Source organism: Ursus arctos, unplaced genomic scaffold (assembly GCF_023065955.2).
Source record: "Ursus arctos isolate Adak ecotype North America unplaced genomic scaffold, UrsArc2.0 scaffold_22, whole genome shotgun sequence".
NCBI lineage: Eukaryota > Metazoa > Chordata > Mammalia > Carnivora > Ursidae > Ursus > Ursus arctos.
This window is the reverse complement of record NW_026622897.1, coordinates 34,450,569-35,027,284: the sequence shown is the minus strand read 5'-3', so window position 1 is coordinate 35,027,284 and position 576,716 is coordinate 34,450,569. Positions and strand designations below refer to the sequence as shown.

General features: G+C 39.8%; 3 protein-coding genes, 1 non-coding gene and 2 pseudogenes across 9 annotated transcripts; 4 read left to right on the top strand and 2 right to left on the bottom strand.

Moving 5' to 3' along the window:
- The first annotated feature begins 63,212 nt into the window (after positions 1-63,212).
- Positions 63,213-63,660, top strand: LOC113259729 (60S ribosomal protein L10-like; annotated as a pseudogene).
- Positions 63,661-167,529: 103,869 nt separating this feature from the next.
- LOC113260161 (N-lysine methyltransferase SMYD2-like) lies at positions 167,530-168,744 on the bottom strand (annotated as a pseudogene).
- A 10,078-nt stretch (positions 168,745-178,822) lies between these two features.
- JRKL (JRK like) lies at positions 178,823-182,058 on the bottom strand. Its single transcript, XM_026505294.3, has one exon. It carries the CDS (start codon positions 181,390-181,392, stop codon positions 179,818-179,820), a length of 1,575 nt encoding a protein of 524 aa, XP_026361079.1. The 5' UTR covers positions 181,393-182,058; the 3' UTR covers positions 178,823-179,817.
- Positions 182,059-182,102: 44 nt separating this feature from the next.
- On the top strand, positions 182,103-215,090 carry CCDC82 (coiled-coil domain containing 82). Of its 5 annotated transcripts, XM_057316696.1 has the most exons (10): positions 182,115-182,198; positions 182,495-182,675; positions 185,777-185,898; positions 187,001-187,749; positions 188,225-188,429; positions 199,073-199,165; positions 201,528-201,652; positions 204,796-204,966; positions 209,006-209,191; positions 214,141-215,090. In XM_057316696.1, the coding sequence occupies exons 4-10, from the start codon at positions 187,015-187,017 to the stop codon at positions 214,204-214,206; spliced, it is 1,581 nt and encodes a 526-aa protein (XP_057172679.1). In that variant the 5' UTR covers positions 182,115-182,198; positions 182,495-182,675; positions 185,777-185,898; positions 187,001-187,014; the 3' UTR covers positions 214,207-215,090. The 5 variants fall into 5 exon arrangements, with proteins under 5 accessions (XP_026361085.2, XP_057172679.1, XP_026361083.2 ...); XM_026505298.4 differs by lacking the exon at positions 185,777-185,898; XM_044386498.3 differs by lacking the exons at positions 185,777-185,898; positions 214,141-215,090 and adding an exon at positions 209,567-211,503.
- Positions 215,091-218,772: 3,682 nt separating this feature from the next.
- Positions 218,773-550,291, top strand: MAML2 (mastermind like transcriptional coactivator 2). Of its 2 annotated transcripts, XM_026505295.4 has the most exons (5): positions 218,773-220,633; positions 444,570-446,051; positions 538,018-538,221; positions 543,374-543,488; positions 546,933-550,291. In XM_026505295.4, the coding sequence occupies exons 1-5, from the start codon at positions 220,121-220,123 to the stop codon at positions 547,946-547,948; spliced, it is 3,330 nt and encodes a 1,109-aa protein (XP_026361080.2). In that variant the 5' UTR covers positions 218,773-220,120; the 3' UTR covers positions 547,949-550,291. The 2 variants fall into 2 exon arrangements, with proteins under 2 accessions (XP_026361080.2, XP_057172678.1); XM_057316695.1 differs by lacking the exon at positions 538,018-538,221 and having other exon boundaries at positions 218,801-220,633.
- LOC113260248 (small nucleolar RNA SNORA11) lies at positions 533,705-533,834 on the top strand. The gene has a single exon (XR_003317884.1). It is a non-coding gene; the product is annotated as a small nucleolar RNA SNORA11 (small nucleolar RNA).
- Positions 550,292-576,716: the final 26,425 nt, after the last annotated feature.

Below are 576,716 nucleotides of genomic sequence, written 5' to 3'. Positions count from 1 at the left end.
TACTGCAGCTAACTAGACTAAAGACAAATATGGCTTAGACATAACTGTAGTGTGAACACAGTCCACATAGGGGACACAAAGCACCTGGTTCTGGTGAGCAGAGGACATTGTGCTACAGGGCATGACAAGACCTCTCTGTCATATGGCCACTACTTTCAAGACCAGGAGATGTTGCTAACTTTCCTAATATATAGAAACAAACACACAGAGTTAGCCAAAATGATATGATAGAGGAGTATGTCTCAAATGAAAGAACAGGACAAAACCACATCAAAAGAGCTAAATGAAACAGAGACAGGCAATATGCCAGATAAAGAATTCAAATTGTCAATAAAGATATTTACTAGACTTGAGAAAAGAGTGGAGAATCTCAGTGAGACCTTCAACAAAGAGGTAGAAAATATTAAAAAAAAAAAAAAGGAAATCCAAGGTGAAGAACTCAACAACTAAAATTAAAAGGCACTGGAGAAAATCAATAGCAGATTAGAGGAGGCATAAGAACAGATCAGTGAGCTGGAAGACTGAGCATTGGAAAGCAACCTAGTTGAAGAGCAAGTATATATATATATATTTATTTATTTATTTATTTATACATATATATTCTTTATATATAAAGAATATATATAAAGAATATATATATATAAATATATATATATATTTATATATAGAGAGAGAGAATAGGTTAAGGGAACTCAGTGATATCATCAAAAATAACGTTCACATTATAGGGTCCCAGAAGGAGAAGGGAGAAAAAAGGGGGCAGAAAGTTTATTTGAAGAAATAATAGCTGAAACTTTTCCTAATATGAGGAAAGAATTAAACATCCAGATCTATGACGCACAGAGACACCCCCCCCCCGCCCCCGAAATCAACCCAAGGAGCTCCAACAAAGACATCTAATTAAAATGGCAAAAACTAGTGATAAAGAGAATTTTTAAAGCTGCAAGAGAAAAGAAAACAGCTACATACAAGGGAAACCCCATAAATCTATCAGCTGATTTTTCACCAGAAACTTTGCAAGCCAAAAGAAAGTGTCCTAAGATATTCAAAGTCCTTAAAGGAAAAATGTACAACCAAGAAAACTCTATCTAGCAAGGCTATCATTTGGGACTAGAAGTAGAGATATAGAGTTTCGCAGAAAAACAAAAGCAAAAAGAGTTTATTACCACTAAACCATCCTTATAAAAAATTTTAGGGGAATTCATTGAGTGGAAAGAAAAGGCCATAATTAGGAGTAAGCAAATTATGACAGGAAAAAATATCACAGGTAAATTGGAACATAATTAAAGTAGTAGATTAGTCACTTATAAAACCAGTATGGAGGTTAAAGCACAAAAGCAGTAAAATCAATTATATCTATAAAAATCAGTAAATGGATTCACAAAATAAAAAGATGTAAAGTATGACACCATATGCTTAAAACATGAAGGAGGCATAAAATTTTAATTATTTTAGAATGGGTTCAACTTAAGCAGCCATCAACTTAATATAGGCTCATATATGCATGAGATGTTACTTACAAACTGAATTATAACCACAAATCAAAAATCTGTAATAGATGCACAAAAAAATGAAAAGAACAGAATCATATCATCAAAAAGCCATTAAACTACGAGTGAAGACAGCAAGAGAAGACCTACAAAAACAACTGTAAAAAAGTAACAAAATTGCAATAAGTACATACTTATCAATAATTTGAATGTAATAACTAAATACCCCAATCAAAATATAGAAGGTGACTGAATGGAGAAAAGAATAAGACCTATCTATATGCTGTGTACAAGTGACTCACTTCAGATCTAAAGACACATGCAGATTGAAAGAAAAGAGATGGAAAAATGTTTTTCATGCAAATGGAAATAAAAAAAAACTTGGGTAGCAAAACATAAAATGGACAAAATAGACTTTAAGACAATGATTATAACCAGAGACAAAGAAGGATGTTACACAATGATAAAGGGAAGTATCTATCTAATCCAGTAATTCCACTACTTTTTGTTTACCCAAAGAGAAGAAAAACACTAAATAGAAAAGACAAATGCATCTCTATGTTTATGGCAGCATTATGTACAATAGCCCAGATACAGAAGCAACAGGAGTATCCATCCATAGATGAGTGGAAAAAGAAGAAATGTATATATATATGCAATGGAATTTTACTCAGCCATAAAAAGACAATGAACTCGTCAATTCCAACAACATGGGTGGACCTAGAGGATATAATGTTAAGTGAAATAAGGCAGTCAGAAAAAGATGAATACCATAGGATTTCAGTCATATGTGGAATTCAAGAATCAAGATGAAAGAACAAACAAAAAATAGACTAATAAAAAAAACAAACTCTTAAATACAGAAAACTGATCGTTGACAGAGGGGAGGTTCGTTGGGAGATGTGTGAAGTAGATAACGGGGATTAAGGGTTACACTTACCTTCATGAGCACGGAGAAATGGATAGAATTGTTCAATCATACTATTGAACACCTAAAACTAATGCAACACTGTTAATTATACTTGAATGAAAACAAAAAACAAAACAAAAAAATATCATTCTCAAAGTTGACCTAAGAAACGAATGTTAACCAGCACATAGGAAAAGGTAGTCCTCAACAGAAGTGGAAGAAATTTCCCCAGTGTGTATAACTCAAAAGAACAAATAAGACAGAAATAGCTAATTATCCATTAAACAGTAATACATTCCTAAACCTATGAAAATGATGGCACTGTGAAGACTACCAAAAAAAAAAAAAGAAAGAAAGAAAGAAAGAAAGAAAGAAAGAAAGAAAGATAAGAAAAGAAAATTCTAAGTCTGAAAACAAAAGAGCAAAGAGAATTTGTTTGTAGCTGAGTGTCCATCTTGAATGTTAGCAAAATAGGAGATTCTATATGTAATAACAGTAGTAACAAACTAATTTTAATATGTAATTTAAGGGTGGTCTGGTATAAACACAAGAAAACACGCAATTGTGTGTAACAAGTGGCTCACAGCAAGTTCATGTGTCTATTATATAATAAAGATAATTCTACTCTCAATTGCTAAAACTTTAGAACTAAGGTGATACATGCAGTTCATTATTATAACAGAAATTCCAGAGCATGAACCTAAAATAAGTTTTATACAACTCAGACACTGTTTCGTTATATGTCAAGGGTTGATGTGGTAGGTCCATGTATTTATGTGCATATGAATCAGTTTAATAATAAGAAAAAATTTACTAAAACTTTTTATTCTTTCAATTATTCTTCAGATTAGTTCATAACCTCAAATACCCGTCCCAATTCTTTAGATTGGATAGGTCAATCGGTTATTGCTACAATTATGCTGCAAAACAAATTACCTTAACACAGTGACATAAAACAACTAAGAAATTTTCCCTCACAAGTCTGCAGGTCAGCTGGGCTTTGGCTTTTCTAAACTGGGCTTAGAAGTCTTGGCTCCAGGCTGTGGTTTGGGTACTGGCCTTCTCCATGTCATCTTCCTTTGATCAGTGGCCAAATCATATTCTCTTTTGGTAAAAGTCAGAACCTCAAGAGGAAGGGCAAGGCCAACCATACAAATCCTTTCAAGCCTCCATGAAAGTTGCATTTCTAACATACTTTAACCAAAGCAAGTCATATGGCAAGCCCAATGGCAATAAAGCAGAGAAGTATACTCTTTCCATAAAGTGAACATTTCCTAATCAATATTTAATATACCACAGTGAGGAAAGAATTTACCCCTGGAAGTAAATGTGTTATAAGCTCAATAAGTGAGGAGAGTTGGAACGGCAGGAAAAGGATCTTTAAAATGTCAGAGAGCAATTTTCCTTAAAAGAAGCATATCTCCCTTTAGAAAAGTTCAAGAGCATTTAGAGTAAAGATTATAGTAAACAGTAAGTGAAATAAAAGCTGCATTAATTCATTTAATGAGCACCCTAGCATGTGCCAAGCACTTCACCAGGCACTGAAGAAAGAAAGAAAGGAAAAGTACAGGAACTTCTAATGAAGTTGATAGAACACACAGGAGCAATGAATCGTGATTTAAAATATGGAGCCTGAAATGGCAAATAACACATCACAAAGAGTGAGTGAGAGCAAGTGGAAGCATCAACATTAGTTATACAAGGGTTCTCACGGCAGAATCAGAAGTCAAGGACACACATCTTTGCAATATGAGAGGCATGAGGGCCATGGAAGATGGCATTTATTACTGCAAGGACTTCCACACAGAAGTCTTGGAGCCACGGAGGAAACTGAGAAGGCTGAAGTTCCAGGAGACTGTTGTTGTCTGAGACCCTATTTCAATTCCAGCTTGGGAACAATAAAAACAGCTGTGTTTATTTTAATTTATATGCAGAAAATACATTATTTCAAATTACTGACTTGAAGGAAAATTGTTGAGGCATATTTCAGAGCAGGCTTTTTGGATAAAATGACAACAGAATAATTTTGTTTTATCCATAAATAAACAGACAAGAGGAAACATGGCATCAAGCTATTTTTTTCCTCGACATAGTACGAGTTTGCTGTGAATGAAGCCAGAGGCTCTTTTCCTGGATTCTATGTAATAATAGCTTTGTCATTGTCATAGTCATCACCGTCATGACTACTGACATTTTTCAGAGTAGCAGATACTGTATTAAGTGTCTGACCTGTATTAGCTCATTAAACTCCAACCATATGAAATATGTATTATTAATTCCCCTTAATGAAGGGAATTCTGTGTCAGAATAACTTGTCTAAGATCAGGCAGCTAGTAAATGGGAAAGTCAAACTTTAAAGTCAGGTGTAGTCTGATGTCAAAGCATCAGCATTAAAATGATTTATTATGCATTTTCCAGTTATATAATACAAGTTTTGCTTGAATTTGGGTTATAATTATGAGGTACCATGACTGAGGCATCAAAGTTTTGATTAAATCTGTAGAACACTTGAGTGAGGAGAGGTGAGAGTTAATGTGCTCTCTAAATTTAACATCTGATATTAATAGAGATTTTTTTCAGACTATTGAATGGAAAATGAAGTTCATTGACAGTTGTCTTTCATTGATCAAATAATGTGTTGTGATGATTTACACAAGTGCCACCATAAGCTTTAGTGCACAATAAAAGCCCAGTTGATATACTGAACAGCTCACTCTGATGGGCTCAATCAGAAGAATTTCGCAGCACCTTCATTGATAAGAGATGTGAGAATAAATTGAAAGGGGACAAAACTTTAATATAATACAAAGAAAATAAAGAAATCCTGCCCAAATATATGTAATAAGGATTCTACAAAGCAGGATTTTGTTATATGAATAGTAAGGCAATAGAAAAAAAGTTTTTAGAAAATGATCTTTGATCCTCGCTCAAAAGAAGGAAATGAAAGAAATCTGCCTGTGTCTTTTTGGCAGATCCTTCAAGTCTTGTTAAATATATGACAAATTTAATATTTTATGTCTAACATAAGAAGGTGCCAGTTTCAGTAGTAAAACCTTAACCAATTTTACTCCAGCAGCAGACACTTAACATATTTACTCTAAATATATTATGAGTGAATTACAAAAAAATTATAGTAAGCACACATCTTAAATCAAATGTTTAAAGTTATAAGATGTCAGGAATAAAATATAATTCTGTTTACCATTTGCCCTCTTTCTAAAAAATATTCCTTTATAAAATTCCTTTATTAGTTTTGTTAGTATAGGCATGTCTGTTATTTGAACTTCTGACATGGTTTTTCCCCTTTTGCACTCAAATCAACATATTTTCTGATTTTAGTCCTCACCATGCTCTTCCTGGTGCTTCTCTCTGATAGTTCCTTATAGGATAACTCACCAATAACTTTATCTTCCTTTGCACCCTTTTTCATCCACAGATTTTCTCTGTGCCATTTTTTCTGGGCAATCTGGATCAATTGCACTACCATCTATATCAGCTAGCAAAAAAAAATTTTTCTATATTCTTTTTTTCTATTGTCTGTGGATTTTCTTGACCTAAATTACTTAAAATCACTTTAAGGTGAAAATTTTTTTCTCATCACTATACTTCTTCCCATAAACAAGTTATTATAAACAACAAACAATAGTAAAATGGCTCTGGTCATTTATACAACTGTAGCATTTTAGGTTCATCATTTATAACCTTCAGTAGTAATCAAAACTCACTAACCAGCAAATGAAGGGAGCTTAACTCAAACTATCTTAATAAAAAAAATGTATTTTATTGTTTAACTGAGACATCCAGAGGCAGAACTAGCTTCAGGCAAATTTAGAACTAGAGATTAAAGGATGTCATAAGGCATATTTCTCTTGCTCTCATTATCTTTCTCTCCTCTCTATTTTAAGCTTATTTCCATCTTTGTGTTAGAAATATTTGCTTTGACTACAAACAGACTTCATTTATGAAGGATGGTCACTGGCAGGTCCTCCTTTTCAATATCCAGCTTCCAACTTTAACAAAAGAGACATAAGTTTTTCTTTTGTAGCTATTATTGATCTAACATCTGTATACCAATACAAATACTAATACCAAGGAAGGTCTCTGATAAGTCAGCTGGGTCAGTGACACATATTGGCTATTCACTATTCACTATTGCCAAAAGCATAGGATATTATGATTGGCCAATCCTAGGTGAAAGAAGGGATCAGAGAGCCTAAATATAGGGCAGTGGGATACATTGAGAGAAGCAAAAAGAAAAAAAAAAGAATGAAAGACTGAAGATAGCTTAAGGAATTTATAAGACAATATCAAGTAGGTCTATAGAAGACCCAGAAACAAAAGAGAGAGAGAAAAGGGCAGAAAGCTTATTCAGAGAAATAATGGCTGAAAACTTTCCTAACCCGGGGAAAGAAACAGAGATCCAGATCCAGGAAGTCCAAAAATGTCCAGAATTGAAAAAGAAACATTAAAATTAAATTGTCAAAAATTAAAGAAATATAATAGTTAAATTGTCCAAAGTTAAAGACAAGGAGAGAATCTTAAAAGAAGCAAAAGAACAATTTATTATATAGAAGGAAATCCCCATTGACCATCAGCAGATATTTTTCATAGAAGCTTTTCAGGCTAGAAGGAATGGCATGAGAAATTCAAAGCGCTTTAAAAAACAAAAAGAAAAAAAAACCTTGCCAAACAAGAATACGTTACCTAGCAAAGTTGTCCTTCAGAATTGAGAGTTTTCCAGACAAACAAAAGCTGAAAGAGATCATTATCACTAGACCAGCCTAAAAAGAAATGTTAAAAAGAGCTCTTCAAGATGTAACAAAGGATGATAGTTAATAACAAGAAAATATGAAAGTATAAAATTCACTGGTAAAGATAAGTATACAGTTAAATTTAGAATATTCTAATAGGTAATGGTGGTGGATAAGTCACATATAACTATACTATGAAGGTTAAAAGACAAAAGTATTAAAAAATAACAATACTTAAAATAATGTGTTGATGGATACTCAGTGTAAAAAAGATGTAAATTGTGACATCAAAAGCAAAATAGGAGAAGGGGAGTGTAAAAATAAAAAGCTTTTGTTTGCATTCAAAGTTAATCTGTTATTAACTTAAAATAAACTCTTATAAATACATTTAATGTAAGCCTCTTGATAACCACAGGGCAAAAGCCTATAATAGATATACAATAAATAAAGAAAAAGGGAACAAAGCATACCACCACAGACTCATTAAGTCACAAAAGAAAAGAAAAGGAGAGGAAGAAAGGAACAGGAGAATTACAAAGCAATTAGAAAAAAAAATTAAGGCAATAGTAAATCCATACCTATCAATAAAAATGTAAATGGACTAAATTATATTTTAATAAAACATAGAGTGGCTGATGGATTAAAAAAAGACAAAGCTGTATGCTGCCTATAAGAGACTCGCTTAAACTTTAAGTACACACGGAGATAAAAGTAAAGACATGGGAAAACACATGTCATGTAAATGGAAACAAAAAGAGAGCAGAAGTACCCATACTTAGGCAAAACAGAGTTTAAGCTAAAGACTATAACTAGAGAAAAAGAAAGTCATTATATAATGATAAACGACTTAATTCATCGAAGTTAAAATATTTTTAAGTATTTATGCACCCACATAGGAGCACCTAAATATATAAAGCAAATATTGCTAGACCTGAAAGGAGAAACAGACAGCAATACAATAATAATGGGCAACTTCAAAAACCCACTTTCAACAGTGGATAGATCAACCAGACAGAAAATCAATAAGGAAACAATGACTTAAGCAACACAGAAAAACAGATGGATTTAGCAGATATATACAGAACATTCTATCCATCAGCAGCAGAATGCACATTTTTTCTAAGGGCACATGAAATATTCTGCAACCTAGATCACTTGTTAGGCCATGAAACAAGTCTTAATAGATTTAAGAAGATTGAAAATCTGACCACAATGGTAAAACTAGAAATCAGTTAGAGGAAGAAAACTAGAAAACTCACAACTGCATGTAGATAAAATAACATCTTCCTGAAAAACCAATGGATAAAAAGGAAATCAAAGGAGAAATCAAAAAAATAACTTGAGGAAATTAAAATGGAAACACAACATACAAAACCTATGGAATGCAGCAAAAGCAGTGCTAAGACAGAGAGTCATAGGGATAAACATCAACATTAAGAAAAATAATCAAGCCCAAAGAAACAAGTTGTCTTTACACCTCAAGGAACTAGGAAAAGAAGAACAAACTAAGCCCAAATTTAGCAGAAAAGAAGAAATAGCCAAGATCAAAATGGAAATAAAAGGAATAGGCTAAAAAGATAATAGAAAAGATCAATGACACTAAAAGTTGTTTTTTTTTAAAGATAAAATAGACAACTCTTCAGCTAGATTGAGAGACTCACTGAGAAAAAAAGGAGAGAGAACATAAATATATAAAATTATAAATGAATTATGACCTTGAAAAAGAAAGGCAAAGCTGAAGGCATCACAATTCCAGAATTCAAGTCATATTACAAAGCTATAGTGATCAAGTCATATTACAAAACTATAGTGATCAAGACAAAGCTATGGTACTGGCAGAAAAATTGACACATAGATCAATTGAATAGAATAGAAAATCCAGAAATGAACCCACAACTATATGGTCAATTAATTTTCAACAAAGCAGGAAAGAATATCCAATGGGAAAAACGCAGTCTGTTCAATAAAGTGTTTGAGAAAACTGGACAGCAACCTGCAAAAGAATGAAACTTTCTTACACCTTACACAAATTAAATTCAAAATGGATTAAAGACTTAAATGGGAGACTTGAAACCACAAAAATCCTACAGGAGAACACAGGTAATAATCTCTGACATCAGCCATAGCAACTTCTTACCAGAAATGTCTCCTGGGTGAAGAAAACAAAAGCAAAAATAAATTATTGGGACTTCGTCAAACTAAAAACTTCTGCAAAGCAAAGGAAACAATCGCCAAAACTAAATGGCAACTTACGAGATGGGAGAAGATATTTGCAAGTGACATATCTGATAAAGGATTGGTGACCAAAATATAAAGAACTTATAAAATTTAACACCCCAAAAATGAATGATCCAATTTAAAATAATGGGCAGAAGATACGAATACACATTTCTGCAAAGAAGACATACAAATGGCCAACAGACACATAAAAGATACCCAACCTCACTCATCATCAGGCAAATACAAATCAAAACTGCAATGAAATGTCACCTCCCACCAGTCAGAATGGCTAAAATCAACAATACAAGGAAAAACAGGTGTTGATGAGGATTCAGAGAAAGGGAAACCCTCTTGCATCGTTGGTGGGAATAGCAAACTGGTTCAGCTGCTCTGGAAAACAGTATGGAAGTTCACCAAAAAGGTAAAAATAGAACTACCCTACAATGATGTTTATATTAGCATTATTTACAATAGCCAAATTATGGAAACAGCCCAAGTGTCAATCTACTGATGAATGGATAAAGAAGAGGTGGTATATCTATATACAATGGAATATTACTCAGCCATAAAAAAGAATGAAATCTTGCCATTTGTGATGACAACATGGATGGAGGTAGAGAGTATTATGCTAAGCAAAATAAGACAGTTGGAAAAAGACAAATACCATATAATTTCACTCATATGTGGAATTTAAGAAAGAAAACAAAGGGGGAAAAAAGAGAGATGGAGGCAAACCAAGAAACAGATTCTTAACTGTAGAGAATAACTTGACAGTCACCAGGGGGAGGGGAGAGGGGATGAGTGAAATGGTGATGGAGATTAAGGAGTGCACTTGTCATGATGAGCACACGGTGATGTATGGAATTGTTAAACACTATATTGTACACCTGAAACTAATATTATACTGTTTGTTAACAAACTGGAATTTAAATAAAAACTTTAAAAAAAGAAAAATAAATGAATTGAGGCATTATAACTGATACCACAGAAATGCAAAGGATTATAGAAACTGCTATGAACAATTATACTCTCAAAATTGGACAACCTAAAATAATATCTTAGAAATATTAGAAAGATACCAAGACTGAGGGGTGCCTGGGTGGCTCAGTTAGTTAAGCGTCTGCCTTCAGATCAGGTCATGATCCCAGGGTCCTGGGATCAAATTCTGAGCTGAGCTCCCTGCTCAATCGAGAGCCTGCTTCTCCCCCTTCCTCTGCTGCTCCTCTTGCTTGTGCTCTCTCTTTCCCTCTCTTTCTTTCTCTCTCTCTCAAATAAATAAAAAAAATATTTTTTAAAAGATACTAAGACTGACTCATGAAAAAAAAGGATATCTGAACAGATCAATTACTAGTAAAGAGATCAAATCAATAATCAAAAACTTCCCAACAAAGAAAAGTCATCAGAAAACTTTATCGGTGAATTCTGCCAAACATTTAAAGAACTAATACCAACCCTTTTCAAACTCTTCCCAAAAATAGAACAGGAGGGGACACTTCAAACTTATTTTACAAAGCCAGCATCACCCTATTACCAAAGCCAGAGAAGGACACTGAAAGCAGTTATGGGGCATTATTCTGATGAACTAGATGTAAAATCTCATCAACAAATATTAGAAAATTAAATTCAACAATATATTAAAAAGATCATATATGATTATCCAGTGGAATTTATTCCAGGGAAGCATGGATGATCCAGCATCCACAAAACAGTGAGATATACCACATTAACAAAAGCAACAATAAAAAATTATATGATTGTCTCAATAATTGCAGGAAAAGAATTTGAAAAAATTTGATATCCATTCTTTATAAAAACTCCTAACAAACTAGGTATAGAAGGAACGTACTTCAACATAGTAAAGACATATATGACAAGCCTACAGCTGACATTATACTCAATGGTGAAAAGTTGAAAGGTTTTCCTCTAAGATCAGGAATAAGACAAGGATGCCCACTCTTACCACTTTTATATAACATAGTATAGAAGTATGTATATAGTATAACTATAACTATATAACTATAATTATATAGTATATAACATCCCAGCCAGAGAAAGTAGACGAGAAAAAGAAAAAAAAAGGCATCTAAATTAGAAAGGAAGAAGTAAAATTGTCTCTATTTGCAGATGACATAATCTTATATATAGAAAACCCTAAAGACCCCACCAAAATATTGTCAACGAAATTGCAAGATATAAAATCAATATACAAAAATCAGTTACATTTCTATACACAAGAAATAAACTATCAGAAAAAGAAATTAAGAAAGCTATCTCATTTACAAATGTCAAAAGCAATAAAATACTTAGAAATAAATTTAACCAAGGAGGTGAAAGATAGGTTAGAAAATGAAGAACAAATAAATGGGAAGATATTCCATGTTCATGGATCAGAAGAATTAATACTGTTAAAATGTTCATACTACCCAAAGCAATTTACAGGTTCAATGAAATTCCTATCAAAATTCCAAAGGCATTTTCACAGAAATAGAACAAACAATTCTAAAATTTGTATGAAACCATGTAAGTCCCCAAATAAACAAAGCAATCTTGAGAAAAAACAGAACAAAGCTAGACACATTACATTTCCTGATTTCAAACCATATTACAAAACTACCATAATAAAAAGAGTATAGTGCTGGCATAAGAACAAACAGATCAATGAAATAGAATCGAGAGCCCAGAAATCTATGCATATATAGTCAATTAATTTGTGTCAAATTTATTTAATTAAAGCTAAGAATATACAATGAGGAAAGGGTAGTTTCTTCAATAAACAGTTTGGGAAATACTGGACAGTCACATGGAAAAGAATGAAACAAAGTCCCCATCTTATACTGTACAAAAAATCAACTCAAAATGGATTAAAGACTTGAATGTAAGACCTGAAACCATAAAACTCTTAGAGGAAAACATAGGGGGTAAACCTCTTGACACTGGTCTTGGGAATGAATTTGTGGATTTGACACTAAAAGCAAATGCAACAAAAACAAAAATCAGTGAGACTACATCAAATGAAAAAGCTTCTGCACAACAAAGAAAACCATCAACAAAATGAAAAGGCATCCCACTGAATGGGAAAGAATATTTGCAAACCATATATCTAATAAGGGGTTCATATCCAAAATATACAAGTAACTCACACAGCTCAATAACAATGAAGAACGAGTAACCCATTTTAAAAACAGGCAAAGGATCTGAATAAGATTTTTTCCAAAGAAGACATACAAATGGCCAACAGCTAAAAGAAAGGATGTTTAACATCATTAATCTTCAGGGAAATGCAAATCAAAACTACAATGAGATATCACTTCACAACTTTTAGGTTATACATTATCAAAAAAAAAAAGAGAGGTAAAAGTGCTGGTGAAGATGTGGAGAAAAGGGAACCCTTGTACACTGTTGGTGGTAATGTAAACTGGTACAGCCACTATGGAAAACAGTACAGAGGTTTCTCAAAAAATTAAAAATATAACTACCATATGATCCAGCCATCCCATTTCTGGGTATATATCCAAAGGAAACAAAATAAGTATCTCAAGGAACTATTTATACCACCATATCCACGGCAGTATTATTCACAATAGCCAAGATATAGAAACAAACTGTCCATTAATGGATGAATAAATAAAGAAAAGGTAGTGTGTATATAATTGAAATATTATTCAGCCTTTAAAAAGAAGGAAATCCTGTCATTTGCAAGAATATGGATAAACCTAGAGGGCACTATGCTTAATGGAATAACCAGACAGAGAAAAGCAAACATTGCATGGTATGACTTATATGTGCAATCTAAAAAAAAATTTTTTTTAAATCAAACTTAAAGAAAAAGATAATAGAATAGTAGGTTGCCACAGGCTGGGGAGTGAGGGAAATAGGGAAAGACTGGTAAAAGGGGACAAATTTTCGATTAAGTCCTGAGGCTCTAATGTATAACATGGTGACTATAGTTGATAATGAAGTATTATATAATTGAAATCTGATAAGTGAATAGAACTTAAATGTCCTCACCAATCAGTCCATCCATCAATCAATAAAGTAACCAAATGAGGTGATGAATATATTAACTCAATGAAGGGAAATTCTTTACAATGCATATGTATATCAAATCATCACATTGTACACTTGGAGTATCTTACCACTTTATTTATCAATTATACATCAATAAAGCTGAAAAATGAGTACTAAACAGAAAGGAAAATAAAGCAACAAAAGGGTGATAACCCAACTCTCACCCAATACTGCATCCAATGTAAGTTCCAGAATCACTTACACATGTACTTCCTATTTCTCCCAAGTATGGTATCAGTTGAGAGACACAGGAGTCAGGCAGATATCAAAAATAAATATTATTACTGATTAAAAACAAATTAGATAATGTAGTTTTAGTTCTGAATCAAAGACTTGTTGTTACTTCCCCTGAATTAAGCAGAATTCCCGCCCCCCCCCCCCCCCGCCGGAGTCCTAGGGAGAGCCAGGCAATAGAAGGCCTTCCCTTGCTGATATAAGGCCCATATTTCTCAGCTTACCACACAGCTGAAAAACCAAAACAGATATCCTCCAAAATCAAGAAGATCCCATTAAGCAGAGAAGAGGAGATGAGCCATGCATGCCCAGTGTCTTCAGCCAATCTTATTTTAATTAGTTGGCCCTTCTGCCTCTGGAAAAGGAGTGATTAGGAGGACAAAGAGAATCCAGGAGTACTTTCATCTTAATGACAGTTTCTCCATATAGAAATACGGAAGTAAGAAATAATTTCACCACTTCCAACAATGAAAAATAGATGTTGCTTCTCCAAGAGCATCAATGTATAATTTAAATGACATCTGGAAAGCAATTGTAAATTGTAAAAGAGAATGTATCAGTCAGATAGGGTAAGTTATTCTAGGGTAACAAATTACCTTAAAAAATCTCAATAGCTTAAAACAGCAAATCCCTCTGCATTTCCATCAGTGGTCACCTTGGAGGTTGGCTCTGATCCCTGTCATTCCCATGACTAGGAGGTGCTAGGAATTACTTTAGAGGTTGGATATCCATACCTCTTGTTTTCCCAATTTAGAATTTATTACTCTAATAAAAGCCAGCAAAGATGTTCAAATCCCCAGGATCTATAAATATGTTCCCTTAAATGACAAAAAGAACTCTTCAGATGAGGTTAAGGCTAGAGATCTTTATATATGGAGATTATCCTGGATCATTTCAGTGGGCCCAATACTTACAACATAAACAACTGTAGGATAATAATTTTGTGTTGTTTTAAGCTACTAAATTTATATACTTTCTTACAGCAGCAGTAGAGAATGAATACACCTTCTTAGTCATGAGTCCACCCCTTGGACAATTACTATTTTCTGTAGAGTTTGGTCGAGCCCAGATTATCTGCATATCCGTACAGCCAGAGAGATGTAGAATATTATTGACAATTCAATTAAAAGTACAAGGGATGGGGGAAGTGGAGATGAAATGAAGCCCAGACAAAATGAGAGAATATCCTCCACTTTACTATGTTATGTTGTCATTTAATCTATTACCATATTTGCTATTACCATCACAGTATTTTTTTGAAACATGACCTCTCCTCATCTCTACCAAGAGATGGCTGCTCTGAGTTGATTAGCAGTATTTTTAGTATGAGCAGAGAAAGAATGATCAAAAGAGAGAAGATTGTTACACATTACCTAATTTTTATCCTAGTTTAATATCCAAAACAATCTTCAATTTATAAATATTTCATCTATTTTCGGAGATTATAGAACTAATAACGGAAGCAAAGCCTCAAAGTTAGACTCTTTTAGAATCTTAGGTCTCAAATTAGTGAGGAAAACAGTGTTCCAATACTAAAGCTCTTGTCATAAATCAACTTTAACAGTAGTCAAAATTCACTCCTTCATACAGCAGTGTGAACCACCCGCTTGCTATGCCTTTTCCCTGGTGCACAGTTTCCACAAGGCCTAATACAGTGGTACCAATATAGCAGGAGCTCAGCAGATGCAGCAGATAAAGATAATGATGGTAATAATGATAAAAATCAAAATAGTCATGTCTGCCATATTGTTCCTTAGCTACAGCTGCATTTCAAATTCTAAATAACGTTAAGTCTTGCCTCATTGGAAAAATATACAGCCATGTATTTCCAACTACAGAACTTTAAAAGAATTATCACTAGCACAGAACTTTTTTTATGTTGTCATAAAGCTAAGAGAAGTCAATTAGGTCTAGTACTTCATTAATGGTTTCCACAAATCACATTTATAGCCAGTCTCATATCCAGTGTGATACGAAGAAATGCCATTTAGAAAGACAAGTTTTGACACCCTTATATTATGGCATTGCAGAAACTGTGGGGGTAATTAATTTTTACTTGTACTGTGATGAATCCAAGCAAAACTCTAAAAGCCATTTGGCCAATTACTGACTCTTTAGGGCAATGAAGCCTTTGCAGAAAGCTTGAGCTTATATTACTAGTATGATCAAAGCTTTAATGAAATTGCTGCATGGCAGAAACTACTGAACTATTAAGAGAAAGCTACAAAAGTAAATGAGTGCCTAGCTCTGAATCTACAAAAAATGGGAGCCTTCTGGTTTTCTTTGATTGTCTATTAATTTCTCATGATAGAGCCCCATGTGGCATTGCTCTGACAAATTTCACTGAAGCATGTTTTCTCTTCTGCAAATTAGTAAAGCAAAGTCCTGCATGTGATCTTCCTAATGGGACTTTGTATCCCACTGTTCTTTATTATTATTTTAAGAGGAGTAGGTGTTTTCTCATTCTCAAGAGAAATGACTGGACTAGTTGGAGCTCTTTTATGGATATTGCAGTATATAACCCAATAGGTGTCAGGAAGAATTCATGCTGTGTTGCAGCTCCGTAAGTACCCATCCACCACTAATACTTGTATTGTGGTGCTGTAAAACTCAAAGTGAAATCTAAATGGTACAGTAAATGAAGAATTTACTGAGACTTAACTTTCTATTCTTCCTGAATAAAACCATTATCAGCTCGGGTGTCCTATAACTCTTTAAAATAGGCATTCTTAACAACTCATTCACAGGCCCAGCTCAATCAGTCATTTTCTTTCCTATACTTTCTTTGAGAAATACAGTGGAAGTACTGATTAAGAATGCAAAGCACAGGGAAAAGAGAATATGAACCCATAAACATGATTTTAATCATTAAAGTCTAGGTTTCTGTTGGCTCTACTTCCAAAGTAGATACAGGATTTCACCACTTTTCACCACCGGCTTAGATACATCCCAGGTGCAAACCACCACCACCAATTACTTGAGATTATTTCAAATACTTCCCAATTGATCATGTGCTTCTGCCCTGCTTCTAACCTTCAGGCATCTATTCTTAACAGAGCAACCACAGTGATGCTATTGAACCTTAAATCTTGTCTCTCCTTTGCTCAAAACCATATGATGGATCACCATTTCACTGGGATAAAAGGCCTGACTCCTTACAGTGATCTGCAAGAACCTACATAATCCCACCCTCCTTACCCCTCTACCAGGTCTCTTATCACTGTCACCTCAGTCAACCCACACCTAATAGTCCACTAAGCTATTTCTTGAACAGGCAGACAAGCTTTTGCTTGATGGCACAGTATTTCTTTTTCTCTGCATCTAGGGCTTTTACACATGCTTAATTCTCCCACTTATTCCAGGTCTTTGTTCAAATATCATCCTTTGAATAATGACAGTATTCCTGTGCACTGCATTGTATGTTTCAACTGCCTCCTCTACATTTTCTGTCTTCTCTGTCTTAGTTTTCTCCATAGCACTTATCACCACCAGTCACACTGTATACTTATTTATTTATTTATCCATTCATTTATTTATCTTTATTTCCACCCCTCATTGCCCCACCAGAATGTAAGTTCCACAAAAGAAGGGATCTCTGTCTGTTTTATTGCTGATGTATTCACAGTAAAGGAATATAATCAGCAAAGGGAAATCTACAGCTATATCTCCTACATTTCTTAACAATGGAATTGCCTACATAGAACATAAAAGAGGCCAAAATGAAAATTCAGCATTCAGTGGATTTACTAATGCCTGTAAATGTACCTGGCAATTTGAGGGTGCAATGATGAGAAGAGTGGCTGCGTTACCAGCCTTCATGAAAATGCATTCAATGGGTTTATATTGTGGTTTGAAAACTTACTGAATTATTAATGTTCACTTCTTGTCATTGAAAAAGGTAAAAGAGAGTAAGATATATTTTCCCCTTTTTATAATCCTAAAAAGTTAAGGTTTTCTCCTTTAGAGAATGACTTTTGCATTATATAGTTAGAATTTGCCAGTCACCCAGAAAAAAAGTCTCCTCTATTGTTTGAGAACTAGAGTCCTATTCAGAAGAAGGGGAAAGAACCTGATTCTGAGAGTTGAAAGGAAAAGGAGAAATAGCCTCTGAGAAAACCGTGATTAGGAGACATCTGCACATTTCCACAAATAGTAGAGACATATGTTCTTATATTTAGTCACCAACATTAGGCTTCAGATGTTAGATGTGGCTGGTAATTAAGCGCCAAAGTCCTAAGTTCTATACAATCCAATTATCAGGGAATGGAGAAGTCTGCTTTAAGGAAGTATCTTTAAACACACTCAAGCGATCAGTGTCCAGATGATGATAAAGGACCAGCCTCAACAATGGCATCACACAACAGATGGAGCAAAGTAACAACAAATACAGCCAAGGAATGAGAAATTTCTAATTTGCTTTATAAACACTCTGCTAGCTGTCTCCCAATCCCAGATTGTTAAGAAATCTAGGTAGTGAGAAATCATCTCCAAACATAAATCTGAGATTAAATTTTTTTTCACCATGTTAGCAAATAGGGTCTCAGGGTCAAATTTAAATTAACTTAGAAGAGAAAAACTATTTTTTCTCTCTCTCTTGCCCTCAAATATCATAGCCAATTTTATACTTGCTATTCACTGAGACCTCACTCCAGATTACTAAAAATATTCCTGTAGATTATGGCCACACTATGGACTAACAATAACAACTCTAATTTGAGCTTATTGGTTTTTAAACCATAGCCAAGACCAAGTTCAAAAAATAATTCAAACAGGTGAGAAATGATAATGAATAACTTTTAACTTCGAGAATAACAATAGTAAGAAACAACTATAAAAGGACCACGCTAAGATTCAGTTTAATGAGAAATTTTATGAATGTTTACTAAGACTTCTAGGTAGATATATTTTGAGGACACGGTGTTCAAAAGGAAAAGAGAGTACACATTTCACTGAAGATGATTTTTAAGGTCCTTTGTTCAGGCTCTGAATTTCTAAGAGAGAACATTTTCTTGAAGAGGGCAGTAGCAGATGTCATGGATATGGGAACACCATGACATCCCAAGCCTGAATATAAACTCAGCTAAAGTCTAATGTTCTAAGATAGTGTGTTACAAAAAGTGCCTTCTGCCTATGACAGAAACAATGAATTCCTGGAAAATGGTGGTGTTTTTCTGGGGATAGAAAGCCAGTTCTAGAAGAAGAGATATTTGAATCTTGAAGAGAGCCCATTACTCAGGTGCTGTAGCAGTAACTCATCCAACTTCAGGCAGCTGCTAACCTTTAGAAGCAGATTGCTTTAGGGACCCAATCCCTAAGGGTATTACAGCTCTCATTGTGCCTGGTTGAATTATCTGAGTACTTTAGGTCCAGCTTTGGCCATATTGAAAACCAGAAAGCAGTACAGATCAGCTTCCTGAATACTTCTTTAAATGAAAATAAAAATGTATTTGCATTTAACTGAAGTTAAAAACTGATGCAAAGACCTCTGGCCACAAAACATTCAGAAGCACTTAGCCAGAGGAAGACAGGATGTTGTGTTCAAGAACAATGGTCCAGATTTTGCCAGCTACAGCAGAGGGCAATCGAGCAAGGCAGTGAAAAGCCATGGCTGCTCTGAACATCCTTCTGTAGGTCCCCTAACAGCTCACTACAGAAGAGAGGCAAACCTGGTACCCAACAAGTAATACTGTCTCTTAATCTGCTATTGATAGTGTGTCTGGGAAACACAAACACACACACACACACACACACACCTGTGAATCAGAAGAGGAGACATAAACACAGAGTGAAGGTAAAAAGAGCATTGCTCAGGTGCAAAGGTAAAACATATAAGAGGTAATTACAACCACTACATGTTTATAAAAGCTAAAATACCTCTATGGTTTTGTGTATTCATAAAGAGAACATTGAATAAGTACTGTAAAGCTGAGATATGTTTGGTGAATATTGATAAACCAGAGAGGGATAAAGGAACAAATTCGACCTGGTCCTGCAAGAAATTAAGCTTTTTGGCACAGCTTTGCTTCTAAGTTTGACCCAGGAAATAGAAAAGGAAGGGGCCTAAAGACCCACTCAGTTTTTTAAAAATGTCAATTTGAGATAAAGGCTCTCCCCCTCCATCAGTTAAAGGATCCATGGCAAAACAGTCCATGTCATGTCAGATCCCAAGAAAATAAGAAATGAGATTCCCAAATACAAGCAGGGGTTGAAGAGCTTGGACAAGGAGGATTAAAAGATCATAGCTATACACAGCATCTAAATTAATTGTCTTGTTGTTTTTAAGTCTAGGATTATGAAAAAGATCTCTCTAAATGCAGTCATGAAAAGATGTTCAACATCATTCATCACCAGGGAATTCAAATCAAAACCACAATGAGATATCACCTCAAACCTGTCAGAATGGCTAAAATCAAAAACACAAGAAACGAGTGTTGATGAGGGTGTAGAGAAAAAGGAACCCTCTTGCACTGTTGGTGGGAAGGCAAATGGGTCCATCTACTGTGAAAAACAGTATGGAGTTTCCCAAAAAATATAAAAATAGAACTACCCTTTGATACAGTAATCACACTACTGGGTACTTACCCCCCAAATACAAAAACACTAATCAAAGGGATACATGCAGTGTTTATAGCAGCATTATTTATAATACCCAAATTATGGAAGCAGTCCAATTTTCAACTGATAGATGAATGGATAAAGAAGATATGGTATATATATATATATATATATATATATATATATATATATATATATACACAGTGGAATAGTATTCAACCATAAGAAAGAATGAAATCTTGCCATTTGCAACAACATGGATAAATCTAGGGGGTATAATGCTAAGAAAAATAAATCAGAGAAAGACAAATACCATAAGATTTCACTCAAATGTGGAATTTAAGAAACAAAACAAATGAGTAAAGGGAAAAAAAGAGACAAACCAAGAAACAGACTCTTAACTATAGAGAACAAACTGATGGTTAACAGAGGGGAGGTTGGTAAGGGGATGAGTGAAATAGGTGATGCAGATTAAAGACTGCACTTGTTGTGATGAGCACTGGGTGATGTATGGAATTGTTGAATCACTATATTTTATACCTGAAACTAATATAACATTGTATGTTAACTATTCTGGAATTAAAATTTAAAAAAAAAACAAATGTAATCAATTTATTTCATTTTATTTTTGTAGGTAATCTCATAGATCCAAATTTTAGAATATTCAGAAAGAATATAAAACATATCTGAGACACTGCTTTACTTATAAGAATAACTGCTTAGGGAAAGCAGATGAACAAGTACCTAAGCCACACTTATAAAGAGACAATTCATTTGGAAGACTATTTTTGAAGTGCAAAATTTATTTGGGAAGAATTCAGAAGATGATTTATTTAGACAATAATTTATATTTTATTCTCCCTGCTCTAAAGAGTCAAACACTGAATGGTATTAGACCCTCACCATTCTAAATAAGTAGCCACACCATGTGTCCAGAATCTAGGCTCCCTATCCCAAGGACCTAATGACTATTATGTTATAGAACCAAATTCATGTAAAACAAATATTCCCCCAGTTCCCACAATCAGATCTTATTTGAGAGTTGGTGGCCTATCAAAAGATGTTAGTACAGAAAGTAGTCCAAAAATACGGGGGAAAAAATGACTCAAATTTGTAGGAAAAGGTTGAGCTTCTCCAGGACAATGAGGAAAGAAGGTACTAGATTTCCAGGGAGTAATGAAGAACCATATCTTATCTGTAGAGATGAGAGATTAACATGGGATACTGGTGAGGTTTTTCCCATAAACACAAGACCTTGAGAGTATCTGTGGTGTTCTCTCATTTAAAAAATTATAGTCATGGAGAAGAGCCTTTGGAAGGAAACCTTCAGGTCAACTCTGAGGAAGGTGAAGGACCAGGCTAGAGAGTGGTATTATCTAACATAAAGAAATTCTGTTACCTATATAACAATTGCAGACTAAGGATCAGGGACTTCCCTCATTTTCCAGACAACCACATTGGTAGAGCATCAGAGAAAAGGGAGGGAGATCCTTAAAATATGAGTAAGATAGAATTTCCCACTACCCTGGAGTAAGAATTCAAAAACAGATTTCAGGATTTGTTTCAGATAAAAGAAAGTAAGATGACATTTCTTTCCTTAAGTTTTAAGAAACAAATACCATCCATAACAATATTGATTGGTATCACTCTTTAAGTAACAGTCCAATTTGCTTTATATTTTCATTTCACAATTATACAAAGGAGAAATTATTTTAGTCACAACTACAGTTATCTAAAGGGTGAGTAATATTAGTTGATCTTTTTTTGCCCTCAATGAATGTTTTTGAGCAGCTCCTAAATGCCAGACACTCTGGCTCTGTACCGCACTGTGCTCTGTACGAGGGATAAAAGTGTGAGCAAAACATACCTGACATCTGCCCTCATGGTGCTTTCAGTCCTAGAATTTCCCATCTACTTCCCAGCGCCACTGGGATCTCCAGCAAATTCCCAGCAAATTTCTCAGACTTTTTCATTCATATATTTTCTTCACTTCCGTTCCCTAAATTAGGTTGGTTGTATATTTCCATAGAGCATCCTAAACTCTAAAAATGATTGTAAAACAAAGGCAACAGCAACTCTTTTGGTTCTATCAACATTCAAAAAACATTTACAAAGAATATACTATATGCCAAGCACTTTTTGGGAATTGGAGGTAGATCAGTGGGCAATGCAAAAACTCCTTTTCTTTTTGGAGCTGTTATAGTGGGATACTACAGATATTTTTTAAGTAAATAAGTGAAATAAAAGAACATTAAATTATAGTAACTACTAGAGAGAAAAACAAAGCAAAAGATTCCAATTTTAAAGGGCAGTGAGTATGAAGAGGGCTCAGAGAAAGCCTCTTTGGAGGGGACATTTGAGCAAATAGCTAGAAAAAAAGGCTTAAAATGTACTATTCATGATTGTAAGTTTTGCATATACTTTATCTCAATATTTTCTTGTTACCTCACATCATTATTTTTATTTTTATTTTTTTCACATCATTATTTTTAAAGAGAAAACAATTTATTTATTTAACAAATATTTATTGAGATCATAACATGTGCCATACATTACTCTACACACAAGGATATATCAATAAGAAAAAAAAAATTCCCTGCTTGGAGCTGACCTTCTAGAAAGTTGAAAAAGTTTATGTACCTTGATCAAAGTTGCACAATAGCAGAGACATTTTCAAACCCAGATATTTCTCACTCAGTAACTACTCTTTCTGCTATGCTTCTCTTATTCTTGATGATATACAGAGATAATACGAAAATTTGATATGTGGCAAATTCTTGCAAACATAATAATAATATTTCTTGCTAGGTGAGCAATTAGATTCTTGTTAAATAGTATACCAAAGCTGGTATTATGAAAAAGTAAAGCATAAAAAGAGTCATTAATAGTGATGTTATGATTAAGTAGATTCTCCTCTTGAGCAAAAACGGCATCCATTTTCCTATATCTGTAAGTTACTACAAGGAGAACTACAGAATTAGAAATGGAGGTGTGCTTTTATCTCCTAAAGAATGATAAACCATAAAGGAATTTACATGGATAGATGAGTTTTGCTAAAGCATTCACAGATGGTTTTGTTCCTTTATTTCACTTTATACGTGATTGTTTTTTTTTTTTCTCCAGGTTTGATTTTAGTCATAGCTCTAACAGGTGCTATAATCACCTCAATAATTGTAGTTTGCTAAGTAAGGCAAGGAAAAGAAAGCAATGACTCTAACTTGCAAATAAGTATGGAAAACCAAATATAGAAATTGAATAAAATCTTTCAATCCTGACAATAAATTAAAACTTTGTACAAATCAATCATTTCTTCATTCATTTACCAAATATTAATTGAGTGTCTACCACATGGCAGGCAATTTACTAAGTGCTGGAGATTGAGTCATTAACTAAAAAGACAAAAGTTCCTGCCCTATGGAAGCTTTTATTCTAGTGGGAAGAGACACACAGTGAATAAAATAAATAATTAAATTCTATTGTATACTGAAAGTTGTTAATGGTTATGGAGAAAAATAAAACAGAGAAGAGAGATGGGAAGTTCTGGGGGAGAGGCTGCAATTTTAAAATAATCAAGTAAGGCCTTTCTGAGAAAATGTTTTAGCAAAGACTAGAAGAGGAGGACTAGCCAGATATAGAGGGAAAAGCAAATAGGAAGGCCCACAGGCAATACCGTGCAGACAGGTTCAAAGGAAATCAGCAGGAGTAGAAAGAACAAAGGGAGAAGAGAAGATAAGGAAGAGATAGCAGGAAGCAAGTCATACAGGCTGTAATAAAGACTATGGCATTTGAGCTGAGAGAGGTTGCAAACAGCCTCCCAGCAGAGGAGGGACTTAATATATATTTAAATAGGACTATTTTGCTAAATAAAAATAGAATATTTGGAAGCAAGGGTAGGGGCAGTCAGAGGTAATGCAATAATACAGGTGAGAGGTGATGGAAACTTCAATTAGAGTTGTAGCACTTGGGATATGAGAAATGATTAAGTTCTAAATATATTTTGATGGTCGAACTGAGAGGTATAACTGACAAATCAAGTGAGAAGTGTAAGAGAAAAAAAATCTCTCAAACTTTCTTCTATGCACGTAAAGTCTATAAGGATAACTGTGATCCATTCTTCCTAGTATGTCTGATAATTTTTAGTTACTTTGTAAAGCAATTCTGCAAAACAGTTTAATAGGCTTCTAACAAGGAAGACTAATAAGGGAGGCCTTAGTTATGACAAGGGAAAGCATAAACTTTCTTCCTTTTGCCTGAATCTGCTGACAAGGCTGGACACGGACTCTCCAACTTCCTATTGGTTGTCTCATAATTGATTAATTAAGAATAGAACTGTGTATCCCCCTGGAACTAGCTAACCCCATAGAAAAACATTTCCTGTTCAGATAACTGATTGAGACTTTACCTTCTTGCAAAACAACCCTATTTGTAAATCATCCCACTTGTAAGTGGTTTATCTCTCCCAAAAAAAGTTTTAAGATACTGCTTAGCCACTCTGATGTGGGGTGTTCTCTGTTATTCTAACGGCCTGAGTAAAGCCAATCTCCTTTCTTATCCAGTTTTTGTCTCTGATGGTTTGGTGCCATCTGAGATCTGACTGGACTGGACTTCATCTTCACCCAGCTGCTGAGGTTTCTTGAGCCTGTTATGTTCCTCCCCTGACTGGCAATTCAGGGGTCTGGTACTGAGTACAGATCCTGATCCCTGTGCTTCAGGTATTTGTCCATGGCAGAACAGTCAAGGTTTGATTTTAATTTTTTCTTTAAGCATTCTTTTGATTTGTTCTATTGCCAGCTTTTGTTCAACCTTTGCACTATGGGAAATTCTCAATCTTCTTATCCCTTTGCAAAACCTCTGCTAATTAGATATTCATCAGTAGAGTAACAATTCAATTCTTCACTACCAAAAATGGCTGGATTTTACTAAGGAGAGTTTAGAACTCCAGTGGCCTTCTTGGGATACCTGGGAGCTTTCTAAACTTGTTCATCTGTGAGATGCCCTTGAATCCTGAGCTCTATCATGTCTTCTTACCAGTGGTCAGCTTATTTTATCTGGTACAACAAGGCTAAAAAATGAGACAATATATCAAACTGTACAATCCCTTAAGGATGCTTATCTCATCACCAATCGATTCCTCCTGCAAAACCTCCCAACCTCCTTCGTCACCCAGACCCTTCCATGTGCACCACCCCAGGCCTTCTCCCACCCACTACTTCTCCTTAATCTGTGAATTACCTTTTCCTTTTCCCTCAGTCCCTACTCCTCTTCATTATCTCCCCAGCCTCCATGACAAAACCTTGCTCCTTAATTCCCCACCTTAACCTGCAGCCCTTTCCCACCTTGCCTGAAAATCAATGACCTGCATGCCCACATAAGCAAGTACTCTTTAAACTTTAACCACACTCAGATTTATATGCTATTGTTACTTTCTGGACCTTCATAAGAATAGAGAAGAATTTATTAATCAATTTAAGGACTCAGTCCCCACATTTAGTCCCTGAAATATTCCCACCCTCCAAATAAAGAAGGCTATCAGCAGCTAGTTCAAGACTAAAAGCATGTCTTTTTTGGGGTTCTAAGAAAAAACCAATAGTACACTTTATGCCTCGGGTGGTACTGGCACAAAAACAGACACATAGACCAATGGAACAGAATAGAGAACCCAGAAATGGACCCTCAGCTCTTTGGGCAACTAATCTTTGATAAAGCAGGAAAAAACATCCAGTGGAAAAAAGACAGTCTCTTCAATAAATGGTGCTGTGAAAATTGAACAGCTACATGCAAAAGAATGAAACTTGACCACTCTCTCACACCATACACAAAGATAAACTCCAAATGGATGAAAGACCTCGATGTGAGACAGGAATCCATCAAAATCCTAGAGGAGAATATAGGTAGCAACCTCTTTGACATCAGCCACAGCAACTTTTTTCATGACACATCTTCAAAGGCAAGAGAAACAAAAGATAAAATGAACATGTGGGACTTCATCAAGATAAAAAGCTTCTGCACAGCCAAGGAAACAGTCAAAAAAACTAAGAGGCAGCCCACGGAATGGGAGAATATATTTGCAAATGATGCTACAGATAAAAGACTGGTTTCCAGAGCTACAAAGAACTTCTCAAACTCAATACGTGAGAAACAAATAAACAAATCATAAAATGGGCAGAAGATATGAACAGACACTTTTCCAATGAAGACATACAAATGGCTAATAGATGCATGAAAAAATGTTCAAAATCATTAGCCATCAGGGAAATTCAAATCAAAACCACACTAAGATACCACCTTACTCCAGTTAGAATGGCAAAAATTGACAAGGCAAGAAACAACAATTGGTGGAGAGGATGTGGAGAAAGGGGATCCCTCCTACATTGTTGGTGGGATGCAAGTTGGTACAGCCACTCTGGAAAACAGTGTGGAGGTCCCTTACGAAGTTAAAAATTGAGCTACCCTATGACCCAGCCATTGCACTACCGGGTATTCACCCCAAAGATACAGACGTAGTGAAGAAAAGGGCCATATGCACCCCAATGTTCATAGCAGCATTGTCCACAATACCTAAGTCGTGGAATGAACCGAGATGCCCTTCAATAGATGACTGGACTAAGAAGTTGTGGTCCATATATACAATGGAATATTATTCAGCTATCAGAAAGAATGAGTTATCAACATTTGCTGCAACATGGATGGCACTGGAGGAGATAATGCTAAGTGAAATAAGTCAAGCAGAGAAAGACAATTATCATATGATTTCTCTCATCTATGGAACATAAGAACTAGGAAGATCGGTAGGGGAAGAATTGGATAAAGAAAGGGGGGGTAATCAGAAGGGGGAATGAAGCATGAGAGACAAGGGACTATGAGAAACAAACTGAGGGCTTCAGGCGGGAGAGGGGTGGGGGAATGGGATAGACTGGTGATGTGTAGTTAGGAGGGCACGTACTGCATGGTGCACTGGGTGTTATACGCAACTAATGAATCATCGAACTTTACATCAGAAACCAGAGATGTAATGTATGGTGACTAACATAACATAATAAAAAAAAACATTAAAAAAAAGAATAATATATTGTCCTTCTGTATTTTTCACTACAGTCTTTAGTTTAAAATCTAATCTGTCTGATATGAGAATTGCTACCCCAGCTTTCTTTTGAGGTCCATTGGCATGAAAAATTATTTTCTATCCCTTCACTTTCAGTCTGGTTGTATCTTTAGGTTCAAAATGAGTCTCTTGTAGAGAGCAAATGGATGGGTCATGTCTTTTTATCCAATCTGCAACCATGTGGCATTTATGGGAGCATTTAAGCCATTCACATTGATAGTGATTATTGAGAGATATGATTTTAATGGTATCATGCTGCCTGTGAAGACTTTGTTTCTATAGATTGTGACTTTATGTCTGTATCACTCTTGGGGCCTTTTTACTTTTATAGAACCCCCCTTAATATCTCATGTAGGGCTGGTTTGGTGGTTATGAATTCCTTCAGTTTCTGCCGATCCTGGAAGGTCCTTATCTCTCCATCAATTCTGAATGACAGCCTTGCTGGGTAAAGGATCCTTGGCTGCATTTTCTTCTCAGATAGAGCTTTGAAAATACTCCTCTAACTGTTCCTGGCCTGCCAGGTCTCTGTAGACAGGTCTGACATTATTCTAATATTTTTCTCTCTGTACGTAAGGATTTTCTTCCCCCTGGCCGCTTTCAATACTGTATCCTTGGATCTAATATTTGGGAATTGCACTATGATATGACGTGGTGTAGGCCTGTCTCATTGATCTTGGGCAGAGTCCTCTCTGCCTCTTTGACACGAATGCTTGTTTCCTTTGCCAGATTAGGGAAATTCTCAGCTACAATGTGTTCAAATACCTCTTCTAGACCTCTCTCTTTCTCCACCTCCTCGGGGATGCCGATGATTCTGACATTGGAACGTTTCATTGAGCCAGTAATCTCCCGTAACCTACATTCTTGAGATAGGATTTTTTTGAGCTAAGTTTCCATTTTAACTTTCTCTTCTATCATCCCATCTTCCAATTCACTAATTTGTTCTTCTGCCTCATTTACCCTGGTCGTCAGAGCGTCTAGTTTAGACTGCATTTGTTTCATAGCATTTTTAATTTCTGCCAGATTCGTTCTCATTTCCTCCCCTAGAGATTCTATATTCTTGTTAACATTTTCATTAATATTTTTTTCAAGCCTACACATCATCTTGACCATTGTTACTCTGAACTCCATTTCTGACAATTTGGTTATATCCATATCCATCAGTTCTGTGGCAGAGGCCACAGACTCATTATCTTTTCTTTGCTGGGGGGATTTCTCCTCCTCATCATTCTGATGAGGAGAGGTTGCGCCGATGCCCAGAGCCCAAATTATTGACTAGGACCCAGGCAGTGTGCACTTGTTTTATAGGGACCTTAAGGATGTGGGCTTCTTGATTTTTCAGCCTGCCTTCTGGGGCAAGGGCCTGCCATGCTGATACTCAGGCAACCCTGTTTGGGTAGTCACCCTGTCCCCTGCAAGGGGGGTGGGGATGGGCACAATGTGAACCGGTATTTCCAGGCTTTTGTTCTGTGGCAGCTTTCCCTAGAGGTTTTCTCTGCCTCTTCTGAGAGAACGGCAGTGGCCGTATCCCAACCTCTGTTTCAGAACAGAGAGATTGCAAGTGGCTCTCCACTGAGCTTCCTGGCCACTCTAACTCTGTTTCCATTGGTGCTGCTAAAATACCCCACAGCATCCCGGGATGTGTGCCCCACAGCCACTCTCCTAGCCCTTGTTTCCAGGGCTGGCATGTCTCTGTCCTTTGTGATTCTAACACTGCCAGCTGCCCCCAGTTCCCGCATATGCTCCCAAGCTCCCTGTTTCAGTGTTGTTCGGGCATTCTCCGGAGTGCAGGTTTTCCGTCGCATGCGCTTCCGAACTCCCGGTTTCAGTCTAGTTCAAGTGTGCACTCCAGAGCTCTGGTTTTCAGTCTGGTCGCAGGCAATTTCCCGGGCTCATGGTCTCAGTCTGCTTTCTCAAGGGTGCGGGTCTGTGAGTCCAGCCGCTCCCCAGTGCAGGTGGCTCCTGTTTCACAGCGCCTAAGGGCGGTTTCTCTCTCCCCCTTCTGTTTATCTTCCCATATCTGTGCATGGATTCGTGGCTCCCTGCTTCATACCTCAATACTCAGCACTGGAAATGTTCATTGGTAGAGATCCAGATGTATCTTCCTATGTCTCAGGCTGATTTCATAGGTGTTCAGGATGGTCTGGTAGATATCCAGCTCAATTCAGGGGACCAGCTGAAGTAGGGGTCCCGTACTCCTCTGCCATCTTTTTCCTTCTTTGGATTTTCCTATTCTGAACATTTCATATAAATGGAATTATACAATACGTGGTCTTTTGTTTCTGGCATCTTTCAATTGGCATCACATTTCAAGGCCCATTCATGTTGTAGCATGAATTGGTACTTCATTCCTTTTTGTGAATGGATAATATTCCATTGCATCGATATACCATATTTTGTTTATCCCTTTGTCAATTATGGGCATTTGTGTTGCTTCCACTTTGGGGCTATGATATTATGAATTATGTTCTTATGAAAATTCAGTTATAAGTTTTTGTGTGAACATGTTTCAAATATCTTGGATATACCTAGGAGTGCCATTGCTGAGTTATATGGTAATTCTATGTTGAACTTTTTGAAGATGTGCCAAATGGTTTTCCAAAGCAGATGTACAACTTTACATACCCACCAGCAATGTGTAAGAGTTCCAATTTCTCCACATTCTTCCTAATAGTTCTTTTTGCCCATCTTTTTTATTATAGTCATCCTACAGGGTATAAAATGGTACTCATTGTGGTTTTAATTTGCATTTCCTTAATGACTAATAATGTTGAGCATCTTGTCATGTGCTTCTTGGCCATTTTAATATCTTCTTAGGAGACTCTTTATTTTTCTATCACACGTTTATATCAATACTTCCTTAAGCCATGTCTTTCTTTTTCCTTTTGGCACGACCTCCCACTTCCTTTTTCTCCATTCCTCATTTACCTGTAAATATTCAATACCTCCAAAATCTTTGGATGATATTTGCTGAACTGATTACTCAGTCTTATAATCTTACAATTGTTGGTTTTGTTGCCCCTTCCCTCTTGGCTCAACCATATTTCACCAAATTCCTCTTCCTGCCCTTAAAACCTCCACAGCTATTAATTTAGCTATTTTGCCACAAGCAATGTTGGGAAATTCTTTTCATATGTTATATATGTTGGATGGAAATCCAATTCCAATCTGGACTGCTTTTAGACAAAGTCATACCGACTTCTCTCACATTTTCACAGATGGCCATTTTCTCAGTTCCAGTTACTGTTGATAGAGTTTTTATGCTTCCAACTCTGATATGACTGTACTTGTAAAAGTCATTACTTTCTCACAGAAAATCCAACCTTACATTAAACAGCTCTACCATGTGGTACTGCTATCTAGGGACTCTAAAACTTTACATATGGAAGAGTCCCAATCAGCCTATTCCCTTTACAGCCAAAGATGAGCTACAGCAAACCTACTTCCATTCCACTTGGAGAGCTCCCAAAGCATCTATTTCATTTGCAGAAATTGAGTCTATTGGTATTTCTCAGCAAACTTGTCAGGCTCATGTACCTAACTTCTCAGATCCCTAACTTGACCCTTTTATTAAGTTATTTATATTCCCCTTTGTTTTCTTCAATGCCTCATCATCAATATCAATGGTCCACTAGTAACTATCCACCCAAACGCACTGAGACAGATATGAACACATGACCTCTGAATTTGAAGACACCCTTAAAAAAGAAGCTAAGTGCAGGGATGCCTGGGTGGTTCGGTCAGTTAAGTGTCTGCCTTCAGTTTGGGTCATGATTCCAGGGTCCTGGGATCGAGTCCTGTGTTGGGCTCCTTGCTCAGCAGGGAGCCTGCTTCTCCCTCTGCCTGCCACTCCCCCAGCTTGTGCTCTCTCACTCTCTTGCTCTCTCTGACAAATAAATAAATAGAATCTTTAAAAAAAAAAAGGAAGCTAAGTGTTTGGGAGGACTTGACTGCTGTATCCAAAGACATTTAGACCACCACTGTACCTGCAGCAGCTGCAGTATTACAGTATGAGCCACCCAAGATATGAGATTAAACTTTTGAATCTTCTACATCCTATTATAAGAAATATCCATTATCATGAACAATATGATAAAGAATATTGACCTCCTCTCTCAAGAACTTCAAGGGACTCAATGTGCAGGACTCCATAACCAGTACTTTATGTGATCTTGGCCTCCAGAGGGAGGATATAGTCTACAGTCAGAAGAAATTGCTGCACATTTCCTCTACATCATACACAAGAACATTTGGTATACTAACCAAGAAATTTGTTGCATTGCCACCACAGGCCTTATCCTAGCATTGAAGGACCCTTCCACAATAATTTTCTAATAACTGCTAAAATGGTTGCCAGCTTGCTACAAGTCTTGATTTTATTCCTCAACATAGCCTCTAATGGTCATTTTTCTGTTTCTTCTAATAGGTATCCTACGATTAAATACCTTATCTCAAGAATCCTTTTTTAATTGCAGGCAACTTAGAGCACAACAGATGGTTCAGCTACTTCTCCAGGAACAGAGAAAACAAGAAACTGCTAATTATATGAACTATATCCCCAAACATTGATCCAAAACCCAGCAGAAATTGCACAAATCCCTGAGATTATTCTAAAACAGATGATGTTTGTCTCAAACAAGAAGAGGGACAGACAAAGATTAACAGTCTTTTCCACTTTTGTTTGAACCTGCTGACAAGGCCTAACTCAGACCATCCAACTTCCCCTACTTTGTCTTATGATTGGTTAGCTAAGATTAGAGCTAGCTAACCACAGAGAAAAATATTTCCTGTTCAGATAACTGACTAAGGCTTCCCTTTCTTGCAGAGCAATACCAAATATAAATCATCTCATCTGCAACTCATTTGCAGGTAAACTCCCTCCTCTCCCAGTAAAAATCTAAAGCAAAACCACCTGCTGAGACACACTCTGATCTTTGGATCTGAGGAATTTTCCTTATTGTAGTAAACTGAATAAATCAATCTCCTTATCCAGTTTTTCATTTGGTAGTTATTATTTAGAAAATTTTACCAGGGGCGCTTGGATGGCTCAGTCAGTTAAGTACCCAACTCTTGGTTTTAGCTCAGGTCATGAAATCTAGTCCCACATCGGACTCCACACTGACTAGGGAGTCTGCTTCAGATTCTCTCTCTCCCTCCCCTCTGGCCCTCCCTGCCCACTTGCATACACACACTCTCTCTCTCAAACAAATAAATAAATTTTACCAATATAATCAATGTGAATAATTGGACCTATTAATAACCACTTTCTTACCTCAATCCAGGTATAAATAAATAAGAAGTTTGCTTAGAGAAAGAGCAGACACTTGTATTATCTAATAAAATTCATGATAATGGATTAAGGCATGCTATTAAGATGGTACTATGTAAAGGATCCAGAAATATTGAAACTCTGCCTTGACCCTCTCATCCTTCTTTTCTCCAAAATCTCTAATGGAGATATACAGTAAGCAAAGTAAAACAGAAAAACATGTTATTGTCAAAAGAATGTATAACTCATACTCTATTTTAAAACTTCAGTGTTTTGCTGACTATATGGAAAGCTTGTTTTCCCTAAGTATAAGTAGCATCAAACCAAAGCAGACCCTAAGGTTTGTCTGTCTATTTTGTCCTCCAAAGCCTAAACTCTATTCTTTGAAATCACCCATTCCAATTTGACACTCAAGCATAAATCAGTGGAAGAAAGAGGATTATTATATTATGACAGTTTATTTATAACTCTAAAATTTAATCTTTTTAAAAATTTTGGCATAACAAGTACCCTGAAGTGAATTAAATCCAAATCAACACTCCTTTTTATAAGTTATGAAGAAAAGGGAAGGAATACAAATAGTATTCTCACATTCCTCATGCTAAAACCAGCAGTGGACAGGGAATGACTCATAAGAATGGAATAGAAATGAGAGACTGGGCTCTCATTGTCTCCATTTGCTAAATGGTTAAAGTTAGCAGGAGACTCAAAAGACCTAAGAAATTAAAGATTCTTATAAAGTAGAAAAGGATTCCAAAGTCTAATTATAAGGTATATTATTTGTGCTTAGATATAATTGTAATTTATCCTATCTTAATTGACTTAGATTAAATGTGTATGTTCATTATAATATGACTATTAATATAAAAAAACCAGTTACATTTATGGAATTTGGTGTTTTTAGGCTCTAAAACTAAGAAGTTACCTTCTTAGTTCTGGAAATCCCAGAGAAATAAATGTGAATATTCATTCAATCTTAGAACAGAATTTGGAAGAGAAAGAGAAAGATGCTCTAACTTTTTCTCCCTGGCACCCTAAGAGTAATGTAGAAGTCTAAGCTCACAGAAAATTGCAGCAGTGGGCTCTTAAGGGCTTTTTCTAATCCAAACAGCAGTAAAAACAGTGTAAAGTCCAATGCAAGACTTTAAGTGTGATGTGGTGATAGAGAATAAAAAAGGATTTTAGTAGAAAAAGAAAAAGGTAACTGAGATCCTGAGGCAGTAAGAAATTTTTTTTTGCAGATGAAAGAGGATGCCTTACAAATAAATCTATCACATTTCAAGTGGTAGCCATAAAGCGAAAGCAAAAATACCCAAAAGGAGAAACAGGAAAATGACCTCTGTACAGATGGAAAAATCTTTTCTAAAGTCTTCATCCCCATTCAGTACAAAGTAAAGACAGTATCCCATAACCATCTATAGTAAGCTATTCAAGCTCATCCCTTCATCCAAATGAACCAGATACTAAGAAAATGCAGCCTATAACCTTAAAGTAGAAATGTACTATTACACCTCAAAAGTATACTGTCACAGAATATTTTAGGTGCTATTATTCTACTATGATATCTTTACAGATATATAGGTTATAGGTTCTGCCTATATGTATATCTTCAACCTCTTCCATGAGGAAATAAGACATCATTTATACAGGCAAGTGACTCCTTTACCTTTCTTCATTTTTCAAGAACACTTTAAGACTGCTTTTTGTCACCTGGCTGCCAAAACATATAGACAACTCATTTAAAGATTTGATAGAATATCTAGATCCCAGGTTCTTGCTAGAAAATGTAACCCTGAGTTATATGCTATTTAACCCTGGTCAAAATCTGATTGCCAGACATAATATTTACAGATGATGTTCTGAAACATAGTCCATCTACTTCTTCGTCTCTTCTAAATTAGTATTGAACATTAATACTAACATCCAAAACTTGAGAATGTGTATCACATCCTGATGCAGCATCCCCTTAAGAAACTACTTTAGCAAGTAGAGCTTTTTCTTCATGTCTTTGGACTCTTTAAATAAACATCTCACTCAGAGATAAATCTGTGTGTGCCAGGAACAAGAAAAGTGATGTTTCTCTAATAAAACGATTGGCTTTAATTTATGTATATCTTAAATTTTGTAAATTATCTTATTTCCACCTTTGTTTTGCCTAGTAAATCTTAGGGCCAAATTTGCATCTCACTTTCAGCAACTGCACAGAAACATGTATTGATCTGTGCTAATCTAACCCACGTATTCATCATTTTCCTCCCAATTTCCTTTCCTAGGACTCTACGCCTCTAATTTACCTTTAGATGTAAGATACAACAAACTTTTTAAAACTAGAATTATTATTATTAGTCTATCCCCAGTTGAATGACACATGGAATAGTAATTAAAGAAGTTTCCCAAAATATTGTTAAACTTCATAGAAATATTCGGAAACAAACTGATAAATTATTGTTACTCATGTCTATTTTCTGTTCTGCCTTTTAATTGGCAGAGCCCTCAGGTCATGCCGATAATATTGCATTGGTTTAATGCCAATGTTCTTGTGCACTTTATATTTCAACACATTGAGAATAAAGATTTTATCTTGAACATTGCTAAAAATATTGTTTTCCTGGTGACATAACTAATGAGCCACCAAAAAAAAAGCGTGTCTATAACCAGGAAGAATATTAAATAACAACTGACAGAGTTATATGATAAATTGCTATATTTTGACATCTAAAGGATTATTTTCAATTATTTTTCTTGGACAATTAAGCTTATTCAAATTCCATAATGGGTTGTGTCAGTCATCATCATACATAAAACACTTTAATGGTATACAGTAAGCTTTTGCTCCTCATACAAATATCTTAGGACCTGTAATTACACCTCATTAAACCTTATCACCATAGTTTGGAAATCTCGTTCATAATATTTAGTCTAAAATTGTACTAAATAAATAAAGTATATTATCTCTAAAGCATTCATGAGCTTGTTGTCTACAGAAGAATGTTTAAAATTGTATAAATTAGGCAGGATTTCGAGCATTAGTACAAGAAGTTGATTAAGTGAAATGATGAGAACTTTTTCTTTTTCCTACACTAGGGTAAGTGTACTTGATAAATTTCTTAATATGCCATTTTCACACATTATTCACACTTATAAAAGTAAATCTAAAAGATATATTTGTTACCTTACCTATAATTATTTATCAAGGCTAGTTAACCAATGTTTTTCTCAGTGCCCAATAAAATCTTTGAATACATAAAATTCACGAAAGTACAAAATGCTACAAAACTTGGAAGTGTCTGAGATTTTACTTTACTTGCAACCTAACAAGAAAACATGCCACAAGTTCATTGATGCTGGCCTCCTTGGTCAGAGACAAAGGACTTTATTGCTGAAAGTATGAGCAATAGCCAGAGTATCAGCATTTTCTAAAATTCCCAACCCCAATTTCTATAGGTTAACATAAGGAGAGATAGGTCAGCCTGTCCACACATTAGGTAACATTACAGAAGAGGAACTCACACTTAGGGAACTTCAGTCTTTTATAATGGATGGTAAACCTGCTTGATCTTTGTTCCTGAGAAAAGCGTCTCTATTATATAGGACAGTAAATAAACCTAACTTTTGCTGCAGTGAGAGACACTCTATCTTTAAAGGCTGTTCACCATACAAACATCCTTGAAAAGGGAGTCCAGAACAAGAACAGTCAATGCTTCTGCTTGCAAGACATGCAGAAATATGAGAGACCCATGCTGAGTTGTCTCCCAACATACGGCATATGAAACAGTATAACATCTCAGTGGTTGACACACGGTTGGAGCTAATAAATATCTGTTGAATGAATGAATGAATGAACTCAACCAAGGGTAGAACAAAGTGAAAAATTATATTTGAATAAAAATGCTGCCTACAGCATTGTTCAGACTAAAAAAGAAATAGAGATGACCTATAAATCTACCATTAATCATATGGAAAATTAATGAGATATTAGATACAAGAAGTTCTTCTATTCTTTTAACAAAAAAATGATCAATAATAATGTATTAAGTCAGAAGTAGGTTAAAACATCATGTAGTGTTTCATGTAAAATTTGTGTATATGCTTATATGTATACACAAACAGAGAGATGTGCCTAGAAGGAGAGTAAACAAAATATTAATAATGGTATTTTCTGAATTATGCAGTTAAAGGACATTTTTACTTTCTTCTTTGGCTGTTATATAATTTCAATTGTTTTGTCATGGGCATATATCATTTGTAAGGTAAAGTTAATTTTAAAAATTAAAACCAAACTATATTAAAATCATACTTACGAGCACCATCTAAAACATGTTTCTTTGCCATTGAGTTTTAACATTGACAAAGATTTACTGGGTATAGAAATTCTAACAGCCCTAATAAAAGCCATGCTTAGCATTAGCATCCATCTATTTTATTTTAGAGCTTAATTTACCATCTGTTACATTCAAACTCTTCATCTCTTTACAATTCAATGTATGTTGTGGTAACTAGAAATCCAAATATGTATCCAAAATACACTACAAATGAAATGTCCGAACATAAAACGTTTACTCAAACTGAATGCAAACATCCATGGACATCTTCTCAGATTAGAGAGTCTTTTTTTTATTTTATCTCAATCTGGAAATATAAAAATTAAGTAGTCTCTGCTTTAAAATGGGCAAGAAGCCATTCTGATTTGCCTTATGATGAAAAAGGGAGTTGCTGAGGAAACGCTCTGCATCCAGCCCATGTACAATTCTAAATTTTGCTTCCAACTTTGCTTACAATTCTTCTAAAATGGACTGACCAAAAAAGTAGATTTTCATTGTAGACAGAGAAGGTATCAAGTGTAGTTATCAATGATTTATCCAACAAATATAGGATACCCAATATATCCTCAACCTTGTAGGACAAAGAAAAAATCATTAGACAAAATCTTTGTTCTTGAGAAGCTCTCAAATAAATTAAAAGAGATAAAACTCTTGAATAGGTAAAGAATGGAAACAATTCCAGACAACCTGTGATCAGGTAGTAGACAGAGTGTACATGTGTCTGAGAAAAGTAGATTAATGTCCCCTGGGATTTTAGGTCTAGAGATGCAGAAGCAAAATTAAGAGGACATGAACAAGGACTAATAGAATTGACACAGATCAAAGCAAGTACAACTTAATTGATGAAACCACATACCCCATTCTGTTAAGTCTGTACAATTCTTCACCCTGTACTCACAACGTGATTATTCAAGTTTCCAATATTAAAATACTGCAAAACTACATTCTTTTTAGAATCTGCATTAGCTAGGGTTCTCTAGAGAAACATTAATAGAACATAAATATAAATATATATATTATATTGATAAGAAAATCCTAAATGTGTGTGTGTGTGTGTGTGTGTGTGTGTGTGTGTGTGTGTGAAGAGATTTATTATAAGGAATTGGCTCATGTTATTATGGAGGGTGAAATCCCATAATTTACCATCTGCAACCTGGAGACCCAGGAAAGCTGGTAGTACAATTCAGTCCAAGTCTGAAGGCCTGAGAACCAGGGGCACTGATAATGTAGGTTCTAGTTTAATGACAATTACTGTCCTCGTTTCTATAACTGGTCATATGGCTGTAGCTAGTATTTATATCTACCTTTTTCCACTACCCATGCTGTATTCTCTTTGTGTTCAGCAAGCATGTCAGTTGGTCATAGTTTTTTACCTGATAAGGTGACCCAGACCTTCACTCCTGAAAGATCTGAGCCATTAATTATCCTGCCTAAGTAGGGTTGTTTTCGTTTTCCATTGACCTTAATCACAAGGCATGGAAATACAGAAATTACCCAAGAGATCTCATTCCAGATATTCTCTTCCTTAGTTCCAGTGTGGAGTAGCAATCCAACTTCCCTTGGTAGTCAGCATTACTCACCCCAGCCAGCACAATAACTCCCTTCTTTTGTTGATGCAGAGGCATGAGGAGACCAGGGAGCAGTCTTAACTTTCAGCTCAATGAAACCATTGTGTCTCCTGATAGAAATGTACCTTTCCTTTAGAACTAAGACCTCTAGACAAGCAGAGCATGAAATCATGGGAACAGAAAGCAAAAGTTTTGCAAGTGGGGTCACTGGAGTAAGTAAAAAAGAATCATCCGTACCAGTTTCAGTGGGAGCAAAAAGGAGGGGCAGCTACTTACTCCAGACTAGGGGAAACTGAGAACAGGATCAAATGGAAACAAATGTTTGAATGAGTTGAATCTTAAAGGATGAATTATAGCTGGCTATATAAGGAAATTGAGGTCCAGAAAGCATAAGTGTCTGTGTTAGTTATTTGCCTATTGTCTTTTAGCTCTGTATCCACTCTACTAGATCATATTATACTCTTAGGTACTTTTTTTTTGTAATTTTCATTTTCTTATATTAGTCACTATACAGTACATCCTCAGTTTTTGACGCAATGTTCTCTGTGTGGAGAAACACAGAATTAAGAAATTATTATCATGTAATATTATTAAGAGTGAAGCCATGGTACATCAACGGTGTGTGCAAAATGACAAAAGGAAGGATATGAAAAAGAAACAAATCATCCCTACCAGCCTAGAAATGATAGCCTTAATCACAGAAATGAAATAGAGTGGGAGAGCTCTCAGAGAGGGAAAATGAAAGAGTCTTACAAATACTTAAATATAATGGGGGTGAACTGTTGTGATATTTATTTCAATACATGACAGAAGTTCAGAGTCACCTTGCTCAGGGAAATATGCACTTTTCCTCTGTTAGCTGGATGGCACTTACCTACTTCTAGTATCATGCACTAGCTCTGCATTTTAATATCAGGAGACAGTTAGTCAAAACTCAGATTCTTAAAAAGCTTGAAATCTTAGTATTGCCTTGTTGTAGTTTAAGCTACAGTTGTAGGCATAACCATAGCCAAAGACAAGGACACAGACATTGATATAACGTATTTAATACTCAAAGAAGGATTGACAGTCCCCATCTGACACATGAGGAGCCCATTGGATGGACTACAAATTTATCCAAAATTTATTATTCAGTTCTTTTGGACAACTAATAAATAATTATATACAGACTTTCATTTCTTACATAGGAGAAGGTTGTTTACTTATAGTCCACTATATAAGATATTAAAATTCTGTCTTTTAAATTAAAGCAGTGTGTAGTCAGATTTACTAAAAAACTGGAATTAGAATTCTACTAAGAAGTCTGGCTGCAGACTTCCTGCCAGAACAGCTGCAAAGATAACTGAGAAAACTTGTGATCTGGGAAAATACTTTATTAACAGTATATTATCAGTGTTGTCTTAAGCTGCTTATGGTTTTCTGTATTCTCGCTTTTTGTTATTGTTTTACTTTAGCTTCATTGGTGCCAATTTAGTTTTTAGAGTGAGCAAACAAAGCCAGCAAGCTGATAAAGTAGCCAGCAACTACTGAAGTTAACTATGGATCCTACAAATGGATGATTTTATGTAATATTATATAGAGACCCAACAGGTTCACAATTTGGATTAAAGGACAGTGAAAAGCAAACATAGTGACTCTGGAAGTTCCTTTTCAACAAAGGCAAAGAGGTAGTTATTTTTTCTTAGACCAATTCAAGGTAGTTTCATGGATTGAGGAGGCTAAGGAGCTGTAACTATGACAGAACAATAACCCCACAGAAATCCATCAGAGTCCCAGTTTCAGGTTGCTCTCTCTCTTTGGTTACTTGAGCTTCCGTTTCTTTTACCATTTAGAGCTAACCTACATATGTCTCTTTATACACTGTCTGTTTGGTAGGTCAATCATCAACAAGCAATTATTGGGAGGGGCTAGTGTGTTCTAAAGTGGATTTGAATAAGTTGTGAGAAGGGTATTAGGTGATAGAAAACCAAATCCCTGATCTAGAGGCCATGGCCATACTGTCATTGTATCTCACATAGCACAGGACAACATCTCAAAGAAGTAGAATAAATTAGCCAAAGTATATTTGATCATTTGAAAAGTATCAAATGAATGCATTAATAAGTAAAAAATTTCAAGAAATATTCTCTCTTTAATTCATGAATCATATTAACTATTAATATCTAAAGGATAGAAGAAGGGTACAGATTCCAGCTAAAATGCATTCTGTCAGAATTCGTGGTGGTGCAGATTCATCCTGGAACCTATTCCCATTGTAGGGCTCCCCTGCCCCCTACCACTGCAAACCTGTCAGCCCCAAGCTGTCTCTCTCTTTTTCTCTCTCTGGCCAGATATTGCTGAAGGAGAAGAGGATTTTATTGCCCTGGCAATGCTATCCTCTCCTGCTTCCATGGCAGCAACAGGAAGACCAAAAGAAATTATCCAAAGACAAAGAATCAAAGCTGGAGACTCACAACCTAGTTTTTGGGGGCTATTATAGTGCCAGGATCCTGGGGGGACTTGAGAAAGTGAGGGGTTACTAAGGAAGAAAAAAAGCATAGCATATATACCTTGTCAAGTACATGGAAAAGATCATATGTCCCTTGAATTACAAAGGGGAGATTTCTGCAAAGAGCTGGAAATTTAGTCCTGCACTCAGCTGATTTGTTTAATTACAGGAAATCTAAGGTATCCCATTAGTTCAGGCTTTACTGTATTATTAAGGGAAGGCTTTAGGAATAGAAATGTCTCCGATATATGAGAAACCTCTCTTGCTGCTGTAAGAGAACTTATCTCCCAGTCCTCATCTTCCCAACTCAGCTCTAACGTCTGGAGTACTGTTACCCCAGACACAACAGTCATTTAATCTCATTTCATTTTTCAATGTCAGGGCACATTAATATTTTATAAATAGAAACAAAGTCCATAAGCTAAATTTTTCTCTCATAAAAAGACTGTACAGATGCATTTTTTAAAGTGACATGACTAATATTATCATTATAATTTTATGTTCTGTGAAAACATCAAACAGTGGAAATCTGAGGGTCTTCTGTCCATTGTGTCAGATTCTCCAATAACATTTGACATGTGGCAGCCAACTATCTTCTCAATTCATTAGACAACAGAAAATACCAAATACAGTGTTGCAAGGATATTTACGTAGAAAAAAACTAAGAGTGTATTTCTAGAAATAGAAATTTTCAAGGGCTGTAACTTAAAATTATTCAAAGTAAATGCATATGATCACACTGTTTTACTTACTCCTTTATAATTTACCTCAAATGGTGATATTCAAATGGATTTTTGGTAGTTAAACCTTAATAAAGTAACTTTTTGAAAACTATTTTATTTATTTATTTGAGAGACAGAGAGAGAGCACAGGAGCAGGGAGGAGAGGCAGAGGGAGAGGGAGAAGCAGACTCCCCACTGAGCTGGGAGACTGAGGTGGGGCTCCATCACAGGACCCCAGATCACGACCTGAGCTGAAGGCAGACACTTAACCGACTGAGCCACCCAGGCCCCCCAGTAAAGTAACTTTTAAAGGGAACATCAAATAATAATTGCAAAGGACTTAAGTTGTATGACCCCATTTCAATTTTTTTTTTACCCCATGCAGTAGACAACTTAGTGGGTTTCAACTAAAACAGAACAAAACAAAATAACTTTCATGGGGACAAATAAATCTCTCTTGTTACATAATAGGGCCCATGTTTGAGGGGGTAGAGACAGCTTGGATTAGTGACATACACAGTTCAGATTAGACACGGTATAGTTTTATTTCACTAGACTGTCATAATTCAGAGGTTTTTCTCCCACCTGCCATTGAAAATTTTCTGTCAACCAGATTCCTTCATCAAGGAATTTTTCCCCAAAGCAGAGTCACTATCAGCACCACTACCCACCAACAAATAGCACCCCTTTCCCTACATGCTTTTAAACATCTAGTACTGCATCTTCTCATAAGTTGGTAAGAAAAATCATCTTAGCAATGATCTAAGACAAGTGTCTCCAAGTTATTTCTCTAAGCCCTTGATTTCCATGGCAGACCCTTAGTGTCCACTGAAATGGGTAAGGACAGTAACCCCTCAGACTGGAATGCTGGGGCTCGAGACCTACTTTCTCTCTTATCCCCTCAATGAGATTCACTATTCATTCTCACCCTTTACTTTGGAGTTCATCCTAACACCGTTTAAGAGGAGAAGTAAAAGATTCTACTATTTTTACAACCTTGAAAATCTTTTATTCAGAAGCTGATCATATCTCATTAGGGAGATTTTTCTTTTCTTTCTCTGGTATCTTAATTGAAGAAAATGTGTATGTTGCATCTGGCAAATAGGGGAACAAAGACAGATGAACATAAGTATGTGTGAACCATTTATTGCCTCTTAGTTATTAATGTTTTTTTTCCCAAATAAATTAAAAGAGGAATAGACTCTCTCCTAATACTGTTATTCTTTGGAGCACAAGTACAGTGAAGAAGGAGGACAGGGACTCTTGGTTAAAACTCGTTGGCTATTTCCTCCTTCTTTTATTCTACATCAATACTGAAATCACCCTAAATTCAGAGGAATGTTTATTTTCGGATAAGTATGCTCAAATACTTGCAACCATGAGTGATATCTACTTACTAGGCAAATTAAAGTACCCTTTAACAGGAGTCTGACAGTCAACTGTGTTTTATGCACAGAGAGTGAAAATTAATGCTCTGTCTACGCCTATCACAGTATGTCACATTTCTGATTGAAACTTTTCAACCTGCTTATCAGACATATGGTACAGGGATAAATGTATATTTATAAACTTTATATGTGTCACCAAAAATAGCCTCAGGATCACTATAACCTAATGAACTAAGAATGTCCCATAAATGATTAGGTTGTGTTTGACAATGAAAGTTGAATACCCTGTTCTTTAAAATCTAAAGCACAGTATTTCAGAGGGGAGAGTCTAGTCCTCCAGAGGTTACTCCTAAAATAACACCCATGATATTTAACAGCAGCCAGACAACTTTTAGTCCTAATTTTACTGACATTGTTCTGTAAAGCATCCACAAAAATCCTTTTAATCATAGTCAAGATGTGTTTTTCCCCAGTAACTAACCCTACATAATTTTGTTATTCTTGCCATTTTAAAAGTATCCTAATTTTCTGATTTTCTGATTTTAAAGCTATAATCTGCTACAAATCTGGTACAGAGTGACTTATCTATATGTTTGAGTCTATAAGTACCTCAAGATCAATAGTTTTCAGAAGAAAACAGCTTTATGGCTCTAGTCTGAGTTTATGGAGATAAGTGGTATGCTCTACTGTTTAATGACTCAGGTAAGACTTTAATAAGGAAGCTTTTTTTAATTCAGCATAACTAATTATGTAAGTGGGGACAGTCAAAGAAAATCATTTTATCAAACCATCTAAGTCACAAAATCATTTTGACAATTCAGGAACTGTAGTATATTAATTGAAGTAATTTTTCTAAGTCTATGATGATACTGATGTGCATTGTGACATTATGTTAACCCTGAAAGCTTATCTACCACTTTATTTTCAAACATAATGTGATAGTAGAGAGAAGTAATACCTGAACTTAAGTATATAATATGCTCCCCTGGACATGCAAAGGTGAAGTTATTGGCTCTCCATTGCTGGGGTGCGTATGTGACAGTTGTTCTATGAATGGAAATTGACTTGAGATGATCCAAACATGCTTTCTCATCTGGTTCTCTTTATTTTTTTAAAGTAAACTCTATGCCCAGTCTGGGTTTTGAACTCGCTACCACGAGATTAAGTGTCACCTGCTCTACTGACTGAGCCAGCCAGACACCCCCTCATCTAGTTCTCTTTAACCATATATCTGCAAATTAAGTGGCCAATGTACACGGGACAACCTCAGGTTACAGATATAAATGAAAGCAAACTGGTCCATACAAAGATGACACTTACTACTTTAGCTTTATCAATGCGGTGTTTTAACCAACCTAGCAAACCAGTTTGACTCAAGGATGCAAAAGCATACATAATATGAATAGAACACAAAATCATTTTTATTGCCAATTCTAAGGATCTCTGATAATCTAGAAAAAAAATTCTATCATTAGCAATATATAGGAATTTGAATTGTGCCTTTCATTTCTTGCTTCGCCCTCAACCATTTCCTCATTCATTAACAAATATTTGTAGTAAGTGGATGCTAAGCCAGCACCAGCTGATAGTGGATACACACCTAAGCAAGTAATAATTTCTGCCCTTGAGACGATTTCAGTTTAGTGGAAGAAAAAAGCAGGCAATAACTAACAATAGCAGTGCAAGATAATAAAGTGCTTTCTGTTCAAATTGCTAAGGAGATGTTAATAAAAATATTCTTAATAAAAATGGGAAAAAGACTGGACTCTCAAAGAAGAAATTGAGCCTTGATAGATGCCTAAGAATTAGCTAGGTAGGGAAGATGTCGAAAATGCCAGGCACTCAGCTGTTTAGACCTTTAACCTCCCCAATCCTTCAAGCTCAAATTGTGCCTCCGCCAAGTGTGCTTCCTGGACACTTTTCAATTCTCATGATAACACTACAACTGTAATTTCCTATTTATTTACTTCCACCTATCATTCTATGCAGTAGCTTCTCTTTATTTGCTCTCAAGTCCCTGTAGTCTATAACCCACATAAAGGGAAAGATTGCATTTGTCATTTTAATAGGTATGGCAATCCCCAGTATCCTGAATTGCCGTGGCATAAAACAAGAGCTAAGTAAATCACTGATGAATTAAAGTTGAGGGAAGAAATAGTTTGTGCAAACGCACTAATGTGTGAAACAACATGACAGGAAGCTGCTATGTCTAGAGGAATAGACAATGGGAAACAGAATAGAGATGGGTCTAATTCTAATCCTTGACAAGGCTGTGACCATTTTGCAGCATAGATGAATGGCTTCAATTATAGCTCTGAGGCTCAACTGCTTAGATTGTTTCCTAACTCCACCATTTACCAACTATTTTACATCAGGAAAGATATTTAATCTCTTTATGCCTCATTTTCTTTATCTGTAAAGTACCTACATCAGGATTTGGTGATGTTCAAGTGAATCATCTGTATAAGCTTGGAATAGTACCCATCACATGGCAAGCGCTCAATAAATGTTAACTAACATTTCTAGGCAAAGAAATTTGCCATTTTTCATGAAAAATAGGAAAAGACTAAAGAATGTTAAGCAGCAGTGAGATATGATCACCTTGGATTCTCTGTCGGTCAGGATTTGCTGCAAGAAATAGGAACCCCTCACTTACCACCCTAGTTGATAGTTAGCTGTCTGAATTTTTCCGCCAGTTGTGTTTTTTAAAGTCCATCGTATTTATCTTTGCGTCTACAGCTTCCATATATTCGGGCACATAGTATTTCCTCAATAATATTTAATTAACGAATTACTGCCTTTGGAAAGAAGAAGAACGTTTTATCCGAACTATTTTATTCTACTGAATTCTTTCTAAAACCATTCCTCTGAGAATGAATCAGGATCATTGCTTCTTCCTCTCATGCCAAATAGTAAATGCCATGCAAAAAACAATCTACAGTGGTAGAAAATATAATTCAGACACAAATCCATGCAGAGTCGGAAGCGATTAGTAGCATAATTTAGAGCAGTGCCATGGTTTGTGAGCCACAACCCTTTTGCCAAGGAATTCAGGAAAAGGAAGTGGGGACCATTCATAGACTCATCCAAAACCACTGTCGTGATCAGCCTCCACTCCAGCAAGTCATCATCCACATTGCTCCTCTTTGGGTTCCAGGTGTGTAATTATCGACTTGTTCATTTATTCAAGACACACACCTGCCAACAGCTTTCTCCATAATAATCCAAATAGCTTCTTTTAACCACCCTGGTTGTCCAAAATCAATGATATGTTGCTGCATATGCTACGTCCCTCAGGACAACAAACAAACCATGGAGCGGCAATGGATAAATATCTTATCCCCAACCAAGCATGGTATTCCGAACATGGCAAGCCTGAATCTCTCACCCTGGGGTCAAAACCACGGCAGTGAGAACCACCCTGTTGGTTCTAGGGATTCTTGCTGTGGTATATACTTATAGGTAAGATCATTTCAGAAGGACATCCCTTGAGTCTTTCAACTACTGAACTTTATTATATTGCTTACAGAGAGACATTAGTAGCACTTTAGAGCAATTCAAAGAAAGATGGTTATCTGTATAAAATCTGCCTCAAGAGTCTGTCTCTAGTACCTGTGCATAAAGTCCAGAAGAATATGCCATGAGTTAAAAGCTATTAGAACAGTTTTGGGGTGGAAGAGAGTTTTAAAAATCCTGGTAAAGATCAAGTTTCTCAAATCCCACAGGCAGAGAATTTCATTTCCTTGTTCAAAATAAAGACCTGAAGAGAAAATTTTGTATTGAGCCAAGTGCCATGTGCCTCTGTTGTCCATGGAGCCACTCTGCTCACAACTCTTTCAAGATCCTGTGGTAAGGAGCAAAGTTGACCAACAGGCTCCAGCTGCTTCACCATTAGAGCCATTGCAGCAGGAATACTGGGCTGCTCCCAGCTGATGACTGACCATAGTGAGAGCTAGAACAGGATATTAGTGTCCAACGCAGGATATTCTGGCTCAAGAGCTTCTCCTAGGGGGCCTGGGTGACTCTGTTGGTTAAGTGTCTGTCTACAGCTCAGGTCATGATCCCAGGGTCCTGGGATCAAGCCCCACATTGGGCTCCCTGCTCAGCAGGGAGCCTGCTTCTCCCTCTCCCTCTGCCTGCTGTTCTGCCTACTTGTGCTCATGAGCTCTCTCTCTCTCTCTCTGTCAAATAAATAAATAAAACCTAAAAAAATTAAAAAATAAAAAATAAGAGCTTCTCCCAGCCTTGACTGGAAATTTTTCAGAATTAGGCTTCAGTTGGAGTCTCTTCCTACCCAACCTTTCCTTGATTTCTTTTCAGGCATCAGATCTATATTTTAATCTATTATATTAAAACCAGAGAAATAGACCTAGTTCCTGCTCAGATGGTTTGCAGTGGAATGCATGCATTAACTTGTTCATAGTTTAGGGGCGCCTGGGTGGTGCAGTCAGTTAAGCATCCAACTCTTGGTTTCTTCTCAGATCCTGATCTCAGGATCATGAGATTGAGCCCATGTCAGGCTCCACACCGAGCTGTGGATTCTGCCTGAGATTCTCTCTCCCTCTGTCCCTCCTGCTCATGCTTGCTTTCTCTCTCGCTCTCTTTCTCTCAAATAAATAATGAAATCTCTAAAAACAAATAAACAAAAAACCCTCCTGGTTTAACTTGTTCATGTTTTAGCTTTGCTGCTAATGTCTTGAGTCTCTCTTCCATTATATTCTTTGAATATTCAAATTATCAAAGAATCTGGCATGGAGGAGGCTAGTTCCCCTCCCCTTCATTCCTCTCAATAGGAAGAATATGTTCAGCATTTTTTTTCAAGGCCCTCCCTCATACAATTTTCATTATTCCCAAGAGATTTTATGACCCAGAACATGATCTGTCCAATAAGTATTTGGGTATATTCAGGGATGTCAAATCTACAAAGGGAATCAGAGATGTACAGGCATTGCTGAAGACCACAGTGTAGAGAACCACCCCACAGGCCATTGCTTAGGGCCATTGTTGGGGACACACTACACACCAATGGTCAGAATGGTTCATAGATTTGACAACTTTCTTGGTATTGCTACCTTGAAAATATTTTATAGACATTTAGCACTAAACACTGTGGGTCTAACAATAATATCAAAAATCATATTTCAGTAGGAAATATTCTTTTCTTGGTGTGGATATTCAGACTATTGATTTGCATCCCAATAACTTACAATGTGTGCACTTTTTTCTTTTTTCTTTTGTTTCTGATTATTACCTTTTGTTCTCTCAAGATATGGTTGATTTCTGTACATGTATTCCTACCTTGACATTAACAGATAAGAGAAAAATGTTCCACCACCTGAAAGGATGCTGACAGTGCATACGTTTGTAGAAACTCCGAACTCTTTTCCGTTTGTGTTTAAATTTTATCATAGCTTTTTAGTTCCTGCTGTTTCTCCTATTTCTTTTACTTTTATTCATTCACATCTTATCACTATTGGCTATTCATAAATGCCTAATTCTGTGTCTGTCATCTAAAAAAATTTTTAAATGGTATGGATATATAGGATCAAATAATATTTAGGATATGTTTTCTGAGACATAAATATATGAAGCTTACCTGGCATTCCCAGGCCACCCCAATTTTTACCCCTCCTGGGCTCCAGTCATCTTATCACATATTTGGATCTAAGTATATGATTTCTTTGATCTTTAGCTACAAAAGATTGTTTACATCGTATCTCCCTACTAAATTATAAATCTTTTTGAGAAGATATTATTTATACACTACTGTACATCCTCATCATATCTTGTACATACTAAGCACTCAATAAAGTGAAAAATGATTTGTGACTTGCAGCACACCTAGGCAGGAACAAGCCTTGTTAAGTCTCCATCTGAATTCTCATTCCTCCCAACAGAGACTGAACATAGTGGCCTGACTTGGGAGCTGGCCAGAGTTCCTGCCAGAGTTGGATTCCTTGTGGCCAAATTGAGGGTAGAAGAAGACTGAAAAGAATGTCCCCACTGCAAAAAAGAAACTGACTCCAAAAACCACTCTAACATACACCACCTAACACATAGTTAACAATTAAACACTTGAAAGTTGCTAAGACAGTAACTCTTAAATGTCCTCTCTACAAAAAAGAAATGGTAATTATGTGAGATGGTGATGGGTGTGGCAACTGGCATTATTTATCTCAATAAAACTGAAACAAAGAGCTTGAGGTCATTTTCAAATACATAATTTTACTTTTTAACCTTTTGCTCTTGTAGTGTAGACCATACTGGTTTGTCACTGCATGGTTTTGCATGTGCTATTTAGAGATGTAGTTATTTTTCCAAGTTTCTCTGCTTAGAATTATTTTCCTTAAGAACCCCAATTATCATTGTTTTGGTGATTCCTTTTATATATCAGATTTATTCTTGAATCAAAATTTCCAAAGATTCTAACTTGTGCTCATCAAGTTGAGAAAATGTATCCAGCTGGGCACATTTATGTCCAAGACTGATCAAATAACCACCCATAGCAGTTCATTCTCAAACTAGAGTCAATGTATTCTAAGGCATCAGAAAGTTCTTTGTGAGATTATAGCATTTTGTTTTCCATTTTGATAATAGCTAAAAAAATTGACATAAATATATTTTAGGTATTCACTGACAATACGATAGCCACTAGTCATAATTACTTAAATTTAAATGTAAATTCATTTCGGTCAAATAAATTAAAATTCAGTTCAGGGCATCTGAGTGGCACAGTCAGTTGAGCACCTGACTCTTCCTTTCAGCTCAGGTCATGATCTCAGGGTCATGAGATTGAGCCCCACGTTGGGCTCAGTGCTGAGCACAGAGTCTGCTTCAGATTCTCTCTCCTTCTCCCCTTGCCCCTCCCACTTGTGCTCTCTCTCTCTTAAAATAAGTAAATAAATAAATAAATAAATAAATAAATCTTTTAAAAAATTAAAATTCAATTCTTTAGTCACACTGGTCATATTTCAAATGCTCATTAGCCATGTGTGCTGGTGGCTACCATATTAGAAGTGCAGATATAGGACATTTCCACTGTTGCAGAAAGTTCTATTGGACAGTGCTATTCTGTATTATTTAAATAATACTTTAAAAGCCAAGTACAGCCACACAATTTTGGTATCTGTGCATGCATCTATTTGGCATTATGTAGTGTTACTGTAACTATTATAACATATTAGAAAAAATAATTGAAACAAATTAATGTATAAAAATATAAATTCATGGCAAATGAAGAGCAAATGAGATTGAGAGCTCGATAGGGATGTGGCTTCAGTAAAGCACTCAGAGAAAAGAATATATACATGTGGAATTCAGAAGAACCTTCCCCAGAACATTTTAGTTTACCATTTACATTCAGAAAATCAACTTTATCCACCAAATTAAGGTAATATTTTTTAATTTTACTATTTAATAGTTGTATTTTATTTAATTTGCTATAGCTTTGGGTTTCAAAGTCAGATAGGAGCCATAGGTATAAGAAGTTCACAGCTAGTTTATGCTTATGCATAATTAAGTAAGAGCAAAATAAATACCATTTAAGTCAACACTGAGGCTACTCAAAAATGTACCTTTTGTTTAAGGGAGATCTGTCCATTACATAAGTGTGAGAAACACTGAGCTAACATTCAAAGGATATTAAAAGCTGAGAGCAACCTTTGAAATGTGCATGATAAGTATTCCATAAATATTGGTCCCCAGCAATTGTGTGTCACTTCAAATTTTTCTTCAAGACTCTATATATTCACATTCTAAGTTTATTCAGTTTGAGTTTATTGAGTCTGTTTCTTCAATTTTTTATTCAAGCTTATGTACTCAGGTTCACCTTTAGAAATGATGATATTCATTGTTTATTTAGAAAAAGGGGTCATTTCACACACCATAGAAAGTTTTAAAACATATTCTGAACAGCAGAGAGCCTGCAAGCTCTTTCTCTTGGGGAGGGTGGGGCAGAGCATGGGATGGAGAAGATACCAGGGTCCTTAATGGACATGTCTAGTTTCTAACCTCTTTGCCTTGGACTGAGGCTGTTACATGTTCAGCCTCAGAGTATTCAACCACTTTGCTTTATTTTGTGCATTCTCTGGGCTAATATTTGTTACTTTTCGTTAACTTCACTATCAAGCATGTACAGGTGAGGATAGAATGAGTCATCAAAGAAGGCTTCATAATTTTCCACAGAAATTCAAAGGTTACTCTTAAGGTTTTTGGATATCTTCACTCGTAAAACAAGTCATATTTCATGGGTTTGATTACTGGGAATATCTCTGTGCAATTTTCTAAGGCAAGCAAGGAAGCTTAAAGTTTTTATATTATATTCCCACTTTTGGACTCTAAGGATAAAATCAAACCCACAGGAGAGCAGAATATGAGAGCAGAACATAAGCAATTTCAAAGAATTAGGATGGAATCTTCACCGGAAAAAAAATTCTATTTTTTGTAAAAATAAATCTGGCTCTGAAAATAACATAATGTATCACACACACACACACACATCTATAGTGATACGTGCATATTTTGTATGAGAAAACAAAATAATATAGACATATATATACTACATATATGTATGTGTGTGTGTTTAAATCTTCCTGGGTTTTCTGAGCAATCATTAAACTGTTATATTAATTGGAAATTGTATAATGAACTTTGCCATTCATTAGGTTTTTCTTTTTTTCATCTTGGGTTCAAAAAAATAAAATCCTGGGGCGCCTGGGTGGCACAGTGGTTAAGCGTCTGCCTTCGGCTCAGGGCGTGATCCCGGTGTTATGGGATCGAGTCCCACATCAGGCTCCTCCACTATGAGCCTGCTTCTTCCTTTCCCACTCCCCCTGCTTATGTTCCCTCTCTCGCTGGCTGTCTCTATCTCTGTCGAATAAATAAATAAAATCTTTTAAAAAAATAAATAAAATAAAATAAAATAAAATAAAATAAAATAAAATAAAATCCTAAATATTTGGGGTAACCTCACATGGGTTTTAATTACGATTTAATGTAAAGATCCCAAATACCTCTGCCTTTCTGCTTTCATGGTAATTAAATCTTGATAAAGGTTTTATTGCAGAATGAAATTCTTTGAATATGCAATCACTGACCTACAGAGTATTAATAGGGTATTTGCTTAAAGATATTTCACAAACCGAACTGTGGAAATAGCTTGTGCCATTGCTGTGTCATCTTCTAGATAGACTATCTGAACTGAAAATTCAAGATTAAATTATTCTAATTACTGTGAAATAGTTCCAAGTCACAAAAGGCTGTGTTTTTTGCATAGTTTTGAAGATTCATTGCAGACCCCTCCTCCTTAAAACCACTAGCCCTCAATCTCACCACTCTGTGGGTTTGTATATTTTGAGATATTACTCGCTTACAGGGAGAAAATCCATGAAAAAACTCTCATGGCCTCAAGGTTGGTAGCTGGTATGTGTAGATGTTCTCATATAAAATGCTTCTAGAGCCAATATTTTTAAAGATATCTGCTAATATAACCTGATCTGAAGTAGTGCTTGTCAATTTAGAGGTAAGATGTTTTCCAGTCCTCTGCCTGGAAAAAAAAAATTCGCAAATTTAATGTGACCCTCACAGTTTCCTTCATCCCCCCCTAGTCAAACCTACACACTAAAGTCTTCAAGTAATGTTCACCTCTTGTTTTCTGAGCTAAGAGAATTTAGCTTCCCCCTTCATACATTTTAAAAATAGATCTACTGAACCCCGCCTAACCTCGAAGTCTGGTGGTTTTATAGAATCAAGGCACACCTAAAGAAAGACAGGAAAAAAATGTACGTATTTTATAAAATCTTCTTCCTGATCTCTGTACGTATTTTATAAAATCTTCATCCTGATCTCTGAGGGCTAGTGGTTTTAAGGAGGAGGGGTCTGCAATGAATCTTCAAAACTATGCAAAAAACACAGCCTTTTGTGACTTGGAACTATTTCGCAGTAATTAGAATAATTTAATCTTGAATTTTCAGTTCAGATATCTATCTAGAAGATGACACAGCAATGGCACAAGCTATTTCCACAGTTCGGTTTGTGAATTTTAGTCTACTTTCTCCTGAATTTTAGTCTACTTTCGTATGGATTAAAAACAAATACGTGAAGCAATATGTGTTTGCCTGTATTCCTAGGGAGTCTGAATTGGCAACAAAACACAAGGCAAGAATCCAGAAGTGCCAGACTCTAATATCAACTCTGGGAGAAACTAATCTAAAATTCTCACATTTTTCACATTTATAATTGGGATGGGGTTACTGGAAGGCAGTCAACAAAAACTATAATAAGTAATTCTTTAAGTATAATATGCAAATAATAAGGCAAAAAGCCCAAAACTGATTTTTATTTCATTTCCTCCAAATTTTAAGATTTCCTTGTTACAGTTTTCTCTTGAATCCTCAAATTGTTTTTCCAGAGGATATGTAAGGTTAATTGTTAAATATTACATGAAGACTGACATGAGGAATAGGTGCCCAAGGTGCAAACCACACATGGCACAAATCACCTCGTTGGGTTTGCAAGGTAGTTACACAGCATAACCTCAGACCCACATTACATATTAAAGGAAAAAAGACATCCTAGGCTAGAGGAAGGTTTCTGAAATCAAACCATACGTATGTACAGAAGGGGTGGCAGCAGCAGTCTCCTTTAGAATAAGGGAGGGACTGGAAGAAATGAACAAGCACCGACATTTGCTAAGTGCTTCCCATGTGGATGTTCCACAGTCCGTGCCACACCAGCCTGTATGCGGAAGAGTCTGAGCACTTATCACAGGAGTCTATCTTCTACACTGAATTGTAAGTTCATGGAGCATTAAGATCAAATATGATCTGCTTGTGACAAAGCATTACCTACCAGAGACCAGCACAAAGCAAGCAATCAATATGTATCTGTTGACTGAATGAACAAAGCCATGTGTTAACAATTAACATTCCCATTTGATGAATAAGGAGATGAAGGCTCAGAGTGATTTAGTGACATGTGTGAGTCACGGATATCACACAGGTTAGTAAGTATCTGAAGAGGGACACAAACCCAAGCTTGTTTGACTTCAGCAAACCACACTTTCTACTCCAGCAAGCAGCTCCATGGAAGCCAAAGCGGAATCAAACCTCAGAGAAAGGTCTCAGATTTTTTTGTGGAAGGATGGCAGTGGGAGAGGAAACTTTAGCACATCCCTCCTACAACTGAAAGATCCCAGAGTAGCAGAAATGAATAATTTTATTTCTGGATAAAATCAGAGCATTGGGGTAGGGAAAGTCTTGCATTTGTTTCCTGGCAGCTTCTTCAGGAATGGCTTTTCTTCCCCAATAGCTTGTGTTTGTTTGCTTTTCTCTTCACTTCTTACTACAGCTTCTTTCCTGATGTGGTTCAAAATTCTGGGAAGACAACTTTATAAAAGGGTCAGGAGAAGCAGCCAAGAGGTCATGGCTGATGGCACAGGCTCTGAAGTCCAGCTGCTAGAGTTCCATCCCAGCTCGGCCCCATCTTAACCAGGTGATATTGGCCAAATTATTCAACTTCTCACTGTCCCAGTTGCGTCATCTGAGAAATGAGGCTGTTAACAATAAAACTGACCAATTGTTATAAGAACTAAGTGAGTTAATACATGTCAACTGCTTAGCACAGTATCTAGCATATGGTGGAAACTTAACGAAGAGTAGCCATTATTATGCCATTGACCCTAAAATTCAGGACCAGAGCCAACTGCATGTATACTTCAGCCCATTAATCCCCAAATGCATCTGTCATACTCCAGATTAGGCTTGCTACAATACAAAACTCCTCTCCCAAAAGCAGAGGTGTTGCTGAAAGTAAATGAAAAAAAATGAAATATTTTTTTCTAATATCTCTTGACTTAAATAGCCAATGGCTTAGGACCCAGTCAGCTGTCACTGGGGTCCTTCCTCTGTACTAGCCAATATATGTAAAAGTCTCCCCTGGTTCTGGATAGGGAAACAAAAAAAGAGCCCTTTTATTATTTTTCTTAAGCATGTGTCTTTCTAATAGCATCACAAGTTCATTTGAATTTAAGAATGAAACCCTTCATCCCTCAATCTGAAGGGCAGTGGACTAGAAGGAAAGGGAGCACACCTATACACAGGAAACCAGCTCAATTTATTTGGAGCTATTTACTTAACTGTGGGTCATCATCATCAAAAACAGTGATTAGGGTGAGAATGGAGTAGGAGCTGGATTAATCAAATAGAGGCTTGTTCTTTTCATGTAATGACATATCCAGAGGTATGCGGTGCAGGGTTGGTGCAATTGTTTAAGGGAGTAATCAAGTACTTTTTCTATCCTTCCACCCTGCTCTGTTTAAGATGCATTTTCAATCTTTTCGTTATAATATGGTCACTGTAATGCCAGACATTGGGTCAAAGACCACAAAAGAAAAGTGAAGGAGAAGGCAAAGGACAGAAGGTTGAAAAACCAGGCCAGCAAACTAGAGTTCTTTTAAGATAGTCCACAAACTTTCACCCACTGACTTGTATTTACAAATCTTCTTGGCCAAAAATATTAGGCTCGATTATGTAAAATTGCCGATAATAAACCATGCTTACATACAAAAACAAACATAGCATATGACTTAATCTAACATGGCATACAGCAGCCATGAGAGGCTAAGACATATGGTGTTTTATCTGTACCTAGTGCCACTGAACAGAGTCGAAGTTTGGTTAGTAAAAATAAATGGCTGAATAAATACTGAGTTAGTAGCTACCAGTGTTTCCTATGTTCACCAAAGAGGAAATCTTTATTAACATCAGAAAAAATAAATTATATACAAAAAAACATTCTTAAAGACAAAAAGGACATGGCATAATGATAATAAGAGCAATTAACAAGATAATGCATTTAATAACATATGCTCAAAATTTATAAACTATTATTGGGGCGCCTGGGTGGCTCAGTCAGTTAAGTGTTGACCCTTGATTTTGGCTCAGGTCATGATCTCAGGGTTGTGAGATCAAGCCCCACATCAGTCCCCACACTCAGCGTGGAGTCTGCTTGTCCCTCTCCCTCTGCTCCTCCCTTGTTCATGCGCTCTCTTTCTCTCTCTCAAGAAAATAAATAAAATATTCTAAAAAAAATTATAAGCCACTATTAACAGAAGAACATAAAAATATTGACAAATTCATTTTCAAAATGGGAGATTTTTACATATTTTTCTCAGTAACTGATATAATAAGCTGACCAAAAAATGAATACGATTAATAAACCAGATTCACAAACATATATAGAATGCTGTTCCCAACAGAGAGATTATTTTCTTTTAAGCACACAGGAATATTTCAGAAATGACCACATGTTAAGTGATCAAATTCATCTCAACATATATTAAATAATTAGTATCAACAGTCCATGTTTTCTGATAAAGATGCAATTAAGTTAGAAATTAATTTTGAAAAGAAGTAACTTTTAAGAATCCATATAGAGAAATTAACTTAATGCACTCCTTAAAAAAATCATGGATTAAAGATTAAATCATCATATAAATCTTAAAATACTTGTAATTAAATGGTACCAAATATGATACATATTAAACATAGTGGTATACAGCCAAAGTTATACTTAAAGTAATATTTATAACCTTGTATCTGTTAGAAAATGAAAATGAAAGATGGAAAATTAGAGAACCAAACAATAACTTTAAATTATAAAAAGAACAATAGAGAACCAAATAATAACTTTAAATAATAAAAAGAACAACAGAAAAACTCAAGGAAGGAAATAAGAGAGATAAATATAAAATTTCATTTTTGAAAGAAATATTTTTTGAAATATTAGAGAGCAATGTTACTATTGAATTTTTGAAAACACATAAAATACTTAATTCAGAAAAACTGATCATGAAAAATAAGAAAGAAGGCAAAATTAAATAATATTAGAAATAAGGGACACATTACTGATTGATTGTAGGTATTTTAAGAAATAAGAATACTATGCATGGTCAAATTGAACATACAACTAAATTCATTGCTTCCTAGAAAGATGCCAGTTATAAAGCTGAATTCAAAAAGAAATTAAAAATTTGAAAGGATCTATAATCATTTTTAAATTTGAATTGAATCAAAGTCTACATACATGCACACACACACATACACTTCTCACTCAACCCACATAGTTCTATTGTTTTTAAGATTTATTTATGCATTTATTTGAGAGAGAGAGCACGCATGCATGTGAGAGGAGAGGGAGGGGCAGAGAGAGAAGGAGAAGGAGAGAAGCAGACTCCCAGCTGAGCACGGAGCCCCAAATGGGGCTCAATCCCACCCTGAGATCATGACAAGAGCCAGTCACTCAACCAACTGAGCCACCCAGGCGCCCCCCAAATCAACTTCTTGAGCATTAACTGGGCACCTTCTCTGTCCCAGGCACTGGGCCAGGCACTGTTGAGGATTCAAAACAAAAGCATTCCCTTCATGAATGAGAAACAGCATTAGACCATGGCCATGTTTCTAGAGTAACTGATATATGACAGAGATTTACACATGACTTAGAAGTATAATGGAGACCTTTCAGTTTTTGAAGTCCCTTCCCCTTTCCTTTTCCAGTTATCTGCAAGATCCCACATAGGTTTACAGATAAGTTCTACCAAACATTAAAGAACAAATGATTCCCATCATAGAGAAACTCTTAAAGAAAACGAAAGAACATTACTTTTTGAAGTTAACATTTTATGATGTTAATGTGATAACACTAAAATCTAACCAGAAAAAAAAAAACAGGAAATAAAATTAATGTCCAATATGATTATCATAATAAATATTTGCTTTCAATATGTTCATCATAGAAGCACTAAAGGCCTACTTGAAATTAGTGGTCATGAATTTAAAGTGAAATCACTTATGATTTTATGTTTTTCCAGCTACATTCAGTTTTTACGATTGCAGGTGCAAAGTATGTAGGCTTAGATTTAACTAGGGTAATGGTTTTGCCAAACAAATTGGAAGAAGCAAGAGGAGCAAAGTTACTGAGAACATTTAAAAGGGAGTCATTATAATGACAGGTCAGACTCTATAGGGAATAAGGAAGAAAGGATAGCGGGGAAGGAGAGATGGTAAAAAAAAAAAAGTCCTATCTATGATCAATGAACTGTAGTCCTGGTGGGGATGAAAACTGGTTTTATCAGTAATCTTGAGAAGTAAGAGAGGCAGTATGTTATCACACTTATGCACAATGCCACTGAGACTCAGGTATGTTAATGTTCTTTTCTAAAGTGAATATAACGCAGTAAGTAAATAGTAGAGCTTTCACTCCACCTGAATATTCTGGCTAAATTCTTTCGCCAGACCTGCTAAATTATTCTGCAGCCCTGTCCTGCACTGATTTGCAGTAACCTTCCTAGTTACTGCAATATCTCAGGGGTTAATTCTCATCTAGGGTCAATTCAGGATTACTACATCATCAGTCAGACTTTGTTAAAGCTCCGATTTTATAGTTATTTAGGCAATGATTTAAATTCTAATTCTCTGAAATAAATACCTTCAGGAGAGAGGAAACGGCTCTTTAAAAATATAAAATGCGTCCCATGGCCATAAAACATCCATACTGAATAAGGATGGAGATTGCAGCCCAACAATCCCCAATCCCTTTATATTCTACTGCAATTTAATTTTCCTCCAATCTTACTCCTCCTTTTGTAACCCATTCACAATGTTCCTTCTCTCCTTCTTGGAATGTTAAATTTTGAACACATTATTTACTACCTGCAGTTTTGCTGTTTCTTGGTTCTATATAACCATTTGTCTAAAAAGTGCCAAGAATCCTCTTCCCTAAGTGCCTATAAATCTCCTCATAATGTTTATTTGTTGGGCAACCCTCCTCTGCCTTGCTAATCTTACCAAGAATTCCTTCAAGGTCATCAAACTTGAAATATGTATTTATAATCATTATGTAATAGGATCTTCAGGGGAAACTTCAGGGGGATACAAGGGAGACCTGTTTGGATATTTTTTGGTACAAACTGACATTTATTCTTCTGCCAGTATCAATAAATAAGAACAGATGCAATTTATATGTGTGTCATCATTCAGAAAATTGACAAAATTGACTACAGAGTTGTCTCTTAAGTAAACCAGTTATTTAGTATCAGGGTCAGATCATGTAGAGTGGTTAGGTTGATTTATCTCCTAGGTTATGTGTCACCTTCTCTGATCTTCAGTTTCCTGAGTATAACCTATCAACTTTGAAAGACACCCTTTCAGGCCATACGGCACAAGCACATTAACGTCTTTGAGGGGATTTGCCACAAAACGTAAAACTACAAATCAAGAGCAAATTCTTCCTAAAATGATGTTTCTAAGATATTATTGTAAGGAACAAAAAGTGCCCTGGAGAAATTAAGATAAAATACTTTTTTATAATTGGAATGCAGAATTTTGACTCTTCTCAGTGTCCAAATTGCTGTCCTAAGGAGAATCTGTGTTTAGAAAATACAGTTGTTATCTTGATATTTTCTCCTTTTTTATCACTCCTAAAAGGCCTTATTTGCTCTTGTTTTTATTTCTCTTTCCCTATTCCACCATATAATTTTCTCTTACACTTATTTATTTTTTATTTCTCAGTAGTCTACCCTACTTGATTTTCTATACAACATTGAATTCCTGCCAGTTCTGTAAAACTCATTTCATAACACTTTAAAGTGTGATTTTCCTCAAATCTCAGATGCAATAAATGTGAAACGCTGTGCCATGTGGAAATTCCAGTCACTGCATTTGTTTGGTTAAGACAACTTAATTGCTTGCAGAGCCAGCTCCAGTTTCATCTAAAACAAATTCAATGACTGTTGTAAGGTGAGAGCAAAAAAGAAATAATATATCACCTCTCTGCCAGGCTCTTCATGGCACCTGTCATCGCCAAGAAGTCAATGTTGGAGGGAGGGGTGTCAAAGAGAGTGAGAAAGGAGAATTGACAACTAATGTTCCTATGAAATTATTGCTGAACCAGAGGTAGAAAAATAATATCAATATCAGGCAAACTTTTCAAATAAGAGACAGCTGCACACAAGAGGCAATTCTGGGAGTCTTTATCACAATAAAAAGTATAAAAGAGAGAGAAAGACAGCCTTTCTTCAAATTCTGAGTCTCTAGAGATACCAAATCAAAGAAATCTGAGAAGCTGTGGCTGCAGTAGGAGAAGCAAGTTGACATTGCCCAAGATTTACAATTTTTTAATGTATACATTGTTTTGAAATCCCATCATGATTCCTCTCTAACTCAGAAATTAGGAGAAGACCAAGGTTAGGGAATGAGAAGTAACTTAGTCTGATCCCAACCAAACCACACAGATCTTCCACAGGGAAGGAGGCATGGAGTGGATATTGATGAGAGAACCCCAATGTCCACTGAAACTCTATCTTAAGACTATCTGCCATGTACAGGAGTTTCAGGGAGTAAAGGAAACTGTAAGAGAAATCTTAGGGAGCCAGTAAGTATGTCCACTTTTTTTTTACCTTTATCAGTCATCACTCTGGGACCGTTTCATATGCTCCATGCTTATGGCCTACGTTGGTACTGTGCCTATCATAGACCAGTCACCAAAACACTGGTCAACTAAGCCCCAGTGTTGGAAGGAAGGCATTTTTGCCCTTATGGTTCTATCAAAATGTAGCTTTATCTAAGCTGTATTCTGTGACAGTGGTCAGCTTTTTTCAGTCCTCTTTCACCAGTAGGACCCCTATTATTTTTTGACAGGAAGTAGGATTTTTTTGGTGGGCATGAATAAGGAGGGGACAGTGTTGAGATTCTTATGAGTGAAGAGCATGCCATCTGTCCAGGGGGGCACGATTAGGGATGTATTTTGTATTTGACCCCACAGCCATTTGGATGAGCTGCTTTTCAGCCACCATGTCTCAAAATTCATATGCATTAAACTTATAAAGCCCTACTTCTTAGAAATGTGGATCTTCTGGCTGCCGGGGAGCTTGAGCTTGGCCCTGTGTAAGGCCTCAATCACATGCTTCTTGTTCTGCAGCTTGGTATGGATGGACATGATAACTTGGCCAAAGTTGACCCTGGCCATTGTGCCCTGGGGCTTTCCAAAGGCACCCAGCATATCTGTTTGGAGCCCCTCAGCCCTAGCACTGGACAACATCTTGTTGATACGGAGGACGTGGAAGGGTTGGAGATGCATTCAGATGTGAAACCATTTTTGCCACAGCTTTTCTCCATGTACTTGTTGGCACAAATACACATGGGCAAATAATGTGTTTTGAAGGGCTCTGCAGATTTACTCCGACTGAAATTCGCACTCAAAAGAAACCATAATATTCACATGGATGATACTGGAAAGAAGTCTGCCACCAGGCTAAATGGCAGCAGCATATGCCTTTGAGAATAATTCTGGGCTACTTCCAGCCAGCAGTCCCTAAGGATATTGTTTTATCTCTATCATCTGGTGGGACTTGTGAAAGCCCGGAGCATTAGAGTTCCTTTTTAAGTGTAAAGTACTTAAAAATTTAATCAAGGAGAATCCATAAATTCTCTCTCTAAATTGAGCTGATATTAGATAGCAATTTGTATAGCTATTCACTGTATAAATATCTTTGAAAAAATAATTCAGAAAAAGGGGCATCTAGTAATTCACTGTGCAAGAGATGCAGAATCACAAAATACCATGAGGAATTGTCCCCTCTCACTACCTCCACTGAATGGTTGTCCAGGAGATTAATATTTCTTCAAAAATGTCTATAGGCCAAACCAAGGAGCCCCCAGTCCACACTTTCTATACTTTCATAGACTGTCTCAAAAACATATATTCCAAAAGCAGTTCTCAGGGCCTGATGCAATTTTTATCTCCTCATGTTCTTCCCTATCATTTTCCAATAACTGAGTGACTCTATTTTGTAGTAAAATGTTCCATAATATTTACTGCATCTCTTTATCTGGCTAGGCATCTTACAAAGCATTCTATGTGGCTTATATCATTTAAGGCTTGCAATAAGTTTATAAATGAGATATTATTATCCCTATCCTATAAAGAAACAAAATTTCCATTCAAGATTGTATGGTAAATCTTCTCTGTGATCTACACACACACACACACACACACACACACTCGGCCAACCCTCATTGATAGTCCAAAAAGAGTTGATAAAATTTAAAAAGAAAAATTATAAAGATGTAGCCATTCTCAATAAAATTAACAAGTCAGGAAACAACAGATATTGACAAGGATGCGGAGAAAGGGGAACATTCCTACACTGTTGGTGGGAATGCAATCTGGTGCAGCCAGTCTGGAAAACAGCGTGGAGGTTCCTCAAAAAGTTGAAAATAGAGCTACCCTACAACCCAGCAAATGCACTACCGGTAATTTACCCCAAAGATACAAATGTAGTGATCCAAAGGGGCACCTGTACCCCAATATTTATAGCAGCAATGTCCACAATAGCCAAACTATGGAAAGAGCCCAGATGTCCATCAACAGATAATTGGATAAAGAAGATGTGGTATATATATACAATGGAATATTACTCAGCCATCAAAAAATGAAATTTTGCCATTTGCAATGAGGTGGTTGGAACTAGGAAGTATTATGCTAAGCGAAATAAGTCTTTCAGAGAAAGACAATTATCATATGATCTTACTGATATGTGGTATTTAAGAAACAAAACAGAGGATCATGGGGGAAGAGAGGAAAAAATAAAACAAGACAAAACTAGAGAGGGAGACAAACCATAAGAGACTTTTAATCATAGGAAACAAACTGGGGGTTGCTGGAGGGGAGGGCTGTGGAGGAATGGGGTAACTGGACATTAAGGAGGGCATGTGATGAAATGAGCTCTGGGTATTATAAGAGTGATGAATCATAGACCTGTACCTCTGTAACCAATAATACATTATATATTCATTAAGAATAAATAAATAAATAAATAAATAGCTATTCTCAAAAACAAAATTAATACCTCTATGTACTTAAAAAAAATTGCAAAATTATAAAGCAGTAAGTTGGACTAAAGACACAGCCTCCTGGCCTCCATTATACGAAAGTAGGCAATGGAATTTAACTCCTGAAGGGTATTGGGACTAAAAGTACTCCCACACGGTAGGATTCCAGAATCAAAACCATTGCTTAAAATAAGGGTCCTACTCTTTTCCTTCAGTGTGCCACTAGAGATCCTGGTGTCACCATGGGCCACTGCCCTGCCTGCTATTACCAGTATTGTAAGAACAAGCCATATCCAAATTCTTGCTTCTGCAGAGATATCCTTGATGCGAAGATCTGCATCTTTGACCTGGGGCAGAAGAAGGCAAAAGTGGATGAGTTCCCACTATGTGGCCTCATGGGATCAGATGACTTTAAGCAGCTCTCCTCTAAAGCCCTGGAGCCCACCTGTATTTGTGCCAACAAGTACATGGAGAAAAGCTGTGGCAAAAATGGTTTCACATCTGAATGCATCTCCAACCCTTCCACGTCATCCGTATCAACAAGATGTTGTCCAGTGCTAGGGCTGAGGGGCTCCAAACAGATATGCTGGGTGCCTTTGGAAAGCCCCGGGGCACAATGGCCAGGGTCAACTTTGGCCAAGTTATCATGTCCATCCATACCAAGCTGCAGAACAAGAAGCATGTGATTGAGGCCTTACACAGGGCCAAGCTCAAGCTCCCCGGCAGCCAGAAGATCCACATTTCCAAGAAGTAGGGCTTTATAAGTTTAATGCATATGAATTTTGAGACATGGTGGCTGAAAAGCAGCTCATCCAAATGGCTGTGGGGTCAAATACAAAATACATCCCTAATCGTGCCCCCCTGGACAGATGGCATGCTCTTCACTCATAAGAATCTCAACACTGTCCCCTCCTTATTCATGCCCACCAAAAAAATCCTACTTCCTGTCAAAAAATAATAGGGGTCCTACTGGTGAAAGAGGACTGAAAAAAGCTGACCACTGTCACAGAATACAGCTTAGATAAAGCTACATTTTGATAGAACCATAAGGGCAAAAATGCCTTCCTTCCAACACTGGGGCTTAGTTGACCAGTGTTTTGGTGACTGGTCTATGATAGGCACAGTACCAACGTAGGCCATAAGCATGGAGCATATGAAACGGTCCCAGAGTGATGACTGATAAAGGTAAATAAAAATAAAGAAGAGGAAAAAAAGGAGAGTGATAAATAGAAAGTAAAACAGGAGATAGACTTAAACCCAGCTCTATCAATAGGTATATTACATATTAATAAGATAAATATTCCAGTTAGAAGGCAAAGATTTTCAGAATGGATTTTTTTTAATCCAAGTATGTATTATCTACAGGAAACATACTTTAAATATGAAGATACAAATGGGTTAAAAGAAAACTGATGGGAAAAATATATACCATAAAAACATTAATCAAAAGAAAAGCAGTATGACTTGATTAGTATCAAAAGAGACTTAGATACAAAGAAAATTTCCCAAGATAAGTGGAGTCATTTCATAATGGTAAAATGGCTTAATTTATCAAGAAAACAACAATGCTTAATTTATAAGAAACTAAAACAGAGCACCAAAGTAAGTGAAGCAAAAATTAACAAAATTAAAGGGAGAAAAAGATCCACACTCATGGTTGGAGACTTTAATATTCCTCTATCAATCAGTGATATAACAACTAGACCAAACAATCAATACAAAAAAGAGTACAATTGCATTGCATTCTATTGCAATCTATTTTCCATTTTCCTGCCTTACAACTTCATTTCAATATACATTTGGGAAACAAAAAGGGTATAACATTCTTCCTAAAATTAGCTAATATACTCTTTTATTGTTTTCATAACAATCAAGTCACTTCCCTAATTATCAGTTATTTAAATATCATTTAATATCATTTAAAATATTATTTTAATGTTCAATGCACAAAAAGTTAGCAGCTTTCATAATCATCAATTTTTAAATTTCTCTCTTATAGTAATAAATTTACACCTATGCTCCCAAGTGACTCATAAGAATTTCAACATATAAAGCATTTTAGGAGATTTTTTTTCATATCATGCTTAGTTATATTTGAAAGTGAAATTTTCAGATAATAATATAAATCCAAATTAAATTCTTTGTTCACTTAGTCATATGGTTATGCTGATGAGATAAGATAGTAACTTCCATTAAGCATATAAACATGCCAGAAATTACTTTAAAATGAACATTTAACTCTCTGGCCTTCCTAAGAGCAAATGTGTGAACAACGTGAGACCTGTGTGGAGAGTTGGCTAGGCTAATCTGTGGAAGACCTGAAATGTCATCATAGAAACTTGACCTAAAGTATTGTGTGAGTGGTTAAATAGGATGACCTTTAAATACCTCCCACTTTGAGTGTTTATAGCTCTATGATTTTAAGAGTATTTCTCTCTGGGATCATTATTCAGAAGAGAAAGATGGTATATGAGTTCCAGCAAAATTTCACTAAGCACTTAAGGAAACCATCCATCAAGTATTGCCTCTGTTAGAATATTCTCCAAAGTATTTGAAAGTGAAAAGTTGCAGCTCAGTACCCAAGAAATATGAGCAGAAGGATAAATAAGAGAGTCAATAAGTTTACAATAATTTTTGTGGGTGATTTTGTCCTATGTGTTTGAACCACGCACATCTTTTTTTTTTTTTAAGATTTTATTTATTTATTTGACAGAGAAAGAGACAGCCAGCAAGAGAGGGAACACAAGCAGGGGGAGTGGGAGAGGAAGAAGCAGGCTCCTAGCAGAGGAGCCCGATGCAAGGCTCGATCCCAGGACTCTGGGATCACGCCCTGAGCTAAAGGCAGATGCTTAACGACTGAGCCACCCAGGCACCCCCAAGAGCCATGCACGTCTTAAAGGAATTAGTCAATGTACTACAGAGTCGATTCTTCCCACACTATTCAATGATCAGCCATCCTGGGCCTGGCTCCGGCTCTCGGGGTCCTGCAGCTCCCATAAACTCGACACATACTTGAATACAAAGAATCAGTGTTGAGGGGCGCCCAGATGACTCAGTCAGCTAAGCCTCCAAGTCCATTTCAGCTCAGGTCATGATCTCAGGGTCATGAGATCAAGCCCCACATCAGGCTCTGCACTCAGCATAGAGTCTGCTTGAGTTTTTCTCTCTCTGCCCCTCCCCCAGCTTGCACATGCATGCTCTCTCTCTCTCTCTCTCTCAAATAAAGAAATATTAAAAAACAAAACAAAACATCAGTGTTGGTCAGAGAAGCCCTGAGACCCAGTTGTACTTCACGAACATCACAAAGCAGCTCTGGACTAGGAGCCAGCTGAAGTATATTTCACTCCTGATGAATATTTATTACAGTAGAAAAGAATATTCTCTGAACACCTTTTGTTCACACCTCTTCTTACACAGCTTCACTTCCCATAGGTCTTTGAGTTCCTTGAGGATGTTGATGCAAAATGAACAAACATTTTAGAATTTCTAACAAAAAAAAAATGGAAGAGTTTTATTCAAGCCCAAGTTAGGATAGTTACCTGATACATGAGCTTCACAAAGAAGAGAATGCTCCAGTAAGGGGACATTTAGTGTAGCAATTATACATTTTTTTACATAAAAAGTTACAAATTATTAGACAAAGAACATTTGAAAAGTTGCGGACCTTATCTCAAGTTTCTAGTATATGCAGGGCTGAATGACTTTAATCTTATGGAAACCAGGGAAGTTCTTGCTTTTTCTTACCTTTGTGTTCAGAATGCTCCTTCTTGGTTATTTTAAGAAAGCAGATACACACGCTGTACTTGGGGCAGAAATAGAGCCCATGCTTTGAGGTTTTGCTGAGTCCTTCTGACCTTGGTGAAGTTCAAGTATAGCTTCCCTGGCAGCCCAGGGGCAGGGCCCACAAACAATGAAATTTTCCTTTATCAAGGACAAGAACCATGTTTATTTCATCACTTTCTCTCGTTCCCTAGCAAACTGTGTGCCTGGTGCTTTGCCTGGAAATGAAACAGTGAATATATTTACCTCCCAACAAGTAAGTTAACAATAATAACACATGCTAAATATTCTTAAGGTAGTAAGGCAATGTATCACCAAAGCACAAAGATTCACCAGGCTCAGTGAAAGTTATCCTTAAAAATTAGCCGAGCTTCTGAAATCAAGTAAAGGGACACTTCTTCAAATTTCCTACATTTTTCTGTACATATCCATATCAAAGCATTCATGAAATTTTATTGAATTTATCTCTTTATGTTTCCTCTTTCATCTGACTATGGATTCTTAGATTTATTTATTTATTGCGGGGAGGGGCAGAGGAAGAGGGAGAGACAGTCCTAAGCAGTCTCCACACTGAGCTGGGAGCCAGACATGAGTCTCGATCTCACGATCCTGAGATCATGGCCCTGAGCTCAAGACCTGAGCCAAAACCAAGAGCTGGTCACTTAAAGACTGTGCCACCCAGGGGCCCCATCATATGACTATGTATTCTTGAGAAATAGGGGCTTTTTTTAGTTTTTGTATCACCCAGCATACATCACAAGAGCCTGACACCTTGTAGTGCTCTAAAATGCTTGCTTCATACATGTTTATTATTTGTTGTTTCCCAAAAAGAGAATCATCTTCTTATATATGAAGTACTTGCAGAGTATCTAAGTAATGATACTAAGTAAACATTTGGAAACTGCATAAAAGAACATAATGGACTCAGAAGTCAAGTAAAAAATTAAAGTCATAAAATTTGAAAAAGAATTATCCTTGTAATCCCTCTATTGTTAATTTCAGATTCTATGTTATTATTGGCAATTCCTGCCTAGGTGACTTTAACTTGGTTTGTCGGTTGGTTGTTTAATTGTTAGTTCAATCTCCAGCCTTCTTTGTGTGTCCTACTGGGTTATATGCTTCTACATTTATTTTACAAAAATTGGATCATATGGAAACTTTTTTGTATGTAATGAAATCCCCCCCTGCTCAGCTGGCCTGCTCAGTTGCTATAGATCTAACTCGTTCTTACTGAAGGTTACAGACTAGTGCATGGCATGTTGTTCATTAGAGTAAATGGCTAAACTGCTAAAATAAAACAACCTAAAAAACATCAAAGACAAAAACAAAGAAAAAAAAACCCTCAAATTTTCTCTTTCATCTAATAATTCCAGCCAGTTGTTCCCTGTTCCTTGGCAGCTTATTCCGTACAGATGTTCAGGAGCCCAGACCCATGGCAGTTGTATTATCCTCAATACATAGTCCAAGTTGCTGACATTGCTGTAGCCATTCCACCCTGGATTGGAAACAAGTAGGAAGGAGCACGAGTAGGTGGGCCCAGGAATTGGCACTCAGGACTTCCATTCACATTTCCTTGACAAGACCTGATTTCCAAGACCATTCCACCCTGGATTGGAAACAAGTAGGAAGGAGCACGAGTAGGTGGGCCCAGGAATTGGCACTCAGGACTTCCATTCACATTTCCTTGACAAGACCTGATTTCCAAGACCATTCCACCCTGGATTGGAAACAAGTAGGAAGGAGCACGAGTAGGTGGGCCCAGGAATTGGCACTCAGGACTTCCATTCACATTTCCTTGATAAGACCTGATTTCCAAGACCACCCCTAGCTGCAAGAGCACCCTGGAAGTCCCCGACCAGGCAGCCACATCTCAGCTATGATTTGATCGCTACAGAAGAAGGAGAAAATAAATTTTGGTGGATAATTAGCCCTTCTCACCTCAATCTGAATTCACCAAAATGTGTTCAACTTTTCACCTAATGATGGGTCTTTGATTTATTTCTTATTAATCCTTACTTACTTGAACTTTCATTTACAAGGATTCCAAGAAATGGAAATATGATTTAATAAATGTACTCACACTGCTTTCTGGGGTTGTGCTGTAATATTTGCATTTCTACTAGTGATATGTATGGGAGGCCTCTGCCTCCCCCACTATATCTGCTCCAGCAGGAAGCATAATCATCTGTTATTTCTTTGCCATTTTACTGGGTGGCAATAAATAAATAACAGCTCTTTATTAAGGTTAATTTAGATTACACTGACCACTAGAAAACTTTAACCACTATTATATATTTATTTACTGGTCTCTTGGATTACTCTTCTCTGAATTAGCTATTTATATCTTTTGTGTATGTCCTCATTAGGTTATATGTCTTTCTGTTATCAGTTTTATCTTGCTGACTTTATATTTCAAAAAATGCGAAGAGATTTGACAGCCCTGGAAATATGTAATTTTAGATGTATCTATTCCCCCAAACGTCTCCCTATTTCAAAAAAAAAAATTCATAGCCCTTAATATTTCTAAAAGGTAACATTTCAAATGCATCAGAATGTTCCCAAGTTCCCTTATAAATCTGAACATACAATCCTGGGACTAACCTGTTCTTCAAGAATAATGAAGAATCGATATTCCATGGTGATATTTCATTTAACAGTTTTAAAATCTATCCACAAAAGTTAGGCATCAAGTCTTCTGTTGTCAAGAAGTACACAATTCCCAGCCTGCTAAACTCCCACTCCACTAATCGACACATTGTGGAAGAACTAATTCATTTGGAGAGGAAAGTGATCATCTCGTAAATAAAACACCAGGCCCCTGTTTCAAGTACAGTGTGATTTGAGATTGATATTCAAGGCATTTGATGGGCTTAATTTGTTCCCCAGTGATATGCAATCAGCATTACAAAACCTCTCACACATCACTCAGATGAATTTGTCTTATTTTCCATTCCGCATTCAGAAAAACCCCTAAGCAGTGTCTATCTGTAAGATCGAATAATTATGTCTACCCTTATTCAGAAAGCTCAGGGAAGTTTGCAAGCAATAATTAAGCCCTGGAACATTTATAAGGCGTGGGGAAAATATTGTTTTCTTTTTATACACAAAGAGCAAGACGAGAACAGTTAAATGATTAAACGAAACAGCTAGTTGAAAACAGAATCCCTGAAGTGCTGATGTCGGGATAATACTCTAGCCACTAGACCCCTGTTCTCCCCTTGTTATTTAAGAGGTAAGTCTCCTCAGGTCCTGGTTTAGCAAATGCAAGCAACGTAAAGAACGTTGCACTGGGGACAGTCAGCAGATAAAAAGGACAATTTCACTTTGCTGAACTACCAGAATTTACTCTTCATAAACCCAGGCTGTTTCACACAAAGGAAGATGGAAAGATAAATAAATCTTTTTTGTAGGACTTCAGATATCTTCTTTTGAACATACAATAAAATTCGTCAAATTTTAAATATTATTAATTGGATTTAGAATAATTTGACTAAAGTATGAAATCACTACTTTATGAATGCATTTAGGAAATGCTATCTATAGATAGGCGGGCAGAAGTCAAATTGATTCATTTAAAAATATATATGACTGGAGAACAATTTTCTCCTCAAGTAGTTTTAGTTTTACCACATTTAATAATTGTAATAAAATTGTATCATATATAATTAATATATTATTAGTAAGCATGGTAAAAATAAACAATAGTATAGATGCCTATGTTTTATTTTCAAATTTTACATAATATATGTAATATTTGACCTCTGGACAAATGTTTATTTAGCTGTTGGCATTTTAGAATTTAAGTCTTTTTCTTTAATGTGTACTTTAGAGACTGATGAAAGATATCATTTATTAAATCTGTTGAAGGTTATTGAAGTGGTACTCACTCCACTGAGTAGGAGAAAACAGCTTCTTTTTAATTGTACAGTGTGTTCTTTGTACAATAATAATATATAACACATTGATAACCATTTCGCAACTAAAACTTAGATGGGATCATATGACTTCCAAATCAGTTTCCTTATATTCCATTCAACTTAAGGATCACAACGATCTCATGAGTTCCATTTCAATATTATTCCCATCTTACTGAAAAAGGAGTGAAGATTCAGACAAATTAAGCAATCGTTTTCAAAGCCGCACAGTTTAGTGATGCGGCAAGGACTGGCAAACAGGTCTGCTGGTTCCAAATCCTATACATCACAGCAGCATGCGTTGTCATGGATTTATTTTCAAATAGAGTTTTTTAAAGGGCGAAGGGATCTTTAACTTCATCACATGACTATGCTTACTGGTTTCACTTTACATTTATGACCACAAACACAGATGCTCAACACTGCGTGGCAATCCTACTTTTTATTTGTAAGTTTGCTTGTCCACTCTCTGAGACGATTTATATTTTTTCCCTTACTCTTCTCATACCTTCGCCCTTAAACTCTCCTTCCACCCTTCAAACTTGCCTCATATGTCCCTGAAAAAAATCCTACGGGAACTCCACCACCTTCCACCCCCGCAAATCTATCAGGTTACCTTATCTGAGCCCTCCACACCCCGCAACCCCGTTCCTATCAAAGGAAAATCCCTCCAGTGGTCCTCACATGCCGTGTCTTCTCACTTTCTTAGAGGTACTGCCTTCGATTAATCCAATTTCCCAACCTAAAACAGAAAAACAAGAAAGCCTCCTGTAGCTCCGAGAAGTCCCATTTCCCAACACCCCTCCTCTTCAGAGTAAGCTTAGGAAAGTGTTACCTATACCCACCACCTCCACTTCTTTACTCTTCATGCCTCTCTTAGGCTCTGAGTCCTCCTACTTCATGTAAAAGTCTTCTCTAAAGTAACATACACTCCCCTTATTACCACGTAAATGGTCACAATTCTGCCCTCATCTCCCCCAAACTCAGCTTCCTTCATGAAGCATCTCCTCTTGGTGCCACACTCTTTCACCACCCCGCACCCTTTCCAGCCATTCCTTCTCTGGTCTACTTGCTGGGTCCTCCTCCGCTGTCCATCTCTAATCTTTGGAATATTCCACTTCTCAGTTTTCTTTTCCTAGGTGATTTCATCCCCCCTCCCCATTGGCTTTTATTATCATCTAGATGCTGAAAACTCCAAATATTTGCAACTCTAACCTCACCTCTGTTACCAAGCTCAAATATAAAGACGTTCACTTGACATCTATCAAACTTCTGTGACTTAAAAGTCCAAATTTTTTTTACTTCTCTGCAAACCCATCTCACTCCATCATATTCTCCACGTCAGTAAAATAGCACCACCTATAATAACCCAGGTTCTCAGATCAAAAACCTAATAGTCATTCTGGAAACCTCTTTCCGTCAAACCTTTAATCTAGTCAATCAGAAAGTCCTGTAAATTCTGCCACAAAATATACCCAAATTAGCCTTTCTCCATCTCCACCACTGCTCTTACCTGAACAACTGACTGCAGGATCGTTGGTTTTCCCTGTCTTCACTCTTGCCCTCTTATAGTAAATTTTCCCCAATTAGCCAAAGTGATACTTTAACAACATAAATCTGACCATGTCATCATTAACTGAAAACATTGGTTTTTTGCCCATTGCACAAAAAATGAAATTTAAATTTCTTGTCTAGAATTATAAAACCCTATATATAATAACCACTGCATAATTATAGAACTTCTTTCCTACCACTCTTTCTCTTGCTCACTATTCTCCAGCCTTACCAATCTTCTTTCAGCTCCTCAAACATACCAAGCTTACCTTGCTTTTTCCTCTCCCTGGAATTCTGTTTCCCTGCACAGTAACCCTCTAGTGATTTCAGATCTCAGTTAGTATGCAATCTTCTCAAAGGGGACTTCCAGCATCCCTTACCAAATATTGTCACTTCTAAGCCTGTTTTATCATTCCACTCTGTTTTCTTTTCATAGCACTGGAATTATTTTTATTGATTTTCACATTTTTAGTTTTTGGCTTTCCTGCCTACATCCATATTTCTCAGAATATTATAATATCAATAACAACTGAAATATTATCTATTGCTGGTGCCTAAATACTCGGGAATATACAAGCTGTACGATAAATATTTGGTGATGAATTCACTTCAGGTTCATGAGTGTTTGATCACATCTATAAGACGAAACACTAGGAACAATCCAGTCTAAAGCACATGTTCAACAATTTCCAGTCTTCCTTTAAAACTCCTCACTTTTAGATGTAATAAGTCTTTAAGAAATAGAGGGATCATTCATCCTGCCAACCACCACCTTAGCCTGAACCCCAGACTACATCAATAGTCTCCTTATGTTCTTCTTACTTCCATTCTCTTCTATTTACAATAAATTTCACAAATATTTTCAAATTAATTTTTAAAACATATGTCAGTATGTCATTCAAACCTTCAGTGTTACTCTCATGTACAAATAATGTTCTATTTCTCAATAATCTAGCTCTTTAACTTCCAAGATTACACCTCACTATCCTCATTCCATGTTAATTTCTAAAATTTATACTTTGTTCATGCTATTTATAAGCCCATACTATGCTCCTATCCAAATCTTAGTAACCCTTAAAGCCTATCATACTTCACCTCTTCACAAGACCTCCCATTCCACCCACCACCGATCTCCCACTGCCTTGAACACCAGTTGTAGTAATAGCTGCATAAATCTTTTGCTACTAACTTATTTACTGCTTTGCATTATTACTCATTTCTTTTATGTAACACTTTTTTTCATGTATAAATGTATTGAGCATTACCTATTGCCAGATCTATGCTGGATGCTAGAGCTATATAAATATCAATAAATATCCAAAAATCAGTATCTTAAAGAAATCACTCACAAACCTATACTAAAAGAGAACGTTGCATGTGCTCTGTTTTTTTAATCTTTTCTCTTTACAATTCTTAGTTTTTGTCTCATGTACTTGATACTCTGTTCACAGACACATACACATTAAGGATTGTTTTGCCTCTTGGAGAATTAACCCCTTTATCATTGTTCAATGCCCTTTATCCTTGATAATTTCCTTTACTTTGAAGTCTGCTCTGCTGAAATTAATATAGCAATTGCTTTCTTTTGATTAGTGTTAGCATGGTATATGTTTCTCCATCTATTTAATTTTAACCTATGTGTGTCTTTATATTTGAAGTGGGTTTCTTCATATAGTTGAGTCTTGTTTATTTAATCCATTCTGACAATTCCCATCTTTTAACTGGTGCATTTAGAACACTGACATTTAAAGTAATTATTGAGGAGTGATGTCAACATCATGGCAGTGTGAGTCATTCCTTTTTTCTCTCCACTTCGATTTACAACTAACCGGACATCCTTACCAAGGGAAAGTGCCTCTGCACTCTACACCAGGGTACCTGGGAGTTTTCTATCCACCTGTGTATCCAAAAGTGGGTGGATAGAACTTCAGAGGGGTCTGTGGACCTACGGGAGTTGGTGAACATGCTGCATGCCCAATTACTGCCATTAGGAAAAAGGGAACCTAGAAAGTACAAAACTGGACAGATACCCATGGGAGATAGAGAATTTGTAGTGGTCCAGACTGCCTAATGGGAGAAATCAGCATGCATTGAAGCGGGATAGAAATGAGTTTGGAAGCAGAGGAGAGGGGGCATCTCACAGCCACAGCACTGACAGTGGCTACCTCTCCAGCAGAAGAGGTAGAAAGTGTTACATGACAAACTGCTCAGCCACAAGAGTTGCAGCAGGAAAGAAATGGTTCTCTCCAGGTGCATGCAAATTTTTGAAGAAGGATCTCATGACTGGGTGGAAGGAAAGGAAAGAATATCAAGGGGTATTAAAGAAGGTGTTTCCTGCTCTCTACTTTGGGGTTTCAGCAGAAGGTCCACCCATGGACCTCTGGGAATCCCCCACTTAAAGATCCCCCTACTAGGCCCAAGGGCACTCCCAAAGTCCCAAATGCTAAGCCCACACCTTCCCTCACTCTGCTACCAAACGTTTTGTGTGCACTCCTGAGCGCAGCTGGGAGAGCCAATTCCAATAAGAGAAACCAAAAACTTGAGCTATAGTGCCACATTCTGGAATACAAAAAAAAAAAAAAAAAAAGATTTCTAATGGCCAGCCTGTTGAACTGTAAGAACCGAAGTAAAAAAAAAAAAAAACTTAACTAATGAAGGTGTCTACTACTTCAAATGTGAAAACAGAAGTTCATGACATCAACTACTACTTAAAAATCAAGGATATATGGTATCACAAAAGGAAAATGATGACTTTCCAGTGACCAAACTCAAAGGAACAGAATATTGCTATCTGATAAAAAATTCAAAATAGCTTTTATGAAGAAATTCAGCAAGTTACAAGAAAACTCAGAAAGGCAATTTAGTGAACTCAGGAATAAAATAATAAACAGAAGAAGTTCTTACCAAAGAGAATGAAATTATAAAAAAGAACCAAACAAATTCTGGAGCCGAAGAATTCAATAAATAAGATGAGGAATGTATTAGGGCCTCTGGTCTGAGATGGTGATGTCGGAAAACCCTGAACTCAGCTCCTCCACCGAACACACCAAATTGCATCTACTCATAGAGCAAATCCTCCTGAAGAACTGAGGGCCTACTGAACAGCTTTTGCACAAAAAAAGAGAGAACAAGAGAGACAGAAATACAGTAATGTGAGGAACTCCTACTCCCAATGCTGCAAATGGCAGTGGGGAGGGATAGTACTGAGGGACCAGGAACAGAACTGCCCTTAGGAACAGAAAAAAAAAAAACAAACACAGTTTAAAAGAGTAACTGCCACATAAAAGAGCCCTAGAACTCCACCACATGGTGAGGGGGTGGGGTGGGGTGGGGGTGGCTGCTGCTGGACTGCTCTCTGGGTGGGAGAGGCTGATGAACAAGGTCTGCACTCACCCTTGAAAATGCAGAACAATGCACAGTCCAGGCTCCCTAAGCAGCTTACTGCTTCAGTGAGCCCCAGGCCCCTAGCCCACCAGCCTCAGCTGTCCCACCAAGGCAGCCAAAGGGCACCACACACCGTGACACCCCTATTTAGCACTCACTACAGCTCCAGCCTTTCTGCCAAGGTGACACAAGCCCAAAGCACCCTGGAACACTCTAGGCCCACAACATTTTGGCTTCAGACAGCTTGCTACGGCACCCTCAGTGCAGAGCACTCCAAAACCTCCTGGCTCTTATCTGCTTCAGATCCAGTTACTCTACCAGAGTGCCCCCTACGTGCAGCACCCTGGAAAATCCCAGCGCATGCCTGCATTGGTAGCCCTTGCATGAAGCACCCCAGAACACTCCTATTTGCACTAGGATAGGCTGCAGTCATCTGGCCAAGGCAGCCTCTGTGCTGAGCATCCCAGGATACCCCAGCTTACACCCAATTCAGTTTCAGCTGTTCTACCAGGTTGCTCTGAATGTGGAAAGCTCACAGCCCACATGGTGTCTCAGCTTCAGCCACACCATCAGGGCACCCTGTGTGCAGAGTGCCCCTGGACACCCCAGCGTGCAACCATTTCAGCTTTAGCTCTCCTACCAGATGCCCTGAGTGCACAGAACCCTGGGACACCCTGCCCTGCACCCACTTCATCTGCAGTTGTCGTCCCAAGATGCCCTTTGTGTGGAGAGCCCTGGGACCTCAAAACGTGAAGGGAAAACCTCTACGACCAAGAATATTCTACCTGGCAAGATTATCATTCAGATTTGAAGGAGAGAAAAAGAGTTTCCCAGAAAAAAACAAAAGTTAAAGAAGTTTGGTGCCACTAAACTAGCCTTACAAGAAAATTAAAGTAACTTATTTAGGTGGAAAACAAGATGGGGCGCCTGGGTGGCACAGCGGTTACGCGTCTGCCTTCGGCTCAGGGCGTGATCCCGGCATTATGGGATTGAGCCCCACATCAGGCTCCTCCACTATGAGCCTGCTTCTTCCTCTCCCACTCCCCCTGCTTGTGTTCCCTCTCTCGCTGGCTGTCTCTATCTCTGTCAAATAAATAAATAAATAAAATCTTTAAAAAAAAAAAAAAACAAGAGACCATAATTAAATGAAAGAAAATTAAGACTAAAAACATAAAATATGACAGCATACACATTACTAGAAACATACAATCTCTCAAAACTGAACCAGAAACAAATAGAAAATATGAAAATATTAATAGAAAATAGAAAAAAAATGGTAGTAGATAGAAATACTAGTAGAAAAATAGAAAATACTTGTAATAGAACAATTGCTAGTAATGACATTGAATCAGTCATCAAAAAACTTAAAAAAATAAAAGCCCAGCACAAGATGGATAGAGTCACAGGTAAATTCCACAAACATTTAAAGAAGAGTTAATACTTATTCTCCTCTATTCCTAAAAATAGAAGAGGAAGGAAATCTTCCAAATACACTCTATGAGGCCAGCATTACCATGAAACCAGAACCAGACAAAGGCACTAAAAAGAGAGAGAGAGAACTACAGGCCAATATCTCTGATGAACACAAATGCAAAAATATTCAACAAAATATTGGCAAATCACATTCAACTACACAATAAAGGGTCATTCACCATAATCAAGTGGGATTTATCCTGGGAAAGTAAGTGTGGTTTAATGTTTGCAAATCAATCATTGTGACACACATCAACAAAATAAAGAATAAAAACCATAAGATCATCTCAATAGTTGCAATTGCACCAAAACCTATAAGATACCTAGGAATAAACCTAACCAAAGAGGTAAAAGAACTGTACTCTGAAAACTATAAAACACTAATAAAAGAAATTCAAGACAATGCGAAGAAATGGAAAGATATTTCATGCATTTGGGTTGGAAGAACAAATATTGTTAAAATGTCTATACTGTCCAAAGCAATCTATACATTTAATGCAATTGCTATCAAAATATGAATAGCATTTTTCACAGAGCTAGAACAAACAATCCTAAAATTTGTATGGAACCACAAAAGACCCTGAATAGCCAAAGCACTCTTGAGAAAGAAAAGTGAAGCTGGAGGCGTAACAATTCCAGACTTCATGTTATATTACAAAGCTGTAGTGATCAAAACAGTATGGTACTGGCACAAAAACAGACATGTAGATCAATGGAAAAGAATAGAAAACCCGGAAATGAATCCACAACTATATGGTCAGTTAATCTTCAACAAAGCGGGAAAGAATATCCAATGGGAAAAAGACAGTCTCTTCAAAGCTGGACAGCCCCATACAAAAGAATGAAAGTGGACCTCTTTCTTACACCATACACACACACAAAAAAATTCAAAGTGGATTAAAGACTTAAATGTGAGACTAGAAACCATTAAAATCCTAGAGGAGAATACAAGCAGTAACCTCTTTGACATCCAGCCATAGCAAATTCTTCCTAGATAGGCTTCCTGAGGCAAGGGATAAACTATTGGAAATTCATCAAAATAAAAAGCTTCTGCACAGCAAAGGAAACAATCAACAAAACTAAAAGGCAGTCTATGAAATGGAAGAAGATATTTTCAAATGACATATCCAATAAGGAGATATTTGCAAATGACATATCTGATAGTATCCAAAATATATAAAGAACTTATACAACTCAACACCCAAAAAACAAACAATCCAGTTAAAAAATGGGCAAAAGACATGAATAGACATTTTTCCAAAGGAGACATCCAGATGGCCAACAGACACATGATGCTCAACATCACTCATCACCAAGGAAGTACAAATCAAAACTACAATGAGATATCACCTCCCACCAGTCAGAACAGCTATAATTAACAATACAGGAAACAATAGGTGTTGGTGAAGATGCGGAGAAAGGGGAACCCTCTTACACTGTTGATGGGAATGCAAACTGCTGCAGTCACTCTGGAAAACAGGATGGAAGTTCCTCAAAAAGTTAAAAATAGAACTACCCTTTAATCCAGCAATTGCATTACTAGGTATTTACCCAAAGGATACAAAACTACTAATTTGAATGGATACATGCACCCTAATGTTTATAACAGCATTATCCACAATAGCCAAATTATGGAAACAGCCCAATTGTCCCTTGACTGATGAATGGATAAAGAAGAAGTGGTGTATACACACACACACACACACACACACACACACACACACACTGGAATATTACTTGGCCATAAAAAAGAAGAGAATTAAGATTTTTTTTAAAAGTGAAAGAATTCTATGCGAGCTATCAGATTTGATCAGACAAGCAAATAAAAAAAATAATTGATGTGTCAGAGAAGAGGACAGCATTTATTTAAAGAAATAATAGGTGAGTATTTCCCAAACCTGGGTAAGAAATTGAATAGAATTAATTAATAAGATATCCTATTACTTCAATGCAAAAAGACATTTTCCTAGGCACATTATAATGAAACTGTCAAAAATCAATAATAAATAAAGAATCTTAAAGGCAGCCAGGGAGAAACAAAAAAAGAAAATAACCTACAAAGGAACTTCCATTGGCTATCAGCAGATTTCCCAGCAGAAACTCTACATCCCAGTACACAGTGGAATGACATATTCAAAGGGTTGAAAGATGAAAAATGTTAGCCTAGAATACTTCATATGGCAAATTTATCATTCAGATATGAAGGACAAATACAGTGTTTCCCAAATAAACAAAAGCTAAGGGAATTTACTACCACAAGACCTGCCTTACCAAAAAAATGCTAAAAGTAGTTATTCAAGTTAAATAAAAAGATGCAAGGCACGTGGATGGCTCAGTCATTAAGCATCTGCCTTCGGCTTGGGTCATGATCCCAGGGTCCTGGGATCGAGCCCTGCATTGGGCTCCCTGCTTAGCAGGGAGTCTGCTTCTCCTCTTCCCTCTGCCCCTCTACCCCACTTGTGCTCTTTCTCTCAATCTCTCTGTCTCTCAAATAAGTTAATAAATAAAATCTTTCCTAAAAATAATTAAAATAATAAATACATAAATAAAAATATGCTAATTAGTGACATAAAAATATATGAAAATACTTAACACTCTGATAAAGATGAAAAATATTCAGAGTAAAAAACTGTAAGTCTATGTTTGAACAGTGAGTTAACACCTTAATGATAAAGGCTAAAGAGCATTACAAACCACAGCTACAAAAAATAAATAAAATTAAAATAACCACAGTTATAGATCCTCCTCTACTTGCAACGAGGTTACATCCTGATAAACTCACCATAGGATGATAATATTGTAAGTCGAAAATGCACTTAATATACCTACTTACTGCATATCACAGCTTAGCCTAGCCTACCTCAGAACACTTACGTTAGTCTGCCATTGGGCAATATTATCTAACACAAAGACTATTTTATAATGAAGTGCTGAATATCTCATGTAATTTATTGAATTCTGTACTGACAATGAAAAAGAAAGAATGGTGATATGGGCTCAGGATTGTTATAAGCATATTGGTTGTTTACCTTCATGATAACATGGTTGACCGGGAATGTAGCTCTCTGCCACTGCACAGCATCACGAGAGGCTCACCCAACGTGTCCCTAGCCTGGGAAAAGGTCAAAATTCAAAATCTGAAGTGCAAGGGTAGCTTGCTGTCTCAGTCGGTGGAGCATGTGTCTCTTGATCTCTACACCCAAGTCCCACATTGGGTGTAGAGATTACTTAAAAATGAAATCTTACAATTGAAGTGCAGTTTCTATTAAATGCTTATAATTTTCAACCATCTTAAGTCAAAAAATCATAAGTCAAACCATCATAAGTCAGGGACTACTTGTATAATAATTTGTTAACACATTTACAACATCAAAATTATGTAAAGATATGAATTTTATCACCTATTTTATGGGTGATAAATTGCTATCACCATAAAATAAACTATTTTATCTATGAGATGTTTTATGTAGGCTTCGTAGTAACCAAAAAGCAAAAATCTAGAGTAGAGTCACAAAACATAACAAAAGGGAGACTGAGCAAATCACCGTGGAAAACCACAAGCTTACAAAGGTAGGTAGAAGTGAAGGAAAAAGAAATAATGAAGAGATCAAATAACCAGAAGTTAAAAGATAAAATGGCAGTAGCAAGTCCTTACATATCAGTAACAGCTTTAAGTGTAAATGGATTGATCTCATCAATCAAAAGACAAAGTGGTTGGATGGATTTAAAAAAAAAAATCCAACTATATTCTACCTACCAGAATCTCATTTCAGCTTTAAAGACACCCATAGGCTCAAAGTAAAGGGATGGAAGATATTCCATGCAAGTGAAAATCAAAAGAAAGCAGGAATAACCATACTTATATCAGACAAAATAAACTTCAAGCCAAAAGTGGTAATAAGAGAAAAAGAAGGTCATTATATAATGACAAAAGGGTCAACACATCAAGAAGATATAACAACTGTAAATATATATGCATCCAACATCAGAGCACTGAGATATTAAGCAAATACCAAGAGGTCTAAAAGGGGAGAAATAGACAAAAAGACAATAATAGTAAAAAGAAATTAATTACCCCACTGTTAGCAATGGATAGAGTATCCAAACAGAAAATCCAAAAGTAAATATTGGAAAAGAGCTATACTTTAGACCAAATAGAATATATATATATATATATATATATATATATATATATATATATATATATATAATTATAACTCTGTCCAAAAATAGCAGAATACACATTCCTCTCAGTGCATATGCAACATACTCCAGGATAGATCGTATGACAAAACACAAAACAAAAACAAATTTTAGCAAATTTAAGAAGATTGAAATCATACCAATTATTTTTTTCTGACTACAGTGGTATTAAACTAGACATCAACAAGAGAAAAGCTAGAAAATCTGTAGATATGTGGAATCTGCATGACAAACTTCTGAACAACAAATGGGTCAAAGACGATATCAAAAGGGAAACAAAAAATTATCTCAAAACAAATGAAAAGGTTAATGTAACATGTCAAAACTTAAGGGATGTAGTAGCATTTCTGAGAAAAAAATTTATAGCAATAATATATTAAGAAATCACAAAGATCCCAAATAAACAACCTAACTTTACATCTCAAAGAACTAGAAGAAGAACAAATTAAGCTCCAAGATAACAGAAAGAAGGAAATTAATAAAGATCAAAGCAGAAATAAGTAAGCAACCAGAAAAAACAATAGGAAGGATCAATGAAATTAAGAGCTCTTCTTTGAAAAGATAAACAAATTGACAAACCTTTAGCTAGACTAAGAAAAAGAAAGACTCGAATAAAATTAGAGGTAAAAAGTAGTTATTATAACTAATACTAAATACTGCAGAAATACACAGGATCATAAAAGACTACTATGAACTATATGCCAATAAATTAGATAATCTAGAGTAAATGGATAAATTCCTCAAAATACACTATCTACCAAGACTGAAACAGGAGGAAATGGAAAATCTGAACAGATGAATAATGAATAAAGATATTGAATCAGTAATTAAAAACTTCCCAATACAGAAAACCCCAGGGCCAGATGGCTTCACTGTGAATTCTACCAAACATTAAAAGAAGAATTAACACCAATCCTTCTGAAACTCTTCCAAAAAGATTGAGGAGGAAGAAATACTTCCAAACTCATTCTACAAGACCAGCATTATGATGACCAAAGCCAAATAAGGACACAACAATGAAACTATACCAATGTCTTTGATGAATATAAATGCAAAAATTCTCAACAACATATTAGCAAACTGAGTTCGAGAATGCATTAATAGGATTGTACACCATAATCAAATGAGATATATCCCTAGGATGCAAGGATGGTGCAATATGAGCAAATTAATAAATGTATTAAGTCACATTAATAAAATTCCATTTATGACAGCATGGATGGACCTTGAGCTGAGAAACTAGATTTTAATTACCCAACTACTAAACCAAAAGGATAATTATGTAATGTTATAGAGGTGCTAATTATCACTACAATGGCAATCATATTACAATATATAAATGTATCAAATTAACATGTGGAACATCTTAATGTGTTGTCAAATATATTTTAATAAAATGTTTTTTTAAAAAACGAAAGTGATTATTGTAATAGCTATTTGTATCTACCACATTCGTTACTGCTTTCTATTTCTTGCTTTTGTTCTTTGTTCCTGTTTTTGTCTTCCACTATTTTTCTGCCTTTTGTAGTTCTAATTGAACATTACATATGGTTCCATATTCTTTCCTTTCTTAGCATACCTCAGCTTCTTTTTTTCACTTTTTTAGTGGTTGCCCTAGAGTTTATAGTATATATTTACAGCTAATCCAAGTCCGCTTTCAAATAACACTATACCACTTCACAGGTAATGTGAATACTTTATGATATCAAATTAATCCTAATTCCTCCCTCTTGTCCCTGTATTTTTGTTGTCATTCATTTCACGGATCTACGAGAGTACATAAACTTATGTATACATAACCATACATAATCAATACATTATTGCTATTATTACTGAATAAACTTCTGTTACATCAATTATGAGTAAGAAACACAAAAGTTTTTATTTTATCTTTATTTATTCCTTCTTCAATAGCCTTCTTTTTACTTACATAGATCTAGGTTTCTGACCTACATTATTTTCCTTCTCTCTAAAGTATTTCTTTTAACATTTCTTGCAAGACATATCCACTGGCAATAAAGTTCCTCAATTTCTATTTGTCTGAGAAAGTCTTATTTCTCCTTCACTTTTCAAGGATGATTTCACAGAGTAGAGAATTCTAGGTTGGTGGTTATTTTCTCTCAACACTTTATTTCACTCCTCTCTTCTTGCTTGGCATGGTTTCTAAGGGACTTTGGATGTAATTTTTATCTTTGTTCCTCTGCAGGTAAGGTTTTGGTGGTTTCTATCATGATATCCTCAAGCACAGAGATTCTTTCCTTAGCTGTGTTTAGTCTACTAATTAGCCTATCAAAGGCATTCATTTCTGTTACAGTGTTTTTGATCTGTAGCATTTTAGTGTGTTTTTTTTTCCCTTGGGGTTTCCATCTCTCCACTTACATTGCCCATCTATTCTTGCACACTGTCTACTTTATCCGTTAGAGCACTTAGCATATTAATAGTAGTTATTTTAAAATCTCAGTCTAACTTCCTTGCCACTTCTGGTTTTGATGCTTGCTGTATTCTGTCTCCTCAAATTGTGTTTTTTGTCTTTTGGTATGACTTGTAAATTTTTCTTCATAGTCAGACATGATGTATTGGGCAAAAGAAATTGTTGTAAATAGGCTTTTTATAAAGTGGTGTTAAGCCGTGGGAGGTAGAGTGTTCAATAATCCTGTGATTAGGTCTCAGTGATTAGTGAGCCTATGCCGTTGCACGGTGAACTTCACAGGTGTTTTTAGTTTTATTTCCTCCATCTACCTTCTATAGAAGAGGATGGCTAGAGTGGGCTTAAATTGGCTATTTCCTTTCCCCCTAGTCAATTAGGCTCTGATAATTCTACAGCGGGTCAGGGTCTAGTTAACTAGTATCCCCTGAGGTCAGGCCTTGTTAAGAACAAAGTGCTCTGGAGTATTTCAAAATAATTGCTTTTTCCGTTCCCCTGCTGGAAGCACAAGGGGATTTTTCTCTGATACTTACTATGTGAACCTGGTTAAACACCTGGATATAAATCTCACAAAATCGCAGGGCCCCTCCTATTACTGGGTCCCCTGATGTTTTAACTCGCAGTCTTCTTCTCACCGAGCCCCATCAATTGTCAGTTGTAGTTCAGGTTTTTCTATCCCAGTGCTGGCTGGGTGGAGGTTTCTGCTCAAGTAAGCTGTGACTCCCTGTTTGCCTGCCCATCTCTCTAATGGTAGGGGTCATGGTTTGCTCTCTGTCCTCCCTGCTTCCATAGCTTCAATAACAGTTGTTGATTTTTAAGTCAGTTCGGCTTTTTTACTTGTTGTTAAGACATAATAGTGACTTTTAAGCTCCTTACATGCAGAACCAGAAACTGGAAGTCTGCTCTTTTAATCTTCACAAAGACTCTGGGAGGTAGTTTATTGTTATTTCTATTTTACAAATGAGGACATGTGGTAAATGAAACTTGCCTAATGTCACTCAACTAATAAAAGACAGATTCAAATAAAAAGAAGTGCTTCTGAATGATCATAAAGCCCATTTTTTACACTGCCTCTCAGCAAATATTAACATAATTTTTACATTATCTCAAAGAGGGCCATTGAAAGGTTTTATATGCCAGCACAGTAAAACTTTGGAAACAGAGACAATATTCTTCTGTAGAATAATCTGTGTGTGTCTGTCTATCTTAAACACACACCCACACACACACACACAAACACACCACAGAACGATAGCAACAATGTATTCCAAATGGAAATCAGGGATCACTGACAATAGCACTATGAAGGAATTTGATATTTTATCCGAATTATCTATCTGCTGGGAAGCACGTCCACAAATCATAAGGCCTTTCCTCCCTCCAATTCTTAGAAACAGCACTGGATTCCAGCATTTTAGAATTTAAGCTGTCAGCTTGAATTGGAAATAGACTCTCTGAACCTTCAAACTTTCCTAAGTGTGTGGGGCCATAAGTGCGGTAGAGCCCCATGCTCTCTGAGTGTTTCTCATAGTAAGGCTTGGTATGGGATTTTCTCTGCCCTGGTCTGGAAAAGAACCTGGGAACTACCTAATAGGGCTCAGAGCACTAATGCTGAAGCAGTGGTTATCCCCTTGATGGAGTGAAGAAGAATCTGCATAGGTGAATAGAGTTTCCTAAAACCCTAGGGCTATGAAATTCCAAGGAAAGTGCTTTGCAGAGTGGTTTCCCCTAGTGCCCTTTAGCAATAAGAAGTTGAAAACCCACCCGTTGCTATCCCACCAGCCCGAGTAAGCAGGGGCCACCATGTCTGACACATCATCCATGGGAGGAACTCTACTCAAGACATCCTGACTTTACAACATTAGCAATAGAAGCTGGTAGTTAGAAAAAAATATATCTTTTGTGTGCTAAGAGAAAATAACTCTCCATCAGGAATTCTATGCCAAACCAACTATTTTTCAAGAATGAAGAAAAATGAAGACATTTTCACACAAACAAAACTAAATGAATTTATCTACAACAGACTTTGCTGAAAGAAATTCTAAAGGATGTTATTCAAGTAGAAAGAAAATAATTCAAAGCACGGGTCTGGAATACAAGAAACAAAGTACAAAGATTTGATAAATTGATAGGTAAATCCAAACTAACATGACCATATAAAAATAGTAATAATGTCTAATTTGTGAGGTAGGAAGGGGAAATAGAATCAACCTAAGGAACTTGACATATATATTGGATATATTTATAGCATATATATTGAGAAAGTAGTGATCTGTGTTGGTATTTTCAGTGTTTCAAAGCTTGGCTTAGAAAAGGTAAATATCTTGGTTTACTTCACACGTTGCCAATAAGTAAATAAATAAATAACTACGAAAGAAGTGGATAAGGGAGCTGTAATGAGGAAAAAGAAAAGAGAAGAAAAATTGGCTATCCCCCCTCCTCAACAAAAGGAAAAAAGAGAGGAGGAAGAAATAGGACAAAACAAGATTTTATAAAAATCCAAATACATTAGCAGTATTAATATTTTAATCACCTCAATTAAAATACAAAGATTATCTACTGCATTTAAAGAAATTTTAGTCATATTTGAGTTCAAGAAATAGAAACTGGAAACTTAAGAAAGCAGAAAAATTTTAAGTGAAAAAATAGAAAATATATGCAAGTTAAATTCTAACCAAAATAAGTTTGTATTATCAGATGCAATGGACTTTGAAACAAAAGTTGTGGAAATAAAAAGATCCATATGTAACTAAAGAGTTTGATTCACAAGGAAAATAGAAAATTAGAAAATTTATTATTTTTTTCTAATTTTTTATTAGAAAATATCTCTAATAATGAAAATATTGCATATCATTAGATATGCAACTAACATTCAGTAATGAATTAATCAACCTCAAATTTATATAAGATCTCATTTAAGGCACTAAATACCTTTTGCAGCCTATAAAAATTAGTTCAACATTGAAGTAATGTATAAAAAGTTCTTGGCATGATGTCAGGCATTCAGGAATCATGCAATGCTAATTGTCAGAACTTCTGCTGCTATTGACAATCAGAGTGATCTGGAACAAGTCAGAATTTTTTAAGCTGACCTATCAACTACATTTAATTAAACAGAGAATTATATACAATATTGAACACAGAAAAAACATTGTTAAGTCGACATGTAAAAAGGAAACATTATGAATCCTGTACTACTCCATAGTTAGAAGCCAGAACATGATATCCAATTAAAATCCAGTCTGTCCAAACCCAGAAATGAGATACTCTTACTGTCAAGCTACCTGTGTCAGAAATATTACAAGTAGACTTAACTACGTTTGAGGGGAAAATTGGGATAAAATATATGCAAGTGTGTATGTCAACCATTAAATAAATCTTATCAACTTGCTTATGCAAAATTTGACTTTTTCTATCCTCTGTCTATATCACACTATTCTTACGCATCAGAAATTCCTCAAGCCTTTCTCATTAAAAAATAACCTCTGTTTTTCTGCAGAAATGTATTAAATACCATTGAATCAACAGATCAAGTAATAACTTTGAAGATAATTTTCTTTAGTTATGGAACATCCTAAACTCACAAATTTACAAATGGATTATCAAAAATTTGACCTGTAAAACATACAAAAATACATTCAAATGTAGAACTTTCCTGGCACATGACGTTTTTGCTAGACAATTACTTATAGCACCATGTAGTGGAAAACAAGGCTTGAAGGCCATGCCAAGCTGGATTAAAATCTAAGTCAGGAGAGACTTCTGAAAAGATAGCAGAGTAGGAGGGTCCTAAGCTTAACTCTTCCCACGGAAACACCTAGATAACAGTTACGTCAGTGTGACTAGCCCAGAAAACAACCTGAAGACTGGCATAACAGACTTTCCATAGTCAGTCATAGACAAGAGGCTAGTTTGGAATGGGTAAGAGGGACAGAGATGTGGTTGGAAACCAAACTCCTGGCAAGACTAACCACAAATAAGAGGGATAGCACAAGCATGAAGAAGGGAGAGGAGCAGACTCACGCCAAGTACCCCAGACACAGAGAACCTGAGGGGAAACCAGGTCCCTGCCCTTAACGACCCAGCATAAAAAACAACCCTGCTGAGATACAGCATAGAAGCAGCAGTTTGAAAAGCACATAGGATGTAGATGAAGATTTATTTACTAATCTCAGAACATGTGCTGAAGGGGCAAGGCTCTTTAGAACTTCTCCAAGAACAAAAGAGCTGGTGAATGTCATTTCTACCCCCCAACCCCCAGCCTAGATAGCTGAACATTTGTAGGAGTGAGCGTAAACACTCTCCACCTACCTTGCTAACAGTGCACACCCTGCCCCCACTCAACCTGCCCCACTTGCAGCGGTCCCTCCAAAGCAGCTCCTGACATCTGCCCTACCCAACCTGCCCCACTTGCAGGGGTCCCTCCAAAGCAGCTCCTGACATATCACATTCTGCAAGTACCCCAAAGGGAACAATGCCACCCCAAAGTGACTCCTGCCCTGGGGACAGAAGATAACCCCACATATCCCTTTAACTACAGGCCCAGCAGATGATTTGAGGACAGACATCTGATCTATCTGCCTCTTCCACCAATAAAAACTTCTCAGGAGACAAGGCAGGGAGAGCATCCTGCAGTTTGGTGCTACTGCAGCTTTAACAGATGGGCTGGGGGCAGATACCTTGTTTGACAGCAGGGCCTACCCACCAATAAAAGCCTCTCAGGGTACATCGCAGAGAAAGCACCCTGCAATTCAGTGTGATCACAGCCCTGGAAAACTGGCTGAGGGCAGGCATCTAGACAATACCCAATTATAAGCCCAAGGTACTCTCAGATTGGCCCCTTAAAAGCACAGGCACCAAACCCTGCCCAAAACAGGCAAACTGGGCCACTGCTGCTAACTGAACTGAAAGTAAATGTGGCTCAGCCAAATGCAACCCACATAGGAGACAGCCCTGAAGCACCAGGTTCTGCTAAACAAGGAGCATTGCACTATAGGGCACCACAGCACCTCCCCCTCATAAGGCCCTACTTTTAAGATCAGGAGACATGGATGACTTTCTTAATACATAGAAACAAACACAGAGAGTTAGACAAAATGAGGAGGCAAAGGATTACGTCCCAAATGAAAGAACAGGACAAAACTACAACAGAAGATCTAAATGAAACAGAGATAAGCAATATGCCTGATAATGAAGTCAAAGCAATGGTCATAAAGATACTCAGTGAACTTGCAATAAGCGTGGAGGATCTCAGTGAGATCTTCAACAAAGGTATAGAAAATATAAAAAAGAGCCAATCAGAGATGAAGAACTCAGTCACTGAAATTAAAAATACATTGGAGAGAATCAATAGTAGACCAGAAGAGGGAGAAGAACAGATCATTGAACTGGAAGACAAAGTATTGGAAAGCAACCAAGCTGAAGAGCAAAAGAAAAAAGAACAATAAAAAAATGAGAGTAGGTTAAGGGAACTCGGTGACATCATCAAGCATAATAATTTGTATTATAGTGATCTGAGAAAAAGAAGAGTGAGAAAAAGAGACAGAAAAATTTATTAAAAGAAATAATTGCTGAAAACTTCCCTATTATGGTGAAAGAAACCAATATCCAGATCCAGGAAGCACAGAGAGTCCTCCAAAAAATAAACCCAAGGAAGTCCACACCAAGACACATAATAATAAAAATGATAAAAAGTAGTAATAAAAAGAGAGCTATAAAGACAGTGAAAGAGAAGAAAAAAAAATATGAAGGAAACCCTATAAGTCTATCAACAACAACAAGAGGATATGACAATTGAATTTTTGGCAGAAATTTTGCAGGCCAGAGAAAATAATATGATATAGTCAAAGGGCTGAAAGGAAAAAAAAAAAAAAAAAAAACCTGCGACTAAGAACACTCCACCCAGCAGGACTATCCTTCAGAATTGAAAGAGAGATAAAGAGTTTCCCAGAAAAACAAAAGTTAAAAGAGACCACTACCACTGCCACTGTTACAAAGAATGCATTGAATTGGGGGAGAGCAGGGAAGGCCAAAATCAGTAGTAAAAATATGAGAAAAGAAAAAAAATTTGCACAGATAAACACAAACATAATAAAAGTTGTAGATTAATAGCTTCTAAAACCAGGATGAAGGCTAAAGCACAAAAACAGTAAATCAATTATATCTACAAAAATCAGTCAAGGAATCCACAAAATAAAAGGATGTAAAGTATAACATCATATACATAAAACGTAGGGAGGAAATAAAAATTTAGTGCTTTTAAGAATGGGTTCAAACTTAAGTGACCATCAACTTAATATGGAATGTTATATGCATAAATTATATAACAGCAACCACAAATAAAAAACCTGTAATAGATATGAAAAAAAATAAGAAAGGAATCCAAGCATATCACTAAAGAAAACCATCAAACCACAGGGAAGAGAGCAAAAAAAGAAGAAAGGAACAGAGAACTACAAAAACAATTATAAAACAAGTAACAAAAGAGTAACAAGTACATACCTATCAATAACGACTTTGAACTTAAATGGATTAAATGCTACCATCAAAAGACATAGACTAATTGAATGGATAAAAAAGCAAGATCCATGTATATGCTGCAGAAACTCACTTCAGACTTAAAGACACCTGCAGATTGAAAGTGAGGGGATGAAAAAACATTTATCATGTAAATGCATGTGAAAAGAAAGCCGGGGTAGCAATACTTATATCAAACAAAATAGACTTTAAAACAACAACTGTAACAAGAGACAAAAGAAGGATACTACATAATGATAAAAAAAAAAACAACAACAACAAGAGGATATGACGATTGTAAATATTTATGCACTCAAAATAGGAGCACCTAAATATATAAAGCAACTATTAACAGGCATAAAGAAAGAAATTGACAGTAATACAATAATCGTTGGGGACTTTAACATCCCACTTACATCAATGAATAGATCATCCGGACAGACTATCAGCAAGAAAACAATGGTTTGAATAGCACAATTGAACAAATGGACTTAACAGATATATTCAGAACACTCCATCTAAAAACAGTAAAACACATATTCTTTTCAAGTACACATGGAACATTCTCCAGAATAGGTCACATACTAGGCCACGAAACAAGTCTCGACAAATTTAAAAAGATCAAAATTATACCACACATCTTTTCTCAATGCAACACTATAAAACTAGAAATCAACCACAAGAAAAAATCTGAAAAGACTACAAATACATGGAAGTTAAATAACATGCTACTAAACAATGAATGGATTAACCAAGAAATCAAATAAAAAATCAAAAAATACATGAAGACAAATGAAAATGAAAGCACAATGGTCCAAAATCTTTGGGACGCAGCAAAAGTGGTTCTAAGAAAGAAAGAGGGAAGGAAGGAAGGAAGGAAGGAAGGAAGGAAGGAAGGAAGGAAGGAAGAAAAGGGAGGGGTAGGACTCAAATAAACAAAATCAGAAATGAAAGAGGAGAAATAACAACCAACACCACAGAAATATAAATAATTGTAAGAGAATATTATATAAAATTTTATGTCACAAGTTGAACGACCTAGAAGAAATGGATCAATTCCTAGAAATGTGTAACCTCCCAAAACTGAATCAGGAAGAAATAGAAAATCTGAACAGACTGATTACCAGCAACGAAATTGAATCAGGAATCAAAAAGTCCCCACAAACAAAAGTCCAAGACCATGAATTCTACCAAACATTTACAGGAGAGTTAATACCTATTCTTCTCAAACTATTCCAAAAAACAGAAGAGGAATGAAAACTTCCAAATTCATTCTATGAGGCCAGCATTACCCTGATACTGAAACCAGACAAAACCACTACAATAAAAGAGTACAGGCCAATATTTCTTATCAACATAGATGCAAAAATCCTCAACAAATTGCTAACAAACTGAATCCAACAATACACCAAAAAAATTCACCACAATCAAGTGGGATTTATTCCTAGGGTGCAAGGGTGGTTCAATATTTGCAAATCAATCAACATGATGCATCACTTCAACATCCTTTCATGATAAAAACTCTCAACAAAGCAGTTGTAAAGGGAACATACCTCAATGTAATAAAGGCCACATATGAAAAACCCACAGCCAACATCATACTCAATGGTGAAAAACTGAGAGCTTTTCCACTAAGGTCAGGAGTAAGACAAGGATGTCCATTCTCACCACTTTAATTCAACATAGTACTGGAAGTCTAGCCACAGCAGTCAGACAAGAGAAAGGAATGAAAGTCATCCAAATTGGTAAGGAAGAGGTAAAATTTTCACTATTTTTAGATGATATGATACTATATATATAAAACTCTCAAGACCCCTCCAAAAAACCACTGGAACTGATAAACAAATTCAGTTAAGGTCACAGGATACAAAATCAATGCACAGAAATCCACTGCATTGCTATACACCAATAATGAAGCAGCAGAAAGAGAAATTAAGAAAACAGTCCCATTTACAATTGCGCAAAAAAGAATAAAATACCTACGAATAAACTTAACCAAGGAGGTAAAAGACCTGTACTCTGAAAACTATAAAGCATTGGTGAAAGAAATCGAAGATGACGCAAAAAATGGAAAGACATTCCATGCTCATGGATTGAAAGAACAAATATCATTAAAATATCCATATTACCCAAAGTAGTTTAGATTTAATGCAATCCCTATCAAAATTCTGTTTTTCACAGAACTAGAACAAATAATACTAAAATTTGTGTGGAACCACAAAAGACCCCAAATAGCCAAAGCAGTCTAAAAAAAAAGAAGAAAGCAGGAAGTATCACAATCCCATATTTCAAGATACACCACAAGGCTATATTAATCAAAACAGTGTGATACTGGCACAAAAATAGACACATAGATCAATGGAACAGAGTAGAGAGTCCAGAAATAAACCCATGCTTTTATGGTCAATTAATCTATGACAAAGGAGGCAACAATATAAAATGGAGAAAAGATAGTCTCTTCAACAAATGTTATTGGGAAAACTGGAGAACTACAGGCAAAAGACCGAAATTGGACCACTACTAATACCATATCCAGCAATAAACTCAAAATGGATTAAAGACCTAAATTTGATACCTGAAATTATAAAAGTCCTCAAAGAAAACATAGGCAGTATCTTTAACACCAGCCATAGAAACATTTTTCTAGCTATGTCTCCTTTGACAAGGAAACAAAAGCAAAATTAAACTAATGGGACTACACCAAATTTAAAAAGCTTTTGTACAGCAAAGGAAACCATCAGTAAAACAAAAAGGCGATCTACTGAATGGTAGAAGATATTTACAAATGATATATCTGATTATCAGTTAATGTCCAAAATACATAAAGAAATACAACTCAACACAAAATGTATAACAAACAATTCAATTTAAAAATGGGAAAAAGTCCTGAACAGACATTTTTGCAAAGAAGACCTACATACAGCTAGATAACAGACGCATGAAAAGATGCTCAACCTTACTAATCATCAGGGAAATGCAAATTAAAACCACAATGAGAGATAACTTTACACCTGTCAGAATGGCTAAAATCAAAAATACAAGAAATAACGAGTCTTGGCAAGCATGTGGAGAAAAAGAAAACTTGCTCACCATTAGTAGGAATGCAAATTGGTGCAGCCACTGTGGAAAACAGTATGGAGATTCCCCAAAAAATTAAAAATAGAAATAATACACAATCCAGTAATTCTAGTACTGTATAATTACCCAAAGAAAATTAAAAAACACCAATTGGAGAAGACATGTGCACCCCTATGTTTATGGCAGCATTATTCACAATAGCCAAGATATGGAAGCAACTTGAGTGTCCATCCATAGATGAATAGATAAAGAAAAAATGAATATTACTCAGCCATAAAAGAATGAAATCTTGCCATTTGCAACAACATGGATGGATCTACAGAGTACAATGTTAAGTGAAATGTCATTCAGAGAAAGACAAATACCATATGATTTCACTCATGTGAAATTTAAGAAACAAAACAAATGAACAAACCAAAAAAAAGAGACAAACCAAAATATAGACTCTTAAATTCAGAGATCAAACTGGTGTTTGCTAGAGGAGAGGTCGGTGGGGGGACAGGTGAAATGAGTAAAGGGGATTAAGAGTACACTTCTGTGATGAGCACTGAGAAACGTATAGAATTTTTGAATCACTATATTATACATCTGAAACTAATATAACGCTGTATGTTAATTATAGTTGAATAAAAATAATAAATACATAATAATAAAATCTAAGTATCTTAATCAGTAGAAAGGAAATAGTAATACTCTACCTCTTAGCATTGACTTAAAAATGGAATAAAATATATAAAGCAACTGAACACTGCTTACAATATAAAATACTTTGGTAAGTTGTTAACTTCATTCATCTAATAAAACAGTAGCATAAACTCTTTCCATGTCGAATCCTATGAATTTTCCTTTTTTTTTCCCTAATATAACAAAGTGTCTGGACTCCTCTGAGATTTGTGTTCATTTTAGTATCTCAAGGAGTTAGATCCTCATCTTAGAAAACAATTTTTAGTGACTGATACAAGGAAAAGGTCTTTCTCCTTAGTTTTATTTTTGGCTCTTTGCAATCACTTTCTCTTAACAAAGGGTTTTTTCCTCAGGTCCTGATATGCTTGACTCTCATTCAAGGTTTTTGCTCTGACCTGATGTAATTTAATTTACTACAATTCCACTATCAGCATTATTGGACAGGAACATTTCATTTTTTAACATTTATGTAGCCATTTTTAAACTTTTAAATGCTTTCACAATTTTCCTTTAAGTAATGATTTCCCAGAATAGCCCTTTGTAATAGTTAAACTATATTTGAAAGAATGGTGGAGAAACTGGAAATGGTCCAAAGAAGAGCAGGGAAAATGATTAAAGGGATAGAAAATAAATTACCTCAGAATAAGTTAGAGTTGTAGTTAAAAAGAGAAAGCACAGGTAGGCTATAAAGTTTCTAATTCTCCAAATCCTCATACAAACCAAAGCTAGTGGCATTGGAAAATTACCATGGAAGAGCCAGCACACACACTTCTGAACCACAAGGATGGAGGAAGTCTTCAAGGTCTACCTCTGTTTCCAACTCCTGATGATTCTAGCCCTTTTCTGATTGTTCACCAAACTTATAAATCAGAAATAGCAAACTGGTTGCATTCTATGAACTAACTCTGATTAATTGGTGACAGTTGATATTTAGAGGATTATGAGTTCATTTCTATAATGAGTTGGGTCTCAGAAATCTTGGGAATTAATTTCATACCCAAGTATGACTCATCGGGAGACTAGGATATATGAAAATCCCGTGATAATTAGTACTTGGGTCATCCAAGGAAAAAGCTATCTTATGTTCTCACTTACACACCTGTCCTTTTTCGGGGAACAAGAACATAGCTAGCAACACTTTCCTAGGATCTAGCCCCCAGAATCAGTGCCTACACTGGCTATCTCATATCTACCCTCTCATTTGTCACCATATTCCATGACCTGAGAAGTTACATCAGATGGTCTTCATGCCTTCTAGCTTTCAGTTGTGTTCACTCAATGGAAGGGACTGGCAAATCAGAGAGCAGAAGGAGAATTGAAATCAAGATATTTCCTCCTTAACTTACTCCCTGCCACATAGCCCACATTAGCTGTTCCACCAAAGCCCGTTGTTCCTTTCAGGAGATGCTCCCCATGTAGCTCTCTCTCCACATTGTGGTAACCACTTCTCTTCCTTGGCAACAGCTCCCTGCTATTACTAGGATTACAACTTTGTAAGTGGTCCCTTTGTTAAACTCTGCTTAAATTGTCCAGTTTGAATGTGCAACATGTTTTCTTCCAAAATCCTGACTCATACAATACCCCATAAAATTTACACGTATGTAATCAATGACTATGGATGCTTATGCAAGCTTTTCCTGAGGCTCCACAATTCAGAATTATGTTATATATACATGCCTGGTGCTGAAATGATTAATGACCTCTAAATAAATTTCACAGTGTTGTCTGGTTTTAAGCTGATGCAAATACCAGCCTTCATTTTATTTTGTACGTCTCCAGATTATTCTGTTTATGTAGTTGAAACCAACATCAGTACAGTTTTGTAACTTTAGTCTTTCTGAAGCCAGAACAGAATAAAATGAAAAAGTCACTTTTCCTAGTCTCCCTCCCTCAGAGAGCTCACAATCTAGTAGATGAGGTAGAGATATAAATTATCAAATATAAGATAAGACAAAATGTAACAGTAATTCAATGTTTATTCATTGCACAAGTGCTAGGTATTAAAGATAAAAAGAAAAAGGGCCCCTATTCTCAAGATGCTCATAATCTAATAGGAAATCAGACACATTGAAATTCTTAGTACTGAAAGTGTAATAAGTACTTAAAAGAGATACAAACAATAACAACAATAAAAAAAAAAACACGACTAATTACTGTCATGAAACATTTGAGAGGGCATTATGAAGGAGATGACATTTGAGGAAGATGAGGGACCTGCCTAGGTAGAAACAAAGTAAAATGAAATCATATGGAGTGTTTAGAGAATAAAAAGTAAACATGTGAGCAGAGCATAATATAGAAATGGGAGAGGCAAAAATATATAGAGGCGGGGCGCCTGGGTGGCTCAGTCAGTTAAGCATCTGCCTCTGACTCAGGTTATGATCCCAGGGTCCTGGGATCAAGTCCCTCATCAGGCTCCCTGCTCAGTGTGGAGCCTGCTTCTCTCTTTCCCTCTGCTGTTCCACCTGCTTGTTCTCTCTCTCTCTCTCTCTCTCTCTCTCCCTGTCAAATAAATAAATAAAATCTTTAAAAAGATCTTTAAAAAAAATGTATATACAGGCATTTGACATCTAGACCCTGGAGGAATAAATTGAATAGATAAAGCTACCACCAAGGATGAATTATTCACTGGGCTACCGTAGCAGTTATAAGAAAAGTAGCAATGACTTGTATTTGAATGAAATCAAAATGGGACAACACTGCAAATAGATTTTTTCCGTCCCTACTACATAATCAGTTTAGCTTCACTCCTACCTGACTTCTTTCCTACCTTGCAAAGAAAGAAACAGGTAAAAGAAAGGAAGAGGCCAGGCAATGTCCAAGACATGGATAGCCTTGACTTCAATTTAACAAAAATCTTGAGACCGTATTATTTCTGAAACACTATGCTAGGCACCAAGGGAAATGCAAGGAAAAAGTTACCTTTTTGCCCCATCACTTCATAAAACAAAAACAAACAAACAAACAAAAAGAAAAGAAAACAGTGTTGTGAATTAACTCATTCAAAGTCATTCACCTGTGTGAAGGCAGCCTTAGAAACACCCCAAAGGACAGGATGCTACAGGTAGATTGAAAGCATAGAACATCATCTTGCTTCCCTAATTGCTTTAAAAGTAACTAAATATTATGAACTATACTTATCCAGAAATTGTGCCATTTCATCTGTTATACTTATGAGAGTGACAAATTAAGACTCCTAATCACTTTGCAAGTTGATGAACATTCTGAGTGATTTTCTAAATTACTCCGCCAGGTTAATTTTTCCTTGTAGATATTCTGATCAGCCACAGAAACTCTCAGTCAAGGACTGGTGAGAACAATACAGCATTCACCATTTGCCCTCTGTGTTAGTCAGTGCCCAGCCAAAACACAAACAAATAAATTACCACGCCAGACGATTCCACACAGAGAATTTACTAACAGAAATTAATTACGAAGATTTTCCAAGTTCTGAAAGAGCAGCTTAGGGAGGGTAAGGCAGACAAGATCAGCAACTGCAAGGAGCAGCTGACGTCCTGGTGGCCACTAGGGCTGGAGGGACAAAGGAAGGCGGTGCAGTCACTGGAACTCCAAAGCTTGGCCACTGGTGGAAGCTGGATTCTATATGGAGCTGAGGATTAAGAGAAAAAGGCTGACTAAGGAGCTGAAACCACATAGAAAGTGTGATCACTGTCAGAGCCAGAGAGGGAGTGAGAGAGGGAGACCAAGACCTTCCCTTCCTTCCATCATGTGCTTACCCCTAGAGTACTGGGTACTCTATATACTATAATTGCCTGCTTGTGTATCCATCTATACCATTGTTTCCCGTTGGAAAGCGGGCCAAAGGAGCCCAAGAAATAGAGGTTGCGGGAGTCCAGTCAAAATGGCAGCAAATGGATCTGAGCTCAAACAGACCAACATCCTGCACGCTCTAAAATTTCGCCCCTGCCATTAGTAAGATGTCTCAAATCTCCTTGCTCCTCTTTCTCCATTTGCGTGCCTTTTTCCAAGGAAGGGCAAAGTTTGGGTCTGTAGCTACTTATTTGTGAGGAGTCACTGGGTCCCTTAAGAATACAGTACACCTAGAGAGAGGTTACTGCAGGAAAAGCGGTGTAATCACTCCCAGGAGGACAGATCAGAGATTGTTTCCTTGATAGTTTAATATTGCAGAATCTCCAAAATGAATGCTTAGTAGCATCATCAAGCTATTTCATGAATATTTGGTCCTAAAAACAATGGTGATCACTAGTAGATTCCAGACATTAAAAATCGCCCCTCTTTTTTTGTGAGCAATTTTTTTAAAGATTTTATTTATTTATTTCACAGAGAGAGAGCACAAGCAGGGGGAGCGAGAGAGGGAGAAGCAGGCTCCCCACTGAGCAGGGAGCCTTATGTGGGGCTTGATCCCAGAACCCTGGGATCATGACCTGAGCTGAAGGCAGAGGCTTAACCTACTGTGTCACCCAGGGGGTCCCTTTGTGAACAATTCCTTAAGGTCACTTTTCAGGTACATTTGGACACTCCCTCTTGTGAAGCCTAACTGTGCCCTGTGATGACACCATAATCCCTAGCATTCTCCGAGCACTTTAGAATACCAAGTATTGGGCTAAGCACTTCGTGAATCATTTAACGCTCCCATGAAGTAGATACTAGTAAAACACACAGTCTAGAGATAAATGAAGTGAGAGGAATTAAATAAATTATCCAGGGTTACATGGCTTAGCAACTAATACTCTAACATGGGATTTAAAGACACTAGAGCCCTTCCTTTTAATCATTCTACCGGCCAGTAATATGCCATACAACATTTATTTGTTTGCATATATCTCTTCTTCAGTAGAATACAACCTAAAAGGAAGATTCCGTCTTATTTATACTCATATCTTCCTAGTCTACCAAAAGTAGTCATTTTCTATAAGTGTGTGTTGAATGAATGAAGATTCAATATGCTTTAATTTTTGTACAAAAGTGAACAAGGTAAAGGAACCACACAAAAAAGTGCATTCTCACCAACCTAAAATATCACAATTGCCTTCTTAATCTCACAACAGATTTATTCTAAAACTCAATTTTCTCTTTAATAACTCTCATGCCATCTAATATTGAAAGATTTATTACCAAAATACATTTAAGTGCCTATCTGTGCATTCTAAACTCAAGTTCTGCAGATCAATAAAACGCAAATTGCTTTTTAAAAAGAGATTCTAAGACTTATTTTTTAAATATTTCAAAAGCAAGATTAAGATTACAAATTGAGTTCCAACTACAGAAAAATGCTAAGGAATATCAAAAAGTTTTCCAATTGACGCTTGGAAATTAGGAAAGATGAACATTGCATCTAAATAGGCATTGTTTTTTTCAAATCATCCTTTGGAATTCCCCACACTTAATTCAGCTATGCTTCACTGTTAAAACTATCTTTTGAATGTCTTCCAAGAACCATCTTCAGAGTCACACACACAAAAAGTTATTCTCACTAATATTTACCTCGTTATCCATCTTCGTTCTTAGTCCTTTAGGATCAGTGACTATATCTAGCTGACCGTCGTCTTCCCAGCAGCCCACAGAGTACCTATCGCTCACAGTCAATGTTTGTAGGATGAAAAATTAAAGAATGAATTCAATTCATCCACACCTGAGAGATTGAGATGCTTTTCCTTCTGACTCAAAAGAGGGTATAATTTGGTAGAAAAACTCTCAGCCATCCACACTGACTTATCCTGGCTTTCACATCACTATCCCGAGGTCAGTATCTTTCTTAATGCTTCCATAGCAATTTAAGAAAGTAACTTCTCCCCTGTTGGACTACAATGGCCATAGGGTTAAGAAAAGTGTCTGTGGGGAGTTTAAAAAAAAAAGTTAAAAGGCTATAGATATTCCTAGACCTAGTAATTAGCACTTTATATGGCAGTGATAAGAAGTGATAACAGGGGCATTTGGGCGGCTCAGGTGGTTAAGCATCTGCCTTCAGCTCAGGTCATGATTTCAGGATCCTGGGTTTGAACCCCATGTCTGACTCCCTGCTCAGCGGGGAGTCTGCTTCTCCCTCTCTCCCCTGTCTGTGCTCTCTCTTGCTATCTCTCCACCTCTCTCAAATAAATAAATAAAATCTTTAAAAAAAAAAAAAAGAAGTGATAACAATCTAAAACAAAAAGATCCGGAATGATTACTTTAACTAGGGTGACCATCCTCTGTCTGCCTGGAGCAGTTCACATACTACCTATTGTCCTGGCATAATGTCCTGCGCCCATTTCATTCTCAAAAGTACTTTGATTTGGGTGACTAATTATATGATTGCACCAGTTTTAATTCATTAATAACTTAGAACATCCCAAATCTCCTTGTTAATTGGTTTTGTTCTCATTCTATTTTTCTAAACCGATTTCCTTATTTTTCGGACTGTTTTCCTCTCTTATTCTGTACTTATTTTGCCATTACCAAAGTGAAAGAGCAATGAAATAAGTACTATTTATTATTAAAACAAATTGCCAAAACATACACTTTTTGGTAAATAAAGGTAGGCTCGTGGCCTGTCTAAAGTGCATAAATGAAGATCATAAAGATAATAGAATTTTATGAGGTCTGGTACAAATGAAAACATATTAGAAAACACAGAATTCATTTAAGACCAAAAGAGTAAATAGCTCACAATATGTAAAGATTTCTAGCTTCTCTTCAGCAAAGTTTTTTTTGGTATTATAATTTTAAGACCAATTTTACCATAAAATTAAGGAAACTGCCTCACAGTTGTTCCATTTATTTCAACTATTCCAGCCATCCATGCGGATCACTCCACAGTCAGTGAGGCCATGAAATCAGTATTGATCATGAAGACAATTGAAATTACTAAATCAAGCTCATAAGATTATATGCATGACCTTGCTTCAGTGAAGAAATGAATACACATCTCTAATGTGTCTTCACAAAAGATGTTTCATACGTCTTTGGCAAAGAAGAGCTTTTTCTGAACCTGTTCAGTGGCAGAGAATCTAGGTCATTTTATTAATTCTCATTTGTTCATTCATGCATGCATAAAGGCTAATTTTCTAATGCCCTAATACATGCCATGCATTGTGTAATACACTAAAGGTAGCAAAGACGCTAAGAACTTACAGTATCATGGAGGAAACAGATACATAAAGATCATGCAGTCTGTTCAAGAGAACTATGGTCCAAATGTGAGGCAATCACAGAAGAAAAGTGATTAGCTGCATCCGCGGTTAGATAAATTCTCACAGAGAAAAAAACAAATTTTTTCCACAGCATTGAGGGTCCTCCTTCATCTGCCCAGCTTTCTTCTCTATTTTTATGTAATACTTTTCTCTTGCCTAAATACCACACCACTGACAGTTTCCCCAATATGCCATACTTTTTCAGTTTCCCAGATTTACCATGGTTCGTGGTATATCCATCCACCATTCACATGGAAATTCCTCTAAAGGCTGTGTCCTCTCCCAATAACTGCCTGATAGTTTCCTGTATCTTCTTTAAGACCCAGTTTATGCCATTTCTGACTACCAACCCTGAGACATTCCTTCTTTAAAATTTTTACATTTTTTTCTATGTGCTTTAGGGTACAGTTTGTGCTATATTCACCTATGATTCCCTGATATCTTGCACAGTGAGTGCATTCAATAAATATTTGTTGAATGAATAAAAGAAAATTTGACCTAGATCTTCAAAAGCACCATAAAATAATCAAAAGTCAAAATTTCATGTGTATATACTGACCATATGAGCTAGCAATTTCACTTGTGGTTATTGACTCAGGAGAAATAAAAACATGTGTCCATGTAAAAAACATGTAAATGCATAGCACTTGATTCATAATAGACAAAAAATGGGCAGAACCCAAATGTCTGTCAAGGAATACTACTCAGCAATGAAAAAAGAATTAATGATTGGTTCTTATAACATCATAGCTGAATATCAAAAATGTTATGCAAAAGAAGCCAGACACAAAAGGGTATATACTGTATGATCCAAGGTATATGAAACTTTAGGAAAGACAAGTCTAATCAGTAATGGTGGAAAGCACTTGCCTAGAGCTGGGGGTGAAGAGTAGTAATAGTATTGACTGAGAAGGGACACAAGAGCACCTTTCAAGGTGAATAAAATATTCTATATCTTGATTGTGGGGGTGGCTACGTAGATGTTTACATTTGTCAAATATCATCAAACTCTACACATTAAACGTAAGCATTTTACTGTATACAAATTATACCTCTATAAAAAGTTCCTTTGTAAGAACTTTACAATAATTTGCATCTACAGAGGCATATCAGATTTTGAGGACCTGCAGCTTATTGAATTTTGGTCGCCTCCTTAATAAAAAAAATACAAAATTAGGTTAAAAGCTACCACTTATTCAGAATGAGAAATGAAACCCCACAATTTACAGATACTTAAAAATTTGGCAAAACTATAGACATTAGAAAATAAGAAAAACCAAAATAACATTTTTACTAACTAACCATAAAATGCACATCTGGAGCACATTTTTCCTACATTTTTTGCTATGTACTCTGATTGACTCTTTATAGAATAATGATTTTGTAATATTTTCCATAGAAAGAATGAAAAGATCAGTCTTTCCTTTAGCCTGATTGAGTAAATATTTGTTTTATTATTGATAGTTTTTGAAAGTTTCTTTTAGCATCATAAGTCATTATTGATAATGTCTTGTGACCTTTAAAGAAGTTGTCAAATTTGGGGAATACCTCTATCACGCTTCTTTCATATATGAGCTGTTACAGATACACTTACTGTTTATAGGAATGCTGTTTGTGCCTTTATGAATTCTAACAAATTCTATTTTATGAAGGTCCCATTAAAAATTGAAATGTATGTTACACTTATATTATATGTCCCATAATCAAATATACTGCTAAAAAGAGTAATTTTGACCAGGTACTGATGAGATTTGAATACTTAAGAGTTTCCAAGAGTTTGGATTTTGGAAAAATTCTCCTCAAGTAAGTTCTATCTTCTACTTTTCAAATTTTTTGGCTTCTGTGCTACCCACACACTCCAGCTGTCAGGTACTGCAGGAAACTTTCACATCACCATGAGATCTCTAGCACTGGATTTTTCCTGACGTAAATGCTGGTGAAACTGGCACAGGGGGTAATAGTAAACTGGAAGCCATTCTTGCAGTGACATCTTGCAATAATTTATCCATACTGAAAAGTGACTGCAAACCACATAAATATCCCACCAAACCCAAACTAAATGTGTCTCAATTCCATTTCCTCTTAGACTCCAAAAGTGCCCACGGCCACTCCAGTGTCACTGACATGAGGGTGACAAAGGGAAAATCAGAAACAGACAGCAACTAGATTTTAACTGATTGCCCTTAGAAAGTACGGCTTTTGCAAATTTTTCAAAATCATATCACCGTATGAGGAGATTACTACAGCTCCTTCATTAGCTACACGGTAAATCCACTCAGTATCTCCTATTTACTCATTCATTCATTCATTCATTCATTCAACAATTTGTTTTGTGGAACATGCTAACCCACAAAAGTTTTCCCTTTAACTCTAATGGTCTAGAAAAACATAACCAGAAAGGATACATGTGAACTTTATTCTAGCAAAGAAATATTGCAAAGAATTCTTTCTGGACCTCCTCATGAACTTGGTAACCCTTTGTGAAATTCAGTGTGAAGCTGTATAATTCTAAATTGATGATGTAGGTCAAAATGTTTCATATAGGGGACTGAAGAGGCCTGAAAAATGAGTTTCTTGGTTGGTTTCAATCATGATAGTTACATTATATCTGCCAAACATCTGAACATTTCACATGCATCTTATGTCAGACTCATAACAGCTTCAGGGAAACATTGAAAAACAAAGTACTAGCTGTGTAGCAAGGGAAATATATTTTGTGAGATTTGAAATCTAGGTACAATGTTCTTCAAACAACTTAAAGACGGGAATGACCTGCTTTCTGAAAAGATTTTTCCAGTAAGCACTTCTCAAGAGGTTAGACAGCAATCTATATCTGTAATATATAGATGTATAGACATTTACAAACAATCTTTTCCATTGTTTCTGGGGAAATGCTCTTTCTCTGAGGTTGTAAAGTGAGTGATAGGAAGTTGATAAGCTGATTGATCAGTCTGAGGAGACTAGAATGTGTGAATTGGAGCGATATTTGCAATAAGTCATGTGTTTTCCTCAACACCTTGGGATTACTCAGAGTTCTGATCTGCTTGCTATATATTTTCATACCTTCAACAAATACTTTATTTCGTTGAAGCTAAAGGTTTGCTTAAGTTAATTTTTTAATATTAGTAAGCAAATTTTATTAAATATTCTCCTTCAAAAAATGTAGGTTAGCCTTCAAAAATACAAAGTATTTACATCAAGTGATAACACAAAATATAAATGGTTCATATCTCATTGCTTTTAAATATTAGGCAAATGTAAAACAAAAAGTGGTAAGTCTTTCTTGTTCCAAAAAAGAATATAGTCATTGGTGCTTCTCTGTTTCCTTCTCTATCCACCCAGTGATCAACTAGGGCTGCTGGTTATGGATTCTACCTCCATAGCATCATTCAGTTGCTGCTACCTGTGGGCTCAGACCTGCCCAAGAAGGAAAAAGCTTCTCTCTTATTAGCAGCTTATAATGCAGGACACCTGGGTGGCTCAGTTGGTTAAGCATCTGCCTTCAGCTCAGGTCACGATCCCAGGGTCCTGGAATCGAGTCCCACATCACGCTTGCTGCTCAGTGGGGGAGCCTGCTTCTCCCTCTGCCTGCCACTCCCCCTGCTTGTGCTCTCTCTCTCTCTCTCTTTCTGACAAATAAATAGATAAAATCTTTAAGAAGCGGCAGCAGCAGCAACCTACAACTCCACAAGTTAAGGAGGATCAACCATAATTTGCAAAATGCTAGCTAAACTAACATCATAGAAGCCCTTAATAACCCTAACCCACAGCTCACCTTCCTCAAGGAAAGTATTGTTCCCCATGAGACAGCAGGACTTCTGCTCTCCTTGGGTTCCCAAAATCAGCTGTGTTTGTCTCATCCCCAGTCCCCACTTCCATTTTCTTTCCCTTAAGCCCTTAGCCTCTCTGGTAGACAGACCCTAGTTTTATCCTTGGGCCAAGCTTATGAATGTGAACTCTTTCTTCCTTACTTCTAGATCTTTCCCTGAAAGATTCCTCAGTCCCTGTTGTTAGGAGAACATCCACAAGCCTTATAGATATGTCTGGGCACACCTAAATCCTGAGGAGAGCATAGCTTAACTCCAAGGAATAAACCATACTGCTTTAAAGTTAAGATAGAAAAGGTTTCCAAACATAATTCTTATAGACAAGATTAATAAAAAGAGGTTAACTCTGTGTGTGTGTTTAAAATAAATGGAGTTTATGTATAAAGAACTTAAAAGCATTATCTTCTGAACACCGATGGCAATAAATCATTATTTAGTGAAGTACCTGTTGTTATAATGTACATTTGTCCTTTCAGAGTCTCATTTATCTGTTACTTCTTGCAGAAAATGTAATGGTACCCCAGGGCCCACAAAGAAATAACTTACCTTTCAATGAGTGGTTAACTCTTCCGAACTTAGATCCGATATTTGCAAAAAGAATAAAACCCACAACAGCGATCATCGTTTTACTGTATGTCACTAGACAATATTAATGAATGATAGTTTTACTACTAAGAATAAAAGATTTCAAAATTGGTTAATTTCCCTTTCTGGGTGGAAAAATAAAATATAATAATGATGCAGAAATATTTACATTTTTTAAAAAGATTTTATTTATTTATTTAACAGAGATAGAGACAGCAAGCGAGAGAGGGAACACAAGCAGGGGGAGTGGGAGAGGAAGAAGCAGGCTCATAGCAGAGGAGCCTGATGTGGGGCTCGATCCCATAACACCGGGATCACGCCCTGAGCCGAAGGCAGACGCTTAACCGCTGTGCCACCCAGGTGCCCCAGAAATATTTACATTTTTGTATGAGAATTCTAGGACTTCTGCTCAATACTGCCAATTACACATAGGAATGAAGATTTCTAAGAACTCTGATAATTTATTTACCTTTATTTCCACTTACAAATTTGATTTTGTGCCTATTGCCATCTCAGAATGAAGACTATTTCTAGATCTCAGTTTCAAAAATTAAATGAAAAGAGAGAACATAATTATGTCAAAGGATGCTTTTTTTCCTCCCTTTTTGATAAAGCTTATTGAAATTAATTTTAAGTAGATCAACTATATAATGCCATGAAGAATTTTTCAAAAAGCTTACAGAGTCAAAGAGAAAAAGGAAATATAAAATTAATGAACCCCCCACAAAAGCAGTGAACTTGCATGTATAGGACATAGACCATGTACAAGACACTTCAAATACACTCTCTCATTTAATTTTTGACACAACACTACAAAACAAGTGAGATTATTCTGGATTAATGAATGAGAAAATTTTAAGTAATCTCATGTTGTATAACCAGTAAGTAGCAGATCAAGAGTTTGGTAGAGTTTTGATTAATTCAAAATACAGGCTTTTTCTACCACACTATGCTGCCTTCAAGAAAATTAACCTCTGAGAGGTAGTCAAAAGGTTTTCAAGGTTAACTGTTGTTATGTTTTGATTTATTTTATAGGTTACAAAACCCAATAGTGGGTAAAAGCATTTTTAGACCCCACAATGCTGAGGTTAATAGACAGTTGTTTCTCTCTTGGTTTCAGTTGCATTAATGTGTTGACTTCAGCATGTTCAGTAACTATCCTCAAGTTCCCGTGTTAGCATTTGCTAAATAATGTGTTCAACTCAAAATTCCCAGTGAGGATCCTCTGGTACAATGTTCTCATTGATCATTTTTTCTAAAAATAAAATAATGAGATCTCATGGCATTGATATGCATTAGTAAAGCAAAGAAAGTGAAATTTGTCTTTTGATTTTCAAGAGACCAACTGAGGAAATTAACATAAGTCCTCTGAATCTATTTCATTTATCCATTCCTCCATTCACCCATTCATTTATTTATTCATTTGTTCACTAAATATATATATATAATATATATATAAATTGGGCACCTCCTTGATGCCTGGCAATTTCTACTATGCATGCATACAAGTAAATGAGACACAGTTTCTCCCCTCATCGAACTTATATTTTAGTAGATCAGAAAGTGGAGCAGAATTAAGTCAGGTACGTATTCACCAGCTCCTTCCCCACAAGGATTAAGTATGGCGGCTGTGTTCCTCCATCTTTTATTGCTTTTATTGCTCCTTCAGGTGCCCCTCTCCACACAATTGCTCTTTCCTGATTCTAGGGCTTAAAAGGGGTAACTTGTCATAGCTGAGGCTACTGCAGTATCCCTGCGGATTACTTTAATACTGCCCACATCCTTAACAAACTTCTCTCGTGACCCTGTTTGATTGTGTCATATATTTCCATGATCTTGGAGACTTTGATTCCTATATTTTTCCAAGTCATACCTTCTCTACTGCCTGCTAACACTTCTAAGAATTTACATGAGGAAAAGAAATGTAGGCTAATTATAAATACAACATCTCCAGAAAAAAAGATAAAGAACAGGAAGGTGAGGAAAAAAGGAAAAAAGTGGTTAATAAAATGAGAGAATGACAAAAGAGCCAAAGAAACAAAGGAGTTACGAAACCAAAATGAAACAGACTGTCCTGGTTTAATAGCCCCTTCTCAGGAACTTTCCCTGGGCTAGTCACATAGTCAGTCCGTGTGTGTGTGTGTGTGTGTGTGTGTGTGTGTGTGTGCATGTAGACGTCTGTCTCTGTCTGTGTGTCATTCCCTTTCCTTGTGGTTCTTCTCTGAAAAGCTCTGGTATTTTTTCACAACCACAATAAAGCTGCCTAAACCTGAAAAGGATGTGTCTGCTCTTCTATGTCATTCATTGGTTTACCTTAGGTCACGCACCTATCAAAATACAGGGATAACAGAAAGAGAAAAATCACCATTTTCCAGGCAAATGTAATATTTTATTTAAGCAAGGGTTATTAGTATATACAAAAGGCATTGATAAAGTGTTGTTAAGAAGCAAGATATTCACAAATTCCAATATATTATATTACAGGTTATTTAAAACTAAAAAGGGAAAATATACCTTTATAATTGAGACTTCTAGGAGTCAGCACCTTAACTAAGTGATCAAACTTGTCACCAATAATCTGATATGCCTCAGAATGGGATGGGCTATGAAGTATAGATCACCACTTATCAAACACACTTGTCAAAAATGATTAAGTTGTAGCTTATCAGAACTCTGGGCCTGAATTCAGTTTCCAGGAAAGATAGAGAATAGAGGAACAAGTTAATCAACACTGTGAGGGAAATAATCAGATGAAAGGGACATTCTGCAAGACAGATGATTAGAACTCTTTTAAAAGTTAAAAGAAGGGGCACATGAACCCCAATGTTCATAGCAACAATGTTCACAATAGCCAAACTGTGGAAGGAGATGAGATGTCCTTCAACAGATGAATGGATAAAGATGTGGTTCAATATGCAATGGAATATTACTCAGCTATCAGAAAGAATGATATCTACCATTCACAATGACATGGATGGAACTGGAGAGTATTATGCCAAGTGAAATAAGTCAAGCAGAGAAAGCCAATTATCATATGGTTTCATTCATATGTGGAATATAAGGAATAATGCACAGGACAATAGAGAAGGGAGGGAAAACTGAATGGGAAGAAATCAGAGAGGAAGACAAACCATATGAGACTCTTGACTCCAGGAAACAAACTGAGGGTTGAGGAAAGGGAGGTGGGTGAGGGCAACTGGGTGATGGTCATTAAGGAGGGCACGTGAAGTGATGAGCACTGAGTGTTATATGCAACTAATGAATCATCGAACGTTATACCAAAAACTAATGATGTACTATATGTTGGCTAATTGAGTTTAAATAAAATAAAAATAAAAATAAAAAAACAAAAGCCAATGTCAGAAGACCCTTAATAGCCAAAGCAATATTGAGAAAGAAGAACAAAGCTGAAGGGATCACACTTCCTGATTTCAAACTATATTACAAGCTTAGAATAATTCTAATAGTATGGTATTGCTATAAAAACAGACACATAGATCAATGGAACAGAATAAAGAGCCCATGCACAAATCCACATATATATGGTCAATTAATTGACAACAAAAGAGTAAAAAATATACAATGGGGAAATGATAGTCCCTTCAATAAGTGATGTTAGGAAAATGGGACAACCGTATGGAAAAAAAATGAAACCGAACACCTATCTTACACCACACACAAAAAAATCAACTCAAAATGGGTTAAAAACTTAAATATAAAACCTAAAATCATAAAACTCCTGGAACAAAACATAAGTGGAAAGCTCCTAGACATTGGTCTTGGTGATGATTTTTTTTTTATTTCACACCAGAAATGGATATGAAAATGTAAAACTACATCAAACTAAAAAGCATCTGCACAACAAAGAAAACCATCATCAAAATTAAAAGGCAACCTACAGGATGTGGGAGAATATTTGCAAACCACATATCCAGTGAGGGGTTAATACCCAAAATATACAAGGAACTCACACAAGTCAATAGTAAAAAATAATAATGGTGAAATAATAATAATAACCCAATTAAAAAGTGGGTAAAGACCTGAATAGACATTTTACCAAGGAAGATATTCAAATGACCAACAGGTACATAAAAAATGTTCAACGTCACTAATCATCAGGGAAATGTAAATCAGAACCACCTTGAGATTTCACCTCATGCCTGTTAGGATGGTTACTACCAAAAAGACTAGAGATAACAAGTGCTGGTGAGAATGTGCGAAAAGAGAACCCTTGTATACTGTTGGTAGGAATACAAACTTGTTCAGCCACTATGGAAAACAATATGGAGATGCCTGAAAAAATTAAAAGTAGAACTACCACATGAACCAGCCATCCCATATACCTAAACAAAATTAAATTATATCTCAAAGAGACATCTGTATTCCCATGTTCATTACAGCATTATTCCCAGTATCCATGATATGAAAGCAACCTCAGTGTTTATTGATGGATAAATGTATACACACACACACACACACACACATGCACACACACATAATGGAATATTATTTAGCTCTAAAAAGGAAATTAATCCTATCATTTGTGACAGCATGGCTGAAACTTGAGGGTATTACACTAAGTGAAATAATCTAGACAGAGAAATACAAATACCACATGGTACCACATGTGGTATCTAAAAACCAAAAGCAAACAAATAAACAAAAAAAAAAGTTGAACTCAAAAACAGAGAGTAGAAAATGGGTTGCCAGGGACTGTGGCGGGGAGGGACAATAGGGAGAGGTTGGTTAAAGTGTACAGACTTTCAGTTACAAGAAGAAAAAGCTCTAAGGATCTAATGTATAACATGGTGACTATACTTGATAACACTGTATTGTATAGTTAAACTTGCTGAGAATAGAACTTAAATATTCTCTCACACACAAAAGGTAAAAATGTGGGGTGATAGAAGTGTTAATTAACTCAATGGGGGAATTCTTTCACAATGTATACATATATCAAATCAACAAGTTGTGTATCTTATGATTGTGCTTGTCAATTAGACCTCAAAGAAGTTGAAAAAAAAATCAATGTCAGGAAAAACTATGGGAGGACTAGATTAAAAGAGAGCAAAAAACTAGATTAAGGGAGAGCAAAAAAGATTCAACAACAAAATAAAATATGTGCATCTTGACTGGATCCTGGATTTTTTAAAACAGCTATACAGACATTTGGTAATATTTAGAGAAATTTTAAATATTGACTATTTACTATTATAGAATCATAGAATTTATAGCAGATTGTCATTATTCTTAGAAGATATATGATGAAGTAGTTTGGGTTGAAATCTCACAAAGTCTGCAATTTATTTTCAATTTTTTTAATAAATAAAAGAGAGAGAAAGAGAGAGAGAGCAAAAGTAAAAAAAAAAGTTACAAATTGAAATTTAGATGAATGGCATGTGGATATTTACTGTTCTATACTTTCTTTTTTTTTATGATTTTTTATTATATTATGTTAGTCACCATACAGTACATCCCTGGTTTTTGATGTAAAGTTCAATGATTCATTAGTTGCGTATAACACCCAGTGCACCATGCAATACGTGCCCTCCTTACTACCCATCACCAGCCTATCCCGTTCCCCCACCCCCCTCCCCCTCTGAAGCCCTCTACTTTATTATAGGTTTGAAATCTTTTGTAATAAAAAGTCGGAGAAAATAGAAGACAGAAAGTATACTCATCGGTCAGTAACAATGTGTTAAGCACCACTGATCATGGGACACGGTCTAAGGACATTTTCCTGAGTGTATTTTCAAGAACACTAGCCACGTGTTATATCAAAAAAACAAAGACTCCACTGTCAGGCATGCTTATGGAACCTGCATAAAGTTTCTTCGTAGAAATTCACAATTGCACATTAATGATAATTGCACCTGCATTAATTTGTTAGTTTCATAAAAATTGTATAAAGATACCTACCTCTTAATCTAGAAACAAAAACACATAAAGGTTAAGCCATTTATCGAAAGTCAAAGGTCACGCTCATAAAAGTGTTAAGATGTGAACTGAAGCAGCCAGGTTCCAGAGGCACAACCACTAACCAGTGCTCCAAACACAGAGAGTTCTTCACTAAAGAAGCTTGTGCTCTCTGTCTGTCTTGTGTCACTGAGCATGATACCCTTTAGGTCTATCCATGTTGTCACATATGGCAAGATCCCATTCTTTATTGGGGCTGAGTAATTTTCCATTATGTATATGTGTGTGTGTATATATATACACATATATATAGACCACCTCTTCTTTATCCATTTATGTATCAGTGGACACTTGGGTTTCTTCTACTGTCTTCGCTATTACCAATAATGCTGCAGTAAACATAAGGATGCTGGTAACCTTCTCAAAATTCTGTTTTTGTTTTTGTTGGGTAAATAGCAGTAGCAGAATTGCTGGATCATGTATTTTTAAGTTTTTGAAGACCTCTATACTGTTTTCCAAAGTGGTTGCACTAATTTACATTCCCACCAATGGTGCATGAGAATTCCATAGTCAGTAGTACTGTAATAACACTATGTGTTGACAGATGGTGACTACACTTATCATGATAAGAATTGAATAAAATATAGAATTGTCTAATTAGTATGTTGTACATCTGAAACAAGTATGTTATACTTCAATAAAAATTAAAAACAGATAAACATTTTTTAAAAGAAGCTTACTTAACTCAAGTAACAACCCATATTTGTCTCACCTATTATTTCCTGCATTTTTTTTTCTGTGCAATACTTTTTAGCCTCCTTAAATCTCTGACAAACTGTTTTATCTTGCTTTCAAAGATCATACCATTGTGTTTGACAGATAAGAGAACATACATGTAGCAACAAAACAAAGTAGGGCAGATTCAGGTTAATTGATTGTGGAGAACAATCTGTAGAGATTTATTTTGTAAAAGGAAGATTAATGAAGATATCTTGAACTAGAAAGATATTTTAGAAATGCTTAATAGCCAAGAAAAAAGAAGAAATGATCCAGGGAGCATGATTTAAAAATTGATTTTTGAGTTATAATACAAGAAAAGGTGGTTTTATTGTAAACCTTGCCCCAGAATTTGAGTCTGTTCTACTGTTGGTCACTGCTTGACTAAACCAAGTATAGTTAATTTATTATTTTTAGAAAAGATTAATTTAAGTATATCAAGACGATGACAGAAAAGACCATTAGATAGCTACCCTTCATAGACCAAGCAGAAAGTTTCTTATCTAGTTACTATCTACTCTGTAAGTATGCCTGCCAAAATTGAAGAGCAAATATTCTTTTCAGGCTTGAAACTGTATTGCAAGAAAATGATAAAGAGCATTCTTTTCATATGTATAAATATATACTAAAGCAAAAAATGGGAGGAAAAAAGCCATACTTTGAATTTATCTAGATAAATAGATAGATAAATATCTAGTCTACTTCTTGCCTTTTCAAGCACTCACACACGTTTTAGATCATTCTGCGACAATACCCTCAGGTCTACAATCACCATGAGCAGCAACATTCAAAATTATCCTCAGCAGCAGAAAGCTGGCAGTGTGAACATTTGCCTCACCGTGGCATGTTAAAGCATCATATTCTAGAAAACTCACAGAAGGAACTCTATTATAATTTAATACCATTGTGTCTTTAATGAAGACTTTTTTTCTAGATCATGAAGCATTTTAAAATTGCAAACTTACCTTTTAATGGGCAAAACTAGTGGGGTTGTGAGCTGTTTACACCATGTTTCCCATTATATAGAGTTTTCAAAAATTAGTTCTAAATTCTACATCAAGTCTCTCTCCTTATTTTGATACCATTCTCCTTCCAGGCCATAGTGTAAATCCCTACCTTCATATGATGCTTTCTACTTTCTCTACAGATAAGTTTCCGGCATCAAGGATACCTAGGCAAGATTAATATGACTTTCCGACTTAATATAAATCTTTTGATTTGTTGCTGAATGGACTGTTCAGCATTGCTCTCCTACTTCAAGGGACAATGCTGTTTATCATCTGTTCCTGAAAGCAGTCAACCACATCTGGATATTATAGTACTTTGAATTCAGAAACCATGAAATATAAATGTGCTACTATCAGCAGTGAGCAGAAATCAAATGAATCATGTTGGTTAGACATCCAAAGTGGTTTACATTTCCTTTACGTTTCTGATATGTTAGTTAAAAATAAAAAGATGACTAATGTTAGAAGCAGGGATATTTTTGGCAATCAGACTTCAAGCAGAGTAAACTCAGGAGACATAATTAAGGATTTCTAATATTTCACATTTGTACTCTTCCCCAAGGGTTTTTAAAGACTGGAATTTCAGCTAGTCTGTTCTACACACCACAGCAGAATATAAGGCAGCTTGCCAAATCCTCATCCCCCAAATATGTTCCTAGATACTAAATTGAAGTCAAATTTTATGAAAGTGTCACCCGACAGGATTTAGGTTAGTTTGTTACCTTTCCCCTCTTCTATTGTCTGTAATAGGGTATACAGGAGATTGTCCAGAGCCAAGTTATGATGCGGACATGACTTTGCTCTAGTGACAACACACCAAGTGTAGCAACTTGCAGTCGGAAGCAACGTGTGGCTAAGAAACCATTAGGCAGATTTGCTTATCCAGGCCATAGACTGATTCTGAACGCAGCTCTGAAAGAAGAGTTCCAAAGATGATTTCATGTATTCATTCAATTGTTCATTCATTTCAAAAATGCCCGCTCCTGTTTTATGTTCTAAAAATTTTGGCAGCATCCTTTTAACAAGCTTATAGAGTCTAATGAGGCTGCTTTGGGGGACTATAAATGTATCAACGTATAAATTAATTTATTCCTTCAAAAAATATTAAATGTGTGTCTGCCATGTGACACTTAGTTTTCTAGACACTGGGGGATAAAGCTGTGAATTAAACAAACATGAAAACCTTTCTGGAACGTACACTCTGGTGGAGAGACAGGGTAGATAAACAACAAATTATTTTATTTTATTATTTTTTTTAGATAGCGGTGAGTGCAAAGAAGAGGCATGAAGCAAGAGAAAAAGATACGGAGTTTCAGGAAGGAGCAATTGTAGATGGAGTGGCCAGGGACGTCTCACTGAGAACATGACAGGGAGGACATGTAAATATGTTCTAGTGTAAATAGGGGCACCTGGATGGCTCTGTGGGTTGAGTGTCTGACTCTTGATTTTGGTTCAGGTCATGATCTCTGAGTCATGGGATCCAGTCCTGCTTCAGGCTCAGTGGTCAGTGCTCAGTGTGGAGTCTCTCTCCCTCTCCCTCTGCCCTTCCCACTGCTCACGCTCTCTCTCCCTCTCAAATAAATAAGTAAATCTTTAAAAAAAAAATTCTAATGTAAACAATTGTATTTGCCTTTTTGTCCTCAAAGCGAATGGGTTTCTCCCAAGCGAACATGTGAGATGTTGCCTGGGAACACCAACGGCAAACCTGGCCTCTTGCCAGCTCAGTCAAAGGATGTTACAGCAGGCCCGGCTCCAAACAGCTGTGGTGATATGAAACATCTGGGCCTTACAGAACATTTCTTACCTGAGGATAAAACATGCTAAAGCCTCACGAACTGGAGCTTCGAGAAAACTTGGAGGATTATGCTGTTTAAGCTAATCCTGAAGTGACATTCAGTACACAACTTTTGTATCAAGAACTCTTTCTTCCACTGACATATTTGATTAGTGTTCTCTCTTTAAGCCACCTTCCCATTACTCTCAAGTTGCTCTTCTTAAAGAGCCCATCCATTATCCAGGATGCTGTACGTTGTTCACTGAAGCCCCTGGGCACTTTTATTTCTGAAGCAGGGGAGCAAGCGTTGTTCTGAACTGACACCGTAATTGCTTAAACAGAACAGTAGCAGCCTCTGGGACCTTCAAAAGGCCCCCCCCCCCCCATACACACTGTGATCCTGTAAGGTAGCAAAACAGGCATTAGAGAATCTACATATTACCCGGAGAGGCAACCGTATCGTAGAGACTACAGTAGCAGAGACAAGGGAGACAGCAGGATTTAATGCACATTGAACTCTAGCCTGAACAATGACCTCCTGAAGTTAGTGAGAGCAGAGTCCACTCTCTTACTGTTCAATTTTAGAAAACATGTCCTGAGTAACTCCTGCCCTTGGGAAACTTGGGACATCTTATTCTACCTTCCCCTTTCACACCTTTGCTAGTATTTCAGATTTGATGTCTGACGTGGTTTCTCTGAACATTAGGTCCTGGGAATAATTCATGCTTCCCTATGGATGCAGTTGCTTTTTCCACTCCTGTGGGTGATCCCTCTTCCTGATCAAAACAGACCAATTGTCTATCATTCATTCAGTCAGCAGGTAATATGTGAGGGCTTACTATGTGCCAGGCACTGATCTAAGTGCTGGAAAGATGGCGGAAAACAAGATAGACAAGAACCCTACCCTTGTGGAGCTGACTTTCTCGTGGGGGAGAAAGTCAGTAAGCAATGAACGTAAACTAGACGAATGGTTTTAAGTAGTTGTAAGTTCCATAATGAAAATCAAAGGAAATGTGAAAAGAAATGACTGACAGGTGTTTCTAAGAAAGTTTTTTTGAATAGGGGACATTTCACTAAGTCTTTTCTTTTCCTGTCACCTACCAAAATTCCCATTTGTTATCCCTTACAATCACAACTTTCCTCGCCCTTCATGCCTTGCACTAGCTAATACTTCTCTATCAATGCAGTTTTGGGTTTTTGAAAATGTTTCATAAATGGAATCAAAAGTATGTACTATTTTGAGATTGGCTTCTTTTACTTGGTGTGCCTGAGGTTCATGCAGGCTGCTGTGTGTATGACCAGCTCACGTCTTTTAATCACGGAGTAGTATTCCATTATATGAATATACCATGGTTTGTTTATAAATTTACAGATTGAAAGAAATTTGGGTTGCTTCTAATTCTGGAGATTATAAATAGAGTTGCAATGAATACAGATAAATTTTCATGTCTCTAGGCTTCAAACGCCTGGGAGTAGAATTACTGGGTCCTATGACACATGTAATGTGTACATTGTAAGAAACTGCCAGACTGTTTTCCAGAGCAACTGTGCCATTTTATAGTCTCAGCAGCAACATGTGAGAGTTCCAGAGGCTCTACATCCTTGTCAGCACTTAGTATTTTCAGCACCTTTAATTTTAGCCACTCTCATAGGTATGTAGTAGTATCTCACAATGGCCTTAATGTGAATTTTCCTGTGGGCTAATGATGCTAAACATCTGCATTTCCTTGCTGTCCACACATCCTCTTTGGTTAAGCCTCTGTTCAAGTCTTTCACCACTTTTTAATTGGGTTGTTTGTTTTCTTACTGTTTCGTTTTCAGAGTTTTTATACACTGGAGTCAAGACCTGAGTCCTGATGTGCAGTGACGAGCCCATCATTCTGGTTTGATCTAAGATTTTCAAAAGGGACATAAATAGAATAGGTAGAGACAAAGACACAGATCCAGAGAGATATAATTCTTATTTTATAATATGCATGTCATTGGAAGTGAGAGACACTAAATATAGAGATATTATAGCAGTGGAAATATTGAAGAAAAATTTTTCAGTAAGATACAGTTTATTCATAGTTATAATACTAAAATTACAATGAGCTACAAGGATAAAGAGTAATCAGGGAGATGATGCCTCATTTCTCATTTTAAAAATACAATTATAATATGGAATCATAGGAAATCTGAAAGGAGAAAAGAAAAAATATTTTTTAAAGTCATATTCAGAAACAAACAGAATATTTTGATGACTTCTATATAGGTTTTTCAACTCTTTGTTTTTGCATAGCTGTATTAAAAAATAGATTTTGCAGAGTTATATAAACTTTTTAACATCTGAGTTTATCTCATTATAAAGGAAGTAGATATTTGTAGCTGTGAAACATAAAATTTGAAAAAAGCAAAATTTTAAAAACTCAGAAAACCACCATTCAAAGATTACAGTGATATCAATTTTATTTCCTTATGTTATTTCACATATGTGTCTTTCCTTAATCTATTTGATATCATACAATATATACTGATTTTAGGCGGAGATACCCACATGAATATTCAAATATTTTGTTGGCTCATGATATGAAGACAAGCTTGGTAAAAGATAATTACTGCTATTGTGTATTTTCTTGGTTTTTACTCATTAAAAGCTTCCATATGAGATAGAAAAAAATAATAATATGCAAGTTGCTTGGAAAGGGGCATAGATTGTGTGGTTGTCAGCACTTCTACTATTACAGAATTGTGATAACTATCAGTGTTGACCCCCAAATATTTTCTGTTCACTGCTTCCAGGTACATTCTCACTTCTTTTTCTCCTTCCTTTATTCCTTCTGGTTTCATCCCTAGTTCTAGCCAACAAGTTATGAACAGAAGTGTACAATCACTTTTGAGAACAACTCATTTAGGTGTTAGTACCACACCCTCCATAATTCTCTTTCCTCATGCCAGGCTTGTGTGCAATGTTCCAGGTGGTGGTGCTCTGACAGCCTGGTTCTGGAGTTCAGACAGGTAGAGCACAGGCCGCAGACCTCCTGTGATGAGCATGGTAGTATGAGTGAGAAACAAACCTATCTTGTTTGAAGTCACTGAGATTTTAGCCTTGTCTGCCATTGCAGCATAACCTTGCCTGTTCTAACCAATACAGAAATTGGTACCTAGAAGTCTAAGAATTGCCGTTAAAAATAACCTAAAATATATAACATTGGCTTTGGGCTAGGCAGAATGTTGTGAGAAAGACTGGAATGATGATGCTTATGTGAAGCATGGCAAAACATTGGGTAGAACCATCACCTGCAATCCATGGGGTGCTGGAGCTGGCTAGTGCCCAAGAGTCTCTTTCCAGCACCAGGTTTTAGGATGCTATGTTGATAACTTGAATCTGTCATGATGAGAGAATTATACCAATAAAATTGGGAAACACCACAAATCACAGCCTTTTGCTTTTCTGGAGAGCTTGCTATTAAACATTTACCACCACATCAAATGCAATAATTTATAAGACAGATCATGCACCTAATGAACCTGTATTTCTCTGGAGAGATTGGAACACTAGCAATGTGTCCTAATTGATGTTTGTTGCACTTCGCAAAGTAAAAAGGTAAAAGAAAAGAACTGGTCCGGTTGTAAGCAGGAATAACAGAGAATAGAGAAAGTCTATGCATTCAGGGACTCAGAGTTGGAAGAGGCAAGTATTTCTCAATTCCAAACAGGAAAAAATTAAAACTTAGTCTAATGGCAAGTATTCATTCAAGGATGTGTCTTTAAACTTACTGATAGAGGAGTTAAGATGGCGGAGGAGTAGGAAACACCTTTTACAGCCGGTCCCCCCAGTCGAGCTGGATAGGTACCAGACCAGCCTAAACAACCACAGAACCAGCCTGAGATGCAGGAAGATGCATCTGGATCTCTACAAATGAACATCTCCAGTGCTGAGTATTGAGGTACGAAGCGGGGAGCCGTGAAACCTCACACAGATATCGGAAGATAAACGGAAGGGGGAGGGAGCCGCCGCATTCGGGCGCCGGGAAGAGGTAGCCACCTGCACGGGGGAGCGGGCGGGCTCTTGGACGGCACCCGCAAAACAGCAGACTGAGACCGTGAGCCGGGAGCGCGCGCCACCAGGCTTCTCACGGAACTCCGGAATCCCGGTGTGCTCACTAGAATCAGACTGAGACCGGGAGCTCCCTGAGCGTGTGCGGGGCGGCTGGTGGGCCACCTGCACGGGGGAGCGGGCGGACTCACGGACGGCACCTGCGAAACAGCAAACTGAGACCCTGAGCTGGGTGCGCGTCCACCAGGCTTCTCACGGAACTCCGGAATCCTGGTGTCCTCACTGGAAATAGACTGAGACCGGGAGCTCTGGGAGCACGGGGGCGACTGGCGGCTGGCGGCGTTAGAAACACAAAGGACAGAGACGCGCCGGCCCTGGAACTGAGGGCTGGGACGCCGGGTGTGGGGCGCACATCCCGGGACGCTGCAGGGTTGAGCAGCACCAACAGTAACAGAGTTAAAGTGGCCAGAACATTAGTAGAGAACGGGCCACAATCCCTCTGTTCTGTGACAGAGGCTGAAATTCGGCCGCTGCTGCTCTGACTCTCAGAAGAGGCACAGCAAACCGCCAGGGAAAGCCGCCAGAGAACAAAAGCCTGGAAGTACTGGCTCACAGCGTGCCCATCCCCATCCCCCCTCTCAGGGGACACGGAGACTCTACCCAACAGGGTGGCCTGAGTATCCGCGCGGCAGGCCCCTCCCCCAAAAGGCAGGCTAAAAAATCAAGAAGCCCACATCCGGGGCGCCTGGGTGGCGCAGTCATTGAGCACCTGTCTTCGGCTTAGGGCGTGATCCCGGCGTTCCGGAAAGGAGTGCCTCATCGGGCTCCTCCGCTGGGAGCCTGCTTCTTCCTCTCCCACTCCCCTGCTTCTGTTCCCTCTCTCGCTGGTTGGCTGCCACATAAATAAATAAATAAAATCTTTAAAGAAGAAGCCCACATCCCTAAGATCCCTATAAAACAAGGGGCACGGCCTGGGACCGAGTCAATAATTTGGGCTTTGGACAACCCCGCAACCTCTCCTCATCAGAATGACAAGAAGGAGAAGCCTCCCCACCCCCCAGCAAAGAAAAGACAGCGAGTCTGTGGCCTCTGCCACAGAAATAATGGATATGGATGTAACCAAATTATCAGAAATGGAATTCAGAGTAACGATGGTCAAAATGATGAGAATTGAAAAAACTATTAACGAAAAGGTTACTGAGAATATAGAATCCCTAAGGACAGAAATGAGAGCGAATCTGAGAGAAATTAAAATTTCTATGAGCCAAATGCAGGCAAAACTAGAGGCTCTGACGGCCAGGGTCACCGAAGCAGAGGAACGGGTTAGTGAATTGGAGGATGGGTTAATAGAGGAAAAAACGAAAATAGAAGCTGGTCTTAAAAAAATCCATGCCCACGAATGTAGGTTACGGGAGATTACTGACTCAATGAAACGATCCAATGTCAGAATCATCGGCATCCCCGAGGGGGTGGAGAAAAACGGAGGTCTAGAAGAGATATTTGAACAAATTGTAGCTGAAAACTTCCCTAATCTAGCAAGGGAAACAAACATTTGTGTCCAAGAGGCAGAGAGGACCCCTCCCAAGCTCAACCACGACAAACCGACACGACGTCATGTCATAGTGCATATTCGCAAATATTAGATCCAAGGATACAGTATTGAAAGCGGCCAGGGCAAAGAAATTTCTCACGTACCAAGGCAAAGGAATGAGAATTATGTCAAACCTGTCTACACAGACCTGGAATGAGAGAAAGGGTTGGGGGGGCATTTTTAAAGCTCTTTCAGAGAAAAACATTCAGCCAAAGATCCTTTATCCAGCAAGGCTGTCATTCAGAATTGATGGAGAAATAAAGACATTCCAGAATCGCCAGTCATTAACCAATTTTGTAACCATGAAACCAGCCCTACAGGAGATATTACGGAGGGTTCTATAAAAGTAAAAAGGCCCCAAGAGTGATACAGAACAGAAAGTCACAACCGATACAAACAAAGACTTTACTGGCAACACGGCATCATTAAAATTCTATCTCTCAGTTCTTAGTGTCAATGTAAATGGTTTAACGCACCCATAAATGCCACAGGGTTGCAGATTGGATAAAAAGAAATGACCCATCCATTTGCTGTCTACAAGAGACTCATTTCGAACCCAAAGATGCATTCAGACTGAGAGTAAGGGGATGGAGTACCATCTTTCACACAAATGGACCTCAAAAGAAAGCTGGGGTAGCAATTCTCATATCAGATAGATTGGATTTTAAATTAGAGACTATAATTAGAGACGCAGAAGGGCACTATATTATTCTTAAGGGAAGTATTCAACAAGTGGATATGACAATTATAAATATATATGCCCCCAACAGGGGAGCAGCAAGATACACAAGCCAACTCTTAACCAGAATAAAGAGAAATATAGATAAAAATACATTAATAGTAGGGGACCTCAATACTCCACTATCAGAAATAGACAGAACACCCTGGCAAAGACTAAGCAAAGAATCAAAGGCTTTGAATGCCATACTCGACAAGTTGGACCTCATAGATATATATAGAACACTACACCCCAGAACCAAAGAATACTCATTCTGTTCTAATGCCCATGGAACATTCTCAAGAATAGACCATGTTCTGGGACACAAAACAGGTCTCAACCAATACCAAAAGATTGAAATTATCCCCTGCATATTCTCAGACCACAACGCTCTGAAACTGGAACTCAACCACAAGGAAAAATTTGGAAGAAACTCAAACACTTGGAGACTAAGAACCATCCTGCTCAGGAATGACTCAATAAACCAGGAAATCAAAAATCAACTTAAACAATTTATGGAGACCAACGAGAATGAAAACACAATGGTCCAAAACCTATGGGATACTGCAAAGGCAGTCCTAAGGGGGAAATACATAGCCATCCAAGCCTCACCCAAAAATATAGAAAAATCTAAAATGCAGTTTTTATATTCTCACCTCAAGAAGCTGGAACAGCAACAGAGGGACAGGCCTAATCCACTCACGAGGAAGCAGTTGACCAAGATGAGAGCAGAAATCAATGAATTAGAAACCAGAAGCACAGTAGAGCAAATCAACAGGACTAGAAGCTGGTTCTTTGAGAGAATCAATAAAATTGACAGACCACTGGCAAGACTTATTCAAAAGAAAAGAGAAAGGACCCAAATTATTAAAATTATGAATGAAAAAGGAGAGGTCATGACCAACACCAATGAAATTGGAAGGATTATTAGAAACTTTTATCAACAGCTATATGCCAAAAAACTAAGCAATCTGGAAGAGATGGAGGCCTTCCTGGAAACCTATAAACTACCAAGACTGAAACAGGAAGAAATTGATTTCTTAAACAGGCCAATTAATTATGAAGAGATTGAGTCAGTGATAACCTTCCAAATAACAAAACTCCAGGCCCGGATGGTTTTCCTGGGGAATTCTACCAAGCATTCAAAGAAGAAATAATACCTATTCTCCTAAAGCTATTTCAAAAAATAGAAACAGAAGGAAAGCTACCAAACTCATTCTATGAGGCCAATATTACCTTGATCCCCAAACCAGGCAAAGACCCCCTCAAAAAGGAGAATTACAGACCGATTTCCCTAATGAATATGGACGCCAAAATCCTCAACAAGATCCTTGCTAATAGAATCCAACGGTACATTAAAAGGATTCTCCATCATGACCAAGTGGGATTCATACCTGGGATGCAAGCGTGGTTCAACATTCACAAATCGATCAGCGTGATACATCATATCAACAAGAAAAGACTCAGGAACCATATGATCCTCTCAATTGATGCAGAAAAAGCATTTGACAAAATACAGCATCCTTTCCTGATTAAAACCCTTCAGAGTGTAGGGATAGAGGGTACATTTCTCAATCTCATAAAGCCATCTATGAAAAGCCTACAGCAAATATTATTCTCAATGGGGAAAAGCTAGAAGCCTTTCCCTTAAGATCAGGAACACGACAAGGATGCCCACTCTCGCCACTATTATTCAACATAGTATTAGAAGTCCTTGCAACAGCAATCAGACAACAAAAAGGGATAAAAGGTATCCAAATCAACAGAGAAGAGTCAAAATGTCTCTCTTCGCAGATGACATAATACTCTATATGGAAAACCCAAAAGAATCCACTCCCAAACTATTAGAAGTTATAGAGCAATTCAGTAATGTGGCAGGAGACAAAATCAATGCTCAAAAATCAGTTGCATTTCTATACACGAATAACAAGACCGAAGAAAGAGAAATTAGGGAATCCATTCCATTTACAATAGCACCAAAAACCATACGTTACCTTGGAATTAACTTAACCAGAGACGTAAAGGACCTATATTCTAGAAACTATAAATCACTCTTGAAAGACATTGAGGAAGACATAAAAAGATGGAAAAATATTCCATGCTCATGGATCGGAGGAATTAACATAGTTAAAATGTCCATGCTACCCAGAGCAATCTACACTTTCAATGCTATCCCGATCAAAAAACCGAGGAGATTTTTCAAAGAACTGGAACAAATAGTCCTTAAATTTGTATGGAACCAGAAAAGGCCCCAAATCTCAAAGGAACTGTTGCAAAGGAAAAAAAAAACTGGGGGCATCACGTTGCCGGATTTCAAGCTGTACTACAAAGCTATGATCACAAAGACAGCATGGTACTGGCACAAAAACAGACACATAGACCAATGGAACAGAATAGAGAACCCAGAAATGGACCCTCGGCTCTTTGGGCAACTAATATTTGATAAAGCAGGAAAAAACATCCGGTGGAAAAAAGACAGTCTCTTCAATAAATGGTGCTAGGAAAATTGGACAGCTACATGCAGGAGAATGAAACTTGACCACTCTCTCACACCATACACAAAAATAAACTCCAAATGGATGAAAGACCTCGATGTGAGACAGGAATCCATCAAAATTCTAGAGGAGAACATAGGCAACAACCTCTACGACATCGGCCAAAGCAACCTTTTTCATGACACATCCCCAAAGGCAAGAGAAACAAAAGATAAAATGAATTTATGGGACTTCATGAAGATTAAAAGTTTCTGCACATCCAAGGAAACAGTCAGAAAAACTAAGAGGCAGCCCACGGAATGGGAGAATATATTTGCAAATGACACTACAGATAAAGGACTGGTATCCAAGATCTACAAAGAACTTCTCAAACTCAATACACGAGAAACAAATAAACAAATCAAAAAATGGGCAGAAGATATGAACAGACACTTTTCCAATGAAGACATACAAATGGCTAACAGACACATGAAAAAATGTTCAAAATCATTAGCCATCAAGGAAATTCAAATCAAAACCACACTGAGATACCACCTTACACCAGTTAGAATGGCAAAAATAGACAAGGCAAGAAACAACAATTGTTGGAGAGGATGTGGAGAAAGGGGATCCCTCCTACATTGTTGGTGGGAATGCAAGTTGGTACAGCCACTCTGGAAAACAGTGTGGAGGTCCCTTAAAAAGTTAAAAATTGAGCTACCCTATGATCCAGCCATTGCACTACTGGGTATTTACCCCAAAGATACAGACGTAGTGAAGAGAAGGGCCATATGCACCCCATTGTTCATAGCAGCAATGTCCACAATAGCTAAATTGTGGAAGGAGCCGAGATGCCCTTCAACAGATGACTGGATTAAGAAGTTGTGGTCCATATATACAATGGAATATTACTCAGCTATCAGAAAGAACGAGTTCTCAACATTTGCTACAACATGGACAGCACTGGAGGAGATAATGCTAAGTGAAATAAGTCAAGCAGAGAAAGACAACTATCATATGATTTCTCTCATCTATGGAACATAAGAACTAGGATGATCGGTAGGGGAAGAAAGGGATAAAGAAAGGGGGGGTAATCAGAAGGGGGAATGAAACATGAGAGACTATGGACTATGAGAAACAAACTGAGGACTTCAGAGGGGAGGGGGGTGGGGGAATGGGATAGACCGGTGATGGGTAGTAAGGAGGGCACGTATTGCATGGTGCACTGGGTGTTATACACAACTAATGAATCATCGAGCCTTACATCGGAAACCGGGGATGTACTGTATGGTGACTAACATAATATAATAAAAAATCATTAAAAAAAAAAAAAAGAAGTTGTGGTCCATATATACAATGGAATATTACTCAGCTATCAGAAAGAACAAGTTCTCAACATTTGCTGCAACATGGACAGCACTGGAGGAGATAATGCTAAGTGAAATAAGTCAAGCAGAGAAATACAATTATCATATGATTTCTCTCATCCTTGGAACATAAGAACTAGGATGATCGATAGGGGAAGAAAGGGATAAAGAAAGGGGGGTAATCAGAAGGGGGAATGAAGTATGAGAGACTATGGACTCTGAGAAACAACCTGAGGGCTTCAGAGGGGAGGGGGTGGAGGAATGGGATAGGCTGGTGATGGGTAGTAAGGAGGGCACGTATTGCATGGTGCACTGGGTGTTATATGCAACTAATGAATCATCGAACTTTACATCAGAAACCAGGGATGTACTGTATGGTGACTAACATAATATAATTTAAAAAAAACATTAAAATTAAAAAAAAAAACAGTCAGAAGAACATTTTACCTTTTTGTCAATTCAGCCAAAGTTTGGCTCTGCTTATACATTCTCTGTATCACTTGGCCAGAGGCCATTTATTCAACCAAGAAGAAGAGGCATCCCATAATACCGCCAACATAGGTGGCTCTAGAACTCCCTTCAATTCTAGGCAGCTCCCACACCTATTATGATTAGGAAATTAGAAGGCCAAACTTTTTAGAAGTATGTATTATAGTAAGTTTTATTATTATTTAAGTATGGTAAGGCTAACAGATCAGGGACAAATGCTACTCAAGAGATAGTTTATTGTCCTCAATTTCCAAGAAGAAAGGGCATGCCACACCACACAGCGACATGTGGAGAAGCACTGGGATCAATCAAAAGACAGAGGGAAAAGGGAGACACTGTGGGCAAGCAACTTTATTGTGCTTTCCATGGGAAAGAACAGGCAAGGTGGGGTAAACAGGCTTAGGCTTAGCTGATAGTAATTCCAGCAGTATGTGGGGCCCGGGGGCTTTCCCTACCAACTGGTTGGCTGATACTTGCCCCCTCGGGTAATTAGGGTAGGCAAATGGTGGCTCAGTGTGAGAGCTAGATAAAGAGGTGGTTACCGTCTGGGTCTAGATTGCTTGGTTTGCATTTGAAAAGCATGCTCTCAGGCAAGTGGTTTACTCCCTCTAAGGATTAGCTAACCTTAGAAGGTGCAATTCCTCCAGGGTCAACAAGGCACCAGATGTCAAAACATCAAAATATAGAAGAGAAAAGATACAGCTAATACAGGATGTGAAAAATAAAAAGAAATAGAGCATGGATGCGGGTCATCGTCGATCTTCGCAATTTCACAAACAAAATGCATGTGATTTGACCCATAGCACCCTGCTCAGGACTATCTGAGGCTAATCTCCTAGTTCTCTGCTGTTTCATATGGTAGAAGCTGCTGATTAAGTGAAGTATTTTAACCAATGTAGTATGTCACCAAAAATATCCTTATAATATCCCCACTTGAAATATCCCCACTTGAAAGGTTCCATGCTCAGTTAGTATGAATAAACTTCCTAATTCTAAATACTTAGGTTATCCCCAGAAGTCAAAATAAAAAAGAATATTTTTTGTTTTGATTGATTGATTTTTGAGCTCATAAGACTATTCTCCTTTTGTTTCAATTGATTTAAACAAATGAGTGCTTGTATTGCTAAAATCGTTTTAACTAAAATTCTTGCAGAAGACTGTCCTGGGTGTAAAGTCATTTAACACCCTCTTCCATCACTCACCTCAGGAAGAAAGAGGCGCTTGTTTTCTTTTTTCTTTAAGAGGTCCTCATTATATCTACAGATGATATGACCACCAGGGGTGGAAGAGGAGGGCGAGTCATTCACCCTGAGAAGACAAAATTAGATTTTCAAATGACCCTGGCAACAGGAGTCAGAAATAAAAATAATGACTTTCAAGTAGCACAAAGGTGCATTTTGAAATGAGAGACAAAGGGCAAAAATTCAAGAAACTGTTGACATGATGGAGCTAGAAAGAGAGAGTCACAGACATGGCCGACCTCAAGCTAAACAGGTGTCAGGAATGGTACTGTTACTATCAGGGGTGGGTATTCTTGAGAAGCATAAACAAGGGAAGCAGTAACGTGAAGAATTCATGCCACATTTCTGGGCGATGCACTACTTCAGGGAAGATGTGTAAAATCTGGAGGTGATTCAAAAAGGAATAACTGTAATTTTTTTTTTATTTGACAGAGAGACAGCCAGTGAGAGGGGGAACACAAGCAGGGGGAGTGGGAGAGGAAGAAGCAGGCTCCCAGAGGATGAGCCTGACGTGGGGCTCGATCCCAGAACGCTGGGATCACGCCCTGAGCCAAAGGCAGACGCCTAACGACTGAGCCACCCAGGCGCCCCCAATTTTTTTTTTTTAATTTTACGAAAAGCAGAATAGTTCAACCTTGGGACCAGAAAGTTAATTGGGATTCTCAGGCGTCAGCTTCACGTATAACCAGAAGAGGCAGTTGCCCACATGCTGTGAAGGTGTTCTTGCCTAAAACTATCTTCTGCCAAGTTGCCACAATTCTGAAATTCTACCATTAGAAAATTATTCATAGACTCACAAGAGGTCATTTAAATCAAACCAATACCATCTGAATGTATAGACACTAACCTAAAAGTAACCAGTCTGTGATTAAACTATGCTAGTGATAGAGTATATGCTATCTAATGATGATGATAGTGATGATGGCCCCTCTCATCCTCTGACCACCTTCTGTGGGCTACAAATTATGCTAAGAGTTTTTATTTTTAAAGATTTTATTTATTTATTTATTTATTTATTTATTTATTTGAGAGAAAGAATGCATGAGCAGGGGGAGGAGCAGAGCGGGGGGGGGGATGGGGGGAAAGAATCTCAAGCCGACCCCACTGAGCAAGGGGCCCAATGTGGGACTCAGTTTCACAAACCTGAGATCACAACCTGAGCTGAAACCAAGAGTCAGTCGCTTAACAAACTGAGCGACCCAGGTGCCCCTATGCTAAGAGTTTTTAAAACATAGTAACATTCAATTCTATTTTTCAATGGAGAAGGTAGAGCCTAGAATGGTTAAGGCGCCTGCCTAATATTTCACAAGTGGCGGGACAGGTAATTGAAAGTGTGCAGTCTGACTTTAGTCTCTGCTGTAGTTGACCACTAGACTAAGCAGCTTCCCATCCAATAAATAAGGAAACCCAGGCCCTGAGAAGTCAAGCAAACTTCCGAGATCACACATTGGTTAAGCCCAGAGTTCGGCTCTGAACACAGGTCTGTTTGACTCCAAAGCCTCTGTAGTGGCACCACCATGCCACAAGTGCTTTCTCCCTGACAGTCTTACTCATCACGCTGTCCTTCAAGCTTCTACTGTACAGAATTGTTGTAAATTGAAAAGCATGCCAGGCTCCTAATACATATTCATTGAACAAATATAATTGAATTTATGCAATAGCAAGTTGCATTATAAAAGAATTACAATGTGAAAGCTATAGAAATCAAGTTCCATGAAGAGAAACAAATCTATCTAAAGAAATAAATGCTCCCTTTGCCACAATTTGGTTCCCAGAAAAGTAACAGAATCCAACTACTTTATAGCTATCTGAGTAACCTTGCAAGGATTTTCTCTAAAACGGGCCACTGCGTCATGGCCAACTCATTTATTATTTGGTCTTTGTTATGACAAGGCAATAGCAGGGACTCAAAACCCTGTCCACTCAGAAATGGATAGAGATAGCTAAGTCTCTGCACCTTCACCAGAAAATTGCTATCAACAGTAAATTTCACTCACTGTTAAACTGGAATCTGACTGGGGTCTGAGTAATGAAGACCTTGAAAACTTATTAACCATTCGATTCACCTTTGAGCCTGACTTTAAATATTCTGAACCAAGATAACCATGTTTAAACACTGGTGAAATACTCCCTTCAAGAAGAAATGTGAGGCAGAGAGCACTCGAGGAGTCCTAAAGGAAGATGAAGTGGGCTGTGAAATTCTCAAATATAATTATAAACTTAATAGTGTGTGTATTTGGTTCTGATTGGTGTATAATCATTTAACTAATAGAAAGAAACTAATTTGCTATTACAGCTGTTTTGGAATTACATTTAAAGGCAGAATCACAGTGCACTGGGAATTGCAGCCAGAGAGCCACTAAGTTTCAGCTTTAAAAAATTTTTTTTCTCTCTCATTTCTCCATTAATAATGGCTACAAACAGTAACTAAAAATAGAATTAGCACTGAAGTCTGGCAGCAGCAACGGCTAAATGAATGGGTCAGCACGTTGTCGTGAGGCTGCTTCAGAGATCAGAGGTGAGGAGACGGTTTACTAAGCTTTGATGACAACTAGTTTGTGGAATTACTTTTTACTAGAACCTAAATGCTGAAAACCTTCATCAGAAATGGTCCAAAGACTTGGAAATGCTGACAAAGTTCCTTCATATTCATTTTCCTTTTGACAAGAACAGATCTGTTCAGGAGTCCACATATTCTTTTGAGAACAAAACATCAGCTCATAACCTTGACAAATTAAGGAATTGTGACAAGCAGGATTAACACAGTACCAGACACTCATTATGCGATGTAGATTAATAGGTGTAGACTTAAATTAACAGTAATGATTTCTATCTATATGGATCAGATAATATCTTTATGTGAATCTTTATTATAAAGCAAGGTTACTCAACCTCAGCACTGTCGGTCTTTTGGACCAAATTTTTTTTTGTGAGGGGCTGTCCAGTGCATCACAGGATTTATAGCAATATCTCTGATCTCTGTAGTACGCACACCTCTGCCACGGCTTGTGAAAACCAAAAACGTCTCCAGATATTTCCAAACGTCCGTTGGGAGGCAAACGAGTCCCTGGTTGAGAACCAAGGACATAAAGTAACAGCAGCAGAATATATGAATTAAACAGGCAGCGCTACCACCTTATACCATATGAGGACAAATTTCAGGAACAATAACTTTAAGTAATTTGAATAGCAGCTATAAAATGGTTTAATTTCTCAGGAGAAAAAAAATGACCAGTTATTATTATTAGAACTTGAGATTCTCAGGAATCTATTTATAGACCAAAGCTAACAATTAAAAAAAAATACAAGGTTAAAATAATTTGAGAGTCTACTAGTCCAGCAGTTAAGGGACAGCCCAGAACATAGGGGGCAGAGAATGGTGCTTACCTAGTGATATTTGGTTGAAAACAAGCTGAGCTGGCCGCTGAATCCAAGTGGCCTTACCTCTGGACCCCACAACTAATTGATGACTGAAGTCAACACTTTCTATTTTTAACTTTAAGCAAAGAAAATGTTAATCACATCATTCCTTCATTTTAAAAAAGATGTAATCTATTCCCTTAGACCAGGCGAAGTGTGTGCTGCTAAATGCGGAAGATAAAGCTGTTTTTTCCTACCCTGATTTACAATAGACTATTATGACTACAAAGTACTTTGTCTTTTCTAAATTCTTTCCCCTGTCCTTTAAAAATAGAGTAATAATACCAGCATGTACCTCTCTTCTTAATAATAATCGTATATGTTGGTTTTAAGGCCCTCTTGGTAACATTTCCAAGGTATTTTGAGGTATTCACTGATAAAAGCAAAAATAAACTGTAATATAAAAATGATCAAATTATTCTACTGTGTAGACGATTCGGAGAAATTCATAATGAATCACTAAGATGTGGCCAGTTTTGCTGGAGTTAATGGTGTTAATCCGTGCCTTCTAATCAACCTACCAAAGATGTATGGCAGAGAAAATACATTTGCCCTGGAAATAAACAAACCTGGTTATAGCCCTCATTTTACCACTGGCTTCCCGGGTGAGCAGTGATCAGCTCTTGGCCTGCACTTCCTCATGAGTATAATTAAATGGGCAAAATTAGTGATTTCTAAAGTGGTTTCCAACTCTAAAAGTCTATGATTCTTTGTTATTTATTTTCTTGTTATATGTGTTCAATACTATTTTGATTGGGGGGGGTGAATAAAACAGCACAGCCTGTCAAATATCTTGGAAAATTTTATTTTTTTAAAGATTGATTGATTGATTGATTGATTGCAGAGAGAGAGAGAGAGCACGAGCAGGAGGGGCAGAGGGAGAGGGAGAGAGAATCTCAAGCAGACTCTGCACTGAGCGCAGAGCCCAACTCAGGGCTTGATCTCACCATCCTGAGATCAGGACCTGAGCCAAAACCAAGAGTCAGCCACTTAACTGACTGTACCACCCATGCGCCCCTAACTTGGAATCTTTTAAAAGACAAATTCACCAACACAGAAAATAATATGAGAAAACATAGCTATTCTTTTAAATGGAGACTACTGAGTGTGGCAAGAATTCAGAGAAAGGAGATAACAAAGGATGGAGTCAGAAATCATGTTCCAGGTGACAATAAGGAGATTGGAAGGAACTGTGAGAGTTCGAGGTCCTACAACTGCAAGGGTTCTCAGAGTCCATTGGTCAAACTACATGAGAGGAAACAGAGTCTAAGAGCCATAGGCTGATTCACTCAAAGCTCCCAGCTTTTAGCTGCAGAGCTAAAACCAAGATCTCTGTTCTTCTGCTTCCCTTTTTTTTTCCTGAAATTTATTCCAAATTAAAAAGCTGTATCATTTATGAAATCCTTGATCCAATTTTCCAGGAACATCTATGTTCTCATAATTAGTACCTAGGAAGAAGCACAGGAAGAGGTGAAATATCTCTTTGAAAGAAAATATATTAAAAAATTAACGCTGTGCGCTAGTCCAATAAAAAGCCTGAAGACTTAGTCATTCCTAATTCAATACCCTAGTCACTGATTTTCTCTATGGAACTAAGCAGAAAATAATCTTCATGTTCTGCTTTCTGCATATTTCCCAGGGATACAAAGATGAAGAAATAGAAAATCAAATCAAGCAAGAAAGTATTCATATATCATGAGAAGTAAATCAAATTCATGGTTCTCCACCTGGCTACCCTTCAGAATCACTTGTTGAACCAAGCCACCACCTAACACTTATAGAACGAGGACCCCACAGTATTGGGCCTGGGAATCTGTCGCTTTACAGCTTGAAAAATGATTTTGATGCATGTCCCAGATTAAGAATCATTGGATTAGACTTTTTAAAAATACCTTCAAATCCAAGATTTCTTGATTCATTATGCCTAAAAGTAGGCTTGAGTGAGATTTCACTGTGGTGTCAAGTCTGAGCAGAAGCAAATAGTGACTGAGAACCTCACCTGGGACAGAAACCTACCTGGCTTCTGGGTACCATTATGAAGAATTCAGGGTGTGGAGACTTTTAGTGAAAAGACCCTGTGAACAGAAGAACACTGTCCATTAAAGGACCTGTGCCTGCTGAGTGAATTCCCCAAAAAAAGTCTCTCCTTCAGGACCTCTGGGGGGGGGGGGGAAGATGATCATTTGAATGGGTGAAGGTGTTATGTCATCTGAAAGGGTTGGGACATATCTTAAGTACCATAGGCTCTGAGATTACAGCTTCTGATTTACCCCTGACTTCCCAGCCTGTGGAAGAAGGAAGCAGGGCAGGGGGTAAGGGTGTTCCCTGGGACATGGAGAGAAACAGAAAAAAAGAGGCATAACATAGAGGAAAGATATGGGTCTTAGAATCAGATTGCCTGAGTTGGAATCCCAAATCTACGTTCTGCTCTTCCCTAGCTAGGTAACTAAGCAAATCACGTTAACCTTATGACTCTCAGCTTTCTCATCTAGAAAGCGTTAAAAATAGTACTGGTCCTTTATTGTGATACTTTTGCAATAATTAGACATAAGACATCTGCAGTATTTGCCCAAGTAGGTATTCAATAAATGGAAGCAATCATTAATAGTGCTGGCACTATCCAGTGATGTAAGACATTGTGGAAAGCCAACAAACAGCATGCACACTAGGTATGCAGAAGTACCAGCTAGAGGCAGAAAATTCCCAATAAGGCAGAGAAATGTTTCATCAATCGACTTCACAATTTAATGAAAGCCTAAATAAAATACTATCCTTAACATTGTTCAGCAATGTTCTGCCTTCCCTTTTCCTCCTTCTCCCTCCGTCTGACTTGCTTTCACTTTCTCTCTTTCCACATACATCCCCAATAAAGAAACAAATAATGGCACCTTTATAGCCCAACGACTAAACTTGTGTAGCTGGCAAAAAAGAAAAGTCTTCTGCCACCAGCATCGCCAAGCAGGATGTGCTCAGAGGAGGCATGACAGCAGGGCCACCAAACAATGCTGCTTTACAAGCCAAAGTGGAGGTGACCTCAAGCAGATCAAAGCAAAGGAAATGTAGCATAAAAAAGAAAGTACAGCTTTGAGCAGAAAGAAGTCTGGGAAATGTCCATAACACTTCTGCAGCCAACCTGGCACGCAAAAGTCAGGAAGAGGGAGCTCTTTTGATCCAAAGTAATCATCATCCTTTGTGGGTAAAAAGGCAGGACTCCAATCAGCCACAAGCCCTCTACACAACCGTGTGTCCGTAAGTCAGACACAAGGTGGGCAGCATGGGAGGGACAGCTGCCCACCTAGCCACTGCCAGCCACAGCATCTATTATGAAGGATGCTTTGCAGCACTAAAATCCATCTAGGACTCTTGTCAGGGACCAAAATCTGCAAGCAAAATGATCCCCAGGGGCACTTGGACCAGCTGTCACCCTAGATAAACTTCACAATGGATGAAGTTTGTTTGGAAAGCTATCCCCCGCCATTTTGCATCTACATAACTTTTCTGATTTCCTCTCTCTTCTTCTCTCCACCCCAAAGATAAGCTTTTATTGAATGTTTGTTATGTGTAAGATGCTCAGGTAAGGGGATTAGGCTACAAAGATAAATAAGCCTTGAACATTGTGTTCAATATATGTCTGGTACGCAAACAAATAATGACAGGACAGTGTGAGAAGTACCAGGAGAGTGAGAACAAAGTGGGAAAGAGGGAGCTTCATCTGTCAAGGGAATCAATCAGGTGTCACGGAGGCAGAGACGTTTGAGACAGACATTAAAGGATCAGTAAGTATTTATGGCTGACAGTACAAAAAACCAATCCAGGCAGAAGTCCCATCATGGGAGATGTGCTTGGGGGACTGACCGTGTTCTATGTGGGATTTAGTACAGGAGAATGACAGGCTGTAAGGCAAGAAAATTAGATTGGCAGAAGATTCCAAAGCACTAACTGTCCTTAAGCACCATTTGCATTGTGAGTCCTTTCAGGCATTCCTGTGTGCCGAGTGCCCCGCACAGGTCAGATACGGCACATGACCTGTGACCGGGGTTGCGCACTGCTCTTCGGGTTGCCTCACCCAGGTCTCCTCTACAGACCTTAACACTTCCAGCTTGGGCTCCAGAAAGATCCCCCTTACTGGACTCTGAATCCCCAGAGAATTACTCCCTACAGCCTTAGAAAAGTTAAATTTCTGTTCTTTCTTCCTAGTGGGTTTTAGCACTTTAGAAGGCAAGCTTGTATTAACGCAAATAGAAAAACAGGTGGGGAAAATGTGTGAGCAGAAGGATCTTGCTGCCATTTTTCCAGTCCTCTGTAGTATCACTTCTCATTTCATTCACTTGTCCTATTTCCAAACTAGAAGAGCAGCCCCCCTGCCCCCCGCTTATTGCACCTCTGATCTTTGATTTATTTCCACTTGAAGCCATATCAGGTCTTACAGGAGTTTTAAGAGATTTCAGCATTGCCCCTGCCACACATTCACACAACAGGTGAGGTTCCTGTGTGGATGACATTCCCAAGTGCAGCTTATGTGGCCTGAAACACAAACAAATCAACCTGAGATTTTATGCGGTAACCAGGGTGCTATGGTCTAACGGCATCCATGACCCTCTCACCTAGGAGAGTATGTTCTGATGGAAGCAAGCCTAGGGTTATTACATGGATAATCTTGAATGCTCTCTGATTCATAAAAGAAAATTGTTAGCAAATGCTGTTAGTTCACAACTAGTGATTCTACTTTCTAGCATGACACACTACCAAGTTGGAGAATCACTGGCTAAGTGCTGAACTGAGAAATAGAAACAGACATTTCTCAGTAGTACACTTTATGTCCATGATTCATATGTAGCTTTCCAAAGTGTCCGGTTCACATTTAAGGAATAATTACAAATGGTTGGATCTGACTCATTATTTCACTACAGATATATCATAGAGTCCTCCTAAAGCAACTCAGTGACCTTTTATTCTTTTATGAAATGCTTTTCCACTGGAAATATACTGTGTTGGAGGTTGCAACATCAGCAGGTGTTTGCTTCATTATAATAAGAAAAAATACATTTCATTGTATTTGGCATATAAGCTGAAATTTTTTGGAATGCTATGGTTAAAATAATTGTTTTTTTTAAAAAAAACAAATTAATATATGTGTGTGTACTATCTCCTCTGAACAGAACTGCAAAAGGAATCTCAAGATCTCATGTCCTACATCAGTCAGCTTGCTGTGAAGCCAACGATCCAAAATCCCAGTGGCTTGCAACAGCAAACATTTATTCTCACTCACATGTCTGCATTTTTGGAGTAGACTGGGCTGCTTAGCTCTGCTCTGCATGTCCTTTCATTCAGGGACCTCAGGTAAAGGCTAAGCCCCTCCATGGGAGATGCTCGTTTTCAAGGCAGAGACAAAGAATAAGAGGCAATCGCATTTGAAGCTCCTGTGTGTCTCATTGGCTCATATCCCATTGGTCAAAAACAGTCACACAGACTAGCCCAACACCAGGGGAGCAAGGAATATACACACTGCCCCTAACAGGAGAGGGAAATCAATGTCGGAAAAAAATAATGCAACCTATCACAGACCACCTCCTGTGGGTATTCACTTGCCTTCCTTTCTCATTCAGACTCACTCACCCACTTCCAAAAAATGTACCCGGAATGTCTCATCCCATCATGGTGTCAGGTGCCAACTTGATCTCATGACAGCCTCTAAATCAGGTATAAAATCATTCAAACACATGTAAAATAGTGGAACAGAGATGGAATAACTACAGTAAAGGCCCCCACTTGTAAAGAGGAAGGAAGAGAGGCACTTCACAATCACTAGTACACAGCAATTCTGAAATTCTGCTGGACAAACATTAGAGGGCCTCCTATCCTAGGGAAGGGAATGTTCCTGAGTAGCCCCAGTTCTGCAGTCTGCAGGTAGCTCCCCAGCCCCTCATTGTCCGTGGCTCTCGACTCTGCTCTCCAGGACATCTTTGGTTTTTTTCATCATTCTTGCTGGTTGCATCTTGGGAGGGCAACGGAGATCGTGTCATCCTAGGGGAATGAGCAGCTTTGTCAGCTACTTGCCCAAATTGTCTCAAAACATCATGATCTCTTTTAACTGAGGATGACAGTGCTTTGAACAGTATAACTCTTTCAAAGATTTTGTTAGCTCTTTATTTCATCCGATTCTTGTGTGCCAGCAGCCTACTTCGCAATTCTTTGGTGGACGGATGTTTTTCTCTAGACTTAAGGATGCTGTGGGGTTGTCAAGCTAGTGCAGAATTATGCCTTTAGGAATTGTGGCCACAATAATTTCTTTTCAGCCTACATCTTAATCAGTGGTTTGGGCTCGATGTATTTCTCAAATTTATCTTTTGTCAGGTGAAGATTAAAAACAGTACCCTTTTTCAACCCTGAAATTCCAGAATTTAGGGCTCTCTGTTTTCTCTTTCATCTCATCCTGCAAACAGGCCAGTTTTATTTTCTGGATTTGTTTCATTTGTTTCATTTTTATTTTATTTATTTATTTATTTTTTTAAGATTTTATTTATTTGACAGAGATAGAGACAGCCAGCGAGAGAGGGAACACAAGCAGGGGGAGTGGGAGAGGAAGAAGCAGACTCCCAGCGGAGGAACCCGATGTGGGACTCGATCCCGGAAGGCCGGGATCACGCCCTGAGCCGAAGGCAGATGCTTTAACGACTGCGCTACCCAGGCGCCCCATGTTTCATTTTTAAAATACCGAATACAGCTAATAACAACGCATGCTAGTAATGTTCCATTTAAATACCTTTCCAGCCAAAGCTGTAAGTTTATCGGGGAGACTATCTGCCTTCCAATTTACTGCCACTTTTCCAACCCCCTACAGCTTTCTCCCGAAGGAATTGCTACCAATTTTTATTTTCATAAAACGCACCCCACTCTTTATACCAGTTTTCATATTAGTCCACAGGCTGCACAAAAAGCAACCCCAAAACTCCAGTAGCTAAAAACAACAGACCCATTCCTTGCCCATGCTATGTGTTAGCAAGTGCCACTTGGCTATGAATACCTGGGCTGTTTCACATCTCTTCACTTTTCTTCACCGTCAGGGACCCTGGCTGAAGAGGCAACCGTTGTGTGTAACATAACATACACGTTCTCAGGACAGAAAGGAAGGACAGGAGATATTAAATCAAAGTTAAGATCTTTGCTTGAAAGGAGCAGTTACTTCTCACATTCCATTGACCAAGTTGAGCATAATGGAGTGGGGAAGTATTTTCTTCCCATTCTGAGGAAGGTGGAGTAAATATTTTCAAATAATACAATCTACCGCGTACTCTACTGAGAAACCAAACTTATAAAACCTCAGAGTCCGGGATGTGCTAGACCAGCGCCATAAAATCAGTGCAATGATGAGGAGTTTTATAAGGTCAATTATTTATTTATCATTCTGAAAAATAGAAAAATAAAAAGAAACCGATAAACTATTTGTCTTTGTGCTATGAAATCTCACACAAAAATATGGTATCAGAGTGATCAATATGCAAAATTGCTTCTATAAAAGTGAAAATGTGAAAGAAGCATAAAGTTTATTAATTGTGTGCTTTCTGTATTTTATGAGAATGGAAACGTTGATAGTGAAGTACATTCTATGGACAGTTGCACAGGCAATCTGGATTTGCTGAATCCTTCCAGCTTACATTTGATTCAGTCGAGGACTTTACATCACGATCAACAGGAGCGTTAGGGGAGAAAAATCATCTCCGCATTGTGGGGTGCTTCTGATTATTCTTAACCAATTCACAAATCTTAAGAAGTGCGATATTCCCATTTGCATGGCAGCCCTTGCTGGGCAAGATAACAAAGCGAAGAGCTCCCTCTAGTGGTAATTCTTCGGCAGTAACTTGTAAACCGAACAGTCTGAGAATTTCATTTTCCTCATTTTGCTTCTTAATCTGGACTCTGAAATTTAAAAAATAGAATTTTAGAAATATCAACAACATTCTAAAGTTTCTTCCCCCTGTGTCTGAAATCTGTTCATTTGATACTGAGAAGTATCAATCAATTCAATACTCTTCATATAATAAAAAATGTTAGTCTGTTATTTTCTTATCCTTAAACCGTCACAAACATATATTCAACTTTATTTTTAAGAAGAAATAAAATCTTCACCCCGGAGATGGAGCTCGAATAATCTGCAATTTAGATTTTGTTTTTATTGATTATAGGCCAGTGTAATCACGACGAAGAAATATCTAACAAGTTTCTAACTCTCGATATTTCCAGAATGATTACACATTTTATTAACGAAGGTCACAGTCACCTCATTTTACTGGTGTCAATGAAAACCTGATGCGATGTGTTAATTAAGAATCACCATGGCAATGAAAACGGATATCTTAACCGGCTGCTGCCGCTGCTGCTCTTGATGTGTGAGCTCCAAGCGCCCCCTGTTGGACAAAATGCAGCCGCTGAGAAAGCTCTGCGTGTTGGGTTCTAGGTAAGCGCTCTCCCCCGGAGCTCCTATTCGAGCAAAAGTTCCATTAAAAACACACAGGCGCTCAGCCCATGCAGAGCTAGAGCATCAGGCTTTGTATTCAAATCCTGGAAGTAGGAAATTCATTGAAGCTTTATTGTATCTGAATGAATAGTTTTCAAATACCATGCTTTTTTTTTTATGACTCAAATCTCATTTTAAATATGATTGCCTCTTTGAGAAACCAGAAACTATTAGAAAACAAGTCAATGACAATATTTTATACCCCGAATTTTCTTTTCAGCACTTAGAGATATATTTCTTTTTTCACCTAACAGACCTGGAATCCCCTTTGCAGAAGTTTTTCACCCCCTGAGACGATGAGGCTGATCTGCTTAGGTGCTCTCTACGTTACCGTAAAGGCCATGTGTCCACTGTGTACTTGAAAACCGCTATCTTTGTAGTGACCAACTCAGAGACTAGGATTGAGCAGAATGGTATAGTCTTGGGGGTGGGTGGGGGGAGGCTGCGATTTTTTTTTTTTTTTTTTTTTTTTTTTTTTTTGGCATCCAGGAGCTAGAAAGTGCCCTGGTTTTGGCAGAAGCTATCATTAATTCTCTTGGTCAGACTTCCAGCTGTAAGACAGGGATCTTGCCCTTATGAAGCCTCGTCTATGTGCCTTTTTTAAATTTTTTTCTCCTGGGGCACCTGCGTGGGTTGGTTAAGCATCTGACTCTTGATTTCAGCTCAGGTCATGATCTCAGGGTTGTGAGATTTAGTCCCATATTGGCCTCCCACCCAGCTCAGAATCTGCTTAAGGTTCTCTCCCTCTCCCTCTGTCTCACCTCCCTACCTCTCTTTCTCAAATAAATAAATAAAATCTCAGGAAAAAAAAAAAAGATTTTTCTCCTTCTCCTGTGGTCTTGCTAAGCCACTAAAGCCCTAAATGTATGACCTGGAGTTCTGGAAAATCAGTCTTTTAAAAAAAAAAAATGAAGGAGAAATATAATCTGCACTCCTGAACTCAGGAGCAAAACATCTTCTTTTTGTAAATGCCTTTCTCTCAAGAATTGTGAGTTTTATCAAAGCATGAAGTGATAGCCTGCCTGCCTCTTAGTAAGCCAAAAGTAATATATTTGCAGAAATAGAAACTAGAATGAGCTTCATCCATCCATGTCTAGCCATTTCATTTAGCTGCTTAAATATTAATAAAATAACCCAAATATGATGACAATTGTGGATGTTGCTTATCTGCAATAAAAGTGTTATGGACTAAAGTGTTTTTTCCTAAAAATGTATATGTTGAATTCATAATGCCCCAGTACCTTAGAATGTGACTCTATTTGGAGATAAGGTCTTTAACTAAGCTGAGATGAGGTCATTAGGGTGGGCCCCCATCCAACACGACGGGTATATTAGCAAGAAGAGGAGGAGCTTAGCACATATACACACAGAGAGGGAAGACCATGTGAAGACACAAGAGAGCATGACCACCTACAAGCCAAGGACAGAGGCCTCAGAAGAAATGGACCCTGCCAACACCTTGATCTCAGCCTTCTAGCCTCCAGGATTGTGAGCAAACAAACTTATTTTATTTAATCCATCCAGTCCGTGCTACTTTGTATGTCAAACTAATACAAAAAGTGAGGTTGGCATTATTTCTATGACTCCATAATATCAGAAAAGAGATGCTAGTGTTTCTCTTAGCTTTCCCCTCACTTTTTGCCTCATGGCTGGCAGCCAGCTAATTCAGCTCCAGGTAACCTATCTACATCCAAGACAGGAAAAGAGGGGGGAGAATACTCATCTTTTTATTAAAAATTAAAAGATGTGACTTCATTTTTTTATATAGAGACTCATGTTGCAGGTATGAGAAAACTCAAAGAGGCTGAAACAAAATTTATAAGCTCAAGAATTAGAAAATCCAAGGGTAGTGGCCACTTTAGGTATGACTGGACTCACAGACTGAATAATATTATCTGCAGTGAGATTCTATCCCTTGATTTATTTTTCACCATATCTTCTCCACTCCTCAGAGCTATCCCTAGAAGTTCTAGGATTTTTACTGATGGAGATAAGTTGGCTGCATTCTTTCAAGGCTATCAAGAAAGAGTTCTGTCTCCCAGAATCCCTGGGTAAGAACACATACATGATTCTTCTTTGGTTCACCCTCCTGGCATAATTATGTAAGTACTTTTTCTTACTCCTGTTTCCACCCAAGCACTAGGAAGTCTGTGCTCACTTAGCAATGCTGATGACGGTCAACACTGTAAAGAGTAAAGGCCTACTCTTTATTAATCACTGACTATGCGCCAGGCATGATTCATTATCTCCTTAAATCATCACACAACTTAATGCAACGAGAATGACTATCCTACCTCGAGAAATGTTATAGAATATTGACATATTTTTATATAATTGATCTTAAATAAGTAAAGTAACTCAGCCCACATAACTGAGATAAAAAAATTTTTTTTAAAAAGCCAGAGCCAGAAATTTAACACATTTCTGTCTGGCTCTAGAATCTTCCTCCTCTTAGCCAGTTTGCTCCTCTTGATTCCATATTGTTTCTCATGAAGTGTGAACAGCTCTAGCTCATCTCTGTTTCAAGACGCTTCCCTGCCGTCACTGCTGCCCACAGGTCTGGTAAGTCCTGGTTACTAGAACTATGCCTCTCACGTACTCCACTCATGAAAGGCTAATTCTTTTTTTTTTTTTTTTTTCCTAGTTGGGTATTCTCTCTCTCTTTTTTTTTTTTTTAATTATGTTAGTCACCATATAGTACATCCCCGGTTTTTGATGTGAAATTCGATGATTCATTAGTTGCGTATAACACCCAGTACACCATGCAACATGAAAGGCTAATTCTTAACAAACAAATGCTTCCCTCTCTCCGACCACTTTAATTTTAGGAAGGAAAAGCATCCCCTTATCCTGGTAAAGAGAATCATTTGAATTCATGTAGCCACTCAACCCCCGCCCCTTTACAACTTTATTTATCTTTTTAAAATTTCTCTGATTTTTTTTAATTATGAAGGTTTATTTTCCTTGAAGCATATTTAAAAGTCAGTCCTTGAAATAGGCCGGTCATGCAGAACACTTGAAAATAAATAGACAGCAGTTATACCAACAGATAAGGATCAAATGAGGGCCCCATTTCACATTACCTCCTTTTGACCAAAGATCTATTTTCAGTGCAGAGGTCAGATGAAGTCAATAGTACCTCTCTGCTTAAATCAGAAGCATGCTAGCATTATCAGCAGCAAGCAGGGTGTGGAACAGAGTGCAATGACCAAGGAAGTTGAATGATATGGACCCTGTCTCTTTAGCAATCACCAATCAAGAGGATATACGATCATATTTGATGCGCGCTTTTCTCAAGGCCGCATCAGTTAGGAGGCATAATTTGGAAATAATTTAGCCCCATCTGAAGGTTTCAGGAGTTCTGCTCTCCATCTGAACCCCAAATCCCTTCTTAAGAAGAGGTGCCCTCCTCTGACATCTTTTTTTAAAAGATGTATTTGTTTATTTTATTTGAGAGAGAAAGGGAGAGAAAGCACATGCACAAGTGAGGGGAGGGGCAGGGAGAGAGAATTTTCAGGCACGCTCCCCACTGAGCCCAGAGCCTGATGCAGAACTCGATCTCTTGACCCATGAGATTATGACCTGAGCTGAAACCAAGAGCCGGATGCTTATTCAACTGAGCCACCCAGGTGCCCCTCCTCTGACATCTTTAATAATCTTGTCACCCCAGTATTACATGCACTCCATTGTATCATATTTTCCATTTATGGAAGTGTATCCCCCACAAGATTGATGCTCTATAAAAACTGTCTACATTTTACTCATTGTCCCATGTGCCCTGTCTACATAGTGCCTGGCAGAGAGGGCTTAGTACATATATGTGATTTGAAGGGGGATGTAAAGACGGCGGTCCACAGTGTCTTATGAGTTCCTGTCCTTCAGCCACTGAGAGGACACAAATAAACTCCAAGAGGACACCTCCCCTTCAGGTGACAATGCTGAAGTTCATGGATTCTCCAGGATGGTTTGCAGAAGCGTCCATGCCAGTCTCTGGATGAAATTTGATGCCAGGCTCTGAGACTCAATGGCTGAGATGAGTGACCCAGAAGAAGCCTTCTCAGGATTAAATGCTCATGTGCTACTTTGGGGATTGTGTTGATTTTTTGTTAGTTACTCTCTCACCCTGGCACCCTGCCAAATGAGAGAAGAGGCTCTGCCCTCCTCCCCTTACCTTGTATTGTGGTTGGTACATACCACACAGAGTCCTTTCCACAAACCCACTCCAACCTACAAATCCCTCTTCCCCTCCATTGGGGTCATTCACCACCCCTCATCAGTTCCATTGGCAGAATTTGACTTGAGGCTCACACTTCACTCTGAATGATTACCAAAAAAAGGCATGGACAGAATGCTGAAGAGTGTATGAAGATTCTCCATTGTGGCATGGTGTCCTGAAACCTGGATGGTAGGAGTTGTAAAAACACAGTAGAATGCTGTAAAGTGTTCCTGAGATTCTAAGCTCCTTCAGGGCAGAGACTGTCTTGTTCACAGCCCTTGCCTAGCACAATGCTTGGCGCATAGTAGACACTCAATAAATACCTCTTGAATAAATCAATGAAGACTTGAATACCACCTGGTGGCAAAAGTTCATTATTCACCCAATGCACTTGAGGGAGTGTGTGTGTGTGTGTATGTGTGTGTGTGTGTGTTCTTTCTTGAGAACTCTGAAGTCTGATCCTGAGATCCAGAAGACTACAGGATGATGGCACAGGCCTCATCTCTGTTCTTCAACTCTTTCTAGAAGCACAAATATTAAAAACAGAACAAAACAAAAAAGGTACATGAGGCAAGTGCCTCAAGTTAGCATGTTATCGGAATAAGCAGAGACACAGTAAAGTAGTTAAGAGTCTAGACTCTGAAACCAGACTGCCCACATTGAAATTGTGGGTCAAACACTGAGCAGCTCTAAGACTTTGGACAAAGTAATTAGCCTCTCTGTACCTCAGTTCCTCATAATAGGTATAGCATGAACTATAGTGACCATGGGCTCGGGTTGCATAAGGGTGACGGATGAGTTAATACATGTAAATCACTTAGAAGGTTGCCTGCCTGGCAAATGGTAAGCATTCAACCAATGTTTGTAGTTGTTATTATAAAGAGTTGTGAAGCTCAATTCGGACCCCACAACTGATGAATCAAATTTCAATATATGTTCTGTATATTAAATTATTGTGGTCCTGTTTGGACCAGAGGTGGAGCTTATTCTCTTGAGAGTAAAGGACAGAATTTTCTCACTAGTACGAGTAAAATTTTCCATCATCTATTCTTGTCGAAAAATCAGTTATAGAACTAGGACAGAGAACACAAAGGGCAGGTCTTGATCTAGTCAGATGAAAGAATCCTCAACTACGGTTGGGGACTGACCTATAGGAAACACGTACCTTTGAGAAATATCTCACAACAAATGAACATGTCATTTGTGTTAGTCTCTAAAAATACCCATAGACGTAACTGCAGCTGATAGCTCACATTTACCGTTCTAAATGCTGTACATGCATTTACTCACGCAATTCTCAATTCAACCTTATAACGTGAGAACTATGAAGCAGGGATCCTGGGCTGTGGCTGAAGAGCGAGCACCCGTGTGCAGGATCTGCGTTCATCACGGTAGACTAGGTGTTCCTGCGGTGACAAAAAACCTTATAGACTTTACACAAAAATAGCTTATTTCTCACTCGCATCACCTGCCCTTTATGGATCAGCAAGCAACCTGCTTCCACCCTGTCACTCACAATGAGCCTAATTGCTCCTGCTGGCAGCATGTCCTTCTGTAGAATCACACAGGATTGGGCCACCACAATGGTATTGACAGGTTCACGTGGGGTGATTCTCACTCACGCTGGACACAAAAGAAGTCCTTTGCTCTGAACTACCATCTGTCCCTGTCCCTTGGGCTTAAACCATGTTTGGGCCAGTATGCCAGCTCTTGCCTGCATGTGTGTAATTCGGAACACTACTTGTAGTCTACAGCACCCAAGGTGGCAGCAGGAATCCTTTGTTCTGTGGCCTCCCCACGGCTGACACGCAGAGCAGATGACACCCCTCTCGAAGGCTCAGCATTACATGACAGAGAGGCTTGGGAAATGTGGAGATGGCCTCTCTCCTTCAAGGGCAAACATTTAAATCATTGCTCTCCAACACCAATGGGTTCTTCTAGCTGATGTCTTCTCTGGCCTCCAGTTGTGGTGCTGGCCCATTCTTCCAGCTCTGTCTAAAACATGCCAGATGAGGGACCAGACATGCCTTGTGTGAATGAGACTGCTCTTCTCACCCTGCCCATGGGCCCCTCACCTGTCCTGCCTGCTGTGGTCAGTGTGTGAAATTCAGGGATGTAGTCAACATTGAAAGAGATCACATTTTAGGAATGCAGAGATTACAGCCTAAGGAGTTTAAGAGAAGACATGCCTGGAAGATGTGTTGTAATCCCTTTACACTATAACATTCTATACAGTACACTTAACATGACCAAAAATGAATGAATATTCACATTTTCCTTCATGCACTGAAGACTTGCATGTATGCCCATCGCCACAAAAAAAAAGGAAAGAAAGAAAGAAAGAAAGAAAGAAAGAAAGAAAGAAAGAAAGAAAGAGAGAGAGAGAGAGAGAAAGAAGAAAGAAAGAAAGAAAGAAAGAAAGAAAGAAAGAAAGAAAGAAAGAAAGAAAGAAAGAAAGAGAGAGAGAAAAAACTAGTAACAGCCTTTGAGGGAATCATTGGAAGCCAGTATTCAGGAATGGCAAGATGGGTAATGGAGTGTCAGGAGTGGTGATGGAAACACCTGTAACGGGAGAACCACAGAGGCAAGAAAGTATTGTTTCAATACAAACTGCTTCCAAAGAGTCATGGCATTGTAAGTAATAATAGTGTTGCCACCCTTTCTCCCAGTGGGAGAGATAGGAAATTAGCTAGAAAAGGTACATTTGATAATAAAGGCAAAAAGATAGTTCTTGGACAGAAAAATAAAAGTGATGGTGCCTGGACACTACAAAAAAATCTTCACTTGCACTGATTGGACAATCAACAAATACCTATGTACTTCTATAACCATTATTCTAAATCTTCCTTGATAAATACCTTACATGACCCCATGAGTTTTGTAATATATTTTTAGATCAAATTGTTTGTATAGGCAAGGGCTGGCAAAATAAATTTTGCCTGGGACTTCCCATATCCTGCCTTCATTCACAAGCCATCGACCAGAACTAGTCTCATGGTTTAACCTGACTGCAAGGGGGTTAAAACTGTATGTATTCTGAGTGCCCAAAAGGAGAGACCAAATATGATAGACAACGGTAAAGTTTGTTTAACACAGTAACAAACAAGGATGAAATGGAGTCTGGAAGTTGTACGAGTGGCTACATTTTAACAATTATAAGTTGCTCTCGGGAGGCCAATTCCCTTGTTTATCCCACAACTGTTTCTAAAGCCTTATCAGATATGAAAGCCTTGCCTTAGCTGTGCTGTCCCACAATCTATCATAGTGCTAACCACATATATAGTATATAAGTCAGAGTCCCCAGGATGCAGGAAGCAATCAGCAGGAACACCAGCTGTAGCCTTCGACCCAGTGGAGATGAGGATTCCTAAGCCAGGCAGCCAAGGAGACGAAGAAATGACACAAGTGATTGAAAAGAAACTGATACAGAATTTTTTTTTTAACTGACAGAGAAATTTCTAGAGATTCTCCTATAGATACTGGAGGGAAGAGGAGTCTAAGGTCCTGAATGAGGGTTGTGACTGGGAGCCATTATAAATTGGGGTATACCTGCATCAAAGAACCTGAAATCTGTCTTTGAACATCTGTCTCCTCTCCAGAGGTCTGCTCTATGGTTCAAATCCTCAGAGCTGGATCTGACATCTAGACTCCCCTTCACCCTTCTAAAGTCAATTCCACTGAAATTACAGTAGGCACCATAAATATGAAGTTGTGTCATCTTTTTCTGTGAAATTTACATTTTTGGAAGACTTTAAAATAAAAGATGGTCGTGATCTGATGAGCACTGGATGTTATACACAACTAATGAATCATTGAACACTACATCAAAAATTAATGATGTACTATATGTTGGCTAATTGAACTTAATAAAAAAATAAAAATAAAATAAAATAATAAAATAAAATAAAATAAAATAAAATGTGGTCTTCAAACACTGGTCATTAGAGATCGTGACAGGTGGTGAACAAGCTATTTTGGAATGGGTGGACTTCTTGGTAGTCCTCAAACCCCAACACTTGGACTTGCTCATCAGTATTGCACTGCTATATGCAGTCATCCCAAGATGATTGGCACCTTAAGTATTGATCCTGCCCTGTAACACCTAGGTCTGCTCAGCTTCTCTCACCGCCTTGTGTTTGGTTCTTACACACACTTCCTGATACTTGAGAAACGTAAAAGAGCATGCCTCAACAGCATTGATGTCTTGAAGAAATTCAGGCAGCCCCAATAATTCAATGGTCAGTAACCCCTTGGGTAGAAGTGGGGTAGGGTGAGGGCTCAGTGGGCAGAAGGCACAACATGGAAGACCAAAGGGACTTATGTGCTGATGTCATGAAGCAAGATTGCTAGGATAATTTTGTATCCAAGAACTACAATTTAAAAAAACAAACAAAAACAAACAAACAAAAAACAAACGAACGAACAAAAAGTTTGCATATTCAGGAGGAAGTGATTTCAACATGTAGTCTTATTGATTATATGCAGCAAGAGTACAAGAATTAAATGAGGAAGGGCACATGAAATAAATTGTTTGCAGTGCTTGCAGCTTCAAAATTTGCTGTTTAGTTCCTAGTTCAAGTCCTATAACCAGCTAGAATGCAAGTATCCCTGTGACATATAAAATCGATGAAGGGAAAAAAATGTGCATCTCAGAAGCAAAATCAACATGTGAAATAAATTTTCAAAACTAACAGCCCAGGCATAGTGTCCAACAGGAGGAAATAGTCTGAAGACCAGCACAGATACTGGAGGATGAGAGAAGAGGGACTTTCAGGTCACTGGAGGCAGCCAAGCAAGTGTTTATTCATTTAATCAACAAATATTTACTATGTATCTATTATGCAGGCAGTATGCTAAATAGGAAGTACCTAGAAAAAAAAATAATATATAATCTCTCTCCCCAGGATCTTACTGTCTGGAGTGGGTATGGGACAGCCAGGTAAAGTCTAACTATAATACAGTGTAATGAGTACTCTAACAGGGCGATCACAGAACGTCACGGGATTATGGAGGAGGGAGACTCGTATAGTTTGAGAGGTTTATAAAATGATCCCCAGAGGAAGTAATACCGCCCTGAAATAGAAAAGAAGTGTGGGGATGTTATCCAGTTAAATGTGGAGGAAATTGACCCAAACAAATGAAACAGCATGTGTAGAGGCCCAGAGACAACTAAGTACCTAGTATGTTTGCAAAATGAATCCATGTGGGTAGAAGATTATGGGGGGAGGCGTCAAGGGATGCACAAGATAAATGGAGGAGTAAGCAGAGGTCAGATTATAAGGCATCAAAAGCATACATTGGACTTTATCGTGATAGTAATGAGGAGCCATAGAGGAGTATTGAGCAGCCTTAGGTAAACATTTCTTCTGCTCTTTTCCAGAAATGTACGAGCATTTAGCACAGTCCAGGGGGAAAAGTGTCCACTATAGCAGCAAAGAGGAAACTTCTCACTCCCACCACCAGTCAACATCTCCACAGTGCTACCAGCTCTCACCCCACATCATTTGATAAAATCGTGTCTGCGAATAGTAAATGACTTCATAAATTTATGTTCTTATCTACCCAGCAGCTCTCACCAAGCCTTTAGACACTGTCTTATGGCCAATGTTGCTGCAGTACCCTCATCAGAACACCATGGAGAAAATTATATTCCAACAGTAAAATGTCAAAGCTAGTTTACAGAGGAATAGTGTTAACTGTCAATCTACCAGTAAAAACCCTAGAAAATCTGTAGGCCAGTAGGGCAGAACACTACCTTGATAGAATCTTAATAATGTCTCAAAATGAGAAATTAGGACAGAGTATCTATAGAGTTTTAGGGTCATGGCTGGGTAGGTTTAAGGTGAGTCTTGTAACTTGGAAACTGGTTGAGATTGAGCAGAATTTTTTTGTTATTATTAAAATCATTTTGGATTGGTAGAGACAGAGAGGCAGAGGTCTTGAAGCAAGTCTTGATGAACAAGCTGTTTCATTGATTCTTTCTTTTCCTGTGACTGATTTTCTTTTCTTCCATAAGCAGGCATTTCCATGAGCTAAGTTATTTTTGCCTGGTCCCAGCACTGATTAACATAATGATAAGAAACAATGTCTACTCCAATGTCGTTCAACATGGACAAGGAAGAGTGCTGGTTTCAGTTCTCAGAAAGCCACATAATTTCTTTGAACATGTTCCCACTTAACTGGTAAAATCCAGGCTAATAAATGGATGGAGTTACACAAATTATCACAACATCTATCCTGTCATTATTAGCTACCGTGAATAACTGAAAATTAAATGTAGATAAAATTTAAGAAGGGTAAATAAGGGGATAGCAAAAAACCACTATCTTTTTGTTGTTTGGTTGGTTGTTTGTTTCAGAGGTAGAATTTAGTGATTCACTTATGGTTTGCTTCCCTCTCAATTTTCATCTTATTTTATTTTTCCTTCCCTTCCACATGTTCAATTGTTTTGTTTCTTAAATTCCACAAATGAGTGAAATCATATGGCATTTGTCTTTCTCTGAATGACTTATTTCACTTAGCATAATACACTCTAGCTCCATCCATGTCATTGCAAATGGCGAGACTTCATTCTTTTTGATGGTTGAGTAATATTCCAGTGTGTATGTGTGTGTGTGTGTGTGTGTGTGTGTGTGTGTATGTATATATATATATATATATATATATATATATATATATATATATATATCTCACATCTTCTTTATTCATCTGTTGATGGACATCTGGGCTCTTTCCATAGCTTGGCTATTGTGGACATTGCTGCTATAAACATTGAGATGCATATGCCCCTTCAGATCACCACGTTTATATCCTTTGTGCAATTGCTGGGTTGTAGGGTAGCTCTATCAAAACCACTATCTTCTTAGTAGAGTCCAATTTATTACAAATACTTGGCTAGACACAGATTATGATGAGGATTAAAAGAGAAAATATAGGTAGATACTATTATTATTCTTCGGAAGAATAAGTGACATTTTTAAAGTACAAAAATAATCACAACACTCCGGTTTTTATAAACACATTGTGTTTCTTCATCCAAACATCTCAAGATGTGAGATCTTTCATGGTCTGGCCTCGGCCTCATCACCTGCAATACTCTACTCTCATAAACATAACGTTTCCCCAAATACACCCTGCTTTTTCTGACCTTTGATCATGCCGCTCTTGCTGCCTACAGGGTCTTACTCCTCTTCCAGCCTTTCCCCACCCATCTGGATAATTTTCATTTACCTTTCAACGGTCACCTTAGGTATAATATATTTAAGAAAATTTCCACAACAATCTCGATTATGTGGAGTTAAATGCCTCTCCTCTTCCTTTCTGTAGCACCCTGTGGATCTGTCTCTCCCTTAGCAGATTTCACTCTGTGTAATAATTGCTATCACACTTGTCTCTTGCCCCTCATTAATCCATGGGCTCCCAAAGCCAAGGACTTTGCTTTGTTCATCAGTGCTTTGCAACATGACCGATACTTACGTTCACTAAATTATTTCTATTGAATATAGTTGGAGAGTTTCAACCTCCTACATGAAAGGATATTGAATAGAATGGTTTTAAGTGAATCTCCATATTGTAGTAAATATGTTTTATGTGTGTGTGTGACTTTGTGATTTATGTGTGTGACTTTGAAAACTTTTCAAGATTATCTCTGGAAAAGATTCTGTGGTATTTTCTGAATTGTCATAAACCAAACGGAAAAGTATTGAGTCTTGAGGAAACTAAGCTTACTCCTTATGCATATCATGACTTAGCTTGTAGGGCTCTTTGTCAACCCAAAGAAGTCAATGCTAATTAGGACAAATTTAGATATTCTGGCTACCCAAGCAAGGGAAATAACAATATCCAATTAGGAGGATAAATCTCTTGAGCTGCAGGAAATATTATCAATGCTAAACAATCAATACACTGATAGCAAAAATAAAGACTGTACATTGAGAACCACAACCTAGACCTAGACCTTGGATAAAGGACAATTGTTTCATAGGACTGCCCAGAGAATAATCATAAAAGAGCTTTACAGATCTCTCAATGATATCTTAGAGAATTTAGTGCATTAGATATAGCGACACAATCACTGTCAGTTCTATCAACTATATGCGAAGTAGGAATATAAATATCTTTAAACAATAATATGCACCTATAATTATAAAGCAATCCACATTTTAATGTGGTGATACCACGTTTTGCCTTTAAAACCTCTGTAAGTTCTACTGGAGATGGACACTTAGTAGACAAAGATGATTCATCAGCCCTCACCTTCCCCCGCCCCACTCAGCTCTGGACACTAGTGCCCTTCATCTGTAGGCTCAGTTTTGTCTGGTTCATCAACAAGACACGAACTAAGAAAGAAGTATTTCAAACACTTCTGCCCTCCCCTAACATCTGTAATCTGGAGCAAGTCTGAATATGGAGAATTGGGCTGGGTCTTCCACCGCAGATCCCAAGCAGCAGTCCACAGTTTTCTGCAGGAGCAGGAGCTCTTTCTGGAATTCCTGCCCACTTGCAAGAGTCCATATGATTCATAGGCCTTGAGAATGTCCCATCTCCAGGATTTGGAATTGCCCAGTGTTATCCCGGATGCTGACTACAAGCTGAAGATTCCCCTAGATTTCAATCTGTGAATATCGTTTTCATCCGCCTGGTCTGCTATTACAGAATGCCACAGAGTGGGTGCCTTAAACAACAGAAATGTATTTCTCACAGTTCTGGAGGCTGGGAAGTTCAAGATCAATGTACCACCCTATTTGGTTTCAGGTGAGGACCTTCCTCCTTACTCGCTGAGGCTACCTTTCCACTGTGTCCTCCCATGGCAGACAGCAAGTGAGAGCAGACTCTGGTGTTTCCTCTCACGAGGACGCTAACCCCATCTGGTCAGAGACCCACCCTTACGACTTCATTTAACCTTATTTACCCCCCCCCCCTTAGGCCCTGTCTCCAAATACAGTCACACTGAGGATTAAGAACTCAATATATGATTTTCGGGGGACATAATTCAGCTCATAGTGGAAATAAAACTAATATAAATCTAAATCATGCCTAAGTTCTCTATGAATACTCAACAAAAATAACAAATCAACGATGTCTAATATTTATTAAACGCATCCTTTCACCGAGTTATTTCTTATTTTTTAGGATAATATTACTGAGTCAAGTAATACTTCTCCCTGCTTTGCCGCTGAGGAAGGTGAAGGTTTGAGGTATAAAACACCCTAACCAAGGCCCCACAGCTACAAAATGACAGCGTTGGAATCAGAGCCATGTCTGGAGGAATTCAAAGCCCAAGTGAGATCTGTCCACTGTGCCCTCTTAGGTGAAAACTATAATTCAGATCAACCCTCGGTCCCAGCCTCTTCCCTCTCCTCAGACATTGTTAAAGTTTGCCTCACACACACACCCGAGCTTTGCCAATTACAGAGCTGACAGTGAGTCAATCAAAATGCATTTATTCTGCACCTGTGACCAGACATGGGGGGGGGCACTAGATGACTGCGTATATATCTGTATATGTCTGAAAAGATGAACATAAAACCGGTCCGTGCAGATGGTGCTCTGCTGACTCGTCTTGCAGCGTTCTGTCTCTCTGACCCACGCTGTTCTTATTTACGATTCCACATTGCTTTCTGTGTTATAGCGGCTTCCAAACTGCCATCGCAGCCAACTTCCCGTCACTTCGTCTTCCCCAGCACGACATCTGCTCATTCTTGAATTCAGCAAATACTAATCGAGCCCCTACGATGTCCTGGATGCTGCTATTCCACACCCTTGGGACACATCCGAGAACAGGCAAGCCTCCCTGCTTGCTCCTAGCTCCGGGAAACAGAAACAAACGGCCATACTGAATATATCATGTGTAGCAAAATATATAATGTGTAGAAATGACGGACAAAGAAAAGGCATCACAAGGTAAAGGAGATGAGGAGTAAGAGAGGAGAATGCCAAGGTGAATCTCTTTGAGGAGATTTGAATGAAGATAAAGGAGATGACAGACGTTTGCGGGAAGAGTATTCCAGACAGGAAAGAACACATGCAAAGAGTATGAGGTGAAAGCAGGCCTGGCTTGTTGGAGGAACAGCCCGAGGAAGCCAGCACGGCAGGAGCCAAGTGAGAATTAGGGGGCACCAGATGGCAAAGGGCCTGTAGGCCGTTGTAAGGGCTTTTGTTTTTACACTGAGTAAAACGGAAAATCATTGCAGGATTCCGAGCAGAGAAGTGATAATGACCAGACTCACATTTTGAAAGTATCATCGTAGCTTCCAAATAAAGGGTGGACTGTGGAGATAAAAGCAGGGACGTCGGTCAGGGGCCTGTTGTAATCGTCCAATAAGACGTATCTGATGGCTTGGACCAAAGGGAATAGGGGTGGTGATGTGGAAAAGCGGTTAGATTCTGGATATATTTTGAAAGTAACAGAAACCTCATCTACTGACCCAGCTCTGCCGGTTCTTGAGCCAAAGGACAGGCTTATCCCTCAATGCAGGGGGTGGAGGTGCTTGAAATAATACTAACATATTAAGCACTTACTACCTGCCAGTCACACTAATAGCACATCTTAAAGCCCAGAAACATTTAACGACTTGAATTAATAAGCAGAAGACCTGGTGTTTGAACCCAGAACATCCCCCATATAACCACTCCTCACTGCTGGTTAAGGCACACATCGTAGGCTTGAGATCTGGTGACTCGGGTAAAAACAGCCGGGGCCAATGCACCCATGGGGAATCAGGGGAACCCCTGAAGTACCGCAGTCCCTCACTCACCACAGAGGCAGAAGACCATAAATAAAGCAGTAACAACTAATCAACTAGATTCTGAAATGAATGAATCTCTGGGCACGAGGTGACTCCACACTGGGATGACAGCTAACCAGAAATAACGGCGATTTTACACACTTTCCTGTGTTCTTAAATAGGGGATGGCACATGATTGAACACTTTCTTAATGACTGGAGACAACGTTATGAACATTCATGAGAGCCCTGGACTCCAGGAAGCAGAGCTCCTTACGCCATTTGGCTTTGGGGGAGGTTTTGGTATGATTCTTTTTCAAAAGCGTATATTGAAGCTTGAAATGAGGAAAAGAGATTAAGTCGCTGGCAGAACACAAGGAGCATTTCTGCAGCTTAGCCTCAGGAGAGATAAAGGGAATTGATTCGGAGTACAGCCGGGCGTTTGGGACTGCATTTCTGCCTCTGAACAGGAGGGCACGGAGATGATAGGAAGGCGCTGCTGGGGGCTGGGGGGAGCTGCTACCTTATGACTGGCATTTTCCTGGGAGGACAAAGCCGTATGTGAGACTAGAAAAACTCAAGTGAGGACCCTCCCCTGCTCCAGGCTAGGGATGTGCTTACAGGTCCCCAAGCTTTCCTTTCATAAACACCTGAGGTTCACCATTCATGCACCATGCGTGCAGTGCTTACAGCTGCCAGGAGAAACAGCACAAGCAGGTGATACAATATGGAGCATCTTGCTGGAGAGAGGAAAGCAAGGGTCGCACATCGATGGGAAAAACACCGGAGTAAAGTCCACACAGATAGTGGCATTACTTTGTTGAAATTTGAACTACAGGGGTTTAACTCCCTCTTAATATATAGCTGTTAAGACTTCTAACTAACTAACATCTTGGATTGGAGTCATATTTTTTAAATGGGTTTTTAAGAAACCGAATCATGGTACATTTCACAGCTGTAAATCCAGGCAGAATTCAAGACCCAGCCCTACCCCTGCCCCCAATGCATACAAACTTCCTCCCATTTATTCAAACAAACACTATTCCAGGTGCTGCTGTGAAGGATTATGTAGATAAAATAAAGGTCCCAAATCTTAACACAGGGAAAATTATCTTCAGTGGGCCTGACCTAGCAGGTGAGCCCCTAAAAGAGGGGGCGCCTGGGAGGCTCAGTCAGTTAAGGGTCTGCCTTCAGCCAGGTCATGATCTCGGGGTCTTGGGATCGAGCCCTGCATCAGGTTCCCTGCTCAGAGTCTGCTTCTCCCTCTCCTGCCTCTCCCCCTGCCTTCTGCTAACTCTGTCTCTTGCTCTTTCTCTCTCTCGCTCACTCTCTCTTTCAAATAAATAAAAAATATATTTTAAAAAAGAGAGAGACCGGTCTCCTCCTGGTGAAAGAGATTCAAAGTGTAGGGGTGGATGGAGGAATATCAGAATTTTCTATTTGAGGATTTCTTAAGGCAAGGTCTGTCTTGCTCCTAAAGTATGTTTTGCTACTAAGTGGCAATCGTAACAACTACGTTTCACTATGAAGTTGAGTCAAAACCAACTAGCAAAGAAAACAATTCTTTTTTTTTTTTTAAGGTTTTATTTATTTATTCTACAGAGATAGAGACAGCAAGCGAGAGAGGGAACACAAGCGGGGGGGGGGGAGTGGGAGAGGAAGAAGCAGGCTCATAGCAGAGGAGCCTGATGTGGGGCTCGATCCCATAACGCCGGGATCACGCCCTGAGCCGAAGGCAGACGCTTAACCGCTGTGCCACCCAGGCGCCCCAAGAAAACAATTCTAAAAATGATCTTAGTAAATATGTTATAATTTACTTAATATGAAACCATCTGTGAATAAATTCATTTACCTCCCAATAGTTTATCTATAACTGATCCCTCTTATCTAAACTATTGACCCGTTTTTTTGCTTTCTAATGAAGTCCATACTGTTTAAACTTTAAAAAAATAAGTTTTAAGTCTGGGGTGTCTGGGTGGCCCATCAGTTAAGTGTCTGACTCTTGATTTCGGCTCAGGATGGTGGGATTGAGTCCCCTGTCAGGCTTCGCACTCAGTGGGGAATCGAATAGAGATTCTCTTTCTCCCTCTGCCCCTCCTCCACAATGCATATGTGTGTGTGTGTGTGAGCTCGCTTTCTCTCTCTCTCTCTAAAATAAATAATATCTTTAAAAAATAGATTAAAAAATAAGTATTAAATTATATTGAGTAAGGAAAGGGTTAAGGTAGAGAGGCAGGGAGAGGTAGGGGGCCCCTGGCTGGGCTCTGAGACTGTTCCTAGAAGGCAGAAGCTAAGCCAGAATGAACAAGAGATAAAGAAACACACCACCTGGCCTCCGATGGGAGTATTTTTCTTTGGCAGCTACAACATATCATAGAAAATGGCCAAACCTCAAAGAATTAAGTCATTAAGGGTGTTATCAATAGTCTGTGCTCAAACCAAGATGGCACTAGAAACTCAAGGCCATAAGCTTCCCAGTCAGTTCTCAACGAAAGACCAGCCTATCAGCCCTCAGTGGTAGCCCTGTCCGGACCCTCTCACTCCTGAGAGTGGTTCTGTATCCTTGCTTCATAAAACTCTATTGCTTTACTCACTCTCCTTTGTCCGAGAGATACATTCTTCGACTCCGTGAGACAAGAACCTCCCTCTCCCGCATCAATATTATCAACAATCTTTATATTTCTACATACAATCCATTCATGCATTTTACCCAGAAATAAAATACTTTTAAAAGGCTCTTCAGAACTCAAAGGAAAAAGGCTATACAAAAATATAACATCATGGTTCATAAAGGTAAAAGGAATTATAATGCCTAATTAGAGAATTTTCATCAGAATCAAGGAATTTTTTTAAATCATAGACATTTCAAATATAAAATTTTGGCTTTTTGAACAAACAGCAAGAACAATGTAGATATACTGAAAATATTATTTAATATACTCCAACTTTTTAATTTTTTTCTGATAGGGATTTTTAAATGGTACGAGGAAAAAAAATCCTAATTTTTAATAAAAAATATAAATGCATTTGCTGAATGCAATCTATATGTCTCCCCTTCCAGTCCATTGTTAAAGGCAGGGACAAAAATAAAACTATTCAGCTGAGGCCTTCCAGCTGTGGGGAGTGCCTGTTTCCTGTTGCTAAGAGATAGAAACTTCAAAGGTAGAGTCCGGATCCTAGGATCATGACTCAGCAAGATTTCTGGCGTTTGTTACAAACTAATGAGGCTCCTCAGAATCTTATCCACTGGCAAACTGATTGGATGTTAGAGGACTTTACTTGCCAGGGAAAATCCAAACCTGGCCAAGAAGGTCCTGTGTTTGTTCAACTTCTAAAGTGATTCCCAGTCTCCTCTTAAACTTCCGAGCAAAGTGTTCTGCTAAAGCAGTGATGCCCTGTGTAATTAGGCAGGACACTTCCCTGCAAATAACAGAACATTGCTTAAGCAATGAAAGGGGTTTTGTTTTGTTTCGTTTTGTGTTTAGGTCACTCAGCTGAAAAATCTAGAGGTAATACTGCTAGAGGCACAGCTAGATGGAGTGCACAAATACTGTCCCTCAGACTTTTCTCCACATAGCAGGCATGTGGTCCCCGAGGACCCCAGGCCTCACAAACTCCAAGCCTAACAGCTCCAGCTGTTTAAGAAGATCCTCTCTAAAATCTCTGAAAAGGAGTTCTGAGGAGTCTGGCAGCCCTGGTTATTAGGGTCACATGCCCAACTCTGTAGCTGGAAGAAAAAGGGTGGGAGGAGCTATGGCAGGCTAAGATGTGCAATCACACCCAAAATATGTGGGATTTGTTTCCTTTCGAGAGCTCAGGTTCTGCGATGATCAGGTCACCAGCTAGATCCCAAGACCTGCCTTACTGCCCACCTGCTTATACTCACTAACCTTTGTCTTACCTTTCCCCCTTCTCTCCTTCTGCTCTTCTTTCTGGCTTTCCCCTTAACTCAAAGGAAACCGGGATCTCCCCACCCAGGTGATGGTGACTGCTCTGATAAAATCTCCCAGGAGCCCAGACCCCCCAGACCCTTTGAGCTAAACCTGACTCACTCCTGCACAGATGGACCATGGAGTGACCTCTGGAATGACCTACAATTACCTTTACCTCATTATAATACTAAAATCTCCACCCAGGGAGGAGGCTCTGCCTCATTTACGTCACAAACATGCCTGTATGTACAGGCATGTTTCCTTAAGACGCATGCGCGACCTCATGCCCACCTCTACACAGGATGACAAGGCTGCCCGTCTAAATATTTATCCTAACCCTAAACAAAAGGAACCCGTTTCTCTCTCTCTCTCTCTCTTTCTCTCTCAGAGTCACAGCTTTGGAAGCCATTCCCCCTGATCTCCTTATTTGCTTCAAATAAAAGTTTTCTTTGTGAGACAACCCAGCCTGGTGTAGTTTCTGACTCACCAAGGAGTGAACTCACTTTGCTTCAAATACAAGAAGGAGACCCTTTATATGCTGGGTGACAAAACGGAGAGAGGTCTCAATACCTCCAGAGAGGAATCCTCTCATCTGTCCCACTCTCAGGAGCAGCCATGGATGCAGCAAACCAGGGACATACCACTGACAGCCGGAACCTGAAAAAACCGGTCTGACGGTGGACGAAATCAGCCCACTAACGAAGCAGGGAGATCCTTGATATACCTGTCCAGCGGATGTAGTGTAGTCATCAAAGGGCAACTTCACTGCACCTTCAGTTCTATCAAATAGGATTTTTTTTATTGTAGTTAAAGTTGAATAAGGACAAATTCCAGTGTCATGTGTACGTATATAAAGAACTGGATTTACCGGAAAAAACATACCAGTTAAGGACTAGAACTAAGAGCCTCTTAGTCTGCATTCTCTCACCATCACAAAGAGAGGTCCATACACGGGGGACATACCACAGGTCCCTGTCCCTCAGGGGAGGGATCCTGACTCTCTGCAGTCTTAAGAGGCAATCATAGTAAGTTTAGGATACGGAGTCTAAACAGAAAGGATGTCAGCACCCAGCAGCCTGAGTATAAATGCCAACACAGCTGAGGGTTGTCAGACAATGCCAGCTGCCATCACCCGATGGCTGGTGGGGAGTGGGTTGCTGGGGCTGCTGGAAGGGAGTACCTGTTACTGTGGGTTCAGGCACAGCCGTTCCTTCTGGGGGACGGGAACCTCTATCTCTAAGTCCCTGAACAACTTTCCATTTCCCTTCCAGTATTTACTTTGTCATTTAGCTTTCAATTGCAGGGTCAAGAAGTGCCGTATTCAAACCTGACTTGGTGAAATAAATATCACCCAAAGATGCTGGACATGGGGCAGAATAGAGAAGCCAGAGAGGCTGTCTCCCTTTAGAGAGCATGTAAGTGCTTGCTGTTGCTCTTGGTGTTGGGTGTGGGATCATTTGTTGTGGGACTGGGACATTTCCAGGACTGGCAGAGTGAAATGAAGGCAGGCAGTGGGGGCCGAGGTATGCTGGGCAGTCAAGGCATGACATGGTGTGGCCCGTGGCAGCTATTGTCTGACGGCTGTCCCACAGGACTCTGGGGTTTTACCTCCATCCTCCTCCCCCTGCCAAGAGGCTCAAGAGGCCTCACTGTTCCTTTTTCTCCTTCCTGTAGATTCAGTGATTGAGTTATTCAGAGGCTGACATGCAGCTGAAGCAGCTCCAGTTAGAATCATTGTAAACTGGAATTAATTGAAAATGTATTTGGTTACATCCCTGCTCAGAACTTTAGAGTGACTTCCAGCTAGATTAAATGCAAACTCCTGACCATGGCTGGTAAGAGCAGCAGGATGTGACCCTTACTTCCGTTTCCTCGTCTATCCCTCAGTGTGTGCTGTCCTTCAGCCCCTCAGCACACGCCAGCCCTACCAGGTTTCTCTTATAATACATCAAACTTCAGTTTTCTTCTTTGGGGCTTGGTTTTTTGATATTTATTGATTTTTTCCCTTGGTAACTTTTTTAAACTTTCAAACTTACAGAAAAGTTATAAGAATAATAAAATGAATCCCTGTATACCAATTAGCTAAATGCATCGATTGCCACATTTTGCCCCATTTGTTTTTCAATCTCTCTCTACACTTTATATGTATGTGCCTTTTACTTAAACCATTTGAGCGAGACATTATGCATCTTTACTCCTGAATACTTGCATGTTTCTGTCCTAAGAATAAGGACATTCTCTTTCAGAACGCAATTAATCAAAATCAAGACATTTAACATTAATACCACACTATTATGTATTCCACTTTCCATATTCAAATTTTATCAGTTGTCTCAGTGATAGTCTTTACCGCAACTTGTTTTCCACTCCATTATCTCAATGTGTCATTGTTCTATCTCTTTATTATCCTTTTATCTGGGGAGGTTCTCAGACTTTCTTATTTTTCTTACTCAGGTATACATCACAAATATAGGCAGTATCTTTAATTGCTATCAAATATAGTCATGAATATTTCTGACATCACGTGACTTCAGACTCCCAGAACATAAATACGTCTTTCTGAAGGCTGTTCTTCCCAGGAATTGTTATGCAACCTGAAAGACCGTGATCATAATAGCAAGGTCTCGGGTCCCCTCTCCCTGGAATAGCCTCCAGGAAGCATATCATTTGCACTCTTGTCAATGCCTGGCTTATGCTTTCTTAAGTCTGGACTGCAATTATACTTCATTCCGAGGACCCCTGGCTGCAGCTGGCTCTACTGCCAACAATTAGGTGCCTATGGAATCACATCAGAACTGCTGATCCCCCTCTCTCACACTAGCCTCCAACTGTTGCGGTTCTCCATTTGGCTGTGAGGTTAGAATCACCTGAGCTGCTTTGAAAACTGCTGGTGCCCCGTGCCTATTACATAAGACTTTCTGGAGAGGTTCAAGTAGAGTTACTGCTCTCTCCTCTCCTTATATGCATAGATATAGATTTTGATTAATTCTCTTTATCACAGCCCAAACCAGGCTCTATCTGAACATTACTGAAGACAGGAATAAGTAAAAGGACTTACAACATTAGCAGGTGTCTTCTGTCAATCATGGGGCTTTTTCAGGGTGCCTCCATGTGGAGCTTCTGGCCTGCCTCCTTGTGGTAGAGAAAAGGTCTCTCGTATGAAAGACATTAGAATAAGTTGGCCTTCTATATATTTCATAATTTTTCACCAATCATTTCTTTTTCCAAAAGGTTCACAGATTTTTTTACATTTATTCATCCAACTAATATTAACAATTAGTTAATAAAATCAACCAAATTTTGTTTGTTGGTTTCTATCTTTGAGGTCGCATTTAGAGAAGTCTACCATTCTCAGGTTATATAATTATTCATTTATTTTTTTCCAGTAATTTTGTTATTTCAATTTTTAATAGCTAAAACATTGATCTATCTGGAAATTGGATGATGCATGGAATGGGGTAAGAATCTAAATGTATTTCTTTTTAATGTTGGGTCAGTTGTTACCCAAAAAAAGTGTGTGTCACATTCATTTTTTCCTCACTGTTGTGGAATATTACTCTCATCATAAACAAAATTCTTATGCTACATAACTTGTCTGTTTCTGGACTTTCTCATCTCATCGATCTGTCTTTTTCTTCCCCTGCCAACATCAGGCAATTTTAATTTTAATTGTATAGTTGACTTTGCCAATTTCCTTCCTTTTTTTTTTTTTTAAGAAAAAAATGTTAGCTCTTCTTTAATACTTAATTATTGAAATTAACTTTAGAGCCACTTTGGAAAGCTGGAGTTTCAATGGCAATTGTATTCTATTTGTAGATTAAGTTGAGAATTTACTTCTTTACAATATCATGACTTTGCACCCCAGAACATCCACTTAATCAAGACTTCTTTTATGTTCCTTTCCTCATTTTGTAGTTTTAAGACTTGAGCCTTTTTGTCAGATTCATTTCTAAGTTTTTCTAATTTGATTTTTGAAAAAAAAAAAAGAAAGAAAAGAAAGAGTCAAGACCTTAGTTGCCCTGTCTTAATTTCTACATATGATCTTATGCTCTTCAGCTACAGATTCTCCTGAAGATGGTTTTTAAGGATTCTAAACCCTCAGGTGGGAAAAAAGACTATTGTCCACAAAATACTAAACACTTGGGTTAATGGAGTGGTGTTATGATTTTTTTCCATTAGTAGTTTCTGAATTATCTTTATCTTATCTTCATATTTTAAAATGTATTTAAAATGTGAATGAGGAAACTGGTAAAAACCAAAAACTCCCATTCTTTCCATTCATAATTTCAGTATGTTATGTGTAGCTGTGGGCATTTACATTCTCTAAGACATTTTTTTGTTAGTCATTCCAACTAGATTTAAAAGCCTTGCATTTTTCCCCCCAATACCTTTCACTTTTATCTTTCATGTCACCAAGGATTAGGAAATAGTAAGTGCCTAGCAAACCATTCCTCAGTGAGTTTATCAGATCAGTTAAATAAGGCGAAAGATTGGGGGGGAGGGAAGAACTACAAAATGTGATGTGGCATTTCAAAATTATTTATGTTGCCTTGTTTTATTTATTGTTAATTTCTTTCGAAGATTTTATTTATTTGAGAGATAGAGATAGCAAGAGAGAGCAGAGCAGGAGGGAGGGGGAGAAAGAGAAGAGGCTCCCCACTGATCCAGGGACCCTGGGATCAGGATTTCTTGTTTTTTTTAAATGCAGTTCTTGTGTGTATGTCCACATCCCCAGCTAGACTGTAAGCACCTGATGAATAGGAACTGTCTCTCATATTCCCTACTTTTATGTTCTAGTTACACAGTTTGGGCACATAAGAGCCAGTTTAGTGAATGTTACTAAATCCTAGCTTGACTAAAAATAAAACCTCATATGCTAAAGAACCAAATCAGCAACTAAAAATGTCAAATACAGAACAGATAATATGTTTACATTCCTAAGCATACATTTTTACAGCCCTTGTCCCATTTTATGGATAGCTGAAAAGGTTCCAGTCCTCTTCAGGAAGGGATTTTAACAAAGTAAGCATTGGGGTGGTTGAGGAGCAGGGGATGGGGGGCTGGCTGGTAGGGGCCCTCATGTTTATTACATTGTAGAGTGCCAGAAAATAAAATCAAGGGCACTTATAAAAATTAAAAAAAGAAAGAAAGAAACGTGTCGGCAATAAATTTAAGAAAAGTTAGATACAAATGTATGTAGATGGATCATTTCTTGGTTCTAGTTCTGAGGTTGGTAAAGTGAAGGTGACCACTGAGCAACCAACAATCAAATAATCAACATCTACCACTTACTGATGAAAAAATATTATAGATATTATAGATTCAATTTTCTGTGTAATTACTTTCCCCATTCACGTGAATAATCAAGTTAGCTAGATTTAACCTAGAACTATGTAAACTCAAAATGTCATTAAAAAGCAGAGTCATTGGGACGCCTGGGTGGCTCAGTCAAGTCAAGTGTCTGCCTTCGGCTCAGAACATGATCCCAGGACCCTGGGATCAAGCCCCCCCCCCCCCCCCCCCGCCGTGTCGGGCTCCTTGCTCAACAGGGAGCCTACTTCTCCCTCTCCCTCTGCCTGCTGCTCACCCTGCTGCCCTCTCTCTCTGACAAATAAACAAATAAAATTAAAAAAAAAAAAAAAAAGCAGAGTCATTATTCTGAATCACCACAAGATGGTGATGTTGCTCCATTTAAAATGTCTTACACAGACACACACACAGACACACACACACACACACGCACACACACACACTGAACTTTCTCCAGAGGGCTTAACCTGTGTTTTCTTTGTCAAAAAATTAAGATTTCAAGATCATCCGTGTTTCCAAATGAAAGAGTCATGTAGGATCAAAACCATCTATGTAATAAAAAATATAAAAGTGATTTCTACCTAAAAATGTGACTCAGTGGGGTGTGAATCATATCTTTGTCTCTCTGCTGGCTGTATGTTTGTTTTTTGTATGGAGCTTCAAGATGTGTGTGTGTGTTGGGGGGGGGGTTATCTCCCAGATGTCCGTTATCTTCCCTCTGTTCCTCTGTTGCTCTATATGTATGCCTCCCCTGTGCTGATTCTCTGTGTCACCATAATTGTCTCTCCCATTAACTTGTGTCTAATACATGACTGAAACCTCAGTGTCAAATAAATGTGTGTGTGCATTCGTCTTGTGAACAGGTTGGTATGACATCTTTTCTATTTCTATTCTTCATCTCTTCTGTTTTTTCATTAAAAAATATTAATACAGCAGTGGTATCTGGGTAGTCCATAACTATGATCAAAAAATATTTTTTTCTTTTCCCTTTTCTTTGGCTCTATTTTCTCCTGTTTCTTTCCATAATATTCATGAAATGTTTGTTTTTTTATAATTAGTTATTATTGAACTGAATTAGGAAATAGGAAACTATTTTACATGTTTTATGTGTTTCTGTGGAGGGGGGTGGGGGGGTGTTCGTGGACTTTTTTTGTGTTCCTCTGGAGACCCTGTACTTGATATAAGAAGGTCCCCCTATTCAATTGATTTATGTGGTTTATGGACATTGACTTAAATAAAAAAGAAAAAAAAATCTCATTTTCGTCCACTATATCAGTCAGAAATTACAGTCTGTAGAGTGAATTTAAATTGGTTTTCTCTAAAATGTTTCTACAAGAGGATTGGCCACCTACTGGTTGAATTTTTATATTTTAAGCTAGCATGGAGCTACACTGACTAATTCCACTATCACATTCATGAAATAATGAAATGTTTTCTCTTTAAAAAGTAACTATGTCCTTCTCACCACTACTTTTTGACATCATACTGTAAGTCTCACGAGCACAATAAAACAAGAAGGAAGTAAAGCATATGATTTGGGTAGGAAGAAATAAAACTGCCTTTTCTCACAAGTGACATGATTACTTATGCACAAAATCTGAAAAGAATTGACAAAAAAATTATTGGAACTAACTAATAAATGATTCTAGAAGGTTGCAGGATACAAGGTTAATATATAAAAACCAGTTTCTTTCCTATATACCAGCAAAGAATAACTGAAATTTGAAACTAGAAACACAACACCATTTACATTAGAACAAACCCCCAAAATTAAATATTTGGGTATAAGCCTAGGAAAACAGGTACAAAATCTATATGAGGAAAACTGTAAAACTCAGATGACAAAAATCAAAAAAAGGTCTAAATAAATGGAAGGATATTCAGTGTTCAAGGATAGGAAGATTCAATATCATCAAGATGTCAGTTCTCCCCAGACTGATCTATAGATGCAATGAAACCTCAATCCATATCCCAGCAAGTTATTTTGTAGATATTGAGAAACTGATTCTACAGTTTATATAAGAGGCATAAGAGTCAGAATTGCCAGGACAATAATGAAGTTGAAGAACAATAAGAGAATAAACACTACATGGCTTACTGTAAAGGTGAAGTTATCAAAACAGTGTGGTATTGGTGAAAGAATAGACAAATAGATTAATGAACTAAAATAGTGAACCTAGAAATAGACCTGCACAACTATAGTCAACTGATCTTAGACAAAGGAGCAAAGACAATTAAATACACACAGGACACTCTTCAACAAATGGTGCTGGATCTCCTAGACATACACATGCAAAAAATAAATCTAGACATGGGCCACACACCCTATACAAAAATTAACTCAAAATCTTTTATAGACCTAAATGTAAAATACAAAACTATAGAACTTCTAGAAGATAATGAATCTAGGTGGCCTTGGGTTTGGTGAAGGCTCTTTTAGATACAAGCCCAAAAGTATGATCCATGAAAGCAAGCACTGGTCATTTAGACTTCATTAAAATGAACAACTTCTGCCCTGCAAAAGACACCATTAAGAAACGAAAAGTCACAGAAAATGTTTACGAAACACAAATCTGATAAAAGACTTGCATACAAAATGTACCAAGAACTCTTAAAACCCAACAATAAGAAAACAAACGGCCCAACTAAAAAGTGAGCAAAATATCTAAACATACATCTCATCAAGTAAAATATATAGACGGCAAATAAGCATATGAAAAGATGCTCAGCATCAGATATCATTAGGGAATTGCAAATTAAAAAGATGAGACTACTACATACCTATTAGAATGGCTAAATCCAAAACACTGAGGGTGTAGAGCAACAGGGACTCTCATTCATGGCTGGTGGACTGCAAAATGGTATAGCCACTTTGGAAAACACTTTGACAGTTTCTTACAAAGCTAACCATAGTCTTACCAGATGATGCAGCAGTTTACCCCTAAATATTTGCCTAAATGAATTGAAATTTTATGTCCACACAAAAACATGCCTACAAAAGTTAATAGCAGCTTTATTCGTAATTGCCCCAAATTGGAAGGAATCAAGATGTCCTTTAATAGGAGAATGTATAAACTGTGGTACATCCATACAGTGGAATACTATTCAGTCATAAGAAGACATAAGCTATTCGGGCAATGGGTGGCTCACATGGTTAAGAGTTTGCCTTTGTCTCGGGTCATGATCTCCAGGTCCTGGGATTGAGCCCCATGTTGAGCTCCCAGCTTAGCAGGGAGTCTGCTTCTCCCTCTCCTTCTGCCTCTCCCCCTGCTTGTGCTCTCTCTGTTTCTTTCAGATGAATAAATAAAATCTTTTAAAAAAGAAGAAAAAGAAATAAGCTATCAAGACATGGAAAGACCTGGAGGAACATTAGATGCATATTGCTAAGTAAAAGCCAGTCTGTAAATGCCATAGTGTATGATTTCAACCTTATGACATTCTTGAAAAGGCTTAATGATAGAGAGTAAAAAGATCAGGGGTTGCCAAGTGTTCAGAAAGAGTAAGGAAAAGAGGGAGTGATTAAGGAATGAAATACCCGGGGCACCTGAGTGGCTTAGTAGGTTGAGTGTCAGACTCTTGATTTCGGCTCAGGTCATTGATCTCAGGGGCGTGAGATCAAGCCCCGTGGGTGAACCCTGCTTCTAGCCCCTAGCCAGGCTCTGTGCTCAGTGGGGAGTCTGCTTAAAATTCTCTACCTCTGCCCCTCCCCGCCTTTAAAATAAATAAATCTTTAAAAAAAAGAGAGAGCGAGAGAGATGGAACACCAGATTTTGGGGTCAGGAAACAATTCTGTATGACACCATAACGATGGATACATGGTGTTATGCATTTGTCAAAACATTCCAAACAGGGCAACACAAAGAGTGAACCCTAATAAACTGTGGACCTTAGTTAGTAATAATGTATCATTATTGGTTCACTGATTATAACAAATGTGCCACCCTAAAGGGAGATGTTAATAATTGGATAAACTTCAAGGAGGGGGTGGCAGTAAAGAAAAACGGTTTTTGAGAACTCTGTACATTCTGCATAATTTTTCTATAAACCTAAAACTGCTCTAAAAATAAGATCAATTAATTAAAAAAAATAAGTAACCATGTCATATTTTATACTTTTTTTTTACCATTATCTTTTTTATTCCCTTTAATCATTCAGGTTTGTTCTGAACATTAAAATAGGCATGAAAGGAAAAATAATCACATTTTTAAAACTCAGTCTGTCCAAAGTATATGATAATATAGGAAACCATGTCATACCTCTTAGGGAAAAAAAAGCATTCAAAAATTATTTTGGTATTAAGTTTAAAAGATTAAGACCAACTTCCAGGTAAGCCACGTGTAAAGTTTAAGGGCAAGTGTTTTCATTCCAGTGATTTCACAGAAATGAGAGAATGGTGTGTATGATTTGAAATATTCAAATTCTTGAAGGTTTCTGCACTAGCATTTAAATAAACACTAACAAGTTGGCATAGTTTCAGTGGCTTTCAACTTCCCGTTGGATCTCAGAAATGTAGGGATGATCTTTGTCTGAGCTCCTTCCATTATTACAATGGCCTTCAGGGCTTTCTCTCTGGCAGCTTTTGTTCCCAGGCCCCTGCAGAGCCTTCCCAGTTTCCCAGACCACAGGGAGGCCACGCTGAGGGGATACAGAGAATGCTGCTTGTGGTAGGGTTTAATGGTTTCTCTGCCCATATCGCAGGACTCCTTTTCAGTCTTGCATGTACAGACACTCATGACCTGGTACATCACGTGCAACATGTACACATTGCTGTCCTCAAACACAGAGCTCATCTTCTCCTGGCTGAGCTCACAGATCTTCAGAAGCTCACTAAGGGATTTGTAGGGCTTGGCCCTCCAGAACTCCTCGATGACACTGCATAAATATCTGACCATGTCATGGATAGTTTCTGCCTTTGGGGGAATCACTGAGCTTCTGGATTTCCACCTTGGCCTTATCCTTGTCTTTGATGGTACACTCCTGGCACCAACAGGTGAAGAAGAGAGACTCTCTTAACCAGCCATTCTTGTCTTCTTGGGTACAGGAGGTCAATGCAGCTGGCAAAAAAACACCTTTCCCGGGCTGATATCCTGTAGTTACTTCTGCTAGGGTCCCCTTGTAGGTCACAATGACACTGGGGCAACAACTATGATTCATTAGCGCAATCTCAGGAAATATTGCTGATTCCAAACGAGAAAGCTCTCCATCTTCCATTGTGAAGCCATCACAGTTACCCTGTGCAAAGAGGACCAACAAGCTATCACTGTCAGGGATTGGAGGTGCTTGGAGTAAAAGTGATGAAGGGCAGCAACATCACTCAGAATCAAGTCCTTCTTCTCATTGTCTGATTTATCCAGATGTGATGCAAACTCCTTCATGGCTAACAATTTCTCTGAAGGAGTTTCTCTGGGTGGATTTTCTGATTGTCCAGAATCCTTACAGTCTCGGAGAGATGCCAGTTTTTCCCCAAAACAACATTCCAGCCTCTGCCTGGGCCAATCTCCTGACACTCCACATTGCAGTAAAATGCCTACTTACATGTTCTGCATTTGGACAATCCTTTTTCCTGGTGAAGCAGTATTCTCAGTGGTTGCCCTTCTCCTTGACCATGAGCATATAAGAATACGTCTGACAGGAGAAGAGCAAGTCCCCCACATGGAAGCTTGCCCTCCCTGCTGCTTGCCTGGCCATCAGAAGTGCTCCAGGCTGCCATGGTCTGCAGCCTTCATGCTGGCAGCAGGGTAGGACTGGTGGGGCTGGCACTAAGGGGCACCTGGCACCTCCCTACTGGGAGCCACAGCTCCCCACCAGAGCTGTTATTGGAGAAGTGTTACCCAGAGCTGTGGGGGGACTGGGGGGAGGTGTAGAGGGCAAGCTATAATACTTTTTGATGGCTATTCAGAGTAGTTGTGTGAAATCAACTGGAGCACCATTATAACATTGTTAAGTTTCAAAGGAAACTGCATAAAGTGCCTAAGTCTAGATGGTCTAATCATCTAATAATATACTTACTATGTTTTAAGAGATTTTAACAAGACCCTTTCATTAACTATGGGGTCCAAGATCCCGTTGTGGGATGTGGAAAATGCTAGTGAACATGATCTTAATATTGAAAATATAGTTATGACCTCAAATTCCTTGATAAGGGCTATCCCAATTAGCCTTATACTTATACTTTTTTAAATCTTCGTCAAGTAAATGATGGAATGAATGAATAAATGTATAAGTCGGTTGTAAAACACTCATGGCTTAGTCCTGTCTATTGATTTCTGGTTTTCATCTACAGCCAATAAAGTGATATTCCTTATTCCTCCTCTTGATTCCAATGAGCAAAAGATAATCATAAGCCTCAACTACAAATTCTTTAATGCACCTCGACTAAAAATTTTAATAGGAGTCAGAAGATGTATATATCAGCATTTGAATTAGAAATTCCAATGGAAATCTATTATCATAGATGTTTTAAGAATATAAGTCTCACAACAAACCACTACATGTTGTTAATTAGATAAAAGAGAGGTTTGGTAACCATTTACATGAGTTGTCATAAAATACTAATCAATGCTTATTTGTGCCATCACAATTTGAGGTTGACCTCTAGATCGGTTTCTTAAAAATGGCAAAAAAGAAATGTTGAATTTTTTTGACAATAAACCAAAAAATTGCTTTGTAAAATTGAGCTTAAAAATATGTTTTAGGTAATTATATTTGTTAGAAAACTTGTTGTAGAAAACTATTATACACATATATTGCAATCTATATTGACATAGGGGGTTAATTTTCTTAGTTTATTATGATCTCACTGATCTCAAATTAACTAAAGATTATGTAGATTTTCTTCAAATTAGAGAAATATCTAAATGTCATCCTAGTTGTAAAAATTAATTTTACAGATAAAAAGAACACGTTTACAAGTTTAAAATACAATTCAAAACTTTGATTTACCTAAGTTGTTGGATATACTGATCTAGATGGAACAAAGGAAAATGGCCTTACTTGGAAATGTACAGTTGAGACTTATAAAACTTTAGTGATAGAAACCATATCTGGGACAAGACTACTCAGGGATTATGTGGCATGGGACAAGAGCAGGGTAGAGGAGCTATACAGAATGCTATGAAATTCTTTCAATTTCAATAGGAAGAGGAAGAGGAGTCTATGAAGGAAAATCAGAAAGAACAGCCAGGTTAGTGTTGTTGAAACATTCATAAACTCCCTCTATAACTTCTTCCATCTTACTATATCCACTTCCTTTTCTCATATATTAACATTGCAAAATAATAACAAATGAGAATCAGTGTGCCAGGCATACAGATTCTCTTATCTACAAAGGTTCTATGGTACATAGTTAATAACACCAAATAGAAAACAAGTACAATGCACAGCTTTTTTGTATCATCTCTTACTACCTGCTTAACCTTAGGTAAGTTAGTAAGCCCCTCTATGACTGTCTCCTCTTTAGTAAAAGAGATACTATGACATAAACTACCTGCATCATATCACAATATTGTTGTGAAGAATAAATTGTATCCATGTAAATCATTTAGAAGGGTGATTTGCACATGGTAAATCCTCAGTGAATGACTTCCATTATTATTGTTATTGTAGCATAGTCATTTTAAATAGACAAGAGAGGAAAGGGTCAATCTGTTGACCTAAGTGCCAGAAACAACCACAACTCCCTGTGAAGTTCAATAAAGAAGATTATTGAAAGAGAAGCATATTATCTGTCTCATTATGTTTGTTGTCTAATTCTTTCTGGATTTCCCTTAATTTTTTTTTTTTTTAGATTCTGTAATTGGATATATTTTGATGACAAAATGTGGTTCTTTGAAGCTAGAGAAGTCAAAGAAAAGATTTATATTCCAAAACTCACCATACTTATTGTAAAAGCTAGATCCCTGAGGGTTAAAGATGGTGTCTGGTACATAGTAAGACTGAGTAAATATTCATTGAATGTGTAAATGAAAGCTTCTGAAAGTATTTTTATTCCTGTTTGGTAATTTGATCAGTGCTCTCCCTACAACCGTTCAATGTGAGTGAATCATGGAACCTCAGAACTAAAAAGGGCATCTCATCCAACAAATGGTATCATGACTGAACCACTTCGCTAACAGCTTAGTGATCTGGCAGTCAATCAAAATTTTAGCTCTACTAGTGAGAGAAAACTCTATATTTCTGGGGAATTCACTGTATCAGGAGACAATTCTAACACCAAGTTAAGCCTTTTATTGAGCTACAAACTAGATCCTTGTTGTTAGTTGATCCATAGGGAAATAAACAAAATAATTTGTTGTGTGTAACCAAGGGCTAAAAGCAATATATAGCTGTCTCTTGCTAAATTCCTAGTACTTAGAGCAATTTCTGGCATATGTAAGTTTTCTGTAAATATTCACTATTATGTTGTTAACATACACTTCATTAATTACTGGTTGATATTAAACTATTCATAGCCTTTTCTACATTGGCTCCCACAAACCACATTCTTCATTCTTCTCCATCCTACACATTTTGTGTTGACCAGAAGTGTACAAAAGGACACCACCAGTCATCTTTAATAAACTTTACTTCATTAGATGATAGAATTTATCACAGTCATTCACTCTTGGATTTTTTTTAGCAGTACATTTTTTTAAAATGCTATTAAATGCTATAGATTGGGAAAAGGTGCCCTAATCTGGTGAACAGAAAATAAATATCATGAATGTCTACTTTTATTTTGAAGCTTTTGTGTATCATGCTTTTTAAAAATGCTATGTAACTTTGTATATTGTTATGAACTAGCAAGAAATATGTTGAATCCTTGGAAAATTAATTTTGTTTTTAGAATACATGCAGGGCTTTTTGTCAACCCAAATCAGGTTTAACCTAATAATATCCTAATTAGGCTAAATTCATATATTTCAGCTATTTAAGCAAGAATGATGACAATAGCTTGATTAGAAGGCAACTCTGTCAAACTACAGAGTATATGATTGATGTTAATGCATCCGCCTATAAAAATTTTAAAAGACCTTATTAAAGACCAGGCATCTTTGCAGTTCAAGAAAACTTCCATTACATTGGGAGACATTTTTTTAAACTCCTATATTGGATATTTTAATACTCTTAGAATATAATCATTATTGAACATTTTTCTTTAACTACTTTTATTTGTATTTGAATTTTTTTCTGTTTTAAAGCCATCAGATCATCTCTAGGTAATATAAAATATGGTATTGTACATACGTATCTTAACCGTGTGTCAATAAGAGTATTTGTACTATGTATTTATATAATTCAATGAATAAATGTTATACACTACACGCATTTCTGGTTTTTAAAACCAATCTGAATGCTACTCATCAAAAAGCATCAATCTTGCCAAGCATCTCTCTTCATCATCTCTCATTGATCAACAAAGTCGTACAGCAACCTAAAATATGAGTCATTTTTCTAACGTACAAAATACATAAGGATTTGATTTCAAGTTCATGATTACACAAATTTGCAAGAAGAAATTAGGGGATAATTACTTAAATTTTTTGGTTATGAAGTAGGTAAATATTCATAGGTAGATAAATATTTGAGATGAATGAATAAATGAACAAATGAATGCATGATAAAGGGTTAGTCCCCATATCATACAACAATAAGAGAAAGCAGTGTAGTGCATTGAAAAAGTAATGCCAGAGCCTGATTGTATACATTAGCTCAACACACTGTCAATACCTAAAGTTGCAAATCTTGACCTCTATAATCCCTCCCTTCAACCAGAAACTCCTACTATTTCAATTATCATACTCTCCCACTCTTCTCTTCGTCTTTGATGCTTCCAGTCCTTTAATCCTTCCTATTAATATTATAAAAACTAGCATTTGTTCACAAAGTGTTTTACATTATTTTATTTATTCCTCTTAATAATCTGTATTATTATCCCCATTTTATTTTTTATTTTTTTTTAAGATTTTATTTATTTATTTGACAGAGATAGAGACAGCCAGCAAGAGAGGGAACACAAGCAGGGGAGTGGGAGAGGAAGAAGCAGGCTCCCAGTGGAGGAGCCTGATGTGGGGCTCGATCCCATAACGCCGGGATCACGCCCTGAGCCGAAGGCAGACGCTTAACCGCTGTGCCACCCAGGCGCCCCATTTTATCCCCATTTTAGAGATGAGACTCAGAGAGACTTAGAAACTCACCCAAGATCACACTGCTAGGATTTCTGATATCAGGATAACTGGAGATATTAGGTGCTTTATTCTCATATCAATCACATACATTATAGGGGGAAAAAAAACCCATAAAATTCAAAAAGAAGCAAGTATAGCCATCCTAAAAACAAGGAGATAACCATAAATTGGAGAACCATAAATTGTGTAGGAGAAAACTGTGTTCCATATAATGAAGTGGTAAAAGCTGGAAGCATAAGTCCAGATATAACCAACAAGAGGCCTAATATAAGGATCCAGGCACATAACCGCCACTTTCCAGGCTAGGCACAAGAGAAAATTAGGCCTGTATTCAAGAAGGGGCAGACTGTGGGGTAATTAACAGCACAATGCCCCTGGTAGCTGGTAAAGTCAGGAGGAATGGGAAGCATCCAAACTCAGAAAACAAGCTCCCAAGTTCCCTATCTGTAAGGTTATAATGTCCATTCCCTATTCTCACTATCAATGGCTCTGTCCAAACTTTAGCAGATGTTTCTATACTTCCCACAATATGTGCTGTATAAGCAGAGACCATAGTCTTTCAGGAAATCTCAGCTGCATGAGGAAGGCACAATGAACAATGCCCATTGGCATAGTACCGACTCCATGAAAGACTACAAACTCAGTAAAGGTTAGGGAAGGGTCAGAGATTGTAGAGAATTCAAACTGTAACTTTCAAATAAGTAAAATTAATACACCTACATAATAGATGATTTTATACATGAAAGAATAGGCACTTATAAAAAAGAACCAATTAGAAATTCTAGAACTGAAAAATGATAAGACCGGGACTCAAATACCAGTTTTCTGCTTCCAAGTTCCATGGTCTCTCCTCTGATAGTTATCCCTACAAAGATACACAGATGCATATACATGCTAATTTGCTTATTTAGCTTCCTTACTGCTCTGCTTCTATACATAGTCTTGACCTCATGGTCCATCAGAGGAGACGTCTAGTCTCTTGTCTCCACATCTTCTACTCTGCTCACCCTGCAAATTCATTATCTTGTGGTTCTCAACCTTGGTTGCTTATTGAGAGATATGTGAAAACTTGAAAACAAAACAAAAACCAAAAACCCACTATAACTACCATAGACTAATTAAATCAGATCCTAGAGTAGCACTCACGCACTGATATTCTTTGTAAAAGCTCCTTAGATGATTCTATAAGAATAATTGCCACTGTTTTTGTTTCAGAAAGGGCTAATTATTCACTAATGTGTGCCTTCCCCTTCCAGAGTATAAAGTTGTCACCTGGAAGCAGCTGCCTAGCTAGGGAGTCATTCTCAAGCATTGCCTGTATGAAGGTAGGGGCCAGGTGATTAGTTCTCATCATTAGAATGTGAACTGAAATAATGTATATCACTTCTGAGAAAAGGAAGTTTCTAAGAAGCAGTGCATATTCTTCATTCTCTCTTTTTCCATCTGCTAACTAGATGAAGAAGATCGTTAAGAGTCTAGCAAATGCAAAATCACAGGAGAGGAGCAGCCTAGCTGCATGAGTCACTACTTAAAGAAGGGTCATGCTCCAACCAAGTCCTTTATCATCACAAAACTGCTGAGAGAAAAACACTTATTGTAAACCTCTAAAATTCTGAGGTGTGTTTCATCAGCTAGAGTTACCCAGATCAATAGAGAAATGGGTACCTTAAAGTGGGGTGTTGCTGTGACAAAAGTCTCAAGTGTGTGGCATTAAATCAATGATCAGGAAGCGGGCATCACAGAAGTAACTACCAGAGGCTGTATAATTTGGGATAGTGGCCATTTTATAAATATTACCTTCAGACACTTGGAAAGCAAACCAAGTACCTGTGATCTTGTAGCTCTCCAGCAGTCGTTCTCAAGTGGGGATGACCTGGCCCCCTGGAGGACATTTGGCAATGATGGAAGACAAATAAAACTGAAATGAAAATTTCAGTTACTTTTCAAGACCGATTCAATTGTTATGACTTCACTCCTATCAGATTACGCCACTTTATGTGGCTCCTATCAGAATTAATGAGTGTTTTCTTTGCATTCCGTCAGCATTGTAACTCTAGATTCACTCCTTTTTCTACATGTCTGTGTTATAAATCTCTTGAAACCGATAGTCTTATCCATGTATCCCATACATTGCCTAAGATATGTCTTACACAGAGAAAGTATACAGTCAGTGCTTGTGGAGTACACATTTGTTGAATGTCTACTACTCTGCAAAGCATTGAACCTTGATCTCATAATCCAGTATTAAGAGCCACAGATCTTACAGACACTAGTTTTCACATTATTAGGTGTCCCCAGTGACCAGTATCCTTTGGGCATTCTTTCATACCCAACTTCTAATTGCACAGGACTAGTTACTATGTGAGGTTGCTGGTTGCCTAAAATATGGAAAGCAGAGTACATTTCTAAAAGAAACAGGTCTTTTAAGGTTAGGGGTTGGAACATGACAAACTAAATTTTAGTACTTGAGTAGAAACAAGGATACCAAGAACAGAAACCACTATGGCTGTCTGTGGGAAAGAATGGTCAGAGGCAAAGGCATGTATGTACATCAGAAAAGGCTAACTAAGAAAGAGAACAGAGATAAGAAAATAGATAATTATCTGTTTTGCTATTTTAGACCAAGGAAGATAAGCTTAATTTGGCATTCGGTTTAAAAATTATTTCAACTCCTTAGCCCATCTAGGTAGCTCTGACATCAGAATGCTTAATGGAGAGTGTACTACAGAGGGGAAGAAAAGCAACAATTTAAATTTCCCTTCCAAACTTATACCCTCTTCTCAATTGAAGATACAAATTTGGACTTCTGAAGACAGTGACTGGAGGTAGATTTGAGGTCCTAAACATGCAGGTAATGGAAATGGATGAAGTCACTCAGGATCAGTAAAAAACAAGAACAAAGACAAGCTTAAAATGTAAATGGTATACAAAGTACAAGCCAGCAAAGGAACAAACAAGCAAAACTAATCATGATGGTTTCCTCACACAGTCCCTATCACATCATGTTGGTTGTATTATACAAGTTTACAACTGAATGAATGTTTTATTTTTTTCAAATGTCATTTTTCCACCTTAATTTCAAGATCCCTAAGGACAAGAACCACTCTACCCCTTCTTTTTATGTTCCTAAACACACCTCCCCCAGTAGTCTTATGCATATAGTAAGGCCCAACCAATTTTTGATTCACTAAATTTGAACCTGGCAAAGAATTCCACTTCCCTCACCATTCACCCCCCAAAAGTCCAACTCTCATAAAAAGTAAGTTCCTAATTTCCCGTATCAATCCCTGCAGGTAAACCTACTCTCACAGAATTCTTGGCTACTAGGAGTATGGTTTTAAAGAAACATCATAACGTACAGGTGGGTTTTCTGAGAACTGTTATTCTATTGAGGCTCATCAATGGGAAAACCTGGCAAGACTGGTTAGAAAAGATTTTATATATTTATTTGAGAGAGTGAGAGCAAGAGTGTGAAAGAGCATGAGCTGGGGGAAGGGCAGAGGGAGAAGCAGGCTCTCCACTGAGCAGGAAGCCCGATGCGGGGCGCAATCCCAGGATCCCTGGGTCACAACCCCAGCCGAAGGCAGACGTTCAACCAACTGAGCCACCCAGGTGCCCCTGTGGGTAATTTCTTAATGGAGAAATTGAAAGCCAAACACAGCCTCTGGTGGGACGTTAAGGGAATAGGAATCGGGAACTAAGGATTTATGACCTTGGGGCAGATACAGTACCCAAATAGTTTCTGTCATCATCCACTAACCATTACCAACTACTGATCAAATGCATTTAACTTGGCACTGACTTTTAAACATTCTGTAAGAAAGAAGAAAAGCAGAGCTTTCAGGGACCATCTATGAATGAACAGCACATACTAGTAAGCCTGGGACTACGATGCTGAAACACACATCATTACAAAACGAACCTCACTGCAGCCCACATGTTCCTTTTTTCTTCTCTAACCAACTCTTCTTGTATTTCAACCTGTCCTTCCTTCTCTTCACCGTATCATCTCCTTTGGACTTTGTTCCCCTTTGATCTATATGGATCTGAGTGTATACATACTCATGTGGTTTTGATAGTAGCAGTTTTCAGTATCTTTGGTCTAGCAAGATTTTCGTGTTAGTACAATACTGTGCCAATTCCTCAAATCTCTTTGAGATTGTCTCATAAACTGAAGAGAAATATTTGTGTGAACTGTTTATTTTCCCAACGGTGGGTTTTAAAATTGTTTAAGTGAGAAAGGATCCTCGCTGAGCATGGCTAATCAGAAATCAAAAGACTGATGATCCAAGTTTCAAATGCTATTAGGTTGGGGATAAATGGAAATAAACTACAGGGTAATGGAAGAGGAAGATTAAACTCATAAAAGAGTAAAAGAAAGGGCAGTTGCTGCCACAAGTGTACAGAGAAGTAAAGTCAGACATCTGTGACATGTTGGGGGATGGGGGGCTGGTGGCAGGAAATACATTTGGAAGATTGGAAAAGGTTAAGAGGTTAGCCTAGGTTGGAAAATACAAGCATAGGCTTTTGGCATCAAATATCTGGGTTTAAATTCTTACCTGTACCCAGGTGATCTTCAGCAATTAAGAATATGAGCTGAGCATCAGTATATCCACCATAATTTGACAATTATATAAGTATATTGCTTAGAACATAACATGGTATTCAGTAATTGGCAGCTTTTATACTTATGCTTAAGGATAAAAGGGTCCAAAACAGAACTATAGCCTACCAGTGTTGGCAGCTTTTAGAAAGGAGCAAATAGCTATACATCCAAAAAACAAGAGCAGTCTCTCACAGTCTAGAGAAAGAGTCACAAGATTCACACTCAAGGCCACGAAACAGTGAACCTTTTACTAGATATCAATATTTAAAACCACACAGCTTAACAGTAATGTTAATTTTACCACTAGGTGGCAATGATAACAGCTGAATTTCACGGACAAGATTAATTTTAAAAATTGAGCATATCCAGACAGAAATTCCAAGAAGAAGCTTTTATACATTTTCATATTAGAAAAATGAAAAATTATTTTATATACAATTGAATTTATAGCAGGATGTATAATTATGATTCAATATGTATGTTAATTTCTGAGGCTTTTTCCTCTGTGCACCGAGGCAATTCATGCAGTAATTTTTAAACAGTTCTCATCACAGAAGTCTTTTAAAAAAAATCTGGACATACATCATGAAGATAACAGAAATTAGGGAAAGCTAAAAGTTTCTCTGAAGTCTTAGAATTCTAAGAAAGGCACTATAAATATAAAATGCAAAATATTTCAATGAAAAAGTTAAACCTTTAAAAAAATGACTGTTAGAGAACATTTTTTAAGGGCCAAAACATGAAATAATATGGAGATCCACATTGCTTTTAAATTATAAGTTAAATCAATATTCACATAGGTAAAGTCTTTTCAATGTCTCGAATAAACATATTAAATTTACTAAGCAAATTTATCAAAATTCTGACTTAAATGGATTCTAGAAGAAAGAATACCTTTTTACAAGTGTCAAAGGAGTAAATGATGAAATTCCTTGGAATCTGCCACTTTCCATAATTATTTCTGCTTTCTTCATAAAACAGGTCACAATCTATGGCTTGTTAAAAATAATAATAACTTTATTCTTTTCATTTTTTTCCTTTTCATATCAAATAAAAGGGGAAGGTATGATAAACTTTTTCAAACTATAGACATTTCCAAGTACACAGTAAAAAAAAACCCATAATTTTAAATTCCCAAGATTCTTCCCCACATATAAGGTGGGAGTTCATAATACCACATGTAACATTACAAAACCTGTACTATAATTATGAATAAATAATTATGCAATTCATAACATTAAGACCCAAATAAAACAAGCTTATTTATTCCCCTTGTATAAATAACCTAAAATTCCCCGAATTTTCAACTCGCAGTTTTCTACAAATGAATAGATCATATCTTTTATACATCAGCTTTCAAATAGTTTTCTTACTAATTTAGTAATCACCTCCTATATATTTACTCCCAGAAAAAATCTCCCCCTCTTGCCACCTAAACAAATGTTAACAGAAGTATGATTTCTAAGTTATTTTTATAATTCATAGGTCAGTTTCCTCATTATTGGACTTCACTTTAAATTATTGCAGATCACCCTGAAATCTAAAATATAGCTAGTTCTCATTCTGTCAGTGTATACAGATACACAAAACATAACCATTTAAGATGTTAACACAAGAAAAGATCACCGTGGCAGCCCTCATAAACCACAGATTTCAGGAAAGTGCTCAATCTGTTCACTGTTATCTGTAATTTTTTTTAAGAAAGTTTAGGGAATGCCACGATAATAGAAGGGATAATTGCAGCTCTACAAAAGTGAATACATGTGTATATGTAATTTATATCTATACAGAATCAGCTTCCAATTATCTGTACAAATAGACAGAGATGATGCAAAACACGTAATCCTGAAACCACTTCAGATACATTTTTGTATCTGCATTTCATAGGGCTGTGACTGAGAATTGAGAACACAAAGAAAATTAAGCCACACTGCAGAGGTTAAGAGTTACAAACACAATTACCAAAACAATGGTAACAATGAAATGCCATTATTGACTTGAGGTTGTCATCTTCTGTTTATTTCTGATGGTGGCTCGAAGTTTACGTATCACCAGTTTATCAGGCAGAATCATATCACCTTGTTGTTCTAGATAATCCAATAAATTTTCAGTCCATTGGAGAGCAGCTGCATGATTAATATGTTTCTCTGGAATCAGTTCTATTTCCTCCTCCTCATTTTCACTAGATTCATCTGTCTGGCCTTGCGCTCTTCTGATAATTTCGCTGTCAGTTAACACTTCATAGCCTGGTTCAGTACTGTCCACTTCCAGCCATTTTTCGATGTTCTCAGTAGTCACATTTTCCAGTCCTTTGGTATGTTGTAAAATGGTGGCCACAGTAGCCACAGAAACATCTTCTTCATCAAAGTCCAAGCCTTCTTTCTCCTCTATGGTAGGAAGAATCTTTTTCCATGCTCTGCTAATGGTAACTGGCTTTACTAAATTCCAAGCCATTGCTATTTCATAAAGTGCATCTAGCAGAGTCAGCTTCTTCCAGAATGATTTCAGGTCATTACCTTCCTCCAAGTTGTTCTGAAGAAGACCCGCACGGTAATTTCTCTTCATTGTCGCTATGACTCCCTGATCCGAGGGCTGGATCAGTGAAGCCACATTAGGTGGTAAATATTTAGCAAATATTTGGCCATCATCTGACCTGAGGACGTTTTCATTTGGATGTGTTGGTGAATTATCCAACAGGAGCACAGCCTTTTCCTGCAGGCCTTTAGATCTTAAGTATTCTCGAACCTGTGGCACAAAGATCTTATCAAACCACTGTCGGAAAATGGAAAGATCCATCCATGCACCTTTTTGGCTGAAATAAGAGACTGGCAGGTTTGAGGTGTCAGTTGACTTGAAGGAGCGAGGTTTCTTTGCTTTCCCCACAACACAAAGTTTCAGTTTGTGTAAACCGGTTGCATTGGCACAACACATGATAGTGACTCTTTCTTCAATTGACTTGTGTCCAGAGACAGTGCATTTACCTTTGATCACAGAAGTCCTGGAAGGCAGGCATTTCCAAAAGAGTCCAGTTTCATCTGCATTGTAGATCTGTTCTGGCTGTAAATTCTCTCGTTCAATAAAGTCTCGAAAGTTGTTACAAAAATCTTCCACAGCAGTCTCATCTCCATTTAATCTTTCATTTCGAATGTTAATCTCTCTAATGCTGTGCCGCTGCTTAAAACGAGTTAACCAACCAGCAGAGGGGTTAAAATCACCATCCATTCCCAAAGCATAAAAGAAGAACTCTGCCCTTTTTGCACAAATCGGTCCAGATATGGGATTCCCTTTTGCCCTTTGCTGGTTGAACCATTCTAGCATTGCTTTGTCCAGTTCCTCATACATGGATGGTTTCATAGATTTCCTCTTGGCCAGAAGACTTGTGGAATCAGAACTACTTGCATAAGTTATAATCTTTTCCTTATTTTTTCTTATATCCCGGACTGTTGTCTCACCAATTCCATAAATCACTGCCAGTTGTTTGGAAGAACCTCCGTCTTCAAGTTTTTTTATTATATCAAGCTTATCTTTAATAGTTAACACCACCCGCTTCCGTTTCCCTGACATGCTGAGGCTCTGGGACTCAGGGCCTCACCCCACACTCACTCTGAAGCAACCTACAGAATCCTTCCTTCTTTGACACAGACTCACTTTAACAGTCCTACACCCTGAATCTTGCAACCTTACCAGGAACCTGGTGGCCCTGACCCCGTTCCCGGATTTGCTTGGCCAGCAAAGAGACAGCAGAGGAAGATGAGAGAGGAGGAAGTTTGAGGGAACAGGCCTTTAACTTAGATGGGCAGTAGAGGAGGCCCCAAGCCACCGCGGATAATCCGGATTACAAACATTTGTTTTACTACCCCAGTGGCCGCGTTAAAGACTATAACCCCATAGTGACCACAAACCTCCCTCACGCCCCGATCCAGAGTAAACGTCCGTCACTAGCCCCTGCCACACCCCAAAGTTACAGCAGAGAGCGGAAGAACCAGGGAGTCGGGGACTAGCCCCCTTCCACAAGGGAACGGTTACGTTTAATTTCTTCCCCAGAAGCCAACCCCTTCCACCGCAAGCCACACTTCCCCGCGCTGGACTTAGCCTGGACAGTCCTCCCAGCCCCTCACAGCCCGACGGGCCCCTCTCCCCACCTCAATTGGAACCAGGACCCGCACCGCTCCCTGACTAACGCGCGGCGACCGCTCCTCCCCCAGCACACGCTCCCGGAAGATGCCCCCTCCCGCTGCCGGCCCCGCCCCTTGCTCCTCCCAGAGGCGGGACTTCCCCTAGTTCCCGGAAGGAGGAGGAGCGCCGCCAGTCTGGAGTGGGTACCTGGGGCGGAGGCAAAGGCGGAGGCAGAGGCGGAGGAGCTTTGAAAGGTGAGGGCGCGGGGCGGCACGGGGGCAGCTTGGGGCGGGGACGTGCTCTCGCTCCGGCTGCTAATGGTTTATTAACAGAGCGGGGGAGGCCGCGCCTCCGGGCAGGCGGGGAGGAAAAAATTCCCACGGGCACTCTGGGGTGGGCGGGACGACACCCCTCAACGTCGTTCTCCACTCGCCCGCCGCCTGGGCTGAGCTGCAGTGGGCGGCGTGCCAGTTTCCTCCGCCGTGGGGAAGTGGGCAGGACTGTTGAGGGGAGCTCGAGTGGTGATTTCGCGGGTTTCTGGCCTTTCCAGACCCTTGGTGGTTTTCTGGGTGCGGAGCTCCTCTGGGGCCTGGGGATTTGTGTCGTCTCTCGAACGTCATCGTGAAGCTCCAAGGGTCCGGTTTCCTAGCTACCGTGCCCCCTCTCCGGAGGCAGAGTAGCGGACTGGCGGGCTTGCTGCGCTGGGTACCTGCGTCCCGCCAAAGAGCCAGGTTTGTAATCAGGAAAATGACTCCGGTGTTAATTTCGTAGAGCATCCTTCCTCTGCCACTCAACCCTGATGGATTTAGAGAACCACCTTCAGTGTTAAAGATTTTAATGAATACTGTAGTTGTCCCGGATGCCAAGCTGGCAGGATGCACTCTATGCGAAATTGTGAAGCATTGGTTCGTGATTCTAAGTGGGGCAAATTGGCTTTCCTCTGTATGTTATCTTCCCATTTCTTATTTCTGTCATGTTGTGCTGCCCTGTTTTCCAGCAATGGAAGAACTGTGATAAATTTATTCACAACAACGTGAAAAGAACTTAGAATCATACACTGTAGCCCTTAAATCATGTATTATGCCGGCTTGTTTTGGTGTCCCTAGTAATTTCATCAGAGTGTGAGCTCCTTGGGAGGAGAGACCGTGTTGTTGATTTCTTCTAGTAACGCCGCAGCTCTGAGCATGTGCTGGCACATAGTGTGTACATTCAGTAACCATTTCTTTGATCAATAAAGGTTTCCTCTCCAAACTGTCATATGAAAGGAAACATCAGGGAGGGGTGCTGTTTTACAAATAGGAATGCCCCCCTTCTGGTGGAATTTCAAGTAATGGCCAGGGTTCCACTGTCCTTCAAACTTTAAAAATGTAAACTGTCACCTGACAGGGCAACTGATTCCTAGAATGAATCTTTTCTTTAGGATGAGTTAACCTCAAAGTCTAGACTAAAGGATATTTGTTCTGATGAGAAATTCAAGTAGCATCATCAAAGTACCTTTTAGTTGTAGAGCTACTGTGGGTGAGAGAGCAATATGGATTCTTTAACTTAAGTTCTTTGGCAGACAGCATAGCTATGTATGTGCCTTGTATGTGATATTAACTATGAAGCACAAAGATGTGATAGTATTGATCGTCTTCATTTATTTAATGCTTTCTGTTTGGAGTCTCTTTGTTTTTCTCTTTGCCTAATGGTAAGGTATCATTAAAGAATCTTGATTAAACTCTCATTTCAAGAAATTGAGTGTATACTCAGCATATAAAGAAATTACATCCATTGCATGGATTCTTTTTTGAATTCCAAAGACCAAGAGATGGCTTATTCATCAGCCTACCTTCACCTTCTCATTTCTCTCCTCAGATTCAGTTCACTCACCTTTTCCCTCTGTCATCATTCTTCCCTCCCCAGATAACATAGTAAAAGTATTCACAATTTTAAAAGAGGAGCCAACCATATTTAAATTATCTTCTTTTTCAATGACAGAATTTTTGATGTTATTGATAAAATAGTTTTGAAATATGAAGAGAGAACTGGAAATTTGGCAGTTGGACAAATGAAACTTGATTTATTTAAACAAAATTTGCTTCTTCAAATATTCAATACTGCAGTTTTCCCAAATAACTTTTTTTTCTCTCGATGGGGAATCCTTAAATTTTGTAATCGGTGTTATCAATAAGATGGTAGAGGGAAGTCTCAAATTTTCATCTCTTTTGAACATTCTTTTCTTGCCTATTGGATGGATGATTTCCGGAAGTGTCTGGCCTAACTCATGTGCACTAAAATTCTGTTACATAATTTTTTAAAAAGCATGTTTGTAAACTCTAAACTATTTTGATGATTATTTTATGAAACTAAAATTTAGCATGAATGAGAGATAAAATAACTTTTTAAAGGCATGATTTTTACTACCTTGTATAAATATAATATTGGCAGCAGTCATTGTGTAGGACTGGATGGGAAATCAGGAGAACTGGTTTCTAATCCCTGCTCTGTCACTAACAAGCTGTGTGATCTTCGGTAAGTCATTTAAACTCTATGTTCTTGGCTTTGATATTTATGAATGAAGGTAGACAGTATCTTCCTTTTAGAATCATTGTCAGGATTTAAAAAGAGTTATGACAATGCAGTAAAACATTTCTATACCTATAGGATTTTTAATAGCTAAACCATGTACAGTGATAGTTATTTTTATAGTGTCACATTCTTACTCCTTCTACCATTGTCATAGGAGTCACCTATTGATAGGATAAATGTCTTTTGACATGGTATAGCTTTGTGAGATAGTCATCTGGTGTAAATGAAACTGCTTTTGAGTACTAAGAAAATCATCTTTCATTTAATGTTCCTAATGTTCACACTTGCTTTAGCGTATCTACTGAAGCCATATTTGTCATTTGTTCTCATAAATGTTTTTTCATTATTTCTCCTAATTCGGACAGATTTATTAGAAAGACATTACAGTGCAATGCACAGGCACAGTTTGTGCAAATTTAACTATGTACTCAAAAAATACTTATTTGTACTATATGGCTTCACAATATAAGCTGCCTAGTTTATCTGATGCTTAATTTTAAAAAAATTTTTAAAAAAACCCAACAGTAATCTCTTTAAAACCTGGAGAAGAAACTGGGTGGACCTACTGTGAAGCAGTATGATATATAAAAAACATACTTTACAGAGTAATATAGAGATTTTTTTAAAGGTAATTTTGACCACAATTCTCATCTTTGCTGACTTTAACATAAGCCTTCTGTAATATGCAACCCAAGGGTAATCTCAAGTAACAGAATATTTTATCTGTTGACTAGGATTTGTTAGATTGCTGCTACAATGCTCAGTATATCTCCTGGCAGTTACTGTCATAAGGTCACACTAAAGCCTACATTATAAAGAAAATTTCTGGTGTATAATCTGAGCAACTGTTATTCTGATTTTATATGAGGTGTTAACCATTGTAGAAACTGTCACATTGCTTTTAAACATAACAGAATTTGTAGAATCAAATGAGTGGTATTTCCCCCACTCCCACCCACCCAAAAAAGGAATCGTCTTGGAAAGTTATAAACTTGATTCAGTGATACTGCCATTGCTCAAAAAATTTTGGCGCTCTATTTTTGGATTCCCTTCAAAGTTTGAAGCACATTTAAAAAATATCTGCAGGTAATTAATGTTCATCTTTTGAAATTGGATTTCATTTCTGGAAGCTGCTAACAGTCCCCAGACTAAGAAAAGTAAAAAAAAAAAAAAAAAAATATTTAAGCCATTCTTTGGGATAAAAAAGTGGAGTGGGGTTATTTTCATATTTTTATTTATTTTTTGATACTATATTTTACAGAAAATCTGCAAGAATATTCTGTGCCATGGTGCAAATATTGGAATAATTAGCTTCATAAGGTGATTTCTTTGAAGGAGATAGCACTCAATAAAATATATGAGTTCTTATACATATATTATGAGGTCAGTCTCATTACATTGTGATCATATGTCTATATTCCTTAGCAACTACAGAAGTACATATACGTTACTGTTCTAGTTATCTTACTTGTCTCTAATTGTTCCTTTATTATGTACTTGTGTTAATTTTAATGGAGGTCAGCCTTTTGTGAATCAGAAACTTATAGTATTTGTTTTCTTTTCCAATATCATGCTCTGTTTCACCATGAAACTTTTATTTTTTTCACCCAGTTTTGGATTGTTAGTAAGTTTTCTATTGGAGTATATCTTGAAGTGGTTTAAAGCCACTGCCATTTTACTACAGTATTTAGAAGCTACAATCTTAGTGGATAGGTGATCTCTTAATTTTGCAATGCTGTCTTCTGTCAACTACTTCTTTATAACTTTCTTCATATAAATTGATTGATCCTTTATGTTATAATTCATACCATTTCTCTGTTCAGAATCCTTTGCCTTAGGATGAATGATTCTGGTAATCCTACCCTATTTTTCTATACTTGTCTCTTTTTTTCCAGCATAAAGCCTTTCTTCACACCTTTTTGGTCATACTTACTTAACATAACTTGTGCTCTCTCAGTGCCAAAGTTTTGACCTTACTATTTTTACCTGCCTGAAATCCTTTTTTCTGTCATTCTTTTTGTTGAAATATAGCCAGTACTTTAGAAGTCTATCAGATCATATCTGTTCAATAAAATCTTCACTGAAGCACTTGCTATTCTGTTCTTCCTGCATCTTTATAATTTTATTGCAGTTATTTTTATCTCTCATTTTGTACTAAATGAATACCTTGAATTTTTCTTAATATATGTTTGTATGTTCTACCCATGGATAATAATCTTCTGGAGAACAGGACCATTATTTTTCTATGTATCCCTTTCATCACAAAATATACCATAATTCCGAATAAATGTTCATACAATTATTTCATAGATGTTCAATAAATTATTTGTTGAATAGCTATTCTACCATCTTCACTCATATTTTATATGATTTTTACCTTCGTGAACCATTTTATAACACCAAATAAATATAGTTTGTACCATAAATGCATTCACTGTTGTAATCCGGTTATCATTATTATGTTCCTAATAACTTTATTTTGTAGAAGCTTAAGTGAAAATGGTACATGTTAGAAGACACGAAACAAGGAAAAATTCTAAAACTCAAGAGCGTGAGCAGAAATCTCGAGTTGATTGGAGGCGGACTAAAAGAAGTAGTATCTCACAGTTATTTGATAGTGACGAAGAGCTTGACAGTGACGAAGAGCTTGACAGTGATGAAGAGTTTGATAGCGAGGAGCTTGACAGTGATGAAGATCTTGACAGTGATGAAGAGCTTGATGGTAACAAGGGGTTTGATAGTGATAAAAAGCCGGAAAATGAAAGAGAACTTAGATTAATTAAAGTTGAAAGTGAAGGTAGTAACTGTGAGCATCTCACGAACACTGGCAACAGTTCAGCGTACGGAGAAGAAAAGAACAAAAACAAACATAGAAGAATTGACTTACCAGATCATGAAAAGCATTCAAGTCAAGAGGATGATGATCTCAACACACACACAGGACAAATCATAGAAGAGGACTTAGAAGAAGAACACATCAAGCGAGGGAAGAGAAAAAGGATCTCCTCTGTTATGTATGACAGTGATGAGAGTGACGATAGTGATATCCTAGTTAGAAAAGTAGGTGTTAAACGTCCACGTAGAGTGGTTGAAGATGAATGTTCTTCAGTGGAGATGGAGCAAAAAAAACCTGAAAAACCTTTAGCTGCAAGAAAGCAAGAACAACTCCAGAAACTGAAAGAACTCTCAAAACAAAGATCTCGTCAGAGACGCAATAGTAGTAGAGATTTTGAGGTGTGTTTTATTTTATTGGTTTTGTTACTGTTTTTAAATTTTTCCTTAAAGTATTTAATTTTCATGAAAATCAAAGTGTTGAGTCTGTTCTGTTTCTCAATTCTTGAATTTATTTTTCAATCAAGTATCCTTGAACATGTTTGATTGCACTGTTGAATCTAATATACTGTTTTATCATGAGCTTCAGTTTATCACTTTTAAAATTGAAAGACTGTTTAATATGGTCTTTCCTCTTTTTAACTTCTACTTATAATCTTAATGTCCACTTTACACATATCAGTTACCAAGGTATATTATCTTCTTCCTAATTCCAAAAGTTCAACATTTAACATGACAAGACTTTTTTTGACCTTACAATATGAGGTTAATTTCCATGGATCATTGTTTTGGTTTCAGATTTAATCTTTTACTTTCATATCCATACTGAACATTTAAAGGTACAAATTTACTGAAGTATATGCTTTAATTTAATTAGGACTCTGAAAAGGAATCCTGCCCAAGCAGTGATGAAAATGATGATGATGAGGATGAGGATGATTATGAATATGATGAAGATGGAGATGATTATATTATTGATGACTTTGTAGTTCAAGATGAGGAGGGTGATGAAGAGAATAAAAGCCAGCGAGAAGAAAAATTGACTACATCACAACTGAAATTAGTAAAACAGAATTCTCTTTGTAAGTTAATATCAAGAAAATGTTTTATGATTTGCTCTGATGATGATATTATATCAAGTATCAAATCAGCCTTTTACTATTATGTTCTGAGTCATTGATTAGGAACTATGGTTTTATTTTTAGCTAATTTTGTCATTCTGATAATAGTCTATTCTAGTAGTTTCAGGAACCCTTTATATGAAAAAATTATTGAGGACCCCAAAGAGCTTTTGTTTTTGTGGGTTATATCTATCAACATTTACCATTGTAGAAATACAAAACAAAAATTTAAAATATATTTATTAATTAACAGACTTAAACTAACATTAATAAGCTTGTTACATGGTAATATAAATAACATTTTTTATTAAAAATAACTATTTAAAAGAGAAGAATGGCATTGTTTTACATTTTAAAATAATTGTATTTAATATATAGCTTAATAGAAGGCAGCTGGGTTCTTATACCTGCTTTTGGTTTCAGTGTATTTTGATGTTTTGGTTGAAGTAGATGAGAACAATTTTGCTTCACACAGATAGTTAGCTGGAAAAGGGAGAAAGATTTTTTTAAAGTATTTTCAAAATAGTGTGGATATTTTTGTCACTACACCACAATTCAACAAGTGATTGTTTCTTAAAGTCAGTTGCAATATGGAATCTGAAACCATAAAAATGAGTTTTTAGTACTTACTTACATTGCATTCCATTAATCTCTCTTGCAGTTTGAATGGATCTTTTACCCATACATGACTTTGTAATATCATGCATTAGTCATTTGGAAAATATTGGTTCACTGGGTTATGTAGATTCACCAAATGTTCACACATTTCTTTATATAATATTTTCAAAATCACATTTGTCAATATTACCACCAATCTCATCAAAATTTTCTTAGGTATGGGGAAGCTGTCAAGTTCACAGCAGCAGATACAAGTTTTCTAAAATTCTAATTTCTACTTGAAGATCTGTTTTTTTTAAATCTTTGGCAACAAATACTGTGAGTTCTTGAAATCACAGGTTCCCTTTGTTCTTTTTTGAGAAAATTGACAAATGCCTGAATGTCCATGGTTTGTCAGTTGTTTACTCCTTCTTTCCTCCCTCCCTCCCCCTTCCGCCTTCCCTTCCCCCTCCCCTTCCTCTCTCCTCCCCTTCCTCTCTCCTCCCCTCGCCCTTCCCCTCCCCTTCCCTTTCTCTTCCACTCCCCCTCCCTTTTCCCTCCCCTTTCACTTTCCCTTCCCTTCCCTTCCTTTCCATCCTTTCTTCCTTTCTTTTTCTTTTTCTTTAAGTAAGTAAGTAAACTCTGCACCCAGCGTGGGGCTTGAACTCACAACCCTGAGATCATGAGTCACATGCTTGTGGTGCCTGGGTGGCGCAGTCAGTTTGGCATCCGAGTCTTGGTTTCTCAGCTCAAGTAGTTATTTCAGGGTCCTGAGATCAAGCCCTACATTGGGCTCCACCCTCAGCACAGAGTCTGCTTCAGATTCTCTCTCCTTCCTGTTCCTGCTTTCTCTCTCTTTAAAATAAATAAATTAAAAAAAAAAAAAAAAAAAAGAGTTGCATGCTCTACTGACTGAGCCAGCCAGGTGACCCTGTCAGTTTTTCTTTCAAGTAAACATGGTGTTTCATGATAAATGATACTTTTTCAGCTGCCAACTCAGTTTTTCCTCAAAGTATGATTGATCATAGTATGATGTAGCATGGGTGCTTTATGCGTACTTCCCATTTCATCCCATTGAATACTAAAAAGATGTATGTTCAAGATTTAATAAAATTAATAGTTTTTACTGCTTCATCAAGGACATTCTTTAGTGAAAGTAGCTTTTTACTGAGTGTATAGCAATGATGACTACAGTGATTACTAGTGGTTTGGTGCTACTGCTGTGATTCATGTTAGGGAGCCAGCTGCCTTACCCATAGTTACTTTTTGTACCATTATTTAAAATGTCAACATGGTAAAAACAGCATGATTAGCTTAGTATTATTATTTTGACCTCCTAGATCCCCTTGAATGAACTTGGGGACTTATAGGTGTCTACAGACCACACTTTGAGACCCTGACAATTTAAGGTATCTTAAAAAATGTATTATTTTTCTAATCCCTATAATTGTGCATAATTCAAAGACTGTTTTTATGTTTTACAACTCTGGTAGAAACAGGCTGTAGAGTGAATATGTTTTTTATTTTTTTCTTCAAGAGTGGATTCTTTCCAGTTTTTTTAAATGGTCATATTTACTAAAATTATGTGTAACATGGTTCAATATCAATCTCATGATTTATGATAAAATAGTAGATTGAGGTATGAATTAAATTTCAAGAAATTTATCAGTTATAGAGATGCCAGTGATAAGCATCTATATTTCAAAAGTCAATGACTACTTTCCTTACATCAGTAGTCACTTGTTTGCCTACGACCTGGACACTGAAATTTTAGGTAAAATCAATTAGGACATATCCCATCATTCTGAATTATAATATGTAGAATGTGATAGAACATTTTCTCAGTGATACGTACTCATGCCTACTCCTGCTAATTAATGAAAATTAAAGTTCATCATTGCTTCTCTATCCTATATGTCTATGCTTACTTTTATTTTTTTTAAGGGACAATTTTAGATTTACTGAAGAGTAGAAAGTACAGAGAGGTCCTACATAACCCCCTCACACACAGTTTCCCTTATAATTAACATTTTGCATTAGTTTGGTTACACATGGTAAAATTGATGAGCCAATATTGATGCAGTATTATTAACTATAGTTCATATTTTATCTCAGGGGTCACTCTTTGTGTTGTACATTCTGTGGGTTTTGACAAATACATAATGATGCAACAGGCATCCATCATTACAGTATCATACAGAATAGTTTCACTGTCCTCAAAATCTCCTGTGCTCTACCTATTCATTTCTCCCATCCTCCACTGAACTCCTGGCAACCACTGATCTTTTTAATGTCTCCACAGTTTGCCTTTGCTAGAATATTTTATAGTTGGAATTACACAGCATGTAGCCCCTTCAGACTGAATTTTTTCACTTAATAATATGCATTTAAGTTTCCTCCGTGTTTTAATGTGGTATGATAGATTATTTCTTTTTATCACTGAATAATATTTCATTGTATGGATGTACCACAATTTGTTTATTCATTCACCTGCTAAAAGACATGTTGGTTGCTTCCAAGTTTTGGCAATTATGAATAAAGCTGCTATAAATATTTGTGTGCAGATTTCCTATGGATACAAATTTTCAGCTCATTTGGGTAGATACCAGGGAGCTCTGAGCTTGCTTCTACTGTTGAGCATCTCTGCCTCAGAGAGAGATGAATCTCATTTTTTATGCAATACATTTTACCTTGTGTGTTCCTAATTGCAACTTCTTCCAGCTTTATCCTTGCAAGTTGTCTTTTCTCAGCTTGCAACCATATTCATGCCTTTCCTCCCTTGAGTTGGTATGTTTCATTAACCACTATTCAAAATTTTATTCTTTGTTCCAGTTTCTCATTAACTCTACAAAGCATCATTGGGCTCTTGCACCCATCAGTCCAGTGAAATTGCCCTCATTGAAGTTAGTGATTACTTCCTAGTTGCCAAAATGCTTTTTCAGTTCTTATGTTAAGGTTGTATTTGTTATGTGCTTTGCCACCAAGAATTGATCACGCTTCCTTTTAGAAAGTTCTCTTTTTAGCTTCTGTGGTAACATTCTATCTTGTCTTCCCCTTTATAATATTGCTTTCCTCTTTTTCAACTTGCCATGTAAATCTTGGTGTTCTAAAGGTCATCCTCAAACTCCCTTGCTTGTGCTTCTCTTCCCCACAACTTTAGCCCAGTCTATAGGCAAAAATTGCCAAACTTTTATTTCCAGCACAGATTTCTCCAAAGCCTAAGTCACAATTTTTCATCTTATTGAACATTTTCATCAGGGTATCTTTCAGACACCTCAGACTCAATATGTGTAAACTAAATTATTGAGCGGTAACATAAAGGAGTTTTGGGGTGGTGTAGAACTATTGTTTTTTTGGTTGTCATGGTGGTTACACAACTTTATGCATTAGTCATAGAACTGTACACCAAAAAGAGTGAAATTTATGGTATGTAAAAAAGTAAAATTCAATAAAGAGAGCCAAATAAATAGGCATTCCCTCTTCCAAAAATAACCTCAATAGTTAATCCACTTCACTTCTCTTTGTATTTCTCACACTCTTTAAGGTTGATGATACATTATAGGAACTCATTATTAGTTGGATAAATGGATGATTAAGATAAGTGTATTGGCTAAAGGCTCTTGGGTCCATATTTCAAGACAGAGAAATGTTAGATCTGATCAGATTTCTTAAAACATCAGAGGAAAACAACCCCACACATTTTAGGTGATAATGTATGACTTGTTTTTAATACTTATCAATGTTTATGCCATTTATGAATATAATAAATAAAATATAGGCGGTTTCCAATTTGTCAAGGGATTATGTTCTGAAAGTCGCTGTAGGTTAATTGTCTTTAAAAATATATTTTCTCATTAAAGTAATAACCTATGTAATGAATAATAAACACTACACTGTGGCTTTGGTTAAACTATAATTAGGCTAATATTCCCAGATTCATTCTCTTCACAACCTCTATAAGAACACTGACAACTACTCATAGTTAACATATGGTCACAATTTGGGAGAAAATTTTCTAATTCCAAATTCATGACTCAGGTGAGAATCACAATGAGTGGCCAATGCAGTTTTACCTTTTTGAAGAGAACAGTTCTACCTACAGGAAGACATTTTGTCACTTCCTCATTATCTGCCATTTGGCTCTGAGAGATGTATTGGTAACACCTCAGAATAGTTTCCTCTTCCACTACACCTTTGAAGCAGTTGAAGACAATCATGGTCTTTTTTCCTTCTCATAAACCCCTGTATTTCTCTAAATTTATTTTGAGACTGCAGCTCCCAGAAAAGATATGATAAAAAGTAGAGGGATAGACTAGCAGGGGTCCACTGTATTCCAGACCTATAATGTTCACATGCAAATACTATTACACACAGATAGATAGGAATAAACTTCAGATTTGTGGATACTGAAGATTATATTGTTTTTCCAGTACTCTATCATATGTTCAAAGTGGCAGAGAAGAAAGTACAGACAGAAGATTACATCTCAGTCTACTAGTGCCTTGCTAGATAAATACTTGCCTAGTGTACTGGAAATTAGACTAAAAGCAAACATTAGCTTAGTCTCTACCTAGGAATTAAAGAGAATAATTCTATCAACATAACACAGAGTGTGCCTAAGAACAGTCTTGCAACCATTTACATTGAATATTAAATTCTAGAATCTTCCCTTTTTTTGTAGGATAAGTAAAAAGTTCCAGTGAAATCATATTGTAGCACAAGGGAAAGGTAACAATGCCCTGAAGACTCAGAGGAAGAAAATGCCTGTGAAAAGTGTTTCATTAAAGGAAACAAAAGAAAATTGTATAAAGCATTTGCTTTACAAGCTGTGAAAAGGAAATAGGAAGCTGTAAGGAGAGAACAACTTGAGGGGAAATAGAGCTACCTAAGGATAAGTTGCTAGAAAATTAAAAATATAAAGCCAGAAATAAAATCTATACTGAAAGATGTAAACAACAGAATTAACAGTACAGAAAAATCTTATCAGTGATATCTAGGTTAATAACGTAAGAAGTTCTTCTACCATAGAGAAAATGAAAACAGTTCTAAAGAAGAAGATAATACATAAATGAATAGAAATGATTCTATTTCACATATTTGTGGGGGGAAGGTACAGAACAAATGGAAATCTAAAGGAAGAAATTTATAGCTTCAATCGGAAATGTAAAAAATTTGAATGTGCATGTTTTTGGATGGAAAAACATGGAGCTGTGAATTCAGAGGTGTGATAGAAGAAAATATTAAGCTGCTGGACACATGCATTTATGCATGTTAAGGAGGCTCACATCCTAATAAGTTGATGAAAATAGATTTGCAAATAGACATATGAAGGAAATATTTTTCTAATTATAAGAATGAAGAAAAAGTTATCTAGCCATCCTTTTTAGAATCATAAAAATGGCTTAATACAGGGGTGCTGGGTCAGTCAGTTAGGCAGCCGACTTAATTTCGGCTCAGGTCATGATGCCAAGTTTTGAGATTGAGCCCTGTGTCAGGCTCTTGCTTAGCATGGAGTCTGCCTGAGATTTTTTCACTCTCTCTCTCCCTCTGCCCTTCCCTCCACTCACACTCACTCTGTCTCTCTCAAATAAATAAAATCTTTTTAAAAAATGGTTTAATATATTAATTGGTTGCATTAGTATGTCAAAAGACAAAAAATCATATCATAATTTTAATAGATTCTAAAAAAGCATTTGATAAAATTCAATGCCCATATCTAGTTTAAAAACAAAAGAACAAGTCTTAAAAAATTAGTCATATGAGTATTTGTCCTTTACATAACAAAGAATATTTTAAACAATATATACTTCTAATGAAGCGGTAGAGATACTCTCTTTAAGGAATAAGGAGTACCTGGGGTGGCTCAGTCAGTTGAGTGTCTGACTCTTGGTTTCAACTCAAGTCATGATCTCCGAGGTCATGGGATCAAGCCCTGTGTGGAGCTCTGCGTTGGGCTCCACACTCAGCAAGGAGCTGGCTTGAAGATGCTCTCCCTCTGCCCTTCCCTGACCCATGTACGCATTCTCTCTCCCTCACTCTTTCTCTAAAATAAAATAAAATAAAATAAAATCTTTTTAAAAAAGAACAAGATAAAATTTTTCTACTCTGTTCTAGATGTTTTGAACAATATAATAAAAGTAAAACAAGAAATATAACTATTGAAAAAGAAGACATTATTTGAACATACATACACACACACACACACACACACACACACACACAAGCTACAAGTTTCTGACTCATTTAACCATGGATACAAAATTAAAAGAAAGCATATGAATAGATTGAGAGCAGGAGGACATGTAGCATATATTTCCATAGTTTTCTTAAATTCTTTTTTTCCTATTGGGGGAACCTGTTAAGAGTAGAAAAAGAACCCAATTTCTTGCTCTGTCTCTTCTTTCTTACACTAGGCTCATACTTCCATTTCAAAAGAAAGTACACCAACACTCTGTGTGCTTCTATTTAAGAGAATATTTACAAACATTCTCTTGGTTCTTGAAATAAACTTAGCACTAGCAAGACCACATCCTTCTCAGGGTTGGGAAAGAAAGCAGAGTCACTGCCAAGGAATTCCTGAACAGTATCTCCCTCTATCCAGCTCCGTGATGTGCTAGGAAGTTCATTTTCTGCAGATATATAAGAGAATATGACTATGGGGATTTGCAAAAGATCTCAGAAAGATGACCAGATTCACAATGAATATGTAAAATTCAATAGTTTTCTTGTATGCTATCAATAATTATTTAGAAGCTATAAAGAAGGACAATTCCATTTATAGTAGCAAACAAAATAAAGTTCCTAGGCCTAATCTTAGGAACAAAAGCATGACTTTATAGGTACAAGAATAAACTTTACTGTGAAATAGCAAAGAAAACATGAATGAAAGAGACCTAGCATGTTTCTGGAAAGCAATAAATAGTACAAGAAATTATTTCTTCTGAAATTAACATTTTTTTAAGGGGGTGAGGGGCAAAAGGAGAGGGGGAGAGAGAATCTTAAGCAGGCTCCATGCCCAGCTCAGAGCCTGATGCTTGGCTCAATCTCACAACCCTGAGATCATGACCTGAGGTGAAATCAAGAGTCTGACACTTAACCACCTGAGTCACCCAGAGCCCGTGAAATTAACTTTTTGATTCAACTTTGCAAAACAATGCTAAAGTTCACTTGGGAAAAATATATGAGAATAAATAAAATTAGACAACAAACAGTAAATCAGAAGGACTTGCCCCACCAGCTATAAAAATTACTGTAACATTTCAGTAAGTAAAGCAGTGTAGTACTGGCATGAAAATGACAGCCAGATCATTAAGAAAGGTACATGACGCTGAGACAGAATCTTAACATATATGTGAAATTAATGATAAAAGATGCATGGAAAATCAACAGAATGACTCAACTACCCTATGATTGAGTATGGGGAAATTGACTGACTACCTTGGAAAAATCAAGTTATGCATAAACACAAATATTGTTGATTTTCTCCCGTATTCTTTGGCAACTTTTTTATAATCAAAGAAGAAAAATTTGAATGATAGTCCTAGGATGTTCCACAGAAGCTCATCCAATATAGGGATTTGAGCACTGAAAAAAGCTCTGGAGGAGGTCTGAGCTCTAATCCTGATTCTTCCTCTATCTAGTTGTGTGAACTTGGGTAAGTTCTTTCATCATTGGGTCATTTTTAAAAATTTTAAAATGAGAGATTTGAGGGGTGCCTGAATGGCTCAGTCGGTTAAGCATCCTACTCTTGATTTCAGTTCGGGTCATGATCTCAGGGTTTTGAGATCAAGCCCCACATTGGGCTCCATGCTGGTCATGGAGCCTGCTTGAGATTCTCTCTCTCCCTCCCACCATCCCTCTCTAAAAAAATAAAATAAAAAATATGAAATGAAATGAGAGATTTGAATTATTTTCTCCAATTTCCCATCCACGTCTAAAATTCCATGTTCTGAACTATATTATCAAACCTAACTACAATGCAGAACAACATCTACTTAGGGGATAGTAGCATGAAATCTGGAGTACACTATTTGGGTTCTAAGCACTGATTTCAACACTTACTAGCTGTGTGATCTTGGGGAAATTTTTCATCCTCTTTGTATTTATTTATTTCCTTAACTAAAAATAAACTGAGGGCATTGATAGTATCTCATAGGCTTGTATTGAGAAATAAAGCAATGCATGTAAGTACATGCAACAATGCCTGGCATATACTTGCTCAATAAAATATTTTTTCAATCTGAGATGCCAGGAGCTTAATTCCTCCACCACCCATCTATCCACTCAAGCACAGTGAAACTGAGGCCTTCTTGACTCTCTTGAAGGAGATTCTGATATGCATTGATTGGAGAGAGATTCTGTGGTTAGGCAAAAATTCTCCAGGTGATTCTGATCCTCTGCCCTTTCCTTTTACTCCCAATTCTAAAGAAACACCATCAAGGTCTTTAAATAGAACAATAGTTCCCACACTCTATAGCAGGTGAGTAAGGTTGAGCATCAGCACATTCAAAGACTGATAAAATCAGTGGGATAAAAAATTCTATTTCAGTTTATTTGATAGTTAAACTTAGGAGTACAGGGGATGAATTTCATGTTTTTTCCCCCTCAACATGTCTATTAATATTCCTAGAACATTTTCCCCTTAATATAGTTTGGGAAGTGCTAGATAGAGTTTAAATGCAGTTTAACACTCACAAATTAAATGATATACCAATACTATATTATATCAAGAGGTTGATGAAAATCTAGTCATAATAGAATGCTATTGAAGTATTATTTCATTTTCCAATTACATTCTTCTGATTTTTAAAAAAAATACTCATAAATGGCTGTGATCAGTTCTTTTATATATAGGCCCTCTAAAGTCTAAGGGCCCTGGTGCAAATTATCTGCTATTGTCATTTAATTTTATTAGTGCTTTATTTTGGCCACTTTAGTACTTTAATAATATGTTTTCTTAAAAAAGAATGCATACTAAATATTTTTCCTGAAATCTAAAGAGTTATACAGCCCTCTTAGTAGCTAAAATATAAGTTAAAATATTTCTCCATGTTAAATCTCATTTTTGTTTTATTTCAGCAAAAGTAAGGTCAAAATTCACTCATAAATGCTAACATAGGTCTTATTTTGCTTAAATTTCTCACCAAGCATCACCCACTTTTCCTGAAATGCTCAGGCTGCCCCTAATATTCTTATATGTGCCCAGGCCAGGGCAAATTTCTGTGATGACCGTTTGGATCAAGGAAGAGGTTGTGTTTGGTTAGAGAGTATTTCTACAGCCATAGTAAACCCAAGAGCAATGGGAAATAGTAGGGACCTTCTCTCTTACCATTGCATGGCCCATCACAACAGATTCCACGGACCACATTGGGTTAATGGGAAGGCAGGCTTATATATTCGGTATGAGAAAGAGAAGACAGAACTTTTCTCAACTGATATGGAAAATCCTAAATCTGGAGCAGCAGAAAGGGAAATGGAGTTTTTATAGCCATTGGGGTTTTGGCTAGGGTAGTAATTTCTTGGGCAATTTCATATGTACCATGTTTCAGAGAGAAGTAAAGACAGGAGTTTCAGGTTCATATTGAACTATCTACTTATAAAAGTTTCCTCTTGCTTTCTCACTCTAATTGTTAAGTTGATGATTAAACTTAGGTCCACAGGGGATGATTTGGGTGTGGGTTTTTTTTGGGTTTTTTTGTTTTTTGGGGTTTTTTTTTACAATGTATCTCTTAATATTTTCTGAATAGTTTTCCCTTAATAAGTTTGGAAAGTGAAGATTATTTGAAATAACAACTTGAAATTTTGGATTAGAAGCCAGTAAATCTGGAAAATGGAGATTTGCTCAGTGATAAGACAAGTCACCGAGGCTAATTAATTAGCCTATCCTAATTAATTAGGAAAATTAAGTGACTTCTCCTACTTATAGTATTAATTTCCTAGAGAAAGGAACATATTTAGGGGATTGTTTTATTTACTATATTCTAATATATATTTAAAATTAATTTCAGATTCTTTTAGTGACCACTATACTCACTTTGAAAGAGTTGTGAAGGCTCTTCTGATCAATGCTTTAGATGAATCTTTTCTGGGAACATTGTATGGTAAGTTAATACAAATGGAACAATTAGAGGTTTTTTCCTTTTCCAATTTTTAAACACCCTACTAATATATAATATAATAATAATATAATATAATATAATATAATATAATATAATATAATATAATATAATATAATATATACTTAAGCAAAACCAAGAGAACCATTTTTAGGCCCTCCAATTGTTCCCTCTAGGATCAACTACAGCAGAAACCCATTCACATGAAAAACTTGTTACTTTTTGATGGCTGAGTAATATTCCATAAAATATTACTCAGCCATCAAAAAGAACGATTTCTCAACATTTGCTGCAACATGGATGGGACTGGAGGAGATAATGCTAAGCGAAATAAGTCAAGCAGAGAAAGACAATTATCATATGGTTTCACTCATTTATGGAACATGAGTAGGAAGGGCGGTAGGAGAAGAAAGGGAAGAAGAAAGGGGGTAAACAGAAGGGGGAATGAACCATGAGAGACTATGGACTCTGGGAAAAAACTGAGGGCTTCAGAGGGGAGGGGGGTGGGGGAATGGGATAGGCTGGTGATGGGTAGTAAGGAGGGCACGTATTCCATGGTGCACTGGTGTTATACGCAACTAATGAATCATGGAACTTTACATTAAAAACCAGGGATGTACTGTATGGTGACTAACAATATAATAAAAAAATATTATTTAAAAAACAACAAAAAAAAGAAAAACTTGTTACTGTTTATTATTTGTGATATGTGGAAAGTACAAAAGAAATATGTCATGTTCCCCTGCCCTAAGAGAGTTCATAGTGAAGGTGAGGATGTAGGACATAGACCCAAAACAGCAGAGTAGTTCAATAGCTATGTGTTGTCCCAGCCTCTCTAAGCTCATTGAGTTTCACTGAAAGTTATGTGCTGTTTTATGCTTTTGTGCCTTTGCCCATACTGTTCCCTCTTAAAATATAATCCCTTTCTACCCTAGATTTTCCAGGTAAAATTGTTTTCACTGTCAAAGCTACTATGATCCACTCAAGTAATATTTTTACTCCCTCATTTGTGCTCTCAGTGTCCTGGTGGTACTGATGTGTATACACTTTTCATACTGTATTGAAAATGTATTTTTGCTTTCCTCCCTTCTAAGAGTACAGAAGAAACACACCTTAGATATACACTTATCCCTTGCATCTAGCACAGAATCTGGAAGTTAATAAAGACTATAAATATGTTGTATTGAATATCTACCTAATTGCCTCAGTGAGATTTCATTCACAGTTTATTAAATAAATATTTATTGAGTGCCTAAGCCTGGCTGGGGATATCGCAATGACTATGACGTACAAGATTCCTGCCCTCATGTTGCTTAAAGTCTAATGGGAGAGACAGACCATGAATGAGTAAACAAATACATGACATAATATAATTTCAACTAGCGATTAGTTCTTGAAAAAAAAAAATAACGTAGGTTAAGGAGACCCAAGAGTGGTAAAGAAAAGGAAAGTATCTGTTAAATTGGTCAGAGAAGGTCTCTCAAGAGACGACTTTTAAATGAATGAAGTCAGGGAGAAAGTAATGCATAGATCTATCTGAGAGCACAGTAAGTGCAAAGACCCTCAGGTAAAAGTAAGTTTGATGTGATAGATGAATGGATAAAGAAGTGGTATATATATCCAATGGAATATTACCCAGCCATAAAAACAACATGGAGGGTATAATGCCATAAAACAACAAGAGGGTATAATGCTAAGTGAAGTAAGTCAGTCAGAGAAAGACAAATACTGTATGATCTCACTTACATGTGGAATTTAAGAAACAAAACAAATGAACAAAGAAAAAAGAAACAAACAGACTCATAACTATAGAGAACAAACAGGTGGTTACCAGAGAGGAAGTTGTTGGGGGGGTATGAGTGAAACAGGTGAAGGGGATTAAAAGTACACTTACTGTGATGTGCACTGAGCAATGCATAGAACTGTTGAATTAATATATTGTACACCTGAAACTAATATAATACTATATGTTAATTTTACTGGAATTAAAAGAAAAGAGTAAGTTTGATGTATTCAAGGAACAATTAGAAGGCCTCTGTAGTTTTTTCCTTCCCCTAATGCTCTGATGGAATTTTTTTTCATTAATTTTTTAAAAATTTCAAATGCTTCTAACCAGTTAACCAAGTATCTTTTTAGAACTATGGTAAGAAATCCTTAAGTATTCAACTATTTAAATATTTCCTATTACTGTTTCTCAACCATGGCACTATTGGTATTTGGGGAGGCTGGATAATTCATTGGTGTGGGGGCTTAAATAGATAGATAGATAGATAGATAGATAGATAGATAGATAGATAGATATTTCCAAAAGGGCTAAGTGATTATTTGTTGTTGTTCCCCTGAACAGATGGCACCAGACAAAAATCGTATGCACAAGATATGTTGACATCTCTTCATTATTTGGATAACCGCTTTGTTCAGCCTCGTCTAGAGAGTTTAGCTTCCAGAAGTCGTTGGAAAGAGCAATATAAGGTATATAGTTTAATTTGTTTTTGAGTCTCTGGTTGGGGGGATAGGAGTGGCAGACCTATCAGGATTTCAATATCCAGCTATTAAACTGAGTATTGACTGAATACTAACTGAATAATCTTCTAAATTATTGGCATTTTTTCTTTGTTAAATAATCAACTTGTTGTTTCTCACCTTTTCTAAAGGCTGCTATTGTTTTAATTATTATAACACTTATATGTATCCAGTAGTTAAGTAGTTCTAAATGATGAATAACTTTAGAACATCTCCGGGGCTTAGCCCATCTATTAAAATGAGGAGGTTATCTCACAGGATATTAATTGTTTTTTCAGAAAAGAGTTCCATTGATAAAGAAGTTTGAGAAACAGTGGGTTTAACTTAAACTTAACTGGAAGACTTTTCAAGGAACATTAATGTGTCAATTTATACTATAAATCTTCAAGAGGGTTATGTAGAATGCAATGCTATCCAAATTTGTGTTTTCCTATGAGACTCCTTTTCATGAACTAACTTTTATCACCTCCTAGAATAATTGATTTCCGTAACATAATTTGGGAAACACTGGCCTAGGTTGTCTTTGACATCCTTCTCTACCTTAAGGTTTTGTAATTATTTGTAATTAAGATTTTGTAATTCTACCAATTTCTGGGAAGCATCTTTTTAATTTTAAGACTTATTGTATTCCATGTTATCTCATAGGTTTCTATTTTATGATCTCTAATAGTAGAGGTTGTCTTATATGATTTTTAATGGTTTTTTCTTAATATCCCTGCTTCTAATATTCTATCTTGTAATGATTAGCAAGAGGGAAAAAAAATGGCAAGGTAACAGAAGTTCAAGTTCCTAACAGTCCTTCTAGCACTTAAATCATTAGCTACACTACCTCATTTATGTCAGATTTGGTTTCATCTACGGCCTGTTCAGTCTTGAATTACCTGATAAATTAGCCACAGATGGTTTAGGTTTAAGGGACAGTTATGGGATTACAGAAATAGAAGCCTTCAGTTCGGAGGATGGCTGAGTTTAGGGCCACCGTGTATGTATTTTTGACTTTGGGTGGGTTTTTAACCTCTCTAAACTCCACTCTCTTCCTCAGATACAGAAAATATTTACTTAATTTAAAGGGAAATATTTACTTACTTGGCAGATAAAATACATAGCACAGTTCTTAGAACATAGTATAAATATTTTCTTTAATAGAAAAATAGCATGTATTTATTGATCATTTAACTTTGCCAAGTAATTTTCATGCAATGCAAAGTATCTTTTGTTTCATAATAGTATTTTTATTATATTATGTTATTCACCATACAGTACATCCCTGGTTTTTGCTGTAAAGTTCAATGATTCATTAGTTGCATATAACACCCAGTGCACCATGCGATACGTGCCCTCCTTACTACCCATCACCGGTCTATCCTATTCCCCCATCCCCCTCCCCTCTGAAGCCCTCAGTTTGTTTTTCAGAGTCCATAGTCTCTCATGCTTCATTCCCCCTTCTGATTACCCCCCCTTTCTTTATCCCATTCTTCTCCTACCGATCTTCCTAGTTCTTATGTTCCATAGATGAGAGAAACCATATAATTGTCTTTCTCTGCTTGACTTATTTCACTTAGCATTATCTCCCCCAGTGCCGTCCATGTTGCAGAAATGCAAAGTATCTTATTTGATCTTCAGAGTACCCTCATGAGGAAGGCACTATTCTTTCCTCTGTTTTAGAGTTGAGAAAACTGTGACTCTGAACACAAGGTTACACAGCTAGTAATTAACTAAGCCAATATTTAAACCTAGAAATCATAAGTTCCTAGTATTTCTTTGACTCCAAAGCCCATGCCACTATGCTATTTTATGCTTAACTATACCATGGTATATTATGCTGAATTTGGATTACCTGGTGTTGAAATAATAACTGTGAGATACAAGAATACATTAGCTTAAAAATTTAGAGACATAGATAATTCAATATGGTCTTGGAATGAATTCTTAGGAATTAGCTAAATTATGCTGCAAAAAATAAATAATATGACAGATCAACAATGAAAATCTTAATAGCTTAACCCAACAAAGCTTATTTTTCAGTTATATTATATGTCCAGTGTAAATCCACAAGAATGTTCTGTGTATTGGAGTCACTCACACAGCCAAGCTGATAGAGCTTTCGTCTTGGATGTGTTTCCATAAGTACCACAGAAACGAGAAGGGAAAGTGGTTTAGTCACTTATTCACTCTCAATGTCATCCTGTTAGTGACATGTGTCCCAAACTGCTATGAAATATGAGAAATATTAAAAGTAGAAAAAATGCAATGTAGTTGTGAGTCATACAGTGTTAAAAAGGAAACTATTGGTATACTGAATATTTAATTACTATTAGGCTGATAGAGAATACAAATGTGGATTAGTAACCCTGCTAATATGCTTACTGTATGTAGTTCAAATATTATGGTAAAACCTAATCTACACTACTAATTATGACAGTAGTATCTAGCACAGGCCTAGAGTGTGAGTAAAAATATGCAACCAGAAGTAATTGCACAGCTTAATAAAGCTTATTTATGAATGCCAAATATTTTCTCAGTTTGCTTACTCATTGCTAATTTAGCTATTAGACCGTCCATATCAGTGCTGGCCAACTAGCAGTCCTAGTTCGAACTTGCTTATTTTCGTAGTCCTTTAGTAAGTAGCCATAAGATGATCAAATCATTTCTAGAATATTTTGTGGGAAATAGGATATAATTTACACCATAGAGACTGAATGTGGTCTGGTTTTTCTCAATTTTTGACTAACCTCAATGAATTCATCTTTTTGTTATAGTATCCTGAATTTTTGCTGCTCTGTTTTTCTATTTTTAACTATAATACCTCATTTACACTAACTAGAGATGAGAAGAAGGAAAAGAATTAAAATCTGTGAGGAACACTACTTAACAGCCTAAATTATAAATTCTTTTTTTTAACTTAAAAATATCTTGTCAAATATCTACTATGTGCTCTGTGTTAAAGTAAGAAAAAACAGTGTTTTGTTCTTATATCCTACCTCATTATTGTGATTCCAAATATTGGTTTTAATTTGGTTAGGTTCTTTTTATGTTTTATTTTGTTGTTATTTTTTCCAATCTTGGAAAGCTTCATTTTCAATTGTTTTCAGGAGAGGGTGGAAAATTATTCTAATGTAAGCATCCATTTGAAGAATCCTGAAAACTGTTCCTGCCAGGCGTGTGGCTTGCATCGCCACTGCAGATACTCGGTGCATTTATCAGGAAAGTTGTACAACACCAGGACTATGGAAACAGATGATTTCATGTCACATGATAAACAGGTATTTTTTCCTCTCATTTTAGTTTTCAGTATTTAGCTTTTAAATACATAGCTTGCACAAATAACCCTGTTATTTTTACAAATGGAGAAAGCACTAGGAGAAGGGAAAAGAGTACAAGGAAAGAGGGTATAATTTTTGAATGTGAAAAATATGTCTTGCATATGTTTATGGCACAGGATACTAGGTAGAAAGTTTTTTTCCCTTTAGCAAAGAGGAGGCACCTTTTTAGGCTGCTCTGGGTCTTCATCACTAACCTTGTGAAATGGTGTTTACACTTTAATAAAACATGATGAGAACAATAGCATTCAGAGCAGCAAGTTCCCATGTAAGCACTTAGACTCCTGGAGGGGTCAGTTGGTGTGGTTAGTTTTTACTACCTGCTATTACAGGAAGGACTTTCAAAGGTGGTTCAACATAATATGTATTTTTCAATCTACAATATCTACTGTCCACCTTACCTAAAAGTACCAATGGACAAAGAAACAAGATTAACATTCTTCCAGGAGACAATTATGAGAAGAAAATAGTTTCACTTACTTGCACAATAAACCGTATTTTAATTTTAAAAAATTCACTCCTAATTCAGATACTAAACTTGGTGTAAGTATCCATTCACCCGAACTGCGGGGAGGGGAGAAGGGTGTAAGATGAGGATGCGAAGGCAGATAACTGGGGCAAGGGAAGCTAAAGTCCCTTTGGCGTCCAAAAGAGAATTTAACCCAAGTGGAAAATTTTATGGCAGATAATTTACCAAATTGACAGTCCCCAGGCAAATAATTGAAGATGCCTGTCATCTTAATATGAGAATAGAAAGAAAATGATGTTTCAACTTAGAGTATATCAGAAGTGTGTCAAAGTCTAGATAATCAACACATAGTTAAGGTGCTATTAATTTTGAATGAAAAGATTAAACTGAAGAAAATATTGGAAATATTTGAAGAAAAGTATTTGATAAACAAGCAAAGCAGTACAGTGTGAAGAGAGAAGTGCAGGTGCAGTCTACTTCTATTTATTTTTTAAATCTTTATAAAAGTATTACATTTATAAATACAAAAATATTAATATTGAGAGCTTCCTCTGGTGAGTCTGTATATCCATGAAGGGTGTGTGTGTTTGGGGGGCTCTTAGAGTTGCCTCTAAATATTGCCAGTCAGTTATTAAGCTACAAATAGATTATTAATCTAAATCCTTCTACTGTATTGGGTAGTATGATTCATCAGTACTAGTGGCAGTAATTGACCAGATCCCTCTAAACAATCTGCAAGAATCACTTAGAAAGTTTGTATGGGGATAATGAATTCAGAATTAGTCTTTAATGTATCATTTGACAAGTTACTATAAAAACACATTTCTTTTCTCAACATAGTCAATATGCAAATCTCCCCATTGTTTAAAAACCAATCTATGATTTTTTATGAATTAAGACACATAGAATCCTAATAAAAGTGTTTAATACTTTAAGGATCATGTCCTTTTGTATAGGTGAAAAATAGTGCTGTACATTCACTGTCTTCGCTGTCCACAGCCAATCCTAGAAAGGGAAGTGAGTTAGAAAACCATTTCTGGAGTTCTGATATTCCTGTGGAAGAGTAAAGATTCTGTATAAAATAGTTATTCAAATATCTAAAAAATAAAAGAGATCTCACAAAATAAAAGCAAAGAACTTTAATACACCAGTCACACAATGGAGAAACATCAAAGTTAACAAATATATTAGAAAATTATTATTCTCCATCTAAAGGTATACAAGTCTCCCTCTACCTTAATATACCAGTTGATAGCCCTCAAAGTAACAAAATATTTTTAAATCAAATGATTAAATGCAGTTCTGTCATGGTTGCATTGAAACTAGCAGTTTCACGGACAGTAAGATTCCTAGAGACAAAGATTGTGATACATCTTTTTAGAATACTGGATAATTACATATAGCCAGAATCATAAAACTATACATATTCAGTGCCCATAAGTTTATGTTAGGCAAATTATCCAATAAAGGCAGATGACACAATCATGAAGTTCACTAAAGCATTTGCCCTTTTCTGTGAACACTTACTAGCAATGGTTTAGGCTTTTAAAATGTGATCACATTTTGGGGAAAAATAGTATGAGAATATTCTAAAGGTAATTTTGGGTTTATTGATCTACATAAGTTTAAGTAGCTGCCAAGAAGGTAGGAATTAGAAATGGAAAGAAGTAAACTATAACGTTAAATATTTTCAATGGGTATTTTTGTTTCATACAGGTAAAAAAAAAATTAATAAGTATTTTTAAATACCTCTCCTTCCCTCTTCCCCCAACTTAAAAATTTTATACAGATAAATTCCTCAGTTTTGTGGAAAAATAAAATACAGTGTGCTGGAAATTGTTTAAAAATTTTATCCAGAAAGCCATAGGAGACTTTATCCAGAACAGCCATAGGAGACTTCTCCCACACAATCTACTTTGATGACAGAAATGGAGAGACAGAGGGTACCCCTAGTGGCCACTGCAACTATTGTGGTACCTTTTTCACTCAAACTAAAAAAGGAGGTATTGGCAAGGGAATTGTTAGCATTGAAATGACTGATTTGATGATAATGTTGAAATGGGAAGGTTACTGGGAGTAAACAAGCAATGTACAATAATACCTGATTATTTCTATTGATCTGAAAAACAGAAAGGTTTTCATAGAACTTGAACAGAAATCTGAACCTGGTTTTCTTCAACATTTGAGGATTTTAGAAAGATTATAAGACGTCCCAAATACCATCTTCAAAAAATGATGCATCAAACCTGATTGTTGCTGATCATATGTAACTTTTATTCAGTTTTGCCAATACACTCTTCATTTTATTACTATTTTTTTTGCCAATATACTCAGATTATTATACTCATCACCGCTGTGAACCCTTGTAGTGTGGCTTCAGAAAAACAATACAGTTCTTTGTCAGATTGTCAGATAGAATACAAGTTACACAGATCAATACTGTAACTATACCACTTGTAGTGAACTCATGAAAGTATAACCCATTAGTGAATTTAGGCACAGAGACAAATACATAATTTAATAAGACTTTGTCTATTTCCTCAGGTTACTCCATGAGAAGCAGGTTGATCATATTATAAAGTTTTTAGTTGTAATGTTTAGTTTTTGGTTTTCCTATTTTAGTTATCACTGTATATAACAAAGTACATATGCAAAACATTCTGAAAGAGGAATGTTCTGGTTGTTGATTTCACAAGAATATTCTTAATCATAGAATCCTGGAAGTCTATATAAACATAGAAATTAAAATTCTAGTAGTTTGCTAATAATAAAGTATTAATGTGTTATAATCATATCAGAATGACTAATTAAGGAAACAAATATGACTAAACACAAAGTTATTTTTTACCTGACAAAATTTTTTGGAAAAAATTATTCACTGAAAAGCTGCCAATACTTAGTATTGGTTATAAGAGTTTGTTTCAGTTTTATATTTTGCTTATAAGCTAGAAAATTATTGTAATCCAGGCATTTTTAACTCAGTAACTATGTACATACAATTGCTTGCATGCTTTTTTTCTTGTTTTTCATCTTGTTTTCAAGTATGTCTGTCCTTCTGCATTAAAAGCCATTTTTCTTCACTGTCTCAAACTTGGCTAGCTATTTTCTGAAGACTTAGTTCAAGCATCACCAACTCAAGGACTCTTCTCATTTCTGAATTGGTTTAATTGTCCCTCTTCTATACCTTGATAGCATCTCTTGCCCAGCATTTAACGCTTTGTTCTATAATCATTTGTTTCTCTCCCAAGACTATAAGCTCCCCTAATACAGGTAAGTACATCTTTCACTTAATGTATCTACAGTGCTTAGCCCAATACTTGAAACATAGCAGATGCTCAGTTTTTCTTATCTAAGTTATATAATGAGAGAAGGTAAGGGAACCATTGTATTAACATTTTAAAAATTAATAATGCATTTATTAGATTTTGCTAATATACAGCCAGAAAGGCTGTATAATCATTACTATATTTTTTACTTCATATGTCAGATAATAATGTTTATTTCTTGATTTAGGTGTTTACTGTTGGCAGAATTTGTGCTGATCGTACCAGAATTTATCATAAACTGAAACATTTTAAGTTCAAGCTGTACCAAGAATGTTGCTCCATTGCAAAGACAGAAGAAGTTGAAGACGAACAGGTTAAAGAAACAGTGGAAAGAATTTTCAGTCAGTCAAAAGAAAGTGGCTGGATTAAGGAGGTAAGGTGAATATAGAAGAATCATCTCATTCATAGATTCTGGAGCCTAATTATGATCAGCAAAAGGATACAAATGACTAGAAGACAGTGAAATTTAAAAGAGAATCTCTCCTTTTCCCTGTCTTTGTATTTTCTCTTCTTCCACCCATTCCTTTCATGCTTATCATTGTCCAACCCTGAATAGGTGCCCTTCTGTTCTAAGCATTCCTTCAGCTCATCAGATAAATTGAAATCAGCAATAATACCGTCCTGTAATGAAGGACCTCTGTCCTTTCACTTTTATATATATGGTATTCCTTACATATATATTAAGTCCCCTTATTTTCTTTGACAAATTGTGGGACTCACCTCTGCTTGTCTGCTTCCTATTCTTTAGAACAGTTCTTGTGACCCGAGAGTGAAGAAGCACCTGGTGCCAATCTGAGGAAAGGATCTCGGCTGCCAGTTCTAATACCACCCACATCCTCTTCTTGAGGACATGGGCTGAGCAGTGAGCACTGTAACTGAAGATCAAGGGGAATGCAGAGGTTTCAGGCCACGGCACTGATTTTGACTCCCCCAAATCCTGTTGATCACTAAATTTGATATCAGGGATAAAGTGGGGGTTTTGAAGAGTGCACTGGATTCCCGAAGATCTGCTGGCAGCTCATAAGCTCTGGTCTGCTCACAGAGCTTTTAGAATTGTTTATGGTACTTGGAAAGAATGCTAATATGATTGCAATCTTCTAAAACAAGTCTAGTTACGTGAATGTATGAAAGAAAACATATAGTAGATTTTCAGGCAACTCAGATCAACAGTATATTTAATCTTAAAAAAAAAAAAAAAAAAAAAAAGCCTGACTTGAGATCTGTTGCCTGGGTTATTTATATCATAGGGAAATTTGTAAAAGAGGAAGATAAAAAAGAAGAGAGCTTAGTGAATAAACTTATAAGCAAAGGGAAAGAAAAAGAGAACAACAGGAACTTGTCAGGACATGTCATGTTCCACAGAGGTCTCCCAGTCCAGAGAGTGACATCAAAACTGGTTTCCCTTCTGACAATTATCCTCCCACCACAAGCCCCAACCCGGGTATCTCTCTGTCTCCCCCCCACCCATCTTGACCTTTCCGTAGTCTTTCTCTCATCTTACTCTCCTCAGCTTTTTATCTTTTACTTTGCTTCAACTTCTCTCCTGGTGCTTTCCTCCCTGTCCTCCTCTGTGCTTTTCCGTTTACCTTAGGAGGAGTCATTACTTATCCAGTAAGTCCCATCTTCATTTTCCATGATGACATGAAATTCTTAGCTGCTTTTATTGGTGCATTTAAGGGTTGCCAACACTCTAGTGGAGTTGAAAAACCTACTGGGACACCACATTTTTTAAAGAATTGTGTACTAGGTATAAAAAATCACTGTGCATGTATTATACATATTATATAATAATAGGATATATGGGGAAGAAAGTTAAACTTCTTGTAGAGAAAAACTAAAAGCATTTCCAGATCATGTACAAGGTTTCTAACAGAAGGGACCTGGAATAAGAAAAAATATTCTTAGGAGGAAAAAAGCCAAGTGTTCTCTTATGCTTCAAGTACAACACTTAGCATTGGGGAGTTAAGATATTTCAAGATCACGCATGTTAAGGACAACATGCACCTTTTTTCCCTACATGCAATACCAAAGAGCTTCATTTTCTTTTTGGGATGCTCCTGCTTTAAAAATATCTGTCTATAGATTTTTTTCAAAAGATGTCCTAGAAACTAAAGTTTAGAGCCACTGTAAACCCATATGCAGCTTTCTGTGCTGTGATTAAACTTCAGAATTAATCAAGTGCTCTGACATTTCTCAGCGTCACTCCACCTACCCCTCACAGAGTGTGAGTGTCCTTCTGTGACAGCATCGCATTTGCTTGTGATGTACACCTTCTTCTTTGGCTGCAGACTCATGGCCATAGCTACCCTAACCCCTTTGAATGCCAGGGCTCAGTGCTGCTTGAGTGGCCCTATCTGTGGCCCTTTTTGCTCTTCCTAATTATTATGTCAACCCTTTCTTTTACCTCACGCAAACTATCTGGCCCTGGCTTTCCCCCCAGCTTGTATTACACACCTTGCTTTTTCCCTTACCTGCCCCTTCCTCCTCCAAGTGTTTTTCTTCCATTGCCTCAGGACATCTCAGCATTTCTTCCCAAAGACCTGCCAAGGAGACTGACTTCATTCTTCTTGTTCCTCCTCCTAACAGTTGAGCTAGGATGATCTGTTTTTAACTTAGGATGACATTAAAGGGTAGGAGTTACTTGAGTGTAAGAAAAGAATGAATGATAAGAAAATTATAATAAAACCAAAACATATAATAAATATAATAAAAATAATTGTCTCATTCTAAATTAGACTGAAAGAACATATTATCATATGCCACTGGCAAAATGCTAACAAATGTTTCTTGTTAAGAAGAAAGTGAATGTGATGATGGGATTTCCAGAGAAGTTGAAGATAGGGTTGTTGGGATGGGGTGGTGAATACATGAATATCAGGAAGTGGGGAAAGTACATCAATAAAAGTATGAAGTCTCAGTTTTACAATTGTATGTGAATTTCTAATGTATTACATAAAGATTGTTACATAAGAGAGAATTTTAAATAATGATTTGATATCCCACCCCTTCCTGAACCTCTCTTAATGTGGTCTCTTTTTCTTTCCCCCTTTAAAACTTTTTTTCCTTTTCTTTTTCTTTTCGCTCCTTAAACTGATGTTTCTCAAATTGTAGCCCTAATACCTATGTCAGAATCACCTAGAAGTTTGTGGAAAATGCATAGTTACAGGCCTCACTGAAGACTATTGAATGAGAATCTTTGGGGGTGTTAAACACCAAGTGTTTAACAAATTAGGTGATTCTTAAGCAAATTAAAGATTGAGGGCCTCTGCTTAAAGGTACATGTCACTCTAGGTTCCGTTTTGGCCTCTTTATAGCTCTCTGCCTTGGCAAACCCTTCCTTTCTTTGCGTCTAACTGCTGTTTCTGAGCAGAAGACTCCAAACTCCTTTTATGTTCTGACCTCTTTCTCACACTCCGTTTCCACAGTTCCACCTGTTTTAATCAGTAGGTCCATCCAGGCACTCGAAGGGGTAACATAATAAGATTCAAGCTCTCCAAATTTTTGGGAAAAAAGAAGGATGGAACAGAATCTTTAGGTGGAGAGAATGACCAGGAAATATGAACTGCCTTCTCTCTGAGTTTCACTTTTCCTTTGGAGGGCTTTTTTTTTTTTTTTCCCTTACTAAAGCTGTACCCTGCCTCTCCCCCCACTCTTTAAATCTCAGAAATAGCATACTATAATGGTTAAAAGCATGGATTTAAATATTTTCTAGCAGTAGAATTTGGAGGCAAGTTACTTTATTTCTCTAAGTTGTCTCTTTAGTAAAATAGGAATTAAAACAACAATAATAGAGTTTTGATTGTGGAAATTAAATGATCGACACGTTTTAAGCATTTAGTATTGGACCTAGCAATTAGTAAGTGATCAATTAATGTTAGCTATTATTAGTAATAAAAGCAAGGAGAGGTTTTCCTTCCTTTTCTTCATATAGCTGGGATAGATTGTAATTTTCCAGAAAAAAAAATTAATAAGAGAAAAAAACAATACAAAGAAAGATAATAAAAAAGCATAAAACCAATCAAACTTTTAAGGTATAGTTTTCTAATTCTAGGGTACTTTACTTCTATCTAGTAGAACCCAAGTACTTGGTCAAAAGAATCCCTAAGTTGTGCAAAGGTTATTTCCCCTCCTGTTCTGATCTTCATTCTTTCCAGAGCAGGTGATCCAGTCAGAGATCTTTGAGGGGAAAAAAGTTTCATGGCCCTGTCTAGAAGGAAAACACACTCCTCCGATACTTTTCCATAGGTTCCTATTACCACAAAAGTCAGGGTCATCAGGATCCTTTCTTCTTCACTGGGAGTAGAACCAGAGTTCTAAGTGGAATAAAGAAACCATTAGGTTAGTTAATCTCAACTGAAGTCAGCGCTTTGAACTTTTCAAATCATCTGTGAAATTTCCAAATCATCCTGACTCTTATCTTGTCCTACCCTGGTCTTGACTCTTCATCTTCATTGGCTGTCATTCGAATTTGGGATCTTATTACCGAACTTATTACAATAGACTCATAACCAAATGCCAAACTATTCTAGAATGGATGTTTTACCATTTTTCTTAAAATACACTCCAGATCATGTCAATCTCTGCCTTAACACTTTAGCAGTTTCACATTGCCTGTCACATTATTGCTAAATTCCTTCACCTAGCATTTCATACTTTTTATTCTCTGACCACAATGTCTTTGGTTCAGTCTCATCTCTCTCGATTCCTCTAAAAAACCTCAAATTGTAGTCAAACCCCATACTTTCTTGCCTTTTCACTGCTGTATGGACTGTTGCCCCCCCACCCCCACCAAATCTTTGCCAACCAAATCCTTTCTCCCATGACAGTTTAAGTGCTTCTTTTTCCTGATCACCTCAACTAACCATGGCTACTCTTTTGAACCTTCATACAGTGTCTGTATAGTTCTTTATGGCACATGTTATTGGTGTATTACCACTAAACTCTGGTCTCCCTAGGGACAGGGAAAGCAATTTTTTTGTACTTAGACAGTCATTAGGAAGTATTCAATATATGTTATGTGTTCAACAAATTTTTGTTGAATAAGTTATTGAAGTTGTTATACTTCCATAAATATGATAATAGAAAAATTATATTTTATAAGAACATTATGAGATTAATAATAATGTTCAGTTTGATCTCTTGCCAATACTTTATGAGTTAGAAATGCTTATTTGAAATTGTGTCCCTTGTTTGTAAGATTTTTGTTCATAATTATCTGAAATGAGAAGTGAAAGTGTTCCTGTTTGTGTCTATAGATAGAAAAGGCCTACCTTATCTTCTTTGCTTTGAGTAAAATAACTAGCTTTTTTATTGTATACACAGAAATATGGTCAACTTCAAGAATATCTAAATTGGGCGGATTACTTTCAAGATGAGAAGTTTGACTGAATTGTAACACATTTCCTTCAGAGAAGATTTTATAAATTCCTGTAAATGTGAAGATCATGAGTCTTGTTTCTCTGTATCATGTGACATATTTATATATTTTGTGTGTATTTTCATGGCAAATGCCTTGTTTAAAACATATGTTCATCTTAATTTCCATGAATGGCACTCTACAGTCAAATAAAAGTTTTATCTGCTGTACATAGAAGACATAAGCCTAATAATTTTTAAGAGTATTTTAAAGTGATAAAACAATGCCTTTAAACAGATGATTATCAAGTGAATGAGCTGTTCATGTCCTGTCAGCTTAGTAGACAAATACTGTATTTTAAAAATGAATTCAGACTAACATCTATGTGTATTTATTATTGAATCCCTGCCCAGATGTGTTTATTATCGTTTCACAGTATTAAATGATCTGCACTGATATATTCTTTACTACTGTCATTATCTAAATCAGTGGGCCATGGAAGAAACCTAATGTTTCATTCAGTTCAATCCCCTCGAGTCAGAATCAGACTGTAGTTTACCCCTTCCAAAGAGGAGTGCTTTTCTCCTTTTCTAAAGTTTCCTTTAGAAATAGATCTCAGGCCTCCAGACTCTTTGAACCCTCACATTCAGGAATAATTTTGTGATATGTATTTTCATGCTTCATAATGTGCTTTCTATTTTTTATTCAATTCGTCTACATGTTAATGATTAAGATGTATTTTATTTATTTTTATCCATAACCTTTCCCATATATGTATTTATGTTAGGATCCAAAGACCTCAGAGAGACAAATTCAGCCAAAAATAGTTTAAAAGCATACTTTGGCATCTGCATTGCTTTGCACATTTAAATTTTCCCATAATATAATAAAGTGAAATGGTTTCATAGTGACCAAATGAACCCTGTCTATTCTGTATCTTTAATTCTTAAAGGTAGTGTCATAGTAGGATCTATTTTACAATGCAGTTTTCAATACTTGTTTCTGACCTCAAGTGTTGATCGAACCTGGCTTCAGTTATTATGCGGTTCATGCATGGAGTTCAGTGTATGTGCATACATAAAAAGCCACATTTTATTAAGTCCTTACATAGAGATCACTTAATATTTTCTTCAGTTTTCTGAAATTATCCCTATTCTTATTGTAAGCAAAACGAGTGGAAAAAGCTCACAAAGCGCTGAGAATACTGATGCTGATGTTTCATGTGAGGAGTACATACTTTTTTGAAAAGTGTGAAATAGAAATTTCAGTCCATATCTCTATTCTTATTTCTCTGGCACATGGAAATAATCATTAACCAAAATGAAGCCATAGTTGAAAGTTGAAGATGAAGTGACAGTGTCCAAAAAGAAGCAAGGCAGAATTAGAGGAAAAGTAATAGTCAAGTTAGAAGGGTGAAGGATCATGAATGACTTCTAAAAAGGTAGGCTAAGGAAAAAGAAAGTGAATGCTCTGTAAAGTATCTCTAATGCCCCTGGAAACATCACTTCTCATACATGTGTGACACTACAGATAAGTTTGAGAATGCTGAACAGGGAGAGTTCCTTCCACCTGGAGAGTTTTTCAAATTAATTTATGTATCATTTTAAATACCATGCATTTAATTTGTAAAATATTAAGGCACTATTGATTAGAGGGACTTAATGATGGCAGCTGACCCAGTTCCTAGGTCAGGCATCTTGTTGGCGTGAAGCATTTTTCCCGTTGGAACAGCACTCTGACTGTTGATCAGTAAATGTAAAAGCAGTTTTGCTGATGTCTGAGGTTACTGCAACCAAGCAAACTTCTTCAGTGGGTGTTTGAAGAATAAAAGAGGCTTTTAGGTATACAGTAACACCAAAACAATGGCAGAGAGACAGGCTGTTAGGAAATGAGAATGAGCATGGATTAGGGGGGCCCAAAAGCAAGTAGTCCATAAGAAAATGGAAATGTTGAAAAAACTGAATCAATCTTTACAGGTATTATGACATACTGTATTGTTTTATCATCATCATAACCATCAATATCATTGATTTGATACAACACTAAAAAATACTTTATAAACTTAAAAGCTCACATGTCTGTGAACTATTTAGGTCTGGGCCTTATTACTGTGGTGGTGGTAGGTGCTTTGGTGTTAGGTAGCCATGGTTAGTAGAGATGATGAGACAAATTGACAAGTAAAAGGAAAGTAATGCTTGAAAGAATTCATATGGCTACACAGAAACTTTAGGGTTCGAGAACAATGCCATAAAAAGGTGGGGGAGGGAAAAGAGGAAAAAATAAATGTTTATTTTATTGGCAGTTGGATGTAATTGACCATGTTTTCTCACTTGTCTGCTCTCATCTTCAGATGGGTAGTTCTATTCACTACTCATTTCTTTTTTTTTTTTTTTAAAGATTTTATTTATTTATTTGACAGAGATAGAGACAGCCAGCGAGAGAGGGAACACAGGCAGGGGGAGAGGAAGAAGCAGGCTCATAGCAGAGGAGCCTGATGTGGGGCTCGATCCCAGAACGCCGGGATCACGCCCTGAGCCGAAGGCAGACGCTTAACCGCTGTGCCACCCAGGCGCCCCTCACTACTCATTTCTTGGAGGTATTACAGGACTGGCTTAGACTCCAGCAGGCTGATTAGAGTGTAATTGCAGCTTTGCTATACTGAGGCAGCAAACCCAGTGGTTAAGAGAGCATAGGTTTGACATCAGTGTTGAGGTAGAGTCCTGAGCTGTTACTTCCCAGTCACATGAACTGGAACAAGGCGTTTAATTTCTGTGAGCCTGTTTCCTCATTTCTAAATGAGGTTAATAATTCTTCTCTTTCAAGACTGTGGATTAAGGGAGAAATATGTGAAGTGCTGTGCCTGAAACAGTGATTAAATAAACAGTAGCTGGTATGAATGAAAATGAGGATGTGGATGATAATGATTTCAGCTTGAAATTAAATGGCTATAAAGGACAGACGTATACAAAAGACACTCTAAAAAAGTGACTTACACTAGTAAATATGAACACTTCTTAAATTCCTGCTTGGCAAGTTTTTAAGGTATGTCCTGTCTAGCATGGAAATCAAAGTTTATATCAGGAAGGAATAGCGGATTTGACTAAGGATTCTGTGTTACTAATGAAAACCAATGCTATGGCATGACTGTAGAGTCAACAGTGTTTTAAATTTAAATGTTACATTTTCTCTTTTATCAAGTACGATTGCTGAATGTGAAGTACCCATAGTAATGGAAGATAATGTCTAATGAAGACAACTTTTAAAAAAATCAAGTATAAAATGATCAAAAAACTCCTTCGATTTTTAATGATACCTCATGAGAGAGTTCTCCATCAAATTTGCATATGTAACAAAAATATATTTCTGCCTTTCCCCATATGAGTAGTGAGGAACTTAGCCTTGGAAAGGACAGATAGAAGTTCCAATGAAAAGTAAAAAAGTTACATTCCATCAGAGTATACTTGCCCCCAGTTCCAAACAAGTATTCCAGAACTTGTGAAAATAAAATGGACTAAAGCAGGCCAGCCTACTGGGAACTAAACTGTAAAAAAATCCAGCCTTACAAATGTTTGCATTGATACTTCCATTCATTTCTATCCATAGGTCAGTCTGGAGAAGGACCATGTTACTGAGATGGGAGAATTGGTTTAGATTAATGAAGTCTCATTGCTTGAGACCTCAAATCCAAGTTAGGACTCACAGCATATTTATGGTCCTGACTATCCCAATAGTGTGCTCACCTGCATTTACTCTCCATAAGTGATAATGAGAAGCAGAGTCCAATCTACAGTTTGAGATCTTAAAGGCAGGGTCACATGAAGATGAGGGGACAGGAGTCCGTGTAACTGATGTATTTGGTTTGTGTTATTAAACTTCTTAAAACTCGACTACTGCATACTCATTTTCCTCCTTATATACATAAACCAGATAGCCATGGAGACCTCAGGTCTTGCAGTTGTCATAGGTTATCTTGTATTTTCAAAGAAAAACCTTTATTTTCTTTTCTAGAACTGGTGCTGGTGATTTCATTGTCATAAAATATTTTATTTATCCTTACAGATTTGCTTATAATCACCCAGGTTGACTTACCCAAAGACACACAAAACAGGCAGGCAGGTAGAGAGACACTCGCCTGCCCTTTCAGAGCTAGCAATGCGATTTCCTCTGTACCCCCGCCCTCCTCCCCCTCCCAACACGCACCCGTCTTCCTTATTATACTAATGAACATTTCCTCGGTGCTCACCCAGCTCTCGCTAGGGTGCTCAGTGGTGTCATTTACAACATATTGAAAAATGAAAATGATATCCTTCAGAGGGGCATAATGTAGGTCTGAAAGGGAAAATACATTCCCTGGCCGGGAATTTCTTAAACATTTAGAGCTGGTGAAGTAGTTGTGTAGAGGTTGGGGAATTTCCCCAGCCTTCCCCACTTAGCCAAGTGAGGCTAAGCGAGCCCCACAGACACGCGCAGGCTTTGGGATTTACCTCTTCGGCCACTGGGAGGCCCTCTGCGTTCCCCTTTCTCCGGTGCCTGGCTGCAATTACTCACTAGTGCAGTGGCACCAGCCTTCCACCAGGGAGCCGCGGATCAGCTCTCCCGCCCGCCCCCTCCCCCCGCCCCCATCTGCAGCTTGCTGGCTCTCTCTTTCTCCCTCTCTGTCTCACTCTCTCTCTTTCTCTCCCTCTCCTATCGGAGCACAATGAAAGCCTGTGTATCGCCGTGACTCCGGGCAGTGGAGCCAGTGTCAGCAAAGCGGCTAACAACAGACGGGAAAGAGAAAGGAAAATACAAGCTACTTTTTTTTTTTTTTTCCATCTATAAAGCGGAGCAATACAAGCGATAGAACCACATTGCTTATTGCGAGTCCAGACCCTCAGATCCACTGGCCGGGGATGGAATGTACAAAAGTGGACAGAAAAGTGGCTGGACATGACTCGGTGCAATTTGCTGGAAGTTTGTAAGTTTGACCATCGTTTGTAAATTACTCTCGGAAGAGTTTGTCTCTCTTGATACTGTATTAGAATAGAGCCGGGGGTGAGGAAGCGTAAGCGGGAAAGAAAAAATGTGTTGAAGGATCTCTCTCAGTGGCTAGCGACTTCAGACTGCTTTCATTTAAGACTAGGAAACCTTAGAGGGAATGAGGATTTTACCGGTGATTGGATTAGCTGAAGAAAAGAGCACGGTCCAAAAGTCCAATTACTGACATTGTTAACAATTGAAAAGCTATCTCCCTCTTTTGGGAGAAGACAACATCCTACAGTACCCCCAAAGAGGAGAAAACACCGGAGCCAAGGGAAAGGGAGGAAAAATTAAAAGCCAAAAGACAGTCTCTCTTGATTTTTGTACATTCTGAACATTGACTTCGAAAATTTTCTGAAACAGCACTTTTTTTTTCTAACCCGAGGAAAAGTAAAGGCTGCAGGTTACATAGAGGTGGTAGAGATGTGTTTCTCTGCAGAAACATCCCCATAGAAGATTTTCTGAAACAACTAGGTGAGGGGGAGTCCAGCTCTCTATTAATACCTCTCTCAATTCCCTTTGCTGTCTGTTTCTGTCTCTGGCTTGACAATCCCTGAATTCTTGCTCTAACCCCCAGATCGTGTGTTTACAAAGTACCTAGTCGCTCTTGTCAGTGTGGTGGGGGAGAAAAAACCCCACCAACTCTGTCCAACTTCTCGAGAGCTGTCAAATGCAATTAGAGTAAGTTGATAAGGGTTTGTTTCCAACTAATCCTCTGCGATTGGTTTCTGTTCTGTCTCCTAACCCTCTTTTTACTAACTCCCCTCCCCCACACCTTCTCCACGGCTCCCCCCCCAACCTCTGAAGACCTCTATTCATGTGGCCCTGAACACTGAGCTCACATTGTCAAAAACAGATTTGCCTGCAATAGCCAGCAGTAGCCTCCTTCCACCTCACCATCCCAGAGGCAGCATTGTGTCCAGTAAGATGGGGGACACAGCGCCCCCACAGGCCCCCACAGGAGGGCTGGGGGGGGCCCCTGGGGCGGGGCTCCTTGGAGGGGGCTCAGTCACCCCGAGAGTGCACAGTGCTATCGTGGAGCGCCTCCGGGCTCGGATCGCTGTCTGCCGCCAGCACCACCTGAGCTGTGAAGGACGCTATGAACGTGGTCGGGCTGAGAGTTCAGACCGGGAAAGAGAGAGCACCTTGCAGCTCCTGAGCCTGGTACAGCATGGCCAGGGGGCTAGGAAGGCTGGAAAACACACCAAGGCCACAGCCACTGCCGCCACCACTACAGCCCCTCCACCGCCCCCTGCTGCCCCTCCTACAGCCTCTCAAGCAACAGCGACAGCAGCCCCACCGCCCCCACCAGACTATCACCATCACCACCAGCAGCACCTGCTGAACAGTAGCAATAATGGTGGCGGTGGTGGGATCGACGGGGAGCAGCAGTCACAAGCTTCGACCCCTGGGGACCAGAGGAACTCAGCCCTGATTGCGGTAAGGCACCTGGTTTTCTCATGATTCTGGCTGTGGTCCGGTGGCCTTTTGCGAGGGTAGAGCTTGCCTTGGCCTGAGGTGGAGTGGACAGCAATGAGAAGGGCCAAGATGTTACCTGACTACCTCCAAGGCCCTTGGGTGTGCAGTTTGTGCAGTTTTATACTCTTACTCGTTGAGTTCTGCTGGTGCTCATTCATGGGTTTTCCTACACTCGTAGGGTGTTTCTTAGGCAGTAGATAGCCCGAGTTCTCCAGAGGCCCTCTGGAGTCAAGAGGGGGCTACAGGCCAGCAAGATCTGAGTGAGCCACTGAGGAAGGCCCTGTCCCCCCAGAGCCTCCTGTTTTGGCTAGCCACTCTGATTAGGCCCAGCAAGCCATTCCTCAGCCTGAATGCAACTATCAGTCCAGGTGACCTTCATCAAAGCCTTTTCCTTCTTTTCCCATTTCCCCCTCCCCCTTTGAAATGGTCTCTTCTTGGGTTAAGAGACCATAAGTGGCGATGTCTAACAGAGAAGTTCCATGAGTATCCCCTCAGTCAAAAGCGAAATGTGGGGGAAACTTCCCCAAGATTAGTGAGGGAATGTGTTTGAGAGGCTTACTCCTGATTTCCCATGGATGCCCCCACCGCGCCCTCCCACCTAGCTTCTCTTCCTCGGCACTACAGTCAGGTAGCGCCAGCCAGCAGCATTCATGACAGTGGGCAGGCACAAAGGGGCTGTTTACACGCTATCATCCAAGGAAGTACCTTGTCTTCGGCCACTCCTGCTGACAGGACAGCAAACCTGAAAGTTCTGATTAAGTTTCTGGCTGGGAGTTCTTCCTCAGAGGCACAGACACACCCCATCCCAGAGGGAGTATCCCTTGAATCATTGGTTCTTGGTGCCAGTCCTGGTCAGGTGACTGCCTGCCGTGCGCCGGCTTCCCCTGGAGCTGCTGGGCCAGTGGCCTCTGGGTAGAAGGTGGAGCCCTGCCCCGCAGCCCTGTAGGCTTCCTCCGTTTCTGAGGTCTGTGGGGCCCTTGATGTTCTGTGTCCGCTCACAGCACAGCTCCAGTGTACCCAAGCCAGCCCTAATGAAAGTCAGCAACAGGAAATGGCCATGCAAGTCTAAAAGTACTCAAAAAGCCCAAAGGAGAGGAGGGCAGCACATCGAACTCCTTTCCCAAAGGAACTTGGAAAGGAGCTCTAGGGAGAGGATGCCCCCCTAGCCTGGCCTATTGGATGCTTCTTTGTAGCTCCCCCTTATCCCTAGCCTGGGTGTGTGGTTATGAAGTTTCCAGAAATTCTGGGAGCTAGGATAGTGGTCTTCTGCCCCACCACACACACATTTTGCTTGGGTTGCCTAGAACTGCAACTTCCTGGCACGAACTCCAGATGAAAAATAACTGCTAACAACTGCCCGGTGTTTGCTGTCTCATCCTAGAACGCAGTTAACCTGTGGGGTCCTGTTAGCGCTAAAAGGCCTAATTTCCCTTCCCTACCACCTGTTCCATCCCCACCTCTCCCTGGAATTCCCTAGGAGAGCAGTGGGAGTTTGTTCTGTGAAAGGGAGCTGCTAAGGTGAATGGGAGTGGGGGTGGGGGAAATCACTCGAATGGAGAGAAGAATGAGGTTTGTATGCATGTGTGTGTCACTGGCATCTGCAGCCAAAATTATCTAAATGCCTTGATTGTCCCCAGTAAATTTATAATCTGTCTGCAAGTCTCCCAATAATACTGCTTTGTGTGCTTCGCAGTCTCCTGGTAAGTGTTTCTGGGGATGATACAGGGGAGGAGGCGCCTGGCCTTTTTCAGTGGAAAAGACTGATCTCTGTCCTGGGTGCCAAGACTGGAGGTGGCATTCACATCCCAGCCTCTGCAAGGAAGGTGGCATGTCTGCTTATGGCCGTGTTCTTTGGATTTTTGCTTTTTTCCAACGTGGAAGTAAAATGAGGCTGCCTCTTTTTGGGGCGGCAGGGGCGGGGGGTTGGGATGCAAAATGAAACCAACCAACCTCAGTGGTTAGTGTGACTTTACCATAGCAATATCCATGCTGGGCGGAAGTGAGAGGATGGGGTCCTACCTTTCCCAACTGAAGGCCTGTTGGTGCAGGAGCCAAAGGTGGCTGTTGTACCACTCCTGTTTTAAGAGAGAGTCTGATTTCTCCCTCCTAACCACCAGCCATCTCCTAAAACATTGCCTTGGAGGAGACCCCTCTCCAAGCACAGTGATGATGAGAGGTGCCATGTGAGTTAGGAATAAAAAGAACAGTTTATTTCTGATGGTTGCCTTTCATTGAAAACGTGTGACATTGCAAAGGTTGATCCACCACCCGCCTTTTGGTTATTGGAAATTCCCTTCTCCATTTTAGCTTCTAAATTTGGAGCTTTGTTACTCAGCATGGTGCTCAGAGATGGTGATGCAAGTACTGTATTAACCTGATAACATTGTGTTTGAAGGGAGGCCTGGGCATTGGGGAGTGATTCATCAAACCCATTAGATCTGCAGGTCCCACTTCACGCGAGTTCCTCTTATTCTCAGAAACACTATTAATTTAAAGGGGCCTTTGCGCAGAATGAGTGGCAGAATTCTTTCTTAATTTTATTGCTGTGTCCGTAACCAGATTTATTTCTGTCTGGGTGTGCTGAATGTAGCACTTTAATAGTTAATTCGTATGCCATAAGTGGCCATAAAGGTCCTTTCAAAGAGAGAGAGAATATTGATCGTCTAAAATCAGATAAGCACCGCGTCCTCGGATGAAAGCTCTGTGTGCTGCCTACTTGCTAGTGCAACGCCTAGTGTGTGGTCAGTCGTATCTGAACGTGGAGGGCAGGGAACTTCTGGTCCGTGGGATCGCGTTGACTTGAGGGCTTTTGTACTGCAGGAAGTATATAACGTCTGAGCTTTTTTCAATAGCCGAAGTTTCAAGAACAATGCAAGAATAACCTCCAAGCCAGTTCTAATTCTCTCCACATTGAGAGCCTAATTCTGCAGCCCTTACTCAGCCAATTTCTTCGTTTAGCTCAAGTACAAGTTCAGGGGAAGCCCCATTGCTGCAGAGACAGCAGGAACAGGGCCTTTCAGAGGGCCTGGATTATAGGGCTTTGAGCAGATATGCATTTCTAACCACTTGGAGCAGGCTTTAGGCACTAAATCATTTTCTGGTGAAGTATGTTTGAATCTTTGAATGAACTGTGAAACTGAATAATTGCTGGTCCATGGAACAGTACGGTTTAGAGCTTCTGAGGTTCATTATTAATCTTTCCCTTTTGCCTGAGACAAGCTCTTTTTTCTGTTGCATAGACTGTGTTGCTAGGATGGATAGATAAGTGGTTCCAAGTCATCTTTGGCTTCAGAGATGATCTTTTCTCTAACGTTGTGTGGAGGAAAGAAAGCAGATCAGACAAGGAGTCTGCCTCCTTGATTCTGTGCCTGCTTGCTCACTAACCAGCTCACTACCCTAGGACAAGTTACTTAGCAGTCATCCGTAAAACAGAGAGAACAATACTGCTGTCCTAGCTTGTTGAGAGAAGCAAATGAATCTACGTTTCTGAACAGGCGTTGGGGAAAATAAAGCACTGCAGAAATGCAAGGCATTATTACTAGTATTGCTAATAATAAACTACTAAGCAACGAATCATAATACCAGTTTTTCCAGGGATTAAAAGTATACTTAAGCTTTCAGTTGTCTGTTTTAAATGGTGAAATAGCTTTTATTGTAAATAGAGGGATTGGTATTTCAAATTTAGCGCTGCCAAGATAAGACTGAGTTATCAGTGTACTTAAGTGTTCCTGAAGGTCCCAGGAAATCTTAGTTAAAATGTACAATGTTGTGAAAGTGTTTAGGGTCTTTGCACGCATGTCCTTTACAGGCCCTGGCACGGACCAGAGCAGCTTGGGAAAGGTGTGTCCACCGGAGCGTTTAAGGAATATTAGAAAAGTCGTTTGCACAAATGGCATGGGAAAGTTAAATATTTTGTCAACAATAGTCTAAAATGTTAATTGTTAGCTTAAGAAAGTCAAACAAGTTAAATCATTGCCAGAGTTCCCTGGTTATTTTTAACTGATAATAATCAAGTTTCCAATTGACAGTTCACAGTCTGAGAGCTGTAAGTGGGGGTTTGAGAACAGAAACAGTTCATTGGCCAGATCTGGGTGTCTCTAGCTGTCTACATGATAAATATCCTCCCCAGGACAGTGATAGGAGTGTTTACATTATTTATATATGCAGCGATCATTTCCTTAAGAACTGACCTATTTTTGTTCTGTTTTCCAGAACAAAGTAATAAAGGGAGAGTTCTTATCTCTCCAAGACCTTCCTACTACTTCTTTCAAGTAAATATAATTATAAGATCTCACAAAGGCAAAAGAGTTCAAGTGGGGAGAGAAGTTGGTACAATCCTTTTTCAAAAATGGACAGAAAGCTTGCTTTGACAGCGAGGGCTGTTATGTCAACCAAGATGCCTTGCTTGTTTGGGTCAGTGTTTGTTTACAGAAGGCATCTGTGTTCTTTGAAATAATGTCATTGTTAGGTGATGTTTTTCAAACCTTAGAGTTCTAAACCTTACAGTTTAATATTGTGTGGCTTCCCTATGCTTGTAAACCTTTTGTAAGTTACCAAGACAAACACGGGTTTTCAAATGTTCTAAGACATAATAATTAAATATGACTAAAAGAGCAGCTATGATTAGCTGTTCTTGTTTTTAATTGTTGTTGTGTGTGTGTGTTTTTAGCGCTGCTGTTTAATCTCAAAAAGCCTGGACGGAAATTTTAAAAAAATCATCCGTTCTGCCGTGCATGGCAAGGAAGCTATCCCGAGTGGATTCTACTTCCTTGTTCTTTATTCCAGGCCCTTATATATGTTCGTAGGCTGGATCATGTTTAATGAAAACAATTCCAAATTCTTTCTTCTGCATTTTCATGCTAATTTCCCTCACACTGTAACAGGCTCTGTGGGAGAATAGAGAGAAGTGCGGCTAAAGACATAGTCCCTGCTCGTTTACCAGTCCGTTTGGCAAATCAAGACCACATCGATAAAGGAGCAGTACAAGTACTAACTAGGTGGAACGGACCAAAACTGATGTAGAAAATCAGAAGAAAAAAGGAATAAATACTTATTGAGCCCTAGAATGTACCAGGCACTTTTATATTTTATATAATGCCTTAAAAAAAAAAAAAACCCGGTGAGTAAGCAACACTTGCCCCACTTCACGAATAAGGAAACTGAGGCTTAGAGAAATAGTAAATGGAAGAATTTAGCGCCCAGATTTTATATTTTGACCTGTATTCGGATCCCACTTCACATCTACTAGCTTTATGAGCTTGGGGAAATAATTTCTTCTTCTTGGGCATCGGTACCTTTATCTGGAAAACAAAACCAGTGCTCTACAGCAGAACAGCGGGCACAGTGTCGGACACACAGTAGGTGCTCAAAATGTGAGTGCTGTTAGGAGCCGGTAGGAGAGAGCTTCAGACCTGGGGCAGCAGCAGGGCCTGGGAGGAGGGCGCGTGCGGAAATGTGGGATGGGGTAGCGGGGGGCAGATGGGTATCAACATCAGGTGTGGGACAGACAGGGTTGGGTGTGAGCAGTGAGGGGCACAGGTGAGGCTGATCCACTTCCTGGAGGGGCTGAAGCTCTGGCAAGAGTACACCAGCAGCCCTGGAAAATGGTAGAGCAAGGAAGGCTCAGAGGAGTCAGCATCTATGAAGCAATAATAATCCTTCATACACTTGAAGACAAGTATTACACTTCCCCTCCAGCAGCCTCTTCTCAGAGCACATTGCCTAAGTGCTCTGTATTACCTATCTTCCAGTCCCTTGAGCTGCTTAATGCCTTGCTATTTACACACTTCCCTTATTCCCGGTGAGTTATATACCGCATGACATGGCCTTTGGCATGGAAAGGAGATGGTTTTAAAAGCATGCTCACTAGACACAGAAGAGAAACGAAAAGAAGCAGAACACACACCTCTCTTCCCAGGCTCGCTAGGCCTTCCAGTGCAAATAAGAATTGCCCTGTGGGTAAACGTGTCTCCTCTTGATGTGTAAACTTATCTTCCCAACAAATGAGTTTGCTGGTTTATGAACTTGGCAAAAGTCTTTTCATTAAAAAAAAAAAAAAAAAAATTGTGAGCAGAAACTTCTGAGAAGCTGTGATTCCAGATGGCCTCTGAGATTTGCTTGCTTGCTTTTTAATGCACATGTGTTCTGTATCTTTGACTTGCCCTAAGCTTCAGTGGGATACCATTTTCCCCTATTTGGTGCATGTTCACACGGCACAGGGAAGGTACCCTATGGAAAAGATGGCAGAGGAGAAAAGCCAACGCCTTCTGATTGAAGGTGTGATGATGTTGGGATGCTGACCATAGTGAATGGGCTCTCTATGGCTGCCAGCTTCAACCTTTTTCTACATGTATCTAAGGGGCAGATGTGAAAAATTCAAAGCTATTTCATTTCCTTGTAGAGGGGATGAAAAGAGATGTTCATATATTCTCCACAAGTCTTAAAGAAGGCTAGAGAGTTGGGCCCTACCAAATTGCTGAAGGAATGGCTATGAAAATGGTCAAATAATAGTATTTACATGCACTGTGCTCTCTACAGGTCTTAATGATTTTAGCAAAGGTCCTGAAATTTTATAACAAGATTGTGGACGTGGGTGCTTTATAGAGCTTGGAAATTATCTATTAATTCGATAAAGAATTGTTGTGCAGTAATTCTATGCCATGAAAGTTAATGTATCTATGGTGAGCAATTTGATACAGCCTTTGCCCTCTTAGTATTTACGGCTAAGAGGGGTGTGGATAGGGTTGGAAATAGAGGTGTGAAAATTGGCTTAAGGAGGCAAGGCGGCATAGCAGTTAAGAGCCTGGGGTCAGGGGTGAGACTAATTAAATTCTTCTGCCTCAGTTTTCTCAGCTGTAAAATGGAATGATTGTCATAGAACTACTCGGGGTTGTTGATTAAATGAGGTAATTGCCTGACACCTAGTAGAGGCTCAATAAAATTTAGCTGTTGTTGTTACTGTGAAAGGTGACGAGCCTGAGCCAGATTCGTGGTTTTTTCCAGCTCAGGATTCCCATCTTCAGAATGTGTGAGAGGCATTTTGTGGGGGCAAGGCTTTTCTCTTTAATATTAATTACAATGGTTAGTGATGGATGCCATATTATCCAGTATCCCTAAGCAGTTTAATATGGAGATGTCATCGGGAATAGATTTACATTTCCCTGGCATGAGTTTACTAGTGTTCCTCTTGAGAACAGGATCAATGAATAACCCTTCCATTCCTGGGATTCTAGGACCTCTGATCTAGAACTTGACTGGAGTGTTTATTTGACTTCTTCTGGAATAGAGGTTGGTTTTCCATTCAGTTACCTAGCAAGTGTGGCATGTAGGCTTTGTGGGTAAGTGAGAAATTTAAACCGTCTATTGAGAGTTTGGAATCATTAGAACTGATTAGTCCAAAATTACCAATTTAGCTGAATTATTAATTCAGACTGCTGAATAATTCTTAAGTGAATCTGGTCACCGAGACACAAAGAGTTAGAAGTTCCCTCCTGTGGAGATTTAAAATTATGCTTTTGAAAGCCAGATTCCTGGCTCAAGTCACTAAGGAATCAGTTAACTCACTGCAACCGCAAATGAACGGCAGCAGGAGTTTGTCCTCTTCCCACCCCTGACCTGGGGCGTGTGGAAAATTTCACGCCTCGATGTGGTTCTTCGCTTAGAGTCTCTTCCTTGCTCAGTACCACCTAAAGGTTGATTCCCTAAGAAACGCGAGGAAAATGTTGCCAAGGCGTCAAAGCAAGTTTTGTTGAGGATGATTCTTAATCAAAAGCATGATGTTTCTCTGCAGAAGTGACAGGATAAGAATAGGAATAGTCTTGTTGGGTGGATGATGTTTGGGCAAGGATGGATTTATTGGTCTTAACTCAGAGCAAAGAATGTAGTCAAAATTTTTTGGTTAGTGTGTTTATTCCCCATCGTTCACACTTAATCCCCCTCTTCCTCTCGAAGTGTAATATTCTTAGGAAATGTAGAGTCAACCTCATGTTGGGTTTGTTTTGTTTTATATTGTTTTAACAGTGTTCTTCCTGAGTCGTCATGGCAGGTTCATACGTTGATAGAGAATCATTAACATCGTCGTTTTAAAAAGTCTCTTCTGTCAGAAATGTGGCTGAGTTTTATTTGTGGACTTTTCCCAGCAACACCGATAACTGTCGTCCACATGCAGCCCAACACCTTGAATTCCTCATTGCGAGACAGAGTTCTCTTCAGGTGGTGCTCATGGATTTGAATGGAAAGTTAATTACATGCCTGGGTTTGGTTTTGTTCGTGTTGGTTTTTTCCTTTTCAGAAAATTTACTTCAGGCAAAAGTTTGCTACAACTTCTAATAACTTACCAGGAGACTTTTGGATACGCAGTATAATCTTTTAACGCCGTGGTAACCAGAGTGCAAAGATGTGGCTTAATTGAATACAGTATGTACCTGTACTGTGTCTTTGGAATGATGATTGCCATACTTAAATGAATGTGCACTGCTCATTTCTGGAGGTCTCAGGAGTCTCAATTACGTAAAAAATGAAAGCATTCTCTGGCTAAGCAGCTGAGAAACGAAGTTTTTTTGTTGTTGTTGTTCACCTAAGTGGACCAATACTTGCTAAACCAGCTATGGCTTGCACATTTGATTGCCACACTGCACCATGTAATTTCAGACAGCCAAAGCATGTGCTAGTGGTATTATCCCATTTGGTTGTTTCACAGAAGTGTTGAAAAAGTACAAAGTACAGACATAAAAGTAAACAGGAAAGAGCAGCGGTCCTCCTGACAGAAACAACAGGCAGAGGCAATAGTTGAGTGAAGTTTGCGCCCAAGTCCTGTGGCCACTGCACCAAAGAGAGCTTCCTTTTCTCGCTTAGGTTCTTTGCATGTGGATCTCTTTGCAGGCTCAGTCCCCCAGAGAGAGATTCTGAGCTGTCTTTGTGCTAAATTAAACATTAGTTTTCTCCTTGGGAACTTGATCTTCCACAGACAAGGCAACAATATCTTTCCGAGAGAGCTCCCAGCTAAGCATTTCCCTCAGGAAGACACCAGCTCAGGAGCCTTTTCACCTCCACTGTCTGCTTCTCGGGTGTGAGTGTGCGTTGCGTAGGAATTGTTCAGGCTAACCAGGTCTAGAAGCCCTTAGAGCAAGGACTTGTACTCCAATCCTTGGTATAATAAAGGGAAATGGTCAGAGCAGCACCCAGATCGTGGAAGATTTTAACCAACCGTGGGAAGGAGTAATTCCTTTGCTCACTGCCTCCCAAATTCTGTACCCACAGCAATGAAAGGAAGTATGTTAAATACAAGCCATCTCGTTTCTAGCCATCTCTCATCTCCATCCTGCCCAGCCCCCAAGACGTCTAGTTCATACTGATCTGAAAATAGGACACTATTCTATCAATTTATGGAGTAGCATAAGGCCTTAGAAAACAGACCAAATTCTTTACTCAGAGATGAAAAAAAATTAAAGCCCATTTAAAAGAGTAGTAGAGGCTGGGCTAGACCCCAAGTTTTCTATTCCAGGTTATAAAGAGTTGTCCTTTTATTAAGTACTTTTTAAAAAAAGATTTATTTATTTAAAGATTTTATTTATTTATTTGTCAGAGAGAGAGAGCGTGAGTGTACAAGCAGAGGGAGGGGCAGGCAGAGGGAGAAGCAGGCTGCCTGCTGAGCAAGGAGCCTGACATGGGACTCGACCCTAGGATCCTGGGATCATGACCTGAGCCAAAGGCAGATGCTTAACCGACTGAGCCACACAGGCATCCCAAGATCTGTTTATTTGAGAGAGAAGGAGAGCACGTGTAGTGGGGGAAGGGGCAGAGGGAGAGGGAGAGAGAATCTCAAGCGGACTTTGCACTGAGCACAGAGCCTGACACAGGCCTCCATCTGGGGCTCGATCTCACCACCCTGAGACCACGACCCTGAGATCACAACTTGAGCTGAAACAAGAGTCCGACACTTAACCGACTGTGCCACGCAAGTGCCTCTTATTAAGGACTTTTTATAATCTATAAAAACAACAGGGGCAATCTGGGAATTTTTAGTAACATTTTGGTAGTAGAAGGAGCAAGGAGTTTAGAATAGTCTTGTTTAGAGACTACTAGATTGTCTTTTAAATGATTACAATGATTCTATCCCACATGCCCCTTTGTAATGTGACTTTATTCCTCCTCCCATTAAAACCTAGATGCCATTGCCCCCCTTGAATCTTGAATGGTCTTCTGACTTGTTTTAACCAGTGGTATCTGACAGAAAAGATGTTGTGCTATTTGTGAGGATGGGCTTAAGAAGCCCTCCTTGATTTAACATTTGTTAAGAGGGAAAGTCTTATGTTAAATGTTCTTACCATAAATAATAGTAAAATTAATAAAGAGGGCAGGAGAAAACCTTGGCAACTGATAGGTATGGTTATGGCCTTGATGGTGGTGATAGTTTCACAGATGTACACTTATCCCCAGATGACAAAGTTGTATATATTAAATACATACAGCTTTTTATGTCCATCATACCTCAATAAAGTGGTTTTAAAAAAGAAGCTTTTTGGAGCACTGAGGCCACCTTATAAGGGAGCTGGTGTAGCCAGCTGGAGGAGGAGTGTCCCCACGCAGAGGACCAAGGTACCCCTGTCACTGACCAGCACCAGCTGCCAACACGAGAGGGAGGCCGTCACGTGCCAGCATGTCCTCCAACTCCATGCAGCCCTATGAGTGAGCGAGCCCAGGTGAAATCAGCAGAGGAACCATCCAGCCAGCCTAGAGAATCATGGGAAACATCACATCATGGTTTGCAGCCACTATGTTTTTGGGGTGGTTTGTAACTTAGCAAAGGTTAACTGAATCAGAGCTGGGAAACCTTAGCAGGGGCGATGGCTCCCCCTTGTTAGACGTGTTACCCCAGCACTGCTTACTTAACATCTCTGAGACTCATTTTCTGCTTTTTCTGGTGGTAGCAACTGTGCCAAAGCTTTTGAGGATTAAAGGAGATAATACGCGAGAGCACCTAGCCTGTGGTCTGGCCCGTGGTGGAGTTGCACAAACATTCCTTTCCTGGCTTGCTCCTTTGTCCCTTCTCACTGGGCTCTAATTTAAGCCCCCCTTCCTTTGTCATCTCTCTTCGTCATCTTTGTCACTCTCACTTCATGTGCATCAACATTCTTAGAGCCTCCCCCAGCTCGCCATTCCTCCGAACAGCAATTTATTTTTTCCCTCCTGGATGACGGCCTGGTGCCGTCATTCCTCCTAACTACCAAATCTCCAGCGTTCTTGTTACGCTCCAGGGAACACACCTGCCTTCGGTAGTCTTCCCTTAAAATAGAAAAGGGTTAACCTCATAAAGATGTCACTCCCCTTGTACTGCTCTGCTGCCCTTGGGAGAGTCAAACAGCATAGCCAATATAGATGGGCAGTGTAATTGCATTCGATCTTCTAGGTCGCAGAAGACTTTGCTAGTTACAACGGCGTGCAGGGAAAAGAGTAAGCGTGTTCCGTCTTGAGGAGCAGTGTTTCTGAACTCACCTTTTCTTTCTTTTCTTTATCTTTCCTTTCCTTTCTTTTGCAGCACATTAGTCTAAGTCCCTCATTTTTCCCACCTTACACTTCCGCATATTCTACTTACTACGCTTACCAGTGATATGGTAAGAGAGTCCTGGCCTAGGAATTGGATGTCGAAGGCCTAGTGTCACTAACTAGTCAGCAACTTAGTCAAGTCTTTTTACTTACTTTCCTTCTTGGAAAAACAATAAGGGGCACCTGGTGAGTGGGTTGGATCACCTCAGAGGCCCCTTGTGGGTGACTACACTTTGAATAAGTTCCCTGGTATGTCATTTTTGGTTTTCACATTTCAGTCTCTCCTTTAAATGGGTCTGTCAGGAAGAACTGAAAGAAGGAAAGGTGACAAGGGGAGGATGTTTTGTTTTTTAAAGGAAATACGAGTGAGGAGGATCTGAAGTAATCTTGGGAGCAAGGTCCAGCTGTGGCGAAGGCCGAGCGCACAGCCCTGTTCATTGCTTAACACTCTTCCTGGGAGTCATGAGCAAATCACTCCATCGCTGACCCTGTTTGTTGGAGCTTTGGATTCCAGTATGAAAAACACAGTTGTAGGCCTGGAGTTTGATTCATTAAATTTATTTTTAGAGGAAATACTGCTTTTGTTTGCCTAGATTATCCTAGCCACACTTGGAACATTTCTGTGGGTAAAGAATGAGTACCCTTGTGAAATAATTCATGAAATAGAAAATGTGAAATGAAAAGGGAAAGACTCTTATGGAGCCTGCCTTCCTTAGGAATTGACTAGTCTGTCTGTCTCTCATATACACTCAATTGAAAAGTGCAGATTAATGGATGGGATTTTATACATGTCACCACTTCATTTTAAAAATATGCTTCTGCTTTAAAGAGGAAATACAAAAGAGAGTCACTGAAAAATTGGTCTGGGGGAGGGGAATTCAGTCCACTGCCTCTTTTTTTTTTCTTCTTCTTCTTATCACTAAAACCCTAAGCAGAGAGTGTAATCACCTATTTCCCAAGGGCAGCCCTAAGCCCTTAAAACTCAGATCTGTTTAGGGATTTAATAGAACTGGAAAAAAAGGAATGCACAGGATCTGCTCCAAACGAATCAACAAAGGAAAATTTACCTAGCCAAATAGTAAATCTAGAGGATTTCTTTGATAGCACAATTCCCTCCCTCCCTATCTCTTGATTTAGTTAGAGCATAGATCTGCAAACTTTATCTTTATGATTCCTAGAATCTTTGGGGTCTGTGGATCCCATCTTGGGCTCCAGGCCAGTCCAGTGCATTTTCTTTCACAAAACAAGATCTAACGAGCAGGAAGCCAAGAGGGTCATTTGGTTGTGGCTGTCATTTCATTTTGTTTCCAAGGGTAGACACACACAGCTTCATTGTCTGTTAGATTAGAGCCTTAGAGATGGTGACTTTTTTCTAGTAACTTTTAAACTCCTTAGCTTTTCTTCTAAGACTTTTTTTTAGATGAAAATGTCTTGGTATTATGCTATGCAACATTGCTTTTCTTTTTAAAAATACTAAGACAAAGGAAGTCAAGTTGCCTTTTTTTCCAATAGATTCTTAACTTTTGCTTAGAAAATAGACCCCGGATCCCCATCACACATATGCATGCACACACACCACCCCCCACATACACCCTTTTTTACCATGATTATTTTTAGTATATATGGACACAAATTGGTTACGTGGGTGACTTACCGAGAAAGTAGAATGAAGAAGTACATTAAAGAGTATGGGAAGGAAGATCAGTTTTAAAGGAAATTGCTCCAGAAGACAAGAGCATGCCAAATTGCAGAAACTGGGAAAGAGAACATTGTATCACAATGGTAAGTGTAGAGTGACAAGGGACCTCCATTCTGGTCCAAGTTTTACTGCTAACTAACAGAATCACCTTGTGGCCAGTCGCCCCTCCTTTGCTGCTTAGTTTCCCCATCTGCAACCCAAAAATGTTGGACTCCATAGCACTTTGCTTGGCTGGATTGTTCTTGTCATACAGGATTCAGCTCAAATATCACCCTAACTCACATACACACATAAATGATCTCTCTTTCTCTCTCCTCCTCTCCTATCACTATGGAGGTGTTGTCTTCATGACTTTTATCACTATCTGAATTTATGTCCCTTCCTTGTTTTCTGGTGCATTTCCTATCTTTCCCCACTGGAACGTAAGCTTCATGGCACCAGGAAGCTTGTCAGTCTTGTTCACTACATGTGTCCTAGCCCTCAGCAGTGTTTTGGTTCCACAGTAAATATTTGTTACATGAATGACCAGATCAGTGACTTTTAAACTAGAGATGTCTTTCTTCCTTCCTTCCTTCCTTTCTTTCTTTCTTTCTTTCTTTCTTTCTTTCTTTCTTTTCTTTCTTTCTTTCTTTCTTTTTTTCTTTTTTTTCTTTCTTTCTTTCTTTCTTTCTTTCTTTCTTTCTTTCTTTCTTTCTTTCTTTCTTTCTTTCTTTCTTTCTAGATTTTATTTATCTGAGAGAAAGAGAGAATGAGCATGAGTGGGGTGAGGGGCAGAGGGAGAGAAGCGGGCTGTCCACGAGTAGGGAGCCCCATGTGGTGCTCAATCCCGGGACTCTGGAATCATGATCTGAGCCAAGGGCAGACGCTTAACAGACTGAGCCACCCAGGTGCCCCAAAGATGCCCCTAGAGATGTCTTAGGAGTCTTTCAGGAATGGAGATACAAAAGAGAGAACAAAGAACATGTGGTGGGCCTCCGAAGTCCCCACCTCCTGTTTGATTACGCATTTTATACATCTACAGCACCAAGTTTTTAATCACACTAAAGTATATATATAGGCATATTTATAGGTATAGAGATGCCTTAATGTGATCAAAAACATGGTTCCAGTGCTACAACCATTTGAAAGACTCAAGAGTGTGATGATCATTTAAGATTTTTCCCAGATCGAAATTCCAAAGCCCAGTCTCTCCTCAGTAGAAAACTTTGGTACAAGCACAAGGATGATGGAGTAGAAGTTACATATACTCAGTGACTGCTGTATGCTGGGTCCTGTGTTAGTCCCTTATGCCACGCAGGAGAGACAAAGTTGTTCTTTGATGGAGCTTACATTTTAATGGCGGGTAGGGGAGGACAGAACGTTGAACAAACAAAAGAATGAGATAAATTTAACTAGTGGTACAGTGCACAGAACTTTGTTCCTTCAAACGGCTGATTGGAGATTGATTTGGATTGATTAAACGGAAGCAAATTTGGGAAACACTTCAGGAAGTAGAAAGTGATAAGCATAAACAAACAGCTGCCCTCTGAATAGGAGATGGGATCCTTGGCCAGTGCCTGGGCCCCTCCCTGCGATGGTCTGCCCTGTCCAGGCCACGTGCTGCTTTGGCCAGTTTGTGCAAAATGCGGGTTCCGATGCCCCTTAGGGAGGAAGGTGGGTCATGTCAGCATCATCTGTGCCTTGGAGCTGTTGTGTTCATTTCGTTAGCAGGCATTGAGATTTGAGAATTAAAGAGAAACTATGGAAAGGCACCCTTTGAGGAAAATAAGAATATTGCCCCTTTTTAGCAATAGAAAACAATGAGGAAACTAGCATCAGGACCAAAAGGAGGTGGAGGCATAAGTAGGTTCTCAGTGGGCAGGCCAAAACAGTAACTGGTATTTGCAATCATAATAATACCCTTTTATATGTATGCAACCCATATTGCCTGCGTGGAAACCCTATGCTATAAATAAGGCAAGTGGACGGGGCGCCTGGGTGGTTCAGCTGGTTAAGCGTCCATTCTTGATTTCCGCTCAGGTCATGATTTCAGGGTCATGAGATCGATCCCCCTGCTGGGCTTAGTGCTGGGTAGGGAGCCTGCTTAGGGTTCTCTCTCTCTCCCTCTCCCTCTGCCCCTCCCCTCTATAAAAAAATAAATAAGGTAAGTATAGCTTTTAAAAATTTTATATATGGGAAACAGACTCGGAGAAGTTGAGAAATGCTAATAATATCTTACTTTTGAATAACAAATTTGCAGCTTACAAAGTATGGACACACACATCATCTCAGTTTGTTCTCTGGGGTATTATTATGCCCATTTTAGAGACTGGTAAGGGACTCACACTGGCCTATACTAACTCCACTAGTGAGCAGAGATGCACCCTCCTGACCCCTGGGCCTGGCTGTGCAGGGCGCACAGCTGGCAAAGTTGGGGAGCTGAGCCCCAAATACATCACTGAATTTGCATCTAAGATGAGGACATTGAATGTCTTGCGCTTCCAGAAGCATACCCACACATGATTTGAAGCAATGACTCTCCTAGAAAGAATGTCAATCATGAATGGAATGAGGATGTCAGGCAACCAGGGCATATCAAATCTAGAATAAGGGAGGCTGAAAAAAAGGGAGTCTTGTTTTTTTGTGTTTTTTTTTCTTTTTTAAAAATTTATTAATTTGTAAGAATGAATACAAGGCAAGGCAAGAAAGCTTTTTTAATTTATGAAAGGCCACACTTTGCTACCCGTATTTCTTATGGATCTAGTGAGCCAACTCATAGGTCTGGGGAGAGAGGGCTACAAGGTTGTTAAGAATAGAAACTTGATCTGGAATCAAAGAAGCAGATTTGTCTCTGTAAGCGAGATTGGTCTAAGTTTTTCTCAGTTCTCTTGCTTATTTTGGAATGAATATCTTAGATGGAACTTAAGGGAGAGACCTGCAGCTCTTTGCTGAAAAGTGATTTTTAAATCCATTCAGATCCAAGTTGAATCTGTTTTTCATGCCGATGGGTGTTTTCTCATTGCCAGAGAAAATGCAGCAGTTCATAATTGACAGGATTTTGCTTCGGAGTGGAATATACCTTATTTATCTTTGTATTTCTGGGGCCTGCAATAATGCCAGATATCTAGTAAGCAAGCATTTTGTAAATGTTTGTTGAAATTAAACTGTGTTGAGCATGAATTTTTAAAGGACCCCAGTCCTTTCTATTTCTGTGACTAAACATACCATACACCTGATGTGAGACACTGATCTTCAAGAGACCGTTTTGGTTCAGTGTTTTGTTTTGTTTTTAAATCACAGTCATTAAGTGTTTAACTTGTCGGGCACTCTTCTAAGTGTTTTTAGAATATGAACTCAAGTGTCCTCATAATCACATGATGAAGCCGGTACAATCTTATTTCCATTTGACAGATGAGGAAGGCACATGCCCAGGTCACTCAGCCACAAGTGGTAGAGTCAGGATTTGAACAAAGCAGGATGATGCCACTGCTCGTGTGTTTAGGATGGTTTCCTACTGTGTCGCTACACAGGTAATATCAGACTCCAGCTCGCTCCTGACGCAGGTCTGGGTTTGGAAGCCCAAGTGCAAGAAGACATTTGAAAGTCAGTAGTGATTAGAGCTAACTCATTGTCTGAGGTGCAGATGAAATTCGGAATGAATGCGTAGGGGCTGCAGATGAGTCTTTGAGACTGTTTCCAGCCTCCTGGTTTTCAAGAGGTGGAACACACTTGAACGTGTAGGGTCTGTGAGTGACGAATAGGTTTTGACTTGTATGCTGGGGGACGTTGGTAGTAACCACCCAGAGGGCTGCGAGGAGGGTTCTAAGGTGATATCCAAGCTTGGTGGGAAGAGGGCCACGGTGGGTTCATTACTGATAACCTGCGGTGGGCAGACAGAAGGTAACATGGCTGACAAGCCCCTGGAATGGATTCTTTAGGACCAGGAATCCAAATCTGGGGGATCTCGAATAAAGATTCCTGGTGAAATGTTAACTCTTTCCTTGGAGGAATACATCAAGATCAGATGACACCACTTTATGAAGTTTTGTTTAAATAGGTTAAATAAATTGTAGCTTTAGGTTGTAAGTGCCTTGAAGATGGGTATGTTCATTGAAGATGTTATAACCTCTGTTCTCTCTGAGAGCTCAGAGAAGGTGACTGAATTTTTTTTCAATATTTTATAAAGTGCAGTGCAAACTCAGCTTCATTCCCTCCCTGACTTGCAACCAGATTGCCCCTAAGCCCCTCTTATGTGGAAATTCTGGAGAGACCATTGCTTAAGATCAGTCTTCTGAGGGAAGTCCATTTTTGGTAGAAGCAGAGACAGAAACAGTGTAGAAATAGGAAAATGATGCCCCAAACGTGAGATCCCCAGAATTTTGTTTTGGGAATCAAATTCTCTGATAGCTTTGAAAAAAAATTTAGCAAATATGTATTGAGGTATGATGTCCCAGTCTCATTTTAGGTGCCAGAATAGAGTAGCAAATAAGACAAGTTCTGTGCCCTCTTAGGAAATATTTTCTTATCAGTAGCTTCCCTAGAAGGTAAGTGATACAGCATCTTGAGTATGTCAGTTCTCTGAATTAAATGCAGATTTTTGTGTGATGGCCTATATGCATGTTCAGTGTGGGCCGGCTGTCAGGGTCTCCAAACACTCAAGGGCTAAAGAACCTGTCGGTGAGGCTTGTGGTGGCGGGCAGAAGAATCCACCGAAACTAGGCCTAGTGTAATTCTTCACTCCACACAGAGCAGCCAGTTGTAGGAGATCCAAGTATTTCCTTTCTTTGTGTATCCGTTCATTCTGCTTTCGGGAATCTGCACAGAAAGCACACGTAGCTTGCTTCGTGCCTAACATATGTCCTTCACCTTGGACTTCTGTTACCTATTTCGTTAGCTATCTAAGCATTTTCCTCTTTTCTCAAAGGCAAGCCGTCCTCGAGCAGCAGCTGAACTCTTTTTGTTCTGTTTTGCATTTTAGTTTTGAGCCTAGTCCAGTGATTTGTTGCTTTGCTTTTCAGTGACCTCCCACCATTTTGAGGCTTCCTCCCCTCCCACCTTGACCTCGAACTCCAAATTTATGTCTCCGTGTCGTTGTGGGGAACGTCTTGGTGAAAAGGATAAAGCTGAATTGGAGCTTCGTCTCGGGGATTTTCATAGTAACACTGACTCTTTATTATTAGCTGTGCACTCCAGGCTGTTAGAGTTCATGTTTTGGCAGTGGACCATCAAACACCCTATTTTTAAGAGCCTTTAACTTAGTTGTAAACATGTGCTGGGACTGGGGCTCACTTTCTTTACTCATATTTACCAAGAGCAGTTTAACTGTTGAAAAGTTGTTATTAAAAAAAAAAAAAAAAGCTCAGACTTCAGGATTATTTTTCCAGTCATCTAACTCAAAACTATGCATGATCTAAAAAAAGAAAATCTGGCATTTAGTTGCTTAATTTGATGGTCCAGTCATACTGGTAATTTGAGGGGGAGGAGAAATGGAACTGCTAGGTCCTTTTACTTTGACAGATGCCCATCACACACGCATGGAGGGAAGGATGGCTGCTACACATATTTACATGATTGAGCAGAACAGCTCAAAGAAAAGCAGTGCAGTATGCTGAGGAAATTGTTTATGCCCTGAAAGTCTTCTGTATTTAGAATAAAAGTATTCTGTAGACACATCTCCTGGGCGCTCGACATTCTGGAGACTTTACTAGTTCCATTAAGAAAACATAAATAATATCCCAAACTCTCACTGGCTTGTAAATACAGAGATGTATTCAGAAATTTGGTGAAGGGACGATTATCACAAATATATCTATTTCTTTTATCTCTGGGAGGAATCTAGGCAAGTTCCCCAAAATACATATTAACCTTCTGAGGAGACGGTGACTTACAGGAGCTTCAAGAATTTAAGTGTTCAAAAGGAGGGGTTGAACTTTGACATCTTTCTCTTGTGATTTAAGATTCTCAAGGTTCCACTGTTCAGTCAGCTGAACAGAGCGGCTTTGGGGCTGTGGTGATACTCTAAGTAGTACCTTTCATAATGACTCCCTTCTCTCAGCCTCCTGGTATTCCATCAGACCCTTGATTGTACCTCCTTGTTAGTTTTGAGGTGGGGCATTAATTGACAGGTGACATTTGCCAATCAGTATGAAAAGGAGTTAATTCCATCTTATTCCATTTTCCCTCTTGTTGAGCTGCAGGTATTCCACAGATACATCCTAACTTACAACCGCTATTTGATGGAAAAGCATCCTGCCGTGAAATCATCTTGCCTAGTTTGCATGTCTCTTATCTCCCTGGGCCATCCCGGAAAGCTCCCTGTAGCTTCTGCAGGTTGCGCTGGCAGTTCTTCCTGATGAATGTTACTTGCACAACTTTTTGAGTGAGGTGCCACTCTAGGCACTTCGCCGTATTCCGAAAAATCTCAACTGGTTCTGTCTCAGGGCTGGCCTTCTATATAGGAGTTGTTATATGCTCATTGACTTTGTGGTGCTTATTCAATCCGAAACTAATTGTTTTGTTTTATGGGGTATATTTCCTCCACTATTGAACATAAGTTGCTAAAAGTTTAAAATAGAATCAAAATTAATTTAATGTCAGCAGGAAGATTTTTTTCCTTAAAAAATTGCAAGAATATTTCTTCCCTCCCTTTGGGGAGGTGGATACTGTTCCCGACCCTGGGCCTTTTTCAGAATAAACACAACTATAATGCTGCATCTGTGCCCTCCTGGAGTTACATATGTGCATAACTGTTCCGTGAGTAGCAGAGAAAAGGGGCCATAGGGCATCAGAGGAAAGAACACATATTTATGTTTTCAGAACTTTCAGGAGGGAGAAGAATCTGCAGACTTGAGCCCTTAGAATTTCCCGTAAAAATTCTTATTATGGTTTTTGTTCAAAAGTTAAATGCCATTTGCCATGTTAATAAGATGACAAGATTAGGTAATTGTATTCTCTGTTGATGCATAACAAATTACCCCGAAATGGAGCAGTGAAAACAGTATATGTTCCTTTTTTCGTTCTTTTTTTTTTTTTTTAAGATTTTATTTTTTTATTTGACAGGGAGAGAGAACAAGCAGGGGGGAGCAGTAGAAAGAGAGGGAGAAGCATGAAGCCCAATGCGGGGTCTGATCCCAGGACCCCGGGATCATGACCTGAGCTGAAGGCAGATGCTTAACCATCTGAGCCACCCAGGCGCTCCACAGTAAATGTTTCTTATCTCACACAGTTTTTAAGGGTCAGGAATTCAGAAGGGCTAGCTCAGAGTCTCTCATGAGATTGCACTCAAATCATTGGCTGGGGCTGCAGTCACTTCAAGACTTGAGTGGGGTTGGAGGCTCTGCTTCCGAGTTCATTGACATGGCTGTTGGCAGCACTCGGTTGGCTATTGGCCAGAGGCCTTAGTTGCTTGCCACCTTGGCCTGTCCTTAGGCTGCCTATGTATTCTCAAGTCACAGCAGCTGGATTCGTCCAGAGACAGTGTTCCAAGAGAGTGAGCCACAGTCTTTCACAACCCAATCTCAGAAACAACAAACCTTTGCTTCTGCCCATACGCTGTTGACCACATAGACCAACCCTGACACAGTGTGGGAGGCATATGAACAAGGATATGAACACCAGGGAGTAGGTCTCGTTGGGGGCCATCTTGGAGGCTACTGAATGTAGTAATGTATAAACATTGGCCAGTAGCCCAGGTTACCATGTCCCCTACTGTGATTTTGAGGAAGGTTATACCACTGACTATTCTAAAATTAGGCCATCCATTCATTTCACATGTATTTATTGAGTGTCAACCATATACCAGGCACTGTTCTAGGCACTTAGGATACATCGGGGAGTGAAACAAAGATCCTCACCCTCATGAGTCTTATATTCTGTTTTATATTTTGCTTTTCATGTAGCAAATGCCATGGGTCAGGGAGCCCACGTGATTAAGGTAAGTACATGGACCTCAAACCATTGTTTCATGTTGGCTTGCATTTGACCAACTTCAGCAGGAAACTGGGAGGGCTATTTTCCTTATCTGCAAGAATAAGGGGAGGCTTTTTGAAAGACCTAGTAACAATACAATCTCTCCAGTGATTACATTCTTCTGTTAACTGTCTTAAATGATTACTTCTCTGTCTTTGATAGCTATGTGAGGAAGTCAAGTCCATTACTTAAGAATTAAGGGAAGTAAAGTCCATTACTTAAGAATTAAGGTTTGGGAGTCAGACCCTCGGATTTGAGTCAGAACTCTCCTGCTTTCTTACGGTGTTACCTGGGGCATGTTGAGTGACTCCCCTGAGGCTCAGTTTTGTCCTCTGAACAATGGTGATAACAGTAGCACCTGTCTTGAAGTCGTAAGCAATAAATGATGGAAAGCGCTTATCATAGGATTTGCTACATAGATACCGCTCAGTTTTACCTGCCTTTTCTTCATTCTGACTGCATCTGACTGGCCCTTCCCAGAGGTGCTACCAGAAATGACTCCCTAGTTCAACGCAAACTGAACCATCCAAGACAGCAGGGGGTGTAGTCATGTCACTCCAGAGCATCTTTCCCAGCCCCCTCCCTTGCCAGAGCTATGGCAGCCAGTAGTGTGTAAGTCGGAAGAATAGCTCCGTTGGGGGTTCATGACTTGTTTGGAAGCCTTTGATTTATCATCATGAGTTTACCATTTAGATATGTAAAGGTGCTTTCAATATCCACCTGATGGTTTCCTACTGATGCCATTTCTCTTGCAATATTTTGCCAAGTCATCTGTCAGCACAGTGGCCTGGAAAGGAAAGACTCATGCGCTCTTGGGTTCCTGTCTTAGTCGGTCAATCCCAGGCACCTGAGCCAGAAAGGCCCCTGATTTTCCTCAGCACGGCACTGAGCAGGCAGCTGCTTCCTGCCAAGGAGGTGCCTGCCTTCCTGAGGCTGGGAAGCTCGTGGGCCCACTCTCAGCTCCTCTCTCATCTGCCTTCCTGGAGTGGTACCATTAGAGAAATTGGCAGTGACGGGGTAGAGACCCTTGTACCGCCAGCCCCAGAAAGAATATACAAAGTGAGCCAGGGGTATGTTTTGATGGGGGGTGGTGCAGTATATTTTTAGAGATACCTGGTAGCCTGGAGCTCTGTGCATTTTATTTATATATATATAAGTAGATTGTGTGTGTGTGTGTGTGTGTGTGTGTGTGTATCCTCCTAATTTCCCCTTGCCTCCATTGGGCAGGAAGTGTGTGCATGGATGACATATAATCCTTTGAATCATTGGAAGACGTGAACAAATGTGACCAATTTCCAGGCAGTCATGGGCTCTGGATCTGTTAAGAGGAAAAGCCATCTAAAGACACAAGGGTGGAGAGGGCTGGGGAGGAAGGAACAGATGCTTTGAAGACAGGCAATCCTGGGTTTGAATTCTGACTGTAACATTGTTGGCTCTGTGACCTCAACAGATGATATTTTTTTAAACCTATCTAGGCCTGTTCATAGAGAGGATGGAATAATATACCAGTCCGTGAGAAGCACATAGCACTTGGAACAATTTTTTTAAAAAAAAGCAAAAAAAACAAGGTCCTAGGAAACATTTCTTTTCCTCTCTGAACTCTTAACAATTTTCTACATTAATCAAGTTAACACATCGTTTTGTTTTTATTAAGAGTAGATATTTGCAGCTTCTGGGGCTCTGGTTCTCAAACATTACTGTATATAGTCACTGGGGAGTGTGCTAAAGGCTGGACTCCCCCAGCAGAAATTCAGGAGCTCTGGAGTTTGGGGATTTCTGTAGAAGATTCTCAGGCCACATTTGGAGACACAGACTTGGAGGTAACTCCAGGTCTTGGAAAGTTTTGAAGTCATCTCGGCTTAAACATTTTAGATGTTTGTGGAGGTCAGATACGAAGCACAACCTTTGAGCTTTGAAGATACTGAGCCGTACATGTTTTAGAACTATCGATGTACTCCCACGTGCCCTCTGGGCGCTTTAGAAGGCACAAAAGCAGAGATTTGCAAGGGTGCACCTTCCATTCTGTGGTAAAACTGCCGACTTCATGTGTGACCTGGATGGAACAACTTGGTCCTTTCCACAGGCACCATATGATAACACAAGCAGGAACAGGACATCAAAGAATATGTATGGAATGCAGGCCTGAAGCTGAAGGACAAGTAAAACCGGAGGGCTTGGGGAGATAGCGAATGCCGAGGTGCTGAGGGCTTACCTCAGAAGTGATTGTGACCGCCCACTGGGGTGCAGAGCCTTGGAGCCCCAGTGGTAGAGGAGTTGTCCATAACTCTCTGACCTTCTGTGGATGTTGGATTCATTTTTAATTCCTTCTCAAGATATAGCTTGAATCCCCTATCTGGTCACTACCTTGGCCCAGGTTGGTAACCCCCTCTCCCCTCAACTGATGCAATAGCCGCGTAACCCAGCTCCCGTTTAGAACGTACCGAGTAGAGCAGCAAAGGTTGCCTTCTTACTACATAAAATTGTTCACATCTTATCCCTGCTAAAAACTGAAGTGGCCTCCCGTTGCATTTAGAATCCGAACTCATTCATGTCTGTAAGTTGGGCATAGGCTGTGTCCTGCTCTGCTTTTCAAGTGGAGCCCTTGCCTCTCTCCTCCAGCCCTGTGTGGAGCACCCGACTCCTGGAAGATGCAGGGTCTTTCCTTCCACAGAGCTCTTTATCGTGTTACTGCTCTAATTCGTCACGTGGCTGGCTCCTGCTTAATTTTTACATCTCAACTTAAATGACAGCCTGACTACCTACCTCTTCTGAAGAGGTTTCTCTGTTATTGTTTTCTTTACGCTTATTACAATTTGCAGTGCCTCTCTTTATTTACCTTTTTTTGCCCGTTTTGGTCCATCATCCTCTTTAGAGCAGAAATCCATTTTGCTCTCGACTTCACCAGAGTACCCGCAGTACCACCCAAGCGATTGGGCATACCAGTTGCTCGTTGGGTGAGCAAACAAGTAATATGACTTCCTGTGTTCCACAGGATAGGGTATGAAGAAGAGGTGGCAGGAATAGCTGCTTGTTTCCCAAACAAATTCATCCTTCTAGAATATTACATGGAAGGAAATTGCAGGAGTGTGCAACCAGTGACTCACTCACCCAAACTGAAATTCAAGGAACCAGAGATCCTTTCGTTGTGTTTTCCAGGCCTGCTCTTGTCAGGTGAGAGCCAGGCTGGGTCGCTGTGCTAGAACACCGGTACCGCACAGTTTATTGGTGCTTTCGGCTGCCTTCATGCTAACGTATATAACTGCTGATCTGACTTTTGGGAGGAAAGGAGTTCTGGAGTTGGGTCATTTGAAACTAGAGTTTGCATCAACAGGACCATAGATTTTCTCACAGCCGGCCCCGTAGTACATGCTGACACTTAGGACAAGATGCACAGCCCAGCTCAGGATGACAGGGAGGTTTCGTGCCAGATGCCCTTCGGGACATGCCAGATTGCTCTCTTCTCTCTTGGGCCTCCTGCGTACCCGGAAGGAAGAGAGTGAGTCATTCTGACCTGTCAGAGTAGCTGAGTGAATGCTACATGAAGATAAACCATGAACATTAAAACTTTTTTATTTATTTTTTTTAAGATTTTATATGTTTGTGTGAGAGAGAGCATGAGCAGGGGGGAGAGGGAGAGGGAGAAGCAGACTCCCCACTAAGCAGGGAGCCTGACTTGGGCTCCATCCCATGAACCTGGGATCATGACCTGAGCCGAAAGCAGACTCTTAACCTAAAACTCTTTGATTTCAAAGAGATAAAATCTTAAAAGGGTCTGTGAAAGGACTAGAAGCATGGAAGCCATTCACAAGATCCTAGGTACAAAACCTATTTTAAATTTAAAGTTTGAACGAGATAGCATTCAAATGAATAAAAGGTAATTCTACTTCATACAATAAATAGTATGCTTATGGGAAATCTAATTCCAGGAGGTAGTAGGCTGAATGAAAATATAAGTGTGAATTAAATTAGATGAAAAATGAATATATTCATATAAACATATATATAAACATATATATATATAAACATATATATAAGATGAAACACAAATATATAAATACATAAATAATTATAATGGGTTACTTAGGGAGTGTTTGGGGATGTCATTTCCAATCTTTGCAGTTTATAACAAGGACAACCACGTTTTTCCACAGAACATCCCTTGGTACCATTTCGCCACTTATCTTTTCAGTAAAGGTTTATTCAGCACCTTCTGCACATATGGTACCAGGCCATGACCAGGGTCAGGTGTGGCCAGTTTTCCCTGGGGGGGCAAAACCTGTCTGGATGAGAATGTCTTTTATAATTTATGCCTGATAGGATTGAGGAAGGTGGCCCAGGTTGCTGAAAATAGGTTAGGGATGCCATACCATATATTTTGGAAGCTTCCCAGTGCCTCCCGTGTACTCTGATAGAACTTCTAGAATTGACACCTGTTGTTTTAAGTAGGACACATGTTTGGTCCTTTCAATTATGAATAAGAACCCAGTTTCTCACTGGTTGCTGGGACATCTGCTTCCAGCTCAGATCGCTGACTTCGTTTGTCCTCTGGGCTTTTAGTCTGGATGTCGGGGGCTGAGATGGAGCCATGCCTGCCCCTGCCACTCCTCTGGCAACTTCCCCTTGTGGACCATATTGTGCCAAATATTTATTCTGGGTACAAAATGAGTCTCCGTTATCTTCTAGACAGAATAATGAAACGGTAGTTGACACGGGGCAAGAATTTGGGAGGCATCTTGGAAAAGGGAGAAGAAGGTTGAAGTCATCTGCCCACTGCCCTGTTTCCCTGTGTTTGAGGTTATCTGAGCAGGAGTTGAAACAAAGAGAAGGCGGTGACAGTGCGGCTGTGTGGAATGCTCATTATGCCTCTTCGATACGGCGCTGGTCACCAACCCACGGGAAGGATGCTGTCATTGTCTGGGAGTGGGTGAGGCCTCAGGAAAAAATCTGTGGTATGAGGAAATGTTAAACAAACTGGTCTTGTTTTTATTAGGAAAGAGGGGGATAGCAAGATGACATGAGGGGGGATAGCAAGATGACATAAAAATGATTCCAAACTACCACTCAGAGTTAAAGGTGCTGTCTTTGAAATGATCCAGAAAGACTCTGTGTTGGGGCCTGGCAGGCCACACACTCTAGCCATCAGCCCTGTGGCCTGGCCCAGGGTGGGGGGAGGGCGAGTGGTACAGGGTCACTTTGACTCTGTGCCCTTCTGTGGCATCATTTTCATCTTTAAAGCTCGTCAGCCAGGGCAAAGCTGAGTAGGTTCTGCTCTGCAGTACTGGTCCCAGAAGGCCTTAGAAAGCGTCCTTTCTTCATCAAGTTCTGTTTCAGTTTGCCTCAAGTTTTTTCCTTTGCTTTTTGTATCCCACACCTGCCCCCAGAGACCCCACTGTGGGAGGAAAACAAGCAAATTAAAAAACAAAACAAAACAAAAAAACTGGGTGAATTGCTGTGTGCTCCAAATCAGAGGACTTCAGAGCATGTTTTCAGGATATACAGATCGCCTGATTTCAGGCAGAAGAATCACCTGGAGTGTTTCATAAAATGCAGGTCCTAGGGTCCTATCTCAGACCTTGAAAACTGACATTTCTGGCATAGGGCCCAAATACCTGCCTGTTCGGTAACTCATAAAAGCCTGCATGAGACAGGTATTTTAGTGTCTTTTATTCATGAATGTGTCCCAAACATCTAGATCACTTCCTAAAAGCACCTAAGATAGGATGGAGCTCTGTAAATATTTATTGAATGAATGAATGCACCAAAGCCTTGTAGGATTTGTTAGGATTGCTTTCTAGTTAAACAGTAGCAGAAACCAGTGGCAGGAGAGACAAGTCTTTATTGGGAGGAAGACAGACTTGAAAAGAGGAAGGAGAGAAGTCAGTTTGAAGAATGGGGCAATTTCTGAGAGGCTAGGCCTAGGTGGGGCAATGAAACCCAGACTTCGTGCCACAGAGCTTTGGGTGGCCCTTGACAGATGAGGAAAGAAGCTTGAAAAAAAAAAAAGGGAAATGCAATGAGACAGTGGTTAGAGCGATGGTTCTTAAACTTTATGAGCCCCCAAATCCCCTGGGAGGCTTGCTAGCCCACTGAGCGCTGTCCCCCGCCACCCTGAGTCTGTGATTCGGCAGGTCTGGGATGGGAGGGTTTGCATTTGTGACAGCTTCCCAGGTGACCCTGATGCTGCAGGAAACCTGTCTTGTGAACCTTAGAGTTAGATTGTTGCTTTCAGGAGTCTGATGGGCTGAGGTGTGAATCCTGACTCTGCGCCTTGCGACCTGTGGGGCCATGACGGTTTATCTAGCCTCTGGATCTCCGTTTCCCTGACATGTGAAATAGGGATAATAACGATGATTAAGTGTTGCAACGCCTACTGAGTTGATTCATGTGAAATATTCAGCAAAGTACTAACACATCCAAGCACTTAGTATCTAAAAAATTATTACTTTGGGTGGGGGGGCGCCTGGGTGGCGTAGTTGGTTAAGCTTCTGACTCTTGATTTCGGCTCAGGTCGTGATCTCAGGATTGTGAGTTCGAGCCCTGCGTCGGACTCCACACTCAGCATGGAATCTGCATGAGATTCTCTCTCCTTCTCCCTCTGCCCCTCCTGCTCATGCTCGCTCTCTCTCTAAAACAAATAAATAAATCTTTTAAAAAAAAAATTACTTTGTCCAATGCGACCCCTGTTAACTTTTAGGGGGAAATGAAGAGTGTAGCTGCTTTTCTGATGAAAGAAGAGATAGGACTTTGTAGAACCAGCATAATATTTAATAAGAGGATGGGCTAGTTCACATTCCAGTACGACAAAGCTATTTATTTCTGTGCCACATTATAGTAGCCAACTAGGTAAAATTAACTCCTGTTAGGGGAGTGCCCAAAGGCTAACTTTTGGAATAGGTGAAAGGAGATGTCCTGACTGGAGACGGATGGTGGTAATAGTTACACAAAAGTGTGACCATACTTAATGACACAGAGCTGAACACTTAAAAATGGTTAAAATGGTAAATTTATGTTATATGTATTTTACTACAATAAAAACAAATGTGGATGGCCCAAGTATCACTTCCAGCTCTCTCCCTGATGATCTCCTATAGGGAAATTCATTTTAGCGTGTAATTTAGCAACTATTGTTCAAATCAGCCTACTTAGCTTGAAGGGTGACTACATTTTGAAACACATATTGTATATCTTCTGGGGCGAGCTCTCAGGGCCTGCCATTGTCAGTGCATTCTCTAATAAATCAGTTTTGAAGATGAATCCAGTGATGTTTTAAGGTCCTAATGTTGAATTGCAATCACTTCTCATGCACAAAAACCCACATTTCTGGATTCTCATTGGGTAATTGAAAAAGAACATACCCTGGAGGACTTGGCCTTAAACAGCCTATCTTTTGCTTTGAACTTTTCATTTGTGAGATGATGAACTTGGTTGAAAATATAGGCCATTCCCTCATTCTAGTTACACAGGCCTTTATCTGGTGTCTGAGCCTTCTTTTGATGGCTACAATACTACACTGGCAAGGAAGGATACCTTTGTTCTTAAAATCAAATACTATACCAATGGGGGAAAAAAGGCCTCCTAATAAAAAGCACAAGAAGGATCTGGGAAAAATCATTTAGAAAAGCAAATGTAGACAACTTTCAATTGCCCAGCTCAAGTGAAACTGAACATCATAGAGGTGGTCCCCCTGTTATAAGCAAGTTGGATTCCAAAAGCTAGTCAGTGTGCTGTTTATAAGGTGGCATGCATTTTCCTATAGCACCATCTCTACATGTAAGACTGTATTTTGAGTTCCAGCATGGTACCTGGAAAATCAAGAAGAGATGTCCTCGCTGGCCTCGGCCATGAGCGTACTGTCCAAGTTACCCAGTCTCTAGCTATCTACTACTGCTGCCATCCCCATGGGAGGAATGTTGCAAGTTCTGCGTTCCTACCTCAGGGATGACTAACATTCAAGGTTGGAAATATTCTAGAATTCACAATTTGATTTTATAAGACACTTTGCAGAACTATCTTAGATAATAAGGATTTCCGATGGCTTCCTAAAGAAGAATTAAAGTGTGTTGTGAATGTCTAGCTGCTTCTATTTCTTCTCACTTTTCAACTTCTTCTTTTGTTTTGTTTATCATTCTCCTGCATGCCAGAAGTAGGCTTATATGATTTCTCAAAAACTCCTAGCCAACAGAAATAAATATAGTGAAACATAGTAGAGTAGTGAACTATTCAGACCTGGATGTGAGTTTCTAACCTTCCTTTTGCTGTGAACTCTTGAACAAATTACCTGACCTCTCTGAGCTACAGTGTCCTCATATATAAAATGGAATAATAACTCATAAAGGGTTATCGCGATAATTAAATGAGATAATACATATGAAGTGCCTAGACATAGTTGGAATTCCATAAATGTTAGTCAATATTGTTACATGCTTCTTAGGCTCTTATTGATATTTTTCTGGCTGTAGTTAATGCACTCATCTGCATTTGCATAAATGATACTGAAAAAGGTGTGTCATAAGCATTCCATGCATTTGCATAGCAAGTTATAGTTTATAAAGCAATTTCTTGTTTGATCCTTACAACAACCCTATGGAATCCGAAGAGCTGAAGATATTTCTTCTTTTCACACATATGGGAAAGGGGTAGTGACTAGGTTTGGATTGGCTTTGGCAGACCAAAGAGTCAAACCAGAGTCAAGACTCTTAGGTCAGTGCTTTCTGTTATGTATGAGAAAGGGTCTCAGAATTATTGATTCCATAGTATTGCCAACCTAAGGACTAGGGAGAAAAGACTTAATGTGTCCCTTGCTTAAATCATTTGCTTTTTAGAAAACATATCCAAGAAGCCATGCTTTATGAACAGAGTTGGAATGTTTATTTTTCTTCCGTGTACTAAAATTTTTCAACTCATGTGCAGCAATGTGGTAACTCGAAAGCTCTTTCCAGGGATTTCGTGCTTTTGGCAGTTTCAGGTTAGGTTCACATGGGGGTGGAATTTGACATACTCTAGTCATCCCCAAGGGAATAATGGGGTTGACGAGATGGTGGACATCTTGATGAATGCTTAAGCAAAATGAACCTAAAATGTTGTTTCAATATTTTTATCACTTCTAAGTGACTTTGACTTTCCACATCCCGATTTCTAGATTAGTTTTAAAAGAAACACAAAAAACCTTCAAACTTCTGGCACAACAACAGTACTTTTGGTGATTTTCTCTGGATTTGCACATCTCCATTGCATTATTGGTTCTCTATATATCTATAGTAGAATTTCCTTTTTGACATAATCACAGCATAAACCGAACCCTTGTTATGACTTACGGGCTCCGCATGTGACAATAGTTTTTAAAAGAGTGAGAAGCAAGTGTTCTCCTTATTCGTCATCACAGAAATTTTGGGGACTTAAGAGTCTTGCAAATCATCCATTTGGGAGGTAAAATATCATAATACTTAAGGCCTTGGGCACTGGAATCCAAGCTCTCCCATTTATTAACTGAACAAATTGAGGGAAATGATTTCCTTCTAAGGCTTTAATTCCCCCCTTGCTGAGATGGTGACATGATAGAACCTGCCTAACAGGGCTTGTGCGAACACGGATTAAGTGCGAAGGTGTAGAGATGGTGCTCAGTGGTGGTTAGACACCGTCATCCAGACACTCATCCTCCAGATCATCTCAGTAATCTAGATACTGGGTCAGATGCAGCTCTTTGTACAGATTCCATGGTTGTAGGTGAGAACAAATCACTCATAATTATGAGCAGAATAACGTCCGATAAACTTGAATCATGCAGTTATGGAGTCTTTCTACAAAAACACATCTATAGGGTTAAACCAAAGGGCAGTTTGAAACTTTGGCCTCTGAGTGTGAATGCATTGTCAAGGATCTCACAGTAAAATACAATAGCATTCCAGATCTCAGTATGATGTCAGACACAATGGATTACTCATTTCAGTGGGAGTTCATTCTCTCTGAAAACCCAAAAACATTCATCCAGAAATTTCAAGACATACTGATGAAGACATTGCCAGCTAACTCCACCGGGGACACTTGGTTCTATTTCTTTCTCTCTCCCTTAGCTCTATATTTTATTGAACTTAACCAACGAATTATTTTTGTTCTATTTTATCTCTTTATGTTGCAGCATTTTTACATTTGGACAGGAGTATCCAGGATGGAAAACAGCACATGTGTTGTTCACTGTTTATACATGAAAGATTCATTCATTCAACAAATATTTGCTCAATAGTTATTGTGTCCAAGACACCAGGTTCAGTACATGATCCCTGACTTCAAGGACTTTAGATTCTAAAAGGGAGTCGGAGTAAAAACAAGCAAACATATCAAAAGGTACTATAGTAGCAAGTAATTTTTGACTGCAGAGCCCAGTTTTCTTTAGATTTAAGCTAAGACATCAAGATGTAGGAATTAGCCATGGAATTAATTCTGGAAGGTACATTCAGGAGTAATAGAGCAACTCCAGTCCCTGCCTCAATACTTTATGTCTATGATAGGTTTCTTGCTGATAAAAATTACAACATAATAGATTGTGGAGTTTGGAAATGGTTGGATAATAGGGAATAAAACATAATTGAGTATGTACCAAGTGAAAAGTTGATACCGGAATTTATAGCAATACCATAATTATTTAAATTGTCACTAGAATAGATTTTGTGGGCTAGCATTTAAATGCACAGAGTCTTGAATGACACAGCAGTCGCCCATATGTATGTAAAAAAGTCTTCAGTTACATTTCAGAATTCTGCTGCTGTTTAGCAAATCACTTCATTTTGTTTCCCTCCTGGTTTAGGATATCATTGAAATATCTTGGTATAATTACTTCCATACTTTGTCATTAGTATTTTGTATTCTTTTATTTCATGAACTAACTCTCCAAATTGTAGCTGTGCTGAAATGAAGCTCCCTCTGAAATTTGGTTCTTATTCTGAGGTACGGGGTGGGAGGGTCCTCAATGTAATGTATAGCACTGTATAAGGTTTGAGTCTGGAATTATAAACTCTTCCGTGAGCATGTGCAGGCTTCACCATAATTCAGAGCGGAACAATCAGCATTCAGAACCACACGAAGCTACGACTGTCTTCCTTGCTCCCTTCACCCCCCAGTAAAGTGATCCCTACCCATGAGTCATAGACCATTCATCCCTTGGGCTTGGTATTCGTTCTGCTCCTGAACTCTCATGGGCCATCCGTGGACTGAAAATCAAATTAATACACAAGGAGAGATTATCATTGCAGGGGATTTGTGGGAGCCCAGACACTTTTTATGAGAAGAGACTGTCACCCCCAAGGATGTTATTTGAATCTGAAAAGAGGTGGTTATAAAGGAAGTGGCGCTGCTTTAATGTGCTGTAGGGAGCAGCTCTACTGCTAGGCGGCCTTCCCAGAGGAGCAGAATGAGCATTTGCTGGAGAAAGCAGCTGAGGTTGGAAAACAGTTCCAATTTTGCAGTTTCAGGAATGTGTCGGAGCTGCAGCTTTAAGATGGCATTTCCCCCCCCCAGCTGCTGTGGGGAAAGCCCGGGCTAACGTGAATGGGGGTTTTGTATGAAGGTTGCGGGTGAGCCAGAGCCACTTGGTAATCAGGGCAACAAGGCACATTAATCCTTAAGGAATATACTTTACATACAGCCTCTCTCTTTTCTCTTAAAGGGAAAGAGTAAGTAAAACTTCCCGGTGCTCCCGTAGTTATCCTGCCTTTGATCTCATTTTAAGTTCAGCACTAAAGGCAACTTGATCTCCGACGCTATCTCCTTTCATGGATGATAATTAGCCCAGTTCTAGGAGGCTGGTTGCAATGATATCCTTTGCTGTTAGAAAGGGGAACAGGAGTAGGGATTGGAGCAATTGTTTGCTGTGTTGATGACTGTGATGTTGCCATGGGAAAGCTCAAGACTTCAGGAGAGTTTGTGTTTTGTTGGGCGAGGTGCCAAGCTGTTGTGACTTATTACGGGCCGTGCGAGTGAGCCATACAGAACAGTATCCTGTGTAGCAATTCAAAGGGCAGGAGCGCTTTAATCAGGGAAAGATAGAGCACTGAGTATTCACATTATGCTTTATTTCAACTGGAACTGATAAACAAACCCAACATTTGGGTAGTCTCTGGGTTTGGTCTTTTCACTTTGGGGGAAAAACAAGTCAATTCTTCCTGCTCACCCCAGCTGAAAGGCAAAACAAAAATGCTTCTGCTTTACATATAAAGACCCCTTGTAAAGAATGGAGTGTTCTCAAATAACAGCTCTGCCCACAAATGCTAGTTCATCTTGACTCAGCCTCAAGAAAGGCAAAACTGTACAGGCTAAGTTGATTTGGTGTGAAAACACACACACACACACACACACACACACAAAACCAGGGGAGGAGATTGGGAAGGTTGCTTCTAAATGCAGACTCCAGACACCGCTTTGCCTCACTTCTAGAGACTCAGCCGTTTGTGCCCCCGATCCCATGCCTAGCACAGCACTTGGCCCAGCCTCGATGTTTAGTCATTGTCTAGCCATACTGAAGACAAGGAGTTTTCGTTGGGGTTGGATGAAAAGTTGCTATATAGACCCATAGAAAGGAAAACTCTGGAGCTTTGTGAATGATTTTGGCCTTTCGGGTCACAAAAGACTGGCCATAGCCCCACTTTTTGCCAGTAGTCAACATAGCCCTGATTCTTTAGGAAGATGCCAAGTCTCCATTTCTTTTTGTGCTGTGTAGACATTGCCTAGAAGTTCCCTTGATGCCAAGTCTTTTGAAGCCTCTTGATCCATTCCAGAGAACTCTTGGAAGAAGAGAGAACAACTTCACAATTTCCATTTTTAGCCTAAAACAGATGTCAACATGTTAACTCTTCTTCATTCGGTATTGTGGGCCTGGGCCTGTGTAGTTATCACAGAGGCACAACAAAGTGCCCCATGTTTTCTGGATAGATTTTCAGTGAGAGACTTGTGAGAAATACACGTGTTGCAGATCAATGAAGCAGCTATGTCTTATGGCGTAACGGGAAGAAAGGTATTTTTTCATATTTAAAAATATTGGAGTGAAAGTGGCGTGTGATACATTTTAGATCCTCATTTTCTGTTTTCTTAAGATTAAAGGCTTTATTGGGTTGATGAATAAAGGATGCGTAAGATTTTGGTAGAAGATGATTTGTCTTCTCAGCATACTTTTTTTTTTTTTAATGTCCATTTTCCAGGATTGTTTTCTCTTAGCTTTTGGAAACACTTTTCAGAGTGCTTATACTTCTGTTTGTTGCTTTGTAGTTTTATTTGGTTGCCAAATTGGCTATTTATTTTCACCCAGTTTGACCTTAAAGAGACATACTTTACATAGAGGCAGATTAATTTTCAGTTACTATATTTCCAAGTTCTGGTAACATTCGGAATAGTTTATCATATAAGCTGTGGACATTTTTTCTAATACAGAAACAAATTTTCTTTGTGTACCAGATGACTCAAATAGTAACTTACAGATATCTAGGCCTTTGGGAATTAGGGAATTGATGAGACATTACGCCCAGAGGTTTTCCATATAGTACAGTTTCACATGTATGTTAATAAGAATACATCCTGTTTCATCGTCATCATCATCATGGACTTTTAAATAGACTATTTTTTAGAGCACTTTTAGGTTCACTGCAAAATTGAGGGGAAGGTAGAGGGATTTCCCATATGCTACCTGACCCCACACATGTGTGGCCTTCCCTACCATCAACTTCCCCACCAGAATGGTAAGTTTGTTACAATTAATGAACCCGCATTGACACCTCATTATCACCCAAGGTCCATAGTTTACATTATTTGGGTTCACTCTTGGTGTTGTACATTTTATGGCTTTTGACAAACATACAATGACATATGTCCTCTTTATAGCGTCCTACAGAATGGTTTCACTGTCCTAAAAATCCCCTGTGCTCTGCCTGTTTATCCTTCTCTCCTTCCTAACTCTTGGCAAGTACAGATTTTTTGTAGTCTTCATAGTTTGGCCTTTCCCTTTTTATTTTAGAACACAATTTCTTTAATTTTAAAATATTTCACTAAAATTTGAAAGTTGCTTAAAAATGGATGAGCGGTTTAAAAAAAAAACAAAACCTCGGAACCTGTTTTTGCCTTAAGGATTTGTTACAAATAGACTAATTCCTTCACCAAAAGTGAGAATTCCTTGACTTAATAATATATCAGAATGCTATTCTCAGTCAAAGGAATTGTAGCTTTCTGAGACTTCAGAATTTTCAAAAAGTGATTGAGTCAGTAGCTCCTTGACTAGAAGCATAAAGAGCGTAACACATAAGAGCATAACATGGCACAGATGCATTTAGCCTTTTCTTTTTGAATAAGTCCTCTGTCGGGGATGACTGTGGTGCAGTTTCATTGTGATCGGGGCTATATTTTTGGAGAACTATAGCAGTTAGCTCTTCAGGTTTCCATAGCTCTTCTGTCGTTTCCAAGAAGAGTTTTCATGAATACATTAATTACTCACAGATCTATAAAAGGTTATTAAGGAAATTAGGGCCAATAGGAAGCATTAAAAACGTCTGAAGTGGATACCATAAATGTAAAAGGATGATCTGGATTTAAACCAAGTCTTGGTGCCACATTTCAGTACTGGATGGAAGGGGGAGGAGACATTTCTCTCTTTTCTGAATTCACCTCAGCCCATATCCCACTCCGTGTTCAGACGACTGCAGTACTTCCAGACTGGCCTTTTACCCCTTCACAGATCCTCTACCCTTTCACCAAATATCTAAAATGAACTCCTTTTGTATTAAGTTCCTACTTAAATGGCACCTTCTGCCTAGAAAATATTTTAAACTTCCTAACTGACCCTGAATTTTATGGATCCCAGACTCAGGAGGATTCTAAGCTTGTTACTGGAACTGTATCTGTGATAGAAGCCAGCCAGACTTTTCATTCTGAGGGGTGAGAGAGTGAACCCTTTATCCATGGCCCAATAGAGCCAGAATCCCCTCCTCAGAATTAGGACTTTGTGATCAAGAAAGGCTCGGAACTGACTTGCAAGAACTGGGGTGGAAGAAACTTCCACAGATTCAAAGGACTGGAATGGGTGGGTCGGACGAGGATCAAAGGCCCTGGACGAGAGAGAGAGGTGCGTACGTTGATGGGGACCGAGGACCATTCTGGTCCCTGGCACCCACTTCCTTGCACATAGTCATTGCACAGGAAGAATTTGCCATGGGATTGGCTGAACACAGAGGTAGTTCTTACGATTTTTTTTTTTTTTTTTTTTTTTACTTTCTCAGATACCTAGGTCAGAGTTTAAGTGGGATAGGGAAGGTGTCAGCTCTAGAGTAGAGCCTAGGGCAAACCCAGGAGTCATAGAGAAGAACTCTGCCCCGTTGTGGGTGCGCACAACGGCAGCTTGGGCAGTATGTCTGACTTGGTGTCATTCTGTGTCCCTTTAGGCCTCTTTTTCTTGAATCTGTTCTTATAGGACATATATTTTATCTTTTGTACTCAGCCTGTCTTGTTCAAGGGCTTATCATATAGTCATTATCGCTAAAGTATACTCTTAGCATGGAAATAATTCAAAAGAAGAAAGGAAAACAGACCCCGTTACTTTCCTTTATTTAAAAATTCTTAGGTGCACTGAAAGGAATTGTTAGAAGGGCTGTCTCCTCAGTTTTTTGTATTAGTATATACTTGTATCAGCACTCATGGAAAACCAGTTCCTACAGACTCCTTGCTCTATGGACCATTCCTTAGAAAGAAATTGCTATTTTACCACAGAGATAACTATAATTCAAGCAAGATTAGCAAAGGAAACAGCATCAGTTGGACTTAGATTTTGACACTGGAGTAATTTCTATATTGGTAAATTATGTGATACTTACATAAAAGTTAAAGAATATACCACTCTTTGAGGAAATAATTCAAGATGCCTGAGTAGAAATTATCTTTCCTAGAGAATGTGTGAATCACATGCTCTGTCGTTTCAAGGAAAGTAGAGAAATCATTGGTTGAAAAATGTCAAAACTACACTGATGATGGACATTGACTCGAAGTTTGATAAAAATGGGTCCTTGAATTCATTATAAATTGGCAGAGGCCTTTTAGAAAGCATTTTGGCAATATCTTTCAAGAGCCATAATAATATCGGTGCCCTTTGACTCAATAATTTCACTCCTGGGGATCTCTCAGAGGAAAGAATCCAAAATATGGAAAGAGCGATATGTATGAAAATAATCATTGTAGGGTTGTTCGTAATAATAATAAAAACTATCAGAAACACCCATGTGTACAACAGGAACCAAAGTAAGTGAATCTTACCTATGTAAAAATATGAATATAAAAAAACCTGGGGGGGCGCCTGGGTGGCACAGCGGTTAAGCGTCTGCCTTCGGCTCAGGGCGTGATCCCGGCATTATGGGATCGAGCCCCACATCAGGCTCCTCTGCTATGAGCCTGCTTCTTCCTCTCCCACTCCCCCTGCTTGTGTTCCCTCTCTCGCTGGCTGTCTCTATCTCTGTCAAATAAATAAATAAAATCTTTAAAAAAAAAAAAAAACCTGGGGAGTAATACATATAAATCATGGAAGTATTAAGATGGTATGTATTCATATATATTTTGAGGTTGTAAGCAACAGATACGGACTATGGCTAATTTAACGAACAAAATATATTTATTAGAAGGACGTGGGGTTGTTTGTAGAATGCACAGAAAGTCTGAAAAACCAAACCTTGGGAAGGGAAGGAATCAAGGCAGCTCTGAGGCTCCTGGTAGTGGGAACCAGAAAATCTTGTCTGTAGGTTACCCCTCAGAGGGCAATCAGCTCCACCTGGCTTCTGTGTCATTGTCCCCAACCTCCAGGGAATGAGAATTTCTTTGGTCAGTCTTGGATCACATACCCACTAGGTGACAGGCGAAGAGGGCACCGTGATAAATTCTCCTGCCCAGAGCAGACACAGAAGGAGGGGTGGTCTCCCTGGGTGAAGTAGGGGATTGACATACACAAAGGGGAGTTGACAAACACAAAGAAGAGAGAAGAGATGCCTAGGAGGCCAGTATAGCCGATGTATGGTACATAGAGGGGCTTTCTTCCCATCTCTATGTAATCTGAACTTCCTTACATTTTTAAGTCAATGAATTTTAATCAAGGATTAAATGAAGTAGCATATGAGAAAGGACTCTGCACAATGACTAGCACATGCAATAAAAGGGCATATTAAACTCAGGTAAAGGGTAAAATGTGTAAAGAACGAGGTCGCAATAGCTCTTCAATGTTTATGTCATAGCCAAAAAGCAACGGCTAAGTTATATATAGTGGCAGGTGATAATGATTGTAAAATGTGTGAATTATGGTTCAATTTAGATTTTCTTTGCCAGGTGTTATTAATTTGTATAAGTAAAAGTGTCAACACCTGAATGTATTATCTTGAGTATGAGTCCAAGAAACACAATTCACAAAAGAGCTGATTAATTTGCCTAGGTTTGGATTTATTAGGATGCCATCAATCATGACATATATACTTTAATTTAGAACAGCTAAAGGATGTATCATATAATATAGGAATCTGTTAGTATATATAAATTACAGTGAAAAGCTCCGAGAAATGTAATATTTGTTTCTGTCAATTAGTCATGGGCCATCCACACGGGAGCAAAGTAGTCATTCTGCATTTACCACATACCCTTGGACTACAATTGATTGGCTTGACCAGGGTCTGGATGAGAGCTAGTTTTCTGCTGGACTTTGAATGACTGATCTAGTCTAAACAGGTTACTGACAGGGCTAGGACTAGAGCAAGGCAAGAGAAGCATGTAGGGTGTACTCATTCTCAAGTCATGCACTCATTGAGTATGAGTGGCTTACGTCCTGTGCCTCACGTCAGTTCTGGCCTTGGTGGCAGAAAAGCTGGCATGTACCTAGATTCAGAATTTTTAATTTCTAGGAAAAGGAATCTATGTTAGACTGATAGCTGTATGTGTGTGCATGTATACTTTTTCCTGTCAGATGTATAATTCATGGATCCTCATGATACCTGGGATCCTCAGTCAAATGGTATTAAAATCTTTTGTACCAAGGGATTGGTTCAGAACCATGCTGCTAGTTATAATAAAACATACTTAACTGTTAAAATGTCCATATTACCCACAGCAATCTACAGATTCAGTGCAATCTCTATCAAAATTCTAGTGGCATTTTCCACAGAAACAGAACAAACAATCCTAAAATTTGTATGGAACCACAAAAGATCCTGAATAGCCGAAGCAATTTTGAGAAAGAATAAGGTAAAGGCATAACACTCCCTGATTTCCAACTATACTACAAAGCTATAGTAATCAAAACAGTGTGGGTCTTGGCATGAACACAAACATACAGGTTAGTGGAGCAGAATAGAGAACCCAGAAATAAATCCATGCATATACGGTCAATTAATTTATGACAAAGGAAGCAAGAATATACAATGGAAAAAGGTAGTGCCTTTAATAAATGGTGTTGGGTAAACTGGACAGCGATACGCAAAAGAAGAAAATTAAGCTAGTACCTTATACCATGCACAAAAAATAACTCAAAATAGATTAAAGACTTGACTATAAGACCCGAGACTATAAAACTTCTGAAAGAAAATGTTGGTGATGAACTCTCTGGCGTCAACCTTGGCAATGATTTTTTGGATCTGACTCCTAAAGCAAGGGCAACAAAAGAAAAATAATCAAATGGGACTACATCAAACTAAAAAGCTGTACAGCAAAGGAAACCATCAACAAAATGAAAAGGCAATCTACTAAATGGGAGAAAATATTTTCAAATTTTGTTTCTCAGAAGGGGTTAATATCTAAAATATATTTTAAAAAACCTCACAACTCAGTAACAAAAAATCAATCCAACTTTAAAAATGGGCAGACATTTGTCCAGAAAAGACATAAGAGGGCCAACAGACATGTGAAAAGATGTTCAACATTACTAATGATGAGGGAAATGCAAATCAAAACCACAATGAGACATCACCTCACACTTGTCAGAATGACTTATCAAAAAAGACAAATAACAAGTGTTGGTGAAGATGTGGAGAAAAGGGAACCCTCATGCCCTGCTGGTGGGGATATAAATTGGTGCAGCCACTATGGGAAACAGTATGGAGATTCCTCAGAAAATTAAAAATAAAACTACCACATGATCCAGCAATTCCATTTCTAGGTATTTGTCTGAAGAAAATGAAAACACTAATTCAAAAAGATATATGCACTGCTACATTTCTTGCAGCATTATTTTCTATAGCTAAGATATGACAGCAACCTACCTATGTGTCTACCGATGGCTGAATGGCTAAAGAAGATGTGGTATGCTTACACAACGGACTATTACTCAGCCAAAAAGAAGAATGAAGTCTTGCCATTTATGACATTTTACCCCTTGAGGATAAAATAAATCAGAGAAAGACAAATACTGTATGATTTCACGTATATGTGGAATCTAAAAAACAAAACAGAACAAATGAACAAACAAAATGAATAGACACAGAGAACAGACTGGATGTTGCCAGAGGTGAGGGGGATAGTGGAGTGAGTGAGGGGGTCAAGAGGTACAAACTTGCAGTTCTAAAATAAATAATTCGTAGACATATAATATATAGCATGGTGACTATAGTCAATAATATTATATTGCAAGTTTGAAAGTTGCTAAGAGTAAATCTTTAAAGTTCTCATTAGAAAAACATTTTCTAACATTTATTACATGGTGACTGTGAGTCAGGAGTGAAACTAAGCATTTTACATTTAATCCTCAAATTAAGTCTATGAGGTAACTATTCCTATTATAAAGACGGGGAAACAGAGGCGTTGCAGTTTAAGTAATATGACCAAGATCCCAGAGTCAGTAGCAGATCCAGGACCTAACTCTGGGGTCTCTCTCCAAAGTCCATGCTCTCAAACACAGGGTTCTGCCGCCGTTATCCTGGCCTTTTACCCAGTTATTCTCACGCCCCTCCCCCATGCCTTCCTACTCATCCCTAAAAGTTTTTGGGTCGTAAATTCTCTTATGATGTCATCTAATGCAGGGATCCTCCCTTTCTTCCAACACTTATCTTCCTTTTGCTGACTTCCCTTCCCACTGTGCATACTGAAAATTCTTTTCCATTGTTTAAATAAAACAAAACAAAACCCTTCAGGCCTTCAGTGAAACCTGGTTCTCCCCAAAGAACATTTCCTTACTTTTATTCCTCTCAGATAAATGACGGGAGAAACCCTGCGAGTGTACCTTGAAACCATTAGGAAGCAGTGTCAGCGTTATCTCTGTTCCACACCTCTTTCAGCTTCTCCCCCCTCCTTTGAAATTTGCACCACTTAGTTTTCTTGTCCTCAGTGAGAGTTCTCAGGGCCGCCTGCCTGTATCCTGGTCACTTCTGCTCTAGACAGCTGCCTACTCTTCTCTTCTTCCCAACTCCTGCCATCGTCCCAGCAGATTTCACCATTCCCGAAGGAAACACTTCAGACACTCCAGCTGTTAGCTTCCTGACCTCCAGTTTCGTTAGCATTCACCTCGGCTCCACTGAGGAAGGATTCCCATGGCCTCACCCTTGACCTTATCACCACCTCAAACTGTCCTACCAGTGAAATCTCAAACCCAGATATCATGCCCTCTTATCTACTTCCACCTTCCCCATTTCCTCACTCCCACTAAACCTCCGTGTCCTTCTTTATGAAGACCTCAACTCTCTTGACCTGTGTGCTGTTTCTTACTCTCTGCGTGTCCTCTTACTTCCCTGTTCTTGATTACTCAAACTGAATCTCCCAGTTGGCAGTTGGGATTACTCCTCTCTCATCAACACTTTCAATTTCTTGACTTCTTTATCCCATTTTTCATTGTTTGGGTTTTGAGTTTCCAGAAGTGGCTCCTGAGGGATTGAGCACAAGTAATTTACTCAAGAGGGGATACTGGGAAGCACGTGTAAAGGCATGGGCCAGTGAGACAGAGAAGGGAAGGAAGCCCTTGCAGGGTGTGCTAAGAAGCAGGTTGCTACTATGGGCAGCGAGGGCTCAAGCTGACCATGAATGTGTCAGAATCACCCTTCCACCAGAGGCAAGGCAGGTAAGATGTTTATCCACCAACATCCGTGGGCCAGGGGCTGAGAGTTCTTCCAGGGGAACTTTTTCCCTATCATTCCTTGCTTCCCTTTTGTCTGAGGGCCAAGCCTGCTTCCAAAGCTGGAGAAAGGCCCCAGGCAGAAACACTTAGCTGCCTGTGTTGAGAAGCTGTCAGCATACACAAGAAATGTGAGTACCAGGAATATCTGGATGAGGCACTGGCAGCATCTACTACATTCATCTATCATGCAAACCTCTCAATACCAGACTGATCTGGAAAGCTGCCTTCTGATTCCTGACCGTACTTTTGTGCTATTATTAATATATGGTTTCTGATCCTGGCAGGACCCATCATTGACATTCTATGATCTTTTAACTTGTTGCCTTTCTTTCATTTCTCTATGAAAGAGAAAACTCTATATTTAGAGTGAGGTAGGGTGAGTTCACATTCTGACTCTGCTACTTTGTGGATTTGGGCAGATATCAAAGTTCTCCAAATGACACTTTCCTCTTCTGTAAAATCAGAATATTAATGTCAACTTGATTTTTGTTATAAATCATTTGATGAAATAATAAATATACATATAATAAGATGTGCATATAATATATATAACATAAACATATTTCATATCATATAGATCTGTAGATATATAACCTGTCACAATGACTAACACATAACAGGAACTCATTAGCTCCTTACCTGCTCAGTTATCATCTGTTATACGATCCCAATATTCTTAGCAAATGGCCTTGACTCGTACAGCTCACAAAGAAAACAGACCATCTACTCCTAACTCCACAACTTTTCAACACCCTCCCAACAGAGAATACCTATCCTGTGTTTACACATTCCTTGAGTCTCGCAGGGAGGGATGCTCTTCCTGTTCAAGGCTAACCTTTATCTCAGCTCATTCCTACTCCTCCGGAAGTTCATATCATCAGTTACCAGCATCCCCCTGCTAAACTCTCAGCCTTACCATCTTCACTATTTTTCTTCAGAGGACTTTCTTTAAAGTGTTATAATCACTTGGCTTGTATATACGTTTTCATTTTTACTTTAACCCAGTCAGAATATGTAGCATACTGTTTATTCACTGAAGCAGAAGATGTCCTTCTATCACATAGCTGCCAAGATGGCAGTCTTGCAGAAAGTCATGTTGTTTTCAACATGATCATACAGACCTGCGAGACAGAAAACTAAAATGTTTCTATTTCCTGAGTATAGTAGGCTTCTGGGAAATTGGGAGATGCTATGAGAAGATGAAGATGGGGTATAGATGATAGGTAAAAGGTGGAAGTTAGGGCAGGGCGTAAGATTGTCTTTAAAGCTAATCTTTAAAAATTAAGGAACAGAAAATCCATAAGTGCCCTTAAAAAGAAGTTTTAGCATGTGGGGTATTTCTGTATTTTCCTCCATTATACAAAACATCAGTGGCATACCAAAAATATTTTTTTATAAAGTGATTAGACTTTAGGATGGTGAAGACAAAAAACAGGTTGACAGACTGTACATAAAATTTGTAGGAGTTGCTTTCTATAGTAAATAAATATACTGAAGAAATCTGTTCCTGTTATAGGTACCAATGTACCATGAGTATTATTTTTTTTTCCCGCAGATACTTGTTGAGTGTGTACTCTGTGTACTTTCTCATTAATGCTCTGCTGTGCTCTACATAGATTATGAAAAGGCAAGAATAGTAAGAAGAAGTTAATATTAAACTATACCATGTATAGAATGAGTAACTGGTCAGCTCAAACTTGTTCTTTTGATATCCCAGTTGCTAGAGGCAAGGTCATATCACTGTTTCTCCTTTAATGGGAATTAATGAAGCATTTTCTGATAATTTGGGCTCCAGTGTTGACCAGACTTGTAATTGATGTAATTTCATTGGTGATAAGCTTTGCAATTTTAAAAAGTGGAAAGTGTTCTTTACTGTTTTTAAAGAAAGTGGTTAACAAAGGAGAGAAATATTTCAAGTGACATTCATAATGGAATACAGTCCCAAATCAAAAGCTGCAGAGAAATCTTGAATTTTAATCAATAGGTGTATTTTGGTAGTAGCATTATTATTTTGGAACTATTTGCAGATATTGTAAGATATAGCAAATACCTATATTAATATTCTTGGGAACCATGTTTTCAGCCCAATATCAAATCAGAAAATCCTGTAAATATGAATTGGAATTCATGATTATTTTTTCCAAAAACATAATTCTGTCCACTGAAGAGGGGAACAATGAGTACCCCAATGCCTAAATGTGGTCTCTTAATACCATTTTTACTAAAAGGAATGAGGGCTTTTTCACTAAAAGGTATCAGAGCTTTTTGGAAGAAGGGGCCATTCCAGAAATGTGGCCAGAAATGTACAAGATGCACATGGGTCATCTTGTGTTACCAGTAAGCAAGGAAGACATTAAAGACTAATGTTACTAATGTTACTAAATGGACACAGAAGCCAATGTGAGGAGACATGGCTAAGGATGCAACAATGAGGTTACCAAGAATAATTATGGTTACGGTTATTTGAAACATACTGAATATATAAAAATCCGTATGTTTAAAATGAAACAAAACAAAAAACCTCATTGTTTTTCAAATTATTAATCCGGCAATTGGCAATTAAAGAGAAAGACCTAAGCATTTGGCCTGCCTTTCCTTTAGTAACCATATTTCTGACTATCTGAACAATGTAGTTGCAAAGAAGGTTTCTCACAGAAGTTTCTTAGCCAATAACTATAAATAGGGAGAATTAGAAAACCACCATTTTGCCAACCCTTATGTAATTGATTCAAACAAAATCATCAGTGAATTAAACTGTTAGATGAAATATTGATAGAGAATTTTTCAAAGGCTGGATCAGGCTGTCGCTACATGAGTTCACTGATCAATTATAGCTTCACATATACAGTGGGGCACCCTAACATTGTGTGCCTGCTGACATGGTATAAAAGAAACAGCACAACTCATAAAATATTCTTGCCAAAACAAAAAGTTGAACTGGAATCCAAATTCTGCTTTATGGGCAATATGGAGATAGAGGGGTAATTTAAATGATCCTTGAGGAAGTAAAGAGATAAATCTGAATGTGAGACATTTTATAGGAAAATTTATCTGATTTCTTCTGTAAGTCAAATGTATCTAATGAAATTAAGATTGGGATCGAAGGGGGAGTGCTGCTCTAGACTATAAAAACGCAGGACATGTGCTAACCAAATGTGACGTGCGGACCCTGCCTAGATCCTGATTTTAGGAAACTAATTAATACCAAACAATCTTTGAGACAGTCTGGTAAATTTGAATATGGCTGTATTTTAAAGGACATCAGACGATTGTTAATTTTTTAAGTAGGGTAATGACACTGTGGTTATATAAAGAAAATATATTTTTAGAGATGCACACTAAGTAAGTAGGGGTGAAATTATATCTGGGATTTGCTTTAAAATACTTCCTCACCACCAACAACATAGAGCATTGATCGGAGTGCGACAAAATCTTGATAATTGTTGAATCGGGCTGATAGGTGTATGGGGATTTATTTTAGCATTCTCTTTATTTTGTGTATGTTTGAAATATGTTATATGAATCTTTCAAAAAAGGGAATGGTCAGAAATATAGGTCTACCTTTCAGTTTTAATTAGAGTCTCAAATGTTTAACATTTGAAATGAAAAGGTATTCTAATAAAGCCTTCAAAGCCTCACTCTGGAAAGCGTTTTCATTGACTTTGACTCCCCATCTCAGCTGGGGTTCTGGCCCAGCCTCAGCCTTTCCCCATGCTGCAGTGGTTGTCGACATCAGTGATGCTTTTGCCAAAAAAGCTCATAGAGCCTGCAATGTGTGCAGATGGGTGGACAAGACTCATTACTTTTAGTTACAGAAAAGCTTGACAACATTGCCTGGGCACCGCAATAAGGATTCAGTTCATGTGAGGATTCTACTGGGGTCTTAGAGACAAGCAAAGGAAGCATTTATTCTCTTTTTCCTCAGTTTTCCCATCTTTCCAGTGGATGGTCATGCTATTTTTCCTTTATCATTCAAGGGCCAACTCAAATATCTCAAATACTTTCTTGGCCACCAATCCAAAGAATTCTTTTCCCTTTGCCCATTGAGATGTGTAACAGCAAGGCTTGTAATTCTGCATTCTTTAAACACTACTTGGAATTCATCAGTGAGTAAAATTCTCCCTTCTTTTTCTCATTCTCATTCTATATTTCACCGTGAACTTTTTACCTGTTGGTTAGGCACTGTAGGATGGCATTTTTCAACTTGTTGGCCATGACCCATTAGTTGGTCATGAAAGCAAATCCGTGAGTTATAACCAACATATAAAAAAATGAAATAGAATAGAAGTTAGTGTGTTGCATATAGGAAGAGTATTATTTTCTGAAATTTGTTCCAATTGTGTGTATGTGTGTGTTCTGGGGTATGATCTCAGATGTATCTCTTACTGTGGGTTATAGTCAAAACAATTTGAAAGCCACTGTTTCAGGGGATGCAAAGCCTACAAAGAAGAATGTGTTACAGATGAATGATTAACAATACACTTGAGTATTAATATTGAAGCTACTGCTTTATAGTTTGTATTTACCACCACCATCAAACAGCCCTATGGTACATGTATGTTCGTGTGTGTGTGTGTGTGTTTCAACAGCAGAACAGTGGTAATTTGATTGAACCACAATGTAGTTTAATACTCAGTTGGGATTTTATCAAATAACATGACTGCACATTTAAATTACTATTGTGCTGCTAGGTTAAGTAATAACATAGGCTTCTGAGGGTCTTGGAATAAAACAGATTCCAGATGATGGGCATTTAGTTCTCAGGGCTTGTATTTTAAGAGAATTCTGAGGGCTGCAGCAGCATATCTTAGTATGTATTGAGTTCTGTTTACAGCTCATCTCACATGGGCATGCAGGAAGCAGTTTTGAATGTATTTGGTGTGAATCTGGGCTTACAAATGAATTTGAAAAATGTCAATTCATTTTTGTTTCTAAAGATAGTAAAGCATTTTAATCCTAACTGTCTCTGTTTTTATTGAAAGTTTATTCACCTGTGGTTTTTTTTTATTACTCTTTCAAACTCTCTTAAAATATCAGTGTTTTCAGAAAAACTCTGACCATTGCAAAAGTGAATTCGTAATAGAAATTAAATTTGCATATTTCAAAGTTAACTCCAAACTAAATAGGGCTTTCATTCACCTGGCGTTACCTCAGTTTGGTCGAGTGTCTGACTAAATTTTACTGGGACAAGATCATGTGAAAATGTATTTCTATAGCTGGGAGAAATTCCTAAATATGCCGTAATGATGATGCTATAGTCCTCTCCCTGAATTCTATCTTGGCCAAAGGGAATTAAGTTAATTTGTTTTTCAAATACCTCGCTTCTGAGTATATTTTCTTGATGGTTAAATATACGAAGGCTCAGAATTAGGTAGCCTGAGTTCCCAAATCCCATGCTGTAGCTTTGTGACAGACAGCCCTTTCCTTCGCCTCTGAGCCACATTTTCTTCATCTGTAAAGTGGAGATAATTACAGTGCTTATGCTATAGTGTTGATAAATCTAGACAATGCATGTAAATATGGTAAGATCTCAATAAATGCTACCTTTTTGTTTATTCTAGGAGAGATCCTGTTCTTACCACAACCATATTAGAACTAGGTAAAGTTAAAATTCTTGACCTGTGCAATGTTTGTTCGCTGTACCTCTGAATACCGTGAGCTCCTTAAGAATAGTGATCTCTGTCATCTCTTTCCTTTGGAATTCCCAGCAGTTCTCCCTGTAAACTCCATACAGAAGGTGCTCATCATAAGATGTTGATCGTTGAGCAACAGCTAATGAAAATGTGCAGACTTTCACAAAATGGTGATTTGTTTCTTTTTCTTCCACCCCAAGTTTACCATGTGGCTTTGGTGTTATGGGCAACCACATCTTCGGAACTGATTGATGCACATTAAAAGAAAGAAATAAATAAAAGCAGTAAATGTTCTTTTATAGTGGGTTACATCTGATAAGAGAACATCCTTGTTCCAAAGGAGAGAAAATTCAGTCTCAGCTGTTTGTAACGTGTTTCTGGAGCTGATATTGTTTGCAAAAGAAAAGTATTTGAGCTTGGCATTTGTGTAGGTTTCCCTTATGAGGTACTTATTTCTAGGGGACAGAACTGCATTGGAGCAAGGAGAATTAAGAATGAACATATCAGTCTTTTGAAGAACTGTTTAAAAATGAAAGCTAAGCTAATGCTGAAAATAATACTTAAAATTCACTGGTCTCCCTCCAGAGTAATTTCTGAACTTTGGGCATTCAGCATTTATTTTCTAGCTGCAACTGGATAGTCAGCTTTTGACTGGACAGCCAAGGTTAAATAAAGAGCTAAGAAAGTATTTGGCCACGCCACTTAGACTGCTAGACTCCTGATGTTTGGGCCATTTAGAATTCACCAGATCTTTCTATAGTTTTCTTCTCTGCTTCTCTGCTACATATATAAAATCTGCAATATTTTCATCTTTTTGTTGTTGTTGTTGTTGAAACATTGACCAGTCTGTTCGGATGTGACTCTGTTTTACTTTAGCTTCCTCAGATTGGGCTGCCACACCCGAATGGCATGCTATCGAAATGATTATTGTTTTGCAGAATGTTCCTGTGGGCTGTAAGGCTGTGTCTAATTTTTTTCAGCCTGACATTTTTGAGGGTCCCTACTGCTTGAATCTTAAAGGTTGAAGTTCTGCTGTTGTTGCTATTTCCTTTGAGTTTGCTACGCTTCAGACTTGCCCTTTTTAGTAAAGCATTTGACATTTTTATAGTTATTATCTTAATGTGCATCAAAAGTTGTATGATTTAACATGCTTCAGATGACCAAAAATGCAACCCTGTGCTCTGACTCTCCTTTCAGCAGATGAGAGACTGAGGAAAATTATTCACTCTGTCAAATGGTTTCAAAGATACAACATAGGGAGCGTCTGGGTGGTTCAGTCGGTTAAGTGTCTGCCTTCTACTCAGGTCATGATCCCAGAGTCCTGGGATCGAGTCCAGCATCGGGCTCTGCACTCAGCGGGGAGCCTGCTTCTCTCTCTCCTTCTGCCTGACACTCCCCCTGCGTGTGCTCCTCTCTCTCTCTGTCAAATAAATAAATAAAATCTTAAAACAAAGATACAACATAATTTTACAAGATATGATTACAGTGGGTTTTTTGTTTGTTTGTTTTATAAAAACACTGTGCCACAGGCTCACACTTACATTGAATAAGTGGATTAAAATGGACATACTCCAGATTTTTAGTATGTGTAACACTTTCAGTGAACTGGGCAGAAACTTTGATTATGGATGCTTGAACAGTAAACATGTAGATAGTTGGGACATGACAAAAGTCACATCATGTCCATTTTCATGAGAGATTCTTTTAAGGAATACATGGTTTCATATGACTTCATAGCTGTTGTTTAAAAAAATGTCCATATCCTAAGTTATGGAGAACGTTTTCAAGCATACTATATGTGGTAAATTTTTACTTTTTATTTGAAAGGCAGTATAGTATTGGAAAAAATCTAATGTAAAATAGAAAATCCACACATAAAGATCTAGTCCTATAGTGGATATACTTTCTCTAAGTTGAACTGACCCAGGGATGCCCCCTTTGTAGTTTGGAGCTGCCTTCTGTGAGACAGCTAGACTTTGTTCCCCATTTCTCCTCTTGCCTTTATATCCCATTCCCGTAAACTCACACTGGATTATGAAAAGAGCAGATTTATTTATGAATTTGCCTACCATCATGATAGCCATAAATTAATGCACTGAAAAGAACAGATGAATAGAAAAAGATTAGGTCGTTACTGCAAAGGGACGGGCTAGTCTTAGAGTGTTGCTGGGAATGACTAACCCAGCTAAATGAGTTTTTGGCAACAGATGTCAAAGGAAATTTCTACATAGGAGAGGCATGGTGGAGTACAGCAGTGGAAAGAGCCTGGCCGTCAGAGTCAAATAGACCCGAGTTTACATAATGACTGCTCTATTTAATAGTTACAGACTCTGGCAAGATGAATTAACTACTCCTGTTCTCAGTTTTCTTATCTACTAAATGGGATGATACTATCCACTCTACATGATTGCTGCTAGGCTTAAATGGAAAAAAAAAAAAAAGTATAGCAGTTATTCCAGTGCCCAGCCCATAGGGAACATTCGGTAGATAAAAATTCATTTCCTTTCCTCTACAGAACTCTCTTCTTTTTATGGAATTTCCGTATTCTTGCTACCCAATCTATTATTTTTAAGGCCCCTTAGAGTGCTAAAATTTTATATGATTCCATAAAGCTGATTTTGTACATTGGCCCAATTCCATCATATGCTGCCTTATTGAACAGTAAATATGATCAGCTGGGAGAGGAAGGAACTGATTGAGCTGAATTCCTTCCGGGGGTGACAGCAGTAATTTTGTGCTACAGGCTAAGATGGTACATGGTACCAACATGCAGGAGATCATTTGTTATATGCATTTACTAAGTGGTGAGGCAACGTTAGTACACAGGTATTACTAAAAGTTCCTAAGAAGAATGTTTCTCCTAATTTATAAATGTTAAAATAGAGACTCGCGTGCTGCATAAAGATATTCTTCAGTACACAGATCAATGGCAGGAGAAAGCCAGCCATCCCAGGATCCAAAGGTGATATACATCCGGAGGTGAAGGTCATAATAGCAAGTAATTGTCTTTTACAATGACAGACATGCTATACCCTTCAAAGAGACCATGGTTAGCAGTCTGAGTAAAAAGTTGGTGCATGTGCTCCCTCCACACACACACATACACACGTGCAATATACGTATATGTATATATATGTGTATATATACACACACACACACACACAAATATCACACATATATACATAGACAAGATGCAGAAGGCAGATAGAAATGATAAATATCTGGGGCGCCTGGGTGGCACAGTCGTTGAGCTTCTGCCTTCGGCTCAGGGCGTGATCCCAGCGTTCTGGGATCGAGCCCCACATCAGGCTTCTCCGCTAGGAGCCTGCTTCTTCCTCTCCCACTCCCCCTGCCTGTGTTCCCTCTCTCGCTGGCTGTCTCTCTCTGTCAAATAAATAAAATCTTAAAAAAAAAAAAAAAAAAGAAATGATAAATATCTGCTTCCAAAAAGAGGCCTTCAGTAAAATAATGCCAATAAAAGTGAAAATAAAAACTGTAGAATGAAAGGGAAAAATAATGTACTAAAAGCAGAGTTTTAAGTAACATAAACTAAAATTTCACTCATCTGGATATTATGTTTCCTAAAACCTCAACAACATAGAATATGGCTAAGAAACAGCTAGTAAGCTTGCGAGGAACTATTATAGATGCCAGCCACGTGGTTATCAGAAAACCCAGTTCCATTTTCCAAATCCTTATTTACCTAACAAATTTTTATTTCATGTTTTCTTACCTTCAGAAATTAGATGAATTCATCCATAAAAAGTATACTGTGATACAACCTCAACAAAAAGTGACAAGCCTGATAAGATGGAAGGAGTCAGAAAAATTATAAAAAGCAAAATAAAACAGAAAAGCCCAGTAATCAGAAACTATGGCACACGACACTGTATGTGAACTGTGGGAGCTTTGCCGTTTTCCGACATGGTACAATAATTATTGTTAATAATGGTGGTTCTGAGTTACTTAGACATAGGTTGTGTTGTGGTCAAGATACTTCTTAAGAAAGTAGGCAAGTATACAAGACCATTTCACAAAGGTCTCCACCCCAATTTGTGAAAGTAAGAAAAGCTGGCACTTCAAGGGTAAATAGCAAATATCTACAAATTTACATGAGGATCTTGAAATCTTGGTTGTCTCACAAGCCAGCTTGGCCGCTCTGCTTCCATCGGGCGAGCCTGGCAATTGACCATCTATGGGGATGAACTGTGCTTATTCTCAGTCTCGTATAAGAAGCAGACTGGAAGCAACACAGTTATTTTGGCAGCAGCACTAACATTAGTAGTAGCAGCAGCATCAATTACTATTTAATGAGCCACATTCTCCCCACTGTCTCTTTCAAGCCACCAGGGTACCATTTTGTGCAGTAGAGTGGTAAATCAAATGGTACTCTACTGGGCTGAAAGAGTAACTGCATCTCCCTTAGAGTTCAACTTATTACCTGAGAGCCAGAAAAGCTTTGGGGAGAATAAAGGCCATTAAGTACCCCCAGGGTGTAAGATATTGCCCAAAGCACCAACATTTCCCCATTATTTTATGGACAAAATGGACATCAGCCATCAAGAAGAGGTGGTCGGAGGGTACTTGATATTCATTCTCTGCTAAAGGCTAACAAAGAAATAAAAATCCACTCTAGGTTTCAGAAGAGTGAGAAAGGTTGGAGGATTTTTTCCCCTGATTCCAATTATTAATTTAGTTTGGATTTATGCCCAGTCTCCTCCCAAGCATTAAGTAGTTTTCATAATAAAAGGAACAGTAAATGATAAAAATGCTTCAGAATGATCAAAGAAAGGAAGTTCTGCCCCTCTGAATATACGGGTATACCCAGTTCACTGAGAACGTTAGACACACCAAATAAGTACATGAGGCCAAATAAAAAACACGCTCTGAAAAATCAATAAAATTAATGTAGCATTAGGACCCTGTTCTACCTATACTTCATATTCTACTGTTCTCTCAAAACTGTCCCAGGTTAGCTAGGTTTATGAATTTCTATTAATTTAAATAAATACCCAGAGTAAGATGTTTAATGACTGTATGACTATAAGTATAGCCTGCTTTTAAGAAAAGTCTGATGTTTTCAGGTTTCTAAAGGAATCAAGAGGGCTACGTTTATGGATATATTAAAAATCTGTATTCTATATTTCAAATCTATCAGCAACTACAAATGATTTATTCATTCATTCACACGTGAGTTATATGGAAGTCCACAGACATTTATGAATGCCCACTAAGATCCTAGGCCATGTAAGTATAAGGAGTTTGTTCCTTGACATGAGGAATCGATATTTTCCAGTTAATTTTGTCTAATCCGTCCAATCCTATGAAAGTGCAGTTATTTTTGCCTTATCGACTCACAGTCAAATCAAAACGAAGTTCCGTAGGTGAGATTAGGTTCTGAGTAGAGTTAACCAAAAAGTTTCAATCTAAACACAGCAGTCTTATCCCAGTCATGCTTTTAAAAGGGAAGTAGAACTGAGTGCTTTGCTATCCCTCCAAGCCTTTTTCTAGCCTTCTGCCATTTCATGACTAAAGTACTCAGGTTGAATGTAGGTGTCAAAGACGGTTAGAAAATGAAACAGGCTTTATCCGTATCACTTCTGCCTTTCCCTACGACAACTCTCTGTCCCTAAGGGCACCACCACAACCATGTAGTTGGAAAAATACAAAGTTAGTTATCAAAACACACATACCAAGAATTCAACACGTGCTGGCTTGGCTTATAAGTGGGAACATTGTATTTTTAACTGAAAAAAGTTTGATTCTGCGTTTAGGTATCATCCTTCCAGAAAGGCCGTCATTTACACGTATAGTATGAACACCTTTAGAGTTTTGCCAAACTTCCTGGAGATCGTTAAAACCAATTTAAATTCATAATACCCACGTGTTTGTGTGCCACGTATTTACCAGCCTCATAGCTTATATTCATACTGTAGGTTAATGAGGAGTCAGGGCTTGATATTATATGAATAATCATGATATTACCATTTGCTGCTTAGTGGTTTCATTTTCACTGTACAGGCTAGTTGGAAAATGTGCTTGTCTGTTTTATACCTTGTTCTAGGTGATATCCAGTTAACATAATCTACAAAACCGTAGTCATCCTCAAGTAACAGTATCCTGATCACATTAGAAGATACTACACATTTGCTCTGAAGTCTGAATTCTTGCTTTTCTTTTTCTTTTTTTTTTTTTTTTTGCCATCAACTATTTCCATATATTAAAGAGGGATAGAATATTTCCTGTGGTTTTCAGGTGGTTTCCAAGATTTGTCATTCAGATTTATAACACCCAATGTAAATATTTAAGTGACAGAGTAAAAAGGATACTAATCTACTTAGTCTCAGAGTTCACGTGGGTCCCTTTTGGGATTCAGTGTCTCAGTTCCACAAAAATTGCAAGCAAAGTGCATTAATGATGCAGCTGATAGCCATTCCTGTCATGCATTCTCTGTGAGTTAGCATTAAAATGAAGGGTTGGTTTTTCCTTAACTTTTTAGCCCTTTTATCTCCTCACATGGAATTAAACAATACAATAATCACAATAATATTTGTGTTACAAATGTACATAAATAAATATACATAAAAAAAGTATCAGAAGAAGAGTATTATAATGGCAAGAACACCTAAAAGTAACACCAATGCTTGATTCTTCCACTCACTAAGATGACTTTGAATATTTAATGATTCTGCTTTATAGTTGTTACTATAAAATGATCTACTTTCACTAGATTGTCTGTTAAGACTGTTTCAGCCCTCCATGTTTTGACTCTAAAATAAATATTACATTTGAAATTTCTATACTCTGTTAGAAATGTTTTAAACCAAAACATATAGGACACACAATAGATGTTTCTCTAATGCATTCATGTGAAATTAAAGTTTCTTAGCTTATTTTTGCTTTAGGTTGTCAGTTCTAGTCAAAAGACGCCTGGTAAGGCATTGGCCACTAGAAAGGCATCCAGTGTTGAACTTTGTTTTGCTTTAAAAAAAAATTTATCCCATCCAAGGATGGAAGGAGACATATGCATTCACATAATCCCCCTTACATCCTCCAGAGGGTTTTCATCAGATGAATTTCCCCCAAAGGGCCTCTTAGCTACCAACAGTTTCTCTTTAGGACATATATATTTCTGACTGTGGTCATTTGTTAGAGAATTTTAGCAGATGTTGTTAATCAAATACATTTAAGAGAGCTATTGCTTTTCACTTTCTCCCATGGTGTAACACTCTTATAATAACAGGTTGTCTCGGGGCCCCTTTATGAAAATACCTGATGACAATAATCTTTATTCTTCCAAGTTCAGTCAGCATCTTTTCTGTCTCTGATCTGGTAAGTGCTAACTGCAGGTATCTTTGCACAATATCTCCATTTAAGTCCATTCATTTTCAGCTGGGGAACAGTCCGTTAGGCTGCGCTCTCTTGTGAATTCATGGCTCCTTTTAATTGGCTCTAGGGTGCATAACTTTCCATGACTGCAAAATTTGGGGGCCACATCGAGATCACTAAATGATATGCTGACCATGTAAAAATATGTCTCAATTGCCTAGTTCCACACTGGAATGGTTGAATGAATTTTTTGTTCCAGACATTGATTAGAACACTTAAATGGAACGAAAATTGTTTACCATTCTTGCCACATACTTATTTTTCATGAGACCAGGTCATAAGTAGATGCATTTTGACATGCTGGGGAATTAGCATAGTCATTTATTCAACAAACATTAATTAATAGTTTGCTTTGTGGCAAATCTATAATAAGAATGATAAAAATGAATGATATCAGCTACAATTTATTGGATGCCCACTACATCCTAGTTTCTAGGCCCTTTTTATATACCAAGAATAACAGCTTAAGAAATGATATCTCTTCTTCCCCTAGTGGAGTTCACATTCTAAGTGAGGAGACAAGCACAAGAGCAAATATTTGTGATCTGTGCTACAAGAGAAATATGAGCAGAGGTGGTTTAGCATTTGGTTGAGCAGCAGAGCATTCGGTGTCAGAATGTTGGTTTATGTGGTTGGAATCCTTGCTCAATACTGGCTTCGTAGCTGTGTGACTTTGGACAAGTTCCTTAACCTCTCTCTGTGGTTGAATATCTTCATGTGTAAAATGGACATTATCAGGGCCAGCTGATAGGCGGCCTAGGCCGTGCACTGCACAGCTCCATGCAGCCATATAGGCACCATTCAGTACTCAGTGGTGGGTGCTTCATAAGCTAGTGATGAGGATTAACAGAGGAAATATTTTAAAAGTGCTTAGACAGTGCCTGGCACCTTACAGGTTCAGAGTAAGTAGTGATTATTACTGTAAAATGATGAGTTAGGGGAACTGAAGAAATTGATTCTTCATCAGGGAAAAGTATTCATGGAGATTTTTTAAGACAGAGAAGACATTGATCTAAACTCATGTCATTCTTTTATCAATCCCGCCAGTGTGGGGGCTACTCTTCCTGGAAAACTAAAGCTGCATTGCTAGCAGAGTTCTAGTCCTACATAGTTGGAGCTCCAAATCTGTTTTTAAGCTGAACTAAGTGGTGTCCCAGGTACTTAAGCACCATCAAGGCCCTCAAGGCCCAGAATAGCTATTGTGATCATAAGGAAGCATGCAGATTCACTGTTAGATTTACTGTTATATTACCAAATCTCACATTTGGAAAATCGCTTATCAGTTCAGTGTTGAGGACCAAGAGAAAAAAACCATTATTCATCTGGAAAGGTAAAACCATTAAAAGAGGTAGGAAGACCAGAGTGGCGGTGGGTGGAGGGGAGACAGGCTAAAGATGGCGATATTTGATTTGGAATATGTGGAATTCGAGGTATTAGCAGGTGAAATAGCCAGGTGGAAACATTTGTGGAGCCGTTGAAATATGGATCCCAGCCTCTGGAAAATTTTCATATCCAGGGAGAGCAATTTAAAAGCTACACACACGTCTTTGAGGATGAAATTTGTGGGGGTGGAAAATCTTGTTAAGTAGATAAACTGAAAGAGGTATCCATTAGGAATTGCCTACATTTTGAGGGTATGGGTAGAGAAAAGGTTTTCCTTTCAACTAGTAGGCAAGGGAAAAAGGAATCTTAAGAACGAAGGTAATATATAGTGTCAAATGCTACAGAGAGATACAAGAGGATAAGGACAGAAAGAAAAGTTTGATAACTAGAAGGATGTATGTGACCATTAGAGGGCAAAGTGATGGGTAATTTTAGTCAAGCTTTGAGAATGGAAGATAATTACAGATTGAGCAGGAGATGAGGAAGTGGAGACCAGATTTGTAAACAACTCTTTCAAGGATTTTGATGTCAGAAAGAAGAAAGTAGTCCTCAGGAGAGAGGTAGATACCAGAATCTCCATTTTTTTCTTTTTAGGTTAGAATAATGAATACACTTATAGGCACAGGTAAATGAGCAAGTAGAGAAGTCTGAAAATGTAAAAGAAAGTGAGGATAAATCACTAATGTACAATAGCTCAATCAAGAATGATTGGTGACCCTTGAATCCAACTAGACTTTGGAACGTAGAGGGCTGGTGTTGGTTCTAGTAGGTTCATGAGTCAACCTGTGCCTCTTCTAACTTCTTAAATGGCAGTCTTCAATCACATTTCTCACCATATTAATGATTTCTCCAGCTTGAGACTCAAACTGAATAGTTCTTAGTTCTCTTAGGACAAAAGAAGTTATTCATTAGTGTTAATTTTCACCTTTGGAGAAAACAAAGATCATAGCACCCAGTCCCTGCATTTTATTTTTATTGGTGTAGGGCATCTTGATATTCTGTTTCCATTACTCATGTTAAGTACTCTGGTAGACAAAATAAAAAATAACACTAAAGTCACACATCTACCAAAAAAATGTCCTGGAAAATGAATGCCCTTACTAAAATTCTGGTTAAAAAAAAAAAAAAACGGATGCAGAATTAAAATAGATAAGGAGAACCGTGATTATGAGTTGATAGCAAGGCCAATGGAGAGTACAAAGCTGAAAAATTTTGCAGTGAACAGAGAAGAGAAAGATCTACACCTTGACAGTTACCATCTCTTTAGTTTATGGCTTATTTAGCTTTCCGTTTTATAAGTGATCAAAAGTTAAAGTTTGTGGATTACACAATCTTTTGTTTGCCCTTGTTGATGGATTGGTTCCTGCTTTCCTGAGCTTTTAGTGGAAAAAATTATATCATATAAGAAACTATCTCACTTGTTTCTATTCCCTGGCATCATATATGGAAAAATACAGCAGTTAGTTGAATTGTCTGCTAGAAACTAGCCTTTAAAGGAGAATATAAGAGGAAGAAATTTTGCAAGTGTATACTTTAAGGTTGAAGTAAAAGGGGAGGGATGACTGAGTTCACATTCCAATTTTTGAAGGTTATTTGCTAATTCATGAAGGAAGTTACAGTTACTTCTGAAGTGTAGTATACAATTTTTTAGTTCATTAAGATTTGAATTATTATGGTTACAGATTATAGGAAGATGATATGTGACCTTGGCTATATCGTCAAAGCAGAATTTTCTGCCTTATTTGAACCAAGAAGACTCACTTTTTCCTAAATATTTGAGTTGAATATTTCAGGCAAAAGTGCATTTCTAATTTAACATTAATTAACATAGAGTAATTTAAACAGAAGGAGCTTTAAAAACAGAAAAAGTAAAAAAAATCAGGAAACTGGGTGCAAGCTTCAACTCTGCTTTGATTTTGAAAAGCTGGCCTGGCCTGGTCTGTGTGAGTGGACATCAGTATACTTTGTTCTACCTAGGAGATGCATCCTTGAACAGTTGTATTTGAAACCAATTTTCAGATTGAAAAAGAATTTAAGCCCACTCCAATGGCTTGAGTTAAAAGAATTCTGCTGCGACTCCTCTTCCACAGCAAAGATTGCCTTCATAATGGTCCCTCCCCATCCCAAATACATGCACAACCATTTTTTTCTTTTAAATTCTGATTTGTTTTGTTGTGGTGGTAGTTTGTTCAGATCAAAAGGCCTTAAACTGGGGATCTACTCTTCTTCACTGCAAAGCTTAATGATATTCCAAAACATCGAAGGCAGATTTTAACATTTTTGGTAACCAGGGCTGCTAAGTCAGTTGATCAACATGGGTAAAAACCGTTGCTCCTTTTCTCCTAACTGGTGCTTCCCACCACCATGTGATTCCAGAACCTAGGGAACCCTGGTGGATACCACTGGGGTCTACCCTAGCCAGCCCTCTGCAGCTCCCTGCTTGCTTCTTTTCCCCCAGGCAGAATAGATCTGGAGCCTGGCAGGAATACACACCCTTGACAGCAACACTAGCATTCTCTGGACAAATGCTCAGCGTCTCATACACCACCTGCTCTCCCCCAACCCTGCCCCGACGTGGGGGGTGACTGTCCTCTGTTGCCTGACACTTCCCTGTAATCGTCCTCACGTGGCGACTTCTGGGAGCTCTGGATCCTAGCATCTTCTTTTGGTTGTTAAATATTTTTGAATAATGCCCCAGTGATATCCACATCAAATGTTCAGTTTTGGAATTCATTTTAAAACAAAACTCATAAGTGTGCATGATTTGAAAAGCTGCACATAGTAAGTATAATTAATTTTGATTTTAATGTCATTGTTTCTTAAATAATGTACTCACATTTGGAACTACCATTGCAACTTTGGTTCCTTCATCTAAGAAGTAAATTGGTGTACTAAGTTCTTACAATGTATGCTAGGTATAGGGGTTCCAGAAGTAAAGATAAAGTACCTACACCACTGGGAGCTCACAGTTGAGAGTGGGAAATGTATGTGCTAAATAAGAGAGGTTTATACCACAGAATGGTATTATGTAGATCAATTAAGCAAGTAACATATTAGATTACACCAGAGGGAAAGGACGTGTAGCTACTACTAACCATTATGACCCAATATAATGTTCCAGATTGTGTTGCAAATAGAGCAGTACCCTGGGCATTGTATGGTGATCTGTAAGTAAGGAAATAGCTTGGTGTGCCATGCTGAATCCTCCGTCACAAGGAGGGTTCAAGCCCAGGCCCGCTTGACCATCTGTCTGGAATATTGCTGATGTACTCAGATCCCTTTCAACTGCAAATTTCTGTAATTCCCTGAAATCATCCCTGACCTCCTAGGAAGAAGATGAAAAATAGAGGATACACAAGTGGAACAAAGCAACCAGAAGAGTAAAAACAGAAGTAAGAAAAATAGAAATGAATCAGGGCATTGTACAGGTCAGGAGAAAGAAAGGATTCAATAGCAGTTTCAAGATTTGTAGGTTTTCACTTGGCAAGGACCAAATTACTGTGAGTTTAGGTGAGAAAATTACTGGCTATTCATTGCCTGCTTTTATTTATTTATTTATTTATTTATTTATTTATTTATTTATTTATTTAAATCACCCATTTATTTAAGTTATTCATTCATTTTTAATTAATTAATTAGTTAATTAGTTAAAGCCCCAACTCGGGGCTCAAACTCACTACCTGGAGATCAAGCCCTAGCCAAAATCAAGAATCAGACGCTTAACCGACTGAGACACCCAGGAGCCCCTGTTGCTTGCTTTTAAAGTCTTGTTTAAAAATATTAAATAATTGTAGACTATTGCCCCCTTTGCATGAGAAATAGAAGACCAGTTAAACTGGCATGCGTACTAATTTTTCTGTTTTCTTTTTACTCTACCTACCAACTACGCAGTGTCTTCTTTCCAAAATTAGTTTGAAAGCTCACAACCTATGTCTGAACTGGGTGAAATAGCTCAACAGTTCACACCTAATGAAAGAATGATTGTGTGGGTCTGTTAATGGCCGTGGAGAGCTCTATCTCTATATGGATCTATTTATAAATATATGTTACACATGACAGGTTCATTTAGTCTTGAACTGATCCCAGGGTAAAACAGCACAAATAATATATTATTTTTGATAAAGCACTCACTTGTGCCATTTTCTCTCTGACCTTTTTTTTTTTTTTTTTTTTGAGATGCAGAAAACCCCCATTATAAAGTGCCTAGTTCCTCCAGGGACACAGACATGCTGTGAGTTACAACACATCCTTGTCTGCACGGAGAGGTACATGAGACAGCTGCTACCCTCTCAGCAGGATGGCTTTAGAGTTCTGCAGTAATTCATGCTGCCAGTTCTAGATCGGCTGAACCGGGAGGTCAGCAAAGATACAGGTGAGCCACAGGTCTGGCACTCCCATAAAAGGAAAACCAAGCTTTCATGAAAAATGTACAAGGGTAATGGAGGATGTCTGATTGACTGAGGACCAAGAGAACTAAATTCAGTACCCTAGTTTTTGTCTAAGCCCCGAGAAGCTTGTCAGTTGTCACCTTTCTTCTCTCCTTGTGTCTTCCCTTACATTTTATACAGTGCTTTGTAGTTTGCAAAGGGACTTTGACATAGAATATTTTCTTGTTCTTCTGTGTGCTGAGTGTAGAAATGAACAAAAGGTCATCATAAGGACAGATGGGAGTTTATGCACTGCACATTACAAATGACCATCCCAGTCATGGGGAGACCCTCCTGATATTGCCTCTCTCCCTATAATGAAAATATGATCCATAACCAGCTTTGTGATGGATCTTCTCACTCTGTGCACTCTCCTGGGTGACCCCGTATAAGAACCAGGGTTTTACGACCTTCCTCCTGTGCTCTGTGCCCATATATTCAGCTGTGTAATGGCTATGTCTACTTGGATGACACACAGTCATGTCAATTTCAATGTCCTAAACTGAAGTTTCCCCTCCAGATCTGCTCTTTCTCCTATATTCTTTATGTCAGTAAATTATGGTCTTTCATCTCAGCCAGAGATACAGGAGTTCTAGTGGATTCCACCCTCTCAATCACTTCTCAGTTGTTATAATGACCCCCTTCCTATATGGTCTGCTTCTGTCCTCTCTCTCCTAGTCCTCTCTTCCCCTTTATCCCCACTGCCACAATGTTAGTTTTTCCAGATCCCACATTTTCTCACTTTTTTTGCTACAAAAATATCCCAATCAGTTACCCAGGCTCCAGGCTAATCCCTCCAATATGCAGCTGCCAGAAAGATCTTTCTGAAATGTTCTTATGTTTACCATAGGTTCAAATTCATTAGCAAAGCACACAAAGACCTTTGTGATAGAGTGTCACTGAACAAAACTGTTGGCAGCCCTAGAAAGACAAAATGCATTCGATGGTGCTATGCTGTTCCCTCAGCCTGGAACTCCCTTCCGATTTCTGTTTTTAAAACTCCTATTCATCCTTCACTACTCAGTGACTCGTGGATCATCTTATCAGGAAAGGCTTTGTGATCCACCTCCTCCCCACCTCACCAGCCTGAGTTGATTCCTCTTTCACCCCCTATTACTCATTCGGTAATAACGTTTTATCATAATCCATCATAGCACTTAGCACATTGAACTCGAATGACTGCTGGGCTGGGCTGTCCACACTGTAAGCACCTCCAGGGCAGAGACCTGTTCTGAGGTGCTTAACACAATGACAACAACAGAAGAAGCAGCATTTAGTAAATGTTGAACAGAGTCTGTTTTACTTTTTCCAGAGCACAAAGCATGCATGAAAGCGATTAATTTACTCCACATGGGAAGTTGTTGCCCAGGCTTACCAAAAGGTCAGGTCTATATAAAGTGGTGTTACTTTTATTTCCCCTTTCCTTTAAGACATAAGAAGAAGAAAAGCACAATTTAAAAGTTGAGACTTATCTCTGATATGGAAGGAGATCACAGAATCAAATTCGTATAGCACCTAAGCTCTTCCCTAGGGCTGTGATTCTCAGAAGTGTGGTCCCCAGAACAGCAGTGCCAGCACCACCTGGAAACTCGTTGCACGTGCAAATTTTGGACCCACTCCAGACCTTCTGAATTGGGAACTGAGCGTGGAGTTCAGTGCTCTGTTTTAATAAGCCCTCTAGGTGATCCTGATGGTCACTCTAGTGTGGGGACTACTGCCCTGGGAATTAAAAACAAAAAGGAAAATAAAAACAAAAAACCCTACAGAAGGATATTAGCATTTGTAGAGCACCTACTGTATACCAGGCCATTTATTTTGTTTACCTAATTAACTTTTTCAGAATACCAGATTAGTACTTCCAAGACTTAATTCTACTAAGATACCTTTTAATCTATTTAAAATTATTTTAGATGCATTAGTCTTGAGTTTGCTACAGTATCTGGCAGGTAAAAATGGCACACTTCTCTCCAATGCTTTCTCCCCACTCCTTTCCAGGAGTGATTCCTCACTTCTTTACACCGATTTGTGTCCCTAAAGTGACACTGAAAATGTATTGCCTGGAATCATACTGCCTTATCTCTCATACTGTGAGTTTTTACAAAGCATAGGCCCTGTTTTGCGTGTGGAGGCCTGCACCCTGCTTTAGATAGTACTTTCCACGTGTGAGCGAAATACTTGATAAATATCAGTTGGATGAATGAATCAATCTTACAACATTTATCACGGTACTATCCAGATTTAGGTGTGTACTACACAGGGCAGGGATTAAAAGCTTGCTTTTTTTTTTTTTTTTTGCCTGGAAAGCCATGTCATCTGCTTTTATGGAAAAGAAGGGAGGACGTAATTGTGGAAATGGGGAGCGAACCATGTTCTTTTTTCTCCTCTTCTACTTGCTAGTAGCCATTTCTCAAGTCACTTCAGCCTAATTGGTGTTTTAAAAACATGGACATTTAAGTACATGGGGTAATTTAACTACATGGAGCCCAGAAGCTAGCTTTTACCTTCTGTTTCCAGTATGGAATCTTGTTTGGTTGGAACTGTGAACATCAGTCCAGGTTGGCATGACCCTAACAGCTTTGGAGGTGCTCTGTTCAAGGACAGACAGGGACATTTCACTCCTTAAACGTGGCCCCCTGTCACATTGCTGTTTTGGAATTCAGGATTAAGCTAAAAAAAAAAAAAAAAAAAAAAAAAAAAAAGTTGGGCACCTACAGAGGAAGACATTGTTCTTGCTGTCATCTCCCTGGAGGCAAAGAGAGTATCCTTTGGGGTTAAGAAATGGCATTGTGACTGTTCGGTTATCAGTGATGGAGCGAGAATATGCATAGTCTCCCATTAAGTACAATGAATTGGTTTGAGGGAGAAAAAAAAAACAACAAATTATCTCTTACACTATATTTATCCCCCAGTTACTGCCTTCTCTCGAAATGGAGAATGGATCAAGAAATTGGTGTCTGCTTTGCTACTATTTCACATTTCTTTTTCTGAAGATTCTGTACCTATTTCCGTCACATGATATATCAGAGCATCTCAGACTGCGATTTGCCTGCTATCCTCCTGGCTCGAACAGTATGAATTCTTAACGTGTTCACCATGTTAGACGTTTTCTAGTCATTGTGAAATACTCTTTCTGAAGGAGTGTACATTTCTAGAGGTCTGTATGGGTTAAAAAGTTTAGGTCTCACCCATAGTGAGGAACTAATGATATGGAGATATTGCCAATTATAATCCCACTAGGTAGTTAAAGCAGACATAAGCTAGATGAGTGAAAACTGAAAAGAGTCTTTATTTTCACTGGTTTGTAGCATAAGGAAAGATTTTTGTGTAAGTGCCACTATTTATATAGCAGAAATGTTTAAAATAGTGAAAATTAACAGGTCAGGCAACACAGTCTCTGCACTCCCAGTGTCCCATGTGAAAATTGCCCTTACAACGAACGAATACTGAACCTCCCATGAAGGCATTGCTTTTGTGGTCCAAATATCTACAACAAGAAAAAATAATTCCTTCATTTCCTAATAAAGAGGAAAATGTAAAAGTTAGAATGTGTTTAAGAAATCGTTCATCAATTATGTTTTTAGCCATTATTTTAAAGGGATTTGGGGTGTAAAAGTTATTTTCTGCAGCACTGTTTGTAAGATTTAAAAAGAGGGAAGTAGCCTCAGTGCCCACCCGCGGGGAATTGACTATTATCTCAATGCATCCATACATCGAAAAGTATGCAGTCGTTATAAATTAGGACACAGTCCATAAACATGAACATGGAATTAACTCAACAAGACATTAAATGAAAAAATAGGTTTCAGAATATCATGTGTAATATGAACCCATTTATGTGAAATTATGCATGTCTAATATATATGTGCTTAGGTAAAATGAGATTAATGACAGTTCAAAATATTTATAGTAATCTCTAGGTGGTTGGATGCAGGTGATATTTACTCTTTTTTTGGTATTATTTGGATATTTACAAGAAGAATGTATCTTTCTAACAAATTGAAAATAGAAAAATGTGAAAAAGAACAGCCTTATGAGCTATAGGTCTTTTGCAGCTTCTGTTTCAAATTACGTTTTAATTTTTCCCATGGAATTCCACATTTGCTGTCCTTTTCATTAGAAGTATGTTTCATTGATAGGTGACCTGATTTACTATTTCTGACTTTAAAAAAAAGTTCACAATAGAGGGGCACTTGGATGGCTCAGTTGGTTAAGTATCTGCCTTCAACTCAGGTCGTGATCCCAGGGTCCTGGGATTGAGCCCCTGTGGTCAGGATCCCTGCTCAGCGGGGAGTCTGCTTGTCCTTCTTCCTTTCTCTCTGCTCCTCCCCTCTCTCTCAAATAAGTAAATAAAATCTTTAAAAATTCACTATAGAAATATATACATGATTATAAAGAACAAGGAAAAATATAAGAAGTGCACTAACATTTTATGGTTAATAACAGAGAAATAAAAGTCTAACAACAGGAAAACAGTAGTAGAGAGAACTATAAGTAAAGAGATCTGTAGAGGAAAAAGTGAGAAACGCTTAGAAAGAGAACTGAGACTAAATGAAAATACCAAGAAAGATTGCAGCAAAGAAAGGAGACAGGACAATAGAATGATACTGTCTCATAACGAGCATGGATTAATAGTATAAAAATGTAAACATAAGGATTTGACTCCCACAACAGTGCTAAGAATTTAGTAGACTAAAAGTTTTTCATTTTATACATGAGAGGTGAAGGCCTGGCAAAGGCAAGCATCTGGCTTTATGTCACAGATTTAATACAGCGACTGGAGAGCTCCTTGCTTTTTAGGTACCAGGCAGCCCAGGACTTATTTAGACCGCAGTGTAATCTGCAGGAGTATCACCCCAATTTGCAGCTGAGAAAAGAGAGTCTCACAGTCGCAAAGTAGCTTTCCCTAACCCACAGAGCTATTCCATAGAATAACCTGGACTCAAATTTAGATCTTTTACCCCTAAATGCAGTGTTTGTTTTTCTTTTTCTTTTTTAGCACGATGGAGAATAATTTGCAATAGAAAGGAAAAAAATATAAATAAGATAAACAAAGGGGTAGAGATGCAAGCTTCAGAAGAAGTAAAATACTTTCCAAAATTAACCATCGTTTGTGTAAATATATGAAAGTAAATTACTTTCATTTGCATGAAATTGCTGTTTTGGGCTAGCGTAGTTTTTCCCAAGTCAAATATTGATGAAACCCAGTTAATTCTGTCCCTTTTAATCTAAGTCAGACTTTTCTTTTTAACTTTTCAAGAGGTAAATAAACTATTCTTCCAAAACCATTTACAGTCTCTTTGAGAAAGTAAGAAAGGCCATGCAAGAGAGACAAGATTATTACCTTGATTTATAAACAGTACGGCATTCAGATTGTTTTTCATTGCTGTCAAAAGCGGCACCATACTTTCAATGCAACTTGATGCCAGGTTTGATTGTGACTGTCCTCTTGTTTCTATGGTAACAAACTTTCCTGCCATCAGCGCTACAGAGCAACTTTTTGCGTTGAAACAGGCAAGGGAAAAACAATAACCTGCCTCTGTATGCCTGATACACATAGTAAAGGCTGAATAAATGTTTACTGAATGGAAGAGTGAAATAGAAATAGTCTCAGCGATACAATGCTATGCTAATCAGATGTGGTGCTAACATTTGCATATACAAACATCTTCATGGGACAGAACAAATTTCAGCAAAACAGTAAGGTGTAGGGTTGTTTTTCCTTCACTTAGACCCAGATTGCAGCACAAAGAGAGCTAAGTTGAAGGCTTAAATAGCTTAATTGTGTAGCAAGTTAGAAGTTAAAGGGTCAGAGTAATGTTAAATAAATGAAGCTGTTTTGGAGAAAACCTGTAATGCCGCATTCCAGGTCTCCAAAGGCACAGTGCCATTTTTGTGTGTGTTAAATCAGTTTAAGGCCAAATACTGCTGTTTGCTGACTTCCAGACAGCTTCCTTATGTTTCCAGTCTTTGCAAAAGCAGCATAGCCAGGTACATGGTATCTAAATCTGGTGGGCTTCTTCCAAGATTTTGCCGGGAAGGTATTTAAATACATGATTTTTTTTTTTTTTTTTTTTTACTTTCAGTTCATAATCTGACCCGTTTTTTAAAAAAACTTTAGGTTCTGGTGGTTGACCATGCACATTTTTAAAAATGTCTGAGAATTCTGACCCGTGTAAGGTGGATACCTTTCGTGAAATTACGGAAGACTTTTAATATGGAAGAGAAGGGTCGTATCTAGATGTGTAGCTCAAGAGTATTTAGATGGTGGCTCAATCAGCTCATTCAACAAGTATTTATTGAGCTCCTGCTATGTGCCAGGCACTGTAGTAGGCACAGAGTAAACAAAAATCCTTGCTCTCATGAAGCGTACATTCTATTGGGGAAAAAGAAAATAAACAAAAGTAAAATAAGTAGAATGCTAGATGGTGGTAAGTGCTGTAGAATAAAAATAAGGCAAAGACAGGGTCAATTTTAAAATAGAAAGGTCAGAGAAGCCTCGCTGAGAAGGTGGCATTTGATCAAGGACCTGATGGTGGTCTGGGAGAGTGCCATGCGGATATCAGGTAGAGGAGAATTCCAGGCAGGTTATGCAAAGGGGAGGGGGTCTGAGACAGGAGCATCCTGCATGTTCGAAGAATAAATGGCAAGGTGGTCAGTATGTCTGTGAGCAGGGGAAAGAGAAATCGGAATTTATGTCAAGTCAGTTATTCAAGGTCTAGGAGAGGAAGTAGGAGGCAGATTGCATAGGACCTTGTAGACCATCATAAGGACTTTTGCTTTTGTTCTGCATGAGATGGGAACTCATTGGAGTGTTAAGCAGAGCAAAGTCAGTGTTAGTCTGACTTTGGTTTTAATGGATCATTCTGGGTCTTGTGTTTTAAAAAGACTGAAGAGAGAAAGGGCAGAAAAAGGAGATAGTATAGGAGATTTTCACATTAATCCAAATAAGAAAGGACGGTGTCTTGGAAAAGACTGGTAGTGGCAGAAGTGGTGCTATTTGTTGGATTCTGGATACCTGGTGGAGACGACTGTACTTTTGATGGGTTGGATATGAGGTGGGAAGGAGGAATTAGCTATGGTGCCAAGTCATGGGGCGCCTCACTGGCTCAGGCCGTGGAACATGTGACTCTTGATCTCGGGATTGTGGGTTCAAGCCCCACATTGGGTGTAGAGATTACTTAAAAATAAAATCTTAAAAAACAATGCCAACTCCTTTCACTGGAGCAACTAGAAGGATGGGGCACTGTTTACCAGGAGACACTATGAAAGATCAAGTTTTAGGGAAAAGATTAGGAGCTCAGTTTTGGACATGTTAAATCTTAGACATCTAAGAAGAGATATCATTTGGATGTATGAGTTTGGAGATGTCTGGGTTAGAGATACAAATTTGACAGTTGTCAGTGACTAGAATCCAAGACAATATTTAAAGCTATGAGGCTCAATGAGGGGTCTGTGGACTGAGGTCTGGGACTCCTGACATCCAAAGGTCAAGGAGATAGGGACGAACCCCCAAACGGAGACTAGGAGAGGCAAGTGAAAGAGGAGAACTGATTAGAAGCCAGATGAAGAATACGTTTCAGGCAAACATGAAGAAAAACAAGAGCTTCTTGATGGGTTACATTTATCTACCAGAGTCTGCCAAAGTGAGTAGAAACAGGAGATCGTTAACCTTGGTCCCTTTAGCAGCAGCCATGCTTATGGCATAAGAGAGTCGTTTAGGCTGAACAGAGACCTGAAGCAAATGCACACATGATGATTCATGTGCCTGGATGTCCTAGCAGCCTCACCACATTCACACAATTGTAGACTCTTACGTCGGGAAAGACCTGGAAGGAAACCTAGCGTGAGCTGCAAGATCCCCACCACAAATTCATCCAGTGATTTTTTCTTAATCATCTTCAATAACAGGTGACTTCAAATTTCTGAAAGCAGTTTGTGCATCTTTGAATTCCTCTAATTAGCAGCTCCAATAAAATGGCTGAGTCATTAGCATGGTACACGAATGAAGTGGATTATGATGCCAACATTGTATTGATTCCTAACTTTTTGATGTCTGTTTCTGAATTTTCAGAGATTTAGCCCAATCCAAATACACATTCATTCAAGGCGACCACCATTTGCTTTATTTACATGCTAATCTTCCTCCAAAGTCAAGTTTTTGATTTTTCAAGTGTTTGTTTCTTAGAAGCTGTAAGGGAGAAAATACATTTACTGACTTTTTAAGGTGTATGCTTAATGCTGCTCTGGTAGAAGGGGAAATGGAAAATTAGATAAAGATATCCAGATACCATCATGGCATCAACTTTCATAATAACTACAGAAATCCTAGAGAGCAGGAGTGGTATCCTCCTAGTTTTAGATGTATGTGCCTGTCAGTAAGAGAAAGCCGCCTTCATGTTTCCAGAGTCACTATGAAATCACATTTCAGATGGCTTCAACACGTGCCACAGGTTGAAAGTCTCTTCCTATAGGAAGAAGGGCTGAGTTGTTGCAAACAGTGCATAAAAATAACAAATGGCCTGAATGAGCAAGCACAGTGAGGCCCTGAGAGGTGTAAAAACAAAACAAAACAAAACAAAAAACAACCCCCAAGATTGGGCTTCTCCACCGGTACCTCCTACCATGCTTGAGGGACAGCCCCGTCAGAGGTAGGCACAACTCACAGTCCCAGGTTGGAGTGTGCCTGGCTGAAACCAGCCACTTGCAGGATGAGTCCCTGCAGGGGGGACAGAACATGTCTTGCTGCCTGCCAATGGTTACCTCTACGCGGAGGCTCTGTTCCTACCTCCGGGCGGCACAGGGCAGTTAATAACGCACCTTGAAGACCAAGCGCCAAGGAGCACCACTGCGGTCAGCAGTAGGTAATTACATTTCACCTGTTTAATTAAGTTTCACTTTCTTGTTGCCTTGGAGGAACTGTTAAGAAAGCGTTTTTGGTTTTTTTTTTTCTTTTTTTTCTTTTTCTCTGATGCTTTTTTCTCTTCTTCTCCTAGCTGGAAACTGAGCAAGTCCACATTGTGTTGAAATGGATAGGCAGTGTTTGTGTTGGCTGAATTAAGCACATATAATCATATATTTCCTCTCCTTTGTCTCTTTGTGCCACAATCTTAATATGTGGGACAGACATTTCATTTAATGGAGACATAATTTTTTTTATTGTCTTTGGGCTTATTTAAACCAGCTCATTCTCCATTAGAATGCTTTTCTGTGCTTGAGATCAGCTCAACCCTGATGCCATCATTGGAATTCCACCATTCTCTTTAAATACCATGTATTTTCCCTAAAAGTCCAAGTAGCTGATGAATCTATCATATCTGCAAAGAATTCTTCTGCCTGTTTCTCCTCGGTTTTCTGCACATACTAACTGTACATGAGGAATGTGGCCCCTGGGTGGCTCAGTTGGTTAAGCACCTGCCAGGTGGTGGGATCAAGCCCCACGTCAGGCTTTCTGCTCAACGGGGAACCTGCCTCTCCTTTTCTCTCTCCCTCTGCCTCTTTCTCCCTGCTCATGCTTACTCATGCTCTCTCAAATAAATAAAATCTTTAAGAAAAAAAGGAGAGAAAAGAAAGAAATGTTACACCTTTCCTCAGAAGGCTGCATGGCCATTCATTCATTCTCTTAAAAATTACTTGTGGACCAGCTATGTGAAATAATATGTGATATGCTGAATGGGAGATTTACTTTTCGAGAAGATTATAGTGTAATAAACCTCAAATATTTCTGAATTTATATGCCTTGAAGATTGCATCACAGAGGGGCCTCACTCTTACCTTCACAAGTGTGGTGCTCACTGAGGCATGTCTGTTGGAACACCCCTAACCAAAGAAGAGTGTAAGCCTAGTGTCACCCAGGAAATGTAGAAAAAGTGCAACCTGCCACTGAACACCCACGTTTAATATCTCAATCAGTATTTGGCTTCTATCCTTGAGGTCAAGTCAGCATTTGAACCTTTTACACTATTTTGAGATATAATTAATTAGAAAGAGATGTGGTCCATTTCACTTTGTCAGGGAAGCTCAGAATGACACCAGTCTTTGTTCTTTAGAGACTGTCATCTTCTTAAAGCCCAGCTGCATACAGACCGAGGAGGGACACAGTCTTTCCTGCTGAGCTGTCTGGTCCTTTTCTCTTGAACGGGGGCTTCCACTGCGCAGACTTCAGTAGTGGGCAGCTACCTCCGAAGCCCTATCTAGTCATTCCCTTGAAAGACTACACCACTTGCAGGAGTGATTCGTGGGGAAAAGGTATTGTTTTTCCATCACACTTTCTGCCCCTCTACTAACTCTCCCCTCCTCTTCCCAGCACCGAGGCCAAGAAAGGGCTCCCGCTTTTTTCTCTGTTGGCATGGACTGAAATGCTTTGCACGGAAATGCTTTCTAACGCATAATGCGCAGACCCTCCTTTATTAGCTTTTAAGATATAACTTGAAACTTCAGGAAGGTAGAGTAGATGAGGAGAGATTCCAAGACAGAGAAAATAAAGCTGAGGGAAATTAAAACGGCTTGCCCAGTGTGACTAAGCGGGTCAGGAATAGAACCTGGCTCTTAATAGAACACATTTTTGTGTGGGTGGCACAAAAGAACGGGACATGTTAACAATCAGAAAGAACTCAAGTTCAGCCATCAAGCATATTTGTACACACTGTTGCATATTGTGTTCGAATGACTTATTTTTGCCTCAGTCTGTTCCACTGCACATTCCTGCAGAGGTAGGTATTGGTTGGGAGGTCATTTTTTTTTACTCCAGCAGCATGCAAGCGTCAGAGTTTCCAGAGAGTGAACTGAGGTAGGGGTAGGAATGATGGACTTTGTGCCCTGTCACCAGTTCTGCAACATCTTGGTTTGTGAGGGGACTGTATTGAGGCTGGCGACCAGGCATGGAACCTGCAGCCAGTTTACCTGGGGATGAACAGTTGCTGAGGCAAATGTGGGCCAATGCAGGATGACAGCCCGTGCGGGAGATGCTCAGACGTGCTTGGTCATGGCTCGGGGTATAGGGTCTCGTGAGACTCCTTGTATGAGTGATCACTGTAACCAACACTTATTTCAGAGGAATTTCCAGACAGTAATTCAATTTCTCCTCACAAAAGCCCCCAAGAAGGAGGTATTTGTTACATGTATTTTATGAGGGTGTGAACAGGCTCAGGGAGATTGTGGCATGTTCAGAGTTATACAACTGATAAAGAAAGATCACCGGACATATTTTCAGTTCTCTTGACTCCAAATTGGGTGCTCTTTTAATGAGACCAACTACTTTGACTATTCAAAGGCGTCCCGTGGCCATCTCAGGCTCCCTCCACACCTGCAGAGCCCAAGTACAAAGTACAGTCTTTGTGCTGGGGGGGTCAAAGGTCAGGACCGCATTCTGCCTTCCCTTTCCTTCTCAAGCATCTCAGCTCTCCCTTGGGGTGAATGCATGTCAGCATTGCGGGGTCATCTCCCTCTGAGGCCCTCGTCTTTCACAATGGGCGTCGGACTTCCTTTTAAGGTGCTGTGTATGATTCACTAATAGTTTGATTTTTTGCGAGATGCACCAACATTTTTTGATTGAGAAACAGTTTAGAAATGCTGAACATATTATTGTGATGAAATAACAATGACTAAGATTGCTGTTAAATTGTTGGAATTATAATGGCTTTAACCTTTTTTTTTTTTTTGATTCAGTGTGCTAGTTTGATTTGTTTTATTTCACCTTTTAAATGGCTTATTGGCTTTGAAACATTAACAAACCACGTTGTTCTGTCTTATGGATCTGGTTCCTACTTTTAGCAGCCATAGGAAGTACATTTAAAACATACCTGCATTAGACGCGGTATTTTGGAGACCATTTTTACTGACAGGTAGTAAAAGCTGAATAAATTCCAGGGGATTAAAGAAGTAACAGTACAACTATCTGAGGCTGAATTAAGTACTCAAGAAGGAAATTGTTTATGTAGATATTACAATACTGTGTATACTCAACGCGATCAGATACAGAAACTACAGTAGAAATTCCTAAACTTTTTTTTTTTCTTAACTCCTAGGGAAGCAGTTTACTACCAGATAAGAGTGTAATGATTACTATCAAACCTAGCCAAACAGAGATCAATAAGCACATAGATGCAAAATAAACAAATTCTTTGGTTTATCAATGGCTGGCAGGATGGAAAAGAAGCCAGAAAATGCAGGATGGTGATATCCAGGATGGTGATATTCTAATATGGCCCTTGCAACTAGTAGATCTAAAAACTTGTCATTTCTTGGGTGACAGGTGAGACAGAGCATTAAAATAAGGATGAAAAAATGGATTAAGTTTAAAACAATAAAAACAAATGGTGACCAGCAGGGATAAACAAGAGGAAGCAAAATGAGCAGTAATCAAAAGCCTGGGGGATGTGTTTTCACCTTGATTTCTGTGAACTTTATTTATGCGTCAGATCATGCTAATTGAAGGTTAAATCCATCTCTGCGTACACTAAAAGTTACTTTAAATCAGTGCCTTCAGAAAAGTAGACAATTGAATTTGTGACTGAACTCTGTTTTATCTTTAAGACCCTCGATATAACTTTAATAAGCTCAAGTGTCAGTTGGAGTGACACTTACTTTCATATCAGTGGTGCTCAAACTTCAGTGAATGCCCGATGTTCCAGGATGCTTGTGAAAAGTGGGGATTTCTGGGTTCCGTCCCCAGATATTCTGGTTCTGTAGACCTTGGGTGGGACCAGCAAGATGCAAGGACTTCAGATCACCTTTTGAAAACACTGACATAGAGACTAATGAGCCAGGAGGAAGGAGAATGCCATTGGTTTTTATGAATACTGACCCTCTCAAATGTAAATGTTAAAATTTTTGTTCATGGTGAGAGATTGGAAACGTGACATATAACATGTTGGTGACAAAAAGAATTCTAAAATTGCCTGATTAGGCAACTTGGTTGCTGACAATCAGCTTTTTTGAACATAAAGCTGAAGGAGTGACCTAATGCTACTCTTTATTTCACAGATGAGCAAGGTGAGTCTCAGGGGGTTGAAGTCTGTTGTACGATTTCACAGAGCTCTCTAGTCGCGAAGCAAGGTTATTTTGCTCTTCCCATTCATTATGTTGTATTTCTTTTAACATTCTCTGACAATAGTTCAGTATTATAGAGAGGTCCGAGGGTGAGCCAAGTTCCCTGTTAGCTGATACCTTTGCTTTACACAGAAAAATAAGGTTACAGACTTATATAAACATAAATGCAAACAGTTAACAGAAGCAGTTGTATGACTATGACAATATGATATGTCTTGTCCTTCATTTAAATCAATGTCATGAAACAGTGGATGGAGTCATGATGCTAAGTTGTTGCAGGCATAAAATTGGAAAAAAATTATGAGGCTCCGGGATATGCTAAATTAGTTTTACCTTCTGAAGGATATTCAGTTTTGCTTGGGTGTTTCAAAACTGCCCTCTCCCCAAAACAGCTTTCTAAGAATAAATAGCTTCTTGTTTGATCTGCCTCCCGTGCCAAATCAACTAGGAATTGGGGGGAGGGGGACTATAAATGACTAACGGTGTTTGAAACAAATAGAGATTTTTTTTTCCCTCACATCACTGTGTTTCTGGAGATAGGTCATTGCTGGTATTAGTTTAGTAATTCAATAATATCATGGCTTAGGGTCAGTATCTCTGTCATTCTCTTGTCCTCATTCTCGTGGTCTTAAACTGCAGGTGTCACATTGGTGGTCAAAGTGGAAGGAAGGGATGGGTGAAGGAGAAGGGGTTGAGAAAAGGTGGTGTGAAAGAGTGTCTGCCACTCTTTTTTCTTTTCTTCTACCACCATCCTTCTGAACTCTTTGTTACTTTACTGCCCTCTCCCCACACACCACACAGAGTGACCACAGGCCCAGGCATTCCCGCAGTCAGAAGCTGCATGTCAGGGAGTCCTCAGCTGACAGGAACATGGCACAGGTGTCCTAGGTTAGAGTGTTCTGTTGTATAATCTTTCCCTGTGGATGTCCAGTGACCCTTCCTCCCTGCTTCTTTAAAAGAATGTTCCGAACATGGCAGACTGATGTTCTTAAAAAAAAAAAAAATCCGAAGTCAGGATCTTGAAAGCACATCCTAAGGCTTTTTCTTCAAGTCACCTTTATATTGAACCATAAAAAGATTAAAGACACCTTCTGTCAGACCGAGGCCCTGTCCTTCACATTGAAATTGTTCAGGAAAAGAGGTGCTGACACCTTTACTGAGAGGAGTCAAGGTCTCCCAAGCAGGAAACTGGTTTGATGACAATACACGGACTTGTCAGGTAAGCTGGCAGCTCCCCTTGGCATCAGAGTTTGGCTCTCTCCTTGACTTCTGACTTCTCTGTGTGTGTCGGGGGAATCTTATGAGTCATGGTCAGCCTTTCCAGCCTGATTGAGTTTGAAGGAGCCTCTAGATTGTTGCATAAAATGGATTTTGCAAACAGTTGTCTTGGGCATACCCAAAGGAGAAGGGCAAGTCGGTTCATAAATGGAAATTCTAGACAAACAACTGAAGTTAAAGACACCTCTGCGTGTAAACGCTTCCAGATGGAGACAAGTTTTTCACTTCACTCTCCACAGTTTTCATTTTAAAGGGTTATTGAGATGGAAGCGTTGGAGCAAAGTGCATTAGAATCATTTGCCCCGGCTCCCCTTCCGAGTGAGGCTGACTTACAGTTGCAGGGGAAAACACTGTCTAAAAAATAAATCTTAATTCCCTGTAGTCTATCAACACATGCTTTTCAGAAGAAGAAAAAGGAGAAACATCTGAGGGAAACAGGGCTGAGTTGGTGGAACATCTTGAAGGGGCCTGGTCTCCTCTTAGAAAATTAAAAAGACATGTGGGTAGCCGTTAGGAAGAGTCTGTGGTTGTTAAGTAGAGTAACATAAAGGGGGAACTTCAAGATACAAGTTTAAAACAACACTGCAATTATTTGGACCATAAGGTCATTGGGATTGTTTTCACCCTTTGAAAGTGTTCTGAACAGAGTTACAAATAGTTTAAAAAAAAAAAAAATCACTGGGCCAACAGAAAATGCCATTTGGCCCATAAAATATTCTTTGCTCCCACCCAGCAAGCCCTCCTCCCATTTCCTACCAGTCATCCTTCCCTCCTTCTACAGCTTCCTGTACAAAAGGCTAAGATACCAACATCTGCCTGAAGCAAAAACACACGCATTTCAACCAAATAAATAAGTAGGAAGGAACAAAAGTCTGAGTAGACCATGTTGCTGTTATTCCCACTGGCTGACTCCCATTAGGCCTCTCATTATTGTTATGATCTTTTTTAGGCCCTGGGCAAATGGGCCTCAGCTCATGGGTGATTTAGAATCTCCTGATAGTGGCCGGAATGAAGCATATAGAGAATCTTTTAAATTTCAGTTCTAAGCTCAGCAGATTAGACCACTGTATTCTTGGGCTCAGATGTTTGCTCAGTAAATGATGCTGGTCAGTGGTGGTGCCTGGTCCGCGGCCCAGCCATGTGGAGGGGATGACAGTGAACACGACTTCGCTCTTCAGAGGAGGCCTCTGCAAATCAGAGCTAATGGGACCCTAATGAGAATGTTCACCTCCCAGCTTCTCCGTGCCAGGGCCGTGGATAACAACAGGATGTGGGTTTCAAACACGTGCAAGTTTCTTCAAAGCTGCCTCTTTCAGTTTCATTCTTTTTCAAGACACTCAAAAACACAATCCATATATTTGAAACAAAAATTTTTTTCTTGCCATTCGTGTGCTTTTTGTCATGGTTCTATCCCATGTCAGGACTGGATTCCATTCACATGTCTACAGGTAACTGAGTTGGTACCCACATGTGTTTGATTGGTGCAATATGCACGTGAAAACACGGATATTTACGAAGTAGGCGGATTACGATGTGCGCTACTGAAGTTTCACTTTCTGTAAGTGTGAAAATGGATTGTATTTATCAACCATTGAGAGTGTTCCTACGGGCTCGGTACTGCCCTACTCTGCACTGAGCTGATGGTTTTAAGGAACGGGAACAAAAGATGTTAAAAACCACAAGCTCCGTGTTGTCAAAATTAAAGACACTCGGTTCTAGGTTAATTTTCTGTAAAAAAAAGTTATGAAAATGGAGTTATGAAATTAGGATCAAAGAGACAAATGTGCATACATTTTTAAAAGATTTTTATTTATTTATTTGAGAGAGCCAGCGGGTGCGTGTGCACAAGTGGGGGTGGGGTGGGGGAGGGGCAGAGGGAGAGAAAGAGAGAGACACTCCCCACAGAGCAGGGAGCCAGACATGGGGCTTGATCTCATGACCCTGAGATCATGACCTGAGCTGAAGGCAGATGCTTAACCGACTGAGCCACCCAGGCACCCCAACAAATATGCAGACACTTTTATCAGAGATGAGAAATTAGAGCCTGGAGAAAATGAGAGGAAATCGACTTCCATTCTGTGTATCTCCCATTGTTATTCCAATCCCCGCCCTGTGCTCTACATCCAGACCCATTGTTTTCCTTTCTGTTACTGGCGGTCTTTCCTGTTCCATCTGTCTCTCCTTCCCTTCTTCCCTTGCCTTCCCTTGACTTCTCCTTTTCCTCAGACCTCCCGGATACAGGGTGAAGAGAGAACACAAAGGATGGTCAGGACTGGTGAACAGAGAAATAGCGTGGGGTTTTCTTTTCATCAAAGTTTTGAGTTATCTAACACTTGAAATATGCACATGATAAAAAGGAGGTGCCATTTCAATTCATATTGTCTTGAAAACGCAAAGACTCTTCTAGTGTTTCTCCGTAATGAAGACTTTGTTGGATTGTGGGCTCTGTAATTATACTGGCTGTACAAATACCTTGAAAGAGAAACAATTCCAAGTCATGTATCAAAAATTCAATTTGACGGGTATTTACAAAATGCATAACATGCCTATGCATTTTGTTTATTCATTATAATAACAAGATATAGTGAGTTTGTATTCTGTGCCAGCACGGTACTCTGTTAAAAGTCCAAAATTAAATACAACACAAGATTCCTACCTTCAAGAATTTACAGCAGAATGGAGGAGCAAATATAAAAAGATCAGTTGCAGGGTGACAAGAGAGCATTCTAAAAGCACAAGGAATTTTGGAAAGATGATACAAACCAGCTATCTCTTGCTTAATGGAGTAGACAGGCTACAGGAAATTTGGCAATAAAACAAAGTTTATATAAATTGAAACATTTTCCTACAACTCCACTATAAAATTGGAAACATTTTCCCACAGAAAAGCCTCCCAGAATGCTGAACGCGAAACTTGGGATCACAGAAAATATGATATTATGTCTATATTTGGCCTGCTGAAAATTGTATTTTTGCAAGGTAATCCCAGCTTTCATTGGTAGCTCCCATCCTGACACACACTGTTTTCTTCTTGGAGTGCTTTTCTAAGTCTGGGATTGCCAATGCCTTGGGACTTTCTTTCTTACTGGGATCTGCTCTGTCTTCACTCTCAGCCTCTGGACCTCTCCGTTTGCATCCTTCCTTTCTGTTGAGATATTTATGGCAGTTAATAGAGTCAGACAAGATGTATTCCAGCCTGATGTGCTTCTCAGGTTGCAGATGTGTAAGATGAGTGACTTCCTATCTCCATCTGTCTAGCTCAAGAATTAGGGTGACGAATGCCTGCTTCAGTCATTCATTTAATAAATATTTATTGACTGCCTACGGTGTACAATCAAAACATAGTTTCTGACCTCGTGAGCCTACCACGTCGCTTGGCAAGATGCATTACATACTTGTTTATTTGTAATGGCAGTAAGTGCTACAGAGGACACGTACAGCTTTCTACAGGTTTAGGGGACCTGAGTTTGTCTGAAAGATGAAAAAAAATGGGGAAGGGCTTCCCTGAGGAGGTGCTGTTTCAGCTGAGGTCTGAAGGATAAGTAGGGATTCCTCCAGGCAGAGGAAAGAGCAAAGGTTTGGGGGCAGGTAGAAACATGGTGGTTTTGAGGACCTTAGGAGTTGGTGTGGCCAAAGCCAAGAGAGCCCAGGGCAGAGTGAAGCAGGAAGGAACGGGGTTAGGCTCCTGGGCTCTGGAATCAGATTTCCTAGTTGGAATCCTTGGTCTCACAGCTGTGTCAGTCATGAATACCTTTGGCTCCAAGTAACAGAAAGCCTGCCTTAGCGAGGTTAATATATAGAGCATAACATATTGTCTCCACAAAACGGAAAGGGTGAAAAGAGGCAGTGTAGGGTTTTTGCGGGGTGCTGGGCTCTTTTCATCTTCTGCTCTGCATTCTGAGTTTGCTGTTTCACCGTCTCTGAGTCTCAAAGTGGTCCCAGGCATGATGGCCCATTGGAGGCAGGAAGAAGGGGAGAGATGTGTAATGCCAGGTTTTTCATCAGAAAAGCTTAAAGCTCAGAAGTCAGCTGGTGAACTCCGGCCTGCACGTCATTGATCAGAACACAACCCAAACGGTAAGGAAAGCAGGAGAGTGAGGAAGTGAATTTTCCATCTCTGCTAATACAGACAGCCCAGTGAGAGGGGTTTGGAAATGTGTCCTGATTTCCTCCATAAACAGTGTCTGACACAATCACTCTCTAGCTTTCTGATCTTATCAACTACCTCAGCTTCTCTAGTTCCTCATCTGAAAAATGGGGACAATAGGAGTCTTCAGCATTTCTTGTGCCTGGAACGTAAGTGTCTGATTGGTGTGAGCTCTGACATTATGCTCGACAGACATGCAGCAACCGGGACATGAAGAGCTTCGTAAATCATATTGATAATTTGTGTTTATCCTTAGTACAATGAGAGGGTATTAAAGGCTTTTAAGCAGGGAGGCAGTGTGATCATATTTGTGTTTTCAAAAGAGCCTTCAGTTTATCCTCTATCAGAAAGAGCCCGTTTGTTACCCTGCAGAATTTCGGCACAATGCTTCACCTAGACCTGTCTTTGCTCTCGGCTGGCTTTTCTTTTCGTTCTTCTTTTGGCAGTCTAAGTTGTTTTGAGATGTGTGAAGTTAGAATCTCATGCAGGTGTTTTGAGTTTCTTTGATTTTTTTTTTAAAGAATCTTTTTCACTTGGGGCAATTGAATGCCGAATACCCACAGGCCTTTATCTATTTTACATCTATTTGGCTGACAGTGCACCTACAGGATAGGAAAAAAGCAATGCAAAGATTGTGCTTCACCTACTTGAACTCCTGCCCTGCTGTTAAAGGCGACAGCAAGCTTACGTGTTTAAAAAAAAAAAAAGAGCTATAGCATTCCTTTCGCACTCCCACTCGCCCCTGAGGTTCTTCCACTTCCTTCCTATGGCTTTTTTTAGAAGCGAGTGTGTTTTTCTCACGTCCGGCAACAAAGGATGTTTTGTGCTGCTACTGAGGTTTGTGTGTGTGACTTACTTTAGAACTCTTTCTAGAAAGTGCTATTACTATTTGCATAGAGTTAGTAGAACTTTATCTTGAGTGAAAGTCTCAGATGGCTATTTTTGTTTTTGTATGTAGATTTGCCACTATTTCACTTCAAAGGCATTTTCCCTGTGTATTTTAAAATGATTGTAAAAGGAACTATCAAAATTCCTTCAGAAGTCCCACACAAGTTCTTATCTTTTTAAAAAAAAAAAGTTTAAATGATTCTTCCAGCTTGTTGTATTTATTCCTACATGCCTTGTTAAAGAGTTGATCATCTCTTACTTAGCTATGTCATAATGAGAGGGGAACACAGTGACTACCCGTAAGCTTTGGTGATTTTCATAGAGAAAAGTATTTGCCGCAGTCACACTGTCCCATGCCGGAGCTATTAGATGCTTTGACGTGAGGTGTTTCCATCTAATTGTAATTCTCTGAGTGGTAAGACAGGGTGAAATAAACAGAGCTCAGATGGGTGAGAATGGGGCCATAAATCCTGCACGAGAATTTACCTTTCTATTGTCAGAAAATATAAATCACTCGAAACACATGCTGGAACGGCTTTACCTTTTCTTGAGACGTGGGGTTTGCATCCCAGGTTTTCCTTCTCAAACAAGAGAAAGGTATTAAATGAACCCCGGAAGATTTTAGACACATTTGGGTGGCTGGTTTCTGTGTACTCCCAGCAAAAATCCCAGTAATCGATACCATAAAGAGGCGGCCCTCGCTTGAGTACAGAAGTAACCACCTTAGCTGCTTGGTAAACAAAATCGCGCTGGAGATGCCTGTCTGCTTTTAGTAAATGACAAGCCCCATAGTCTAGGTGTGACGGATTCTGCTCCATGTGGATTTCGTGATCTCTCTTCTGTTGGAGTTAGAAGGGGAGCTTAGATTCCAAGATCAATTTCATGTCTAAATTCCTTGGCATTTGTCATGTTAGATCAGCACATCTCGGGTGGCTTTCGGTGGTTATTTTAGCATTGATTTTCCCCTAGCAGAGTAAATCAAAGAAAGATTTAGAAAATCAAAGTCAGTTTTCCTTGGCCTTTTCTCAGAAACAAAGGGAAGCTCTGGTGTTGGTGGGGTTTTTTGTTTTTGTTTTTTGTTTTTGCTCATCTTCACTTATGATGCAAATTTACTCTTTGTGTGAGTCTCTTTCCTATGTGAATTATGTACTAGAGGCAGAGGCTTGGGCATTTCTTTGCTTGGAGGCACACCAGGAGACTTGGAGGAACTGAGTGTTAATTTCAAGAGAGAGACAAGGTGGACGTTGTGGCAGTGTCAGAACCCAGGCTTTCACATCAGCATCCTGGGATTGGGTCCCACCTGAGTCCCAAGCAACATTGTGCAAGGGACGACCCATAGTTCTTCACCAGGAAAACGGAGGTAATGGAGGCGCTTGGTTCGTAGTCCACTGTGAAAAAGGTAGCAAGCTTTGGTTGACTAGGGACATGACCAACACCACACTGCTTGCTGTACTGTTTACAGCTGATATGACCTCAGGCAGGTCTCACACCTGCTCTGTGCCTCAGCTGCCTCTCAGAAAGGTGGAGAAGGTGCTAGTACCTGCTTCTTAGAGCTGTTGTATCTCTTAAAGGAGTTAAGGTAAAAGGTAAAACAATTACATAAGGGTTTGCTTTCATATTTGTGGGGATCACATATGATGCATATAAATACTTCATACATAGGTAGGAGGGTGCTATTAACTATCACATTATTTAAAGAACTCAACCCAATGTGTGTAGTACATTTTCAGTATTCAATAAATTTTGATTGACTTATCTACTGTGTGTATCTCCGCGTGTGTGTGTGTGTGTGTGTGTGTGTGTAATAAGAGAGAGAAACACATATTCCCCAACAACATAAAACACACTTATGGGTCAAAAGATATAGGACAGAATGGATAGTAGTCAGGCCATACATCTAGGAGAGTTCTAGCTATACTATCTGGGGCTTAAATGGTTTGTTTGGTCCTTATTCGTAGGCTTATTTTTTTCCACTGATGCTTCTCTAACATTTTCAACTGTGGATAGAACCTCTAATACCCCATAAATCAAAGAGATATTCACTGCTGATTGTTTTTCACCACCATAGATGGTTGAAACATACTTGGCCTCTAGACCTGACGAGAAACCCAATTAATAATAATTACAGGCATTTTCCAATTCATAAATAATTTATGTTCCAAAAAATTCAGTTATGAAGCAAGAATTTAGATCTCATAATACACTTTCCCATAAATATAATGTTATGAGAGATCATTAAAATTAGGCCTATCTAATTATTCCAGTATCTGGAAGAAAAAACACCAGTACTATAGAGCCAGTCACCGTGTATGAATCACAATATGTGTTTTGAACTCTAGCTACAGAGCCATGGGAAACACATTCCCCCTGTGAAAATCCTGGGGATGGTGGGGTTGAAAAGATTGAGTCCCACCTGTCCCCCACCACTTTAGTTTGCTAAGGAGAGGTAGGAGTTTGGGGGACACGGTTTTCGTGGGGCAACTTCAGCCTTGGTTATCTGGGCAAATCCATGGCCAAAGAGAAAGAGGAGTCATCAGGTGAAAATCACCTTTGTTATGTGTATGTAATCTGTAAAGACGATTTTACTGTTAAAACTTTTGGCCTATGTTTCACTGTCCCCTACCCTCCCTCCACCCCACTCCACCATTCCACAAAACAACCAGGGTCATGGTCCTGGGGGATAATTCCAGTTCTTCCCATCAGAATTCTTCCGCACATCCCCCAGGTTTGAAATCGAAAGGGCTTACAGATGAAGACGTCCCTAAAATCCCCCTTTTAAAAAAGGCAATATCAAAAGAAAAGAGTTTGCAATACCATTATCACCAAAGGAATCACTATTAATTCTGAATTGAGTCAGATTTAGTTGCTTGTCTAGGCCAAAAGGCCTCGTTCACTATTGGGTCTGTATGCAAAGGCAGCCGGGTAGAGAAAAAGAATACTTTGCCATTTAAGATGTGTCTGTCACTTGGTGCTTGCATACAAAACAGAAAATGACAGTAGCTTTCTTTATGATCCAAGGCTGGCAGTGTGACATCAGGTTCTGCATTCATTCAACAAACATTTACTGAGCTTTTGGTATGTGCCTCGTGCAGTTGCTAGATGTGTAACACTCAAAAATAATCTGCTGAGGTTAGGCAGATGATAAACATACAAACAGGTAACAATATAGTGTATCATATGGTGGTAAGTGCCAAGGAGGGGATTAATTTCATATAGAATGGTCTTGCAGAAAGTCAGGGAATGAGCCATACAACCATCTGGGAGCAGAGTTCTCAGGCAGAGAGAACAGCAATAATAAAGCCTCTGAGCCAGGAGCACCTTTTTGACAAAGATATTCTAGCTGGATAGGAGTAATCTAAGGGAGATTGGTGGGAGGGAGTTTAGAGAGCCTACAGAGAGCCCTACATTGTAGGGCTTTGTAGACCATTAGAAAGATTTGCTCTTTTTTTTTTTTTTTAAGATTTTATTTATTTATTCGACAAGAGACAGAGACAGCCAGCGAGAGAGGGAACACAAACAGGGAGAGTGGGAGAGGAAGAAGCAGGCTAATAGCAGAGGAGCCTGATGTGGGGCTCGATCCCATAACGCCGGGATCACGCCCTGAGCCGAAGGCAGACGCTTAACCGCTGCGCCACCCAGGCGCCCCGAAAGATTTGCTCTTATTCTAAGTAATCTAGGATATGTTCTGAAGCTAGAACCCATTGGAATGCCAATGCACTGGATGTGGGGTATCAAAGAAAGAGTGGAACCAAGGGTAAATCAATATGTGTGGTCCATATAACTGCCATTTATTGAGCTGGGGCATATTATTAGAATATCATGCTTGGGAACAGGGAAAGAAGGGCAGACAGAGAATCAAAATTTTCATTTTGAGCATGTTAAGTTTGACTTACCTATTAGCCATCCAAGTGAAGATGTCAGGTAGGCAGTGGTATAAGTAAGCTGGGATTCATGGGCAAGTTCCGGCCTAAAAGTCTACCTTTGGGTATTTAAGACCATAAGACTGAAAACACCAGAGAAGAAGTATAGATTAAGAAAAGAGATGTTTGGATTGAGTGCTAAGACTCTCCAATATTTAGAGGTCAGAGAGATGAAGTGGAGCTAGCAAAGGAGACAGGGAAAGTGTCCAGTGAGGGGGAAGACGTAGGAGAAGGTGGTGCCCCAAGAGGCAAGTGAAGAAAAGTTAAGGAGGAGGGAGTGTCTGTCTGTGTCAAATGCTGCAAAAAAATTTGGTAAGCTGAGGACTGGTAATGGATTATAAGGTTTGGTAGAGGCCATTGGTAACTTTCAAGCAGTGCTTAGACGGTTGCACTAGCTCTCTTGATTTGTAGTGTCTACCAATTTCCATGTTGTAAATACTCCCATCATAGCCAATTTCATGCTACTAGTAGTTTAAGGGAAAGCTTGCAAAATTCTTAAGTATTTAACAGTTGGCTTCTGCTAGCTCCAGCACATACTGCCTTGACAGGAGCCATTTTGGGGGAGTGAGTGGGGGTTGAAGTATATTCGTAAGAGATGACACAAAAAATTGTGGACTGAGTATAGACAATGTTTTTGAGAAGTTAGAAATGAGGTGGTAATTAAATTGAGATGTATCATCAAGAGTTGTTTCTTTTTAAATGAGAGAACAGCATGTCTGCATACATATAGGAATGATCCAATTAGAGGGGGGACATTGATGAAGAAGGAGAAAGCAGTGAGAATTGCTGGAGTGAGGGCTATGAGTGGGAGGGAGGAAGGGGTTCTAATGCACAGCGGCAGGGGTGGGGAGGGGGGGCTCGGTCTTAGCTAACAACATAGGTAGTTCCTTCATGGTAATAGGAGAGAATAGAGCAGCACTGTCCAAAGCAAATACAATGTGAGCCACATATGTAATTTTTAAATTCTAGTAGCCATGTTTAAAAAAAAAGGAAAAGGACCAGGTGAAAATAATTTTCATGACTATTTGAACCAATATATACAAATTATTACCACTAACGCATCTATTAAATATGAAAAAAATTATTGAGATTTTGCATTCATTTTTTACACTACATTTTCAAAATCCAGTGTATTTTACACAAAAAGGACCTCTCAACTCGGACTAGCTACATTTCAAGTGATCAGTGGCCGCCACATGTGACTAGTGACTACCATATTGGAGAGGGCGGGGATAAATAATCAGTTAAGTGCATGCACGCGTTGGTAAGAGGTTGAGGAAGTTCTCTTCTGTTGGCTTCTATTTTCTCAGTGAAATAGGAATCACTTCCATCCAGTGATTTAGACTAAGAATGAGGCAGAGAGGGAGAGGTGGGAAATAGTCATGAAGGAGGATGACAGAGTGAATGGACCCAGAAAACATACTAGAATTGGGGCAGCGCTGATGGTCTGCTTGAGGTTAGTGGTGCAGAATTTACAGGGTGACCAGCAACCCCAAGAACGTGGTTTTCTTCAGCCACCTCCTGTTCTGTGAGGCACAGCGGGGGGCGCGGGGGCATGGGCATCTGCAGTGTGGACAAAGTTGGTTTTAACTGGGGTGAAATTAATTGGAAAGCAGAAGCCAATCTGCCAATCCAGTAAAAACATGCTAAACCTTCCCCATAGGAAACTTGCCCTTTTCCCTTTCTTTTCTTTTTTTTTTTAAAGATTTTATTTATTTATTCCACAGGCCCTTTTCCCTTTCTGATCTAGGCTTTGTGTGTGGGGGTTGGGGTGGGAGTATGAGATGTTAAGCAACAGTGTGTGGAAAGAGTTTAAAAGCATAGTGACTTTTTCTTTTCTTTTCTTTTTTTGTTTTTTTTTTTTTTTGGCCACTGAACTGACTCAGAATTCTTCTCTTAGTAAGTCCTCCTAAAACTTTCTCTAGGGTCTTGAACCAAGCTGTATGTGCCACCTCTCTCTTTGCTCAGAAATCATCGAACTGTTGACTAAGGTATATTATTTTTGCATGTTCTGAATCTGATACGTACTTGTCAAGACTAAATGGGTGTGTTGAACTGCCTCCCTATTTGTTGGAGCCTAGGAAGATGTTAATGAGGGCTCTCTGTTCCCTGCTTGTAACCTGAAAGCTGGCAGTCAACAGAACAAATCAGAGGGTTTCCAGCAGCACACTGAGGTCCTTATGTAAGGAGGATCACACGCAATTTTTGTCTTTGCAGAATTCCTCTCTGTATAATTATTCTTTTGATCATGCTACACATGAAAAGAAAAGCAACTGGGGGTATGAATCATGTCCTTGTTTCACTTGGAATTAACAATTGAGACAGGGTGAGGAGTCTGTGAGAACTGCTGGTCCAAGGGAGGTGGTTCTCTGTTCTTAATTGACAAACTTGGTGCATGTCCTCACTGGTGTCCTCAGAGCAGAACTTAAACCTTGTATGTCACATTGATCAGTCACCATGGGCTAGCGACATTCCCGGGTGTGATACCACAGTAAGAGCACAGTCGGAGTTCTCTCTACAATGAGTAAAGGAACGCTTCATTGTTCCTCCCCAAAGAAGTTAGGTACATTCGACTCATCAGGACTTCTACTGAAACACTGAAGGAATTTCTCACTGACTTGATGTGAAAGGGATTGAGCGCTTAATCGGTATCGTACCACAGATGGCTTTTTCCAAATGTTCAGTGTACTAGGGGCATTTGTGGGTACATTCAGGAGGTAGCTCCTATGTCTTCTCAGATGCCTTCCTTTGCACCCCAAACAGAATCAGTCACTTGATCACTTGTGGTTTATCGAATTTTATACATACTTCAACCACATCCCTGAACATGAATCCCTTTCGGAATGTAGTGCTTCCGCATCCGGTGTTTCTTCTGCCTTCCTTACCTGTAAACACCTCCTAATCCTTCAAAATCCAACAAATATTTGTTGAATGGATGAATGAGATGGTTTGTAGAGGAGAGGGCCTTCCCTGAATTGATCACTCTTACTTATGAGTCCCACACATTTGAGTTATGCTTCCTGTTTGGCACTAACTCAATTCTTAAGACCTATTCACCTGTTCTCTTTCCCGAGTCTGTAACTTTCTTCCAGCATAGGGACCATGCTTTTTGTGCTTTGGCTTCTGTAGTGCCTAGCATAGTACCTGGTACATAATAAGTCCTCATATTTTTTGTTGAACACTGAAATGCAAAGAATTAAGCATAATAGTGTGATTCAGGTGAATACAGAAATAGCTTGAATTGAGTCACAATTTTATAGCCCATACAAGCTCACATTGAAGTAAATCAACTTGAGGCATTTCAGATGAAACCTCAAAATGAGGATATATTGGTTTTAGCCCAAAGCAGAAGTTTATATAAAGGATGTAACCTTTTGCCCTCCATACTTGGGAATTAAAATAAAAAGAAATCTAAAAACCCATTTATAGGTAATTTCAATTTGAGGCTTATAGGTATGTAAAAAGGGTTTATTTGAGGCTTAATAACCAAGTTTCATGTGGGTTCTTGTTTGGGAAAGACAGCTTTCACATGGCATTAATATACAGTAAACCGTGATTTACAAAAACGTTCTCACATCCTGTCTAGGGTGAAATTTTAATTTGTCCAATGAACTTTCCACTGAAACAAAAAATGGTAAAACGGGCGAACTAATCTAACTATGCACGTTTTGTTTTGGAAACTTGCTATTCCCAAATGTTCCCCGAATGTATTTTTGAAAATTATTTGGAAAATTCAAGGAAAAATTGGTCTTTTGAGAAATACCTTGAATGTTATATTTTGTATGTCAAAAGAGCATTGAATTTCTTGTTAACAGTTTCGTTGAGTTTTTATTTCTTCTTCTGCTATTCATTGTTTCTACAATTCAGTATGTGAGTGTTATTATCTGATGTCTGACATTTTAAGATATTGTCTGTTCCTTACCTTTCAATCGGATAAAATAGATGTAGACGTTAAAAGAATTTTGGGGGGTGTGTACAACTTATTTCATTTGTTTGATCGTGTCTTCCAAATGATGGGCATTTCCTTATTGGGTGGATGGATGGATGGATGTGTGGGTGGGTGGGTGGATGGATGGATGGATGGATGGGTAGATGGTTCAATAGTGTGTGTATTCTTTGAGAGTCCAGGTGTTGGGTAACAGTTATAGCTTTGCTACCTGCTAACTCTCTGGCTTACAGCAAATTATCTAAATCTGTTTCTTCAAATGTACATAATCATAGCTCTACGTAGGGTTTGGGGAGTTAAATGAAATAATGCATGTAAACAACCTGCATCACAACTGGCACATAGTGAATGCTCAGAAGTTTAACAGTTGTTATTACTATTATTAACGTAACAATAAATGGCTTTAATATAGGATCCATTTTTTTTAAATTTAAGGGTGAATAATTACAACCTGGAGAAATTATGAATGTATTGATTGTACTACATTCGGGAATACCAGTAATTTTCTAATTATTACAGCTCAAACTCTTCTGTCTATAAGAATGTGAAGAGTATAATAACCGGAAGCTTCCTTATCTACTTACAGAATTACAGGCATAGCTTAGATATGAAAACATTCTTAGGCTTCACCCTGACTTACTAAAGCATCACCATTTTGTCCATTTTTAAACGTTTATAAATCCTACGTGAGCATTCTCTCCCATGACTCTGGGGCTCTTAAAAGGGGTGATCATATTTTAAAAGATCTGAAATAGGGTTGAGATCATTAGGCAGCACAGCCCCAAGTTGTCCTGATTTTTTTTCCTCCAGATTTCTCTATATTTCCTCCAGATTTCTCTATAGAAACAGCATGATTTTTAGGCAAAGGGAGAAGCCACTGAAGTCGGCCCCTGGGTCCGGTTCCCAAAGCGGGGTCCGGTTCCCAAAGCGGGGTCCGTGTCGCAAAGCGGAGTCCGTGGGGCAGCTCAGAGGCAGGAGGGGCGGACTACAACAGGACTTAGGCTGTGCGCAGAGGAGGAAGGCACTTTCGGCTTTTCTCAGGGCGGTGACGTGTGGGTCACGCTTCTGGCGGCGTGGAATAAACACGGGTCTGAGGATGAGGATGAGGATGGGAGGGTGGTGGGGAGGCTGCGGATTCCGCCCGGAGTCTCCGGCGAGGCCTGCGCCGCGCTCCGCTCAGCGCCGCGGACGTGCACGGATTGTTTGCAACTGGAGCGGCGCCTCCTGCTTTCTCTCCGCCGCCCCCCCCCCCCTTTTCTGTTTGTGCGGAGCGGGCCTTTTCAAGGAGGAAGCGCCTGCCATTTAAGGAGTGCGGGCCCTTCCCGACAGCCGGGCCCCCTCCCCGCCGTCGGGGGGCCTCCTGCTCATTGGCCTGCGGGCTGGCCGGGGCTTCTGCCTGCGAAGGTTCGCGTTTTAAAAATGTCTTCTTTTGTCAGCTTGAGATTTTCCAGAATTTAAAAGCGGAAAGGAAGAAAGGAGTACAAGGAAGCTATTAAAGATACATTAAATAAACTCTACTGGGAGCAAGTGTGTGTTTAAGAGAGAATCTGTAACTTTTGCGAGGGAAGTTTTGGTGATTGCTTATTATTTCAACAAAGAGGGCGGGCGTGCGTGTGTGCGTGCGTGTGTGTGTGTGTGTGTGTGTGTGTCAGAGAGTTTTGGTGATTGCTTATTATTTTAACAAAGGGGTGTGTGTGTGTGTGTGTGTGTGTGTGTGTGTTTTCCTTGAACTGGAGAAGCAGATGTTTAAAGGAGAAGGGGCAGGAAGCAGCTCTGACAAATGAAAGGATTTTTGATTGAATTCGTGAGCTAAAGTTTCCTGCCAGTAATTCAGTCAACCCTAGGCTACATAAAAGAAAAACCCACATAATTGAATTTTAATCGCCTAACTTTTTAACATACAGCCAGAAGGCAAGTGTAGCTGCCACAGGTAAAACTGAAATAGTGCTGTAAGCTGATTTTAGATTATTATTTATTGGTAGTTTTAAAAAATTACGATACCCTTGCTTCATGCTGCTCCTCCTTCATGGGTGCGTGTGCCAGAGGCGATTCCTTATTGTCTGTATAAGTAAAATCCATCGTGCAGGTTTTTTTTTTTTCTTTGAGCTGTTTTGTGAGCAGGTGCAGATGGCTTTCATGAACTGAGCCAACTGAAATGTTCTGTTTCAGCCTGCAGAAACCAAAGTTTTAAAAAATGAACAACTGCGTTTTGTGCTGTACCTATAATTCAGCTGGAAACTGTTTTCCCTAGTTTATGATGAAATCTGCCACCTCTATTTCTTCCTTTTAATGAATTTGGTTTGTTTACAGCCTTAAGGAAATCTTGTCACTAAAATCCACCCTCAACACCCCTCCGGTATTTTGCAGTCTGATGATTTCACAACAAGGGCCATTGCAAAATAAGGGTAAACGGGCATTTTTTTTTTTAAATCCCTGGAGATTTTCAAGAACTTTTTTCTTTTTTTTCTTCACAGTGTACTCAAGTAAACAGTATCAGGAAGACTCAAAACATGGGACTGTTGTACCTTCTCATACATAGAATATAGAATAAATTACTTTTCTTAGTCAAGTCTTATCATTTGAAACCAAGCAACAGAAGGTGGGGAGTCAAGACACCCTAAAACCTTTGGTTTGGTGCCGGCATTCATGAGTCTTCCTATAAAACAAAATCAAGAGTGAATTAACTCCTTTGGTGTTCAGGGGCTCTAGGGGCCGTGATAGTGATGGGCTTGGGCTCTCTGCTCCAGTCACACTCACATGGACACTGAGGCAAGGCCCTAAATCAAGTAACTATAGCCAAGAGCCAGGATTGCATTTGCTGTGCTGCAGCTTGAACTGAACAAAACCCAAATATTAGTGCTGTCACTGAACCGAACATGTCCCAAAATAGAGCTAATGAACTAGTTCAAACCAGAATGATACTTACATATTTTCTAAAATGATTGAACAATGCAAAACTAGGACTTCAGAAAGTTCCACGAACATAACCTGAAACAAGCTAAGAGCCCATTGACTGGATGTGTGCACTGGCAGTGTTTATGGGATCCCAGCACGAAACTATGGGATCCCAGCACGAAACGAAAGATTTGGATTCTGCTCTTATGTTGACCTTTACAATGAGGACTGTCCCAAGGACACTGACTCAGGCAGTGTTAAAAGGCATATCTGTTATGTTGTCAGATAGAGATACACACTTTGGCACAATTGACAGTTTGGACAAGATAATTCCTTTTTGTGTGGGGCTGCCGTGTGCATTGTAGGGTATTTAGCCACATCTCTGACCCCTACCTGCTAAATGCCAATAGGCTACATCCCTCCAGTTATAACAATCAAATGTCCCCGGATGTTGCCAAATATCTCCTGGGCTGGGAGGGTTGGGGGGCAAGAATCATCCCCAGTTTGAGAACTCTTGCAATAGGAGAACAGTCATCAGCCTCCTGCATTGTTTCAGAAAGGTTTTCCAGTAGATATTGGGAAGAAAAGCTAAACACTTAACTGCCCAGAAGGATCACCAAATAGAAAATAAAAGCTAATCTCTTATGTAAGTCCTCGTTTCAGAGTTGGTTTCCCTACTAAAGCAAGAAACCCTTTATGTTGGAAAGACCGTGTGTGGTGTTATTATGGGACAGACCTGGTGAAAATTCTGCAATGAAGACGTTTATAAACGTACACTATTATAAAAACTTTACCTCATACTGACTTATGGTGCTGGTGATAAAATCTTCTGGCCACACTTCCATCAGTGTTTACCCTCATATTCTGAAAAGAATTGCAGAAATTTTTCAGTGTATTGAGTCTAGTAGTGTCTCTAGTTCACAGGGTACGGAGATGCTGTTTGATCTGGGGTGCCTATGTACCCTACAGTGAATTATTATATATTAAAGTGCTATTTCAGGAGAATTAGACATCTTAATTATAACTTTTTTTTTAGTTTGTGTGCATATAGCGTATGCCTTTGAAATGAAATTTATAGTTATTCTGTGCTTCAATGAGACTTCTCGTTTTTATGTAACATAACAGTACCTTTCCCTTGGCAGTTTTCATTTGGTAGGAAGACTCATTTGTACATCAGAGCATTATTTGAAACAGTGGGTTTTGCCAAGATTATAATGTGGTAATTACATTTAAAATTGAGCTGTGCCAAAGCATTGCAAAAATAATAATAAGTCCACTAAATATATAACACTGACACAGACAGTTCATCAGCTTTTCTTAATACTGTGAAAAACAAACCAAATTTTCTATTTTTTGTCTGTGAAGAAAACCTGGGGAAAGAATCATCACAGTATAAAATTGAACAGCTAATCGAGTTTTCCAAATGGTTTATTTTAATGGTGATTTAGCATTCTAAGGCACAGACCCTTAGCTTTTGTTTAGCTTTTGTCTTTAATGTAGATTATAAATGAAAGCGCTGCGTAGCGACAAAGAATAAAGTTATTGGTCAATCTTTCCTCATAGACTGTAAGTCATAATGATGCCTATGAAGCCTATAATAACAAGAAACACTCCCTTCATCTCAATTGATCTCCACAACCACCCTGTTCAGAATCAATAGTTTTCCTAGTTTACCAATGGAAAAAAGTACAGCGCAGAAATGGCTGTGGTAGTGGCCAAGGGGGAAGGTTCAGAGAGTGAGGAATGCTAATATTTGAGAACTTACTTGTATAGCCTACATCACTGACAACCATTCTGCTCTATGACATACATGCCCTTATTCTATTTTCTTATGATAAAACACAGACTCTCAGTGGAGACTCCAAGTGGACAGCTTGTAAATGGTAGCCCTAGAATTCAAAACCAGAGCTTGTGACTTTGTTTTTTTTCCCTTGATTCCCTTGTACCTTGATTTCAAAACCTTGGAAGAAATGAAGGTCTATTAGTTCACACTTAGTAATGTACATAGGAACTCTTAACCGTGGAAGAGTATAATCACATTAGGTATAGCCCCAGTATTTAAGAAAAACAAAACTCAGAAACTCTTGATTCTGTCCCAGATATCTGTCCTTACTCTGAAATTGGCCATAACATCTGAAGTCTTGGTATCGCTCCATCCTGGGCTTCCTGAGGAGCGACCTTAGAGCAGTGAGAGTACTGACAGTGATGTCCTCCAATAGGAGTCAGGCGCTGTTCCCTCTCATCTCTTCTAGCACCATCACCCAGAAGAAGGGAGGACGTTCACCTACAGGCGCTGCATCCTAGAGCCTTTTCTGTCTCCTTAAGTGCATATAATCATTCAAACCTAACATTATCCACCAGCCATTTGGAAAAGAGCACAGCACTTACTTTATGGCATTCAAAACGATTGGGCCATACCCTATCAGTGCGTTCAAGTGTGGCAAGCTTGAGTATTTAATAAACCAGTCCCAACATTCCTAAAGATGGTAGCATGATCTATATCTTTTGTTGCAACCATAGTTGTGTCAAGTCTGTGCCTCTTAGGTCTAATCCTGGTGTCATATGCTGTTTCTGACTCAGACTGGCTATTCTCTGGCTATTCTTTTCCAACATAGACTCCTGAAGCCCAACATTGCTACTCACTCTTGTGGATAATGACCCTTCAACAAATCCCTAGTTAAATTCCTTCCTGCTCAGTTCTATTTCTCCCAGAAGCTTCTATCGACTATATCCCATCAATAACTCAATAATGTTCTACCGCATTTTGTGAGCAGGTTTTTTTTTTTTAAATCTCACTGGCTCCATTCATACTAGACGCTTGAACAAGTTCATATTTCTTGACTTAGCTCTTTCAGTAATTTCTGGCTCATTAAAACATTAATAGACAAATGCTGTATATAGAATCTAGAAACCAAACTCATAGAAACAGAGAGTAGATTGGTGGTTGCCAGGGGCTGGGGAGGTGAAGGAAATGAGTGATGGTGATCAAAGGTACAAACTTCCAGTTATAAGGTGAATAAGTTCTGGGGACATCACATGCAGCATGGTGACTATAGTTAACAACCCCGTAATGTATACTTGAAAGTTGCTAAGAGGGTAAATCCTAAACGTTCTCACCACACACACACACACAATGGTAACTATGAGAGGTGGTAGACATGTTACCTCACCTTATTGTGGTAATCATTTTACAATGTCTACGTATATCAAATCATCCCGTTGTGCACTTTAAGCTTATATGATATTGTGTTTCAATTATATCTCAGTAAAGCTGGAAAAGCACATTAGCTAGCCCACCTCAATATATCTTATCTAAAAAGGAAGTTTTGTCTGCAGCAATAGAAATAGCTACCATGACACCTAACTTCGGAAGAGGAGTCATTGATCTGGGGACTGAACCTAAACTTTGTGGGGGAGCTTGGAACAGTGACAACCACAGCAGTCCTGAAAATGCCACTACGGAGACAGCAAGGCTTGGACTCACAACGGAGATTTCATTCAAAATTGGGTTTTCTTTTTCTCTGGTCTCCCAAATTATTTCCAGAGGTTAGCCACTTACAGAAAAAATAAATCTTCTTTCACTTGAAGTAAAGAATGTGCTATTTGACTTGAAACATAACACAAATACTCCTTGGATCAGCTGTGTTTTGTGTCTGATGAGCTTAATACTGCTCTTCTTTAAACAAACCTATCACTGGTTTCATATGTGAGGTGTCCTAGCATGCAATGCTTAAATCAAACTTTATAATAGTGTAAATAACATTTTATTGTCTCCTCCATATTAATGAAACCCACAGCCAAACAACTAAAGCCCTGTACTAATTGCTTGTTCTCAGAGCTGGATATTTCAGGTCTAATTCTCCTTAGAACACAGCTGGCATGGGGTATGCGAAAGCTCCTTTGGTGACTTTAACCACTTAAGTACTAATTTGGTGGCATGGAAAGCATTAGGCTGTGTCCATACAAGCAGAACAAAGCAGAATATTGAGCAATTTTCCGAATTCTATCCATGTAGTAAGTCAACTTGGTTGATGCTTCTAGTTAAAACAGATGTTTGAGTTGTCAGGCTGCATCCAAACAAAGTGTTTGTTGAAATAAACATTAGCTTAGCAGATTTCTTTTATTGCAGAAGCATTGTAAACAATGAGCAAGGTGTAAACCATGAAAATCTGTGAGTCTTGAAGAAGCTAGGCATACTGTAAAAGATTATGTCGTTTTCCAAATGGATTATACTCACAGCCAGGCTTAATCCATGATTATTGTATCAATGACTGAAGGAATGAATTGTTAAATTTTGTAACCATTTTGGCCTGTACTTGATCAATTAGTTAAATTTCATTTTCTTAGTATCTGTGAATTCTGTGCATATCTTTCCTAGTTTGCTTAGCTCTTTTATAAATTTAAATATTCTGCCCTGCAAGTAATGGCTGAAATAATCTCTTTCATTTGGCCCTGATATTCCACGCATATTCATTAAAATTATCCTATCTGGGTATTTCAACTTCACTACCTTATTGCTATTTCTGATATAAAAGTTTGATCTGTAGGAGCCCACAGCATAACTGGCAAGGTTCATAACCTTTCAAGCAATGTGAAAACTGCTGTTGATTGAAAAAACACACAAGTATTTATTGGATGCTTATTGTGCCTAACAGCTTGCTAGATATTATGGAAAATAGCTTCACCCACGGGAGCTGAAAACCTAATTGAAGAAAGAAAAGCAACACACATGAAACAATTATAAAGAAGAAATGAAATGTATCGTGTGGTACAGAGCCAAGGAGAATAAGGTGTTAATTGTGTGGGATAGACAGTAAATCTCAAAGGAGTTAAGGAAGGTAGAGATCAACACGGGCTGAGGTCATTCAGGAAGACTTTCAAAACAAACCAACAATATTTATAAGCCCCCTCTATGTTCAAAGCATTGTGAGGGCTGGAGCGCAGTGTGATCACAGAGATGGGACTTAAGCGGGATCTGAGAGGATGAGAAGAATACTGACTGGCCAAGAAGAGAAGGTAAAGTACTACAGAATACAGAACTCGGGGCAAGGGGGTGCAGGGCGCAAGGGAGAGCCACAGCTTCGCTAAGCAGCTTAACACTGCAGCTCTTCCTTTGAAACTCCTTAGACTGGTGCAGATATGTTTGCTTGGATTTTTAAATCCATGTTGGCTCGTGCTTGGTCTGCACAATATGAGCATCCAGTAGAGAGGTTTCTCTGTGCGAGAGCGAGAAAGGCAGGTAGCAGACGTGATAGACGGTGTGCACTAGTGCCTTTCTTTCGCAAAGAGAGGCATTACTGAAAACAAAGGCACCAGCCAAACTGCGGACTGTGTGGTGAATGCAAGGCACCGAGCACACCGTGGGAGATGTTTAGGAGAAGATGCTAACCAAACACTGACTGTTATTTGTAGGGTTGATTCGCTTTGGGTTTTGTAAAAACTCTCAAGTGGCTCCCTTTGTGGGGCACTCCTTTCTGTTTTGGAAATCTGTTTGAAGCTCAGTGAGCACTCATTATGTTTTCTAAATTCTGTGTATCCTCGTGCTTATTCAGAGTACCCTCCTATGGAGACCAAGAACCACTCATTTCTGGTTCGGGGGCAAAACGATACCTCCAAACACCTTTATTTTCTGGGCAGCAAAAAAATGGGAAAAAGTGTTTATTTTCAAGATAACAGGCTCTCTGGTTTGAAAATCATAGTCATTAGCATTGAGGTCTGGTGCATTTTCTGCACTCTACTTAGAGCACTTTAGGTGATTTTGTTTTTAAGGGAACATCATACCTCAGGTCTTTTATTCTGTGAAGACAGTGATTGTGAAAGGTCCTGGGGCTGTGGAGAGGGTGGAAGGAGACCATTGCTCTTCTGCCGCCATCTCTCTAGTGTGGTAGCCCTAGGGTGTGTGCCTGGAGAGAAATTGTGTGACACAGGCTATGCCCAGAGCACCCAGACTCGGACAGCGTACAGCCCTATCCCTGGTGAAACAAAGAATCGTGCCTTGGTCATCAGTTCATGCACTTTCTTGGTGTGAGTACTCCTGCCATTTCCCTCCGGATCCCAGAGCCGCAGCAGATAGAGAGCACTCACTTAACCAAAAGCACGACAGAAAAGAGCATTCCTCTCTGGCACAAGCCATGCGGCGCATCTGTTCTAGGAAGGTGTGAGCCAGATGTGCTACCTTGTCTGAAACAGATTTTACTGCTGTTTACATTCTCTCTCCAGCTCTAATGCACAGCCTTCTGGCGTGTCCACGATACGGTAGCAAGGGGGTATCACTTAGTTGTTAAATGCCTGAAATGATGTGCAACATTTCACTGCAAACCGGCGTTTTGAGAAAGACATCTTTTTAAATTCATTTGGATTCCTATAAGAAATCATTATGACAAGAAAAGGTCTTAACCTCCTTGGGACATAGAAATTTAAAGGGAATTAGTAAGGAAAATATGATCACTTGGGCTAACTCTTCTTCTTTTATAGATAAGAAGTCAAACACAAGGAAAATGATTACTTCCCAAGGTCATAAAGCAGTTTACTGGAGAATTGGAGTCTAAAATCCAGGTATCCTGACTTTCAGTCTAAAGGAGTGATGCAGGAGGGAAATTATTCAGGAGATAGCAGAGTCTGTTCTGTAAAGGGCCAGAGAGTAAATATTTTAGGCTTTGTAGGCCATATGGTGACTGTCAAAACTACTCAACTCTGTCCTTGTACCTGAAAGTAGCCATAGACAATATGTAAACAAAAGTGTGTCTGTGTTCCAATAAAACTTTATTTGTAAAAACAGCCAGTGGGCCAGATTTGCCAACCTTTCCTCTTGATCTAAAGGAGAAAAATAAGCATGAAAGTCTCCTTGGGAGCTCCTTTATGAGCCACATCCAAATTTGATCTGTCATGGAGAATGTCAGTTTTTCAAAGGTCCAGAGGGTGCTATTAGTTAGATAAAATTGCTCTGACTCAGGCAAAACTGACTCTTTTTATAGCTTCCCTGAGAAAAAGTTCTTTATGAGAATTTCAAAGTATTGAAGAGTCATTCTTCAGGATTGTCCTTATGTCACTATTGTTCCACTTAAATGTGGAAGATTTATGTTTCTCTGTGCTTTCAGAAGTTAAATACACTCACGACCGAGGTCTTCTATTAGCACTGTTGGATTTTATTAACTCAAGTAATCTCTTAAAAATCTAAGCTTGTATCTTTTTTTCAGAAACAGGATTCCAAAGTTTTCCAGTTTAACAGCAATTTAAAAACGGATATGAAGTAAAAGTTTCTGAAACATCCCTGTGTTTTTATGTAAAATTCCTTTTGGAACATAAAGCTTCAAGTTTTTAAAGTTTGTGCACACACTCATGCACGCGCGTGTCTGTGTGTGCACGTGTGTGTGTGAAAGAGAGAGAGAGATGGAGCTCTTTGGGAGGCAACTCAGAGGGACTGCATATATCCATAACAGTATTTGGAATGAAAACCTTCTTTCCCATTAAAACTGTTCAGTGGATTCAGTGCCCTAAGACAGCCTGGGGATCCATGAGCGAGCCCTCACTAAGGGGAACTCCCAGGGTTCTTCTACTCTATGTAACGCACTTATTTGAAAAGTGATCTTTAGGAATGATATTGTCTTTCCAGGTCTCAACCCAGAAGCAAGACTTAAACAGTTGATGGAAAGACATGCGGAGTAGGAGGGAGGCAGTGCTAACTGTGAGGAATGGGGACAGGAGCTCGAGTTCTAATTTTGGAGACTGCCCCTCGCCAGCCACCATTTCCTCTGAGCACATGCAGACTGTTCCTTCTTCCTGCCCGCCCCCACCCCCCATCATTTCCTCTTTTCCCTCTTCCTCTTTGTTGCTTTTCGCTTTCCTCTCCTCCTGCCACCAAACACTAATGTGGCAGGTGGAAAGGTGATCTGTCTGGAGTGAGCTGGGAGAAGATTGTTTTAGTTCTTTTCTATCCGCCTGTTAGATATTAGGAAGAAGAGAGGAAAGCACTTAAATGTCTCATTTTTCCCCATTATAAATGTTGCATTTTCAAAGATAAAGTTTTATCTATCTGTAAAGATTATTTGGAAAGTAATTGAAAGGAAAGTCATCTATTTAAAAGTTGTGTTTGTTTGTTTTTTAATTAGGAATAAGTACTGTAAAGCCTCACATTCTGTGGTTATGTAGTTTCTAGAACAAATTTGGGATAAGCGACTTTACCATTCAAGCTTTTTCTTTTAGAGATGGATATTCCTGTTTTTCTTCTGGTTTGTTTCAAAAGTTCTTATAAATGTTCTTGTTGCATAAATGATCACATTTAAAAATTAGTCTTTAAAGGCAAATAATTAAAAGGTTAATATTGTTCTTCTGCACCTAGGCATTTCACAGGATGTTGGGTTTCATTTCATTTTGTTTTGTTTTCTTGAGGCTTCCAGTTCAAAGCTTAAGTAAGGAGATTTATGTCTTTTTTGAATTTTGTTTTTTGTTGGGATATAACTGACATATAATATTAGTTTCAGGAATACAGCATAATGATTCAGTATTTATATATATTGTGATCTGATCACCACAAGAAGTCTAGCTAACATCTGTCACCACACATAATTACAATTTTTTTTCTTGTGATCAGAAATTTTAAGATCCACTGTCAACTGTCAAAAATACAATACGATATTATTAACTGTAGTCACCATACCGTTCACTACATCTCCAGGACTTATTACTTATTTTGTAACTGGAAGTTTGTTTAAGGAGGCTTCTTTCTTTTCTCATCATCTCCAGGTTTTATTCTGAAGGGAGTAAAGAGATGGCATGTTGACCAGTCTGTCCTAATTCTAATACTCTAACAACTTGACCCAGCATTCTGACCTCCACCACTGTGGACCCACATCCTCCTGTTAGAAATTCCCTTCCCCTCCTTTCCACCCACCTACATCCTACGCAGACGTCAAGTCCCCTCTTAAGACCATAGGCCTTTAGGAATCTCTCCTTGGATAATTGCCCACCGCAGTGATCCTTACTTGCTTGGAATTTCTGTAGCACTTTTCGATTGTGCCAAACAATCCTCACTTAATTACACATTATCTTGGATCACTCTCTAGTGGTTTAAAGCCTAGTGTTAAGCACATAATCTGTGTAGCCATTTGAAGAGAAAGGCAGATAGCTCATGGGGAGACAGGGATGTGACACTTAGGGAAGGCCACAAGCACCCACAGGGAAGAATCATCTTGGGGGAGTTGTTAAAATCTAACTCTGGCCCTCAGACTCCCAAGCACAATGACCGGAATGGTAGGACACTGTGTGTTGCTACATCAACCAGAGGCAAACTCACCCTTACCTGATTTATAGAGTCTGATTAGGATGCCAGGTTATTAGTTTTCAGTATGAAGTATAGCTGTCTAGTATCCATCCCTAGACATTCAAGTCCTCAGGCAAATGTATCATCTACCTCTGGGTAAGCTGTGTGAGTTCAGGTATAACTGAGTTCAGTTCAGAGCTCTCGGGAAGCATGGAATTGATGCAAATGTGGCTAGTCAAATGATTTGAATATTCAAAGGATTAGAACAAGGAAACTGGTGATATATTTTTACCATAAGGATATACCTGCCCACAGAACTGGGTAGGTGGTATCCTTTGGTAGGATAAGCTTGGAAACTAAACAGTGCTTCCTCGGATGATTACTCTGTGACTCTGTCAGTGATGCTGTGAGTGGCCAAACTTCTTTCCCACTGGCGAATTTTGTCATAAGATCTTAAATATAGTTGATTGGTTTCTAGTTAAGTCTTCGTCTCTTGTAGTTGCTTTTTTGTTGTTGTTGTTGTTGTTTCATCTCCTCTCTGATCCATTGTGTGTAGGGAAATCTCATTTCTGTCATTCCAAAGTCCTCGGGGAGCAGGTCATTTTGGCCTTCTTTTACCTCCTACAGTAGGTTCCGCTAAATATTGATACCGCTAACTGCTGATAAACCATTAAATATTGAGTGATTTATTAACCAACTCCAGTACCAAATCCTTAATGGCATAGAACACACACACACTTATTTATTCAGCATTTAAGAAATAAGCAACTTTAGCACCTACCACATGCCAGCATTATTGAAGTTAATGGGAATATAGAGATGAGAAGAACATAGTTCCTTTTTTTAGAGATTTTATATTTAAAAGACAGGTGTATGAAATGATTACAATGAAGTGATTTGGTTGCTATGATAAAAAACAGATTGAGACACAAAAGAGAAAATAATTTTACTTATGGGAAGCAGGAAAGTTTTCATAGAAAGAGAAATACATTGATTATAATCCCTTAAATATACCTTTTTTTGTTGTTTATAGGTTGCCTTCAATATCAGTTCAGGTTATTAAAATCTTGACCTCTTTCTCATTCATGTCCATTCACTTGTCATTAAATACTCATGCCTCGTCTAAGTTTGGAATGAAAGTGTCACAAGACACATCTTTCACTATTTCCTGATTTACTAAACATGGAAATGTAGCTCAGGACCTGAGCATTCGGTGATCTCATGTGACCATGAGAACATGAATAAGGAAGGAAGTGCAGAAGTGAGTATGATGACCTCTTACAAAGCCCCTATCTGGCTGGAGAGGTAGGGTTTTAATTAGGTAGGCAAGTGTCACATCAATTCCACAGACATCAGAGATGCAAATTAAGCTTGGTATCATCTCGTTTCCTGAGAGCCATCCCCAGAGATATATATGGATGAAATGAGAGAATCAGAGAACTCCACAAATCTCAGATTGGCCAAAACAGAGTCAGCATAATCTCACGGTGGCAGTCTTAAAAACCAGGAAATCCAAGAGACAGTCATCACTATATGCTTTTTTAGTAAATCGGTTAACATCTCTGCATATTCATTTACCCATTGGAAGAAAAAGAGCTAGTATTTTTCGTGTTAATCTCTGTCTGTTGGATGCTACCAAGTAAATGAAATGTAGCCCTGTTCTTCCAACATTTGAGCTACTTCAGGCTTCTAAATTGAGAAAAAATGTACAAATCATTGAAAGAACAATATGCATAAATCTTTAAAAGAGCAGTAAGTGAAGTAATGCATTTAAACTGAGAATCAAGATGTACAATGTATATAAATATACATATAAATATTTGAAAGAGCAAAATGTATAAATCTTTGAAAGATATCTTAATGCATCTTGATGTCTTTTTGTACATTAGAAATGTTTGCTCACATGTTGCCTTCGTATCTGTTTTCTAAGTAGCACGAGGTTTTCTTTCTAAAAAGGGGACCAAGGGACAGTCATATTGTGGAACATTTTTCATTAAACAGGCCATATTTTATTAAAAGCGTTTTTAAAGCTGTTTCAATTTTCATGTTATCCTATTGAGGATAATGATTCTGAAAACTTGCTAACTGCTGATAAAAATACCATTTGTATTCTAAGTATAATACTTTCCTATTTAAGAAAAGTTTTCTCTGGTTCTAGGATACCAAAATACAGTAAATAAATTTGTGTTTTTCCATATCCACACCCACCTTCCTGCCTTTGAGATCTGTCTGTGATTTTGCAAGACAGAATGTTAATATGAGAGTGAACACCAAATGACTGTATTTCTCTGCAGCCCCAAGAGTTTACGATTTTCCAAAAATCGAATACCCCAAATCATCGGAAATTTCTGGTACAGCAGATGCTGCTACTTTTCCTGGTATAATGGAATGAAGTACTCTTTCAGGTGTTTATTCTCTACTGGTGTGAAGAAAATATTTGTAAATTCATAGGGCTGATTGATCAGCTCATATGCCTTGATCACTTATGTTCCAGGCTCCATGCCAGGTGTTACGGGGATATTACACATAAGAAGTCTACATTTTGATACCCCGGATGCTTACAGTCTAGTTAGAAAAACGAGACACATGGTGGGAAATGCTTTTTAACATGAGACACACGAAGCATCATCTAATAAAGGGGCGTCTAGATAGAGCTTGGAGACTCAGAGGGCTCCCTGTGGTTCTTGGGGTTGTGGAAGGCCTGCTGGAAGAGGAGATGGGCCCCAGAGGATCTTCCCAACTGTTTCCAACAGAAAATGAATTTGAAAACACTCAGATGTATAATTGCTCCTTCTAGAATACCGTTACGGTTTATTTCCTTAAGTATTTAACCACATTTTCGATATTGTATTGTTTTCTTTTTGCCATTCATAGATTTCTTGGCGGTTTGGGGTTGCGTTTGTGTTTTTCTTCCCTCTTGACTTATCTGAGAAATTCTGGCACTAGCAGGTTTGGGATGTTTTCGTTCAGACATTCTTAAGTTATTTGGTAAGGAGTAAAGTCTTTGTTGCATTTTTCTGCTTAGAAACTGCTTTTCTTTTTCTTTGTTTAAACCCTGAACTCAGTAAAAGCTCTTTATTTTTATAGATTGTTCTGTAAAGCAATGTCTTTGGAGGAGAGAGAATAAAAAATACTTTTTCTCTCCACTGGAAGTAGCCACATCTTCAGAAAATATTTAATACATTTAAGAGATGTCAGAGACAGCCTTACAAGAACATACATGCACATGGTTACAGAAAAGCGAGCCTAGTACTTTCGATGCCCATATCAGCAGGCCTCAGAATTGCTTGTGAACGACTGGAAACCATGGCCATCTGCCAGCCAGAAGCAACATCACCAGAATGGAATTCACAGTTACACTGTTAAGACTTATAAATACAGTGAGGGTCCAGGAGCCAGGACCTTCAGGCAAAGTCAGGCTTGTCTAGTCTGGTCTGGTCCGGCTGACTGAGCAAGCAAGCTCTCTTTTTGCATGAAGCCTTCCTCAGCTTCAGTGACTAAAGCCGTTTGTCCCCAACGTGAAAATGTCCCAAGGGATGGGGGGACAGCGGTCATCCCTTTTCTTGTCACACACTGTCGTCGTTGGGGTGGAAGTCATCCTGAGAGGAAAGTCAGGGGGTTGTGTGGTTGGTCTGGGGACTGTGTTTGGAAGTAAGGACAATGAAATCATTTTTGAATGTGAATTCATTTCCCTTCAGAGAAACTGTGCCAAATCCTAGCAACTGGGTACTGTCATAAAGGATGAAAGAAAGATAAGTTAAAGAACTATACCCATAAAGGGTTGTAGGAAGCCACGAATGAAACCTGGCGATGGCCAGGTTGAGGGGGTGGTGAACTTAGCCGATGCCCCTGGGAGTGAGCCAGGCAGCAAAAGTGACAGGAGACCACCAGAGGTGACCGAACGAGGCTGTCCAGAAGCTAGCAGAGATCTTAGCAGAGATATACTCAATTGGTCCTCTCCCCTGCCCGACTCAACAAGAAGGGCAAGTGGAAAACCGAGCTGATAATGATTTCATTCAGTGGAGGCAGAGCCAGAGGCGGCGGCAAACGCCATCAAGAAGCACTTGCTCTCCGCCAGGTAGCAAGTGAAACCCATGGTCTGCATTTTCTTGCTTAAATTCACGACGATCGTGTGAGGAAACTGCTATTATCTGCGTTTTACCCATGAGGAGACTGAATCTTGGGGAAAAATCATGCCAAAGGTCACATAACTGGGTAGTGAGAGGATGGTCTTTGTTTGACTTCAAATATCTTTAACTTCAGAGCCCACGCTCAGGAACACACGCTGTTCTGCTCATTTCTTCGCTTCTTCACATATTCACGCAGGTATCCTGTAACGGCCGCGTGCCAGGCACTAGGCTAGAAAGAGGAGGGTAAGAGAAGACACCTCCTACTCTGTACTCTTGGCATGAAACTTACACTGTAGCCGTGTCCGAGACATAATAGTCACGGAAAAATCACATCAATATTTAACGGTGCCCTGTGACAAGTAACGTTAAGGAAAGACGAAGAACAAGAGAATGGCTAGGTATTAGGGTGAACATATCCCACTTAGTTAGGGAACCATGAGCTATGCTAAGTAATAATTGTAAGGAAAGGTATATGCACTAAGAAAATGTGGTATTATTTTGGGGAGTGGAGGAGAATTTTCCTAAGAAAGACTTATGCTTCAGATCTGAAGAATCAAAGGCCAAGCCCTAGCTGGAGAGGAGAACAGGCTGGGGAGCAGGAGGCTAGCAGGTACCAGAGCCCTGAGCCCACTGAGAACATGACAGCTGACCGAGTCTCTGAGTACTTACTGACGGACAGCATAAACCCCAGGCTCATCACTTTTGTTGTTTTTCATATTGTTCAATTGCACCTCAAATTTCTTGCTGTTTCCCAAATGAATTGATATGAAGACACTCTCACTGTTCTTTATGCATTTTGAATTTGTTGGTTTTCTGCTAATTTTTTTCTGACTCAGCTTTCAAGGTTTGAGGGAAACAAGAGCCACATGCTTCATTTTTGTTGTATTATAGTTTCTAAGATTGCATGCACTTTATGTTATATTTAATAAATGCATTTTTATGATAAAGAGAAAGAGTGGATAGTAAAAGTCAATTCAGAGAATGATAGAATTTAGTTGTTTTTAATGATATGCTCAATTAGGAATTGACATTGCCTGTAAAAAGAAGTCTTATCTTTCTATATTATGTGAGCTAGGAAATAGATTCACTTTTAATTTTTGCTAAGTGAAGCTTTTTAATATTACTTGAAACTAAATGGAAAATTTTCCAAATTAATGCTCAGCAGTTTAGCATGTGGGGGGAAAAATCTTTCCTCTAAAGCAGCTTTTCCAGGGAACAGATTAGTATTAATTAGGGGATGTTTTACTAATGGAATATTTTTCTTGCCATTGATGTCATGTCCTTCATCCTGGAAGATAGCATTATTGACAGTGATTGCTCTTAGGTGTGATAGACTATAGGCACACAGATCATTTCACAGAATTCCATTTGTCACATACCCTGAGACAACTGACTTTGGCTTGAAAGCCTGAAGCTGTTTGTCAGGTCTGGCATTATTTGGGACCCTACCTGCTAAGACTGTAATTGGCTAGAGACTCTTCTCGAATTCCACCCATATTCTTTCTTCATTACACAAAATAAATCGTAGGGAGCGCCTGGCAGGCTCAGTCAGTAGAGCATGCAACTCTTGGTTTCCAGGTCATGAGTTTAAGCCCCACATAGAGCTTACTTAAAAATAAATAAATGAATAAATAAACAAAATAATTCTTCAATAACTTTTCACACAATTAAATAGAACTCCACAGATTGATATCAATCTTTTTATTATCTGTAGTAGGTAAGACCGTGGAGAACACAGCAATATGACGCTTTAAAAACATGCTCCCTATCATATTTATCTTTGCATCTCCAAGGCTGAGAGCAGTGATTGCCTGATAGGAGACAATTTAATAAGTATTTATTAAATGACTGATTGACAGAATGGATGACAGTCATGTCCACTGCAGTTAGTCAGAGGTGGGCTCCAGATTACGACTTTTGGTAACCACCTCAAATTTTCTTGCTACTTTTAGAAATTAATGATCATAGATTTAAAACCATGAATATGTACAGTGGAAATGCTCAGAATATTTCTATAATATTTGTATCAAATTACCACAAAACTTAGCAGCCTGAAACAAATTGTCTCACAGTTTCTGAGGGTCAGGAATCTGGGGAAAGTTTAGCTGGATAGTTCTGGCTCAGGATTTCTTATGAGATTGCAGTCAGGCTCTCTGCTGGGGCTGCAGTGATCTGAAAGCTTGAGTAGGGCTGGAGGATCTGTTTCCAAGCTCACTCATGACTTTTGGCAGGAGACCCCACTACCTGGGCCTCTCCACGGAGCAGCTTGATTATCCTTATGACATGGCAGCTGGCTTACCCCATAGCAAGAGAGGTCCCTTTTATGATCTGGTTTCCCGAGGTCCGTACTATCACATCTACTGTATTTGATTCCCTAGAATAGAGGTGATTCATTAAGTCGAACCTACTACATTCAAAGGGAGGTTAATTAGGTCCTACTTTGGAAGGGAGAAGTATGAAAGAAGTAGTGGACATCTGAAACCACTAAAATATCCAAATATTGAAATCCCTCCAATATATTAACATGAATTGCATGCTTTTTTAAGTGGCACAATATATCAAATGTTCCATTTGTCAATAAGAAGTGCTTTTAGACAAAGTGCTTTTCCTGGAAATTAGCAAACTGTTTTAAAATGTTGTAAGTAATGCCATTAAAAAAAAAAAAAAACTCATAGTCATGAGAACAAGAATCCCCAGAACTTGAAGAATCCAACTAATGACTTAATTTTATCTATTTTCTTTTATTCCTCTGAAGTGGATTTCAACAAATTCAAATTAAAACAAATTAAGAACATCTCCTTTGTACCAAATACCATGTTACATGCTGTGGGAAGGGCGCGTATGAAAAAGATACAGTTGATCCCAAAGAAACTGACAGTAGAGCAGAGATGATGGACACATACCCAAAACTTGGTAGAATACCAAGCTCTCTGTAATGAGTTTTCTAATCCAGCCACGGAGACAGTGCTATGGGAGCGCAAGGAGAAGAAAGTTAATTGACATTGGAAGATGAGAAGACTTCTTGTACGAACAGCCCCTTGAACTGGACCTAAAAAGATGAGAGGCCATCCAAATAGATGAGATTGTGGTAGGAAGGACATAGAGACTGGAACACGGAGATCTCCTGGGATGGGCACAGTGGGAAGGAATGCTGGAATCTAAGACTGGAAGAATGGAGCCAAGCAGGGGCATGCCTGGAGAAGGTACACTCTGGGCAGGGGAGGGCTACAAAGGGTTTTGAACAGGGGCATTATTGGATGAACGAACACACTGATAATTCAGGAATTAAAGCACAGGGAAATTACAATAACAATAACTATTTACTTTATGTTTACTATCTGCTAAGCACTTTACATGTGTTATCTCTAGTCCTCAGTGACACCTGACGGGTGTAGGTATTTTCAGCACCATTTTACTGATCAAGAAACTAAGGTTTAAATAGTTGAAATAAATCATCCTGCTATTGAGCTTTGGAGTTAAAATTCAAATCTGGATTGTCTGACTCCAAAAGTCCATGTTTTTAACACACATGTATAACTTTTTCCTTAATATATTATGAATAAAATGTTGGGAGCATGTTGAAGAGTCCACATGACTTGTCAAGAAGTAGTCTAGGAAACTTAATTATGAGACCCAAAGAACTTAGTATTCTTGTCTCTTACTTTTTTATCCCTATCTGTAAACTAAACTACTTACTGAAGACATACAGTAAATTGCCGGGGGAGGGGCGGGAGGGGGCTGGGGGAGGAGCGGAAATCCAGTCCTGTTGCACCTAAACCAATCACCAAAAGGAAATAGTTCAAAAGAACAGTACTACTGTAAGCTTCAAAAAAAGGAAAATACCTGAGCAGACCTGCCCCCTAACCTTTTCAGGGCTCAGGGCAAGACAGATGGAAGCCTGCATACCGTATGTCTAAATATTAAAAAGTTATAAATTAGGCTAACAAACAGTTAAATCAAATAGTCTCCCTCTTCCTGCCTTTACAAATATATGTTCAGAATTACAAAATGGAAAAGTACATAGAAAACTATGGTTCTTACATCACTGAAAGTCAACAAAATGTCCAATGACTGAATTGAAGTGTTACTGTGCATACCTGGGTAGTCTATTGTTTCCATGAACAATAAAATTAGATTATACACAATTAATAAAATTATTGTCCATGAAATTTATTTATTTGCCTTCATTTCTACAAATCCCTAGTCTTATCATAACAGAGATTTTCATGTAACTTGTTTTCTGTTGACCAGAGTGATCTAAACTTTAACATATTAAAAGTGAAATGTAACTTTATTCAAATGTACACAACTTGAATATATTTTCATCACAGGTGTAAATTAAACAAGTATGAAAAAATGAAATTATTTTTGTGTTCTCAGAAGTTGTTTTTCATCTAAAATCTTCAATTTTCTGTGAGATAAAAGGTCAAATTTGAAGTATAATTAATGAACATAAAATTTAAATAAAAGTGATTAAATGAAGCTGAAATTTTTTAACTGAATCAAATATTTATATATTTGATATAAATATATTAATATATATAAAATATATATTTATATATTTATATATATATTATATAACTATTTTTATAAAGATAAAACTGTGAGCAATTGTAGCATTCAATATTGACTTCATTGCCAAAGAATCTCTATCACACAAGTCACTTCTGGTCTACTTATATTTAAGAGGAATAGGACTTGTTTGATACTATAAGATGTACTTCTGTCACAATGTGCAACTATTGGCAGTATTTTGTGCTGATAGGTGAGTACTTCTGGAACCAGGAATTAGAACATGAAACGAAGTAGCAGAATGGAATCTTGGCACTACTGGAAAATGATACCTCATTATCCTTTGCACTCATGCTGAGATGAAAGACTTGACAAGTTCATTAATTTGTCTTTTTCTTACCTAAGTGCTTCTGCTGCCCTATTCTCCCCACCCTTCCAAGAAGTGTCCTCTGACATTGGCCTCCTCACAATCCAGAAGACACCCTCCCATCTCAGAATGAAGCCACTTTGGGCTTCCAAGACACAGAGCAGGGGATGTGGAGAAGCAATCGCCTCTGGAGCCTGAACATGGCTGCTCACAACAGCAGAAGTTTGGAGTGACTCGTGATGCTGTTATGCAGCACTGAGCACCAAATTCCAAATGTGTGTGTTTGTCACACTCGTGGTCTTCCCAAGTGCAAGGCCCAGGCTCCATCCAAATAGATGGGGTTTGCAGGGAGAGGCTGCCAACATGAAGACTTCACCTGTAAACATTTCTCGCTATGAAACAGTCTGGTTTCAGTAAGTCACCAGATTGTACTGGGAGAAAAAGGGAGATTACAAGGATCCAAATGAATATGCGACAAAGTAGAAGATGGAAACTGGGAGGAAATGAGGTGAAATACAAGGGAATGAGATATTGGAAAAAGGGAACGAAAACCAGTCGAGAATGGAAACACCTGAAGAGCAGTTCTGGAAACTTCACTCCTTTCTGCTCTACAAGAGACCAGCTCCGATGTATACTGACCTGACTCTTCTATTCCCGTTTGCCAATGTGGCAACATTTAGCTGTTTCCTGTTAACACTGAGGTACTCTGAGACTTTGGAGATCTTCAGTAGCAGAATCGGAACTGGAGAACAGTAAAAATAAACAAATAAATACATGAAAATGAAAAATAAAAAAAGTAGCTCGCCTGAACTGCCACTCAGATCTTCCCTATACTGTGCAGAAGCAGAGAGAAATAGTGATTTTGGTTTTGTGGTTAAAGACAACCACTGTGCAGCTTCTTAAGTGGTTCATGGCTGTCCATGTGTTATCCTTATAATTGAAACAGTATTTCCCGCTTTTCCCAGAGTAATAATTTTAAAGGTGGGGTCTCGAACCTTGGGTACAGCCTGGCCTCCACAGTGTGACACTGTTCCCAAAATGACAGGGGCTGCAGAACAGACGGGTCAGACTGAAAACTGCAGTATTGGGATCGTGCTCATGGGGCCAATTCGGACACAGAGTTGGGAAGGGAAGATGCAGGGCTGTTTCTGAGCCTTGATGGGTTTGGAATGCCTTTAAAGTTATTCATCAATGAAAATAAGATAGGTGGGAACCTGGAAACGGGCTGTTCTCTGGGAGTAACAATGGGAATGGCGAGGTCAATTGCTGTGAAACCTAAATAATCAGACACAGTGAGCTCTCTCACCGGGACGGCCATGGTTTCTGTCACTGGCTTGCTGGATGGCTGCGTTATAAACAGTGTACTGGTGAAATCATTATTTATTAACGATCATAGTGATAATGACACTATACTACAAATGGGTAATGTATCTCGTAAGTGCTCAATAAATACTTACTTGTTCATTAATTGGCTCAACAAATCTCCATTGAGTACCTATTATAAAAAAAGTTGCTGTGTCCTGATACAAAGATGAATGTGTTTCAGCCAGAGACTTCCCAAGAGATTATAGTTCTGCAAATGTTACGCCGATGATGAACAAATGACCCAAGGTGCCTTTTTTTTTTTTTTAACGTTAAGGATTTTGAATTTGATTTTTGGAAAAAGCTAGTAGAGAACTCAGAGGATGTAATTGAAACTCCATTTTGTTTTTTTAACATGTCCCAATATTAAGAAAACCTTACTCTTCTCCAAGTTATTCTACTGATTATAATATAACTGGAAATAAAATGTTGAAAACCCAATCTCACACATGCTCCCGACGCCAAAAAAGTCACTTTTCATTCAGCAGAGCACTTTCCATGGCATTAAAAAAAAAAGTTACTATAAGGAAAAAGAATATATATGACAACAGATTACAGGAAAGAGGCTCCCACTTAGCTTTTAAGTTATGCAACTTCCTCACTGATGACTGAGAGAAAAATAAAGAGGCAGCAAATAATAAAGGGTAAGGCAGGAAGTGTGTGGTGACAGGAGTCCCAAAGGGCTCACCAGGCTGGTGCCACTAAGGAAACACATCTCCAAGGCAGTTGCAGTTTTCCTGCTTCTCACATAATCCCAAGCAGAGCATAATGCAGTGTAGGTTTAAAGGAGTACAGAGAAGTGGAGAAATAAGAATGAGGTCTTTACCTTGCAGAGGGAGTGAGACTCACGCGTGGGTCTCCAGGCAGCGCTTCCCAGCACGCGGGCAGCTGGGAATTTGGAGTCTCTGCCAGCTCTCAGGCAGTGGTTCTTCCGCGTGTTCGAGTGGGGCCTGATAAGCAACAGACACCAGAGGGGGTGTGGGTTCAAAACAGATAAGACTGTAATGCTTCTGGTAATACTAACTGCCCACCACCATCCAGTGTTTACTAAGAGTTGACAGGACACACACATGAGCTCATCTAATACAACAACACTAGAGGTATTATTAACCCCGTTTTCTCGAGGGACACAAGTAATCAACTCGGGACTTGGAGAATGTGTTTGTCCAGTGTGACAAAGCTGAGAAGGGGCAGAGCAGCATTTGAGGCCAGCGAGGAGACTCCGGGCTCAGGCTGTAAATCACAGTGCTGGGCTACCACGGTCTACATGTTTTTCCTCAGGGAATTTGTAAATGAAACGTCGGTTACAATGTTAAGCAGAAGGTGTTAAATGCCACAGGAATGGTAGAAGGATAAAAACCGGAGGGATGTGTTGGTAGAGAGCTCACGTCTGAGGTGATGTGGGAAGTCCTCCTGAACAAGGGGAATTCACATCTGCTTGCTGAGGAATCAAAAGTGCTTCGATTGAGAGGTGAGGGGTCCACAGGAGCTGTTTTCGAGAGGTCTTGTTTTATCATCTTACTCGTCTTGACTGGCACTAATGAACATGAAAGATTTCAACAGAAATAAATACATTGAGGGCCCACTATGTGAGGGGCATTCTTTTTGCTGCCTTAAAGCTTTTTAACATTCTTTAAAGGACTGGTTAATCTCCAGTGTCTAGATCCATTAGACCCCAAGCCAGATCTGGGAACCGCTGTGGAACAGTCTCCACTTTCACACATACCCATGAAATGAATGGTCCCTTGGGAATTTTGCAGACCTGCAATCTGGAGATAATGTAATTCTGATCATAATTCAGCTGCCTCCAGATAGAGTTGCCAGATTTAGCAAATACAAATACAGGAGGCCCAGTTAAATTTGAATTGCAGATAAACAACAAGTAATCTTTTAGTGCAAGTATGTCCCAAATATTGAATGGGATATACTTATACTAAAAAAGTTATTTGTTGTTTATTGAAATTCAGATTTAACCAGGCCCTTCTATTTTTCTGGAAACCGTAGCCAGATAGGAACTGGGGGAAACATTCTGAGATTTTAATTTCTTTGGCATACATAAATACTCCTCTGTTTGAAAACATCAAGTCTGCTTGAAAAAAAAAAAAAAAGGAAAAGAAAGAAAAAAGAGAAAGTATTGCTAGGGTTGCACACCCCCATGATATGTGTTCCCTTTTAACATGAAACCAATGGAGCAGAAAAAGAGTTACATCACAAGATAATTTTGTGGAACCAGTAAAAAGCCTGTGCTTTTATACCATGCATATTCATTCAAGAAATTCTGACCTTAAAATAATAGTTAGCGTGGATCCAAGTAACTCACTTACTCCGCATCAAGATAAAAATACATTTCATGCCATGTACCCTAAGGATAAAAAAGGACTTGCTGGGGCGCCTGGGTGGCACAGGGGTTAAGCGTCTGCCTTCGGACTCAGGGCGTGATCCCGGCGTTATGGGATCGAGCCCCATATCAGGCTCCTCTGCTATGAGCCTGCTTCCTCCTCTCCCACTCCCCCTGCTTGTGTTCCCTCTCTCGCTGGCTGTCTCTATCTCTGTCAAATAAATAAGTAAATAAATAAAATCTTTAAAAAAAAAAAAAAGGACTTGCTGAAAACTGGATTTCCAAGTAATGCCCCCATTAAAGATGACAAGTGGGGTTCACTGAGGAGGCATATGCCTTCAGATTGAATTTTAAGAATGACAATTGTTTTTAAAGTTGGAGTCAAATATCAGTCTTTACACCAAGTTAAAGTCAATGCTGCAGCTGCCTTCTGTCACTGACACTGCTGTGGAAAAATTCAAAAGGCACAATCAAACATTTTTCTCTAATGCATTTTTCAAAACAACTCGAAATCAATACAAGCACACCAAATGCAGAAAGCAAATATTTTTACCTATTTAACGTCCACCCTGCATGTAATTATTAAGTAAGATAAACTACGCTCCAGAGCAGTAATGCACTTCGAGAGAATGTAAAAGCATGAAAGGTAAAATGAAGTCTTGCAGAGGGAGAGACTTTAAATCACATTTAGACATAAATCCTTTCGGGTCACAGTCCCATAGATTACCAGCATCTGCTAAACCTAGATAGTTTATAATCACTAAAATTGTTTTAATCTTCCTATGGAAGGCTTACCAAGGAAGTACTGAATTACACTGGGTTAATACTTCTAAGAATGAACAGTCAAGAAATCGATGCATAAATTAATGCAGTGGCTACATAGTAAAATCTAATGTTTGTAACGTATCTGAACCAGGCAGCGGTTATCAAATGATATAGCACTCCATTAGGGTGACACGTTCTCAGCATTGTAATCGCCTGGAAAGTTGCCAACCGTTATTCGCCCTCACCCACTCCTGCAATCATCTCTGACCTGTCATATTCTTACCTTCGAGAAGAGAGGATAAAGGTTGGGTTTCTAAAATAGGGAGGAAACCTTAAAAGCAAAAGCACAGATATCCCGGTGAGGGAAGATGCGAGAATACGTTATCAGTGGATGGTGTTCTTTGGATTGAAGCGTCAACTCAGATGTGCTACATCTCAGAGCCTGACTACCTACCGTGCCCGGTGTGCGAGCAGGGCAGGGCAGCGTTTAGTGCTGTGCGGAGTGCACGTTATGCACCCTGCTGTCACGTCACCCTGCCGGACGAGGTCTTAGGTCTTTAGGTGGATAGTGCATTTGTACTGTGTAATACTGTAGTAAGTGCATAGGAATGAACATTCGCCTCCACTGACTTTTCTGGGATCAAGGGAAGTATTCCAATGCCGTAGAGGTATAAATCGACAAATTATCGAATAGCTAAGTGAATTCTTGTTCTACTTTAAGAGGAATAGCAATATAACATGTAATAAGCAGTGAGTAAAGTGATTGTGTTCGATGCATTCATGCATCCATTAAACAGAATCTCTTGGTCTGGCTTCTCATTCCACACCCCCACCGCCTTGCTGTTGCATTCCCTGGTCTCTGGGCAGAGGCACAGTTCTCTGTTCACTCTACCACCTCTTTTACGCCTCTTTTCTTTTGCATTATCTTCCTGCCCCTGCTGGGATTCTCCTCTGCCCTCTGTCTCCCTGCTGAACCTCTGCTTATTCTTCAAAACTTAATTCAAAAATCACCCTCTGATCTCTGCTTCCCAGTATCACCCAGAGTTGGGTGCCCCTTCACTGTGTTGCTTTGGCCTTGTATTCATACTCTCTAGCAGAAAGCACATAACACTGGATTCCAATGAGTTGTTTCTCTGCTTGCCCATCTCAGTGAGAACAAGAATTGTGTCTTTTTCTGCTTTTGATTCTCATAATGATACATGGCCTGCACGGGCGATCCGTGAGCGGTTTGTTCTGCGAATGAATAACGGGCAGTGCGCCACTGGCCTGGACACTCCGGGGGGAGGAGGGGTCGCATATAAGATGGATGCAGTACCGGGTGCCTGACACAGCCAGGTAAAGCATCTAAATCACAAAGCTCTGAACTTAATGGCACCAACAATGAAAATTGTAGCAGGGAAGAGGAGCGAGGGTGAAATTCCATGGGAAGGTTTCATGGATAGAGTAAAATTTGAGGTGGGCTTTGACAAGGACATTAAAATGGAAGAAGGTGGTGGCCTCCTCTTCCTCGTAGGTTTGCTGGGGACTTAGACTTTTGGACAGAGAAGTCAGGACATTGATTGTCAAGAGAAGGCCAAGAATGAGTGCGGGCTTTACGTTGAGGAGCAGGTTAAATTCTTCATTAGGCAACAGTGGGCTCTTCTTCCAGTATCCAGTTTTACAACTTCTTCCTCTGCTCTAGGAGACATGCCTAAAACATGCCTCCTCTCACTGAAAACATGTGTAGACGCTATCTGTGGTGTTCCCATGGACTGGGGACACATCGATCTGCAAAGATGTTGGGAAATAAGTTTTTTAGCAAATGACTACGGAACTCTGCCTCAAAATACGCACTACTCGTCTTAGCCTTGACTTTTCCTGTTCTTCTTTTATAATTTTATGAAATACATTCCGGGGTCCCTTTTGGCCTAATGCTAAAAGTTAGAAAGCATCCCCATTACCTTTGTCATCCTGAACTGTGGCTTTTCAATTTCTGGATTCGGAAATGCCATTTGATTATGGAGGATAACAAGTCCAAGGGCGAAAAGCAGTGGGCTGAGGGGAGGGAGCAGCCTGCAGCAGCCGAGGCAGCCCAGGGCCGGCAGTGCAGCTGGGCCAAATTCAGCAGCAGGTGTGCAGGCGGAAGTTCAGGGGGAGTCGGCCCGTCCAGGTGGTGGCAAGGTTCAGTGGGCCAGTCAGTGAACTGCTTACCGAGACGGTCTGTTTCCACCTTTCTGCACCACACTGAACCAGCCACTGACCATTTCCTCCCTCAGATTTGCTCATCCCAAAAGAGGGAATAACAATGTGTCTTCTTCAGAGGAATTACTGACCAGTGTCTCATTCGGGAGCAGCTAATAGAAATGGTAGTAAAGACTTTTCAACACAAGAAACGAAGCACACAAGTAAAAACAACAGGAAGTGGAAGAGAGAGCACTCTGTGACCCAAAATGTTCTGTGTCGTATGCTGGTGTCAGGAGGTTAGAAGGCTCCAGTGAGATGTGTTACTTAGGAGGATGGTAATGCCGAGGACCCAGTAACTGTGAACCCAGTACCCTGTCCCGGCTTCTCAAGGAGCACGTGCTTCTCCTGGAGCATTTCTGTCAGCGCTGGAATTGCCCCATCCTCAGCCCATCCCCTTCTCAACTTTGTACAAACATAAGTGGCCGATTCAGTCGGCTACACAAATGACTCATGATTTCGTGAGCTGTAAGCAGCAGGTCCTTAAGCAGCTTTTCTTAGCTCTGAGGGCAGAAAAGAGGCACCCAGAGGCACATCTCTCACAGGCTAGGTCTTTTTGATTTGTGAAGTGAAGACGGTGATGGAACAACCAGACCCAAGCTCAATTATCCAAGATCAGCTAGAGAACGAAAGACGGAACTGTCTTCAGAAGGCACATGATTCTTTCAAAATCTTCAGCCTGTGCTTCTGAATTGGACCTGAGTTCAAATTCTCGGTTCTCGTGAGAGGTCAGAGCATGTACATTTGGGGCATTTCGGTACACGTGGATGCAATTAAGAATTTAAGGAGGAAAAGGCGACTCTGCAGTTTTGAGCACATATCAGCTCTCTGACAGCCTCTAAAATCTAGCTGCCTTTAGAGGGTGGTGTGGGCAGCCAAGCCCTGCTATTCAAGACAGAAATTTCAGCCAAGGATCTAGAAGCAAGTGTACAGTGTGTTCCACATGACTATGAGCGTTTCTCATCTGGAAGAGAACTGCACCAACAGTTCGTGGAGTTTTCTTGGCGATTTCAACCCTCTGCCTTGAAGCTGAGTTCACTGCTCCACATGGGTAGGCAGTCGGGTCCCGTTTTGTTATTTGCTTTCACAGAAAGAATAGGAAACCATAGAGGAAAATGGGAACTAATGTTTCCACGGAGTGTATACCCCTCATCTCATTTAGTCCTCATAAGACCCCTGAAAAGTTAGTGCTCTTTTCTCCTTTTCACAGATTTTTTCAAAACCCAAGCTCAGAAAAGTTCAGAAGCTTGTCTAGGACCTAGGTACCTAGAAATGCAAGTGCTGAAATTAGAATCCAGGATTTCTTGACTCAAAAACCTGTGTTTCATCCACAGCATCAGTTCACCAGAATAACTCGGGCATGCCCTCAAAAGTCCTATGCAGAAAATGTGCCTTAAAAAGGAATCATTTTTTTGTTATTCAACAATTAGGCTGCTTACAGTACATAGAAATTCTGAACATCAATAATAAATCAAATGAAGGAGAAATACCTTCACTATATACGCACACACACACACACACACACTTTTTATGTATGTACATATTTTTTAAATTGTCTCTTTGATTCAGGACTGGGAATGAGCATTAGAATTTGCTGTTGCGCATCTGTGTCCACTTTAACCTGATCTATTTTGTCTAACATTTCTTTGCAAAGCTCTCAAATGCATTGTTAGCCTATCTGATCCTGTCGTCTAGAGACCGCAAAGTATTTCACATCTTACCCGGGGAACCGATCACTTTTAAGGAAGGGAGGGCATTCTTTACTGACATTTCCTAATTTAAATCCATTGAATGTTGTTTCAACTGCCATTTTAAGGGCAAAGAAAAAGCAATGCATCTGTAAAGAGCTCTGTCACTTTTCTCCATGTGATGACTAATAGTGGGGAACTTAAAACCTTATCCTTGGTATCTTTTGGAGTCCAGACAATTCAACGCTCTCTTGGGATGAGTAAATATCAGCCTGTTCCCAGGAAGATTAACTAGTAAGATGATGGAGGAAAAGCTGCTTCTTTTTAGAGAGCTACACTTAAACTGCCATCGATACTTCTTAAGAAGTAGAAGCAGATGATTCATTTCCATGGTGCTATGATTTCTAGAAAGAAAAGATATTTTATACAGTTTTAAGAGTAATGGTACTTTCTTTCCAAGGTGTTAATTTTGGTCTCAAGGTTAAGGTTTGTTAATGTAATGTATTTACTGACCTTCAACAGCCCTTAAAGGGGAGTAGAATTAGCAGCCCTGTGTTCCAGGGCATATGCTTGTAGGCAGTCCCCAATTTCTTTACGTATTGTGGAGGGAGCAATTCTCATCCAGCTTCCCTCCTAGCTTCACAAATAAAGGGGAAAAAATGAAAAATATTTGAGTACATTGGAAGTTCTGAGATTCCCAGTGGGAAGAAACAAAGTGTGAGTTTTGTGGATAGAAAGCCCCAAATTTGAAATTCAGCTTTGCTACCTGTCACCTGTCTGGACACATCTCCTCATCTCTGTGCATTTTGGCTGCCTCATCTGTGAAGTGGGCCCAGATCCTACCACCTGGGATCATTGTGAGGAGCAGATGGACTACTGGCCCTAATGAGCATGTCAAGAAACCAAGGCCCCAGCTCAAATGACTTACCCAAGTTCATCCATCAACAAAGACTTATTGGGCTCTACCAAGCAGTGTGTTTGCAGGGGTCCCAGAGCTACTGCTTAGATTAGCATGCGGCCTCAGCTCTTAAGGAGACTTTCTCTCAAAATTGAGAGCTCTTTTTGCTCCTTTGTTTCGGCGGGAATGGTCAGATTGCTGACTCTTTCTTGTTTATGGGCTGATGACTCATTTATGAGTTATCTAAGCCTCCTGTTCCTCCTCTCTTGCTGTTTTCTGCCATATCTATCATGGGAACGTTTTCTTTCTGCTAGCACTTCTCCTGGAGATTGTGAAAGAGTGGCAAGCGACAGTGAGTTAACTCCATGTTAGCAGCCTCATCTATCAAGACCGGGCCAAGCTCTGCTTCCTGAGCAGTCTTCCCGCTACTTGGGTTTCCGCATGGCCGCTGGCCTCATTCTGCTCTGCTTGTCCCCCTTGCTGTATTCTCTTCTCCCGCGAAATCCTTAAATGTTCGTGTTCCTCGGGGATCTGCCCTTGGTCTTCTCTCTTCATTCATCCTGCTGTCCCTGGGCGATCACATACGAGCTTGTGTCCTTGGTCACCTGATACCACTGATTCCTAAAATCCAGGATCTTTTCACACGGGTGCTCACATTACCACCAAATCCAGATGCCCCTTGAACATCTCTGCCTGTGTCCCACCAGCACATCTGACATGCTGTGTCCAAAACGACCCTGCCTGCTAGTCCCCCCGTTCCCTCTCTCTCTCTCACACGCACATACACACAGCACTTTCCTCTGCCTGTCATTCTCAACCCCTAGTGTGCGCTCCATATCCATCCACTATCCAAATAATCTTCATTTTATCTTGAAATTTGTCTTGAGTCTGGACCCCTTTCTCATCTCTGATAAAGATGCACCAGTTCTCGGTCCTCATCTTTTTTCTTCCTGTGTTAGCATAATGGCCTTCAAAGTTCCTCTGTGGCCTACTTCTCTCCGGTCTACCTAATTTGCATTCTGTATTCTGCAAGAGATCATTTCAAAACCAAAATTTATCTCTGTTGATCTTCTATTAGACATATTTTTCTAGATCCTCATTGCCTACAGAAGGGCTACATATATAGCTCACGGCCTACAGAAAAGCCATACACACACACACACACACACACACACACACACACACGCACATATAGTTTCCTGGATTAGAACTCCAACCTCTTTCCACCCTCTCTCCATGAGGTACCCTGTGGGCCATTGTGTTCCATTCACAATAATTAACTTGCTGCTTTTCCCTAAGTGCTTGCCCTATAAGAGCTGTGTGTTTTAAAAAGTAATCATTATATTTAAGCTAATCTGACTCCAAATTTCTAATTATTAGATACAAAGATAAATGAGGATTATAAATCTAAGTATATTCCAATAAATAGATAGAATGAAGTCAGCATAATGGGCAGTTTGAGGAAGGAGTGCATATACGATGCTATAGAAAAGGAAGAGACAAAAGAATTCCCAAACTTAATTAAACCAATTATATTTACATATGCTACAGTGTAAAATCGCATTAGAAGTTGAGTGATACATCCATATGTTAGTGTTATAAAAGTATCAAAGCATGTAGTTAATTATCTAATACGGTGCCTAGAGATAAGAAAACAATAATAATTATACAGCCATACCTCATTTTGTCGTGAGTCACAGATATTGCATTTTTTACAAATTGAGGGTTGGTGACAACCCTTCATGGAACAAGTCTGTGGGCACCATTTTTCCAACAGCATTTGCTAACCTCATGTCCCTGTGTCACATTTTCATAATTCTCGCAGTATTTCAAAGTTTTTCATTATATTTGTTATGGTGATCTGGAACCAGTGATTACAACTCCCTGAAAGCTCAGATGATGGTTCACATTTTTAAACAATAAATTATTTTTAAAGTAAGGTCTGTACATTTTTTAGAAATAGTGCTATTGAACATTTGGTGGACTACACTAGGGTATAAAAATAACTTTTATATGCACAGGGAAATCAAAAACTTCATTTGACTTGCTTGATAGTGATACTCATTTTATTGTGGTGGCATGGAACCAAACCTGCAGTATCTCTGAGATGTGCCTGTACTAACGCACCTTATTGGGCACTTACTGTATGCTGGGTGCTGTGCTAAGTACTCCACATGCATCACTTAATCCTCTCAATATCTCTTTGATGTAGTTCTTACTATTGCTCTTGTTTAAATTTGAATAAGATGAGTCATAAAAAGGTTGACAAACTTGTGGGAGGGTGAAACAAGTTTTGGAGCTATTTGAACATAGCCCTGGTTGTTCTGGTGAAATGAATGAATGCCTTGTAATCACCTTGATGTTATACTAATTAGTAAGTAAATTGATAAATCATTTGATAAATCTGTATAAACTGTTTTGACACATCTAAAATGATAAGATATCCGGTACATGTACTCAGTATTGAGAAGAAAAGAGCAGATTCATTGAGAATCATCCAAGCTAGATATAGTTAAAAATTGGTTAGGTATAGTTAACTATTAGTTGTCTAAATTCACCCCTTTACTTTGCTTTAAGGTCTGCTTTTCTAGCCAAATCTCGAACACGTACTGTAAAATATGCCTGTTCGTGTTTCCTGGACCTACAACTCTTTCTTGAGTAGGAAAGTAAGAAAAGCTATTTCTTTAAAATTGGACAATTACCAGGAATGACCACTAATATAGTTTTAAAGTATAGTGTGAGATTTTGAAGTCTATTACTTGATGTGGGAAATAGTTTCCTGCTGGAGGGTAACTAAAAAAATAATCGATAGTTCTGTGGGCACTGTTCAAGTATAAATGTACTCAAAACAGTCGCAATTAAAAGCCTGCAGGTTTTATAATGCCTTTTCCCAGGCTAATTACCTTCAGAATAGCTGTCCATCCCAGTATATTACAGGCTGCCAATAAAGAATGCAATTTTTTTCTTGATATTTGACCCCCACCATTCAATTTATGAATAGCAGGTAAAGATGGATATGCCTTACTTAAAAGATTTGCAGGACATGGAATAAATTCCCTTGTCCCCAAAGACTTTGACCCTTAAGAACAACAACAACAACAAAGCTGTAGGTTTTAAAGAAGTTCAAATCTTTGGGTGCTCTCTGTTAAAAGTAAATACCTTTGAGACAGTAACCACTTTTCTCTTTAGAACTCCCCTAAGGAGTCAAAAGGCCAACGGCTGACATGCAGATTCCCAGGCCTATTCCCAAAGACTGAGTTGATGGGTCTGGCATGCGACCCAGGAATCTGCATTTTTAACAGGCACTTTGATGATTCTGATTTCAGTGGCTTTCTGGACCATCTTTTGAAAAAAACCTTGACTTAAAGGATAATCGAGACTCTGGTTGTTAACAAACTGGTGACATAGAAGCAAGAATAAAAAGAAAGACTGAAAAGTTAGCAAACTCAAAATTCATTTCATTTAAAATATCATCCTGACCTCGCCCTGCCTTGATTGTCTCTGAACTTTATTACCTCAGGTATCAACAGGTGAAATAAACGAAACATGAACTCCTTAACTGACTGTAAAAACTCCAGAAAAGGGGGGAAAATGACTTTTGTCTGTTTCCAAATGGTTGTTCTTTTTTAATAGCCCCAGACATCAGTGCTGAAATGCTAAAAATTTTAGAGCAGAGTGTACAAAACGTTCTTGAATTATATTTCATTCTTGGGTGCCAGGCACATTGAGTTTGTATCACAAAACACTGAAATAATAAAAAGCAGGTGCCCTGTCAAGTTTCTTTCATAATTGGGAAACTAAGAGTTGATGTATTTTGCAAAAAAAAAAAAAAAAAAAAAAATGTTGACAAAATAATCCCAGTAAATGCATCCAGTGCCTTTACTATATACATTAAATGAGGTACAGATTGGGGGAGAGAGGATATAGTACTTTAGAATATAGTAGACAACAGATTAGGCTAATAATACTTTTTATGACCTGTGGGAAATAAATCTTTTTTTTTTTTTAATCACTGCAGTAAAAATGTGGCCAGTTGTTAAAAAGAGCTTGCTCCATGAGATGGAGACTCTGAGTTTGGAAGCTTAGAAAAAACCTCGCAAGAGTGCTAGTATGGAGAAAACAGGAAGACAACTTCCTCTCTGAACGTACACCATTTCCTGGGGAGGAAGTGGGACTTTAAAAAAAAAAAATGTTCTTTGTTGACTCTGTAACAGAGAGGCATCTATTTAGTTATGACTATATATGTTTATACAACCAGGACACCAACTTTAAAAAATAAGAAAATCCTGAAAGTAGCTTCTCTATTCGATAATGGCAAAGTTCAAAGTCGTTGGATCAGTTGGTTTGGAATTTGTTTTATTTTATGATCATCATTAATTTACTGACAGCCAAGCACCTAGTGCCTGGACAGTTTTTAAGGGACAGCAGTTAAACACCACATGGTAAAGTGAATTTCAGCACTGCTTTTATTTTAAATACCATGGCATATCCTGAGGCAGCCTCACCACCCAACAGGCAGAACAGCAGAGCGAATGGGTATTGCCTGGTGAACCAGGACCTGCCCTCACCAAAGGCCAGCTCTGCGTGCCTACGTGAGAAGGGACAGCACCAGGCAGCAATGCCAATGGGCACAATCTATGATCAGTTTAGTATATGGGATAACTACTGGCTGAAATTTGTTCAAAACCAACTTCATCTAAGGATGAAGCAAAATCATTAAGGTAACCACAACTTACTAACCAAGTTGGGGAATTGTGAGCATACACCAAGAACCACGAGAACCAAGAGTCCCCGAGTCTAAGACAGTACCATACTTTGACTTTACATAGTAACGTCAACATTATATTGAATTTTTGGACAGAATTTGCCCTGTAACCTTTAAGGGGCTGAAACGATGGGCCAGCAAATAATTGAAATGGCATCCTTTGCAGCAAGAATTACACAGCAGAAAGAGCAGTGCTCAGAAGCAGCCTAAAGCCACAGATTTCCAGATTACAATAGAGAATTCTAACTGGTACAGGGACAGGAAAACAAGTCCCTTTAGTGAGGGCAGAGTAAATCTCTTTTATGAAAACAAAAGGGGAAACGGATTTAACATCTTTCCTTAAGTTACCTTGAAAGGATGTTATGGTGAAAATTTACTGTGTTTTTTCAGGAGGTTGGATAATATCTTTCCCTGCCCTTTTTTATCCTCATAACACTTCATGGTGTATATAAATTTTGTCCTTCTTTTATTCACCAAACTTAGGATTTTAAAAAGCTCTTTCTAAAACCTTATGTTTTTCCAGTGTTCCTTTTTATACCTCCATTATTTCCAGAAACTTCTTAGTATTTGATAAACAGTATTATGGAGTTGCAGAATTGCCCCCAAATCCACACCTAAGATAGCCTTTACTCTTTGTAGTAGTTGGCTATATTTGTATGTGGTGTTTGCAGGCAAGAATAAAAGAAGAAAACATCTACATTCTTTGACTTTCTGTCTAAAGAGGACAGGATGATATGGATTGCCTGATAACTCTTGGCCTTCTGGCAATTTCAGTCTTCCTGCAATAAAAACTTTTCAGCAAAATTATTTACTTTTCTCCTGTATGAATACTCATCAATCACTATGGTTATCCATTTTGCCTGAAATAAGCTAATTTTAATGACATATAAGCTAAATTGTTGTCTGTGTTCACAAACCATTTGGAAAAGATTAAGTGATAAAAACCTTTATAGCTTAACCTTCTCAATAATGAATATTAGTTTCATCAAAACACAATTTAAGGCAAGTATTTAGAACCAGAAAGCTCATAAAAGGTACTTTATTGCCAAAGATATCAATTTTTCTTTAGGCGTATAAGTGAACCTTCTTTCTTCTTAAATGTGTAAAAATCTGCTGAGGTCTCACATGGAAAACGTGAACAAAACAGACGAAGGATCAAAACAAAATGCAGCTTTCTTTTCTTCAGTGTTCGGCTCTTTGGGGTTCTCCTGGCAAGGTGACATCTACCCATCAGTTTCTAAGTTAGAAGAAGGGAATGCAGCCTCTCAGGGGCAGTGACATTTGGGCAGTTGCAAGAGGAGTCATCCAGCTTTCCAAGGAAGTTCAGCCTGTGAGCCCCCCACACGTGTCATAGGCTCTAGTTTAGGCAACACAAAACATACACTTTTACTCATTACCATGTCTTCACCAGCCTGACCCTTGGACATAGAGTGTAGGTCGATAAAAGTTGGTAAAACTGAATTAAACTTAGCTTGAGCCTCTTGAGGGGAGTGACCATGTCTTATTTATATTTGTATCCCAAATTCAGTGCCTGAAATATGCCAGACACTAGACACTAAATGTATGTTTAAAGATGAAACAGTTATGGAATAGGTACAATGTACCAGGTATCTTGTTAAGGTCATGAGGATGGTCCCTGGAAGTTCGCACGCGGTCCTGTAGAACTGAGTGAATGAAATATATTGGTGGGTCTGTTGTAGTAAAGGACAGTGGACCCATGAATTGTGCGAGGGTGAGGGGCACTGATGCCCCGCACAGTTGAAAATTCGTGTACAACTTTCGACTCTCCAAAAACTTAACTACTAATAGCCCAATGTTGACCAGAATACTGACGGATAACATACATGTCGATTGACACATATTTTGTCTGTGATATGTATTATGTACTGTATTTTTACAATAAAGTAAGCTGGAGGGAAAAATGTTATTAAGATACTAAGAATGGAGAGAAAATGCATTTACAGTACATTTCTGTATTTATAAAAAAAAAAAAAGTCTGCGTATAAGTGGACCCTCACAGTTCAAATGTGTGTAGCTCAGGGGTCAACTACTCTAAGGACCCTGAATAATCGTTACTAACAAAACAATAAATGGCAACAATTAGGTCACTACCATAATTGCTCAAAGAACAATTCACAGATTGGAGCATTCAATTATGTGGCAACCATATGGTTATGCATTTCACCATGTTGACATCATACTGTAAAATTCACACATTATATAAAAAGAAATCACACCAGGAAAGTACAGGCTACCACAAATAGTAGAGTGAAAAACACATTACTGAAGTTTACTGCTTAGTAACAGATTTAAGGATTTGAGCTTCTGATTCTTAAGAATTTAATTGACGCCAATTTTGAGAGGCCCTCTAATCAATGCAGGAAAAATGAAGGATAAAAAGAAATGAAATATAGTAGACCCATGATGAGAGAGGAAAAGTAACTGATTCCATTAGGTGCAGCTAACATGACCTCTAAAACATGTAAAGGCTCTAAGGCCCACTGTGGCAGGGAGTCCAGAGACCTTGGTCCTTGTTCTCTCTCTGCTAACTAGTTGTATGAACTTAAGCACATTTCCTCCCCTATAACTCGAAGGCACTGAACTATTTCTGATATGAGTTGTGGTTAAAACACACACACACACACACACACACACACACACACACATCTAGGGTCTTTGCTGAGACCTCTTAATGCATATGCTTTTATCTTTATAAACATATCAATAGAATTACAGGCAGCCCATAATTCAGTGACCTCTTTATTATCCTGAATATAATTAACTCAATAGTACAGGTAAGACTATGTCAGCAATTCCTTATTCATGTCCCTTTCCAAAGGATAGCTCTGCCTCAACCTCCTTTGTTTTTATAACACGTTCTCGTGTTTCTGTTGCAGAAATTGCCTGGAGCAATGTGTTTTACTTAGTGTGTTTGTATGTCTCTTGTCCACACTAGACGCTGAGTTCCTTGAGGGCGAACACCGTGACTTCTCTTTTAGAGTCCTTGCGTAGTGCAGGGATTGGCACCTAGTAGGAGCTCAATAAATACTGAATGAATATTTAATCAACGTGGTTGGGAAATAGCATATTTTGTGTATGTGTCAGAGACTTTCCATTTGCCCCTGTGGATCCGTCTCCACCCTCTTCCACCCTGCTCCGGCCAGAAAGTTGTTGCTCCTTACAAAACAGCCTGCTCTTCAGGACTCTCTCCTTGCTTCCAGAAACTTCCTCCTGCTCCGGTCCTTCAGACCTCGGGATGGTGACAGTGTCTCTGCTATTAGCCCTGGGTTCCTGCTCTATCCCTTGGGACTCCCTACTTCACCTGGATGATTAAACCATAAGCCCTCCATAAATTATCCTGCTTGGAGTGTACCACCTACTTCCTGTCAAGACCTTCACTAATATAGTAGATAAGAAAAGAAGATTTCAGTTTAAAGTGTGTTTTTGAACTCATATTATTAAGAATGATCAGACTGAATTTTTTGGTAAACGCTTCAACAAATAGATCCTTATATAGGCTAAGTATTTTTATACGTGGCTGACCCTCATTGATTCAGTCATTCCTAAGTATGATGTTATAGATTCGTTCCAGTGTCTACACCACAAAAGCATTTTTGCATTTGAGTTAGTAATTACTTATGTTTAAATGTATTTCTCTGTGCCTTGGGACCTCTTCCACTGGGATAAAGTGCCTCAAGGGAAAGAGTGCAATCTTTTAGCAGTCTTATGGCCGATTGATCTCTGAAAAAAAGAAATCTGGATATTTGTAAATTATGAATGCGGCCTAATACGTATAGAGCCAGGTCTGACAGAACACTTTGCACATTTTTAGGCCTAATCTGATAGGACTTGTTACATTCTTTTCTGGAAGCGGCAGTTCCTAAGGAAGCATATAACCAGTTGATTAGTGTGTTCATGGTGAAATAATTTGAAGAACCATTAAAATTTCCATCCTTTAGATAGTGTTAAACATATTAATTCAGGCAGTGGTCCAGATATACCATGCCTTTATCACTGATTTGTAAACATCATGAAGTCGGAGACTTTCTTTTTTAGGATTTTATTTATTTATTTGAGAAAGAGAGAGAGACAGAGTGAGAGGGAGGATGAGAGCGGGGTAGGAAGCAGAGGGAGAAGCAGATTCCCCACTGAGCAGGGAGCCCGATGTTGGGCTCGATCCCAGGGCATCATGACCTGAGCTGAAGGCAGCCGCTTAACTGACTGAGCCACCCAGGCATCCCATCAGAGACTCTGTTTTGCATTCTGCTGAATCCCCAGTGCCTAAAAGAAAGCCTGGCATCTAGTAAGTGTTCAATAAATATTTGTTGATTAAACTAATATATTAGAATTTGGGTGTATTACTGTATAGTCTTTTGTAGTTTTGACTATATTGTCATTTATAAGTGATAAAAAAGATAGTTTAAGTTGATATTTTCAACTGATATTTATTACATTCTTACCTCAGCCAAAGCGCTGTATTCAGTGTTGCCTTTGGGAGTGTACATTCTACAGGTGAAAAGTACCCTTTTGAACACAAACTAGTCATTGGCGGAGCCCACCTCACGGCTTCTCTCTTGCATCAGAATATTTTTGCTCAAATCAAGTTTTTACCTTCACTCTCCCAATCTCTGATTTTTTGCCAGCTTTGCAGAAATATGTTGAAGCAATTAGCACTTTCCTAAAGAGTGTCTGATTCTATTCTGGGCTTCCATGGCTGGTGACCATGTTGTGCCTTTTCATGTGTACTTGATTACTCCAATAAAACTGCTGGAAAGTTATTCCCTTTTGCATGATTTTTTTCTATCTCATCCACAATAGGGAAGACAGAATCTTCCTCCTTGTCTATGATTTGCAGTGAGGCCATAGTTCCATTAAATACTTCCCCAAGTCCTTTTATTAGGTTTTCATGTGACTGCAGATGAACTCTACGGGCTTTTATCTTCATAGACATTTTGATTTATTCACAAAGACTTTTTACTTATTTGACTACAAGTAGGTCCTTGATGTGAGTCATTCTTAGGGAGTAATCCTAACGGTCCCAGAACTTGGAACATATTGAATAAAACTCCAGACTCAGGGTAATTGTTCCTTATTCTAAATAGACTTCTAGAGGATACAGAGTTTATGAGGGAATGGCACATGGCAAGATATTGTTATAATTGGGGAACTCACATTCCCTTCAGGTAATTAAACCTCCTACTTTGTCCCCTTCCCCCATCCTCCTACTCTTTCTCCTTTTTTTTCTTTTTTTTTGAGTGCCCAGAGATCTACTTCCCTTTTTAAAGTCACATTTACATGTTAGAGAGAAATGCTTTAGAGCCATTAAATAGGTACAAGTAATTATTCTAAATAGTTGTATACAATTAAGTACATGTCTTTTGTTCTAAAGAATTCATCCTCAAAATAATTCTTTACAATGTATTTTCAGATTTCATGCCATGCATCCATAAGCGAATAAGGCCTTTATTTTCTTTTTTATTAAGGAAAAAAAAAAGACAAGAAAAACCAGCCATTTGTTCTCAAAAGAGGTGAAAGTCATTGTAATCCCATGAAATTTTGCTTCTAAATCAGAAAACCGAAAAGTTCAGAAGTAGTGTTTGCCATCTTGGTTGTTTTTGTTACGTGGAATTGTCTTTGCAATTTTTTCCCTCCTTTGTCACCTCTTTGCTCATGCCACGTGAATAAGGATTAGTGCCACTGCTCTCTGCTCTGTACACTGTTGCTTTATCTCTTGAAATGGCCATTTTCAGCCAGACCCTTAATGCCATTTCAACATCTCTTCACCCTTTTTCCCCCTCCCCACCCCCACACGTTGCACTACTGCAGATGGGAACTTGTCCAGAAGTCCCTAAGATGTCAGCAGGAAGAGCCGGCAGTGTGGGGCGTAACGGTGTCCTGAAGGAAATAATAAATTGCAGGAGTGTTGCTGTGAGGAACATACTAACTTAGGACATCTTTCTCTGATGAAATCTGTCAGGCTCTTAGTTTTCCAAATGTGGGAACTTTTGTGTTTGTTTTCCTCTTAGACACAGGATAATTCCCAAGAGAGATTCCATTCATTCCTCATAGAGAAACAGAAGAAAAAGAATGAAGTCGAGCTAGGAGCTTGTTAGGAGAATTGTATTTACTCTGAGATCTGATTCAAGAAATGGACTTGGACCATCAGCATGTCCAAGCTAGAACTTCCCCATTTCACATCTGGGCCCATGTGGAGCTCAGGCATGGGTTCTCCTGACCAGGGATCCTACAGCTACCCTGACCACTAGTGGGCTAATGAGTGTATACGTAGAGATTAATGATGGGCAGAGTTATTAACTAGGGTCATGTTTACCGAGTTATTGTGACTAATCTTTTCATCGGTTTGAACTGAGGTTCTTATTACATTCTAGTAGATGATAATAATATAACTGAATTCCTCAGCTGTGTGTGAAGTACTATCACTTTGCTTTCTTAATTTACCCAAGTGGATTCTTGGCCACCATCCCCCCCTTTATCCCTCAAAAGAGAGTTTTCAATAAAGTTTTCTTCGTGCTAAAAAATTATTCTGTTCTGGATGGAACTAGAAGCTGAACCCTGCTTAATGAGATGGTTAGTCTTCATTTTGGCATTAATCCAAGCTGATGAGACATGCAGGGACTTTTGCATTAATTTTTTTATTCATCTTTTATAGAAAATGTGGAGACTTCTGGGTGGGTTTGGCTCCCTGCCAATTAATGTTGCCACTGTTTTGCCGTGATGCATATTCACATGAGTCAACAGAAACCTTTTTGACTAAGCACAGTTAGATTTAGCAAGACTGCATGCATCAGGGGATTGGATGTGGGGGAACTAGAATAAGAGGGGCCGTGAGACCTCAGACAGAAGCACTGACAAATAGGTTCCCAACACAACAGAGTCATCAACAGCCCCACTCATCTCCCCAGAACAAGTTCTACATGACAGACAAAGAAGTGCTCAGTTTGTCATGACTTGCTCATAGACTCACAGCCCCGGAAGAATGTGGCACCTAAATCTTAGAGAGGATACAGCCTCTTTGAGGAACAGGGCCCCAGCCTAATGCCTCACGTCTGTCTTCATCCATCCTCAAAACCAGTCTTCCTACAAAGATCCATGGTGATTTTTCGTGTACCATTTCAGTGAAGGAGACATATCTATGATTTAATAGCAGATCAAGGGAAAAGGCTAAAAAGCATTTCATAGTGTGGTGTGGTCAAGGTAGCAAATTCCTACACTGCATTAATAGAAATAAATTTTCCAACATAAAGAATGTGTATCAATCAGACATCGCTTTGGTTGTGAGTGACAGAAATTACATAAAAGTAAGTTAAGCAACATACATGTTTATTTCTCTCTCTTGTAAGAAAACTTCCAAGGTATGATTCAGGAGAGGCAGACCCTTCGCAGATCAGGGATCTGTCTACATTCCTTCTCTTTTGCTGCTCTACCAGCTTCAGCTTGTGGCTTCTGTGAGGTGAGACGAGATGGCTGCTGGGGGCCCAGTCAGGAAGAGGAGGAGGTGAAGGAAAGGGTGGATGTTGTTCTCCCCTGTGGAACTTTGCCAGTGCTCTCTCCACTTGCCAGAAAATAGTGTTCTCTCTGTGGGAAGTGAGAAGCCTCCTCTACTCTGTCTTGTCCACAGAGCACCTGGGGTGTTTTTCAGTTCCAAGAGCTACACTACAAAAGAGATATGAACAAATAAATTCAGAGATAAATCACCAGAATGGTGTGAGGACAGAGACCCTGCATCTATCCCAGTGTTGTTTAAAAGAATGGAGTAGACCATATCCTGTGAGAAAAAATGAGGGAACTTTTGATGGTTAGCCAGGAAGTTACTCCCTTCTCAGAAGAGACATTGGGAAGACATGATACCTGACTTAGGACATTTAAAGAGCTATTAGGTATGTTCCCAGTTGGTAGAATTAGAACATGCCTTAAATTAGTGAGTCGTACTTCAGGTACTGTGGAAAGGAGCATTTTCTGATCTTCAGAGAAATCCTGAGGTGAATGAGCTATGCCTGGGAGAGTGAACTGGCCTTGATGTAGATGAAGGGATTGAAGGAGTGGCTGTGGGGTCCATTGATAGCCTTTTAACGTGTCATCCTGGCTGTGGTCTTCCCAGCCACTCAGGCCATTCTGCACATTGTCATTAGGGATCTTTTAAAATGCAAAATAGATCATATAACCTGCCAAATCAATCCCTCTCAGTGGCTATCCATTGCCTGTCTAACCATGCAGTTCCTCCTGACCTGGCCTTGAGTTACTTACCTGAGTCTCCAGACAATTTCCACTTCCTCGAACATGTCAAATTTCTCTCCCTTCTGGAATTTTACCCATGCTGTCCCCTCTCCCAGAGCGCTCCTTTCTCCTGTTTTCACGCTCTACCTGGCCAACTCCTCCACACTCTGAAGTCTCCACCCGCACCCCTCAGAAGAGGAATTCCCATGACTTCTGACCCTCCTGGGATCAGCACAGCGCAATCACTATTTACTGTGTACAGTTGCAGTTACTGCAAGTGCTGATTTAGTGATCTGTCTTTCCAGCTAGACTGTAAGCTTGCTGTAGGTGGAGTCTGGTGTCTCCCAACGAGCAAACTGCCCAGTCATAGTAGGTGACTGACAATAATATGGAACGTTCGTGGAAGGTATTCAAGTGTCCTCCGAGAGGAAATGGCAGGCTAAGGAGGAGAGAGAGTCAGTAGAGGTAGGAGTCATGAGGAATGGAACACACATAAAAGATAGTCCTTTGCCCCGGACCCCCTTACGTTCTTTCTGGAATGGTGGAATTGAAGCATGTGAAAGAATTGCTTCTCTCTGGTTATTTGGATTGCCTCCCAGCCCCCAAAGAGTCAGAGCAACTGTTACAGCAGAATTTGAAATAGTAGCTGTGTTAATGGAGGTCAGAATTACTGAGACTGGATTTACAGCTCCAAAAATTGACCCAGATTTATTTTCTATTATTTAAAATTACTTATGTTGAGGGAGGAGCCAGGGCTTCTTGGTATATAGACTATTGCTGATGTGTCCCTGGACTTACACCTTGTTTGGCTTTTAACTTTTCTGGAGACCGTGACCGTGAATCTCAGTGAGTCGGGCAGAGTGCACGGTTCGGACCACACGGAGAGCATCATTTGCATGTGAGCAGCTTTGGCCGCCCAGCCTGTAGTGACCTGAGCTGGCCACCCATCTCTGCCTTTTCTTGGAGTGATTTTTACAGGCACTGAGTAAACTCCTGCCCTCAAATACCTACTGCCATTTGCTTCCTGGTGCTTAGCATTCCACATTTAGAGATGAGACTCACATACAAGGACCAAAAGAATAACACGTTAATTTAACTTCACATGAAGTTGTATTAAATCCTTTTGAGAAAGAGGGGACCATTGGCTTATGGAAAGCCTAGGTGGGGAGGAAGAAAGGGGAAAAGTTTGAGACAGGAGAGGCTAGCAATTCTAAGAGGCCTGGGCAGGCAAAGGATAAACTGCACGTAATTTATAATTGTGCTTAACCTTATTTACCCCAAGCATGACAGACAGGAGCAATTTCTTGTCTGGGGCAAAGAGGGCAGCCAAGGAGTATTTCAGACCTAGGAGTGGGCCTCCTGCTTCCAGCATGGGGACAGGACACCCTCCGTTCTCCCCTGGAATTACGCGATGGGATTCTAGCATCTGTCTTTATCCTTCAATGGGTGAGATAGACAGCCCTACTTCTGCTTGACCACTGCTTCATCTCAGTGGTCAGTCCCTTCGTGCTGTCTTGTTGTGTAGGTCTCTTTGCTTGTTATCTACAGACTATCAGGAAGCAAGTGACTGGGCAAAACAGGATAGCACTTCCCCCAAGAGAAGGGGTTTTATGCAGCCCAGAGCAGTTGTCATCTTACAAAAGATTTTTCAAGTAGAGTTCTTTTCTGAGAGTGATTAGAAATAACTAACTTTTCCTAGAATGAAAATCACCCCAATGGCATGAGCTATTTATTTTCTCAATTGCTGGAAGAAAAGCACAGGAACAACAATCTTATTGTCTCTTCCATTTTTCCTTTTAAAGGCATGCAGTCGCTGATAATGTTGTGTGTACAAAGCATTAATTAACGAGTCACTTTTTTACTTATATTTACCCTCTAAGAATTTAATTGTTAATTAACTTTGTCATGCTCAGTTTGTTCATCTTTGTTGTAAGGGTATATGCTGTGAAATTATACAGTTAAAAATGTATAGATGATCAGAGAAGTTGAACTCACTTGACATATATAATGACAGTGTTTCGATCCTATGAACAAACCCGCTGGTACAATTAATCATTAACCTACTTGCTTTAGGGATTAAGGGGGAGAAAATGTTAACTCTTTTGTGACTCACTGCAAATCAACAAGAGAGGAAAGATGGCAGAGCAGGTAGATTTTGCTGTCTAAAAATTGGCAGTCGTTTGGCTATCAGAGTATAATTTTCAAATAAACTGCTAATACCTCATTTTCAGCCACACACATCTGGCCCTTGCCTTTTTTGCTGAGTCATTGGAAATTGTCCATACTGTGGACGTGCGTGTCCCCGCTGCTCTGTGCAACTTTCTCTTCATTTGCATTGGATCCTAGTAAATCACGCTTCACTCTTTTTCTACCCTGCCTGTATGTTCCATAGCAGAGATTAGTCATTATTTTCTTGGTGAAGCAGACACCCAAAGGCACAGATAATTTGTGCTTAGTTTTCTGTGTTTGTGAGCTGATGGAAGAATCACCTTGATCTTCCTCAGTACTTTCCTACTGGAGGAAATGTAAAACTTCTCCATCTCTGGGTCATTCCTAGAAGCTCATACTCTGAGCTTTCCTTCTCTGGTCACTTACTGCCTTTGAGCGCTCTTGGGAAAATATTCTTACCCCTGCACTGGAGTTCCCCAGCACTATCAAGTAGTGAGTTGAGGGGTTTCTGGAAACAGGTAAAATCTAAGAAAGCGCTGAAGCATACTCTGAAGATATATTAATGATATTTTTCTCAGGGATGCACCAGCCTATACAGGACTTTGTAAGACAGAAATAGATATAGATATAGATATAGATATAGATATAGATATAGATATAGATGATATAGATATAGATATAGATATAGATATAGATATAGATATAGATATAGATATAGATATAGATATAGATAGATATAGACATAGATATATGAATGATCAATAGCATGACATGGAGTTTTATCAGAAGTTAGATCAATAGGGGGAAAAGCCCACAATTGAGGGAAAACATGAAATAGAAAGATTTAGTTTATATAGCTTGGATGTCTACATAGTTCAGAATATTTAGCTCTTTGAATTTCCTTTTGCCCACACAGAAACAACCAGAAAAAAAAAAAACAAGTTCAGGGTCTGAATATTTTTAATCTCTTATTTCCCAAGCAAGCATGTGTATCACAGAATTATATCTTTTATCTTAGGAATTTTTAAGCATTTTAATTCTAAATATAAAACCTCACCTATTTGACAGTGTTCCTTTAAATGTCAGAGAAGCTGGAGAGGTTGAGGGGCAGGGAGGGATCATGAATTGAACCTCAGAAGGATTTTAATGCATTCCCTTCAGTGTCTTTTCTTCCTGAGAATAAAGGGAGGGAAAGGAGCCAATGGACTCAGCCCTGTAGCAACATTTTTCCCCAAGGAATTTTGTATTTAGTTCTTGTGCCTTTGGCTACTAAAGAAGAGAGACACATTTAGCTCATCTGAACAAAAGAAAGCAACATTTCAGAATGTGGTTCTTTTACTTTTAAGTTTTTCTAGATTTTATCTCATCCAACTCCAGATTGTAAACTGAAGAGAACAAATTATTTAATGCAACAAATTTATTCTCTCCTTGCAGGAAACTACTTTATGTTAAGGTGGTTTGTTTTGTGCTCAGACAAAATGAAATGGAGGAAATTATCTAGTGGCTTCCAACTGGGGAGAGAGCCACACCACATAGTTTGAACCTCCAGCTACTCCCTTTCCCAAGCTATCTAGAGAATGCCTTAAACTCGCACCTTTGCTTTGACTATTCAGATGTAAGTTTCAACTAGGTATACACAGTGTCACCAGATCAAACACTGGGACTGAATTGACACATTAATAAAATAAACTGGTCTAGTTAATCCATACCTACCACCCTCCCCATACCCCCCTCCACTCTGCCACTCCGGCCCCAATTCAACTGACCCTTTGTTTGCATGAATTTACTGGACTGAGCACCTGGTCTGCTGTTATATAGCCTGGTCTTCCTTTTATTTCTGTTGACTATCAGTTTTTGTTTCTTATTTTGAGGCCAGTTCTAGGTTGTTTATCCTTTGATGGAAAGATCTGTGCTTTGTCTCCTTCAGTTCCACTTAGACAAACAGTAGGGGTGTAAAAAGCATGCTTGAGTCCAGGTAACAGGAGGCTTGGAGCCTCTCCCCTAGGACTGTCCCCTCTGCAGACCCAGCTACAGTGAGAATTGGAAAGGAACAACAGAAAGAAGGAAAAGACCACATAGTGGAATTTGTCAGCTGCCTTTGTCAAATCCCTTAAAATGCAGGTCAGAGTAGTATATGCAGATACCTAAAATGGTAGATTATCTGGTTAAAGTAAATGGACAATCAAATACATGTTTCCCACATTCTATTTTTTTTTAAAGGGGTAAAGACCAATGAAAAATAAAGATCTTGCTCTTCAAAGATAAATTTCCATTTTGTTAGAAAGGAGAGTGCCTCATTTGAAATTGATAAATATATTGCTGCTTTAAATATGTTCCAGAAAATAGTTTGTCTTTTTGAACAGGATTAGCTGTTTTATTACTATTTCTTCTTACTTCTGGAGCTAAAGATGTTATATAAATAGGATAGCTCAAAAAATCTATCAGCATGTCTTTAACATGGTGTTCTGCCAAGTGAATATTACAGTCTGATCAAATTGACAGTGTCTTTCTAGCTGGGGAAGCACGGTGGCACACAGTTCCGTTCCCCCAACATCATGTTTTAATCAATGGAAGATGGCAGGAGCCAGAGAATGAACACAATGGTTCTTGAACCACTTACCCAAGTTTTAATGTACACGTAAGAGATGATTCCTGGATTTCACAGTACTGTAAATTATTCTAAGAAATGTGCTCCACTAGACTTTTTATTTTAAAATAATTTGATTCTAGTGCACACAAGGACAGGGTCAGATGGCCTTCAGGAAGCAAGCCAGGTAAATTTCCATGATTCATGATCACTAGGCAATGTCTAGTTGGAGTTGATAATTCATGCTGGCCTATGTCCCAAGTATAGGTCATCCTGAGTATGGATAACCTGACTGCCCTTCCTAAGACTGGAAGATAGTCTTATTCTGCTTCCAGATAATTGAAGGCTGAGAGTAAGTAGCTAGAAGGGGTCATTCCAAGGAATGCTAACTTAGAGACAAAATGCTTCCTAATCTTTGGAGAAAAGATTTAGCTGTGCCAACAAGCTTAGCTATGTCAACAAGACTTGGGTTGGAAGATAAGGGATATGATTATAAAATTGCAAAATGCCTCTTCATAGACAGTCTCCTTTTTTTTTTAAAAAAAATTATAGGGTCTTATATTTAGAAGCATCCTTAGAGGTCTTTGTGCCTTAAGGATAGTTTGTGTCCAGGTAACATTAACTCTTGATCTAAGGCTCTTTGCTGGACAGACTCTTTATTTCTTAGATTCAGTTTAGAAACATATCTGTCACTATGACACTCCTTGTTATGAAGGACCACAGAAGAGGATTGTACGGACCTTGTCTTGGACAGTCTGGCGAGTGTTTCATGTAATTTTTCTCAAAAGTGAAAGCAAATCTCACCCTTCAGAGAAACTGTGTGGTTCCCTGACTGTCCATCTTTTAGTGTCACAGGTTCCCAGCCTTGTTCTTTAGCGAGCCTTGACACTTGGCTTTGCAGACAGCTTAGCCTCACTTGATTTTGAAGCTTCTTTTCTCCTCCCCTGGACTCTGATTATTCATGGGCTGAGCAACGGCAGAAGCCCAAATTTCACATAGTTATCTGGATTTGTTTGAAAATGCCTTGTATGCCACCCAGTTGGATATCAATCCATGCAGAGATTTCTGCCCAAACAGCTTCATCTGTGGCCTTCCAGCTGGACTTTAACATTGTCACTGAACGAACTCAGATGCCCCAAGGTGGTCCGTTTCTCAGAGCCAGCCTCTTATACCTTCGTGTGGTGGTCCAAGATAAAAATTTGGGTCTACACCCAATCAGTTCAAACCTTCTTCACATGCTAGAACTTTGGGTAATTAAAAATAACTCTTGGGGCACCTGGGTGGCTCAGATGGTTGGGCATCTGCCTTTGGCACAGGTCATGATCTCCAGGTCCTGGGATTGGGCCCCACGTCGGGCTCCCAGCTCAGCAGGGAGTCTGCTTCTCCCTCTGCCTCTCCCTCTGCTTGTGCTTTCTCTGTTTCTCTCTCTCTCAAATGAATAAATAAAATCTTTTTTAAAAAAATAAATAGCTCTTATGAGGGGCTCCTGGGTAGCCCAGTTGGTTGAGTGTCCAACTCTTGGTTTCAGCTCAGGTCATGATCTCATGGCTCATGGGACTGAGCCCCACATCAGGCTCCGTGCTCAGCGAGGAGTCTGCTTGAAGAGTCTCTCCCTCTGCTTCTCCCCCGACTCAGGCGGGTGCATATGTTCTCTCTCTCTCCCTCCCTCTCTCTCTCACAGAAAAATAAATCTTAAAAAAAATAACTCTTATGTTTCCTCTACAGTACTTCTACTGCTTAAATTTCCTCAGTCCTTTGCATCTTTCTTATGTAATAGTAGTTCAGGCTCTCTTCACCTAGCCTTGCGTGTCCTATAAACAAGTATCAGTTTGGCTCTCTTCCTTCTCATAGGGGATCCAGAAAACTGAACACTGTACTCCCAGTGACGTCTGACAAGAACAGTGTAGAGGAGGACTAACCTACATCCGCAACCTCAGATAACGTTAGTTGTTTTGGCAGCCACATCATATGATTGATGGGTATTGAGATTACAATCAACTAGAACTCTCTGGACACCGTTGTCTCTTTCAGAATAGGCCCTCAGTAAAATTTTGATTACTTAAATTAAATCAGGTCCTTTTTATACATGAGCCCCTGCTAGACTGCTTCTCTCCAATCCTGTTCATTTTGTACAATTGATATTTTATGTCCAAGTTCAGAGACTTGCATTTATCCCTATTAAATAGGACTGGTTCATGGTTCCACCTTATTGAGATATTTTTCCTCTTGATTCTGTTACTCAAAATATTTTTTATTGCTCTCAGCTACATGTCATTGATAAATTCACTAAGCATGTTTTTATAAATCTAACTAAGTCATCACCATAAATTATTAAACGAGACTGGGAAGAGGTGGGAGTTCTGTGGCATGCTGTAAGAACCTTATGGATTGTCATTCTTCCATGAATTGGCTCTAGATATGGATGTGAAACTCATTACAAGTCCCTCTAAAAGAGGTGGACAGTAAGATCATGGATTCTGTGGTCTAGCAGACCTGGGTTTCAAAATCTAACCCTTCCTCTCACTACTGGTGCGACCTTGGACAAGTTCATTAAAATTTCTCATCAACAGACTGCTCATCTGTAGTAATACTTCCTTACTGGGTGGTGGTGGTGGTTGTTGTTGTTTGCAGAGTAAAAGAGGTAATGCCCCAAAATTAAGGACCAGAACGTGGCACATGTTTGTCTCCCCAACCCGCTCCTTCCTATGAATTGTCTGCATGTTGTATGCAAGGGTACCACCAATTCTAGGTGCATCATCATTAAAAGTAAAAATTCAGCGATCTATTAAAATAACTTCGTCAATGGTGGCTTTTTAATTCCCTCTTAAATTTTCAGTGTGAAATCATTTCCTTGGGAAAAAAAATAGGGGGTAAAAAAATAGGAATTCATATTTTTCTTGCTTTCTTTATGTCAGCTGGTACATACATCATTAACCTCAGTCATATACATTCCTAGTATGCCTTGGCTCTGAACTTTAGAAGAAAAATTCTTGCAGTCATCTTTAATATTTTATAATAATAATAGATTAAGCCAACTGAATAACAATATAAACATCCTCATTCCATCTTTTAAAGCTACTTACTCCTGTGATGTATTCTTTTCTGAATGAAGGGTTTACTTCCTACAAATGTTCCTGGATAATTCAACAAAGACACCTACAATCATATCTACAGCAAACAAGATAGTGAGTCGATTTGGAGTTCTAATAGCTTGCGTGTGTGTCTACAGAATGGATATGATGAAACATGACATGAATTAGTAAATCTGTCAGGAGAAAAACTGATTTGCTGTCACAAATGAACCAGTTTTGCTGTAATTTCAAGGCCATAGATTTTCAATTACCTGAAATTAGTCATAGTGGTAGGAGACGACTTTTCTTTCTAGTTTACCCCCATGACAGTGTTAAAGCCTGTTCCAGATATTTCAAGTAGAGAATTTAAAACATCCATTTTAAATTAATTTTAAAAGCCTTTGTTCCCCTAAGACTAACCCCTGGTAATCAAGAATACTAAGATAATATATAAAGATTTACCAGGTAGTAAATTAATAAGCACAAACTGTACTATACAAAATGTCTACTAGTTAAAAAAAAATTCAATAAGAAGCCTAGATTGGGCCCTATTGGCTTTAATTGTATAATGGAAATCCATTTATATGCATTACCAAACTCTCATCAAATCATACCTCAGGGCACTAATAGGGAAATCACCTCTTATATTAAACTAGATATGTCAGGAGAATAATGGGTGCAGAGGTGGTTATTTCCATGAGTGGAACCAGATGTACAAAAAAATCCAGTCCCTAGCTCTGAGCTAGAATCTTCTCTTGGCTAATAGGATGTGACTGAATTCCAGAAATGTTAGTTCGGTTGAAAAAGTAATGGTTTCTCATCAGTGTTTCTATGGGCATCTAAAATCTTTTGCTTGTAGGATTTCTTTTTAAATGAGCAAATGCATGGCACGTTTGACGCTGCTCTGACTCGCCCTGTAGAATGCTGCCTCATAAGATTTTCCTGTGACACTTCCTTTCGGTGATGTTTCGCATGTGCTTTTTCCCTCTGCCTACACTGTGTTCACCACCGAGTTTCCACTGTCAGTCCCCTCCCACACACAATTTCACTCACGCATGGGCTCCTCGAACCTCAGAGTAATTCAAACTACCACTCACAGTTTCGTCCACATTATGGAGAAAAAGTAATTGACTTCCTCAAAAAGGGCATAAAGTTCATGTAAAGGATTTCATATTTTCAAGAACATTTTCTGCTGTTGAGTCTTATTCCTGTTTAGTGTACTTGCCCCCATCAGAGGATATGGTCTCTCTTTATTCGTGGGACCCCCAAGCCAGTTTTCTCTGTTTGACTGGTTTTCCCATCAGAAGTTCTTAATCATGAGTCAATAAAATAATACACTACAATCACACCCTCAGGGAAGGGAAAGATTGCCTCAATACCTAGATTATTCGAGAAGGGATGGGGGCCAGGGGAGACTTGTTTGCTTTCTATTTTCTGTTCAAGCAAGAGCTGATCTTAAAAACTGAACTAGGACAGTAATAAGGACTGCTTAAATCAGACTTCATATCTGTGTTATAAGCTTCCAGCTTGAGGAAGCTTAAGAGAAAGAAAACCAAGGTTTCAAACATGTGCTTGTTTCTAAGCACAAACTTGGCAACTTCTCACATTGCTTTCACTAAACCTAAGAGTTCTCATACAAGTGAGGTCTGTTTTCATCACTTTCCAGCAAAGATTAAATAGCAGGGTGCCGTAGCGATGACTCTGGTTACTAAGACTTTATTGCCAAGGGAGAAACATCAGAGGGACAACTCCATTTCACCAGAGGCCAGGATACCTCAGCCACATGAATGCCAGGCTGAATGCCAGGTGAATTCATCAGTATGCACAGTGCCGGAGTCAGGAGCAAACGCCTTTTCTGGAGTACTGAGTCCATAGAGCAGTGTGAAAAATATCAGAGTAGAGGACAAGAATAAGTGGCCCATTCCTGAATATGACTTTGTCGTTTTAAAATTCTTAGTCATTTTGGATAAATGATACTGGGAGTTCAAGGGTTTACTTCCAAGGCAATTTGGGGTAGTATCAACTGTGATTTCATAAGTACAGTTAAATTAATACCCCCATTCTTTTGTTTATTCATCCATCCACGTAAAAATGCAGATGTTAAATAAAATCTTAAAAGTGGGGGCACCTGGGTGGCTCAGTCTGTTAAGTGTCTGCCTTTGGCTCAGGTCATGATCCCAGGGTCCTGGGATCAAGCCCCACACTCAGCAGGGAGTCTGCTTCTCCCTCTCCCTCTGTGCCTCCCCCCGCTCATGCTCTCTCAAATAAATAAATAAAATATCTTTTAAAAAGATAAAATCTTGAAAAAATAAAATCTTTAAAAAATTATTTATTTATTTATTTGAGAGAGAGAGAAAGCATAAGCGGGGGGAGGGGCAGAGGGAGAAGTAAGTTCCCCATTGAGCAAGGAGCTCAATGCAGGACTCGATCCCAGGACTCTGGGATCATGACCTGAGCCAAAGGCAGACGCTTAACCGACTGAGCCACCCAGGTGCCCCATAAATAAAATCTTTAAAGAAATAAAAAAATAAAAATAAAAATGCAGATATTTCTAGAGCACCTAATGAGTGTCAAGGAAATTCCAAATACTTTTCTTTTGCCATAGGTCATGGGTTGATTTGGAGTTCTGAGAAAAACAGGAGCCGAGAATCTATATTTGAGCAATAATAGCTAAAATAAAAGTGGCTTTTATTAACCACCTACCATGCACCACTCTTTATATGTTATCTTATTTATCTGTCACAGCCAACTTCTAAAGAAGGTGTGGAGAGGCGTCTGGGGGTCTCAGTCGGTGAAGTATCTGCCTTCGGTTCAGGTTGTGATCTCAGGGTCCTGGGGTCCATCCCTGCAATGGGCTCCCTGCTCACCCGACAGTCTGCTTCTCCATCTCCCTCTCCCTGTCCCCTGGCTCGTGCTTGCTCTCTTTCTCTCTCAAATAAATAAATAAAATCTTTTTAAAAAATAACGAAGATGTGGAGAAGGCAGTCAGATGATGCTCTGGAACAGCTCGATTCAGAGCGGTAAGAAAAGCCCCTCAGAGGATCACCGGATATACCAGCAGTTTGGGATAAGGTTAAAGGAACGTAAGTCAGCACCAGGGAAGCCCGAGATAGACCAGCTCCGTGGCAGGGAAGCCTGTAGGTGCTATTCTTGCGTGTTTGTTTGTTTGAGCTATGATTTTAAAATCAGCGAAGCCTGTTTCTTTAAATCTAGGGGCATTCATCAAATCATACTGTGCTTGTGATATTTTGTGCTTATGGTCACCTTTGTGAAAAGTCTGTATCCCTGTGTGGAACCGTGACCTACAGTTGTTAAAGGGTGGGGCTCTGAAGCCAGAAACCATAGTGTTCAAATTGCCTCTCTGACGCTCCCCACCTGTATAACCTTGGGCAAAGGATTTCAAGTTGGCTGCGTCCGTTTCTGGTCTGTAAAATGAGGATAGTAATAGTTCCTACAGAGCAGAGTTGTTGGGAAATGAGATGATGCATGTGAGTTACTCAACATGGTAGCAAACATTGGCAAAGTCATTATTCTATCAGCCCCTTCTGCCATACCCATACTGCTTTTATAATACAGTTTGGTGCATCTCTTCTCTCCCGGGACTCCAAAAAGTACTCTGTTTCTCCCGTGATTTGATAGGCAATTTGTAAAAGCTAATATATAATTCATTTAGGAGCAAAAGCTAATTATGCGATATTGCTGTATAATTTCCTCTGGTGTGCAGGTACCTGGTGCAGCTTATTAAAGTAAGAAAGCAAATTCTGCCGCTTATCAGAAGGCAGAACTTTGTGAGTTCTGCATCTGGGCTTCTCAAACCGTAGTGTGCCTGTGAGTCCTAGATTCTGACCCAATAGGCCGGGGGGGGGGGGGGGCGGTGGAGACTGAGAGTCTGCATTTCCAGCAAGTTCCCAGGCCATGCCAGCACTGTGGGTCTGCAGCCCATGCTTTGATCTAGACCCCGAAACTGCGGCAGTGACTGAATGAACAGGGCTGAGGAGTAGGTGTGCACATCCTCCAGCCATAGGTAATTTCCTTGACAGCCGTGTTTCTGCGGAAGACCCAGAGCTCAGCCCCCACAGACGTGGTCAAGCCTCCCCAAAAAACAGCACCATCGCACACAGACACCTGTGGAAACATTGAGAAAAACCTGCCATGAGACACCTCGTCAGCCCCTAACTGCTCAACCGAGAGAAAGCTCCTTGGTTTTAACACTTTGCTGCGCCTTTTGTAAAAGGCCAATTTTCCCAAGGCCCTGTTATTTCCAAAACCTCTTGTAGCAGAAGTCCCTGAGGCTAATGGACCCCAGGACAGAGCATCACAGACTTGACTTGAGCTTTGTCACTGCCATGAAGAGTAGCTCTGCTGACAACAGCTTGGCCTCTGTGGACCATTTCTCACTGCTACACCTAATAGATTTTATAGCAAGGCACGCAGTCTTTACGTAGTGGATTTGGGTGCCAACTGGACCAATAAAACGCAAAGACCGTGAGGGAGAGGGACTCTATGTCTCCATCTTCTCCAGACAGTTCCACTTCAGGGGAGGGAAAATCACAAATCCTCCCCAAGTGATTCACTGCCAAAGAGCAAATACTGGAAACACTTTTTTATTTTATTTTTTTAAAGATTTTATTTATTTATTTGAGGGAGAGAGTGAGCGAGAGAGAGCATGAGCAGAGGGAGGAGCAGAGGGAGAGGCAGACTCCCCACTGAGCAGGGAGGCCAATGCGGGCTGGATTGCAGCACCCCCCCAGCCCATCATGACCTGAGCTGAAGGCAGGCGCTTAATGGACTGAGCCACCCAGCCACCCCCTGGAAACACTTTTTTTAAAAAAATCTGGAAATATTGGGCAAATATAAAAGTAACAACTGCATATTCAGGGTTCCATGTACTCCATTTGCAATTCTAGGTTTCATGCAGACACTGAATTATAAAGTGTTGAAATCCTGTCCTTCACCATGGTTCATGGGTTTTTTTCTAGCATCGTTCCTGCGGTATTGCTCGCCCTGACGCCATGACAGAAGATCAGCGCTGTGCCGGGAGCAGCGTCCTTCACGGCTGCCCCTGCTTCACAGACTGCAAATGCAAACTTCTCATCTCCACATATTCCAGGGAGCTTTTCCACAGTCTGTCCAAAATGCAAACTTACAAATTTATTTTTGAATCCTACACCTAGTTCTAGCAAATATACTGGATATGGTCATCTCTCTTAGATAAAATGACAGTAAAAGGTACAATAGGAATTCAAGGAAAACACGCTTACTCGAGTATAGAACTAGAGAAAAATAATAACATAAAAAAATGCAAAGTTGGGGGAGGGGTATGTCAAACTCTGTGATTTCTGTGCAGTTTCGCCATAAACCTAAACTTGCTCTAAAAAATAGAGTTCTATAATAAAAGAAAGGCAAAGTTCATGACTTCGCAAAATATAAGTAGATACCTTGAATACAAAAGCTTGAAGAAGGATGTTCAAGAAAAGGAGCTTCCAGAAAGGTTTCTGTTGCTGTACCATAATTAACTGGTATGACGGGAAAAAAAATCCTGTTCCTATAGTAGAAGGTAAGGAGATCTCTCACCCTAGTCCTTCTCTTAAACAGGAGGAAGCATCCTGGAATGAGAGCATGTTGAAATGTAAAAAACGGCTTGCTTTGAGTGAGGCCTGGGTTTGAATCCCAAGTCTGCCTTCCGACCAGCCGTGTGGCTTTGGGCAAGCTACTTAACAGCTTTGACCTTTCGTTTTCTCATCTGTAAAATAGTTCATATTGGCATGTGCGGGTTACATGAAATATTATAAGTGAAACCACGAGCCAGAGTCTGTGCTTGGCAAATGTTAGTTGAAATTAATCGGCTTCTAGTAGCAATGCCCGGCTTTTGTGGCTTAATCCTGTGAGGAGGGTTATCATGTCAGTGAGATAGAAGGTCAGTCAGTGGGAGAGGAAAGCTGGAGAGGGGTGGCTCCTAGCAGGTAAGGAAATGCCCAGCAGTCTGCCTGCCACACTGGGGGCCCCAAGTAGATGCTTGTTGAATGTACGGGCTCTGCACTGGAGTGCCTAATATTTCACGTGGCTGGTTGATTTTATCCTCAGACGTGTTACTTTGATGATTATAAAACATCACACTTTCTAAAGCACATTTATAGCTATTTAATAAAATAAATAAACCCAAACCTGGGAGGTAGATAGAACAGATCTTAGGCTCTATTTTGTGGAAGTGGAAACTGAGGTATACAGAGAGTCACAGACATACACACAAATCTAGTAAAAGAACAGAATTAGAACTCAGGTCTTCTAACTTATGATCAGTTTTTCTACTGTATCTGTTGAAAGTTAGGGAATCTCTCTTTCCCAGTACCCACTGGGGGGGAAGTGCCATTCTAACCACTTAAGAGAGCATGGATGAGACGTAAGCTGGAGTCTGTGAAGTGTACAATAGAAGGGGAGATTTTTGCGGGCTTAGTCAGTGGTTGCTTGTGATAGCGTATGAAGTAAGATAGCAGAGGACAAACATAGAAAAGAACTGGTCAATGACCAGACATTTCACAAAAGTAGCCATTTCCAAATAGTTTTACTGTTTCTTTTCAGTTGGGGATTTAATGGTCACCGATGGCTATCAGCATGCATTGCCGAATGCATAAGGCCACTATAGGTAAATTTTATTTAGGGTTTAATGAGAGTTCTTCATGGTGTCAGGGCTGATTTGACACTTGGCCAAAAGCAACTTTTTTGCATCTTAGACTTACCCCCAAATAATATATTGTAAAGGCTTGATGGGGCTGGGAGTGGTGTGTGGCTGGGCAAAGAGAGAAAAAAGTAAAGAAAGGTTTTCTTAGTAATGGAAGTTTTTCTTGGTTATTATAATAGTTATACAAAATAAACTAGCTGATGTTTGTATAGGTCCAGCAGAAAAGTAGAATTTTTGTGTTTTTGTAATTATGTAAGACTATGTAAATATCATCTTAATCTGGAGGGTGGTCAATGCCCACTAATAGATGGAGCATTGACGGGGATAAGACAAGGTGGTAGGCTTCTGCCTTATAGGACCCCAGTGCTCAACCATTAGGTTTGTCATTTTTCTGGCGAGTACATCTGCCTTCTTAGGCAAAACTTTAGCATACACAGTACAGCTGTAACTGTATAATAAATTACCCCAAAACTTGGTGGCCTAAAACAATGACAACCTTTATTTTACCCTGGAGCCTATAATTTGGCCTGGGCTCAGTCAGGGGTTGGCTCCGTTCGGGTGCAGCTGGAATGGCCTGCAGGCTAGGGGGCTACAGTCACCTGAGAGCTCCCTTGCTCACATGTCTGCTGGTTGATGCTGGCTGCTTGGAGCTGTCAGCCAGAACACTACATGTGGCCTCTCCCCGTGACCTTGGCTTCCTCACAACATGATGGCTAGCTTCCAAGTATGAGAACCCCAAAAGAGAGAGCCAAGTGGAAGCCGTGTCCTCTTCGTAACCCAGCCTTGGAAGTCACATAGCAACAATTCCACTCTCCAGCCGGCCAGAGAGCAGTCACACGCTTACGCCCTGAGGTGAGAGGAGGGAACACAGACCCCACGTCTCAGGGGGAGGAGGGTCAAAACACAGTGTCAGAGGAGCCCATCAATGGAAGTATTGCTGCAGTGCTTTGGAAGAAGACAGTGTGTCACGTACCTGCAGCAGCCTTCCTTTCCTTCTTTGACATCACCACGTCCCACACCAGGCCCTCACCCAGTACCTTCTTAGGCACTTCTGTGTCCTTCCCCTTCCCCTTGTTAAGTGTTATTCCAAAAGGCAATCCCAAACCTCATTCCTCAGGTTGAGACTGGACCTTGGAGGTTCTGTAGTTTCGGGGTCACAGTACCTGCCTCTCCCTGCTCTGAGCCATGGATGGTCACCTGACTCAAGGGGGCCGTTCTCTGAGAAAACCACGGTGAGCTGGCAGTGGGAGGAGAATGGGACAGACCCATCCGGAGAAGCAGACCTGTCCTGAGAGACGGCATGAGGCATGGAAGAGACAGAAAAGGAGAGAAGAGCAGCGTCTCAGGTCCTGATGACTCCTCAGGGTTCCTCCCAGGCCACATACACCGTGGCGGCCTCGGGTAGGGGTAACCATCACTGGCTTTTTGCATTTTATTTTTGTCTTGTAGCCACACAAGCCTGAAATATCATCCAGTCTCTTAAGACCTGGAGCAAGGAGGTGACTTGTCTAGAGTCACAAGCTGGTTAGCGAAGGAGCCTGCACTTGAGTCCTGGCCATCTGATTCCATAACCAATATTAGATTCTTTCCTGAGTGTAAGGATTAGGTGGAAAGAAGCAGAAATTGTGAGGTTATGAAGAGTTTGGGTAAGGGGGTTAAAAAAAAATCAGGGAGGAGATTAGAGGGTAAAGGACAAAATTTGAGGATGGCTGGGGACCCTGAAGTCCAGCCTCTCTCTCTGATGGGGGTATTTCCCCCCTTCTCTGGCTTCTGTAACATCGCCTTCTTTTTGGACATCTGAACTATTTCTCTCCCTTTAGATAAGGATGACCGTCAGCATATCTAGTTATAAGAAGCCCAGGTGAAGCAGACTTTTCATTTGAAAAGTGTTTAGACGGTAAGGTCACTGTCAGCACGTGCAGCACTGTGTTGCTGGGAGGAAATACGATGTCAGGCAGAATAGCGTAGACTTGACAAGACAGTCACACAGACTTAAGCACTCAGGGACAAAAGCAGAATGAACCCTTTCTCAGGACGCTGCCTAATCAAATCCGGGCATGTGTACAGCCTGCAGCACTGTAAGGATGACCATTCCATTGGGCCGTGATTATTAAAATTGGATTCTTTTTGCAGGAGAGGGTCAAAATTAGAATTCTGCAGAGCATTATCTTCTTCCCGCAATGGCCATGTCATTTTTATAAGAGATTGTGTTGCCTGGAAATCCTCCTGATCCTTTTGTTCTTCCTCACATCTAATCCGTGTTCAAGTTAGCAGCAAAACCGGGTCCCAGACATATCCAGAGAAGCACTAGAGACAATTAACACCTACCTCTTGGAACACTGGGGACGATTAATAAGATATTGTGCCGCAGCTGTGTATGTTTTTATGTTTACCACAATCGAGCTTGATTAAAGCTGGCTTTTGTGACATCCTCTGATTCCTTGTGGTGGTGGTAGTTTTAGGAGATTGGTTGCCCAGCTCCATTTTTCACCTCTCAGGCAGTCCCTCCTGCAGCCATTTCCTGATACGTGCCGGGGATTCACTGATGTTTCCCTGTGGCTGGCGGAACCGCAGAGGAAGGTCAGCTCTAAAATGTATTTATCCCACCCCCGGCTCAGCCTGCTGACTGGTGGCCCCTCACTCAGCCCAATGTTCTACGCCTGCTCTCTCGCCACAAGCATTAAAAACCAGGCGCTGACTGTAACCGGGGTCCTCATGATGGCAGCCAGCCTCACTTTGTCACAGAATCGAGGCCTGCGTCTTTCGCCCTTCCCTGGAAGCCGCCAGAGTTGCACAGAACCACGGATGTCTTTTACTGTTTTCCTAATCACTTTCAATGTGTTTTCCCACAGTTTTTGTTAAGTGTGGATGTCTCAGCCTGGCCTTGTCTGGGGGGAGAAAAAGGAGGAGGAGGAAAATTCCCACAAAGGGTTGTTATTTTAATAGGTCAATTTATTTTTTTTAAGTTGGAGAATATAAAGTTGTAGATCTCATCAGGATTTAAATTGTATCCCAGATGCAGTCTCTTATTTAAACACACACACACATACACACACACACACACACACACACACACACACACACAACCAAGGTCTCAGGATATTCACCCTTTCCCACTTCCGTCAAAAATTCCCTCAAAAATACCACTGTCTGTGTATTCCAACACGAACAAATAAATTATTCCCAAGCTCTATCTCCTCTCATTGATGTTTATTTCTCTCCCATTCCCCTTTCTATTTCGTCTGGATATTCTTTTGATTAAACGTACTTGAAGTTACTAATAATGTCAGGATAAATGTTTAGATCAGATACAAAGATATTTGAAAACAATGGAAACAGACTCAATGGCCTTGCAGCTTCCCCATGAAGAAGGTGTATTTCTAGGTGTGTTTTATGGCCTAGAAAGGCACAGCCCCAAGTAAAAACCCATCCCCCGCACTGTCAGAGTTTTAGTTTTAAACATTGACATACCTTGTAATTTTGGCAGTGGCCTGTCATTCGGATAGTTGTCTGCAAATGCTACTAATGTTATTTTGGATAAAAACTGTCTCATTACCATGTACGTTGTGAAAAGAAATGAACCCACATATCACCTGCATTATTCCTTCTCTTCCTGTGTCATCCCCGTCCTCTCGTGATGCAGTTGAGTTCCCAGGGGACTGTAATGTCCCTGAAAATTGACAGTCACATTCTATTATAACATATTTTTCCCATTTAATAACATGGTATAGGTAATGATTCATAATCCTCAAAGGGCCTCCTGCCAGTGACAACTGAACTCACGTAAATGAGAACACCATGCAATTTGGTGGTGACTACACTTTTATGGTTCAATCAAGAGTTAAAGCAACAGTGTATCTGGAGAGACTTTCAGGAAAATGACATTCTCCTGATACATTTCCATGTCTGGTTACATACATAACTCTTGCCTCTTCAGACCACTGTGGCCTAAAAGAGGACCATAAAGGGCATACTTATTCCGCATTAGACTATAAGTTCCATAAAGGCAGGAGTATTTTCTCCCTTCCGCTTCTGTATTTTTAGTGCCTAGAAAAGGGCTTGGCATGTCGTGTGCACACCCAGGATTTTCGCTGCCTGGTGACATGTCACTCGGGGAAACAGCCTTCGGTTTCGAGCTCCCATCCATCAGTATCACTACATCTAAACTCCCCAAGGCCCCTTCAGCTGTGAATTAGAGTGACACTATTCATCCAGCCCTGAAGTAGCAGATCTACTTCCTTCCCATTACCTGATGGCCCTCATTGGGAGCCCCTGATGGCCTTCCCTGAGTCATCACCTCGCACAGCTCAGTTACGACTAGGTGACCTCACTTTTCAGTCTTCTCACAGACTCCTCCTACGACCAAATCCAAGGCTGTCTAAGGGGCAAGACTTTGGGCCCTACCTAAAAGGAGTCCTCTCGACTGACCATCAACAGTGCCCCAGAATAGATCCTGGGCCCCTCAGCGCTTTCCTACTTCAGGATGGGGCCCCTGCCTTAGTCCCTAAAACACTTTTTTTTTTTTTTCTCAGAATCTCTGTTAGGATTAAGTGTCATAATGTCTGTAAGTCACCTGCAGACCTGTGGTATCTGCCAGATGGTAAGCTTTCAATAATTGATGGCTTATTCGTTTTTATAATGAGTTCTACTTTAAAATATATCTTTCCGTAACTACAAATTATTACAAATATTAAGTTCCTAATATCACAGGTATGGAGACAACAGTAAGGGGTTGTAAGTGTGGGCTTGCCAGGGAATTTCACTTTGCTTCAAGTGCTGACACTGGCACTGACTTCCTCCATGACCTTGGGCACGTGGCTCGACATCTCGGAACCTCATCTTCATCTGTAAAATTTAGGTCACAGTACTTACCTCACACAGTAGGTAGGTATAAGCTTAGGGGAGGTAATGCCTGTGATTCCATGCTCTATACAATAAAGCATATGCAAATCGAGGCATCCTTTGATGCAAAAGTCTGTGAATTGGAGGTATTCACAGTAGGTGAGTTTTAGAACTGAGATTTTGGAGAAATTGACTTTCCACTTCTTTGCTGTGTGAAGAACAAATGTTGCTCAGGTGGAGGAAGAGGATGGTGAAGTTTCTCCTGCCTCCCTGGAGTGTGTGACAAGGTCTGTGGATCCCTTCACGTGTTCTGTGGAGCCAAAGGCTAATACAGCAGTTTGCTTTTGCACACCATTAAAAAAAAAAAAAAATAGAATTCAACTACAGCCAGGGAAATTTTTGTTGGCTTGCATTTGAGATATGTTTTTAAATTGCAGAACAAAGTTTAATTTGGTTTGCATTTCCCCTGATGAGGAATAGCATCTCTACTGCAAGAAAACCTGACACTCCTTTATTCTTGCAAGGATAGTAAAAATTTTCTGGGTCACAAAACAAGCAGTAGAGGAAGAAATGAAGGTGCATGCAAGACTCCTAAAATAAATATTCCTCTGTGGTAATTATTAGAAGGCTTGGACTAAGAAGTTGCCAACCCCAGGAGTCTGGGCCCTCCCTTCCCTCTAATTCTTCCCTCGTTGCTTTGTTGGGTGTTGCTTGTGTAGCGTGCTAGGCAGGAGCTGCTGGGCCCCACGTTTTCCAAAGTGCTTGGAAGTGCTGAATGGCAATTATAAAACAATGCCTTAGGGTTTGTGGGCTCCAAGAATATTACTCCAAATCAAGAAGGTGTTCTTTAAAACAAATCCCTTGTCAGAGAGAAGGACAGTAAGTGGTCAGCACTCTGTCCCCATGTATGTCTTCTGCCTCTCTCAGGGGAGGCGACTGAAATCAGAGTGGTATTGGAGTGGGGCAGGAGCTGGAGAAAGTGAGGAGCTGATCATGCTTTCAGAGAAAAGGAGAGAAGAGAAAGCAAGGAAGCCTCTTACCTTCTCCATGTCTCTGCAGCCTGTGGCATTGCTGACCACTTACTGTCTTGCTTCCTGAAGTTCTTTCTCTGCATGGCTTCCCGGACATTCAAGGAGCTGGTGCCTGCCCTTCCTCTCAGGAGTCCCTCTGCTGACTTCACTGAACACTGGTGTGCATATCACCTCCTAGGGGTTGCTAGCCTGTCAAGTTCCCTCTCAGTTCACCGTCCTTCCCCAGAGCCGCCTTCTCTGTGTGGATGGCTCTCAACACCTTGGCTTCTGCAAACCAGACTTGGGGTTTCTGCCCTGAGCGCTCTGGTCCCTTCTCTCCAGGGCTTCCCAGTCCCCTCCAACTCAGTCTGTTAAAACATGTAACCCTGTCCCACTGAAAACCAGCTTCTCCCTCCCATTTCTTATTTACAAGATCATTTTCATTTGAATACTTTTTTTCTTCTTTCTTGCTTCCTGGGTGTCACAGTACCAACATCGAAGTTATTCTCTACATTTGAGTCTCTTCCTTTGGTGGTGAAACGTTTCCCCCAAGACAGTTTGTGGCCCATAGCTGCCGTCCGTGCCCACGTGCTCTAGGACCATCTTCCCAACAGCCTCCTGGATTCCAGAGCCCGTCCACGAGGGGGAGGAGTGGCATGTTTGCATGGGCGAGGATCTGGCAAGGGATGGCTTGGAAATGCCAAAATTATTGTGCTGGGGTGAAAGGAGGGGAAGGATGTTAGGAAGGAAATAGAATCGTATCATCCATGGCAATTGGCAAAAAGGATGCCCATTTAGAAAGACGTCTGCCGTTCGTACTTGGGTTCCCATGCAGAGTGTGGTGTTCTACGTACTGAGAGGCTGGAAACCATATGAAAGGGAATTACTCATGTTTTTCCGTCTGTACACATGTGCTTTTGCTGGTGTTAAATTCTTGGTGTAAGAGTCTCTCATTCCATAATGTACACACAGAAATAGATTCCCACCACTTTTTAAAAAAATATATTATTATTAAAACCAGCTGAGTAAATTCATAGGGCGTTGTAGAAAGACAAGTGAAATGTAAACCCACATTTTCTGGGGTTGTAAATGCATTTAACACATACACTGCTTCATATGAAACGTATTCCACTACCAGTATTGCGTTCTTGTGTCATGGTTTTAAAGGGTAACATTTGAGGCTAAAAGTGCATGGCTTATAAAGGGAGTTTCACCCTAAATTTTGAAATATAGTAATCACTGTCTCACAGGCACAGAGTTCCCCTTCTCAGAGAAAAGGACAGGAGCAGAGACCAGTTTGAAGGAAGAAGCTGTTCCCTTGCTTCTATAACTTATGTACCTCTTTAAAAAGGAGCTGGCTTAATCTTGCTTCAGAAATGAGCAAAGAAGTCACCAAAGCAGAAGGCTCTCCGAAGGCCACCGGTCTCGGGCCTCTGGTGTACGTTGTCAGGTGATGAATGCATCTCAATTAAGGTTTATTACCTATTTTTGCTTTGCAGATGAGCCATGAGCTACCATGGTGGGGATTAATTGAAAACACTACTCAGCTTTGGCAATAGAGACAATGGCTTGCTATGCAGGTTTGACAAGTCTTTTAGTCATTCAACAAATATTTATCGAACGCCAATTATGTGACGCGCACAAGCCTCGTGTTTTGGAATCCATCCGTGTATGCAAACGACAGATTCCAGCCCTGTGTATTCGGATGTACTGTGTTTTGTATTCTAGTCAAATCAGTGCCTACTTATTGCCCAAGCATCCCTCTCCACAAGGCGCTGTGGGAGTTACCATTGTCATACCACAGGCCCAGAAGGCTGGTCTCTGCCATTACTGAAGTGGAGATCCCGCTGAGGTTGTCAGAGGTAGGGGTTGCCTATCAGCCCTCTTTCTTCTGAGGGGCAGTGTGGGAGAGGGGAAAGACGCAGGCAAAGGCCTTCCACAGAGCCCCCCTCCCTCTAAAGAATGCACAGCTTCCTCGTTTCCTTCCTACTTTCCTGATCACCTTTACAGAAACCCCATCCCTTGACTAACCTGCCATTCAGTATTTGGTTTCTGCCATCACCCTGTCTCCAGCTCTGATTTGACTCTTTTTTTCTAGACTTTGGGGGTCTATGTAGCCTCTCCCTGGAATTTAACTTTGATTAACATTGAATTAATGTTATTAATCCTAAACCTACACTGACAACCAGAAGAGACTATCCTTTGTTTATACATACTGTCATTAATTCATTTTAAAAAACCACATTTACTGAACACCAGTCATGTTCAGGCATTTTATTAAGGCACTGGGCACAGAGATGCTCTCATGGATTGCAGAACAGAATGGGAGGGTCAGAAAAATCAACCAGTAATTAAATACAATATCTTGGGAACCCAGGAGAGGAGCACCTACCCTGACTGGGCAGAGTCTTGAAGCAAAAGGGGAAATAAGGCAGAGAAGCACAGCCAGGTCAAGGCAAAGCCATGAACACATATGTGATGAGGGGACATATCACCATTAGACAGATCATAATAACAGACAATGAATATTGCGTCATTCTCCTCAGCTCCTCCGCCGGACAGCCTCGTTCACTCCTCCCTCTGGTAGGTTTTATCTCAATGGGAAGGAGGAAGAAAGAGACCGAGGAGAGAGGAAAGGCAAGTGGGGACAGGAGGCTACATGAGTTTGCACCCACTGAAAAGTAGCCAAAGTGGAAACTACATCCTGAAGCTCCTCCCTCCCCTTCTCTGTCCTTGGGTTGCAGGCCTGTGTCCTTGGCCACCTGGTAGTCTGTTCATCAGCCACCTTGCCTCTCAGTGTGAGGAGAGGGACACTGTGCTCACCTTGCTAGCTTCCTGTCAGCGGGCGGAGGTGGAGGGATCCTGGGGGTTCTGGAACCAGCTTCAGTCTTCCAAAATGCTGCATCAGAAAACAAACCGGATAAGGGATAAGACTGCAGAAATTCACTGAGAGTCCAATTTTCCACGCTTTTCGTTAGAATGATAAAAGTGATTACTGGAGCTCTGGTGAAGTGGAGAGGCATTGATTAGCCATTACCTGTACCTTTGATTAATTTTTAAATGGGAAAACATTAATTATTACCTAATTAATGCAGTTGGGTAGAAAAATCTTTTTAGCCCATGAAATGGGCAGGGGAGGGAGAAATAACGAAAGGCTAGGATTCACTTGTTTGCTAAAAGCTTGGAAAACGCAAGCCGAGGAGACCTTGGAGTGCAGAACTATGGCACAGGGCTAAAGACTTGCACTTGGACTCACAGGAAAGTGTCTGTGTGATGCTGATTCATCACATTCTCCTCAGCTGGGTCCTCCTGAAACAGATAGGCAGAGGCCCTTTTACTGTGCACCAGGCTCTGGATAATGGACAGCAAAATAAGGCAAGGCAAGAGTCAATGCTTCCTATAAGGGAACACGGGAATAATAAAGTTTTACTTTATTTTCCATTTCTCCTTCTTACCCTATGGAGAGCTGTGAATCTGACACCAATCCCAATATGGTGGGTAGGGTGGTTCCCACACCAACAAGCAATTCAACACCAGCCAGTTATCCTAAGATTCAACCGGTCCTCACACTGCCTGGAGATAGCATCAGATCCCACAGGTTAAAGGCTCAGTCCCACAGGACTGCTCCCCCCAGCTTCAGACCCACATTGTCACCTGTGCTTCTAACTGGGCCCTCTCCTTGCATTTGATAAATTTGCTGGAGCAGTTCACAGAACTCACAGAGACATTTTACTTACTAGATGGCCGGTTTATTATAAAAAGATATAACTCAGGAACAGCCAGATGGAAGATGACTAAGGCAAGGTGTGGGGACAATGTATGGAGTTCCCATGCCACTCTCCTCAAATCTGCACATGTTCACCAACCTGGAACTTGGGAACTCAGTCCTTCGGGTTTTTTTTTTATGAAGGCTTCATTACGTAGGCACCCTTGATTAAATCATTGGCTATTAGTGATTCAACCTCCAGCCCCTCTTGCCCCAGGGGTCAAGGGGTGGGACTTAAAGTTCCAACCCTTTAATCACATGGTTGGATCCCCTGGCAACCAGCCAGAGCCTTAAGTAGGTCCAAAAGTCATCTCATTAACATAACAAGAGAAACCTTTATTGCTCCTGTCCTTTAGGAAATTCCAAGAGTTTCTGGAGCTCCGTGCCAGAAACAGAACAAAAGACCAAATATGTATTTCTTATTATAAATCACAATATCCTGGGGCGCCTGAGTGGCTCTGTCGGTTAAGCATCCAACTCTTGGTTTTCTGCTCAGGTCATGATCTCTGGGTTGTGGGATTGTCCCCAGTCAGACTGCATGCTCCTCGGAGAGTCTGCTTGAAGATTGTCTCCCTCTGCCCCTCCCCCAAGTCGCACCCCTTGTGTTCACAAGCGTGCAGGCGTGTGCGAGTGCTCTCTCTCTCAAATAGATAAATCTTTAAAAAAGAAAAAACAATAAATCACAACATCACAATAGCATAACAGAAGTAAAGACAAGAATGGGTGTTGGATTTCCAGAAAAAACAGACATGAACTCACTCTTACTAGCACATTTAGATTTGTTCCGAGGGGTGTGACCAGATGACTTCTACAGGTGGCCTCAGCAAGACCTTTTAGGAAGGAGTAGCTCAGACACCGCTTCCTGGGTTGCCATCCCCAGGACCCGAGGGTGAGAAAGCATAGCCTCTGGAGAAAGTCCTAGATGGAGCAGGTTTGCTGCAGGCAGGGCAGGGGAGAAGAGAATGGCTTTTTGTTTCACACGTGCTTTATTGTTCCTATTACAGCTGAGTGTGGGCTCAGGATGCACAGTGGAGGTGGTGCTCTCTCTTCCCCTTTAAAAACCCAGGTGTGTTGCTATTGATTGACATTTGGGAACTGACCCTGAGGTTAATACAGAGTAAACTGTTCTCTCTTAGGAGAGGCATTAATTCTTTCAGGCCTTCAGTGAGTGGTTTGCAATTCCCAGCAGCGAACAACAGAATTAAATGATTCTCGAGAAACTTTAACCCTGCCCACTTATCATATAAAGAAGAGGCTCAGAAAGGCAAAGTGACCCAGCCAAATGTCACAGGGGTAATTTATGGCAGATTAATAATAATAAATTAATCCAACATGAAACTGATGGCGAAGCTCAACCCTGACTCGCAACACCTATATACCCTAAACAGCATTGCTTGGTTGCCGGTTCGTGGGAAATAACCCAAGTGGGATCGCTTGGGATTCTTCTCAGATCTCCGGCCAGACAGTATGGCTTTCTAATGCAGATGTCCAGGTAGCCGATCTCCACACAGTATGTTTTGGGTCTGCATTCCTACCCTGATTGTCTTCCACAGAAGAATCCTGTGAGAGTCACATGGCACTGTGTCACCTTGATCAGCAAGACCTCTCCAGTCCCTTTTCTCATGGGACAGTGTGTAGTTCTGGTACCCTCAGCAGGGAAAGGAGTCTAAGGCATCTTTCCAGGGCTAATATTTCTCAAAGTTTGGTCCAAGGACCATCTGTCCACACAGTACTTATTAGAAATGCAGATTCTGAGATCTCCGAAGTCACTAAATCAAAAAGAAGGCAGGAATATGAGTTTTTAATAGGTTCCTTAGGGGACTTTAAAGCACACTAAAGCTTAAGAGTCACTGCCCTAAACTGTCTGTTATCTGGCCTGACCATTCTCAATCCTGTGAATGAGATGATTGATCTCAGAATAGAGGGGGTGGGTAGGTAGCTACATAGAGATCTTATTATATTTCAATATCCATCCACTCATTTGGTCAGCTTTTATTGAGATCTTTCTATGACTAGGCACCATAATGGAATTGATAAAAACAGAGTACCCACTATATTCTATACTAATTGCTTTCATGTATCAACTCCTTTAGTCTGTACAACTTTTTTGGTTACTGCTGTTACGTTTATTCAATGGAGAAACAAACCGAAGCAAGAGAGAGAGGTTAAGAAAACTTGCCAAGGTGACAGAGCTCGTAAATGGGAGAGGCAGAATTTGAACGCAGGTAGTCAGCCCCAAAACCCATGATCTTAACCACTATGTTAAATAACCTCCTCAAATATAGGGATGAGTAAGACACAGTCATTGATGCAACCCTTCCACCACCAACGCCAGGAGTTCATAGTCAAGTAGAAATCCAGACTTCAGACGTATGAAGAGCTAATTACATTATGGTTTATTAACTGCCATAATAGTGGTATGAACAGAATGCAATGATGGTAAGGAGGACATTATTAACTGCCAAAGATGTCAAGAAAGGCTTCACAAAAAAAATTCATAGCTCCATGAGAACAGGGATCCTGTCCGTTTGGCCTCCTTTAGCACAATATTTTACAAATATTAGATGCTAAAAATAATTATGTTGAATGAGTGAGTGAATTAATGAATGAGGTTATTCATTTCAGCTCATATTGAAGGATAAGGAAGACATTTTTTGACAGGTAGAGGGAGGAAAATGCACACAACCCCAAGAGGTAAAAGGTTAAAAATAGTTTCTTCTGGGAACAGAGATTCAATGTGAGGAAAGTAAAGTGTGCCAGGGAGGGGCGGGGTGGGGGTGGAGTGAAGCAGGAGAGGGAAGAAGAGCCTGGGAGTGAAGACTTAGGAACATGCCAGAGAATTTAGATTTAGTCCTCTGGGCAGCTGTCTTTAGACACAGGAGTGACAGGATCAGATTCCTTTAATGGGAAGACAGCTCTGGTGGCCATGTTGAAGGCATAAAGTGGATTAGAGTGAAGAAAATCTACCAGGAGGAAGGCCATCCAGAAGGGGCTGAAGTCGAGGGTGAAGAGGTTAGGAACGTCTCAACTGAATGAAGGCCAGGAGCAGGGGGAAGACAAAGGGAGGCCCCACACCAGACACATGCCTGAGGCAGTCTAGGCAGGACTCAGGGACCAAGTAAATATAAATTATCCACATAAGACTCATGGTTTTCTAACGTAAATGGTGATGCCATTAGCTGAAATAAGAAATGTAAGGAGAAGTTTGAGGTGGAGAGAGTTGAAGGGTTCAGTTTTAAACAGGCTAGGTTTGTGTTGTCTGTCAGTCTTCCCAGCGAAGGTAAATTCCCGGAAGGCATTTTGCAAGATGGCCAAGGAGCAAGTTTGTGAATGGAAACATGGTCTTTGGCACCATGAGCATCAGGAGGTTGTTTGAAGCCATGGGAGCAGAGAACATCCCTCAGACAGTGTGCAAAGAAGAAGTGAAGAGGACTAGGAAAGTATTCATAAAACATAGCTTTTTGGGGGTGAGCGGTCAGTGGGACAGACCAGGCAGCAAAAGATACTGTCAGTTCATGCCGGCCTAAGGAAGAGTCCCTTTGAATTTATTCAGAAGAATTTTAGGAAAAGGAAACTCTTCTCAAAAACTCTGGACAGTTCACCTCATGCCAGGCTGAAAGCTAGAACACAGTGCCTTTGTATTGGGGGCTTTGGGCACCAGCTCTCCTTCACCTATGAAAATATATATGACATCTTCCCCTCAGTGGATGCCAAAGAGCCCAAGAACGCAAAATTCTCCACCTCAGCTCATCTATTAGCTCCTTAAGCCTTCTGTGCTGGCAAGTTAGGAAAGTTTCAAAGAGCAGGACTTACAGCTCTCTCCTTGGAGTCCCCTTTTCTTCCAGCTTCCACTGGGCAAGGAAGCCCTCCACCAGCCCCAGTCTGTGCTCTGCCAGAGCAGAGTTAAAAACAAGACGAAAAATCTATTAAGTAAAATAACCACTTTCTTTTAAAATTAACTATATAAACATTATACATTTATCGTTTAACTGAATTCAATTGAGTGTTTGCAATAAAACTGACTCACTCGATTCAGTTGGGGGTTCTTAAGCTAGTGTGTTTTTGCAGCCTTAGTGAGAGTTTCCCTGGGGCTGCCCATAACCTGAAGGTCCTTCACAATTTGGAGTGTGTGTGTGTGTGTGTGTGTGTGTGTGACAGAGAGAGAGAGGGTGGGGGGAGAGGGAGAGAGGAGGAGAGAGAAATGCTGATGCTCAGTGGGGACCCTTAGGGATATTACATTTACAAAGGATATTTCCTGTGTCCATGAGTCAATTTTTAAGGTGACTGGTGTCCTCATGGTCTTGCACTATGCATGATACCTGTGCAAATATCCTGCCTAAGGCAGAGCAATTTACTAAGTCATAAATACTAATGCCAAATAAATATATGGGGGAAAATGTTCAACCTCAATTGATGTCAAAGAAAGATAAATAAAAGCAGCAATACAATACTGTTTTTCTCCTTTCAAATTGGAAAAGCTGTTTTTAACATTATAATACTCTAGGTTGCCCCAGGAAATGGGAAAATAAGACTCTCATACTCCACTGTGAGGATGTAATTATGTACACTCTCAGAGGACAGCTTGTCAATATATATCAAAAGCCTTAAAAATGTTCATAACCTTTGACCCAGAAACTCTTCTTTTTAGAATTTATCCTAAAGAAACAAATAATTATATACTTAAAATAGGTGAATTTTACAGTGTGTGAATTATATCTCAATAAAGGTCTTTCTTAAAAAAAGAAGCAGAGATATGCAAATATAAATATTACATTTTATTTATAACAGTGAAAAATTGGGAAGAAGTCTAAGTGTGTGTCATAGACCACATCCACTTAATAAGCTACTACAGCCATTTTTATAAACAACTTAACGTCATAGTACAACCAGGGTTCTCCAAATGGGCTCCCCAGATGGGCAAAATCAATTATCCCCTGGAAATTTGTTAGAAATGCACATTATGGATCCCCACCCTAGAGGTAGTCCATCAGTAACTGGAAGTGGGGCTCAGCACCTTCTCTTAACAAGCCTTCTAGCTGATTCCAATGCTCACTAATGTTTGGTAACTACTTGGGAAAAAAATGTTCCTGGTAAACTACAATGTGAAAGAAAGCAGACGCAGACCACAAGACAATATGTGATGATGTGAGTCCAATTTATTTGAAAAATATCTGTGCATATGCATGCCTACGTGAAATAATGGTAAGATATATGTTTAAAAATTAGCAGTATTTGCAGATTATAGATCTATAAATCTGTTTTGTTTTCTTCTGGATGACTTTCTTTTTCCAAATTTTTATAATGATAACATATTATTTTTAGAATAAAAAAATATGATTTTATAAAGTTCTTGCCCTTGGAAGTTGTGGGCACCAGACATTTAGGGAAATATATTATGTCAGTTCAGTGAAGAGGAAAATAGGATGGGTAGGACTCTCCCCTAATCAGTTCTGTGGGAAAGCTTATGGTCCTTAAAGTATGTTTTGTTTTTGGTTTAGTTATGAAAGTGCCCCCTGTCTGTCGTAAGCATCGTACTTATCAAAGGGTATATGATGAACAGCGAGTATCAGATCTTTAACTCGACTTCTTTTGAGACCGTAATGGAGTGGTTTTCTCCTTCTTCTTTTTCTGTATTGTGTCCAGGGATTTGTGCTCTCCTGCTGTGGAAGAGGTCAGTTTGGGGCTTTGTCACAATCTGTATCACTCTGAAGAAATCAAGAGCATCTTCCACATTCTTGGGAATTTCAAAAAACAGCTAAATAGTGAGAGTGTTGTAGGCACCATACCAGGGCGGGAAAACCTCCAAATACAGCAGGTGTCATGGGCCTTTCGTTACAGGACAATGTGACATAGGGGGAAAGGACAGGCCAAGTCCTTGTAACTAGTTCTGTAGCCTGGGGCAAGTCTGTAGTATTCTCTGGGTCTCGCTTTCTTCACCTTTAAACTGAAGGAGTTGACAAGATGATCTCTGAAGTCCCTTCTAGCTCTGAATTTCTATGCTTTTGTGACTAGATTCACAGAGATAGAGTGACCCATAACCAGAAGGCAATATAATGCTCTTTGATCTGTTTCATGCAGCTTGGCTTTGTGAAAGCCCACGGTATTTTCAGAAGCTGGGACATTCTTTCATGGGCCTCTCTCCCATTCTTGGCACTGAAAATCTATTTTGAGATCTTACCTGAGCAAATTATCAATGAGAAGTGGTATTTGGCATTCAGGACCCTTTCCATAACAGCACCAAAGAGTTGGACAGCCTGCGGATAAGAAATGGTCCTTTCTAAAAATGTGGAGGGAAAATGTATAGCCCTATGGCACAGGTCACAGGAATATGAAATACTTATTAGAGAAGACAAGGTCGTCCTTTAGATCAGTTAGGATTCCTGTGTTCTAACTCTAGCCATGACCTTGCTAAGCTCCTTATCACTCTCAGCTTGTTTCCTCATTTGAAGTATTTCCAGTTGATCTCTAGCATTATTTTATTTCTGAAGAGAATAGGAGTTTATGGTAGGAAGAATGATGTTGTGGGCATAAAGACAGTAGTCATACCTGAAGGAGTTCTTCAGGAAGTCGCTAGTCTAGAAAGAATTGTAGAGCTGGAAGGGGTGTAGTCTGTCCTACTGAGGGTCTGAATGATTCTACAATATCCAGCTTTTCCTTGACAGGGAACAAGAGATGAACGCAACCCCCGGTTTGGGGAGGAGATTTCTGCTCATCCTTTAATGGAGAACATTAACAGGGTTCACTCCACTGTAAAGGAAGCCCTGGAAGTTTGCTTGGCGTGGAGTAATGTGAGTAATGAAGTCTTGGCTCCAGCCAGCATTCTAAAGCTGGGGTTTTGCAAAAGTTGCAAATCCCCAGAGGAAATGCTGGAGCACAGAAGGCCTGCATATCATGGATTACACTAATCCAGGCAGGAAGCGATAATGACATAGTTATACAAGCAGTGTTTTTCATGGCTAATTGGGAAGGATGGTCATTTAATTAAACTCCGCCAGACCCTGGGCTTTTTGTGTCCAGGATAGCCTAGGAGCCCTTCCTAGACCCTCTGGCTCAGGGAAGTTAAGCTCGACTGTAAATTCTATGGGGGCAGGATCTTTATCTTTTTATTGACTTCTAATACCAAATACCTGGTACCGTTCCTGGAACGTAACAGGTGCTAGACCTGGATGAGAAGACTTCTGAGTATCTTATTAGCCATATAAAATGCTTTGTTTTAAATCAAGTGGTGGTGCCAAGACTTGATTCTATAAGCCTCTGTGGATACAAAAAAAAAAAAAAAAAGTGTCAGATCTGATTCTGCCTGTAAAGTACTGGATATGCTGATTTAAAAAAAAAATTATAAAATAGAATAAGAGAATGCCTCTGTGAGGTTATGAAAATACCTTTTAACATTATTTTTCATCTCTCTAACCAGACAGAAAGTTGGGGTCTGGGATATATTGTCAGGATTAAAATCCTTCTTTAATTAAAAAAAAAATCTTTGAATAGCTTAAAATGAATATGATGTCTGCACTGTATAGTAGAAGGGAGTGATGTATTGAGGGCCAGAACCACTGGATTTCAGCTCGTTGGTAGTGGGACCAACCTGTAGTAAGATCCAACCTCCCTCATTTGCAAAATGAAGGGTAGATGCTGCAATGGTTATATTTCTCAGAGCAAAAAAAAAAGTGCCTTAAATTCTTCCTTCAGTATGGAATTAGAAAATTCCAATAACTTGAAGATATTTGGAGGGTCAGCTTCACATCCTCCCTTTTCAGTCTGAAGGGACCCTGTCATCAGTCCTCTAACCTGCTCCTGTCCCCCATCTGGTGGATTCCAAGACTCCTTTGTCTGTCCTACAGAGTCAAAAAATGAACCTATTAAGAGACTGAAAAAGATCTGGGCTGTGCTGCCCAAGGAATCATACTAGGAGGGAATGAGATTTATGAGATGAGGTAATAGAAATACAAATAGAAATACATTCTGAAGGAACTTTTTCCTCAAATGCCTATTTCCTTTGTGATTGATTTGTGTGGGGGAGGCAGAGGAGATTTAATTTCCTTGCCTTCCCCACCACGTTCCTCCTGTTTTAGGTTCCAAACATCCCCAGTCACAGAACACAGGCGTCTTCTCAGCCTGGTCCTCAGGGACGCTCACCACTTTCAGCTCTGCAGTGTCCAGACGCTCCTTGCGGTGACATTCCTCCTCTCCACCGACTCCTGAGAAATTAAAATGGAAGAAGATTTATCCCCCTGGCAGAAATTGGGGTCACTGGTATTCAGGGAAAGGTGCAGTGCCTCTCAGGTTATCCTGCAGCCGTTTGTCAAACCTTGTAATTTATAGGCAAGCATTTTCACCAAGGGTCACTCCTAGAGGGTGCAGACAAACTACCCTCGAAGCACTCACCCACATTTGTGTTTGTCATAAATAATACATCCTGTATGAGTGCACACCTACTGTGTGGCAAGATTCCATGCATTATTTCATCTAATCCTCAAAACAGATCTGTACGTTAGGGATGGTTAGTCCCCATCTCAGAAATGGGGAAACTGAGACCCACGTCAACTAGAACTTACTAAAGGCCATGGAGTTTGCAAGTTTCACGGTTGAATTCAAATCCAGGGCTTTCAGACCCAGAGGTCCTTCCTGTCAACCAGACTCAAAGGACAATGAAGAGTATCTTTGAAGGGAACACAAAACTAGAAGGGTGCTTTATAGAGAAAGAGTCAGGGACTCCTCCCCTTGATGTAAATAGCTCTGGGGGATCCTGGAAATATAAACATCCCAGGGCTTTTGTGGACCCAGAAGATCGTCCTCTCTTCTGCCTGGTTTCCTCCTGATTTAACAAGTGCTTATTGATCTCTTTCTGTAGTGGAAAAGCACCGTGGTAGGCAAGAGCGACACAAAGCTTATTAAAACGTACCTTCTTTCCTAACTCAAGACAATAAATACTATAGTGCAGGACATGCAACTCACCATAATGTGATATTATTTCATGGAAAGTGAATTAGGGGTACACAGCAGAGGCACGGGGCAACGGGTGTCTTAGTGTGGCCTCTGGACCTGCAGTGAGCATCACAGTCAGCCAGGGATTTATTAGCAGTGCAGATTCCAAGGACGTACCACCCTTGGGTGTTCTGGTCACTGAAGTTTGAGAAACACTGGTTTAGGCACTTGGCTGGTAATTGAACTTGGCTTGATAGGAGATGGGATATGGGGCTGACAGCAGATTTGTCTGGCTAGGTCATTTGGGGCTGATGATTTAAAGGCGTTGAGCTTCTTGCTATGCAGACTTCATCCAGTGGAGGAAGTGTAGATGGCAAGCCATTTGCTGAGGGTTACATTTTAGAGAGCCCACCGCCTGGCAGCAAGATTCGGGGGGCCGTATGATCTCAACCAAAACTGACCATAGATTCCTCTTCTTTTTCCTGCCCCTGTTGTTCTTTCCACCCCAAGTTTCTATGACAACTGTTATGATACAATTTGCATTTATGAAAATCACATTAATTTCACCAGAGCCTCAGGGATTGCTTACAAATCAGTATTTTTCACATCTGTGGACCATAGGAAACAACAGCAGCCCTTTACCCACAGGAAACAGAGGGAGAATTTTGCTCCTGTGTTAATTAGAAAGACTCAGTGGCACACCTTCTGGAATTTTCACATTTTTCCTCTCTGTCTGCTAGTTCTCTCAAAGAAGACTTTATTCTCCTAACACAGCAAATCTTATTTTCTTTCCCAAAAGGTAAGACTGAAAAAATGATGCCTTACCCACATCCCTTTATTGGGGCATTTGACTAAAATTTGTTCTAAATCAGAATTTGAGTAAGAGCTGGGGGTCACTGGGGAGCAATTCCCGTGGCTAATTCTCCCCAAGGTCAGCTCATTCCGGCCCACGCTACCCAGAGCCCAGTGATAGCTCCTTTGTGAAATTAAAAAATAGACTGCATATATAAATTACGACTTGCCACTTCCAGCCAAAAGAAATCTGCTCTGATTTCAGGAATAGTCTTGTTTCCCTATTGTTAGAGTTTTCAAAAGGCATTTGGAGTGAAGATCTGTGCCAGCTCTGGACTCTGTCCTAGCAGCATCTCAGGAGCCAGCCTTTGAGAGCATCCACTATCACACTGGACTTTCCCCGTGCTGCACAGGAGAACCGAGACAGATGGCCAACCTGGGGAGCATCTTGCTTTCAGAGCCCATATCCGTGTGTGGGCCTGGTCACCCCAGGACCAACAAACAAAGCCGGGGGAGGACGACTGGGTAGGCTGCCGTGTTAGAGAAACCACCACATGTCAACAGACTATAAGAATTAGGACTCTTCCCTTTGCAAGTAAACTATGATTTTTTTCACCCAATCTGGGCATCTGTGGGACTCTGTAGCACCTTTTATCCATGTAATTCATTTTAGCAGTAATCATATCCTCTCTCTCAGACAAACACGTTTTCTGTTCAGCCTTGCCTTCCACACAGGACTTAGAATACCTTGAGAATGGGAAATGTGATTTATATTTCTTTTGAATACTAAAACCACAGCCCTGGAAACACAATAGATAATTCTCCTTGAACTGAATTAAAACAGAGTGGGATACAAGAATTGGGGACCACCTCTTGGAGTTTGACATAGGTAATTTTAAGGGAAAAAAAATGAAGGACAGGAAAGAAAAAACAAAATGCAAATGTAAATTATCAGGCAGTGAGTTTACAGAAGTTATTATCCAAAGAAGGGATATAAACAGCAAATACATAGGTTCTAAGCTTTGTCTTTGTTTAGATTCTTTGAACTCTTTTGTGAGGCACACACTCTACGTATATATCTATCTTTACATAGATACCAGGTAGATATATTCAGGTAGAGATGGAAAGATGGGGTGGAAGTCAGATCATAGATAGAGGTAAATAAAATAGCCAGTTACTTGCAGGAGTCAAATTCTGTATAATAAGGGACAGCGTAAAAGGTACTTATTTCTAATACTTTCATGCACGCTGCATGAGCATGTTATCCGTGTCAGTTGACTGACTGGTGATGGTGGGGAGAGCTAATATTTAGCTGCGAAAGGCTGATGGCATTTTGCCAAAGTCCTGTGAAGGTTTGTGATGACAATTACTCTCCTACCATAACACTCACCATTCTTCCACAGACCACCAGCCATTCGACATGGGCTGATAAGCACTGCTTTATATCCTTTATGGGATTTCATGGGCAAAGCTCCATGGTGTTGTATGGAGATGTTCAGAAGAAGTCCTTGACTTTGGACATTAGAGTGTCAACTAGAACAGCAGCTCTCTCTGCTGGGGAGGCTCATGCCTCCTAGGTCTGACCATTCCCACATGAGTCTTTGCTTCTGGAGCTCTGAAAACTTCACTGCATTTTCCAAATGCCAGCTTGGAAAGACGTAAGAAACACAGAATGTTTATCAATCTCTTCTTGTGGTGTCTGGCTTTCTGGCACTTTCTTCCTCTGCTGAATCGTGACAATGCTGCCGGGGAAACAATTGGAACCCTCTCCCCAGTGACTGCCGTCACTAATACAGCGCCAAGTCCGCCCCAACTGCCCGATTGAGACATGGCTGGGGACTTTACAAGCACCGTAATTATGGAGTCCACCCACCACTGCAACTGGGAAACAGGGCCAAGAGAACATCGAGTTTAGGATTCTATCGTGTGTTGTTTTTCCTGCCTCATAATACTAAAGTTTCAGCTCAGAGCTGAAGCGTCGCATAAAGAGACCTAGGTTTGGTTTCACCTGTGACCTGTTTCTCAGCCCCAACAAAGTAGGTAGAGTTGTTGATTTTCATCTTAGTACTTCTGCACAGACAGTGACCATTCCTTACCTCCTTTGGCCCAACTCTTAAGGTGGTTTTCAGAATTGGTTAATATGTCCTCAGATCACCCCCATGAGGAAGTTAAGTATCCTTGTTTTTCTGGTTGGAAAAAATGAAGCATAGAAAGCTTAGGCAATTGCCTTAGCCTGTCAGAGGCTGAGGCATGACTTGTCGCTGGGGAGCTGATTTCCTCTTGCTGTCTTGGAGGGTGCTGTTGTCTTCTACCTTGTACCGTGGAGGGTGGTACCATGTGCCGTCCAGGGCAGCCATACAGGTGGTAAGAGCTAGCCTTCCACTCAAGGAGACAGTGGCTCTGAAACTACCCCCAGAGATGCCTCTTTCCCAGCTGACAGTTAAAACAAGTGACCTTCAGCTCAACTACGGAAAGTCCAAGTGACTAATTTAACGAACCTTTGGTGTGTGAGGGGTGGAGCACGGGAGGGTAGCAGGAGGGAGGCTGCCTGGGCCAAAGGCCAGTATGAGCCATCTCCAATCCATGGTGGGGGGCGGAGGTGGGGGTTGAGTGTGAGATGAGACAGAAGAGGTCAGGAGAAAACAGGCTTCTCTGTGTGGTTAAGGAAGAGAGTCTGACCATGTGGACAGATGGAAGCCCTGGGTTACGGAGGCGAAGCATGTCAGCAAACCAGGAGCATTTCCTGTCTGCAGACAGGCAGAGGGCCAATTCTTCGATGAGCTGGAAACAGGAACCAGTGGGGGGTGGTCAGCATAACCCTTTCTCTCTGTGGGTTTTGCATCGTGAAGTGAAGAAGCTTGTTATGTCAGTGATCCCGAGAGCTTGTTATGTGCCTACGAGCCGTGTTTTCTTTTATGTTTCCTCTTGTAATCCTTGATGGTTCTCACCCCTCAGACGCCACCCTACAGACACATCTCGGGCATCCATCAGCCAGGAGTCAGTGTTCAGGCTGCGATCATTTTGCGCAGCTATGTGGCTAGATATGTTTAGGTCATGAGTTAGTTCTTGAATGCACACATTGAAGAAGAGGAGGGGGCAGGGCAGGGACCGTCCCTTCTCTTTCCTTTGCTCTAAAGAAGCGGCTGCATGTCCAGTCAGCGTTCTTCATTGAGCAACTTCATAGGCACAAAGCCGGGTTCTCAAATGACATGGAGGTAACGACTGAGCCTTGGACCAGAGTGGTCTACTTAGCCAGAGATTTTCCTCGTGTATTTTTCTCCTTGAATTGTTAACAACCCTATGAGGTGGGTGGTATTGTTTGGAGGAAAATGCGGTTCAGAGGAATGCATACAGGGTCATAATAGAGTCTGCCCCTGCTCAAAAGGACCATTTGAAGGAGCATAACCAGCAAGAAGGCAGGGTGGAACTGTGGAGTGCTCTGGGCGCCGCCAGCACTCCCAGGACCTCATCTGACCACCCTCTGTTCACCCTTTCTTGGTCAGCTTGGGTACTGACCTTCGCTGGAGTTTCTGAGGGAGTCCAAGACACAGGATCCCTCTTTCCCTCTTGAGTTCCAAACAAACTGAGAAACATTGCCGTTAATAAAAAAGGACTAAGGTGGGAGAGGTAGCCTGCCAGCTGGACTCCCAAGTTAGGTAGACCTGTCTACCCAGTCTTGGGCACAAGAGGGCCCTGTTCATGAGGCTTCCTTTGCGGAGAAGCAGAGAACTGCTGTGTGCGCACAGGCCACAGGCAGGCGAGAGGGCGGATCGGGATCCACACACCTCTGGCGGAGTAGATCAGGGGGCCAGGAGGCCAAAGTGTTACAGCTGTGGGGGCTTCACATATCCCTGGCAGTATCCCTCGGGAGTGAAGAAGAGTCACTTCACCTAAGACTTCCTGCAGGATAGCTTACCTGGAACCTGTGGATGAGATCAGGTGCCCTCCCCACTCCCGGCAGCGTTTTATGCATATTACCGTCTGCATTATAACTTTGTGCTCATGTGCCTCTCACTCCCGAAGGACTATGCACTCTAAGCGAATGTCCTGGGTCCATTCATTAACAAAGTCAGGATGAGCACCGATGAGACACAGCACCAGAAGCTCTAAAGGAAGAAAAGCTACAATACGTCAATAAAAGCTGCAGAGGCAATTGGCCGCTGATTCTGTTTATCAGAATGAACCTGTGGGAGGGAGTCAGAGGTGTTTGTGCGAGTGGCCATGCGTAGAGTACGTGGATGTGCTGGTGATGAATTACAAACGTGTTGCTGCTGGTGGATCACGCCAGCACTTAACAGGGAGCCCTCCTCTTGCCTGCAGTGAGCTACCACTCACAAAGTCTGATCCCCGGAGCGGAGCAGCACCTGGGAGCTTGCTACAAACGCAGAGTCTCAAACTCCGCCCCAGACTGGCTGAATCGGGATTTCTGAGGGTGGTGTCCCGGCATCTGTGTTTTCACAAGTACTCCAGGGTGATTCTTAGGCTGGTTCCAGTTGGAGAAACATTGTTGCCCCGTGCCTCCTTCTCCAGTCTAGGAAGAACAGATTTGCAGAGTCAAAGAAGACCACAGTGAGAGTTCTCATCTTTTGCAAGGCATTGTCTTAAACACTTTAAGTGTATTGTCTTCTGTATTTCTTGCAGTAATCCCCTGAAGTGGTTACTATGTTCCATTTCATCTTATAGATGAGCAGACAGAGGCCCTGCAGGACTAGGATGAGGTGTGTGAAGCACTTTCCTTGGGAGAGAAATTTAGAAGGGCACCACCAAAAAAACTCAGTAATCAAGATGAGTAATATTTTAATATGTTATTTTTTAGAATCAAAATTAATGCTAATAAATTCATGATGAGCAGAATATCAATAAAGATCGAACGGGCAGAATGGTTACAATAATTTGCCAAGATGGTAGGGTTAGTAAGAAGTAGAATAAAGACTTGAACCCAGGTAGGTTGGTTCCAGAGACCACATGCACAGCCCCCATGCTGTGGACCTGCTGTCAACTAATATCACAAAGTTTTGAGGGGGCAAGGAAAAGTCCAGGCTGAGAAGCGAGCATCACTTGGGCCGAAGGGTTGCCTAGTTGTTATGAACTCATTGGGACCTCATGCAAAAGAACAACAGCAACAACAAATCTAAAAACAGAAGCAGAACATTCAAAGGAGGCCTAAATTTCACTGCTTGGCTGTCCATGAACTTAGGTACAAGCAGGGAAGATTTCCAAAGCTTTCCTCCCAATTTTCCTCTGGCTGACTCCTGCTGGGAGAATCAGTGGGTAGGACTACCCTGCATTCTGGCTGTAGGAATGTGATAATTAAAGTCACTTATAACTGCGGTGCCCTCCTTGGTTCCTCCACCTTTGGAGAGCTCGCTTGAGCATTTCTCTTGCTTACTTCCAAGCTGTGAGATCCTGGCAAGCTGCTTGTCTTAAGGGCTTGTCATTGAGAGCTGGTCACCTAGAATGCCCCAACATGTTTGAGCTGCATTGTTAAGCTACATTGGTATTCTCCCAGCAAAACTGCTCTCCTTCTTTTAGCAAATCAGCATTCTGTGAACATGGTATTTCCTAGCCTGAAAACATTGCACGTTTCTGCTGCTCCCGCCATGATTCTTCCTTGCTTTATATAAATTGACTCTAAGGAATATTTCTGGTAAATGTGTTCATATGTCAGGAGACTGAAATGCAGTTACAAATTGTACATGATATGTTGAAGGAAGCATCAGAGGGCTTAAGGCTAGTTCCTACTTTCTCTCTCTTTAGTTGAGAGAGAGGAGAGGATGTGTTTTTTTACACCTAGAATTTTTGCCAGCCACGTGATATTTAAGGTAAGTGAGAGTTACAAAGTTCAACATTTGAACTTTTACACATTTGAACAGAACTTCAGATAACTGGTCAGTTTCTCTGTCCGCTGTATTTTTTGGTAGCTGTCGTATTATGAAATAAGTTGTTTCTCAGACTTGCTTCTCAGAATTTCGACCTGATGGAGGTCATTTTTTTGGTGACAAAGTAAGTGCTGAATGAGTTTATACTTTTTCTGTGGTTGACGGCAATAGGTGCTCACTCTTTTCACCTTTTGAGTACATACCTTTCCTTTCATTAATTTATGTATCCTACAAATATGTATTGAGTACCTATTAACTAAAATCATGAGGGACAATTACATGGGTAAGCGGCAGTCCCTGCCCTCCAGCGGTTTATAGACTCCCAATAGTCAGGAGATGTAACCGGTCACTCCACTGCAGGGTAGGGCAGACTAAGAAGAAATAGCCTAAATACTTTGGACTTTCAGAGATGAGAGAGACACACCTGGGAAGAATCTAGAAGGAAGCTGCCTTTCAGGTAGGCCATGGATCAGAAGAACTATAAGGGAAAGTGCTCCAGGTGAGGACAACAAAGGCAGAGGGATGAGAAAGGATGGATGGAACATGTTCTAGAAAAGGCAAGTGTCCCCTTAGGTTAGGAAGGAAGTAGAAATTAGATGAGGAATTTTGAACTATATTCGGGAGGCACCAGGGAGCCAGTGAAGGTTTTGTTTTTCCGCAATGATGGGGTAGAAGTAGAGCAATGCTGTTGAGCAGTGCTTTCTGGATTTCAGCGTGCGTTCCCCGGGGATTTTGTGAAAATGCAGGTTCAGGGTCAGTAGGTGTAGGGAGGGGCTTGAGAGTCTGCATTTCTGAGAAATTCCCAGGTGATGCCAGTGCTGTGGGACTACAACACAGGCTTTTAGCAGGGAGGCTTTAGAAATGGGTTGTGATGGGAGATAAACTGGAGCAGAGGAAGCCCGGACAGTGTGAGACAGGGCTCAGGACGGTGGCCCCACAAGAGGGAGAGTAGGTCTGAATTGGAGAAGAGAGATATGTAATGGAAGTCAAATTTGTAGGGCTTGAAAGCTACCTTATGTAGAGAGAGGGGGAGTGTAATCCATTATGTACAACCCTAGCACCCCCAGACTGTGGGGGTGGGTGCTGTGAGCACACCCCTTCCCTAACACTTTGTGCCATTGTCATCCTGAACTACCTACAAAGAGTTGGTAAGCTGTCTGGGCCTGGGTCATTTTGCTGAATCTGAAAGAAGTGGTACTGTCTCTCTCCATCCCCTCACCAGGCTAGCTCCTACAGAACCCACAGGACTCCAGTCAGGTATTACCTCTTCCTGGAAGTCTTCCTGGTGCCCTATACCACCCCCTTTTCCCAGGCTGGATTAGGTATCCCTCTGCACTCCCACAACATCCTGTGAGGTCTATATCAAAGCAGTGTGTGCTCAGATTACATACCTGTCATTGACTCTGTGTCTCTTGAGGGCAAGGGTTATCTCTTTCAGATTCGTGACCCCAGCATTCCAACATAGTGGAGACCCAATCAGTGTTTGATGAGTGAATGGGTGAGTCATAAGGAAGAGCAAAGCTTTTCTAGCCACGGTGGCAATGGCTTTTGTTTTTGTCATTGTTGGTAAGATAGCAAAATAGAAAGGACATTGTGTAGACATTGAATTAAACTTAGTTTGATACATGGTAATTTCAAGGTGCAGAATATATCCAAGTAAAGCTATCCAGCAAGTAGTTAGAAATTTCAAAATACAGCTAGAAGACTATTCTGAACTGGCTACGATGGCTTGGGAGTCACATGCGCAGAGGTGACGTTAAGAAAAAGGTAGGGGGTCAGATAAAGGCAGAGGGGGGTCTAGAGAGTCAATCAGATGCAGGGGGAGACAAAGGGAGAGAGACAGTGAACAGAGAAATGGAGACAAGAGTGAGACAGGGGTAGACAGAGACAGATTGAAGGCAACAACTTTATCCTTCACTTTTGAAAGCCTTCCTTTTGTTAGACCCAACATGAGGCAAACATTGGGTGTATTGCATGTCATGGCACAGGGGCAGTGTTAATCATGGGGTACTTTAGGAACCTGCAAGAGGGAGAGTTTAAAAGGGAAGAAGTTTGAGATACCCAACCCTGAGTGAGACCTATGTGTGAGGTCAGGATTCAAAAACTGACTTCATATCCATGCAGCACAGGCCTGTTTTATGCCTTTCTAGCTTTCTGCTTGCTCAGAATCCCGTTCATCACAATGTAGATGACTTTAAAGCGTGGCCCTGGCTCTCTGTCCCTTGCTTTCTGAATCACTTGATGAGATAATCTAATCAGCACACACACACACACACACACACACACACACACACACACACGTTCTGCCTTCTGTCAGGTAGCCTGTGAGCATTTAAGAATTATAAGACTTTTCAGGCTAGAAGGCCATTTACCTCCCTTCAGATATGACCCCCAACATTTCATCCTGAGCAGTACATCAAAGAGAAAGAAGTATCCAAATGCAGGCCGGTGGACACCGCTCAAATCATAGTCTGGGTCAGCACCTACAAGGCCTTTAGACAGAATGATCACATCCAAGCTTTTTTTGCCCCTTGTTGCCCAAAGCAGCATTTTAACAGACTTCTATTGTGTTTTTTTCCATTCAGTTCACTTAGAGGGTGACATTTTGCCCTCAAATTCATATGCATAGTTGCTCTTAGAGATGTTCAGAGCTACATTCCTGACAAAATCAGACCTTCTGTTTTATCTGAAACAACCCCCCAAAGAAAATCATTGGATCTAAATGAACAGAACAATTCTTTATGTCCATGGGAGACAGGCAGACAAAACCCAATAAAACTGAAGAAAGAAAGAGACATGGCGATGATTTGTTTTTCATAATTACTTATTCAGAGTAGAAAGGAACAGGGGAAGAAGGTTCCTTTTAACATGTCTCAACGTGACGGATGAGGTGTGCTCGTCATGTGTGTGCAGGAGAGATGAATGCGGGCCAGTCTTGTTAAAGGAGATGGTGCACGCTGGGCGGAGATCTGTTTCTATCTGGAGCGCTGGAGATAAACACCAGGCGTTTTACTCCTCATTTTCATTATGCATAAAGCCCCTCGCTGTCCTCTCAGAGTGGCAGGTGATGTGACTAGCATGCATCAGACCTTTCTTTTCTATGTCCTGTAGCGAAAACAATCCCCTTTTCAAGACACAGAATAGGAGTGCCCCAAATGCGTGTTTTCCTCCTAACAATACTCCCCAAATGTGGATGTGATAGATTTGGAAATCATACTAGAGTGCAAGAAACCTACTTGTTCCCCGAGTTCATTTTCTCCTTCTTGTAACTCAGTCACAAAGTTTTCTTTGGTGCAAAACTTGCTCAAGGAGAATCCCAGCCAAAACTCAAGGGATCAAAAGAAAGAAGGAAACTTTTGGTGAAACTAGCTTTGTTTCTTCACTTATGCGCAAAGGATCGACAAACTTTTTCTACCTAACACACGCAGCCTTTGCTCACAGAGCGTTGAATCGAACAGATTCTGACTTGAGCTATAGAAGCAATAAATTGGATCTGTGGTTAAAAAGGAAAAGCTAACAATATAATTTTTCACATATCTGAGTAAGGGAGGGTTTAATGCATTCATGAATCACTTCCTAAGGCTATTATGAATTCAAGGATAAAGATTTTTAAAAAATGGTAAGTGTGGGAAGTATGAGAGTAAGGATTATGCCATCAACTTGTATGCCCCTAAGTTATAGTCATGTGAGGACCCAGCTTGTGTCCTAAGCCATGTGAATATGTAAATTAAAACGCTGGGACTGGGGGATCACTGGGAGAGTATAGTCCAAGTTGCTCATTTTATAGGAAAGGAAGTATTGACAAAAAAGTTTAGCTATATATATTACCCTTCCTTTGAACTGGCAATTATTAAATTCTTCAAAGCTTTTTAAATTTCTTTTTAAATCCCCCCCTTTGTAAAAAAGATTTTATTTATTTTAGAGAGAGGGAGAGAGCACAAGCATGGTAGGCGGAGGGGCAGAGGGAGAAGAGAATCTTTTTTTAAAGATTTTATTTATTTATTTGAGAGGGAGAGAGAGAGCACGAGAGGAGGGAGGATCAGAGGGAGAAGCAGACTCCCCGCTGAGCAGGGAGGCCCATGCGGGACTGGATGCTGGGACTCCACGATCATGAACTGAGCTGAAGGCAGACACTTAACTGAGCCACCCAGGCACCCTGATTTTGTACCTTTAATGAGGAAGTTTTGACATTAACTCACACATGTGTATTCTACAAATGGTTTTTGAATAAATAAAGAATAGAGAGGACATGATCTCTCCCCTGAAGTAACTCAGTGTTTGACCCAAAGTGTCACGATCCTCAGGAAACCACAGGGCTTTTCATTTTGAGCAAAGAGTATGCCAAGGTTGATAGCCTGGCACCACTTTCCTTAACACGTCCACATTAAAAATTAGGGCTGCCAGCTGCATCTCTTAGCCTGTAAAGACTCTCAGAAAAAAAATCTGTAACCGACAGCATGTCCAACATGGAACTATTTCTCTCCTACACACACAAATGGATGACTGGGAATCCTCAAGCTCGGCTGACACGGTCTCCCTCACTGCAGCATTTGAGGTGTCCCTGTGGTACGACAGGGTCTGTAGAAAATCTGGATGCTGCCATTTACTGAGTACCTACCTCATGACAGGTGGTTTATACATACGTCTCATCTGATCTTCAAAATAGCACCACGATGTGGGGCTGTGCCCACCACATTGTTGAAGACACGAGGGGGCCCGAAAGTTTAGGTGACAGAATCCCACAGCTGGCAGGTGAGAACTCAGCCCTGTCTGACTCCAAATTCCATGGTTTGGCCCCTATTCTGCCTCCTAGAGCCACTGCTGATAGTAATATTGTATCTCGTTCTTCAAAGTGATTTTAACTGTGAGCCAGGAGTAAGGACAGATAGCAGACCGGCCTGGAGAATGGGTTCTTCCCATTTTATCTCATCAAATGCTACCAGATCCCATATCCTGTCTGAAGATCCACAGAGATGAAAGTCCCTAGAAGAAACCTGTCTGGCTGCCTTCAAATCGTGGTGAAGCTTCCGCTACCCGTAACTCGAAGGTTTTCACCCTGATGGTGGTCCTGCGTAAGACGCCACCCGAACATGGGGATTTGCAAGTGCCTAGCTTTTCCTTCACCGTGGTTAGGGGAGTGTGTTGAAAGTCATCCGTATTTGATCATACACCACATCTGTGTGTAACACACTGCTCTGATAGCAGTCCCTCACATTTATATATAAGCACACAATTATTTTTTTTTAAAAAGCCCTGACACAGCACGATTTTGTCAGGGTGATCCCTTTTATAGACCAGGAGACTGAGCCTTAGCAAGGGACAAGTGACAGGTTCCACAGCTAATACGTGGAAGGGACAGGAGCAGAACCCCACATCTCTTAACTCCTAGACAAGTGTTCCCCCCACTTATGCCAGGCAGTTGAAAATTCCCAACCTTATCATGTGCTTCTCATCTTTTCCCTGAAAAATCACAAGGCAGCATGATGTTATCTGGCCTATCACTGTAAATATTTTAGCATTTAAATGAGGAGGAGAAATGAAGAGAGAAAATGTTTCTGTAGAGATTTTTTTTGCAGAGATAGGGTTCTTGGTCTCCATCCAAAGCTCTTCAGCATTTAATAAGACTATTGTCCACAAGTTGGTACAGGGTTTAGCAATGAGCTGGTAGCTGTGTGGCTGTCCCAGGCTCCCTCCGGGTCCCCAGGGGCGAAGAGGAAGCAAGGCTTGGTGCTGGGAGAAGCTGCCTTCAGGCCCTGGCTCTAAGCTGCCTGTCGCCCCTGTCCTCCTCAAGCTCTACGGGCTTTGAAACGTGGGTAATAATTCCTGTTTTGCCCATCTCGCAGAGCTGTTTTCAAGACTCCAGTGAGGCAATGTATTGAAAATTCCTTCAAAACCATTCGTATTACATGCCATGCAAACATAAGGGATTATTATTAATATTATTAGTGGATCACAGATTCCATGGCACTGAGAAAACAGCGGAATTAAAAGAATGTAGTACACTGGGAGCTTGTCAGCACAGCCTTCACTCTAAGTTACACTGACTTTTCCTCAGTCGTTCTCTCCAATCAGAAATGGGGGAAGTATTTATGCTAAAGGCTTGTATGGGAATAAAATGAAATGTCAGTGAAGGACCGAGAGTGGTACTTGGTATATGTCTGGCCCCTTTTCCGGAACCTCCTAGGTTGAAACCCACCTCATCAGAGAGCCTGTCTGATGACCCCAAGGAGGAGCGCAAGGGTTCTTCTTATTTGTTACTATTTCTGTCCTTCTAGGTTCACTCCACTTCCTGGAAGGCCCCAGTAACAGTAGAGCTATTCATCAGAGAGCAAGCCCATGGCTCCCTCTCTCCAAAGGTCAGCTGTATGGGGGTTGTGGCACAAATATTTGGGGAATTATTTAGTGATTTAGGGCCCAATATCAATGGGACTGAGCTGATTAACTTACTTCCTCCACAGAACCCACTGCCACCACTATACTGGTCCCAACCTACTCTCCCAGCCTCCTTCCCCTCAAATGGCCCTCGTGCTGGACTTACTGGAAGACTTGCCCAGAGCTAAGCACGCCAGCCAGCCCTGGAATATAAACACAGATTCTCTTTTTTTCTCAGTAAGCATTCTTCTTAGCCATGTTATGAGAATCCTTCTCTAGCCATATATGTTTGTTTTAGGCCCCTGGAAGCCTTAATTATGGTTCCTCAGCACCCGCCCAGCAGCCCACTTTCAGTTGCTAATCACTTTACCTGGTCGGTGAGAGGCCTTATCAGTTAGGTTGCAGAATTGAGAAGAGAACTGAGCTCTGAATGGAAAGCCCAATGCTCCTATTTCCCTGTCACAGTTTCTGCCCTGAAATTAGGAGACCCTTATTAGCCCATCATTCCATTCTGTCCTGTTCCTTCACTCTCCCCAGCCCTCCCGAGGGAGAACATCAGGATGACATTCAGGACAATTGCACTAACCTCTTCAAACACTGCAGTAAGGTGTTTGAAATAAAATGTGTAATTATGGTAGTGGAAAGCTACATCGGATTCCAAACAAACCTCATGCTCCCCCGGCTATAATTAGAGAGCGAGGTTTGCAGCACACATTTTCCCATGAAAGCCAGTTCACGTGAGGCTTCTGCTGTTTGAGGGGGCTCCTGGAGTTGGAGACTGTGATGAATGATGCCACATCGGCCCCCTTCCCGATTTGAAAGACTGTCTGGTATCCTTCATAGAGTCTACCAGCACAAAATATGGGCAAGGAACGCATGTTCGGGGTTTGGGATGATAGTTTTCTGATTTATTTGTCTCCGAACGGTGGCAGATTAGAAACAAGGAAGGAAAGTTACAGACACCCACAGAAACCCACAGACCAGAGTGTGCAGAAGTAAAAACTGTCTCTTCAACGCTGGCTGAGCCTAAACGAGAAACCCTTGCAGCTTTGAATAAAATTAGATATTGTTTTGAATAATCTCACAGGTCCCTGCAATTTACAATCCACGATAACAGGAGTAGAAGCGAGGTGACCAGGGGCTGCAAGGCTTTCCTATTTTGAGGACCGTCCCTGTGAATCCTCTCCAAATGTGAATTTCCCCACTGCCCTTGGAGGGCTTTTGTAATTAGGCATATTTAGCTGTACCATGTTATACTGCTACAGGAAGAATCCCATTTGTCAGCAGTTTTAAACTTTGCTAAATAAAGGCTTATTGGCAAACGGCAGCGAACACTCTGATAATGACCCAACTTTAGAAAACACACACCCTGCTGTGTTGTATTCAAGCCACAGTTCTATTGAAATAAAAAAGAGAGACAATGCCTGCTTTCAGACACTAGAAATCCTTTGTATTCCAATAAAAGTCTAAATTAATGTTTTAAAAGGTTATTGCTATTTTTTCCCACTTAGCTGGCATCATTTATAAGTCTTATTTAGACAAGGTCCTACATTATTTTACTATTTCTTTTTGCACAAAAGCTAGTATTTGATGGCGTTAGATCATCAGCTTCTGGTTTTCATTAGACAAACCTGAAATACCCTATTATTAAGATTAAACAAAAAAATAGTTGTTTTCTTATTCCGAAACCTATTATTTTGAGGCTACTCTGACCAGAGGAGAGTAAATCAGCTTTGCAAAACCTGACGGAGAGATACTTCAAGAGGAGCAGCATAACCTCATCAGCGCTGCATTTAGGTTGCTTTTGTATATGTGGTCCCTTCCTGGTACTGAGCATGGGAAAGAAGGATGATTTAATTCTTTGACGTTTGCAATACTTTATTATGAAAGAACTTTCGAAGTGCAAAACATATGGCAACATACCCTGTTTGCCTAGGTAATTTATTCAGCATCCTGGGGAGGAGCTCCTGAGAATCCACAGTAAAACGCCACTCAGACCTAGGGTTATGAGGTCTTCCGTCTCCATGTCACTTGTACTTAGTGTGGTTTTACTCAACAGAAGTCACAGACTGAGCCATCCACAAAGTGGGGGGTAGCCACGGTGGCCTAATGGGAAAAAGAAGTCAAGTAGCAGTCACAAATTAGGACTAACCATCCTACCCATTTCAACAGGAACCCTAGCCCCCTCTGATTTCTCCCTAATAAATCAGACATCTCCTATGGACACTTCCTCCTTACTCTTACTGCTCCATCGGACCTTAACTTAGAAGTCATCTCTCCAGGACACCTACCCCAGCCTACCACAGAGAAGTGAGGCGCCCCTCCCACGTGCTTGCAAACTGTAATAATCCTAATCCCACGGGGATCGTCTCTTGGACTTGTTGCTTTCTCACACTGGACTGTGAGCAGCATGATGTTAGGGACCATAGTTCTTCATTTTTCTGTTTGCTACAGCAAGCCCACTGCATGCCGCATCCTCGGTGTTTCATAGTTGACTAAGGTAATATCTCCTCACCTTAGCTGCCTTGCTTGTCTCATTGCCTTCGCCACTTCCCCCCCGGCTCTGCTGTCAGTTGCTGTCATGCTGGCTCTTGCCGTGCCCAGGCGGCGGCCGCATGGGTGACGTAGGCCAGAGGACCAGCACTGCTGCTGCCCGTGCCGTGTGTTGCCAGGGCTCCCCTGCTGATGCGCAAGGCCCTCATCCTGAGGATGCATCATTTTATCCTTTAGCTTATTTATTCTCTGTGTCTTTGTACCACAACCCTCATTTCTTTTTTTAATTTAAATTCAATTAGCCAACATATAGTACATCATTAGTTTCAGATGTAGTGTTCAATGATTTATCAGTTGCATGTTAACACTCAGTGCTCATCACGTGCCCTCCTTAATGCCATCACCCAGTTACTCCATCCCCCCCACCCACCTCCCCTCCAGCAACCCTCAGTTTGTTTCCTGTAGTTCAGAGTTTCTCATGGTTTGTCTCCCTCTCTGATGACTTCCCATTCAGTTTTTCCTCCCTTCCCCTATGATACTCTGTGCTGTTTCTTATGTTCCACATATGTGTGAAACCGTATGATAACCATCTTTCTCTGCTTGACTTATTTCACTCAGCATAATACCCTCCAGTTCCATCCACATTGATGTAAATGGTAAGATTTCATCCCTTTTTTGATAGCTGAGTAATATTCCAGTGTGTGTGTGTGTGTGTGTGTGTGTGTGTGTGTGTGTGTGTGTATCACATCTTATTTATCCATTCATCTGTCAGTGGACCTCTGAGCTCTTTCCATAGTTTGACTGTTGTGGACATTGCTGCTATAAACATTGGGGTGCAGGTGCCCCATCAGATCACTGCATTTGTGTCTTTGGGGTAAATACCTAGTAGTGTAATTGCTGGGTCATAGGGTAGCTCTATTTTTAACTTCTCGAGGAACCTCCATACTATTTTCCAGAGTGTCTGTACCAATTTGCATTACAACCTCATTTCTAGAATATTCTAGTCATGGTCCTCAGGTGGCAGTAGGGGAGGTAATCTGAGGGCCAGAGATCTGCTATTCTCAGAATCACCCCTTCTTCTGTTGGTGCTTCAGACTCCTGTACCTTGGTTCTCATCCCTGAGAATGTGTTTTTTCTCAGGGTACTCTTTGGCTCCTCATTTAAATGGACCTTTGTGGGATTTCCCTTCCCTATTTGCATTTGATATACCCAAATATATCCAATTCTGAGGTGAAGCATAATGGCAGCTCTAGCTGGAGCCTCTCCTACTCTGAAGAACTGTCAGTAAGCAAACTTTTGCTCCCTTGCATTTCAGGAGAGATGTCAAGGGTTCTGGTGGGATTTCCAGGTAAAATACAGGGCATGCAACTAAATTTGAATATATATAAAATTATATATATATATAATTTTAGTACAAGTATGTCCCAAATATCGCACGGGACATTGCTGTACTAAAGAAGTGCTGCACTTCAGCCCTAAACTCAGCACCTCACGAGAAGTGGTAATGACGTTATCATATCATCCTTTATCCCCACATACCTAAGCTTATTATAAACCTTTGAGTATTTAATAACTAATTTATATTTTAATAAAAATATAAATTGTCAACAGTATGGTGAATTCAGGCTGGATGTTGTATGAGTCATACTTGTACTAAAATAATCACACATTGTTTACGTGAAATTCAAATTAACTGGATGGCCTGTATGTTTCTTTGCTATATCTAGCAACCCTAGGCCTGAGTCAAAGGCCTTAAACAACCGTTTGAAGGACAGGGACAGCAATGTTCCCAGTGTGTCCCTAAAATGACAGTTCCTAGGGTGACCCTTGATGGAACAGATGGGACCATCAGGTGTAGGTGGCCTGTTGAACCAATAGGCTTACCGAGAGAGACTTCTTTCTAGGTCCTAGAGGAAGGGCAAGTCACCTAAACAGCAGTCTCTGCACTCTGCATATGTCTTAAAATACCCATGTAAGACATGGTATTTTAAATGAAAGATCTTTGGAGAAATACTGAACCACAGAATGAGAAAAGTCTGGAGGCTCCCTCTGGCAGCTTTCCTTCAGGCTGTCTCAGAGTGGAGTTGAGAGGCGCTATTTGACAGACGAGGTCTGATTTAAAATCAGAAAAACTCAGGGAGTAGCTTCTGAGATTGCTCAGAGGGAATCCCAAATCCATAGTCTTATCTTCTGCTCTGCATTCTGCCCTCGGGATTGGCTTGGAACCATCTCAGCCTGTTCCTGTTGGGCGGAAGTTGGCACTGCAGCCCCAAACTAAGGATCTCATGAGGGGAGTGATGGTATTTTTCATGTTATCCTTTATTCCTCATCTATTTGGGCTTATTTTAAACCATTGAACATCGGGGGCATCCGGGTGTCTCAGTCGGTTAAACATCTGCCTTCTGCTTGAGTCATGATCTCGGGGTCCTGGGATCGAGCCCTGCATTGGGCTCCCTGCTTCACCCCTCATGCTATCTCTGTCTCTGTCTCTCTCTCTAATAAATAAATAAAATCTTAAAAAAATAAACTGTTGAGGTTTGAATAACTAACAAGAAAAATATAGATTGTCAACAGGATGGTGAAATCAGGCCAGGACAAGAATGTGAAAATCAGCTCACATAACAAGGTAGACTCTTCATTTTCTTCCCTCAGTCCTGGCTTTTGTGTTTGCCACGAGTCTGACAGAGTCCCAGATGAACCATGCCAATGCCTGGGCACTTGTAACAAAACAAGAGGAGATTAAGAGGGATGAAGTCATCCATGCAGGCAAGGAGCAATTAACCACATGAAGAAAGTAAAACATCCTCAATGATAAACCTCAGCAGCAATTTACTCAGGTTTGGGAACTTTTTGTTCTGAAGATTTTTAGTAAGATTACCCAGTTTTCTGCAGCTTCCTTAGTTCAATAGACTTTTTTTTTTTTTTTAAGACAGAATTATGTAGTCCTTACTGCCCACATACCCAGGTCTTTCTTGCATCATAGAGATTAGATGTGGGTTGAAAGAACGGGAATAGGCAACAGAGACAGAAATTTCAAAGGTCCTTGATGTTTGTCCCTGCACGAGCATTTCATATTATTTTGGTCTTTGTCGTCATCTGGCATTGGCCTGAGAGATGGAGCTTCTGTATTGTTGTTCTGAAAGACAATAGTTGCGGCTGACAACATGATATGACTAGGTAAAGGGAAGATGTAGCCCCAAAGTCTGATCCCCTGCTATCAAATTACCTTTCTCTAGGGTCCAAAGATTCTTGTGGGGCTCCAGTGTGGCTCAGTCAGTTAAGCGTCCAACTCTTGATTTCAGCTCAGGTAATGATCTCAGGGTCATGAGATGGAGCCTTCCATGTGGCTCGGTACTAAGTGTGGAGCCTGCTTAAGATTCTCTCTCTCCCTCTGTCCCTCCCCCACACCCTCCCCCTCGCTGCTGCATGCCCGCCCCCCACTCTGTTTCTAAAAAGAAAATATTCTCTTTCTCTCCCTCTGTCCCTCCCCGTCCCACTCCTGCACCCTCTCTTTCTTAAAAAAAAAAAAAAAAAAAAAAAAAAAAGGATTCTCGTGATTCTTTTTTTTCTTTAATTGAAGTGTAGTTGATGATTCTTGGTAAAGAATTTAACATAGTTGGAGATTGGTAATTCTCTCTTACATACAAAGAAAGAGGAATTGTTATTTATTCAATATTTGGGATAGCAGCCATTAGACACCACAGTCTTTTAACACAGATGGTGGGCGATAGGCCTAATGTATCTGTTTGTATACAAATTTGTGTTAGCAGAACTATTTTGGTCCATAGTACATTACAAACAGATATGAAAGAAAGTTTTGTGAGAACATGGTTCTGGCATATTTCCCTTTCATGGAACTATAAGCATCAAATGACTTACTATAGGCAATAAAAGTTGCAAAATAATTAAATAACTGTTTTCAATAATGCTGGAAGTTACTGTATGAAAAAATGTAACCAACTACTTTTTACTTCCTTGGGATACTGAAGAGAAGACAATTTAAATTTTAGAATGAGTTGTGAAATCTCTTTGCTATGAGCATTTTATGGTAGAGGCCAAGAACCTTTGCCAAGTGTTTGAGAAGGGTAGGGAGGGGGCTCAGAGATACAGATCAAGCACCTAGGACAGTGTAATGTTTTCAGGAGGATTCATTGGTCCCACTGTTCTCTAACTAGAAAACTTCTTGATGCCTCCCTGGACTTTGGTTCAGAGGTTCTTCAGCTCAAACATTTCCCAGTGAGGATGCATTATCAAACCCAACCCCAGAGGTTCACCCCAGCAACATTATTCACCAACTCCCCCATCTTTCTCAACCTCCCCTGAACACTGGCTGACCACGTGGGGGTAAGGAAAACAGGAAGACTGAAATAAGATCTCCCATTAGCAGCCATTAGGAGCTCCACATTCATAGCTCAGCAGCCACTGAAATAGATTTTTCATAAATTTCCTGAGTAGCCTTGTGGAACACAAGATAAAGAGCAGTTATTTCGCTCCCTCTTTTACAGATGGCATAAATAACTTCCTTTGGCCATAAGCGTTAAAGTTAGGAATGGAACAAAAATCTCCTAGTCCAGGGACAGTAACATGAGCTCAGGTGGCTGCCTGGAAATTAGCTCTTGAAGAGAGTGACTAAGGAGCAGGTTTCAGGGACGGAGCAAACTAATATGGGTATCAGCATGGATTACAGTAAAGTGTATTTTTCTTCATTTTTTGAATTCCATTTTGATTCCCTTCATTATCTTGCAGTGGTCACATCTTTGATTGCAACAGAAGGATCTTAAGTCACAGAAAAAGAAGACTCTTGTGTTTTTATTTACCTAGATTAAGGACTTTTCTTTTGACGCTCATAAATCCAAGTTGGGTAACATGTATCATGGCCATTTCCTAATCATTCTGTTCAAAACAGAAATGACAGAGACCAAAGAGCAGTTCCATAGACACTGCCTTGATGAATGTAGGAATATTGTGGGGGAAAGTGTGGAAGGGGGAGTTATTTCATGGAAAGTGACCACCTTTTGATAGGATTGGCCCATAAAAAAGATTGTTAAAAAATGGAAGAACCAAATATCAAAGGCCAGTATATGTAATAATTTTCAGATTTAACCCAATTCAAATTTTATGATTTGCTTATGATAATATACATTAGCCAGATGATTAATATTAACTGTAAACACCCACACAGTTTCCTCCTCCCTCTTCGTCCGACACCCACACGCGTGCGTGCATGCACGCACACACACGTGTAAACACACATGTTGTATGTGTAGTGTTTTAAAATGAAGACTGAATGGTCAGTGAGTTTGTGGCCAGTACAATACTTGTTATTCTTCTTCTATCTGAGTGGCAAGAAACAAAGGAATTCCAAAGCTGAGATCATGTGAGGGAACTCTTTCTGGCTCCCAGTAAATGTGTCCTCCAGTTTTCAAAATGCACAGGCTAAAGTAAACTTAGACTCTTATCCAAAGTCTGCTGAGAAAACAAAGGAATTAGGTTTTCCCTAAAGATTTTCCTACACCAGTCAGATTTGCTCCTTTTGATCCAGGCATATTAAAGACAGTAAGAGAAATTTAGTTTGGGGAATTACTATTTTAAACAAAGGCCAAAAGCAGTGGTGTCTGTGAAGTCTTCTCATTCCCCTCCAGTAACTGAGTGCAAGGTAATTGGAATTCTGTTTCCAGTGAATACGGTTTATACGATTTCACCCTACAATTTAGTAGTATGTCCTTTAGACCTGATTTCTATGATATTGAAGTATATACAACATTTCCCCTCCTTTTAACCCGGCTTCTACTGAACAATTTTCTGTGTATGTGAGATCTGCACCATGGGCTGCCTGAACTCATATGGAAAATTGACGGCACTGAATGAGAATTGTTGTAGTTAAGCTTCCCTGATGGCACTTTTTAAAAACAGCAGTGGAAAAAAATAACAGGGCACCAGTCAGATGTGATTTTTGGCAGACACTTCACTCAAGCTGCTCAGGGTATCCCCAGAAATTATAAACCCTCAAAGGTGTTCAGGGTACAGTAAATAAAGCAAGATACAATTATTTTAATGTTCATCCTCTGGATGCAGTTCTCTTCTCCGCAAGTCTGTAGTAACATGGATTTCCATCTGAGTGAAAGGTCAGCTTTGAAGTAAGTGTAAAGTTATTTACAGGAAATGAAGCAGAAAGCAGGCTTTCACGCATTTTGAAATGTCTCTATTATTCAGGAGAAAATGAACTGTGTCATCAGTCCGAAGAAAAACAGATGCCTACCTTCTTATACTAAAGTTAAATAAACACCTACCATACGAGAAGTATGCCAGTAACTCTGAAATTTGAAATTCACCGAGGTCTGTTTTCCCCAACTTTGCATTGTGCAAGCAGGAAATAAACAAGTGTGAATTAAGGTTCTCAGTAAATATGTAGCAGTTGTAGTTTGGGGGGAGATGGGGAAGACTGCCAAGAAGAGATAATCATCACGGGCTTTTTTTTCCCCCAATATGGGATGCTAACTAGACATTTGTGATAACTACATAATCAACAACATCTTTAAATATTTAATTTCTTGTCAGTTGTTATCTAAATTGACTTCAACTCATGTTTATGTAAGTGTGTATGTATTCCATATATACATAGAACTAGATCTGTCAGAAGGAAGTGGCAAATTGAAGCAATTAGGTGGCTCATTCTGCAGAGGAAAAGGAGGAAGAGGAGAAACCCGATGGTGAGGAAAAGGAAAATTGAGAAAATTGTAACTTACCACATTGATTTATATTTAGATGTAGCTTGGACTTCGTCAAATGATATGTGTTGGACTCTAAGTCTTGGACTCCTTCCTACTTCAGAAAATGGATTCCTAGCTATGTTGAGATGGTCACATACTTAAGTGAGTTTCACTGGCACCTTAGTGCAGGACGTCTCAGTTCCATGTTCGTCCTCGCTTCATGGGATTAGTGGCCAAAGCCTAGTTCATAAGTAATAGAGTGCAACAGATATCCTCTAAGGACCGACTATGTCCCAGACCCTTAGCGAGCTGTAGGGGGTCCACCCTTCATTTTGCTATAACCTGTAAGGTGTTTTGTTATGAAAAGGATCCTGTAGTCTGATGCCCAAAGTAGTAACAGAAAGGTAAAATGCAGTACAAAACGTCTGGCTTCTATATTCTGTGGCCTGACACCAGAGTCTCCTGAAAACAGGTGGGTGTGCTGGGATTAATTGGGCCAACAGACCAGACAGGTGATTCTCCAAGGTGCTGTGGCAGGAAAACACTATCCCACAGTGGCTGAACACTCAAACATTAGGATCAAGAAGACTTGGGTTTCAAGGCATGCATCTTTCATCCATTCTTCCCCACATCCCAGCCCTGGCCACCACAGAGGGAGAATCACATTGTTCAGAGGGTGGGTGCTGTGATTCAGACATGTGTGTCAAGGTCAAGGGTGAAGAGCACCACCATGAACAGCAAGCCAGAAGAATCAGGCCTCCGGGGGTGGAAAGGAACTTGCCAATTCTCATTGGACATAGAGCTGCACACATTATAAGAAAAGCTGATCTTTAAGCAAGTACTCAGTTACCTTCCTGTCCCCAGCCCAAACCATAGAATCACCACCACTGTTTCTAAAAAGTTAAAAGGATGTGAATTGAAACCTTGTTTCTGCCACCTACTAGCTGAGTGAACTTGAGAAAATTATTTGACATCTCTAAGTACCAGCTCCCTCCTCCCCTGTAAAGGTGTAGTAATAGTAAGACCTAACTTATAGGCTTGGCATGAGGATGAAATGCGATTGCGTGCGTACATTTTTGGTGCTGTATCTGGCATCGGTAAATGTTCAGTAAGTGCTGACCGTTATTATCACCCCTCCGTCTGACCTGACACCCTGCAGGGCCTATGGTCCTAATGCCTTGCACATGCCTGAAACCCAACTTTTAGAAGGAACCCTGGCTGTTTATTCTAATACACGATATAGTGGCAAATAAGGAAACAGCAGTCAGTGGTATTTGTGACTTTCCATGGTAACCATTTCTGTTTACCCCTCTTAGCTGGAGGAAATAAAGACAGTATTGGCTGAATTAGTTGGAACATGCCATTCAGTTCTTACCACAATGTGGTAAGTAAGAATAGGGAATGTAATTATAAAACTTCTATGTATCAAGTACTTGGAAACGTCAAACAGAATTTGGGGAAAAGAAGGATAGATTAATTTACATATAGCAAAACTTGGTTGACTCATTTTTTATTTCAGTATAATATTTGGACAAGAGTTTGGCTGACTTTAAATATATAAGAAGCATGATCTTCTAAAGCAAATAATTCCAGAACCTTAAAGGCCCTGGAACCTTTAACCTGGTAAGGGAGGAAGATCATAAACAAGTAAGTAAATACATAAAGTATTTCTAGTTTGTACTCAGGGCTCTCAAGAGGATAAATAGGGCCTTGTGTCCTGCCACTTACTAGCTGTACGATCTTGAGTAAGTCAGAGGTCCACAGAATAATAGAATTTGAAGCCATCTCAGAGATCCATTATGAAGCCTTTTTGAACTACAAAATACTAAACAAACATGATTATTGACAATACCAAATTGTAAACTGTTCTTACCTGGTAATATTAGCAGCCTTTAAAGACTTCTATTTAAATACTCATATTTCTCATTTGAAAGGCAATAGGTCCCATAAAAATGTAAAACCCACTTCATTAGATATTCTATATTCTAATATTTTCATCATTTAAAACTGGTTTCCTGTCAAATGGACTGACCTAGGTCTTTCTTAGGGGTAAGAATCAAGGTGTATAATGATTGTACGAGCTAGCACTCATAGGCAGATGATTGAGGAATAACAGATCTGAGTGCTTCTGAAACATTAAAATCAACAAGAATATAATAATGATGATGAATAAAAAAATAAGAAAATGTGACAAATATTTAATTTTTAAAATGTACTGAGCTCCTTTTTCCCAGGTGGCACTCAACAAAAATTGAAATCAGAATAGAGACCTCTAGGAAACGGAGAGAACAACATATTTATTTCATTATTAATAGAACCGTTAACCGTTCCTTGTAATGGCACTCTTGTAATTTTCTCGTATGCTCAATACTGAAATTAAAAGTATTTCCATTTGATAGGAAATATTCCATTTAACATCAAATACATTCCTATCTTCACTCCTCTTCATTTAAAATTCTGAGTGTAATCTCATATTCACAGAGCTTAATTAATGTCTGTGAAATGCTTTAAGTACCTTGGATGAAAATGATTAAGAAACATCTTTATCCAGGAGAGCCCACTTGAGGCTGTTTTGTCTTACAGATCTTGTACCTCATACCTCCTAGCAGGATATCATGCCTATAGAAAGCACTCGTTATATATTTTTGAATGATATATAATCCTTCAGTAGTCAAATTTCAATTTTTACTCTAATATTTTTTCCATAGGCATCACAGAGTAGCAGCATCTTGGGCATGCTCATCATGTCTCAGGATTTAATGGAAGGTTTGTCAAGGCTTCCAGAAATAATTCACACTACCAAACACAGAAGAGACTGATGTATAAACCCAAATACCAATTGGGAACTTCACAGTGAGAACTGTCACATATACCCAAATGCACTGATGAATTTATCTTTTCTTATATGTAGGGAGACAAATTACAAGCGAAGTTAGATAAGGAATCAGAGCGATGGTATTGGGTAGAAACATTGCCGTGTCTCTTGTTGGAAAGGTAAAGCAGGCTATATCCATCTCTCCTATGGGTTTCCGTGTGCAGAGTGGCTGGTAGCTCTGTCTGTGGACAAAGCTGGGACATGGAACACATTACTGTTCTTTGAGATCCCCTTTTTTTGTTGTTGTCATGCTGACCATTCATGTAGTGTCTCTTCAAAGCGGGTAAAATCAAATAGTTAGACTATAACTTTACATGTAAAAAAAACAACTATATTCTCCTGCTTATACCTGACCTCTAAGATTGGAAGGTGCTTGACGCTAAAGTAGACTCACTAAGGCGTGGACTCTGGCAAACTAGGGTCTTTCTTGTTCACCTCTGAATCCTTGGCACCTTGCAGAAGTTCTGCCACACAATAGGTCCTCGGTAAATATCTGTAGAAGAAAGGAATAAATAGGTAAGTTACTATTACAAATGCCTGACCTCATTCTGTATATTCTTTTTTCCCCTAAGTTCCTACTCAGAGGCTTACTTTTTTGGAGATCTTTTTCTGTAAGTGCCATGGGTGAGAGCAAAATATGTATATGTACATGCTATTAAGTACACATTCTTCTCCTCTGCCGAATATATGATCCTTGCCTGCTAGGCAACTTTAACCTTAAAATGTACAATTTATTGGGTTTTAGTATATTTTTTAGTATATTTTAAAAATTGTGCAATCCTCACCACCGTCTAACTCCAGAGTATTTAAAACCCCATGCCCCTTTCTTTGGATTCTTGAAACTACTAATCTACTTTCTGTGAATTTGCCTCTTCTGAGTATTTCATATAAATGCAATCGTAAATACAGAGTCTAGCTTGGAGAATGTTCCACGTGCCCTTGAGAAGACTCTGTGTTCTGCTGTTGTGCAGGGTGTTGTGGACACATCACCGAGGTTTAGTTGGTTTCCAGTGTCATTCAAGTCTTCTGTTCTCTGGTTGGTCATCTGTTTAGTTATTCTATCCATTATTAAAAGTGGGGTAATGAAGTTTCAAACTGTTGTCATTAGATTGTCTGTTTCACCCTTCTGTGGGTTTTTCCTTTGTCTATTTTGAGTCTCTTTTTTAGGTGTGTATGTGTTTATAATTGTTATGGCTTCTAGACGGATGAAGCCTTTTATCATTCTTTGCCTTTGCCTTTGCTTATGCTGCTCTCTTTCCCAGGAATGTCCCAGGAATATCTTTTCATCTGTACTTTACTGAAGTTGTACCCATTCTCCACGACACATCCATGCTGTTTATTCTGGAGTAGTTCTAAGTCTGCTAGTTCTGCTCACTCCTGCTTTCATGTATCTTTATCCCTGTTATGGGATCTGTGTTTTTGTCTTTCTACTCTTAATTCAAGAGACTGTTGTACCTTTGTATCCACTCCATACCCATGATGGTAGGTGTTTAATAAATATTTCTTAACATCAAAAAGAGAGTAGCCTTGTTTTGAGTGATCCTAATGATTGGTGTAAGATAATAGGTAGAAGTCACAAGGAAATGTATTTTAGAGTTAAAGAACCTTAACATTTTTTTTCCCCTTGTGGAGGGATCACAAGCCTTGAATGGAGGGATGGCAGATGTTCTAACCTCAGCAAATTATTCTTAAATGCAACTGAAATCCAAGTTAAAGATCTTACTTCATTTTTCATGTGCCTGGATTTAATCGTTTCTCCAAGATTAAAACAGCAAGCCATGGTACATATCATGGCTTGGCAAACTTAGAGCATTTTGGAATCTTCTTACTTTCCCCTCTCTAACTTCTTGCCAAATGCAAGATTGTGATGCGGCATGAAGTAGAGAAAGCTGTTGAGTGAGGAAGAAGAAAAAAGTGTCACATATCCCTCTTGGGTTTCTGAGCCATGTTATGATTTCACTAGAAAAATGACATTCTGTTGGAAGTCCTCTTAAAAAAAGGTTCTGTGGCTTAGTGATGTCGGTGGCTCCTCTGGTTTAGCTTTCTGCATGAGAATCCCTGCACAGAATTGGCAGCCAACCTCCTCCTCTTTGGAGTCCAGGCAGTCCAAAACTGCATTGTTCCACAAGCTTATGTCTTCTATAGCCATAGGACAATTCATCTGCCCATTATTTTGCTCAGTTATGCTCTTGGAATCATAAACTATCTGGGATATTACAAACTTGAGATAATCACTTTGTACTCCTCAGTGGCAAGAAGATAACATCCATTACATTCAGTAGTTCTTCGAGTTGGCTAATCATTGGAACCATCTGGAGAGCTTTAAAAATCGCTAATAGCTGGGTCCCACCCCCAGAAAACTTAGTTTAGTTTATCTGGATGGCAACACACCTGTCAGGACTTTCAAGTTTCCCTAGATGATTCTGATGTACAACTAAGGATGCAAACTAATGATCTATAACAGTGGTTCTCAATGTATGGACCCGCAGCAGCAGCATCACCTGAAAACTTGTTTGAAAAGCAAATGCTAAGGCCCCACCCCAAACACTAAATCAGAAACTGTGGGGGTGGGGCCCCAGTACCCTGTTTAAGAAGCCCTGTGGGTGATTTTGATGTCCTCCAAAGTTTGAGAACGACTGGTCTAGAATGAAGACTTCTCTTTACTCATTTTAAGAATGTTTTTTTGGAAAGGGTAAGTAGGAGTTGAATCAACTCAGTGCGTGGGGGGCAGGGGTGTTCCCTTTTACAGGCTGGTGTAGAGTAATGTGAATCTCAAATTCTTACAGAGTGGTTGCCCTACATTCCCTTTTTCCAAGTATAATACTTGGTAAGTCTTCAATTAAATACCGTCTAGTGTATTTGTACCATATAGATGGTTAATCTAGATAATGTATAGCACATCACCCTACCAAATAAAAAAAAATCCCAACAATGGATTGTCCTAAAAAGATACACCATAATGTAAAATATCAGCTGGAGCCATAGGAGAAGGAGGCTCTATGTTTTCAATAAATAACAATTTCAGACCTCATACCTGTTCTGTATGTTTTTCATCAATGTCACATGTCAGTGGAATTTTGGTTTGCCCTGAGCTGACTGATTTGGTTTTGATTTGTGCTTCATTCATTCTTAGAGAGTAAAGATCAGTCTAATGCTATTTTGCCCTGGGCTGAAGACATTTCATTAACTCCACAGTTGAGTGATTTACTTGTTTATTGTTTGTCTTCTGGTTGGTTGCTGGGTGGTAATTGTCCATTGGAACCACAATGCTGCCAAAGGTGTTGGAGGGGGCTAGGAGAAGCAAGCCCATGGGCCTGATGAATGGGAAGCTTTATGACATCTTGGCGTCAGCCAACTCTAACGCCTGTGTGAGCGAGACGGATCATTTACATGTCAAGCAAGAAGATGGTGTGGCCGCACTTCACAGTTGATATGTGTGATGATTCCACTAAACAAATGATGAAGCAGACTAGGATCTTCCTGCTCAAGATATGATCTGTGGACCAAAACACTGGTATGACCTGGGAGCTCTTTAGGAACCCAGAATCTCAAGCCCCACTTCACACCTGTAGAATCTGCAGGCTAATGAGACCTCCAGGTGACTTGTATGTATGTGAAAGTGTGAGGAGCACTGAAGGTTATTTCGTGTAATGATGTCACTTTTCTTCTCGGTCCATGGAATAGAATGCGCCGCTTCTGAAGCAAGCAGCCTGTCCTTCTCTTCATTCTGACGTTTCCAGTGGAAACAATAGGGTCACTAGGAGGGGAAATCAGCAGGAATAGCTGACCAAGAAAGGAAGTTTAGGTTGAACAAAGGTTTGGTTCATTTTTATAGCCCCTAGAGGAAGAACAATACTATACAGAAGCTGTTAATGATGGGCTGGATTCGAAGGCAGGAATCTGTGCCAAAATCCAAATATGTTTTTACTCTAAACTTCCCTCCAGATGTCCAGTTATATTGCAGAATTTCCAGCTGGTAAGAACCCCACAGAAATGGCTGGTCACTAAAATATATTTAAATATAAAATATATCCATATTAACTTTATTTTCAATTTCTTCTGCTCTTCTAATAATTTCATTAACTTTCATTAGGCAGCAAATTATTTGGTGCTGATTGAAAATGTCTAGTTGACCTTGATGGAGAGATTTTAGCGGAGATTGTGCTCTGTTTAACAGCTCACACAGGTAACTATGGCAACTCTCCATTTCAGTTATGAACATGTCATACAAATCCTAAGTGAAAACAGCTTCAACCTATCAGTCCTCTTTAATAAGTAATCCAATAATAGTGGGCCATTCAATGCAGAGAAAAGGCTTTCTCTTAACTGTGCAGTAATTGAAGTAGCACCAAGCAGGGAGAGCTGTAGTCGTAACATCATTGGCCGACCCGTTAGCGTGATTTCCCTGTGTGTCGTTCAACAAATAACCCTTCCACCTTAAACAGATGAAGGGAAACCACATATAACTGCACAGGTAATTCTGCACACCTGTACTCTCTTCCGTTCAAGTGAACCTTCCAAAAGGTTTCATGAAACAGTGGCCGTGGCTTCCCTAATTTGCAGATGGAGACACTGAGTCAGCAAGAGATGAAGAGACTGCTTGCTCTCTGGCGGCCTTCAGGAACCATGCTTGAAATCCCTGCACTGGCCTTCCTGCTCCATCCTTCTCTCCTGCGCACCATTTACTTCCCTATGTCCTCACCCACACGCACCACCTTCCAGCTCAGTTGCCTGCTCAGTGGCTCCCCGCTGCCCCACGGTACAGTGCCCACGTGGCATTCAAGGCACGGTCTGCCCCCTGCCTGCCTGGTCCCCTGGTGTAGGGACCACACACCCCATATCCGGTCTCACTGATTCTCAGATATTTCTGGCACTTTTATTCCTTCTTGAGTTCATTTGTGCCCATCCTTACCCTGAGCCTTTGATCTCTTAGTCTCCCATATTGGAATCCGTCTGATCAGCCCAAATGATACGTCCTCTGGGAAGCTCTTCCTCATCACCCTTGTCATAATTAGGGGCTTCCCCTGTCCTCCAGGAACGTGTAGTTTATGCCTCTGTTGCAGCTTTAGCTATGAGCTGACTCCTGTGGGGGTGGGGCTGTGAGCCCCATGAGGGCAGGGACCGCGTCTGTGTTGTGCTGTTCGCAGCTGCATCCTCAGGGCCTCACGCAGAGCTCAGCACATGAGAGGCCCTCGGTCAATATCTGCTGAATGAATGAATGAGGGAAGGTATAAATTAGGTTTATATTGGGTTTGTATCCCAGCCAATCTGCAGCGATTATACATTCCTGTCCACACTATCAAAGTCCTTCCCAGTCTCCAAGGTCTAACTCAAGCACAGTATGCTGTCAGATGCCTTCTCCAGTTTTCAGTCTAAGGTAACCTCTCCCCCAAAACCCTAACATGGTACTTGCTTTCTCTCCTACTCCTTTAGCTGGTTTCACTTTCTCTCACAAAATTTTACCTTTGTTTCCACACAGCTTAACATTTCCCCTAGCCTCTAAGTTGCTGCTCACCAAGGGTCACGTCCTGGACCCCTCAGACCTCCCTGTGTAATAGCTCGTACCTCATAGACGCTCACGTATTGCTCACAAGTCCGCATATCAGTAGAAGCATTCCTCTCTGAAGGAAGGCTTTCCTGGTGTCCCATGGAGGGCTCTGCCTGACGTCTGAGCCCCTACTCTGCATGTGCGCTAGAAGTCTCTGTAGGCTGGAGACCGTGGTGGGCCTCTTCCCACCGGTGCAGTCAAACTCGAACCTATGCCCTTTGCTTCCTAGCAGGTAAGCATCCTTTAAAAAATGCTTTGATCCCTTATTGTTCTCTTCAGCCTCATGGCCAGCCTCCCATCATTGCCAGGCCTAATATAGTGCAAGAAAAAAGCCATTCTGGAGTATGACAAGGAAAGGAAAGAGGAGATGATTAAGGGCCTCGTTTTATGCTTCTCTCACTGAAGGACCTTTACTCATTGCCTCTCACTTCACCATTAGTAACATGTCAAGGGCTGCTGGGGGTCATAAATAACACAAACTGTTCATGACACAGAGAATAGACAGATAGTACTGATTCATTTAGGATTTCATAATGTGTGTGCTGCGCCGTGGAACCCGCCCGCCACCTCCCCCATCTGCAGCCCAGACCCTGGAGAGACTGGATACACAGATGAGAGGGCCTTCTTCGGGAAAATGGGCAATGGTGCAGTTGGGATCAGAACCTGCCGCCACCAGCAGCCCCCCATCATGTTAGAAGCGGCCTTCGTACCTGTCCTGCCCCTTCTCCCAACAACTCCCCCGAAGCTGAGACTTGGAGACCAGAAGTATTTCTGCACCGTGTCAGTGCCGTGTGGCTCAGGGGCCTCACAGCCTAAGGGTCACCCTGTATAAGGCAAAGTGCTGCTGCTCAAAGAGCCATAAACAGCCTCTGTTCAGTGTCTATCTCTCCTCTCTGTTTATTCGCTTCCCTGTCTCCACCACTAGGAATCTGGATAAATAATGAACTTTCCAGGTCATTCAAGGGCAGCTCATTAACCCCCTTAGGAAAAGCCAGCAATGGCATTTCTTCCTAAGTGGTGGCTTAATGGCCACAAGCAGATAATGCTTTATCAAGAGGCAATTGTAGAATAATCATGGGGTTCCTGTGATCGGTAATAACGGACCCAGATCAGGGGCTAAGTGTCCGTTCACATGGCCATCGCCCCTGCTTAACAAGGGTGGCAAGACGGGAAACGAGGAAGCAAGAGAAGCCCAGGGTTGAGAATATCTTTCGACAGCGCCATCTGACTTTCATACCCAGCAGCTTCTTTTAGCAAGCCGTGGAGGGTTTAGCGTTTGATTTCTGGTTTCACATTGACTCTTCTAAGTATTTCTGTGACCTGTGACCCTCCTTCCCTCCCCTGCTCACGTCCTTTCACTAAATGTATGCACACATATGCATGTGCTGCCTCTCTCGCTCTCTCTCTCATTCACCCACACGTTTGACTTGAAACAGACAAAATCATTGTGATGATGAGAAGACCTAGTGTCTATAGAATTTTATCCTTTTAAATGTCCTTAACCACTTGAGTTCGGCCGAGTAGATGTTATGATGGACATTTTACAGATGAGGAACCTGGGGTTGATTTGCTAAGAGATGATAGTGAAGCCGGGACTGAGGCTCTTTCGTTTCTCCTCCTCAGGTGGTCCTCCTGCCAGGCCCCACTGGTGGCAAACCATAAAGAGAGCGCAGGGTGTCCCAACTGGCTTATGCACCGCTCTTGCCAGCCTCACTGTGAGTGCTCAAGGGCAGAATCAGGTCTCCTTCATGCCTGGCTCCCAGCTGCTAGCATAGTGCCTAACTCGGAATACTATGTGTGTGTGGGGGGGGGGGGCTGCAGGGAATGGAGGGAGGATGAATGCCCTCTGGAATGCTGGCAGAAGCAGAACCTCAAGGGGATAGGGAGGGAATCAGTGGCCCACAGAATTGAGACAGTCATTTGTATGTCCTGTGGCTTCCTGTAGTGACTCCTAACCCCTGCCTGTGAAGCCTGTGTCTTTCTGCCTCCCTTCTTCATCTTTGCACACTGTCCCTCAGCTTAGATAGTCCTCCTCTGCGTCAAGGCCACAGTGGCTCCTTCTTCCCCTGTTTATCACCCCAGCACCTGGTGATCCCAGAGAGAACCCTGAGTGGCTGTTACAAGCTTCGTCTTAGAGCTGAATCTAAAAATGTTGTATATGAATTCGTCTCCCCTCTGGAGGAGAGTTCCCTAGCATGTTTGGGGCACTGTATGTGACCCCAAAACTAGTTGCCTGTGGACTATTCAACATGTCCAGGGCAAATGGTAAATTGCCAACCTCTTTAGTCAACAAGCATTTCTGAGCTCCTGGCAGGTGCCAGACATGACGTGAAATGCTGGGACACAGTGACCAGCCAGACAAGCTCCCTGACCTGGAGGAACTCAGCCAAGTGTAGCGATGGGCAGATGTGTGATTACCAGGAAAAAAGACTTTAAATGTATCTTGGGCACACCTCGCCCAGATGAATGCTGGTGATACTTTCTGGAGATCTGGCAGTTCCTGCCTGCAGGGGGCCCTGAGGACTGCTAACAACCATGGTCAATAACATAGAGGGGTCAGCATCGAGAGAAAAAGTACTCGGAACAGTGAGGGCAGTAATAGATCATGCGAGAGACAGAGATGGGCATCTCACCATCTTGGACTTCAGCTCCTCCTTGATTGGCCCGTGAACAAATGTATCCGAGAGTGGCAGCCTAGATCTCCGGCAATGAATGAACTTGAATAGATGGGTTCAGCCCGCGCATGGGTCAGCTCAGGTCCCTGGAATGGAATGGCATCCGTCAGAAATTCTTGCTCACCATGCCCATCAGGCAAGCGGCTATCAGACCTGCTGTTCCAGCGCCGACACCATAAAGGGCATTCGCTACGCGTAACCCAGGTTTGCGCTTATGTTTCCTCTGGCCTGGCCATGATCACAGCTCACGTTTCACTTACATGGGGCTTTCTGAATACGAGACCGGGCATGTAAAGAATGGGATAATTGATCTTTTCCCTCCTTGCTGGAATCTGTGGTTGCATTCCCTCTAAACCACACAGAATTCCAGTTTGCTGCCTTGGGCTTTACAGGGTCCTCTGTGAGAAATAAAAGCCTACAGGTGTGATGGTTTACGACAGCCATGGAGATAGAATTTCTTGTGACTGAATGACTTATATTTTCTCTGGAAAAACAAAAACCACACACACACACACACACACACACACACACACACACCTGCCTCAAAGATTTGCCGGCATCCTACCTTTGTTACTTATGTTATATCCCCCTTTGTCTGATTTTCTTTCCCTCCCTTCATGGCTGCTCCCACAGACCCATACGCAGTGGGGCTCGTAAGTAGACTTGAGGACTTTCTGCAACTTGGGGAGAAGGCAGAAGAGTGTTGAGCAGCCTCGGGGGGAAAAAAAGACCCACAGGTTTTCTCCCCTTCAGTAGAGATCTTGCCTTAGAAATCCAGAGAGATTATCTGCAAGTCAGGAGGCCAAGGATGGCTGTTTCTACCCGTCTGGAGAATTGTCTGGCTGTCCGGGCTGTCACCCCAGGGCACCTCTACCAGGTCAGTGATCAGAGCAATTAAAATCACCGCAGACAGGACTACGGAATGGGCACAGAATTAAGGGTGGCTTGGCTTCCCGTCTCTTCCTTTGCAGTCTTCTCTCCTCTGTTCTTAACATTGCCAGAAAGAGTGCCTCGTGTGGTGATGTGAAGGCCGCCAGGGCACTAACCCATTAATCATAGCAAGTCTATGTTAGTGCCGGATGAGTTCATTATGATTAACAAGAAACAGTTTGGGAAGCTGAAATTTAGATTTGAAGTAAAGTGAAAAATACTATGATGCTTCTTTGGAACATGTTTATGGTGGGTTTATGCACACTGCACCAGAGGACATGTCTGCTAACTGCTTTTGGCCATCAGCTAATAACACACTACATAAATACAAGTCTTTCCTTCCTGGCAACGGGGAACCATGCCCACGTGTGTTAATGGCCTCCCCCAGAGCAAGCAGTTCAATCCATAATTGAACAAGCATTGACCATCTTCTCTGTATCAGTGGAAGCACACTGTAATGACTATTCCTGATATCCCTGGAAGTCTGCTGATGTCTCACTAGGATCTGAGAGTCTGGCTTCCGTTTGCCATGGAGGCAATTTTCTCATGATCTGGGAGCCTCCCAGGAAGCCAGGCTGTCCTGGGGCGAAGGAGAGGATTTGCATTCTCTGCAGGCTGGCTGGTGTCCAGGAGTGGGGGCTCTGTAGGGTCAAGAGTGAAACAGCTTCAGGAACATTTCTTGCTGTCTCTCCTTCCAGAAATGGGCCTAACCCCTAGATTAGCATCCAAATTGTCCTTCACTCCCTCCTGACTCTGGCCTTCTCTAGATGAGTATGTCCTCATTAGTGATGAATCTGGCTACCTGCCTGGGGGACTTCTGTTTGCACCATTTTCTCATTTTGTAGATTCAAAATCACAGCACTTGCCCTAGAATCACTGAGGAAGGCAAGACACTATCCCTTGAGCAGTTTGCAATAAAGAACTCAGTACACACGAGGATCTTTATAATTTGTTTAACTTTGTTCTTCGGTTTCTCCTTTAGTCTCTGAGGATCCGGATCCTCTAGGTCAGCGGTTTCAACTTCACTGATCATCATAATCACCCAGGGACCCTTTTAAAAATACGCATTCTTAGGCCCCACTTGGCTGAGATTCTAATACAGAAGGTCAGAGAGAGGAAAAGAGTGAGGACAAAGACAAGAAGAGGAAGGAGGAGATGTAAGTGGTTGAAAATTGCTCACCTGGGCATTTTGCCCTGCAGCCCCACATGAATGTGATTTATTTTTTATTTTTCATTTCAAAGAGTTGATGATATAATTACCGCAAAGCAATTAGACAGTGGAAACGAAATGAGTAAGGGACCCGGAGACAGGCTTATTGAAGAGGATGAAGGAGTCAAGTATGGCCAGCATGAGATCTCCCCGAACTAGGGCCCCTGGCTTTGGTCCCAAGCCGCTAGCTTAGCCTCTGTACATCTGATCAGTTGCTGTGCGCGGGTAGCTTGAGGGCATGACTTTCCCAGTGCTCAGTGTTTATTGAGCACTTACTGTATTCCAGGGACTACTGAAGACTCGAGACAATCAGTGATGAACAGATTTAGGGCCTCTGTCCTCTCCTGGAGCTTACCTGCTCGTGGGAGGGGAGAGACAGAAAGGACTCCTCAGATAAATAAGATCGTTACAAATGGTAATGAGTCGTTTAAAGGAAACAAAGTGCTGGGATAGAGAAGGGGGGTTGGGGCAGGTAAGTCAAGGGTAATTAGAGGAAATACGGTAGCTCTAAAAAAGACAGAGCTAGGTGCGGACAGAGCCTGGATTCTAGATGCAGCTTGGACAACTGTGGGCTCTGTGAGAACTTCAGCAAGTTATCCAACCATGTCTGTATTCTTTTCCTGTCGCTGCCATGACAAATTGCCACAAAGCGGATGGCTTACAATTTAAAACACAAATTGATTCCACTGCAGTTCCCGAGGTCAGAAGTCCAAAATGGGTCTCACTGGGCTAAACGCACTGTGTTGGCAGGGCTGCGTTCTTTCTGGAGGCTCTAGGGTAGCATCCGTTCCCCGGTCTGTCCCGCTGCCACAGGCTGCCTGCCCCTCTTGGTTCATGGCTCCCTTCCATCTTCAGAGCCCACAGTGTAGCATCCTCACACGGCACCCTGATTTTCCTGTTGTCCCTTATATGGACCCCTGTGATTACATTAAGTCCACCTGCCTCCCCGTCTCAAGACCTTTATTGAATCACACCCGCAAAGTCCCTTTCGCCATGCAAGGTGATACATTCAAAGGCCCTAACGATGAGGACATAGGCATTTTTGGGGGGCTTTTGTCTGCCACAGTGCCACACCTTCCTTTCTTGACCCACCTCACAGGGTTTTCATAAAAATCAAATATCATAAGGGCCACTGGAAGTATTTTTACAGGTTGTAAGAGTCAACAGAGTTATAGGAAGTTTTCTAATTATTTTAATATATGGAGCAACCATGGGAGGGGTCAGAGAAAAAGCAGAAACATGGAATGAAACAATGGGGAAAAATTTAAGGAGGAGGATGCATTTACCTCGGAGGAAACAAATCAAAAACGGAACTTTCAGGTTGCTTCTGATTATTCAGAAATATTATGCTGAGGGTGTACCTCAGAAATCCTCATTCCACTGAAGACCAAGTGAGAGGCCCTTTTCCTGCTCACTTCTTGACTCATTTTGTTTCTCCCCACCCTGCAAGATTTCAGTCAGCCCTGGAAGTTGGCCTCAACTCCATGATTATAAATCCGTCTTTCTGTGTTGTTTCCTTTTAGTCTTCTGTATGTTCTTCACAATTTAACAAACATCCTTTGAAGAATTACTATATGCCAAGCTCTGTCGTGGGCTCTAGGAGCCGAACGGTGAAAAAGACTTTGTCCTCACAGAGCTGCTAGCTTGCATACTCTCCTGAAGCCATTACCACTCCTGGGCTGGAGTTCGAGTTCATCGTGTGTGCCTTGCCTCCTCTGCTGGACTATGAACTCCCTGAACACAGGAATCATACACAACGCAACTTGGCATCCACTGTGGCTCAGCCCAGTGACTTATAATTGGGGCTTTAACAGATGTTGGTTGAATTAGACCAAGGACATTTTCTTAAGCGTCGAATGTATTTCTTGCCAGGATGGGGGAGGTTGTGTCTTTGATCTGTATCTATTTGAGAAGAGAAGTCTCTCTGGGACGGTTTGGAGTTCCCTGTTAAAAGGCAGGGACTTGCACCAAATTATTTCTCAGGTCCTTTCCAGACTTATTATTATACCTCCTGTCGTTCCTTGATTCCGTGAGTTTTTTCATTGTCTGTTAAATATGATTTTTAAGTATTTACTCACTGGGGTGGGGTGGGTTTTTGGCAGAGTACAGAACATCTTTGTGCCGAGGCTCTTCTAGTCTGATCGAAGTAGGAAATGGTGTATTGTCAAGGCGGTAATGGGGGAGGTGTTTAGGATTGCTCCTTTGCCTGTTTCATTGTCGGGACAGTCCTCCAGAATGCTTCTGTCGCATGGCAGGTACTGAGAACACCAAGGAGTCCAAGGCCGTGTCACTCTCTGAAGACAATCCAGTGATGGAATGGCAAGGCTAGTCTGCGCCCGTGCCTTATCAACTTTCGTATATTTTGTTGACCTTCTGCCCACATTTGCTCATCAGATTCACTTCCTCTCACATCTCCACTTAGCAAAATTCCATTCATCTTAAGTTGTCTCTGTTTTGTCCCATAAAAAGAGGTTAGACTTCAACCTTCTAGGCCAATCCAGTGCATTCAGATACCTCAAGCGATGACCGTCAATTCAATTCACCGTTTGTTATTACTACTTATTAACTGCTTACTGACATCTTTGCCCTTGTTCCTTAAAAAGAAAATGCAACTTGGCCCTGGTTTTGTTATTGTTATTTTAATGTGCTCTGTATTTTATCTCTCTGTATCTTTCTTATGGCGACTGTAATACCTTGCATTTGGTAGGTACTCAACGTAGCCCTTATTTAGGGATCCCTTGAAAAACTGAAAATTGAAATCCTCATTCTCTTTGCCACACATACGAATCAGAACTGTTTTCCACTTAGGGATGCACATTCAAGCTAGAAGAATCACTCGTTTGGTAAAAGCACTGTGGAAACCTGTTCTGTTTTTCCACCTTCTTCCTCCCAATCCCGCAAAGATTCTGAGAGCATGGCTCCATATGTCCCAGTGGCTGAACACCAGAAAGTTTAGCAGTTGAGCACAAAACCTGTCTCTGAATTACATACACAAGCCAGGACCTCCCACTTGCCATGATGTCAGACCAGGGTAGAACACGAACACAGAAAAGGTACATTGTGCTACAGGCTGACTCTCTTTGGGTCCCACTGCCATACAGGGAGGCCAACTGAATCTGAATCCTCACTGTCACAATATGTCCCTTCTGCAGCTCAAGCTGGAATATCTGAGCAGTGTCTTTGTCATCTCTGGCCTGTCATCCTGGACGGTGAAAGTTCCCCGAGTCCCCTTTGTGAAACCATCCAGTGGGCCAGCTAACTCAGTGAGAGTCTGACTAGGAATAAAGAACATGTAGAGTTTCAGCAGAAGTGCATTTTTCAATCTTCACCCCGCAGTGTAAAGGGAGACGAAAAGGCACTGCCCCGCCTCCAGCCGAGAAAGCATATGTTATTTACGGGAGCTCGGTGCCTCTCTGCTGCCTGTGTTGCTCTACCAGAATCCCAGCGGGTACCTGGCTTCCTGGCCTCAGACTTGTCAGGGTGGGAGGGAAAGTTTATCAGCCTTCAGGAGAGCCCTCAGGCCCAGGGTCTGACTTGCATGGTTTGCGAGGTAGCTCTGTGGGTTCATCAGAGCCGGTTTCTACGGGGCTTTCTCAAAAAGCTGCTCAAACACACACTAAGACTCCGGTCTGAATGTCTGGTCCATTCTGCCTCTCTCTCCATCACCCAACTTGAGATCCTGGGAACTGGAATGGTTGGAGGCGCCCTCCTCTTATTCAGACATCTGCTCCCATCTTAGGGCCTCAGACCGGTCTTCGCAGACTGTCCTGTTTGACATAACACATTCTCTTCTCTTGCTCCACTTCCTGTTTCTTCAGAGCATTTATCACTTCCTGACCTTTTTTTTATTTACTCACCCATTGTCTGTCTCTCCCACTAGACTCCAGGGAGTCTTTGAAGGAAGAGACTATGTTGTCTCCTTGCTCACAACCAAATCTCACATGTGTAGAACAGAGCCTGACACATAGGTACTCAATGTTTGTTGAATGATTATATTGACCAGACCCTGCAGGAGGTAACAGATGAAGCATATACTGTCCAATTTAATTAACTTAATTAATTTAAGTTCTGAGCCAAGATTACTTGGAGGCTGAGTGAAGTAAAAGAAACAAACAAAAACAAAAACAAAACAAAACAAGAAAGCAACCTTCACCTCACACCATGAAACATTTCATATACCCCTGCCTGCCTCACCACCTCTTCTCTCTGTATGAAGTTCCCAGTCGTGGCCGAAGCCAACATGTGAACCTGAATGTCCTCTCCTGCCCCTGGCTTCCAGAACCTCAGCAGAAACACAGCTCTGACAATCTGGGTTTCTAATGATGTTCCACATTCCCTGTCTCTGCTTCACTGGAGATCCTGGTCACTGTCTTTTTAAGCCTGGTGCTTACCTCTCTCTGCCTCCACCCTTCCCATTCCTGTTTACTTCTTTCCCTGTTGGGATTGGAGTTATTGGCTCATTCCGCATTCTAGCCATACTGAATCCTAGCCATGTGGCTCAGCAGATGGGGCCTGAACCCCTCTGCTGACAAGGACACCCTAAGAAGGGCCCTGCAATCTGCCATTGAACTAGCTCTCGGGGGAGTCCAGTCAGTAGAGAGACAGTCTGACTTCTCAGTATTCACATTTCCCTTCCATGGTGGGGGTCTCTCTGAAACTTTATATGCTACTTTATTTCCAAAAATATTTTGGGCTTTCCCATGCACACAGCCAACAATAGAAATCAATAGGCATCTAGGGAGGGCGTGAGTATATGAGAGCATAAGCTACAGAAGCCAAACACAGAGAAGGGATCTGCAAAACCAGAGATACTTGGCGTTGGTTTGCACGCATTCATTAGATACTGAGGTTCTGAGTGGGGAGAGAGAGAGGAAGGGGTAAGAAGGAACAGGAGTTGAGAAGATTAGGATAAAACGATGACTCCACCTGACAGAAGTTAAAATCTGGTATGTCTACGCTGATGCCTCACTGACAAGTGTGGTACACATCTCAGTTGCAAAGTGTTTGTAATCAGGAAATGGGCCACATTTCCCTCAGAAAATAGGATTTTTTTAAATTATTTTTTTTTTTCAAGATCCTGCCACTCTGGTGATGGTATGTCAACTTTCTAGAGCAAGAGTTCACCCAGTCTTTAATTTTTATTTTTGGTTTTTCCAGGAGGTGTCTCTAACCACACCTCTACCAGTGACTCCAAATATTTTCTCCCCACGAGGAAACGAAACCTTGCGTACCTAGGTATACAGCTGCCTTCCTGTGGTTTCGGCAATTCCAAGGCATCAGGAGACTGGTACTACCCCCCCCCTTAAGGGGTCAGAGAGAAGGGGAGCAAGGGGAGCCTGTGTTCCCTCGGGGCCAAACACCTGGATTTAAGCCTCCACTTTTTCTTTTCTTCCATCATTTGTAACCATTTCAAGTGCAAACCCGTAGAACACATTCTCTTTATTCAAACGCTGGGGCTGGGGAAACATTAGAGGCAGAGTAAAAGCTGTTCAGTGTGCCTGGATGACTCAGTCTAAAATAGTATTATAGCTTGGCAGCAAACCCACTTCAGGGAAGCTGGTAGGAGACTAAAATAAAAGTTAAATTGAGGGGGTAAATCATTTTATCAGGCTTAGGATTTTTACTTGATGTAATGAGATTCTCAATATAAAATGAGTTAATTTGTCTGCCTAAGGGCATAGATACTTGAAGAAAGAATTTGAAAATACAGACTCGGAGTAAGTAGTGGTCTGAAATAAAACAATGCAGAACAGTGAAATTCTCCTCATATAAATTTTGGCACAATATATTTTCTTCTGAACTGCATGATTAAATGAGAGTATCCCTTGCTTGTCACCAAGAAGGAAAAACTACAAAGTGTTTTATTTTTCTTTTAAGGACTTTTCTATTGTGTTCTATTTTCCTCTTTTTCTTCCTCTCATTTATCTTCTAGAAAAACTGTGCTTGTTTTTGCCCTGCAAAGTGCAGACTGAATTCAGATTGTTCATAAAAGATGAAGCCAAACACATTTCTGCATTCTTGCCTATTGCTCTATGATTTTCCATGACTCAAACATAGAGTGGGCCCCCAGTGCAGAGGGCAGATCCTTTGCTGACAAACCCACAGAGGGAAATCAGAGGGAAATGCTGAACATTTCTTCTCGGCAGTTGACCCAGTGGCTTTTACACTCTCTCCCTCTCGGCTTCCCCTTTTCTGGGTTTTTCAGAGGATTTCCATGAGACCGGGTATGTGTCTTCTTCTACAGAAAGCAATGAGTTAAGCCTTGGGAACGTATTGCCAGTTATTCCTTCAAGCCAAGAAAATATGGAAGGAAGGGATAGCTGATGCATCAATATCACACACATGATCATGGAGAGTGAAGGTTGGGCACAAGGGGGAAAACCAGAGGTCTCCCCTCCTGCCTAGGAAGTAGAATCACTGAGGGGAGAGAAGTGTGTAAGAACAGTCTTCTTCTGCTTCAGCAGATGGCTTCTATGTCCCGGTAACACTTCATAGATTGTAATAAGGTCAGCACAAATACTAGTGGTGACATTTGAGGTAGGTTAGAGAGCATAGCCAGTGGCTCAGCTTTTTGGTCCAGCTGCCCCCAGGAAAGGGGAAGAGATGGACACAGGTGCTTGGGCAGAATGCTGCTAGCCCTCCAGGAACATAGAGCAGCAGGCCCAAGGCCACCCTCTTGAGATGGACATTGCTTTGGGTCTGCATGCTGCCCAGGATGGCATCTGACTTCTGATCGGAAAGAGCTTCAGGCTCTTTCTTTGGCAATGTCCTGAGTGAGTCTCTTTACTTCTTCATCGCCCCCTGCCCCCCCGCCCCCGCCAAGGCCCTGCTGAGCCTGGTCACTGAGGAATTGTTGACTTGGTGTTTTTGTAGAGAAACAGCCATGATATGTATGCAGAGCCCCATTTGATGGAAGCATCCATGCTTTTGTGTCCGTTTCAAAAAATTGTTTCTTTGCACTATTTAGTTAATCTTTTCCAACTGATATGCTGATGTTTCTCTCTGGACTTCCATGGGACACAGGGATCTGCTTGTTAACAAGCAGCATTTGTAAGTACTCAAGGAAGAACCCCGTGATAGGTGGTTGTTGCTATAGCAACTTTTTTTAAGGAAAAAAAAAAAAAGCCTAACCTTGCGAATGGACACATAAGAAATTATAAGAAATTAAATTTTCTCCCTCAGAGAAGAATGGAGCTAGAATGCCAAAAACCTCTCTCAGCCTCATGAAAAGATTTGTATGAACGATTTCCATGCTTTGGATTGGGCATAGCAAGCTGTGGGCTCTGAATTCCCAGAATAATGTTTCAGTGTGAAAATCAAACAGTTCTATTCTCTTACAAAGCATTTCTTTAATTATGGAGGAGATGGCCAACATGTGGGACAATGTCACTGTCAAGCACCTAGAGGTTATGCGTATGCAGCATCTTACTTAAAAACCTCACATTCATATCTTTTAATGTATCCCACCAATAAAGATGTGCCATTTCCTTTTCAGAGCTGTGGTCTTTGCAACTTGATGTCAGCTTTTTCAGCTCTCCCAGCAGGGAAATTCAGGTGAATTCCAAACTGTGATTAGAGAGATCTGAGTGGAGTTAAAAGGAGTCAAACAATAGAAGAGAAGCTTACCGGCACAGACACATGCACGCAGACCAACTGTGTGCAAAGATAAATTGCATCTGCGTATGACCGTGTTAGCTCTTGTCAGAAAGCAGTGAATTTGCTACGGATAGGTAGAGGTCAATGGGAGAGAGAGAAAAAAATCTCTTTCTACTGCCAAAAGTAATAAAGAGAAAGAAAAAGGCACCTGTGACACTCCATATCATGGAGGAAAAAAGAATGTTACTAAATGATATTGAAAGTGTAAAAATATGATGAGAAGCAAAAGCAAGAAATGAAATGATGTGCGCTTGCTAGGTGAACACAGAGAATGGAGAATGGCCTCCATTGATGCATAGGTGGATCAAGGATTGTGGGATTGTTCTCGCCCCCCCCCCCCTCCTCCTATTTTCTGACTATATTTTCTTTGATGGAGAAAATGATAGGTTTGATAATACATAATGATAGGCATCCAAAGATCAAACTTCATTAGATCCTTCTTATTCAGTAGCATGAAACTGTCTGGTCAAAAGCAATCCCATATGTGACCTTAATTTAACAAGTGATTAGACCCAATCCTGATGCTTTGAAATATCTTTGGTTATCAAGATCAAGCAGGATAACATTTTAAATAGGCTTTTACTATCCTTAGACTTCCTGAAAATCTGCACTACTGGAATTTTCCTTGAAGTCAGCTAATGCCATCCATCTCTTTTTCACGTCTTTCTTGGGGTAGTTTTTCTGTTCCCCAAGTGGGATTTTCCCATATTCATTTGGACATGAAACCCAACCAGAAGAACACCTGATGCTTAAACCTCTGCTTTCTCATTGACACCTATGTTTCTTACGGCCTGGCTTCCCTCATGTCCCAGCTGGCTTCGAATGTACACCAAAGTTCCTATTACACATAATTTATTTAACCACTTCAGAAGAAACAGGTGAACTCCAGGCTTTCCATCTAGTATTTGAGATAGGAACTGCAGCCACCCTTCATCCCTTACTGGAATAGGGAAGAGAAGAAAATATGGAAGAAACGGATGAGATAAAATGGAAGAATAAGGCCAGGTGACAGAGCCGTCCATTCAAAAATGTTTGTGTACCTACAAAATACAAAGTATTGTACTGGCTGCTATAAAGGATACAAAAATGATACGGCAGACTTCAACCCTATGACTCCCTGGGGCTACTCTTCTCTCTCCCTACCATTTAGGAAAAATGATCTACCCCTTGTTTCCCTTTTGTGACCTCGCATTCCATCCTCAGCATGTACTATAGTTGGACATCGTCCTCCAACCACCATCAAATGCCAGATGTGAGAGATACAGCTCTGTCTTTGTTCCAGGTGGCCTCTGCTCATTCGCGAGGTTGCTCTCTCCCTCCCTGAAGCTTTCTTCTTCTACCCTTGAGCTGCTCATCTCCTGACTTTATTCCTCTCTTCCTCTCTCCTTAACTTTTTTTTAAAAGATTTTATTATTTATTCGACAGAGATAGAGACAGCCAGCGAGAGAAGGAACACAGCAGGGGGAGTGGGAGAGGAAGAAGCAGGCTCCTAGCAGAGGAGCCTGATGTGGGGCTCGATCCCATAACGCTGGGATCACGCCCTGAGCCGAAGGCAGACGCTTAACCGCTGTGCCACCCAGGCGCCCCTCTCCTTAACTTTTGATATTTCCCAGAGTTCCATTCCCATCCCTTCCCTTCTCACTCCTCGCTCTTTATTTGGACACTCACAGCCCCATCCATTCAACTAATGCTTGGTGCCTTTCTCCCCATCTATAGAGACTGGTCTGCAGTACTGACTCTCTTGCTAGCAAGGGGATGTCTCCACTTACCTGCCCCACAGCATCTCAGATTCAACAGATTCAAGCTCAGACCCATCATTTGCTTCTCTACCATCCCGTTAGGAAACACGTTCCTTCCCCTACATTCTTTTTCTCAGCAAATGATTCCATCATTCACTCAGTCACGAATCTAGATATCTGTATTTGGCCCTCATTCCTTTCCCACATGGGATTAATCACAAAGTTCATATGATTTCTGCTTCCTAAATTCTTTCCCATTATCTCCATTTCTACTACTGCCACCACCTTAGCCCACGTCCAGTTCTCACTATCTCTTATTGATGCTGAGACATCCTCATTAGCCTTCTGGCTTACGCGGTCCTATCTCTAATCCACCCACAACTATTTGGTTGTTAGAGTCTTTTTTTCTAGAACACATTACAGGTCATGTCACTAACTTGCTTAAAATGCTTTGATGTCTACCCATGGTCTTCAAAATTAAGACCACATTCCTCCACATGGTGACCAAACCAGAGAAGCCATGTCCCACGTCTTACTGAGCCTCACCTCTTACCTGCTCTTGCCAGCCCTGCTTCCCTGTAGCCTCGCCTGTGATGTACGGTTCCCCGAGGACCTAGTTGTCACTATAGTGCTTCTCTGAAATAATCCGCTGGTGTGAAATGGGAGTTTCCTCCAGAGAATACATTTCATAAAGGGCACAGGTTTTCACAGCCAGGCAAATCTGGTTTGATTAGTAGCTGGGCAACCTTTTGTGGTCTGATTTTTCTCATCTATAAAATGAGGCTCTTGATATCTTCTCTCAAGGTTGTTGTAAGAATTTAATAGCAATAATAATAAAAGCTGGTATTATGGGGCACTTTCTATGTGTTGGGACTGGTTTAAGCACTCTACATGTATTCATTGAATCTGGGCATCCACTTTATGGTATCAGTACAGTTGTAATATCTGTTTTGCAGATGAGAAAATGAAAGCACAGAAGTTAGGTGACTCGCCCATGGTCAGCCGGGACTACCAAGGGGTAGTGTCTGTAAAGTGCTTCCTATGGAGCAGTCGCTCAGTGAATGCTCTTTGATCCTTTCCTTGCCTGCTGTATGCTAAACTCTCATCTAAGTCTTGTGAAAGGACCCTGAAAACTAAAAAAAAAAAAAAAAAAAAAAAAAGGCTAGTATTTATGAAGCCATTATTTGCTGCATTTTGGGTCCAGGCTTTATAGACATTGTCTCATTTGAGACTCACTACAACTGAACTGAACTATTATCTCTATTATACAGAGAAGGAAACTGAGGCTGGGAACATGAGGTAAACTACCCAGAGCCTCCTGTCTCATGGAGGACAGTGCCAGGACTTACATCTGAGTCTCTGACACCAAAGCTCAGACTCTTGACCACAACAACATGTTGCCTCCAAAGGCGTTAGGAGACACATAACATTGTTCGCCATCTTGCTGGGGGGGCTGCAAAAGTATCATAACAGTTACAAGCCGAAGCATTAAATACATAAGGAAAGTAAACCATGAATAGAGTGGCCTACTGGGGCACCAAACAATAGACCAGTGATCACAATGAGGCTCTGAGAGGGAGTGAGTTTTGAGCTGGGATTTGAGAATAGTGAAGCAAATACACCAGCGGAAGAGAAAAATCCATTATGAGGTTGGAATGGCATATGGGGAGACATGACAGACGCAGAGAACGGGTCATGGACAAGGAAGTATTTTATCACCGAAATCTAACTAGTGGATACAAGATATTAATTGTGAGCCGGGTACAGGGAAGAAATGTATGTTTGAGGGTGGGGGCTAAAGTCCCAGGGGTATCACTCCTGCTGAGCAATTTCCATGGTTGCTGTTGGTGAGCTTTCTTAGTTTGAATCTGTCCCATATTGTGTCTAAAAGGCAAATGGAATAAATAGCAGCAATATTTCTAAGGATTAGGAGCTTCCCGAGTTAAGGCTGTGCTTTTATGTTTTCAGCAGACTTAACACAGTGAACAGTTTTCTTTGCGGAATGGTGCAAAATGAGCTCTTTTCCTTGCCTGATTATCCTGCAGCCATTCATAATGGGGTGGACAGTTCTGTCCCATCTGGTAGCAGTCAGTTAGCAGATACCTGAGGCCCAGGTTAGTGATTCTGCTCTCACTTTTTTTTAAGATGATGAAGGTTGATTTATCATGAAACGAATTCATGGAAAGGAACTGTAGCATATTCTTGGTTAAAGATTTCAAGAAGAACAGAGGCATGTCCTGGAAGACAGTGGTTCTCATCGTATGGGAGAAGGCCTTCTATCCAGCCTACTGCTTTGACACAGAGAATTACCCTTGATGCACAATTTTGACTTGCTTAAGGTTTTATTTTCCAGTATAGCTAGGTGGTGTTGCTTTTTTTTTTTTTTCCCTTCTTCAAAGAATATGGCCACACATGAAGAATTGGAACCTGTCAGGTGGAGAATTCATCTCAGTCATATAATTACTGGGCTGAGCAAGTTAGATCAAAGTGAGGGCATTGGATAGCTAGGACATTGCTTCAAAGAGTAGTTAAACTGCAAACAATATCAAGGCTTTATTGTCCCCCGTTGCATGTCATTTAAATCATCGAGAATAATTTCCCATAAATGTATGGCAAATAGTGGGATGTTAATTCCTACCTGGAAAAGTCTGCATTCAGACCTTCATGGAGAGCAAAGGAACTTTTCTATCTGCCATTATAAATTCTCATTTCCGGGCATGAAAGGCTTAAATTGCCGGGAGTGTAGGTTTTGGTTTTGGTTTTTTCAATTATAACCAAATATCTCTGTAAACCTCTTCATGTTTCATAGAGCTAGTTAAGCAATTTCCCCCTTAGATGTGTCTTTGATGTGAAAATAAACACAGGCTGAAGTGAAAGCCGAGGTCCTCTCTAAGAGAGTATCTGTCTATATGGTTCATAGTCACTCAGGCTAACATTAGACCAGAGAAAACACACATCAACACTCTATATTGAACCTAGATACAGTTGCTATAAGAAAAATATTTCTTCAAAAGTTTCAAAAGAATGATGACATCAATGCCAAGAACATCAAAGGAGCTGTTTGGCGCTTTCAGGTACTTTGCCAAACTCCCTCTAAATGCTGCTTAACATTCCTTTGTAATAGAATTCAAGCTGGGCCCGAAATTGCGGGGTCCTGTTAAAAGGTCTGCCCATCCTGCCTCTGTCTCCAGGTGATTGTGTCCCAACTGGTTAGCACGTTGCAGGCCCAGGGTGTCCAAACATGATTCGGATGGAAGTTTTCATTTCAGGATGTTTTGATGCTTTGAGGGGAGAACCGGGGGCCATGTAATCTCTGGACCTCCCCTGGGTGTGTGGGGTAGAGGTATGTGCAGACAATGGAAATCCTCTTAGCACGCTGCTGTCACAGAACAGTGGCCTCTCTCGCCATTCACAAGGCTCCTCTTTCAGAAAGGCCGCGGAGGAGCTGGGTGAATGGCCACACAAGGAAAGTTGAAAGAGAAACCAAAAGAAATGTGTGCATTTAGCCTCTGCTTGGCTTTTCGATTTTAATCAAGCAAGAAAACTATGCATTTACCTTATGAAAACTTTAGGTTGAATGTAATGACTGGCTTTCTTACATCTTTGCTTCAGTTGAGAATTATTCATTCCGAGTAACAGAAGCTGTTTTGAAGTATCTCAAGCAAAGGAAAGAAAGAGAGAAAGGGAAAGAGAAAGAAAGGAAAGAAAGAAAGAAAGAAAGAAAGAAAGAAAGAAAGAAAAAGAAGGAAAGAAAGAAAGAGGGAGGAGATTTCTTGGAAGGTACGGGGTGTCTGAATTACAGGAAATATAATTGAGTCTCCCAGAGTACTGGGAGAACCAGGAATTGGAAAGTTTCAGGAATGTCTGTCTCTGTCTCGCAATGCGGGTTCTCCTCCTGGCTTCGCATCTCTGTGGACTTGCTTTCTAAGTCTCTGGCCCTGCGTGGCTGAGAATGACTCTAGTACCGGCATCCCCACGTACCTCTCATTGCAGGTGCAGGGACACTGCCAAGAGGGTCTTGTTTCAATCCCTAGTTACTAGGAAAGCAGTGAATTGGTTCAGCTTGAGTCGAATGCCCATTTTGATTCAGTCTCCTGAAGCTGGAGGAAATGGGATGTCTCAGGATCAAAAACCCTCTACCAGGGGATGGGGGTCAGATTCTCAGAGGAAGGTGGTGAGCAAGGACAGACGTACTGGATCACATGTTCACTTCCATCTTAATTATGTAGATGATATATGTTCTATGTAAAAAAAAGAAAGAAAGAAAGAAAGAAAGAAAGAAAGAAAGAAAGAAAGAAAGAAAGAAAGAAAGAAAATACAGACATATGAATACAATGGGGGAAAAAACCCTTCATTATCCTACCATCAGAAGGTACTTCATCATCTTGAAGTGTTTCCTTCTAGATGTTTGCTGTTGTTTTCTGACCTCGTATTTTTTTGGGTTACACTAAGGATGAGTTACAGTGGTCAGGAAGACAGACACAGCTCCAGCCTCCCTCTCTAGGGCTTATTTTGTAACATGGAAGGTGGACTTAAAAATCAGAAGCCAATTCATAAAAATATTTGGAAATCGTAATGAGGACTGAAACAATCAAGAGTTTGGCGTGGAAGGCAACAGTGAGAAGACAGTTCAGCTGGGTGGCCAGGGAAAATTGCAGCCAGGGTCACATTAAGGTAAGATGTAGAGGAAAAGAAAAAGCGAAGTCTGCTAAGAGGGGACCAAGTCAAAGGAAGCGCAGTATTCCAGTGAAAGGGAACAGTATATGCAAAGACCTGAAGCTGAAAGCACCTTTTGTGTTTTAGAAATTTAAAAAATAATAATAATAATAAGTTATATAGCCGAAGCTTGGGCAGGAAAAGGAGATCCCTTTTGTTGCTATGTGGAAAGCAGATTGGGGTGGGGAGAGGCAAAATTCAGAGTCAAATTCTCAGAATGTGATTGAACGCTGCTTGGGAGCCTGCTGTGCTGGAAGCAGCGGGGGACCTGAGGAAGGATGAAGAATAGGATCCAGAGAAAGAGGCCAGGAAGGATAAGGACCTTTAATACCTGTTTAAGTCAGAGAAGCCACTGAAGATGAAGGGGACATGCTGCTATGGAATTAGGGGTGCCTGTGTTTTATGTTATTTTACCAAAAGGTGAGAGCTCTTTAGTAGTCCTGTTCAAACCCCAAAATAATTAATAGACAACCCTGGAATGGTATGAGGGCACTCTCTCTGCCATCTGGGTTCCCCTGATATTCAAATTGACCAATGTTTTGGAATGAGTCCAAGTCCCACCAGCATAAGAAAAGAAAAGCAGTCTCTTAAAGCACCCATGCTCTTCTTACCTCTCCAGTATCTTTCAGCTCTACAGTGGGACAGAGAGTTGCTGAGAATCAGCCCTGGGCTGTATAAAGAGGGTGTTTCCATGGCAATGGCAGAGAATCATAGATGCCCCATAAACGGACTCATCTCGTGTTCCCAGGCCACTGAGTACCCAGTAAGTCAGATCACCAGCCAGTCCATGAGTGCTTCCCTGGGCTGGGGCTGGCCTGGGCTAGTGGGAGTAGATGAGCCACCCACAAGTATTCTGTCTTCCACTGACTTCTTGGCATGATGTTGTAATGAAAAAACTCACGAGTCAATTGCAAAAAACAGATCATACTGAGAGCACTAAAATCCTGAAAGCAGGGAGAACAGGAGGGAAAGTAGGAGGGCAAGGCCTCACCAAGGAGATGGAACCCTTCGAACTAAAGCTTCCAGACTGGGCCCTCCAGCTAAAGTGGAGAGAGAAGCCACGTGATTGACGATGCTTGCTACACTGTACATTCTGCTGAGGAGGACATTTCGAGATTTCAAGAGAATTGCCAACATTTTATACATAGCATTTACTTTGGATTCACTTCGATATGTTTTGGGCAAAAGTGAGTCATGGATAAAGTATTTCATGCACAAAGCAGTTGGGTTTGTCAGGCTTTTATAGAATATTCTGTTCATTTTTCTGCTAAACCCAGAGAGCTGATCTCTGGAAGATGGTCCCTGCGGGCCCCTGCGTTACGACAATTGCAGCGACTCGTCTGGATGACTAAGGGTATCGTCAGCAGGATAATCACGCTGGTTATCACTGAGCAGATCTGGAATGACATTAAAATAGTAGACAATGTGGGAAAATCATTCTACTTTGAACTTTTTGATTTAATTTAAACATGTCCCTGTTGTTAAACAACAGGTTTTGTTTACACTGTCACTAGCAGAATATCTGAATATCACAAAACATCATATTTATTTACATATCGGGGGCACTTCATTGGGAGGGAAGGGAGAGGGATTCCTTTCCTCCCTCCGTGACTGGAATCCCGTGCACACCCTACTGAGCAACCATCACACTGCATTACCACTTTTTGCTTTATTTCCAGGCAGACTGGCAACCTCTTTTTTTGTTTTTTAATTGGTTCTAACATCTGTTGAGCATCATGTTCTAAGACCAATTTTCCAGTCTCTTGATAAGCTTTAACCACTTGGTCCTCACAGCAACCCTATGACATAGACGGTCTCAGAGTATGTACTTGGTGCCAAATAAATACCTGTTGAATGGATGAGTAAGCAAGTTCCATTTTACAGATGAGGAAAAGCCCCTCTTGTTCTCTTCATTTTGCCTTTGTCGAGGTTCCTCGACAATGGGAAGTATCACACAGACTTGGGTTCAAGTTCTACCTCTCCTACTAAAAGAGAGCTCTGGGTAATGGAGTGCTGCTCTGAGCTGGGAGCCCAGATGGAGCTTTATGTAGGGAGGTGAGTGACTGGTCCGAGTTTATACGATAAACTGGAGGAGGGCCCCATGTCCATCGAAGGGTGAATTCCATGCCCTTTCAAAATCCCACATCCTCCCATTTGCCTCCATAAAATAGGATGTCTGCCTCTCTTTCCTCTTCTCTCCACAAATGCTCTGTAGGTTGAGGGTAAACTTGCACCATTCTCCAAGCAGAACTGGTGGCATTGTCCGCACTGAGAAAATGCTGTCATGAAACACCCTTCTCCCGCGCTTGGGAGGAGGGTTTCTGAGGCACGTTCCAGCCCTTCTAGTTACTCTTCCACAAGCCAGCCAGCAAAGATGGGAAAGGGGCAGGGAGGCATTAAAGAAATTTTGAATATGGGGCATTTGGCGTTAATGTCTTTAGAAGGACGGTGTGTTGACTTGTTTTCTCTACAAAGACCCCAAATTGGCAGCGTTCTTGCTTCCATATAATACTTTATTTTGGATTTCATGAAGAATAGCTATTTTCTTCACTCAAGTAGTCACAACTTTAGAACAAAGTTATGGAACCAGTTTCCCAAATAGATCTAACAGGCCTTCCCTGATCCCTTTCACCAAAAAAGAAAAAAAAAAGTTCCTACTTTTTCTTTAAAAAGTAGAAGTGGAAGTTTCTGAAAAGCATACAGGATATATGCCCTGACTTTCTTTCAGCTCCCATGCATTTACTGGTATAGGGCATGGAGTCGAGCTGGGGCTAAGCATTGCACCCCAACTTCGGAATCCCTTCGGAGGCTCAACGCAGACTAGAGTCTGTCACAAAGCCTCACGCGCCCCTTCCCTTGGGTTCACGCGGATTACAATGTGGTTCCAGTTCTCGGGGCTTCACATTCCTCTGACTTCAGGGTTCAGAAGAACATGAGCACTCAAGCCAAACTCTAGTAGAACCATTAAATTGCTTGGGACTTGGAAATGAACACGTTCCCACAGCCACAGCCTTCTTCTTACACCAGTGTTTTACTGCTCAATAGTTAGAAGGATCCAGCTTCTCAAACTCCCAGATCAACCCACAAACTAAACTTTGAACACCTATAATATGCTCAGCATTGTGGTGGGTACCGAGGGGAACCCAGTCAAGCATAACGCAAGGTACCCACCCTCAGCTTAAACTCTGGTTGGGCAAACCTAATACTTTAGGGGCAGAAAACAATACCTCACGATACCAGGTAGCTCAGAACTCTGCAAGGGCCAAATAAGAAGGGGGAGCATTCAGGTGCCTTTAGCAAAAGACTTAAAATCCCATCTAGTTTGTTGGGGGCAAGAGATTCAGGGAGGAGTTAACTCACCTCCTGGTCCTGGGCTGAGCTCTGAATCTACTATTCCAGGATCCCAGACTTTTTTACGTCAGGAATCAACTCAAGAATCATAAGTTATTTAGAGGGTTGGTCTTTCCCCACCCTATCAGTACTCAGCCATGAGTAAAATGGCCTGAGGAAAGTTTACAGATGGTGAGACCAAGATATTCATTCGCTGGAGTATCTCAGCGGTGGTAAATCTGCTTCTTGTGCTTATGCACAAGAGAAAGACAGAAATCTACTTGGGGGAAAAATGTGACCTATGGACTGAATTGTTACCTTTGTGTGGCATATTCCCTGTTTCTAGGGCAGCCCAGGAGACAAAGAATGCATTTATTTTGTGGAAAGGGATAGGGAGCAGGGCAAGAAACAGAAACCAGAGGATTGCGCAATAATGGCATTTTTAAATCTGTCCAGGAAGTTTATGTTTTGAGTCCTTTGGAAGAGCAAAGTACAGCTGTTCAAAAGAAGAGTTACTGAGGGACCCCGGCCCTTGATTCCACTGTGTGCTGGATTTTTCTCGGCCATAGGCATTGTCCCAACACCTCCATCCCCAGCCCTTGGGCCAGGCAGGTCACTCTGTCTGGACCCGGCCCTGAGCAGGCCTTAGCCTTCCCCCAGCAGAGACCACAGGCCTCAAATAGCATCGAGGTGTTCACATAGAATGAGAGCAAGGACGAGAGTGAAAAGAAACAGTCTGCTGGAGCTCAGCAAAGTACAGTGATTTCTGTGTAGTATGCAAACCAGACCAGACTTGCTGTGTTGAAGTCACTCCCAAAAGAAGCCCTTTCCTTGGCTAGCCAGTGAAAGGGTGATATTATGTGCATAATCTCACAAATTAAACATAACCGTTTGGGTGCAGATTTATTGTACGCAAGGAAAACTGCTTCCCAGCCCATCTAGGTGACAGGAAAAGTGTAAGTATTAACGTGGTGCTCATGTGAGGCCTTAACTTCCTGCCACTGGCTTTATCATCTGCACATTTCCCTAAGGCCAGGATGATTTGATAGGGTCTGCTTCAGAACTCTCTCTGGGTGCTTACTAAATCTTTCTGACTGACCAAGTGACCCTTTGTCTCGTCCTTTTCTTCTGTTGGAGCCTCGAGGGTGATGTCCCGAGCTTTCACCATCAACCTCTAACCAGTGATGTCACCAGCTTCTCCCTGCCATCGTCCCTGTGTGTCCCGAATGCCCTTACCCCTGCCCTGTGTGTGCGATACATCTTTGTTCTGTTATCCTTTTTTTTTTTTTTAAGATTTTATTTATTTATTCGACAGAGATAGAGACAGCCAGCGAGAGAGGGAACACAAGCAGGGGGAGTGGGAGAGGAAGAAGCAGGCTCATAGCGGAGGAGCCTGATGTGGGGCTCGATCCCAGAACGCCGGGATCACGCCCTGAGCCGAAGGCAGACGCTACCCGCTGTGCCACCCAGGTGCCCCCGTTCTGTTATCCTTTGGTCTTGGTTCTCTGCGTCCGCCGTGTCCAGAACAGTGTGATCCTGTGGCGAGCTGAAGGCTGAAGGGAAAGCAAGCAGTGTGGTTGGTGATGAAGAAGGAGGAGACTTTGAGGCCAGACAGAACAGGGCGGGGGGGGGGGGCATCCTGCCTCCGTATCATTCACTATGTAATCTTCATGTCAGGAGCCATGATTTCTTCACTTATTAAATGAGGATAGGAATACACATTCAGAGAGCCATGGAAAGATTAAACAAGATTCCACACAACTCTTATTTTAAGAGTATCTGTCTTAAAATAAGCATTAGTACACAGTGGTTATTAGGTGAGAGCTTAAGGTGGGCCTCAGGTGCTCTTCTGAGGGGGCCCCTTCTTCCTTGCACAATTTAAAAAATTATATTTTATCACCATGTTGACATAAGGATAAATATATTACTGTTCTGTACAGAAACATTTCTTCATATGAAAAGTTCCATTTCTCTTCTGTTTTAAGAGAAATTCAAGCATTTTTGGGGCCCCTACGTCTACCATGGGCCCTGGATACTGAGCCTCACAGTGCCTAATGGGTAAGGCAGCTGTGGGTGGGAGATTTGTTTGGGAGATTCTTCCCTCTCCTGTTTCAATATTATTGACTGCTCTCTGGAAGTTGCTGGCCTCTCTGGCACTCAGGATATATACTTCTAGCTTCCCCGATCCCGGCTACCCCAGCCACTCGAAGGGTCTGAGTGTAGAATTGCTCACTCCCCTCGTCCTGCCTCTCCTTCTCAGTTTAAACCCAGGTCTTCATTCCTCTGACTGAGTCTCATTTGTTGGGACTATTCTTGGCCTATAAAATGGCATTGAATTCTCTGATGAACTTTTTTCACTGAGGTATTAGTGACTGTGTTCCTCCTGTATTCATTCTAGAATGTTTGCATTATGTTACAGAACCTTTAGAGGCTCTCTACCCTAATTTACAGCCATATATGTGATGGAGAAACTTTAGTCCAGCAAAAGGTACACTTCAAAGTCAAGGTTGAACTTGGAGAATTGTTGATCGTCTTGTTCCAGTAGCTTGATATCTACTGCGGCTGGGCATTTGATGGGTCCTGGTAACATAACTTTTGATTAGGAAGTTCTATGAGGCAGGACACAGACTGTCCCCAGAATTCTCTTGGTAAAGTGTCATGCCTGATGGAGTCCTAATGGAATCCCTTTTATCCAACATCACTTCAGGAGGACTTCTGCTCCCCATCTAAAGTCATCCCTCCAGCTGTGCTGGTGGTGACCCCACACATATACCTAAGAAGCAAGTCTTATTCCCTCTCTGCTTGTTATTTCCTAGGTTTGGGCAGGAAAATGTTCTAAGAGATGACGCTGTTTATAAAGGGTACCATTTACTGCACAGCATAGGCTCTGCAGTGCAAAAGCTCGCTTTGATTTCTGGCTTTATTGCTTTTTTTTTTTTTTTTTTAAGAGAGAGAGAGCACACAAGTGGCGGGGGCAGGGGAAGGAGAATCTGAGAATCCCAAGCAAATTCCCTGCAGAGCACAGAGCCCGACACGGTGCTCGATCCCAGGACCCTGAGATAGTGACCTGAGCTGAAACCAAGAATCGGACACCCCTGGCTTTATTGCTTATTATTTGCATGACCTTGAAGTCTCAGTCTCCAAACCTTTATTTTCTCTTCTGTAAATTGGGGGGGGGGGGGTAGAAATAATATCAGCCTCATGGAGGTGTTGTGAGAATTCTTAGTTATTGTGAGAATTAAATGAGACTATCCATGCGAAGACCTTACCATGATGCCTACCACACAAACCCTCAATGAATGACTGTGCTATTACTACTACTACTACTACTATTATTGCCACCACCACTGATTCTGTCACAGCCCCTCCAGTCCTGATGGCTTAGAGAAAGTGCTGGTGCTGCTTCCCAGACTCTGCAGGGCACTGCCCAGGGAGTGGCCTGAGCAATGGGAGAATCTGGCAGAACAGGTTCTTTGAAAGCAGTGGAAAGTAGATCAAAGGCAATCACCCAAACCTGGAAAAAGAATGTATTCCTTTGTTCTTTATGAATTGTGAAAAAACTTTCAAAATGTAACTTATGCTGGGAAAAAAATTGTGGCCCCTCTTGAGGTAACATGGATGAGCCTCTCTGGTCTGTGTTCTTCCTGACCCCTGAGGCCAGATGGGGGCCACTTTGAGTTTCTGCTGAATGTGCTGAAGGCTGACGGTGTTCTGGGATGGAGTAGCGAGCTCAGCAGTTAGCAGACATGCAGAGACAGCAGAGATCGTGCAGTGGGGAGCTTCACACCTAAAGGCAAAGTATACCTGTGCCTTGCTGCAGATTGTTCATCACCCAATGTGAAATGTCATGGGACTTGCTTAGGCCTCTTGACTGAAAATAACAGAAGCCCAACTCATACTAGCTCAAGCAAAAAGGGGCATTTATTCTAAAGATTACACAGTGTATCAAGGAAAACAAGGCGAGAGGCAGACTGATCTGAGATTGAAACGCAGCCCTCAAATTTTGCCAAAACTTGTGTCTCCCTTCTCTGTGTTAGTCTTCTCTCTTTTTACAGACTCACCTCCTCTGAGGCTTTGGTTGACATGTTGGAACAACAGCACGCAGGTTTTGTAAATGACAATGCAGTCATCCAAAGAAAGCCTGATCTCACTTTCTCCAATTCCACAATTCCTATGGCAGGAACTGATTGGCTCAGTGTAGGTCAGATTCCTTTCTCTGACTACCAGTCAGCAATGGGAAAAGGTAAAAACTGGTTCGAAGAGCATGGGACGTCCACCCTAACTTATACGACTCATGAGTGAGCAAAACCACAGAAAAGGGATTATTGAAATAGGGATTGATGGACTACATGACAAGAAGTATGCTGTTCACATTTGGCCCTAAACTGCATCCTGGCCATTCCCAGACTCCTCTCATTTCACCAGAGTTCACGGTGTTTGTCTACTCTCTGCCCTTGGCCCCTGCACACTGGGCAGACCCTAGCCCTAAACAAGCTGATTGCAGCATAATATAGTGGAAATGCCACAGGCTGTAGAATTACACAGACCTTGAGTTAAAGCCCAGGTCTGCTGCTTACTAGCTGTGTGACCCTGTGCAAGTTACTTAGCCTCTCTGAGCTTTGGTCTCCTTATCTATAAAATAATAGCTATAAAACAATACATCTCTAATGGGGTTGCTGTGAAGACTAAGAAAAATAAAATAAAATAACCATATTTAAAATACTTGGCACATAATAGATGCTCAGTTATGTTAGTTTCATTTTCTAATTAGGTTACCTAGAAATCTTCAGGAGGTAGTAAGTGAAAAGGAAGAAAAAGAAAAGTGGTAGCATTTTGTATCTGGGAAGTATCCTGCCTCAGATATTTGACAATTATCCTGAGCAAACATTAAATAATTTAAGTGGGTCAGCTGCACTGGGAAAGCCACACTTGGATAGATGCAGTCTCTCACTTAAGAGGCAAACCAACAAGGATCTCAAGATCAATGGTGAATGTTTTGTTTCTCTTTAATTTATTGGTGTGACTATATGGTCCTTAATTTCTTTCCCCATAATATCTAAAGTCCATGTAATACAATCTAATCCCTGAGTTAGTGAATGAAGGCTTTAGCATTTGGTTGTGACTGGTGCGGTTTGGAGAGGCTTTCCTCTTTGAGAATGTAGTAAGTCATTTTTTAAAAAATAAACTAGAATTTATTGAGTTCTGACGATAGCAAGCACTGTGCTAAACTTCTACATGCATGGTCTCATTTCTTCTTAAGAATTCAGTGCTATCGCCCCCATTTTCCAGATAAGGAAATTGAGGCTCCGATACATAGAGTGGCAAGGTCACTCAGCACTCAGTGATAAAATAGGAATTTGAGCTCAGCTTAGCCAGCTCCAGAGCCTGAGTTCTTAACAATGCACAGTACCAGTTCTCTGCACCTTGGTTTTGGTTATAAGTTTTCGAGACAGGCAACATAAGAAATGAATCCCCAGGAACATCTGTGCTTAGAGTGTCTCATTTGATAAAGGATAATCTCACCCACACGATGTTGCTGCCTGGGCTTGGATGCAAAGGCACGGAATTACAGCAAGAAAAATAGTAGAACGACAGATACGCTATCTCCTTGGATACAACAGCTATTCGGATTACTTACTTAGAGGATAATAGTGATGAAGGGTTTCGCAGATGAATCTGTGAAAAAGAGACATTGTGGAAATTGTGTCCCACCTTTAGACTCTTCAGCATTTCCCATCTTGGTCAAAGTTGTGCTCACTCCAGTTGTGTTGCTGTGTGGGGTCGTGTGTGCATGTGTGTGGAATATTTTGGCCTGCTCCAGAAAACCACATTTGGTGACGAATTGTAGGTATTATCAATGACTCCTGGTGATACATGAAGTAGTTTCCATCCTTTGACCTATGTACCGATCACGGGAACCAATGTGATCTCTAATCACTAATCGACCTGCTCCCTCCAGAAACAGTTTATTCTGTTTGGTGAGTTTCATTATATTCCAGACTGTGCTTCATCTGTACCTTTTTCTGTTTGAATTCATCCTGTGTGTAAATGGAAAAAATTTTTGAATATTATGTCTCTTTTGACTAAAAGCGTATCTGGATTAATATCTCATATTTTTCTTTTTTACTTTCCCTCTCTTTTCAGCTCCAGGGTTCCTTGAAAAGAAAACAGGTGGTTAACCTATCTCCTGCGAACAGCAAGAGGCCCAATGGCTTTGTCGACAACTCATTCCTTGATATCAAGAGAATCCGTGTTGGGGAGAACCTCTCTGCAGGACAAGGGGGCCTCCAAGTAAATAATGGACAAAATCAGATGATGTCAGGGACCTTGCCCATGAGCCAAGCACCCCTGCGGAAGACGAACACTCTGCCACCCCACGCACATCCTCCTGGAAATGGTATCTTTAACATGGGCTTGAAGGAAGTGAAGAAGGAACCCGGAGAGACTCTGTCTTGCAGTAAGCACATGGACGGCCAGATGAGCCAGGAGAGTATGTTTTCCAGTAGGTTCGGCGAGGACCCTGTAGAGCAGCTGATGGACCCAGAGCTGCAGGAGCTGTTCAATGAGCTGACCAACATTTCTGTGCCTCCCATGAGTGACCTGGAGCTGGAGAACATGATCAATGCCACCATCAAGCAAGATGACCCATTTAACATCGACTTGGGTCAGCAGAGCCAGAGGAGCACTCCCAGGCCCTCCCTGCCCATGGAGAAGCCAGTGATCAAGAGTGAATACTCCCCAGGCCTAACCCAGGGCCCCTCCGGCTCGCCTCAGTTGAGGCCCCCCTCTGCTGGCCCGGCATTCTCCATGGCCAACTCCGCCCTCTCCGCTTCCTCCCCAGTCCCTTCTGTCCCTCAGAGCCAGGCTCAGCCTCAGACATCGGGAGCAAGCCGGGCCCTGCCGAGCTGGCAGGAAGTCTCCCACGCCCAGCAGCTCAAACAGATCGCGGCCAACCGGCAGCAGCATGTTCGGATGCAGCAGCACCAGCAGCAGCACCAGCCTACCACCTGGCCGGCCTTGCCCTCCTCCACGGGGCCATCGCCAGGCCCATTCGGGCAGGAGAAAATCCCCAGCCCTTCTTTCGGTCAGCAGCCATTCAGCCCGCAGAGCTCCCCCATGCCGGGGGTAGCGGGCGGTGGCAGCCAGTCGAAGGTGATGGCTAATTACATGTACAAGGCCAGCCCGGCGGCGCAGGGAGGGCACCTCGACGTGCTCATGCAACAGAAGCCTCAGGATCTCAGTCGAAGTTTTATGAACACCCCGCACACAGCCATGGAGCCCCGTCATGGCAACACTAAGCCTTTGTTCCATTTTAACTCTGATCAAGCAAGCCAGCAGATGCCTTCTGTTTTGCCTTCCCAGAGTAAGCCTTCTCTCCTACACTACACCCAGCAGCAGCCCCAGCAGCCGCAGCAGCCGCAGCAGCCGCAGCAGCCCCAGCAGCCCCAGAGCTCCATTTCAGCTCAGCCACCGCCGCCGCCACCACCGTCCCAGCCCGCCCAGCCCCTGTCAAGCCAGCCTTTGCTGAGGTCCCCCTTGCCGCTCCAGCAGAAGATCCTGCTTCAGAAAATGCAGAACCAGCCCATCACAGGCCTGGGATATCAAGTCTCCCAACAGCACCGACAGGTAAGACCATAAGTTTGCTACCCCAAATGCAGAGGACCCGGAGACCACTTAGCCTGGTCGTTGGGCTCTGTTTGCAACATTTGTGTTGGGGTGGAATCAAGACCACAAAGATAGTAGTGGGCCTGTCGGGTTCCCACGAAGGCCTCATGAAGCCCAGCTCACACGGGGCATCTGGAGGCAAGAGCTAGTATTTCCTTATAGATCATTCCTGTCACTGGGATCTGCAGTGGTCAAAGGCTCTTGATTATTAAGAATGTTGCATTATAATTCATGACCTTTAGTGACATGTCCAGTTGGCAGTAAGATTCGGATACACCTGGTGTTTATTCCTCCAGTCAATAAGTCGGTCATTAAGTCCACATGCGCGTCCTGAGTACCTACCACGTGCAAGATGTTGTGATGATGCTGAAAACTGAAATAAGTCCAGACATGATATTAAGAGTATTTAATGACCTTCTACATCCACACCAACCAGTTGAAATGTCTGAATGCCCAACGCATCCTACTAGATCCTGCTGTGACTCCCTGCAGGTGCCTTAAATAAGACATGGCGCCTGTTTGCTGGCACAGTCTGGAGAGAGAGACAGGCTTTAAAACTCTCATTTGAATACTAAGTGGAAGGGCTAATAACATGAGAGCACAGAGGTTGGGTGTCTTACCCTGCAAGGGGAAATCAGGGAAGTCTTTTGGAGAAAGTAATGCCTGCGTTAAGTGTTAAAGGATGAAATCATCATCACTACAAACAGAAAAAAAGTATCTGTGGTTACCTTATATCCTGTGATTAACATGAAGCAGGAGTCTTATTCTGCCCCAGAAGTGAATAGTATGAAGAGGTAGCTCTATGCCTCCGGAGCACACACTGGTGAGGAAGCTCCGATCCTCAGGGAATTTGAGAGCGGAAACTCTTCCTGGAAGGAAGAAAGTCTGACTGTTGCTTCGTGCGTGTAATTTGGTGGGTCTCTGTTAGTGGCCAAGCACAAAGACAACACGTTACATGTCAGAACAATATGCCAGGGTATTATGACGGCACTGAGCCTAATTCCAATCACATTCCTAGAGTAGTTTTCATGGCCACTGCCCAGAAAGAATGCCATAAGCACCACAGACGGTGGCCAAGCTAACCTTTGCCCTAGATGTGTGCCAGGAGAAAACTGCACTCAACCAGGATTCAAGAGCTCTGCACCGAGTGAAGCTCTGAGCTCTTGTCCGCTTCAGAAGTGTGGGGGTTTGAAAAAAAAAAAAAAAGTGTGGGTTTTTTTTTTTCTTTAATTGTAGTTGATGAAGAATGGACTTGAGTAGGGTCCTGTGTGTATTTTACAGTGTTTCTTTTTAACAGGTAATTTGGGGCTCATTGATAAACAAACGGTATTGTGGAACTACTTCCTAATGGCACGGGTAGCCATTTTGGTTTGGATGAATCTAGGCTCAAAGTCTTACTCTGACATTCACTAGCTGTGTCACCTCAAGCAAATCACTGGACCTCACTAAGCCTGTGTTTTCTCACCTGTAAACAGGGGTGATAATAATATATCCTAGATATTTTTTAGAATAAAATTAAGGGGCACCAGGGTGGTTCAGTTGGTTAAGCGTCCAACTCTTGATTTCAGCTCAGGTCATGATCTCAGGGTTGTGGGATCGAGCCCGTGTCGGGATCTACGCTCATCAGGGAGCCTGCTTAAGATTCTCCCTCTCCCTCTCCCTTTGCCCTCCCCTGCCCCCAAATGCTCTCTCTCTCTAAAATAAATAAGTAAATCTCTTAAAAATGAGATAATTTTGCACCCAGAGTTTAGAATAAAGTTGGCGATTATTATGATTATCATAGAAAGAACCATATATGATATCAGAATATTTTTAACAAGTATTACTCTTACGTAGGAGATGCACTGTAATAAGTCTCAAATTCTAACATAAACAGTTTTGGAGGAATAAAAGGAAACTATCCTTCATTCTTTTACTGTCCAGCAGTATGGTGAGTGGGTAGTGATTTACCCTCCCTAAGCCCAGACCTCTGATTATAAAAATGGAAATAGTAAATAATGAGACATTAATAAGAGGTAGTGTTTATCATTTGCCCTGTAACCGGCATGACTTCTGGCTCTCTTCCTTATGGTATCTCATTGCACCCATATGAAGGAAATGCCATCGTTCTCATCTTACAGGGGAAGCAATTGAAGCATAGAGAGGTTAAGTAACTTTTCCAAAGTCACACAGATAAGAAGTAGCAGAGCCAGGATTCTGACAATCTGTTTTGAAGGTTGTGCTTTTAGCCACTGGCTATACAGCTTACAGGTAGGATTTGTTGGGAAATGAATGACCACTTATCGACCATTGTGAAATTCTCAAAAAGAATATTTCCTGTAATACTGAGCCATATTTACATAATCTACAGGGTGATGAAGTCCTTTGGGGATAAAGAAAGTCTTAAATCTCTAACCTACAGAGTTGTTAAAGAAAAGAATCAAAAAATATCTGTGTGATGGGTGACCTTCCTGAGGGTGAACATTATGGAACTAACCAAAATAAGCTATTTACAACAGGAAATAGATCTCTTTGGTCACCCCCTTAGCCCTACTTTGTGGGAGCCTTCCTGACATCCTCGGTCCTGTTTCGGGCTCCATTGCTCCGATCAACAACTCTACACCACACTCATGACCTCTCTGTCCCCACTGAAGCTTCCAGAACCCAAGCACACCAGTGGACACTGATGGCCAAATCAGCAAACATCTTTCAATGTTTTAGATGATATTTAACTGTTTCCAGTGCCTATGACACATGATGCCAAGATAATTTTCATCTTTTCAAAAAAGCTCTTGAAAAGTGGTATAAGTGGCAGCAACATTTCAAGCCAAAGGCCCCTTCTATACAGGCTGGACATGGCTTTATCCTGACTTTGTGGTTTAAATCAAATTGTTCCTTTCTGCTCAACAGTTCCAAGAGGGAGGACTCTGAAGTCTTGTGTCTGAGTTGTAAGCAAGTGTACCAGGGCTCTATGGTCAAATAAGTGTTGTACTCTTAAAAGCATTCACCTTTGGGGTCTGGACTCCTGCTAATAAGGGTGCTATTTTTCAGTACGGTTACAGAGTTTTTCACTGGGGATTGTCTTCAGAGCTATTAGCATACTGAGTGGATTATTACCGGTGCAGTAATATTCATTCTGTCAGGGTGATCTTTGAAAACAGTCAAGATGGGGATTGCTGCTTTGGGTCAAAAACAAGGAGTCAGTGATAGGACTGGATTTCAAATATGACTTATGAACTTTCTCTGAAGGTAAATAAATGAGTTGCTTCCCAAGATGATAATCTTGAGAAGCAACTTTCATGTGGATGTGCATGTTTTTAAGATTTTTCTAATTCGTGTTTCTCATCTAGGATATTACTAAGTATTCTCAGCTCAGGGAGGGTAGTTTTAACCCCACCATTTATAGTAGACAGTACAAATGTGTGTTCTCGTTTCTAATTAGCAAAATCTCTGTTACTCATGACTGAAGCCATAGGAGGGGAGAGATTGGGAATTAAGCAGTTCTTAAGTTTATCAACTAGAATGTCCTAAATGAAAGCACTGGTCATGAATTTTTTTCTGCCTATCACACTCACTTTGTGTCAAACATAGGAAGACCTATTATGGGATTTTTCTAGTTGGAGTCCTTTCACCTTGGAAATGGTGGGAATCTTGGCTTTCTGCTACAAGATGGTAGATTGAATTTGTCGATCAGTTGCTTGTTATTTACCCAGCAGAGTGTACAAAGATGGCCTTCTCATTACCCTTCAGACCTCTGCACCCAGACAGATCTGCATGCTCAGGCAAAGAATATACTGGGGGGAGTCTGTGCCCCTCTCTCTTTATTGGGTACCCATCTCTGTTCTCCTAGATGTGAATGGTGCCTGAGAGATGGATGCAGCATAATCGAATTGTGGAGACTTCTTTATCGTTCCATGCCTGGGGTGTTTTCAAGTAATCCCTTCTCCGGATGCTGAGAGAACAAATGGTATTTGGTATTTCACAAAATGTCCTCAGTGACTCTGTCTTGCTAATGTTTGGGGCTTGGCAAATGGAAATACCTCCTAGCTATAATTTCCTTCCCTTTCTGATTCGAAGGTTATGGGAGAGGGCAGGAGAGGTATATAATGCATGCAGTTCTGATTTATCTTCAAGTCACTGAATACTTGTTTAAGGTGTGAAAGAGTTATTGGTTCACTAGGGCTTGTGAGAGTTCAATCTAAAAGCTCTAACCTCTTGAACCAAGAAGTGATCTTTGTCAGAGCTGTATGATCAGACACTTTAAAGTGTGATTTTTTTTTCCTAACATTAGATCCATGAAACTCAAGTGGATTCTATATTTGGTTTAGAATTATCCCATCTCTAAAAATTCTGAGAGGGAACGCAGCCAGTGAATGGATGGTTTGTTATGACCGAAACATAAATTTGTACATTTCCTCCTTAGTTTAAAGCCAAGCTCCTCGATCATATATTAAGAACCTCACTCCACTCTCTCTGCCGAGCCAAGTTTATCCTTCACTACTTTACATATCAATCCTTGGCATAAATCAGGAAAGTCTCATGTTCTCCCCCTTCTTCTTTAAGGTTATTTTGGATATATCTGATTTTAAAGATGAACACCCAGTTAAGGGTGAAGGAATCACTGGACCTCTAATATACTGACAAATCCTTATAATTGCCCAGTGAAAGTGCCAGAGAAGAGCTAGGACCTTGAATCAGCTGGGAATGCCTTTTCTAGTGGGAAAATAATCATGAATCCAATGTTCTGCAACAGTATAACATCCAAACCACCCCTTTGCTGGGGGCCACAGATTGGCTAAAGGGTCAGCCAGTTAGGCTAAGGCTGGGGTTCAGGTTTAAGGACAAGACGAGGTCAAAAGAAGTCAGGAGCATGAAGGGCCAAAGATAAGGCCAAGCCAATGTCCTAGACAAGCTGGGACAAAAAGTCAGTCAATACACTCAGAATCCAGGAGTGAAGCCAAAAGATGGTAATAAACCTGTGGTCATGGGTCAAATATAAATGACATAAAATCTAAAGCAAAGTTAGGATAGAGACCCAAGAGATGCTAGGTGATCATTGCAAATGACCCTTGACAATTTGGTGATTTCCATTATGACTCACTTTGGCTGGTTATGATGGCAAGAGGGACAAGGTCTGATACAGGCATACTGAGGATTGTCCATGGCAGACCAGGATATTATGTTTGCATGTTCATTTTATCTTTGATATTTCATCATTTACCTTTTCAGTTTAAAAAAATATTTTTTTTAATATTCCATAAGACTAGAGCTAGGGCTAAGATCCCAAATAAATTTCCAGACATAGATGTTAATATGACCTGTACTGAAGAATCTTGATTGGCAGAATTAGCAGGAGGGGGATTTTGCATGTGTCTTGTTCGTTTCTGTTAGTTGGTTTGTTGGCTTTCACATTAGCACCAACTGTATGCTGCATGCAAACAGCCCAAATGGTAGATATTATCAACCCCTTTGAGGGCACTGAGGCTCAGAGAGGTTGAATAACTTGCTCAGAGCTACAGTTAGTAACTGGTCTGATTTTCAGCCTAGTGTTAACTGCTGTGCTGCCTAAGTGAAGGAACTAGGTAGAAGTGGTTTGGGTGTGTTAACAGGACCTTTGCTAGGATATCTGTTCGAAATTTCATTATTGTCTACATGCCCAGTTTATTTCTACCTCAGGGAAAATTTAAGCCAATTCTGATGCAGGGAGGGATCTTCAGGCAAATTCACTGAAGTTGCCTTGTCTTAATCCACAGATCTTTATGTTTCCCCATCCGCCCAACCAAGAGCATGAACAAAAGGTCTCAGGCTCAACTGAGTACTGCCCCTTCTGATCTCTACCAGTAGTTTTTATTCATTCATTCATTCAAAAAATGTTTGTTGAGCTTCCTGTATGTCAGGCACAGTTCTGGACACTGATACCACTACTCAGAACAAAGAAGGTATGGTAAGGGAAAAAAATAAAATGAAAAAAATGTTTTTAAAAAATTAAATAATCAGAGAGTATTTTCAAATTGAGCTGTTTTCATCATACTGCAGGCTTGGTTTATTCTTGCTTCTGTTGCTAGGCTGATTTGCTGGGCTTCTTGGTACCTCTGATCGCAGATAAATATGGAGAATGACCAGGAGAGTGGTATGTGACTCGTTTTTTGAGGAAAAAATTCGATACTTTGGTTAGCTTTTTTAAATGATAAAGAAAATTCATTCCCTTTCTTGTTCTTTAACATGATCCATCAAGATTTAAGAACTGTCCAGGGTCACTGTTAGAGTTTCACCATGGGATAAAGCCATAATTCATGCATGCATTCATATGATGAGAGTTTACTGAGCACCTACAATGTGCCAGGAGTTGGAGATTAAAAGATCACATGATGCAAAGAACCCTTTTTGCACCCATCTAAAAGATCAGGAAGGCATGGTCCCACCCCTCAATGAACTTTTGATCTGAAGGAGACGTCTGTCCCTGACACTTACTGGATTCTTATTGGGTACATATACTACAATCTGATCTGTATAATAACTGAACCTAAATCACATGGGCCTCTCCCATAAGTCTACAAGTTCAACTTTGAATGTGTTATTTTAACTTTTTACAGAGTAGAGCTCTATTTTGCCTGATACCCACTTTTGTGTTTGTTTTATTTTGTCATCCTAGTATGTAATAGCCCAGAGCACAATAGAGTGAATTGGTGTAAAGCAACAATTAACTCCAGTATCCCTCAATAAAGAAATCAACACAGTAACAAGAAGAACATGTTAGCCTTGGAATCATAATGCATAGGGTTTTAAATCCACACTTAGGGGAATGACTTCTATTATTCTCATTCCAAGGTCTTTGTCAGTATGTTGCATCCATCAACAAGAGCTGTGCATTTAAAGCATTAATGTGTAATTCAGCCTGTTGAATACTAAGTTTCCAACTAGGGAAAAAAGGGGTATGAGGTTAAGAAATAGATTTGATCCCAGGGATGGAAATGCAAGAGGGTTAATGGAAAATCTGACAGACATTTAACTATAATGTGCATTAATGTAGGTGACTCAAACAATCCCCTTTGCACCCATTCTAATTAGTTCTGCCTTTTCTAATCAGATGTCAGTTGTTATCAGTTTGGTAGAGGGGGTGGTGATTTCTTTTTGTGAAATCGAAAGGAAGCAACAACCCATTTTGCTGGTGCAGTAATCAGTAAATTTTCACGTTAATGGTTAATTAAAGTCAGGCACAGAAACTTGAGATTCAGAAGGTGTTTATTATAAGGAGTCCTCGATTTGAAACAAAAGACTGCACAAATGTTTAGACTACCAAGATCAGAGAGATGTAATGGGAGTGAATCATCTTACTCTTTTACACTGCGTTTTAAGCAGGGAAGACCAAACTAACACACACAGAGCCTAGGCAGCTCTCTGGATACTAATTAGAGAACTCCAGCTGAATATTTGCATTTCATGCAGTGAATCTGAACAATAAAGTGGCACTTTATTCTCCAAGCAATAAATTGAGTAGAGCATAATAGAGGGAAGCCAATGACTACTTTCCTGTGCATCCTGAAAAATCAAGTTTCAAGGTCCCCGAGGAAGAAAGAATGGGGGTGGTTGACCTGTTTCCCTTTCTTTCTGCTGCTAATTCCCTCCACCCTGAATCACTGGCATTTTCCACAGTTTGCTTTTCACAGGAGCTTAAGTTCAGCTCCACCTTTAGGAAACATGAACTTCATAAACAGGGAGCTTTTTTGGCCCTACTTCTTGGTAGTCCACAGGTCTGTGTGGGTGCACACATGAGCACGTGGGCTTCATGCTCCGGTCTTGGACTCCCATTCCTACTCTGTGTCTCTGGATCTCTATCCCATTCCCCCTCCCCTTGGCTGTACCCTCTCCTCTTTCATCCTTTCCCTACAGATCAGTTTTTGAACTCGCCTCTTTTCTCTGACCTCCTGGAGACCTGTTCTATGGCAAGCCTTAAGTGAGAGTGGGGAGAGGAGAGGACATTTAGCCACTGAAGTTATTATTGGCCACAAGGATGAAGAGACTTTTCCTGGAAAAGGATTCTTGTTGGGGAGAGCCACGAGGCAGGCCCATCTCTCTGTCCCATAGGCCTCTGGCACAAAGGAGTGAATTCTGAATGGACATACCCATGGGCAGAACATATCCTGAATAGCTTCTAACCATTGTCCCTTCTCACGACAAGTGCTGGCTAAACTGGCCTGCCTCCTTCCAGTCTCGCCACCCTGCAACCAGAGTGAGCATGCTAAAATAGGAATGTGGTAATGTCTGTCACCTGCCTGAGGCCCATAAATGATCTTCATTTTCTCAGAATAAAATCCAAATCATTATGTAGCTTATAAAGCCCTATATGACACAGCTTCTGCCAAGATTTATTGGTTTCCATTCCCAGCTTTTTTATTTCTTGACTCCCACCCACTCATTCACTCATCTTTACCTGACAAGTTCACACACACTCTGCACTCTGGCTCCTACCATAAAAAGTGTACTCCGATTCCTGAGAAGTTCCATGCTTTCCCTCACTCTCAGGCCTTCAGATGTGTTGTTCCTTCTGTCTAGAACATTCTTCTGCTCTCCTCTGCCCAGCTAACCTAACTCTACACTTTCTCAGTCTCAACTGAGACATTTCCTCCGCAAGGTTTCCCTGGCTTCCCAATCTGGATTAGCTCCCATCCTATACTCTCTGGTAGCTACCTCTACTTCCTCTCTTTTAGCTGATATCAGCCCTCATCTGTCTTTGTTCTTATGTGTCTTCCTCAACTAGACTGGAAGTTACTGGAAGGCAGGGATTGTGTCCATCTTGTTCACCATTGTATTCCAACCTCTGACATGGCTACGACATGGAAGGCACCCAAAACATATTTAGTAAACAGCGAACAAACGAATTACAACATTGACCCATCATCCATTCTTCTATTCTGGGGAGTTATGGATGCCAACACATCACCCTCTCCTCCCAAGAAGGAAGGAACAGGAGCTACCATTTCCACCTTCCTCCATAACAAGTCTGCCCTTAAAAAACCATTTGCCCATGAATCTGCATCAACAGTTACAGTTTTCTGGGATAGAAACTAGAGAATTCACTCTCAGCTGCTCCATGGGTTAAACCTGTGGAAGGGGGTTGTGCAGAGGCACTCTTCTCGGAGCCTGGACTGACCTATATCACGGGGAATCATATGAGTAAGAGTCAACTAAGAGAATTTTATCAACAATATTCCAAATGATTCTTTTATGAAACATGTATGGAACATCAATAATTTACCAACATGACCAAAACACAATCCCTACTCATAAGTAATGGACAGAAACAAGGGATTATATAGTGTTATAAGGTTTCTGATAGAAGTGATGATAGGATATTCGGAGAATGCAAAGATAAAGTGCCTGTTACAGCTTTGGGAACCAGAAAAGGCTTCCTAGACGAGGCATCAGCTGATGGCCACTGGCACCTCTTCCTCACCTCTGCCTCCATCTCTGCTGTTCCCTGTGTGCTCCCATTATTGCAAACCTCCCTCTTTCTGACTCCCTCGTCCCTCCCAGTAATGGGGTGGATGGCATGTCTAAGAAATTCTGCCTTGTTCCGTGCTCCATAGGGCTGAGGCCAATGGCTGGGGTTCCATTTATCTCCGTTGCTTTGGCCAAGCGTTGTCCCTGGAAATGCACCTCCACCCCAGATGCAGTCACTCCCCAAGGCTCTCCTTCACTGGACCGGCTCTCCTTCTGATGAATGTCTTTTGCCCAATGACTCCATTTTCCCTCCAGGCCGTGGCATCCTGCTCACCTGCTTGGACAGTTCCAAGGTGTCTTGAAACCCCAGTCTCTGCCCTAACTGCCCATGTTGCTGTCATCACCCCTCCTCAAGCTCTGAAACAAGTAAAGTTTGCTTCTTCCTCCTTTAGCGCATGCAACAGAGTGCCAACACTTTGGTACCATCCTTATGTGGTATGATAATTTTGTTTAGGTATCTAAACCAGGAACCAGGAATTCCTAGAGTTGGAACAGTGGAATTTCTTTCTCTTCTCTGAACTCACAAAGCATTTTGTATCTCTCATTGCATTCATTGCTTTCTACCTGGAATTCTAATTAAGTCTATACGTCAAGCCCTCCACTAAACTGCAAGCTCCTTGAGACCGGAGTCTGTGTATAATTTATCTTTGTAACTCTAAGGGCTGAGTACCTGAGAGAAAGTCCCAACATAAGGACACAGAAACAGAAGGAGAGGAGGGGAGAGAGGGTAAGGGAAGGGAAAGAAGCTTCGGTGTGTGTGTGTTACAAGTTGTACGGTCTTGAAATCAAAGGAAAAGAAATAGGTTTGAATAACTTCTGACATCGATCTGAATATAAAATGTACATTATTGAGAATTTGTGCATTGTTTACTCTAATGATCAGAGAGCCTTGGTCAAATTACTCGAATTCTCTGTAACTGAGCTGCGTTATCTATACAGTAAGAATTATGACACTATTTTGCAGGATTGTTGAAAAAATTCCATGAAATAACCCATGAGACTTACGACAAATGCAGGGCCTGAACCTTGCAGGCAATTCAAAGTTAGCTTCATTTCCTTTACAAACTAAAGACCACCAGAAACAAATCCACTAAAACAATCCAAATTAAATGTTACTAGACTCTTGCAGTGGTTGAATTCCAAAACTGAGCTTCCATTTAACTTTGAGTTTCCAGGCAACTAAGGCAAAAAGAAATTATGTGGGGGATATAGAGGTTCTTTTTCTTTAGTATGAAAGAAAGCATGCCAGTTCATCAGCGGAGGCAAACTATTTCCTGGAAATGAATTCAAAGGTACATTTATCATTGGGGGAATTAGGTAACACGATGGACATCTTCCACTGAACATTTTGCAAAGACACCATGACACTGTTTACTTTGAAGTTTCTGTTATTAAGCTGCATTATAAAATTCAAGGCCAAAATGCTGGATTTTAATTCAGTGAACACTTTTCCCTGGGAAGCTGAGATAATGGGGTACAGATGTCATGTTTTCTGAAGCTCTCTATCAATGGTTTTTGCACTTTGTTTGAGCAAGAATACGTCTCTCTTCCCCTCCCCCTTTCAAGGTTTCCCTGAGACACCTCCCTGGAATTCAGATACCTTCAGGAAGGTCTTCAAACCTGGGTTCTGGCTTATCCCAAGGTAGAATTTAGAGACTATATGGGAATGCATAATTAAAATTCCCGTTAGACTGCCTCACTCCAATCTCAGTCTCGAATGAGGCTCTGGCAAACCCAGGCATCGTGTAAAGTAGATGAGACCTGTGGAATGTCTACCTCCAGGTCAGCTTTCAAGGAGAGCATTTCAAAAATCCTTTTAAGCTATAATCTCATCTCTCCATATAGAAGAAAACTATAAACTTCAGATGTGACCCCTCTGCTCACCAGACCAAGCTCATTAAAAATCACCATGAAAACATTCAGCAGTTGGTATAGTTATTTTTCAATCAACAAATATTTAAGCACTTCCTGTACGCAGAAAACCATGTCACCTGCTCTAAGAAATGTACTGAAGGAGGTGTGCCATGTGGTGGGGGCCACAGGGGAATGAGAGATAGAAGGCGAGGATTCTGGACCTAGACTCATTGCAGAGTATTTTACCTTTAGTAATAAGACTTTGTTTACTCTCTTTGTTACAGTGTTATCCTATAATCCTCGAATTTTATGACTCTAAAATGCAATTACTGTCCTCATCTTTAAATTTGTTCTTTTTATCAAAATAACACAGGCAAATAATTTAAGAAGACAAGTCATGCTAAAAGGCAAAAGCTATTCCTTGGCATCCCCTTCCCTTAGCCCTCACCCTGGAGGAACCACTTCCATCATTTTGAGTTTCTTCTTCTGGTAGTTACCATCAGATCGCTAACTTCATGTCTGCCTCAGACCTCTTGGTTTGGTCCATTTGCATCTATGTATTACATCTTATGCAATAGATGAAGATTTTAGTCTTTGTCTTCCCCTTCGCCACAAGGTTATGTCAAAAATTTGCCTAAGTCCCTATCAGTGTCTTCAGAACTATGAAGATGTAAGTAACGTTTACAGCTAAGACAAGCCAGAGTACTGTAAGCATAATTCCTCTGAAGGAGCTCAGTATTTAACTTTCTGTTCATTTGTGAAGTGTGTTTGAATCACTGGCTATGTCTTCTCAGGCCACCCAACAGCTCTGTGAAATATCTGTCAATTTTCCACCTGTAATTCCTGTCAGATAATCCGTTTGTTGTTTCTTTTCCTGGATGCATCTCCCCAGAAGCCATCTCTCTCCAGTCCTGATGGAGTTCTCTAGACCCACAGATACTGCTGTCACCCTAGGACTTCCTGCCTCCAAGCTGGGAATGCCTTCATTTCTTTCCTTAATCAAATTCCCTCTTTCTGGGTTCCATATGTGGCTCAATTTACTTATTTAATCTCTCATTTTGGTGGGTTATGTCTGCGGATAGCTTCCTGACAAAGGATGTATGAAAGGTAAAATGTTGAAACCTTCAGAGACACCATAACTCATTTGAGACAGTAAGAAAAATCTCAAAGCATCAAGAAAAAACACTGTTGAATATTGATAATGTCCTCCTAGGTACATTTGGTGCTACAGAGTGTGCAAAGAAGGGATGAGAAAGGAAGCTTCATTTATTGAGCACCTACCTTGGGCTAATTGGTTTTTCCATGACATTCCTAAGAAATAGGCATCATTTTCCATCTTTATCTATGAAGAAGTCAAGAGCAAACCACCTACTAATGGGCCTAAATCACACAGCTATCAGGTGGCAGAACTGGAATTCAGATCATGTTTGTCTGCTTCTCGCCGTGCTCCGCCAAGTGTGTCTCTCAGCCAGAAAGCATAAACGCACAGTCCTTGCCCTCAAGAAGTTTGCCCTCGGGGTGCCTGGGTGGCGCATTCCTTAAGCTTCTGCCTTCGGCTCAGGGCGTGATCCCAGCATTCTGGGATGGAGCCCCACATCAGGCTCCTCCGTTAGGAGCCTGCTTCTTCCTCTCCCACTCGCCCTGCTTGGGTTTCCTCTCTCGCTGGCTATCTCTGTCAAATAAATAAATAAAATCTTAAAAAAAAAAAAAGAAGTTTGCCCTCAACCATGTCTTTAATCCAAATCAGACATTTGCTACTTTCTCACCCACTACGCTACCCTCTTACTGTGTGTGTGTGTGTGTGTGTGTGTATGTAATTTCATTCTGATTAATGCAATATCTATTTTTGTAGTTTCATGTACATCAAGTTTTATTATAATATTTTTCTGTGAAATTCTGGAACAGAGCTATTTCCAAAGATTTCAGTTCTTGATCCCACTCTATTTATTAGGGATTAGGCAGTTACAGTCTGATCTAGTTGCCACTGAAAATGTGTTCATGGTTTTGCCCTTCTCCCTGGTGGATTTTGGGTTTTATGCCAGTCAGTTCATTTGCTGACATTTATCACATTTAGCTCCTGCCTCAGGGACATCCAGGATTATTGGTGGGGAGTGACTCCTGGCCGTGGCCCATAGCAGCAGTCTTCTCCAAGCTCTCTTCCCCCTGGAAATCTGTATTGGTATCTGTCACCAAAACAAAACAGAACAATAAGTACAAGGGGTAAAAGCATAGGAAGGGATTTAAAAATGAATGAAAGAGGATAGAATCATTGGTTTTTTATAGATCAGTTACTGACCGATGCGCAAACAAGTGAGATCGCCGCATTTCATTCAGGACACTTGACATAGCTCTCAGTAAGCGAGGGGACTGACCGCAGAGTCAGGGGCCAGACTGCAGCATGGGGACTGTGCCCACTGCCTTCTCTGGAAGTGTCTCCGTTATGGCACTAGCACCAGTGCTCCCAGAAGCAGAGACATGAACCCTTTCCTCCAGTTAGAGATCAGAAGCAGGTAGCTGTCCTCTGAGCAGTCTCTACTTTTGGGTACTGGGTTCTAAAAGTTTTTGGTTTGGTTGTTTGGCCCTCCTGGTGCATTTTGTCCATAGGAACAATTTAGATGAAGTTCATCACATCCTGGGCTGGCCTAGGCCAAGTCTATTTGACTCCTCTGGTCATTGAGCTGTTAGAGTACTGACCATGACTTCTCAAACACTGCATTGCAGAAGAAAAAAAAAAAGTTGTTCAACGTGCACTGATTGAACCAGGCATGGGGTGGAATCAAGCATACAATCTATTTAGTGAAACAGAATTCCTGAGAGCACTTTGCTCTGAAAGCCACAGAGAAGGAAGCGACTTCCTCCTCAGCCTGGCTCCAGGGTCTGAATGGGGAGACGAGGAGGATTTTTGGCTGGACCTCCATGGCAGAGGGAAGCAGGCCTTCAGACCAAGGGAAGAGGGAAAGTGAGATTAGCCAGAACATCACCAGTGAAGGGGCAAGAGCTCTCTTCCTTTCTAGTGGTCATTTATAGATATTTACAGATTGGGGGCTACCTGAATGCCTATCAGTGTCTATGTCTATCCACACCAGCTTTGTGGACCGAAGTTTGTTGACCTGATTTATCAAGATAAAAAGGTTTTGAGCCATCTGTCTATTTCCAAAGTCTATACAGAGCTCCAGGCACGAAAGGTAGCCAGGCCCAGGGGCTTCACCAGGCTGTGCTCTGGACACCACACCAGCCTTGGGAGGCAGGGCTTGGTAGCTGAGCCCGTGTTTTGCATATGTGAATAGAATCCACAAAACGATTTGCTCCTTTTACTACTATTACAGCCATGATGATTCCTAAAATAAGTTTGACCTGTGTGGGTGATGAAATAGAAATTGTCTACATAGTCAAAGCCAGAGGGTCAGAAAGATGGGATAAAAAGTCAGAAAGAGTGGTCCCAAGGGAGAAATGAAAGGAAATTTGGGCCAAAAAAATGCATTTCTGACCATCTCTTCTGCTGTGTAAAGATACTTTATAAGGCAATTTAAACTCTGACAAATTGCCTATTTCTGTTTGCAACTACAGATGAAGCCAACCATTCTCACACATTTCTCCATTCGTTTTTCCTCCTCATGTTTCATTCAATTTTTGGGGGGGGGGGGTGGCTGTTGTAGAATTCTTTCACATTTCTCTGAACACTTGAAATGGGGTCAAATCTAAATGAATGTGAATTCAGCATGGATCCCAAGGCCCAAAGGTCAGGCTCCACTTGGACAGTTTTGATGTGTAAAGCACTGCCAACATTCATTTTTGTAGAGCAGTGAGAGAACTGAGTTGTGTGCTGGTGAAGACCGACGTAGACCTCATTTCCCTGTACTCAGAGGCAAGAAGTTTCTAATCACCTGCGTGATTTGGGGAATATTGAAGACCCCTCATCGGTCCACTTTGGGTGCACACATTCCAAAGGAGCTAGATGCACATGGGTGAGAACCTCGCCAGGCTATTCCTTGGGAGCCTGAGGGCAGCCCTAAATTCCATGGGAATGGGATTCTCTGCCAAATTCAGATGCCGGAGGCTTCCCTCAGGGACCACAGCCCATCTTAAATGGAGGAAGTTGCTGTGAGAAGTTAAGCAGGAAGTTCTAAAGGGCTATGCTCCCCCGTGTGTGTGTGTGTGTGTGTGTGTGTGTGTGTGTGTGTGCGCGCGCGCGCTCACGCGTGCACGCACAAGCATGTTAGTGGAAAGAAATAAGCCCTCCATCACTGTTCACATCATATACACGTAGAGTTTAAAGTTTCAGGGAGAGAAAACAGTGGACAGAAAAGGAGGGGAGCTTGTTTATCTCTCCAAGGCTAGCATTCCCGCTCATACATACGTTGCAAGATACCTCCAGGTCTGACACGTTTGTCTTCCCCCCTAAATGTCTCTGAGATTCCACTTGGCTGGGAATTCAGATGACTGTGAGGGTCACACCTCTCAGTAGTCGAGTCAGAATAACTTTCAGTGGTAATTCTTTTAAAATGAAGAATTTCTTCACCTCCTCCTTGCCTTGGAGTAGGAAAGAGAATTTATTCACAAATTGGTGCTTACAGTGGAGCTAAGGGACCCCCGAAGCAGGGCCGACGAGGTTCACTTCAGTACCCAAGTTTAGGGGAGCATGAGAATAGTGCTTCGCAAGGCCAAATAGCTCAGACATGTTAGCATGTGATAAACATGAACGGTACTGTCGGAACCGAGCACTGAGAGTAAAAACATTTTCACATCGACCACTGTAGCAGATGACACACCTAGCCACAAACCTCACCAGCTTTTCCAGTAACCTGAGAAGACAAAGAAAAAGAGAACTTGGGGAAACTCCTACCCATCAGTCAGGTTTCCCCTTAAACGTCACTTCCTTTAGGAAGCCGGTCAGACAGATCCACCCCCACCTGACTTCCCCTCACTCAGCTCTTCTCGCTCTTTATGTTGTGCCTTCCAGAATTATCTGTCTTCTTCACTAGACAGTCTTCACCTCTCAGCCCCCAGCAGCCAGCACTCTCCCCAGCCCTTTGTAGGTACTTAAATATGGGCTCGATGATTGACAGAGCACTGAGGGGTCTGTGTTAGGTCTTGGAGGACACAAAAATGAAGATAGAATCTCCACCCTGTCTGGAGGGAAGACAGGTAATAAGAAGATACCACACAATTTAGCAAACTTGGTAACACCTGTAAGACTTTCTCTCAAGGAGAACAAAGGGAAGGTTGAACTTTTGAGCTCCCTAGTGATAAAACAGACAACTATATTAGCTACTTCTGAGACTCATTAACTTTACTAACAAGATATAGTGACTCGAATCCTATTTCCTGACTTTGCAAGTTTGCTGCAGGGAGAGCACAATATCAATAATATTAGGCAATGGATTTAACTGGGGGGGGGGATATTATATCAGAAAACATGAAATATTATCAATACCTTCCCTGGGAAATTGATCAGCTCTGTGGTATCTAACATTACATTTCTAAACTGTAGAACTGAAAGCTAATACAAAATTGGCTTTGTAGGAGGGGTTTAAAGAGTGAATAAAGAATCAAGCTTAAGTTTCTGCTTGCATTTCTTTGTTGCTACTTCTTCTATTATTCTGTCATTTAATTCACTTTTTTTCAGAGCAGCAATCAAAGCAAAATAGGTTCCGCCCACTCACTGGCCTCCCGTGCTCCGTGCAACACTATTTATCCAGCAGCGTTGGTGTGCCTGGCAGAACACACAACAGAAAGGAAGGGAAGGCTCTTCCCTGAGGGTTTGCTAGTTCGATCAGAGCACCCTTGACAACGATCACTTGCGATCTCAGAGACACCTAACGTTTATTCCGGTGTCAAAAATGACTTGAAATCTTTTTCATATTGGGATGTTTGTGAGGACTCCTTTCGTCCCTTGCACGGTGTCCAGTGGGCCCTCTGTGCTTAACAACAACAACAACAACAACAAAAGTTAGAACCCAAATACTGTTGCAAAGGTGAATGACTACAGATGGCCTTGAAACCGCCATCATCATCTGCACAAAAAGTGGACAGACTCCACACTGACCTCTCCAAGGGCAGAGTCTATTGAAGAGGTCGGTCTTTGGGGCCATTTGCCTGTGTTGTTTTTCTGATTTTGTTCTTTTTAGAGAGAAATTATATTTGTTAAATGTCGCTCTTATTCTCATGTGACCAAACAAACTGCAAGCAAAAGCATGATAAACAGAACACAGCATTTCAGTTGTTTCTATGTGACTTTGAATTGGGTGCAGACAGCACGTACTTTCTTTCATGGGTATAGTTTGAGAATAGGAGCTTATCCAAGGCCATGGGGCTTTGATGCCATTGAGCAAGCAGGGTGGCTGCCTGCAAGCCAGGTAACTACTCTGCCTCGTTTCCCCCCAAATCACAATGAAATAGATGATCAGACCAGATGTGTGGCCCCCAGACTTTCATCTTTCAAGACCATATTTATAATAAGGTTGCTGACACGGATCTGCTATATTTTGTTTTCCTGTGTAAGGACATTAAAAATGAAAAATCACCATCATTTCATGAAAAAAATATATATTTTAGCATTTAAAAAACTGAGAACATAATTGCAGAGTAAGTGATCATCCTTTAAATTAAATGAATAAATTTTAGCTGTTTGATAAACTCAGTGAGTGATCCGTGTTTTTTGGTCCCATTAGCAAATAAAAAATTCCTTGGTAGTGGATATGTGTCCCTAGAACACCATCAGACCAGATGATCTGCATGGCTCCTTCCATCTGTCCCACTTCAAGCATAATACTGAAACATACAAATAAGTAAATAAGTAAAATGCCAACTAGAGATGTATCCCCTTCTCCTTTGCCAGGGTGGAGGTGTTAATGTTTTCCAGCACCCCGCTAACGAGAATGTGTGAGGCACTGCCAACCACATCATCCGCTTCCACCCAGGATAGTAGATCTGCTTCACTCCATTAAATTGTCATTGTTTTCAGCTGCAGTGACTCTTCTAATTAGGAGTGGATCTAGCAATAAGGAAATCAAATGAAAAGAAATGGAGAAGATGCCAAAGGGGCAAGAGAATATAAAAGCAAGACAAAAGCTTTTTTTTTTGCAAGGCAAAATTGATGATTTTGCCCAAAACACAAATGTAAAAGAAAGGATTTATAGCACAAAGAATGTAACACAATTCAGTTAAGTTATTCAGTCTTATTGTAGTATTAATGGTGCAGCCAGGTTTCATTGTATAAATTAGATACACAGTCTATTCCCTAAGATAGTACTTGGTTTCCATAATAGTTTTTAAAGTCCTCCAAAATTGGAAATATAAATATGGAAACTCACAGTGGTCAATATTTTGAGCCAACTTTAAGAGAAAGGGGTTTGGACTGAGGTCTAAGAGCATTTAACTGAAACAGAGCCACGGAGAAACAAGTTTAGTCTTGGAGGCACGTGTGAGGAGGGGACAGATGGAGTTTATCATGTTGGGAGGATTGTGGATTTGCCTTCTTGTTTCCTTTGGCCGTGCAGGGCGAGAGGCCGGCTTGGGCATTCATGGCTATAAACGCGCAGTCACGCTGGCAACCAGAGATCGCCGGTCCTGTTCATGGTCCTGTTCATGGTCCTGTTTTTAGAATGAGATGGGTCTTTTAGAAAATGATCCTTTCTTCGACAGAGATCTCTTCCAATTCCAAAAAGCAGGAGGCTCTCCCCCGCTTCCTTTTTTTTCCTGGCTGCATACCACCCTGACTGAGGAGGAGGCAAAGATAGCTTTATTTCAACTATGTAAATGTTCAGATTTAGGTTCAATGTTTCAGAGGCGGTATGAATCTTTGAGATGTTTCTAATAAAATCGTTACTCCCTTTTTACATATGTGAGAGAGATTCAGTGGCTTTTCCAAGTTCATCCAGATGAATGCTGGACCCCAGTAATCAATGGCATCTCCCCATGATTATATGGAATTGAAATATGAGCAAGCACATGGATAATTCTATGTGAGAAGCATGCAAAGATCCATCGGCCTATATGCCCTCAAGATACACCCTGAAGCAAGGTTTAACTGTACAGAAATGTGGCCTAACTTCTAACAAGATCTTTAGTCAGCAAGTAGACTAGGCAAGATCTCTGCAAATTGGAAATGGTGAACGCCAGAGGAATCAGAGGAATTCTGTAGCTACTTGAAATATGTGTGTGTGTGTGTGTGTGTGTTCGTGTGTGTGTGTGTGTGTGTGTGTGTATATATATATATATATATATATATATACAGGATTAAACTAATTAAATGCATCTCTGTCTCCCCCAAATCTTAACACTTCACCTAATGTGGTTTCTTTACTTTTTAATGCAATATACATTTTGAGGATTTGTGGTCTATTTGGTTCAACAGCCTAGGTAAATGAAAGGAGGATCTGCTGATGCAATTAGAGACAGCTGCCTGGAGGGGAGATTTTCTAGGGCTGTGACTAGTCCAATTGTCTGCCCAAACCATCTTCAAAATGGCCAGCGGTGATATGTCATGTTGACCTCTTTTAATCTCTCTCCGTACATTAGCCATGTGCAGGACGGACGGGGGTGGGAAGAGAAAATGGGCCCTTTAGGGTAATACAGATGGAAGAGATGAGGTTTGGTGACTGAAAAATTAAAGTATGCACCCAAATATCCCTGTTTTTTTCAGTCCATCTGTACAAATGAGGTTACATAAGATCGAAACTAGAATCTCACAGGCTACAATCTTCCCACGCTGCCTTCTCACCTGAGACGTCTAATTGTACACGAAGTTACTTCTAGTCCTCACCTACACCCCGGTTGTCTGTGAGTCCAAAATAAGTGTTTTATATGCTTCTTTTGAATCAGTAGGAGCGACTGCTCTGTACCAGCTGCTGCCGCTCGAAGCTACACTTTGGACCCTCCCTCTCCCAGCCTCCACTGCCTGGAGCGACACATGTCCACGGCTGTGGCTCCCAAAGCAATTCCAAGTTTGCTACAGCATCTCTTCCCTTCCCACACGGCTCCTTCCTTCCCAGAGTCACACTCAGCAGGAGAGCTGGCTCAGGACACTTCCAGAAACCAGTGGTCATCTTGGCAATACCCCTTGTTCTCCAGTTCTGTTGCTGAATCAACCTGTTTATACCACACTCTACATTTCTTCAGGAAGCATATCTTTTTCCTCAGATACTTCCAATGTGTCTCAACAGCTTAGTTTCCATCAGACTCTCCTACCATTCTGAATAACTGAACATAAGTTAGGGAGAGAGTTCAAACCTCCACCCACCTCAGTCACCGAGGAGGCCCCTTAACCTCCCTGTGAAAACTTCATGCTCACCTGTTTCTTCCTGGCAGGTGTATTCAAGTCTCAGCCACCAAGAGATGCTGAAGTAACAACAAATTAATCATTGAAGACAGAAGTGAACAACAGACAACAGTCAAACACTACTATAGTCAGTGTCCCTGAGGCTGAATGAGATTTATCTGTTGTCTGCACTGAATATAGAGCTGTGTGGTATCCTGTGGTTGCAAAATAAATTTGAAAATCTGAATTAATCAAGAACCACTGATCTAAGCAATACGACTTCCCTCTCTATACTGTGCTTATATCTTCTATCGTACAGCATTATTTATCTGGAATTTTCTTTGTTCGTTTCGATGAAAAATAGAATTGTTTCAAATAGGTAGTCACTTTAATACAGAAAGAAAGAGGAGAAGGAAGGAAAAGGAGAAGAAAAGAAAGAAGGAAAGAAACAGAGGAGGGTGGAGAGAGAGAGAAGGAAAGGAAAGAAAGAAGGAAGGAAGGAAAGAGAAAAAGTAAGTTAAGTCTTCTTTTAGATTTATAGTTCTTAAGCTGAGGTGCACATTTTTATAAATGCCCAGGCCAGGGGCTCCTGGATGGCTCGGTCAGTTAAGTGTTGGACTCTTGATTTCAGCTCAGGGCATGATCTCAGGGTCGCGAGATCCAACCCCTCATGGGGCTCTCCTCTCAATAGGAAGTCTGCTTGAGAGTCTCTCTCTCCCTCTGCCCCTCCCCCACCACCCTCTTTCTTTCTCTCCAAAAACATAAAATAAGACAAAAATGCCCAGGCCCATCCTTGACCAATTAAGTCAGAATCTCTTCAGGTTGGGCCTGGGCATCTCCTCTATCTATCTATCATTTATCATCTATCTATCTATCTATCATCTATCTATCTATCTATCTACCTATCTATCTATCTATCTATCTATCTATCATCTATCTATCTATCATCTATCTATCATCTATCTATCTATCTATCTATCTATCTATCTATCATCTATCTATCATCTATCTATCTATCATCTATCTATCATCTATCATCTATCTATCTATCTATCATCTATCTATCATCTATCTATCTATCTATCTATCATCTATCTATCTATCTATCTATCTATCATCTATCTATCTATCATCTATCTATCTATCATCTATCTATCATCTATCTATCTATCTATCATCTATCTATCTATCATCTATCTATCTATCTATCTATCTATCATCTATCTATCTATCTATCTATCTATCTATCTATCTATCTATTTTTTTTAAGCTCCCCCAGGAGTTTCTACTTTACAGAGTTGGGACCTGTTCTAGGGGAAGTATCGGGAGAGGGAAGTTCACAGACTTGCTTTACTTCCGTCTTTGAAAAGTCAGGTTTTTCTATGTAATATTGAAGAGCATCAACCCAGGACAATTATTGTAAGAGAGAAAGTCATTGGGAAAACATTATCTTCTTTCCAATGGCTGTGTAAAGCTTCTCGTAAAAACAGCTAATGAACTTGAGAATAAAATGTTTCCTAAGTGAAGTGATACATGCATTATTATTGTGACTCAGGGTACTTAGATAATTAAGAAGTAACACTTTTGTTGACATTTAACTACATCTAGAAGAAAACTTGTTGGACCAGAAATGTCAGCGGGTGAGAGCTTTAAAAAAAAAAGACTGACTCTGGCAGGTATTTTTTTCATAAGCTTCATCTTTTCTATGAGAGAATTTTCCATTTATTTGGTCCTATTTATAAGCATGTTTGATTCCGTCATCACCCTCAGGCCAACAAAGTAGGAAAAAAATGTTAAAATTCTGTACAGAGGTCAACAAGACCTTAAATCAGCAACTTGAAACCACAAGCTTGCAAAATATGGCATTCGAAGCTGTTCTTTGGGAATATATAAGTAATACGGGTTTGAAATGAAAACTAAAGACAGGTAGTCATGGATATGTGTTTTTGTGTCTCTGTTCCAACATTTATACTAACATGAAATATCATATTCAAAGAATTCAGTAGACCCCAATAAATAATCATTTCCTCTCCTTTCTTGGATTCTCATAAAATATCTTTGAGGCAATTTTATTTTAAATCCTATTTACCAATGACAGGCTTAAAAAGATGATTTAAAAACAAAACCCAAATGGGATAAAATTTGAGAGAGAGAGGTGTTTCATTTGTTGAATCCTGCTTCTCCTGCATAGAGTAAGGGGATCATGTGACAACTTTGGATTCTTAAAGGGTTGTTGCTGACATAATAGACTTGCTTTCTGAAATAGAAACATTACTGTTATAAGACTGTGCTGTTGGCTGCAAAGAAACACATTTGCTTTGATAGAAATGCCCCCTTGTTATTTATTTAAATGCGTGTTCTGTTGTGTGGAGAAAGGCATTTTGTAAGACAGTCCGTGTCCTGAAGGGTTGTATTTAAAATGGTGTCAGGCTATACTGGACAGATGAGCATTTATACCAAAGATGCTATGGCCAGAAAAGGATGTATACGAATGGCAATTTAGCAGCAGAAGAAAAAGTTCTGAAGGGCAAAGCTAGCATACCTTTTAGGAAGGCAGGTTAGTTTGCAGTATGCTGCAAGGAACTCTGGGAAGTCTGGCCATGTGTTCTGTCATGTCTCTTCCCCACTCAGAACCCTCCACTGGTTTCCCATCTCACTAGGGATGAAAGCCAACATCCTCTCAAGGCACTCCAGGATCTGGCTAGAAGTGCAGGAGAGCGTGCACGTGCGTGCACACCACCCACCTCCTCCCACCCTAGCTTCCATTCCCGTCCCAGTTTCTCCATCCTCCAGCCCCACCTGCCTTCCCAGAATGCATCAGGTTCCTGCCCATCGCAGAGTCTGTGCTTTTGATCCCTTCTACACCTCTCTATCTTCCTTACCAGGTTTTTCTCTACACTTTTTTATTACCTTTGGACACACTGTTCAGTTACTTATGTTTAGTTTATATCTGTCTACCCTCACTAGAATTAAACACCACAAAAACAGAGGCTTTTTCATTTCTGTTCACTGTTGTCTTCCCAGCACCTCAGATAGTGTCTGGCACTTAGTAAATTCTCAGTCAACGGTTTTGGAACAAATGAATGGCTTTTCATCCTACCCTTTATCTAATATAATCCATTCCTAGAGGTCTGGTCCCAGTGATTCAATGGAATGTGGTCTCACTTTAGGTCAACTTTGACTCAAGGAAACATCATTAGATCCATCACCAATAAAGAGAATGTAGAAAGTGTCTAAAGTTAGGTGGTTCAGGGCTAAGTATTGCATGTTTTGTCCAGTCCGTCTATAACATCATATTCTCCCCCTGTTCCCTTCTCCTTCCCCACCCTTCCCATTGCCAGGAGCCATAGTGTAGCTGCAGTTACTCAGTGACTGCTAAATAGGGACAGGGAACCCTTTGGGACTGAAGACTTGATCCTCTCCTCCTTCAGGAAACACTGTCCTTCCCTTGATGAAGATGGGGCTCTGCCTTGTGCCCTCGGAATGGCAGTGTGAGCTGGTCCCAGTGAGTCATTCACATGACAACACTATTTACACACTTGTTGTCACCATTAGTAAGAGGATCCTGCAGCACGGGCATCCTATCTGCAAGGTCCAGCACTAGAAGAGCAGAGTAAGATCTCCCCTCCTCCCTTTGAGGTTCATTCCTAAAGAAGAGCCACTGGTTTTGTTAATGAAATTGCACAGCAACCTGGGAGGGTAACAAGGTGATCACTAGTTGAACTTTCCTTTGAGGGAGTTTTCAATCTTCTTTAGGAAAATGTTGGGGAGGGAAAGGGGAGCAAGCCTAGGAGGGTCAAGACCAGTCGAACCAACTTCTGTTGTGCCCGGGCCAAGCACCAAAGCAGGTAGAGCGCTGGGAGACCACCATATCCCAACAGCACCAGCTGAGCAAGGCAGCACAGAAAGTGACCAACGTACCAGCTTCATAGTCACACAGACAATGGCTCGAGTCTTGGCTTTTCTCCCCCGCAATCCCTAGCAGTGTGTATGTCATCAAAGTACTGTGCCAAAACTGCATCTCCTCATCTGTAAAATAAAGGAATATCTACCACTCTTGATGACTATAAGGACTGAGTGATAGCACTTATGTTAAGCAATTACCACAGTTCCTGGCACATAAAGGTTCACAAGGAAAGACAACTTTCCAGAACCAGACCAGACCAGGATCATCCTTGAAGAATATTAGATTTATGGAATGAATCATGATTCTTCTTGCTAGAATCCCTACGTTGTCATCCCAGAGAACTTCGGGAAACAAACAGCTAAGCTAAGATTCTTTATCTTCTTTCGTGTGTGTGTGTGTGTGTGTGTGTGTGTGTGTGTGTGTGTGTCTGAGAGAGAGAGGGAGAGAGAGAGAAAGAGACAACGGGACAGAGAGAGACAGTGCTGTATGCCAGTGAGGACGAGTATGACTGTGTCACTTTGCTCTGCCACAACAACCAGTATCAGTTGTTAACTTGGGCGCGTTGGAAGAAACTCTTTATCTTGACTTTGGAATAAATACTTAATGAAACTAGGGCAATTTTCTTAGTAACTTTCCTTAGGTCTTCTTTTAAAAACATGTAGAGAGGCATTTTTATATCTATCAGACATGTATTCAGAACATTTTCCAAATTAAAAAAAAATCCGTTTTGTCCAGATACTTTATGTTCTGGAAATAAGCGATGTCCTGTCCACTTTGACACAAAAACATTCCTTCTAGCTTTTTAAGAATACGGTCCCTTGTTGAGGTGGTGGCTTCCTGGTTTAGGGCATGAATTCTAATCATTTCTGAAATTTCAACTTTTATTCCATACTGAGAGTTCAAGCAAAATGACAAACAGTGAGGGAATTTATAAAATAAACTCCTAGATGAAAAGTGGAAAACTGTGAGTTGTTTCCAAGATTTTAATAACAATAATAATTAAAACCAATTAAATATTTTTTCAGAGCCAGGCACTGTTCCAAGCACTTTACATTGTTAATTCATTTAATCCTCACAATTTTTCTAGAAAGATACTATTATCCTCCACATTTTACCACACACTGAGGCGCATGACAGTTAGTTAACTTGCACAAGATCATGCAGTTAGAAAGCTTATTCTGCAGTCTGAATATATTGCCTTCTACAAATATAACAGTAAATATTATTATTCACAGAAAAGGAAAATGAGGCTTTGAGAGGCCTAGAGGTTTGCCCGAGGTAGTAGCTCGTAAGGGTAGAAAGGACTCAAACTTAGGAAAGTCTAAGTCCAAAGCTTGAATTCTTCATAAATACAGTTTATAACTGTCTTTCGACATTCAGAAAAACCATCAGAATCCTTTACATAGAGGCGCCTGGGTGGCTCAGTCGGTTGAGTGTCTCTTCAGCTCAGGTCATGTTCTCAGAGTCTTGGAGTCAAGCCCCACTTCTCTCCTGGCCCCTCCCCCTGCTTGTGCGTGTTCTCTCTCTCTCTCTCAAATAAATAAAGTATTTTTTTAAAAAAACAAAAAAACAACCCTTGGGGTGCCTGGGTGGCTCAGTTGGTTAAGCGTCTGCCTTTGCTCTAGTCATGATCCGAGGGTCCTGGGATCAAGCCCTGCATAGGGCTCCCTGCTCAGCAGGGAGCCTGCTTCTCTCTCTCTCCCTCTGCCTCTCCCCCAGCTTGTGCTCTCTCGCTCTCTTGCTCACTCTCTCTCTCAAATAAATAAATAAAATCTTAAAAAAAATCCTTTACATAAACATTTCCTCAAACATCCCTTCTCATAGAATTTGAAAGGACATTAGAAGGTCTCTTGTCTAAGCAATCACCCAATGTACACATCATTTTCTAGGGTAGACTTGCCCGATGGTAACCCAGCTTATGCGTCCATCATCCATTCTCCAGGAACACAGATGGCCCTTTACTGAATCATCCTGCTGGTTGGGAGTTTGCTTACACATTGAGCTGCTGTGTTTGACCTAATTCATGTTTCCTAACTGGTGGGGTACCCTGGTACTAACCTGGCAGTACATGAACCACGTATCTTTAGGAAAATAGAGTTACCAGGTGCCTTACAGTGGTGTCCCAATCATGAGCCTTGGAGCCCTTAGGTAAAAATGTCCTGGCCACTCTTGGCTGATTGTACAGACATGAACTCATCTCACTTCTAAGTACACAGGCATCATCTGAGCACAACCAAAGCCCTTGGTTGAACTCTCTAGTTCTGCAGACACTGTATTTGGGGGAGGGGGGGAGAACTTAAGGACTGGACTTGGGTGTGGAATTTAGAGACTCTTATTGCAATTAGAAACAATTCTAATCACATGAACTCAAATACAATTATGAAGAAAGTCTCAGATTGGAAGAAACTAATATATTCACAAGTATTTGTGTGTGTGTATGTGTGTGTGTGTGTTAATGAGCATTTACTGGGTACCTATTTGCCATAGATTTTGGAGTGAGATAGACTTGGGCTCAGATCCCAGCTCTGTCATTTTTTGAGCTAGGTAAACTGGGTAGTTAATAACCTCTCTAAAACTTGATTTCCTCATCTATAAATAGGAGTAATAATATATATTATAGGTAATAATGGGACCACTGTGATGATTAAGCAGCATAATGTATATGTAAAGTATAATGTATGGAGCATACATACCCCACTTCAGGCCGTGGTGGTTATTATCATAGTAGCTGTTTATTCACTTACTTAAAAAGTAAAATTTATTGAGTTCTCATATAGTAGGGTCACACGTCCAAGCTTCATGCCCCAGGCACTGTAGGTATGGTGCTAAAAGTAGGGACAGCCCCTGACTTCCCAGACCTGGCAGTCTAGCTGAGAAAACAGATGCTGAACAAGTAGTAAAAATGAAGAACGGGTTATGAGAGGTGGAAGCATAGGAAAGTATGGGGGTGTATAACTTTGTCTGAGGGTTAGGGAAGGAGTCCCTGGAGCAGATTATGAGCCCTGGGGGAAGAGTCAACCACAGGCAGATCGGGGGTGGAGGTGGGGGGACGGCATGTCCCAGGCAAGGGAACAGTGCACACAAAGCCAAGAAGTAAAAGATCAGAAATATGCTGGGAAGGAAAGGTCATGTGATGACGGAGAGATTGACGGAAGGGTTGGGCTCAGACTGGGACCAAATTGTGAAGGACCTTGTATAAGCCATGTTAGAGAGTTTGTTTGGGTTTTATCTGAAATTCCCTGTAAATTCATTGAAAAGCTTTTATGGGGATGGGGGTTGGCTTAGGGTAATAGAGATGAGAGACCTTTAGAATCTCAAGGTGAGAGAGGCTGAAGGGGAGGAAAGGGGACACTAAGTTAAGTACACAGTTAAAGAAGACCCAGGAAGAAAAAACACTCTTAGTTACAAAGTTCTAGGTGAGAATTTTTTTTAAAGATTTTATTTATTAGAGAGAGAGAGAGAGGGAGAGCAAAAGAGAGAGCACAAGCAGGGAAAGAGGCAGAGGGAGAAGCAGGCTCCCTGCTGAGCAGGGAAGTCTGACGTGAGGCTCCAACCCAGGACTGAGTCGAAGGGAGGCTCTCAACCAACTGAGCCACCCAGGTGCCCCTAGGTGACATTTTTGAAACTGGGGGTGACCCCATCTCATGGAGATGGCATTTGAGACAGATCTTAAAAGCGAGCACTGTTTGGATAAGGAGAGCTGACGGCGGTGAGCGGTGCTCGGCCTCCCGGATACCCTAAGAAGTAAAATCAGCAGCCATACTCTAAAAGTCCTCCTAGCTGATGTTAACTGGGTCCCCACTGCCCTTCCTCCCCCACTCCCCATCCAGATTTCAGAACTGCTTTGAGGGAAAACTCTGCCACCCTTATTGTAGCCCTAAGACCCACGTCCTGTAAATTTCAAATCATTACCATGTGTTACCCCTCCTCCCTTCTTCCAAGGTTATTTGCAGCTGGAGGCCTGTGTAAGCTTACAGCTTTGCAGAGCACTTCCTATAACCCCCCTCCAGCTGTGAACTTTTTACCTGTGCGCCACGATGGTGTCTACATGCTTATTGAGAAGTTAAAACAGTACAGGAAATACTACATCATCCCACTGGCATTACCAGTGAAATCGCCGAGTGTCTGGACCTTATGAGGTTGAGCCATTTATTACAAATGCCACATCACAGTTGTAGCAACTTTTTGTTTCCTTTGAGTCATTCTATGTAACACAAACCAAGGCAAAAAAGTAGCCTGTGCCAGCCGTCCCAAACTTTTAATTTACTCTATCTTTATGGATTAAATATATGAAAAGAATATCAAAGCTGTAGGACTTCTTTTTAATTTGATTACTCAAATAGCCATTTTTCTTTTAAATAAACTTTTTCCTTTAAATACCAGCCCAAGTGGAACTTCTCTCTCACGGTGTGATGGTTTCCTATCTTGTTATGAGACTTGCATCCAGCGAAGGCCCGGGCTGCTCAGAGCTTTCACGTTAAACATCTGATTCACCATACTTGGAACATGGTGGGTTTTCAGTAAATGTGTCTCACGCTGCTTTGAAGAGCTGTCTGTTCCCCGAGGTTAAATACTGGTCAGGTCACACTTTGGATTTGTTTTCAGTCAGAGTTACTGTGACTACGGCAATCAGTTAGTCAGTCAGAAAGTGTTCCTCGTACGCGGCTCCGAAGCTCGTGGTACTCCAAGCAACGGGATCACCACATGACATGAAAAGCAAAAGCTTTTGCTCATTGAGAGGAAAATGGGTTTTTCTTTATTTTATTTCATTTCTATTTTGGGGGTATATTTATAGTAAGTAGGATTAATTTCAGACATTTCCTCCTAACACATAGAAACATGAAGACATGGGGTGGGGGAAAGCAAGAGCAGGAGGGAGGAAGGAAAAACAGAGAAAGGAATGAGAGAAGGGAAGTTTTGTTTGAAATGGATATTATTTACCTGAAAATATTTCTTTTGAAATTCGGAATTACGGTTTTTTTATCCCTTTCTGGAAAGAAAGTGCCTTGACTTGTAGGGTTTGTGGATCCTTCACTCTCTCCTCATGCGGTGACGTGCAGATGTCACCACTGGCCTGGTGGTAGACACCTATATTCCAGGGAAATGAAGCCGTTTCGGTTTTGTCTACGTGAACAACCAATGCACTTAGCAGGGAACTCTATTCATCGTTTCAGACTTGCTTTCCACTTTTCTATTTCCTCCTCTGGTGACCTCGCTTAGAAAAGAAGACCTGCATTGCCAGACTTTCCTGCCTCTGGGTCCCTTAAAATGGCCCTGTCGCCCTTCAGACACACAGTCTGTCATGTGAACTTTTGTCCTTCACCCAACTGTGGAAATCGTACCATCTCTTCATCCAGAAAAACCAGAGGGGAAGAACAGTCCAAGCAGACAGTTTCTTGTAGTCGAAAGAGTAGCTGTCGATTCTGCTTAAAACAAATCCAGAGAATTTCTAAATGAATCCCTGATGTGAGCATTTTCTTGGGAATTTGACAGCCTTGTAGAGTTCCTTAAGGAGAAATTCTAGAGCAAAAAAGCATTGTTCCAGAATCAACAGATACACAGGACACGGCTGCCTCTTCTTTTCCCCCCTCCCAAGTTTTTATTTAAATTCCAGCTAGTTAACAGACAGTGCGATATTAGTTTCAGGCGTAGAATTTAGTGATTCATCGCTTCCATACAACACCCGGTGCTCATCACGAGTGTCCTCCTTAATCTCCATCACCTATTTCCCCCATCCCCCACCTACCACCCCTCTGGTAAGCCTCCGTTTGTTCTCAATAGTTAAGAGTCTGTTTTATGGTTTGTCTCTTGTTTCCCCCTATGTTCAGTTGTTTTGTTTCTTAAATTCCACATATAAGTGAAATCATATGGTATTTGTTTTTCCCTGACTGACTTATTTCACTTAGCATAATACACTCTACCTCCATCCATGTCCTTGCAAATGGCAAGATTTCATTCTTTTTATGGCTGAGTAATATTCCATTGTGTGTGTGTGTGTTTCCACTGTATATGTGTGTGTGTGTGTGTGTAGTGTGTGTGTGTGTACATACACCACATCTTCTTTATCCATTCATCGTTTGATGGACATTTGGGCTCTTTGTGTAATTTGGCTATTGTCAATAATGCTACTATAAACATTGGGGTGCCTGTGTCCCTTCGAATCAGTATTTTTGTATCCTTTGGGTGAATATGTAGTAGTGCAGTTGCTGGGTCATAGGGTAGCTCTAATTTTAACTTTTTGAGGAAACTCCATCCTGTTTTCCAGAGTGGCTGCACCAGTTTGCATTCCCACCAAAAGTGCATGAGGGTTCCCCTTTCTCCACATCCTCACCAACACCTGTTGTTTCCTGTGTTGTTGATTTTAGCCATTCTGACAGGTGTGAGATAGATTCTCATTGTAATTTGATTTGCATTTCCCTGATGATGAGTGATGTTGAGCATCTTTTCATATGTCTATTAGCCATCTGGATGTCTTCGTTGGAAAAGTGTCTATTCACGTCTTCTGCCCATTTCTTAACTGGATTATTTGCTTTTTGGTTGTTGAGTTTGAAAAGTTCCTTATAAATTTTGGATACTAACCCTCTATCAGATATGTCATTTGCAAATGTCTTCTGCCATTCCATAGGTTGCCTTTTAGTTTTGCCGATTGTTTTCTTTGCTCTGCAGAAGGTTGCTGTCTTGATGAAGCCCCAATAGTTTACTTTTGCTTTTGTTTCTCTGGCCTCTGGAGACATGTCTAGTAAGAAGTTGCTGTGGCTGATGTCAAAGAAGTTACTGCCCGTGTTCCCCTCCAGGATTTAGGTCTTGCCTCCATTTTGAATGTATTTTTGTGTGTGGTGTAAGAAAGTGGTCCAGTTTCATTCCTCTGCACGGGGTTGTCCAGTTCTCTCAGTACCATCACAGTTGCCCTCTTCTCTTCGGTTTCTCTCATCGAGGCATCTCGATATATTTCAGATCCACAATAACTTGAGAATCAAAAAAGCTGACCTCAGGTCCCACTTCTCAGGAGACCCAGAAGTCACCCTACCTCTTGGGTTCTCAGTTTACCCCACCACGCCGCTGAAGAATGACTGGAGACTGGTCTCACGACAGACAGAGTATGATATTCAGGTCATGCATTCTCTGCACGACTGTTCTGTCATAGTTTTGAAAGTAATAACTTTTAGATTCCAGCCACAAGACTACCATCAGCAAACCGAACTTAGCAGTGATTGTGAAAGAGGTAATTTTATTCCCAAAGAACTCTAATTTTCTCCCAGGGAGTAGTAACAGTGAATAGGCACTTCATTCACAAAAAAGGGGCCTCACCTCTAACGAATTGCAGCACATTTATACTCTTGAAAGAAGTGCAATACCGTGTAATTTTCACTTAAATTCCCATTTTCTCCTCATTAGTTCTTTTCATTTAGACCCAGGGCCTCTGTGTATGCATTAATGTTCTTGCTGAAATGTTATAAAGTGGTTATTTGGGTGATTTTGTGCTGTGTAATAATATACATAGCAATGTTTTCTAAATAGAAAAAAATCAGGATATATGGTCTGAAAAACTCAGAATCACAGAGACACAGGACAGAAATTTGTAATTGAAAGATGACATGTGAAACAACACAAGAATGGGTTCCAAAGAGATTGGATTCTATTTGGAATATAGGAAGCATCATCAGTTTATTTTAGTGTAAAGTGTACTGGCTTTCTCCAAAAATTTCAATTTCATGTTTTGTCTACTTATAACTGTACCTAAAAATTTCATCACACATTTATTTAGTCATCGCATTTACAACAATGGCCAGTAGGATAGTGGAATCATTGCACAGAATTCTTTTAACCCTCAGCTCGTAAAGGCCCCACCTCACTTTGCCACTTCTGCTTACAGTTTCAGTAACACACCACACGTGAAGCTCTTCCACCCGTCCATGCTGTTTCCTCTGCCTGAAGTACCCTTCCCCTTCCCTCCTGGCTGTACTCAACCGCCTCGTCCCAGCTCATGGAGCATCTCCTTGAGCAGAGTTCAGTGTTAGGTTCCCATAGCACCTTTTAGCATATTTCTATTTTACACTTGACACATTGATCTGGTTGTTTCCCTGTAATCCTGTTTCTCCCATGCAATGTCAGAAGCTCAAGGACAAGGGCCACTTTCTATCCATCTTAAAGTCCTCGGTGACTAGGAGAATGTCTGGCCCTTGGTCAGCTCCCAATAAATGTTTTTAGAATACATGAAAGAGGGGAGTCATATCCACTTCTATGTTCATGGCATCATGTGGGCTTCTTTGTGCTTTCCTTGACCTTGTTATTCACCATAAAACATACATAGAGAACACACAAGTAGGAGATTAGAAAATCTGAATCAGCGCCTACAAAGGCACAAGCAATGAGCTAAAATCCAGATTGATTTTTTTCTTAATTTTGCTTTCTTTTACTATGCAGCCCTCATCTTATAACCCAGTGGTATTGGGGGGTAGAAATTTAAAGTGATTTAAGAAACTTCATCAACCATATTAGTCATAGTTTTGTAGAGTCACCTTCTTGGGCATGTGAATGTCTGTGATAAAGAGAGTCAAGTCCAGAGGCTCAATCCCCCCCCCACACTTGCTAGCTTACCCTAGGTAAATTACCTAAGCCCCTGTGACTCAGTTTCCTCCTGTGAAATGAGATAGTCGTGTCTACTTCACAGTGTCTAGTAATCACAGTAGGGATTACCTGAATTCCGGTTACTTAAAGGCTTCGACATGGGACTTGTCGGGAGGTCACACTGCAGTAGAATCTGGGACTTCTGCACCATAAATTGGTGGGGCGGGAGATATTCTAGCAAGGGGTTGGGCAGAATTCCATGACAGAAATAGGGAAAATTGGGTACTACTTAAACGAAGTACCTCGAAGATACAGTCTCACCCTTGTTGATACTGCTTGGGCTTAGACGGTCCCATCATGGCTTTCTGCTCTGGGGATAACATGAAAGGTTCTAGTCTGAGGCTGACTGCAGTGTTGGCCAGCTCACCTAGGGGCATGGCATCCCTCTCTACATCATCCTAAGCTTAGGAGTAATCAGAAAAAAAAAAAAAAAAAGATGTAATTTTGGTCCCCAAATCCACCCGTTGAAGGCGTACACATCAGACCCTTACTTGAAGCCTTACTGACTCTGACACAGATTTAAGATATAATTTTTGATAAATTTCCTGAAATGACTCTTGGCCCTGCAAATTAAAAGAGATTATGAAATCACTGCTAGAAGGAAGGGTAACTTGCAGTGAAAATCGTTAACTGCCTGATCTTATAACAGAGACCTGGAAAATTAGACACAGAACAGGATCACCGTCCAGTATGATAATGGATGTTCCTAAGAGATCACTCTGAGTCATGTAAAAAAAAAAAAAAAAAGAAGAAGAAGAAGAAGCTTAAGTCATATTCAATATCCTTTGTTTCCAAAGGCAGTGAAGTATAAAATATACTTTAAGAATGATTTCTGTTCAAAAGCTTTTATTTCAGTGGTCTGCAGAATTTACTTATGTGGAAGACCTTCTTTTCTGCCAAAGCCAAATAAATGAAGTGTCTCTGTATGTAGAGAATAGGAAAGTGGAACATTTGTTGTAATAATGTTAATCTTTTTTTATATATATACTTGTTAAGAACTATAAAGCTGGTTTTATTTTTTTTTCCCCAAAAAAGATTGAATAGCAAGCAGCAGTATACTGTGAGCTTCTTAAGGATCAGGGACACTTTATTTTGTTTACGAAGTTCAGATCGGGCCCTGGCATCAGAAGTTACTTGTGTTCGAATGGAGAGATAGATAGGTGCTGGGGAGCCTGGGAAGCATGGCTGTGTAACCGATCCCAATGTGTAAGTTAAAAAAAAATCCAAGTTCTAGTCTCACTTCTGCTACTGTCCATCTGGGGAATTTGGGGCAAAACTTTTACATCTCTGGGCTTCGTTGGTCTCCTCTGTAAAATGAGGAAGTTGGACCAGATCATTTTATAAAGTCCCTCCTGATTCCAACAGCCTGTGATTTTATAGGGGGAAAAAAAAGATCAGTTCTTTTTTTGCATGTGACACGTAATTGAAAGTCTGGACTAAGTGATGACGTAGATCAATACACCAAACTGCAAATTTCATTTCAAGGACATTGGTGTTCTTGGAATACAGTTAGCATCCTTTTGGCTTTGTCTAAAGCACATACTCTGCAGTCAAAATGGCTTGTCCACATTTTTTTTTTGTTTTTGAATGAAAGGATTTGTGCCTCCCACATGTAGGGCTTGGCGTATTGTAAATGGTAGCCTACACATACGCAAATGAGAACGGGGAAGATAATTAAATCTGAGGTGGAAATAGAGTAGACTTGTGAATGAACAAAGGAAGTGTGTTTCTCTGGAAGCCAAGATGTCAAAGATACATTTTATTAGTACTGTACACTTTCAGATTTCATGTAAATCAGTATTCAGCTGCTTCAAATGTTCTAACTCTGCATTTCTGAAGAATCCATTGTGTATACTAACTGTAGAGATGGCAGGCATTTTTAAATTCTAAACTTGGGGAGAGATTCGCTGACATGCATGACGCTCTACACGGAGAATCAAATGGTCAAAATGCACTTTATTTTTGAGCTAAAAGTGAGAACAAGCAGATTCATTTCTAAGACTGCTTCCAAACCTGGGCTCCTTTTTTTTTTTTTCCTCCTCAGAAAACAGCTATGGAACTAAAGGGTGGAAAACGCAACTAAAGGCTTCTAAAATGCTTCCTTACCGCATACCTTTGCAATGGCTCAGTTTTGGCAAACTCAGTCCAGACCCTACCACTATCCAAGCTCCCACTGTCCTTCCTGATGACTCACACTCACACTTGAGTGCTAAGAGGCTTCTCTGTGGCTGCAGGGATGCCCCGTTAGAACAAACATAAGCTGAAAGTGAACCCAAAAGTCATTTGGTCCAATCTCCTTATATTACATAGGTGGAAACTGAGGTCTGGGGAGGTGACGTTATTCACTCAAAGTAACACAGCAAGTCACACAAGTCTCTTGATTTCTAACCCATTGCTCTTTTCACAGCCACGTTGATTCCTGAAAAACAAAAAAATAAATTAAAAAATGAAAAGAGAACCAGACCCTTAAAAAAAAAACAACAACAGGGTTATAAAATTATTACTTTTTTTTCACATGATCATCTTTCACCTTTTCACATTGTTGCTTTTGTCTTGTCAGTTTCTTGTAGAAAGATGACTTACTGCTTGGAAATTCAACTTGGCATTTTCTTTAGACAAAGTGATCTTTTAAACGTAGCCAACATTTCTTTTGGAGTATGACTCCATTTCGCATAACACGTCTTAAGATTGATGTTTACTAAGTTGGTTGTTTAAATCATGTTCGGAGCTTGGTTACATGGGCTGTTTCTTTGTCTCTGTGTCTCCCTCTCTCTCCTTTTTCTTTGTGCTTGACACAAAAGGATGGGGCCCCCAGGATCATCTGGAAATGGATCAGTGTATTCATGTGTGAGCTTTACAAAGCACTGGAGCAAAGGTGTCATTAAATGTTAGAAGTCATTCAATCACACCCATGTCTTCATATAAAGTAAGGAGGAAAAAGGCTCTTTTTGGTAACTATCCATAAAGCTCTGTGTATTCAGTCACCTCTTACTTCTTGTGGGAGCTGGCTCCCATTTTTGCTTCTCTGTCCCTCAGAGGAGGTTTGAGATTAGCATTGTCTTTTTTCTGAATCTGACCTTAATACTCAGCTCTTGTTTCATGCCGCAAGTAGCTCAAGTAATAGATTTTTAAAGAGAGCCTCCGAGTTTAATTCTGATAATGTTTCCTTTCAAATGACTGAGGTTTTCCTGTGTATCCATGTGTATCCATGATGCTGCTACGGGCCTGGCAAGAGAAAAGAATGACTCTTACCTCAATAAAGGGAATTAATTGTCTACCCTTAAGTATATTTCTAGCAGTCTTTTTTTTAGGTATTAAATGTAGAAGTCAATTAAGGGAAGTTTCAGTGTATCAGTATCCTGTTTGTCCTGAAATATAAATGGAATTTTTGAGAGTTTTGAAGCAGATGCCATCTGCTGGATAGTTAAGATACTGTAATTACAAAAAAAAAAAAAAAAAAAAGACATGAATAGAAAACCTATGGAACTGTGTGTACCTTAAAGAACAGACCAATTGCCAATTTAAATAAATGCTAATTCCCAGACCCTAAGTAGAGTGCAGTCTCCCTAATATACTGTCTATGGTCTAAATGTTTAATTTATTTTTCTAATCTGAATAAAGATACTCCTTCCTATTCATGTGCAATGCTAGATCCCCCAAACTCTTCATTTAGTTTGCAATCATGAGAACAAATGCAAAGTAAGTGCTCATCTCCAGAGAAAGGATAGCTTTGCAATAATGCATTTGGGAGCCCCCAAAATTAAAACCAGAGGTAATATAAGAAAATGGAAAGAGAGACAGAGATGAAATAAGGTTACGGAGGAATAAAGGGTGAGTATATCAAATGAAAACCACATGTAAGACATAAATACAAGCTAAACAGCTAATTCTTTCTCTGAGGGACCCTTTAGCAGGATTGATCTCTACCTAACACCCCCACACTCCCCACACTCCCTCATTAGAAGAGCCTGTGGATAAAGCAGACACTCCTTAAATTACCGACCTCCCTTAGAAATTATATATTGCAGTCGTATGCCATGTAACTACCGCCAATGCTGGGTCCCAACCTGGACTCTCCCTCTAACCATCTGAGCAAGTGGTTTCTCAGTTTTACGACTCAGTTTCTTCTTTTGTTAAATACCACTTGATGAAGTTTACTGTCCCAGTGAGCTATCTTTTAAAGTTGAGATGCAAATTAATAGTATTTCCATAAACAGAAGGCTCTCCACCGCTCCCCCTCCCCGCCATCCTCCCAGCCACCAGGGAAAAAATATCCCCATCTAGAGTTACAACTTAGAATTAGGACACTGGCAAGTAAGAGATGTGAAAGAATGGTGTTTCTCCACAAGTAGAAAAATATCTTAAGATGTGAGAAATTTCAGAACTCCAATCTGCATCTGGCTAGGAAGCCCTGTGGGGAGTTTGTGGAGAGGGAGCTGTGAGAGACCCATACATTGATGTAAGGTCGTTCATTTGTTTCTCCCAATTTTAGAATATAAAACAGTGAAACAAACTCCAGAAATGTCTTACATGAAGAACTCTCAAAATGAGGGCACCCCAGCTGTCAGCTCCATCTCCGTTTCTGAATCCCAGATACACATATATGGCTAAAAGGGAAGGAGCAGACAAAATACCAAACAGATGAAGAGAGAAAGAAACGATGTTCCCAAACATATTAATTGTTCGCCCACATGACTTTGCTGGTATGTTAATGTCTCGCATCAGCCTCTGCTAATGAGAATATTGCCCCTTATTTCCCTTTTAGTTTATAAATGGAGTAGCATTATGTAATCACCCTAATGAGGTAATAGAAACATAAGTACACAGGAAAATTTGATAGGGTTTTCTCCTAATTCATCCTCTGTTGCATTGGTCACCCCCATCCCATTAACCCTCCCTGTCCCCTCCTCACTTCCCCCACAGACGGGCTGAGTCTCCAGTCCCAAAGGACATATTGTTGGCTATTATTTATAATAAGTCTCTCTCCTCTTGGCAGGATATAGAACAGCTGTTGGTCTATTCTCTGCCACAAAGACCAAATTCCCTCTTTTGCCCTGGCTGATTGGAAGAAAGTCGGGGAGAAGAGCAATTTATAGTTGTGTTACAGCACCTCTGTTTTCTTTTATGTTTATTTATATTGCTTCCATTTCTGTCTGGGATTTCTGAGATAATCAAGATCACTTCTGCTACAGAATTCTCATTTGAGGAGGCTGTGGTGGCAGTTGATGGCATTTTTCTTTATTGAGTGAGACATTTTAGAACTCCAGGCTGGAGGGAGCGGTGAACATTTTCTTCTGCGAGAGTTTGAGAATCGGTGTTGTTGTTGTTGTTGTTTTTCCTCACGAACTGCTGAATGTGTTCTCATGTTACATGAACAATAAATGACCTTGAATTTCTCAAGGGAAGGCACCTTGTCTTCCCCAACCTTCTGTTTCCAAAATGTAGCACAGTACCTGTTCAGTAAATGTTGGGTGAGTGAACCAAGCTGAGCGCTCAGTGGGGTTCTAGTTTGTTCTGCATTCGGTGTTAATTATTGTAACAGACAGCACCTAATCTCACCCCAGACTTCCAGGCCAGGCAAGCCCCATGACCAGAGGTGGGTCCTTTTCCTGAGATCTTTTATCTTGGATTATTTTTGACTCCAGGCCACATCCCAGGCAAAGAAGCACAAGAACTCTGTGTTTCAAAATCTAGGATAGGTACTGAATCTTCAGAGACACCTGCAATCTCCGGAAGAAGCATGTGGGAAGAATGTCTCTGTTATTTTAGGAGCTGACAGAAACTCACAATGTGGGAAACTGGTCTGAGATCCCAGGCCCAGAAAAGATTCAAACGGCCCTGACAGTAGGTATCAATGTGACCAAAGACAAGACAGTCTGGTGGACAGAAAGGAATCATAGTCCGGCATTAAGGTTTTTCCTCATGACGAGTGTTTAGAACTTTCACAGATTGGCTGCTGGTCAAGGCCATGTTTAATATAGACCGGGCCAAAGCCGAGTGGAGTAGATACATCTGAGGCAGTGGGATGTGGTGAAGAGATTGACTTCTGATTTGCCTGTTTACTTCTATATGAAAATAGCCTGGTAAGGATGAATAATGGCCACTGCCTTCCACAGTCTAACCAGGCCCTTTCCTGGAAGAGAATTGGAGAGCTGACAATTTTCATGTGGTCGGTGCCTTTCTGTAAGGGTTCCGAAGGCGCTTTCAGATTTCCTTGTCTGTGTTGGTAGATGTGTCCCAAGCGTCCCGATGGACCCAGCTCTCCCTATGTTCTCTGATAATCCACAGCCCACCCTCTGAGTGCTTCCCCAACGTTCTTGACAGACACACAGAGAATATATACGACTAAAGAGGACACGAGGTGCTAAAGCCAACGCGATGTCTGCCTCTCCGGTAACGTTCAGCATTTTGCGGTAAACATGAAAAGAAGGAGTAACAATAGCTGCGGTTTACAGAGTGCTTAAGACTTGGCGGGCACAGTACCTGTTGCTTTACGTACATTTTTTTGTCTCAGAATCTGGGTTCAAAGGGGAATTATTGAAGCCCTAAAATGTCACAGTGCTCACTAGGGCCCAGGGGCGAGCCCGGCCTTCAGAACCGGAAAAGGAAACTAGTGAGGCTGCATGGGAGAGGAGCGTAAGCTTTCTCTGGAGAAGGGGGACCCTGGCCTGCTGCATGGCTAGATCTGCCCCTTCACGCATCTCCCTGGTTGTCCTGAGGACTCCTTACCTCAAACACATTTCAGTTGTGGCCTTTCAGGTGTTGTAGGAGATGGAGAGCCAGGAGAGCCTTCACAGAAACTTCTTGAGTGAAGTCGTTGGTGAGGACCACTATTAAGGTGCATATCACATTAAATACTGTGCTGGTTAAGGACTGGGATCTGGGGTCTGGCTGCCTGAATTCAAATGCTGTACTCGACCTGTAACTTTGAAGCCACCTCTCTGTTCCTCGATTTCATTGTCTATAAGCTACGTAGGATAGTACCTACTTCACAGAGTCCTTGTCAAAGATTAAATGAGTTGGTGCACATAAAATACCTGATATTTAAGAAATATTGGCCACTATTATTAACTTCTACTATTAATAATCAATATATGCCTCCTTTCTTTCCCTAAGATATGAGGGCTAATTGAAAAAAAGGACCTTGAATATTTTTTGTGTCTAACACAATGCTTGGCATGTTGTGGATTCTGGTTAAATGTTGGCTGATTGGCTAGATGGCTGGCTGGATGAATGAGTTCGAGTTTACAGATAAAGGTACTGCAAGACTTCATTCGAATGTTCAAACCCCTGCCCAGAAGTCATGCCTCACAGGCTACCCAGAGACTATCACAACGGCATTAACGAACTTACAACATTCAGCAGGCAATTTCTGAGGCTTGCTGAGACGTTTAGGCTCACAAGACTACTATCCACCACATCTGACATCAGCGTACTCAGAAGGACGTAGGATAGGAACCATAGCTTGCTAGCGAGCAGCATCAGGCATTCTTCTGTAATTAGAGCCCTACCAGTTCCAGTGCTAGATGATGGAATCCATATTGGTCAGGTGAAGGAACTGCTTTTGCTTAAAAGCCTTCTATCCCGCAACAGTCAATAACTCTTGTAATAACTCCAGAGACAGAGTTTGCAGGGTCCTAGCAAGGGACATTCTAGTTACAAGAATTGCTGCATGCACAGAAGTCCAAAGCATGGCATTCCCATCAGGTATTTACAGTTCATTTGTAGTTCCCCTAGTCCAGATGCCATCGGCCAATGAGGGGTCATTTTTACCATATACAATGTTGCCTAGTAACATAGTTGACACATACCATCTTTATCTGTTTCCAGGGCAACCAAGCTAAGAAGTTAACCAAAGGTCAGATTCTCATGCAAAAAGGGAAGGAGTTTTTCTTAACTCTTTGCCCACACCATCTAAATAGTTACTTACAGCAGAGCCTAAGAAACCTATCCAGTGTCCCTGTGAACAACTCACTCTCACATCATATACCTGCCTCAGATATTTCCCAAAATAGAATAGTAAAGGCACAGCCACATCCACTATTCTGCACCCTCTCTCCAGCTCTATGATCCCTGACACTATGCCTGCCTCTCATGTCGTCCCCACCACCCCCGATCACCAGTCTTATCCTTCAGAGCCCAAGTATAAGCAGCTCTTTAACGTACACACTCATTTTTGTAAATACGCAAGAGACCTGTGTCATCCTAAAAGATTATCCCAGTCCAAGAACCATACCACCAAGAATCTTTTGAGTTTTGCCCTTCCTTACAGAGTTGTTATGAGGATAAAACGAGATCAAAGAGGTAAAGAGTTGAAAGGACCATAGTAACGTCTAAGATAGCTTGACTGTTCAGAGAGTGGGAGTGAATTCTAATCACAGTTGAATGGCATCAGAGCTACTTAAGTGGAAAGCACAGAGAAGTCTTGGCTTCCCTGATTTAAATTATTAGTGATGATAATCATCCTTACTCCAGTGGTCAGGGAGATTTTTTTATGCAGTAAGAACTACTAAACTCTCAGATATTTCACCTTTTAAACAGCCACAAGATGGTAGAGAGTTTGGCTAATACCAACGTGCCTTAGGAAAAAGATGAAGTACTTCATGAGTGACAATAATACTTTCTATTTATTAAATTATTAATATGTATGCCAGGCACTACACAAAGCGCTTTACTCATAGTCTCTTGTTTAATCAAGTATTGCTAACTGTATCTCAGCAGAAACCAAAGCTCAGAGAGATCACAAGACGCACCCAAGGTCACTCAACAGAACGTGGCTGAGCCAGGAGCTAGGTCATGTTCAGTGTCTGTCCAAATCCCATGTTCTGTGTCCTGTGATATCTTCATGGAGATGGCGTATCAATTATGCATTATTTCCATTATGCCAAAACCTATAAATGCAGTGGGAACAGATTTTACATTTACTCCTTTTGTTGGAGGAAAAAAAAAAAAAGAAAGAAATTGAAATAGAAAAGAGAGTTAAGTTTAGATGAAAATATGAGACAAAGGGAAATCCTCATTTTATTTTGATTTCTTTTCTCTCCTCTATTTTATATTATTACCTATTCTAAAATGGAGCTTATAATTCAAATGATCCACAAAGAGCATAAAGTACAAAGGGGAGTAAAGAAAGAGCATTGCATGCAGACTCTGCAGTTACAACCCCACAGCTGGGCCTGTCAGAGTCCTTTTAAAGAAATGGTAATTACAACTCATTATCTACCTTGAAGATGTGCTAAATAACGTAGGAACAGGTTCCAAATCAATACAATCCTATCTGAGATATTAGAATCTCACTGGTTCATTATAGTGGAAAGTTTAATAGCTATCCAAAAAATTTCAGCGACATGTTTTGTCTACTTATGATGTACTTGGACATGTATTCCTGCCAAGAGAAAAATTAACCTAACTTCTTCCACTATGGCCAGCACGTTCCTACTTTGTTCTGATTAATTCACAGATCCGTGCAATGAAAGAATTTGCAGTTGGCAAGAAAAATTCTAAATTGGGCAGTTTAATTGTCGAATTTTTAAACTCTCACGGGGTGTGGGGAGAAATGTAGACACTTTGGCATTTTAAAGCTGTAAGTGGGTACTTTCTTGTAGGTTCTGCCAAACTAAGATAAGGAAATGAAGAAAAAAGAAAGACTTTGGCCTGTCAGATAACATAACTCTTTCTTTGGGAAACTTGAAGAAATCCATTCAATCGCACAATTTTTCAGCAAAGGTATATTTGATAAAATTGTATCATTTACTTTCTTTCCTTCAACTCCTCTTAAGATATTCTCCTAGAAAACAGAAAAATAAAATGGCCTATGTGTATAAGAAATTTTTTTATTTAAAATCGTTTTCATCCTGTCTGAATTAGAGTACAAAAGATTAGTTTTATAGAAAATACAGGGTGGATTTTTGTTGTTGTTTTTATTTAAATTCAGTTAATTAACATATAGTGTGTTATTAGTTTCATAGATAGAGCTTAGTGACTCATATCACTGAGTTTTATATAACACGCAGTGTTCATTACATCATGTGCCCTCCTTAATGTCCATCACCTGGTTACCCGTCTTCCCACCCACCACCCCTCCAACAACCCTCAGTTTGTTTCCTATGATTAAGAGTCTCTTATGATTTGTCTCCCTTCCTGATTTCATCTTGTTTTATTTCCCGCCTTCCCTTATGCTCCTCTGTTTTGTTCCTTAAGTTCCACATATCAGTGAGATCATATGATAATTGTCTTTCTCTGATTGACTTATTTCACTTAGCATAATACCCTCTAGTTCTATCCATGTCATTACAAATGGCAAGATTTCTTTTTTTTACTATTATTATGTTATGTTAGTCACCGTACAGTCTTTTTTGATTGCTGAGTAATATTCCATTGTATCTATATACCACATCTTCTTTATCCATTCATTACAGGGGGGATTTTATGAGAATGGTTTCATCCTCCTAAGCGTTATTTATTGGGGACATCAAAAGAAAATAGAGAAGGAACAGGGTTTTTTTTGTTTTCTTTAATCATGTAATTTGATAATGCATTTTGATTTTTATACATTCTTATTTCTCAATCCAGCTTTCTTTGTTTTCTATTAACTTGCTCACCCATTAAGTAAAGTTTAAATAATACTAATTGCAGTGTATATGAAGGTTAGCCAGCTTTCGAAGTGGGGCACCCCATTATGACACCTGGTCTGGAATGCTGGGGTAACTGGAGTGGACTGACTGTCCAAGCAAAACCCAAAGAATGGAGGTAGCACAGAGTGGAGGGACACCATGAAAAGTCCCAGCTTCTCAAAACCATCCTATCTCTCACTTCCATTTTTTCTCCTACCGACTAGAAAAACTAAACCCATTCCTCATTCATACCTTAACATGACTTCTGTTAGCCAGCTTTTTTCTAATACTTGCTGAAGAGCATCGGAAGGAATGGATGGAAGAAGAGCTAATCATTACCTTTCACATGCTCACTACATGCCAAGAGATGTACTAGGTGTTTTATTTAAGTTCTCGATTATCTATTGAATCCTCAGAGCATACCTGTAAAGTGAGCTTAATTAATCCCATTGAAAGTGAGGAAACCGGCTCAAAGAATGAAGTGATTGGCCCAAGCTTTCTTATTATAAGATGCCAGATCCAGGATTTGAGATAAAACTGCTTGGAGTTCGCGTTGAGAGGTGAGCTGGTTGAGTAGCAAGAAACTGAAAGGAGATTTCACATAGGGTATTTGGGGGGAAAGTATTCATTTATTCATTCGACAACTATTTGATTAGCTGTTAAATGCCAGCCCCCTACCAGACACTGGGGGAAACAGGAGTGAACAGTAAGTACGGGGACACCCTACTCCTGTTACTTTGCTGAGAACTGAATAGGCACAAGCAATAGGGCCAGACATTAGGAAAGAGGGGAAAAGGCAGGTAGAAGGTGCCCGTGACAAATTTGGGTAAATATCTTCTGAGAGCTGCAGCTTACACATCCACTCTTCCCGTTGTGAGGTTCTGAACTGGGCTTGGGCCGAGCTCTTTCTCAAGAGTAAAATCTAACACATTTATTGTTGGAGAGTGGGGGGCTGTGATTCTAGGGACGAAATATCTACAGAGAGCTTTAATCTAGGCCCCTGAAGTAGAACCTCTGTAATCATCCTGGCTGGTCTGAGGGCATCCATGTTGGAGGTAATAATCTGGATTCGATTTCTCCACTGTATCTTCCTCTAAACAGACCCTGGCATTTAGAAGATACTTCACAAATAATTAAGGGGGAAGGGGGGGGGGACAAAAGGGAAAGGAAGGAGCAACTCTTCCCGGACCTGTGCTCAGAGTCTACCTGCCCTCCTCAGGGACCTCGCATAGAAATATGTTTGCTTCCACAAATCCAGGGGCTGAGATTGTCCTGTGCACTAAAAATGTTCTGAGTAGCTCAGAGCTGTGCTATCATGTAAGTCCATTTTTTGGAGGCATTAATCTTTTAATTTGAAGGTAAGTTGCGTCTTAGAAATGTTGAGGTACAAGGAATGCATTTGTCTGACAGATGTAGTCTACCATTCATAGTTTTGAAACTAGAACATTTTGCTGACAAAGAGAAATGTATTTTTAAGCCTGAGTTCTTTAAAAAAAAAAAAAAAAAAAAAAAACTTCCATCCTAGTCCTCTAGCCAGGCTATTTCTGCCAGCTCCCCGGCTATGAAGACAACACATTCTTGCAATTCATCACTTCCCTTGGCTCAAGCCAGCCTTTAAAATGGTTGGCGGCATATGCTTCTCATTAGCTCTGCCTCTGCCTCACCTGGGCTGGTCAGACTCCTCTCTCTTGCCCCCTGCCTGCCCCCTTCGCTTCGCCTCCTCCTTCCCCAACCCCAGACCTATGCTCCTGCCAGCTTCTCTTACCAGGCAGCGCTGCCTGCTGGCATGGCGGGAGTCAAGCTAAGAAGGAGAAGGAAATCGTTCCGTTCTTTTGAAAGTAAATTTTGCGGTTCAACAGCCTTTCGTTCAGAAATGAGACCGAGGAAAAGAGAAAGCCAAGGGCAAAACCAAAAACAATAACAGAAATGGAAAAAAACAGAAGTCTGCTGACTGGGAGAAAAAGAGAGAGGGGGGCAGCAAAAGGTTAAGAGGGAAAAATTCCCATCATTACATCACTTTGGCAGCCAAATGTTTCTTTAGGTCACCAGTTTTCTGTTTTGATTTATCTTCGGGGCTCTACAAGGAAGTTTTACCCATTTGGAGGGTATTTTCTGTTTAACGCGGTTATCTGAGTGACAAAATACTCCTTCCACTTGGTGAATTCTGGTGCCCTCTGTGACCCAGTGCATAAATTAAGATTTAGACTGAATCAAGATTTTTGGGTCAGCCCAAAAGAGACTTTCCACACACACCAAATCCTTTTCTTGCTTTCCCTCTCATGTGGTAGCTTTTGATGAACACTTTCAATCTTTGCCTTACTTTCCAGAGGAATCAAGAAGGTAAATTCTCTCACTCTGTCTGCACACTATAATTGGACAACTCTGATCCCAGCTTATTCATGCCACAGGTGGGCAACTTTTCCGTTGCTTGTGGCAAGCTTGTGGTTGTTTGTGGCAAGAAAAAGTGTTGAAGGGGTAAAGGTCTCCATCTCTGATGGCATTCAACGTGGATCATTGAAATCTGAGTTTGGAAGGGACCTAATCCACACCCTTCACTGCACAGAGGAAGAAGCTGGGGCTGAGAGGTGACCTCCCCCTGTCATACAGGCAGGGAGTGGTGGGGCAGGGACTCACCCAGGGGTCCTCAGCCCCTGCTCAGTTCTCTTTGCTGGAATACGCAGGCACCACCCTCTTCTACAAGTCCCTTTGTGCGCACATAGAGACAGAGTTCCGCAATTGGCAGATCTAGAGTGGCTTTTTTGTTGTTGTTCTAGATTTAACAGTTAAGACATAACCAAAGGAACAAAAATGGCTTTGCTCAATATTGGTGACCCATGACACCCATATGACAGGAGAAAACCTCCAGAGACAGAACCACCCTGAGAAAATTAGAGAAAGTTTTCTCGTCCTCAGGGCGTATCCACCCGCTTTCCCCTCCCCCTCCATCCTGGGTGCAAGGCTTCAGTAAAATGCAAGCTGGATCTAGTTCAGCCCACACTTGCTCCTTTAACCAGCTGCCCTTGTGTGGGCAAAACTTCGGTGACTGCATCTTCGTGGTCGTGGCCAGAAGGTGTTCATGGACCAAGAGAATCGCACCAGGGCAGCCATACCCAATTCACAGGAAGTCATCCTGATGTTCTCACCTGCCACAAGAGCCCTCTTGTGATAGTGGATGAAGGAGCAAAAATCTCCTCTTCAAGGACTCGAACAGCTCTTTTTTTTTTTTCTTAACACCTCTCATTTCCAAACAACTGAGCCAGATTCAGCCCTGAACAAAATTGTACAGACAAATGTGCCAAGACACCTCTTTTCCTCTTGTTCACCTCTTCTCAGCGGCCAGATGCTTGTCCACCCTCCCAGCCACCTGCCCTGTCACTCCCTTCTGGCTGGCGAGCACCATCCTTTTTAAGGTGTTAGCTGATAATGACCTCATGCATTCATTCAAAAACTGTTTACTGAGAACTCACTATGTGCAGAGATGAAGGTTTCACCCTTCCTAGAGTAATTCTGTTTTAATAGAAATTCCCAAGCCTAGCGCAATGTGAGGTGCATAATATACACTCAGTATGTAGTATATGAGAAAGGGAGGAGGGCAGAGAATGGGAGGCATTTTATACCCAAAGATTGGTGGAATTCAGGGATCAAATCAGGCGGCGCCCAGGGAAGGGAAAAACTGGGGGCAAGGAACCTTTATAACCACCTACACGTCATTACAGATAGGCCTGTGTTCTGTTCCATATTCTTCAGAATACTTGGGACATCAGTGCAGCCACATGAAAAACTGGTACAAGCGCCTCTATTCTGCCCCCCAAAATTCTTTCAGACCTGCCTCCCTCTTGCCCAGCCAGATACCCCGCACTTTTGAGCCCCTGGATTCTGTGGGTCCTGTTCTGGTCCCACAGCTTGGTTTCTGCCTCGTATTTAGCCCTTTGCTTAGCAACAGTTTTGGATTTCAACCTTGGCTTCAGCCTTCATCCCAGTGAGAGCTGAGGTGTGATTTGGGGAGTTTTCTCTGGCTCTGCATGTTCCACGCCCACCTTTGTTCCCTGGCCCCCCACTCACCTGACCAACGTAGCTGCTTAGCTCTGTCTATTTATGTGAATTAAGTCTATAAATGAGAAGTCTCAGAGTTACTAAAACCACTTACAGAATTCTTTTGTTGAGTGCTTCTGTTGGAAGTCTTCCTTTGGTTTTCTTCCTATTAGAGATATTTATTATATGCCTTTCTACTCCTTTCAACTGGGAGTTCCTAGAAAGAAAACACTCTGCCTTAGTCACCTCGGTAATACCGTGAGCACTTAGCACAGTGCCTAATACATCATATTTGCTCCTGAAATGTGTTTTTCTTTGTTGAAATATTCGACCAGATATTCTCTTGTCCATTTAGTTTTCATTGTTGTTTTAACCAGAGGAAATTAACAGGGATTTCTCACTGATTCTGGTCTTCCTCTGATGGGAAAATTTTTATAATAAATGCAAATTACTTTGCCATCTGTGTGCAGCATACGTTCTGGAACCCTTTCCCTGTATATGGGGAAAGCAGGTTTCCCACCAATGACCATTAAAGTACATTTGGCAGCCCTCACAGCTCTTTCTCCATAACCCAGATGGCAAAGTTTTCTTCTCGTTTCCACTTGAGGGTTTTTATAAGGCTTCTTTATGTTGCTCTTTCTTTTCAAGTACTTTTCTGTTCCTGGACAGCGGGATCGGGCCTTCTGCTTGGACCTCCCAGTCCGTACTCTCTAGTCATTGCGTCGGTCTGTGACAAGAAGCCTGTTTTGCTAGTTAGAACCCAAATCCATTTGCTAATGTGTCTGATCTTTTGTGTTTCTGCTTATAAAACAGTATCACGGTTAGTTGCCACTCTTTCCCTCTCTAGATCGTCACATAAGTCGAGCAATACAAGTTAGCTGACTAAAAAAAAAAAGATGGTGATCTTTGTGGGTCCTCCAGCGAACCTAGTCCTGCATTAAAGGCTGGGCCTGGATTAGAGAGCATTAGAGAATTGGCTGGTAACTAGCTTACTATTAGCAGAGCTTTGCTTTTGCTCTGTAACACTGGGTCAACAAGATGGAGAAAAGGTTTCACAGAGACACAAGCCTGACTTAAAGAAAAAAGGTAGGAAGGGAGCCAGTGGGGAAGGATTTTGATTTCTAGGTGGAAGTTTTGGACTTTATCCAGCAGGGAACCACACGGGGATTTTAACAAGAGAGTGACATGATTAGATATGAGTTTGAGAAGCCGCTCTGACATCAGCGTGGGAGACCAGTGGGGGGTCCCAAGTCAGCGTAGTAAGGCAGTGCAGTCGTGGGGAAAAGAGGAGGGCCTGCATCAAGGAACACATTGGGAACCGAAAGGACAAAGAACAGACTTAGACATTTCAGGGGAAAAAATATGAATTTTCTACTCCTTCTCCCTCTCACTCACTCTGCTACCTTGGCTTCCTCCCTGTTTCTCACACATCAGGCACACTCTTGCCTCATGACCGTTCTCACTGCCCAGACTGCTCTTCCCCCAGATTACCATGGCTCACTTCCTTAGACCCTTCAAGTTTTCGCTTGAATATCCCCCTTCTTAATGAGCCCTACCTTGATCACCCTATTTAAAAATCCGTATCTTCACCGACGTCATGAATCACAGTGCTCACAGCAGCCATATCTACAGTAGCCAACAATCCCGAAACGTCCAGATGCCCATCAACAACTGAAAGGGGAGAGTGTATAGTTACGCTCTGGAATGTACTAGACAGCAACCAGGATGAGCAATTAGTCTACAATCACATGTGACAACATGGATGAATCTCATTAACATAATGCTGAAGGAAAAGCACCTGATTAAAAAAAAATACCTAAGACCAATTCCATTTACATAAAAGACAAAAAGGGTCAACACTGAGCTGTGTCACTGGAAGTAAGGTAATGGTTACCCTTGGTGGGGGAGTTCGTTACCAGAAGAGCCCAAGCAGTGCTTCTGCCTGTAATGTTCAGGGTTTGTTCTGCGTGCTGGTTTCACAGGGTGTGAAAATTCAGGGACCTTAATGATATGTCTACTTTTCCATATGTATATTATACTTCAATAAAAATTTTTAAAATGCAACCCTTCCCTTGATACTACTCATCTCCCGCACTCCATTTTTCCACCATATGTACCACTTTCTAATATATGCTGTAATTTAATGTGCATCGCTTTCTTTCCCATTAGAATGTAGGTTCCACGGATGCAGGGTTTTGTATGTTTTGCTCACTGCTCTGTCTGTATCCCCTTGAAGTGTACCTCACGCCTAACAGGTAATACAATGAAGGAGTGAACTACTGAATCGGAAAAACGTGAATAGAACAGGCCAGGCTCAAGATACAAGTGGAACCCTGGTTTGAGGACCAGTGTTGCTTTGGTGGTTTCTTTGGCTTCTAGGCAGCCGGCCCAGATTTTGTGACAATCTCTTTTCCATACCTGTCTCAAGGCTACATCTGGACCTTTAATTAAGCCCTTTCCTTATCCTAGGCTATTAATCCCATTCGCCCCATGTCCAAAACCTTCCCATCTTCAAAGCCAAGCTCAGATGACCATCTTCTCCAGAAAGCCTTTCTTATAGCAGCCTCAACCTAAATTCCTCAGCCCCTCCTTTTTACTCTTTCTGTGGTACACTTATGGAATTGTTTTCATTCATTCGTTCATTCATTCATTCATTCATTCATTCATTCAACAAATACTTACTGATCAGCTACCGAATCCCAGGTACTATTTTAAGTTCTAAAAATACAAGGTTGAACAAGACAGACATGTCTCTCATAGGGTTGTAGTCCAGTAGGATAGATCAACAGTGAACAAACAAATAAATATGCACAATTATTTGGGGTGCTTTGAAAGAAATTAAGCAAGGTAAAGAGTTAGAGAACAATGGGGTGCTATTTTAGATAAGGAAGTAAGCTGTGAGGAAGAACATTCCAAGCAGAGGGAATGAGTGCAAATGCTGACAGTGAGAGTAAACTTGTATATGAGTCTTGTGCGTGAATTTGTTAGGATAGGTTTATGTGCCTGTTTTGGATGGAGAAAATTCTGAGTAGCTGAATTTATTTAGGTTTAGTCATTTTTTTAATCTATTTCAAATTGTTCTTTTGATAAGCATCCCTAAGCTGTGTTCAGTAGAATACATCCCAACCTGAATTATGCAAAATCTCATAACAACACACGCACACACACGCACACACAAGTTCTGTGCCCAAATAAGTATAAGAAACAATGAAGAGTCATAATGCACCCCAATATAATACAGGTGTTTCTGAGTCTTGCAAGTAAAACAAACAAACAAACAAACAAACAAACCAAGCCTTTCTAATCCATTATTTTCTGGTAGGTGTTTTCCCCATGGAACATACATTAATAATGCACAAAACACTAGCATTCCATAGAATTCAGTTTGGAATATGTTGTCTCAGATTCCTTCATTTTTTTCCTGTAAGTAATACTTATTCCTACTATTTATCTGACTCTGTTTCATAATTTCACAAATAAAATATTGATACCAGAATATTGCAGTATTATTCCAAGTATGATACAAGAACATAGATTTTCAACCTTCTCTTTACTGCGCTCATATCCTATGTATCGCCACAGCCCCGCCCTGCCTCATTTTAGTCTCCATCTAGTGAGCTCTTTACACCCTTAACCAAGCGGTCTCTCAGGATATTTGGTCACCCTCAGGATTAGGGGTTAAAATATCAAGGGGCAAGTCTGTAAGCCTTGAAGTGAAAAAATAGCAGTCAAAGAATTAGAAACAAGGCTCGGAATGCCCGGTGAGAGAAGTGCTGGATGGTAACATCCGTCCAGGCTCTGTGGGTGAACAGCCTTTGAATGCAGCTCCCTCTGGAAAGGCCATCCAGAGAATTGGCGATTCTGACCTGTTTTTGGTCTCTCCCCCTTCTGTGAATTGGCCTGCACTAGATGACTGGTGACAGCCTTAAAACTCAGAAGTTCTAGGATCAATCTATGTTCCTTTACTCCCTGATTGCGGACCTCATTAAGTATTTATTGGTTTTCCATGGTCACCAGCCAGCCACGGAGACATGCTTCCAGTGACAAGGCTACATGTACAAGCAGCTATCAAGTAAAATGGTAGCTGTCTTCCAACTGTGTGTGAGTGTGTGTGTGTCTTAGAATTCAAGTGTGTATGAGCGAGAAAGAGAGCGAACGAAAACACCTGGACTTTTGAACAATAACCGCCAATGAGCCCGGAGCCACTGGTCATTTTTAAAAGGGGAAAAAGAGCATTTCTTCTTTTATGGTGGGTGTGGCCTTAACTTTCAGGTTTAAAGGCATCAGGGAAACTGTAAAGCAGAGTTTTTTTTTTTTCAGAGGCATTAGTTGCTGTGAAGGAAAACAAGCCAGAGTTTTGCTTGTGGGCAGAAACATCCCAGAATACATCTGGTGATTGGGCAGAAAGTGAGCACTGGCAGGAGCCCAGGCTCCCTGGCTCCCACCTACGGGGCGGGCACAACCCAGGCGGTGTTCTCAGACCCGGATCACATTTCCAAGATGGATCAGGTTCAGCATTGTCGTCTTGGCTTTCGCTTATCGAAGATGGTGCTCAGGTCTAGGGTGACCGTCCTCTGCTGGGAACGGAGGCTACGAAGGGAATGCTTTTGGATGTTTGTATGGACCTCAGAAGGTGTTTTACCTTCCTTAAATAGGCAGTGTCACACCCGGATGTGAGAAATGTACTGTTATTCCTAGAGAACTCAGGAGAGTAAATATTATTTGGGGTTAACCATTTTTGGGTCTTTGCCTGATAGCACCTTGACTCCAGAGGTGTTTTTGCAATGCAATTCTTGGTGAAGTCTCTAGGTTTAAATGGTTAGACGATTCAACATATTCTGTACTCTAGAGATCTAATGTTCCTAACCTGTGGCCGAACAAGAAAGGGATAATGCCGATCCTAAGAATCACACTTTACCCCTATTTACCCTGCTGTTGTGTGTGCCTGAAATCTCGTCTTCCATACCTAGTGCTTGCTCATCTTTGCTGCAGCTGTGACCTTGGTGGTGACCAGGCCAGTCCCAGGGGCTCTGAGTCGGGGATGGTTATTCCATGTCATTACCACCATACTCCAGCACAGAGTAGTGCTAAAAAGGTTTAAGATGAATGAATGATAAATCACTCCTAGTCGCGAGAGGAAATAAATCTCTCCAGAGTGTGCCGAAAATACAGAGAAACCTCAGGCATCCTGTCTTGTTTCTATGTCCCTCTACTGTAGACAGGATTACCTTAAACCCAGCTTTTTGTGTTGGTCTAACTGTATGTGATGTCATTCTAGTGGCCTTACACCGCTCATTAGATGAGGGATTTTCCGTTTGTCACCTGCCTACTTTACTATAAAACTACGTGTAAATCTCTGAGAAGTAGCTATCTTTTCCTCAAAATTCCATTTAGTTTTATAAACTTGTGGTAAAGTCAAAAAATAATATACTCATTCATTATTTTTTCATGTTCATATTCATTCATTTCATATGCATTCATTTTTTGAGGCTCTGTTATGTGCTAGGCACACTTTTAGGCCTTTTTTCATGTCTAATCCCTACATCTATAGGGATTAAATATAGTGATATATACTAATATTTTATATAACTCACGGTATGTATTATAATCTTGAGTTCCCAGATGCCAAACCTACAGATCAGAGAGGGTCTGTAACTTGCCTTGGCCACACGGCTGCAGCTAGGACTAGAACTCAGGTCTCCAGATTCCGAGTCTGTTCTCCTCTCTGTGCACAGGAGACAGTGTTTGACTTCAGGGAACAGAAATCTCCTCCTCCTGTCTTTAATAAAAGGAGATGTCCTGGGGGGTTCCAATGGCATCTTAGAGAAAGTGACGTTGGAAGGACCCTGAGACTCAAGGAGATGGGGATACGGCAGCAAGTCATCTTCCCTGTGTCTGTGCTTCTGGTTCTGAGATGTCCTAGTATCTCTCTCCATTCCTCTTGTCTGGTGACTCCAGCCAACCCAGGGCCTCAGGTCACCGTGATGCCTAATCTTTACTCCCAAGGACTTCGTAGGCCTAGGAGTCGACGACCAAAAGACCCAGCCTCCCTGTCTTCTGTGGAATCCACACTCTCAAAAACCGCCCCAGGAATCTGACTGACCTAGGCAGAGCAGACTGTCCCGACTGTCGCAAGGAAATAATGGGCATGCGTAAAACACACGCTACTGTTTTTTTAGATATTCTGCTTCAAATGTTGCATTCTGAATTACTTATACTTGGCTCCTACTCGATTTCTTCCAGTCCGGTTGTTTGTTTTTCTCATCGTGCCCACAGGTGATGGTAAACCTCCCTTTGCTTGACCTGTCTCACTCTTGCCTGGATTGCCTCCTTACAGGCTAACACACAATCTAAAAGAGGAAGTCTTTTTTCTCTGTGGTGGCTATGCAGACTCTTCCTTCTTTGGCAGTTAATTCCAATTCCACTTTTTCTACTTAGCTTCCCATATCACCCAGTGATAATATGACTCTGTCCTTCAATCCAGCCCCTTTGCCTGTGATGATGGCTCTGGTCCTGCAAAAAAGAGAATCCATTTAATCTTTGAACCTCCCAGATACCCCTGTATGGTCTCCTGTGACCAAAGATATATAATATAATATATATTACAAAGGTATATATTAAAAGCCTTGTGGTTAGAGTGATTGGGATCCAGGACTGGCCCCCCAGTCACTGGCCTGCCTGGCCCGATGTGATCTAACCAATGACTTTGGTCCCCTGACATGCCAACTAGGCAAACATCTGACCTCAGATTCATGATGGATGGTCGGAGGCCAGTGCTAAGGAGTAGCACCTCTTTTTCCCTTAGACTGTGTCTTTAAAATTTCTCATCATTTTAAACTATTATGGGTACTCAATAAAGTATCAAAAATAATTTTGGCTTAAGGAATTCCGGGCAGAACTTGAAAAGTTTCAGGACTTTTGTTATTGCTTTTCGACTTCTACAAAGCCTTTTTGCTTTAAATGAGAAGGAGGTTTATAGTAAGCTGATGGAATCACTTTTAATTCAGTGGTTTAATATAGAACAAATGTTTTTATCAGAGTTTTAAACCAGAAATGGCACACAAACATACACACACATACGCAACATCAAAGTATTTGACCGACTGCCCTAGCTGGCTAGCTGTGCTGTTTTAGAAGCAGGCAAAGCACAGGGAGACGGAGGTCTGATGGTGTGTTTCCTGGATCCCGTGTGTTAGTCATCAGATACAAAGAGTATAAAACCCTGGCTTTGCAAGTGTTCATTATGTTATTATATATCCTTATAAAACCGATTCCCCTTAGGCCACCTAAAGGACTAAGATGTTTGGGATGTTGAACTATTTAGCTGTAATTATAACAATTAAAATCTTATAAAATCCATCAAATACAATAGATTCAATGCTTCCCCTTAGTCTAGTTTAAGAAAAGGAGTTACAAGGAGCTCTCTCTTCTTTCCCAAAGGAGCTTAAAATTCAGGGAGTGGCCAACCGTAGGGGAGATAAGAATAAAAGGGAAGAAAAGATTTGCCTTAAAACCCTTTATAAACTGTTTTTATTTTCATGCTTAACAAATGAAGCCTTCATCATCTTTGCTTCTGGGAAGAGTTTCAAGCCTGAGAAACACAATTGGAAACCTGCCGTATTGCAGCCCATCCCCAGTTAGTCATTCCAACGGGATCCAAATCGAGTATGCTCCTGTCCAAGAATTCTCTGAAAAAAGCTCATGATAAGAGATGGAACCTAGCCACGTGCAACCTGGAGAGCTGCACATTTCCCCTCTGCCACCAGGTTTTCCAAGAAGTAGCCCAGGTCTATTCTCCTGCTCTGCAGCGAGCTCTCTCACCAGGCCACAGCTCTGCCCTGGTCCATTTCCCTACTCATGCACCATCTTATAAATCACAATCATAATCCCCTGGAGCCCTTACATTCAATATTGATTCAAAAAACATTTCTGGAGCATTTACAATGACGACCAGTTCGAGGCTATGTATGCGCAATCCTTGTCTTCAGAGGGCTCCCTGTCTTTGAAGGACTCATAGACTTACCACTACTACGTAAGCACAGATCAATTTATTTATTAAACATTTTTATAGCACTCCTGCTAGGCATTGGAATGGATATTGTGGTGGAAACAAGTAGGGCATTGTTCTTTACTGCCCCAAACTTACAGTTTAGGAAAGGCAAGACACAGAGAAAGAGCTCCAGTAAAAGGTGGTCCGTGGCAGGTGTTGTAGAAGTGATAGTCGATGTCCTCAGGGCAGATAATGGTTTGGAAGCCAGCTTGGATACAAAGTGAAGGTGAGAAGTGCCAGGAAAAGGAATTTGAATGAATTATGAGCGCCAGCCATCTTGGGAGATTACACCGGCATACTCCTCACCATTTTTTTTTTAAAGTTTTGAAACAACATATATTAATTTTTGACTTTAGAAGTAAAACAAACTAGTAGAGTTTTGGAGGTGGCTTTTTCCCATTTTATAAATTAAGCTATAATCTACACACTACAAGATTCACCTTTTTAAGGCATGGTTTCCTAAGTTCTGATAAAAGCATAGCCATTTAACTACAGCCACAATCTATGAATAGAACGTTGTCATCACCCTGAGAAATTCCCCCGTATTCCTTCGTAGCCAGCTCCTCCCCCCACCCCTTCAGTCCTGGCAACCACTGGTCCGTTTTCTATTCCTATGGTCTTGTCATGTAAAATGTTGTATAAATGAAATCCAGCCGTTTGTAGCTTCTTGTATCTCACTTCTTCCATTTGTGACACCTTTGAGATTCACATACTTAGCTGTTTGTGTTAAGTTGATTCCTTCTCAATGCTGAGGGGTATTACATGGTGTGAATGCATTGCAGTTTATTTATCCGTTCACCAGATGAGAGAGATTTGGGTTGTTTCCAGTTTGGTTTTTGGGGAAACATAGATTTTTCTGTCAGTTGGGTAAGTACCTAGGCGTGGGATTGTTGCGTTTAACCTTATAAGCATCTGCCAACCTATTTTCTAAAGTGGCTGCGTCAGTTTCTGTCCTGCCTTCAATGCTCAGCTGTTCTAGCTGGTCCACAGCCTAGCCAGGAGACTTCATCCCAGTCATTCTTAATCTGAAGAAATAAACTATGGACTCACTTTCAGAGAAAAGGAGAGATCGCATCTCCCCATCTTGGCCCATTCGTATGCAAAGAGCTAGGTAATTTCACACCTAAATCAAGCAATTGGGAGGCACCTGGGTGGCTCAGTCAGTGAAGTGTCTGCCTTCAGCTCAGGTCATGATCCCAGGGTACTGGGACTGAGCCCTGCGAAGGGGCTCCCTGCTCAGTTGTGAGTCTGCTTCTCCCTCTCTCTATGTCTCTCCCCACTCTTCATGCTCTCTCTCTCACTCTCTCTCTCAAATAAATAAGTAAAATCTTTTTTTAAAAAATCAAGCAATTGGAATTTATTAAACACTTTGCCTGTACCCAAAGTATGCAGTACACCACGGGAGTGTACAAAAAGTACAAAACCGGATCCTTTTATCCAATCTTTATTCTGCATTTCCCCAAGCTGTATTCTGAGGGAAAACTCTTAAAAAAAATCAACCATTTAGTTTATCAAATACATGAACGAATCCTCCTTCCTGAGCCTATCACCGACTCTGAGATGTGTTGCCGTGAAGAAATCAGTTTGGTTTGCTTAACTGACAGTCTTCCAACTTACATAGCCATGAAATTTTTATCCAACAGAGTAACTGTTTAAATTTCATGAATCCATTTCCGTTTCGAGTGGTTTGAAAAACACTAGTATATAGTATTATTGGAGAAAGAACACACACACACAACTATTAAATGGGAATCATAATGCCTATTTGATAGGTTCTTATGAGGATTCAGTGAGATGACATATGTAAAAGTATCTTTTAAAAGGCCTGGTAAGCAGTAGACATTCATTAAAATATAGATTAAATTTGGAGGAAGAGAGAAGAAACATTGCAAAGTGTAGTGGAGGAGAAAAGGCCTATGATAATCATACCAGTTTCTTGAGCACTCATTCGTACCAGGCACAGTGCCACGCTCTTTGTATATATTACCTTTCTTAATCCTCACAGTAACATCAGGAAATGTAGGTGCAACCATTGTCCCCTGGTCATATAAACAGTACGGGTCTGATCCAGAATTCAGACCCAGATCTAGATCACTCCTAAGCAAACTGTATTTCCTCTCTCAAGAGTAGGAGTGTTCTAGGGGCTCAGAAGAGGGAAGGAGAGGATGCATACACTTTTCTTGATTCACCCTTCTATCAAAGATAGGAGTCAGTGTCAGTCAAACTGAGGTCTGTAGCATCATTGTCAACATTGCCTTTGGGGGTCTTCCTGTATCCTTGGCTTCCCAGCCTTACGTTAGCACACTCAAAGCGGTGAAATTGCCCTAGGAAGTGTTCCTGCCTGCTAGGCTGAGTTGAAGTGGAGCCCTGGCAGTTAGTTCTCTGTCAGGTCAACCATCCTCGGCTTCCTCTGGAGCTGTTCTACCATGGAGCTCTTGGGAAGACCCGAATGATCTCCTTCATCTATAGAGCTTGAGTTCTGGGCTATTTTGCCAGATGGAAACTCAGCTGTAATTCTGTGGGTGGGTATGCCATGATGTAGGGATGTTATTGTGTTTCCCATTTGGATGGACAGTTGTCACAGAAACATTTGTTAAATATTCTATTTTTTTCCCATGGACTTGTAATGTCCTTTCTGTCATGTGACAACTTTCCTTCAATTTGTGAGTCTATTTCTGGACACTCTCTTCTATTACTTTGATCTTTTGACTTCTTCTAGAGCCATTTCACATTGTTCAAATGACAATGGCTTACAAGTCATCACATACCTGGTAGAGTAATTCCCCCTATCTTATCTTTCTTTTTCTTCAGAAGTAGAGTCATTATTTTTGAGCTTGTATCCTGCCATATGAATTCTAGAGTGAATCTGTAAAAAAAATTAGCAGCAGAACAGCTTTTCCAAACGTAATATTTTGTGGTCTGCCAACATACAAAATGAGTAAAAATTCTTGCCATGGGATGGAGTCTCTGGAGGTGACCTTTAAGCCCTCTTTCAGCCCCTGAAACCATTTATTTACCAAACTTCTGAGGTGTCATTGAACATAGAAGTGAGAGCTGCACGCCAGCGAGTGACTAATGGTGGGAATTTCCAGCCCACAGAGAGAACAATGTCAGAGGAGAAGGTGGGAGGACAAATTGGGGTGGCACATATTCGCCCAGCCCATTCTGGGGAGTTTTCCCTAGGACTATCCTTGACCTGTGTTCAGTAATTGGAAAACTACATTATCTAGCTTTGTTCACAGGAAATAATAGTTTTGCCTTAATTATGACTCATTATAGAAACTGGGGAAAAAATGATCTCCCGCATAGGTGAAGAATCCCTCTGAGATGACAAACAACTGGAAACCTGGATATTGTCCTTGGAAGACAGACTAGTAGAATTTTTACGTTGTAAGACTCCCTCAGATCCCAGTCCACCCCTATCAGGGGAATATGACTGCACAAACAAGATGAGCACCAGTTAAAAGGTAATTTCCTGAGATAGTCTCATGTGGAACAAATTGAAAATCCACAGCCCTTTAAGAAGGAATTTTTTTTTTCATTACTTGATCTTTAAAAAATTGTTTCTCTCTTCACTTCCCTAGCAGATGTTGCAAATTTCAGAAACAGGCAGGGACCTTTGGACTGAAATGAAAAATCGATCACTTAAAAATGTAAAATTCAGTTCAAAATGTTTAAAATATAATAAGTGGGGCCTGGAAAGAGTATAGCCCTGACTTTGAGGATTTCCTTTCTATGTTATTCAGATGCCATAAATCTAGCAAAGAGCAACACTGGCCTGAATGTGATGAATAACATTTTTATAACTTTTTTTTTTTTTTCAGGAAAATGGTCCATGTGTTGGGAATATATGAAAATTGAGGGCTACTGCTGATAAGATCTAGCATATTATTATGTGTTTAAAGAAGTACCAGGGGGTACAGTAAAGGATGCAACAATTCTATAAATTCTATACACGTGTCACATTTTACTCCAACTTTTTTAAGAACATGTAATTCTTTTTTTCTCTCTTCTTCCTTCCTTTTTTCTAACTCTATTCGCTAGATATCAAACTTTGCTGATTTTTTATTTTCTTTCCTGTAAGAAAGAACGTTAAACACATGCTCCTGCATTTCTTCATTCTACCAGTATTTATGGAGAGCCGATTATGTGCCACTTTGTTGACCACTGAGGGTAAAGGAGGAAACAAGACAGTTGTAAGCTCTTCTGGTGTTTAAAGTTGGTAGGAGATGACAGACAAGTCAATGGGGCTAAAAGCATGATGAGTGTCATAATCAGACACATTTAGGAGACACTATCCCGGGGATCAACCTAACCTTGAGGTCAGGAGGGCCTCCCGGAAGGAGTGGTGCTAAGCTGACCCTCAAAAGATGAATAGGAATTAGCCAAGTGCAGAAAAGAGGACAACTAGTAAAATGCTTAAAGAGAAAGAAAGAAAGGATTGAGAGAACACTCATGCTGATGAGCACTGAGTACCGTGTGCGACTGTTGGAGCACTGTAGCATACACCTGAAACTAATATAGCACTGTGTGGTAACGCTACTGGAATTTAAAATAATAATAATCATACTGAAACAAAACAATTAATTTTTTTAAAGAAAGAGCAAACAAGAGTCTTTGGGGCAGAGACACTGACAAGCTCAAAGCTACTGAGGCAAGTAGGAACATAGATGTTTGAAGGAGCAGATAGAGTAGTAAAAATTATGGGACGCCCGGGTGGCTCAGTTGGTTAAGCATCTATCTGTCTTTGGCTCAGGTCATGATCCCAGGGTCCTGAGTTGGAGCCCTATGTCAGGCTCCTTGATCAGTGGGGAGCCTGCTGCTCCCCCTGCTTGTGTGCTCTCTCTCTTGCAAATAAATAAATGAAATCTTTAAAAAAAAGAGCAGTACACTTTACTATTTTTAAAACTTTCAAGATCCAAAGCAAGTTATCTAATACTTATCTCAACACGTGTCCTCAATCTGTGGATAGTTTCCCCTACATTTGGACAAATAAGAAATAGGGCTGCAGATAGCTAGACTGATTGGTACCTTGTTTATGGAGGAGTCTATTCACACACAAATAACGAACAATGAGCAAGAATGCACTAGGCTCCCCTTACCTTTGTATTTCTGCCTCTTCCACCTGATGAACTCCCAGCCCTCTTCCAAGACTGGGCATATCATCTCCCCCAGAAGGATTGCTTCCTTGACCCTTCTTCCTTATCTTTCTGAGGTGAATTTCTTCTGGGTCCCACTATACCCAGTTCTTACCGCTGACAGAGCACTTCCCACACGGCATTTGTCTTCCAGCTATCCCCCTGCTCAACTTTTACTTCCTTAAGGTCTGAGACAAGAATGAGGGAGAAAGGAGTGGGGGGCCTTGGAGTCAGAGAGTCCACTCTTGGCCACATGCCCTGTAGCCTTGAGAAATTACTTAACTGCTCTGGGACTCAGCTTCCTCATCTGTAAATGGGGATACTGATGGTATATACCTTAGAATTGTTTTGAGTGTTGGAGAATAATATACATGAAGTGTTTGACACAGGGCCTAGCTTTAACTGCACACAGTAGAAATTTGCTGAATAAATGGAGGAGGAAGCGTGAGGTTTGTTCACAGGGTGGTTGGTTCAGGATTCTCTTTCCACTGTATCCAATTCAGTGATCAACATCCCATGATCTCAATCCTGGACATTGACCCCTTAGCTAGAAACTCTAGAGGCACAAGTGTCCCTCAAACAGGTACTGATGGAAATAGCCTCTGTTACACGGCTGCCTGACGAGTCCACCTTGCCATCTCTCACCGCAGAGGCTCTGAATCCAGACATCCAGCTTCCTGTCCTTCCTACAGGCAGAAGAGAAAACGTCTACAACATTGTCCATTCACTTGCCACTTACCCATCCATGCAACACGTGTTAAGTACCTACCTTGTACCAGGGACCGTGAGAGATATTAGTGATGTGATGGAGACCTGATGAGAAGTTCTACTAATTTATTTATTTACCAGCATACTCAACAAACGTATTGTACACGAAACCTTCTTTTGCCCCGTGGCCACCCTGGACCATCTCAGTCCTACCTCGTGTTGCGCCGATTATACCCCTGTATCATCCCTCCTGTCTTTTCCCTTCTCCTAGATATAATAGAAAGATATTTTTATATATCCTGTTTAATTTTAGTGTGTGTGCTGAGCACACAGGTGCCAAAAGGAATACTTCAATCACAATTAAACTCTGTAGATGAGGTTACGTAAAGACTAAGGGAAGACCTCTAGCCTCCTGCCTTGTCTGAGTGCTGTTGACTGCATGGATCAGTCCTGAAGGCGGGGAGGATCAGGTGTGTCTATCACGCCTGGGTCATCTCTCCCCATTAGAAGCTGATGCTCTGAGTGGTATTTCTAAGAGGGCAAAGCACAGATGAATGATGGCCAAGAACCCATGGCAGATGTAACTGTAGTCTCTCTTGGGGGGCATATATGACTTCAGTTTACAGAGGGTAGTGACATTGTAGGGTTGTTTCATGAGGTTACCTTATGCTTTTCCTCAAAGTGAAAGCCACTTACGTTTTCATCCAGCAAACATTTATTGAGGGCCTGCATGGACACTGCTGACTAATGTGTGGTTTCTCTTCTTTCAATTCGCTTGATCTAAGGGGAGAGGAGGAGACTGAGAAGTGAACAAGTCACTACAGAACTAGATGGTGGTGAAGAGTACAGGTCTCTGAGTGAGCGCTGCCTTTGAAACCAGTGAGTGACTTCCTTGTAGTTGAACTGGGGTAGTTACTCAACCTCTGTGAGCCTCAGTTCCCTCATCTATAAAATAAGGATAGCAACAGAAAACAACAGCATTACCTTAGAAGAAGTTTTGTTGAAGAGTCTATGAGGTTATCCCTGCACAGTACTGCTCGTGGTGTCTGGAACATTGCAAGCCCCTCATATATGTGAGCTGGAGTTTGTTCTTTGTTTTTATGTCTGTTATTACCAGAAGCTATAACAGAGTCTTCCACAGAGTGCTAGGGGGACACAGACAGGATGTGACCAACTGGACCTACACAAAGGCTTCCTGAGGTGGCATCAGAGCTGGGCTTTGAGGGCTGAGTAAGAGGTGAGCAGGTGGAGAATAGGGGAAGAGCATTCTAGGCTTCCAGAATCACATCCCGAAAGTCATATAGACATGAAAATTCTGGAACAATTCAAAGGACTATCCAGGGAAGTTCTGGAAGTTGAATGGGTGAGGATGGCCAAAATGGTACTTAGGAAGCCAATAAGAAGCCAGATAAATCGACAGGAAGCCAGAGGAGGTCTTTTAATTATTCCATTTATCTCTACCTACTACAGACTATTCAGCCAAAGACATGGCTTTTAGCAATGTGGATGCACATCTGCATACTCAGAATGTGTAAAAACTGCACTGTAGGAAAACAGAAGAATTCTGTGATAATAGTTAACATTTGTTTGAACTTCAGGGATTACAAAGAAACATGATCTGTTTTAAGCCTTATGATATCTGGGGGCGCCTGGGCAGCTCAGTCCATTAAGGATCCAACTCTTGATTTTGGCTCACGTCATGATCTCAGGGTCCTGAGTGAGATTGATCCCCGCCCCCCATATCGAGGCTTAAGGTTCTCTCTCTCCCTCTCCCTCTGCCACCCTTTCCACCTGCACACACTCTTAAAAAAACAAAAGCCTATAATGTCCTTGTGGTTTGGCCTTAATTAAGATTTCTAGTTCATATAGAGAGAAACTGAGGCTCAGAGAGGTTAAGCAACTTTGACAAGACCACACAGTTCAGGGTAGGGGAGTTGGGGCAGTAAACCCATCTAACTCCAAGGCCCAGGCACTTTACAGAAATGACCTGCTTTACTGTTACAACTCTTCCATTGTCAGTCTAAACATTTCCACCTAAGACTCTTAACTGTGTGTTAAAAAATAAACCTTTCCCTTCACTGTTTGGTTCTCTGAAATCTCCTTTAACTAGCTTTTTCCTAGTCTTTGCTTCAGCTTTTTTGTGTCTTTGATATCTGGATTTTCCATTTTTATGACTATCCTGTATCTTAACTTTCTCCAAGCCTACACACCTGAGAGTGCCTGCCAGACTAATCCATTTTCAAGGTGACTCCAGCCTTATTTAGCAAAACTGCCTCTCTCCCCCCATCTTTCCTGCTTTCCCCCTGCACTCTATTATTGTCTGCCTTGGGTGTAATGTTTGCTCTAAGCCAGAAAAGGTTTGGGCTGGGAACAGCTTGTGTAGGAAGAACCTGCCAGGTGGAAAGGCCTTGAAATTAATGGGCACGCCTCACCAGGGCCTCTTGTGAGAAAGTCCGGAGTCTGTCGGCACTTCTCTGAGAGCCCCGTAGGTCCCACTCCCACAGATGGGACGTCCCATGTAACAGTGTGTCCCGCTGTGCTCTAGAACATGATCCCACATTCCACATCAGTCTGCTAACTCGCTGGGTGGTCCAGGCTCCAGTCTGGGGAGCCTTGCCAGCTGCTGATGCCTGGCTACTGGGCAGCCGCCGTAGCTTCCACATGTGTGGGAACTGAGCTGAAAGGCAAGGAGGCAAGGCGGGCTCAGCAAGTGGGTGCGCTGGGAATTAACTAAGAGAAAGGAGGGCCTCCAGAGGCCCCAAAGCTACCTAGCAACAAAATATGCAAACAGTGACTCCATCATATGGCAACAGTGCCATCTGTAGCCTGTCCCCCTGCACATCTGCCCATCTCAACTGCAAATTGGGGAGGGGGGGGGAGAGAAGCAATGTGGTTGAACTTCCGATGGAGGAAGGTCGGGGCTCGCAGTCAGTAGCATAATTAGCTGAATGTCCTACCAGGAACATTCTGGCACAGCCTCAGCAGAGATGCTTTATGCTCTTCTGACTGGTTTCCTGGACTTTATGCTCCTCAAGTCTCTTCCTCACAGAACCTTCCTTCAGCTCCGCACAGCCCCCCACACTCACTTTTCAGGTCCAGGAGATGCCTGCTGGTCTCGTCCATCTGCCTGTCTGTTCTATCCTCGTCACCGTAACACCGCCTGACATTAATACAGCTCTACTATGTGCTTCTTCAAACATTCTGTCAGATGATCCTTACAAACCCCACTCAGCCTCATAATGGGCCCCACTAGGGACATTTTATCAGCTTTCTTGTACACCTGAACAAATAGGCTCAGAGAGGCTAACTGATCTATCTGAGGTCTCACAGCTAAGAAATGGCACAGCTGGCACTTAAACCCATGCTTTTTGGCTCTAAATCTAGTGCTCTTTCTTTTGTGGATATTTAGAGGAACAGACAAACAGGACTCTGAGAGTGGACTAAGTCCAATGACTGTCACATATGCTTATAGGGCCAAGTGACCCTTTTCAAATCAGCTCCCCAGCGTCCTTCTCTACCCTCCCCACCAGGCGAAAGACTAATCCTTCTAAAAGCCCTCTGCTCTCTGTTTGCTACCGTAATCCCCAAGATCCCATCTGTTATGTCTCTGAACACAAATACACATGGCCCATTTAACGGCAGTGATTCCAGGAAGAGCGAGAAAGGCAGGAAACTGGGACAAAATTCCCTGATTATAGCAGGTCAGGCATTGGGGCTTGGGGACTGATTCAGGACAGGGACTAGCAATGAGATCATCGTGGCAGAAAGAATACAGCAACAGATAAGCAGTGGGAGCACGCATACTTGATCAGCAACATGGAATTCAACACCGTGTCTTCAGGGTGCCCTGCCCTGTGGGTGGATCACATGGACGGAGAAACAGGGGCAGCGACAGAGATCCAGATGAGCAGACAGGGTGAGCTGGGGCCATTGATCAGGGCTCAGAAGCATAATCGCGATGCCTGGGAAGGCAAGAGCGAGACAGTGCCTCTCACCCTAGAGAGTCTGGGCTGTAGACACTGGAACTTAGTCACAGAGCTGTGACAGGGGTCCTCCAACCAGAACCAGCTTCAAGGTTTGAACTTGGTCTCAGGAACAAAGGCAAAAGCCTTGTTTTCAGAACCAAAGACTTGGTTCAGGGCTACACTTGAAATCTGGCTCCTGAGGGAAGAGAGATGCTGAACCTGGGAACAGGCAGGATGGGGCATTCTTCAGTTTGGGGCATGACCCCCATAGCCTGTATTAATCAGAATAAGCGAGGTTATGCTGCAGTAACAAATATAATCAAAATCCCAATGGCTAAAACACAAAGTTTTCTTTCTTACACAATATGTCCACAATGGGGGCAGCAGATCTGTTCGTGGTAGCCATTTAGGGACTGAGAGGGATGGAGCAGCCACCACTCAGCATTGCCAGTTGCTGAACCAGAGAGAAAAGAGTCTTCAGAGGTCTTGCATTAGCAAATAAATTCTTAGCGAGAGAGTGACACATGTTACAGCTCACAACTCACTGGCTAATCACAGGTCCTCCCAAGGAAGTGGGAAATACGATCCTGCCACAGGCCAGTAGTCAGAGAGGCACATCCGGTGAGCCGCCCTCAGTGAGGCTCTGATGTATCAGACTCATGATGGGTTATTACCTTCAACCTTAGTTGGGAAACTCAGTTCTAGAAATCTGGAAAACTTAGATTTTTTCATTCAATTAACGGGCATTTTTCAATCATTGCTCTATGTGACGCTATTCTGATGGCCGTGTATACAATGAGCACATACAATACTTCCTTCAAGTCCCAACTCTTCTTAAAATACACACACATGTGCATGTGTGCATGTATCACACACACACAAAAAAGGAGTAAGCCAATAATCCTCGGCTCTGGAGTCTGTCCTTTATCCATTTAGCATAGTTGTTCCTACCCTACAAAGACCACACTTCATAGAGGATTGTTTCTGGTTTTATACACTGAAGTCTAGCTCTAGACTGCTGGTGACTTGAAGGTAATTCAATTTGAAAAGGACAAACAGCCTCTCTCTCTCATTCAGACAAAAATGTACTCCGTTAAACTCTACCACTGACACCTAAAACTCCCATTTCATTCACTTTTCTGGCCAAGGCATAAAATATGCCTGTGGAACTCCAAACGTTTTCTGGAAGCTGGCATACAATAAACCCCTACCACCTTAGTTCCCAGTCAGCCTTAGTATGCACACAGCAGCAGTCACCTGGCATACCCAGAAGTATGGTCTATGGACCAGCAGCGTCAGAATCACATGGGGAGCCTGTGAAAATGCAAAAACTCAGTACTGCAGTGCTCACCCGCCCCCCACCACCAGCAAGACCTACTGAACAAGACTCAGCCTTTTAACAAGATCACAAAGTGATTCATATGCATATTAAAGTTGGAAAAATACTGACCCGACTGAGAACAAGAGAAATTGACAATGAGATAGATTATTTTTTATACCAAAAAGGAGATCTTTATTAATCTGAGGCATGCAGTCCTAATGGGGGAGGCAAGTATGGATTAGACTTCAGAAGCCAGCAGGGGGGACAGAGCCCTGTGCTGAGAGTTGTTTAAGAAAAATGAGAATCTAATGAAAGATGGGGAGAAACACCAGAAAAAGGAGTTTTGAAGGCACATTTTAGCCCCCCCTTTATACTCTTTTGCCTAAGATGGTCTAGGGAATTATGCTGGCCTTTGTTGGAGTTTAGACGTGAAATGAGAATTCAGGCCCTTTCCTTTTCTCCCTGCTAACTCAGTCTGTGCATATGCAAAGTTGTTCCATCTGCACGCACTCCCCTTCGCTGACTTGTACCTCCAGCATCGGCCATGCAGGGACTGAGTCCATTGCCTAAAAGCTCTCTGTAGCCTCATTAAATGGCACTTAACTACCAAATAGCATAAACTCCAGAACTGGGAGACTCAGAGGGACAACCAAAGTCTGCACTTTTGAGTGATGAACGTGGTGGGAAATTTATAAACTAGCAGCTGGATTTTTTTTTTTTTTTTTTTTTTGTAATTTGAACGACAGTTTCACCTAAAATGGACGACCATGTCCAGTCATAGCCTTCCAACATTCAGGCCTTCTAAATTTGACCTGTTCCCCAGCTGAGTTGTTTCCAGTAGCTTGCCAATCCACTACTGACTGCTAGGAGTCCAGTTTTACATCCACATTATTATTACTGTTGTGGCTGTTAGCCTTTCTCTGCTGAAGGAGCTGTAATGGGCAATTCAAGTGTGTTTTTATAGGACTCAGAAAGTTGAGTTACCATAGCCCAAATAAAATTTGCTAGGCCAAGTTCTGTTATATCTGACTGAGTGAATGGCTAATTTTTTCCATAACATTTTTCCATAATGTGGCTCTAACTGTAGTTTATTCAAAAACTTGTCTGTGATTTTTGGAGCACATCCAGTAGCTCATTTCCACCCAGAAGACCTCAAGGTGAAGAAGCTAATAGCTTTCTGTTCAAAGGTAGTAGAGACCAAATCCTATAGATATTATATTCAAAATGATTGCTGTGATCAGGATAACTAAAGACTGTCATCAGCATTATTATAACTTCACCAGTAATACTTATTAGTGATATTATTTGCTATATAAGCAAACAATATACTACACCACATATATTATGAAGCAGATGAAATAAGAGTAAGAGTTTACATTACTAAATCACTTGCCATTTTTCCTTTGAATCATTTTTATAGGCATATAACCCAAAACAAACAAAACCCCTCCACATTCCATTCTGCTACCTCTCCATCTTCTTGCCCCCATTCTCAGCAGTACTCAAACCCTGACCTCCACTTCTCTTCTCATTCTATTTCAAGCCCATTCCAATCAGGTTTTTGTCTCTAGATTTCCAATGTAACAGCACTTGTCAAAGCCAGCAGTGCTGTCCGGCTGTCCATTCCCGTCGTCAGTCCTCAGCTGTCATCTTCCATGACTTATCAGCAACACTGAAGCTCTGGATCCCTCTCTTCTTGACACCCTTCCCTCATTGGCTTTCAGAGCACTACTCTCTCATGGGCCCAAGTCTCTTCTGCTGGTTTCCCCCTCGTCTACTGGTTCCAAACAATGGGGTGCCCTGAGGTCAGTCTTTGGACCTCTGTTCTTCATCTATACCCACTCCCTGGGTGATAACATGCAAATTCATGGCTTGAAATATCTTCTCTAGGCTGACAACCTGCAGGTGTATATTTTCAGCATGGATCTCTCTCCTGAACACCAGATTCATATATCAAGTTGCCTACCTGACAGTTACACTTGGTTGTGTGAAGCATCTCAACCTTGACATAGGCCAAGTTAAATTCTTTCCTTCCAACCCACTCTCTCTCCTCCTCAAAACCAAAAACAAAGCAAAACTATGTTTCACGGTCTTCCCCATTTCAGAAAATGATCATGCTGTACCTACCTCCCTTTGCTCAGAACAAAAATCTCCTAGTTACCCTTGATGCCTTTCTTTCTCTGTCCACATTCAGTCCACTGATGAACTTCATTGGCTCTCTCAGTCTGTCTGACACGCAGCCACTCCCCGTGGCCACCACTCTGGTCCAAACCTCTCTCTCCCCTGAGTTATTCCCACTGCCTTACTGGTCTTCCTTTCCCATACAAACATAACTGATAAAATGATCTTTAAAACATAAATCAGATCATGTCACTTCTCTGCTTAAAATCTCCCACTGTCTTTCCATATCGCTCAAAGTAAAAGTTAAAATTCTGACAATTGCATACAAGGCTCTCCAGAATCACCCACCCTGCCACAACCACCACCACTCTTCCCTTCTCAGCAGCAGCCACATCAGTCTGCTGGCCATGCTTCAGACATGCCAAACATGCTCCCACTTCAAGACTTCAGGAATTCCTCCAGCTCTCCCTTCACTCCAGATGTCAAATGTCATCTTATCCCAGAGGTCTTTTCTGATCACCTGACCGCCTCTGACCCATACCTTCAGCATAACCTATGCCCCAGTCCTGCTTTTCTCTTGCTTCGTAACACTCATCATTATGTGATATATTCTTTATTCATCTGTTTATTATTTGTCTTTCTACACTGAAATGTCTGCTTCATGAGGACCAGGGCTCTGTTTCATTTACTGCTACAACCCCAATATATGGCACAGTAGGAACTCAGAATATTTTTTGAAAGGAAAAAAGGAACAAAGGAAGGAGGAAGGGAGGAAGGAAAGAAAGAAGAAAAATCCATTCTCATATTCTCCTAATCTAAAAGTATGGTTCCGTTTTTAAGATTTTATTAATTTTTCAGATCAGTGGTTATATAAACCAAGGCACACCTGTCCATTAACTGGATGTCAATTTACCATTTACTAACAGAGGGATATTGTGCAGTTTAGTTGACTTCTCTAAAAGCCTCATTTTCCTCATCTATGAATTGGGGAGGGGAGCAGAATAGTAAAATATACCTCAAAAGACTTGTGAAGATTAAGCAGGGTAATGGCTTTCGATGGCTTGGTAATATGCCTCAATCTTAGCAAGCCCTCAGTACATGTTGATTATTATTATTACTATCATTATTGTCATTACTGGTTACTTCTTATATGTTTCATCTTACTAAATTATTTTCAAAATTACTACAGCTTGGGGTGCCTGGTGGCTCAGTTGGTGAAGCTTCTGCCTTCCACTCAGGTCATGATCCTGGTTCTTGGAATCCAGCTGCCTCAGGCTCTCTGCTCAGTGGGGAGTCTGTTTCTCCCTCTCCCTCTGCCCTTCCCTCTCCCCCTCCCACCACTTGCTCTCTCTCTCATTCAAATAAATAAAATCTTTGTAAAAAATTACCACAGCTTAGTATTGTTTTCAGAAATTGTAAATTTTATATAGTTTCCATGTATCACAAGAAAGGACAACTGGAAATATTTTGACTGGTTGTTTCCCATCCCACCTCACCCCCCCCACACTTTTTTTTTTTAATTTTTTAAATATTTAAAGAACTGTAAATATTTAAATATTTAAAGAACTCTTTTCCCTAGAATGTTTGGCTCTGTTCTTCCAGCTCTGTGTTCTAATTTGAAAACATTCTCAGCATACTAACAGTGTATAGTGGATCTACCCTTTTTTTCTCTTCCTAAAGCCCATAATTCCATGCAAATGCACCGTGAAGGGCATTCTGGACATCTGTATCTGCATGGACACAAGGAGGCTTCTACTTTTTTCCACTGTCTCTCATAAAATATTATTATAGTTACTACATCCCCACAATTAGTGTTCCTCCTAGAATCTGAGTATCTCTGTCGGATAGGATGGTGCTCCCTTCAAGCCTGGGGAGGGAGAGGTTCAACACATCAGCAGGAGCCAGGTGTAAAAGGCTTGGCAGAGAAGCATCATGTCTATCAAGGGTCCTGAATCTGGTGCAGGTGGAAATGTGATCATCTGATCACCAGGCAGCTTCCTGCCCCTGGGAAGAACAGGGTGGTCCCAATGGCTCTGATCTCTAGTACCCATCATCTAGCGTTCTTCTCCCTTCTCCTTCACTCTCTTGCTCTCTGCCCCCTCCCAACAGGAACTATACTGCCATTCTAGTAGGCAGTGTCTGTTCTCACACCTCCTCAGACAAAAGTTCCAGATTCAGGTAATAAGTTGAAGTACAGCATTTCATGGAATGACACTAAGTCTGTCTATACAGACAGAGAGATGCAATCTGAAGTACCGACAAGAGCTGACCTTTGAGGGGTGCCTGGGTCGCTCAGTCGGTCAAGTGTCTGTCTTCCGCCCAGGTCCTGATCTCAGGGTCCTGGGATTGAGCCCCACATCGGGCTCCTTGCTCATCGGGGAGTCTGCTTCTTCCTCTTCCTCTGCCTTTTCCCCCAGTTTGTGCTCTCTTTCTTTCTGAAATAAATAAAAATCTTAAAAAAAAAAAAAAAAGAACTGACCGCTGGGGCCAATCGATTTAAGTAAAGTTAACTGTTGAGCAAAAGGACTTTAGAATCAACCTGATGATGTACTTAAAGGCAGCCCTAAATGCTGTGTACGTGCTCCCTAGGGACTGCCCACCTTCACCTCCTTTGTTAAGGCTCTGGAAGCCACAAATGTCGTCTCTGTGTAGACCTCTCCTGAAATTATGTTCTTCCTTTTAAACTGTAATGACAGGAGAAGTTAAATAATAATTATAATAGATGCCAGTATTAACTGAGCCTTGTTAATATGAAGCACTTCATATGCATTATCTCCTATAATCCCTACATTCACGATTTCCATTTCACTAATGAGAAAAACAGAGATCTTAAGACTTGAGTAACTTGTCCAGGTTTTAAACTGAGTTCTAAGTACAAAATCTACATTCTTAACAGCTATGCCATAATGCCTGCAGGAAATTAACTTCTTTTTCAGTTCACTTTGGTTTATGTCTTCTCTGTAGTATCAGGGTATCTTCTACGCATTTTGACATGCAAGGGTCTTAGCTAATATGCCTCCATGAAATTGGCTTTGCTTTTTTTTTTCTTTTTTGCCTTCTTAACACTTTCATGTTATTATTCTTTTCTCTTCCACATTTATTGGATTGGTTCGGTAGAAAATATGTCTGCCACTTCATGCTTTTATTTTAGCCAACTGGAGTACTGTGTTTACAAAATGCTTTTTTACATATAAGATCTAATATACGAAACTGGGAATTAAGCATCATACTATTTTTGCAGATGAGGACACTGGAGTTCAGAAAAATGAAGCAACTTAATGTCATACTACGCCACCATCAAATACAGGCCCTTTATCTCCAAATTGTATACTCGTTGCACTGGACTACATCGCTTCCTGTTCCCATATTATGTGCCAATAGTATATGCTTACCCCTGCTTTATAACAAGGACTCTGAGTTAGTTTTGTTTTATTTATTATACTAATATTACAGCAGGGCTCTGAAGTCAGGCTGCCTGAATTAGAATTTTGGCTCCATTGCGTACTATCTCAATGAATTATTTAACATCTCTAAATATCAGTTGTCTCATCTGTAAAATGGGAATAATGGGGTGCCTGGGTGGCTCAGTCAGTTAAACATCTACCTTGGGCTCAGGTCATGATCTCGGGGTCCTGGGGTTGAGCCCCACATCAGGGTCCCTGCTCAGTGGGGAGTCTACTTCTCCCACTCCTTCTGCCCTCCCCCCCTACTCCCAGCTCGTGCTCTCACTCAGGCTTTCCCTCTCTCCCAATCTCTCTCTCTCTCTCAAATAAATAAATAAAATATTTTAAAAAATGGGAATACTAAGAGGGCTCTCATAAAAGTTTGTTGCAGTTATGAAAAGTGATAGGACATAAAGTGTCCAATACAGTGACTGATGCATAGTGAGTTCCCAATACATGATACCTATTATTGTTATTTATGGATAATGACTCAAATAAACATATATGGAAATTTCTTTGAAATTTGCATACCCCATGATTTAGAAATTGCTCTAATGTTCCATGCCAGCCACACACAGTTTTAGAGTCCCTTAATTTATAATTGATTTAGGCATTTGCCCTAATATCTTGACATAAGCCCCCAAAGGTTACAGGCTTAGCTTCTAATTGGAGTAAGATTGAGGATGAGCAGACCAGTTGAAGCCAAATATTGTGTTTTAAAAGTGATTTTTGTGAGGTGAAGACAATTTACCCCAACTCTAGAGAAATACAGAATCAGTTAGAGTAGATTACTACAAGTTGAATTGAGTTAAAGCGATCAATTGGTTGGTTTATACAAATGTCGTGTAAAACTATCTCAACTCCATCTTGGCTTTCCTCCTGTAGTCCGTCATTGCTTTCCTTCACAGTTCAGAGTTCACTGTTGTTAGTTTTAAATGTTGATCCCAGGAAGCTTCAGTTAAAGGGTGTTCATTTTCTGAATGGGGCTTTCTAACAGGCTGCTTTGATCTAAACATGAGTCAACGACCATTATGTCATCCCTGTCACATACATTTGGGTGAAGAGCTTAGCTACCAATAATAAGGTGGTCTTTTTGTTTGTGGAATGTCATTGTCATTTTCCCTTCCTTAGTGATCTAATTCAGCTTAAGAACATTACAACTGTACACTAAAATGCTACGTACACTGGGAGAATTGCATATTTCGTATCTGTGATTGGATTTCATGCTTTAGTTTTTATATTGTAGACATACTAGTTAAAATCTACTTGAGTAACTGGAGACCTGCCATTACTTACTTCTAACTGATGTGGAAAGAGAAATTGATAGGCATAAAGAATCCTTAGGATTATACCATTTTGGCTTTTGTTGTTGTTGTTGTTAGAAGTGATATTTGTTGTTGAGAAACAATATATCTGTTCTTAACATAACTGACTTCCCTTGGTAAGTTTGTTGATGTTATTTTCATTAAGCCTTGCCCCTCACCTCCTAGAAACCTGTGTTTCATGGCTACTCTTTCCTCTTCACCTGACCTCCTAGTTCATAGGTAACATAGTGTTATTTGTAGTGTTATTTACATGTTAAAAGAGAAAAAAAAACAGAACCTCCAAGTCAGCCTATTAAGATGAATTCATATACCATTGCATAGCCAGCTAAGATAGATAAATAGTACCTAGTCAACGAATTAAAAACACACAACAAAAGAGAGCATGGAATGAAACGATGGCGATGTCAGTTAACATTACAAATCGGTTGCTTCGTGAAACAGAATTATTTGAAAGAGGATTTCTGAAAATATTTTTATTGCATTTTAAAGCATGGCGCTTTGTCAGCATAGAAGCTATTTTTATGTAGAAACAGTAGTAAAGGTGTCTTATGTACATGGCACAACTAAATTATATCAACGTCTTGTGTTGCTTAAGGAAACAAACAGATTTCAAAGGTTTATTCTAGAAAACAGTGTTTAATCAATTTCTTATACGGTCTTTGAACATAATCTAGTAAGCAGATGTGGAGTTAACGGCTTATTATGTTCTCACTCCCTATATCCATTCAGAGTCTGCCAGGCTCAGAATAAAAGTCAAGACATGTGCACATAGAAACTCTGTAGATGTTTGTAGCATTTGAAATTAAAATAGTGAGAAGGCTGCCTGGGTGTCCCTTCAGACATGGCACAGTGGAGCACGGGGACAGGAAATATGCCAGACTGCCTCTGCAGGAGGCTGCCGAGAACACGTGCATCAAGGAACAAGGAACTGCTTAATGATTAATCACTGTCAACCTTTGTTCTCGTTAAAGACTTGATTGTCGGACAAGGCTTGTAATGAGGGACTGTTTTGGTGTCTGTTGCTATGAGATGGTGTTCACTGATCCTCAGTTGATGTAAGCCGCTGTTCCCGGTTTGCCCAAGTCGAACGCACTTGAGTGAAAATGCTCTAACAGTGCCTGCTAGTGGTGCTTGAAGAAGAGGCTCTGGACAGTCTGTTTCCCGAACTTACTCCAGCCCCAGAATAGAGGACAGATATCCAAGAGTTTGGCTCGGCTGACTTCTGGTGTATGAGATTTTAGCAAAACAGTTTTGACAAAGTTTAACAATAAAAGAAATAGAGGTAGATTTTATGGTAGTGATGGTAGAAAGACCCTTCTCCAGCCACACACACGCACATACACACGGACCCCTTTTCTTTTTGACAAACACAGATATTTGGAAATCAAAATTTAAAGTCGTGTTACCATTTCTTTTGCCTTCTATAAATAAAACATTGAATCGTGCTTTGCAAACCAAATCCTTAACCACCAAATCATGTGAGGCTGAAGTGTGTGTTGGCATTTTTCTAAAGGCTAAGAAAAAAAATCCCACTTATTCTGTCATTGACTAGCTGGCTTATGGACTTTTGCATAACCATTTTTTGAATCTTTATTTTACTGCTATAAAAAGATCAATGGAGGAAAAATACTATTTTTAAACATAAAAAATGATTCTTCTGGGTTGATGTGACCTTAAAAAACTCTAAAATTCTTATAAACCTCACTGCATCATTATCATGAAATTACTTCTAAAATATATCCTTCTGTGGAAGGACTAAAAGATACGGAATAACTAAAAGATTTCTCTCTAACAAGTAAAACCTGCTATGGTTTTTTGATGTCTGCATGAAGCGACTTTTCTCCTGATTTACATCTTATATAATAACTATTTGGCTCAAAATATCACAGGCCCTTATTCTTCCTTCCTTTTGCTCTTTTTCCTCCTAACTCATCCATGGCATAATCTGCGGATAACTGAATGTTCTGCAGATACCAGAAATGATCTCGCGTAACCCAGGGAGCTGCCCCTCCAGAGTGTCCCCTGCATACAAAGGTAGACAGAGGCCTGGGAAAGCCCTTTCAGTCTGCCGCTGTGTCTCTCAGTAGATTTGCTCTAAATCCTTCCAAACAGGAAAACCAGTTTTTATTTACATCTCTAAACAGATATCCAGTTTGCTTGGCAAAACAGTCACAGTATATAACTTATAAACCCCAATTTCATACTCTCACCTATGCGTTTATATACGTATCCACATGTGATTAAAGATACGGAATGGAAATGTTCTCTGACGGCAGGATTTATCTGCTGGGGTTAGAATGAGGAAATATCCTAAATTAAGACAGAAATCAGGAGGTTTGCAATGATACTGGTAATTATAACTGGCTTGGTCATTTAAGACATATTAACAGTGTGCAGTAAGTAGATCGTCCCCAGTGCTGCAAATTGTTCCCGATTCAGTTCATGGAACTGCAGCCCTCTGAGGAATATCCTTTAATAAGCCACGCTTTATAAATTCTGGTAGGCCTGACTGTTTTTTTATCCTTGACCGTAGATATAATTGTTTTTTTTATCCTTGACCATAGATAGAAACATTAAGGAATACTCGACCATGTTGTGCGGGAGAGCCTTGAACAGACGTCCTTGGACAATATTTCTAGTGGCTAGCCTAAAATCCTGGCAGGAAGAACACATCGAAATAAATAACTCTCTATACAACGATGTGAATTATTATTTGCATTTAAATAGAAACACTGCAGCCTTCCTTTACTATAATAGATGCTTACGGTTAAATTACCACACTTTTCATGGCTTCCCTAAGAAGTGAAGGGATCATACATCAATGTCCCTGTTTTCTTCTACCCTCTAAAGACCAGTGTAGTAGTAGGTACCCAAGTTAATTCCACTGATGTTAACTTGACTAAAAGTTATTCGCCACATACCAATAGACTCTCTTCGATCTTTGAAAGTGATCAATATGGTCAAATTACTAAAATAAACTATATTATCCAAATGTATTGCTTTTCCTCCTAAAAACAGTGATCATCTCACTTACTTTTATAACCAAATGCCAGATAAGACCCAAAGATTAATATCTTCTTGGTATGAAAAGCTATATAGCAGGGTATATGAATGAGTGGTGTATTACCTAGGAGAAAACCATGAACCCAACTGCAAAAAAAAAAAAAAAAATTCAGATAGAATAAAAAAAATACGTGTGAGAAAAAATATTCAGATTTAATTGAGAAGTAAAGGGGAAGTTGTAGCACTAGGGTATAGAAGAACTGCTGTACATGAGGATGGCAATCTTCAGCATTGAGTGGGCTGTTTATTTCTTTTAAAGGAACTGAATTGCCCTTCCTTTATATGGTCTCTATAGCCGGGCAGTTGTGCATTAACATGACATCGACCAATGTTATTTTGTTTCTAAAGAGCTCAAAATGCTTCAGCTTAATTAACCCTCAAAATACTGATTAATTTAATCACATTTCTAAAATGGAATACTAGGGTGCCTGGGTGGCTCAGTCGGTTCAGCATCTCTGCCTTCAGCTCAGGTCATGATCCCAGAGTCCTGGGATCAAACCCAGTGTCAGGCTCCCTGCTTGGCGGGGAGCCTGCTTCTTCTCCCTCTCCCTTTGCTCTTCCCCCTGCTTGTATTCTCTTACTCTCTCTCTCTCTTAAATTAAAAGGAAAAAAAAAAAAGAAAGCAAGACCTGGCAAGGATTAAATAAATGTGGTGAACTTCAACTAAAAATCTATCAGGTAAATCAGGTCCTTAGAAGAGATAATGAAGCTGTGTCTTACCAAAAACAACTGCTTGATTCAGTTAATTTGTTTAGTTAACTAACATTTTCAAGCCAATTATTTGGTCATATTGGAGGCAAAGAAGATAGTTGGTGGATTTTAAGTCTCTACCATATCCAGTATTGTGACATTTCACATACTTGGCCCACATTCTGTTAAGTTTGTGGACAGACTAGAAATTTAAAAAAAAAATTATTTTTGTGGGCTTCTTTTCTTATGTGGATGGCTAGATAACAATATTTTTAAATTATAAAGGGAATCCAATTGGCTCAAATTTAGTCACAGTTTTGATTTAAATACTCAGAAATGCTCAGATATATACTAAATGAACTGCTATTTGGATGCAGCTGGCAGCTGAAGAGCTGTTGCAGTCCCAGATGTATATCCTTTTAAAAAGTACCACATGGATCTGGAAAACACAAAACAGTGTAAACACTGGTAACTGTACAATAGATCGGTCTCCCCTCATGCATTCTCCTGATCAGCCGTTAGGAACATAAGCCACAAATGTTTACCCAATTGAAAAATCACTGGACAGTTGTTTTCAAATCAAGGATCTGTTTCCAGTTACAAGTAACAGAATCCAATACAATCAACCTACCCAGATTGCTGAGAAAAAAAAAAAAGTTTAAAAGTTCACAGAACTCTGCATGTGCTAAATTTAAGTTCAAGGTTTTAATTAGAAACAAAAAGACTTGTATGGTATCTTGAATTGACAATAGTAACTATTCCTAAGTGAGGCATTTTGTATGATATTTGATACTGATACTTGTTATTTCACTGAAAACTTTTGATATATATGTTACTTTCTTAGTAACACCTAAATAATTGCAAATCATATTATAGATTAAGTTTATCTGATTTTCAAGTAGTTACATATTATTTATTTAACAACAAATATATTCCAAGTATCGATTTTATGTCAGGCTTATGTGTGCTAATAGAAATGCATAGATGAATAAAAAAATCCATGTTCTTGAAGTAATAATAGTGTAGTAAGAGAAAACATACATGTAAATAAATAACTGATATATTCTATAACAAAGATAAATACAAGATGTGATTAGAACTTAAGCAATAGCAGTCAACTATGTTGGACAGTGCCAAGATAGATCTGTCTTATTCTGAATTCTCTATTCAGATGAATTGATGGGTTCAGCTTGTAAACCCAAAGTTATACTAGAAATCCTTGTAAATGAAATAATGTCATAAAAAGTGGTTGATGTCTAAAAATGGTTTAGTAGTCTCCACCATCTTGTAATCCAAACAGACACAGAGAAGCTAAAATACTGCGTCTCTGTGTGTGTGTGTGTGTGTGTGTGTGTGTGTGTGTGTGTGTGTGTTAAGACATCCCCAATCTTATTACTCAACAGAATTAATAAAAATTTTAGGTACCTTCTTTCTAGAGTTATAACCATAAAGTAACAGCAGATCTGGTAGTAGTTGTACAGCTGATTTGATCAATGTAGACAGATAATCAAACCAAAGAAAGTTGACCTTCCTCATTCTTTTCCACAGTGGACTTTTCATTTGAGGTTATCATTTTTCTAAAACATTATTTCGGTACTCTAAAGATCAAAATGTGTTTGTATAGTTTGCATAAATAAGATTTGGTAAATAACCTGATTTTCTGGGAATTGATCCAAGTGAAACCTCTAATCTTTTGAAGTTCATCCCTTAGTGATTCTTAGGGAGAACTGAGCTTTTTTGAAGTCCCACTGAAGTATTTAGTGGCTTGCTTTACTAATCCAAGGGAGACTTCAGGGCTACATTTAACAGAGAACAGATGGCTCCTTTTTAAATGTCCTTTGTGGTCATTATACATTCAAAAATAGCTAATCATGTTACATTAGAGTAGATGGACACATTTGAAGATATTGGCCACAATCACTATGTTGTGTCAGCACATCCAGATTTCTATGTTTATTAGATAACCTGAAATCATCAAGGTATTCTGTCATTTCTCTTAAGAGGAGGTATGCCAGAATATGTGGGCGACTTTGTAGGTTAATATATTTTGTATGTTTTAGCACAGAATGGATATTCAAAGCATGAAAATTACCTCTAGCAAAATGTTTTGTAGATTTTTTTTTCAGAATCAGAGGAAAAAACAGACTTTTTACAGAATTAGTTCAGAAAAGTCCAATGTTATTGGCAAAGCTATATACTTCTGTGTTGTGCCTTCCACACTGAAGTATATGAACAGATCCAGAATTAAGGTTGAATTTTCTCAACATTCCCATCCCCAAGCCTCATGTTTTGTTTACTTCAATCACTTCAGAAGAAAAACCGGTGTGATTTCCTGCTCCTCACCCCCAACCAGATCAATCCAGTATTTGTACATTAGAGTGGCAAAACCACTGCATGTCATGCTGTTAAGTTGCGTTGTAGACTCAATGAAAAAGAGAAATTGAATTATTTCATGACAGTGGTATTTATTGTTAGCTTGATTCAATAAAAATGGAATTTCAACAATTCTAGCACTAGAATGGAATTTAGAGATTATAATCTAACTTCCATTATTTTAACACTGAAGAAAATAAGGCCTAGAGAGGTTAAAAGACTACAAAATTAGCAAGGTTCACAGGTCACATGAACCAGATTCCTACAAGAATCAATGAAATAATGTCAGTGTGTATAAGTAAGAAGAGTAAGGGAAAAAATTGTCAAAGAAAACCACAGTTTAAAATAATGCTAACTTTTCTTGCATTCTTCCTATGAGCTAAAGACTGCCGCATATTTTACCTACTTAATCTTATTCAAGCTATATAGGAATTGTATGAGGCAGGCAGTATTATTTGCCCCTTAAGAGTAGAAACTGAGACTTAGAGACTATCATAACTTGCCCAAGAACAATTAGTAAGTCATGGAGGAAATATTCAAACCTAGGCATTTTGACTACAAAGATTACATGTATCACCATTATATAGTATTTTGTCATGGGATAGCACAGGAGATATGTGAGAATTTTCTTAGATTTCTCACTTCTCTATCTTAAAGAGATAAGAAGCTAAAAGTAGTCTATAAAATTTTCATTAAGGTGAAATTCTAGCGTCAAAATTCTGTATTATTTTTTTAATTATTATTTCCAAAGGGAAAATCTTACATTCCTTCCCAAGTGTTAGAAGCCACCTAGGGAAATCAATTCGTAAAAATTTAGACATCATTTTGATTTAAGAACCAGCCCTTTAAACAGTATTTCCTTCCTTCTGAACTGTGGTATCACTTACCCTTTCTTCCTTCTCTGTTAACTACTTGTCTACTGGATTGCCTTCACTCTCAATGAGAACAGAAAATGTTGATATTTATCTCATCCAAAACCATAACACCTTCCAAACACTTCTGGAGGAAAAGCACAATTTAGGGTAGAAAACCGGTTCCTAACGTATGTCACTTTGAAATGAGTGTTTTCGTACAGAGGAGTTATAAGCCTAATGTAGTTACACATTATACCAAAGGGAGAAGAAGAAGGGATTAATATCAACACGAGTTATAGCACAGGCTCAACAAAAGATAAAATTACCCTTAAACACAATTCCCTAATCTTGTTTTAATTGGTGGAGGCAGTAGTGAAATGCTTTGCTATTGTGAAGCTCAAATGACTGAGCACATCTCTGGATAATTATTGCTTGTTGGTTTATTGCTGGTATTATTATAAACAGCATGCTGTCCTCACTATCTGATGATGAGAAATTACATTTTGTTTAGTCCAGTACCTTAATGGGTGTGTTTGATATTCAGTAAATATCAGACTTACTTAAGAGGAGATACTGACATTTATTTCAAGTCTATTGCATACCAAATAGCACTTCACTTAGTATAGCACTTCACTTCCTTTATGCCATTTGTTGAGGTAATATTGAGGAAAATATTATTACCCCCATACAAGTTAGAAAAAAGCAGAGTTGGGATTTGAACCCAGTTCTGCCTGATCTCAGAATCCACTTTTCACTATTGCTGGCTACCCACTCAAATTGCTTTTAGAACAGAAGGATATTTTAAAAATATTTTGCCAATTACCTTATTCTATTAAGTCTTTAAGGTTCTTTGCATTTTAAAGGCATATTTTTTTTAAAAAGACAAATTTCTTAACCTATCTCCTCATCTTAAAATGGGAATCACAATTAAAACAGAATTATTGAGGAGATTAAATGATACAATAAATACCAAGCCCTCAACACAGGGCCTCGTACATAGCTTTCAAAAAATGATAACTATTGGTAGAAATTGTACGCCAGTGGTGTGCCTTCTTCTTGCCTTCCAGCATATCTACTACCCACCACCACCACCACCATCATCGTCGTCATCATCATCATCACCATGTTCTCCATTATCGCTCACCACTAGCCTTTTTCCTTTCTAAAACATCCTTTATGTTCTGGGCCGTTCTAAAGTGGTACACTCAGAAAAGCAACACTGGATTTAACAGTGTTGCTTAACCTTTGCCTCTCTGTCCTGCATTAGCTTTCCAGTTGCCTTTGAAAAGAGCTAGCATTTTTATCCCATGTGACAGCAGAAAGCTCTGACCCCATTTTCTACTTCACATGTCTTCTTCGTTTATCTATGTATTTATTTATACAAAACACACACACACACACACACACACACACGTATGAAGGGTCTGCTATATACTGGGAAAAACATGATGAACATCCCAGCCTTCCAAGCACTTCTAATGGGAGGTAGATATAAGCAAACAATAGTTGTGATACAGAGTAAAAAATGGTCCCTAATGAGCCAGTACCAGTTATTACGGAAGCACAGAGAGGGACACTAAACGGCGCTAGGAGGCCAGAGAAGACTTCCTAAAAACATGACATCTGAACTGAACCTAGACAGAATGAGTGATCCCTTGATAGAGAGGAGCAGGGGAAGAGGGCTTCAGGCAGAGATGTTGTGAGCAAATGCAAAAATGCGGAGAGGAGGAGCTCTGTGAGTTTGAGGAATTGCAAATAGGTTAATTTCACTCTAGGACAGAGTGAAGAAAGCATGGCGTTGAGAGATGAAACTGGAGAAAGATGCAGAGGCCAGGTCATGGAGGGTCTTCTCTGCCATTTTTAGGAACTAGGACTTGATTCCGAAGGCTGAGAGGAGCCCTGGATAGTTTTAAGCTGGGAGTGCAGTGTAGAGAACGTATCCAAGTGGAAAATCATTTCGTTACTTTCATAAACACTAACCTTTGAGGGGCAGGAGGTGGAGTTCTCAACCTGAGGTCAATGGATGGTCTGTGGATGTTTAGAAAACGTGTAAACTCTCTGGAAATGTAGACGAAATTGTTAGTTGTATGTGTACTTGGGGGGAAGGGAGGAGAGGCAGAATCCATAGCTTTGTGAAACCCTCAAAAGACTGTGTTATCCAAAGAAAAGTTGGAAACCACTGCTCTAGGGACAGAAAGCTAAAAGCTAACTTGTAGAGCAGAAATTTCAGGTCTGCCACAAAGAGCCCTTCTAAAGTTAAAGAACTTCTCTTTTAAGAAAAATTTCTCATTCCTTCCCCTGAGTTACCAAACTCTTCCCACTCCACCCTGACCCACTGACGTTTTGTTCCTGGCCACTCTCCCACCTAAATGCTGCTTCCTTGCTCATGGAACTGGTCTTCCGTGCCAACCCATAATAAGTGTCCACCCCAGAGGCTAAGAATAGAAGCAGTGTCCTGGTGACTTGAAAATTAGGTAACATCTGAAGGATGAACTCTACAGTGACCACAAAATTCATTCTGATCATTTGAAACAAACAGATCGTAAACATATGATCAGGGTTTCCCTGTAGGGTAAAGGAGGAGGTTCTGAGCAAGCAAAGAAAAATGCCCTATTAAATGGAAGGAAAAAGCAGCTACCATTCATAATTGCAAAGGACAAAGAAAAATACTAATGCAAATACAATCTTCTGTGTTTGCGTGTTCCACCTTTCCACATTTTTCCTGCCCCACCCCTCACCCCCACAAGCCAGATCGATCAGACAAGCTACAGTTCTCTTAGGCAGATAGATTTTGTTCCATTGGTCTCTCCTTAATACGTTTTCCAGGATTTGGATGTGTGTTCTTCATCTTTTAGTTAGTCTGTGACCTCGTGCAAGTCATTTTGTTAACCTTTCTGGGCAGTGTCTTCATCTGGAAAATGACGCTGGATGCTTTTTCAGTTGCCACAGTTGGTAATGGTGGCTGGAGTGGAGGGCGATTGTAAACAGATCTTGTGATAGCTATTTCTCATTTCCAACTTGCCAGTCCCTTCCAAGATTGCTGGGTACTTTCTTGAAGGCATTTTATCAATTTCATATAAGCATCCCTTGGCCAGTACAGCCAAATAGAGCAAGGGTCAGGAAACTTTTTCCATGAGGGCCAGATAATAAATATTTTAGGCATTGTGGGCAATAAGGACTCTGCCACAGCTCTTCAGGTCTGTGAAGAAGGCAGCTCTGTCGTGTGAAGGCAGCCCCAGACCACACAGAAAAGCATGTGTGTGGCTATGTTCCAATAGAACTGTGTTTACTAGGAAAGGTGGCGATCTGGGTTGACCGGTCATGCCACAGTTTGCTGACCCTTGAAATGGAAGATGGGCAGCCTGAAGACAGGAGTGTCTCATCCCTTCAGTCTTTCAGTTTGAAAGTTGTTTCCTGGACAATTTCCTGATAATTGTTTTGCTGTCATTATTGTCATCATTGTCGTTGCCGTGAAAGACAAGAACTGTTCCATTATTTTAGCCCCACACCGCCACCTCACTCTCTGTGCCCCAAATAAATAACTTAGTGGGGCTGCCAGTTTGCAGGGAATCTGAAACAGTTCAGACAACTTGTTTCTCAGGCATAGAGATAAATAAATGGCTTCATAAGTAGACAGTTGAGAAGATGAATAGCCTGGAGGAACAGTTGAGCAGTTAGTTCATTGAGACAGGGAAAAAGAGGGAAAGAGAGAAGGGGGGGAAGAAAGATTGATTGAATAGCAAACCAGTTTATGAGATCTACTGTACAAACTTGCCCAGCTGGGTACTTTATCTTGAATTTGTTTTGCAAATTGCAGATGCCTAGCCCTGGAAGCCAAGAAAAAGAAAGGGCAGTCATCCCACGCCAAAATACTCTCATGGATCCCAAGTAACTTACATTACTTCATTTTTGTGGGGAAAAAAAATCATTATATACCCCTTCCAAAATAAGAAAAACAGAGAGCCATTTTACCCAGATACCCAGAAGAAGACAAATATTTTTTAGAGTTTTTTTTTTTTTTAAATATGAAGAGAACAATACCTGCCTGGTAACTTTGCTTGCTTTGTGAAACTATGTCACACTGTTCAGTCCACAGAACTGTTTTAACAGCAAAAATGGCTGAGTTCAATGAGTCTTAATATTTTAACATACTTCAGTGAAACCGGGGATATTTTTGTTTGCTGCTTGAGGACAGGTCTAATTGGACCCTCGTCTACCTTTTGCTGAAATCAATCCTGCTTGACAGAGCCTTTGCATTCCATTAAATGAAAGAAAGTGGTAATCACAGCATTTTTATTAGTTAACATCTTTTTAAAAGATCTCTCACATACTAAGCATGAATTACAAAGACATTTTATCAAAGTAAGACCCGTGGCCAGGCATGTCCTCGGATATGTGGTACTAAGAGTTATCAGATTTTTTTTTTCCATATGGTTCTTTAAATTTTGATCCCTGAAATTTGAAAGAAGAGGTCTTGGTGAATGAGCTGCTAGGACTAGAATAGTGGAATTTATTTCTAATTGTAAAATTTGGACATTTTTTCAAAAGGACTTCAACCTGGCTTTGAGAGAAATAGAGTTAATAACAGGAAGAACAAGTCATTTGTCCCCTAAAGAAAAGGGTGCCCATTTACAAATTTCAAGTGTCTCCTTAATTTTCTACCAGGTCCTCTAGACACATGGTTTGCCTCCTTGCTGAGTTAGTGCTTCCCATAGTAATCTGTGGACAAGATACTAAGTCAACAAAGTAACAGATTTGGGAAAGCATTCTTTTACCATGTTTTCCAAACATTAAAACATGCTTCTAGCTTCCTGTGAGTGTAAGTCAACCTCACACTGCCACTTAACTTGGAATTATGTTTGCCTTGGCAAACAGGTTTGGTCATCACACACCTGATTTACTAGTGGTTTTCTAACATCCTTGAGACCATTCTGGAAGATAAATTTTCCCTCAGCAGTCCAGTTGGAAAACTTGAAAGTACAGACAAGCTGCAAGGTTTCTCAATAGGCTGCCTGAACTGTGATCCCCAAGGCCTAGAAGAATGCATAGTAGATGCTCAAAAAATACTTGTTGAATAAATGAATCAGGTAGAGTGAAGATAATAATTCTAAAGATATAGCTTACTTATTGGCAGAACTTTATTAGAAGAACACAGATATGCTTTTATTGGCCTGGCAGTCCTGTGCTGGATTAAAAGCAGGAGCAAGAATCTTTTTTCTTTTCAATTTAATTTTTTTATTATAATAATATTTTTTATTATATTATGTTAGTCACCATACAGTACTTTTTTAACCGTATCTCAGCGCTGGTGTACTACTCTAACTCAGTGGCTTCACTAATATTATAATGGACTTTAAACTCTTAAATACATACAGACACACACATGCAAATGTGAAAAACTGTAAGTGTGTATTAAATGTAAATGTATATTAAATCCCGGGAGGATAGGATCAGAAGCCTATTTTGTAGATTAGCATCAAATACTGTGATTTTATTGGTGGAAAGAGAAAATACATACACTCATAAAATGAAAGATCATTCAGGTTCATGATTTGAACCAATCATATGGCTGTTATTAGCTGCCAAATCAGCCTTCAAGTCCAGTTTCTCTAGAAAACTGGGTTTTCTGTCATAAAAGACTGCATCAGTGGAAATGACCTAGATCATTCACAATCACACACACACACACACACACACACACACACACACACACACACACTCTTTCATCTACAGGCTGAGGATTGCCATTTTTACCATGGTCTTCACAAGCTTTAAGGAGACCATGAGTGTTGAAATAGAACCAGATTGATTTGTATTAGGCCAAGTTCTACATGGGCTGAACGGAAGGCAAAGAGTGAGGCTGAATATGGAAATCAAAGCCAACGCAGCAGAGCATATTTTTCTTTCAAAATATTTTATGTACTAAAGTTTGCACAACATCTTGGCAATGACAGCAAGCCTGTGTAAGGAGGTGTTTCATGTTTCATAGCTAACATAAGGGCAAAAAAATGTAGCAGCAGCCAAATATTACTTCAATCATGAAATGAAAGAATGTGTACGGTAGAGTACATGGTGAGGCCCATGGGCCAGAAGCTACAAGGCTTAAAAATCTTGTACAAAATTCCAGAAGAGAGCTTATCTCTTATTTTTATATCCTTTGGTATTGTGAAGGAATGAAACTAAATTTAGCACCGTCCATCTGTTTGATTAGAGAGAGAAAGGGACGTAGTTACATTTTCTTGGTATGCAGATCTTTTCTAAATCTTAGAGGAAGCTAGTTTTCCAGATTTCCCTGGAAATTATTTTGAAGTTCGCCAATTTTGCCAACACTAAGCATTCTGCCCACCTCTTTCTCTTCATTTTTCCCCTTTCTAAGTAATTTTTTAATCTCTAGAAAATAGAAAACTGCCTAGCATATTGTAGATATTCAGTAAAATTTATCGAAATTCATGAATGGATAGATGGACGGATGCATAGGTGACTAGATTAGGCATTAGACGACCTGGATTTTAATCTTAAAGCACCAGTAGATATCATACTATTTAATGGAAATTGTTGTGCATTGCTTTTTCCTGCAGTAACTTTGAGTGAGGATGTACATAGGGTATGTGATGTGTGCATCTTAGATTCCCAGATAAACTATAAGCCAGAGATCTTAACCTCAAATGCCTACATAAGCCAGGCAAGTAATAGAAATGAGGGAAATGGGCAGATATAATAAAATAAGAAATAGTGGGGACTGTGGCTCACTGGAAGGCACAACTCGTGTTTAAAAATATGATGGGAGCATGGGGTGTGCTCAGAGCAGGGAGCCTGAAGAAATGGCTTCTCTGTTTATAACACACCCAACAGGAATCTGGGTTTGATGTGAAAAAGGGCACAAAACGTGTGGCCTTCCTATGAACAGACACCCTACACATGTCCCACCCTGCACCTCTACATGGCTTCTGGATAGGACCAGCAGCCAAAGGCTTTGTAGGGCTCAATCCTGGAGGCAGAAACCCTGGGAACGAGCGTGGGTGTGAGGCATGGGCTGGAGGATCAGGACAGCCCCCCACAAGAACTGAGATGCAGCCTTGGGGCTGGGAAAGGGCCACCTGGGAGCCACTGGTACAACAGGTCTGCCTGGCTGGACGCAAGCGTTTATCGTCCTCTCGCACTGATGTACCAGGAGTACAAGAAGTACTCAATAGTAGCCCACCCAAGTATGAATTTCTCTGGGGCTTGAGAGCCCTCCACGAGAACAGCGAGATGAGTGTGCTGAGATTCATCACCCAGCATCAGAACTGAGACCCCAGGAAGGGAAGGCTCGTTTCTTGGAGGCTGTGGATGATGCATTCAAGACGATGGAGGTGGACATGGCTGTGGAACATGCCAGAGCCCAGATGAGGGCCCAGATGAACATGGAGATTTTAGCATTCGCTGGGCCGGGATTCCCTTGGCCTTCTGGGCCAGGTACCATCCGTACATTCTGTATGGTGACCATGCCAACAGAACTGCTGGGAGAGCTGGCATCTGCCTTGGCTCCAATGGTGGGGCCAGCACCACATTCTAGATGGGCCCAGCACCAGCTCCACTGTCCAGACCAGAAATGCCGCCAGAACAAGTGTCGACTTCTCCCAGATCCGACAACGCTGATGACCTGCAGCAGTCGCTCACCAGACCAGAGAGCTTCCTCAGTTTCCTTTTTAACACAGCACTCTGGGCACCTTCGACCTGCCCATCCAAGATGGCACGCGAGAGGAAGCTGTCTTTGCCCTTCCTGCTTTCATTGTGTGCTTTTGTCGTGTTTTCATGTTTTTGGTATCAGTGTTACATTAAAGTTGCAGAATTAAGAAAACAAAAAACAAAAATAAAATATGATGGGAGCTAAACACACTGCATATGCAATCCGAATACACTTACAGCATAAACTTCTTCACAGACATAATTGTTTCTAAAACATCTCTGCCATAGGCAAAATAATAAAGAAGACAAATATTAATTGCTAAAATGTAATCGAGTACCTACAAAGTGCCTAGAACTGTTCTAAATTTCATCTGGTTTAGTTTTATGTCATTAATATAATTACTTCAGTTTTACAAATGAAGAAGTTAAGGCGCAATACTTAGTAAGTGTATATTGGCTCCTCTATTAATAAATAATTGGATATTAAGAAATAAAAACCAGCACAGAACAAAACAATGTATCAGGGCCCTGAGCCAAACCCCTAACCTGGAAGAAGGAAACCCCCTCCAAAAGATCTTCCATCAGAGAATGGCTCTCAGCTCCTCTTCCGACATCTCCAAGTAGGAGGATGTAGTCATTTCCCGAGTCCATCAGTAGCTCAGTCTCTGCAATGCAATGGAGACCTCTGCATTTCTGATGAGTCAACACGGAACAGCTCTGTGCCATCTGCAAGTCCTGCTTCATACTAAAGAAACAAAACAGACTCCTGCTCCTGTGTGTGGAAATACACGAACAATTATGAGCAGTTCTCGCTTATTAAGTGCGAACTCTGTGCTTCACATTATTGGCATTGTATCATTTCCTCTCATTCTCACAGAGACCCCATGAAGTCAGTACTGTTATTGTGCCCATTTTACAGATAAGGATGTTGAGGCTCGTGGAGGTAAATTAACTTTTCCCAGATCACGCAGCCAATAAGTGCCAGACCCGAGATAGGAATTCCGACAGGCTCATCTACAGAGCTCATGATCTTGTGCACTGTGTGACCGTGCAAAGAAGACTGAGAAGAAAAATGCATTGAATTTTTGTGTATGTTTGTCAGCCGGCTTCTTAAAACATGAAATCCTCTTTTCACACACAGTCTTGCACTAAACTTCAAATTATTATATCTCAGAAAAGAGCAGATGGTTTCCATTCTGCTTGAGGGTGGAGAGTGAAGGGCCAACCACTGCCTCCACTATATTCTCTCTCACCTTGATTTCTTCTAGCATCACTTTTGGTCATCTTTACTCTTGTCTGACCCCTCCCTCCACGTTTCTCCCTGTTATGGGCTCTGCTTCCCTCTTGTTTGTGTGGGTGGACAAAGATTCCACGCTCAGTCCTCTGGGTACTTCCTTCTCTACCTGCCCCCCAAGAGCGCTCAAGGCACAGATCATCCACTGCCATTGTGTTAATGACCCTCGCGCGCTTGTCTCCAGGCCCACATCCCTCGTGGCTTGTAGGACATGTGGGGTGAACCTTTTCCGCCAAGAACCAAGACGGATTTAACTTGGAGAGAACTGACTGGGCATTGTGTGCAGAGGTGTCGGAGGCTGGTTATTTAAAGCTGCACGGAGGATGTGTCTGCTCGGAGATGGCTCCTGGTATTTTTAGTGAAGTGGTGAGGAGGACCGCCCCCCTCCCAGACCCCACAGCCTGCCCTTCTCCCCACCACACTCCCCTCCACGTGCCTGACTGAGGGTGCTCACCCCTGCGGAGGGTGCTCAATCACCAATTGCTCCATGGGCAGGTGGGTCTGCACAATTTAGAAGGACAAGCACCTTCTTCCTCAACACGTCTCCCCTTAGCTGAGAAACAACAGGTACAGTGGTTGAGAAAGAATTCTGAAGTCAGACAGACCTGGCCTCAAATCTTCCTCAACTACTTGTGTGATCTCTGAGCTCAGGTTTCTCATCTGCAAAACTGGGACGATAATACTAGTTCTTGCTCATTGTTTCGTTGGGAGGATTAAATGTCATCAATCACTTAACACATTGAGGCCTGTAGTAAGGTTCTGTGCCTGGTCATCTTTAGGATTATTTTGCATCCCTTTGCTTTTGGGGTAGTTGGTGAGCTCTGTAGCCCTAGGAATTGCTAAAGCAAGGCCATATTTCCTATTTCTCCGGGCTGTGGACTGGTGGCTTTTTTTTTTTTTTTTTTGCATTGTAGATAACTAGAGAAAAAGAAGGAGGTAAAAGGGAGGAGACTTTCCACAAATGGAGTATATATGACTGCTCATCAGGCATCATGAGAGTTGCTTTATCTTTTTAATCTCTTGTAACTTCATAGTCCAGATGGGGAATGAAGTTGGATTTTATTGCTCCTATAATCCAGTGTTTCTCAAAGAGCATACCCTGAACCAATGAGTATTAGAATTTCCTGACCAGGGACCCAGTCTAGAGCCTCAGAATTTCTGGAGCAAGGCCAGAGCATCTGTTTACCCAATGAATATCATCAAAGTGTGAGGACTTTTGACTTAGTACGTGTATCATATCTAAGACTTGATTCTGTATTTTCTTGTGTTTTTACATGTAAGCATGCCATTTCTTCCTTAATTAGATACATTCTTCAAGGTGGGAAGAGTTCTTGTAACCCCAACAGTGTACAAGCCTGAACACGGCATTGGGAATTTATGAAAACACTGGGTTAGTTTTAGCTTTCTGCCCTGCAGGGGCAATGCCTTAATATTGGTAGAGACTTTGAGTTAGAATGGCAATTCACCAATAGCCAATATTACCACTATAAACATTGAGTTTCTAATCAATACTTTCTCATTGTCTGTTGGGTGTTCTTTTATTGATTGATACACTGAAATTCCTGATTTCCCGACCAGGGACCAAAATTGACAAGTCTCTGAAAAGTAAAGTCCCTTCCAGGTTTCAGAGTGTTTGTAAAACAGAAACTCACAGGTCTTCCCATCTTATCACAGAAAGCTAGGCCCCTTCTGACCAAAATGGTTATTCAACTTTTAAACATATGCATTAAAACAATTTTCGTTGCAGGATCAGCAATGATATGTGCTAACTTTAAGGAAAAGGAAGAACTTGTTACTTTATGATGTGTTTGTTCCTGAGCAATTGAGAGGTTTGCCATATGTTTTTATGGTTGTTTTCTTTGAGGTTCCATAAACGCCTTCTGGAATGTGGAGGCTCCACCATCAGAATCATATGGGAGCTTTTCCAGTGCCCTAATGTCATTAACCCAGCTGCTTTGGTTGCTGTAATATGCATTTATTTCTCCTACATTTAAAAGGCAATTCTCTGATCTCCAACCCATTTAACCATGTTTGATCTTAAGATGAAAAATGTTCGGAATCTAAGCTTATGATCTTTGTGCTACATTTTTCTTCTTTTAATTCACAGTAGCTTCCCCCTCCCACCCCCTTCTCTTCTTTAGGATCAACACTCTGTGGTAGGCCAGAACACAGGCCCCAGTCCAAGTCCCAACCCCTGCTCAAATCCAAACAGCGGAAGTGGTTACATGAACTCCCCGCAATCACTGTTGAATCAGCAATTGATGGGAAAGAAACAGACTCTACAGAGGCAGATCCTGGAGCAGAAACAGCAGCTTCTCCTCCAGCAGCAGATGCTGGTTGATGCGGTAAAACCTTCTCCTAATTTCTACTGAATGTACCTATTGGCCTAACAGAGGGAATTCATGATTTCCCCTTTCCGGTCCTTGCCCTTTTCTCTGTGCCTACTTAGGTGAGAGCAACAAGAGTATCCTGGCTATAAGAGAAGCTAATTCTGTACCTAAGTTAAAGTGCTGCAGAAAAAGAAAAAAACCCACTTGATTTACCAGCTGCTGGACAGTTGGAATGCATGGCACCCCACCTAACTAGCCCTGCCCAGCCCAGGAATGTTAAGAACCAGCAGCATGGGTATTTGAATCAGGCAAAAGGAGCCATTTTTGTGCTGCAAGCCTGAGGGGCAGAAATTGTGGACAGAACTTTAATCAGCTTGAATCCAAGTTGATTTTAGAGATAAAAGGAGTTTCCAAAACAGTTGTAAAAGCCAGCATGGAGTTTCAAAACTTAAGATTTGGCTTCCAAAATAAAGCATCTCAGAAGGGGGGATGTTTTTAAAGAAAACTGAGGATATATTTCCAACTTTCACCATCATTAAGTGGCCTTAAAGAAAGGCAAGGTGGTTATTTCCCCAGCAGTACCAGAGCATTAGCCCTGCTTCTCTCTCCCTTCCGTGTCCTCAGCCATACACTCAGGCACGGGTTCAAACCCCTCTGGCCTCCGAACACCAAGCCCCATCTCCAAGTTTCATTCTCTCCCTTCAGACGATTTGGCCAAATGAAAGAAAAAAGGGGCAGAGTTAATCATCTCCAGGTTGATAGAGTCAAGGTACACAGAGATGTGAAAAACAAAATAAAAATTGTTTATGCTCAAGGAGCTTTGTAATAAAACTCAGAAATCTGGGGTGTGATAAGTGCTATCATTCATTCAGTAAATATTAATAGGCTATAAATGGCAATAAATAAGGTAGACCCTGTCTTTGTCCTTAAGGAGCTTAGAGCCCACAGTGATGTGAAATAAATAGATGATTGGAAGGTAGGTGATTAAATGCTATGATGTGGCAAGTACTAGAAATGGTTTCAGAGAGGAAGTTATGTCTACTGAAGCCTTGACGGTGAAGCAGGTGATGGGAGAAGGTGGGGGGGGGGGGGCACGGGGCGTTCAGCCAGAAGAACCGCATATTCAAAGACTCAAGAAACAATACCGTATACTGCATGTGATGCAGTAGGTGGAAGTAGAGGATAAGGAAGTAATAGGCAGGGAGGCCAGAGGTGAGAGGCCAGAGGTAGAGCTTGATAAATTTACATTGTCTGAAAAGCAGTGGAGAGGACTTTAAGGATTTGAAACAAGGAAGCACTAAACTCAAATTTGCATTACAATAACATATGACCAGAGTAAGGGAAAATGTAATGGAGGAAAGACAACATTCAGTTTGGAGAGATTAAAGACAGTCTCCAGGAAGAGGTACAGTTTGACTTTGACTTTGACCTTGAAGACTATAGGATTCTGATAGAGTAGGTGAGGAGGAGCCAGACAACAAAAGGTACAGCCCGAGTGATTTTTTTCCTTAATATATTTATATTTGTTGGTGGATTTGAGATTATATTCTGAAATATTTAATACACAATGAAAAGTGTAAATAGTAACATAATCATCCATAATTTTTAAGGAATGACAAACAGAATAAGTTTGGGGTCTAGAGCAGGTAAGAAGAAATAGTGAGAGATGAATAAGGAATAGTGAGCAATAAATTTACAGGTGACCTTGAGTACTGCCCAAAGGTATCAGGTGTAGGAGTGCCATGGACTGGATCACAAAGTGACACAACCAATTTCTTCTATAAATCTTCTGTAAGTTTTGTAAACTATGGCTGTCCCACCAACTCACTCCCTTTTTTTGATCTCTGTCAACTAAATAGCTTAGAAACGAGGGCGGTAGGAGAGAAAAACATACAATCTAAGATTGAGTCTCATTATTCCCATCAGTACTTCTAATGTGTTGAATTGTAACGTGCAGAGGTTGAATTTCTGAATTTTCAGCTCTGATTAAAAGGCAAGGAAACGTGCCCCGAGGGTCATGTCCTGGCACTGGCCTAACTCTCATTGGGCCCCAGTTGAGTCACTGCTGGGACAGGTGCAAAGGGCAGTGGCATAAGCTGTGAGAGATGAATGAGAAATGGGACTGCTGTTTTTGTGATTTTTATAAACCATTCACATTTCTCTTTGTTTGGACGCCATTGAGGGTGCCTGTGCTTTTTAGCATATCCAGGAAGAAACAGTCTTTGATATGGCTTTATATTAGCATATGCTTTGTAGTCATTTCCAGTCAGTTGGCAAGGCCAGAAAGGCTCCTAAATTGAGATGTTTTCTCATGAAAGTGCGTTATCCTTACTCCCCATTATTCTACCACCAATGAAATACAAAGAGGAAGGATGAGTAGTACGTAACACTAGGGGCATCACGATAACCAACACATTTTGTGCACCTTCTGTGTGCCAGGTGCCACGCCAAGCTTTTATAGAGGTAAAGGATTAGTCCTTGCAATGGGAATTATGAGGGAGGTCCTAGAATTATCTACATTTCACATTTTGAGATGGCAAAACTGATGCAGGACAGATAAGCACAACAGAGATTATTTCTATAGTGGGTTTCAGGTCCAGGTTATTGGGTTGAATTATTGGGTCCAAGATCATGAGACATTAGTTGAGAATTTCAGTTTCACGTTGCACAGAAACAGTCTCAGGGACAGCCTTTGAGTTTACACTTACACAGAATGGGACTGTCATCCTCTTGCATAGAATGGGAATGAGAGCAGTCCGCATTCCATGTTGCAATCTGGTCTTTGCTACTCCTCAGCATGAGGTGACAACATGGCAGTTCCATAATAGTCCATATGCCAGGCCATTAAATCTAACTCATTTGTGAACAAGTAGTTCAAGAAACTCAAGTTTCCAGAAATGTATTGTTAACCCTTTGAACAACCTAATTTAGCCCTCAAAGAAATAAAAAGTCAGTAAGTAGATTGAATATACACAAAAATAAGTTCAAATATGAGATCTAGTCTTTAATGGGGAACCAAGAGCCTGATCCTCTCTTCTCTGTCTCTGTCTCTCTGAGTCTCTCTGTCTCTCTTTGAGTCTCTCTCTCTCTCTCACACACACACACACACACACACACACGCACAAATCCTGTTTTCTTCAATATAAACAGCAGAAACACCTAATTACATAAGAAAAAATGATAGATGCTTTTGAAAAAGAGAAGAATTCAGAAAGTCCCATGCTTGGCAAAAATATCAAAACTGTCAGCTTGCACAATAGTTTACAACAGGAATGGTTGAACATCACCACATTTGGGTTCATGGAACATCTCAAGCTGTTTCTTAAACATTTAGGGTTTGGGCAAAACCATAAAGACATTCACCAACCACTTTTTCCCTTAATTTGTAAACCCATATTTAAAAGAAATGTAATCCATATGTTTCTGATTCATTTACACTTAGCTCATCAAAATTGTGTTTTATACGAATACTTGATGCCCAAAAACCCCTGTGAGTCTTTCAAGTTTTTTTCTTAGAAACAAGAATTTGAGCTTGGTTTGTTGTTGTTTTAAGGCCATTTTTTTAAAATAGTAGATTTGTTCTACTTAGAAGGTTTGGAGTTTGATGGGAAACTAAGAAATACATGGTTCAAGTGGGGTCTAAGTTGGCCAGTGCACATTTGGCTTCCATCTAATTTATCCAACTATCTTTACACGGTTTTCTTTTTTATTTAGTGACTTTCCTATAATTATATCATTCTCTGTCTACCTATGCCAGTTATGTTTATCTTTGAAAATGGGGGTTGCTTTGGGGTGCATACAGAGGTGCAGTAAAGCAATTCTAAAAACTTCCTGATCCATGTTGAGAAAGAAAAAACACAGTCCCTAATGTCCAGAACGGATATGACACTCGCAACCAGGCCCTTTTGGTTTTTGTCAGACATAAACAATCTGATAGAATACCAACCTGAGATGGGGTTACTCTGAGACTGTGATAAAATGAGACAAAATAAGGCCACTTCATAATTGTATCTAAATACAGACACAAGGTCACTCTGTAACACCCAAAATACAAACGCCCCTTTTGCTCAATAAGCAACTGCTACTTCTTTACTCAATGATAGAATCAACCTCACTTTGACAGCTTACAACGTAGAACAAATCATTACTTCCTTAGGCCCTCCCTGAATCACCCAATCAATGCCCAAATCCTAGGATAGATTCTTTCTACCGCTCTGGTACTGAGACACCACATGGTCCCCCATGATGTGCATTCTCCCTTGCTGCAATGAGTAATAAACCCAGGAGGTGTGTTCCTGGTGGTCTTTGGCTAAAGGCGTTGACAATATAAAAAGAACGTACCTATTTCCTCTCTTAGCTCCCAAACTCACCTACTCTAGAGATCTGAAGGTGGCAGATTCCAGAAGGAAGAAAAGAAGTGGGCCTGGGAAACTTCTGTGCTTTGAGAATGGGGCACAGAAAAACAGAGAAGCAAGTATTGTATTGTGTGGCAGGGAAAGTCTTTGACTCAGGATTCAGTTTCTGTTGTACCACTCTGATCTTTGGTAAGTTACTTGGCCTAAGGAAGCTTCCATTTCTTCACCTATTAAGTGGGAATAATCACACTACTTCAAGGGTTGTTTTAGAGAAGGGAAAATGAGGCAATATGTGTGTAGTGCCCCTACCAGTACCTGATAGGTTATATCCTGGCATCTCCTCCTATCTAGGGTTGCCAGATTTAACAAATAAAAATACAAAATTCCCAAATGTCTGTATTTTCTCTGGCAACCCTACTCCTATACCTTCCACACTCCATGGGACCAGAATTAAATAATAGTTACCAAAGCATTATCAGGTGGGCTACAAAATAAAACTAGAAACACCATCTCAAAAATCACAGGAATTTAGCTCTCACTGAAATCTAATTGCAAAATAAATGAGATTAGTTGCTAGACCCAAAACACGCGTTGAGTATTAAGAAGAGGTAGAAATTACACTTCCACGCAGGAAATTTATTGAAATTGAAAAGACTGGTCTCTGAAGCAACAATAGTAAATAAGGTATGTGATCCGCAACCGTGGCAATGAAATTGTTCTTACAGTCTTACTTTTTTGAATGATAGCCTGTAGGTGTTTACAAGTGGGAAAGAAAGCACGCAGCTTCATACGTTTTCATTTGTGTTTTCAAGGAGAAGATTGCTCCGCAGGATCAGATAAACAGACATTTGACAAGGCCACCCCCAGATTACAAAGACCAAAGAAGAAATGCGAGCAGTATGCAGCCAACTGCTGCTCAGTATTCTGGTAAGTATTCTTAAAAATCAGTAAAAATAGGGACACCTGGGTGGCTCAGTAGGTTAAGTGTCTGCCTTTGGCTTAGGTCATGATCCTGGAGTCCTGAGAATGAGCCCCACGTTGGGCCCCCTGCTCAGTGGAGAATCTGCTTTTCCTCCTCTCTCTGCTCCTCCCCACCCCTGCTCCTGCATGCACTCTCTCTCTCTCTAATAAATAAGTAAAATCTTTTAAAAAATCAGTAAAAATCATAACTGTAGAAGAAAAAACTGTTCAGTTTTTAACATTTCCTCCTCTCCCCTCCTCCTATGGAAGTGCAGCATCTTTCTTAGAATCCTGTACTAGCTCCCATTTAACTTGCAGATCAAGACCGAACGTGAGTGGTTTTTAGTCCTTTCATCATTTCTTGCTGATTCTTGTCCTCCATTCACATATCTCAATGCCCTCCGAATGACCTCTGAGAGCTCAAGAGAGCTTAGATATTTCTAACTCCTCGGTTCAACCATTCTCCCCCCAGCAAGGTATCCTGACCCAGATCATGTAAGGTAAGCAGACATTCCTCCCTCTTGGAACTTGCATAAAGCCCGATCCTCTTGTCTCCATGCGGCCTCAACATGGCTGAAAGACAAGACGGAGGTCCATTTGGAACATGACTTCTTACACCATGGCCTGTCAGTGGGTTCGGGGGAAGCTAGGAGCCCTTGGAAATATTATACAAAATTCAAGGTGGGTGTTTGGGCTTTTCTTTTGCCATTCACATAAAAGAATTTCAAGAAGGGCAGTCTCAGGCTGATTAGGTGGCTGTACAGTGTTGTCAGGGGTCCAGGCTTCTTTCGTCTTTCTGTTCCACCTTCTTTCACATGGAGCTTCAACCCTAAGGATTGCCTTGTGGCCACCACACCGCCATCCTTCACATCGTATTCCAGGTAAAAGGATCAAAGAAGGGAAAGGCAAAATGCCCTCCCAAATGAGTCAGATTCTCTTTTTAAAAGAGGTTTCTTGAGGGGGCGCCTGGGTGACTCAGTTGGTTAAATGTCTGTCTGCCTTCAGCTCAGGTCATGATCTCCAGGTCCTGCGACTGAGCCCTGCATTGGACTCCCTGCTCAGTGGGGAGCCTGCTTCTCCCTCTGCCTCTTCTGCTCCCTCTGCTTGTGCTCTCTCTCTCTCTCTCAAATAAATAAATTAAATCTTTAAAAAAATAAAATAGTTTTCTTGGACTCTCACCTAATAACTTCTACTTCTAGCCAGAATTTATTCATCTGGACCCCTCCATCACCAAGGAAGTTTGGGAAATGTGGTTTTTCAGCTGGGCACATTGCTGCAAATCAAGGGTCTGTTTCTAAGGGAGACAGGGAGGTTGGATGCTTGGTAGGCACCTGCAAGTCCCTTTCACAGGGTTGTATGGGCGTTTTCGTAAGGGAGGGATCCTAGGCATCCAGTTGCCAACCCCCAAACAGATAAGAATCAGTACTCTAGAGCATTGTACTTCCCAGGTCTTCTGAGAAGGAAATAAGCACCAAGCACAACAAACTCTTTTATCATTTTTTACTTTAATCTCAGTGCAGTAATAATCACCTTGCCCAGATGTTAATATTAGAAATGATGTATGAAAAGCACATGGAACAATTTTAACCACATATTAGGAACTTTAAAATATTAACTGTGATTACTATTTTGTGACCTTTATGGAAATTCTCTCTATTGTGGTTGTTTAAAACTATTGCTCTCCTCTTAAATCTTCTCAGGGCATATTGTCAAAATAGAGAGCAGCTAGAGGGAATGCATTTTAAAACCTCTAAAGTTTTCTCATAGCATTTTCATAATAATCTGTTCCCTTCTCATGAAACCCTTAGATACCAAGATGATGTTGCTTACTCTCATCGGCTGTCTGTGAACTCTCTGCTATTCGAGCACTCTGATCCCTCTTTATCAAACTCTTCCTGCTCTCCCAGTGCAGGGCTCTGTGCTCAATCTGGACATACAGGGAGATACAAGAGACTGTTCAGCCTTCAAGGGGTCTGTAGTCTAGTGGGAGACATTTTAAAACAAATAGCAAGGACTTCAGCCTCTCAGGCTGTGTGCCATGCTAGCTATCCCCAAGCAGTTCCAGGGTTCCCTGGAGCTACAACAACAGCCATGTTCTTCTCATGCAGTGTTGTTCTGATATTTCTGTGTGTGTCTAATTCTTGTTTCTTATTTATCTCTGATTCTCTGGGCCTCCCTGCATCTGTGCAGGGAGAGTACTTTAAAAGAGATCTTTCTCCAAGTTACATATTTGCTTCAGTCTCTCATTTACTCATTCATTCATTCAATATCAATCAAATACCTACTTTGCACCATCCACTAGACTTAAAGAATAGGACAGTGAATAAAACAGCCAAAAATGTTTTCCCCCGTGGAACTTATCATCTACCAGGCATTTATTCTTATCTTTCTGACATTCCATGTTTGCTTCTCAAGATGTCTTCCCATGATGACTTTGATTTCCTCAAGTCAGGAAGATTTTAACATGTTGACTAATCACTATCCGATATGTGGTGCCCCCCTATTCGGCAGCCTGTGACTGATGGTTCCACTTTGAGATTCCGTGGATTTCCCAATACAAAAGCTAAGTGCTAAATGAAAACTTCAAGGAGCAAATCCTGCTGGAAAGAGCAGGCTGGAGTGTCAGGCAAAACTCAGTGAAGGAGCTTAGACTTTGACCTGAGCTTTGAAGAAAAGGTAGGGCTCGGTGAGTTAAAAAGGGCATCATATGAGAGGGAAATAGCATGAGCAAAGGTGGCTCATGGCATGTGGATAACTATGCAATAGTAACTATACCTCCTGGAGCAGAGGGCTTTCCACGTGGAAATCATCACTGGAGCATGGACACCTTGAATTCCAGATTTTTAAAGAGATGGGAATTTACCCTTTGGACACTTGGGGGCCACTCATGGAAGCTTCTTGAATGGGGATGGTACGGATGAATAACTGGACGTGATTTTCAATGCCATAGGTGTGGAATATTAATCTAGTAGCCGTGTATAGGATTCATCCACACTTTCTTATTTGGACTCTGGGGTAGCCAGTAGCCTGCATTTCACAGCAGCTGGTTACTCAAAGTTCTAGTCTTTGGTCTTGAAACAGAGTAAAGCTAATTCAGAATGAAACAAAGATTGACTATCACCTCCCTTCAATGACTCTAGAAGAGGAATGAAGTAAAACCTAACAACTACAGTCATTTTATTGTAGCCTTTTTCTCTATAATATGTAAACTCTTGACCAACGGTTGACCTAGATAATACTTCCCTCCAAAACCTGTCTTACTTCTTTTATATAAGATGCTGTGATGATTATTTCTCATTATTCATTCTTACACCTGAAAACAGTTTCAGAGTGGATAAGTTATTGCAAATTGCTCTGAAAGAGGAAATAACCTATGGTTGTAAACTAATATAATTATCTTCTTTTTCTCAGGTGGCTCATCAACCGTGAGTTTAAACTCTAACCAGGCTTTGGCAAACCCAGTTTCGACACATGCCATTTTGACTTCGAATTCCAGCCTCATGTCTACTTCCCATGGGACAAGAATGCCATCATTACCCACAGGAGTTCAGAATATGGGGATGTATGGAAATCTGCCTTGCAGTCAACCTGGCACGTACAGTGTCACTTCAGGAGTGAATCAGCTGACCCAACAGAGAAACGCAAACCAATTGATAGCAAATCAAAACAACCCTCTGATGCCACGACCACCTACCTTAGGGGCAGGTAATAATAATAATGTGGCCACTTTTGGAGCTGGACCTGTTAGCAATTCACAGCAATTAAGACCAAATTTAACCCATAGCATGGCAAGCATGCCAGCACAGAGAACGTCGAATGTAATGATCACATCCAGCACAACAGCACCAAACTGGGCCTCTCAAGAAGCAACAACCAAACAACAGGAAGCCTTGAAGTCCACGGCAGTCCGCTTCCCCACGGGTACACCTGCAGCCTATACTCCAAACCAGTCATTGCAACAGGCAGTGGGCAGCCAGCAGTTTTCCCAGAGGCCAGTGGTTCCTCCTAACCAGTTAACACCAGCAGTGCAGATGAGACCCATGAACCAATTGAGCCAAACATTAAATGGACAAACCATGGGTCCACTCAGAAGTCTGAACCTCAGACCCAATCAGCTAAGCACACAAATTTTGCCTAATCTGAACCAGTCAGGAACAGGGTTGAGTCAGTCGAGGACAGGCATAAGCCAGCCACCATCCCTGACACCAGGCAGTTTCCCGTCACCCAACCAAAGTTCCAGGGCTTTTCAAGGAACTGACCATGGCAGTGACTTAGCTTTTGACTTTCTCAACCAACAAACTGATAACTTGGGCCCTGCCCTCAACAGCGATGCTGATTTCATTGATTCTTTATTGAAGACAGAGCCTGGTAACGATGACTGGATGAAAGACATCAATCTTGATGAAATCTTGGGGAACAACTCCTAAAGGAGAAGAGGGAGAGAATTAATAAATTCCACGCACTAAAAGGCTGTATTTTACAAGGACTCTGTAAAGGCCAAACTCTTAACTTTTAGTTGGACTAAGTGAAGATACCTTGGCTTAAACGTGGAAGCAGAAAGTAACTGCAGTGCTCGGTTCAAATGCTTGTTTTAAATCTCAAACCTGAAAGTAAAATATTGGGATCACTTTTCCCTGTCTAAACTCCAGGACACAGTATCCAGTTTGCCCAAACAGAACTGTGGTGTTGATGTGTAATTAGTTGTGTAAAATAGGCTTCCCAAGCTCCTTTCCTCCCTGAAAGAAAAGTCATAGAGCTTGTAGCTTGTTAAACCCCATATCATATGGAGGTACTAGTTCCCAGCAACAAGCAACAAATTCCTTCATTTGCTCTAATAGATAATAAGTGTGATTTAATCTTCCCACTCTTGTCTTTTCATTTAATTTTCCTAAAACTTCCAGGGTAGATTGAAATGTTATAGGTTTGTTTGGAGTAACCAAACAGTGCCCCAAGTAGAGGAAAGCCAGAGAAACTAGAGAACATCCAGTGGATTGTAGAGTTTCTTCCCCAGATTCACCTCTCACTTTGTCAGTTTTCCCACATATGCCATACTTCCGCAACATGCCATGTCTAGTAATGAAACAAGATCGCAGAGCTTTCCAACTTTATTTGGGCTTCCATAACCAATTCTTGAATCCATTTCCAAGTCTTAGATACAATCACAGCTTGTCCTAATCATATTGAAATATTAGTGCATACCCGTCTGCATCCGATGTCACTATTTCAAAAAGAAAACATCCCATTGGACATGGCTACAAAGGAGTTTAGCCACAAATAACCTGGGGGTGTTGCTTATTGTGATGATTGCCTGCTGGTTAGTTCCCATGCTGAGTGAAATTGAGCCTTGTCTTCCCTGCTTATTTTGATGACCAGAGACTGATCTGTAAGAAAACGGAGATAAGAAGGTATCTTGTTTTGATTGGAGATAAAAAAGAGAAGATCAGGACAAGAAATGGTGGGTATGGTTGCGTACAAATCTATTTCACAGGGTTTGAAGGAAGGCATAATTGAAAGAGAAAACAATCTGTCCTGATTTAGGCATATTTAGGTAAACAGCTAAAGAGAATGTGATCTGTTCCAGTAGCAATGTATTCATTCTTCGCTCCCTGATGTGATGTATCTTCACCACATGCTAGAGGGACCCTGCATATCCCAGTTTTCTCCCTCAGGGCTGAGCACTGTATCAAAGAAAGTTTTTGTTGAGTCATGTCACCTCAGCACCCACACACAGATCAGCTGTAAAATGGGGAGGATGTGTGCTGATTTGGAATGGATGCAAAATATCATTTTTGTTTTCCTCATTACAGAAGAACAGAGGTTATCTTCAGCCTTTTTAGTTATACACCCACATATTCAATTATTAGGTGTAATTTAACTGAACTTGTTTAATAACTAAGTCTTTCAATATCTGTTCTAAAAAAGATCATATTTTGAAAGTTCTGCAAAGCCGTCTCTCAATCTTTAAAATGTCTAGAAGCACTCTCTTTCTTTTACACAATACCAACGTCACTGGCCCAGAATCTTTTCTGTGCTAGGTTGTAAATATGAATAAATGACTTGTTTTGTAAACTTTTGTAAAGAATATTTTGGTAGAAATACTTAAAACATATTCTTTGGGTTATATTTATACATATGTGAAATAAATATACTATCAAAAGGTTATATTTTATACAAAAAGTAAATTGTTACCTTTTGTATGCTAATATACAAAGTTTTGTATAATATGATGGTTTATTTTTAGCTCTACACTTAAACCGTAAAAGGTCAAGTGGGAACTTTTGAAAACTATCAAGAGGCTTGTTAGACAAATTTATATTCTGAAACCTCAAGAAGAAAGCATTCCAGGTTTCAATTTTTTCTTTTTTTTTTCCCCGCTCCCAAATTATTTTTTAAACCCATAGTTCTTTTGTCTTATTTGATCCTACTGCTGTGCACATTGTATTGGTTCTTGTTGCATGTGGTCTACTGTGTGTTTTCCCATTTTTTAAAACAGTGTTCCTCCATGCAAAAAAGGAAAAAAAATGTACATATAAACACTTTTATTTTATGACTCCTCCATGTTACTGTATATATCTGCCAGTACTTCCCAGTTATACTCCTGTGATTCAGCTTATTTTTACCCTAACATAAATAGTATGTTTTGTAGTAGCTATCAAATTTAAGAGATAAAGCAATCAGAATGTTTGGATTTTCTTCTACCTTAATGTGAATTTCATAATTAATGTCTATTTATTCAGCTATTCATTAAAATACAGGATTCTTTGGAAAAACATGGTGTAGTCTATAGTTTCTGTTTGTTTGGCAGCCTATGACCAAAGATGACGTAATTTTCCTGAAAGCTGAGATGATGACAATTTGATAGACAAAATGGAGCCAAAACTTGAAGATTTACAATGTAAAAGCTGTTGGAATCCAATCTCCCATTTATTGAGATACCGGACTACTTAATTGTTGGCATTGTTTGTCATTCTGACATTATACAGGAGGTAGAACTCATTTTTCTTTTCTTTTTTTTTATTCAAAGACTAGAAAGCAGTTTAGGCAAATAATTCATTCTTGGCTTTGTGTTAAGCCCAATGAAGGGAAATAACCCTGTCTAAGTGAATGCACTAATATTACTTGCATTACTGTAACTGTACCCATAACTGTAAAGATCTCAACTTGTAAAACAAGTATTTTGTATTGTGTGTAATTTCATGTGTTAAAAAATAGTTTAAAAAAATTCGGAACTGGTTCTCTTGTATGAAATCATACTTTCAGTCACCAACAATATTGTTGCTACATCACAAAGTTCTGAGAACTATTAATAGCAATGGGCAGATTTGTTCTCTGGAAAGCTTCTCCTACTAGTGAAATGCTGTCTTGTCTCTTTTCAATGTTCTTTAGTTCACTTAGAAGGTTTGTATTAAAATCCTATATGCACAGCACCACTAAGTACTGAAGAAACCCTCCCTATTTCTCAGGCATGGTGGGCCTTTGCCTGGACACTTGGTCAGGCTAAGTCTGAGTGAACACAAGGCCAGGTAAACACAGCTTCACTGAGCATATTTACACATTCCTTCTTGAGAGTCAAAGAGGTTAAGAAAAAGGTGGGAGGAGGCAATGAAACCTTTCTCACCAAATGTTCTTGCTCCCCTGTTGAAGTGTGTTGCTGGGGTTCCATTGTCCCTTCCCCCCTCTGCCAGAAAGATGTGTGGCATTATCCTTTTTATTCGTGTTATTAATGGAGCAAAAATAAAATCGACATTCTATATGGTCCCCATCCAATGACTCTAGAAGTTTGATAGTAAACAAAATCAACATTGATAAAAATAAATAAAATACACACAAATTAGAAAGAAATGTGTAATTCTAAAATTGCACCCACAGACGTAGACTTGAGAGAAGAGATGAGAGTAAAAACAAGTACAAATAAACTGGGAGCTCCTCTTCTTCCCATGCTGTGGTTGCCAGAGGCAGTTCAAATTCTTAAACATTTTATGTACTATTTCCATTTGATGTCTCTGTAACTATGTTTCCTCACCCAAAAATAAGAGCGTGGGCTGAAATAGCTCTACATTCCTTTTCAACTATAAAATTCTGATTTTTTTTCAAAGCTAAGTGGAAAATTAACAACAAAAAACCTCAAATAGCATTATTTTTAAACTAAAGAAATCACTGTTCAACCTTTTGAAAAATCTTCAGTTTATCAGTCAACTTTACATGACAAAGCAGCCATCTCCTTTAAAATTAAATTCCATGGAAAAGAGAGCTTCTGATGGTAAGCCAGAACGAGACTGTTCACAAACAGGCAATGTCCATGATTATTAGCCTGCTGACTAAATACAAATCAAGTCCTGAAGATTGAAAGCTGGAACGTGATATTAAAAGGTCATTTTCCTGTGAGATCATAGAATTTCATAAAGAAAATATTTGCCTGCTAAGAAGGAGGAAACCAATACTTTGAGTAGTGTCCGCCATGGGTGTATATTAACGAACATTTGTGAGTTTAAATGATAGTGTAACATCTTTTAAATATACTTCCTAAGTTGCTATAATAGACAAAGTACAGTTACTTTGCCTAGGATCAACTTTACTGGCAGCTTGAACATAACTAAAACATCGTATCATAGGAGTTTACAAAACACACTGACCTTAGATTTTTAAAAACAAATGCTGTAGTCATTGCCTTGCGTGCAGTAACAATGAAAGAGGGCTGGGGCACCTGGCTGGCTCAGCGGGTGGAGCGTGCTACTCTTGATCTCAGCGTTGTGAGCTCAAGCCCCACGTTGGCTGTAGAGGTTACTTAAAAATAAAATCTTAAAAAAGAGGACTTTTATTTACATAAATAGCATTTAAGTTCTCTTCTAACTGAAGTCACCTTTAGCTCCAGGATATGCATGAGCCTATAGACACTTTCTAATAATATTTAGGGTTCTTTCGACAGATGGGAGGGAAAGAAGAAGGAAAAGAAAAGGAGGGAAAGAAAACATCTCAAACAGGCTTAGGGAAAGGAATTCACTTGTTGACACAACTGAAAAATTGACAAGGTAGTTCTGGGTTTAGACACAGCCGAATCGCACAAGTTAACCATGTCATCAATAATTGGTTCTTTTCTGTTTCTCACCTTTGCTTCCCCGTGCCTTGACTCCATTCTCAGGCAGGCTCAGATCTCAGGATGGCAAGACGGTTGCGAAAAGGTCCAGGCTTACATCCTCACAACTCCAAGTCCAGCATAAACAATAATGAATGCTTTCCTTTAAAAAAAAATCGAGCTTTGCATCTCAGCAAGATTTGGACAAGAAGAGACAGTGTTTTAATTGGCCAGGCCTGAGTCAAATGCTTATCCCTGAAGGCAGAGTTAATACCACCAAACCATATGAACTAAGAGTGGGAAAGAGGTGATTTCCCCAAGGAAAATCGGGTTGCTCTTGTGGGTAGGTGGGGGATGGGGGGAGGGATAGAAAGAAGGAAAAGAAAGAAAAGAAGAAAGGAAAGACAGGAGGGGGCATGAGAGAGATCAAGCAAGAGAAAGAGATGTACAATAAAACCACAAATGTCTACCGTCCTTTTCTGACTGTTCTATTTCCACACACACTGTTTTTCCCATATTTTCAATTTCAAAATGTCACTAACCCAAGCACTCACCTTCTCCCCATAAGGAGGCAATCCAAATGTCACCTGCTTACTGCATCCACCTCCTATTCCATCACACCTGGTGAGGTAAACTCTTTTCTGCTAGGTCAAGATGGACCAGCAATCTAAGCCGAAAAGATGTTTATTCCCAAAGTATTCAAGTGCAGAGTGAAGAAGGTAATGATGAGTTCTATTTGGAAGAGACATGAACATGTGTAGATCACTTCCTTCTGAACAAGAAGAATAAAGACTATTTTGTCTCGAGACTTTTAAGTCAATGACCTGGGGAGGAGAAGTACTAAAATCTCCCCTCTTTCCTCAGGATGCATGCCAGCTGCATTTTACAATGGGAATAATCACCCCTTCCTCAGGGGGTCTATTACATTCAGTGCTGGGGAGGGGCCCAGGGAATCAGACTTGAGTTCTCAAGTTCCAGGCATATCTCCTGCTACGAATCCCATCTGTTTGACTTGGCATGGAATAATTTTAGCCTAGGACTGAAAATTCAACTTTTCAAAAAGTATCCCTGGTTTTTAGTCAAGGAACCAAAAAACCACTTTAAATAGTCCAAGTGTCAGAGAGATTTTAATGCAAGGCATTGGTTACACAGATGATGGATGAGCTGAGAAGCCACATAAAGGATGCTGAAGCCATCCTGAGATGAACAAAAGCATGAAGCCACTACCACTCCTAGGATGGAAGAACAAAAAGACAAGGTGCCAGGAATCACTAAGCAAACCCTGCAACATTGGCTGGCCTGTTGGGTAGGAGCCTGATCTGGTGAGGAGTTTCAGTTGCAGAGATGCCACTCATGACAGAGAAGAGGAGGAATACAATTCTTCCCTCCTTTCTTTCTCCACTGTCTAGGTAACGCAGCTCATTGGCTGAACTCAGCTGGTCATAGCTCACCCAGAGGGCTGGGGAACATAGCCTGGAGGCTTACATCTCAGGCTAGAAAAAGGCAAAGAATAAATCTGCCAATAAACAGCCCCAGGTCTAAATACAGCATGCCTGCAGATTTCTGGATCTCAGCCACTATAGATTGCTGACCTAGAGCAAAAAGCAGATTTCTTAGCAAAGCCCAATTTTCTTCCCTACCTGCTTTCAGATACATTAATTTCAATCTAAATTTGTCTATTTGTTATATAATGGCGTCAATTAGGAAACTGTTCAATTGCAAGTATTTGAGAACTCAACTAATGGAGGTTTTAAAAAAAAAAGAAGGTTTTTAAAAAAATACTTTACTGACTCCTAGAAACACATGTTTTTCAAATTTTTTTGTTTATAAAATTAGGTTATCATTTACAATGATGTGAAAAGAAAGCATTATATTATTGTATAGTTATCAACATCTTTTTTCTTTCTTAATGATGCATAAAATAATGCTGTGTCTTATGATCTATGGCATCTTGGACTTGATGAAATGCAATGCTGCAAATGTCTCATGCAACAAGGGGTCTGAGTTGGGCAGTCCTAACAGTCCAACAATGCTATCAAGTAACCAAGCTATTTCTATCTTCATTTCTGCCATGAAACAGCACAGAAATTTTCTTCCTCATTATTGTCAAGTTGTGAGGACAAGATAGTTAACTCAGCAACATGCCTATGTTCCAAGCCAGAAAAATGGAAGGGAAAAAAATATGAAAACCAAAAAGTATTGTCTATAGCAAGCCTTTACTATTTGGGAAAGGTCATCCTACCCAGAGACTTACCCATGCTCATTAGTCATGACTGAGTCTATGGACTTTCAGATCTTCAAGAGAAACTGGGTGTCAAGGATTTAGTGTTATAACCTCTATAGCAGAGGATGACAAGAGAACAAGTGGTTGAAAATGATGGTAAATAAAAGTATAAGACACTCTTGGGAATGATAAACACGAATTCAGGATGGTGATCATCTTTGAGGGAATTTAGGGAGGTGTGATTGAAAGGATATACAAAGGGACTTAAATTATGTAATTTTCTAAACCGGATGGAAACTACATGATTGCTGCATTTTTTAATGTCTTTTTGTATACCTGAAATAGATTATTAGAAAAGAAAAGAAAGCTAAATTAAATTATTTGAAGTTCTCACTAAAGGCATTCGGCTATAAACAAATGAATAAATAAATAGTGATTGACTTAGATTTATGGCAGTCAGGTCCTCCTGACTAAAATAACTAAAATGCTAGATTTAAAAATAAAAAGGAAGATTTCAAAACTTCCTAAAAAGCTACAAAAACAAAAACCATGTGGTACTGGCATGAGCAAAGACATAAAGATCCATAGAACAAAACCAAGACTCCAAAAATAAACTCTAACATTAATAGTCAAATGATTTTCAACAAAATGCCAAGACAGCTCAAAGAGGGAAAACAGTCTTTTCAAAAATCGTGCTAGGACCAGCAGATATCCACATGCAAAAGAATGCTATTAGACCCCTACCTCATACCATATACAAAAGTAAACTCAGAATGGTTCATAGATTTAAATTAAGAATAAAAACTATGAAGTCCATAGAAAAAAACAAATGTAAATCTTTATGATCTTGGATTAAGCAATAATTTCTTAGATATGACACCAAAAACACAACCAACAACAAAAATAAATAAATTGAACTTCAATGAAATAAAAAACTTTGGTGATTCAAAGCCACTATCAATAAAGAAGAGAGCTGTGTTAGGGATCTCCAGAGTAAAAAACCCCACAGAACTAATAGGAGATATATCTATATCTATATCTATATCTATATCTATATCTATATCTATATGTTTATATCTGTGTCTACATCTATCTATGTATCTCTATCTATCTATCATCTATCTATATCCAGAGAGAGAGAGATTTATTATGAGAAATTACTTCACACAGTTATGGAAACTGAGAAGGCCCATGACCTGCCATTTACAAGCTAGAGACCCAGAAAAGCCAGTGGTGTAACTCGGTCTGAGCCTGACAGCCTGAGAACTAGGGGAATGATGTTGTGAATCTGAGTCCGAGGGTGGGAGAAGATGAGATGAGATGTTCCAGCTCAAGAAGTGAGACCAAAAAAAAAAAAAAAAAAAAAAAAGCAGGGAATGAATTCCTCCTTCCTCCTTCTTTTATTTTATTCAGGTTCTCAACAGATTGAATGATGCCCCCTCACACTGAGGAGGGCAATCTACTTTCCTGAGTCCACTGATTCAATTGCTAATCTCATCCAGAAATGCCCCCAGAGACACATTAAAAAATAATGTGTAATCTGGACACCCTGTGACCTAGTCAAGTTTACACATAAAATTAGCAATTAAAATAGCCCACAAAATGTGATAAAGTATTTGTAAATCATATATATGATAAGGGACTTGTATCCAAAACATATAAAGAATTGTTACAACTTAATAATAAAAGGACGACAAAATTTTGGGGCTCCTGGGTGGCTTAGTCAGTTAAGCATCCATCTCTTGATTTTGGCTCAGGTCATGATCTCAGGGCTGTGAGATCAAGGCCCACACTGGGCTCTACTCTGGGCATGGAGCCTGCTTGGGATTCTCTCTCTCTTCCTCTCTCTCTCATAAATAAATAAATAAATAAATAACCCAATTTTTAAAAAGGCAATCATAATGAATTTTTCACCAATGAAGATACACAAATGGCCAATAGCATGTGAAAAAATGCTCAATATTTACAGTCATTAGGGAAATGCAAATCCCTTCACACATACTAGGATGTCTATAATCAATAGCAAGTGTTGACAAGCATGTGGAGGAATTAGAACCTTCATATACTGCTGGTGGGACAGTAAAATGGTACAGCCATTTTGAAAAACAGTCTGAAAGTGCCTCAAAAAGTTAAACATAGAATTTATTTGAAAACATATATCCACTCAAAAATTTATCCATGAATATTCATAACAGCATTATTCATGACAGCCAAACAAAAGCAGAAACATTTCAGTGTCCATCAATTGATGAATGGATAAACAAAATATTATTATAAAGGATTATTATTTGGCACTGAAAGGGATGAAGTACTGATACAGGCTACAACATTGAAAAACCTAGAAAACATTAGCTCGGTGAAAGCAAACAGTCACGAAAGGGCACATGTTATACGACTGCATTTCTAGGAAATGTCCAGAGGCAAATCCATAGAGACAGAAAGTAAATTAGTGATTGTCTAGGGAGGGCGGGGCGGGGGGGGGGAGGAGTGGGAGGAGAGGAGAATGACTGCTAATGGGTAAAAAGGTCTTTTGGGGGTGAAGAATATGTCCCGGGGCACCTGGGTGGCGCAGTCCTTAAGCTTCTGCCTTGGGCTCAGGGCGTGATCCCGGCGTTCTGGGATAGAGTCCCACATCGGGCTCCTCCGCTGGGAGCCTGCTTCTTCCTCTCCAACTCCCCTGCTGTGTTCCCTCTCTTGCTGGCTGTCTGTCACATAGATAAATAAAATCTTTAAAAAAAAAAATGTGTCCCAAAATTAGATAGTGGTGATGGTCGCACAATTCTGAAAGTACTAAAAATCACTGATTGGACACATTAAAGGAATAAATTATATGACCTGTAATTTAAATCTACTTTAGAAAGAAACAAAAATACGGAGGCGTTTAAACAATAGGTCAGTGAGTTGCCACCAAAGTAATTCATATACATACCCAGAAATGAAGTAAAACCAGGAATCCTTGGACATAAGCAAGTACCGATGCCAGCTTCACCTTCAACAGTTTCTGTTGAACTCTGGAAAACTTGAACGTGCATTGTGGCAACTTCACAGGGTGTGGGGGACAGGATGTTCATACTAGGCACATTAAAGGTGAGGATTCTGTCATAAGATCCCCTATAAAAACTGCTATTCCAACAGAGTAAGGGTGAAAATGAAATAAATCCTGGCATGTTACAAAGGGGAAAAATTATTCTTTGTAAACATGTAACCGAAAGTCAGCATTCATATGAGTTTGGACTTATATTCATAAAAACGTATGTATTCAAAAACAACAACAAAACCTGAGTGTAGAATTTCGTGTGAAGTGCTCTCCTCCTCAGTTGGGTGCACCTTCAGGAAACAGAGAGAAGAAAAATGCAATTGATCTTATGAGGCTTCAAAAAATTCCCACAAATGTACAGGGAAAACCAGCATCAGATCCACTATCAAAAATCACAAAACACGTAAGCAAACAAAACACCATAAGGGAGAACCAGCATAAGCAACACGCAGCCACAGAAGAGTCACGAAATTTCAGATACTGGAAATAAGAGACATCTATAAAATACCTAGATTTAATATATTTTCAAAAAATAAATAGAAGCTTAGAAATATCACCATGAATTGAGTATTGTCCCTAGAGAATGGAGAATTCTTTTTAAATATACATAGAATATTCATGAAACGTGATAACATTATATGCCAAAAATAGCCTTGTTAAATTTCAAAAGATCAGTATTGTACTGACCACATTCCCTATCTACAATTCATTTGTTAGAATGAATTTTAAAAGATAATTTGGAAAACTCCATGAAAATTAACTGGAAATTAAAAAATTAAAAATGGAAATGGAAATAAAAAAAAAAACAACTCACCTATACAACTCAGGGGACAATGAAAACACTGTAATAAAATACATAAAATACTTGTAACTAAACAATAATAGAACATGTATGCTGCTTAAGGAGTTCTGGGAGAGAAATTTATTCCCTTAATTGCCTTTCATTGGAAAAAAGGCTCAGAATGAATTTTAAAAATCCACCTTAAGGAGTTAAAAAAAGAATGTAGGATGAATCTAAATAAAGTAGGGGTAAATAATAAAAATAGAAAAAATAATAAACATAAGAACAGAAGCAAACATATAATTGAGAGACTTAACAAAGCCAAAGTCTGGTTCTTTAAATTAAACTCCTGGAGAGACTGATCAAAGGGAAAAAACAGTATTAGGAATTAGAAAGGAATACAAGTATTAACACTGTAAGGATTAAACAGATAATAGGATACTATGAATTAATTTATGGAAATAAATTTAAAAACTTAGAGCTAATGGATGAATGACCACAAACCACAACTCACCAAAACTGGGTCAAGAAAAAAACAGAGAACCTGGATAACCTGAAAATATTAAAGCAATTGGGACACTTGTTTAAAATCTCGCTCTCTGGAAAAGAGCAAGACAAAGCAACATTGCAGGAGCATTTAACTAAATAATCAAAGAATAGTTAAGTCCAGTCTCACATGAATTTTTCCAGAAAATTGAGAAAGAAGTAACACTTTCCAACTTATTTTTTAAAGCCGGCATAATCTTGATACCAAAACAAGACCTAGGAGGGCACATGATAGGAAATTACAGACTAGCCACACTCATGAACATAGTTTTGAATATCTTAGACCAAATTTTAGCCAACACAATCCACAAAAAACACTGTACATTGTGACCAAGTTGGGTCTCCCCCTGGAGTACAAGTTTGGTTTAATATTTTAAAATTGATAGGGATAAGACAAAGATGCCCACTGTTATCACTTCTCAGTCTACTTAGCACAGTAAAATGAGAAAAAGAAATAAAATTCATAAAAATTGCATAGAAGAACCAAAGAAACATTATTTGGATAACCACAAATTGATATGATTACCCATTTAGAAAACCCTCGAAGAATCCAACAAATTTTCTTGATATTAAATTAATACATAAAAGCAATTTTTATACACCACCAACTATTAAAAAGTGTGACTTGAAAATCATGTCATTCATAATAACATCAAAAACATTTTAAAAATCTAGATGATATATATATATATATGTATCATATATTATATAAAGAACTACATGGATAAAATTAACAAATTCTAATTTTAAATAATTTAAAGACCAAATAAATAGAAAATTATACCATGTTCTTGGTCAGGAAAATTTTGTATTATATTGTCTCCAATTTTATCCAGCACAGAGGAATTTGGTGTTTCCATGCCCAATGATAATAGCACATAGGCAATTGCAACAAACTAATCTTGAAAAAAGTATGATGACCAAGGATTCAGTTCCCTCAAAGATGAAGGATGAGGTCATCCTACATTGCAAGCATCCAAGAGAATTTCTAGCATACTGAGAGAAATGTACGATGGGTGCTAAAGGACAGGGTGAATATCAGTTATAGCTTTAGGGCCAACTACAGACACAGGGACTGTACTTTGAGCCATTAATCCACCTACTGTTAAGTCTTTTACTATTTTTCCCTTTTTCAGGGACCTGCATCTTGAACCTTGAAGAATTAAGTGACTGGATAGAGTAAACGTAAGTGGGGCTTGAGTGGACCTGAGCAGGACAAGGGGTGCATTGAAGAAGATCCAGAAAGGGTCCCACTTATATTCACTTTACCTGTCCAGGAGAATTTCGGGGCAGGATGATTGCTTCCTGCCTCTCTCTGCCTGGGGGCATCCTTAGTGGCTGGAAGCTAATGCCCCAGAGGTGAACTTTAACCAATTTAGAACAGGAATTGCTGGATAAATACTCTAGCTTCCTCCTCCCTCAGTGGATAAATCTCAAGTGTGTCTCACACTGTCTTTCAGAGGTCCCAGCAAGAATAAGCCCATAGCAATAACTAGATCATTCACACACCCTCCTTCACTGTGCTTCCCTGTGTCACCTCCTAAATAAGCTACTTACACCTAAATCTTTGTCTTAGGATCTACTTTGGGGGGAGTTAAAATAAAACAAAATCCAAATGTCCATCAACAGTGGAATGGGCAAATTGAGGTGTTGTCATATATGCAATGGAATATTACTCAGCCATCAGAAAGAACGATAACACAACATTTGCGGCAACATGGACGGGACTGGAGGAGATTATGTTAAGTGAAATATGTTAAGCAGAGAAAGACAATTATCATATGGTTTCACTCATTTATGGAACATAATAGGAAGATCGGTAGGAGAAGGAAAGGAAAAATGTAGGGGGGGTACACAGAAGGGGGAATGAACCATGAGAGACTATGGACTCTGGGAAACAAACTGAGGGCTTCAGAGGGGAGGGGGATGGGGGAGTGGGATAGGCTGGTGATGGGTAGTAAGGAGGGCACGTATTGCATGGTGCACTGGGTGCTATATGCAAGTAATGAATCATGGAACACTACATCAAAAACTAAGGATATACTATATGGTGACTAACATAACATAATAAAAAATTATTATAAAAAAAAAAGTTGAATGCTACACTACAGTAGAAGGGAATAAGCCAAGCACATCAGCATACTGTTGAGGGGAAGAAGCAAGTCACAGAAAAATACTTACAGGTCTAGTCCATTTATTTAAAAAAATCATAAAAGGCAAAACTAAAAATATTATTTAACAACATATATGGGACAACAAAACTGTAAAGAGAAATGAGAGAATGATTATCATAAAAGTTAGCCTAATGGTTGCCTCTGGGATGTGGAACAAAAGGGGCTCTTAAGGTACTGGTAATATTCTATTTCTTAACCCGGTTGTTATACATCAGTGTTAGTTATATTTTTATTCCTTAAATGATACACATATTTTTTATTTACACATTGTGTATTTGATGTTTCATTATAAACAATGTTTAACGCTGTCAAATTGCTATGTGGAAGACAGAAGGGGAATAGCAATCAATCAGCCAATCTATCATTAAGTACAAGGATTTTGCACTTGGATTGCTTTGAACGTGTTTTAAGTTTTCATTCCATTTTAATGAAATCAGAACTTGAAATCACAGAAGATACATTATGTATGTGATTCATGCAAGAAAGACTTCAGAGACCTCCCATTAGCAAAACCATACTAAAAAGAAACGCCTTGGTACTAACATCAAAAGATTTATGAATAAAGGCACTTTATAAGCTATAAAATGTTTAAATTTTATGTTTTAAGTTAAAACATTCAATGTATGTATATTTGTATGCAGGTAGTGCATGCATACATATGAGTGATTTTCTCTTTAATCCAATTTTATTTTCTTTCTTAAATAACTGACCAACTATCAGTTCTATTCATACCATATAGGAGGACATCTACTCTATTAAACATTAAGGAAATGAACTAAGATTTTGATTTGCGTAGGGCTTTGTTTAGGAACAAATGGGAGATGAGAATAGAATAGCATAGAGGTTATGCATGCTGAAAAAAATAAGCTTGATCTTTAACTTTTATTCCTGAGAAAATATAAAACTTAAATATTAAGGAAGATTATCTCCAGTATGAGTGACTATAGAATAAATCATCTTCAAAGTAGTTGTTACTCATTACTTATTCATCATACTAACTTGAAAGCAATATGTCACTTTTCAAACTACTGAAGCAAAGTTAAATATGTATATAGAGAGATAGATATATAAACCTCATTTATATATATGTGTCTCCATTTGTATAATTCTGCCTTTCAACACTCACTGGAAAAATAGATGATTATTCTACATCTGGTCTTTTGGTTAAAGTTAGCAGCGATTTTTTTGTTAATCTTTGGAGTGATCAGGAGATTTGAAGGATGTCTTAATCCTGCTCTGAGTATGTCTTTGTTCATTTCACAAAACCAATAAGAGTGCTGTTGTGAGGATTAGATTTTCACAATTCGATCCAGATGACTACTTTATTATGGAAAAATATTCTCTGCATCCCTATCTAATCCAGAAAGTATATTCATAGAGAAGGCACTATAGCTACACTATAATACAGTTGCAAATATTAAAATTAAAGGTTATAAGAAGAAACACAGCTGTTAAGGGGCAGTGACTGAGTGAATTCATTTCAGTGTTACATATCTATGATGATGTGGATTATTCAAGATTTTTTCCAAAACTCATTTCAAAGGCTCTCACTTTAGCATTTCAAAGGTGGTGGATAATATTTGAGGAAAAAAAGTTTCACTTCTTTTAAATACAATAATAATAGAGTTTGAAAGCTAAATATGCAAAGGCTTATAAAATAATGTGTGCCAGGGAGTTCTGAATGTCAGTTGTGTGCACAGATGTCTCAGTTGGAGCATGAAATATTGGCATGTTTCACAAGCAGTTTTTCTTTCTGGAAGAACTTACTTGCACTCATGGAGTGACATGAGCTTTCTTTATGACATAGAGGAAAACTGATAATCTCCAAAAAATGGGTAAAAATGTGGATCTCCCAATTTAACTGATAATGGGTATGAGTTATTAAACAAATAAAACTTTTCATATGAGTATTATATGCTTTTTGCTTTTATTTTAAAAAATTCAAAACGTATCAGGGCCTATTTCACCTCAGAGAAGTATCAAACTATCTTAAGCTTTAAAAGTTAAAACATGTAGTGCTCCATTCCTGAAAGTCCAGATTTTAGAAAGAAATTCATTTAACTCTACATTTTTCCAAAAATACGATGGACTTCTACTAAGTGATTTGTAAAATAACATTCTCAACTACTAGTTTGGGGCTTTGCCACATACAGTCAAACAAAGGTTTCCATTAGTTGTGTAACATCCAGTGCTCATCAGATCATGCGCCCTCCTGTGTTTGTCTCCCTCTCTGATTTCTTCCCACTCAGTTTTCCCTCCCTTCCCCTATCGAAGCATGGTGGGTATTCATCCTTTATGATGGTTGAGTAATATTCCGTTGTATTATATGACTATTTCTTGTAATAATTTTTAAAAATACAAATGGGTGACATGATCAGAAATAAGTACAAGTTCCTTTGGGAGCACTTAGGGTTAGGTCTGGGATGCTTCCTGGAAATGATATAGGAGCTTGAGATGAATGAGTTAGCAGGTGAAGACAGGCAGGAAGGGCAGTGCAATGGAGCCAACTGTGGGCTGGTACCTTGCTCTTAGAGGACTCTGATGTTCATGTAGTTATGACAAACCATGAGAGACTCCAGGAAACAAACAGAGGGTTGCAGAATGGAGCGGGCTGGGAAGATGGGGTAACTGGGTGATGGGCATTAAGGAGGGCGCATGATCTGATGAGCACTGGATGTTACACAACTAATGGATCATTGAACACTACATCAAAAACTAATGATGTACTATATATTAGCTAATTGAATTAAATAAAAAAAGAAATAGTCATATAAAATAAGCCACTGCACTTACTATAAAAATGCTGTTGAGAATGTTATTTTACAAATCACTTTATATCCTTTATATAAAATTTAAGTGAGCTATTTCTTGTATAATTCAGTGCTATAAAAAGCTTTTGTCTCTTCTCAAAGACTCATATGATTCTTCCTTTTGATAATGTGTATGATATAACCGAATGTATGTTTACTTTTCCATATGGCTGCCAGGAGGCTTAGGGCCAAATCTAAGGTTTATTTCAGAGAAACGTTTAAGGTTCTTGTAAGGTCTTGTATAATTCTTTGGTCCTTTTTTGCCTTTTTTTGTTTGTTTGTTTTAATTTCATGTATCTTTTGTCATAAGCCACCTCACAACTTTTGTGAAAAAAAGTAGGGCTTTGATAAATATTTATAAAAATAAAATGTAGGTGAAGAGGCCAATGGTCCAGTGAATTCCTTTGTTCTGGAGCAAACGTGGATTACTAAGTCAAAATCCTTTATTTGTTTCTCTTTTTAATTTGGGTCCCTTGTTTGTTAAGTCAATTGCATCAATTTAGACCTGTTTGAATATTCCTAATGAATCTGGTTTTGGTAGGAATTAATTTATTAAACCTGAAATTGTATTCCAAGGGTTTAATTAACTAGATTTGGCCCTTGTACAACTCCTCCTGAAAGCACACTTCACAATTAACCTCCCTCCAGTTTGTTTGCACTCATGTCTTTTTTCCCCCCTCAATTTCACTTAAGCAGGTTTCCTTTATGCAAATCTTGCTGACCTGCAAACACATATATAAATTCTCCATATTTCGAAACTGTAGCCCTGAAATGCTGAGGGTGTTTGGGGGCATTTTCTGCTGACATTTCTTCTGTGCCATTGAATTACTCCTAAGCATGTCAATGTTTTTTGAGAATTCCTATTACTTCGTTTTTCAATTAAAAAAAAAGTCTGGGGGCGCCTGAGTGGCACAGCGGTTAAGCGTCTGCCTTCGGCTCAGGGCATGATCCCCGCGTTATGGGATCGAGCCCCACATCAGGCTCCTCTGCTATAAGCCTGCTTCTTCCTCTCCCACTCCCCCTGCTTGTGTTCCCTCTCTCGCTGGCTGTCTCTATCTCTGTCGAATAAATAAAAATAAAATCTTAAAAAAAAAAAGTCTGTATTTAATTTGTCTTAAGTCCTTCAGAGTATATGAATAACATTTAACAACAGCATTGTGATGGTAGAATCCAAACTTTGAAATTTAGACCCAGAGATCTGAAGATCTCTATTTGGGTAATACTGTTTGTTTTTTCATCTTTGTTGTGCTGCACAGATATTATATCTTGAACTATAAGGGTATTATAAATCATGAATAATGTGAAAACATTACAAAGAAATGAACATGCATTTTATTTCATTATTTTTTAAAGATGTATTTATTTATTTTAGGGGGGAGGGCAAAGGGGAGACAGAGAGAGAATCTCTAGCAGACTCCCCACTAAGTGTGGAGCGCCACCCCACAATCATGAGACCATGACCTGAGCCAAAATAAAGAGTCAGCCACTTAACTGACTAAGCCACATACGGACCCCTGAACATGCATTTTAGAATTAAGCTTAGTGATGGACAGATTGCCTGGAAGAAGAAATAATACATATGGATGCTGCTTAGAGAATATATTCTTCAGAAAGTCATCACTCACCCAAAACATTGTTAAGAGTGAACGCCATTTTCCCTTGTGATTAGCTGGTGTTCTCATGAGCACTATCAAATCAGGTCAAGAATTTTCTTAGAGGCACCTATGAAACATATTCATTCATTTATTCATTCAAATATATATTTATTGAATGCCCACTTTGTGCCAAGCACCCTTCTCCACTTAGGACATATCAGTGGGCAAAACTAGCAAGGATTCCTAGCCGGCGGTGACACTTGATATAACAATAGACAGAATAAATAAGAAAAAGATATGATAAGCAGAAGGTGACAAGTGCTATGAAAAAAAAATGAGAAAAGGATTAGGGAGATATGAATACAGGTGAGTATAGGAAATTTTTAAAGGATATTCAAGGTAGGCCTTGAGAAGGAAACATTTGTTTTTTTAAAAGATTTATTTATTTATTTTAGGGGGGAGGGACAAAAGGATAGGGAGAGAGAGTCTTAAACAGACTCCCCACTGAGCACAGCACCCCACATGGGATTTCATCTCAGGACCCTGAGATCATGATCTAAGCTGAAACCAAGAGTCCAACATTTAACCAACTGCACCACCCAGGCGCCCTGAGAAGGAGACATTTGAACAAAGGTTTGGAGGAGGTGTGAGAACATTCATATGAAGAAAGAAAGTTATTAACAAAGAGATGCCAAAATCATCTGTCTCTGACAAGAGAGAAAGAAGCAGAAAGAGATGTCAAGTTATTCTGACTCAATTTTTTTTTTAAGATTTTATTTATTTGACAGAGATAGAGACAGCCAGCGAGAGAGGGAACACAAGCAGGGGGAGTGGGAGAGGAAGAAGCAGGCTCATAGCAGAAGAGCCTGATGTGGGGCTCGATCCCAGATCGCTGGGATCACACCCTGAGCCAAAGGCAGACGCTTAACCGCTGTGCCACCCAGGCGCCCCTTGACTCAATTTTATCTTCAAATCTGAATGTTTCAAAATGATTGCAGCCCTAAGTGAAGACAGGGAGGTTTTTGATTAGTTTTCAGTCCCAAACACAAACTTTATTTAAAGTCAGGCAGAAGTGGTTGTTCTCAGACACCCCCTACAGTTACCATGAGTTGGAGCAGAAATGCAGTAGATGACCTTGAAAGTAACAGCAACTCACACCACATAAATGTGCTATACATTAGATATCTAACATTAGACACTGCAAACAGGTACCAAAGCTTGACAGTTCATACAACATTTTCCAGGAGATTCAATAACAATACATCAAGATGTAATCTCTTCCAGGACAAATTCATCCTTCCCAAGATGCCAGAAATCTTTTATCTGCTTCCCAATGCCTGAAGTCATATATCAGGCAGTCATGAAAATGCCATGAATACAAAAGTAATTTAAATGAATCAAAAACGGAAGGCAACATGTCCACAGATGTGTAGCTTCGGAACTGTGATCAAATGGACAATTTAACTTACTCAATGTAGAAGCGACAGTTGCTAGATTAAATCACAATCATAGAGATTATATTACCTGAAAATATGAGATGAATAGATTCAAACACGAGATTTTTTTAAAATGTATTTTCAGATAGCTCAGTCTATTGATATTGTTTAACAGTTCCCCAAGGTCAAAAGAAAAAACTAGATGCCAGGTTCTTCAATTACTGCCAAAATTCCAGCAGTCCTCAATCTTTGTTCTTCTTTCATCTGTTCTCCTTTCACCTATACTGTGTCTCCATTCTTTTAATGAATTACATAGAGAATTACCATCAGAACACACATAATGTGCCAGGTGCCATCCTAGATGCTTTTACGTGTATCATCTCACTTAATTCTCACATTCTGATATGTATGTGTGTGTAGTCACCTGCACATGATGTAGGGAGATGGGGGAGAACACAGAATCTGAGCGACATTTTGTAGGAGCTCAGAGAGAATGACTGCTCTAAATTCACACATGTAGGAAGTATTAAAGCCATGGTTCTGCTCAGGTTTTGTAGCCCTCTTGAGCGATCTGCTACTTCAGAGAGGCCACTATGATAATTACTATTTGCATAGCACTCTATTGTTTACAACGTACATTTATATTTTATTTATTTAATTATATCATGATCCCTAAGATCATTCGAATTATCTTGGTTTTCTTGAAAATTATCAATCTATGGTATTGATATAACTTTGAAAACCCCTCAGAATGCACGAAAGCCACGTACCTATCTTTTGTGTATGAACAATTACAAACGCCACTTATGTGACAGACTCATTAGATTGCCTCTATCTCATGAAAAGGGAAGACTGGATTTTCAGTAAATACAATAATACAAAATATAGCAAATTACTCAAAATATTTGCTCCACTATAGAATGAAGATAATAATATCTACCTACTTACTTACCTCACAGGATTGTTGTAAAGACAAAGTGTGATAATATTGTATAAAAGAAATATGCATACAATCAATACAAAGATAATGCAATATAAAAGAGCTTTGAGAATTGTTATAATAATGTTTTACATTATTTAATGATGATTACTATTAAATCTAATTTTTAGGTAGCTTTATAATATACTTACTTCTTTATTTTCATTGCTTTTCAGCTTCCATACATACGTGCTTGATATTAAAAGTTTATAACATATCAAAACATATAGAGGAGAAAGTTAAAATTTCATTTCACACTTACCTTCCTCAATCCAACCAATTTTCCTTTCCAAGAGATGATAATCATTACTAATTTGATACTTGTTCTTGCAGATTTTTAATATGCATTTATATTCATAACTGTAAATGTATTTAGTTTTTCTAAATACATACCAATCCAATATATTTTACTTGACAATTTTTTTGTTTGTTTGTTTTTGCTTAACAATGTATCCTGGAGATCTTGAATAGCTATGCAGTAGTGTAGTACTCTATAATGGATAGTTAAGCTGTTTCTTTTGTGTGTGTGTGTGTCTGTAATAAGTGGAATGTCTGGATCAAAGAACATATTATTGATTTTAATAGATATTGCCAAAACCTCTCTAAATATGGGAGTGCCAAATTATACGTTCTTCAATGGAATGTGAGTATCTTTCTCTGGACTTTTGCAAATATTAGTTATTATCAATGAGTCCTGTGAGTGAAAAATAAGTCCTTGATATTTTAATTGTCATCTCCCCTATTGTCAGTGAGGTGTAACATATTTTAATGTGTACATTATTGGCTAATTGAGTTTTTTTTCATGAATTATCTTTTGTGTTCTCAGTCCACTTTTCTGCTGAGTTGTTGCCGTTCTTATGGCTTATAGACATTCCATGTATTATGTTCATTTTTCTTCTTCTTTTTTTTATATGTAGTAAATGTCTTCTTCCAGTCTATCACCTTTCTTTTATTTTCATATATGGCTTCACTCACCAGAAAACTTTTTTATGTATTTATATAGTCAAACTTGTTAATGTTTTCTTTTTTCTTTTGGTTTCTAGTTTTCTGTCTTAAGAAAGTCTTTCTTATCAAAAATTATATATATCCTGTATATGCCCCTCCCCCTGAGTGTGGCAGGACTTGTGAATGTGATGGGATTTCACTTGTGTGATTAGATTGCATTACACAGCAAAACCGGAAGGATTTTGCAACAATCTGAATTATCTTGGAAATAGATTCTTCCAGTCAAGCCCCCAGATGAGACCACAGCCTGGCCAACACCTTGATTTCAGCCTGGTGAGATCATGAGCAGAGTACCCAGTGAAATCTTGCCAAGATGTTTGAATGACAGAAACTGTGATAATAAATATGTTTCAGGTTAGGCTGCTAAATTGATGATAATCTGCTACACAGCAGCAGGAAATGAATGTAGGTGCATATCCAAACATCATATTTCTAAGCTTCTCTCACAGTCATATGGCCTGTGACTAAATTCTGGCCAATCATATAAGGGCCGAATTCAGGTGTGCAACTTCTTTTTTTTTTTTTTTAAAGATTTTATTTATTTATTCGACAGAGACAGAGACAGCCAGCGAGAGAGGGAGGGAACACAAGCAGGGGGAGTGGGAGAGGAAGAAGCAGGCTCATAGCGGAGGAGCCTGATGTGGGGCTCGATCCCATAACGCCAGGATCACGCCCTGAGCCGAAGGCAGATGCTTAACCGCTGTGCCACCCAGGTGCCCCCAGGTGTGCAACTTCTGGATCAATATCATAAAATTAAGTGATGGGCATACTTCCAATTCTTTTGGATATACACTCAGAAATGCAATTGTTGGATCATATGGTAATTATATATTTTTTTATTTATTTCTTTTTGTGGTAAAAAGTACATCTTAACCACTTTTCAGTGTCCAGTACAGTAGTATTAACTATGTTCGCTTTGCTGTGCAATAGATTTCTAGAAATTTTTTCATTCTGCAAAACGGAAACTCTATACCCATTGAACGGTAACTCTCTTTCCTTCCCTGCAACCCCTGGAAACCACCATTCTACTCTTTGTTCCTCAGTTTGACTACTTTAATTACCTCACATAAGTGGAATCATACAGCATTTGTTTTTTTGTGACTGGCTTGTTTCATTTAACATAATGTCCCAAGGTTCATCGATACTGGAGCATGTGGCAGAATTCCCTTTCTTTTTAATAATATTCCATGGAATATATATACCACGTTTTGTTTATCCGTTCATCTGATGATGGTCATTTAGATTGTTTCTACCTCTTGGCCATATAAACAGTGTTACTATGAACATGGATGAACAAATAACACTTTGAGACCCTGCTTTAAATCCTTTTGCATATATACTCTAAAGTGGAATGCTGGATCCTATGGTAGTTCAATTCTTAATTTTTTTGAGGAGCCTCAAATATTGTTTTCCATAGCAGTTGCACTATTTTACAATTCCACTAACAGTAAACAGGATTCCAATGTCTACATATCTTCACCAATACTTCTTATTTGGGGGAGTTTTTGATAGCAGTCATCCTAATGGGTGTCAAGTGCTATTCCATTATGGTTTTGATTTGCATTTTTCCAATGATTGGTGGTGTTGAGCATCTTTTCTTATATTTATTGGCCATTTATCATCTTTACAGAAATGTCTATTCAAGTCCTTTGCCTGTTTTCTAATATGGTTATTTGATATTTTTTGTTGTTGAATTGTAAGTGTTCTTTATGTATTATAGATACATGTCTTTTATCTAATATATTCATCAGCAAACATTTTTTCCCATTTCATCAACTGTCTTTTCACTCTACTGTTTGTGTCCTTTGAGGCACAAATGTTTTAGGTTTGATGTAATCCCATTTATCTATTTTTATTGCCTGTGTTTTTGGTATCATATTCAGGAAATCATTGCATTTCCTTGATGCTGCCCTGATGCTTATTTTCTGCCTTGCAGAAGTGCCTAGAGCATACTGTGCGTGCATGAACTTTCTGCTCTTCAGAATGAAGGCATCTCAAGCTGTTCTAAGGGGGAAGTTTATGACAATACAGGCCTATCTCAAGAAGCAAGAAAAATCTCAAATAAACAACCTAACCTTACATCTAAGGACGCTAGAAAAAGAAAAAGAAAAAACAAACCCAAAACTAGTAGAAGGAAGGAAACAATAAAGATTAGAGCAGAAATAAATGAAATAGAAATGAAAAAAATAATAAAACAGATCAATGAAACCAGGAGCTGGCTCTTTTAAAAGAACAACAAAATTGATAAACCTTTAGCCAGACTCATCCAAAAAATAAAGAGGACTCAAATAAAAATCACAAATGCAAAAGGAGAAATAACAACTGACACCACAGAAATACAAATGATTATAAGAGAATATTATGAGCAATCATATGCCAACAAATGGGACAACCTAGAAGAAATGCATAAATTCCTAGAAACATATAACCTCTGAACACTGAATCAGGAAGAAATAGAAAATTGAACAGAAAAATTACCAGCAATGAAATTGAATCAGTAATCAAAAAACTCCCAACGAATGAAAGTCCTGGACCTGATGGCTTCACAGCTGAATTCTACCAAAACATTAAATACCTATTCTCAGACTATTCCAAAATATAGAAGAGGAAGGGAAGCTTTCGAATTCATTCTATGAGGCCAGCATTACCTTGATACCAATACAAGATAAAGGCACTAAAAAAAGAGAACCTCAGGCCAATATCTCTGATGAACATACATGCAAAAATCCTCAACAAAATATTAGCACAAAATCCAACAATACATTAAAAAATCATTCATCGTGATCAAGTGGGAGTTATTCCTGGGATGCAAGAGCGGTTCAATATTCACAAGTCAATCAACATGATACATCACATCAATAAGAGAAAGGGTAAAAACTATACAATTATTTCAATAAATACAGAAAAACATTTGACAAAGTACATTTATTCATGATAAAAACCCTTAACAAAGTAGGTTTTGGGTTTTTTTTAAGATTTTATTTATTTGAGAGAGAGAGCAGGAGAGGGGGAAAGGCACAGGGAGAGGAAGAAGCAGATTCCCCACTGAGCAGGAAGCCTGATATGGGGCTTGATATCAGGACCCCAGGATCATAACCTGAGCTGAAGGCAGATGCCTAACTGACTGAGCCACCCAGATGCCCCAACAAAGTAGGTTTTGAGAGAACATACCTCAACATAAGAAAAGTGTATATGAAAAACCCACAGTGAGCATCATACTCAATGGTGAAAAACTAAGAGCACTTCCCCTAAGGTCAGGAACAAGACAAGGAAGTCTACTCTCACCCTTTTCTTCTTCTTCTTTTTTTTTTTTTTAAAGATTTTATTTATTTATGTGACAGAGAGACAGCCAGTGAGAGAGGGAACACAGCAGGGGAGTGGGAGAGGAAGAAGCAGGCTCCCAGTGGAGGAGCCCGATGTGGGACTTGATCCTGGAACGCCAAGATCACGCCCTGAGCCGAAGGCAGACGCTTAACGACTGTGCTACCCAGGTGCCCCTCTCACCCTTTTCTTAAAAAAAGGTTTTGTGTTTTTTAAATTTTTTTTAAGTAAACTCTACACCCAACGTGGGTCTTGAACTTGATCAAGAGTTGCATGCTCTACCAACTGAACCAGCTAGGTGCTCTACTCTCACCACTTTTATTCAACATAGTACTGAAAGTCCTAGATACAGCAGTCAGACAACAGAAAGAAATAGAAGGCATCTAAAATTGGTAAGGAAGAAGTAAAATTTTCCTATTTGCAGATGACATTAAACTCTATATTGAAACCCTAAAGACTCCATCAAAAACTACTAGAACTGATAAATGAATTCAGTAAGGTTGCATACACAGAAATCTGTTGCATTTGTATACACTAATAATGAAGTAGCAGAAAGAGAAATTTAAAAAAATCAATCCCATTTATGTTTGTTCCAAAAATAATAAAATACCTAGGAATAAACTTAATGAAGGAGGTGAAAGACCTTTACTCTGAAAACTATAAAACAATGATAGAAGAAATTGAAGATGACACAAACAAATGAAAATGTATTCAGTGTTTATGGATGGGAAGAACCAATAATGTTAAAATGTTATACTACCCAAAACAATCTACAGATTTAATGGAATTCCTATCAAAATACCAACACCTTTTTTTTTTTATAGAACTAGAACAAATAATCCTAAAATTTGTATGGAACCATAAAAGACCCCAAATAGCCAAAGCAACCTTGAAAAAGAAAAACAAAACTGGAGGTATTATAATCTCAGATTTCAAGATATTCTACAAAGCTGTAGTAATCAAAACAGTATGGTCCTGGCCACAAAATAGACACATAGATTGATGAAACAGAATAGAATGCACAGAGATAAACCCGTGGTTATATGGTCAATTAATTTTCAACAAAGGAGGCAAGAATATGCAATGGAAAAAAGTCTCTTCAACAAATAGTGTTGGGAAAATTGGGTAGCTACATGCAAAGGAATGAAACTGAACTACTCTCTTACACCATACATAAAAATAAACTAAAAATGGGTTAAAGACCTAAATGTGAGACCTGATACCGTAAAAATCCTAGATGAGAACACGGCCAGTAATTTCTCTGACATGGGCTATAACAACATTTTTCTAGATCTGTCTCTTCAGGAAAGGGAAATAAAAGCAAAAATAAACTATTGGGACTATATCAAAATAAAAAGCTTCTGCACAGCAAAGGCATCAAACAAAATTAAAAGACAGCCTCCTGAATGGAAGAAGATATTTGCAAATAACATATCTGACAAAGGATTAGTATTCAAAATATATAAAGAACATATAAAACTCAACACCCAAAAGATAAATAAGCCAATTTAAAAAATGGGTGGAAGACATGGACAGACATTTCTCCAAAGAAGACATCCAGATGGCCAATAGACACATGAAAAGATGCTCAACATCACTCCTCACTAGGGAAATGCAAATCAAAACCACAATGAGATATCACATCATACCTGTCAGAATGGCTAAAATAAAAAATACAAGAAACAGCAAGTGCTGGCAAGCTTAGGTAGAAAAAGGAACACTCATGCATTGTTGGTGAAAATGCAAACTGCTACAGCCACTGTGGAAAACAGTATGGAGGTTCTTCCAAAAATTAAAAACTGAATTATCATATGATCCAGCAATTCTGGTACTGGGTATTTACTCAAAGAATATGAAGACATTAATTTGTAAAGATATATGAACCCTATGTTTATTATGATATTATTTACAATAGCCAAATTATCAAAGCAGCCCAAGCAGTCCATCAATAAACAAATGGCTAAAGATGTGGTATATAGGGGCGCCTGGGTGGCTCAGTCAGTTAAGCATCTCACTCTTGATTTTGGCTCAGGTTAGGATCTCAGGGTCCTGAGGTCGAGCCCCGTGTCAGACTCTGAGCTCAGCAGGGAGTCTACTTGAGGATTCTCTCTCTCTCCCTCTCCCTTTGCCCCTCCCTCCACTTCTGTGTGCACATGTGCATGCGTTCTCTCTCTCTCTCTCTCTCTCTTAAATAAATAAATAAATCTTTAAAAAAAGATGTGGTATCGGGATGCCTGGGTGGCTCAGTTGGTTAAGGAACTGCCTTTGCCTCAGGTCATGATCCAAGGGTCCTGGGATCAAGTCCCATATTGGGCTCCTTGTGCAGCAGGGTGCCTTCTTCTCCCACTGACTGCTGCTCCCCCCACTTGTGCTCTCTCTCTCTGACAAATAAATAAAATCTTTAAAAAAAGATCTGGTATATATATGCAATGAAATATTACTCAGCCACAAAAAGAATGAAATCTTGCAATGACATGGATGGACCTAGAGAGTATAATGGTAAGTGAAATAAGTAGGTCAAAGACAAATACTATATAATTTCACTCACTTGTGGAATTTAGGAAAGAAAACAAATGAACAAAGAAGAAAGAGACAAACCAAAAACAGACTCTTAGAGAAAAACCTGACGGTTACCAGAAAAGAGGGTTGGTGGGCAATGGGTGAAATAAGTGAAAGGGATTATGAGTGCTGTTATCATGATGAGCACTGGGTGATGTATAGAATTGTTGAATCCTCATATTATACACCTCAAACTAATATAACACTGTATGTTAACTATACTGGAATTGAAATTAGGAAAGAAAGAAAGAAAAAAAGAAAGAAAGAAAGGGAGAAAGAAAGAAAGAAAGAAAGAAAGAAAGAAAGAAAGAAAGAAAGAAAGTGAGAAAGCTTTGTAAGCATATTATTGCAATAAATTTGTGAAATATAGCTTTCTTGAAAAATGCACAGATTGCAGACTGATTTACTTAAGTATACTAGCATAATTTGCCAGCATCATTTGTTTTCTGGAAATCTGGGAGAGGAACATTAAATTTTGGTGGGTGAGTTTTAGGGGACTTCCAGACTAAAGAGGAATTTAACTGAGAAATTTATAAAAGTACACTATAGCAAAGGGAATTTTGTGGCCAATTCCCAGTCAACATTTAACTCAAAGGCTTGTTGTGAAAATGGCATGAATAATTCATGGAGAATCACAGCATAGTAATTAAGAAGATGAGCATCAGAGTGAAGTTGACCTAAACTCTAGTCCCTGTTCTACTTCCTGTGACGTTGGGGATATTTAAACTTCCTAGACATCAGAATTTTTTTCATCTATAAAATAGGGATAATAATAATACCTTAACAATAAGATTCTTAGAATTCATGTTGAACTACTTCACATAAAATATACAAACTTTGCAATTATATAGTCCCATTTACATGAATCCCTGACAAATGCTTTCGTCTGATTTTCATGTGTATTACATACACATACATTATAAACTCCACAGAAAATGCTGTAATGTTTGCTTTAAACAGTCTTATGTATTTTAAACAAATTAAGAGGGAGAATAGTCTTACACTTACCCAGGTATTTCCCCCCCTTTTTTTAAGAGAAAAAGAGAAAGAACATGAGTGAGGGGAAGGGCAGAGGGAGAGGGAGAAAGACAATCTTAAGCAAACTCCCCACTGAGCATGCAACCCAACACAGGGCTAGATCTCATGACCCAGAGATCATGACCTGAGCCGAAATCAGGAGTTGGACAGTTAACCAACTGAGCCACCCAGGTGCCCCACATTTCCCATCTTCACCCTGAATGTCCATCTTTAGCAAATTTTGTGTTTCTGTTGCAACGTGTTGTCTTAATTGTCCTTCATTTATTTTTTTTTTAAAGTAAACTCAATGTAGGGCTTGAACTCATAACCCTAGATCGGAGTCACATGCTCTACCAACCAAGCCATCCAGGTGTCCCTGTCCTTCACCTAAAAAAGTATATTTCATTGTCATCTTTGAAAGATGTTTTTGTGCGATATATATATATATATATATACACACACACACATATACATACATATATATATACACATACACACATACAGATTCTGCTTTTATATATATATATATTCTGTTTTTACTTTTTATCTTTAAGCAAAACATATATATTCAAAACAGAATATATTCTTTTTTATATATTCTTTATTTATAATCTAAATTTTCTATATTTAACTTTGTA

Excerpts from the sequence above, each read along its gene's own strand:
- CCDC82 (XM_026505300.4), top strand. The coding sequence starts at position 187,015 with ATGGTACATGTTAGAAGACACGAAACAAGGAAAAATTCTAAAACTCAA. Across the intron at positions 187,750-188,224 it reads ATAGTAGTAGAGATTTTGAG|GACTCTGAAAAGGAATCCTG; the intron begins GTGTGTTTTATT and ends TAATTTAATTAG. Across the intron at positions 188,430-199,072 it reads AGTAAAACAGAATTCTCTTT|ATTCTTTTAGTGACCACTAT; the intron begins GTAAGTTAATAT and ends AATTAATTTCAG.
- JRKL (XM_026505294.3), bottom strand. The coding sequence starts at position 181,392 with ATGTCAGGGAAACGGAAGCGGGTGGTGTTAACTATTAAAGATAAGCTT.
- MAML2 (XM_026505295.4), top strand. The coding sequence starts at position 220,121 with ATGGGGGACACAGCGCCCCCACAGGCCCCCACAGGAGGGCTGGGGGGG. Across the intron at positions 220,634-444,569 it reads GGAACTCAGCCCTGATTGCG|CTCCAGGGTTCCTTGAAAAG; the intron begins GTAAGGCACCTG and ends CTCTCTTTTCAG. Across the intron at positions 538,222-543,373 it reads AGCAGATGCTGGTTGATGCG|GAGAAGATTGCTCCGCAGGA; the intron begins GTAAAACCTTCT and ends TGTGTTTTCAAG.